The sequence below is a fragment of the Pan paniscus genome, chromosome 21 (genome assembly GCF_029289425.2).
Source record: "Pan paniscus chromosome 21, NHGRI_mPanPan1-v2.0_pri, whole genome shotgun sequence".
Taxonomy (NCBI): Eukaryota; Metazoa; Chordata; class Mammalia; order Primates; family Hominidae; genus Pan; species Pan paniscus.
In genome coordinates this window covers 17,073,941-17,650,656 of record NC_073270.2, presented here as the reverse complement: position 1 = coordinate 17,650,656, position 576,716 = coordinate 17,073,941, and the positions used below count along the sequence as shown (strand labels likewise).

General features: G+C 41.6%; 3 protein-coding genes and 1 long non-coding RNA gene across 9 annotated transcripts; 1 reads left to right on the top strand and 3 right to left on the bottom strand.

Moving 5' to 3' along the window:
- Positions 1 to 7,856: 7,856 nt before the first annotated feature.
- Positions 7,857 to 11,938, bottom strand: OTOR (otoraplin). The gene is made up of 4 exons (XM_003810592.5): positions 11,497 to 11,938; positions 11,007 to 11,146; positions 10,013 to 10,120; positions 7,857 to 8,931 (listed from the first exon to the last, which is right to left on the bottom strand). The coding sequence occupies exons 1-4, from the start codon at positions 11,609 to 11,611 to the stop codon at positions 8,908 to 8,910; spliced, it is 387 nt and encodes a 128-aa protein (XP_003810640.1). The 5' UTR covers positions 11,612 to 11,938; the 3' UTR covers positions 7,857 to 8,907.
- A 6,863-nt stretch (positions 11,939 to 18,801) lies between these two features.
- Positions 18,802 to 30,214, bottom strand: SNRPB2 (small nuclear ribonucleoprotein polypeptide B2). Of its 2 annotated transcripts, none has more exons than XM_003810591.5 (7): positions 30,078 to 30,214; positions 28,389 to 28,487; positions 27,820 to 27,992; positions 22,645 to 22,785; positions 21,140 to 21,190; positions 19,614 to 19,702; positions 18,802 to 19,181 (listed from the first exon to the last, which is right to left on the bottom strand). In XM_003810591.5, the coding sequence occupies exons 2-7, from the start codon at positions 28,450 to 28,452 to the stop codon at positions 19,022 to 19,024; spliced, it is 678 nt and encodes a 225-aa protein (XP_003810639.1). In that variant the 5' UTR covers positions 28,453 to 28,487; positions 30,078 to 30,214; the 3' UTR covers positions 18,802 to 19,021. The 2 variants fall into 2 exon arrangements, with proteins under 2 accessions (XP_003810639.1, XP_003810638.1); XM_003810590.5 differs by having other exon boundaries at positions 29,978 to 30,150.
- Positions 30,215 to 182,593: 152,379 nt separating this feature from the next.
- On the bottom strand, positions 182,594 to 186,503 carry LOC134729681 (uncharacterized). Its single transcript, XR_010110972.1, has 2 exons — positions 186,366 to 186,503; positions 182,594 to 183,623 (listed from the first exon to the last, which is right to left on the bottom strand). It is a non-coding gene; the product is annotated as an uncharacterized LOC134729681 (long non-coding RNA).
- Positions 186,504 to 188,997: 2,494 nt separating this feature from the next.
- KIF16B (kinesin family member 16B) lies at positions 188,998 to 491,731 on the top strand. 5 transcript variants are annotated; one of them, XM_034947657.3, is made up of 27 exons: positions 189,017 to 189,246; positions 232,640 to 232,709; positions 234,873 to 234,986; positions 245,402 to 245,518; positions 248,128 to 248,225; positions 249,528 to 249,637; positions 252,953 to 253,095; positions 254,860 to 255,028; positions 255,197 to 255,328; positions 256,504 to 256,679; positions 263,221 to 263,286; positions 266,561 to 266,620; positions 331,404 to 331,523; positions 332,382 to 332,433; positions 334,146 to 334,283; positions 355,069 to 355,151; positions 356,620 to 356,708; positions 379,284 to 379,316; positions 379,667 to 379,720; positions 381,252 to 382,610; positions 387,004 to 387,156; positions 389,649 to 389,745; positions 390,761 to 390,811; positions 405,490 to 405,612; positions 425,921 to 426,010; positions 450,907 to 450,990; positions 490,419 to 491,731. In XM_034947657.3, the coding sequence occupies exons 1-27, from the start codon at positions 189,200 to 189,202 to the stop codon at positions 490,575 to 490,577; spliced, it is 3,987 nt and encodes a 1,328-aa protein (XP_034803548.1). In that variant the 5' UTR covers positions 189,017 to 189,199; the 3' UTR covers positions 490,578 to 491,731. The 5 variants fall into 5 exon arrangements, with proteins under 5 accessions (XP_003810635.1, XP_003810636.1, XP_054961063.1 ...); XM_003810587.6 differs by lacking the exon at positions 379,284 to 379,316 and having other exon boundaries at positions 188,998 to 189,246; XM_034947658.3 differs by lacking the exon at positions 425,921 to 426,010.
- Positions 491,732 to 576,716: the final 84,985 nt, after the last annotated feature.

The window sequence follows — 576,716 nt, the reverse complement described above, 5'->3', positions numbered from 1 at the left end:
AAATGATTAAAACAATTGCTCACGTGTGACAGAAAAGTAATTTCCATTGAGAAAAATATTTAAATCAAAAGACAGGGAGCATTCTCTTTGTTAATAATGGGCTAGATTACATAGAGGGTAGATTATATAAAGTGTGTGGATCAATATATCATTTTTCTGATTAAGTTACTGATATACTATGGTATTTGCAGGGGATGCAGCCCAGAAGACCTTTATGTGGTGAAATTGTGTTTCAGTGGTATCATAAGGAAGATTATTAGCTTTTTTCTTATTTTTTCCACCATTTTCAGATAGATGAGGATGATGGTTGAAGAAATGAGATTTTTTTCCTAGTGCATTTGATCTTATTTCTTCTCTCCACTCATAGCAGAAATACCTACTTCCTCCAGAGATTAGTTTAAATACTACATGAATAAGCTAAATATTTCCCTGTACTAAACCTGATCCCTGAGGATATTCACATCCCCTCAGCCAATAAACCTTAGAAGCAGTGATGGGCCCCATTTATCTGAGGTCAGAAGTGGGTGATGCTAGAGAGAATGACACTCTCATCTTCTAAGCTTAGGAAATACGCCATGGTGTTCTAAAACTTTACTGCACAAAAACTGCTGCTAAATTTAGTCACAATGTTCATTGTGAACAATGAACGAAGTCATCTGTGACTCAGATATTTTTCACACAGACTATGTCTTCACAAAAGCAGTTCAGGAGTGGGAAGGAGGGATTGTAGGGGGATGGTGACTACAATAACCCAAATGTTTCTGGTAAAACTCTACTGACAATTCCAACAATTACTTCAGTTATTCCATTTCATTTTGCCATTTCACACAGCAATTCTGAAAAAAGTCTTGCTAGGCCTGCTTCAGAAAGGATCTTATGAATTCCTGGCCAGGCATTTAAAGGATTGGTTTCTAATCTTAATATCTGATGGGGATTCTGATTTCTGACTTACCTCTTACAGTTTTGCAGAAAGCAAAAGTAGCAGTTTCAACCACATGCCCCTTGAAAAAGAGATATAACTTTTAACAAAAGGAGTGCTATTACAGCAGCAATATGCTGCCCAGTCTTCAGGGAGGAGCTTAAGGTGCTTTCAGCAGGTAATCGAAGCCCTGCCTTAAATTGCTCTTTCTTGCTATTTCCTGAAGGTTTGTTTCCATGAAGTAGCCAAGAAAGGGAACTCAAAAGCCCATACACTGAAAATGAGGTGTCCTGCAGATGTAAAGACCCATTAACTAGGTCATTATTAATAATTTCTACAGCACTATAAATGTTTTATTCAAAAGGATCACTGGCCACTTTTGTATTAGTCATCCCAAGGACAAGTGCTCACAGAATTGGCTAAAGTCGAGTGAAGTCACCATTGGCTGGGTGTAGGACAGCAGGGAGAGTAGAATGGCCTCCTGCCATTTGCAATGTTATTCATTCCAGGATCCAAGAGACTGAGGGAGAGAAGGACTTAAGGTAGGAACATGGGAGCATATAAGAGAACAAGACCTTCCTGGTTTGATCTCTTTTGCCTAGTGCCCACCCAGACATTAAGAATAACATTTGTCAAGAAACAGAGAGAGAGAGAGAAAGAGAGTTTTCACTGTTATGCAAAGTATTAGTAACATGCCTTGCAGACCATTTCAGAAAAAAACTGTGGAGAAAAGCAAGAGTGTTCTAGAAGGAAAAGATGCTCAAGATATACTTCTAATTCACTAAAAAGAAGTCTAGTTCTTCAAACATTTCAAAATGTTTTAAAACCCTCTCATTTTAAAATTTAATTTTACTACCATTTATTACATACAACCGTGTACTGTGTAGTGTGCTGGGTGATTTTGCATACAGTATCTAACTTAATGCTCACAATTATCCCAAAGTTAGTTACCCTCCAAAGGCATTACCCATTTTTTAGATAAGTGAATTGGGAAGCAAGTGGTTAGTTGAACATGGTCCCACAAACAAAAGAAGCCTGAGCCATCATTCCTCACAATGTGGAAAAATTCCTGAGGTTCTGAGACCTATAATGATCCCCACTTCATGTATTCTACTGACTTTTACGTAATATAAGGAAACCAGTAAAACATAGCCTATTCAAATCACTCATATTTATTATAGGATTACTTAACAAAGTTGTATCCAATATAAAATCACGCAATCTCGTAATCTATCCAGAATAAACTTCTCATTGGCATGCATCCCCCACCCATGTATACTTTTTTGGAGGATGATATGGTTCGGCTGTGTCCCCACCCAAAATCTCACCTTGAATTGTAATAATCCCCACACATCAAGGGTGGGACTAGGTGGAGATAATTGAATCATGGAGGCAGTTTCCTCCATACTGTTCTTGTGATAGTGAGTGAGTTCTCGCTAGCTCATGAGATCTGATGATTTTATAAGGCTTTTATAAGGGACTTCCCCCTTTGTTCGGCTCTCATTCTCTCTCCTGCTGCCATGTGAAAAAGGACATGTTTGCTTCCCCTTCCACCATGATTGTAAATTTCCTGAGGCCTCCCCAGCTGTGTGAAACTGTAAGTCAATTAAACCTTTTTTCTTTATGTATTACCCAGCCTCAGGTATGCCTTTATTAACAGCGTGAGAACAGACTAATACAAAGGAGTAAAAGCCACGGTACTTCAGTCTCCAGATGGGCACCTGTTGTGGTCTATGGAGGCATTCTGTCTTCACTGTGCTTTGGATCTTGCACAAGACTCTTATCAGAGTGAGGTTCAAAATTTCTAACCAGAGACTTGGACTTCTAGCATCAAGAAAGCAGAGGGACAGAATACACTTCTGTCCTCATAGCAATTGTCATCAAGCTATGGAAACTCAAGGTGCTTACACTGTGGTGAGAAACTCTCTTTTGGAGATTGTTTCCCCCAGAGATGTTGTTACATGAGCTTTGGAGAAGACAAACATCCAAACCATATCACCATCCTTGCTAAGATGGTGATCCTTGCTAAGATGGTGATATGGTTTGATGTTTGTCCCCTCCAAATCTCATGTTTAAATGTAATCCACAATGTTGGAGGCAGGGCCTGGTGGGAGGTGTTTGGGTCATGGGGGTGGATTATTCATGAATGGCTTGGTGCCCTCCCCAAGGTAACGAGTGAGTTCTGGCTCTATTTGTTTGTGTGAGAGCTGGTTGTTTTAAAAAGCCTGGCACCTCCTCCCCTCTCCTCTCTCTTGCTCCCTCTCTGGCTGTATGACATGCTTGCCCTCCTTTCACTTTCCACCTGAGTACCAGCTTCTTGAGGCCTCACCAGAAGCCAAGCAGATGCCAGTGCCATGCTTCCTATACAGCCTGCAGAATGAGGAGCCAAAAAAACCTCTTTTCTTTATGAATTATCCAGTCTCCGATATTTCTTTATAGCAACGCAAAATGGACTAACACAGAAAATTGGTACCAAGGAGTCTGGAATTGCTATAAAAATACCTGAAAATGTGGAAGTGGCTTTGGAACTGGGTAACAGGCAGAGGTTGGTAGAGTTTGGAGGGCTCAGATGAAGACAGGAAGATGAGAGAAAATTTAGAACTTCTTGGATACTGGTTAAATAGTTCTGACCAAAATGTAGATAGAAATATGGACAGCGAAGGCCAAACTGACAAGGTCTCAGATGGAAATTAGGAATTTAGTGGGAACTGGAGCAAAGGTTACATCTGTGTTACATCCCAGCAAAGAAGTTGGCTGCACTGTGTCCATGTCCTAGGGATTTGTGGAAGAGTAAACTCAGAAATGATGACCTAGGGTGTACGTGGCAGAAGACATCGCTAAGCAGCAAAGCATTCAAGATATGGCATGGCTGCCATATCTACCAACCTGCAATCAGAGATGGAAGCAAAATACTGACTTAAAGTTGGAACTTATAACTAAAAGGAAAGTAGAACGTAGAAATTTGGAATATTTGCAGCCTGGCCATGTCTTAAAGAAGGAACAAGCATTTTCAGGAAAGGAATCCAAGCAGGCTGGGAAGCAACCCTTGCTAGAGTGAATTGCATGACTAAAAGGGAGTCAAATGCTAATAGTCAAGGCAACAGGCAAAAAGTCTTGAAGGCATTTCAGGAACCTTTGAGGCAGCCCTTCCCATCACAGGCCCAGAGGCCTAGGAGGAAAAAAGAATGGTTTCAGAGGCCTTGCCCAGGGTACTGCTGCCTTGTGCCACCTCAGGATGCTGCTGCCTGCACCTTGGCTCCTCCAGCTCCAGTTGCAGCTCAGAAGGCTCCAGATACAGCTTGGGCTGTTGCTCCAGAAGACATAAGCTGTAAGCCTTAGTGGCTTCTATGTGGTATTAAGCTTACAGATACACAGAGCAAAAGAGTGAAGGAAGCTTGGGAGATTCTACCTGGATTTTAAAGGATTTACTAGAAAGCCTGGGTGGTCAGGTAGAAGCCTGCTGCAGGAGTACCAGAGCCCCACAGAGAAACTCTACTAGGGCAGTGCTGAGAGGAGATATGGGGTTGGAGCTCCCACACAGAGTCCTTACTGGAGCACTGCCTAGTGGAGCTGTGGGAATGGGGCCACCACCCTCCAGACCCCAGAGTGATAGAGCCAACAGCAGCTTGCACCTTGAGCCTGAAAAAGCCACAGGCACTCAACTTCAACCCATGAAAGCATCCATGGGGGCTATACCCTGCAAAACCACAGGGGTGGAGCTGCCCAAGGCCTTGAGAGCCCACCCCTTGCACCAGTGTGCCTTGGATACAGGACATGGAGTCAAGGATTATTTTGGAGCTTTAAGGTTTAAAGTCTGCCCTACTGAGTTTTAAACCTGTGTAGGGTCTGCTGCCCTCTTCTTTTGGCCTATTTCTCCCTCTGAGAATGGGAATTTTTACCAAATGCCTGTACCACCATTGTAGCTTGGAAGTAAATAATTTTTTTTTTTAATGTTACAGGCTCATAGATGGGAGGAATGTGGCCTGAGTCTCAGATGAGACTTTGGGCTTTGGACTTTGAGTTAATATTGGGATGAGTTAAAATTTGGGGAGACTGTTGAGAAGGGATTATTGTATTTTGCAATGTGAGAAGAACATGAGATTCTGGGGGCCAGTGGCTATATTAGTCAGGGTTCTCTAAAAAGACAGAACTAATAGGGTATATGTGTATATGAAGGGGAGTTTACTAGGAGAATTGGCACACGTGATCACAAAGTGAAGTCCCACAATAGGCCATCTACAAGCTGAGGAGCAAGAAAGCCAGTTTGAGTCCCAAAACCTCAAAAGTAGGGAAGCCGACAGTGCAGTCTTCGGTCTGTGGCCGACGGCCCAAGAGCCCTTGGCAAACCACTTGTGTAAGTCCAAGAGTTCAAAAGCTGAAGATCTTGGAGCCCAACATTCGACGGCAGGAAGCATCCAGCACAAGAGAAAGATGAAAGCCGGAATATTCAGCCAGTCTCGTCCTTCCATGTTCCTCTGCCTGTTTTTATCCTAGCCATGCTGGCAGCTGATTAGATGGTGCCCACCCAAATTGAAGGTGGGTCTGCCTCTCCCAGTCCACTGACTCAAATGTTAATCTCCTTTGGCAACACTCTCACAGACACACCCAGGAACAATACTTTGCACCCTTCAATCCAATCAAGTTGACACTCAATATTAACCATCACAGTGGGCAAGAGAAAGGATCTGGGAATGTTGGCTTGGCTGGGTCTGATTGGAGGGCTTTAAATTTGACCATTTACAGAAAGGTATGTTAAGGAGGATTTTAACCCCAGATCTTTAGGGCCAACAGACCCCTCACTTCTGAAAGTGTTCTGGCATTCATGTTCCAGTCCTGTCCTGGTCTTCTTGGCTCCAAAGGGAGGATTTGTTGGTTTTGAGTATTGTTAGAGGTCAAAGCTTTTTGTATTGTGCAGGCCTAGGCAATAGGACTTGCAGTTTTGGGCTCTGTTATACTTAAAAGACAACTCAACATTTTGTTATCGACAGAGTGGGTCCTGTTTGGGCTGGTCCTGCAGTTATAGTCAGAACCTCATCTAAGTATACACAGCTAGAAAACGGCAGCCCAGTTATTTCAAAGCTCCAAGATGCCCTGGGATCTTTTATCATCACCTCGCTTTTCTGAGCCACCAGTGCCACCCAACGCATTTCCTTTCAACATGATTTCATTTTGTTGCCAACTATCATGTGCCATGCCCTGACTCCTCTCACCTCTGATCAGTTTCTTAACTTGCCTCATCCTGCCCTGGTAATGCCTTGCAAGGGCTCTGCTGTAGGCAAAGTCTACCACTTGCCCCAAGCTGGCTCATGAAACCTACCTGCCTTTCCTCCCCACATCCACTGCTCTGCAATGGTTCTTTATTCTTCTATAGGTAGATGTCTTACTTCCCATACTCTGTGAGGTCAGAGATGGAGGATTAAATGTCTTCTTTCTCTCCCACAAGGAGGCAGTACGAGCTGCATAGTAAAACTTAAGCCCTTCCTACACGAAATTAACTATCTTTAGACTAAAAGATAAACAGTAGCAGCGCCCTTGTTCTGTTTAATCTTGGCTAAAACAGAATGAGTTTGCATAGCTGGGGACTCTCCACAATGGAGCTGGGTCACAGGTACTCAAGTGGCCAGGCCCAACTACCTGGTACATGATTAATAAACTAAGGCAAAGACTTGGGCTGCTTAAAATATATACGTATTTAATATAGATAAATAGAGAGATATATAGATATATATCATTTAGCTTGGAGTATCAAGGAAGCCTACAAGTTAGGGTTAGACTAAAATTCTTTTTATGTTAACAGTTGACAACATTTTAGAGGTGTGAAGATGCCCTTTCTCTTAGTGGGAAAGGGAGAAAAACAATTCATCAAATGGAAAGGGGTCCCAAAGGCCTCATTGCCCACAAACTCTCACCCTGGCACCATTCTGCCCCCTTTTCTCTGGGTAGACATCAGTGGAGAATCAAGACAGTGCTGTGATAGGGTTGGGAAAGTACTGATAGGAATGTTGCAATCCTGTTGTTTAATTTGGAGAGAGTTGCTGTATCTCCTATATACTCTAGCCTTTTGTTTATTTCTTTTTCTGTAAGATGAGTAGAGGGAACTAAAATCAGTGTTTCTCAATCTTTAATGAGCACAGGAATCCCCTGAGTTATTGTTAAAAGTGCATATTTTGACACAGAAGGCATGCAGTGGGCAGAGATTCTGCCTGCTAACCAGCTCCCAGGTGAGGACCACCTGCTGCTGCTGCTGGTCCAGGGTTGGCCATTTGCATTTTTAGAGGACAGATGAGTGTTTAAAGTCCTGCAAGTGCTTGCTTTCTTTTAATGCAGATAGGCCCCAGAAGATAGAAATCAGTCAATGACCTTCCAACTCCTGGATGAGCTCAGTTTTGATGGGTTGGAGCTGACTGAGTTAAGGAGGGAGTTCTGCCCTGGAAGCCCCATGCATGGGGAGTGAAGCTGTGTGCCTAAGGCCAGGTGGGAGCAATGGGGGTGCTGGGCACCTCAGGTGTTCTGGGTGTTTCTGGAATGGAAAGGCCAGGAAGTGAGAGGCAGATAGAAGCAGAGGTAGGATAAATACCTCTTAGTCTAAAATTGTGTCGAGAGCCCTAGATGCTACTTGAAACCTCTTTGGAATAAAGTAAAATAGAAACAAATAAACATTGGTATTTTGTTTTATTGTGTTTTGCATTTTGGTACTTTACTTGACCGACCTACATAAGAATTTGGTAAAAAGATATTCACCCAAAATCACAGCTGACAGAGCTAAAAAATGACCCTGGGCCAAGTCTGTGGCTCACCCTAAATGCCCTCTTCTGCTCTCTTCTTCATGCTTAGGGGATGTCCAGATCACAGAGAACTGAAAAACAAGCGTCATTCCCAACTCCCCAACACTTTCATTCTCTAAGGTGAAAAATGTTTTAGAAAAAACTCAGAATTGTGACATTAAGTAGAGTAGAGGCATTTTAATTATATGCAAACAAAGAAAAACTCATGACTACATCAAAAGAATTATATTAATAACACAAAATCAAAGCATATTTCCAGTTAAATATAGAAAAACTTGTGGGCCCATCAGGACCACAAAACCTGCATCCTCCTCAGATTTCTTGATATATCACACTTGACTAGAGGAATTTGTACAGGAAGAGGAAATTCAAAGTTGAAATAGAAGTAGAGAAAATAACCTACAGACTTTTTTTTTTCTGGGTCTTTTGATGACTTGAAGCTTGAATAATATCCAGCAAGGATACATATTAAGGGAAAACTATTCCATTAAAAATATTTCCATAAACTACCTTCCCCTATTAAATATACACATACTTCTTTAAAATTGGGGGAGAAGTAAATTGATCATTTAGAAGGCAAGTTATTCAACTGAAATCATTTTTGAGATTTTTCTAAATGACAAATTAGAGGCATCATCCAAACATCTATGGGTCCAAAAACTCTTCTTCCCCCAACAGCTTTACCTCCAAAAGGCATCAAATATTAAAAGTAACAAAAATACTAGAATACTCTTTGATAATACAGACCTTTTATTAATAATTCAATTGGCCAGAGAGACAAATGAGTAGAAAACATCATGTCTAAAGGGAAGACATACGACCCACCTATTTTATATATGGCAAATCAAAGAGCTGGGAAGAATTACTACTTAGAAATAACTACACATACATGATCTGTTATATGCATCCCCCTGTAAGAGGAGATTCTCTAGGTTGAAAAAATAATTTTCTGGTCTCAATTTACCCATTTGAGCTCAACATTTCCCCGCTCTAGCTCGTGGGCAGACCAGGCCAGCAGGAAACAAGATTTGAGTTGAAAATCCTCTTTTATCTGCCACCTCCAACCCCTAAGCCCTTGCTCTTCTGTAAGGTAACAAATTCTTAAAACGTCAGTCCAAAATTACAGACATGCATTTTTTGGCCACTTTTGCTCTTTTCTTTATTTTTGGTGTTTTCTTTCTATTTGCAGTTTTAACTAATTTATTACTCGCAGAAGAAGTCAATATCCTGGAAAAAAAAAAAACAAAAAAAGATTGAACGAAATAGCCTAGGCTAAAAAACAGATGTAGATTCTGTATTTAAAATAATATCTAATCAGAGAAATTTGGATTTAAAGTAAGTAAAGGTTGACCCCCCAAAAATATGAAATATTTACCACTTCAAGTCAAAAACTACTTACAATGAAGGTCCTCAAATGAACCTTTAATTTGCAGTTATCTAACAGATTTCAGCTTAATGCTAAGAAGTGATGACAAGTGAGTCCCATTTGTGTAGGATGAGCAGTGTTTGCAGCACAGCAATTAGCTCCAGAAGAATCACTTCAAAACAAGCACCTTGCAAAGTAGCTCAGAAAGCATCTTTTCTTTCTGTCCTGAGTTTACAGGACCCCAGGGCATTAGGAAGAGTATAACTTTATTTCATACATAAATAGAATCTATTTACCACAAAAATAAGACATTCAAAGATTGTTCTAGAATATTTCGATTTGATCAAAAACATGATAATTTTTTTTCAGCCTATCTTTAGTGAAAACCATCTGTAAGAGTCAGTTAGTGCTGACTTTGGTTTTTTATTTGTTACATAGACTGCTTTGCAAGATAACTTGCATCTAAAACAAAAGAGGTACTGTATTGTATACTTGAAATTTGCTAAGAGGGCAGATCTTAACGTTTACACACACACACACACACACACAAAGGTAACTATGTGAGGGGATGTATGTGTTAACTAGCTTGAATGTGATGATCATTTCACAATGTATATCAAAACATAATGTATGCATTAAATGTATGCAATTTTTGTTTGTTAATTATAACCCAATAAAGCTGAAAAAATATAGAAAAAAGATGAGACAAAAAATAGTAAATTGAAATAAAACAAAAGGGGGTGGTATAGAGAAAGTTTACTCATCTTTCAACGTTGACAGTAGTTATAAATGGTCCCCCAAACCTCATTATCTCAGAAAAGTCGCCACTGAAAGTTGGAGGCTTTGTTCTATACAACTTGTAAGTTGCATGATGCATTTTTAACACCAGCCTACATTGCCCCAAGATCTGAGTCCTTGTCTAGTCACTTTTGAGATGCTTACCGTGGTGGGAACTTCCTTGGTAGCTTCCTGGTACACACGCTGTTCCTTGACCAAGTTCCTGGGGAAATAACCCACGACTCCCATCTCGTCCTGGCCATCACCATAAACCTAAGTGCCCAGAAGAATAGCAATCAGGAAAAAGCTGATGCTGAGTGTCTTCTGAGAAACTCGCAGGCATCCTCTTTGCTGATGGTGAGAATCATAGCTGCCAATACCTCCCTTTCACTCCGGGGTCCAGGGGGCTCTGCGGCAAATCCGAAGTTTACTTGGAGCACTAAGTTAACCCGCAGGAATTGTGCATCTACTGTTTAGTGGCCCAGTCTTATTTCACTACTTTAGCATGACTTTATTTTACGCAGTCTTGTGAGTTGCCTGAAATCTTTTTTGAACCCATAAATAAATATATAAAGACAGTACTTTTTTTAAAGTACTGTAGACACTTATTTTAAATGATGCAAATTTCTCAGTTTTCAACAATTCAAATGGCTTTAAATTTAATCCTTCATTAATTTAGAACTTACCTTTAGGGTTGCAGATGAGGACAGAAAATCATCCCTGCTTCATCCCTCCCCAGGGACCGCCCCTGTATATTTTAACTGAAGAACGCTGATTCTTTCGAATTAATTAGGGTGCAAAGTTTCCTAAAAGAATATTGATACTTAGACTCACTGCCAACACACATGCCTTCTACTTGGCAAATCTTCTCAGACGTTTTCGGATAAGATTCAAATTCTTTGGGATGTTTAAGCCCCCATGTATTTGACTTTTTTTTTGCCAAAATATCACATTAACCTACATTTGGTTTTGTTACGAAATTGATCTTTCTTTCTTTAAAATGCAATAGCAAATATACCTGCATTTTTGCATTTCCATCTACAATCACTACATGGTTCTTAACAACTAGTATTAAGCATTAAAAAACGTTGAAGGTAGGTAATCAAGGAAAAGTTAAGAGCAATATGCGTCAATAGGTGTTTAAATTATCTCATCTTACACTGCCAGCCCAAAATTCTCCAGCTCCATTTTCTTTTACCAGCTTTGAGTACACATAGATCTGCTGCCCTTTTTTAACGTTAATGAATCTACAGTCCGGGGCATTATAATCTTCTTGAGCACTAGCCAGAGAAATAGTATCTGGAAGAAAAAAATTTTAAATGATTATATTTTAGGCTCCTGAATTTTATAACAGTAAAAGGCAATGTATATTAGAAAAACTAGAAAATCAGAGTGACTGATAATTCCCAGTTCATAGTTGGTGTCTATCCAAGAGAAAGAAGACAGCCAAGATATTAAAGCTGCAACAAAACTCAGCCAAGTGAATTCTCCATAGTAAGACACCAAACACGCAGACCAGAAGAAACAAAGCTGATAACATACACATTGGAGGAGATTCACTTCAAAGTACAATTCGATTTTATGCTATTAGTGGATATATTTTCAATTATGTAATAGAAAGATAATGAAAAGCATAAAAAAGTCCTTACAGACACACTCATCATCTGCACAGAGCTTCTTGGAAGCTAGACGGTCCATAAATATTCCATGCACAGCACATACAGCCACAAGACCCGGGAGGAAAAGTAACAATATTCTTGCCATCTTCCTTTTTTCTGTTTTAACTTGAACTGTGACTGGAAGCAGGGACTGACTTCAGTGGTTCCTGCCTTTTATGTGAAAGCCAGAGCTCTGGGTAAATACCCTGGCCAATTAGAAGGGCCTACCACCCCTCCGTTTTCATAACAGGCTACTCGGCTTCAGGGGCTATTTAGCGTCTGATTTTCCAAACAGAGTCAAACTCTGTGTCTTTCTACACACAGATAATATCCAAAATGGTCCACTATTGTTAAAGCTGCTTTAGCAGTGGTCTATTGCATCAATCAGGAGGGCTTTGCTGAGAGGACTATGAGAATTTCAAACCATTTTTAGTTTTAATTCACCCCTAATTTTCTTTCAGCTTATGAGCAAAGACATACTAGTTGTAGGAATTTGTTGAAAATGTGAGATCTATAGCACAAATAATTTGATTTAAACAAATTCAATTAATAAATCTGGATTTACATAATAGATAAATGAAGGATTCTTATGCTTACAAATCTTTCATGATAGGATTCTTAGAAGGCATGCCTGTCCCAGGCTAGAGATGAATTCTAACATACTAGTTGATGCCCCATTTAGACCCTACTAGTGGGGAAAGAGATGGGTGGGTTGGGAAAAATAGGTCAATCTTTCCCCTACCTCTTCTCTCTAAGACTTTTGCAATTCAGTCTCAAATGCTCAAGGGTGACAGGTCAAAGAGAAGAGAGTGAAGTTACAAGTTTATGTTACCTGGAACTTCCTGCTTCTGAGCATGTTTCCCATGGGGAGAGGAGCACTCCTAGAGGCACCAAAGTGGAACCGCCAGTCCCTAGCTCCATCTATTCAGCAAATATTTACTGAGCACTTACTGTGCCAGGTTTTGTTCTGGGCACTAAAGATATAGCAGTAAATTAAAAAAAAATATTTTGGCCCCAAGTGTTGCTTTCTATTAGAAGAGACAGACAGTAAGTTACTGCTTTTTATAGGGTGTTTGAGGCTGGCATCTCTCCCATAAGGTGGCCCTTCCCCTGTTCTTATCCATTGCTTCTAGAATAGAGATCCCTCTCAGGATGCCCTCTCCACCTTGGTTGATGATGTGACTTCGGAGCAGTGCCTTCTCCCCCAACCCCAAAGTCGTAACCTCATAAAATGAGGGACAAGAATTTAACTTACTAAATAATTTTGTGTAATACAATTTCCCAAGGGATAAATTGGTAAGGCAAAATATAATAAAAAGGTTTTTTGTTTTGGGTATATGTGTGTGTGTGATAGAGTTGTATTGGTTTGAGTGCATCTGTGTGTGTATGTAAAAGAGTTTTGGCGTGGGTATGGGTGTGGGTATGTGTGGCTGTGAGTGTGTGTGTGTGGCTGTGTGTGTGTGTGTGGCTGTGTGTGTGTGTGTGACTTTCAAGGGAGGATCTTTTATATAGCTGGTCCTGATTGGAAAGTCTGCTTTATTCATATCTTCATTATAGACAAGGAAACTGAGGCACAGCAAATGCCAGAGTGGTCTTTTTGTTTTTTGTTGCTTTTTTTTTTTTTTTCCGAGATAGAGTATTGCTCTGTCACCCAGGATGGAGTGCACTGGCGCAATCTCAGCTCACTGCACCCTCTGTCTCCAGGGTTCAAGCAATTCTGTTGCCTCAGCCTCCCAAGTAGCTGGGCTGGCAGGTGTGCACCACCATGCCCAGCTAATTTTTGTATTTTTAGTAGAGATGGGGTTTCACCATATTGGCCAGCCTGGTCTCAAACTCCTGACCTCAAGTGATCTGCCCTCCTCAGCCTCCCAGAATGCTGGGATTACAGGCATGAGCCACCGCACCTGTCCTAAAGTGGTCATTTTGAACCATCCTATCTAAAGGTTACCAGAGGGATCATGGTTCAATGCTATTTCAATTCATTGTTGTCAATTTGGAATTGACAAATTAGAATAAATCATTTATTTCCTGTTTCACATCAAGGAAAGATTGAATTCGATATTATTTTTGAAAGCAGAATGCCTTTCCAATTTTTCCCCTGTAATCAATCTAAAGGTCTAAATTTCTGGGAAAACTAAAGCATTGATCAAATCTTCTTAATCGTGATTGTGCAGCTGTTTTATGGACTGTTCCAGTCTCAAACCAGCCCTCAGCATAGGAGAGTTAAAAGGCAATTGTCATTTAAGAGGCACTTGAAGAAATGGGGACTGTAAAAACTCCCCATTGGGGAGCATATACAGACCCCCAAAAGCAGAATAAAATGATTAAAAATGAAAAGCAAAATGTGACATTCAAGCTATCACAACTTAGAAAATCAGGCTAATGCTAACGTGAAGCCATTATTGGACATTTGAAGGTGAAGAAATAAAGTAATGAGATAACCAAGCCTTCTGAGTGCAGCCTGGGAAAGCTTGTGGTATTCTGGCATTCTAAAGTGGCAGAGACAGGACAGAAGCTAGAGGCTTCTCGGTAAAATTGCATGCAAATAGGAATTTGAACTTGCAATAATTCAGCAAGTAGCTGTGTCTGGCAGTTATGCCGAAGACACTGGGGCCACTGGGGGTTCAGTAAGGGTTCTGGCCCCAGTTTTCATACTCGTTCCTCTAGATTTTCAGATGCATTCTCCAAACATTTAATCCCTAAATGACATTTTCCCCCTTCAGTTCCTAAATTAGATTCTCTGTCTGGAGTTCTTAAATGGAGGCCATGGCTCCTTTAGGATCTAAGCATGGGCTCGGTCAAGTGCAGGCAGCCTCCTTGTCATGGCCTACAAGCTCCTGTAGGATCAGGCCCTTCTACCTCTGGGATTTCACCTTTTGCTCTCTCCTCCACTCGCTCTGTTCCTCCCATACCAGTTCTCTCTAACTTTTGAAAACACTAAACTCATTTCTGCTTCAGGTGCTCCGAACTTACTGCCTAGGATGCTTTTCCCCAGATACTAGCATTCAGGTTCCTGGCCAAGATGCCTCCACAGACAGAACAATTTAAAAGAGCCACTTCAAACCTTCCTCCACCCAATCCCTGTATCACGTGGCTGCAGTACACTGTCCTAAGGCATGTATCATAGCTGACATGCCTGCTTTATTTACTTAGTTTGTCTTCCAACCAACACTATAATGAAAGCTCCACAAGGCAGGCATCTTTGCTATCTTGTTCCTCACTCTGTCATTAGCACCCGGAAAGATACTTGGTGTGCATTAAATAGGTATTCACTGAATGAATGCACAATTGCTCTGAAATTGTACGCATAGGGGTGTGTGTGTGTGTGTGTGTGTGTGTGTGTGTGTGTATGCATGCATTTTTCCCCTGGGCAAAGTCCCTGGCTTTAAAAACAGATTGATAACACCTCTAAGAGTCATTGAATAAATCATTAGGGTAGAAACTCTGGGGTCTTGCAACTTGCCACCAAAACATGGTCCCCAGACCAGTGACTTTGACATCACTTTATAGAAATGAAGTTTCTCAGACCTCACCCCGGAGACACAATCTAAATCGACGTTTTAACGAGATACTCAAGTCACTTGTATGCACGTTAACATTTGAGAAGTACTGTTTCCAGGCAAGTAAAATACCGTAATTTTAGCTCACATTCTTCATAAGGTCTTGGCTGGATATATTTTCAAGGAAAAACAAATGCTTGTTAAATACTCAAACGGAAGATACTATAAGGCTTAAAGTTTAAAATGGAGTTTTGAGTTTCTTGCAACTGAGGTAGGAGACCAGCAGAACTTGTTTTCTGGTCACCACCCTGCTGACCAGAACAGGATCTGGTCCAGGCAGTAAAAAGTGAAGAAACCAGCAGGGACAAGGAGATGTCAAGAAAAGCGATCCTCAGCTGTCTTCATTGTTTATTAGCATAAGCCACTCCCATAGTGCCATGACAGTTACAAATGCCATGGCAACAACCTGGAAATTACCACCCCTTTCCATGGCAATGACCCAGAAGTTACTACTCCTTTCCTAGAAAGTTCTAAATAATCTGCCCCTCAATTTGTATTGAGCCTCCCCTTAATTTGCATGTGACCGAAAGTGAGTTTAACTGGGTATAAATGCAGTTGCCAAGAGCCAATACTTTGCCAACTCTGGGCACACCGTGTATGAATTAGCCCTGCTCTGCAAGGGGCAACACTATTTACCAAGACTGCTGTTTACCACCACGAGCTCACCCTTGAATTCTTTCCTGGGTGAAGCCAAGAATCCTCCTGGGCTAAGCCCCAAGTTTGAGGCTTGCCTGCCCTGCATCACAACCATTTCCAGAGTTAACATTATCCTCTATTTATCAATATACTACTTTTGAAAAACACCATTTGAGTCAATGATCTATGATACCCTACTTCATGAAAGTAGGAGACTGCTTTGTTAGTTCTTAACCTTGGGTGACAAGGGAATCACCCTTGGTGGGGGGGCGGGGTTATATAAAAATATTGATGACTAGGTTTCATCCCTGGAGACTAATTGATCTGGGGTGTAGATTGAGCATGGGTATTTGAAAATGGCTCCCAGATGATTCTATTATGCAGCCAAAGTTAAGAACCACTATGTTAAATAACATCTACTCCCTTCAATCATTCCTCAAAACTCACACTCCCAAAAGATGGGTGAGATAGGGAAGGTCAAAAGATCTTAGTTTGATCAAATCTTCTTTAAAGCATTGCTGTCTCCTTTTTCCTTTCCCCTGCTCCCTATTGAAGCCTTATAGAGTTTGATTGCACAGGAAAGATTTGGGAAAATAAGCAAATATAATATATTGAAGTTAATGGGACTGGTGGAGAAGTGATTTATACACAGGGGAAGGGGGAGAGCCAGGATGAACTCAGTGCTGTTAAGACTGCAGAGACATTCTTAGACATTCATAGTTTTTAACATAACTGTGTAGATATATCCAGAGGTAGACAGACCATCTCTATATAAAATTCACATCATGAAAGACAAGGAGAAGCTGAGAAATCAGCAGGAGGCTAAAGAAACATGACAACTACATGCAACACAATCCTGGATTGGATTCTTGAGCCATTATTGGAATATAAACAAAACTTGGATTGGATGACAATATGGGATTATTTCCTGTTTTGTTTGAGACAGGGTCTCACTCTGTTGCCCGGACTGCAGCATAGTGGCATGATCACACATAACTGTTAACCTCAACCTCCTGGGCTCAAGCAATCCTCCTGCCTCAGCCTCCCCAGTAGTTGGGACTTCAGGCACACACCACCACATCCAGCTTATTTTTTTACTTTTTGTAGACACAAGGTCTCACTGTTGCCCCAGTTGGTCTTACATGACCCTCCCACCTCAGCCTCCCAAACCACTGGGATTACAGGCATGAGCCGTCGCACCCAGCCACATTCCCTGGTTTTGATGGTCATATTGTGGTTATGTGGGAGGGTGGTCTTGTACTTAAGAACACACATTGAAGTACCATGGAATAACGGGGTATCAGGTCAATGTAACCACAACCTCAAATAGCCCAGAAGCCTAGAAACATTAATGATTAATTTGAAGTGTTTATGAGAGTTCTGTGTACTATTTCTGCAACTTTTATATAAATTAGAAATTGTATCAAACTAACTTATCACTCTTCTGCTTGAAATCTAACAGAACATATGCCCAGACTTGTATGTAAATTTTCATAGCCACTTTCTTAATAGCCTCAAATTGGAGAACCCAAATGCCCATTCATTGGTGGAACTGCTGATGTAGGCAACAGTAGATACATTTCCAAAGCATTCCAGACAGGGCGAAACTGTTGGGACAGAAAGCAGATCAGTAGTTGACTACGGCCAAGGGTAGAGGGGAATAGATTGACTGCAAAGGGGTATAAGGGAAATTTTGGGGGTGATGGAATGCTCTGTACTGATTATTACATGACTATATACAATTGCCCAAACTCATCAAATGGAACACTAACATGAGTGAACTTTATTGTATGTAAATTCTAACTCGCTTTAAAAAAATTCTCTAAAATAGTTCCCCATTTCACTCAAGAGTATAAGCATATCCTGAAGAAGACCTACACGACCCCTCTTACTATTCACCCCCCTCATTCTCACCCCAGGTGAGCCACCCTGGCCTTTCTGCTCCAATACAGCCACTCAAAGCATGGCCAGGCCTAGGCACGGGATCAGTCTGTGAATTATTTTCAGTTCTTAGACAAGTACGGTATCCGAGAGTAAGCAGTTAGAAAATTTATCAGCAATTGACATCACTGTAATATACAAGAACATGGCCCATTTTCTAGTAATTCACTGTTAATATATTTTACAAAAGTACAGGAGCTTGACTACTGGGATTAAAAAAGTTATTCAGAAGAGTCAGACTAACTGTGACAAAGTTATAGGAAACTTTTTTTTCCTCTTTATGTATGCATAAGAGTGATGTGATACTGTCTACATAAGTCTAAAAGTCTTTCCATAAGTAGACAATAAAAATTCCAAGTGATAAAGGTTTTGTTCAAGGAATACTAAAACAGGAACACCAGAAAAATAAGTACTGTTTTCTTTTTTGTTGTTGTTACTGTTAATATGTACCATACTTGTAAAAACAAATTGTCCACTTCTGGAGATACCCATGGTTTACTCAGCAGAGGACTGAATCAATAGCCTTAAACATACATCAAAAGCTAAAGAAAATGGGCTTTGGAAATACTTGAACATTGGTGTTTAAGAATTACAAAGAAGTAGCAAGCTTAGCACTGGCAACTCTTTATTAATCAGTCTATTTGTCTTAAGGGGGAAAAGAGACTATAGATCAAAAAATTTTTACCCTGGAGGTCTTTCAATAAAGAGGTTGCGTATTAACCTTAGAACAGTCCTGCCTCATGAAGGAAACAGCATTAAATGCAAAGTGTGAAGATAGCATTCCCTTTCTGTTTTCTCAGTAAACAGTAAGAACAGCCTTTATTTAATACTGAATGAAGAAAACTTGTGGAATCCCTACTAGCAGCAAAATAATATATTCACTTCTTAAAAGGATACAAAGATCAAATTTAGATCCTGCCTGGGTCTCATTTTCTTCTAATACCCAGAACAATCATTGTTACCATTAATACAACAGTCATCTACTAGCTTCTGTGATCTAATTTTACTTAACTTTTATTGAATGGTTCAATGATGTTGTATCATTAGCTCCTCCAAAGTAACACTAGAAAAGCATCCTATTACCCAAGTTTATAAACCTTAAGTGTGTTCTAGACTAGAAGTCATTTGATGATAGGGCGATGGGTCAATCAAGAAAGCATTATATACACAGAATACAAATAAAAGTTTATTGTACAAAATTAAGGCCTTCGTATTTCATAGTTCACCAAGGCTAAAGAAACACTGGATAATTTAAGTCCTTCACAAAAATTTCACTTTTACTCCTCCTTATCTCTAACTATTAAAATGACCCAGCCAAATGTTATCAAAACAAACACTATAAATAACACCAAGTCTTTTAAAGACGACTATCCCAAATGTTATTTCTTGGCATAGGTGATCTTCATAGCATGGGACGGTGTGATCTTAAACCCCTGTAAAGCATCCCTGGCAGCTCCAGCCTGCCCATCATTTTCAAATTCAACAAAAGCAATGTCATGCCTCCCTGGTACCAGACGTACTTCCTTGAAGCCAGGGAACCTATAAAGAAGAAAAACAATTCTTGTATACAACAAGTACATAAATGTTTGCTTTGTGTTAAAATTTGTTAAGCAACTTCCTAATACTAGTCCAAGAAAAATAACCATACCCTAACCAAGAATACTGAGTAGACGGAAGAGCCTAATGTGTAATTAATAACATGGAAGAACTGCAAGAATAAACTAATTCTATTTTATATTATATCAAAGCTTTGTTATTACATCAATCAGAGTTAAGAATTCAAACATTAGAGGAAATTTAGCTTTTTATTTGCTAAATCGGCAAATTGGCTCTAATTCATGATTCATCCCAAACCAAATCAATGAACCTGTAAAGAATTACTGCTGTATGATAAATGGATTCAACCCACGGAAGTACTACTTGTCCTGTGAGGAAGCTCTCAGAAACAGACTTATTTATGAAAAAACTTACTGATTAAACAGCATGGATAACATCATCTCATTAGTCTCTTCTGGTAAGTTATTAAGGAATAAAATATAGTTTGGAGGGTAATCAGGGACCTATTAAAAAGTAAAAAGGCAAAGTTAGCTTGTAAGTTTAAACAGCATCATGAGCTAGGCATGTGAAATCTTACTATATCAAACAACAAAGCTGAAAAACAATGACACTGGAGAAATAAATCAAAACCTTACAGTAACTAAGCAAGGCAGACATTCAAGTAAAGACATTGAAAGTTTGGAAAATTACAAATCTCTTAAGTGTTTAACAGTATATGAAAAAATTATGTTTTAAGCTTCTGGAAGTGAGTCGTGATTGGAGAATTTTGTCACCTGGATAACATAATCAAAGATCTTAACAAAATTAGAGATGGCCAGCAATGTCACCCCTCCGTAGCTGGTTACCACACTCAGTATCACTCAGATACTCAATTCCTCTGTACTGTTACTACTTCCCAGCATACTAAAAAAAAAAAAAAAAAAAAAAAAAAAATTGGAACTAGAAAGATTACCACCGAGAACCACTGCTTAGGGACTTTTAATTTACTTATTTTTGGCAAATAAATGAGATATACACAGCATCTAGTTACATACAAACAAGCAGTAACAAACAGTTTATTAGATATTACTCATTTGATATCCCACCCAGAGGTTATGGGAAACTAAAGGGTCTTGTATATAAGAAAAGAGCTCTGTCTTCAGGCTACTGTCATAAAAGAGAAAAGAGCAAGTATAAAAAACAATTAGTGAACAACTCAAGGCTTAGAGGATTAAGTGCTGGCATTTGTGAACTGGACTATAAATGCTGAGGAGATAAAAAATCCAAGTAACTTAAAACAAGAGGAGAAAAACCTCAGTGGTACAGAGAATTCTACGGATTTAAGGATCTTGCCAGACCCCGGCATCTGGAAAAAAAAAGTATGAAACCATCAGCACATTACTGAGGCTTTCTCTTTGAGGTACATCACGGGGAGATTTAAAGCGGAGTTTCTAAAACATTTGTACAAGGAGGCTTAAAAAAAAAAAGGCTGACATTTATTTGTGTTCAGGAAGTGAGAGCAAAGGTAACTATAAAACTATGTGCCCAAAGAGTGTGTGAGTCTCCAGAAAACACTGTAGTGTTTCAACCAACTGGAATGGAAGAGAGCCCCTGACCCTGCCAGTTACCCTCACCCATGCAACTGTGTAAAGCTTTAGGTACTGTAGAGAAAACCAAAATGTTTGCTCCCAGCCCTCAGAGTTTAAAGTCTGTCATTTTGATTCTGTCATTGATTCATTATGGAAAACAAGAAATAAAGTCAGGTGTTGTTTTCTCTCTCTAAAAAAGAATTAAAATGTTCTTCAGGAGTGAGTTTTTACATTACAGTGGCAGACAATTTCACGCACTGTGTCTTGTAGATGAAATCATTTTGTTTTTGGAGACATGGAAATTGTTTTATACCACTGCTGTAATTTTTACAATCTTATTTTAAGGTAAGCACGACATGGAAAAAAAATTACCTGAGGATTTGGTGTTGAATTTCCTTGAGTATTAGCTGAATTTGGAGTTCCCTAAGCAAAAGAAATAGGGAGAGTTTAAATATCCAATCCCTCCAAAAACGCAGCAGGTATTTATATTTATAATTACTGCATTAAAAATAACATTAATTCCAACAGATATCCTTCTTACTCCATTTAATTTTACTTTAAGAATTTATATCGTAACACTGACTCAAACACTCATGTTCTTAATTTGTCGGTTATTTTTGTTAAGGCCAGCCCTAAACTTTAAATAGTATATTATAAAATTTAACCTCTTAGCTTTAAAATTATGGAGAAATATATAAGAGAAAACCAAGGCCTAGTCTTACTTTTAAAAACAACTGGACATAAGTCATTTAGTAAAACTGACTTTTAATCACTTTCAATCCAGAAGTAACTACTTTTTGGTGAATTTCACTTTTTTTTTTTTTTTTTTTTTGAGATGGAGTCTTGCTCTTGTCACCCAGGCTGGAGTGCAACGGTATAATCTCGCCTCACTGCAACCTCTGCCTCCCAGGTTCAAGCAATTCTCCTGCTTCAAGACTCCTGAGTAGCTGGGATTACAGGCATCCACCACCACGGCCGGCTAATTTTTTGTATTTTTAGTAGAGATGGGGTATCACCATGTTGGCCAGGCTGGTCTTGAACTCCTGACCTCAGGTGATCCACCCACCTCAGCCTCCCAAAGTGCTGGGATTATAGGCATAAGCCACCATGGCGCCCAGCAGTTAATTTCACTTTTATCTGGTATTTCAAATTATATTTTGTATTACTGAATTGTTCAAAGAAAGACACTGTTTTTTTTTTGTCTGTTTTTTGGTTGTTGTTGTTTTTTCTTTTTTTTTTTTGAGACGGAGTCTCGCTCTGTTGCCCAGGCTGGAGTTCAGTGGCACAATCTCGGCTCACTGCAAGCTCCGCCTCCCAGGTTCATGCCATTCTCCTGCCTCTCAGCCTCCAAAGTAGCTGGGACTACAGGCACCCGCCACCAAGCCCAGCTAATTTTTTTTGGTATTTTTAGTAGAGACGGGGTTTCACCGTGTTAGCCAGGATGGTCTTGATCTCCTGACTTCGTGATCTGCCTGCCTCGGCCTCCCAAAGTGCTGGAATTATAGGCAAGAGCCACCGCGCCCAGCCAGAAAGACACTTTGAGTATACTCATGATTAAAGATAATAACTACAGTATTATTTATAGGCAGCAAAACTTGAGAAATAAACCAAAAGGTATTAACATATTTTAGACAATGATGGAATTAAATGCCATGCAAATTTAAAACTGCTTAATATAAATCTGCATGTTAAGGTTTCTATTTTGTTTCTTCATACTGAATTTTATAAGTCAACCATTCTAGCTTCTTAAAACCACCTTTTAAACACACATTTATGCACATACACAAACAAGCCTAAGATCATTCCTCACCTGTAAGACAAACATCTATCAAGTTTTTAATACCAATACAAACAGGAACTTTTTTGGTCTTTCTTACCTGGCCAGGCTTTTTGTTTGTGGTTGTTGCAGTCTGTTCCACAGTTTTGGCTTTTTTCTTTTCTTTTTTCTTTTCTTTGTCAGCAAAAGTTCCACGCATTTTTGATATTATATCCGAATCTGTTTTTGCATACTGTATTCGCTGTTTTAATTATTTGAAAACAGGTTACTTCTCATGCTGAAGGATGTTTACACTAGTCATTAATATTTCAAATTTCATTACGCAAATACACTACAAGCTAATTTTAAACATATCCCTAAGGAAATCTGTCAGAATATACTGAGTGCCAAATGGAAGTAAACTGTGGGCTATAATTCATAATTTAGACAAAGTTAGATTCAAGTGTGTTTATAAGATTTTAAAAAACCATATATTTTCATGTGAGAAACACAGGACTTTGAAATATCTGTAACACGGCTTCTCTCCATTTCATCAAAGAATAGAGAAAACTGCATTGAAGTGTTAAAGGGACAAATGAGTGGGCTCCACCAGCGGGCTTTGGAATCCTGAACTGTTCAAATCTCCTCAGTGCCTGAGGATCTGGCTCAAGATCAGCTATTCTAATCCAGAGGTTTTCAACAAACAACATATAAAACAAACAAAAGCAAAACTGCTCAGCTTGACATAGAACTGTGGCTCCAGAGCCCATTGGAGGCCAAATGCCCTTTTCTCTCCAAACCTACCCTCACCCCACAGTCACACAGGGAGCACCTAGGGATGCAATTTCAGGGAGCTGGTGAAAAATAAAGAAAATCACCATTCTAGACTAATCCTGTTTTACAGATAGAATAGGCCCACAGAACACTAGGGCTGGTTTGGCAGAGTCCCCACAGAACAACTTTTCTGGCAGAAAACTAGATGGAAAATTTCTTTTAAACCATTTTTAATGAGTTTATTTGAATTTTTTTTTTCATTTTTTAGAATTCTAAACATCATAAATGTGGGGATTTAAATAAAACTTTTTTGCATCGTTACTTTTTGGATGTACAGCTCTGAGTTGTAACACTTGTAAAGACTAATGTATCTACCACCACAGTCAGGACACAGGGCAGTTCTATCACCTAAAAATCCCCTCATGCTTCCCCTTTGTTACCCCACCCCTCCTCTTCCAAACACTCATCTGTTCTCTGTCCCTGCTGCCCTTTCCAGAATGTCGCATAGATAGGATCATACATGACGTAACCCGGAGGCTGCCTTCCTTTACTTGGCATAATGCCTTTGAGATCTACGCCATTGCTTTTAACAGCGAGTAGTATTTCATTGTATTGATGTACCAATTTGTTTTACATCATTCAATGAAGGATACTTGGTTTGTTTACAGTTTTTGGCGATTAGGAATAAAGCTGCTATAAGCACGTGTGTTTAAAAAAACAGACACACACAGAACAAAAACAACAACAACAAAAATGCATTGGAGAGTTGCCTTCCCCTTACCAGTGACTCTCAATAGAAGCATTGACATGTGTCCATCAGCTGTGGAATGTGTCATATGGAATGTTACTTCCAATAGTTAAAAGTACAGAAGACTGGGAATGACTTTCCTTTGAATCTATCACCTTTACATGAAGTGACTTTAATAGTGGAATCAACTTACTAAATTTTAAAATGTTTTAAAAGGAAACAAAAGAATGGAATCACAGATAATGTGACTGGACCACTTGCATATGCTTTCATGCTGGCACCAAGAGGCACCTGTTACAACAGGGAAGGGTTCAAAAACTTGTCCAAGATAGTATTTGATCAATTATAGTTTGCATTCCAAATGCCTGGAAAGTAGGTAAAAGCTCTGATGTAGTAGGTCTGGGCAAACCTGGGATTCTGCACTTGTAACAAGCACAAAGAAGACGGTAATGTTATTGGTATGGGGACCACACTTTGAGTAGCCCTGGCCTAAAGCATTATCACATAACTACACTCAGCACCAATGAACTGTCTGAATATTTCTGCCATGAGTTAAACCGTTATCTAGGTATGACTATCTGCAATCTCCAACCTCCATTTCAAGCAAACTCTTCCTCCTTGGAGCTGAAAGAATTATTGCCTCTCTGATCAAAATGCAATAATCCTACAAATTACTACTTTGTAGTAATCTGTACAAATTACTTCTTTGTAGTAATCTGTACAAATTACTTCTTTGTAGTAATCTGTACAAATTACTTCTTTGTAGTAATCTGTACAAATTACTTCTTTGTAGTAATCTGTACAAATTACTTTGTATAAAATAGGTATGCAAAATTTTATTGCCCCGTATAACAAGAATTTGATCTTGATCTGAAGAGAACAAGAAACATTTTAAAGTAGTGTGGATTACAAAGCAAAGAATTTGTCAAAACCAAGATCAGTTCTTCCTCTTCCTTTACTTCAGCTAGAGATGACTACACTGGGGAAACAAGAGGGGAGGGAGTAGGCCTAAACCCACACCTCAGAATCCCAGGCTCTTTCTGGCTGGTCTGGGCTGCCGTACCACAGTGGCTCTAAGTGTGCTTATCCCTGCATGCAACTCTGCTAGTCTTGCCATCATCATCTAACCAAAAGGAGACAGGCTGAAGGGTTAGACTAACTTCTGACTTGGTCCTAAGGGTTCCCTCACAACTCCCTTGGCTCTGCAACCTCGTGCCTGACCTGAATAGATCTTGGGTGACCTGATTTGTCTGTCCTTATGACCTAGTCACCTGTGAAAACACCTGATCTCAGCAATAGCTCTTAGCTGGCTCATTTAAACCAGTGGTTCTCAACCAGAGGTGATTTTGTCTGTCAGAGCACAGCTAGCACTAGCTGGAGACATTACTCGTTGTTATGCTACTGGCATCCTGTGGGTAGAGGCCAGGGATGCTGTTAAACACGGGGTAATGAACAAGACAGCCCCCTGCAACAAAGACTCACTCATTTCAAAATGTCCAAAGTGACAGGGTTGAGAAACGCTAGTCTAGGCTAAATACCTATTAGAGATAAAAGTCTAACCACAACTTAGAGAAGGGCAAGATTTACACTTATGCCAAAGTTTTCATGACAAAGCCCTTAGGAAGACAGTTCTACTTTATTAAGGTACTTTTGGCATTAACTAAACGCCCTTGAATCAGAGAGAGTAATTCTGTTCTGAGTTCCAAGTTATAGCAAAGTTTGTTCATTTCTGATCAGTATGTTGGAGTTAAAACAGAAGAGCAACTAAAACCACAGTAAGACATAAACAAGACAGCCCAAAGAACTCTATTTCCCCTCTTCTAAGATGGAGATTTGGCAGTATCTGTTACCTTTCTGTAGGAAAAGAATAGACCTCCCAAAATGCTTCAATATAATAATCAATCTAATACACTTTCCCACTAATTTTAAAAAATAATTAGTTGGCAAGGTGAGGCTGGTGCCCAACACAGCAAACAATTTCCTTTCCTGTATCTGAGTAACAGACACATGCAAACTTGTCATCTCAACTCAGCAAAATAGCTCTAAACCCTCTATGGGAAGAAACTGTACTTTCAAGTTAATATAATTTTAGATGTAAGCTAAAACCCAGGCCCTATGCTGCTGCCAACTGAGATCTCAATTAACGGTGTTTCTTTATACTACTATGAGAGACCGCCTAGTTTCAGGAAACACCAATTTACTAAAAATTACATTACATAGGTATCATCCCACAGTTTCCTGGGATAGGCTTTTCCACAAAAATGGTGTCCAGTCAGCTGGGAAGTGATGGGAAAAGGAAAGCTGGATAGAGGATGAGAAGAACTTGCTCTAATAACAGAAAAAAAGGTGCTGAGTCTTGAATTAAGCATCATGGTATAAAACAGGGGTCCTCAAACTACTGTCTGTAGCCAACACTGCCTGTTCTCATCTGGGACTGCTCTTCCTGCTATAAAAGCAGAGTTGAGTAGTAGTTGCAACACAGATTATCTGGCTTGCAAAGTGTAACATATTTACTATCTGGTCCTTTACGGAAAGTTTGCTGACCTGTAATGCAGAAAAAAAATCACAATACTAGCTGTTAGATTAGTTGTCAACTCCTGAGGCTGCCACTGGTTATATTACTATAACCTAGATGAACAATTAAAACTTTCTGTGCCTGTTTCTTCATCTGCAAAATGAATGGGTTAGATCAGCAGTCTGTACCACAGTCTGTGAGCCAAACCCTGCCCACAGCCTGCATCAGCATGGCCTACATGAATTTTCTTAGATAATGTTAAAGGGTTGTTAAAAAACGTAAGTACATAAAAGAACAGGTAACAGAAACCATATATGGCTTACAAAGCCTAAGGTATTATGTACTTCTTTACAGTTTTTGCTGATGCCTGCATTAGACCAAAGAACAACCAATTTGTTTACCGGAGGTGGTAAAACTAACCACGGGCACAGAGCCAGTTAATAGTACAACCAGAATGAAGACCCAGCTCCTCTAAACCCTGGCCCTTGGCTCTTTGTCCAACACTCCTTCACATCACATTCTAATCGCAGAAAAAAAGCAGTTTGGAATCCACACCTAAGATATGGTGTATTCACTCATACATAGAAACCCCTTGCTTCACACTCTGTGGTCACCTTTATCTGATCCTCTACCATCTCTGACTTACATCAAGGGCCTCCTAATTGAGTTTCCCACTTCCTTTCTGTCCCTCCCACAATGCGACCTTCATCCAACAGCTAGATGTGAATCTCATTATGTCATTCCTGAGTTTAAAACTCTCCATTCATAACCATTTCATTTCCATTGTTATTCCTAAAACCTATGAGTTTAAACCTATCATTTTTCCTTAGATCATTGTTTCATCTAGACTGTGCAGCTTCTGACACATAGTATTTCACTACGACATTTTCTAAAACTTCAGACTGAATTTCCTCTTTGACTCATGACTTTTGTTTTGTCATGTTTTACAAGTTTACAAACAGGTTTCTTTTCAAGTCTTCCAGGATATTATTAATTTCTAACTTTTTGAGATAAGACTATTGCCTAGACTGCCATTATTTTTTAAAATATTCTACATCTCAATGTATTTTGTTTTTGCCCATCTGAACTGTCATAAATTAAACTCTACTGCTACGGTTTTTCTATAAAAATACATAAACCCAAACACACATAATTAAAAGCAGAAAGCAATAGCCACAGTTTCAAGCATATTTACAAATCTACTGTCCCATCAATATCATTAATTTCTTGATTAAAGTGAAATAATGGAATTGGCTTACCATTGGTTTACCATAAAATGGAAATCCTTGTAGCTGTCTCAAAGCATTCGTGGATGAGCCCAGTTCCTTAAATATGACAAAGGCCTGCCCCCTCATCTTCATGGTCTTTAAAGCCACAATGTCCACCACATGACCGAACTGAGAAAACAGGGCATATAGGGATCTCTTCAATTCTGTCCAAATTAGAAAAGAAACAAGTTATTGGTAATAAAATAATGACAAAAGTCTTCATAAAATGATACTGCATTGAGTTGCCCCCACACCATTCACTTATTTATACAGTTATATATTTTAATATTTATAAAAACATATACTATTCCCATTGGCTATATATAATTTTAAAAGTTATATGAAACCATTATATCTATGAGTAGAAACAGACTGAACACACTGTCAGTTCCTACCTATTTTTGTTTTTTAAAAGCCTTCAAATCCCTATAGGAAATGGGATAAACCATTATTTCAGGCACTAAGATGATGAGGTGAGAGGTTTTGAGGCAGTACAATTTTTAAGACAGTAGTAAATAAACACATTTTAGTAGTGAACAAGTATTCTAAAAAGCACTTACCTTCCTTTTTAATTTTGTCATTCATATTGTTGATATAAATTGTATGATTTGGTCTGATATCCATGTTTGTGTTAAATTCTTCAGGAGACAGTAAAAAATCTGTTATAAAAAGGAAGGAGTAAATTATACTGGACTGTGGCATAAGGACACAACACAAGAATTATTAACTTTTCATTTCTCTTTCAATCCCAGTTGTCAGAAAATGTCAGTTTGGCTGTAGCCTTTATGGTATCTCCAGCACCTACTAGCCCTCCTTTTCATACAGAAGAAGAACAGTTTCTCATGCTCAAAAATACCTAGCCAGATTTTAGTAACATCATTTAATTCAACACATTTATTTTTACACTTACGTTTCACTTATGACACGTGACATTTTCTTTCCACCTCCTCAATGAAATAATTTTAAAATGTAGATTTGAAGAAAAATGACCAAAGTAGCAAATGTACATCCAGTAAAAATCATAAGGTTAGACATTAATGAAGTTTGCCAACTACTTAATGGGTGCACTTACAAAGTCCCTCCATACCTATTAATTTGTATACAGCATCACCAAGCTGTCTGGACTCCAAGGTTATCTCCAACCGACTTGAAAGAAAGGAGCTCAATGACAGCAGTGTGGCATGACGATTAAACTCAGATTCCAGTACCAGCCAGATGTGAATTCAAATCCTATTTATGCTTCTTACTAGCTGTTTGCCTGAGGGAAGTTCCTTAACCTCTCAGGTCCTCATCAGTAAAATAAGAATGGTAACAGAACCTACCCAATAGAACTTAGAAGACTAAATGAATTCTAGCACAGTTCTGCATCAGCGGTAAACACTTAAAGTAGCTATTATTAACAGCTATTACCAGGTAAGGAACTTGCCTAAGGTCACACAGCTAATAAGCATCAGGCCTGGAAATTCAGCCCTTGCTTTCTCCTCTACACTTCTCTTCCTCATATACCACACTACTGCATTTTTTACATGGTTTTTACTTGCAAATTGTGAACTTGGATGATTTCCTTGTGTGCCCCACATATTCCTTTATCTCACAATATTTACAGAGCATCCACTGTATGTGAATTGCATTGGATGATTGACAAGGGAAGAGCCTACAAGCAGGGGCTGCACTTGTGCAGGTAACAGGTAAAACGTAACGCTTCTCAAAGCCTTGCGACCCCCTAAATCGAAATCTGGAGAAGGGGCAGGGGTCGCAAAGGAGACGACGAAAGGGAAGTGACTGAGGCAGAGGTCAAAGTGAAGGTAGGGGGACAAAGGGGAGGCTCTTGCAGGGTTTCATGCGAGGTTTGCTCGTGGGCTGCGTTGTTACAGGGACACCCTGAATTACCCGCCACCACCAAAAGGGAGCCGCTGGAAGACACCTGAAAGCGCAGTGAACTGTCCACGCCTCGCACAAGCAGACTGACATTAACTATCCTTTACTTCGTACGCGCAAGCCTCCCGCCTCTCCAGACACAAGCACCTTCGCCCAAGGCCCCCTAACGAAGTCCAAGGGAGCTGCCACGCGATGCCCGGCCCCAGAGTCAGTCTCCTCACCCCCAAGCCTGCCCCTCCGAGATCCAAACCCGGGCCAAACGCGTACCCACCCCAGCTTCGCGCTTCGTCCGCTCCCAGCTGCAACAGGGGAGAAAAGGGCCGAGGAGCCAGGAAAACCGAAACAGCGAGGTAGAAGGCGCACAAACCCACCTAAGGCCTACGCCGACTACTGTAAGAACCAAAAGCAGGAAACGGAGCCAGGCACCGGAAGCAACGTAGCCACGCTCCTCAATCGAGCGCCGACAAGTCTAGAAACCGAGCACAGAGCCGATCGATGCTTCCGGGTCTCTGGCAGCCAGGGCTGGCAATCTCTCTGCGCGTGCGTATGCCCTGCGGGCAGGAGAAGAGTCCGGAAATGGAAATGGGGAAAGAGAAGGGGGTTGTGAGGACCATGCTGCGAGGGAATAGGGAAGGGGAGTGAATCATTTCCCCTACCACGACCTTGCGAAGCTTTACCCGGCGCAACAGTGCCTTCCACCTTTACAAATCCTATGTAATTTTACAGGCGCTGCCCCTCATGCTATGGGGCAGTTAGTCCTGGTTTCGCCCTTCTTTGGGCTCTAGCTACCCCGGTTTAAAATCACCTTTAGGATAGCCAGTTCCTCCTGCCTCCGAGTCTCCTCTGATTCATGGGGCTCTGCAGGAACTGTCCTCCAACACTGTACTGATGAACTTGAATCTCAGAGGCTACCCAGTTTGAGGGCCCAGGGCAGACAGAACTGGTGTCTGCACAATTCTCATCTCTCACCAGATAAAGCAACCATGCTGACTAGAACCCAGTCATCTGTAAGATCATCTGCCTCAATTCACTCGAAAAAATAATTCCCTACCACCCTTCCCACTCTTTTCTTCCAACAAAAGGTCTAGATTTTTCTAGGGTATTCTAAGGAGTTAGTATTTATGCCAAGCTGAATGGGAGTTCCCAAAGTGCATGCATTCATTCATCCATCCATTCATCAGATGTCTGTAAAGCATCACCTGGAATATGAAATGGTTGTTAAGAGTCAACTGGAACCTAATCTTGTACCCTCTGCTTAACTAATCTCTCTGACCTTCACTTTTTTCATCTGTAAAATAGGGATCCTAATAGTACCTCCTTCTAGTTGTTGTAAGCATTAAATGAGCTAAAATAAATGTAAAGTGATTGGCACATTGTCACACACAATAAATGCTCAAAAATGTTATTTCTGAATTCTGGCTATAACTTGGTTATATTGGTGAGGCAGGTAGCTGTCAAATAAGTTGGTTTTATCAGCTGGGAATTTTTATTTTTTAAAAAACACCTAAAGTTGCAACAACTTGAAAATAATATAAGCTTTTTAAGGGTGGGGGTTTTGTCTGCTTTGTTCACTCAAGTACCCTTAGTAATGAGAAAAGTGACTGATAATTAATATGCATTGGATAAATCAATGAATGACATGGAAAACTAGGCAACAGTAAAACAAATATGCTTTGAACATGCACGTGAGTGTAGAGAATGTTAAGGGATCACAGAAAAGCATCGTTTTATTATATAGATCTAAAACTAGAAGAAATAGCTGAGTGTAGTAGCTCACACCTGTAATCCTAGCATTTGGGGAGGCTGAGACAGGAGGACTGGTTGAGGCCAGGAGTTCGAAATCATCCTGGGCAACATAGTGAGATCTCATCTCTAAAATAAATAAACAAATGAGAAGAAATGTCCTATCTCAGTCAAAGAATTATATCTTTAACAAATTAAAAGAGAATATAAACTTAATATAAACAATTTCTAAATAACAAAGGACAAGCTGTTTTGCATATTAGTATGAACATCTCAGCAATTAGTTCTGTTTGATGATAATGAGGATGGCTACACTACTGAGAATAAACTATACTCTGTATTGTATAAGGGGATCTAGCCAAGAGTTGATAACTGTTAAAAGAGAATAAGGTGTGATTATACAAAGACACTCCGACCTGGGAAGAAAATACCACAAGAAACACAGAGGCCTGAAGGCAGACTGCATGTTGTGTTCTATTAACAATTAAATTACAGTTATTGTACATTACACTGTGAGAAGGAAATCATCCATTGCCAACTCAGCCACAATGGTCTGCATGCACTTTTCCAGGTTCTTCTAAAAAGAGCCAGTGTGTTTTCCTGTCCTTGGGCAGTCACTCTGGGCATTCCAATAACCCGTTAATGATTCTCAGTGGTTTCCTGAATGATTTGAGAAGCCAGTTATTGAGAACAGTACAGGAAGGGAATGATAAGGATCGAGTAGCTTTTCTGGTTTTGTGAGAAACCTTGCATAGCCTGGCTATATAACTATATTAAGAATATTATAGCAGCTAAACTATGGTCACATGTACTGTAAAACATCATCAGTTTATAACCAGATCCACTTCTTGAGGGTGAGATCAGGAATCAGATGTCCAAAACTTACATTTTTAAAAACTAGAAGAGCAAATGAGTTTTGTTAGTTCTGCTCAGTCTGTTCTTTCATATTTGGGTTAGGTATTGTGATTTATTTTCCTGTGAAACAGGTTTTTTTTAATTGAGAGAAACAAGGAGGCAGCGTTATAACCACCCTATCCAAGTGTCATGTATTTGCAGATGATAAAACTTGCTTATTTTGGGAGTAGCAGAAAAATTACTACAAACAGTAGGGAATAAAACTGTGCCAAGATGTCTAAATTATAAGGAAGATAACTGAGGTGTCTCTTAGTGACTCCGAATACACATACATTTCCCTACCTTATCTGCACCTGTTTTATGTTTCTCATGAAATGTTTTTGGTATCTTGCTGCAGTAGTTTTGAGAAGGAGCCATGTATAAAGGAAAATGCACCATAAAACTGGTGGATAAATTTTGTCTTATTTATGTTACATAGAGTCACAAAATGTATGGCAATTCGTTTGTATCTTCTTTCTCTCCCCAGGTGGTGATTACATTAAGAAATTTATCTAGAGTGAAATTATTTTCACAACAAGCATTAAACAAATCTAGGCGTTATTGTTGAGCACCAAATCAGGTTTATGTTTTCCGGGGAGGTTGGGATAATGTTGACTGAAACTTCCTAGAAAGCACCACTCTCCCGCCCCCAATTCAGGGAGGAAATAATTTTGTGCAATTAATTTTCTTTCATTTTACTTAATTCTTACATTTCATTCTTTGTGGATACATTCTTGCTTTTAGGAATGAAAGAAACCCAAATATGACTATTGCCTCTGATGTTCACTACTGTACTAATGTTAAGAATAGTGTGTCTTTCACATGCAGCAAAATACCCTCTCCCCAGAATGGGTGATGTCTCAGATAGGCTATGAGAATGTGCACATTCCATAAAGTTTGGAAAGTTTCTTTGAGGACCTGATCATTAATCCAAAGAAGTGTGGGGAAAACCTGAACTTTTTTGGTGAACTTTTTGTGAGACATGTAGGTTGTGCTCAGTATTGTATCACCTGCCCTTGCCTAAAGGAGCTAAAGTAGCATCATACAACTGTCGTTCTCTTTGAGACTAGAAAATTAAGATTTCAGTCCCATGAGATGCCCCCATGAAATAAAATATTATGCACACACAACTTTTAAATATAGTGGGTTTTGCTTCTCCTATGATTAATCCCTGTAATTTTTTTTGAGTCTTAAGCCTTAGGACAGTTTGAAAACACAAAATTTAAAAAGAATAGCTTAAAAAAAAAAAAAGACTGTCAGGCCCTGATTGTGTAATTTCAAAAGTGATATATTGTTGATTTCATGGGCATTCCCCAGATATCTTAATCCAGTGCGGAGAAGCTGCATTTGTAGCAAACTCCCGGATGATGCTGATGCTGCTGGTCCCATACCGCATTTTGGGTAGCAAGAACCTAAGCATTTCTTTTTTAAGAATGGTTGGGGCCAGGCGCGGTGGCTCAGTTTGTAATCTCAGCACTTTGAGAGGCCGAGGCGGGCGGATCACAAGGTCAGGAGTTCGAGACCAGCCTGGCCAACACAGTGAAACCCTGTCTCTACTATAAATACAAAATTAGCTGGGCGTGGTGGCAGGCGCCTGTAATCCCAGCTATTCTGGAGGCTGAGGCAGGAGAATTGCTTGAACTCAGGAGGTGGAGGTTGCAGTGAGCCAAGATCATGCCACTGCACTCCAGCCTGGACAACAGAGTCAGATTCTGTCTCGGAAAAAAAAAAGAAGAAGAAGAAGAAAAAGAATGGTTGGTAGGCCAGGCATGGTGGCTCATGCCTGTAGTCCTAGAGCTTTGGGAGGCTGAGGTGGGTGGATCACTTGAGGTCAGTAGCTTGAGACCAGCCTGACCAACATTGTGAAACCCCGTCTCTTTTTTTAAAAAAAAAAAATATATATACACACACAAAAATTAGTCTGGTGCAGTAGTGCATGCCTGTAGTCCCAGCTACTTCAGAGGCTGAGGTGGGAAGGTGGGAGAATTGCTTGAACCTGTGAGGTGGAGGTTGCAGTGAGCTGAGATCACACCACTGCACTCCAGCCTGAGTAACAGAGCAAGACCTCATCTCAAAAAAAAAAGAAAAGAAAAAAGAAAAAAATGGTTGGTAGATTATTCTAGTATCAAACTGTAGTTATCTCTAGAGCCATAGAGATACTATCAGATACAGAATACTATCTTCCTATTCAAACACAAATCAACTATTTCTTTCAAAGGAGCTCATATTTATTTGAAACTTTATTTTAACTGTCTTCTACTGGGCATTTAGAAATAAACCTGGAGAGAAAGAAAGTCTGGAATATTTATTCTTTTTAACAGGTGATTGCTTATTTGGGGAGCACTGGGTCACTTTCTAATTTGTGGTAGTCATTTCAGCTGCTCACAAATACTGAGATTCTTGCTCCTTCCAGGCTCATGGAGGGCTTGCACTACTCTACATCCTTTAAAAATTGGCATGGCCAAGTCACTGCTTTGGCTAATGAATTGTGAGAGCATGAGACATGCATCACTTCCAAGTAGGAGCATCACAGGTCAGTGCACAATTTGCCAGGTGCCCTTTTTCCTGTCCTTGTGATCTTGGAAACATATTGCAAGATGGAACCTCTGTCAAGTGTAGGCACTAATGATTAAAGGACACCCTCCTCCTGCCCAACACACACACACACACACACACACACACACACACACACACACACACACACAAGTTCAAACTGGTCATGTAATAAAAGCAAGAAATAATTAACTGATATTTAGGGGATATTTGTTAATGCAGCATAGCCTAGCACCTCCTGACTTTATACATTGATCAAAATCACCTCTGAGAAATAATTCTTGGCTGGGCGTGGTGGCTCACACCCAGCCTGTAATCACAGTACTTTGGGATGCCGAGGCAGGCAGATTGCTTGAAGTCAGGAGTTCAAGACCAGCCTGGCCAACATGGTGAAACCCCATCTCTACTGAACATACAAAAACTAGCCAGGCATGTTGCATGCTCCTGTAATCCCAACTACTTGGGAGGCTGAGGGAGAATTGCTTCAACCCAGGAAGCAGAGGTTGCAGTGAGCTGAGATCATGCCACTGCACTCCAGCCTGGGCAACAGAGCAAGACTCTGTCTCAAAAATAAAAAAAAGAAAGAAAGAATTTTGGACTATTTCACAACTATAAACTGTTTTTAGTACATAAGAGGTTATATATCTCAGGTGACTCATACCTTTTAAAGGGAAAGTCAAAGTAATCAATGTTTTTCTGCCTAATTGACATTCCAAAAAAAAAAAAAACCAAAGTAATCAATGTATAGCTATATGATCCATCTTCTGAGTGACCTTTATCGAGTGATTTAACCCCACATTTATTAAGCACCTATATAAGACGACTATATGTGAGAAAATATGTTAGGGCCAAGCTTAGAGAAGAATTGGTGGTTCATAGCATTTTCACAAACCTTTAGAGAAGGATTCTGAAGACATAAAGAGATGTCATGCTCACAGTCTAATTTTAGGTTGGTCAGAATCATCCTGCAACACAAGATCAAATATGTATAAAACATATCAGGCAAGATTTAAACTCAGGAGACAGGTTGGATTTTATCACAAAGAAGTTGAAAGAAAAAATTATGAAGCCTCTAGTTTGAATTGCAGATTATGCACGGACAAGACAACCCTGAAAATTATTTCTGTCTAGGGAGTCCAAAACAATTATGTAATTGAGGCTGATATTTCCTATTCTATTTTAAGGTGAATGTGGGTCAATTCAAGTATTGTAAATTTCTCTATCATTCACTGGCAGAAACATCATCGCAAGGGTTAATGAGTTTATTAAAACCGGTGCTGAAAAAATAAGAAACTGTGTTTGTCTCTTATTGATATTGGATGGTCTCTCTGTAATCATAGTCTTTGTTCAGCTTTAATATGAAGCTACTTCCTGACATTTAATGTTACCAAATTACTTCAGCTTCCCAAAGATATTAATATAACTTATAATACATTTTGTCATCTCAGTAGAAGATTATGAATAAGACTGGTCAGTTTAGAAGCCTGAAAGAAATTAGTTCTAAGTTATTTCCTCGTGACCGAAATTGCAAATGTCAGATTCCATTACAAGAGGCTGAGATGGAAAGAGCTCATTCCTTTCTTCGGTTAACATAGGATATCCCAGAAGTCTTTGTACAGCATCAAGCTTTAAATACTTTAAGTAGCCTAAAACCATATTAAGACTTTGGGACTGTCTCACCTTTATTTGGCACCTACAACATAGCAAATCCTACATCTTACCTTTATTGGGCACCTTTACTGTCTTACCTTTATTGGGCACCTACAACATAGCAAATCCTATGTTAGCTATTGGAGATACAGTAGTGAGGAAGATAGTCATGGTCCCTGCTCTCACAGAGCTTCCCATCTCACAGATGTCACACCAACATGTCAACATTTGGGAGTCTGAATAACTCCTATGGAGGTGCTCCCATTACCATTGCTGCATGACAAACTACCTCAGAAAGTTATCATTTAAAACAACAACTGTTAGATTATGCCTTATGAATCCAGTAGATCAGGAATTCAGTCAGACTGTGGCAGGTGAACAGCCTGGTCTAAAGGATCCAAACAGTTTCACTCCCATGTTTAGTGGTAGCAGTGGCTAAAAGGCTAAGCTCAGATGGGACTGTCAACTGGAGCAGCTCCACAGGTTGTTTTCAGCCTGATGGTCTCAGGGTTGTTGGATTTCTTACATAGGTGCCAGGTTCCCCCAGACCAAGCATTCCAAGAACATTAGGTGGGAGCTTCATGATGCTTTGTACCTTGCCTGGAAAGTCACACAACAAAACTTCTAGCAATTTCTGTTGGCTGCAAGTGAGCTATGAGGCCAGCCAGCTTATATTCAAGGGGAAGGGAATTGGACTCCATTACTTGATGTGAGAATGGAAAATTTACATTGTAGACCACTTCTGGGAAGGAAGAGACTATTCTGGTGGAGGGGCAGGCTTTCTAGACTTAAAGGTAAGAAGGAGCTGGTAGTTAGAAAAGTAGTAAGTAGGAGGAAGGCAATAGAGAGTTCCTCAGGCAGAGAATACTTCTTGCAAAGGTCTGAGATGGAAAGGAATTTGCCAAATTTGAGGAACTGAAAAAAAAAAAAGCAGCAGACAGTTACAGCTGGAACACAGGAGATGAGAGAGAAAGTTGACTGAGATGAGATTTCCAGGATGAGCTAGCATCTTGTAAGCCATGTTAAGGCATTTGAGGGTTATGCTAAGAGCAATAGAAATCAGACTTCTAAGCAGGAGAAGATATGATATAATGCTATGTGTGGATCTTTCTGAATGGAATGGAGGGGTCAAGTCTAGGCTAGTGAAGAAATGGTGGCAGTGTCCAAGGTAGAGATGAAGGTGGCCTGAATTAAAGTGGCAGCAGAGAAGTAGATAGATCCCAGTTCTATTTAGAGACATGATTCAAAGCCTTGCTGATGGATTGAACTGGAGGGGGTGAGGGTTGGAAGGTGTATTTATTTCCTGGGGCTGCTATATCTAACTACCACAAACTGGGTGGCTTAAAATAACAGAAATTTATTCTCATAGCTCTGGAGGCCAGAAGTCAGAAATCAAGGTGTCAGCAGGATCATGCTCTCTCTGAAAGCTCTAGGGAGAATCTGTTCGGTGCCTTTCTCTTGGCTTCTGATGATTGCTGTCAATCTTTGGCATCTCTTGGCTTATAGATACATCACACTGGTCTCTGCTTCTGTCATTACATGTGTATCTCTTTCTGTATCTCTTCCCTTCTTATAAGGACACTAGTCACATTGGATTAAAGCCTCATCATACTCCAGAATTAACTCAATTTACATCAAATTCCATCTGCAAAGACCCTATTTCCTAATAATGTCACAGTCACAGTTACCTATTTTAGGAGGGGTGCGGGGGCACAATTCAACGCAAAACATAAGGAAAAGGGAGGAATAATCAAGAGGCACCTTCCAGGTTTCCAAAGCAAATACCTGGGGGAATAGTAATGGATAGTGTTGGGGCAGCGGCAGGCTAGAGGCGGCTGGTAGGGAATCAGGTGTTTTATTTCGGATAGCTTAAGTTTCAGTTGACTGTAAGATATCCAGGTGGAGATGGGAAGCAGACAGATGGATAGGCAAGCCTGGATGTTTTGGAAACTGTACCCTGCTGAGTGACAAGCAAGCGCAGGATAACTGGCTACTATGACAGAGAAAAAAGAGGGACCCAAGGGACCTCCATTCAACCTCTCAAGAAAATGGAGAAAAAATCAAGGTCAATGATGTGCTGATAAATGCTCGACAACCAGCTCTCCAGGGATAGGAGAAGAGAAGAATGCCCCAATTTTTAGTCTGCCAATTTCTATGGTGTAAATACCCCAGCTGGCTGAAAAAATTGCTGAAAACTTGAAAACTGAGTCTCAAGCTAGAACAAGCTGTCCCAGCACAGCACTGAACTCAAGGCCCTGTTTCATGCTACTAATTGTGTGAGTTGAACAATTAACTTACCGGCTCTGGGCCTTGAGGCCTTTATTTATAAAATGAGTGGCTGCTCTGAATGGTCTCTTCAAGGTTCCTTCCTGCTCTCACATCACATAAATCCCAATAGCAAAGCTTTGGTTCTACCCGATAGCAATGAAAGGGGCCCTTTGAACAGAGTATGTGATATTTTACAATCAAACAGTTGAATGGGTAGTGACACTTCTGTTCATGGACTGTCAAGTCTTGGCTTATAAATTTATATACACACACATACAGAAGGAATTTGAGCTTGAATCATTAAAGAAAACCACACAGGCATGTTGAGGACGGATAGAGACAAATAAGAATTTGTCAGTCACATTCAGGGGACAAATGAATAAACTTTGCCAGAATGTTAGAGTCGGAAAGAAATGTGAAATGAACTTGAATAAATAGTAGGGAGCAGCTTCTGTTTTTGATGTTATAAAATGGACAGTCATGGCAGCCATACAAAAGTGTGAGTTCCGTGTCCTTTGCAGGGACATGGATGCAGCTGGAAGCCATCATTCTCAGCAAACTAACACAGAAACGGAAAACCAAACACCACATGTTCTCACTCATAAGTGGGAGTTGAACAATGAGAACACATGGACACAGGGAGGGGAACATCACACACTAGGGCCTATCGGGGGGTGGGGGGTAAGGGAAGGGAGAGCATTAGGACAAATACCTAATGCATGTGGGGCTTAAAATCTAGATGATGGGTTGATAGGTTCAGTAAACCACCATGGCATTCATATACCTATGTAACAAACCTGCACATTCTGCACATGTATCCCAGAACTTAAAGTAAAATAATTTTTTTAAAAAAGGGGGAGTCATTGAAGGTTTGCTTTTCTTTTTATATTTTTTTTAAAAAGAGATTTTTAGTTTTTTGCTTGCAAATTTTATTCTTACAAGGAAGATAATCCATAGACGTCCAATGAACCAAGGCAAATACAGGATTTATAAGAGAAAGGAGAAAAGGGAGAGAAAAATCGGATGGTCTTGGAACAGTGAATTTGGTTTACTTGTTTGGATAAACTGACTTGTGGGCAGTCACCTGACAGGTCAGCTTGACTGTCTGACCTTGAGCAAGGGCACTAAATACACTCATTTTGTTTCTTTGTAGATGTGGTAAAAGCCCTTGAGAGTAAGTGTGGCACACTTTGGCAAGCCTGGAAAGCCTGGATGAAATGAAAGACTTCATTATTGTCTTCACCTTCCCTAGGCTGAAAAGCATCCTTTCCCTCTTCAGAAGATCTCAAATGCATTATATGTAAGTAATTTAACAATGGTATAAAAAGTTTCGAAAATCAGGCAGCAAATCACACTTTTAGTTAAATATTTCTATTGGGGATATTTCCTTGAAGCCTATTTCATAGGTTTATTTTACATAATTATAATTCTAGTGAATACATAATTTCACATCTTGCCTTTTCACCTTCTATTACATCTAGAAATCTGGAGACTTCTTTGCACAAAAAGTTTTTTGTTTCATACCATTTTCTCTCACTCTTAGCTCCTCAGGGGTGCTCACGAAGAGATTAATGACATAAAAAAGCATACTTAGTATTTAAAGAAGCAAAAACCCACAAGAAGCAAGAAAGATGTCTTTGAGTAGTTTCAAGATTGCTTGTGGAGGAGGAATCCGGCTTGCTCTGAATGGGCCCACACCTCTGAGCTAAGAACAAGAGGTGGATGCCAGAGGGAGACAGAATTTCAGCTTTTAGAGAAGATAAAAAATTATCCAGGCTTCCCAAGGATAGTGAATCTCTGTTACTGGAGGTGTTCAGGTGAACTGGGAAGGACCACCTACCAGAGACACCTCTGCAGGTATCTAAGCATAGATGTAGGGCAGGAAGAAATGGCATCTCAGAGACCTGGCATTCAGCTTGTTGGGCTGATCTAGTTTTACATTGCTGTGAACAAATCATCTTAAAAATCAGTGACTTAAAACTATAATAATCATTTTATATTATCTTTCATTGTTCTGGGAGTTTTGGTTTTTTTCTTCTTCTTCTTCTTCTTTTTTTTTTTTTTTTTTGATACAGGGCCTCCCTCTGTCACCCAGGCTAGAGCGCAGTAGCGTAATCATGGCTCACTGCAGCCTTGACCTCCTGGGATCAAAGGAAACTCCAACCTTAGCTTCCTGAGTAGCTGGGACCACAGGCACACACCATCACACCTGGCTAATTTTCTTAATATTTTGTAGAGACGGAGTCTCATCATGTTGCCCAGGCTGGTCTCAAACACCTGGGCTCAAGCATTCTCCCCACCGGCCTCCTACAGTGCTGGGATTACAGGCATAAGCCACCACACCTGACCATAGTTCTGAAGGTTGACTGGGCTCAGCTAGGTGGTTGGTGCTCAGGATCTCTCATGTCAGACAGTGGCTGGGGTTAGGATCATCTTGACTTCCTCACTCCTATGTTTGGTATCTGAGCCATCAATATTTAAACAGATTGGAGCAGTTGAATTTCATGGGCATCTTTACTTCTGTGTGGTCTTTCTAGTATGGTGACTTTATGGTAGCAGGCTTCTTACAGGGTTAGAAACACACCTGTTTCTAGACACAGAGCTAGGCAGAAGTTGTATTGTCTTTTATGACCCAGTCTTGAAAGTCATGTAGTATCTCCTCTTCTGTCTTCTATTAATTGAGATAGTCACAAAGACCTTCCTAGGTTGAAAGGGAGGGGACGTAGATTCTAGTCTTGATGAGGGAAGTAGAACATTTCTAGAAGTTTGCGTGGGACCAGAGATATTCTTATAGCCACTTTTAGAAAATATCATCTGTTTCATGGGCTTTCTAGAGGAATGGCTTTTTCACACTTCTTCATGGGTGGGGGTCACCATGACTTTCCTCAAGGTGCCTCGAGCCTTTTGTTCCATGGATGCCTCTGATATAGAGGCCATAACAGAGTCTGCAGTTTTTATGTGAAGAGAGACATTAATACATCTTATTTTCCCCACAGTCTTGCGATCAACCCAGAACTGAAGGGAAGGGGAATAAACTGGACAAGCCTGATAGTGACAGTCACAAATAGTGGAGGAAGCCAAGCACAGAGGTAGACTGCACATCCCTCTCCACTGGGGATCCCATGAAGAAGAAAACGCCATCAGAATCCATGGACTTCTTAATCTTTAGATCGAGAAAGTATGGATTCTACATTTCTATCCATCTACATCAGTGGGGAGCTGTGTTCAACTACTAGCAACAGAGACTCATTTGCAGTGGCTGAAACTCACAAAGGATTATTATGTAAAAGACACCTGAAGATCAGCAGTTCAAGGCTGTTCCACAAAGTCTTCATGGACTGAGAGAACTTCTACTTTTCCGTTTTATTTTCTTGATCTGCTTTTCTGCTTTCATTCAAAAGGTGACTTCACAGTCCCAAATGGCTGCTGAAGTTCCAGGCAGGAAGGAAGGAGAATGGCTTTGCCCACTGTCTTTTTTTTTTTCTTTTTTTAGAAACAGGGTCTTGCTCTGTCACCGAGGCTGCAATAATAGCTCACTGCAGCCTTGAACTCCTGGGCTCAGGTGTTCCTCCTCAGCCTCCCAAGTAGCTAGGATTACAGGCGTATGCCACCATGTCCAGCTAATTTTTGTATTTCTTTTTCTTTTTCGTAGAGACGAGGTCTCCTTCTGTTGCCCAGGCTGGTCTCAAACTCCTGGCCTCAAGCAATCCTCTTGCCTCAGCCTCCCAAAATGTTGGGATTACAGGTGTGAGCCACTGTGCCTAGCCTCCACTGTCTTTTAGGTAGGCTTCAAAACTATACTTCCATCTGTATTACTTTGGCTAGAACTCAGTTACATGGGCTCACCAAGTTTAAAAAACAAAAAGGCCAGGAAATGTAGTTTCTTGGCAGGAGATGTTGCCCAAGATTTTGCTATCTGAAGGCAAAGAGTAAAAATTAATATTTGGAAGCAAGAAGCCCTCTCTGTCAAATTTACTACTTAAGAGATTTTTAAAAATATTTACCCACCAAGTTACATGGATCATAAAGACCTTTCTAGTGATATATAATTTCAACATTTCTCCTTTTTAATTGCCTACAAGAAATGTGAAATTTACTTCAATATTTTGAAATCAGAGGTGGGAAGCAGATTTTGTAGAATCCATTTCCCCACCCTAAACAGTTGACAGCATACAAACCATGTTTTCAACCTCCCCTAATTTCAAAGCACAATTCACTCTCTTGACATAATCACTAAAGTTACAGCTAATGTAAGAGGTAAGAGGATGATTAGAAACTTCAAGAGGTTCTGAAACATTCAATTTAACTTGTGTTTCCAATGTTAACTGACAAAGCCAGCAATTTAGGCCATTGTCAATATTAAGATATTTGCTCAGTGTCATATACATAGCAATGTGCATGACAAAAAAAATGTTTTGAAATATTTCAGTTTTCTTCATCTTACACTCAAACAGCTCAGCAAAGTTCCATTTCTTTCTTGAGGCTTTTCCCAGTGCCGGTGTTCTGCCGTCTCTCATTTCTTTGTACTCGGGGACTGATTCCACTGTTTGCATTTTACCGTTAGTACTAACATTTCAGAAACATTAAGCAAACGTTTAACAGTACTCCCAAACACTTCAGTACTTCATCGTGGCCTGCTAGTGTCATGTGTAGAGTTACTATCTTTCCAAGTTGAGTGTGAGCTCTTTGAGGTCAGAGTCCTTGCTTCATATTTTTTTATATCATTCCATTTTTGGCATTAATTATTTCCAGGCAGATAGAGTCCTACAGGTTGCCCTGGCAGCAGGCAGCAGAACAAGAGGCGCATATATCAACCAGCTCTTTGGATGTTTCCACTAAGGAAAAAAATTCCTCAGTTATTTGAACCTCAAAAGCAAACTGTATCACATCTTTCGGAATGGCTAAAATGAGGAAGACAATTGTTGATGGAAGTGCAAATTTTTACAACCACTGTGTAAAACTATTTACATTTATCTATGAAAGCTGAACATACGGCTGGGCGTGGTGGCTCACGCCTGTAATCCCAGCACTTTGGGAGACCAAGATGGGTGGATCATTTGCGGTCAGGAGTTTGAGACCAGCCTGGCCAACATGGTGAAATGCTGTCTCTACTAAAAATACAAAAATTAGCTGGGCATGGTGGTGGTTGCCTGTAATCCCAGGTACTCGGGAAGCTGACGCAGGAGAATCACTTGAACCCAGGAGGCAGAGGTTGCAGTGAGCCGAGATCACGCCATTGCTCTCCACTGGGTGACAAGAGCAAAATTCCACCTCAAAAAAAAAAAAAAAAAAAGAAAGCTGAACATAGGTATATTTTATGTCTCAGAAACTCCACTTTAAATTAAATACTCATCAGAAATGCACAGGCACATGGAAAAACAACAAAAACAAGCACTAGAATGTTCTGAGCAATATTCATAATAGCCCCAAACTGGAAATTACTCATGGGTCCATCAACAGTATAATGGATAAACATTAAATGTAGATCGTTCATACAGTAGAGTATAAGACAACAACAAAAATGAACAGACTATTTCTACACACAAACAGCCTGGATGAATCTCACAAGCATAATGTTGAGTGAAAGAAGCCAAAATTGGCCTTACTGTATGGTTTCATTTATATACATTTCAAAAACTGGTGAAACTAATCTATCTTATTAGAAACCAGGGTAGTGGTTATCCTTGCTGGGAAAGAAAAGGAGCAGTATTCAATGAGGGCTTCTGGGCCGACGGGAGTGTGAAGTTCTTAATCTGGGTTCTGGTTGCAGGGATATGATGTGTTCGCTCTGTGGAAAAGACGCTGATCTGTATATTTATCATTTGTGCATTTTATCTGAGTATGTTATACTTAATAAAAAGTTCGCTAGAAAACAAACACAAAAAATGGCAAGCTGTGGGACGCAGTAGGCAACCCTCATCCTCAGGTCTCTGCATGCTACTACTGCACGCTGTAAAATCCCCAAACACGCTTTCGCTCTAATATGGTTCTAAGCGTCTATTAAAATCCCACTGAAAAAAAACTAGAGAAAAATTCTTTCATTTTAGGCCACTGGAGGAAATTCCAGTCACTAGGGAGGGGGCTCTGGGGTGAACCACCCCGCTGTGCTGGAGCTGACCATCCCCCATGTGTGTGGCAGGGCAGAGCATCCTTTACAGAAGAATGAGAGACTGGAAGGCTGCTGCTATAACCACATTTTCTAGATTTCTTCCTCATCTTCTCTTGCATGAGGCCCTTTTCTCTCTTTCTTCCTTTGTCAGCGGCCTTCTGGGCTGGCACCATTTGCTTTCAGGGCTGACAGTTGGCTGGGAAAAGTGCCTGTATTTCTCTTCTCTCATTGGCATCTGTCTTAACCCTCCTTATCGCAGCTGCTGCTGTGAGCTCATGCATCCTCTGTGTGCTGTTTTCCACCCCCAAACTGCTGAACCTGCCCTGTTTGCTGTTTCTGGTGGTGCAGAGCATTTCAAAATTACAAATTTAAGACATTCTCCCTCTCTGCCTGCTTTCTTGATGGCATACTTGTCAATCTCGAAGTGCTACACTACACAGCTCAGAAAAAACATAATCAAGGAGAGAAAATAAAAAAGAGGCGATACAGATGCGCAGACTGATGGAAGGTGAAAATGGACGTGTGGCCAGCTGCTCCCATCCGATCAGCTCGTTATGGAGCATGCTCTGCTCATGCAGGAGTACAGGTTACAAGAAGCACAAAGGACACCAGGCGGACAGTCCACAGCTCCCCACCTACAGGGGTTCCAAGATGAGGGCAAATGCATAAGTAATCAACAATGAGAAGTCTCAAATTAATAATAACACAGTGATGAAATGGAATTTACGCAAGGGACACTGAAGGGCCGTGGGGCCCTCTGGGACAGTGTCAGTTTCATAAACAAAGCCTTATGGAATGCAGACAGGTTAAAATTGGAAACACTTTCCTTGCAGCCCAAGTCTGAGGCTGGTTTGAGAGATTAATGCAGCATGCAGAAGGCTGGCTCAATAATCACGAAGTACAGAGAGCACAAAAGTTAGCTCTATGCACTTTATTTGGGGGCTTTTACCGTGGAAGATTATTTCTGAGAAAAGGGGACTGACTGAAGGTAATTGAATAAAGCTAAGAAAATTTTCGACCAGAGAAGTAAAATCTAGTCCATAGTGGAAGAGTTATTAAGACACAAATTATGGAAGTTCTATCACTCATTATACCTGAGGAACATAGCCTTCCACGCTCCCTTCACCCTAAAGTGCAGTTTAGGCCCAAGCTCTGCCTGCTTTGAGTCCGATGTGTTTGCTGGGACTTCAGAAGTGGGAAACTGAGAAAAGGGAAGAACATCGGTTTGTTCCTTCCACCCTCCATTCCCACCCCTGATATAAAATACCAAAGAGTCATAAAACCACCTAATCCAACCGTTAAAAGATAAGCCCAGTGTGATGGGGCCCGTCTCATCCGTTTCTAATTCCTATGATTTTCTGGTCCACAAACCAAATTCAGTACATTAGAGAAAAATAGCCCAAGTTCTGTTGAAACTGCAGGAAGTAAAATACTCATGGTGCTCATGAATGTGTCCCACTGCCTAGCTTAAGAATCACTGTCTATAACACCACTAAAAGCTAAAAATGAATATAAAGCTTAATAGTAAAAATCATTGGAATGAACACTGTTATGGTGCGACCGTGCACCAGTGGATGCGCTAAGCATTTTACAGGTACTTCCGACTACAACCCTGTGATGGAGATATTACAACTAGGCCTGTTTCCAAAAATAAGGAAACTGTGAAAAGGAAGATCATCCATTCATTCACTCAACACGTATCACTGAACTGCCATTGCATGTCTGGACATAGAAAGTCTACTCAATTCCAGATGAGCACTGAACAGCACTAGGTCCAAAGCTGATCTTCTAGCTCACCAGGGCTGCCTTAACAAAATACCACAGACTGGGTGGCTCAAGCAACAAAAATTTATTTTCTCACAGCTTTGAAGTCTGGATGGACAGGATCCAGCTGTTGGCAGGTTTGGTTTCTTCTGAAGCCTCCTCCTGGGCTTGCAGACAGCTGCCATCTCACTGTGTCCTCAAGGGGCCTTTCCTCCATGTGCACCCTTGGTCTCTCCAGGAGTGTCTTACTCTCCTGTTCTTATATGGACAGCAGCCTGGTTGCATCAGGGCCCATGCTAATGGCCTCATTTTAACTTAATTACATCTTTAAAGGCCCCATCTCCAAACACAGTCACATTCTAAAGCACTGGGGGTTAGGGCTTCCACATGTGAATTTGACACAATTTAGTCCATAACAGCTGGGAAGACAATTTGATTCCTCTACCAATATCATGGACTTGAACTTCATCCCTCTAAGTCGGGGCTGGAAGGCTTTTTTTCCCAAGCAATGTTCACAAAAAGGGGAAGCTCTCAAGGTCTAAACCCTGACTACCATTGCGTGCAGGGGAGGAACTCCACTGAGGCAATCTGCTCCTGTTGTTTGTCATCCAACAACCCACCAGCTATAATACAATGATGGCTTTTATGGACCAATGGAAGCAACTGTGTCCAGTCACCCAGAGTGCATGTTAAAAAAAACTAAAAAGGAAATATCAGCTTATATTCTGTTTTTCTTCCTTTTTTACCCCTCTTAATGGTTTCTTCTGAATGGTTCAAAAGTAAATAAACTGGATTTCGGCAACCCTGCCACACAAAGCTGAATTCATGCCTCCAGTGAGCCCTTCTGTGCTTGTCACGTTCATCCTTGCTCTGAGGCACTTCAAATGCTGTTGATTTATTCTTCCATGAATTTGAATGAGGACCACGTTGCAGAACCCTGTTGTTCCTGCTCTTCGGATAGGATTTCACAGTCTATCTGCCTGCTTATTAAGAGCACCTACTCCTTCCAGTTTTCAGAATTTATTCTGATTATATTTTCTCTGAGTCTTCTTAATCTTGAAATAAAGTGCTTTAGGACCCAGAAGTATTTTATAGCCGCTAAAACACTCATTTAGTTCAATCTCTCAAAACTGTTTGGAAGAACCATTTTTAAACGTTTAAAAAGGAATATTTGTGAGCAATCACAATGCATTGCCTGTACTGTGCTTTGAAAATATGTTCCCAGTTTAAAATTTCTGGATCCTTTTGGAAGACAGAAAAATAAACAGTTCAGATGCAGCCAGTCTTAAGATGAAGATTATTGTATGTTTATATATAACCATGTTTTTCTCTTTTTCTGAAACTCTTTGTAATATTCAAGATTTGGAAATGCAGGTACTATATTGCGTCATAGCTTCTTGTCTTGAAAGCCCGCAGATAACTTGGTGCAGAGTTTAACTTCCTCCTGCTTTAAATTAAGGAGGCTGACTCTGATGGAGAATGGAAAGCAGTAGTCTGCTTATTTGTGAGAAACCCCTCTTTGCACAGAAGAGGAAGATTCCCAGCTTTCTGCATTCTCTCCTGAGTTCAGTGTCGGCTCCCTCTGTGACTCCAGAGATCATTTCACATCCCATTGCCTCGTGTTCCTTCTCATTAAGACGGCAGTAACTTCACCAGTTTCCTCCATCACAGGAGCATTATGTGGAATAATTAAGGGTTAATTAATTAATTGGAGAAAAACCCATTAGAGAGATAATAGAGATTTTTCTACTGAATTTTCTAGGCTTCAGGCAAGGCCACCTCTAAATCAGTTTTAATCAGAAGCATAGGGCCTCAATTTTTCATTACCAGTCACACTTTGAGGTTTAAAATGAACATGAATCTCTAATACAATTTTTTCTAAATCAGATTTTTTCCCCTGCAAGACCGATTTCTAGTATCATATCGCTGAGTTAATCAATATAATATCTTATAGTAAATGTAGTAGCTCTATTGTGAATCCATAAAATGACAAGGACTTTTTTCTTTGCTATTTAATATTCTTTATCATTGTTGTTATTGTTGCTTATTTATGGTAAATGGAAGAAATTCCATAGTCCAATATGGATTTGCTTCTTTTCATCTTTTTTCTTCAGAGATAATCTCAACCAAAACCCAGGACCATATAACGACAGACGCTCAATGGAAAGTCAATGATTAAAAACAGTCTGTGATCAGCTGCTGATGTGATTATCCAAGTGCTGGTTTTCAAGGGTGCTCATGATGGAGCTGTTTCCCTCTCTGTTTCCCTCCTGGAGCTCACTCTGTTCATGAGAGGTGGGCTAGAGCAGGATATGGAGCCCAATAGGGCTGCGTTAATGGTCTGGCCTCCCCGCTTCTGGGAAAGGTGGCGCCAGGTCTAAGTTTGACCTTAGAGTGTCCCCCATTCAAGTGCCTTGAGCCCTCTAGATCACTGTTGCCCCAGAGGTGGCTGAACTTTCACTTCCTCACTGCCTTCTTCTATTCTAAGCAGCACAGAATCTCTGATTTGCCTTCTAGAGGAGGTGAGGCATCCACCACCTTACAGCGCCCCTGCATCCCCTCTTCACAGCCAAAGCAAATTAAATCACTTTGCTTAAAGTAGAAAACCACTAACTCTAGCTCTAAGTGCAGCCTCCACTGTTTTCCAGTGTTCCAAAAGTATACTGTTACAGTCCTCAAAGAAACATAGTCCTCTGCTATTCATGAAAAATCAGCTCAATTGTAGTCCATTCATTCAACTAGTGTCTAGTGATTATTGATATATAACACTCTACTAACTACTAGGAACAAGAAGACTGCAGTCTGCCTCAGTGAGGTCAAACTTTTAATGGAGGGGAGTCAGGAGAACAACATGGCAAGGCAAGGACGTGAAGCCCCAATCCCTCTGTGTCAGCGCTTCATAGTAAACCTGAACATTTGGTCAAAGACTGAGTGGACAGGTAGGAGAAGTTTTGGGAGAAGACAAAAGTTCTCTGGAGATTAAATACTCAAAGTCCAAATCTGGTAATACTTAGAGCTCATATTCTTGGGCTAGAAATTCCTGTATTTTTGTTGGATTTAAACAAATTTTGTTGGTAAATTCTTCAGGATAAAGCTGCTTGCTTTTATCCATCTCATGTCAAATTTCTTTCTACTAATAATGGAGTGATAAGAGGAGCCTCAGAGATAATCCAACATCTTGGCAATCCAAGAGAAACCTCAGAGATAAACCAACTTCCTCACTCTAAAGGTAAAAAACACTAACTCCCAAGCTAAATTATTTGCTCAAAGTCACATTGCTACAAAATGGACTGTGGTTAGAACTCAGTTTCTTATCTAATCTCATGTTACTTCATAATAAGAAATTACTATGTAATTTATGTTATTTTCCCATTATGTATTTTCTTTAATACTTTCAACTCTGTGTAGAAATCTGTCCAGGTGGATAGATAAACCACATTGATAGAATTAACTAGGTGGGGCATGGTGGCTCACACCTATAATCCCAGCACTTTGTGAGGCTGAGGCAGGCAGATCGCTTGAGGTCAGGAGTTTGAGACCAGCCTGGCCAACATGGTGAAACCCCGTCTGTACTAAAAATATAGCAATTAGCTGGGCATGGTGGTGCACACTTGTAATCCCGCTACTTGGGAGCCTGAGGTGGCAGGATCACTTAAATCCAGGAGGCGGAGGTTGCAGTAGGCCAAGATGGTGCCACTGCATTCCAGCCTGAGAGACAAAGTGAGATTCCGTCTTTAAAAAAAAAAAAAAAAAAAATTAACGAAAATGTGGCTTGGTAGTTGCAAAATGGCCACAAATTCTTTCCCTCCCTCACTGTTTGAACATATTCTTCACCTTCTGACTTGCTTTGACCAAGGGGACATTAATGAGATGAAGCTAGCTGAGGCCTCAATGTGCTTAGGATCTGGGGCATACTTTCTGGCTGCCGTTGGAGCCCAGTCCCTACATGGAGTCCAGGCTAGTGACAGACAGGTGGGCCAGTTGGAGCAGTTGCCCCTGCCACTTCAGCAATTAGCCTTGGCCAACTCACCAACTGACTGCAGATGCATGAGTGGGCCCAGCTGAGATCAGCCAACCCCAGTCCAGACAGGGAACTGCCCAGCCCACTCTTAGGCTAAATCAATGGCCATTCTTTTAAGTCTTTGATAGTTGGAGTAGTTCATTGCAAAGCAAAAGTTAGCTAATCCAATGAACATAAGAATGAAAGATGAGCATAGAACAAGTGAGTTCAAGCGAAGAGAGTGCTCTGTTGCTAGCCACAGGAAACGGCTTGTGGCTTCTTTGAAACCTAAACTTTACATACCACAGAGCAGAACTTTAATGCTGAATTTGCTGTTTTTTTGGAATAAAGGCAGAAATTATATTTTATCTGTTCCTCCCGAGGAGAATCTTCCTCATGTGATGGAGACAAGTTCTCATTTACACTTATTCATAATTTAATTCCAAATATTGGCCAATAGTTCTTCACTAATTAACAAAAAATTGCAAATAAAAGCCCACACACACATGCACACTATGCTACCAGATGCAGAATTGTGCCTCCTCTTACAGGACCATCTATCCAGGAGGATGCATATTGTGATCTCTTAGAGCCAGAGCTCTGTTTACCATGGATTCCTCCCAAGATAACCCTTGGCATCCTTCAAAGATTTCTCTTTTAACAAGAGCAACTCTATAATACAATATGCTTTCAAGGAGCTGAAATATAACCCTGATAGAATATAAAGGTAACTCCTAGTAATGAATAGATTCAGCACTATTTCCTGTACTTTGGGGCAAGAAAACTTGAAAGAAAACACTTTGCAAGTCTATTCTGAAGAGATAGACTCCTGAGAATATTCTGTGACTTCTCCTTCTCACTGCAAAATCTCAGACATTGCAAGAGAGATATTTATTTGGAAACAAATATGTAATTAGATTAGAAAAGAAGAAAAGGTGTTTTTGGTAGCTGTTAGTCCATTTTGTGTTGCTGTAAAGGAAGATCTGAGGTGGGTAATTTATAAAGAAAAGAGGTTTATTTAGCTTACCAGAAGCATGGTGCCAGCACCTGCTTCTGGTGAGGGCCACAGGCTGCTCCCACTCATGGCAGAAGGCAAAGGGGAGTGATGTGCGCTGGTTCCACTCAAGGCAATAGAGGAAACAAGTGAGAAAGAGAATTAACAACCTGCTCTTGTGGAAACTGATAGAGTGAGGAGTCACCCAGAGGGACAGAAGGCATAATCTATTCATGAGGGAGCCACCCCCATGACCCAAACACTTCCAACATTGGAGATCAAATTTTAATATGAGGTTTGGAGGGGACAAGCATCCAATGTAGGAGTACGCTTGCTACTACAGTGGGATTGTAGCATAGAAAGCAAAAGCCCATATAAGAGAGGACTGCTGTAAAATGTAGGGTGTCTTCGGGGGTGCTTCCAGCCCAGAACTAGCAAAACTGGGAGTACGGGAGGATCTGGGTATGTAAGCACCTGAATCACTGGTTGGGAAACTACCACCAAGACAAGCCAAATAGGTGACTCCTCCTTCCCTTCCACCTCTGTGCAGGTCTAGAGGGAGCTCAACAGGACTGACTTAGTCCAAGCAGAGGAACTGAATCTGGCACCTGGAGGAGAGAGGCAGGAACATACTCAGAGGGTGGTAACCAAAATGGGTAGTGGAAATTACTCATGTCCAGAAGACAGCACACCCTGCCATCACAGATCAAATGTTGCATACAGTTGATAATTTTCTTTAATTCCCTTTAATCTGGAACAGCTTCTTAGCCTTTCTTTGTTCTTCAAAATCTTGCCATTTTGAAGAGTACTGGCTGCTTGTCACTTGATTTGTGTTTTCCTTTGATGAGAGTCATTAAGTATTTATGGGAGGCCTGCCACAAAAGTGAGATTGTGTCCAAGTGAAATGGTATTAATCACAATGTTTTAATATAATATTTACGCATGTATTAGTTAGTAGTCCATTTTCTTTTTTGTTTTGTTTTTGTTTTTTTGTTTCTTTTGTTGTTGTTGTTTTTTTGAGACAGAGTCTTGCTCTGTCACCCAGGCTGGAGTGCAGTGGCACAATCTCGACTCACTGCAAGCTCCACCTCCCAGGTTCACGCCATTCTCCTGCCTCAGCCTCCCGAGTAGCTGGGACTACAGGCGCCTGCCACCGCACCTGGCTAATTTTTTTGTATTTTTTAGTAGAGACGGGGTTTCACTGTGGTCTCGATCTCCTGACCTCGTGATCTGCCCACCTCGGCCTCCCAAAGTGCTGGGATTACAGGCGTGAGCCACTGAGCCCAGCCAGTAGTCCGTTTTCACACTGCTGATAAAGACATACCTGAGACTGGACAATTTACAAAAGAAAGAGTTTAAATGGACTTACAGTTCCACATGACTGGGGAAACCTCACAATCATGGTGGAAGGCAAGGAGGAGCAAGTCCCATCTTACATGGATAGCAGCAGGTGAAGAGAGAATGAGCTTGTGTAGGGAAACTCCACCTTATAATGCCATCATATCTTGTGAGACTTATTCACTATCACAAGAACAGCATGGGAAAGACCTGCCCCCATGATTCAATTACCTCCCACTGAGTCCCTTCCACAACACATGGGAATTCAAGATGAGATTTGAGTGGGGACACAGAGCCAAACCATATTATTCCACCGTGCCCCTCCCAAATCTCATGTCCTCACATTTTAAAACAAATCATGCCTTCTCAACAGTCCCACAAAGTCTTAACTCATTTCAGCTTTAACTCAATAGTCCACAGTCAAAAGTCTGATTTGAGACAAGGCAAGTCCCTTCCACCTATGAGCCTGTATAATCAAAAGCAAGTTAGTTACTTCCTAGATACAAGGGAGGTACAGACATTCGAATGCCAAATGTGAGAAATTGGCCAAAACAAAGGGGCTACAGGCCCCATGCAAGTCTGAAAGCCAGCAGGGCAGTCAAATCTTAAAGCTCCAAAATGATCTCTTTTGACTCTATGTCTCACATTCAGGTCACACTGATGCAAGAGGTGGGTTCCAATGGTCTCAGGCAGCTCCGCCCCTGTGGCTTTGCAGGGTACAGCCTCCCTCCCAGCTGCTTTCATGGGCTGGCGTTGAGTGTCTGTAGCTTTTCCAGGTGCATGGTGCAAGCTGTCAGTGGATCTACCATCCTAGGGTCTGGAGGACAGTGGCCCTCTTCTCATAGCTCCACTAGGTGGTTCCCCAGTAGGGACTCTGTGCGGGGAGCTCTGACCCCAAATTTGCCTTCCGTGCTGCCCTAGCAGAGGTTCTCCATGAGAACCCCACCCCTGCAGTAAACTTCTGCCTGGACATCCAGGAGTTTTCATACATCTTCTGAAATCTAGGCAGAGGTTCCCAAACCCCACTCTTGACTTCTGTGCACCCACAGGCTCAACACCATGTGGAAGCTGCCAAGGTTTGGGGCTTGCACCCTCTGAAGCCATGGCCCACGCTCTATGTTGGCCCCTTTCAGCCACAGCTGGAGCAGCTGGGATGCAGGGCACCAAGTCCCTAGGCTGTACACCGCACAAGGACCCTGGGCCTGGTCCATGAAATCACTTTTTCCTCCTAAGCCTCCAGGCCTGTGATGTGAGGGGCTGCTGTGCATGTCTCTGACGTGCCCTGGAGGCATTTTCCCCATTGTCTTGGGGATTAACATTCAGTTCCTTGTTACTTATGCAAATTTCTATAGCCAGCTTGAATTTCTCCTCAGAAAATTGAATTTTCTTTTCTATGGCATTGTCAGGCTGAAAATTTTTCAAACTTTTATGCTCTGTTTCCCTTTTTAAACTGAATGCTTTTAACAGCACCCAAATCACCTCTTCAATGCTTTGCAGCTTAGAAATTTCTTCTGCCAGATACCCTAAATCATCTCTCTCAAGTTCAAAGTTCCACAAATCTCTAAGGCAGGGGCAAAATCCCGCCAGTCTCCTTGCCAAAATATAACAAGAGTCACCTTTGCTCCAGTTCCCAACAAGTTCCTCATCTCCATCTGAGACCACCTCAGCCTGGACCTTATTGTCCATATCACTATCAGCATTTTGGGCAAAGCCATTCAACAAGTCTCTAGGAAGTTCCAAACTTTACCACATTTTTTCTATCTTCTTCTAAGCCCTTTCAGACTGTTCCAACCTCGGCCTGTTACCCAGTTCCAAAGTCACTCCCACATTTTCAGGTATCTTTTCAGCAACACCCCACTCTACTGGTACCAACTTACTGTATTAGTCCATCTTCATGCTGCTGATAAAGACATACCTGAGACTGGGCAATTTACAAAAGAAAGAGATTTAATTGGACTTACAGTTACACATGGCTGAGGAAGCCTCCCAATCATGGCAGAAGGCAAGGAAGAGCAAGTCCTGTCTTAGGTGGATGGCAGCAGGCAAAAAGAGAATGAGCTTGTGCAGGGAAACTCCATCTTATAAAGCCGCCAGATCTTGTGAGACTTATTCACTATCACAAGAACAGCATGGGAAAGACCTGCCCCCATGATTCAATTACCTCCCACTGGGTCCCTCCCACAACACATGGGAATTCAAGATGAGATTTGAGTGGGGACACAGAGCCAAACCGTATCAATCCTGTTTTTTGAATTCAAGAAGTATAATAGCCAAATCATACTAAATTAGCCACAAAGCAGGCCTCAAGAGACAACACACACTTATATGAGGAGGTCAGTCTATTGACTGTGTGCCCAACTACTTGCACAGTCTGTATAGAAAGCAACTCAATCTCAATCCAAGTCATATCACACTGACTTCACTATTTATTTTTTGACCATAGCAACATCACTGAGCAGCATTAATTTCTCTAAAGAATGAAGGGGGAAAGTCTACTTGAAAAATTACTCTCCATTTTATTCTGCTCAGAAATAAAACTTTAAAGACCTTCATTGTCAAACATAATCATTTCTCTTCGTTTTGTTTTGTTTGTTTGTTTGTTTGTTTGAGACAGAGTCTCGCTCTGTCACCAGGCTGGAGTGCAGCGAGCTGAGATCGCGACACTGCAGAGCCTCCCAGGTTCAAGCGATTCTCCTGCCTCAGCCTCCTGAGTAGCTGGGATTACAGGCACCCACCACCATGCCCAGCTAATTTTTGTATTTTTATTAGAGACAGGGTTTCACCAGGCTGGTCTCAAACTCCTGACCTCAAGTGATCCACCCACCTTGGCCTCCCAGAGTGCTGGGATTACAGGCATGAGCCACCGTGCCCAGCCTCACTTCTCTTTGAAAACATCATAGTCTTCATTCTGAGTTGAAATGATAAAATCAACAGCCCATTCCTCATCACTTAACATGTAAACAATGGTGCGGTAAACATGTCATCCTTATAAGCGTCTGTTTCTGACATCTGTTTAGCCTGTTGCAGCGAGACTAACCTTTCTGTTCCTTGAGTGGGCCTCTTCTGTCATCTCAAGACATCTGAAGTTGCTAATATTTCTGCTTCAAACCTATTTTTTTTTTGGCTTGAAAGAACCATGATGGTTCTTTCTTGCCATCTGGGTCTCAGTTCAAATGTCACCACCTCCGAGAGCCTTTCTCTGACCATGCTGTCTAAAGTTACGTGCACCCCAACCCAGTCACAACCTCCTGCTTTGTTTTCTACCTGTTTTAATTTTCTTCTGAATTTCTTCTGTTGATATATCCGTTTATAATTTCATCACATAGCTCCAAAACAACATAGGTCCATGGGAACAAGCATCGTGTCTACCTTGCTGCCTGCCAAATCTTGAGTGCCTAGAAGGATTTCTGGCATGGAGGGGATGCTCTATAAATATGTGTTATATGAGTGGAAGAAGGATTTCGGATTTCAACTAACCATCACTGAAAGAGGTAATTTATCCAGTATTGGAAGGAATGTCATTGTTTTGACCAGCTACCCAGTTCACTTACCAGATTAACCTCTCAATGTTTTGGCTATTTTCAGAGATAATTATAGCAATTAAGGGAAGATAGATTGAAGTGGAGGTAGAAGTGGAGGCAAAAGTAAAAGAGAATAAAGTCATAAAACAAGAAGGCCTCATACAAACATACATTCCGTGACCTGAGAATGTGGTTAACTTAACCCACTCTAGCTAAGGACCAAAGTAAATAAACTATAAATGGTGAACTTTAAGGATGACACAATCTACTGTTCACAATGCCACCCTGTCCTGGTCCTCATAGCCCATTGTCCATTTCTTCTTAGTCTCTGACACTGTCTTCCTTCTTCTCGTGTCCCCAAATGCAGACATTCTCCAATATAGATGAAGTAGTTTGACTTTTTTCTAAATACGCTTTGTCTGTCAGACATAGCATATGTCTTTCATAGCTTTACCCATCACTCCTCTGGTGGCCTTGAGCAACCTCAATGTCCTCGTCTGCATAATGGGACCAGTAGTAGTCCTATTGCGTACAGCTTGTCAGGACAAGAGATAACATTTTAAAACTGAAGATTAGGCCGGGCACAGTGGCTCACGCCTGTAATCCCAGCACATTAGGAGGCCGAGGTGGGTGGATCATAAGGTCAGGAGTTCGCAACCAGCTTGGCCAACATAGTGAAACCCCGTCCCTACTAAAAATACAAAAATTAGCTGGGCATGGTGACACCTGCTTGTAGTCCCAGTTACTTGGGAAGCTGAGGCAGGAGAATCACTTGAACCCGGGAGGCAGAGGTTGTGGTGAACTGAGATCGTGCCACTGCACTCCAGCCTGGGCAACAGAGCAAGACTCCATCTAAAAAAAAAAAAAAAAAAAAAACTGAAGATTAAAATTGAATTAAAAGGAATATCAGTTTTAAGGAAGAGTTGGGACCAAACAAAGTGCTTGGTTGCAGATGCAAAATTGGATGATAAAAGTATAAATAGTAAATCATAGTAGATATTTGGACATCCATGTTCACAGCAGCATTATTCATGACAGTCAAAAGGTAGAAGTAACCCAAGTGTCCGCTGACAGAGGAATGAACAAACAGAATGGGCCATGTGCATACAATAGAATGTTATCCAGTCTTATAAAGAAAGAAATTCTAATACATGCTACAACACGGATGGACCTTAAAGATACTATGCTAAGTGAATAAGCCAGTCACAAAAAGGATAAACACTATACAATTACGCTTAGATGAGGTACCTAGAGTAGTCAAATTCATAGACACAGTAGACAGAATGGTGGTTACTAAGTATGTGGGGGAGGGGAATGGGACGTTCTTGTGTAATGGGTAATGGGAGTTTCAATTTGAGATGATAAAAGCAGTTTTGGGGATGGGTGGTGTTGATGGTTGTACAATAGTGTGAATGTACTTAATGACACTGAATTGTACACTCGGTAATGGTTAAAATGGTAAATTTTGTTTTGTGTTTTACCATAATTTTTAAAAAATCAAAATGATGAGTTTGTTTCTTGGGGGAAGGGAAATAGGGGACTCTGATTAGGATGGGATGCATCAGAAAGTTGCTAGGGTTCTTAGTGAGGTTCTGTCCCTTCATCTGGCTGTTTGCACAGGTATTGCCTTATAACACTTCATGATTTTCTGGTATCTATGTTTTATTTTATAGTAAAAGGGCTTTTTAAAATAAAAGAATCAAGCCAGGTGCAGTGGCTCACACCTGTAATCCCAACACTTTGGGAGGCCAAGGTAGGCAGATCACCTGAGGTCAGGAGACCAGCCTGGCCAACACGGTGAAACCCCATCTCTACTAAAAATACAAAAAATTAGCTGGGTGTAGTGATGCATGCCTATAGTCCCAGCTAACTTGGGAGGCTGAGGCAGGAGAATTTCTTGAACCTGGGAGGCTGAGGTTGCAGTGAGCCGAGATTGTGCCACTGCACTCCAGCCTGGGTGACAGAGCGAGACTCCGTCTCAGAAAAATAAATTAATTAATTAAATTAAAAATTAAAAAAATTAAAGAATCACATATGAAACACTCAGAATTGTGCTTGGCACGTAGAAACCCCTAAACTATTGCTATTATTACATATTCTTCCTGCCTCTCTTACCCATCTGCACTGCCACCATGTGGCATGTTGGTAGCACCAGGACCCAACTGCTGGATGTGATGATAACACTTAATCCAGAGAGGTTACAAGACCAACCTGAAGGTCAAGAGTCCAATGGAAGAGGCAAAACCACTAGGCCTGCCCTAAGTGCTGAAAGATGTGGTCACAACCAGGGTGCCTTCTTGAAGAGGCCAGGCCTATCTTGAACAGGGAGTGCCTGGGTTCATCTCCACGCTACATTTCATTCTGTTTTAGCCCTTCATGCTCAGCTTGGTTCTATGTGCATGAAAATTGATGACCAATATGATGTGAAGCTAATAATTAATCGTTCAGATTATAATTACTGGAGGCATCAGAGCAAAAGAGAGCAGCCTGGGAGGATGAATGAGGTTTGGAGAGGCAAATGGAAGACTGAAAGGACATGGCTTTCCAGGAGCCAAGAGAGAGAAGTCTGGGCTGGCACCTTGTGTCTGGGTGAAAAGACAGGCTGAAGCCAGAGAGAACCATTAGGAAAGCAGTGGGAAATCAGGTTCGACAGGTCACCAGGAGCCAGGTGAGGGACGGCTTTGGAGTCAGACAGAGAGAGATGCACATTTGAGATGTGTAGGAAACCGGGGCCAGGAATGTCATTGAGCAGAGGAAATTAAAGGACTTACTCTATCAGTAACCTGCAAGGGAGATGGAAGGGGTTGGGGGCCTGGAGGCTGCTGCAGCAAATACCCTGACATTAGGGAATTCTGGACATTGTGAGACACAGAGAGATTTGATTTGAAAGGAAAATCAACAGAACTTGATACCTAACTAGATATGGGGAAGGAGAGGCAAAAACCACCTTTAAACAGAAATAAGGAAGACGGCGTGGTGTCTTTCATAAGGACAGCTTCTCACATTATTTTCTAGGTTCTAGATGGTCTCAACCTTGGCTGCACCATTGAATCACCTGGGGATCTTGTTAAAACACAGATTGATTCCGTGAATCTGGGGTGAAATTCTGTATTTTTAACAAGTACTCAGGGGATGCTGATGCTGCTGGCCCACAGATCGACCATACTTTCAGTATCAAGGTTTCAAAATTTCCAACTTGACTGTGCATGAGACTCTCCTGGAGAGTCTTTAAAAATCCAAATACCCAGGCCAGGCCATTGAAATCAGAATCTATAGGGTAGTGGATACAGGCATGAGGATTTCTAAAACTCTCCAGGAGATTCACATGCACAGCCTAGGTTCACATCAGCTTTAGACTCTCTCACTTTCAGAGGTTAAAGAACATATTTTAGTCTTCAAAGGTTTCTCGAATAGGGAAATGACTTTCCTAAGATTCTTTTTGGAGTAGTTCAATATTTAGCCTTTTTAAACCTGTGTGCACCCAATAATCAACTGCAAAAATCAAATTGTCCCTTAAGATGCAAGGTACTGAAGCAAAATAACTGGCAGTAGATCTTTAGTGCTACTGCAGTGAGAATATTTTTTTAACTGCATATTGGGAGACAGCTTGCAACGCCTGCAAATACTGGTGATTTACGAGCACGAGTGCGCAGTGCCAAAGTTGCTGAATTGCCTCAGCTCATCAAAGAAGCTTCTCTGAGAGTTATTTTGAAGACCTCCTGCTTTGTCTTCAGTTCCTGCTTCTGTAAATCCATCTCTGAATGGTCAGGGCTTCTGCTTCCCACACCCCAGCAGGGTGGACTCGGCACCCCTCTCCTTATTAATTTTCACCATGCTGGAAAAACACACAGAAAAATCGTACACTGAGTAGCAATTAAAGTACTTTATAATAGACTGCAAATTGTAGTTATAAAAGAGTGTTCCTCCCATGGCTTTTTCCCAGTGCCCTGGAATTTATAGCAAGTGGCCTTCATCCTATTGGTTATTAGAATTACACAACGCCTGTGCTGGGCAGAGAAATTTAAGAGGCAGGGCAAGACCCTCACCAAATGCATAGGCCCCTTTTAATCTGATTCTTCTGGGCAGCCAGGCTGAGCTATAAATAGAGCAACAGCATTTCCTCATGTATGCATGGAGAGGCAGTGTGGTATCATGCAAAAGGCCCTAGTCCAGGAGCCAAGAGACCCCAGTTTGCGCTTGAGTCTTGAGTTTTAGGGCTGGAGTTTCCTCTTTTGTAAATCTGGAATTACACTCTCTCTCTTGTGAGATTGTTAGGGTCAAGAACATGCTGTAAGTGTTTAACAATAGCTCTCTGGGGAAAAACAACACAAAACAAAACCTGATTTGTACTTTTTGTCCATTTCCATGGTGTACATACTCCCACCATGGCCTGTTTCAAACCACTCACCCAATATTATTGAACACAGAGTTGCGAAGAGGTGCACAGTAGCACATCACTATGTAGTATTTCAGACACAATAGACATAAATAACTTCAAGCACATGCAGAATAAAAAATGTAAAATGTAGTAAAATATAAACATAGATAAAAATACAAATATGTAAAATACAAAATGTAGTAAAACAATTAGGAAGTGGTGAGTTTTGAGTATTTATCACTTTTTTTTTTTTTTCTGAGGCAGAATCTCCCTCTGTTCCCCAGACTGGAGTGCAGTGGTGCAATCTCAGCTCACTGCCACCTCTACCTCCTAGGTTTAAGTGATTCTCCTGCCTCAGCCTCCTGAGTAGCTAGGATTACAGGCATGCACCACCATGCCCAGCTAATTTTTTTATTTTTAGTAGAGGCAGGGTTTCACCATGTTGGCCAAGCTGGTCTCGAACTCCTGACCTCGTGATCCACCCACCTCAGCCTCCCAAAGTTCTGGGATTACAGACGTGAGCCACTGCGCCAGCCTTACTTTTGTTTTTAATATAACTTACTTGATTGTAAGTTTAGGTAGTTTTTTGCCTAATGGCTGCTTTAAAAACCAGCTCACAAGATTCCTAAAAAAGGCTGGGTGTGGTAGCTCATGCCTATAATCCTAGCATTTTGGGAAGCTGAGGAAGAAGAATCGCTTGAACCCAGGAGTTTAAGGACAGCCTGGGCAACACAGTGAGACCCTGTCTCTATTTTTTAAAATTTTTTTTAAATTTAAAAGTGGCTCTCACAAGCCAGTAGAAACTGGTTTGACTATACTCTGGTTGCAGTGGTGTTACCAAAATGCCAGGGGTTCGGTCTAGGTCTGCTTGCTTGCCACACAGAAAGCCAGTCTCCGAGATCACGAGTATTGTCAGGGAGGAAGGCTTTTATTCCTGTGCTGCAGCTGAGGAGATGGGAGATAACTCTCAAATCCATCTCCCTAACTGACTAAAACTGGGGATTTATGTAGCAGAGAAGGAATGTAGCAATGTCTGGGAAAACAGGAATTAAGGAAAAGGAGTTTCAGTTCCTTGATACCATCTGGGAGGCATGAGGGTTGGTTTCCAGAGGAAGAAGCTCAGACAAGACAAGTAATTGTAAGTTTCAGGTTTAAGACGAGGAGGGTCAATTTCTATGCTTATCCAAAAACAAAAACAACAACAACAACAGCAACAACAAAAACTGTCTATGGGAAAATTGGGTCAGTTTCAATAGTTCAAAGAAGTGACTTGTAAAATCATTAGCACTTCCATTAATCATTTGTATTAGTTTGCTCGTGCTGCCATAACAAACTACCAGACTGGATGACTTAACGGAAATGTATTTTTGATAGTTCTGAGAAATGCTTGGATCTGGAAGTCCAAGATCAAGGTGCTGGCAGATCGATTGCACCTAAGGTCTCTCTCCTTGGCTTGCAGATGGCCACCTTCTTGCTGTATCCTCACATGGCCTTTTCTCTATGTGTGCATCCTTGGTGTCTCTTCCTCCAAATACATATCAGGAGTTGGGGCTTCAACATATGAATTTGTTGCCAGGGGAGGGGTACACAATTTAGTCCATAATAGCACTTAGTAAATATTGGCTGAATATAAATCTAAATAGTGAAGCTTCAACAATGAGCTGAGAAGAAGCCGTCTTCTCTTTATGGGAATTATTACGTTAGATCCTGTAGGTAAAAGAATGACTTAGGCTATGCCCCAGAAAACCTGGATGGAGGGTCTGCCCTCACTATGCTGAGACTCATATACAGAGGGTTCAGTAATGTAGAAAGGATTATACAAATGGAAGATGTTATTGTTGTTATTGATATAGCTGCATTATTTCCTTTTCTACCATGACTGGTTTTTGTGGTTGTTATTTTGGTCCCAGTTAAGATCTCTCCCCTAACTCAAGCATGCCTTTACGGATGTCGTGTAGGGAATAGTTCATCACTGGTTGTGATTATTTATGTTTTGTGTATTTTTAAAGTTTTGTATGCCTAGAGGCTGGGGAGCACAGAGGATTAAGAGTTCAATCTCTAAAGCTGGAGTGCTTAGATTTTAATCTCGCCTCCACAATTATATTGTCCTTGGTAGAAATCAATCAGGTATTCTCACATCACATTATGGTTGTTGCAGAAATTAAAGCCCACCAGGAACACAACCATGGTCCAAATGTTTAGTCGTATTTAGATGGCTGCACTGAAGGGCAGACCAAGCCAGGGGAGCCATGGGATGTCAGGACAAGCAGGAGTTAGAGAAGGATTCTTGTGGGACTGTGCTTCTTGTGAGTGCTTCTAGGAGGTCTTAAGGAGCGGGACAGGGACAGGTTTTGAACTGGGTACTGTAAAGAGAAATCATTCAGTGATTGGGTATCTAGGTAATTTTTATTAAAGCAAGGCGAGGGCTGTAACTGATCAAGAAGCAGCAGTCACTTGCGTCCATTGTAAGAGGAAGGTGTTTTGTGGCTCTAGAAAGTATCCTTGTCTTTATCTTATGTAATTATGGTCACACAGTGAACTTATCTGATCATCATTTATATTTTGTGAATCTTGTTTATTTCAACTGGATCATTACAGCCTAGCTGCTTTCAGGGCTGCTTTCTCATCGTCATCTTGAAATATCATTCATTCTCACCACTACAGAACATTATCATAGTTATTAAATAAGTGGCTATTTAATATATGAGTAAAGAAGCACATATATTACCGTACCAAAAATATTTTATGCTAGGTGTTGTCTAGCTTGAAATAGAAAACATTTTATGATATACACTTACATATATAATATCTTAACAAGTGTATTTCAGTGCATTTTAAAACATAATTGTGAAAAAAGATCCATAGGCTTCATTCAACTGTTCAAAGTGTCCATAGAATCATAGAATCCAAAAATTTCAGACTATCTGAGAGTCTAACCTTCTCATTTTATAGATGAGAAAACTGAGGTTTAGGGAAGAAAAATGACTTGCATAAGATTATATTACAAGTTAGTGGCAAAGCAGAAGTCAGGATCCAGTTCTCTTTCCTAGAAGGCAGCAAAGAAGGAAAATAATAAAAAACAAAGAAGGAAAATAATAAAAAGGATATGCACTTTGGAAATTGACAGATGAGCATTTATTGGATAATAATACTGTCTTAGCTTGGGCCCTTTCAAAAATCAAACATGTGACAAATATTCCTTTTAACATTTTACTGTGGGTTCCAATCCCAGGGCCGTAAGAGTGAAGAGGAAAAAAAAGTGAGAGAGGCATAGAAGGAGAGCAAATACGAGGGGGTGAATTAATGAGCAGACCACAAAAGGACACAGCCAGTCATTCAATCACAGAGGATGCACAGCAGCAGCAAAGAGTTGAGGTCACAATCCCAAGTCCATGGCATGGAACACACTATCTTCACACGCCCAGGGTAGGGCAACCTTGATGAGTTGGCAAGAACACATTCATGGATTAACAAAAGATAAGTTAATGGTTATGGTAGCATGATTCTCCAGGGAGAGAAATTTGAAACTGAGGAAATGTGAAAAGGTACGTAAATTGGACCTAATGTGAATATCTATCTCATGCCATTGTTGAGAGGAGTAGAAATAAAGCACCAAACCCAAAAGAAAATCCCATTACTGGCAGCTATCTCTACAATCTTTCCAATAGTCTTTCCACTGTACCACAGAGTACGCTGGCCTTTTCTCCAGAAACTGAGACTATTTTACCATCTTTTACTCAGCAGTGATTCTCAGACTTGCCTGCACACCTGGGTAATTTTTTAAAATACTGATATCTGGGTCCCACCCCAGTGATTCTGGCTCATTTAGTGTGGGGTATACCCTGGACATCCACTGATCTCAAAGGAAGGTTGGCATGATGATTACAAATGCTTAAATGCCAAACTGAAAACCTGTGGTCTCTTTAATTAGTCTTGATTTTATTCTCAGTTCAACTCCTTGGACCCATTTTGCTTGCAAATTCCACTCTGACTGTACCTTGTGCATGGCCTGGGCCAAAGGTACCCTGACTTTCTTCTCATTCCCTTATCCAAATCTATATTTATGCTCATAGACAGTAAGAATGGGTCAAGAAGACTCAAGGAAGATGCTTCTGCTTCTACCAACTTCATGGCAGGCAATACACTCAAGGTATTTCCATCCGTATGTGTGAATGACACCCTTGCGAACTGTGGCCCTCTTCTAGGCATTGCCCTAGAAATAAATCTAAACCCTAGGAATAAATCTAAACTAAAAATAAAATTTTAGGAACCATTGCTAATTGAAGATCACTCAGGAGTGAAAATGAAAAATATCTAAAATTATCAATAAGATATAGAATTAAATGAACCTAGAGTCACAGGATCTCAGCCACTGGGGAGAGGGGTGAATCACTTGGATGGATCCCTCTCCACCTTGCATGAGTTCTCTTTTACAACATCCACGCAGATATATGACCAGAAGCATTTGATTTGCATAAATTAGTTTAACCCTCAGCTTTTCAAAAACATATCTATTGGGTAAAGTGTGGGCAACCTGAGGGCATCATGAAGTTTGCCAGGTGACAGTGATGTGAACTACAACAAAGCTGCCTGTTGTAATGACAAACAGTCAAGGAGGCATGGCTATTCTACACACGGATACAGAAGGAGATTGTTATTCAGGAGGTGTGTAAAGAGCTACCTTATTGCTATTCCAAAGGCACTTTCTCATTTGAAGAAGTTGAGAAAATCAATATGCTGTAGTGACTGAAGCATTCAAAGGCTCAAGACACAATAGGGAATGAGTCTTCCGCCCCAAAGCCACAGATCAAAATCAAAGCCCTGGCACTGCTTGTAAGAGCGGAGGCTTGGAAAATCCACACAGCAAGAGCTTGGCCATGTTCCCCAGAGACACAGAAGGTTGTGGTTATTTCAAGGAATGAAAGAGAGCATCAGAAAGTTTAAAAACGGGCATTTGAACTTTAGAATAGCTATCTTAAGTCAAAGGAAGCTTTTGAGAAGTCCATAATTTGATAGTGTGTTTGTATGTGCGTGCACAGCCATGCATCTGTGAACTCCTGCTATTAAGGCCTACTCTATCCAAGATCAGCAATACATAATTTTTCTTTACTCTTAACAGAAATATCATTCAAACTAGACATGGAAATATAAGAAAAGAGATGTGCTGACATCACACGGTTCCTTAAAAAGATTCACTTGCTTAGTTTGCTATTTGAACATAAGAAAGTATATCCAGAATTTGTTACCCTTCATTTTTGTCATAAAATTATTTATGGAGTACCTGCAATTCTCAAGTGACTATGGTAAGGGCTGTGATTGAAACACATCTTCGCAACTTTAATATTCCGTTCAATTCAAACTAGGAATACAGCTTTGTGCTGGGCACCTGGGTGACCAACTGTCCCAGTTTGCCTGGAACTGTCCTGGCATTGGTATTGAACATCTGTATCCCAGGAAATTCCTCAGTCTTAGGCAAACTGGGACAGTTGGTGACCCTACTGGACACTGAAGAAGTTACCAAAGAGGAAAATTTCCAGAATTTATGGAGCGCTGGAGAAATTTAATTGGAGAAAAGGAAATTCATATATTAAACTGTCAGATACTGACAGTTTATATTCAAGAAAGGGTATGATTCATGTAAGCCTAGTCCATGTTTAACATGGAGTAATATTAAAAATAAGGGCTATGCAAGTGCTTATGGAAATAAGTGCTTCAAAGGAAAGAAATGTAAGTTTGTGTTAATGTTTGTGGGATTTTTCAAGTGTTGGGTCAAATATTTATTGTGAGACAAGCATGGTGCTGAGCAGGGTGTATAATGTCAAACGGCGTAACTAGCCTAGACTTTTAGTTTCTAGCCCCACACCACTAATTGTCCCACTGTCATGAGCAAATCACTTAATGTCTTTGCATCTTTGCTTTTATATCTATAAAATGGGCGTTACAGTATCAACTGCCTTGTATACCCTCTAGGGATGTTGGGAGAATCAAATGAGATGAGAAGTATATAGAAAAGCATTTTGAAAACTACAGAATGCAGTACAAATATAAGGGCATAGGTGACATTGTTATTATTGCTGATGGACAAAAAATAAATCCACAATGTGACTTCAGTGATCTAGAACTGTATCGGCCAATAATGACTATTTAAATCTAAATTAATTGAAGTTGAATAAAAATTTTAAAAGTTAGTTTCTCACCCTAACCACATTCAAGAGCTCAATGACTATATGTGGCTAGTAGGTTCTGCGGTGGACAATGCAAAGAATATTTCCATTACCACAGAAAGTTTCACTGGGCAGTGCTGGTCTAGATATAAGTGATTGACATTTTATATCTTGAATATGGTGACAATATGCCTTTGAAGTGGGAGTATTTCTAGATAAAAGCAGAAAAGTCATTAGGACTCTAAGCTGTCTAACCTTAACTCAAATTGTGGTGGTCATTACTGGTGCTCACCACATATGCTAATTCTCTTTCTCTCCTGGGTACCTGTTAACACTGCACTTCTTAAAGCTCTTCTGGTTGTTTGGGAACACATGGCCAATTCTGGACAATGAGCTCTGAGCACAAGTGATGTATATCACCTGCATGTTGAGCACTTAATCATTGCTGGGAATCCCTCCAAAGCTTCATTCTTCTGTCATTACTGGAAGCATCCCAGATACAGGCTGTTGGTCAGCCTGAGTTCTGCAGGGAGAACTACACGGAAGCACAGTTTAGTTCCCAACTGACCCTTGATGGACATGTAGAAAGAGCAAGAATTAACTTTTGTTGGTGGAAGCTATAGAAATTTAGGGGCTATCAGTTATTTTGGCATAGGCTAGCCAATCCTGACTCATACATTAATCTTGAGGTAAGAACAAAAAAAGACATAATTAGCTAGGTCTCTAATCCTAGTTATTCTCTAGCTGTGGCCATTCATCAGACACACACACCCATACAGACCCACATGTACATGTAATAAAAACAGAACAGAACAAAAAGGGTATAGCACAGCCCCGCCTCCCCATGAATGCAATCAAGCTGCTCTGCCTCACTTCCTTGCCAAGAGGAGATTCAAAGCCATGTGTAATTCATTTATCACCGCCCAATTTTAGAATACAGTACAACATTCTCATTTTCTTCTGTGAGGCCCTGAATAGTACAATTTCATGAGGACTAGAGTTGTTGTAACCGGAACCTGGATATTCCAGAAAGAGGTTCATACACTTCTTTCCAAAATGTACCTCTGGTCGTGGTGTCTCCAACTGTGAAATGGAGGAAGCAAGGAGAGCGCGAGCCATCTCACACATTGATGGAAGGTTTTTCCTTCCTGAAAGGAAGCACAGGATGTGGTGAGTTAATGACAGAAAGTACTTCATTTTTGAAGAATGAAAGGAGATATGTTGGTACAAATTACCCATGTTCTGCTGCCTAATCACAAAGCAAAGATTCTATTTTAAAAACCCAGGCAGCAATTTCACTTCTGAAACACGTTGAATATTATACTAAAGGGGTGCCATTGGGAAAACTTTGGGAAGAAACTGCAGAAATCTTCTCTTTGTGTATGAATACATGGAAGAGTCCCCATGGATGAGTATACAATACTGTGCCTGATGCTTTTACTACTATTCATCCACATTGCTTCACCCAGTGTCCACCCACTGCTCCCTCCTCACTTCCTCCTGCCACCCAATCCTGTAAAACAGAGCCTGTTTGTATTATTATTTGCTATTATAACAATGAAGTATTCACATGGAAAAATGAAAGAAATAAATACATGTGAAGTGCCTACTTTGAGTGCTACATGCCAGGCCTCTTCCCTTCACATTAGCTTTTGAATCTTCCTAAAAACCCCAAGAAGTAGCTCCTATTATCTCCATTTTTCACACAAGAAAACCAAGCCTTAGAGATGTGGCATATCATGTGTGTAACAGAGTCACCATTCACATGTTCCCATCTACCTCCAGGCCAGGGGCTTCCTATGACAAGCACCTGTTACCCTCTGACTGGGGCTTTTTCTGGTTTCAAAAACAAGCCCAGCCCACACACACAGCAGAATAGAAAAGCTGGAAAGTTAAAGCACCAGGGTCTCAGCACCCCCATGGATGGGTGTCACTGAATGAATACCCCAGCTTTCTCTCCTACTATATGGGATAACACTGAGGCAGGGCCTCCCAGAGTTCCCCAGCAGGAGTGAGCCCCAGTTGCCACAGGACTGAATGGCTCATTAACACATCTCTATAGGCTTCCTTCCCTTCCTGTCTCACTTCCACACCTCCATACCAGTGCTTCTTCTTCTTCTTTTTTTTTTTTTTTTTGGACAGAGTCTCACTCTGTCACCCAGGCTGGAGTGCAATGGTGCAATCTCGGCTCACTGCAACCTCCACCTCCCAGGTTCAAGCGATTCTCCTGCCTCCGCCTCCCAAGCAGCTGGGATTATAGGTGCGTGCAACCACTCCCGGCTAATTTTTGTATTTTTAGTAGAGACGGGGTTTCACCATGTTGGTCAGGCTGGTCTCAAACTCCTGACCTTGTGATCCGCCCACCTCAGCCTCCCAAAGTGCTGGGATTGCAGGCATGAGCCACCACATCCAGCCACCAGTGTTTCTTAGAATCACTTCCCAAGTAAATGACTTGCCTTCAAAACTTTTTCTCCGAGTCTACTTTAGAAAGAACCCAACATAAGACAATGTCCCAGTTTATGCAATTAACAAGTGCTAGAGCCAATATTCAAACTAGTCTGACTCTATACTTTCTATATCAATGATAAGAGAGAATGTTTCAAACAGTCTCTCATCTCCACTCAGGGCCATTGTGGTGGACACTGAACAGGTCACAGAAATAAAAGAAAATTAGCGTAGGAAGTCATTGTCTTCACTAAAGACCTCATGTGCTCCAACAGCTTTGAATTGATTCTTCTAATCTGCCTCAGAAAGACATCATGGCCTCTGATCATAGGAGAAAGTGGGTACCATGGCAGACAGATATACTTCCTGAAAATCCAAGAAGAGTTTGGAGAAAAGCTTTCTGGAACTCCAAAACGTGACTCATCTTGAGAGCTCAGAATGCAGCTCAGGTGGCCACATTTATAAAAAGCTAGGGTAGTTAAGGAGAAGAAATTCTACTCAGCTGTTACCACTTAAATCACAGTTATACCATGGCCAGCAATGCCATCAACAGTGGCATCTCCATTTGTCCACTCTGGTCATGGGCCATGAACCCAATTACCCATGCTTGGAAACTCCCAGCAAGAATGAAGTTCCCTTATAAATCAATCACAGCAAGCCATTTCAGGAAGAAAGCTTTACCCAAACTATTGAAGACTGATTACCTTTCCCATGGCTTTTACTGTTGATGCCTCACCCAATTTAATCTGATGTATCGGCTCTCATTTGGATGTTCCGATCTACATGTGGAGAATGTCACTGCTGTGACTGCCTGCACAAACAACACAACATCAGTAAATGAAAGTCGAAATCCCCAGAGAAGGGAGCATTGCCCAGCACAGCCTGGGAGCATGGTAGGCACTTAATAAATACACATAAAGAAAACTGAGTCATAGATTTCCTTTGAATTGATAAGATGTTTGAATGAAGGCCAAGTGATCTAATTTTGAAAGAAGAGAGTTGAAGGGAAATGCTGGTAAAAAATAGCCAGAATTTCAGTTTACAGAAAAATAAGACAACCAAAGTGTCTGCTGCCTCAATATCCTTGAGACTTCTGGGCTTTTACAGTTACCCTTTTTCTATGTATTATTAATAAAAGATGGCTTGTGAAACTTGAAGAGGCTCCTTTAGGCCATAGATAGGACAATCTGAGCACTATTAAAGATAACTAGCCAAGCATGGTGGCATGCACTTATAATCCCAGCTTCTCAGGAGGCTGAGGCAGGAGGATTGAGCCTGGGAGTTTAAGGCTGCCAAGAGCCCTGATCGTGCCACTGCACTACAGCCTGTGTGATAGAGACCTTGTCTCAAAAAAATAAAAAATAAAAAAACCCGTAATAACTGCAAAAGGTTGAAATGTAACAAGTGGGCCAGGCACAGTGGCTCACATCTATAATGCCAACATTTTGGGAGGCCAAGGTGGATGGATCACCTGAGGCCAGCAGTTCAAGACCAGCCTAGCCAACATGGCAAAACCCCATCTCTACTAAAAATACAAAAATTAGCTGGGTGTAGTGGCACATGCCTGTAATCCCAGCTACTGGGGAGACTGAGGCAAAAGAATCGCTTGAATCTGGGAGGTGGAGTTTGTAGTGACCCAAGATCGCACCACTGCACTCCAGCCTGGGCGACAGAGCGAGACTCTGTCTCAAAACATAAAAAGAAATGTAATAAGTGCGTTTAAATATATGCATTCATAATAATTGAAAAAGAATTAACTAATACATGAGTTTATAATAATTCCTGGGACTCCATTGGAGGATGGAAGTGAACCAATGCATCATTTTGAAAACTGGTAAATGAAAGGGAATGAGTCAATTTAAAAAGATACGAAAAAATCCTGTGCCCTGTGCCCCATTCTATGCACTAACAGAGATCCAGATCCTGACCAGTTCCCTTTGTAAGGTGCTGGAGAGCTGTTCTTTTTACTGGAGTGCTCCCCTCTTCCGTGTGCTTTTTCTTCTCCACTCTTGCTACTCCACCCAGCTCCTCCTGGCGCCCACAGCAGCCATCTTCCTGCCACACGACTTCAGTCCAGGCTGGATACTTCAGTGCAAGCCTGCTTCTTCCTGTCCTCTAAGCACCACTGTCACAAGCCAGTTCCATTTGGAAGACTTTAACTGGACTCTTGGGGAAATGGTGGCAGAAGGAAGCACAGAAAACAAAATTAAGTAACATACATCTCCGCGTGTAAGTTATTAGACATCTCCATATGGAAGTTATTTGACACCCTCACTCCTTGGGGAAGTCTTCTCACCTTCTGCAGATTCTTGCTGCCACCATCCACATAGCTTGGGTCTCCCTTTCTCTTACCTTCAAATACCCACCAAACACCTCTCCCAACCCCAGCACCCACTACCAAACTCTTCAAACTTTCTGAAGCTTTTGACTTTTTAAGGCAAACAGTTAACCCTTCCTGGATTAAATCTCTTCCTACCCATATTATCCCCTGGAGAACTTGATTTATACAATAGAATATGACTGTTTAAGTTGCTTTTCTCAAGCAAAGGAGACGTTCCTCTCTAATTGGGATTCTGGTTTCTCGTTGGACCATCTGACTCAAACTCCAGTCAGATTTTTTTTCTAGTCTTTCCATTAAATTAAAAAATGTCTAAAAATTTTAAAGGTTTAAGTTCAAGTGCTCATTGATGTTATTAATCAAAGATGTATTATGTATATATTTCAAACAAACTCTATTAATCAGCCTGCCAATTATTTTTGATATTGTGTGGTCTATTTCCCCACAGGCACTAGCCAGCCATCAGTTACTTTCCATCCAAAGTGCAGGTCTTTCAGCCTTGTTCACTATAGTATTAGTCTATGACCTTTGAAAACATACTGTTGCTTTGTTTGGGGAAAAAATCTAATTACAGTAGTTAAATGAACTGGAATTAATTAAGTTATGGATACTTGACATTTATAGCTAATTGGTCATATCCGTCATAAAAAGAGAAATTGGGCCTTTTATCTCTCTGTTTTATCAACCATGCTGAAAATCAATAGTGTTTCCAGGAGGGGGGTGCCAAGGCTCCCAGCAGCCTGTTTGACCCAGAGGAAAACACAGGTCTTCATTAAATTATGGCTAGAAATTTCTTAGCTGGGGAAAGTCCTCAGGAAAAGAATCATGGGTTTCTGCATTTCCAGATAGAGACTTTAGAGATAGCCTATTTGGGGGTCTCTGAACAGAAAACTCGCTAAACCAAGTAAAGGGGGCTTTCCACAGTGCTTACTGGTGGGTCTCCATTCATTCCTGAACAGCCCCTCACTTCCACTTCAGCATGCTGTGTCCAAGATAGGCAGCTTCAGCCACAGCCAGGAGACAAGGTTCTAAGAGTCCCCGAGATTTGCTGAAAGCATACAAGGCCCATAATTCTTCAGCCTTCCTGATCTCCTCCCTGTGCGCGGAGGGAATAATCTAAGAGGGAGTGAGTTCATAGTGTCATCACGTATGTATTAGTTTGACAGAAATGGAAAGAAATATGAAAAGAAGAGGAACTTCTGTTTTATTTTTGTGACCCTATAAATAAGCTCTAAACTGCCTTCCAGGAAGACTGGGCACTTCATATTTCCATCAGCCATGCATGAGACTATACTTTTCCCCAGAGTGATATTGATGTTACAGCTCTTCCTTACAATTTTCCATCTGATAGGTGTAATGTCTTGTTGTTAGCTGAATTTGCATCTGCCTGAGGATTTGGTGTATTTGGTATCTTTTCATATGTTTGTTGACCATTTGGCAGCATCCATTAGAGTTTAAATTATATATTTTTGGTGTAGCAGTTGCATTCCTGGAAATGTTTCCTATGGAAATAACATCATGATATGTGCAGACATATTTATAGTAGCATTGTTCATAGCTACAACTTGGACACAAAGTCAATATTTATTAAGAGAAATGGCTGGCTAAATTATGGTACACCTATACTGTATTAGACAGGGTTCTCCAGAGAAACAGAACCAATAGGATAGAGAAAGAGAGAGAGAGAGAAAGAGAGCGAGAGAGAGATAAATAGACTATAATGAATTGGCTCAAGTAATTATGGAGGCTAAGAAGTCCCATGATCTGCTGTCTGCAAGCTGAAGACCCAGGAAAGACAGTCCTGCAGTTCCAATCTGAGTCTGAAGGCCTGAGAACCAGGAGAACCGAGAAGGTAAGTTCCAGTCCAAATATAAAGGCCTAGGATCAGCAGAGCTGAGGGTGTAAGTCCCAGTCAAAGGGCAAGAGAAGAGCCATGTCCCAGCTTGAAGACAGGCAGAGAGAGCAAATTCTCTCTTTCTTCTCCTTCTTGTCCTGTTCAGGCCTCCAACAGGTTGGATGAAGCCTACTCACACTGGAGAGAGCCATCTGCTTTACTGAGATTACTGATTCAAATGCTAATCTCATCCAGAAACACCCTCACAGACAAACCCAGAAAAATGTTAGACCATATATCTAGATCCTTGTGACCCGGTCAAGTTTACACATAAAATTAACTGTCATATATATATCGTGACAGGTTATACAGACATAAAAAAGAACAAAGATTTCATTGTGGTGTTATTGAATGAGTTAGGTAAACAGCAGAAAATAGGTACACATGATCTCATTTTTGGAACGCAGAACCATGCTCGAGCCCAGCAAAGAGGATCCCTTGCCCTGGACCTTGTGCTTTAGAAGGCTCTGTTCTGGCCCTTTTCCAGGGATATCCCTCCTCAGAAAGTGGAGGTGTGCAGAGCTCAGGAGACATGATCATCCAGAGACCCCGTGCCTTTGGGACCCTGTAATTTCTTGTCCAAACAGCTCTGAACCCATTTCCAAGGTCTGCACAGACCTCTTTCCTTGAGCCTTCCTCTCAAGGGTAACCATGCTAAGTTACACACCCCTAGGCCCAAAGAGAGGCCACGGGGTGACTTTTTGCACATAATATGGATGGGGCTTGAACTTGTAGGCTGAAGTGTCCATGTGTACATGCACAAAGATGGAGTCAGGGCTAAGAAGAGAAGGGGGTAGACCATAAGCTGATGGCCTCCATTTGTATTCTTGCCCCAGTCCTGCACCTATGAAGGGCAGGCCACCCGCAGACATGATGCAATTAGGCCACGACAAAGACACTCTAAGCAAACATTGCTAGGAAGGTATTTAATGTAGCTGCCTGAGTGGTATCAGGTTCTGTATGAATGTATGGTTCTTTTTCCATTCAGTTTTCAGGCAGAGGAGATTGTTCCGAGAAGGGGCTCTTTAGAACATTGCACATCGAGAAGATGCAGCCCATCGAGCAGAACAATTGTCCCTCCAAAGAGACAGAGTGGCCAGCCTCTGCAGTTAGTCCTTCCTGGAGCTACAGGCACAACCCCAATATGGAAAATAAGCAACAGAAACGGCTTCCAGGACACACAAACTGTGAGACCAGAGCATCATGGAAAATGCTCAAGAAATCCAGCTCAGCCCCAGAGCACATCTCTGACCGCCCCCGGTTAAAGACTGTAGATGTGTGTCAAGACCCAATGTAGGACTTTCTGTTTATTGATACGAAAGTTTGCCTAATGCAAGGCACAGATTTCTCACCCCAGACAACAAATCCATGTGTTGAGGAACCATTGCATGTGTGTTTATACATAGATAGATGAATGAGGTGGTTCCTGAATGAATGTAAGACTCAAGATTTTGGCCAAGACTGGGAAAATCCAAAGAACACCTCTTCCAGACTCAATTGTAATGAGATCTTTCTGCGTCTGGATTTATTATGTGTCACACGAAAACCTGTTAAACTTCCATGGAAAAAGATGTCTTGAATATTTTATGCCTTATTCAAATGCTTCAGATATTTATTTCAGCTTACAGATGTTGAAACTATCTTAAATTGTCAAATGTTTTGTTGGAATGAATCTTTTACTTCAATAATTTTTTAAAGTTTTTTTTTTTAAAGCCTGACTCAAAGCAAAAGTAAAACAGATAAAAGCTGAGTTGATTTATCTGAATTGGAGCTGGAGATTCCTATCTTCGCTCACTGGCTCCCGCTCTCCCATCGCCCCTGGGAAGAAATATCTGGGAAAGGGGAAAAAGAGATATTGCCACTAAGTCTCTTTACTTCCTTGAACCAAGCTTAAACATCACTGACCAAATGCCCTCTTTTTATTTTAGATAGAGAAACTGAATACTTAAGAGGTTAACCCTTAGAAGGAGTAAAGATTTATTATTATTCAGAGTATATAAAACACTTCCCACCTGCCTTGTGTTGAAAGACAAGGGTCCCTTACTGCATTAACAAAAGGAAGGCAAGAATGGGACATCTGATCCACAAGATGACCTGCACCTTTGTCACCTTCATGCAGGTTAACTTAGAAGACAAAGGAGTTTTGGCTAAGCTGGTGGAAGCTACCAAGACCAATTACAACAACAAATATGATGAGATCCATCATCACGGGGGAAGCAATGTCCCAGGCCCAAAATCCGTGGCTCACATTGCCAAGCTGGAAATGGCAAAGGGTACAGACTTGCCACTAAGCTGAATTAAATGTACACTGTTGAGTTTTCTGTACATAAAAATAATTTAAAAATTCCCCTTCCAAAACAGTGTATATAAGGGTATAAATATAATAATAGCAATAATGATCAGCACTTTATGGGCACTTACTATCTGCTAGGTACTGTGCTAAGCATCTTACCTCCACCTCTATTACCTCACAAAGCCCTTTTAACAACCTTATGAGATGGATACCAATATTTTCTTTGTTTTCAGATGAGGAAGCCGAGTCTTCAAGATCTAGCAGGGGAAGAGCATGCACTTAGATCTATGAACCCTGATACCAAGATCTTAACCTCTACTGTCTAGAGCAGAGTTTCTCAACTGTGGCATCACTGACTTTTGGAACCAGATTATTCTTGTTATGGGGGACTGTTCTGTGCATTGTAGGGGGTTTAGCAGCATCCCTGGCCTCTATCCATTAGATTTCAGTAACATCCACTCAGCTATGCTGATCAAAAATGTCTCCAGGCCAGGCACAGTAGCTCACATCTGTAATCCCAGCAACTTGGGAGTTTGACGCGGGAGTATTGCTTGAGCCCAGAAGTTTGAGATTAGCCTGGTCAGTATAGTGAGACCCCATCTCTATGAAAAAATTTGTAATTAGTCCAGTGATGGCATCACGGGTAGTCCCAACTCCTCTGGAAGTTGAGACTGGAGGATCACTTAAGTCCCAGAGTTTGAGGCTGCAGTGAGTTATGATTGCACCACTGCACTCCAGCCTGGGCTACAGAGTGAGGTCCTGTCTCTTAAAAAAAATTATTTTAATTGAAAAAAAAAGTCTTCATATATTGCCAAATGTCAACTGGAGGGCAAAATTGTCCCCATTTAGAAACACTGATCAACAGACAGATGAAGTACTCATAAAATTATTTTATGGTGTGCTATCTCCACATAGCTGCCCAAATGGACCCGTATCATGGACCAGCTAATGGAGGGCCCCATACAAGAGTCACTTTGGGAAATCATTGATGAAAGACATTTGTCTTGTGCACTCAACCAACTGGGTGATTTACTGACTATTGTCCCTTTTCACATGATCACTGTGGAGCCCCACAGGCACCTATCTAAGTATCCCATCCATAATCATTTCTTCTGACAAAATTATACCCAATATGAGGAAGTTGCAGGTTATGGGAGCCTGGAGATGATTCTATGTGGGGGTCCGTTGTAGAAACAAGGAATACAAAACTTCTATGGATAAAAAATTAGGTGCAGGGCCTTGGAAGTGCTTATGTAAGTGAGGGGCCCCTAAACTTACATTTCATCTGCTATTTCATCTGTGCACACAGGCAAGGTCTTACATTTCCACCTGTTTTACTCACATGTAGGAAGCTTGACTCTGTTTGGTGTCATCACTTAGCATTCTTCCCCACTCGGGTAACATAACCATTTTCTCTTTTATCATGGCCTTGTGATAAAAGGGCAATGGAGGCTTCCTTGTCACACCAAGGTTTATGTGATATTGCCCAAAAATGTGGTATCCAAATCATGGAAGGGCATTTTCTTGCTTAGTAGCTGTTTAATACAACTCATGGAAAGTAAAAAGGAGTAAATATTTGAGAAATTGAATTCCATTTCCCTGATAAAAGTCATACTACAGGTTTGAAGGAGCCAACTTCCTGACTATTAAGAATTATGTTTTACTTCCCTGCTCATCAAGTGTCCTACAGAAGTTTCCTCATCAGTGATCTTTCTTTCACTTTATTAAGTACAGAAAATGATTGGGGTGAAAATCAACTTGATAAACCCCTGCAATAATTTCATTTGAGTTTTAAAAAATTTCTTGGCTGGGTGCAGTGGTTCAAGCATGTAATCCCAACAGTTTGGGAGGCCAAGGCAGAAGGATGGCTTGAGCTCAGGAGTTGGAAACCTGCCTGGGCAACATAGAGAGATATTAGCTGGGCATGGTGTTGCATGCCTATAGTCCCAGCTACTCGAGAGGTTGAGTCCAGAGAATTGCTTGAGCCCAGGAGTTCAAGGTTGCAGTGAGCTATGAGATAATGACACCGCACTCCAGCCTGTGTGACAGAGTGAGACCTTGTCTCAAATAAATAAATATAAAAACTAAATAAAATTTCTAAAAGCAGGAAAGAGTCAAAATCTGGTAAAAAGCATTGGTGAAGACTGGATTAGAGTAATGAGGAAATGCAGCCTGTCTCATAATGTGATCCATACTTCATTTGGTGATCTCAGAAGAGGTAGCACATTTTTATTGCACCCCTCTCTACCCAGCAGATCCTGCTATCCTTCCCAATTAAGAAAGACAAACCATAGTCTTCTTTTCCTCCCCTGCTTCATGTCAGACTCCATCTTCCTTTCATGTTTGCTTTGGAAAAAAATATAAAAAGTCAAGCTATAAAATCACAGCAATCCAATCTCTTCTTCTTCCCCTGTATCCTCTGAGAATGACCCATAGTTGGGTCATTCTAAATAAATGTTGCTTTCTAAAAGTTCTAATAGAGCACCTCTTAAGAGATCTCTGGGTATTACTCCATGTCCTTAGAGAATAGATCCCTTCACAATTCAGGGCATCCTTCCCCTGCTTGCTGGGAGTCTTGGTAGATAACACAATGCACAGCTGCTTCTTTCTCCAGAGGATTTCCTTGGTCAAAGGTGCATGAGTCTGCTCCATTGACATAAAGTACCGAGGGTTGTGGGTCTTAAACAACAGAAATTTATTTCCTCACAGTTCTGGAGTCTGAGAGTCCAAGATCAAGGTGTCAGCAGAGTTGGTTTCATTCAGAGGCCTCTCTCTGTGGCTTGCAGGTAACAGCCTTCTCTGCATCTTCACATGGTCTTCTTTCTGTCTGCCTATTTTTTGTTTTTGTTTGTTTGTTTGTTTTTTGTTTTGGAGACAGGGTCTCACTCTATCACCCAGGCCGGAGTGCAGTGGTGTGATCTCAGCTTACTGCAACCTCCACTTCCTGGGTTCAATTGATTCTCGTGCCTCAGCCTCCAAGTAGCTGGGATTACAGGCACATGCCACCACACCCAGCTCATTTTTTTGTATTTTTACTAGAGACAAGGTTTCACCATGTTGGCCAGGCTGATCTTGAACTCGTGACCTCAAATGATCTGCCCATCTTGGCTTCCCAAAGTGTTAGGATTACAGGCGTGAGCCACCATGCTGGGCCTCTGTGTGCCTATTCTAAATTTTCTTTTCATGTGAGAACACTCATCATATTGGACTAGGGCCCACCCTAATGTCATCATTTCCACTTAACTTTAATATAATAGTTAAGTTAAAATGAGGACAGGATTTTAAGATCCTGTCTCCATATATAGTCAAATTCTAAGGACTAGGGGTAAGGATTTCCACATAAGTAGTTTTGGGAGACTCAGTTCAGCACCTAACAAGGAGTAGTGTCTTGTTCATTTTCGTAAAAGAATGTCAGTTGTTCAGGGATTAAATGACCTTCTGAACAATCCACCAAACCATCCACCAGCACTTCTAATTTATAACCTGTACTGTTGATCTAAGTCATTCTTAGAAGAGTTGTTCTGGTACAGACCTTCTTGTAGTTTCAGAGTTGGCATTAGAGAACAAACAATGCTTGTCTTTTTCTCTTTAAAGATATAAATTATAGACATACGCTAACCTTATATATATCTTCTGGGTATCCAGGTTAGTTACCTCTTTAAAGACATCATCTCTAAATACAGTTGCATTCTAAAGTACTGGGGGTTGGGACTTCAGCTCATGAAGAGGCGTGGGCACAGTTCAGCTCATAACAAAAGAGCTGTGGCTGACAGGGGGTTCAGAAGGCTGGCCCTCTTGCCTGAGGATAAGGCCGCAGCTGGTCTGCACCTGAAACCACACCCTTGGTTTGCTTTTATTCCCCTGCCCTCTCCTGCCCCTTTCATTTCCTTTTTCCTGAGAGCTGTTCCCCCAACAAATCTCTTTCACAAGAATCCCCATCTCAGGCTCTGCTTCTAGGCGACCTTCGGAGCATTTTCTTTTAGCATGGATCAAAATCTTAGAATCCAGGAGACCCAGTTTCTAGCCATGGGTCCCACTTGCTGTGTAAACTTGGATAACCTGAGCATCGTCACCCACAAAATGACAGTGGTGGATTCGGTGACCTCTGCAGTTCCTGCCAGCTCCTATGGGCACTGCATTTCTGAAACCAGCCAGTTCAGTGCTGCTGTATTTCTGTCACAACTGATACATCCACTGCAAAGCCTATTTTTACCGAATTGGAGCCCTTATTGACAACAACCCCCATTCCTGTATGTTTTTTCTCCTATTTTAAATGGTTAAACAAGACAGAAAATGATAAGCAGCTGCAGAAAAACTGCCCCCACGCTGCCAGCCGCAGCAGCTTTCCCACGCCTCCCTCTTCATCTTGACCAAACTTTAAGTCAGACCATTATACACACTCCAATCTGCAACTGGAAAAAGAATCCCCCACAAACTATTAAATTACTAACTAAGAATAACACAGGACCATTTGTTAATCCATCCAGTAAATCCAGTTTTTTTCCCCTATCCTGCATTTGAGTAAATCACTGAGGCTAACATGGCCACTAGAAGAAGTTTTGTATTTCATCAAAACTAAAAAGTTATCAATAATAAGACATTCTGCTGTTTATGTACAACTCAAGGAAAAAAAAATTTGCATTCAGACATGATGCAAACATATCAGTTGGAATTTTTATCCCAATGAAAAATATTTTTTTATCCCTATTGATTAAATTTTGTCCCTATTAAATGAACTAGATTCATATAAACATTTTTATGTCATCTGTCACTCTCATACATTAGAAAAGCAAAATATACAGGAAAAATTATTTAAGGTGTTATAAAGACTTCCTCACATTTAGAGTTTAATCCTGAATCATGGTGAACTCCATGGTACCAGTGACTGTGAGATATTGTCTTTTCTGGCAAGAGCACACATAATATCATGCTTCTTAAAATGTGTGCACTGCTGTTGTCTATGGAATTTTCTTCCAAGCCACTGACACCATTATATAAGCCATTTCTTTTACTTTTTATTACGCAGAATGTTTAGCAAATACAAAAGCAACAGAATACGAATAATGAACCACACTCCGGATCATCAGCTACAGCCATTCCTACCCACATACACCATCATTCACTTTCTCCCCTCTTGTATAATTTTGAACCAAGCATCTGACATACCATTTGTCTGAAACGTCTGTCACATCATTCATCCATCTCTTTCAGTGCATATCTTTAAAAGATAGGATTATTTTAAATATAACCAGAATACCTTTCCAAACCTAAAAAATGTGATTGATAATTCCTTAACGTAATCAAATATCCAAGCAATGTTCAAAGTCCCAGTTATCTTATAAAAATTTTTTAAATTTTTTACAATGAAAATTCAAACAAGGCCCACACATGATGGTTTATATTGATATGTCTTTTACTTTTCTTTCAATCTGCAGTTTCCCCTTCATTCTCTCTCTTTCTTTCCTTACAATTTATTTGTTGAAGAAACAGGGTTGTTTGCCCATGTGGAATTTGTCACTGTCTGGATTTTGTTGATTTCAACCCTGTGGTGTAATTTACAATGTTCCTTTCTCCCTTATATTTTAGGTAAATTATTTTTGTGTGTGTGTGTGTATGTGAATAATTTGAACTGAGAGGTTTGATCTTAGTTGGGTTTGAGTTTTTTGGCAGGAACACGTCATAGGTAATGTTGGATTCTTCTACCAGGAGGCATGTCATGTCTGGGTGTCTCTTCATGTGATGTTAGCAGCCATTGATGTTTAATGCCCAGATTCATTAGTTCATTAGTAGTTGTGAAAAGATGATATTCCAATCCTATAATTCTCCCTCACTTAATAACTGGAAAGTTTCTATAAAGATAAACCTTCTCTCATCTACCAATTCTGCAAGTTTTAATACGTGTGTCAGAGAGCGATGCCTATTTCACCACTGCCACCTGGCCATAGGTGATTGACATACAGTCATTAGCATGCATTTAGGAGCTGTGTGGTAAGAAAATAATTGTGTCTTTAAGAGGTAGAATTACACTTGTCACTGAGAAGTCTCACATGGAGAGTGGAGTGGGAGTTAAGAAATGATGATGCACATCATCTAATTCATGTTCTCTTCAAGAGGGGTGTGTTTGTGGGGTTGGGGTATGTGCCAAATATGTATAGTTGAATTCACATAAGTTAAATGCAAATATGATGTGTAATATTATAATTTTTCTTATAGTGATTATTTCTATATACTACATATTTCTCTCCTCTGAGATTATAAGTGCCTTTTCATAATCTTAATCAGCCCTAAACTTCTCAAAGCCAAAATTCTGCAAAGCAAATTACCTTTAATTCTCCTCTTTCTCACCTTCCTTTCTGTCTAGCAGCCATTAGTATTCTCCCAACCAAAGCCACAATAAGATACCTAATAAAAACGTGTCCTGGCTATAGTAGCTGAGAACTCTTGTCTGCTATATTCTAAACTGTGTTTCTAGGGTCCTGTGTTCCTCATAAAAGCCAAGCAAAGCAATTATTATGAACCTTTTTTTTTTACATACAAGAAAACTGAGTTTAAGAGATACAATATCTTACTATTGGAAAAAGAGCAAAAAGTGAGCTTAAGGGTTGGTTTTTCCCTTTATTTCCCAAACATCCTGTCTACTATCAGCATTTAGTGTAAAAATTTTAAATGAAGTTTAACATATAAACACACAGGTACATAAATCATATGTGCACAGCTCAATGAATTTTCACAAAATGAACACACCCATGTTCCCAGAGACAGGATCCAGAAAATGAACACTAGAAACCAAGAAGCTCCCTCATGTTCCTCCCCATGACACCTCACCTAACAGTAACCACTACCTAAGCTTCTAATGGAATGCATTCATTTTATATACTTTTGAATATATAAAAGGAATCATACCAAATGTACTTATTTTGTGCTGGCTTCTTTCACATACTATTACATCATGAGATTTATCCAGCCAGGAACAACACCCCCTTGCAGTTAGGTGGAGCCATGTGACTAATTTTGGCCAATGGAATGTGAGGGCAGGTGACATGTGTCTCCACCCAGCCTAGGTGGTTAAGAATCTGGGGTGTCTTCTGCATGATATCTCCACCACTTCTGTGAAGACCCTTGGGGACATGTGTTGAGAGTGGCAGAGTTCAAGCTGGAAGAAACCTGAATCTCCAAGACACTGCTTAGACAAGGAGGGCAACCTAACTGGAAGCGTCGACATTTCACTTGTGTGAGCCAAAAATAAATGTATGATGGGCTGAGCCATGAAAATGTGGGGATTATTTGTTACAGCAGCCTATCCTGATTGATACAGTTGATTTCTTGGGTCCCTTTACTTTTCAGGACTTTCCCTTTGTCTCTTTTTTCCTCCTTAAAGAAATGATTTCTTCAGCATAAGAGAAGTAAACTGAACCCGCTGAATTGAGGAAATGTCAGGAGAATAGGAGGGAAAGAACAAGAGCTACAAAATAGAGGAGTAAAAATGTGAATAGATGAAAGATCAGAAATGCAAGATTGGATTATGATGAAAAAATGTTCTCTTCTCACTTCCTCTGTAATTAAAGAATAAAAATCTTCTCTTCTAGGCCTCTATTTCTAGATTACTTGGAGATCATATCTTTGTCTATCTGTGATGCTATAGCAAAATACCACAGACTGGGTAATTTATAAATAATATAAATTTATTTCTCATAGTTCTGAAGACTGGGAAGTCCAAGATCAAGGTGCTGGCAGGTTTGGTGTCTGGTGAGGGATGCTCTCTCTGCTTCCAAGATGGGGCCTTGTTATGAAGTCCTCTGGATGGGATGAATGCTGTGTCCTCACATGGCAGAAGAGACAGAAGGGCAAAAGCTCCTACCTATGTTTCTTCAGGCCTTTTATAAGGGCACTAATCCTATTCATGAGGGATCCATGAGCCCTCCTGACTTAATCACCTTCTAAATGTCCCACCTTAACACTATCACACCGGCGATTAAGTTACAACATATAAATTTTGGAGGACACATTCAGACCATAGCAGATGATGTTGGTACAGGGATTATTCTGGATTCCCTGGAGGTAGACCTCCTATTTACTTCTGAAAAATATGTGTAGGGATCCATATTCTTTTAGTGGCAGGGAAGGCAATTAATAAAGGACATTTGGGCTTTTAATCTAGAGCAGAGATTAGAAAAGTTTGCCTATAAAGGGCCAGGTAATAAATATTTTAGTTTGTATAAGCTATATACAGTTACTGTAAAATATTCATCTTTGGTTTTTGTTTTAATTTTTTATAAACCTTTAAAAATGGGGAGTCTCTGAGTCTACTCTGGCTTGGGAGGCTGCTAGAAAAAAATAAAAATTTTTTTAATGTAAAAATCAGTCTTAGCCATATAAAAGTGATACAAAAGGCCGGATTTGGTCTGTGGGCCATAGTGTGCCAAGACTGTTCTAGAACATTATTCACTTTAATCTGGATCTTTATTTCTCTGGAATTGGCAGGATTATGGAAAGAATTTGCCCCTCAATCCATAACTTGGAGCAAAACTAAATGGAGGTCATTCATTGGATGCTGTTAGAAACTTAACGTGGCTCTCTTTCAGCTTCTCAGGACAACCACTCCTGAGTGAGATTTCTGGTGAAGAGCCTACACAGGCAGATACACAGTTGCTGTGGCTCATAACAGCCCTTGCCTCATAATAGGTTGATATGGGCCACCAAACCCATGAAGTATAACTCCCCAAAGCCCTGTTGCAACAGAATGTGTCCGGGGTGATATCAACAGGAAGATGGCTCATTCAGATTACCAGGTGTTCCACCCTAGTACCACTTTAAGATGGTAATGTTTTCAATCAATTCTAAGCCCAGGAGCCGGAAGACAGCCTTCTCATTCACAGAATCCTCTGAGTATGCAACCACTGAGTTCCCACACCCCTCATTAGTGCACTTCATTCTACTTCTTGCATTAGGGCCAGTTTGAGGCCTTTGGGCAGATGTTATAAGCCACTGTGGATACTTTACCCAGACATCTCTGTTTAGCTCTTGCATAGTGCTTCAACTCCCAGCTGCTCCAAGTGTGGTACTGGGACCAGCAGCATCCACATCCCATGGAAACTTGATAAAAATGCAGACCTGGGGCCCCACCTCAGATTTATAAATCAGTATTTGCATTGTTAACAATATCCGCTGGTGAGTAGGTATACATTAAAGCTTTAAAAGCACTGCTCTGACATTCATGTTATAGATAGTTTAGCTACAGTGTCCTTAACCCTGGCTATACATTTGAACCAATTGAGAATCTTTAAGCATGCAGATGCCTGGGTCCCCCAACTCCTCACAGTTTCTGTACCAACTGTTCTTGGTGCAGGCAAATTAGAATTACCTGATTGTATTAATACATTAAAATCACCTGGGTCCCACCACAGACTAATTAAATCAGAATCTCTAGGGTGGGTGTTTGGTTTAGAAAATCTGCCTCAACCCCAGACCTGGCCATGTGGCCAGGTTCCATAAACCTGCTGTGTATTTTAGCATGTGCTCCTTTTAGGGAGGCTTTGTGATTAAGCCAATTTCCAGCTATATATTGCTGCATAACAAGCTATCCCTCCAGAGCTCAGTGGCTTAAAACAACAGCAAACATTTATTTAGCTCATGACTGCAATTTTGGCAGGGCTCAGCAAGGACAGTTCATCTCTGCTCCACTCAGCATCAGCTGGGACAGTCCACCTGGGGACTGCAGAATTCATTTCCAAGGAGGCACACTTACATGGCTGGCAAATTTTTTTTAATTATTACTAAATTAATTAAAAAATTTAGTAATAATTTTTTGCTAAAATTTGTAAAATTTTAGCTAAATTTAGTAAAAATTTAGCTTCCACATTATTACTATTTGGGAGCTCAGCCAGTGTGGTGGTCTGGAAGCCTTGGCTCCTCTCCATGTGGTCATCTCTATGGGCTACTTGAGCTTCCTCCCAGCATGGCAGCTGTGCTCCTAGAGTGAGCGTTCCGCAAAAGAACCAGGTGAAGCTCTATCACCTTCTGTGACCTAACCTCAGAAGTCATATTGCATCACTTCTGCCATAATCACAAGATTCAAGGAGAGGAAACAAGTGGGAGGACTATAAAATCACATTATACAAAACAGCATGTGGGATGAAACACAGTGTTGTAGCTATCTTTGAAAAATATAACCTCCCATAGGCCACCTAGAGCATGTTTGAGTGTTGATAAAATGATCAGTGGCAGAGCCACCCCATCAGCATAATCACTAAGAGACAAATTGTTCAATATCCAGAGAGAAGTGAAGTCTGACTCCAATATCTAGAGGTTTCCTCTAAAACATAGTGTATCAATAGAGAATCTGAGGTATAGTAAGGCCAACAGATCAGGCCTTTGAAATGCTAGTTTGTTTTCACAGTTCCAAGAGGACAGAGCAGACACATCACAGGAGACCACTCAAGAAAACACCAAAGTTGGTTATAGGCAGAGAATTTTCCTGCGGGCAGGAGACTTTATTATAGTTTCTACAGAAAAGAACAACTGAGACAGGGTACGCAGGTTTAAGATCTGCTAGTTTTAAGATTTCAGCAGGCTCTGGGGCTTACGGGCTGTCCTGATTGTGTGGTACCAGGCCCTGGGATTACTAGGGCAGGTAGATAGTGGCCTGGAGTGTGAGATCCTAATAAAGGAGATGGCTGAGGTATAGGCTCTGGATTGTCGATTTGTATTTGAAAAACGTGTTCATAAGCAAGTTATTTGCCCCCGGGAGGAGCAATCCCTCCAGGGGCCAGCAAGACCTCAGAGCATTGGTATCTAGAAAGTAACACACATGGCTAATATAAAGCTTCAGTAGGATCCATGTCCTCCTTGAAGTTTTTTTGTTTTTGTTTTTTGAATCTCATAGTAACAATTGTCATGCAGTCATCTGGTTAGTAACCCCTGCCATTTCATGGCCTAATAGGCTGACACTCTTCTTTATCTTAAACAATTAGGGAATCTATTGGCTGCTCACCGCAAAGCTACATTTTTTTATACCCAAACAGATGATTTAGGTCTGGCAACGGAGAGGATTAAATGCTATAGCAAGGTCTCCAGAAGTACACCAAAAAACCCCATATATATATATATATACACATTATTCCATTATAAAAACTTAACTGGGGGCCGAGCTCAGTGGCTCATGCCTGTAATCCTAGCACTTTGGGAGGCCGAGGTGGGTGGATCACCTGAGGTCAGGAGTTCGAGACCAGCCTGACCGATATGGTGAAACCCCATCTCTACTAAAAATACAAAAATTAGCCAGGCATGGAAGTGGGCACCTGTAATCCCAGCTACTTGGGAGGTTGAGGCAGGAGAATCGCTTGAACCCAGGAGGTGGAGGTTGCAGTGAGCTGAGATTGCACCGTTGTACTCCAGCCTGGGCAACAAGAGTGAAACTCCTCCATCTCAAAAAAAAAAAAAAAAAAAAAAAAAAAAGAGAATTAACTGGGAAGGGGAGGCAATCTTCTGCTTACAGAATCTACTGGATACCTCTTTCAAGAAAGTTCACTGATCCCTCTCCCTCTCCCTCTCCCTCTCCCCACGGTCTCCCTCTCTTTCCACGGTCTCCCTCTCATGCGGAGCCGAAGCTGGACTGTACTGCTGCCATCTCGGCTCACTGCAACCTCCCTGCCTGATTCTCCTGCCTCAGCCTGCCGAGTGCCTGCGATTGCAGGCACGCGCCGCCACGCCTGACTGGTTTTGGTGGAGACGGGGTTTCGCTGTGTTGGCTGGGCCGGTCTCCAGCCCCTAACCGCGAGTGATCCGCCAGCCTCGGCCTCCCGAGGTGCCGGGATTGCAGACGGAGTCTCGTTCACTCAGTGCTCAATGGTGCCCAGGCTGGAGTGCAGTGGCGTGATCTCGGCTCGCTACAACCTCCACCTCCCAGCCGCCTGCCTTGGCCTCCCAAAGTGCCGAGATTGCAGTCTCTGCCCGGCCGCCACCCCGTCTGGGAAGTGAGGAGTGTCTCTGCCTGGCCGCCCATCGTCTGGGATGTGAGGAGCCCCTCTGCCTGGCTGCCCAGTCTGGAAAGTGAGGAGTGTCTCCGCCGGGCCGCCATCCCATCTAGGAAGTGAGGAGCGCCTCTTCCTGGCCGCCATCACATCTAGGAAGTGAGGAGCGTCTCTGCTCGGCCGCCCATCGTCTGAGATGTGGGGAGCACCTCTGCCCCTCCTCCCCATCTGGGATGTGAGGAGCCCCTCTGCCTGGCTGCCCAGTCTGGAAAGTGAGGAGTGTCTCCGCCGGGCCGCCATCCCATCTAGGAAGTGAGGAGCGCCTCTTCCTGGCCGCCATCACATCTAGGAAGTGAGGAGCGTCTCTGCTCGGCCGCCCATCGTCTGAGATGTGGGGAGCACCTCTGCCCCTCCTCCCCATCTGGGATGTGAGGAGCCCCTCTGCCTGGCTGCCCAGTCTGGAAAGTGAGGAGTGTCTCCGCCGGGCCGCCATCCCATCTAGGAAGTGAGGAGCGCCTCTTCCTGGCCGCCATCACATCTAGGAAGTGAGGAGCGTCTCTGCTCAGCCGCCCATCGTCTGAGATGTGGGGAGCACCTCTGCCCCTCCTCCCCATCTGGGATGTGAGGAGCACCTCTGCCCGGCCGCGACCCCGTCTGGGAGGTGAGGAGCGTCTCTGCCCGGCCGCCCCGTCTGAGAAGTGAGGAGACCCTCTGCCTGGCAACCACCCCATCTGAGAAGTGAGGAGCCCCTCCGCCCGGCAGCCACCCCATCTGGGAAGTGAGGAGCATCTCCGCCCGGCAGCCACCCCGTCCGGGAGGGAGGTGGGGGGGTCAGCCCCCCCACCCGGCCAGCCACCCCGTCAGGGAGGTGAGGGGCGCCTCTGCCCGGCCGCCCCTACTGGGAAGTGAGGAGCCCCTCTGCCCGGCCAGCCACCCCGTCTGGGAGGGAGGTGGGGGGATCAGCCCCCCGCCCGGCCAGCTGCCCCGTCCGGGAGGGAGGTGGGGGGGTCAGCCCCCCACCCAGCCAGCCGCCCTGTCTGGGAGGTGAGGGGCGCCTCTGCCTGGCCGCCCCTACTGGGAAGTGAAGAGCCCCTCTGCCCGGCCAGCCGCCCCGTCCGGGAGGGAGGTGGGGGGGGTCAGCCCCCTGCCCGGCCAGCCACCCCATCTGGGAGGTGAGGGGCACCTCTGCCCGGCCGCCCCTACTGGGAAGTGAGGAGCCCCTGTGCCCGGCCACCACCCTGTCTGGGAGGTGTGCCCAACAGCTCATTGAGAACGGGCCAGGATGACAATGGCGGCTTTGTGGAATAGAAAGGCGGGAAAGGTGGGGAAAAGATTGAGAAATCGGATGGTTGCCGTGTCTGTATAGAAAGAAGTAGACATGGGAGACTTTTCATTTTGTTCTGTACTAAGAAAAATTCTTCTGCCTTGGGATCCTGTTGATCTGTGACCTTACCCCCAACCCTGTGCTCTCTGAAACATGTGCTGTGTCCACTCAGGGTTAAATGGATTAAGGGCGGTGCAAGATGTGCTTTGTTAAACAGATGCTTGAAGGCAGCATGCTCGTTAAGAGTCATCACCACTCCCTAATCTCAAGTAACCAGGGACACAAACACTGCGGAAGGCCGCAGGGTCCTCTGCCTAGGAAAACCAGAGACCTTTGTTCACTTGTTTATCTGCTGACCTTCCCTCCACTATTGTCCCATGACCCTGCCAAATCCCCCTCTGTGAGAAACACCCAAGAATTATCAATTAAAAAAAAATTTAAAAAAAAAAAAAAAGAAAGTTCACTGAGCATGACCAGAGACTGAAGTGTGATAGGATTATTAGAGTCTCTCTATTCTAGAATTTGCCTGGGATTTAGATTCTGACCACTAAACTTACTTGTGCTGTCAACAGGAAAGCCTCCTCCTGGCCTATCTGTGTGGCTTGGACTCCCTCACAGCATGGCAGCTGAGTTAGGAGTATGAGAAGCCAATGTGCAAGCATTCTAAGAAGCAGGAGGCAGAAGCCGCTAGCCCTCCACAGACTAGGCTTGGAACTGGCACAGCAACAGCTCCGTCACATTCTATTGGTTAAGCAATCCTCGGGCCACCCCAGATTCTAGGCAGGGGAAATAAATTCTACCTCTCTGTAGGGAGTGAAAAAGAATCTGCAGTCATCTTTAATCTACCACACAGAGTGAAGCCAAATAGGAGAGGAACAAAATTTCTCTTTTGGATCCTGAAAGTTCCGGAAACATGGGGAATATGGACTTGGCCTGTATCAGGAATGAAGCCACGGTTTGATGCTAACGTTATCTTTTTTTATTCTGCTTAGAAAAGTAACATTTTACTGTTCATCCTTAACTCATAATTTTACCAGGATGTGCTAAAGTGTGTCTTTTCTCATTAATCACATTTGGAGCTCTGAGCACTTTTATCTGCAAACCAAGTCTTTTGTCAAACAAGCACAGTTTTCAATTATGAGTGTGATTAACTCCCTTCCATCTGTTCCATTTCTCCATCTGGAATGCCCATTAGTCCCACTTAGGTCTCTGAGATCTGGCCTCCAAATCTTTTTTTCTCCTCATGATTTCTATTTCTGTGTTGTTCTTTCTGCTTTGAGAAAGAGCTTTTCATTTTGTACTTCATCTCTGCAACCACTAATTCAATTTGCAGTAGCGACCATTGCTTTCTGTCTATTTGTCTATTCATTCTAGGTGGGGACCACATCTAACTTTTTTTTAATTCCTAAGTTCAGACTGGCCTTTGCCTATAATGTGTTGGGGGGGTGTGTGTGTGTGTGTGTGTGTGTGTTTGTGTGTGTGTGTGTGTCTATGTGTGTATGGCTGGGAGGATATAGCATAGGTACACAGGTATTTCTACTTATCCATGGTATTTATGAAAGCTTAGATAAGTAAGCACCTTCCCCTTTTCCCAAGATTAGGATATACCCTTCAAAACTAATTACAGCCTCCCAACATACTTTTTAATATAATTAGCATCAATGATTAATGCTTTAAAATATAGTATTTTAAAGATGTATACATCTGGTAAGGACAAAACAAGTATCTTCCCATATCAAGGATAGTCTATGTACTCCCCCCCAAAAGGAATAATTATAATATTTTAATAGAAATGCAAAGATGCAAAACGATAAAATTACTATATGCATGCTACACAGAGATTAAGCCTGTATGGCTTTCCTTGCTTTTTTTTTTGAGACAGAGTCTCACTATGTTGCCCAGGCTGGAGGGCAGTGGTGGCATCTCAGCTCACTGCAACCTCTGCCTCCCAGGTTCAAGTGATTCTCTCATGTCAGCCTCCTGAGTAGCTGGGATTACAGGCACATGCCACCATGTCCAGCTAATTTTTGTATTTGTAATAGAGACAGGGTTTCACCACATTAGCTAGGCTAGTCTTGAACTCCTGACCTCAAGTGATCCGTCTGCCTTGGCCTCCCAGAGTTCTGGGATTACAGGCGTGAGCCACCATGCCCAGCCAGGTTTCCTTACTTCTAAGTCTCTGCCTGTAATTACATGTCTGAATAATTGATCTGCTATATTGTCTGAACAATTGATCTGCTATATTTGTTGAGTTTCTGAGAATAAAAAGAGAACATGGGGTCACATGTTCAAACTGTCTCTACAAAATGCAAAGTTCTTATTGCAGGATAGTAACCAACACTCTGAATTTTATTTAAAGTTACCTTTGTGGCCAGCTCGAATGCAGTGGTGTTTACAACTAATTGATCACAACCAGTTACAGATTTCTTTGTTCCTTCTCCACTCTCACTGCTTCACTTGACTAGTCTTTAAAAAAGAAAAGAAAGACCGGGCGCGGTGTCTCACGCCTGTAATCCCAGCACTTTGGGAGGCCAAGGCGGGCGGATCATCTAAGGTCGGGAGTTCAAGACCAGCCTGACCAACATGGAGAAACCCCGTCGCTACTAAAAATACAAAATTAGCCAGGCATGGTAGCACACGCCTGTAATCCAAGCTACTTAGGAGGCTGAGGCAGGAGAATTGCTAGACCCGGGAGGCAGAGGTTGCGGTGAGCCGAGATCACACCACAGCACTCCAGCCTGGGCAACAAGAGCGAAACTCCGTCTCAAAAAAGAAAAAAAAAAAAGAAAGAAAGAAAGAAAAGAAAAGAAAAGAAAAAAATAAAGTTTCCTCTCTGGTGGGGGAGTGAGAAGTAGTCAATACTTTCTCTCTGTCCTCCACCTTCTACTCTTCTACTTTTGTCCCCACCTGCCCCACCTGCAGCCTGCTGGCCACTGAGAGGGGCATGAGGAGCAAGAATCTGGGGAGCTGACCACCTTGCATTCCTGCCCTAAGTCCACATCCTTGCTCTCTGGACTTGCAGGATTTTCAAAGCTGACTTGGTCTCTGGAGGGGCACTTCCTTAGGTTTCTTACTGATTCCTCCCTTGGAATATCAGGCTGCAGCTCCCTGTACTTGGACCATGCTCTTCTACCAGCAGCCTCCCTCATGAAACCCTCCTCAGCTTCTGCATCCTAAGATATACCTTGAAGCACGTCCAGGTCTAGTCACTGAGCTCCAGCCAGGAAATAATTTCAATGGGATCTATTATAACATGAACCCAGGCCAGACGCTCCTATGGAATAACTTCTACCCACAGGAAGCATGCCCTCTACCGTCTTATGCTCCTCTGTTTCCTGATGCAGCCACTGGAGTCATCTTCCACCAAACAGGAAGCTCCACTTCCACTTTCAGCCTTGAATCTTCTCAGCATGGGACACATGGCCTCTTTGTCAAAGCTGTGGAGGTTAAGACCTTCAGTGAACCAGTAAATGGTACAGTCATTCCACCAGCTTTGACATAGTGAGAGGAAACTGACCAGAGGTAGCCTTTCCCAATGACTGACACTTGTAGTGTTATTCAACATATCAAAGAACTATTCACTTTAATCTATCTAAACTAAATCTTCCATATTAATTAATATTCATAAGTGTCTATTTGGGGTGGAGTAGAGGCCACAGTGCCTTAATCTCTGTGGGGCCTTAGTCACCTTAGTTGGTGACTGATGGACCGGCACAGTAGGTGAGCATCAGTAGGTATGGACATTCCCTCCCTCCCTAGTATCTGCCAAGGCCATCACTGTGGATTGGATCTTGTGCAAGGGCTTCGTATAAGGGAGGTCCAGGACTTCTGGCTGGCAACTTGGCCAACCAGCATTAGGCAAGCAGAGCTGTAACACACACTCCCTTGTGTTGAGAGAAAGTCCCATCAAGCTATACATACCCGTGGTTCTTATTCTCTGTATGAGGAGATTCTCTGTTATTGATACCCCCATGGGTCTTGTCATTCACATCCTGGCTAGAATTGGATATATTCAAATTAGCCAACCCTAATCTATATTGACCTTAGATATGATTAGTGCATATGCTGGCTCTGCTGCCCACCTTCCCTAATTCGCCACAGGTTTTGTGGATTTGTAAACCAGGAACCCCTAACAAGTTGGTGATGATAATATGTAAGGAGAGGGCAGCCTTTATGTATTGACAGAGACTTGTGACCAGAACTGGAACTTTAAAGTCACCATTCACATGTTTATTACCCTCAAACTCCACCAAACAAATGTACTGAGAAGATCCCACTCAGTACACTTCTCACTAGGCTGGAGATGAGGGTAAGCAACACTTTTCCTTTCTCCAAGGTGTTGATGAAATGTAGGGGAAAAAATGTGTATCCCTTTCATACCTAAGAGGTGGGTGTTGGTTGGATCAGCAACCAGTTCTTTTTCATGGATGACCTACAACCTCAACATGAAATGTGGGAGAACTCAGCATTTGTAGTTTTGTTTTAAGCCTATGGAGGTATTGCTGGAAATGCAAGACAGAGATTCTCATTTTAATATCCTTTTGAATGTTGCTATTCTGTTTAAAGAGGAAGACATTAAAGTTTGCAAAAAAAGATCCATTGATGAAGCATTTGCTAAATCAATGAAATATAAACAAGCAATAGATATGATTTAAGAAGAACATACTTGCCTTGATGACTTGAAGACCCAAAAGATACTGTTGTTAATATTTTAATAAGCCAGCATCCCTGGGAGTAATTTTGAAAAGAAAGAAAAGAGAAAATTGGCTCTTTTCTCTGTCTTTGCTGCTGAGATTATTAAAATACTAGAAAATAAAGTTAATCATTAATAACTTGTTTTATTTTTCAGTGAAATAAAGTAATCTTCACAATTATCTTTTCACTTCAATCCTACATATATTATAGATTTGAATATCTAGCTGGTACTTGATAAACAGCTTTTAAGTATGATAGCTTCAAATTGACCTTGGATGTTGACTCACCCTTAATTATTGATTAGAGATATGCCATCTGTCTCTGTTGCATCTTTATCACCAAGAGTAGCAATGATCAGTAATCCTATCTCATGCTGTAATTGCATGCAAATTTGTTTTCTGTATTTCCTAATTTTGTAAATGGTATTTGATTTGGTGATCCTGGGCAGCTAATACATTGAAATCTCTGTACACAAGAAAGGTAGATTAACTTAACACCATAATGTGTTTTACTTATTTTTAGGCCTATTATTAGTTAGTATTTAGCAAAGTTAGCAGGAAAAATTTAGAATGGATTTTTAGTCTATCAACCAACTCTTAGATTGGCTTAAAAGAAGATTAAAAGCCTACAGCTCTGGGAAGAGTATGGTGAAACAGGCAGCCTAATAAAATGTCTGATAAAATCATAAGTTGCCATGAACTTGGTAGACAGGCAAAACAATTTTAGAACATTTATTAAAATGTAAACTTCTTTTTTTTTTTGAGATGGAGTCTTGCTCTGTCCCCCAGACAGGAGTGCAGTGGCGCCATCTTGGCTCACTGCAACCTCCACCTCCTGGGTTCAAGTGATTCTCCCTAGTGGCTGGGATTACAAGCACCCACCACCATGCCCGGCTAATTTTTTGTGTTTTTAGTGGAGATGGGGTTTCGCAATGTTGTTCAGGCTGGTGTTGAACCCCATACCTCAAGTGATCTACCCACCTCGGCCTCCCAAAGTGCTGGAATTACAGGCATGAGCCACCGCGCCACCCCAAAATTTGAAATTCTTATACTCTTTGACTCAGTTTAATAGAAATAAAATCTCCACAACATGAATATGTTATCAGTCACTTAATTATCTCCTTCCTTTTTTGTATAAGTCCATCAAAAAAAAGTTTCCTGCAGGCCGGGCGAGGTGGCTCACGCCTGTAATCCCAGCACTTTGGGAGGCCGAGGCAGGCGGATCACGAGAGGTCAGGAGGTCGAGACCATCCTGGCTAACACGGTGAAACCCCATCTCTACTAAAAATACAAAAAACAATTAGCCGGGCGTGGTGGTGGGTGCCTGTAGTCCCAGCTACTCGGGAGACTGAGGCAGGAGAATGGCGTGAACCCGGGAGGCGGAGCTTGCAGTGAGCGGAGATCGCGCCACTGCACTCCAGCCTGCGCTCAAAAAAAAAAAAGTTTAAAAAAAAGTTAAAAAAAAGTTTCCTGCAAGAGAATTGGGCAAGGATGTGAGTGGTGGGGCTGAGAAAGTTCATGAAACATCCTTCGTGTTTCATAAAATTCCAAAAGAAGTAGCTTTGATCCTAGAGATGTCGATTTTATGTTGTTCAACCTACGCATTTCCCTGGAATACTACGAGTGCATTTATTCAAAATATATAATAAGAAATAATAAAAAGCATTTATTCAAAAAATAGTTCTTATTTACCACCAGGGAAGTTTTCTTAGGTTAGCGCCTCTCCCCAGTCTACAACTGTATAATTTACATTTACCTTGATATCTCTTTACAAAGATTCTGAGAAAATTAGTAACATGGAATTTGAAGAAAGAAGTGAAAATCCCCCCAAAAAAACTGTTGGACAGATGATAACTTTTAAAAATATTTGTATCTCTATATGTAACATTCTGTCAAAACAAAATCTGTGGAGGTGCAAGTTCTTGATTTTCTTCCACTTTGCTTGCAATTCTGTCAAACTGCCACCAGCTGGCCAGCTCCAGCTACATTAAATAGGAAATGTGTCTGATTTGTGGTGTTTTGTTTTGTTTTGTTTTGTTTTCATCCACAAGAGCTAGTGCACTCCCCCTATGCCTACTAGTCTTTATTTTAAAAATAAAAAATTTCTAAAAATATACTTCTTTTTTAAGAACACTTATTCTGTAATACTCTGATAGGTATTTGTGTGGGAATAAAGTCCCAAAACTAACAACAACAACAACAACAAAATCAGTTTCTGCTTTTAAGAACAAGCCTCAGAAGATATGGAGAGGTAGAATTCAGACAAGAGGGAATCTGACAACAAAGGCTGTGGGAAACGTATGCCTACACAGAAGGCAATGCAAAGCAGAATAAGAACGAGGTACCATTCCATTTGATATCTGCTGAATGGACATCACCAACAAAAAGACACAGCTGGCCGGGCACAGTGGTTCACACCTGTAATCCCAGCACTTTGGGAGGCTGAGGTGGGTGGATCACCGGAGGTCAGGAGTTTGAGCCCAGCCTGGCCAACATGATGAAACCCTGTCTCTGCTTAAAATACCAAAAATTAGCTGGGCGTGGTTTTGGGCGCCTGTAATCCCAGCTACTTGGGAGGCTGAGGAAGGGGAACCACTTGAACCTGGGAAGCGGAGGTTGCAGTGAGCTGAGATTGCGCCACTGCATTCCAGCCTGGGCAACAAGAGTGAAACTCAGTCTCAAAAAAAAAAGAAGACATTTCCTATCAAATGTGTGGGAAAACAGATATAGTCACATAGTACATTAACATAAACTAGTAATCATTTGGGGAAAAATATGGCAGCCTATTTTACAAAAGGTGCTCAAATGTTTATAGCTTTGCTCTAATAATTCTACAAAATAGGAAGATAACTAGGAAAACACTGGGATATCAAAAATGGTAGCCAAACATATATGGAAATTATCCAAATTAAAGGAGGCTAAGGAAACATAACAGCTAAAGGCAATATTTGACCTTAGACTGAATCCTGTACTGGAGGAAAAAAACTACTGCTATAAAGGAAATTACTGGGTCAACTGTTGGAATTCGGGTATTCACCGTAGATCAGATAAAGCAATATATTAATATAAGTTTGCAGGTTGATAACTATAGTGTGGTAACAAGAGTGAATATCCTTATTCTTACAAAATAAATAAAGTATTTAGGAGTAAAGGACCATGATATGTATAATTCACCTCAAATCGTTCAGGCCGGGCACAGTGGCTCACGTCTGTAATCCCAGCACTCTGGGAGGCCAAGGTGGGCAGATTGCTGGAGCTCAGGAGTTTGAGACCATCCTGGGCTACATAGTGAAACCCTGTCTCTACTAAAATACAAAAATTAGCCGGGTGTGGTGGTGTGCACCTGTAATCCCAGCTACTTGGGGGGCTGAGGCACAAGAATCGCTTGAACCCAGGAGATGGAAGCTGCCGTGAGCCAAGATTGTGCCACTAAGACTCTGTCTCAAAAAATAAATAAGTCAATAAACAAGTAAGGTAAAATATTAATAGGAGGTCAATCTGGGAAAAGGGTTTATGGATACTCCTTTTAATATTTTTACTTCTTTAACATTTTTAAGTTTGATATTTTTCCAAAATTGTTTTAAAAGAATCCCTCTCAGGGAAAAAAATAGTAGTCAAAGACGGTATGTAAATGAAAATAAGTATATTTATATTTACTTGTAATATTAAGCAAAATATTAAAAAGTATTCCTAGCGTCATCCAGGCCAGTAAATGGGTTCCTGCTCTGACCTTCTTCCACAGCCCACCCCAGCTCCCAAGCCTCCAGGTTCTAGCTTCTCGGGGACTTCCCACACCCACCTCCTGATGCCACCTTCTCTTCTTCTGGATCTGGCTCCCAAACCCACAGCCCAGAATCTCCCTGATCCAGGATCCCACTGTCCCAACAGCACACCCCAGGAGACCAAGGCAAGCTCAGCAAATGCCCCACCCTCCCAGGTGGCTTCTTGAGCTTTCTACTTCACGGGGTCATGGAGTGCACAGACCAAATGTTTTCTCCCCTCAGGCTTCCCATTCCTTCACTCCCCTCTTTATCCATGTTATATCCATGGCCCTTCATTGCAACAGTGTTCATTCCTATACATGAAACTCCCCCGCCCCTTGTCTTTGTCCACTTAGCAAAATCGCTTTATGATAAAGTCCAGTCCCTATGCCTGAAAGAAAGGCCCTTGGTGGTGTGTCCCCACCTTCCTCTCTCTGGGTGCACCAGCTGGTGTTGTTGCTTTCAGCTTCTTGAACAGCTGTGCCCATCCCTCCATGGGGAAGGCTGTTCCATCTGCTTCGTGCTCTGTCCCTCTGCAATCCCTATTAACCCGTTCTTCCTTTCCTTCAGATTTTAGCTCAATTTCCACTTTTGCAAGAAAGCACCTCTGGCTTCCCTAGGCAGATCGAATCCCTCCATTCTGAGCCCTCTTAGCACTATATAACTACAGTGTGGTAACAAGAGTGAATATCCTTATTCTTACAAAATAAATAAAGTATTTAGGAGTAAAGGGTCATAATGTGTATAACTTACCTCAAATTGTTCAGGCCAGGCGCAGTGGCTCACGCCTGTAATCCCAGCACTTTGGGAGGCCAAGGCCTCTCTCTTCCTAACCAGAAAACGTTTTAGATAGACTTTACATTCATGAGCTCTAAGAAGGCGGAAGCTTTTCTCCTTTACTCACTGTTGCATCATCCACATTCACTGAGTGGAGCCCACAATGGGAGGCATATGGCACATGCTATGGGTGCAGGGCCACCTCCCCATGGGAGGAGAGGACTGGGATTCTTATTTGGTTTGTTGGCCAAGACAACAAAACCAACCACCTGCTCCTGGTAGTGAAAGAGTTCAGAACATACCACCCCAAAATATGCCACTTTGGCGTATTAATTATTCTGAGCTAAAGGAACTTGAGAAACAGCAGATGCAGAAAGGGCTTTCTGATCTCACTCCCTCTTTTGATGTAAAAGCAAGTCATGAAGTTTCCCATAAGAAAGGTGCCTTCTCTGTACCAGGAAGAAAAGACCATTCTTATCACCAGAGATCGGGAGTCAATGGCAAATGGATCTGTACAAACGAACCTACTAAAATAACCCTTATTGTCCATTAACCCCATATATTTTATAGACACTTTTCCACAATTTACTGCCTGAACCCATTTGTCCTGTCACTTCTCCACAAATTTATCCTTTGCTTTAAAAAAGCAATCCTACAATATAAGCTCTGGGTCCTGTTTCTTTCTTTTTTTAAAAAAAATTATTATTATACTTTAAGTTTTAGGGTACATGTGCACAACGTGCAGGTTTGTTACATATGTATACATGTGCCATGTTGGTGTGCTCTGACTGTTTCTTTGGGAATTTATTTTTCTTATGAGCATTCCCTTGTGCATGTAAAAATATTAAATAAAATTTGTATGCCTTTTTACTCTTAATCTGTCTTATGTTAGTTTAATTCTCAGACCGAACACCAGAACCTAGGAAGGCAGAGGGAGTTTTCCTCCCCTATAGCGGGACAAGGCTGCTGACAGCCTATCTGCCCACCCTTGGTTGGAACTAACTCAGGAGCTGAGAGTGTGCCATACCTGAAGACTCCAGACATCAGCTTCCAACTAACTGATGGGGTAAACAAGGTGAAACTGAGGAGTGGAGGCTAGTCCTCAGGCATTCTCTCTGGTGAAGGGGAAGACACTCTGATTTAAGGGAACATGTGTGCTCAGAGCTTGGCTGAAATCTGAACCCCAGCTGCAGCTGGCTGTACATATTTAGTGGGCTCCATATAGAGTGTCTTAGTCGTTAGCAGGTAGGGTTGGAGGGTCAAGGCCCTATTATTAATATCAGTTGGCAGGGACCAACATGATGGGGGTGACCCTGAGGCAGTAACCTTTTCTAACATCATGTGTCATTGACACCTTTCTGTGTAAATCTTTATTAGGTCATCACTGAGTTTAGAAGGGATGTGGGGCAGCTGGAGAAAGCCTACACGTTTGTGGGTAAAGAGAAGGGACAGTGATTTTGGACAGGAAAGCCAAAAGCAAAACTAACAAAATACATTATAAGTAAGAACATATAAACCAACTCTTGGCAACTGAGAAAAGAGGATGTGACATGTTCATCCATTGATTCAACCAGGTAGAAAGGAGAGTGTGAGAGAAGGCTTGCTACAGTTTGATTTGTTTTAGCTGTGTGTCTTATTCATTCTTTGGCCTCATTTTCTTCTGGCTTAGCAGGTCCAAAAAGAATTGTGTTTATTTTACACTGAGAAGTTTGATCCCTTGGGTTTCTCTTTCCTTTGAGCAGCAGAAGAACCAAAAAGGAATGAATTCTGAACACCCTGAGAAAACAGATTTGTGGAAATACATAGGAGATATGTTCAAGAAGAGTTTATTCAAGTGAAAGCAGAGTCTTTATAGCTCTGCCAAGGCCAGTGAATCCTGTGGTGTTTCCTCATGGCTCAGCATCCACTCTCCCAGCCAAGGGGGGCCCATCCTCTCCACCAGGCTGCTCAGGAAGCCTGGTGCGGTCAGGTCTTGCTATTCATAGGCTCATTATTCAGCACCCTGGCTTCTGCCTCCACTCTGCTCCCTCCTGTCTACCACTATTTGGCCATTTCACTGCTTGCTCTCATTGCTGCCAGAAAGCAGGCAGCAGGGAAAATTAATGAAACAGCCATTGTTGCAACTGCCAAACAGAAGTCATGAATGATTGGGCTGAAAGGGAAGTGGACATTCGTGCCCCAAGTGAAGGTTCAGGATATGCTGAGAATTCTGAGGGCTCATCCTATCTTTATCTAGCATGGAAAATTGAAATTTGAATGTTGACTATGCCTAGATCAGAAGGAAGGTGGAACTCAGAAGAAGATAGGTAAAAAAATAAGTTTACACTAAGCGATTGCTTTGAGAATTTGACTTTCGGGACTGAAGGAAGAAGGGAAGATGGAGAAATAGTGGGTCTGTGTACTGAGCAGACCACCCTCTTCTAGAAAAAACTGCCCACAGACCCCTAATGCTAAAGTTGCCAAAAGATTTCTGTCATATGGCACTGACTCACCAGCACCACATTTGATGAGTCCAGGAGAAGCCACCCAATTCAACAGCCCTTTAGTCAGTGCATGGGCTTTTCATCAGCCTAGCAAAAACTGGGCCTGGGGATTCTTGGGAATTTGAATTAAGAAAACTGGAAGAGAGCTGGGCCACATGCCTGCAATCCCAGCACTTTGGGAGCCCTAGGTGGGTGGATCACTTGAGGTCAGGAGTTCAAGAGCAACCTGTCCAACATGGTGAAACCTCATCTCTATTAAAAATACAAAAATTAGCCAGGTGTGTTGGTGCATACCTGTAATCCCAGCTACTCAGTAGGCTGTGGTGGGAGGATTGCTTTAGCCCAAGAGTCAGAGATTGCAGTGAGCTGAGATCATGCCACTGCCTGCCCAGCCTGGGCAACAGAGGGAGAGTCTTATCTCTTTTTAAAAATTTTTAAATAAAAATTTAAAAACTGGGCCACATTCCAGCAGAAAGTACAATGAGTAGACAATCTGATGAAAATAATGGATGAAAAAAGTCAGCTTCTTAGCATATAATGAAGTATTAATGGCAATGTAAAGATCTGAAATCCCTGTTGTTGGTATCTCTGTGGCCTGTCTTAAGAATCTGCAACTCCCAAAGTGCTGGGATTACAGGTGTGAGCCACCACACCCAACCAATAATCTACATTTTTAACTGAGTGCATGGGCTCTTGCCTGTAGTCCTGGCTACTTGGGAGGCTGAGGTGGGAGTATTGCTTGGAGCCAGCAGTTCAAGATCAGCCTAAGCAAAAAAGCAAGATCCTATCTCAAAAAATAAATTAATTAATGTAATTTAAAAGGTTTTAAAATGTCTGTATTTGTGCTTGTGCAATTTTCCAGTGATTATCACAAAAACAGCAGAAGACCTAATGCATCCCTGGGATTGAGGTAGGAGATCAGCTGGACTTGTTTTCTGAGCCTCAGTCTCCCTGCTGCTGATCAAGACGGGATGTGGCAAAGAAAAGCTGCTAGAACCAAGATGGCGATGAAAGCGATCTCTAGTTACCCTCACTGCTTATTTGCATTTGCCTAAGATGCTCCCATCAGAGCCTTGACAGTTTACAAATGCTGTGGCAATGATCCAACCTTGTGTGATTCCAGGACCCCTCCACCCCTTGTTCATGAATAACCTTAACCTGTCCCCTATTTAGCATGTAAATAAGAGTCAGTATAAGCAGAGCTAGCCAGCAATCCACAGATGCTCTTCTGTGCTACTCTGCCTATGGGATAGCCCTGTTTTGTCTACAGAGCAGCCATTTTGTGTACACTGTTGCTCTAATAAACATGCTTTCTTTCACTGTTGTCTCATTCTTGAATTCTTTCCTGAGCAAAGCCACAAACCCTCACAGGCTGAGCCCCAATTTTGTAGGTTGCCTGGATCAGAATGACATCTGCAGGAATTCAATAGTAGAGATGTCTGCTTTGGGAGGGAAGAAAGGATAGAGCAAGCTATTTTCTCTCCACACTTTAAAGTCAATGAAGGCTGGGCATGGTGGCTCATGCCTGTAATCTCAGCACTTCGGGAGGCTGATGTGCACAGATAGCTTCAGCCCAGGAGTTTAATACCAGCCTGGGCAACATCACAGTTAAACCCCTTCTCTACAAAAAATACAAAAAAATTAGCCAGGGATGGTAGTGCACACCTGTAGTCCCAACTACTTGGGAGGCTGAGGTGAGAGGCTCACCTGAGCTCAGGAGATTGAGGTTGCAGCAAGCTGTGATTATATCACTGCACTCCGGCCTGGGTGACAGAGTGAGACTCTGTCTCAAAAACAAACAAACAAACAAACAAACAAACAAACAGTAAATGCTATTTGATTACCTAAATTCAGTCTTACATCCCCCTTTTGCACATTCTATAGAAAATAAAATGACATAGTCAAGGAGCACTCAGCAAAGTTAGGACACAGATGAATTTTGTCTTCTCTATTCAATAGTTTTTATTTTTTTCTACCTTCATTTAATGTTTTATTGAAGAATAGTATACATACATAATAAATATCAATGCAAATAAACTAGGAAATCTAGAAGAAATGGATAAATTTCTGGACACATATGCCCCCCCAAGACTGAACCAGGAAGAAGCTGAATCCCTGAATAGACCAAGAACAAGTTTTGAAATTGAGGCAGTGAGAAATAGCCTACCAACCAAGAAAAGCCCAGGGCCAGATGGATTTACAGCTGAATCCTACTACAGGTACAAAGAGGAGCTGACACCCTTTCTTCTGAAATTATTCCAAACAATTGAAAAGCAAGGACTCCTCCCTGACTCATTCTATGAGGCCAGCATCATCCTGATACAAAAAACTGGCAGAGATACAACAAAAAAAGAAAACTTTAGGCCAATATCCCTGATGAACATCAATGCAAAAATTCTCATTAAAATACTGGCAAACCAAATACAGCAGCACATCAAAAAACTTATCCACCATGATCAAGTCAGCTTCATCCAGGGGATGCAAGGTTGGTTCAACATACGTATATAAATAAACAAATGTAATTCATGACATAAACAGAACTAATGACAAAAACCACATGATTATCTCAATAGAGGCAGAAAAGGCCTTCGATAAAATTCAACATCCCTTCATGTTAAAAACTCTCAATAAACTAGGTATTGAAGGAACATATGTTAAAATAATAAGAACCATTTATGACAAACGCACAGCCAATATCATACTGAATGGGCAAAAGCTGGAAGCATTCCCCTTGAAAACCTGCACAAGACAGGGGTGCCCTCTCTCACTACTCCTATTCAACATAGTACTGGAAGTTCTGGCCAGGGAAAGCAGGCAAGAGGAAGAAATAAAGTGTATTCAAATAGGAAGCGAGGAAGTCAAATTGTCTTTGTTTGCAGATGACATGATCCTATATCTAGAAAACCCCATCACTTCAGGCCCAAAACTCCTTAGGCTGATAAGCAACTTCAGCAAAGTCTCAGTATACAAAATCAATGTGCAAAAGTCACAAGCATTCCTATACACCAATAACAGACTGGCAGAGAGCCAAATCATGAATGAACTCCCATTCACAATTGTTACAAAGAGAATAAAATAATTAGGAATACAGCTAATGAGGGAAGTGAAGGACTTCTTCAAGGCAGAACTACAAACCTCTGCTCAAGAAAATCAGAGAGGACACAAACAAATGGAAAAACATTCCATGCTCATGGGTAGGAAGAATCAATATTGTGAAAATGGCCATACTGCCCAAAGTAATTTATAGATTCAATGCTATTCCCATTAAATTGTCATTGAGATTCTTCACAGAATTAGAAGAAACTATTTTAAAATTCATATGGAACAAAAAAGAACTTTTATAGCCAAGACAATCCTGAGCAAAAAGAACAAAGCTGGAGGTATCACACTACCTGACTTCAAACTATGCTACAAGGCTACAGTAACCAAAACAGCAGGGTGCTGGTACAAAAACAGACACTTAGACCAATAGAACAGAATAGAAAACTCAGAAATAAGACCACACATCTCCAACCATCTTATCTTCAACAAACCTGACAAAAACAAGCAATAGGAAAAGGATTCCCTACTTAATAAATGGTGCTGGGAGAACTGGCTAGCCATATGCAGAAAACTGAAACTGGACCTCTTCCTTACACCTTATACAAAAATTAACTTAAAATGGATTAAATACTTCAATGTAAAACGCAAAACTATAAAAACCCTAGAAGAAAATCTAGGCAATACCATTCAGAACATAGGAATACTATGCAGCCATAAAAAGGAATGAGATCATGTCTTTTGCAGGGACCTGGATGGAGCTGGAAGCTATTATTCTCAGCAAACTGATGCAGGAATAGAAAACCAACACTGCAAGTTTTCACTTATAAGTGGGAACTTAACAATGAGAACACATGAACACAAGGAGGGGACCAATACACACTGGGGCCTGTCGGAAGGTGGGGTAGGGGGAGGGAGAGCATTAGGAAAAATAGCTAATGCATGCTGGGCTTAATTCCCAGGTGATGGGTTGATAGATGCAACAAACCACCGTGACACGTTTATCTATGTAACAAACCTGCGCATCCTGTGCATGTACCTCAGAGCTTAAATAAAAGTAAATAGACCAGGTGCGATGGCTCACGCCTGTAATCCCAGCACTTTGGGAGGCCGAGGCAGGCAGATCACAATGTCAAGAGATCGAGACCATCCTGGCCAACATGGTGAAACCTCGTCTCTACTAAAAATACAAAAATTAGCTGGGCATGGTGGCGTGTGCCTGTAGTCCCAGCTACTCAGGAGATTGAGGCAGGGGGATCACTTGAACCCAGGAAGCAGAGGTTGCAGTGAACCGAGATTGCATTACTGCATGCCAGCCTGGCAACAGAGCGAGACTCCATCTCAAAAAAAAAAAAAAGAGTAAATAAATAAAAAAAGAATAATATACATACAGAATAAATCTTAAGTGTATAGCTGGGGGGAATTTTCACAAACAGAACCCATGATTGTAACAAAGTAAACAGCAACAAGATAAATAAATAGAACATCACCAGCTCACCAGCAGCCCTCAGTGCCCACTTCCAGCCACTAATCCCTCCCGGACCAAGATTACCACTCTTCTGACTTTTAGCAATGTAGGTTAGCTTTGCCTGCTCTTGTACTTCATTATCAACAGAATCCTAAAGTACAAACTTTTGGGTGCCTGGAGTCTTTCACACAATATTCTGCTTGTGAGATGCATCCATGCTTTTGCCTTTAATAATAGATTTCTGCTGTTGAGTAGTATTCTATGATGTGAACGGACCACAATTGTCCATTCTACTGTTGAAGAACATTTGGGTTATTTCAGTTTTGTGCTGTCCCAAATAATGCTGCTATGGTCTCCATGTACATAACTTTTGCTGAACACATGTACACATTTCTGTTAGGTATGTAGGAACCAGTGAAATTGCCAGATAACAGGATATGCAAATGCGTAGTTTTCATGTATGTTTTCAAAGAGTTTTCCAAAGTGGTTGACCATTAGCTTTCTCTTAAACGCTCCCTTATTCCTGCTTCAGCTTCTATATTTTTATCCAGTCCTCACCGCTTCCCACTACCAACTCCATGCTCTGAACTTGAAGCTTGCCTGCTGAATCTGTCTGCCCAGGGTTTGGCTGAATGTGCACACACACCCCCATCCCAACCTTGCACAGCATCAAATATCCTAGACCTTTCCCTTTGAAAAGGAAATCATTTTCTAGACTCCTGCCTCTATTCCTCCAGTCACCAAGATGGTGGGCTAACTGCCTCTGGGACCAATTCTGTCTTTAAACAGGGGCACTTAAAGACCCAAAGGCACGTTGTGTCTGCTTTTGCCATGGTTCCCATGCTTGGAAATCTGGCCATTCTCTTTTATGACTGACGTGATCCAGTGCTGACTGAGTTCCATGAAAACCAGTTTATCCTGCATCCCATGCCCTCTGAGACTCCCTCCACAAGAGCTGGGTGGCACTGCCCCTGCCCAAGATGAGCACGTCAACACTTGTGCTGCCATATCCCATCTGTTGCTCCTCCTCTTCTGGTGCCCATACCCTGGAGATTCAGTGCCCATCAAGCAGTGTCAGTCGGGTTAGGTGGCTTTTTTGGGAGAGGCAGCATCTTGAGCTCTAAGCAATGGAAACTTTGACAAGTGGGCTTTCTGGCCCTCACCAACAGTTCCGTGGTGCCACACATTTCCTTGACATAGTTAGCTGCCTACACAAAAAGGAGAGACCACCAGGGGAACTATTTCAGGAAAGCAGGTCTTTAATCATCCCTCAACTTCCATCTCTTAGCCGCTGCCATCTGTGCTTCAGTGACACTCAGCAGGACATTTTGAGTTCCTGTGTTTTGTTAATTCACTAAAACTTGGGACTAGTTCCAGGGTATTTCTGAGACATGATTGCAATGGTTTTTGTTCACTGAATTTTGGAAAAGAGTTACCCCAAAACAACAACCAGAACCAAAAATAAAAACGGAATCCTCCCAAAACACACACACACACAAAAGAGTGAAGAGTAACTTGAGTGCCTAGTTTATTATATGGCAGTAAGTACTAAACAAACATATGATTTGTATTAGTGTTTATCTTACAGATGTATTAGTTTTGTTTCTATGTACAATTCAATTCACCAAATATTTGTTGACCATTTATTATGTGTGAAGTATTGCAAATAAGTTGCAGTCCCAGCCCTCAGGGAATTCATGGAATTTAGTCTTTAGAGGAATGACTATCCTTGTGGAAGTAGGTGCCATTAAGGACTTTACCAGCAGTTCAATGCTTTTAGCTTCAGCTTGCCCAGAAACAAACCTTGAGGGCAAGTTGTTTAGGAGGTGTTGTAGATGTTGCTGGTGCCTTCCTGTGTCCCCTCCATTTTACACTGCATCTGGGTAGACCACAGCCAGTGACTGACTGACTAATGTGAGGAGTTGGGGATGGGGCAAATGTCAGTCCCTTCAAACTCAAGGTATGACAACTCTGTGATGTCAGTCATGTTCCCCAGTGCCCCATGGGATCAGGCAGAAGCCAGACTTCTCCTAAAACCAGGTCCTTGCTCAGTTCCTTCCCCTGACCTTCTTTACAGGTTTCTCCTGAAGCACTTCCTCCATATCTCACTTGCGTGAGAATCCCCATTCCCAGATCAGCTTCCAGGGAACCTGACCTCAGGTAGGAAGGAAGCCCAGGAAGCCTCCACAGGAGAGAAGTGAAATGGTGCAGCGAAGGATGCCAGAACAGGCTACAATATCAGCAGGTCACCATGTGGGCAACTGGGACTCAATCCCTTTGAGGTGAGGTTGCCACATTTTGCAAACAAAAATCCAGGATGCCCCATTAAACTTGAATTTTTTAATTAACAATGCATATTTTTTAGTATGAGAATGACCCATGCATATTTAGTATATACTTAACTAAAAAATTATTCGTTGTTTGTCTGAAATTCACATTTCACTGGACACCCTTTATCTAGCAACCTTTCTCTTCCAGGAGAGGAAACAGTCTAGAGCACACTTCAAAGTTGTCCCACTCAAGGGGGAGGAAGCTGAGGTATGTATCCTCCAGCTGTTATCCATCACTGACTGAGTGATGCTCCTGATGGCATTTACTCTTTGGTATTTCTGACTTGGTTCAGTCATAGGCTGAGAGAAAGCCATCAGGTGGAGTAGCGATGTTGTAGGAGGATGCCCTCAGCTGGCATTGGAATGGTAAGTGTGATGGGATATAGGCAGGCTATACCAATGGTGTCTGCTCCACACAGCCCCTGAAACAGGAGCTTTTCTGAAATCTTGTGGGCAAGGTTAGATGAAAAGGTAGCTTTGTCTCCACTCATTTCTCTGAATGAGTCCAGATTATGACCACAGGCTGTGAGGGAGAGAATTAAGTTGAAAGGAACTAACTGTTCCATTAAATTGTGACAGACTGAAATATATGTGTTTGCATGCATAGGTGACAGAGAAAAAGGAAAGGCACTAGAAAATGAAGATTTCCTGACCTGTCATCCTCACTAAAAGTAATGGTGCAATTATAGGAAGTGTCTGGGTAGTTCTGAAATTCTTTCTGAAACTGGGAACAAGTTCTCTTTCCATTTTCAGTTAGACTAATGAAGCCAAAAAATAGTGTCTTCATCATCAAAGCCAATTAGATTTTTCCAAATTCACTTTACACCAATAACTGTCAATACTATGGGTATGTATTTTTATCATCACTTCATTGAGTTTTCATATGCCATCTGCTCAAACACATGGGGAATGTATATTTTCTCTTGTTTTTACCATTCTTTGGGAATTGTTTAATCTCTAATCAAAGCCAGAGAAAATGAACTCGACATAATTTCAGTGTTATTTCTTCATTCATTGGGTACATGTGTGTACTCTTCTGGTCCGAAGGTCTGTGGCCTCACTTGGGAACAGTGCAATCCATTCAGACAGTGTTAAGAAATCATTTTTTCCTTTCTGGGTTCTCTTGGCTCAAATTCCAGTTTTAAATTATGGGAAATAAATGTAATTTGGTCTTGTGACATGTGATATAGTCAATTGCTCTGGGGAAAGGACAGAAAATATTAATGAAATGGAATGTCTTTAGACTAGTGGCAGAGGTCAGAAGTTGAGTTTCACTGCTTCCAAATAACATTAAGGGCCAGGGGCAATGGCTCACACCTGTAATCCCAACACTTCGGGACGCCAAGGAGGGCAGGTCACCTGAGGTCGGGAGTTTGAGACCAGCTTGGCCAACATGGTGAAACCCTATCTCTACTAAAAATACAAAAAATTAGCTGGGCATGGTGGTGGGTGCCTGCAATCCCAACTACTCAGGAGGCTGAGGCAGGAGAATCATTTGAACCCAAGGGTTAGAGGCTGCAGTGAGCTGAGATCAGCCACTGTATTCCAGCCTGGGAATAGAGCGAGACCCTGTCTCTAAATAAATAAATAAAATTAGGACATTTTGTCTTTTTCACTTTTCCTGTCTTCAAAAGCTGAGTATTTTACTTGTTTAATTTTTAAAGGCAAGGGAATGGACCATAGCCCAACCAATGAAACCTGGTCTATCCAAACTGGTTCATGAGCCCGCTAGATTTCTGCCCTATTCATTGTACTATTTCTGTCTTAAGAGGTAGTAGCTAGGGCCACCATGTACAGTTGTACAGATTGTCTACAAATACACCCAATCAAATAGTTCAGTTGAGGCTGAAATCCAGTCACATTCCACTTACTAAGCCATGTATACTGGGGCAGGGCTATTTGTTTCAGAGGAAGGGACGCTTTTTCTTAATAAGCACAAAGTTAGCTGAATAGACGAATGTGAATCTCAGTCACGGCCTTCAAATTCATGGAGTCTACTGATTTTGAAACCAAGTTATTTACACATTCCTTGTAGGTTTCTCATTATTATCAATTTTACTACTATGCTTCACCAAGACATGGCGGTTTATATAAATGTCCAGGAACCGGAACACTGTGCATAGTTGCAGAGTTCTTCCCTTCCGTGCTTCCAGAAAAATGCAAAGCAGTTTCTTTGTCCCACAGAACAGGAAAAATGTCTGCCACCTCTCTGAGGTGGATAGAAGGTCCTACTTCCCAAAGACAAATTAGGATGAGGAATTTTCCAGGTCACTTAAGGGCTGTCCACCATCACAGACTGCTTGACCGTCAGAGCTGGCATAACAATCTCTGCAGCATAGCTCTTTTGGGGATAATTTTGTGGAGACAGGCTAGGAGTGATTGGGGAAAAGCAATTCTTACCACCTCGATGGTGAGTAACATAAATACAGGATGCCTGAAAGGCTGGTACAAGTTTAAGCTTTTATTATTTCAGAAGTATAAATCTACAAACTTACAACAAAGAGCACCAGAAAGGTTAATTATGAAAATGTTGAAATAGTAATGTTTTTATTAAATTCAACATTACCATCATCTTATGCTACGTATCACTCTCATCAATTATCGAATGTCGTAAACTTTCAGCGGCTGCTGTTAGTGATCATCCAAAAATTGAGGCTTCCATACATACATCACAGTTTTGATGTCACTGTCCCCACCAAAAACAGTCTAAGAGCAACAGAACCTGCTACCAATCCACAGTCTGGAAAGCATCACCCAGAAACTGTTGCACATTTTAAAAATTAATTTGGCAGAGCACTGTGGCTCACACCTGTAATCCCAGCACTTTGGGAGACCGAGGCACGCAGATCACTGAGATCAGGAGTTCGAGACCAGCCTGGCCAATATGGTGAAACAACATCTCTACTAAAAATACAAAAATTAGCCAGGCATGGTGGCGGACGCCTGTAATCCCAGCTACTTTGGAGGCTGAGGCAGGAGAATCACTTGAACCTGGGAAGCAGAGGTTGCAGTGAGCCGAGATCATGCCATTGCACTCCAGCCTGGGTGACAGAGTAAGACTCCGTCTCAAAAAAAAATTTAATTTAAAATGTATTATTTAAAATTCATGACAGGGCACTGTGGCTCACACTTGTAATCCCAGGACTTTGAGAGGCTGAGGCAGAAGGATTGCTTGAGGCCAGGAGTTTGAGACCAGAATGGGCAACATAGTGAGACCCTGTCTCCACAAAATAAATAAATGAATAATAAAAGAAAATTTGTTAAAGTAAATATGTGTCAAACAAATTTAAACAATCAAACTTTCAAAACCTGGTTTTTGTAAGTTTGCAACTTCTAAAGTTATTAAAGCTTGAAACTGCACAAAGACTTTTAAAACACCCTGTGTAGTTCTACAAGGATGACACAGAACTTTCACACATGATCTCATTTAATGAGCACAGCATGCTATGCAATTAGGATTATTGTCCCCACTATGCAATCCACCAAGCTGGGTCTCTGAACCTGTCTGTCCAGCACAGTAGCCACTGGCTCTGTGTGGCTGTTGAAAACCAGAAATGTGGGGAGTTCAAATTGAGATGTGCTGTAAGTGCAAACATCATACTAGATTTTAAGACTTGGTCCAAAAAGAATGTAAAATATGCCATTAATAATTATTTAATATTGATTATACATTGAAATAGAAAGAAGGCAGGGCATGGTGGCTCATATCTGTAATCCCAGAACTTTGGGAGGCTAAGGTGGCAGGATTGCTTGAGCCCAGGAGTTCAAGAACAGTGTGGGCAACGTAGGGAGCCCCCAATCTGTACAAGTAATTTTAAAAATTAGCCAGGCACAACGGTGCATGTCTGTAGTCCTAGCTACTCTGGAGGCTTAGGTGGGAGGATTGCTTGAGCCTAGGAGGTCAAGGCTGCAGTGAGCCATGATCACACCACTGTACTCCTGCCTGAGCAACAGAGCCAGACCCTGTCTCCAAAAAAAAAAATAATAAAAATAAATAACAAGCATTTGAAACAGGTTAAATAATTTTTTTAAATTAATTTCACCTGTTTATACTTTTTAATGCAGCTACTAGAAAATTTAAAATGACACCTGGGGCTCGCATTACAGTTCTGTTGGATAGCACTGCCCTAGAGCAATGCCTCCATGTTGGCCGCCCAACAATATAAATGTCCTGTCTCACAGTGAAGAGTTAACTGGAAGAATGTGACATCCTTTGAGGATATCTGAATTTTCTAGGAGGCTTTTAGAGTCTACAAAGTTTAACCTAAACAAATGTGGGTGGAGTTTTTTTGTTTTTTATATTTTTTTCAGACAGTCTTGCTCTGTTGCTCAGCCTGGAGTGCAATAGAGTGATCTCGGCTCACTGCAACCTCTGCTTCTTGGGTTCAAGTGATTCTTCTGCCTCTGACTCTCAAGTAGCTGGGATTACAGCCACACACCAACACATCCAGCTAATTTTTGTATTTTTAGTAGAGACGAGGTTTTACCATGTTGGCCAGGCTGGTCTTGAACTCCTGACCTCAGGTGATCCACCTGCCTTGGTCTCCCAAAGTGCTGGGATTATAGGCGTGAGCCATCATGCCTGGCCAATAAATATATTTCTAATGATAGAAACTTGGGGACCATTTCGGGTGTGTGGTAACTTACTCCACTGGGAGACAAAGTCAGCCCTGAGGGAGTAAGAAGGCATCAATAAGATTGCCCTCTATCTAAGCTCTCAGGAACAGGAGATTCCAGAAGCTTTTATCCCTCTGCTGACCTAGAACACCCACAAATCTCCATCTAAGGCAGGAAAGAAGAGCTGGGTTTGTTTGTAAGCTCATTTCCTTAACTCAATGACGCTTTCTGGAATGCACATTAGAAAAGCTAATAAGTATCAAGAGGCCAACATGGGATTCCATCTGAGTAGAACACTGTTCCCCTAAGAACAGTGTATAAATATGCTTTGCACCATGCACATCTTCTTTAGCAACTATCTTAAGGATCTGAACAATCAAGGTGAGGTCGGGCGTGGTGGTTCACTCCTATAACCCTAGCACTTTGGGAAGCTGAAGTGGGTGGATCACCTGAGGTCAGGAGTTCGAGACCAGCCTGTCCAACATGGTGAAACCCTGTCTCTACTAAAAATACCAATATTAGCCCGGTGTGGTGGTGCATGCCTGTAGTCCCAGCTACTTGGGAGGCTGAGGCAGGAGAATCGCTTGAACCCGGGAGGTGGACGCTACAGTTAGCCGAGATCGTGCCACTGCATTCCAGCCTGGGCGACAGAGCGAGACTCTGTCTCAAAAAAAATTAAAAATTAAAAAAATAATAAAGTCAGGGTGAGTCATGCCCCATACCAGGAAGACTGTTTCATCAAGGGCCATTGATAAAACAATCTACCACACCAGGCAACCATTTTTAAAGTCCTAACTATATACCAGACACTGGACTAAGCATTTCACATATGTTATATCACTTAATGTGTTGACAAACCGGGTGCATTAGGTGCCTTTATTCGCACTTTACAGATATGAAACCGAGGTTCAGTGAGTTTGAGCAACAGGCTCAGGATCCCAGAGCCAGGATTCATGCATGCACCTGGCTCCCTCTAAAGTTTGTATTCTGAAACCGCTAATTATACCTATCACAAAATACTAGAGGAAGGGAAGAAACAGAGGGAAAAGTGGGGATATTCTACTATCTGAAGTGCCTTAAATTACCCTCAGGAAGAACCTCTGGCCAATATCTCAGAGATCCAAAGAAACAAAGCAAAGGGCTAAAGGAGTTAGGCAGCCCGGGTGGAAGCAATTTGATATTCCTTGCCTTTCCAAGGGTAGGCCTTTGTGTGAGAAGCCAAGGAACTCGAGTCAGACGGAGTCTGGGGTGACCCGACGTTACATGCATGATGCCAGCCCTGCAGTTGGTGAAAGCTGATAAAGAGCACGAACCCCACTGAGATTTTGGTCATATTTAATTTCCGCTTTTGCCCAATTCCATGTTTAGTTTTAAGCCCTGCATATGAAGATGCAAAGATATTAGACAAATTACATATTCCATCCAGCAGATAAAGTCAATGAAAGTGATTCGTCACAAGCTCCAGCAGAATGGGGATGCCGTTATCTTTGTTAGCAAATACGGGTATGGCTTGGAAAGTGAGCATCTCCATCGAGAGGCAGAAACCCTCTCCTTAGATAAAAATCTCATTAATAATTCTTCTCTCAAACAGGAGGAGAAGAAGAGATTTGTTGAGATGGAAACAGCAGAAACAGATAGCAGCAGTCCCCGGCTGCAGCCTGGGTGATTTGAAGGAAGGCACTAAAGGTTACATGAATGAGGATCATTAATATTCACGGCGGCATCTGGTGCTATGTTGCCAGGAGACAGTAATGAGAACAGAGCATCTTCCAGGTCTAATGGCACTGCGGCTGCCACATCAATCCTGTCGTCCCCAGAAATGAGATCTCTATCATTTGCAAACAGGGAAGCGTTGGTGGCTTGGCTGTCATTCCAGAAGGTCACTAAAAGATATGTAGATGAGCTGCCCATATTTCTCGGGCTGACACTCACCAGGTTCCCTGAATAGTTTTGCCTTTTCAGGGACATGGTCTGACAAGCCAACTTATAAAAGGGTTACTTCTGTAACAGCGTATTTGCTCTTGATCCTTAGAACGTTTTGCTAAGTTCTGGCTTCTTGGATTGGAGCTCCCTCCAAATAGCTGCTGCAAACACTTCTTTGGAGGAAGGTAGCCTTGTCAATCTTGTGCTCTCATAACTTGTGTGAAGGTTGTAGCTTCTTCAACTGTAAACTGAAGAGTAGCAACCAAGAAAAGTAATCATAACCCCATAGCCCTGTGCCTCGGTTTGGGTTCTCCTACGAGCAGACCCTGAGACAGATTCCACTTAAAGTGTTTGTTTCTTCCCACTGGCAAATAGGATTATTAAAATGGGAGAGGTGTCCCAAGATCTTCCTTGTCTCTGCTCCCTCCATCACAGAGCTAGACATTTTCCTTCCACATGTTTAGAGGCTGGATAGGTGTAAAGCTCTTTATACGTTTGTATCATAATTTCCCACTTTCTTTGTTATTCTCACAACTTGATGAATTAAATGAGCCCAGGAGTTCAAGTTCAGCCTGGGAAGTGTAGTTAGACTCCATTTCTAAGAAATAAAATATTCAAAAATTATGCCTTCCTTACTTGTTGTGTGTCAGGGATGAAGATGCAATGGTGAAGAAAATTAGACAAAACCCTCACCCTAGTGGAATTACCAGTGGGTTAATATGGGAGACTGACACCAAATACATAGACAAATTTATTCATTCATTCATTGAACCAAATAGTTACTGCCACCTAGGCACTGAGGTCACAATACAGCATGGAATTAGACAAAAAAAAAAATGTTGCTTTCTTGGAGTTTACTACTTAGTAGGGGAAGAAACCTACAGTAGGTAGAAATAAATGCAATGAACTAAAATAAAAAGAAATAGAAGGGTTGGGGGACAGTTGTGCTGTTTTATCAGATGGTCAGGGAAGCCTCTCAGGGGAGGTTGCATTGAGCAGAGACGTGAAAGTGTCACTCAAACAGTGGTGTGCTGAGCCAGTTCACACTGGACCTCAAGAACCAGTGGAAAACATCTCTTCCCAACTCCACATTCAGGGGCATCATATTGGTATCTCAAAATCAGGTAGGAGGAATTACACACTAGAAACCAGCAAATGCTGTGAGAGAGGCTTTTGTTTGTTTGTTGTTTGTTTAGAGTCAGTCATTAACCATTTACCAATATCGAACTTTCTGCAAATATCTAGGGAAAGATTCTTCATGGCAGAAGGAACATCCAGACAAAGGCTCTGGGCTGAAAGGGTGCTTTGTTTGTTTTTGTTTGTTGAGAAAGAAGAAGAACATATCTACAACAGTGATTCTCAAAGTGTGAACCATAGGATAGCAGCATCAGCATCACTTGAGAAATTTTTGGAAGTGCAAATTCTTAGGCCCCACCCCAGACCTACTGAATCAGAAACTCTGGGTATAGGGTCCAGAAATCTGTTTTCAAAAGCCCTGCAGGTGAGCCTGAGGCACAGGAGAGTCTGAGAAGTACTGGTCTAGACCTAGCACAGTTATCAAGTAGGAGAGTGTGAAAGGAAGGTTGGAGAAGTTACTGGGACGGATCACGAAGGGCCCTACAAGCTTTGGTAAGAACTGATGATAGTTACATTTATTTGTCAGCTTGGCTGAGCCACAGCACACAGATATTCCGTCAAACATTATGCTCAATGTTTCTGTGAGGGTATTTCTGAGTGAGCTTGACATTTAAATGGTGGACTTGGAGAAAAGCAGATTAGCCTCCATATTGTGGGTGGGCTTCATTGAATCCGTTGAAAGTTTGAAAAGAACAAAATATTGATCTCACCAGAGCAAGAGGAAATTCAGCCAGCAGACAACCTTTGACTTCAACTGCAACATCAGTTCTTCCCTGGGTTTCCAGCCTAATAGCCCACCTTACAGATTTTAGACTTGCCAGCCTCCATAATCAAGTGAGCCAATTCCTCAAAGTAGATCTCTCTCACTCTCTCTTTGTCTCTCTCTCTCTGTACACACAGACACACACACACACATCCACATCCTTTTCGTTCCATAGTTCTGTTTCTGCAGAGAACTAATACAGGACTCAAGCTTTTACTAAATGAAGTGAAAAAACAAATGTGGGGAAGAGGAGTTGAAGCAGAGGCATGCCCTTACAGCTTATGTTTTCCAAGGTTTCCTCTACAGCTGGGGTCCTTTGGCGTATGGGCCAAATCCAGCCTTCAGTCCACTTCTGTGCACCAGGAACTAAGAATGCATTTTACACTTTTAAAACATTATAAATGCACAGGGACAAACACAAAGAAAAATACGCCACAGAGAAGGCATGTGTTGTCCCAACCCTGAAATAGTTACTATCTGGTCTTTTACAGAAAAATCTGCTGACCCCTGCTCTGCAACATCATGTACCTCCTGATATAATGTGCCAAGAAGGACACAATGTCACCTCTGTGCCTTTCTTGCCAACAATATATGACCTGAACTTAATCTTGAAGAAACATCAGACAAACCTAAATTGAGGGAAATTTTGTAAAATAACTGACATAGCCTCTTCAAAACTCTCAGAGCCACAAAATCATGAAGACTGGGGAATGGTCCCAGATTAAGTTAGGCTCAAGGAGACAAGACAACTATATTAACTTGTGACCCTGGATTGGAACCTTGTCCAGGAACAGAATGTTAGTGCAACAGTTGGTGACGCTTGAATAAAGCCTGTAGGTTAATTAACAGTATTATATCAGTATTAACTTCCTGGAATTAACACATCATCTACGATGGATTAGGAGGTTAATATTTGGAGAAGCTGGGTAAAGGGTAAGCAGGAAACCTCTGTACTGATTTTTCAAATTTTTTGTAAATTATACATTATTTTTAAATGGGAATTTTAAAAAGAAAAAAATAATTAAAAAATCTAGCCAAAAAAAAAAAAGGCTACAAGCTACTCTTTGGAAACTACAACATGTGGACACATTATACTGGCTTGGATTTGGATGGAAACAGCAGAGCGGATGAGTAACGGATTTGACTGGGATAAAATCTGAAGTTAAAGCTGACATAACTTGTTGATGGCATTAGAATTCTTTCATGTATAAGTTCTCCAACTTAAATAGAGTTAAACAAAAAGGAATTTATTAACTCACATAATAGGCATGGCTAGATTCAGTTCAAACAACATCTTCATGGGTCCTCATCCTCTTTCCACATGGCCCATTACTGCTTTCCTTTATAGTGACATAATTATCGGATTGGCCACTGTATCTTCAGGCTTATACCCTTCCTATGGCTAGCAATACCCTAGGAAAGAGGACTTCTCCTTTCCAAGTGGTCAAAGAGGCATCACAGAATAAAGTCATTAGGTTTGCCTTGGGTCCTGTCCCCATTGCTGGACCAATTTCTTTGGGGATCTATTGAATATGTGGATTTTCCAATACTGGATTATCTGACCACTGCTATAGCCAGGGGTAGGTGGGGTCATCTTCACATGAAATTTGACCGAGAGTTGGGGGGGTGGTTTCCTAAAAAACAGAAGCTTCACCTGGAGGGAGATGGAGGATGGCCAGATAAAGTTAATCAAAGTTTATCAAAGTTTTATGTAGCAAACAACAAAAGAACAAAAAACAAAGTTTCATATAATAATGTCAGTAGAAGTATTTCAGTATTTACAGACATGTTCAGTTGACTTGCTTAGAATCATAATAGTAAATAAATGTCTAAGCAGGTGCTCTAACCACTGTCTCAGAATTCTTCATGGTTTCCTACTATCTAGGAGGTTTCTCGTTGGATGGGTCTATCTCTAGTTTTTGTTTTGTTTTGTTTTGTTTTGTTTTGTTTGAGACAGAATCTCACTCCTCTGTCACCCACGCTGCAGTGCAGTGGCGTGATCCCGGCTCACTGCAGCCTCCACCTTTTGGGCTGAATCCATCCTCTCGCCTCAGCTTCCAGAGTAGCTGGGACTACAGGTGTGCACCACCACACCCAGCTTATTTTTGTATTTTTTCTAGAGACAGGGTTTTGCCATGTTGCCGAGGCTGGTATAAATTCCTAGGCTCAAGTGATGGGTTCACCTCAGCCTCCCAAAGTGCTTGGATGACAGGTGTGAGCCATGGCACCTGGCCAATATCAAGTTATTTTATTTTATTTTATTTTATTCTATTTTATTTTATTTTATTTTTTATCTGTTTGAGATGGAGTCTTGCTCTGTCACCCAGGCTGGAGTGCAGTGGTGTGATCTCAGCTCACTGCAACCTCCACCTCACGGGTTCAAGCGATTCTCCTGCCTCAGTCTCCTGAATAGCTGGGATTACAGGCAAGCGCCACCATGTCCCCCCTAATTTTCGTATTATTTAGGAGAGACGGGGTTTCGCCATGTTGGCCAGGCTGGTCCCGAACTCCTGACCTCGGGTGATCTGCCCGCCTTGGCCTCTCAAAGTGCTGGGATTACAAGCATGAGCCACCACGCCAGGTCCAATATCCAGTTTTATAAAGAAATTTTTTAGTCACCATATAGTTGAGAAATTAGGATGTACTTGCATTTTCTTGCCAAATTCTCTCCAAACTAATAACAACAACAAACACCAAACTTAACTGAAATTTAAGTCTTGAGGTCTTAACATTTTAACCCTTCCTTTCTCCACAAAGCCTTTCCCCCCACTTGTGGAAAGTGAGAATGTGGTTTATTCTCCCCACCCTTCATCTGTTATCCTGACATTCAATTACCACTAAAGGGAAAAGGGGGAGCCAAATTGATGTCCTCCAGGAGGCCAGAACTCTGTGCAGCTTCCTGTGGCCCAGTGCATTCATCAACCTCCAAGTCTGCACAGCCCAAGGGGAAGGCTGGGGAATTGAGAGTCTGAAGCCGGCTGAAGGACTACAGGGGAGCTGGCAGGAGGGAATCAGGAAACCTCCCCATGAGCAGCTCATCGGGTTTGATATGTGTCAGCTCACAGAGCCCTGACTTGAGATGCAGTGATAACTAGACAGTAGGTGAAGGGAGGGGAGATAGCTGGGTTCCCGGGTTGGCCAGCTGATAGCCCAGGCAGGGCCTCCAAAGTCATCCCTTGGCATGGACAACATGTGCTTGTGGTCTGGGCCTCGTCGTTGCACATCCAGTATTAAAATTGTTCATTTTCCAGTTCTGATCAGAGGGACTAATACACAGACCCACGCCATCAAAGACTAATCTGTACATTAGAATGATGCCAGGTTATAAATCTGCAGCAGAGGAAATGTCTTTTCAGTATTCAAAGTACTCAAGTTCTTCATCCAAGACACCTCTTTCCTAGGACAAAGGTAGTTAGAAGCCAAAGTAATCATTAAAGTGTTGCTTTCAGGCATTGCGGAGAGGCAGAACACCAGTGCAAGGGAACATAGGAGGTCTTGTGTGATCATCTATTCTGCATGTGGCAGAATCTAGCAGAGTTACTCTGGCACAAAAAGGTCTCTTTCCATGGACAAAATTGTGGTGAGATAAAGTAAGCACCCCTCTCTCTTTCATACAGGGGAAGCCTGGAAGAATTTCTACTCTCATTTTTAATTTGCATTATTTTTGGCCACAAACAGCCCCTACTCATGGACTCCTTATAGTCTCCAAGAATGTGATTCATCTTCGATTATTAAGTCAACACTTTATTGATGAGAGTCTAGGTGACAGCCTTGATCTCTTACAGTAATTTAAGGATCATCTCACCCTCATCATCCATACCATCGTTCTTAATTTTCAACAACCTTTACTGGACATGTCTGCAAATTCTGCAGCAAACCTGGTTTGGGTCCCAAGAGTTCCTGGATGCTGGGTTCCAGACAGACCACATTTGTTCCTAATCTAATCCCTTCCTGTATTTACCCTCCTCTGTGTATTACCTTCCTGTGCAATCATGCAGACAGGGCAGGCGACAGTCTCTCCAGCCCAAAAGGGTAGAAAGGAGGGGAATCTCCTAGTCAGTGGTTTTCTTAATCTTAGTCGATAAAATGTGTGATCTGTGTAATCTTGGTTAATAAAGTGGGAGAGAAGTCTGGGTGGAGTCTTTTGTCAGTGTCTTACTGACAAAAGGAAATAACCTCAGAGTAAATAGCTTTATTTCTTTCTGTTGGACAGATACCCAAGTGCAAACAACACATGGAACTAGGGAGCCATTTGAGAGCCATAAAGGAGTTAATCTTAAGATTTGTGGAGGTCTGAGCAGCTGAAAAAGGGTGGAATGTGATCCTTGATGACCTTGTGGAATCACTGAATTAATCACCCTGATGCTATTCTCCAGCAACTTCTAAGAAATAGCAATCTTCTTACTGTTTAAGCCACTCTGAGTTGAGATTTCTGTTCCTTCCAACTGGTATCTTGCCCTATAATCATTTATTCCATCTATCTATCTATCTATCTATCTATCTATCTATCTATCTATCTATCTATCTACCTATCTATCTATCTATGTCATGGTGGACAAATCACTTAACTTTTCTACACCTGTATTTCTTTATCATTAAAGCTGACAAGTCGAAGGGGAAGGCTTTCTGCCTTCCCTTTTAACTTTAACATTCAGAGTTTCTGATTTCTCTTCCATGGCATACAATGTAGAAATCCCTGACACACCTCTGGTTTTTGTGTTCTGTACTCTCAATTCAAGGTCATTAGTTTTCCCCTCTGCTTCTTAATTCTGAGGTTTGAATCAAATGTTCTATATGTCAGGATTACCCATTACATAACTCATTCCTTTTTGGATCCTCATGTGTTCTCTTAGAACGTAAAGGGGATCAGAATATGCCACCCCAAAATATGTAACTTTGGCATGAGTATTATTTTAAACTGAAGGCAATTGAGAAACAACAAATGCAGGAAAATTTCTCTGCCTTTCCCTTATCTGCCCCAAAGCAGAGCATAAATTTTCCTTTGAGGAAGGTGCTCTTCTGTACCAGGAAAAGGACACTGACTTTTATTACCAGAAATGGAAAGTCACACAAAGATTAGTGTGCATAAACAGACCTTACTGAAATAATCCTTATTGTCCTGGGCACCGTGGCTCACACCTGTAGTCTCAACACTTTGAGAGGCTGAGATGGGCAGACTTCTTGAGCCCAGGAGTTCGAGACCAGCCTGGGCAACATAGTGAGACTCCATCTCTATTAAAATAAATAAATAGCCCTGATCTTCCATTAGTTTTCTCCATATGTTTCCTAGTCACCTTCCCACAATTTATCACCCGTAAAAACCCTCAATTCCCATTTTTTGTGTAGTTGTTTTTCCACAATTTATCACCCCTTGTTAAAATGTTATGTAAGCCCCCAAGTCTAACCTCTTGTTTGTGTTTTCATTTCTTTTCTGAGAAGCTCCCATGCATGTAAAATCTTAGCATCAATAAAAGTTGTACTTCTTCTATTAATGTGTCTTTGTCCATTCAATTTACAGTCCTCAGGCACCGAACCTAAGAGTATAGAGGAAAGCCTTTTTCCTCCCTAAAAAACTAAAAAGATACTCAGTTTTCTCATAAATTAAAACAGGGGCTAATAATGCTAAGATGCCTTCCAGTTCAAACATCTTATAGATTTTTAAAAATCCGTAAGATTACTTCTCAGTAATGACTTCTATTCAACACTTTTATGATGCAATATAACTATTTATATTTATAAACATTCAAACAAAGGATGAAGTTTCAATATTTATTCCATGATCTCTCCCACTTCAGCCAGACTTGTAGCATTAAAGGATGGGTGAATTAATGAGCAGATTACAGACATGGGCAAATGGGGCTTAAAACTACTGGCAAACTCTGGGAGATTTTGTGGGATACACATTAGAGACTTCTCCTCTCAGGGCCAAGGAAGCTGGGATATCCACTGGCTGTGGGCTACTCCTGGGGCACCAACTCCTCCACACGTTCCACTCTGCCATGCAAGTAGGCCAGGCCTGTTCCTAACACCACAGAGAGGCCTCAGGAAGAGAGTCCAAGAGACTCATCATAGAAAGTAGGAAGACGTTGAGACAGAGCAGGGACCCCTGGTAGGGGCCTGCAAGATCCCCCTAAGCATAGAAATAAAGGAAAATCTCAAGTTCCTTCAAGGGAAAAGAACATAGGTAGCCCTGAGAAGTAAATGAGCAACTTGATAAGCAGGAAGGAAATAGTAGCTTAAAACAATAACCAGGGAGGTTAGAGTCATGAGATGTTTTGTTCCCTATAGAAGCTAAAGATAACATCTTAACGTATGTTCCCAAGGTGTTTTTCAGAAACCCAGACCCCCATCAAATGGATCTGCTGGCCTGCAGACCCTGAGGGGAACTGAGGACTGAACTGGAACCACGGCTCTTTGTTCTAGATTTCTTCCTGAGGGGCCTGGAGGAGGTCACGCCACAGGCCAGAGCTTACATTGTTTTCTGCTGACCTCGCATGTCTAGACAAAGCTTTGCCTCCTTAACCAATTGAAAATCAAAAAATCTTTGAATCTACCTATGACCTATAAGCTCCCACTTCAAGATATCTCACCTCTTTTGGTCAAACTGAAGTACAACCTCCATGTATTGATTTATGACTTTGCCTGTAACTTCTGCTTTCCTGAAATTTCCCTCTGCCTTTAAATACCCTTACTTCCAAGTCACAGGGGAGGTCAGATCTTAAATGGGAGCTGCCTAATTCTCCTTGCTTGGCGCCTTGCCAATAAATGCTCTCCTTTCTCCCATTGCAAACCTCAGTGTGGATGTTTGGATTTAACTGCGCTGGGTTAGTGAACCCCAGTTTTGTTCAATAACACTGTTTGCAGGCCCAGACTAGCGAGCACTGAGGGATGGAGGTGGAGCATCAGAAATGTCCTGACCAACCTGGGCATCCCTACATGAAAGAGAAAAAAAAAAAGTGCAAATAGCACATAATCTGCCATCAGCATGTCACGACGACTGCGTATCCTGCAAGGCCTTTGTTCCTGCAGGGCCAGCACGGGACTCTGGGCAGTGCTGCTGGTCACTCTCCCTAGGTGCATGAAGCCGGCAGAGCTTGGAGCCATGACTCCAGTCACAGTGAGGAGACTGGCAGCCTCCAGGACTTCATAATGTCCACTGGGCAATAGGCACTGAGCAATGGGTCACTTAGAATAGAGTGCGGGGAGAAAAGCTTCCAAATGAATGCCTTTCTCAGGGTCACTCTGAGATGGCAGACACATACGTGGACATCACTAACAATCACAGCTCTCATTCAAGCCATGCCTATGATGCTGCAGTTGCTGCCAATGTCCCTACAGCTTCACTGAGCTCTGAGCTTAGTCTGAGAGATGACTTTGGCCTCCTCCAGGGAGATGCTCAGTGAGAAGAGTTGGGAAAGAGGATGTCACACGCTCCCAACGTAGCTTTGTGATTTCCCAGCAGCAGTATGAACTGCCAGGGCATGAAACATCTCTGTTAAATTAGAAGTTCTAACATGATATAAGCCAAATATAAATGTTTTAGGTCATCCTCGGTTGCTTATCGTTCATTTCAGCATTGATTAATGAGTCAGAATGATTCGTTTCCATTAATGTATGTGAATAATTCAGAGATGTTGTCCCGAAGTAGAACTTTCCAGTCGTTGCCTTCCTCTGTCCTGCTTCCTTTTTTCCTGATTCAGTAGCAGTTTAATCGCAGATGTCAGAGCCACCCTATGTTAAACAGAAAGGGATTTACTACAGGAAAGTAGGGGCTTGCAAAACCACTGGAGCACAGCAGCCGGGCTCTGGACAGAGTTCCCGGGGGTGACTCCCAGAACACCACCCTGCATCTTGGCCACCATCAGGAAGCCACATACCCTTCTCCTGGCTCCCAGGCCACACAGCCTCTGTAACGATCTGGGGCCAGGAAGCCATGTCACAGCCTGAGCTGCAGGAACTCATCAGATAAATGGATTTCTCATACGCTGCCTTTGGAGAGCGGGAGACCTCTGCTCCACAACTACAGACAAAGCACAACTGGCCACAACCAGGAGCAGAACAGTCTCTCATTCACTGCCACCTTCCACATCCCACAGCTGTCTGCTGGGAAGAAATGTGGCTCCCGAGCTGCACAGGAGTCTGCTAAATGTGAGCTTTTGCTTCGCTACCTGCTGCAATAAGACTACCGGGAGGAAGAATGGAGTGGAGTGGGCCCAGCAGGAATGTCTGTTCCACCTTTCTTCATTTGGAAATTTCTTTCACACTAAAGTAGAAATGACTGATAGCAGGAAAAGTACTGCTCTTTCCAGGTAGAGCTATATCCTGAACATTCTAAAAGGCAGAACTTTTTTCTTAAATGAAAATGTAGCAAACTTCAGAATGATATTTATTAAATTATACCACATTAGAAAAACTGTGTGTTTCTGTGTGTACATGTGTGTGCATATGCTTGAATACGCATGTGCAAAAACACTTATGCTGGCCGGGCGCAGTGGCTCACGCCTGTAATCCCAGCACTTTGGGGGGCTGAGGTGGGCGGATCACGAGGTCAGGAGATCGAGACCATCTTGGCTAACACGGTGAAACCCCGTCTCTACGAAAAATACAAAAAATTAGCCGGGCGCGGTGGCGGGAGCCTGTAGTCCCAGCTACTCAGGAGGCTGAGGCAGGAGAATGGCGTGAACCCGGGAGACGGAGCTTGCAGTGAGCCGAGATCGCGCCACTGCAGTCCCGCCTGGGTGAAAGAGCGAGACTCCGTCTCAAAACAAACAAACAAACAAACAAACAAAACACATATGCTTATACAAGTTTTATGTGTGTATCCACAGACATGAATACAAACATAACATAGAAAAGGTCCGGAAGGACACACACTCTATGCATTAACAATGATTAACCCTTGGTGGAGGAATAAGGGATAATGTGAGAGAGAAATTTTCCATTGTCGTAGCTTTATAATGTTCGAAAGTCTTATAAAGAACCTATATTACGGCCAGGCACGGTGGCTCACGCCTGTAATCCCAGCACTTTGGGAGGCCTAGGCGGGCGGATCATCTGAGGTTGGGAGTTCGAGATCATCCTGGCTAACATGGTGAAACCCCATCTCTACTAAAAATACAGAAAACAATTAGCCGGGCATGGTGGCGGGTGCCTGTAGTCCCAGCTACTCGGGAGGCTAAGGCAGGAGAATGGTGTGAACCCGGGAGGCGGAGCTTGCAGTGAGCCGAGATCGCCCCACAGCACTCCAGCCTGGGCGACAGAGTGAGACTCCGTCCCAAAAAAAAGAAAGAAAAGAACCTATATTACTTTGTGTGATATTATAATATTAAAAAGCCTGGAAATCATACTCTCTAAGAAGAGTCGTGGCAGGTCTTCCAGGGGTGGTTACACGGATATCTACACATGTAAAAATTTATCACATTGTACATTTAAGATTTGAGTAGTTTACTGTATCTTAAACTGTTAAGTAGTTTAAATTTATTCTTCAATAAAGCAAAATTTTAAACTAGCAAACACGTAAAGAAAACAGAGAAGGCTGGGCGCAGTGGCTCATTCCTGTAATTCCAGCATTTTGGAAAACTGAGGTAGGTGGACAGCTTGAGCACAGGAGTTCAAGACCAGCCTGGGCAATATGGTGAAACCCCATCTCTACAAAAAATAAAAAAATTAGTCAGGTGCAGTGGCATGTGTGCCTGTTGTCCCAGCTACTTGGGAGGCTGAGGTGGGAAGATGAATTAAGCCTCAGAGGTCGAGGCTCAATTGAAAAGAAAACAGAAAAGATATGACAATCTCAGGCACTTGGAAGGCATGAGAGCACACATGGCTGCCACACCTAAATAATATCAAATTATACACCCTTAGGCAAGTTACCCAACTTCTCTGAAACTCAGTTCTACTCATCTGTAAAGTGAGTATAATAATAGTAGCTATGTCAGTGTTATGGTGACAATTAAATGAGTTAATTTACACAAAATTTTTGAAATCATGGTCATTGTTGTTTTTATCCATTGGAGTAAGTATATTAGTTTCTTAGGGCTATTATAACAAATTACCACAAACTGGGTGGTTTAAAACAACAGAAATTTATTCTCACACAGTGCAAGAGGCCAGAAGTCCAAAATCAAGGTGCTGCCAAAGTTGGTTCCTTCTGGAGACTCAGAGAGAGAGTCTAGTCATGCCCCTCTCCCAGGTTCTGTGGTTACCGGCAACCCTTGGCATCCTTTGGCTTGTAGATATAGCACTACAGGGCAGGGCGCGGTGGCTCACAACTATAATTCCAGCACTTTGGGAGGCCAAGGCGAGAGGATCACTTGAGGTCAGGAGTTCGAGACCAGCCTGGCCAACATGGTGAAACCCCATCTACTAAAAATACAAACATGAGCCAGGCATGGTGGCATATGCCTGCAGGCCCAGTTACTCAGGAGGTTGAGGCAGAAGAATCACTTGAACCCAGGAGGTGAGGGTTGCAGTGAGCCAAGATCATGCCACTGCACTTCAGGCTGAGCAACAGACCAAGACTCTGTCTCAAAAAAAAAAAAAAAAAAGATAAGTGACTCCAATCTCTGCTTCCATCTCCACATGGATTTTTTTCTTGTGTGTTTTTCATCTTGTGTGTTCTCTCTTCTTATAAGGATACAAGTTATTTGATTTAGGGCCCACCTAATCCAGTATGACCTCAACTTAACTAATTGCATCAGCAAAGACCCTATTTCCAAATAAGGTCACATTCTGAGGATCCAGGTAGACATAAATTTTGGCGCACTATTCAACCTCTGCAGTAAGGCATTATTGCTCAGCTCTAGAGCCCATAAACACATAAAGGGCAAGGGCGAGGAACTGGAAGTGGTGTCATTCTTCCAAGAGGTAACCAGGAATCAGAACAGCTGACTACCTAGTGTTTGTAGATTTCCCTTTACTGTTTTTGATGAAAAATAAAGCGCCAAGTGAGGATAAACCACAGAATTCCTATGGCTATGATCTAGCCTGTTATCTTGTCAGCAATATCATTTTACATAAACAAACTGCAAAATTTTTACTACAATTGACGACAAACAAATACTATGAATCTCCCAAGTGTAAACTATTTGTTTCTCTCGATTGTAATAGGCAAAACTGGCCTCTGTGATAGTTGAGGTTGCTTTTTAAATGTGCCACTAGAGGGAGAAAAGGTTGTATGTTTGTTTTTGAAGTGTGTATTGCAGGATAATGAGGTTTTTCTTTGCGCAATTACTACAAGTATGAGTTCCATGTTTGTGATTGCAGGGTAATTTCATCTTAATGTTGATGATGCAGACCGCACTGCAGAGCAGAGTGAAGTGGTATAAATCACAAGCTGTGTTCCTATTAAAAGCATATTGTTTGGATGGAGATGGGAATCTATAACAATTCAAAAGCTGTCTTTAATCACTGAAGTTCAAATGTTGTCTTTAAAATTGGACTTTTGCAAAGTAAGGATGGGCATTGCATTATATATGAAATGGTTTTAAGACAAATCTGTAGTGCAGTGATTTGAAAAGATAGAAGATGCGACCAGGCGTGGTGGCTCATGCCTGTAATCCCAGCACTTTGAGAGGCCGAGGCGGGCGGGTCACCTGAGGTCAGGAGTTCGAGACCAGCCTTACCAACATAGAGAAACCCCACCTCTCTTAAAAATACAAAATTAGCCAGGCATGGTGGCACATGCTTGTAATCCCAGCTACTCGGGAGGCTGACAGGAGAATTGCTTGAACCTGGGAGGCGGAGGTTGCGGTGAGCTGAGATCACACCATTACACTCCAGCCTGGGCTCAAAACTCCATCTCAAAAAAAAAAAAAAAAAAGATAGAAGATGCAAACTAAAAGACTTTAAGATTTATTGTTTGGAATCCAAGAAGTGTCCTCTCAACTTTGTCTTTCTGCAAATTTTGGCATCATGAAGCTAAGCAGGATGGGCCAGAGCTGAGAAAAATAACAGCAATAATAATTAGCAGTTAGGTGCTACTTATTCTCTATCAGTGCTTTACATATATTAACTAATTTAATCTTCATAACAACCTTTTAAGATAGATGTCCTATTATTATCCTCATTTTACAGATGAGAAAACTGAGGTCCATGTTCATAAAGGTAGTGAGTACCAAAGCTGGCTGCAGGGTCTGAGTTCCTTAACAACAACATTATACAGTCTTTCAAGATGAACTTATGTGACCGAAAGTCTCTTCCAGATGTTTTAACAATATTCCACATCATGATACACCTATTGAAATGACTATAAACAAAAACTGACAGTGCCAAGTGCTGATGAGGTTGTGGAGCAACCAGAACTCTCATATACTGTTGGTAGGAATGCACGATGATGCAGCCCCTTGGAACAATTTTGTCACTTCTTATAAAGTTAAATATACAGTTACTGTATGATGCAGAATTCCCACTTCTAGGTATTTGCCCAAGAAAACAAAAGCTTATGTTCACACAAAAACCATATGTGAATTTCTGTAGCTGCTTTATTCATAATCACCAAAAACTGGAAACAACCCAAATTTCTCCCAGTTGGTGAATGGGAAAACTATGGTGCATCCATGTAAAGGAATATCACTCAGCAACAAAGAAGAATGGACTTTTCATGCAAAAACATGGATGAATTTCATATAAATTGTGCTAAATGAAAGAAGATAGACTCAAAAAGTTATAAATATATGACATTCTGGAAAAGACAAAATTTTAAGAACAGAAAATGATCAGTGGTTGTCAAGATCTGGGGGTAGGGGAAGAATTGACTGTAATGGAACAGCATGATTTTTCTAAACTGTTGGAACCATTCCGTATCTTGATTGTGGTGGAGATTATGCAACTTTATGTGTTTGTCTAAACTCATAGAACCGTACAATAGAATGGGTGAATTTTGCTGCATGTAAATTAAAAACTATAGAACAATATAAATAATGAGGGCAGGATTCCAATCAGTTTCTTGGACTAAAGCATATCACCTTTTCTAAGATGTCCTAGATGTGTAAATTTGAGGACACTCCTCAACAATTGTTTGCACTACTTTCCCCATCTGCAAAATGGAGATAGCAATGTCTACATCACAGTTTTGCTAAAAGATAATGTAAAAGAGTCAGCGGCCAGTCAAAAAACCAAAGGCACCTAAGGTATTTGAACAAAGAGAATATAATTGCATAGATATTGGAGAAAAGCAAAAAGGAAATGCTAAGGTAGTAACTGCAGGAAGTAGCTTCCACCCTAATGGCTAGGCGAACAAAGGGAAGAAATTTGAGTTCTGATAGAATCTAAAACCTAGGACAAGCTCCATGGAGATAGAACGATGAAGAGGATGTATCACCTAGCTGCTGCTGGTCCTTCTATGGGGATATCAGGGTGGTCCTGGGAGACAGAAGCTGAAAAGGAGAGCCAGATGGTGCCACCAGGGAAAGTGCTACTGCTGGCGCCATGCTGATCAGGACAGCAGCAAAACAAGAGTGATAAAGTCTCTCCCCATCCCTCTGCCCCACTTCCTGTCTTCCAATCTCCCTTGGAATCTCCTAGTGGTATAATGTACCAGGAAGGCACCTGACAAGGGAACCATGAAGGGTGTGGGGCTCAGCATCAGAAGTCACAGTGTAGATGGGTTTGAGCAGAGAGCTTATATAGCCATCAGAGGCATATACTCCGCTCTCATTCATTTGCTAAATAAACATTTCTTGAGAGTCAGGTACTCAGCTAGGCAAGGCTCTTGTCCTTAAAGAGCTGAAGCTAAATAAGAAAAGTATAAAGCAAGCTACGTAGAGGTCTTGGTGAGTGTATTAAGTTGGATATTGGGATCAGATTCAGGACAGTTTTAAGAAGTCATCTCCTCCAGGTATCAGATAGAGCAGTGAAGCTAGCACAGCATTGCTTTCTATGACACTGAGATGCTGGCTGTCTTCTCAGGTATGGAAAATATTCCGTGTGCTCTCCTGACATCCCTGGATCACTCTATGAAATGGGCAGGATTAGCTCATTTGAGTTGCCTGGAAGGCGTCCTACACAGAGTTGTTAGCCCAACAAATCTTGTTAGCCAAATTTATTTGAAAAAGTCAGTGACTCGTGTAGTCACATCACTCCTGGGTCCTCCCTAGTTCCTGAAAAAATGTCCAAAAAGCGCAGGTCCCACTTCAGAGCAAAGATGAAAGTCTAGTTACCTCTTGCCTATTACTTGTACAGATAGTCACACAGCAATCTTTATACATGTATTGATTTGACTTCATTATGCAGCTCCAGTGATTGCTCTTGCAGGTTTTTTACTAACTTTATAGCCAATATGTTTTCTGGCTTAGTAATCTTTCTTCTTTTTTTTGGAATGGAGTCTCACTCTGTCGCCCAGGCTGAAGTGTAGTGGCATGATCTCTGCTCACTGCAACCTCTGCCACCCGGGTCCAAGCAATTCTCCTACCTCAGCCTCCAGAGTAGCTGGGATTACAGGCGCCCGCCACCGCACCTGGCTAATTTTTGTATTTTTAGTAGAGACAGAGTTTCACCATCTTGGCCAGGCTGGTCTTGAACTCCTGACCTCATGATCCACCTGCCTCGGCCTCCCAAAATGTTGGGATTACAGGCTTGAGCCACTGCGCCCAGCCAGTAGTCTTTCTTACATTCACACAGGACCTTGCTCCCCATCGTCACTGGAAATAAATTGTCATCCAATTGAAGTAGATGCTCTTAGTGCCCTACCCAAATGGCCTTTACTGGCCAGTGCACCCCCAAGCTTGCTGTCCTCCAGTGGCCCCTCCAAGAAATTACCTTTGATCAAATAGGAGTCCTTCACGCACAAAGTTCCCACCCACCATGGGGCAGACCTTGGTCAGAAACCAATTAGCATGGATGTAAAAATGGTCAGCCCCATTGCCTCAAACTGGCCCTCATTCAAGTGCAATTCATGCTCTGGAGCTTCCTGTGGGATAAAGCTGAAGCTAGTCTCCAGCTGAGACCTCATCCTCGCCTAGCTTTTTCCCCTGCATGTCCTCCTTCCCTCACTCCCTTACAGGAGTCTTCTGGGCACTTTCTCCCACTGAGTAACTTACACAAGAATTTCTTATCAGGCTCTGCTTTCAGGGAACCTGCCCTAAAACATCAGTTATTCCTAAGAGTATAGGTGCCGCCCTAAACAGTTAGTTGCAGTCATCACCTACTGCTGGTGAGGTTGCTTCCATAATGAGAACAGCAAGGATGTTCGCCACACCAAGAATGAGATCATCAGCTGTCCTCGGGGTTTGCAGTCCTCGGGGAGCTGGGCTCTGTACAGGAAACTGAGGCGTAGGCCACAGTGTATGGCATCCTGGAAGGCAAAACAAGCCTGATTCTGTGCAAAGTGCTTCCATCCCTGGTGGCCCGGGAATTGATACCAACTGAACCCACCTTGCCAAATCACACTGGTCACGTCCTTGTGTCAAAGCCAGAAATATAATGTCGAGGATACTCAGCCAATGTCTGCCCTTACTCCAAGTTCAGTTTGGTTTTTCTTCTTGATGATTCTGAGTTGTGTAACATTCTGTAGGGGGAAAAACATGGATTTTGGAGCTGATTCTGATACTCACAAGTGGCAGCTTACAAATCACTTAACTTCTCTACACCTCCATGTGCTCATCTGCAAAAATAGGGCAATGATACCTAAATTGCATGGCCCTTATGAAAATTACAGTTACTTAATCTTTGTGAAACAACCTACATGGGGCCCAGTTCTTTTTAAATGGCAGCAACTACTTCTATTGCAAGCATTGTCTTCAGTCCATTGTGTCTCCACCTATTTGCATTATCTTGTGAATGAGCACAAATGTAGACAATGCCATTGACCTCCAGTACAAAGACACTTTGCTATCAGCCTGGCCAACTTAGTGAAACCCCATCTCTACTAAAACTGCAAAAAAAAATTAGCCAGCATGGTGGTAGGCGCCAGCTATTCTGGAGGCTGAGGCAGGAGAATCGCTTGAAGCCGGTAGGCGGAAGTTGCTGTGAGCCAAGCCAACATCACACCACTGCACTCCACCCCTCCAGCCTGGGTGACAGAGTAAGACTGTCTCAAAAAAAAAAAAACCCAGACACTTTGCTGATACAGTCTGCCACTTGCAGCTTTCTCTACCTTATGCTGTCTCTTTTTCCTTCTCCCAAATTTCTTTACCCCTTTTCTATCTCTCTTTTGCCTCCTGCTTTTAACCCCCTTATTTTTAACCCCCTTATTTTTAACCCCCCTTTCTCCAAGCTCTATTCCAATATTAACAGGAAGACAGGCTAGTCCAACTTTTGCGCCCAGGTAGAAGCATCACATCTTTATGTATTTGACCTAGGAAAGATGCTGCCCATGCCCTGTCCAGACCTCCTTAACACTCCCCTTTTCCAGGCATGCATTACAAGCACCTAGGGGCCTCTAAGGGCTTTCTCTGGAGTGCTCAGCCAACCCACAGGACTGTCAGTCAGTGCTAGGGATGCTCCAGGAGCAGCCTTAAGCCAAAGAGAAATGAGAGTTGGAGGATAAATGCCTCAGTTTCCCCTCTTGGACATATCAACTCTGAGGACACAGTCTCCCAGATGACCCCAGCAGGATTGAGTGCCAGTTGCCTCTGGGGAAGCAACATTAACACACCTTGGATTGATTTTCTTCCTTCTTATCTTACTTGTCCACTTCCCTGATGGTACTTTCAAATCCTTGTCTCAGGTTTTGTTTCCTTGGGGTCCAATTCAACATAAGACACCACCCCAACCCACCTAAAACCTTCAGCCTCACTGTCATGACGGGAGACAGGAACCAGACACCTCATAGCAGAAAGACAAGTAAGGGAGTAAAAGTCTGTGACAGAATCTGCCACCAGTTTTCTTTGTTTCAAATAGAAAACATTATTATAGTCATAACTCACTGGATATCATGAAATCTTTCTAGCTCTTTGTTCCACATACATCTGTTACCCAGCATTATCTCTTTATTACTTAACTGTAACAGTTTTCCCATTTCTTGAAAGACAGCAACAATTCTATGAACAATGGACACAAAATTGGCTGATAGGGGAAAGATATTGGAGGTACCAGGAGCTTGCCAACAAGGAATTATTAAAATATCTCCCTGGTACAGTTAAGAAAGAAAACCAACAACTTGTTCCATTTCGGCTGATGTGAGGTAGGAAGGTGGAGGAAGAAGAAAGCAATTCCTCATAGACATTCTCATTTTTCTACTCCCCAACTCTGTAGCAATTAGATGTCAACCATGAGCACCTATTCTTCATTTATTCCCTTACGTATTTATCTCCAGTGAACATTCTTGCCCAAAATTGGAAAGCTGAGAGAGGTAGATATTTTTTCTCTCAGGAAACTAACACTAATGGTCAAATTTAAGTGACAGACAAACATTCCTCATGATAAAAATAAGGCCCAAAGCTCCAACACTGGGTTCATATATTTTTTTCAATTCGCCTAAATCCTTTATATTAGCAGAAGCTTAAAGGTACAGTGAGCAAGGACTTCTACTAGACATGTTCATTGAGATTTTTAAGATTTCTACTTTTAAAAAATACAGGAAGCCCTCAAAAAGTTAAGTAAAATCATAATTCCGCTAGTTTAAAATTTCTATAAAATAAATTATCTCCTTTCTCCCACCACTCAATTCACCCCTTCAATATGGTTTGGATCTGTGTCCCTGCCCAAATCTCATGTCCAGGTTTAATCCCCAATGTTGGAGGTGGGGCCTGGTGGGAGGTGATTGGATCATGGGGACGGAGTTCTCATGAATGATTTAGCACCATCCCTCCTTGGTCCTGTATAGTGAGGTGAGTGAATTCTCATGAGATCTGGTTGTTTAAAAGTGTGTGGCAGCCAGGCGCGGTGGCTCACACCTGTAATCCCAGGATTTGGGGAGGCCGAGGCGGGCAGATCATGAGGTCAGGAATTTGAGACCATCCTGGCTAACATGGTAAAACCCTGTCTCTACTAAAAAATACAAAAAATTAGCCTGGCATGGTGGCACATGTCTGTAGTCCCAGCTACTTGGGAGGCTAAGGCAGGAGACTCGCTTGAACCCAGGCGGCGGAGGCTTCAGTGAGCCAAGATCGTGCCACTGCACTCCAGCGTGGGCAACAGAGTGAGACTCTGTCTCAAAAAAATAAAAAAAATAGAAAAGTGTGTGGCTCCTCCCCCTCTCTCTTGCTCCTTCTCCAGCCATGTGAAGTGTTCGCCTTCCCTTTGCCTTCCACCACGTTTGTAAGCTTCCTGAGGTGTCCCCAGAAGACGAGCAGATGCCAGCATCATGCTTCCTGTACAGCCTGAGGAACATTGAGCCAATTAAACCTCTTTAGGGAGTCATAATTCCACTGTAATAGACAGAACTCCAGCTTCTTTCTATGCCTATGAGGCATAATTACATTCATGTATTTACATTTGCCCACCTGCAATTTTTCTAATGAAAATAACATACATATTTTTTAGCAATTTGTATTTCTACCTAATATAGCATAAACAGTCTTCTAAGAAATCAGGTATAAGCCCATTGCATATTTTTTAACAGTTTTGGCGTATTCCATTGTTTAGAACTTCATCTCCCAAGTAGTATTCAATGAAAACTGTCCTCTGATGTGTGCTATCTCTCATTTTCCATGTGTGTGTATGAATTATTATAAATTATAGTTTAATCTTTGGCAGATTTACAGTGCATATTGTCAACTGAAGAATGATGAGGTTCATAAATTTGGAAAGGTGAGATTTATCTCTCATAAAGGGTTGCAGCCTGCAGGGTGGCCATTCTGATAGGCTGGGAAGTGTGGTCTACACCCAGAAGCCAGAAACAGACACTTCCATGGTGGGAAAAATGAGATAGTGATTTATGCTCAGCAGGGTGGCCAACACACTGAAATTCAATAAGCTGGAGGAGGAGTCATTAATATTTATGAAGGGAGAAATATGCATATGTGCAATTGAGCTTCATGCCTCTCAGTGGATCCCATGCCCAGGCTGAGCATGGTGGCTCACACCTGTAATCCTAGCACTTTGGGAGGCCAAGGTGGGCAGATCATTTGAGCCCACAAGTTCAAGACCAGTCTGGGCCTACAAAAAATACAAAAAGTAGCCAGATGTGGTGGCCTGCGCCTGTAGTCCCAGCTACTCAAGAGGCTGATGTGGTAGGATGGCTTGAACCTGAAAGGTGGAGGCTACAGTAAGCTGAGATTGCACCACTGTACTAGATCCTGGGCAATAGAGTGAGACCCCCATCTCAAAAAAAGGGGGAGGGGCAGGCAGCATTAGCACAATCTGAAACGTGAAGTTTTTGATACTCTCACCGCAAAAGGTGAAGTAGAGGACATGAAAATCCTCCCTGCACATACTCAGCAGAATGGCCAAAACCACTCCATGATTGGTGGTCTCTTTTCTGGAAGGAATGCAGGTCAGTCCCTACATGGAAACCACAAAAGGAAAAGGCAGCAGTCAGGCAGTTGGTTGAAATCAGCAATGGAGTCTTTTGGACGGGCTGGTTTCTGGTTAGCCCTTAGGAAAAATGCCTAATGACAGGGAGCGGAGGGGTATAATGAGTCGTCGCCTGACCTTCCATCCCATCAGGGCTGGGAATTCAACTTCCAAGGTTTCTCCGGAGTCTTCTTGGCCAAGATGGCATTCATTCAGTCAGTTGGGGGCCTTTAGAATTTTATTTCTCAATATTAATTTATTAAAGATTTTGCGTGTTTTACAATCCAAAAAAAAAGTTTATTCTAAACAGCAATTCCAAATATCTTTGACTGCAGAATACTATGTTAAGGGAAAGGCCGCTACTGTATTAGAAAACACTCCCTTGAAATCGCCTAGATTTTTCTTTTTTTCTTTCTTTTTTTTTTTTTTTTTTGAGATGGAGTCTCATTCTGTCGCCCAGGCTGGAGTGCAGTGGTGCAATCTTGGCTCACTGCAATCTCCGCCTCCCGGGTTCAAGTGATTCTCCTGCCTCAGTCTCCTGAGGAGCTGGGATTACAGGTGCGCACCACCATGCCCGGCTAATTTTTGTATTTTTAGTAGAGACGGAGTTTCACTATGTTGGTCAGGTCGAACTCCTGACCTCATGTTCTGCCCACCTCGGCCTCTGAAAGTGCTGGGATTACAGATGTGAGCCATTTTATCTAAAATGACGGAGAAGTCTCCTTCAAGCCATCTAGAGTCGGGGAAAGAAGACAGTGACAAAAGCTGAAGGCTGAACCATCCCAGGGCTGAATACAAAAGATTAAAATATGACTAAAAATCCAGAAAGAGCAATTCACAAACAAGGAATGGCCTAAAGGATGTTGTGAGGAGTCTTAACAAGCACGCTGGTGTGCCCTTAGAGTCAGGGCAGAGCAGTGGGCATGAAAATGGCCCTTTCTGTTAGGGCTTCCTCTTTCAAAGACGGGAATAATCATCAGAAGCCAAAATACAACAAACAGAAAAAAGAAAGACAGGGAGGGAGGGAAGGAAGAAAAGAAGGGAGGAGGAAGGAAGGAGATAGCTGCCAAAGCCAGCATATCCCTCAGATCATGCTGCATGGAAGAGAGACTGAGAATGCACACCAGTTGATATCCTAGTTCCTTCTGGCACTAAGTCCAGCCCTGAGCATCAGAGCTTGAAGTAGGGGCCTCACACTCTGATGAGGTTCAAAAATCACTGACATGAGCACAATTCATAGGGAATTAATTCCCTATTAAGAGAATTATTAATTGTATTAAGGGAACACAAATGTATTTAACATGTATACAGGTGAGCCTTTTTTATTTAACATGTATACAGGGGACCCAATCATCCAGTGAGATTCAGAGGCATATATGTCATCTTGGAAAAACAGATTATGGAAGGGAGGAGAAGAGGAACTCTGTTGAAGAGTTACTAGTGAGAAGGCATGGATCCCAAGGAAGATTTGTAAATAGTTTTCTTTGACAGAGAAAGGGTCTGTTCAGATGTGGTTACATTCTTGGTCTTGCAGGGAGGGTGAGAAAAAGCAATTGTTCTTCCTGGTGGGTCTGAATCTTCGGTAGGGGAGGACCTTGAGGCTTCTTCTGCTTTTTCTTCAGCTCAGCATGTCCATGCATTTTATTTTGGGGTATCAGTTTCTGAGCCCCAACAGTGACTTTAAAATCCTTTATAAGAAAGAGGGCATGTTCCCTCTAATAGGACTCTGGAAAGGAAGATTTGATTACCCTAAAAGTCCACACAAAGATGATTATTTGTTCATGTTTTTAGAAGACTGACACTGCTTCAGGGCATAGCCTAACAATGATGCTTTAGGTATATATATAAAAAATACAATAAAATAAAATAAAAAACTTGGGGATTTATGGCCACTAGAGAAAGGCTTAATAGCATGAGTTAATAAGGGCCTATAACTATGTTTCTGCCTGATTTTTTGTAATTAATAATAGCTAATTTCATTTATGATGATATCATAATACTACTACTTGTACTACCACTAATAATAGACATGTATTTAGCACTTGTTGTGACTAGGCTCTGAGGAAAGAATTCTCCAACAAATCTAATCCCTAAAATAGGTGTGTCCTAAGATTAACAGATAAAAAAACAGACAAAGGATGTTTACTGACTTGCCTGAGGTCACACAAATGAGATAGCCAGGCCTTGAACTCAGGCAGTCAGATTCTGGGCTCTTGACAACTGTCATCCCTCCCACTTCCAGCCCCACCTCATCTACACTGCCTGCAAGAATGCTCGTCCCTAGCAGCTGAGGGTGACACTGAGTGGGTTTTCCTTGGCCCGGAACTGCTTTCTCTACCTTTGTTCCTGTCTAGATTTTCTTGTTTTCCTATTGGTCATTGTTGCTTCACTAGTGTTCCTATACATGTGACATTTGAAAAATTCTAATGAAACCACCATTGCAGGATTATAACTGAGACAGTGAAAGAGACTTGACCTAACCAACACCATCTTGCTTCTAACCTCCAAGCTGTCCTTGTTAATTCCTGGGTGTAGGCCAAACTAACTTTGGACAGAACTTAGTTTATAGCCTTTAGTTTGAAACAAGGATGATAACAGCCCTTTCCCAAAACAAACCCCCTTCTTGCCTTGGGACTAGACTGCCTTTATAGGACTAACAATTAGCCAAAAGTTAAGAAATTATGATTTAGGAGTCATGCAGCTAGAGGCTAAAAGATTCTGACCCTCCCCAAATTGCTCCTAGGGATAAAATCACAATTATAGGCCCGGCACGGTCCTGTAATCCCAGCACTTTGGGAGGCCGAGGCGGGCGGATCACAAGGTCAGGAGATCGAGACCATCCTGGCTAACACGGTGAAACCCCGTCTCTACTAAAAAAAAGTACAGAAACTTAGCCGGGCGTGGTGGCAGGCGCCTGTAGTCCCAGCTACGCAGGAGGCCGAGGCAGGAGAATGGGTGAACTCGGGAGGCGGAGCTTGCAGTCAGCCGAGATCGTGCCACTGCACTCCAGCCTGGGAGACAGAGCAAGACTCCATCCCAAAAAAAAAAACAAAACAAAAAAAAAAAAAAACACTGTTATAAAACCTAAGATCAGTGCTTGAGATATTTTGCATACCCTGCACTTGATGACACCACTCAGATGGATAAAGTGGCTCATCCGATCTTGTGGCCCCCACCCAGGAACTGACTCAGCACGAGAAGACAACATCTACTCCCTGTGATTTCATCTCTGACCCAACCAATCAGCACTCCTCACTCACTGCCCCTCCCCCAGCACCCGCCAGATTATTCTTAAAAACTCTGATCCCTGAATGCTTAGGGAGACCGATTTGAGTAATGACAAAATTCTGGTCTTCCGCACAGCCGTCTGTGCAGGAATTACTCTTTCTCCATTGCAATTCCCTTTTCTTGATAAGTCAGCTCTTCCTAGGCAGGAAGCAAAGTGAACTCACTGGGCAGTTATAAGGATGCTTTGGGAAAGTGGAAGTGTGTGTGGTCACCAAAAGGTTGTGTGGAATAAAGGTTTCTCTCACCTCTTAGGCTGGTCTCTCTGAGTCTATGAGAAGATGACAAAGAGCCTGTTCTATGTATTAGCTATGTTTTCCTCCAAGCCTGATTCTGCCCCTAATTTTTGTAGTTGATAGGGTGGAAGGGGGAGGATGGGAGGAGGGGAGAATGAGAAAGGCATAGTTCCATGCTAGCAGTAGTAATCTTCTAGGGGCTGGGCAGAATGGAGCAACATGCTCCAGCCTGCCTTAAGTCTCTTTAGGCTGCCCACACATGTGTTCACCTAGGTTCTCTTTAACATCAGGCACTCACAGAAAAGAAAAGTCCCCCGTTTGTGAATCATGTGGACAAAGAGAACAAAATGGCACCATCTTGTTCTCCTGAGGCCCCTGCAGGAAGTGGCTCAGCTGTGTCCATCTCAGGATGGAGGAGGAAATCCCAGACTTCTGTTCAAGCCTGGGCCCACAGGCCTCCACCCTCCCTAGACCAGGGAGAGCTGTAATTTCAGCTCAGTGATCCCAGGACACAGCCAACTTTCCATCCCTGCCCTTGCTTTCAGACCTAGCCTCTTCCAGCGTTGAGTAAATAAAGGGGGGCTTCTTTCTCACTGGTGTGTCTCCCTTTCAGACCCAGAGAGAAGGACTTGGGCTATGATTACTCAGCTCCTTCATCTTCCTCAGGGAACAAGGTTGATAAGACAGAAATTTATTTTGGTTGGATCATAATGACCAATAAAAGATACCTTTTCATTCATGTTGCATTTTGAGTCAATGTATACTCAAGATCAGAAAACTGACCATCAGTCAGTGGAGCCTTGAATTTTTTGTTGGTTTGTTTTTAAAATGTGTAATCACCTGATGAGTTCTTCCTGCCCACTGCACAGACAAAACTGATTCACTGAGACCGTGGCATTGCACTCACATCAAGATCCCTGAGGGCTCAGAGGTTAGGGGTTTTATGGACAATCTGGTGAGCAGGGGTCTAGGGATTGGTTGGGGATGAAATCACAGGAGTGTGAAAAACAGTCCTCATGCACTAAGTCCACCTCTGGGTGGGGCCACAGGACCAGTTGAGTCATGAGTCACGAGTCTTGGCGTGGGGGGTCAGTCTGAAAACCATCTCAAAAAGAAAACAATCTTAGATTTTACATTAGTGATTTTTATTTGTTTGTTTTTTATAGAGACAGGGTCTCACTCTGTCACCCAGGCTGGAGTGCAGTGGCTCGCTGTAGCCTCGAGCTCCTGGGCTCCAGCAGTCCTCCCGCCTCAGCCTCTTGAGTAGCTGGGACCGCAGGTACACACCACTGTGCCCAGGTTTCAAAAAACGTTTTGGAGAGATGGGTTTCTACTATGTTGCCCAGTCTGGTCTCAAACCCCTGGGCTCAAGCCATCCTCCCACCTCACCCTCCCGATGTGTTGGTATGGTAGGTGTTAGCCACTGTTCCTAGCCAAATAGTGATGTTATCTAAGGAAGAAATTGGGAAAGTCACAAATCTTGAGACCTTTGGCCACATGACTCTCTAGCAGCAAGGGATTATAGAAACTACACCCAGGCCAAAACCTGCTAAACCTTGCTTCATCTGCTTTGCCTAACTCACCACAAGATTAGGGAATGACATACTCAATTTTAAGAAATAACCTCTGGGAGAGGCAGTTTTTATTTGGAAAAATACCTTGAGGCTTCTAAGAATGAGAAGCCTCATGATAGAATTGGTCAAGGTAGATAAACAGAGAGCTGGATAATAGTTCTGAACATAAAGGGAGAGGAATTTGGAGAATCTTGAGAATAGCCTGAGGAGGCAAAAGATAAGTAGCATCTTCAAGATGGAACAGGTAGCCTGAGGGAGGATGGCAGAGGAGTTTACAAAGAAAGTCAGCTGGTGAGAAAGTCCCTGTCCAGCGTCATTTCTGAACTGGGGTTGTCTAACGTTTACCTTAAAGTTATCCGACAAGTTTTATTCATTTATGTAACAAATGTGTGTCGTGTGCCTTTTATGGGCCAAGGAGTTCAAGGATAAATGAGACCAAGTCCTCACTTCAATAAGCTTACTTTGCTAAGGCTGTTAGTAAATAGTCATCCCATGGTGCCAATCTACCTTTAGTAAAAGTCACACAATTGTTTTGTGTAGTTCCCCTACAAGTCAACCCAGAGGCAGAATTCTAGTGCAAGAAATATATTTGGAAGTTGATTCCAAAAAATACCCTTAAAGAGAAAAGAGAATGAGAGAAGGGATGGAGACCAGTAAAAGGTAAGTTGCCAACCAAGTTACTATTTGAGTTACTATTTGGGCAACTGGGGCTCAGGGTCAAGGAGCCACCAACTTTTTAAAATCATTGGTTCAAGGCTATTCCTGGGGGAAGAGGGAAGTGATATTTTTTCGGTATTTCCAGCCTGTCATGCATATGGACAGAGCAAGCTCCCAAATCTACAGAAGCCCTCAAAAAATAGATGCTTTAACTCGGTGTGGCAATGTATACCTGTAGTCTTAGATGCTTGGGAGACTGAGGTGGGAGGATCACTCAAGCCCAGGAGATTAATGCTGTAGTGAGCTATGATCGCACCACACTCCTGGCTGGGTGACAGAAAAAAACCCTATCGTTAAATAAATAAATAAATAAAAGGTGCTTGTGCTGGAAGTTGGCAACTCACAGCCTTATGATAATTTTAAGATCTTCCAGAATCCGCCCCTGCCTGTATCCTCAACTTCAGCTGCCCCCAGTCTCCTTCCTCTACCTCCCAGCCCCTGTTGCACCATAGATTCTCACTTACCAGAGTCTTGCCATTTCTGAAATGGGTCATGCTGTGTACAACCCCAAGCCATTGTTCCTGCTATGCTCTCTGCCTGAAATGCCCTTCCCACATATCTAATTTAGCCTTTGTCAATATGCAGTTCAAAAGTCACTTCCTTGATGAGTATTTTCTGGTTCCCCCAAGTAAAATCCACCATTCCAGCCTTTGTCTCTTCTGCAGAAATATTTCTTAGCACCTATAAGAATGTATTGTTCTCACTCATTTCATAGTATTGTTCACCCCTATCAAATAGAAACTCTTTGAGTACAATGGCCCTGATCTACCCCTGACTATCTAATGGATAGTATAAGGTGTAGCACAAAATAGATACTAGTAAATATTTAATGAGCAAGTGAAGGTGAATGTGTGAGAAAGTTAATGAATAAGCAATTTATGAAGACGAGTAGAAGGGAATAAATAAGAAAAGTAGGTTGGGCCGAAACTGTAAAGCATTGCTCAGCCTTCCTTCCACTTGGATGTGGCTATGTAGTTACCTCCTAACCAACAGGATATAAGTGAAAATGCTTATATTTTCACTTATATATTCTGCAACTTCCAGGAAACATCCTTCAAAGGCCAGTGCTTGCCCTTCTTTGCCGTTTCTCCTTCCTGCTGGCTGGAGTGTGAATGGATGTGATTGTAGCAGTAATAGGTCCATTGCTTGATGTGCACAGCCAGGTCAATATGCTGAGACACCGGGTTGCAGCGGAGAAAGAGGTATAATCATAAAACTGCTGAACGAGGAGACAAGAGGAAGCCTCACATCTGTCTCCCCAGGAAGTATGGGGATAGAGGTTTTCACGGGTTTGGAGTGGGCTGAAATGTGGAGATCATTGATTGGTCAAAGAGTGCAGGGTGAAGTCACAGGACAGGGAGATGAAGAAACTGTATTCTTATACTGATTTCTCTTTTTTTTTTTTTTTTTTTGAGACGGAGTCGTGCTCTGTCGCCCAGGCTGGAGGGCAGTGGCGCGATCTCGGCGTTCACTGCAAGCTCCGCCTCCAGGGTTCACGCCATTCTCCTGCCTCAGCCTCCCGAGTAGCTGGGACTACAGGCGCCCACTACCATGCCCGGCGAATTTTTTGTATTTTTAGTATGGAGAGGGTTTCACCGTGTTAGCCAGGATGGTCTCGATCTCCTGACCTCGTGATCCGCTCGCCTCGGCCTCCCCAAGTGCTGGGATTACAGGCGTGAGCCACTATGCCTGGCCTCTCATGCTGATTTCTTTCCTCTGTGGGAGTCTTCAGACTAGTTGGTGTCAGCTGTTTCACTGGAATTCTGGATCTCAAAAACACCTTAAGCAATTCTTAAACAAAAGACTTATGATTCTAACATCAAAAATCCTATCTATGGGAACAATGGAGATGCAAACGGCCAGTATCTAGTGCTGTGTGACTGTCAGTTACAATGAAGTGGGTTAAAGTCCAGCCTGATTAATGCTTAATTATAACTATTTTATTAATATATATACTGACGATTTGCACCCTTCCCCCCCCCCTTTTTTTTTTGAGAGGGAGTTTTACTCTGTCTCCTAGGCTGCAGTGCAATGGTGTGATCTTGGCTGACTGCAACGTCCACCTCCTGCAACTGTTCAAGCAATTCTCCCATCTCAGCCTCCCAAGTAGCTGGGATTACAGGCACCCACCGTGACACCCAGCTAATTTTTGTATTTTTAGTAGAGATGGGGTTTCACCATGTTGGTCAGGCTGGTCTCGAACTCCTGACCTCAGGTGATCCACCCACCTCGGCCTCCCAAAGTGCTGGGATTACAGGCGTGAGCCACCGCACCCAGCTGCATCCCCATTTTTCCTATAGGTAGGACTTCTGATGTTGGAATCATAAGACTTTCTTTTGTTTTGCTTTTTTTTTTTTTTTTTTTTTTGAGATGGAGTCGCAGTCTGTTGCCCAAGCTGGAGTGCAGTGGTACAATCTCGGCTCACTGCAACCTCTACCTCCCAGGTTCAAGTAGTTCTTCTGTCTCAGCCACCTGAGTAGCTGGAACTACAGGTGCCCACCACCATGCCTGGCTAACTTTTGTATTTTTCTGGTAGAGATGGGGTTTCACCATGTTGGCCAGGCTGGTCTTGAACTCCTGACCTCAAGTGATCCACACACCTTGGCCTCCCAAAGTGTTGGGATTACAGGCATGAGCCAACACACCTGGCCTAAGGCTTTTGTTTAAGATACACAGTTCCCAGCTGCCCCCTTTTCAGTCAAATAGGAGCTGCCTCCCCGGAAGATTTTATGCTCTTTCCCATAAGGAGCAGCCTTGCCAATGACTGACCAATATAGATGTACAAAAAACAGGTCTCCTTGTCTCCAGGTGGGACTAACTTTGTGGTACAACTCAGGCACCAGAGCTCCCTGTGGAATCAGTCTGAAGCAGGACTACAGCTGAGGCTATATCCTAGCTCAGCTTCTTCCCCAACTCCACCCTGCTTCCCTCACACCCTATTCAGAGAGTACATCTGCAGCAAGTCAAATGCACCAAAATTCCTGTACCAGGTTCAGCTTCTAGGGGGCAGCCTCTCATATAAATTTGAGTTTTCATTCCCTGGATCAGAGGGAGAAACAAAGTGTGCTGAAACAGTTAAAAAGGGCCACGAGTCAGTGCTAGCCAAAAGAGGCATGCTTCAAAAGTAGTCACAGTCAATCTTTAGAGATCAATACAGCCTGTCAGATTGATGCATATTATGAGGGACCCAGAATGCATTCCTGCCTTGGCCTGAGAGAGTTATTGTTCTTAGCAAGCACATGAGTCTTTGTACCATGCACCATGGACTTACTTCTCTCCTAATTATTGCTTATACTGACTTGGTTGTCCTTCTTTTGTTGTCAGCTAAGCAAACAGCTCATCCGCAGTCAATACTATGAAAGCATTAAGTCCCCTGACTACTGCCAGAAAGGGCCAGTGTATGGGAGTGGCTTCCTAAACATTTTCCCTAATAAAAGAGCTTAGTCTCTGGGCACAGGATAGTTGGCCCATTATTCTAGACTAATTAGGTTCTGCTCCATTTACATACTCTGCTGGAAATTACAGAATCTCTGTGAGAATTCACATGACATCCATGAACTTCTAAGAGGACCTACTGAGAGGAATGTCCATGGCTATGAGCCTCCAGCTGCTGCAACTTCAGATCCGCTGTAATGTTCACACTCAGGTGGCTGCCAGCAAATGATTAAACTCCATGAGGGTCCAAGAACCAGGCCATTTCTATCAGGACTTTCCTAATGGACAATTCTTGCTCTGAGGCTCCTCACTGTCCTGGCTGTGACTTTCTCAGAGCTGTACTGCAGTCTATAGACTCATCCTACCCAAACCTCTTCCTTCTCTTTTTCGTTTCACAGGAGTCAGGCCTGCATCTACTCTGAAGCGTCTCCCTGCCTACTCACATTTCCCTCCCCTTTACCCTGTACAGAATTTCCTCCATTAAATCTTTTGCATTTCTCCTTCTATCTTGGCATTTGCTTCTCATAGGACCCTAGCTGACATAGTGGATCTGAATCCTGAGGTCTGATTTGTGGAGCTGTGGGAACTTGTGAGATCAATTGCAGATGAAACATTACAATGGAATCCAAGGTAGCAACACTTAGAATTATAGCACACATTTGTTACTTGGCATGGAAAAATGTTTATGATAGAGTAAATTGAGGAATTACATAACAGTATAGTATGTATTCCAAACTTGTAAACAAGAAAGTATATATAGAAAGAGAAAAATTTTAGAAGGCCATGCATCAAAATATTGAGATTGGTTTGCTCTAGATTATAGCAGTCTTGCTTATCTTTTTTGCATGTTTACATTTTCAAAATTTTTCATAATAAAAAATTGTTTCACTTTAAACACAGCTGAAAAGAGAATCTTTTGGCGTAGAGGAGGAGTATTTTAGGGGCTAGAGCACTTTGGGAAGATAAGGCTGCTGTAAGTTTTTCTAGAGCCTCAGGACTGCTCCATTAAGGGTCACCATATAGGCACCAGGGGCCAACGGAGGAAAAGAACTTGCAGAGGTAAGAACAAAAAGACCTCAGGGAAAGCCTAAGAGAAAGTGAGTGATGAGGGGGTAGAAGGGTCCCCTCCTTTTTCAGTGCATGGATCAGTTCAATTACTATCCCCACTACCATTCTCTATCTGACTCTGATGTCATTTTGTGACCCCTTAGACCTGATTGTGTGCATGTAATATAGCTCACTCATTCATCCAACCAACATTTACTGAGCCTTACTCTTGGCTAGGCATTCTGCTAAGTTCTAAGGATTCTGGCATGTGGCAGATACTGACAGTTGCCTCCCAATACCCATTCTCCCCTTTTTCTTGTTAAAAAAATCCTGATTTTATTTAGGCAAGCAGCTCGTCTGGTTAGAAATCATGTCTTAGCGCTCACTGCAGATAGAAGAGGCCATGTGTTGCAAGCAGGAAACACTGAAGGGGGTTGGCTCAATCAGCAGACACCTTTGCCTTTCACCCTTCCCCATCTTTGGAAAGTAGATGGAACCATGAAATGAACATAAGAAACGAAGACCATATACTAAATATATGGGAGCAAAAATCAAGAAAGGATCAGTCACTAGTGGCATTATTAAACCACTAAAATGGACCTCCATATTTCTTGTTATGTGAGAAAAACAAATCTAATATGCCAAAGCCACGGTTTTGGTGATATCTGTAACTTGAAGCTCAACAGAGTCCTAAATGGAACAAATAGAGAATGAGTCACAAGCTCTACCCTGGCCTATGTATGGGCAGACAGCCAACAAGTAAAACGTAATTACACTCTACACCCCTCTTTTTCCTACTGTTCAACTTAGAAAGAAGGCAGCCTACTGCAGTTCTGCTCCAAATTCCTCAGGCCTGCGTTTCTGCAGACTCAGGCATTTGGAAATCGCAAGCAAGATGAGTGCAATTGTTCTCAGAAGATGACTGGGACCAGCTGTTCTCAAACAGTTTGGGCTCTGGGCCCCTTTACATTCTTCAGAACTATCAAGAACTAGAAAGAGCTTTTGTTTATGTGAGCTGTACAATCCATATTTACCACAGTAGATATTAAAACTGAAGGGCTTCAACAATTTAATTTAATAATAGTAACAGATTCATTGTTATATTTTATAAAAATAACTATTTTCTGAAACCAAAAAAATCAGAAATAATCAAGAGTGACACTGTTTTACCTTATTTATTTTTAGAGAGAGGGTCTTGCTCTGTGTCCCCTAGGTTGAAGTATAGTGGCACAATCATAGCTCACTGCAGCCTCAAATGATCCTCCCACCTCAGCCTCCCGAGTAGCTGGGGCTACAGGTGCATGCCACCACGACTGGCTAATTTTAATATTTTTATTTTTGTAGAGATGGAGGTCTCGCTATGTTGCCCAGGCTGGTCTCAAACTCATGGCCTCAGGTAAGCATCCCTCCTCAGCCTCCCAAAGTGCTGGGATTATAGGTGTGAGCCCCCACACTCAGCCTGTTTTATATTTTATGCAAACCTCCTTAATGTCTGGCTTGAAAGAGGACAACTGATGGTATTCTGTCATCTGCTTCTGCATTTAAAGCAGTCCAATCCTTTGCATTACATGTAGCCTCTGGAAAACTCTACCATACATAATAATACTAACATGTTAGCATCATTATCAACATTATTTCAACCTTGTGGACCCCCAAAGGGGTCTTGGAGTTCCCCAGGGGTGTCCCTACTGTACTTCAGAGTTGCTGCTATGACCAGTGCTACTCAAAGCAAGATCTCCAAACTATTTGTCATGGGTCTGTGTTAGATAAGTTCAGAAACTGAGTAAATGTTTAGAAACTCTTACAGCAATTTGACAGTAATTTTATGTCTGTTGAATCTAACAATAACGTTAATCAATCAGGGCTTTGTTTCATGTCTTTTCTATTTTTTTATAATTTATGTTTATTATATTTTACAAAAGAATCAGTCTGCAATGGATTGAAAATGAAGAAGGAAGAAAGAGCTTTCATCACGGTTTCTGAAGTGATGATCTATCTTGGGGATGTTCAGTGTGTGGTTCTCAGCAAGTAATGTCTACGTCATCTCGGAACTGGTTAGAAATGCAAATTCTCGGGCCTCCCTCCAGATCAAAAGAATCAGAAACCCTGGAGTGAGGCCCAGCTACAAGCCCCCTCAGGGACTTGAATGCTCAGGAAAGTTTGAGAACCACTGATCTAGATCTGTGTTTTTCTAACTTAAAGGTACATCACTTGGGGAGCTTCTTAAACTGAAGATTCTGATTCAGAAGATCTGGGATGGGGGTGGAGATTTTACATTTCTAATAAGCTGCCAGGGGATGTGGGCATTGACCCCATTTTAAGTAGCAATCACATGGGTAAAAGAAACCTGTTGTTGAGACAGTTGTCAACTAAAAAGAAACAAAACCAACACTGCAGTAAAACAAACAAACAAAAGGTGTTTTCATCAGGGTCTTTTTTTTTTTTTTTTGGAGACAGAGTCTCGCTGTCTCCCAGGCTGGAGTTCAGTGGCACAATCTCGGCTCACTGCAAGCTCTGCCTCCCGGGTTCTTGCCATTCTCTGCCTCAGCCTCCCCAGTAGCTGGGACTACAGGTGCCCGCCACCACGCCCTGCTAATTTTTTGTATTTTTAGTGGAGACGGGGTTTCACCGTGTTAGCCAGGATGGTCTCGATCTCCTGACCTCGTGATCCGCCCACCTCGGCCTCCCAAAGTGCTGGGATTACAGGCGTGAGCCACGTGCCCGGCCCATCAGGGTCTTAAGAATTGCAATTCAGGAGACACAGATCTAGCAAGCGGCTCGATCAGGCAAGGTTGGGCAGGGGCTTATAAAGGTTTACTGTAGGTTTACATACCTGGAAGGTTTTCATATAATGCATGATTGATGATGGCTGGTTAACAGCTTAGGATGGCTTTCAGTCTTGTTTGGCCTAGCTGTCTTTCCAGGAAGCTGGTGATCAGGCCCAGTATAAACAGTTCAAGTCAAATGCAGTTGGTTTTACAATTTGGCCCAGTTCAACAGGTCAGATTTCATCTGGGTGTGCACATGACTGGGATCCAACTCCTTATGCCCTGCAGATCCCATTTAGATACCTCTTACATAACCATCTCCATCTTGGATTTTATTTTCTCCACACAGTGGAGAAACAATTTCTATAGAGACAAACCAGCAAATTGGCTGCTGTATCCCGTAGAAGGCCAAGAGGCTGTTAGTGGCATTCTTTAAAGGATGTTGTCGTAATTTCTTTTTTAATTGAGGTCAAGGCAATAGAGCTTTGAGGCAGGTGCAATTTAGGGAAGGCTGCTTTCCTTCTGGCCATGGAAATGAAGTCCTAAGAAGAGAGTTCCACTCCAGGTTTCTGCCAGCCTGGGATTTCCAGCATGGCTTCCCTCTCTGCAGCACCTTGCTAGCAACTCAATTATCTGGTGCTTGGAGACTGAAGGTGACATGCTCTGGGGAAGGCAGGACAATGGTGAGTGTTGAGTGACTTTACTGAAAATATAGACAAGTAATGAAATTTTGAACAACTGCTGCTGTAGCAGGAGCTGAAGGAAACCAGAGGCAACAGCTGCAGCTTCTCCCAGTTCCTCAGAGAACCATGCTGGGGTGGGGAGTGGGAGGGAGAGGGCTGGAGTGCATGGCACAAATGCAACCAGTCCCACTGGACTGTCAGTTGAACTTGATAAAGGCAAAATGGAAGTTGAACACCTGCAAATCTGTTTAGATTGTGATACTTTGGACCGGAAGAACAGTTATCCCCAGGAACCACCATGCAGCATCAGGCCAGTGAAGGATAAATTTGGGTAAGGACAAACCCATTCCAGCTCCTGCCCTCACCCCAGGTCTTTGTGGGCCATTGGGCAAAGCCTTTTCAAATAAAAACTTGAGAAAAATGCCTATAAATACATCTTTCACAGTTGAAAGAGAGATAATATGAGCAGTAGTCAAATTTGCCAGGCTCTGGAATCAGACTGTCTGGGTTTGAACTCAAACCCCATGATAATGAGCTGTGTGTCTTTGGCCAAGTTGCTTTTCCTCTCTGTGCTTCATCAATCAGTTGTATTTGTTCTATCCCTCTCACCAGGCTTTGAGCTAAGGATGGTGACTGCATTTCATTCATTTTTCCTTTCTGGTGGCATCTGATTGAGAAGGGCAAGGTACTTAACTCTGTCCATTTTAAGATTTGAGTTGAGAGCCAAAGGCAGTATGTGACATTGGGATTCTGAAGAGGGAAAGAGGAGTAGTTTGTGGTGCTTGTGGTGGTTGTGCAAGGAAGATTTTGGACAAGAGAGTCTACTGAGGCTGGGACTGCATCACCAGGAACTTTGTAAGAGGTGCTGCAGGCACAGACAGATTCAGGGGCTCAAATGATGCCTCAGTCTCCTCCCTCCATCACTAAGCCTGGCTTGTCCAGCATCAGCTCTATCTCCAGGCCAGCTCTCCTCATCGTGGTAGATGGAGCCTCCGCAGTGGAGTGGCCCGGCTGTGATCCGGCTTAACTTGAACTTTTATGGCCACCCTTTATTACATTGCTTCCAAGAGAACACACATACCGAGTTCCACACAACTGCTTTATAAATGAGCTTTTGGAAGATAAGTATGCAGAAGCCAGATATGCCCTGTTTCCATCTGGACCAATACCCATGTATTAATCTTCCCACGTCTGGTAACATAAAAACAGCTGGCCAAAGTGTCCTCCAAGCAAAATCCATAAGAGACTCAACCTTGGCCCCAAATGGTAGTTGAGATGTTTTTATACTTTGACTAGTTTGTCCTTCCTCGTGACTCCTCTGCCCTCCCCTCACTTCATCCATTCTGTAGTTCCAACCCCAACACCACAATCTTCCCTTCCTGCTCACTCCCACCAAGTCAGACAACACTCATGCTAGAAAGAAGTAGTAATGATTGCACCTGTCACTAAATGATCAGCACCTCTGCTGCCCTAACAGCTCGCCTGTGACAGTCATAGCCAGGTAGACAGTGGAAGCCTGAATTCACAGAAGTCAGCCACAGGCAAGTCACCGGGGCTGACTGAGACAGAACCACACCTGAAGGATGACTTCTGGGAAGGCAGCAGCTGGGGCGGGACTGGGAGCAGAAATCAAGATTGTGACGACTTTCACAGTTTTATCTGTAAAGGTCCTTTAAGTGCAAGCCAGAGAAATACATCCCAGACCACGGAAGGGAGAAATATAATTTATTAGAGGGATTTAAGTGTCCACAAAATAGAAAAAAATCTGACCTGTTTCAGAAAGGACAGGAATTCACATAGTCTTGAGATTCTATACAGAAGAAACCATTTTTGGTCCTTGCTTACAAGGACCAAAACTTCATTGAAGTTTCCAGAGGTCTGGTTGACCCACTGCTGAGAGCCTAGCAATCAATACTCCATGCAAGGGATCGAGGCTGGTTTCCCAAAGGAAAAATAAGAGGCCATTACCAAGCAGCAGGGAAAAAAATCATTCTCCGTTGCGTAGGTCATGTTGCAGTATTTGTGGGTTTTCTCCTTCATACTTTGGGTTTGCCATTCTGTTCTGTTCCCCTTTTCCTCCATGAGAACTAAAGTTACCGGGTAATTCATTCAATAACAACATTTCACACGCATTTGACTAGGTGCCCCTCTGCTGGTCACTATACACACAAAGGCACAAATAAGACATTATCATGGCCACCAAGGATCAGAAGGGGAAGATGAAACTCCTCCCTGTGCTGCGGGAGAGGCGTGTACAGAGACACTGGGGTTCAGAGGAGGCATGGCCAGGTCCACCCAGGAATAGGGGCTTGAGAAAAGCATCCAGGAAGAGGTGAGCCTGAGATGACTCTAGAAAGATAAGGTAGGCAGGGGTTAGGCAGGGAACCCAGGCCTGGGGTGAGTGGCTTGCAGGGTGGCATTCTAGGCAGGTAAAATACTTGGAGGAAGGGCAAAGGCACAGAGGCATCAAACATCCTGGATTTTTTTGTTTTGTTTTGTTTTGTTTTTTGAGATGGAGTCTCACTCTGTCTCCCAGGCTGGAGTGCAGTGGCGTGATCTTGGCACTCTGCAACCTCCACCTCTCGGTTCAAGTGATTCTTCTGTCTCAGCCACCCAAGTAGCTGGGACTACAAGCGCACGCCACCATGTCCAGCTAATTTTTGTATTTTTAGTAGAGACAAAGTTTCACCTTATTGGTCAGGCTGGTCTCGAACTCCTAACCTCAGGTGATCCACCCGCCTCAGCCTCCCAAAGTATTGGGATTACAGGCGTGAGCCACTGTGCCCAGCACAGCCTGGATTTTTAAAAGAAGAAGAAAATGTTCTTGAATGCTGAGGGCAAAGTGGGTGGTGGTGGGAGAGAAAGCTAGAGAGGAAATCACAGACCAGGCCAGATCATGTAAGGCCTTTGTGGTCGGTGTTATGACTTTGCAACTTATCTGTAGGCAAGAATTTGAGGCAGAGAAGTGACATGACTGATTTGCATTTTAGGAAGATCCTGCTGACCCAGAATAAAACGTGGCTAGAAGAGTGGAACACTAGAAATGGGGAAAGACTAGAAGATTACTGCAAAACTTGGAGTTACAGATGTCAGGAGCCAGCATCAAGGCAATTGGAATGAGAGTGAGGAAGAGGCAACCTGCAGGTGAGACGTCAAGCAGGAAGCATCTACAGGACTTGGAGCTGATTTGTTAGGATGGTGAGGGCTGGGGAAACATCTAGGATGGCTCCAGGTTTACGGCTTGGGTGAAGAGGTGGATGGTGACACTGTTTCCCAAAACTAGTGTCTTCAGAAAAGAAAAGGAGTAGGTTAGGAAGAGAAAAAAGAGAAGTACAGGGTCAGATATTGTGTCTTGGGATGTCTGTGGGGCAACCACAAGGAGCTCCTCAGTAAGACATTGGATCTCAGCATCCCAGAGCTGGGAGACTTCAGCATGTGGGAGGTGGGTGTAGGAGAGTGAGAAGAGAGAAGAGACGATGGCCTCCGGCCTGAGTGCATGGGAGCAGAGAACAAGGAGCCAGTAGACAAGTCTGGGGAGAAACTTTCAGGGAGGAGGAATAAGAGAGTATTGTCTGAGAAGCCAGCAAAGGACAAAGTTTTAAGAAAATGAGTGCTCAACAATATCAGATGTCTCAAAGAACTCACCCATAATAAGGCTCAAGAAAAGTCTATTGGATTTGATATTTAGAAAGTCGTTATAGACCTAAGCTAAAGATCTTTCAGTGGAGTGGTGGGGTCAGAGGTCAGACTGAGTCCAGGGGTGAGTGGTGGGTCAAGCTGTGGGAGCTGTGAACACAGGAAGCTGCCTCCTAACACACCTCCCTTTCCAAAAGCACCATGAGTCCTGGAATGCCCGTGACCCATGCTGCTGGCGCCAAGATGATCTGGGGCTCTAACAAGAACGGACTATGGAGTTGCCCATCATTCATTCAATTATCTATTATTTATCAAGCATCTATAGGGTGTCTTCTATATGCCAGGTACTGTGCCAGGTACCTGGGCCCAAAAGATGAGTAAGACCCAGGCACTGCCCTAGAGATATTCATGTTTTAATGAGGAAATACACGGATCAAACATTGCCAGGTAATCAGCCTGTGTTATAACTAAGTAGGGAAAGATGAAGGAGGTCAAGGAAGGTTTCATGGAGGAGTGACAATTGTCATTACAGACAATGGCCAGCCAAGGAACTCCTTGAAGCAGGGGAGGGGCATGATCAAATTTTTGTTGTAGTTTTATGCAGAAAAGGGATGCATTTTCACAAATTTAATACTTTCACATAACTGGCACCCAGATCAAGAACCAGGACACGACCAGCCCACAGAAGGCCCTCGTGACTTTTTCTAGCCACTCATGAATTTTGCACCCTCCCTTTTTTTTTTTTTTACATAAATAAGTGTATATAGTACTCATTTGTGTCTGCTGTCTTTTGCTCAATGTGACATTTGTGGGATTCTTTCCACAATGCTGCATAGAGTGGCAGATGGCCATTTTCAGATTTGTTTTTTAAGGAAATGTGGTAAAGATGTGAGTCTTGTGTGTAGATTATGAAAATCAGTCCTTTGCTTTGCTTTGCTGTCCTGGTACATGTGATTAACCAACAACCTTGGCTCCTTGCCCTTCCCCAAGTAGAAGTGAGTGGGGCTGGCTCTCCCCATTTCCTCACCTCCCTTTTCAGGATTCACTATTCATTTCTCAAATTGCTCACAGTGTTCTTTGAAATGCAAGTTCTCTTGTATGTCTGTGTGTACAAGATGTGTGTATGCACATGTGCTGCCAGGGAAAAAGGGGAAAGGAATTCTGTAGGGTTTGCCCCAGTCTCTAGTGCCCCATTTGGGGCAGTAGCAGGTGTGGCTGACAGGCTGTCCCAGAAAGAGACAGGCTAGCTGCAGGGTGTACAACTGTGACTAACAGAGGGGGAAGGGGAGCAGTGGAGGGGCCCAGTAATGAAGGAACCACCCTCAGAGGAGACCTAAGTCATTACTGTCATTCTAACTGCCACCCTCCCGAATGCACAGGAAGCTTGCAAATCTCAGAGCAATCCATTCCCACTTCTGCTGGAAGAAAAATGAGAAATCCTATACCAGGAGGAATACATAATTCCTGCCTGCCTTCTTAAAAATACATCAAGACCCTACAGAAAATATGCTTTCAAACCTAGCCCCTCCGATACCCAGCAGTCAGGCGGCTTCTGCTGCCTGACAGCGCCTCATAAAATTCCCGCAGGAAGAGGTTATATGACCAATAAAACCTGCCCCCAACGTCTCTCTTGGCTGAACTTTGTCCTCGGAGCCCTTTCTACTTTCCCCGGCCTCTTTCGAGGTTAATAAACTCACATTTTCAAGGGCAGCTCTAGATGTAAAAGAGAGCAGATTCTTTCCCTCTCTATCTAGTATGAATATTTGTTCTTTCTTAAATTGACACTAGAAATGTTTTGAGACCTAGTCTGCCATTTGGAAAGACCCCAGTGTAAATCCCGTAGGACTGAGAGCCTTGTAGGGAGGGGTGAGCTGGGGAGACTCAGAAGACAACGTCTCCTTGCCTCTGAAACATTGACTTTCTCTCTACGTGCATTCAAGCTAGCGCTTTGTTATATTCTTTCTCTCCTCTCCCTGTCTCTCTTTCTCTGTCTGTCCACGTGTGAGTTTCCTTGTCTGTGAGAGTGTGATTATTTAATATGTTGGTGACGTGACCTCTGGCTTAGTAATAATATCCTCCAGTAGCCCCAGAGCATTACTAGGAGCCAAGGCCCTGAGAAGTTGAAGGTTGTGTCCAAGAACTTCTAGCTACTTAGGGACAGAATTAGGACTAGACAGTCTGAATAGCCATTGTCTCTCCCCTCCTAAATTGATCTTTCTGTTTTCTGGAGCTGAGTCGCTTACTGTCTCCTCTGGTCTCCACGGATATCTTTTCTGATCACATCAAGACTTATTCTCAAGAAAAACAGGGTATAATAACCACATGAGGTTATTAATGGCAGTTGATGCATAATGTGGACTCCTTGTTCCAAGAATATTTGCATTTCATCAGGGGCAGAGGCATGCACACACCTTGAACAGCCATTCATTCACTTGCCATGTTCCAACTTCTTCTAGTCACATGGTAGGCTGAATTTCTCCATCCCAGTGAAATCAGGGTGACCATGTGACCCACTTTGGCCAATATAATGGAAATGGAAATGACATGAGTCACTTCTGGTGGAAGCTTTGAGAACCAGTATTTGGAACCTCCCTCGGTCTGGATCCCTGAGTAGCCAAAAAGAGCACAATCCCTATACTGATCTATTCTAGGCCTGTAGGGAAGTAAGAAATAAATTTTGTTGAATTAAGCCTCTGAGATTTGGGGGATGTTTGTTATTGCAGCATAAACTAGCATACTCTTTCTGATAAATATGTCATGGATTTCAGGCATTGAAAATTGTATGCCCAGCAGCACTGGACCTGGACCATTGAGAGGCCATGTGCCATGTTGTTGTGCTCCAGCATTCTTCTATAACCATGGAGACCAAGCCACAGTCTTGGGTACATGATGTGTACCCAGCATCTCTTGGTTGTACTTACTGGAGAACTTGTTGACTTGAAGGCCAAAGGAAAGTGAGCCCAGGCCACCAAACACATCTTTCCCTCTTCTCCAGGGTCAGACACCTCCAAGAGTAAGTGTGCCCAGGCAGGGCCTGTTGGTCAGGTCCAGAAGTTGATATGGTCTGGGCTATAAGGCCAGGTTGTGTAGGTTACTGAATTGTGATTGGCATGACTTTGTCCCAATTTGCTTTTCCCAATGGGTTTAAATTACTTGAACAACCTATTTGCTTTCCTCTAAAATTAAAATGTAACTTTTTTGCAGTCAGCATTACAGTGAGTTGCTAAATCCATCCTTGTCATCCATTGTAAATTCAGCTCAACTTCTCGATTTTATTGAGAGCCCACTATGTGCCATTAGAGATAGTTCCTGCCTTTGCATTTGCAGTCTAGCAGAGACTGCAAGATGGGCATGTTAACAAGTAAGCAGAACAAAATGTGAGTCCTGTATGTAGCCCATTCATTGAAGAAACATTTATCGAGAGCCATCATTTCCTAGGTAATAGACATTGCAGAAAGTGTAGAGGCTGACCTAGAGTGGGATGGAAACATTTGGAAGCAATTGCCTCTTTTCTGGAGGACGGATGTGTTCCAGTTACAATCACTTCATAACAAATCTTTGTTGCTTAAAACAGTCATTGTATTAAACTCACAGATTCTGTGGGTTGGGGATTCAGGCAGTGTGCAGTGAGAATGGCTTATCTCTGGTTCTCAACATCACAAAAGTCACTAAGGCTGAGGATGATGTTATGGCTGGGGACTGGAGTCATCTGGAGGCTCCTTCACTGACATGTCAGGCGCCTGGGCTGGGATGACTCAAAGACACCTGGGACTGACAATCTACATATAGCCTTTCAATGTGGCCTGAGCTTCTCATAACATAGAAGCTGAGTCTCAAAAGGGAACATCCCAGAAAGGACATCAAGACAGTTAGTGTTCCAGTAGAAGCACGTGCACGTTGCATGGCCTTTTGTGACCTAACCTCGGAAGTCTGGCAGTGTCATCCCTCTGTATTCCATTTGTTGTAATAGTCACTAAGGCCAGGCCAGATTCCAAGGGTGGCACACAGATGCCACCTCTTAATGGGGATGTGTCCAAGAATTTGTAGACATATTTGAAACCACCACAGTTTGGGAGAAAACAGAGCTTGCTAGTTGTCTAACTACGTTCCATTTTTACCTTCCTAGTAACAGAATCTCTATGTTATCAGTTAACTCAGATTTTTTAAAATCTACTTTTCCTGGCCTCCATAAAAAATGTGTGTCCAATGAGAAGAAAGGAGAAGTCATTGGATGAGCCTTTTGGAAAGTTATTTTATAAACTTTAAAGAATCTTCATAGGATAGTATACTCTTCTGGAAAGTGTCTCTTTCCCCTTCTCCTCTTCTTTATTCTCCCTGCCTGGAATGCAGATGATAGAGTTGGAGCTCCAGTAGCCATCTTGAGATCATGAGGCAATCCTGAGAAGGAAAGCTACACATTAAGAATGAGGGAGCAGAAAAATTAAAGAATACCAGGTCCTGGGAGACACTGTGGAGCCAACATGCCAACCCTGCCTTTTGAATGTCAAGTTATAAGACAGTAAAATACATGTCTATTATATTTGGTGGTGTCTGTCACCAAAATCAATCCCTAACTGACACAAGGGATCAGAAAGAGTTAGATCAGAAAGGAGGAAATGTAATTTTTTTTGGTAAAGTAATAATTGCACAAGCATTTGCTAAAATGAGAAGGAGGTTGCCAGATAAAGTAAGGAAAGACCTTTCATGCAGAGGGAACAGTATGGTTAAAATATCAAGGAAGCCACTTGATCACTTTCTCCTGAAAAAATAACATATATTAGAGTGGCTTGGTGAGGTTACTTCAAATTATATTTGGTGATTCCAGAGGAAGAAATAGTAGAACTTCAGGTATGCTGAGAAAGGTAAGATGGCACACTGATATTTCACAATAAGTTGCAAATAAATGCCTTTTATTTTGTATCCTAGCTAATAAACAGTTACACGGAAACTCCAAATAACTGTGTAAATGGTCAAGAACTCTTTGTAGACTTCCAAGCTGATTTTGGAGACGTCTATACCTCAGTCAATAATGAGACATTTAATTCTTTGGCTATGTCAATTATGTTATTCTTTAGTTTTAGAATGACTCATTGGGATATGGTCACCCTCAGTGCCAGAAAATGACACCCATATACGTTGTAAGGGATCAATTTGCAACTGATTATTATTGATATAATGAGAAACAATTTTTAAAATATTCTTTGGCCAATGTTCCGTTGTATGTTCAAATTCCCTGAAATGACTAACTTTCAGAGCCTCCAAGAAGGCTGGCCAATTTCTTAAAAAAAAAAAAAAGTAGATTATTTTAATTTCTACTAAAAAAAAAAAAACCTACAAAAAAGGTGAGCTGAATTCTTTACGCTTTTTTTGTTTTGTTTTGTTTTGTAGAGAGAGTCTCACTGTGTTGCCCAGGCTGGTCTAGAACTTCTGGCCTCAAGTGATCCTCCAGTCTCAGCATCCCTAGTAGCTGTGACTACAGGCATTGCCACTACAGTCTGCTAATTTTTTTTTTTTTTTTTTTTTTGTATAAAGGAAGTCTCTCTATTTTCCCCAATCTATTATCAAACTCCTGGCCTCAAGCAATCCTCCTGCCCTGGCCTCCCAATGTGCTGGGATTACAGGCATAAGCTACCATGCCCGGCTTGTATACTTAATTTTTGAACATGCCTCCAGCTCCCACCTTCAGCTGCTCTGCTGAGAGAGAATAAAGAGTGGTGGTAAACAGCATAGGCTTCTGAGAGCTCGCCCTCTGACTAGCTGTGTGATCTTGGGCTAGAAACTTAGTGTCTGTGCCTTAATTTCTTCAATATAAAACGGTAATAATGTATGCCTACTTCAGAGAGTTGTGAGGTTTAATAGAGCTCAGCTTTGAAAAGTACTTAAAACAGTGTTTGAAATATGGAATTCAATAAATGTCAGTTATTGCAAATGCTAATTTTCAAAATATGTCTGTACCTCTTAGAACATTACAGCTCCTTTGGGGTCACATGTCTTGCCAGTTTCACTCAGTGCTAGTGTAATGTCATACGCATAATTGACACTCAGTAAATACTTACAGGCTGAGTTGGTTGATTTTAACACCCCGTCTCAAGGAATTAGCTCACATTAAATTAGAAAGAAACAGGGCTGAGGGAAATTATTGTGTTTTTTGTTTTTGTTTATAGATTTTACAGCACATAGTTATAATTTAGAAGTCCATTCTGATTTATTCATCACTCATTTTAATAGTCTATTAGGGAATCAGGTAAATAAACAAACTCACTTTTCCCTCAAATTATTTGATGATGGAATAATATTTGTCTAGATAAGGCTTTATTTGCAGCTAATGTTCCGATGCCATTCTCTACTCATTACTACCCTCTCTCTCCATCCATCAAGCTGTCATTGCACTCCTACTGTGTGCTACGCAGCAGCTATGGTGCTGCATAACTACACACATTTCCCACGCCATGGTAGTGCTGACAATCAAGTGAAAGACAAATCATCACAAATAATCACACGCAAAAAGGCAAAATTGTAATTATAGCAAGTGCCCTAAAGAAAAACAGTGAGAGTGATGTTTTTCTGAAGAACTGAGGCATATATATGTATATATAATACATATGTGTATATGCATGTGTCTGTTCACACACTTGTGTGACTACATACATATATGGATATATGCAAATGCCGTACTTGTGCTTTTGTATTTGTGGCATCATGAATTGTATTGGTCAACAGTTAACAATCTAGACCAAACTGCTACTTTTATGTAACATTGGAATAAAAGTAGCCAATCACTTTTTCTTTTTTGAGACAGGGTCTGGCGGCTCAGGCTGGAGTGCAGTGGTGCAATCTGGGTTTACCACAACCTCTACCTCCGGGGCTCAAGCTGTCCTCCCGCGTCAGCCTCCTAAGTAGCTAGGACTACAGGTGGATACCACCATGCCAGGCTAATTATTGTATCTTTATTATTATTATTTTGTAGGCATTTGTCATTTTTCTCAAGCTGGTCTCGAACTCCTGAGCTCAAGCAGTCCACCTGCCTTGGTCTCCCAAGGTGCTGGAATCACTGGCATGAGCCACCATGCCTGGCCAATCACTTTTTCATTATGCATATTCCATCTCTCCTCCTTTCCAACTATTAATAATAGTAACATTTGTTGAGCACTAACTAATACTGTGTTAAAGACTTGGAGGCAGCCAACAGCATTGTGAGGCAGGAGCTGCTATTATCCCCATTTCCAGATGAGAAACTGAGGCTAGGGGAGTTCAATACCTTATTAAAAGTCAGCCATGGCAGGTTGTGTCTCTGTCTCTGCATCAAACAGAGTATGGAAATAGATGTTTTGGAAGCCAGCAATGTACAGGAACTGGATGGAGATGCAGGGAGCAAGGATGTGGCAATGGATCAATCTGCAACACAAGAGCTGGGCTTGGGAGAAACAGTAGAGCTGGAAACTTACTGCACCAACTAGCTTGACTGCTCCTATCACTTCAATGGCCTCTTTTGTTCACGTGGCATCTCATCTCAACCCTGTCTCAAGGTTCCAGGCATGATTTGCCGACTGTATTCTGGACACTGATGGTGTCCAGCACTTCAAGCTCAGTAGTACCAAATTTATCATCCTCCACCTGCACTCCATCTTCTATTTCACTCCTGTTCTCTCATCACCATTTTTGGCCTTATTTTAAGTTCATCTTCATCTTCTCCCACCCCCAGCATGAAGTTGCACACAAGGTGAGTTGTTTGCATCTCCAAAACATCCTACTGAACCCCAAGGTTCTTCACTCTTATGGCTCTTGTCTAATGACTTGGCTCCAAGGGTTCTCTGTCAGATGTGTCTTTCTCCACTGACGTTCCCACCTCCCATTCCTCAAAATCTGGGTCCCTGCATGACAATCCAGATGTCTGCCTCATGCCTCTGAGCATAGGTGTTGAGAACCATTACTGTGCTTGAAATGTGAGAGGCTCTGGCCAAGCTGAAGACCCCAAGGGATTTCTGGGACAGAAAAGTAGGTCAAGTTTCTCCTTTGGGAATAGACGCTGGTGTCAGCAGATGCACTGCTCTTTGAAAATTGAACTTGGCAATTCCTCAAAAGCATTTGGATCATCCCCAATGCCATGCTAGCAGGCCCTCCAAAGAATCAGGCTTCCTGACTGTCCTGAAATAATCAGTGAGGGAAGCCAGCTGCTCAGAGAATCCGGGGCCAACTTTTCAGGAGCCTGCGCCAAGTTATACTTCTGTGTAGTGCATGTTTCAGGGTGTGTGGATGTGGAGACTGCATGTGCCTGGGTGTGTGGGCAGGTGGCATCTGGTTTTCCCAGGGCAGAAGGTAGGAGAATGATGTCCAGCCAGAGAGAGGGATGAGACTAGTAAAAACTGCTAGTAATTGGGACTCTTTTGGAAAGACTGAATTTAAAAGAAAACAAACTTCCATGTTTGTGCCAAATATTAATGACCACCAATATTTGTAAAGAACTTAATGGTTTAAAAGCATTTCACGTATGGTATCTATCTCATTTAGTTCTTATAAAAATGCCAGAGGAAACTCTGATTGTTCCACCACATAACTCTCTTTCAAAGTATTTGTCACAATGACAATTATGCATTTTGAGATTTAAAAACATAGCTATCTTCCCTATTAAACTATAAGAATCATGAGGACAAAATCTGTGCCCAGCACCTACAGTAATGCTCTGACATGTAATAGGTGCTCAATTAATATGCAGTAAATGAGCTGGGCCCAGTAGTGCACACCTGTAGTCCAAGCTATTTGAGAGGATGAAGCAGGAGGATAGAATGAGCACAGGAGTCCGAATTCAGCCTGAGTAACAGAGCAAGACCCTGTCTCTGAAAGAAACATTTTTTAAAAATTCAGTGAATGAAGAAATTCAGTAAGCAAATACATAATTGTATAAATGAGCAGAAGATGTTATATAATAGAGTTGTATCAAAACATTATCTGAGGTAACACACACCCCAGACAAATACGCATCTGGCTCTTTTAAATAAAGGGAGATTGTTTTATTATTTATTTATTTATTTACTTTATACCTAATGTACCAACAGATATTTTTCAGGTTTTTGCTTTGAACTAATTATAGATTCAGAGGAAGTTGCAAAGAAATGTGCAGGCAAGCTCTATGTATCATTCACTCCTCCTCTGCCAATGTTAAAATCTTGCATAACTATAGTACAATTCCAACAGATTTTTTAAAATACTGTGTTTTTCTAAAAACAAACAAAACCAACCACCTAGGCCGGGTGCAGTGCCTCACGCCTGCAATCCCATAACTTTGGGAGGCCAATGTGGGCGGATCACTTAAGGTCAGGAGTTCGAGACCAGCCTGGTCAACATGGTGAAACCCCGTCTCTACAAAAAATACAAAAATTAGCTGGGCATGGTGGCGCATGCCTTGAACCCTGGAAGTGGAGGTTGCAGTGAGCCAAGATCGCACCACTGCACTCCAGCCTGGGTGACAGAGTAAGACCCTGTCTCAAAAATACAAAACAAACCCTAAAGAATAGAATGAATCATACTTGATACAGTAGACCATCTCTCTTCACTGTGAGGCTGAGGGGCTTATCCTGGGAAAGCCCTGCCATGATATGGAAACTCCCTCTCCATTAAAGTGAATATGGAGGGCAATCAATAGGGGGCTCCTGCACCCCCCTCCAGGTGCACATACACCTGGGTACCAGACACACAGGTACCTGCTCTCCATCTCTGCATTTTTGGAGCCCTCCAGAGTTTCCTTGCCCTTCCTTAAGACTTGAGAGCAGAGCCTCAGAGTTTGATTTACCATTTTTCTGCGATTACTGAGTCTGAGACATTTGACATTCACTGTCAGTGGTCATTAGCAATATTACTTAGGGAATAAACCTAAAACTTCTTTCACCTTTGTAAGTGGTGCTTACCGGAATGGAAATTGAATCCTGGAGGCTGTGTGTCACGCAGGGGATCCCCGTCCCCTGACAATGTATATTCTTGCCACATCAAACAAACCCTGGAACATGTTTGACAAATCAGAAGCCCAGTGTGCAGTTTTCTTCTGCAGTGTACTTGAGATGTTTTCAGCAAGATAGGCCGACCATCCATCCCATCTGCCACTCCTTAATGTGGTAGGAACAAAGCACTCTACTTATCTACTTATCTGCAGCCAAACTGGGAGTCCTTTTTTTTTTTTTTTTTTTTTTTTTTTGTGAGACAGAGTCTCACTCTATCACCCAGGCTGGAATGCAGTGGTGTGATCTCGGCTCATGCAACCTCTGCCTTCTGGGTTCAAGCAATTCCCCTGCCTCAGCCTCCCAAGTAGCTGGGACTACAGGCGTGCACCACCGCGCCCAGCTAATTTTTTGTATTTTAGTAGAAATGGGGTTTCACCATGTTGGCCAGGCTGGTCTCAATTTCCTGACCTTGTGATCTGCCCGCCTCGGCCTCCCAAAGTGCTGGGATTACAGGTGTGAGCCACTGCGGCCGGCCTGGGGACTCCTTTAGTAGACAGGCGTGAAGTTGAAGATTGAGTTGAAAGCATCTTCATTCTTTGAACCCCCAGTGTAGTATCCTATTACCTTAGCACCTGTGCAAGATGTTGACATCGTTTATTCCTACATCCATCCCCATCTCCATAAACAAACTGGAAGATGAAAACAAGGACCGCACCTCGAATAGTTCTCTCAGTAAGTGTGGATTCAGTGCAGAATAAATGAAATCAATATTGAATGGCAATTCTTGATTTGTTTTGAATAAAATTTGAAATGATGAACTGCCCATCTTCACCAGCCAATTAATCTGGCCCAAATAAATCTTAGGCTCAAATTTCTCTCACATGTCGTTCTCTCCTGGTGTTATCTTGGTATTGTTTTGGGAGCAGAACAGACATGATTTGATTTCTAATATGCTTTCTCCTCATATCTGCTTGTGGGTCAGGGTGCAGGGTCAGGAGCAGATGGCAGAGGCATGAGAGAGCTTTGCGCATTGCGGTGCGGAAGCATGTGGGCCTTTCTGAGTAACTGAAAACCCTAGGAAACTATACATATAGGGTAGTGGCTAGGCCATATATCCAGGGTCCATTCAAGCTTGGTTGCTTCCCAGGAAGGACTTTTAACATTTTCTGTTTTGCTTTGCCTTAAAGTATTTGACTTGGTTGTCTGCATGATGATCAAACAAATTAGACAATATACACAGTGAGGCCAATCTCACATTTTAAAAGGAAATGGGAAGTTTTTCTGATTGAGAGTTTTTAAATGATAAAAAATATACTTTTTTATTGAGACAGAGTCTCACTGTTTCACCCAGGCAACGTCTGCCTCCTAGGTTCAAGCAATTCTCCTGCCTCAGCCTCCTGAGTAACTGGGATTACAGGTGCCTGCCAGCATGTCCAGCTAATTTGACATTTTTCATTTAGTTTATTTTATTTGTATCTATTGGGATATTCTGGGATACTTCTGGATCTTTACCCCCGAGAGCCTTCTAGGATCACAAAACCACAAAAGAAGACAGATTGAAGAATTCAGCTCTGTCTAAATTTGTGATTAGCCCGAAGACTTCTCAGGCAGATATAACAAGATGCCAACAAATTTAAATTAGAAATTCTTCAGGCTGAAGAAAACAAATTTGACAAGTGATGTTATAAAGCAATACTAAATTATACCATTTGGAAGTTTTTTGTTCCACAAATAATGTCACTCACCTACCATGTTGAACTTTATAAACAAATGCTTGTCTTCTAAGCAAAGAGCCTCAGGCTGCCAGGGACCACAGTATCTCAATAAGCATGATGATATGTCCCTTGGGTGTGTCTTCTATTAATATCATTTCATTTCTATGTTTTTGGAAGCCTATTGTCCTGATCCTTCCTGTACCATTTCTTTCCAACTTTTTAAGTAAATATAGATTGACCTTATTCTAGGTTCTATGGGGTTAGGAGAACATAAATATATTAAAAAATAAAACACACAGTTACATCTTCTGAAGTGCTTATTTATTTAATTTGGAATATGTGGTACAAACATATCACCACTAGAAAGTTAATTTTTCTGTAAAGGTCAGTTTGTTAATTATGAAATGTATAAGTACTTTCAATATTTATCAAGTCTGATAAATATGGCACTCCACATAGATTTTTGTTGGACATTAACCGTGGAAATGCCTCATGTAAATGAAAGACACTGGTAATTATTTGGACTTGAGAAATTTCATATGCAACAAGAGACACAACAGATCGCTTTCTCTGAGCCAAGAATTAGAACAAAGGTTTCCTTTATTATCTTGTTGAAGATGACCAAGGTCGGCCATGGATAATGGATCCAGTCTTTTTTTTTTTTTTGAGGGAAAGCCTTGCTGTGTTGCCCAGGCTGGAGTGCAATGGCACAATCTCTGCTCACCAAAACTTCCACCTCCCGGGTCCTAGCAATTCTTCCACCTCAGCGTCCCGAGTAGCTGGGACTACAGGCGTGCGCCACCATGCCTGGCTAATTTTTTTTTTTTGAACTGGTGAAGTTTTATTAAATCCACAGAAGTAAAAACCGTGTTATGAGGAACTGGGGGATGGGGCCACCAGGAGGTGGGAGTCAGGCCACCAAGGGAGTGGGGGTGGGGTGAGAAGACAGGGAACAGAGCCAGGCTGGGCTGCCCATGGGGACTCCAGCCTCAGGGGCCATCACCAGGGCCACCAGACAGCTCCTGGGAACTCAGGAAACCTGGCTAATTTTTGTAGTTTTAGTAGAGACAGGGTTTCACCATGTTGGCCAGGCTGGTCTCAAACTCCTGACCTCAGGTGATCCGCCCATCTTGGCTTCCCAAAGTGCCGAGATTACAGACATGAGCCACCACACCCAGCCTGGATCCAGTCTTTCTAGGTACACTGCAGCTAAGTTGATCTGCAGTAGCCTGATGATGGGTTTCTGCTGCTGTGTATCCCCAACCAGGGGATAATCCTTCCCAAAGTCACATATGAAACAGCACCTTTTCTTATTTCCCTTCTGGCTTATTATGTCCTCACTTTCTTTGAGGTGACTAGTACAAGTATCAAATCTCAAAAGGTAATTTGAAGGGCTTTTCAGTATGTGCCCAAATCCAATGCTCTGAAATTTTTCTTGGTGCTGTTAAATATCACTGTACATTTTAGCCAAACATGGCTGGACTTCTCTTTTTCTTTTCCGCAGTAGTCAATGTGTTCATGCTGTGTGCAACAGAAGGAGAAAAACGCTTATTTCCATATTTATTTTGTGTGTTACTTCACCCCCAAGTGATTGATCATTTAAAGTGAGGTATTTAACATGCTTCTTTAAAAGCATTGAATTAGTTTGCTTTCTTCCTCTCCAATGCTGACTTTCAGCATAAGAAGGCATACAGTGATGTTAAAAACAACATCAAACAAACAGAATTTGTATTTTTTTAAGCAGGTTTACTGAAATATAATCAATATACTGTACGATTTAGCAATTCATCACACACAATTCAATAGTTTTTATAAATTCACAGAATTGTACCACCTTCACTTACTGTGTAATTTTAGAACCTTTTTATCATCCCCTAAAAATCTCTCTTGCCATTAGCAGTCACTCCTGTTTTCTCTTCTCTCAAGCCCCTGGCAACATCTGATCTACATTCTATCTGTATAGGTTTGACTATTCAGCACATACAAATAAAATCATATAATATGTGATCCTTTGTGACTGGCTACTTTCCCTTAGCAAAATGTTTTCAAGGTTCAATCATCATATTGGTCCTTCATTTTTTTTTATTTTTTATTTATTTATTTTTTTTAAAGAGGCAGAGTCTCACTCTGTCATCAAGGCTGGAGTGCAGTGGTGCAATCATAGCTCACTGCAGCCTTGAACTCCTGGACTCCAGCAATCCTCCCATCTCAACCTCCCAAAGCACTGGGATTACAGACCTGAGCCACCGCACCTGGCTTCATTTCTTTTTATTGCTGAGTATTATTCCATTGCAAGGATATATTATATTTTGTTTATCCTTTCATCAGTTACAGATATTTGGGTTGTTTCTACTTTTTGGCTATTATTCAATAATACTGCTATGGATGTGAGTTTGAGTAGACATATACTTTCATATCTCTTGAATTTAAACCTAGCAGTAGAATTGCCAGGTCATACGCTAATTCTCTGTTTAACATTTCAAGGAGGTGCCAAACTGTTTTCCAAAATAACTAGACAGTTTTACATTCTCACCAGCAATTAATGTGGGTTTCAATTTTTCCACATACTTGTTAATACTTGTTATTGTGAATTTTTTTGATTGTAGCCATCCTAGTAGGTGTATACTGGTATCTCATTGTGGTTTTAATTTGCATTTCCCTAATGACCAGTAAGATTGAGTATATTTTCATGTACATGTCGGATGTTTGTATATCTTCTTAGAGAAATGACTATTTCGACCCTTTTCCTATATTTAAATTGGGTTATGTCTTTTTATTTCTGAACTTATTGTCTGATTCCCCTAACAAGCATACAATTTGCAAATATTTGAAAATATTTTCTCCCATTTTGTGGGTTGTCTTTTCACTTTCATGATGGTATCTTTTAAAGCAGAAAAGTTTTAAATTTTGTTAAAATCCAATTTATTGTTTTCTTTTGTCACTTGCGCTTTTGGTGTCATAACTTAAAAACCAAAAAACAAACAACAACAACAAAATACTATTACCTAACCCAAGGCAACAACGATTTACTTGTTTGTTTTCTTCTAACAAATTTCTAATTTTGAGCTCTAACATGTACATACATGATTCATTCTGAGTTGATGTTTGCATGTGGTATAAGGAGGGAGTCCAGCTTCATTCTTTTGCACGTGGACAATCCGCTTTCCTGAAACCATTTGTTGAAAAGACTCTTCCTTTTCCCATTAAGCTGTCTTGGCACCCTTGTTAAAAACCAATTAACCATAAATACACTGGTTTATTTTCTGGACTCTCAATTCTATGCCATCGATTGATATGGCTATCCTTATGCTGGTACCACACTGAATTATTGTAGCTTTGTAGTAAGTTTTGAAATTGTGAAGTGTGAATCCCCTATTTTTTGTTCTTTTTCAAGATTTTTTGGCTATTCTGGGTCCTTTGAATTTTCATATGAATCCTAGGATCAGTGTGGCCATTTCTACAAATAAACCAGCTAGAATTTTGATCAGGATTGTGTTGAATCTGTAGATCAGTTTGGGGAATATTGCCATCTTATCTTTCTACTATATCATCTATATTTCCATTAATTATTTTTGTTTCTATCCATGAATGAGATGTCTTTCCATTTATTTGTGCCCTCTTCAATTTCTCTCAACAGTATTTTGTATCTGAGTATAACTTTTATACTGTTACGTTATTCCTAAGTATTTCATTATTTTTGATGCTGGTGTAAATGGGATTGTTTCCTCTTTCTTCCTCTCCTCTCCTCTCCTCTTCTCTTTTTTCTTTTCCTTTTCTTTTTCTTTTGCTTTTTCTTTCAAGAGACAGGGTTTCACTCTGTTGCCCAGGCTGGAGTGCAGTAGCAAGATCTAAGCTCACTGCAACTTCTACTTCTCGGGCTCAAGCGCTTCTCCAGCCTCAGCCTCCCAAGTAGCTGAGACTACAGTTGTGAATCATCAATGCCTGGCCAATTCTTTTATTTTTAGTAGAGATAGAGTTTCACCATGTTGCCCAGCCTGGTCTCAAACTCCTGAGCTCAAAGTGGTCAGCCCCCCTTGGCCTCCCAAAGTGCTGGGATTACAGGTGTGAGTCACTGCACCCTGCCTAGAGTTGTTTTCTTAAATTCATTTTTGGATTGTTCCTTGCTGGTGCATAGAAATACAATTGATTTTTTTTCATTAATCTTGTATCCTGCAATCTTGCTGAACTCTTTTATTAGTACTATTTTTTTTAGTGGATTCTTTAGGATTTTCTATATATAAGATTATGCCTTCTTCAAATAGTGATAGCTTAATCTGGCTGCACTGTATTTCTTTGTCTTGCCATATTGCTCTGTCTAGAACCTCCAGTACAATATTGAATAAAAGTGGTGAGAACAGGTTTGTCTTATTTCTGATCTTAAGAGGAGAACATTCAGTCTCTCACTATTAAGTATAATGAAAGCATTTATTGTTATTATGTAGAATTGCTTGCTATCTATGCTGGAATGTTCTGGGTTGAGGGATATAGATATAAATATATATATCATAATATAAGACAGATAGATAAATGATCAGCTAAGATATTGATTGTTGATCCCTGGAACTTTCTTTGCTTTGTTTTTCTTTTTTTTATTTTTTGTTTGGACCTTGGGTAAGGAAACATGAGTTAACCATGTTCATCAGTTCTATTATCATTATCACCATCATGCTGATATCAGCAGTCCACTGCAAGGCCCCTCATTTGCTTTATTTTTGTTTTTCCCTTTGTATTCCTAATTCTCATGTCTATTCTCCTCTCCCTGTCCTAGACACCCATTCTAATGTGCTGATGTACATCCCTAATATGCGTGTACCTTTAAAAACACTTGGTGCTGTTCTATATCTTTGTGAACTGTTAATGCACATAAATGATATTAAAGGTGATATGCTATATATGTTAGTCTGTTTCCTGATTTTTTTATCATTTTGTTTTATCATATCTCTCATGCTGCTGAATATACATTTAAATGGTTGCTTTTAATGCTTCATCGTATTCTATTGTGCATACACCAGTTTTCTTTATCTTGTTGCATTGTGATGGACAGTAAGTTGTCTTTCTTCACACCTTGGGGGCACAAACAATGCTGTGATGAAGATTCTCATTCATATTTTCTTGCAGACCTATCCAAGAATTTCTCTAGGTTATTCAAGAGAGGAATTTCTGCCTCTTTTGGCTTAAACATGTTTAATTTCATAAAACAACATCAGTTCGTTTCCCAGAATGTCTAAGTTTACATTCCAACAGTAGTGCATGGAAGTTCTTTGTCTATCCACATCTTTTTCAACTTGTTTTTATTTTTTAATGTTTTAAACTTTGCTGTTATTAGGGGTGCAATGTGTGTTTTGTTTTAATTTTTATTTATCTAATTTCTAATGAAGTTAAGGACTTTTTTCATAAATTTCAATCTTCGCTATCTGTGAAATGCTTATCCATATTCTTCACCTATTTTTCCATTGGATTTCTTATGTTCCTTGTGGATTTGCTGGAGTTATTGGTATATTTAAAATATTAACCCTTGTCAGTTTTAGATATTTCAAATATTTTCTCCTAGGTGAGAATCAGTCTGTTTTTATGATATTATTATTAATAAATATATTTTCGTTCTGTGGAGCTAATAGAATAAAAGTATGACAATGGTCTCAGCTCGTTGCAGCTTGACAATATATAGGAAAAGTTTTAGAAGTACCAAAGACTGGAGTATGTATCCTCTCAGATCCAAAAGAGATTCTGATGGTGGCTGACATCTCACAAAATTCTTGGTTCTGTATTCAGCGATCACTCCTCATTGATTTTCTTTCCATGCTTCTTCTCTTCCTTTATTTTGAAGCAACCTCATAAATGGAGAGTGATCATATTTAAAAACACTAATGGGACACTCATTAGAAAAACCTTTTAAAAATGTTGGATGGGATGTGAAGAAATTGGAACCCTTGTGCGTTGTTGAAAGGGATGTAAAATGGTGTAGGCACTATGGAAAACAGTATGTAGTTCCTCCAAAAATTAAACATAGAAATACCATATGATCCAGCAGTCCCACTTCTAGGTATATACCCAAAAAAGCCCTAGCGTTGGTGGTATAGTGGTGAACGTAGTTGCCTTCCAAAAGAATTGAAAATAGGGACTTGAACAGATGTTTGTATGTCCATGTTCATAGCAACATTATTCACAACAGTCAAACAATAGAAACAATATAAATATCCACCAACCAATAAATGAATAAACAGAATGTGGTATATATACAAATGGAATATCATTCAGACTTAAAAAAGAATAAAGTTCCGATACACTACAGCATGGATGAACTTTTTAGACATTATGCTAAGTGAAATAAGCAAAAAGACAAATACTGTATGATTCCTCTTGTGTAAGGTATAGAGAGTAGTCAAATTCATAGAGGTAGAAAGCGGAATGGTCATTGGCAAGGACGACATAGCCAGGGAGGGGAAAATGGGGAGTCGTTGTTTAATGGGTACTGATTTTCAGCTTGGGAAGATAAAAAAGTTCTGGAGTGGATGGTGGTGATGCTGTAGAATAATGTGAATGTAGTTAATGCCATTGCACTTACACTTCAAAATGGCAAAGATTTGTAAATTTTATATTTTTTATTTTTTTAAAAAGCATCAACAGGCAAATTGATGTCTATATACATTTGCTGCATTCACCTATGAAAATGATTTAAAGATATTTTCATTCTGGGCCATGGGATCTTCTTCTATCCCTTGTGTGGAGGCTGAGTTAAAGCCTGATGCTTAGAAAGTCCCTGGGATGGAAATCCCTTTGCATTGTAGAGCTAGCAATCTAACACCTGAAAATCAGGTAATAGGTCTGGTGGCAGGCTGTTGTTGAGTGAAGTGGGATTGCAAGCCAGAACATTAATGAGATAGCTTCCTGCATTAGCAGGGAGTAAAAGTGTGTGAGAGAGGATACTGACAGCCCTCCTGAAACCCTCACTGTGGCCTGGCCACGTGAGTTCACTGATTCAGGCGTAGTTTAGTAACAGATAAGAAAGGCACTAGGGAACCCCTAATCCCTTCAACATCAAGTCTATCTATAACCTATTCAAGCAAGCTGCTGCCCTCACTGCATCCACATGTCCAAGTGTCTCATTTCCCTTGACACATGAGCTAATGGAGGTCTTGGTTGCTCATAGGCATCTACCAGCAAATTCGCCAATGTGCCTGGGTCTGTGCTGTCAGACAGCTCTCCACAGTTAAATGAATGACTGCAGCAACATCTTTTTCAAAAGTCGACATACCCGGGGATAATACAGACCCAGAAAAGTCATTTCCTCTGGAAAGAGTTCAAGGAGATTGGAGGCTGACTGTGGTGATGAACTGATCTATAATTGTGACAGGCTAATATTGTCCCTGGGTGCTGCAACAGGCTTCAAGCACGAAAGAGCTCAGGAAACAATCTCTTTAAAAAAGATGAAGCACAGATAATGGTTTTATTTTGTCTGAACCAAATAGGAAATCACATCCTAAACCCTTTCAATCACTTTGCAATGTCGTTACCCCACTCCATCAACACTGCTCAGAACCTCTGACAGCTGCAAGAAGACCTCCATGATGGCATTTATTTCAGGGAAATGGATGTATCAGCTATTTGTGTGACCTCGGAGAGGAAACATTTGCAAGCTGGGAAGTGTCCACAGAAGCCATTCTTCTTGGTGGCTGTGGAGGAGTGAAGTCAACACTTTGTTGCTGGAATTGGATTCTTTTTGAAAATAGATGTATGGAAGAAAATGCCACCCCACCCTCTCTTTACCACCTCTTCTCTATTCAAGTTCTCCCTAGCATCATGATAAACATTTCTCTCGAAAATAAGCAAACAAAGAAATGGGGCTGCGTACTCCATTCTGGAACTTCACTGGCCTCTGACATTTTTGGGGTAGCCTTCGACATCCTCACCCGGACTATCCCCTGCCTCACCCCACTTGCTGTTGAGAAACCATGAGACGGTTCTGCCTGCACACCTCCCAGCAGGCAGATGACATAGAGGGCACACTCTCCTTTTGGTTTTTTCATTCCACTCTTGACTATTTCTATTTTTATTTATTTTATTTATTTTTCAAAACGTAAAATCATATACACCCCCACATCCAAAATGAAGAATATAGGCCGGGCGCAGTGGCTCATGCCTGTAATCCCAGCACTTGGGAGGCCGAGGCAGGAGGATTGCCTGAGGTCAGGAGTTCGAGACTTGGACATATCTAAAATACAAAAATTAGCTGAGCGTGGTGGCGCGTGCCTGTAATCCCAGATACTCAGGAGGCTGAGGCATGGATAATCACATGAACCTGGGAGGCAGAGGTTGCAGTGAGCCAAGATCGTGCCACTGCACTCCAGCCTGGGTGGCAGAATGAGACTCTGTCTCATAATAATAATAATAATAATGAGGAATATAAAATTGTGAAACTTTTCACTTTCCCAGTTCTCTCTATGAAGCGAAAGGGCGTTTCTAAGATTTTCCAGAACTAGAGTTTGGGAATTCACACTTTTTTTTTTTTTTTTTTTTGAGACAAAGTCTTGCTGTGTCATCCTGGAGTGCAGTGGCAGGATCATAGCTCACTGAAGTGTGTATCTTCTGGGCTTAAGCTATCCTCCTGCCTTAGTCTCCCAAGTAGCTGGGACTACAGGTGTGTGCCACCATGCCTGGATAATTTTTAAATTTTGTGTAGAGGTAGTTCTCTCTATGTTGCCCAGGCTGGTCTCAAACTCCTGGCCTTAAGTGATCCTCCCACATCAGCCCCTTTAATTGCAGGGATTACAGTCATGATCCAACACACCCAGCCAATTAGCACATTCAAAAAGACACATTAAATGCTTCTCCTGTTCTCAAGAAGGGTTGGGAATGCAAAATGCATAAGGATAACATTATAGAAAAAATTTAATAAAGTCCTAGGAGCCATAGACATAAATCAAATAAGTGGAAGCCCTCAATTTATAGGGATCATATACATCTACATATTATGTGCATGAATATATGTGAATATATGCATAATTTGTTTATGTGTACATATACACATATATATGTACACACTTACATATAGGTAGATATTGATATACATTTAAGCCTGAAAAATCCTCTGAGGTTGGTAGTACTATTTATATTTTACATATGAAGCACCTGAAGTTTTATGAGCTCAAACTATTTGCCCAAAGTCACCTAAAACTGAGATTCCAACGCAGCTGGCCTGCCCAAAGGACATGAGTTGTTTTCGCCTGCCCAGTGTCCATCCCCTTTCATCTAGTGATGATATCTCAATTGGTCTTTTGGGAACCACCCTTCCCCCACATTGTGCAGCCTTCTGGGGACTGTCAGTCAAAGTGCCAGGCCCCGTTCTGTCCAAAGGGCAAGTAGGTGACCAAAGTCAGGCTAGGTAGACTCTCTCTCTTTCCTGGAATCTGAATGTTGAAGGGAACCGGATAATGATGGTTGGAGTTGATCTATTTCAGTGGTTTTTGCCTAGAGAAACTGTCCATTCTGTTCCTGCCTTCCCACTCCCCATGTTGCATTGCGCCATGTCTGTCCTGAGGCCCACTCCTTCAAGATGTCCCTCCATGCTGCAAGTTTCCCACATACCCATCCCATCCCACATATCTATCCCTCTTCTTAGGTGGGAGTGGTGGTTGCAGGCGTGCTCTACCCAGATCCCACTCCAGGACACAGATACTCATTCTCCAGTTGCCAACAGCATTGGCTGCTGATGGCTCACTGCTGAGTCTCTGTCAACACTTGCCCTCAGCCACACAGAGCTTCCTCGCCCAAGTTTGGACCCTCTTCTAGGGGAAAGTCTGCTGGGGGACAACGGTCCAGCCTTGCCTCAATCTGGACAATCCTGAAGGGCCATCCCAGCTCCAGAGCTCCTCCTAGGATGAACTGAGACCTCTGCTGCAATTACATCACATTCAACTTCTCCCTTTCCCAGCTTCCTTTACTCCCCTACAGGTATTGCTCTGGTGAGCACTCCCAATGCACCTGCTGCATGCAGATCTCCATAGCAGACTCAGCAAACATGACTAAGACACTGGACCTGACTAGATGTCTAATGCTTGCAGCCAGAGACCTTTAATTGATTCGGCCAGGTCTCTGTACCTCTGTATTAATTTACTAGGCTGCCACAACAAAGTACCACAGACTGGGTGGTTTAAACAACAGAAATTTATTTGCCCACAATACTGAAGGTGAGATTCCTGAAGATTAGGCATTAGGTGGCAGCAGGATCTACAAACCTCTCTCCTTGGCTTGTAGATAGCTGTCTTCTGCCTGTGTCTTCACATGGTCTTCCCTTTTTACACACCTGTGTCCTAATTTCTTCTCCCTGTGATACCAGTATACTGGGTGAAGACCCACAGTTGTAACCTCATTTTAACTTCATTACATCTTTAAAGATTATCTCTAAATACAGTCACATTCTGAGGTTAGGACTTCAACATATGAATGAGGGTTGGGGGGTGGAGAGCACAATCTGGCCCATAACAATGTCCAAAGGTTGAATTCCTTTCCCAACAACTCCCTGAGGTTTAGCATTACATGGTTCAGTATCTAGGCTGCGACCAGGTGAGTCTGAATGCTTGAATCTCTCAGTGCTTAGCTATCTTCATTGGCAAACTGGATACACTGCAATATGTAACTCTAAAGTGTAATGAATAATATAAGTGACACACAAGATGTATCAAACAGAAAGTGGAATTAAGATGTACTCATTTTAAGTGGAAAGGAACTGCTGCCTTCTTTTTAAGATGCAGCCAAGATATCAAGTCACTGAGGGAAGATGGATGATTCAGTGGGGCCAGGATAACCAGAAGTCATGTTAAAATAAATCAGCTTGGAGCCTCTTCATAATTATTATTACCACAAAAAGAAAACCACATGAGAATTTATTTTATAATGTTGAGATGGGAAGTGCCTTCCTAAAAATGTCACAAAACCCACAAGCAATTTTTTAAAAGGGATAAATTCAACTACACAAAGAAATCACCATGGAAATCCTGAGTGACGTGCAGCTGATTAAGACTGGAGACAAAGTGGCCGCCAGTGAAGCCATGCTGCTGAAGGTGCTGACATACTTCCCTTCTCCTTCTCCTTTGGCTGATCACCCAGCAGGCGCTTGCCAACGGCAACACCTGCCACCCAAAGTGCTTGATATTACGGAGGAAACTGCACTCTTGCTTCCTGGAGGGTGTCTGCCATGTTGCCACCATGTGCATGCCGACTGGGTACACACCTGTGATGTCAGTTCCTTGTCTATCATCAGTGGGTACAAGCAGGTCCTGGCTTTGTCTATGGAGACTGAGTTCACCTTCCCCCGCCATGAGAAGGTCAAGGTCTTCTTTGTTGATCCGGCTGCATTGGTGGTTGCTTCCCCAGCCGAGGTTGAAGCAAAGGAAGGGCTGGAGGAGTTGAATAAGGATGTGGGATTTGGTCTTTTTGACTGATCACTAAAGACCAACCAACTCAGTCAGCTTTATTTATGAAACAAGAAAATAAAGGTTTGTTTATTTATTTATTTATTTATCTATTTTTGAGATAGACTCTTGCTCTGTCTCACAGGCTGGGGTGCAGTGGCGCCATCTTAGCTTATTGGAGTCTCTGCCTCCTGGGTTCAAGCGATTTTTGTGCCTCAGCCTCCAGAGTAGCTGGGATTACAGGCTTGTGTCACCATGCGAGGCTAATTTTTATATTTTAGTAGAGATGGGGTTTCATCATGTTGGCCAGGCTGGTTTCAAACTTCTGATCTCAAGTGATCTGCTTGCCTCAGCCTCCCAAAGTGGTAGGATTGCAGGCGTGAGCCACTGTGCCCAGCAGTTTACTTCTTTGAACAACAGAAATCTGGAAACAAGAACACAAAAAACAGCCGAAACTGTGGGAAAAATTATAACAAATGCCACAGAAAATGCTACTTTTCCAGATTTATAAATTATTTCTACAGAGTTACAAGAAAATAATCCAGTGAACAAATGGGCAAGTGATGAAAACAGTTCAGAGATAAGGAAATACAAATGGTTCCTAGACATTTGACAACTTCACTAAAAAGTAAGAGGGAGTCCTATTAAGTCAGTCCCATTAACACCATTTGGGATACCACATTTTAACCCTCATATTGGTAAAGATAAAAAAAGTGTGACTACAATTCAGGACTACTGAGGGCGTGGGGAAACAGGCACTTTCTTATAACGTTGGTAAGGATGTGAACTGGTACCTTGTCAATAAATGGCACTTGGTAATAACATCCATGAAAATTAAAAGGCACATACCCTGTGACCCAGAAATTCTATGGACTCCCCACACAGTGTGAAATGTTGCACTCAAGGCCAGGTGCAGTGGCTCACACCTGTAATCCTAGCACTTTGGGAGGCCAAGGCAGGCAGATCACTTACATCAGGAGTTTGAGACCAGCCTGGCCAACATGGTGAAACCCCGTTGCTACCAAAAATACAAAAAATTAGCTGGGCATGGTGGCCCACATCTGTGGCCTGCACCTGTGGTCTCAGCTCCTCAGGAGGCCAAGGCAGGAGAATCGCTTGAACCTAGGAGGCGGAGGTTGCAGTCAGCTGAGATCACGCCACTGCACTCCAGCCTGGATGACAGAGCGAGACTCCGTCTCAAAAAAAACAAAAAAGAAAGAAAAGAAAAAGAAAAAAAGAAATGTTGCACTCAAAGAAAACCTACTTCAGCACTTTAGGTAAGAACAAAAGATAGGCAACAATTCTGGGCAGAAACTAACTGTTATACCCCAATATTCATTCTCCCTTTCTTCCTTCTTAATAGAGTCCCAAATTTGTAATAGGTTCCCTGAGTTATGACTACATTTTCTATCCTCCCTTGTGTGTTTTGTAAAATGAGATATAACTGAAAGTTGGGAGGTGTCTTTCTCATGAGGGAACATGTTGGTTTTCCCCTGGCTGAAATGTAGAAGTGAAGCCTGGAGCTTAAGCAGCCATTTTCCAATGCGAGAAGACAGCCATACACCAAGAACAGAAGAACAATGAGACAGAAAGAGCTTCAGTTTTGGAGACTATAGCTGCCTACAGCAGTCCTGAGTTACCCCAACTCTGCTCATTTTGTACACAAAATAAACTTCTATCTTCTTTTTTTTTCCTTTTTTTTTTTTTTCTTGAGATGGAGTCTCACACTGTCGCCCAGGCTGGAGTGCAGTGGCGGCGCGATCCTGGCTCTCTGCAACCTCCACCTCTCGAGTTCAAGCATTGTCCTGCCTCAGCTTCCTGAGTAGCTGGGATTACAAGTCCGCGCCACCATCCCTGGCTAATTTTTGTATTTTTAATAGAGATAGGGTTTCATCATGTTGGCCAGGCTGGTCTCAAACTCCTAACATCAAGTGATCTTGCCTCCCAAAGTGCTGGGATTATAGGCATGAGCCACTGCGCCCAGCCTGAACTTCTATCTTCTTTAAGCCACTAAATCTTTACTTTAGATACTTGAAAGTTTTTGATAAATCATGTTATGTACACAACATTGAATATTACACAACTCTTAAAAAGAATGAGTCAAATCTATTGAGGTATACATGTAGAATACCCAGATATAGTGAAATGAAATGCTTTACAAGATACTGATTTTATGTGAAACAAGTTTCTAAAAGGTTGTTATTGCTTGTTACCATCTGTGCAAAGAATAAAAATATCAAGATGATATGTCTGTAAGTAGATAAATTCTCTCTTTCTGGAATGGCACAAGACACTGGTAACAGGAGTTGCCTCTGAGCAAGAGAACTGGAGAGCTAGGGAAGGGAATGGGAGAGAGACTGCTAGCTCTATGACTTTTTTGTACCTTTTTGTCCTTTTGCATGTATTAAAGTAAATAATAAAGTTTAAAAAATTAAAATATGCAGCTGAGATGTCCAGTATGTTCACCTGTTTGGGAATGAGACAGACAGAAATAGCTGGTGGGGTGGGTGCAGGGAAGGAGGGACATAAGTAATTTTAGGAAGTAGCACATGTATTACAGCCTAATTGGAGATAGCATCCTATTGGCACCAGCAGATGAGAGCGGCTGATGCAAATGAATAAGGCATTAGCAATGAAATCCAGAAAGTAGCAACAGGCCAAGAGGAATTTGTATGACAAATCTGAGAAGACCAGGTTCTGACTATGTATGCTTCTGACTGAGACAGAAAAATCGGCAGTGATTACTTCTAGAGAATTGCAGTGTGTGGTCATGTGCATATTGAGGACTGAGTAGGAAAGTGGTTGAATTTTCTAGCAAGTCACTGAGTGATAACTTGTTTACTGAAATGAAGCATTTTTTTTTCTTCTCCAGCCTAGCAGTGTTTTATATATATGTGTGTGTGTGTGTGTGTGTGTGTGTGTGTGTGTACATATACGTATTTTTATGGGGACTCCCCAATGGATTTCCATGATAGATGTATTTTTGAACGTAGAAGCTGGAGGGATGTTTCATTTTCTTGGTACAGAAAACACACCTAAACAAGGGTGATTAGAGGAAGGTTGTTGAGGGTTTTAAAGGTGCCAAAAAGAAGTGAGGAGCCGTAACTTTCAGGCATACCTTGTAGGACAGCAGCAGGTGTGAATCAGAAGTTTTGCCTTTAAGTGTGTTAGGGAAATTGGCATAGATACTGCTTAAGATATAAACAACTAATCAATTTGACTGAATAAGTAAAAGTAACTCTAGTTAGGAATGTTAATATGAACTACCTAATTAGTATGAGCCAAGTTGCTCTCATATAAATAGATGTTTAAGACTGATCTTAAGTCTTCTCTGAAGATGGCAATAAAATCTATGAACATGTTATGCAGCTTCAAAAATCTGTGCACACCTGGTAAAATGACTTTAAAAAATCGGCAATCCCAACTGCTGGTGAGAATATGGAGAAGGAAGATTCTTGTACATTGCTGGTGTAAATGCAAAATGGTATACCCACTCCAGGGAATGTTTTTGCTTTTTTTTTTTTCTGAGTTAAACATGTACTTGGAATAGACCAAGAAATTTGATTTCCTTGGTTTTTGCCCAGAAGAAATGAAAACTTAGGTTCAAACAAAACCCTATATGTGAATGTTTGTAGTGGCTTTTTTCATAATTGTCAAAAGTTGGAAACACCCAAATGTCCTTTAACTTGTGAATGGACATACAGACCGTGGTAAATTAAATACTACTCAGTAATAAAAGGAACTATTGAAACATGGATGAATCTCAAATGTATTATACTAAGTGAAAGAAGTCAGACACAAAATATATGATTCCATTTATATGACGTCCTACAAAAGACAAACTGTAGGAACAGAAAGCAGATTCGTGGTTGGCAGGGGCTAGGAGAGATTTACTACAAAGGGGTGCAGGGACATTTCTGGGGTGATGATACTGTTCTATATTTTGACTATATTGGTAGCTACACAAATGTATGTATTTGTTAAAACTCATAAAACTGCACACTAAGAACTCTGAATATAACTATATGAAACTGATATCCCAATACACCTGACTTTAAAATAAAAAGCCTGTACTTCCAGGGAGCTTTCTAGGAAGGTAGAAACATTCTGAATCTGTGGTGGTTACATGCGTATATACATATGAAATAATTCATGCAGTTGAACATTTAATATTTGTACACTTTATATACACCATTGAATGTATTTCACATCTTATTTTAAAAAATAAATGATAAAAAAAGTCTGGTTGTACCTTATACTAGCAACAACAGAGAGAGAGAGAGAGAGAGAGAGAGTGTGTGTGTGTGTGTGTGTGTGTGTGTGTGTATGAGGGAGAGAAAATAGGATGCTGAGGAAAAGGATCAAATGACTGTCTACAACCCTGTTGGGATGGATATGAGACCTTGGGTATGGTGCTTGATAATGGCAGAAAGAAAGGCTATGGCCACCAAAGACAAATGTCACCAAAGTTGAGGTAGAAGGCAGGACTCAACTCCAGTGTGGGGCTGGGACACTGGACCAAATTGAGGACCAGCTTTCCATAAGGCACACCCATCAGTGTGCCATGGCAACATCCAGAAGTTATCACCCCTTTCCATGGCAACAACCCAACAACCCAGAAGTTACCACACTTTCCTAGACATTTCTGCATAAACCACCCCTTAATTTGCATATAATTAAAAGTGGATATAAATATGAGTGCAGAACTGCCTCTGAGCTGCTACTCTGGGCACAGTGCCTCTGGGGTATCCCTGCTCCGCAAGGAGCAGTGCCTCTGCTACTGCCGTACACTGCCACTTCAGTAATAGTTGCATTCTAACACCACCAGCTCACCCTTGAATTCTTTCCTGGGTGAAGCCAAGAACCCTCCTGGGCTAAGTCCCAATTTTGAGGCTTCCCTGTGCTGCATCAATGTCATAGTCTTGCTTAAGGCTGACCATTTGTATCAACATGTATTTGTTTTTCCCCTATCGCTTCATTCAATTCTGCTTCTGACAGCTGCTCTTCCATTTCTAGTGATTTCTCCAACCCATCTCTGCTGAGAAGGAGGGGCTGAAGGAAAAGGCCTGAGCTATGAGGACACAGATACCAGGGTTCAGACCTCGGCTCTAATACTTACAAGTTGTATGACATTTGGCAAACTTCTCCATGTATTTTCATCTGGTGTATTTCTTCTCTATGAGTCATTCATGTACAGAGAAGTCTTAGTACCTTGGGGATCTTCAGGAACATTACACACCTCTCAGCAACAACTTTGGAACACCCCGTTTCATACTAACGCTCCTTTTTGAGCATTTGAATGATTTCTGCAGCATAATTTTTGTAGCAATAATAGTGAACCATAAAAACTCAATGGCCTCATTATCAAGTCATCTGCACAGGGCCAATTGATTTGGATGATATCAATTCTCTTAATCCTTCCCTGGAGTGCAGTGGGGCAGAGTCCTGCTTGCTTATTTTACACAGAAGAAAAACTGCTGCAGCTCCTAGGCACCCCAGCTTTGTTCCTGGAAATACGAGGAAGTGCAAAGGTGTGACATCCCTACTGGCAATCTACTGTATTCCCATGTGGGCATGGTGAACTCTCCTTTACATGGATTGCAGGAGCACCTCCCTGACTGCTGAGGTCCTGGGGAAAGGGAACTTGAACACCATCCGGAATATAGGAATTTTTTTATGGGGGGAATGGTGAATAGACAGACAGAGTTCATTTCCAGATTTTTATTCACTCTAAGCTTTTCAGATTGAGTGTCTCTGGGGTGCGCATTGTTGAGCATCTTTACACTTCAGCCTGCTGCCATCAAACCCTGGACTTTATCCCAGAACTACAAATGAGATCTCAGCCCTGGAGTTGTCTGTCATGAGCCTCGGGGCCTGCTTTGCTGTGACTGGACACTCTACCATCTGTCTGTCAGCTTTGAAGCGCTTCCCTCTTTTGTCCCAGGAATGCAATTAAGCAAGTTACTTGGAGCTGTGCCTTCAGTAATCTTACTGGAGGTTTACACAGTCATAGGGTGAGTTAACAGGGCAAGGGTTTAATCAGTGAGTTGGATGAGGAAAGTATTTTGTTTCTTGGCTTAGTTTTGCATGGTAGCATTTGTCTCCATATGTAAAGAGAGTGCAAGTTACTATCCTGCCATCTTCTATACCGTATTGAATTACCAATGTAATTGTAATCAGCACTTCTGGAAAGTGCTGATGGCCTATTTTGTACTTGTTTGTGTTAATCAATGTTAATTACAAAGCAAGCACAGGGGTTAACGAATTATAATGGGCTTAATTAAGCTTGACAGTAACAAATGACATAACCTTTATGTTATGGCCTGGTTAAAGTAACAAAAAAAAAAAAAAAAAAGGGACAAAATAGACCAGAAAATCATCACACAGGAATCCATATTCATATACTGATTACCTACAGGAACAGAATAGTGTAATGAATTTATTGGTTTTGCTAATTGTCAAGTTAAATTTTTACCACACTGGCACTACTAGGAGTACAGAGAACTATTAGGCCTGACTTTTACCCTCAAAGAATTTGTAATTTTGTTGGAAAAGAGACACAGAAAACCAAGTTTTAAAATGGTCCAATGAGTCACAAGTGAGTGATGCCTACCATGTTACAAAGCATTTGGAAGAGACAGGGATCACCGTGGGTTGGTGCAGTGGAGGAAAACTAGGGAAGGTAGAACTCAAAGAAAGAACTCGATGGAGGAGAGGAGGGAAGTAGGCATTCTTACTGGATGCATGGGTGGAGCAAAGGTCTGGAGGTAGGAATGCAAATACTGTGTTCAGTGAGCATGCATGCTTCTGTGAATCTGCTTCATTGATTCAAGTGCCACAGAGGGGTAAGGAAAGTGTCGTCCACAGTCACACTACCTGGTCTGAGCCTTGATCTCCCCGTGTATGGAGTAAGAAATGACCACAAAGACACTTCCGGCGACCAACTACAGCTGCAAAAGCCCTTGAGCGGGGCCTTTTCTCACTAGATGAGATAGGATGTATTTGGATGCAAGCAATAACACACACACCCTAAACGGAATGGCTTCCAGAACAATCATCTGTTTACTGCTCCTAAGTCTACTGGTCAGCTTGGTCGTTCCGCTGGTCTGGACGGGCTCAGTTGTTCTGGGCTGTTCTCACTCATACATCTGATGACTTGGTGGAGGTTGGCTGGTGTGAGGTGGCCCCACCCACATGTCTGGTGGCTGGCTGGCTATTGGTTGCAGTGCTGGATTTGACTGGGACACACCAACATTCAGCAGGTTAGCCTGGGCTTGCTTACATGACAGCAGCAAGTTTCCTAGAGCCAGGGTTAGGAAGCATGCAAGGCCTCTGAGGCCAAGGCTTAGAAACAATATGAAGCCAATTCTGCTGCATTCTGTGTGCCAAGGGAAGTTCCAGGGCCAGCCATATTGAAGAGGTGAAGAAAGAGATTCCACTTCCCATTGAGGGGAGCTGCAAAATGACATCGCAAGGTATGAGTCCAGGGAAGAGAAGCATTTACAACTATTTTTAAACTTTACACTGTGCTTCAGGTAAAGAGGCTTTCTCACTATTCCAGAAGCAGGACTTGCTTTTCCAACACTAAACATTTGTTCAAGGAATTTCCTCTGCTTTAGAAGTCACCTCCTCACCATTTTTTGGATTCAAATCTGTCCCTCCTGCAAGACCGATCTCCAAAACTAATTCATCCATGAAACTTTTCCCTATCACTTTAAATAAATATGGTTTCTCACTCTTTCGAAGTTAAAATGAGGCTACAGACTCTACAGTCTATCAGTTTTGAACTATTTATGACCATATAGTTTTATATATATGGTTGCATATAGTTATATGCAATTGAAAACAATCTTTTTTATCTTAGTATATAAAATGACTATGATTTAGGGTGATAGCGTCTATTAAATTGAATCTAATGTGATTTCTTTATTCACTTTTGCTATAAAAGAAAGCAGGCATTCATGGCTACCTGCCTAAAGCTTTACTAAAATTACTTAGTATGATTTTTGCAATTATCTTTACTGTGATTTTGGAGCTCAGATTTTCTCTCTAGCCCCAAAGTATACTTTTTCAAATTATTCCTGCTTTTAATGTTTAGTATTTTAGAAGATTCTAAATATACTTTAAATTTTGTGACTTAGAAAATGAAAATCGTAGGCCAGATGTGGTGGCTCACACCTGTAACCCCAGCACTTTGGGAGGCCAAAGCAGGCGAATCACTTCAGGCCAGGAGTTTGAGACCAGCCTGGCCAACATGGTGAAATCCCGTCTCTATTAAAAATACAAAAATTAGCCAGGTGTGGTGGCAGGCACCTGTAATCTCAGCAGCTTGGGAGGCTGAGGCAGGAGAATCACTTGAACCCGGGAGGTGGAGGTTGCAGTGAGCCAAAATAGCACCACTGCACTCCAGCGTGGGGGACAGAACAAGACTCCGTATTAAAAAAAAAAAAAAATGGTGCTGGGTTTGGACTTGGTATCTGTGATTCCTGTCTCTGGTACTACTATTTATTATACATTTATTTGAAAACCAGGAAAACACTTGTTTTTCTCATTGGCTCACCACATAGCTCTTAAATTCAACTTAAGTCCCTTGGTGTAAGGCACTCCTGTAGGAGACACGAAGTGTATCATGTGATATAATGCTTCTGGTGAGTACTTCTAGCACATAGGGAAATCGATGGGTTTATGAAGTGTCAGTTATATCCTTTGTCCCAATTTAAGCGTGCCAGTCTGATGTTCATCAAGATTTTTTAAAAGTCATGTTTGTAAGAAAGTAAATCAATTTTATTCCTCAGAGGCTAGGATGAAGAAAAAGCATAGCTCATGAGAAATACAGTATTTTTCTTCTGATAACAGTATTCCCTGATGATTCGAATATTTTGCGGTGGAGTGAACATTCTATTACAGTGCTATTTTGCGTCGAAATGAAGAAGCTAAGACTCAGAGAGCTTAAGTCACTCAAAAGTTTTCGGCCGTTAAAAAAGTTTTCAAAATAGAGATTAAAAAAAGATTTGAAAAAACGTTTTAAAAAAGAGATTGCTAAACATCAGAAAAAAATTTCAATAATAAATGAAGACCAAAATAAACTACATCAAAACAAACTAAACAACCACATCCCCCACCCCACAATCCCGCCATGCACATATGCATCTTGAGACCATTTGGGTTTTAACCCAGATTTCAGAATTTTCTCTTCTCCTTCCCATCACAATTCAGCCTTCTTAGAAAATAAAAATGTCGGCCGGGCTTGGTGGCTCACGCCTGTAATCCCAGCACCTTGGGAGGCAGAGGTGGGTGGATCACGAGGTCAGGAGTTCGAGATCAGCCTGTCCAACATGGTGAAACCCCCATCTCTACTAAAAATACAAAAATTAGCCGGGCTTGGTGGTGGGCACCTGTAATCCGAGCTACTCAGGAGGCTGAGGCAGGAGAATCGCTTGAAACTGGAAGGTGGAGGTTGCAGTGAGCCGAGATCGCGCCACTGCACTCCAGCCTGGGCAACAAGAGCAAAACTCTGTCTCAAAAAAAAAAAAAAAAAAAATATATATATATATATATATATATACACACACATATATATGTATATATACACAATAAAAATAAAAATGTCTTTTATCCATCCAATTGAATTTTAAAATCATAGATTCTTAAACCTTTTTTATGCTGTGGACCCTTTTGGTTGTTTGGTGAGAGTGACATTTTCAGAATAACATTTTAAAATGCATAAAATAAAATAAATGGGATTACCAGGAAAATCAATTATACTGAACTATAACTATTAAAATGTTAGAAATAAATGTGATCTTAAGGTAGGTTTGTTATTTAGTGGCTCTCTTGAGTACCCACCCCTCCTTTGCGGGGCCCTCCCACATTGCCTGGGCGTGACCATGTGACTGCCTTTGGTCAATGGAAGTCCAGCAAAGGCTTGTGCATAGGGCGTGCTCTCCTGGAGAGATGTCTCGCCGCCGCAAGAAATCTGGAACCTGGTCTAAACTTTTTGAGGATGAAAAAGCAAAATGCACCAACTTTTCCTCACCCCAGCTGAGCCTAGATCCCAGCCACAAAGCCCGGGTGACACCAGCAACCCAAAGAATTGAGAGAAACAATAACCGGTTTTTGTTTTAAGCCTCCACATTTTTGGCCATTATTTTTATGCATCAGTACATAACTGATATGGATCCCTGAATTCTTACTGACCTTTTAGGCCTTGGATTTACAGCTTTTTTTTTTTTTTTTTTTTGAGATTGGGTCTCACTCTATCACTCAGGTTGGAGTACAGTGGTGCGATCTTGGCTCACTGCAACCTCCGCCTTCCGTGCTCAAGCGATTGTCCCACCTGAGCCTCCTGAGTAGCTGGGACTACAAGCACACGCCACCATGCGTGGCTTTTATTTTTGTTTGTTTTGTTTTGTCGTAGAGACAGGGTTTTACCGTGTTGCCCAGGCTGGTCTCGAACTCCTGAGTTCTGGCAATCCATCCTCCTCGGCCTCCCAAAGTGCTGGGATTACAGGCATTAGCCACCGTGCCCGGCCTAGAGCTTCTGTAACTGTTTTTCACTATCAGTTATTTTAAGCTCTCACAGTTTGCGTAGAGGTCATCTACCCCCTGGCTCCTTGCAGGGAGGGTGGCAGCCGACAGCATCTTCACTCCCCGAACGTGCTGGAAATGCCACGTCTCAGGCTTCCCCTCTGACTTGCTCATTAGAAGCTGCAGTTTCACAAGACCGCCAGGTGATTCCTTTAAACATTCAAGTTGGCAAAACACTTTAAAGCAGGCACACTAAAGTCTGAGAAGATGAGCAAACCCCTTATCTTATAATAATGTTCCCTTTCAGAAACTTCCTTCACGCCCCAATAGAAATATTTTCTGCTAAGAAAGTGCCCGTTCCGTATCGTCTGTGATCATCAAGCCTTACTGCCTCCTATTGAAAAGCTCCAGGCATGCTGTTTGTTGTCTAAAGCGGCTGCCGGGCTGCGATGGTCCGTTTTGTGCCAGACTGCAAAGTCGTGGATGGAAAGGGGGCTTATAAACACGTGTAGGTTGTTGGAATTACATTAACGAATGAATGAGCAAAACCTTCTAAACCACCGACCAATGAAACCCCGATACAGAAAATCGCTGTCATGAGTAAGTTAGCACTCCTGAAGAGTTTGAATACTGAACTGGCCAGAGTCTGCGCGCCGACGCCCCCCAGGTGGCCGGAGTGACCCGGAGCAGGCGTGGCGGTCTCTCAGCCCCGCGCGTTGGGCCCGAGCAGTTTGTCCCCACGCAGCTCCCATATAAGGCGGGCCCCTCCCCTGCCCCAGCCAGCTAGGTCGCCGCGCTGGCTCCCTGGCGGCTTCTCAAACCAACCCGCCGCTACTGCGCATGCTTGGCCAGCTCGCCCGCTCCTTAATATCCTGCTCCGGGTGTTCCTGCCACCCGTTGGTCAAATTCGAACCCAGCTCTGCTCCAGACAGAGGGAAAACCCAGTGATTTCCGGGCTCTAGAAACAAAGGGAGGCTATGATTCCCTGCTGGCCCTAGGGGTCCAGGGAAGGTTATGGAAAGATAATTCTTTGTGTAAGCGGGTTGCGTATTTGCAGACATCATCCCACTTGATGCATTCACCACTCTATGCCGCTGTTCCTGATTTGCAGATGAGGCAAGAAGCCTCAGAGGCGCCCAGTAATTCAGAATTACAGGCTGACAAGGCTAGTGTTGGAGCTAGGACTTAAAAACAGGAGTTCCGCCTCCATTCCTTGCGTCTCCCATTATAGATTGGCTTCCTAGAATGGCTGCTCCTGTGGCTCGCAGGTGGGCTTCTGGGTGTGCGCAAACGATTTCATGCACGCTGGATTCACTGAATGAATGCATTTACCTTCTACACAGGAAGGGAGGTGGAGCTCACTTCTACCAGAGGCCCTAAGCCTTAAGATACCAGTTGTCGGCCTCGCGCGGTGGCTCACGCCTGTAATCCCAGCATTCTGGGAGGCCAAGGCGGGCGGATCATTTGAGATCAGGAGTTCGAGACCAACCTGGCCAACATGGTGAAACCCCGTCTCTACTAAAAATACAAAAATCAGCCGGGCGTGGTGGCACGCCCAGCTACTCGGGAGGCTGAGGCAGGAGAATCTCTTGAACCCGGGAGGCGGACGTTGCAGTGAGCCGAGATCGCAGCATTACACTCCAGCCTGGGTGACCGAGCGAGACCCTGTCTCAAAAAAAAAAAAAAAAAAAAAAAGATACCAGTTGTGATCGCCTTTAACTCCCTTATGATTAAAACTAAAAATTACTAAAGTGTACAAAAGTGCAAAACAAGTCTAAATAAGGTTTGATTCTAGCCAATATAATGACATTCCCGCACACATTTAAAACATCCAACACCCTATTAATTTTCGTTTATCGGTATCCCGAGTTAAGGGGTCCAAAACATACGGTCGGACCTCCTTAGGGTAGCAGAGAAGGCCCTAGCGGAGTTTGCCACCAACAAGCTGTGATCATCTCTGCGCCTCAGTTTGTTCGTGTGTAAAATGGATGCGTTAACTCATGCTTGGCTGGGTGAAGCCAGGTCCTTGTTAAGGGCTGAAAAACTGGCTTTGGTCACCTGACCCCAGGACTGTGATCCTTGCCGCTGGCTTTAAATTGCTGCGATCCTCTTCTCTCCAGTTGTTCAGGCCATGAGGGTGGGTTCTAGTTTTCCTGAAACCATCCGCCCCGGGTCGCCCCCATAACCTCTGCGCCAAGGTCCACAACGTGGCCTTTCCAGACTTGCAGATCCCGGAGGCTGCTTCCAGGCCCCGCGGCCCCGCCCCTCTGCACCGCCCGGCCGCCGCCAAACCGCGGCGCATGGATCACGCGGGCCGGAGCCGCTCTGGGCATGCTCAGTGGCCTGGCAGGTGGGGCCGCCGCGGAACTCCAGGTCCGGCCGGGAGCAGAGGGGCGGGGGCGAGAGGGAAGTGGGCGGGAGCTGCCATCTGAGTAGCCAGCGTCGCCGGCGACCGCGGAGTTCTGGGCTAGTGGGACCCCGCGCGGGCTGGTTCGGGATGAGCGATGGCATCGGTCAAGGTGGCCGTGAGGGTCCGGCCCATGAATCGCAGGTGAGTGGGGCCGCCCGCGCTCCGCCCCCTCGTCGCGCCCCGACCCAGAGGAAGCCTGTTTCCAGCTCCCCCAAAGCCAGCCTGGACTTAAAAGTGTCACCGGCTGGTCCCTGGCCCACCGGGCCCAGGCTGTGGCCTCTGGGGGCCTGGAGGACTTCGTGCACTGCTGTCCCGTTCACATTGCCCTGGAGAGGACCCTGGTGGTAAAGGAGAAGATTCTATTAACTGTCTCCATGCTATTAACTTGAGATGTTCTTGTTCCCTCTTTAAAAAAGCATCAAGGGAACGTTACCATGAAGATGTGAAATAGTTGGGGGGAAGGTGAGAGTGCTGAGGGGGGCACCACGAACTGTCAGGTGAACCCCTCATTTCTACCAACTCAGAAGTTCTCTTAACAATTAACCATGCTACTTTTTAATCTTTCAGTTAGAGATGATTTTGATTCCCTGAATGTCTAATCGATAACTTAGCAGTTCCTAACTTCATGTTAGAGAGTGGATGGGAAAACTTTGACAAAGTCCTGACTCCTAGAAAAAAGTCAGGGACGCTTTACACGTGTTTGAAATACTCTGATATTAAGAGAGAGGAAGAGTGTTACACACAAAATTTAATCTTGTTATATATTTCTACGAAGTAATGCTTTTCAGAATCCTTCTCTTCATTCACTGAAAAATAGCCTGTGCTCCCTTTTCAATGACCTCTTTTTAATCAGTTTAGAAAGTTTCTTTGGAAAAGTTACTTTTTAAATTGGTTTGACTTCAAAGAATGAGGTAGAAATGGGATGTGTCCTCCAAGGTGACAGGCAAGGTTCACACAGAGCCATTTGATTTTATTGACTTCTCTACCAAGTTGGTGGATATTTGACTTACCATAGGGCCTTTTTGCTTTTGTCATATCCTTGTGGAGGTTAATGTTTGGTAGTTCTGATGCCTGATTGGGGCAGCCGAAGGCCATAAAATCAAAAGATTTCCAGAACCTTATTTGACTCATCTAAATCTGTTTCTTCTCTTGGCAAGTAGGGAATCATTATTTTGGTTTGTAATCATTAAAACCCAATGTTTTCAGAATCTGCTTTTTGTGACTTTTGAGTTATTTCTAAAGCTGTTTAGAGTAAGAGTTTGACTTTTTTGCTCTAAGGGAATATTTTTGTTTCTGTGTACATTCCATCATAGAAGATAAACTTTAGAACGATTTTTCTTTATTATGGATTTTCATGTGTATAGAAGTTCTTTTTCTTTTTTGGAAAAAGGTGAACACATGCTAGAAAATTGTATTGTGTAACTTTAGAAAGTATTTGTTAGGCTGGGCGCGGTGGCTCATGCCTGGGAGCCACTTTGGGAGGCCGAGGCGGGCGGATCACAAGGTCAAGAGATGGAGACCATCCTGGCTAACACGGTGAAACCCCTTCTCTACTAAAACTACACAAAATTAGCCGGGCGTGGTGGCGGACGCCTGTAGTCCCAGCTACTCGTGAGGTTGAGGCAGGAGAATGGTGTGAACCCAGGAGGCAGAGCTGGCAGTGAGCCGACACCGCGCCACTGCACTCTAGCATCAGTGACAGAGCGAGACTCCGTCTCAAAAAAAAAAAAAAAAAGTATTTGTTAAGCACCTACCAAACACATAGCATTACTCTGGGTGCTGTCTGGGATACAAGGGGAATGAGACCTGGTGAGCCATGGTGAGAGAGGGATTATGTACTGGCATGAATCTTGTGAAGTATTGGGCCTGCTGGGACAGGAACTGTGAGTTCAGTGCCTTGCCAGTGTAGGCCTGGAGCCCAGGTACATGGAGGGATGGCAGGAAATAAGTCCAGAGGCCATGGGCTTTGGGGAGGCAGATTCGCGTGATGTTATTTATATTCTCAGTAGAGAACTCTGGTGGTGTCAAGATTGAGGTAAGAGGCAGGTGATTAGCAGTCTGAGCCAGAGATGAAATTGGAAGGCAGGATAGTTACAGGAAGACCATTCACTGGCAGAATTGGCAGGATTTGGCAGCTCACTGGATGGGAAGAAGGGGGAAGAATGCGAGCGTAGAGTCATTAACTGAGATTTGATGCTGAAGGAGGTGAACAGGTTTGAGGAAGGTGGACAATGAAGTTGGTATGTTCTCTCTTGGATGTGGAGAGTTACATGAGATGTATTAAGTGTCAAGTACAAGCACAGAGCAAGTGTTTCACGCATGTTGACCTTGTTCATTATCTGAAGTGTGGGAAGGACATCCATCCCTCTGCTGGAGATGTTCAGCAGAAAGCTGAAAATGTGGGTTTAGGTCTCAGGTGATTTGAGGATCGACATTTGGAAATCTTTTGCACATAAACCACAATTTAAGGATGTTACGTGAGAAGAAAAGGGAGCCGGGGATTGGACATTGGGATATGCCCCTCTTTAGGATTTCAGGGAGAAGATTGGCTTGCAGTCCGTAGAGGAGAACCAGCACAGCAAATGGTCATGGCAGGAAAGGGAGAAGAGCATCCTGAAGGAAGTGGTGGGGGTTAGTGTCAAATACTGCCAGGATGATGAGAATAAGATGGTGTCCTTGGTCTTGAAGACAAGGCTAGTCGATAACCTTCCCAACAGTACTTTTAAGGAGAGTCAATGATTCAGAAGTTGGCAGTGAGTAGAAAGAGATATATAAATTGGCAACTGAATATACTTGACCTAATTTATAAGGAAAGACATGCATACTATAATAGTGATAAAATGCCATTTTTTTACCAGTGAGATTGATAAATATTAACTGAGCACCAATTGCTGGTACAGGAGTGATGAAACAGACGCCTCTGCATTGATCACGGAAGCATAAGGGATCAAAACATCTGAAACTTTCATATTGGGAAATTTGACAGTAGCTGTCAAGATTAGAAATCTGTATACTTAAGCAGAAAATGCTTCCTTTAAAAAATTGGAAATCTATAAACTTTTTGATTTGACCATTTCATTTCTACTTTTTCTAATTTCTAATTTTTATTATATGGATTATATTTCTGCCTACAAAGATATATGTGTAAAGATGATGATTTTTGCATCATCATTGATAACAAAAAATCATAAGTGACCTTAATATACAAAATTGGGAAATTTGTTAAGTTATAGCCTAAATCATTTGGTGGATTATTATGCAAGTCTTAAAAAGAGGGTGTTGATCTTAAAAGAGTTCCAAGGTAGAGGATTGAGAAAAGCAAGATATCCACAGTGGAGTAAAGTTGTGTGTTTGTGTGTGCTAACAAATGTACACACACACACACACACACACAGATTCATCTATATGTAATGGTTTGTAAGAAACCTAACACTGATACCTCTAAAGAGGAGGACTGATGATGAATCCATTAGGCAAAGATGAAAGGCTTTTTTTTTACTGTTTGTTTTTACTTTTCTCATGCGTAGTTTTATAATTAATACTTAGAATTAATTATTAACCCAGCAGTGCTTATTTAGGTAATTTTAAAAAGTCACCTACAAAATTCACTGGCACTGGAGAAGTTTCAGTTGGTTGTGAGGAGGATTGAAGGAAGTTGTTAATGTTTTTAATGTTTATTTTTAGAGTAGTGGAGCCTCAGGCAAAGGGAAAGCAACCTACAGAAAAACAAGTCCCAGAGGTATTGGAAAGTAAGGACTGCTGGTGGTGGAGTATTGAGTTTGACTGAGTTTCTAAACTAGGGGCCTTTGCAGTAATCAGTCAGCCTTGTAAGGAATATGAGTGCTTGATTCAGGCCAAGATGTGATGAGTTTATTTTTATTGCCTTATGACTTTCAATTATGTGGCAGTAATACTCATTTCAAATGCGGAAGTGATTCTGTTACGTAGGCAAAATAGTAGCCACCTTTATTGAGACTTGACTCCATGCCAGACTCTCTGGTCCTAGCTCCAGGTACAAAATCCAGTTTAATCTTTGCAGCCATCTTGGCAGGTAGAGACTATTATTGTTATGCCATTTTACAGATTGGGAGACACAGTTTCTTACTGTGTTTGGACTGCTCTAACAAAGTACTGTAAACTGGGTGGCTTATAAACAACAAGCATTTACTTCTCGTAGTTCTGAAGCTTGGGATATCCAAGATCAAGGTGCCAGCAGATAGGCTCTCTGGCTGTCTTCTGAGAGCCAGGTCCTCATACATGGTAGGTTCTTGCTGTGTACTCACGTGGTAGAAGGAGCAAACAGACACCCTTGGGCCTGTTTTATAAGGGTACTAATCCCATTCACGAGGACCTCATGACCTAATCACCTCCCAAAGGCCCTACCTCTTAATACTATCTCAGTGAGGGGTTAGGTTTCAATATTTGAATTTTAGGGGGAGACAAACATTCAGATCATAGCACATAGTTAACTTGCTCAAAGTCAAAGTCAGTTTCTTAAGACAGTCACAGCTACGCCTTTTTTTTTTTTTTTTTTTTTTTTTTGAGACAGGGTCTCACCCTGTTGTCTAGGCTAGAGTGCAGTGGCGCAGAGTCATGGCTCACTGAAGCCTCAACCTCCTGGTGGGCTCAGGTGATCCCCCTGCCTCAGGCTCCTGAGTAGCTAGGACTATTGGTGCACACCACCACACTTGGCTAATTTTTAAAATTATTTGTAGAGACGGGGTCTCCCTGTGTCGCCCAGGCTGGTCTCAAACTCCTGGGCTCAAGTGATCCTCCCACCTTGGCCTCCCAAAATGCTGGGATTACAGGTGTGATCCACGAAAGAGTTGCAATTGGGTGTGAAAAACACTGTTGTGGGTTCAAGTGAGATAACGCCTGTGGGTAAAGCTCTCCACACAGAGCCTGGCATTCAGCAGGGGCTCCCTGAAGAGTGCTTGTTGTCATTACTATTATTTTTACAGTTTAATAATTGTAACTTTATTCAAAAACAAGTATTTAAAAAATGCCAAAAAATATTTACTGAGTGCTGGTGATGTGCCAGCTTTATAGCTATGTTGTATAATGTGCTTGCTTATCTGATAGGGCAAATCCACCCCATTCTTTCTCTTTTCTGACTGTTCCTAGCCTTTCTTCCTGATTAGCCTCTCAGGTAGAATCTAGTATCAAGTCTGTCTAAAGTTCAGGAGAGAAAAAGAAGAAAAAAACCCACCAGTGGCATTTTGCCTGGATTTGATATCTTTAGGGTGTACTGATGTCTTCCTCTTTTAAAAAGAAGATAGGTCAAAGGGAAAGTAGTTCATGGTTAGCCTCTTAGGTCTGTGATGATGAGGACAGACATGTCTTGTATTAAGGACGGGAAGTATCTGTCAAGGCACTGCCAGGTACCAGGTACTACACTTATTTCTTTTTTTTGAGACGAAGTCTCGCTCTGTTGACCAGGCTGGAGTGCAGTGGCGCGATCTCGGTTCACTGCAAGCTCCGCCTCCCGGGTTCATGCCATTCTCCTGCCTCAGCCTCCCGAGTAGCTGGGACTACAGGCGCCCGCCACCACGCCCGGCTAATTTTTTTTGTATTTTTAGTAGAGACGGGGTTTCACTGTGTTAGCCAGGATGGTCTTGATCTCCCGACCTCATGATCCGCCCGCCTCAGCCTCCCCAAGTGCTGAGATTACAGGTGTGAGCTGCCAGCCCTATGCTTATTTCTTTACCTTGGCAATTGCATTTCCTCCTCTCACCAATTGACTGACCTATAAAAGCCAGAGGAGACTGAGACCCCTCAGATAATAATGCTGAGTTGAGCCAGCTGCTTCGGTTCCCTTCAGAGCCCTTTATGTAGTGACGTTGCCTCTGGGCTTACAGATGACAGAAGCCCGTGGCCTCAGGGAAATGCCGATCAGAGAATACACAACACACAAAAATAACAATAGAATCTGTGTACGGTTGAGATGGAACCTCTAGGGGATTCTAGAGGCTAGAGGAAGAGATCTCCAGGGCTTCTGCCATCTCTTTAGATAAGAGGGTGGAACTTGAGTTGACCCCTGAAGGGATATTGCCAGTGACCATATAGATAATTTCTGTTAGGTGCTTGGCTGATACTCTTTGGAAGTTGTCATTGTCAGCCCATTCTACAGATGAGGAACAAGGGCTCAGAGACTGTAATAAGGAGGTCTCTTATTCAGAAATAAGAAATAAGACCGCCCAAGGTCACATAGCTAGATACTATGATGCTGGATTTGAACCCAAGTCTCCCCTACTCTAACTTCCTAAAGTCCTTTCATTATACAGAAGACTTAGTTGAGAGGTGGGCAGGGGGTGGTTGGAAGGTAGGAACGCGTTTATTTCACTAATGATTTTAGACAAATTGAAGATTTTGTAAGAATTAGTTGCAAGGCAGGTAGACAGGGTGTTGTGAGGACTTTTCTTTGTTAAGCCTGGGCATTTGGGTTTTTGATCTCTAGATCCCTATGCTGGCCAGTATGATAACTGTCGGCCACCTATGTGACTATTTAAGTTAACATAAAATAAAATAAAATAAAATAAAATAAGGATTTTAGTTAATTGCATTAGGCACATTTCAAATGCTCAACAGGCACATATTCAATAATGTAGATATAAATATATCCCCATCCTGGAAAATTCTCTTGTGCGACAAGTCTGAATAAAGGCTTGAATTCCAGCTCTTTTACTTTCTAGCTCCATGCCTTGGCACTTTATTGAACATGTCTGTGCCTCAGTTTCTTCATCTGTAAAATGGAGATCTCCATAGGACCCACCTCGTGGGGCTGGAATGGTAATTTAATGAGGTAGCATTTCGTACAGTGCTGGGCCCAAAAGTAAGCGTTCTGTAAATATCAGGTATATTATTAGGCATTGTGAGCTACTGATGGTTCTAAAACAGGACTGTCTTTCGCCAATTAGTGTTTTCTGAAGTTTCATCTAATAGTAGTGTAGGGAAATAATAATACTAGCACCAGTAATGGTGAACTTTTATTTACCATTTGCCAAGGGCTGTGCAAAGTGCCTTTTATGCATTATTATCTCTCTGACTTTCCTGCCACCACTCTGTGACGCAAGACTGAGGTTCAAGATGTCTGTCTGAGTGCTGACAACCAGTGCAGGAAGACAGTAAAGAGAACTGAAATATGACCCATGGCGATTGGATTGTGGACATGGTTGTAATTGGAAAAGGCAGAGGCAAGGGACAAAACTTATAAACAAAGCCCTGAAGAAGCAATCACTGTATTTTCTGATTATGAAAATAATGTATGCTTATGAAACGTATGTGTTATGCAGAAAAATATACCGAAGAAATCAAATCGTAAATTGCTCATAATCCCACAATCTGGAGCTAACTACTCATAAACTTTTGGTGTGTTTGCACCTAGTCTTTTTCCCGTTTGTGTAGGAACGTCGTCATGTACACACTTCTATATCCTGCTTTTTGCAGTTGCAAGAGACATTCTAAAGACCAGTCAGCAGGACATAGAGAAGTGGGGAGTCAAAGATGACTCTGAGTGGCTTGGGGCCTTATTAAGTGAAAGAATGACCTTTCCCAAAGGCAGTGATGCTGGCCCTACGCGGGTTGGGGTGGGTAGAAGGGCGTGTTGGTCTGTTGATTTGTTTCGGGGTGCTGGTGGGAACTCCAGGCAGTAGAAACTCAGGTGAGTTATCAGCTCTGCAGATGCGCATTTGCAGGTGGGTCACTGGAAGGTGATAGTTGCTGTGGTGGAAGTGAATTCTGTCTCTCAGAAAGAGCACAGTAAAGGAGAAAGAGAAAGGGTAACAGCAGTGCTGCATGAGCCGGGTTCAGGCTGGAGCTCTTCAGTGGGCTAGCCGAGTGACTGGGCAAGTTGATTTTCCTCTTTAAGGCTCAGGTTCTGTTTTGTAAAACAGTGATTCTCCAAGTGTGGTCCAGGGACAACTGGGTATCAGTGAGACTCTTCTATAGGGGGTTCACAAAGTCAGAACTGTTTTCACAGTACTACTAAGATGTTATATTCCATATTTTCATTCTCTCATGAGGGTACAGTCAAATTTTCCAGAAACTACATGATGTGTGATGATGTCACGGCTCTGTGGGCTGTGCATTTTGTTTAAAATTTTCACAGTTTTAATTTCTAACATGGTAACTATCAGTAGATATAATTGATGTTAATAAAAGCTCTTGGGCCTCCTCAGTAATTTTTTAAGCCTATAAAAGCATCCTGAGGCCACAACATTTGAGAACCACTTCCATAAAATAATGCTGTATAAGTAGTTGAGATCAGATGAAATAAATAAATATATAATAACTGTCCACTAAATCATAGTTACTATTATCTTTTATACTCACTATGGTTACTGACAGCCAGATTTCAGGAGGTAGGAGTGGAGGATCAAGTTGGAGAGAGAAGGGGCATGGAGAGAGGAAGGGAGGAAGGCAGGAGAGTAGAATGTCACGCCTGACCAGGGGGCTCAAGGCTTGGGAGGAGGGAAGGTCGCCAGTGTGGGAGGCTGCACAGTCAGGCGGTTGGGCTCAAGTCTGTGGAGGGGTAGGAGGCAGTGCCATGGTTGTGGGAGGCTTGTGCAGTGTGATTGGGCTGTGAGGGCATTGGAGGTAGCCTGTTGCTGCCCTTCCAGTTAATGGAGAGATGAAAGGAAGGAGGGAGCCTCATTTCCGTTCATCTATGCAGAGGTTGACTCCTGTAATCTTTTTTTTTCTTTCAGTTTTTTTTTTTTTTATTATACTTTAAGGTTTAGGGTACATGTGCACAACGTGCAGGTTAGTTACATATGGTATACATGTGCCATGTTGGTGTGCTGCACCCATTAACTCGTCATTTAACATTAGGTATATCTCCTAATGCTATCCCTCCCCTCTCCCCCCACCTCACAACAGGCCCCGGTGTGTGATGTTCCCCTTCCTGTGTCCAAGTGTTCTCATTGTTCAATTCCCACCTATGAGTGAGAACATGCGGTGTTTGGTTTTTTGTCCTTGCGATGCACACGTATGTTTATTGCGGCACTATTCACAATAGCAAAGACTTGGAACCAAGCCAAATGTCCAACAATGATAGACTGGATTAAGAAAATGTGGCACATATACACCATGGAATACTATGCAGCCATAAAAAAGGATGAGTTTCTGTCCTTTGTAGGGACGTGGGTGAAGCTGGAAACCATCATTCTCAGCAAATTATCGCAAGGACTCCTGTAATCTTTTGAAACTTTTTTACTCCATGTTTGAGGCATGGCCTGGTTTGCATCCCTGGATCCCAGCCCTTACCTGGACATGGTAAACCCAGGCTCAGCAGAAGACAGATTTTTTTGTTTGTCTCTTTTTGTTTTGAAGAAGAGAAAAAGAAAACAGGGAGTTTGGGGTTGGTGAAAGAAGGCTGGAGGAGCAAGGGAGGGAAGGGGCTGCTGGCTGGAAAGAGAAAGGAGGGGAGAGTTGCTGCTGTTGCTGACACCTTGAGTTGGGAGCGCATGGAAGTTTTTTCTTTCTTTTAGGTGAACTTTATAAGTAATATGATGCAAATGTCTGGTATTTTTCCTTATACAATATTTTAAAATATCTTTGTGTGCAAAATACACTTATACAAGGTGTATTAGTAGTTTAAAAGGTGCTCTTGAGTGACTTGGGTCACATAATTTGGTTTTAAACTTCTGTTGCTTTATTTTAAACATGGAAACTGTGTGAGCATGAGAGTGGAGTGGGAGAGAGTGGAGTGGCAGAGATCGAGTGTGTATGTGTTTCTTTTTGCCTGTCAGAGAGAGAGAGAAGTTATTTAGAAATGTCCAGTTGTGTGATATATAGCAGTTGGGTCTAAAGTTGATTTATGTGATACTTCCTTGTTTCTTGACTGTTTTTCTAAGTTATTTTGATAGCTTTGGCTGTTTTTGCAGATTCTGGAATTGGGATGCCATCTTACTGAAGCTTGTTTTGTGAAAGAGAATATGTTAATTATACTTATACTTGTAGCCTGGGAAAAGAAGTAATAGTGTTTTAGCTCCTTCCTGAGGACTGAGAGATTTATTTTGGTGGCTTTGACTGCCTTTCCTCACGTTCAGGTTATAAAAAGACAGGGGAAAAAATCCTTCCAGGGAGGTTGGTCAGCACTGGCTTGGACTTAGCCCGCACATTCATCCAAGCACAAAGGAGGTAACCACCAGTGGGGCCAGGAAGCTTGCCTTCAGTCACTCCTATTATCCCTGGGCGGAGCATTTGTGTTTTTTGCTCTGTCCATTTCCAAATGTATTCATTTTTCATTGTTGCTGTCCATGAGATAGGAAATAGCTGTTTCTGTGATCAGTCATTTATTTATAGACACTTTAAGTACATTTCAGTGGGATATGTAGAATTTAAAGTAAATTGAGAAAGTTAACGCTTTCAATGTAATTGTTGATCAGTAATTTGGTCACTCATTACTATTTCTGGCCACTCATTCACTTGCTCGGAATTCTGCTAAATCCTGCGCTGTACTGTCTAATTCACTTCTTCACAACAGTTCTACAGGGGTGAACATCATTAGATCCGTCTTATAGATGGGAAACTGAGTCTCAGAGAAGGATCAGGTTCTGTCTCATATGCCCGTCTTCAGAGAAGGCTTTATTACCTCACTCTGGTTTTCTGGCTTGCTAACATTCCCCATTTTATGAATGTATATGTGTGTGTATGTGTGAATATATTTTTGTTTGCTTATTATCTCTTAAACTCTCTGAGAGCCAGTCACCGTGTAGGTCTTGTTCATGGCTGTTTCCCCGGGGCCTGGAACTGTGCCGGGAAGACATGAGCACTCAGAAAGTATTTGTTACATTTTTAAGTATCTCCACTCACCCTCCACACATGCCTCTCACTTTCTGTGGATGCTCGTGAGGGATTGGGATCCGTAGTCACGGCGTTTGTTGCATGTCTCACATTGTTCTCCGTGAGGAGGAAAAGAGCATCTTGACAATCCTCCTATTGGGTATTAGGAAGATGTGAGGGGTGACGGAGGGCTGAGCAAGAGCCTGGGTAAACAAGGACAGCTTCAGCTCTTTCCCGTGTATTAAGTTTACTTAATATTACACTCCCAATGAAGATTAAGATTACTTCAGATTACACACCAATGCACATTATGTTTGTCCCTTAAGGTTAGAGAGTTGGAGGTACAGCACTATGGTACGGCACTTTACTGTGTTTAAATGATGCATAGTTTATAGGGCAGAATACTCTTGTTTCTTTCTTCAGAAAAATATATTTAAAAAAATTTTTATTTTGAAATAATTGTAGATTTATAGTAAAGTTGCAAAATAGTAGAGAGTTCCCACATATAAACTCTTCACCGAACTTCCCGTAATATTATGCCTTATGTAACCACAGCGCAGTGATCAAAACCAAGAAATTAACTCAATTTTATCTAGATTTCACCGGTTTTCCCACCAATGTCTTCCTTCTGGTTCAGCATCCAATCCGGGATCCCACATTGCATCTAAATGTAGCGTGTCTCCTGAGTTTTCTCTGGTACGTGACAGTTTGTAAGTCTTTCCTTGTTTTTCATAACCTTAATTTTTGAAGAGTACTGGTCAGTTATTTTTTAGAATGGTTCTCAGTGTGGCTTTCTCTGATGTTTTATCACAAATACATTGAAGTTAAGCAATTTTGGCAATAATACCACAAAAGTGATTTTGTGTCCTTCATATGTTACTGGGGTATGTGATGTCAATATGTCTTACTACTGGTGATGTTGACCTTGATTACGTGGTTAAGGTGGTATCTGCAGGGTTTCTCCACTGTAATGTTTTATTTTTTTTTTCCTGTTTGTAATTAATAAATATCTTGGGGGAGATACTTAAAATTTTTGACTTCAGTTTGCAAAAGAATTTTCCCCTCATGGCAACACACCTCAGATTTTCTAATAAAAGTTATTGTGAATATAAGAACTATTTAAAACTTTTTTTTTCCCTCTGACTTAGTGAGAAAGGATTTGTCATATTATTTGAAATGAAGGGCACTTGTGTTTTGGAAGGCTGATGATGATTGTATAGAACTATGTGCTTCAAACAAGATCCACAGTAAGACATTCATCTGCTCAATGCATGCTGATATTTTCTACTCTCTACTACTTTTTTTTGAGACAGAGTCTTGCTCTGTGGCCCAGGCTGGAGTGCAGCGGCTCCATCTCTGCCCACTGTAACCTCCACCTCCCGGGTTCAAGCAATTCTTATGCCTCAGCCTCTTGAGTAGCTGGGGTTACAGATACCCGCCACCATGCCCAGCTAATTTTTTTTGCAGTTTTAGTAGAGACGGGGTTTCACCATGTTGGCTAGGCTGGTCTTGAACTCCTGACCTCAGGTGACCCACCCACCTCAGCCTCCCAAAGCGCAGGGATTACAGGCATGAGCCACTGCGCCTGGCCTCTCTACTATATTTTTTTAAAAAAAGATGATTGTTACTAAAATGATTTTATGATTCATAGTTTGAAAAAAACACTGATGAAGTGAATTTATTATCCAGAGAAGTTGGTAAAATCTGATTTTGTTATTCGAGACAACACTGAGACATCATGCCGTCAGAGTGACTGCCAATTCCATTTCCTCTTGTTAGCTGGTTAGAGCTTTTTTTCTTTTTTTTTTTGAGATAATATCTCACTTTGTCACCCAGGCTTGAGTGCAGTGACACGAAAATGGCTCACTGCAGCGTTGACCTCCCAGGCCCAAGCGATCCTCCCACCTCAGCCTCAGCCTCCCAAGTAGCTGGGTGATTTTTGTATTTCTTTTAGACAAGGGGTTTCACCATGTTGCCTAGGTTGGCCTTGAACTCCTGAGCTCAGGTGATCCGCCTGCCTTGGCCTCCCAAAGTGTTGGAATTACAGGCTTGAGCCATTGCTCAGATCAAGATTTTAAACTTTTAAGAGTGTAGGATTCTGAACCCCCCATGGGATGCCTGCTCTCAGGAACTTGGTGTCCTTTGCCCCAGGGGCCTGTAGTCTCACCTCACTGCACCTGCTGATTCTTATTGACAAAGTCTAAGCCATCACAGGGATTCTGCCTGGGACACAGTTAAGTCACTGTGTGAACTTCCTCAGAGCAGGACTTAAAAGCTCCCCAGGGAACTGTCAAGAAAAAATGATTCTAGGTGATGGAGACTAGCTCAAAAGTCAATCAATTTGCCAGATAAGGCTTTACGAAAATATCTGGTCTGTTCTCATCCTTTTCCCTAAAGTTGGTGTTTTCATTTGACGAGGTAGATGGGCCCTTGTGAGAAGGTATCAGTGGTCCTTGGCTGGTGTCCACATGTGATGATTCAATTAAGGCGCTTTTCTTTCTTTTTTAAAAAATATTTTTAACTTTTTGTTTTGAAGTATTTATAAGAATTTGCAAAAATAATACAGAGTTCCCATGTACCTTTTACCCAACTTCTTTGAATGTTCTTTTCTTCTATAACTATCTTATAATTATCAAAACCGGAAAGTAATATTGATACAACATTATTTGAATGTTGTATCATTATTTGAATACAAATCTGAATAGACTTTATTCAGATTTCTCAGATTGCCCCAGCAATGTCTTTTATCTGGTCCAGGATCCAGTCCAAGGTAACAAAATTCATTTTATTATTATGTAAAACATTTTTTTTTTGAGACAAGGTCTTTTTTGCTCTGTCACCCAGGCTGGAGTATAGTGGCATGATCACAGCTCACTGTAGCCTCAGCCTGCTGGGCTCAAGTGAACCTCCTGCCTCAGCCTCCTGAGGAGCCGGGACTACAATCATGCACCACCACACCCAGCTATTAGTAATTTAAATTTTTTTTTTTTGTAGAGATGGGGTCTCCTTATGTTGCCCAGGCTGGTCTTGAATCCTTGAGCTCAAGTGATCCTTCTGTGTTGGCCTTCCCAGCATGTGGGGATTATAGGCATAAACAGTCTTTGTTGTTGTTGTTGCTGTTTTGTTTTTGTTAAACCCAGCTGTGTGAAACATTCTTAGTTAAGACTTTTTTTGGTATTAGGGGCAACTTTGCCTATGCTGATAATCATATTTAGGGTAAGAGTAGACAGCATTTCCTCCAGAATACCTCTGTCCATTCAAAAGATTGAGGAATTATGCCTCCTGGCATCCTTTGATGGACTATGGATAGGCACTTTGGGCTGTTAACACCTTGATTGGATTAATTGTTTACTTTCACTTATCAAATGAGACGTGGGGCATTTTGATTCTTGGTGGGGTGGAAAGGGTTGGAGTTTAGAGTGAGTTGGAGGAAGACAGGTCTCAGTGGTGTGGCAAGTATTGGTTTTAGGCAGAATTAGTTAAATATATAGTACAAGGGTTGCAAACTCAATGCCTATAGGGACCAGGCAGACCTGGAATAATTCCACATTAGAAACCGTGAGCAGAGAGGAGAAAATAAATAAAAATAAATATATTTTCATCTTCACAATCAGGGAGATAATAGGCTGTGGAGGGCACTTGCTAGCTTCCGTAACAAATTTACCCCCACTTGGGTTTTTTTTTTTTTTTTGAGTCTTGCTCTGTTGCCTAGGTTGGAGTGCAGTGACATGATCTGGGCTCACTGCAGCCTCTGCCTGTCAGGTTCAGGCGATTCTTGTGCTTCAGACTCCAGAGTAGCTGGGATTACAGGCGCCTACCACCGCACCCAGCTAAATTTTGTATTTTTAATGGAAACAGGGTTTGCCATGTTGGCCAGGCTGGTCTGGAACTCCTGGCCTCAAGTGAATCCGCCCGCCTTGGCCTCCCAAAGTGTTGGGATTACAGGCGTGAGCCATCGCACCCACCCTCCCCCCACATTTTCGTGGCTCTCACTAAAGATACCAAAGAAGTTTATCTTTTGCCATGTAAACAGATGACAATCTGCAGTTCCTGGTCAGCAGGTGGTTTTTCTTCTATATCCTGGAGCCTCTTTTATACCTCTGGGGCCTCACAGTCTTCTCTGCTTAGCCAGCGGAAGAGGCGAGAGGGTGGAGGAGGCACACCTTCTTCTTGGCTGCTTTGGTGTGGGAGAGACACATCAATAATGCTCACCCTTCATTGGTGAGAATAGTCACATGGCCACGCCGGATGCAGGGAAGGCTGGGAACCTGTTGTTACTGGCTAGGAGCCACGTTCCAGTAACAATTCTATACCCAACAGGGGAAGTTGTCTCTTTCTGCCACACTCTGTGTCTAGAGAGATGATGTTTCTCCATTCTGATCAGTGATGCCATTCAGGACCTCGGCACCTGCCACTCATCTGCTGGAGGTGTTCTTTCTCCAGATGTCCGCATCTCCTACTCCTTCTCTCTTGAGTTTTTGTTCAAATGTCGCTTCTTCAATGTGGGCTTTCTCAGTTATTCCATTGAAAATAGTGCCCCCTATCGCTGGTGTTTCCTGTCCCCCCTCTATTTTTCCTCGTTTACAGCACTTATCAAAATTTGGCCTCTTAGGTATTTTCCTTACTTACTGGTTTATAGTCTGAGTCCCTCTGTGAGCACTGGGACCATTTCTGTCTTGTTCTTGGATTATGCTCCTTGTGCTTGGCGTGTACCAAGGGTTCAGGTGTTGAATGAAAAATGGGAACCCGTACTGTTAAAATCCCTAAATTTTCAAATATTGGCAAGGATTTTAGCGGAAACAACCAACCAAACAAGGAAACCATGCAGGCCAAACAGATACTCTCTCTGGGTATGATGCTGTCTGCCGGCTGCCAGCCTGGGCTTCGAGTGGAGGACCAGGTGCCAGGGGCTGAGGCTGGAAGACATGGGTTTGCATTCTGAGTCTGCCACTTGCTCATTTTGTGAGCTTGGATGTATTAGTGTACTTCTCTGAGCCTCAGATTCTTCTTCTGAAACATGACTTTAATAGTCCTCCCTTCTTGCCCTCTTCCTCTGGTGTTACTGTGATGACTATATGGGGTAGATTATACATAAAAAATGCACAGTGGGCTAGGTGCAGTGACTCATGCCTGTAATCCCAGCACTTTGGGCGGCTGAGGCAGGTGGATCACTTGAGATTAGGAGTTTGAGACCAGCCTGGCCAACATGGTGAAACCCCATCTCTACTAAAATTACAAAAATTAGCCGGGCGTAGTAGCAGGTGCCTGTAATCTCAGCTACTTGGAGACTGAGGCAGGAGAGTCGCATGAACCTGGGAGGCGGAGGTTGCAGTGAGCCGAGATTGCGCCACTGCACTCCAGCCTGGGTGACAGAGAGAGACTCCATCTCAAAAAACATATATATAGTATTAGTATGTGTGTGTGTGTATATATATATAGTATTTATATATAGTATTAATGATTAATATTAATGATTAATATTAATACTATATATAGTATTAATGAGATATTTTACATTTTTCGTGGTAAATACATCTTTAAAATCTGGCATGATTTTGTACTTACAGCACAACTCAATTTGGATTAGTCACATATCAGGTGTTCAGTAGCCACGTGTGGCTAGTAGCTGCCATATTGGACAGCACAGGTCTAGTGAGTGAACAAAAGATCATAAAGTAGTGGTAGGTGGGAACATTCTATAAAGAAAATAAAGCACAGTAAAGGGGTAGCTAACCACAGATAACAGTGGTCAGGGAAGGACTGGCTGTGCAGGTGATTGGTGAAGGAAGTAAGGTAATGAACCGTGGGAATATCTGGGAAGAATATTCTAGGCAGAAGTAACAGCCAGTGCAGAGGCTGTGTGTCAGGAGCATGCCTGGAACATGCAATGGGTGCAGGGAGGTCCGTGGGCCCAGAATAGGGAAGTGTGGCTCATGTAGGGCCTATTAAGCCACCTAAAGTCTTAGGTTTTAAGTGTGGTAGGGCCATTGGAGGAGTGAGAACATGTGTTGGCCTGACATATGTTGTCAAAAGGTCACTTGTGCTGCTAATGGAGAACAGAATCCCAGGGGGCAAGAATAGACACACAGTGATTTGAGCAAGAGGCATGGATGTATACAATCATGATTATTCACTCAGCAAGCATTTACTGACCACATATAGAGTGCAAACCATCGTGTTTTGCATCAAGGACACAGTGGGCATAGTCCTTGCTCTCTGGAGGCTTCCGGTAGCCAGTTAGTGACCAGTTGGTTCATGGCAGAGCAGTGTGAGAATGTGGAGAGCCATTCTGTTGAGGAGACAGGTGTGATACCACCTGGTTGTGCTGTTTCTTTGTTTTTGTTTTTGGTGAGGCTGATCACCAGCTAGAGTGTCATGTAAAGAAGTTGCACCCAAGTGACCTGTAAGTTTCTTCTAGTGCTGAGATGAACAGCCTTTATTCTGTTGGTACTGGACCACCTCTGAAGATGAGCTGGGGAGGTGGGGGCTGATGTTATCAGTGTCTAATGAGTGGCCCAGTGTTGGAAGGGGGAGGATGGTAAAGGAGGGAATTTAGGAACACTCCAAGGCAAGCTTTTCCCCAAGGGAACCTTGTTTCCAGGGTAACATAGCCTACGTTTTCTACCAACAAATAGTTTTCAGATTTTCTGCCCTTTCTAATGACTAATAAATGAATTAATGAGTCAGTAGAAATAATCCATTCCTCCTTCTCTAGAGCCTAAGTGCTCATGAAACTGATTTGATTGTCTTTGATTTGATCTTGGCTTGAATTCCTTTCTGTTTTGATTTTGAAGAATGAGAAAATTTTGTGGTTGTTTTTGTTTTTGCCATCTTCCCCCTTTTCCCTTTTACCTTCTCTGACTTTTGAGAGGTAGCTATCACTAATCAGTACTGAATAAAGGTGATGTATTTTTCTATACCATCTTCTTAAGCCCTTGAAGCATATTTGTATTTATTGATTTGCTTTGTTTTTATTTGTTTATTCATCTGTTCAGCAGACATTAAGTGCTTTCTGCATGTGAGAAACTGCTTTTTCCTTTTATGAGCTTTTCCTTGGAGGATGACCTTTGGTCTATGGCTTGATTAAGCCAGTAAGGTTTCTTTGGGGATGTCATTAGTCTCATAATCCCGAACTTTTGCATCATGCCCAGTACAGTGCAGAGTGTGGCAGAGGCATGCATGTGGAAGGGTAGGTTCTCAGGTTACATCTTGCCATTGCCACTAACCACCTGCATTGTTTTATACGTGGCACTTTGTCTTCTGATTTCGTCTCATATCCTCTTCTGTACAGTGAGGAGGATCATATGTTCCTTATTCATAGGGTTATTTTGAGGACTTAAGGAATTAATGGCTGTGAAGTGCTTGCACAGAGTAAGCACAATCAATGCAACATTACAATTTTGTCTTGTACCTAGGGTTTTACATGAATATTGTGGTGATGTTGGTATGGGATCCTTGGGGTGTCATTTTGCCAGCTGGAAACCTTTGTGGCCAGTGGCACCTTTGCCCAAGTTTTGCTCAGGCTCATTCTGTCCACTCAGCCTGGCAGGCTGTGCTCAGCTCGTGCTACCAGCCTGGATCCCATGCCTGCCAAGGGCAAGCCAGGCATGGAGCGGCGAAGGGTGTGTGAGTGAGTGTGGGGTCCAGCTACTGCTCACAGCCAGGCATGCTGGCTGCCGTGGGGTGGGCAACTCCAGGTGCTGGCATGGGCACCAACTCCCTGCAAGGCTGCAGCTGGACCAGATGTACTGCAAGCAGCTTCCATGGCTGGCACTGGGGAATGTGGTAGCACCTGGAAGTTCGGAGACACCAGAAACCACAGAGCCCCAAAGAGGGTGTGACAGCCCTGGCTCAGGAGCTCCTAGGCCTGGGCTCCCTAGAGGGCCACAGCTCTTCTCTCCCCTCTTTCCTTTTTGTTGCCTGCAATGTGGTGAGCAAGGGACATGTTTGGGCCCTGTTCATGCTACAGCTGTTTTAGCCCCACCATTTGATGGGTCCCAAGTTCCTGTCTTTTGTCCAGAAAGAATAAGGTACATGGGAAAGTGGAGGGTGAGCAAGGCAAAGAGGAGCTTTATTGAGCGACAGACAGCTCAAAGGAGGCCCGCACTGGGTAGCTCCTGTCTGCAGGCAGGGTGTCCTGATGAGCATTCAGCTCTCAGCAGAGAGGAGACCCTGGAGTGGGTAGCTCCACTCTGCAGGCAGGTCATCTGTTCAATGTTCAGCTCTCAGCAGAGAGGAGACCCTGGAGTGGGTAGCTCCACTCTGCAGGCAGGTCATCTGTTGAATGTTCAGCTCTCAGCAGAGAGGAGACCCTGGAGTGGGTAAATCCTCTCGGCAGCTGGCAGGTCATTGTCTTCTCGAGTCTGGCTGAATCCTGGGCTTTTATGGGCCTCATAGGGGAGGAAATATGTGCAGATTGGTCCATAGGTGGCTATGGGTGGGCCCGGCAAAAAACCACAAGTTCCCACTCCACTCTGCAGGATTGGCAGCCTGGTCCGCAGGCTTCAGGTCCTCCTCAGTTTGAAGCTGGGGCTTCACCCAGGACCCACCTCCTTCTTTCTACCCAGGAGCCTGCCTGTCTCCTGCTGCTGTTCATGGTTCCCAGGCTGTTCATGCCAAGGGGTGCCTGCAGGCCGGCGCTGAGCTGCCCTCAGCCCCACCTCAGCCTCCCTCCCATGCTCATCAGTGCTAAAAGTCTGGAGGGGGCTGAAGTGGCTGTGGACTGGCATGTCAGTGCTTCCCCAAGGGTGCGCACACCTGGCTGGGCTGCGACAGTGCAGGACTCCTTCCTGCTTTGGGCTCCTGTCTGCTCCTGTCTGCTCCTGGTTCCTGCCGGCTCTGTGGAGCATGCAGCCCAGCCGCACCTCCCCCACTGTAGCCAGCGTCTTGGTAGTGGTTGCTGCAGATGGACCACTGCTGCTATGAATGTGGAGAAGAATCTTACATAACTAAATAATGAATAGACAAAGTCTACTAGTCACTGAGTTCTAAGTTCTGCTGTGTAGATAGTAAAGTACAGGAGGTGTCTGGAGAAAGGAACATCAATGTGAGCTTATGTTTACAAGCAAGGTGTTTTGGGGGAAGTTGAGCTATTGAGGTCCAAATAGGCTTAGCTGGTGAACAGTAGATACTCTCTTAGGCTCAATGTCTGTCTCTCCGTTGGGCTCAATAAAAGCCACAGAGCTTTTCTTGGCTAGAGATGAGTAAGGGTACGATCCCCACTCTCAAGTAGCTCATGATCTTGTGGGAACAACAGAAACAAAGAAAGCCTCACAAGTTCTCTAGTTAATAATGTTGCATTCAAGGCGTGACAGCGTGGGGGTCAGGAGGCATTGAGTAGAGCTCCTTGGGAGGGCTGGAGAAACACCCTAGAGGACATCAGCACTGAGGGCAGGGCTCCCTGGCAGGATGAGTCAGCCAACAGACAAGGCTGGCAGTAGCATTTTAAGCAGAAAGCGTACAGAGACCCCAGGCTCTGGAGTGTGACTGTGAGCTACAAAGTCTCACGAAATGGCTGAAACTTCAGATGGGTGGTGAGAGTGGAGACCGGAGAGTTGGGAGGCCACATTAGAAATTAAAATAGAGGCCGGGTACGGTGGCTCATGCCTGTAATCCCAGCACTTTGGGAGGCCGAGGTGGATGGATCACTTGAGGTCAGGAGTTCGAGACCAGCCTGACCAACAGGATGAAACCCTGTCTCTACTGAAAATACAAAAGTTAGCTGGGTGTAGTGGCAGGCACCTGTAATCCCAGCTACTCAGGAGGCTGAGGCAGGAGAATTGCTTGAACCCAGAAGGTTGCAGGGAGCCAAGATCTCACCACTGCACTCTGTCTTAAAAAAATAATAATAAATTAAAATAGAAAGTTAAAACATAGGCATATATAAGCATATATTTCCTTAGCTATCAGAAATGTGAGTGTGAAAAAGACAAATAATGTGCTGGTGTCATAATGAAAATAATTTTAACCTTGCAGAGCCCCCTAAGACCTTTAAAAACCTCTAGGCTGCGTGTCAGGATACAGTGGTCTCCAAGCTAGGCACAGTTCTTGCCTTTGTTGACTAGATGCTGTGGTGCTGTGGAAGCCCATGGTGGGGGGTTGGGTCTAACAGACTTGTGGCATCAGGAAAGGTACCTGGAGAGACAGACCTGAAGTGGAGACTAGCCTGGGACAACAGGTGTAGTGGTGGATGGAGCAGCATGTGGGAGGCCCAGAGGCCTCACCTGAAAACCTCAACGAAGCTCATAATGGCTGTGTGTTAATATTGCATATGCTGGGATGATACCGGCAGTTTGAGTTCTCTGGCTTCAGCGTGATATGATTTTATCCACTTGTTTATTTTCAGAGGCACATGTAGCTGTTCTCAATTCCCTTCTCTGTATGACTTATAGGAAGCTAAAGGCTTTCTTGTGTTAGAGAGCTTCCTATTTCAAGTGCTGAGCTGGGTTTGTCAAGCTTTGAAAATGTAGACAGAGCCATGAAACCTAAGGAGGACTCAGAGGAAGTGTCCATGTGTAGGAGAGACAAGGCTGAATTAAAAGGCATGATTAATCACAAAAGAGTGGAAGAGTGACGCTTGAGAGTTGAGGACGTGAGTAAAACAGAAGTAGAACTGCTCATTTGATGTCATCACGTTATCTCAAGATGAGCCCTCTTGGCCTCAGACAGTGGGTAGCGTTACATTATATGTTAGCTCCGCGCCCCCACGCCCACCCTCCTTCTTTGAAATGATGTCTAAATTAGAGGTGTAACTGTCCCACCAGGTGCAACTTGAGCCTTCCTTTGCCCTCCTGTAGCTGTCGTGGGAGGGGGGGCTGCTTTCTTGGGCACAGACTGTTTGGTCAGCTGAGCCACAGAAATGAGGCCAGACCTGTTTTGCTCTCTGTCTATGCTTGATTGCAAGGAACACTGATGATATCAGAGGGCTTTCTTACCTCAGGCCCTTCTGGCTTAAGGACAAGGTTATTTCTTTCATTTCTGTCTGCAAACTGTGGTAGTGTATTCAATTTCAAGGATTCTGGGATGAATTCTTCAATGATAAGAACCTGCTATTATTGTCCCTGCTTTACAGCTCCAGGGATTGGCAGCCTCATTCTTCAAAAGTTGCACACCTTTAGGGCCTTGGGAGGTACAGGCACCAGCAAGGAGTCAGAAGGAATGAAAGCTGGAGAGCTGCGGCCCACACTGGAAAGACAGGAGGAAAGGAGAGAGAAAGCGCCTCGGCCAGGCACAGTGGCTCACGCCTGTAATCCCAGCACTTTGGGAGGCTGAGGCGGGAGATCACCTGAGGTCAGGAGTCTGAGACCAGCTTGACCAACATGGTGAAACCCCATCTCTACTAAAAATACAAAATTAGCCGGGTATGGTGGCGAATGCCTGTAATCTCAGCTACTTAGGAGGCTGAGGCAGGAGAATTGCTTGAACCAGGAGGCGGAGGTTGCAGTGAGCAGAGATCGTGCCATTGCACTCCAGCCTAGGCAACAAGAGCAAAACTGCATCTCAAAAAAAAAAAAGAAGAAGAGAAAGCCCCTCACTGGTGGTTTCTTCACTAAATCCTAAATAAGAAATTAGAAAACCTAGACGGTCACACCTAATGTGCTCCTAGCTGGGTTAAATCATGTTTTGTTCAAAGTAAGCTTGATTATTTTCATCACATCAGCCAGCATTTTCATTCCTGTGTTTTGAGAGAAGTGGGAAATCCAGGCTCTCATGTAAAATATTATTTTAAATATGTTGGCAACTAATTAAAAATGTTTTAGAGCACCCGTTCTAGCCCTGGGATGCTATTTTAAAACTTCCAGTTTAGAATGCATGTTTCGGCCAGGCATGGTGGCTCATGCCTGTAATCCCAGGACTTTGGGAGGTCATGGTGGATCACTTGAGCCCAGGAGTTTGAGTCCAGCCTGAGCAATGTGGTAAAAACCCGTCTCTACAAAAAATTAGCTGGACATGGTGGCATGCGCCTGTAGTCCTAGCTACTTGGGAGGCTGAGGTGGGAGGATCATCTGAGCTTAGGGAGGTTGAGGCTACAGTGAGCTCTGATCGCACCACTGCACTCCAGCCTGGGTGACTGAGTGAACCCTGTGTCAAAAAAAAAAAAAAAAAGAATGTTTCATGTGTTTTAACAAGCTCTCTAGGGGGAAAAAAAACGAAAATGAGTATTTTAAAATTCTTTTCCTTTATTTACTTTATTTAAAACTCCTTATTTACTTTAGACCATTTCCCTTTGCTGCTTTTCTACAGCATTAGTGTTTTCAGTATTTTGGGGAGGCGTCTTCCAGTGGTCTTCGTCTAGTTGTGCCACAAGCAGCCTTGCATCTCACTTACTGCGTAAACAAGCTGGTCCTGTTCTGGTCACTAAGATCAGGAAAGCGGGTCTGTCTCCTGGGGTATGGAAATAGCCAGGAATCTGGATCTTCTACAGCAGTGGTCCCGAGCCTTCTTGGCACCAGGGACCGGTTTTGTGAAGACAGTTTTTCCATGGACAGGGCACAGTGGTGGGGATGGTTTTGCAATGTGCCCACTCTCAGGCTGTCAGGCGTTAGGCATTAGGCATTAGTTAGATTCTAATAAGGAGGCTGCAACCTAGATCTCTTGCACGCGCCATTTACGATAGGGTTTGCTCTCCTATGAGAATGTAATGCTGCTGATATGACAGGAGGCGGAGCTCAGGCAGTAATGCTCGCTTGCCTGCCGCTGACCTCCTGCTGTGTGGCCCGGTTCCTTACTGCCCATAGACCAGTACTGCTTCATGACCTGGGGCTTTGGGATGCCTGTTGAACAAGATACAGCTCTGAAAGGAGCTTCTGCAGCCTGGGCTGGTGGTGCTGAACGGTGATGTGTGTCTGTGTCAGCTTTATTGTTCTATGTGCACTCCGAATCCATCCTCTGAACCTTGTAGCTCCCTCTGACGTGGTAGAGCAGGCAAGACTCATCCTCATTTTATGGATGAGTAGACAGAGGCTGAGCGGTTGTCAAAGCCTTGGTCAGTTCTTTAATAGAAGACCTGAAACTGGCTGTTGGGATCAGATCTGTGTCATAGTTTGTTTTCTCCTTTAGGCTTTGGTAGTGACATCTCATTATGGGATAAGCCACTAATTGTGCCTCTGAAACGTTTAATGGGGGAGCTAGAGAAACAAGAATTAGGACGCTGATTCTCACCCTTCTCAGCTGACACTCACTTCCCTCCGCCAGAGAGTCAGATTTAATTGGTTTGGGGTGCAGCCTGGGCATCAGGGTTTTTGAAGCCCCAGGAGATTCCTGTGAGCAGCAGAGCTGGAGAACTCCAGGGTTGGGGGTCCCTGCTGGGATTTGGTTTACCGGACATGCACCAGATGCAGCATGCTGTGGACCATGGTCAGCGTGCTTGCCTTCAGTTGATGCCCTGATGTTTCCTGGATGACAGCAAAATGAAAATAATGCCTGCGTTTAGAGTGTTGCTATTTCTTCCTGTTTTGTTTCTTTGTGTTGCGTGAGTTGCAGCGCTCCTCAGAAAGTGCAGGTGGGGAATAGCATTCTCTGTGTCTGAGCAGCATGCTGTGGAAAGGAGTGAGACCAGAGGCAGGTGGGGAGCAGTTCTTTATCAAGCTGAGGTTGTGGAGGCACTGGAGAAGGTGATATGACACAGTTTCAAAGAATATTCTGGAAAGGAACTTTCTGGTGACATACTCCTTTTCCCCCAGAATAAAAAATGTGATTGCGCTTCTTTTTTGGACTAACTTTGTTTCACTTACCAAAGTCAGGTCTCTCCTTGGTGTGGGCACCCATGCCTGATTGACAGCACTAGCCATTTGCTGTCACCCATGTGGGGTGATTGTGGGCCATCTAAGGGCATGAGCCATGATATTCATGTTTCTGTATCCCTCACAGCCTTGTAAAGGGGAGGCATGTGTTTGTCCTGCCTCTGGCCATGGTGGCTCTGTCATTTATTGTGAGTGGGCATGGCCAGCTTGCCTTAGGAGAGGTGATGGATGCGGACACTGAGCATGGGACAGGAAGGACACAGCATGCTTATGTGTCTTTAGATGGGACAGTCTGTATGTCGTCAGAATAACTGGACATAATTCACAAGAATTTACAAATAAGTGAAAGCTGGGCGCGGTGGCTCACACCTGTAATCCCAGGACTTTGGGAGACCGAGGCCGGCAGATCCCCTGAGGTCAGGAGTTCGAGACCAGCCTGGGCAACATGGCAAAACCCTGTCTCTACTAAAAATACAAAAATTAGCCAGGCCTCGTGGTGGGCATCTGTAATCCCAGCTACTCAGGAGGCTGAGTCAGGAGAATCGCTTGAACCTGGCAGGCAGAAGTTGCAGTGAGTCAAGATTGCACCACTGCACTCCAGCCTGGGCAACAGAGTGAGACTCCATCTGAAGTAAATAAATAAATAAATAATTAAATAAAAATAAGTGAAAGAATTTTTGTGTTTCTCTTAGCCTTATCTTTATGAATTGTGCCTCTGCATTGAGTTGATGTAGATAAAGCATTTCATGAACAAAGCTTTTGAAGATTTTTATAAAGTCAGCTGTGTGGTGCTTCTGTATTTTCATGATATCTGGCCAGAAGACTTGGCAACATTTATTTTCTAGATTCCACTTGCACCTATTTTGGGAAAGGGTCAGAAAGGTTATGTTAAAGTGAACCTCCACACCAGAATGTAAGCTCCCAGAGATCATTTTGTTGGTTTTGTCCACTGGTTTATCTCCAGGTGCTGCAAATAGTAGCTGGCACATAGTAGAGACACGGTAAACATTAACTGAATAAATGGAGGGATCTTGATTTCATGATGAAGATGAACAGATAGATTGAGTATCGACTCCATAGCTGGCCTTGTATTGTCTGTTTTCTTCTATCACATCTTTCAGCAAAAAATTGTACATCAGCGCAGCTCAATAACCACAGTGTTGCTGTGTAATTAGTACACCATGGCTTAGCAAAGTTATGTAATGTACCCAAAGTCGCAAAGCTACTAAGACTCAGGATTTCAATCCAGGTCCCCTAAACCTAGTGCCCCCTCTCCCAATTATTAAACCACTGTGCTTGGCAATATACATGTTAGGCACTATGCTTGGTGAAAAAGTGACAAGAAACCAAAATTGCATCTTGTTCCACTATGATTTGAAGTCTTTTTGAAGAAAAAGTCTTGCAATTTAGTTTGAATTATACCATTATCCCTTCCCTAACTGGTATAAGGCATTTAGCTGGTGGTGTTACAAAAGGAATCAACTCCATTTTATAGGCCAAAATATTATTTTTATTTTTTTGTAAGCTGCCACTGAGAACATTTTTCTAGAATAGAGATAAAACTGGGAAGAGGGTTATAGTGATGTGGATGAAGAGCAGAGAAAACACACTTCTTTGTGTTTCATAGTGCTGCAGCACTAAACTAGGATGTCTTTGGGCATGGAATAGTCGATTTAATGTCTGAATCCAGGAAAACAAAAATAAGTATGAATGTTCTTATGTTCTGCAATACCCCTTTTACATTTCCACGTTTTTCTTTTGAGACAGAGTCTCACTCTGTCACTTAGGCTGGAGTGCAGTGGTGCGATCTCGGCTCACTACAACCTCTGCCTCCCGGGTTTAAGCAATTCTCCTGCCTCAGCTTCCTGAGTAGTTGAGATTATAGGCGCTTGCCATCACACCCGGCTAATTTTTGTATTTTCAGTAGAGATGGGGTTTCACTATGTTGGCCAGGCTGGTCTCGAGCTCCTGACCTCAGGTGATCCACCCACCTCAGCCTCCCAAAGTGCTAGGATTACAGGCGGGAGCCACCTCTCCTGGCCTTTTTTTTTTTTTTTTTTTTTTTAAATAGAGATGAGGTATTGCCGTGTTGGCCAGGCTGGTCTTAAACTCCTGGACTCAAGTGATCTGCCTGCCTCAGCTTCCCAAAGTACTGGGATTACAGGTGTGTGCCACTGTACCCGGCCTAAATTTCCATTTTTTAAAATGAGCATGTTGTTTGTGTCTTTTGAGGAAGCATATCAAAGAAGTTTGGCCACGTGCACATCCGTATCTTTTTTCCATGACTCAAAAGAAGATACTCAGAAGGAGATGGAAGGCCCCCAACGCTTTGGTCCTGGAGTCAGAGTCAGCAGCTGTGACTGCAGGGAGAAACAAGCTTCATTTCTGTCTTTGGAGTTAACATTTGCCAAGTTAATTGATATTTTTGGGGAAAATCCATCTGCATTTAAAAATTAAAAATTTACTCTAAGCTTTGAAGTATGAGTTTAACTTTAGTGCTCGAGTTTAAGAATAGTATCTTGTTTTAGCTGTTTCATTTGATCTTTCATGTGCTTATACATTCATTCATTCATTCATCAAGTGTTTGATATATATGAGGACAGTGCTAGATGTTGTGAAATATATGAAGAGCAGGGCATCATCTTTGGCCTCAGGAAGCATGTACACTGGTGGGGAAGACAAATGTATAGTAGCCCATCAGTAAGCAGGTCAAATGTGGTAACTGCTGTGGTGTGTTATGGAATGTCACCCAGAAGATGCTGGCTAGGAGGGGTCTGAGAAGGCTTCCTGGAGGAGGAAGTTTTTTTTGTTTTTTGTTTTGAGATGGCTTTTCGCTCTTGTCACCCAGGCTGGAGTGCAATGGTGTGATCTTGGCTCACTGCAACCTCTGCCTTCCAGGTTCAAGCGACTCTCCTGTCTCAGCCTCCCAAGGAGCTGGGATTACAGGCACCTGCCACACCTGGCTAATTTTTGTATTTTTCGTAGAGACGGGGTTTCACCGTGGTGGCCAGGCTTGTCTCGAATTCTTGACCTCCACTCATTCATCTGCCTTGGCCTCCCAAAGTGCTGGGATTACAGGCGTAAGCCACTGTGCCCGGCTGCAGAAGCATTTTTATGGGCTTTGAAGGATAAGTCACTTGGATGAGATAGGTACATTCCAGGCAGAAGGACCAGCATGAGCAAGGCCCAGGACTCACAGAGGCGGGTCTTTGTGAGACCTGCAAGAAGGAACAGTTTGGAATGGGACAGGGGAGCCTGGGTGCCTCTGGGTCGTGTGGTGGGAAATGAGGCTAAGTGCGCGTCTCGATTCTCCTGTCCAGTGCCTGATGCATTTGATGACTTCCACCCTGTTTGGAGAGCAATCGTGTGGATTCTCTAAATATACTGGCTGGCTCATTGTGTTCCCCTGGGATCCCAAGCTTACATACCCTCTCCAGGAAGATGTAGCTGAAATCAGATTAGGAGTGCCAGCTTTGCTCTCAGCAGTTCTTTGTGGCTTTGAAGTATTGATCGCTTACTGAGTTCCTGAGTTCCTTTTACAATGCTGACTCTGTAGTGGGAGCTTTGAGTAAGTCACTTAACCTTTCTGGACCTGCATTTCTTTACGTGTGAGGTGATGTCATGGGCTAAGTCTCCTTCTTCCAAGTCCATCTCTTGTCAAGTGCTCCATTCCTTGAGCCTCAGCTTGACTCTCAAGCCGCTTACCATCTTGCTTGACCCTAAATCTCCTTTCTGCGGAGTATCCAAAATTCCCCATGAAAGTGTCATTATTATCTTTGGTCTTGAGCAAAATTTAGTCCTTTATGGTTTGGGACATGAATTTTGTAATGTATGAAATTTTTCAGTTGTCCACCAGATTTTCTCAACTAGAACCAGGGTTCCAAGATAGAATTAAGTCCTAATACCTTGAGTAAGGCATCTGTTATGTGTAATGAGTTGTCTTCTGTCCTATGCTTCTGGAATAATTCTAGTTATATACTTTCTTTAGGAAAAGTGGGAAAATAGTCACTCAAATAACTTTGGTGTTCTAGGACTCAGAAGAGGAGCACCTCAGTTGGAAGTCAGTGGTGATAACCCTAGTCTGTTCTGGATTTTTATTCTGGAATTGGGGATAGGTGGGTTGGGCTCCATTCAGAAGAAGGGATGAAACCACCTTCTAGTGAAACAGCATCTCACAAGGACCTGAAACAGCATCTCACAATGTGAAAGCTGTGAAAGCTTTCGCATTCTTATAGAATCCTAGTTCCTCAGAGGACAACACAGATAAACTAGCGCAGCGGTCCCAAACCCAGTTGACCATCAGAACCTCCTAGGTGGTTAAAATACAGTGTCCTGGAGATTCTTATTTGGTAGGTCTGGGTTTGGGCTCCTCAGAGGATAGTGTTTGTCAGCAGGCCTGGGGAACTTGCTGATCCACCCCGGTCATCTGGATGCATCTCCACTCCTGCACCCTGGCCCAGCATCCTTTGTGTAGCCTTCTGAGTGGTCTCCTTGCTAGACTGCCACCCCTCTAGAGTCTATGCACACCAACCAGAGGGGCCTTTTAAAAATATAAATACGACATTGCCACTCCCCTGTACACAAAATCTGGTGGCTGTGGCTTCCTATTACATTTAAGTTTCAAAGTCTTAGCCATTTAGCCAAAGCCTGCAAGAACTGGCATGATTTGGCCTCCACCTCAAGGCTTTTCTGACCTCGTCTTCTACTTTGTTTCCGTTTCTCTCTTCTGCAGTCACAGTGACCTTCTTGCCCTTCCCCCAAAGCCTCTGGCTGGTTCTTGCCTCAGGGCCTTTACACCTGCTGTTTTTTTATCTGGGCCATTTGCCTGGCCCCATTCAGGTGTTTGTTCATATCTCACCCCCTTAGAGAGGTCTTTTCTGGCTGCTTGCCTTCCTTTGCCTCTGCCTGTTAGTCCTTTTCCATGACATACCTTTATTTATTTATAGCATTTACCACAACCTAAAATGATAGAGTATTATTTTGTTTTTCTTCTAAGCCTCTCTGTGAAATGCAGGCTGGGACTGTATTGTTTACCATTTTATTCCTGCACTGAGGCTATTATCTGGTATGTGAAAGCATTAATTCTCACTAAATATTTATGGAATGAATGAATGAATATATAAATCTCCCCATACAGCATCCCAGATAAGGATTTCTCTAGCTTCTAACTAAACCTCTTCAGTAATGGTTCTGCACATCTTAAGGTAACTCATTTTGTACTGAGGCTCTTCTGATTGTTAGGCTATTCTCCTTTCAGCTGAAAAAAATAAAGTATCTGCCTTCTGTCTAGCTCGGTAGCCCCAGCTCAGGCCTCTCTGCCTCTGCTGGGGAGTTGGTGTAGTGGTGAATGCTGCCACTTGGGTGTGGTGCATCCTATAAAGCATCATTTTAAAGGGGAGGTTGGTACAGTAGGCACCGTGCTTGCCACCCAGATCCTCTGTCACTGAGGGCTTGTTGCTGCAGCACGGTTGGCCCAGCCTTCAGCTGCCAGCTCTTTCCACCGCAGCCCACAGTCCCTGATTGCTCAAAGCAGGGGTATAAAAGCCTGGCCATCTGTGCCCAACCTGTGGCAACTCTGAAGGGCCACGCTAGCCCCAGGACTGCCTGTGGAGTTGGCCAAGGCTGTCCATGGGTCGGTGCTGCAGCTCCACTTCTCCCTCTGCCTGGGCCTGCCTCAGTCTCCTTCTTTTCCCAGGAGTTGATCCCAAAGACATACCTTAATGAACACCCTGCTTGCTATACTCCCACAGATGTCTGCTTCTCTGGGATCCCAACCTGTAAACTGTAAGAGTTGGTGCTTTGCCTAATTTTTTAGGTTTATTACCATTTCCCTAGGCCAGGGAAGACAATGAAAGGCTCAGCTTAATGGCCTTCTGTTGTGGCAGACAGAGGTCAAGTGAGGATTTCACTTAGCATGGGAGACTCATAAGGCTGTGATAGCATCGTTGTCCTTGGCTCATCTGTACTTCCGTACTGGCAGCCCATGGGGGACGGAGTGGAGGCTGTGCCAGTTTCTCACAAGCTGCCGCTCGAGGTTGGCATTTGGATGTAGGTCATGGTGCCACTGACCTCTAGCTGACTGCTGTGTGGTGAGCTGTGTTCTCAGAAGCCAAAATGAAGTCAGGGTGATTGCCTGAAAAACCCATTCCAGAATTTTTTACTATCTGTGTTCCCTGGGTTTTTCTCAAAAAATTGAGATGGAGGCTTTCATGATTTCATGGAGAACAGCGAGGAGTGGTTGGAGTCACAGGCTGTGCACAAATTTCTTTTTCTAATAGGAAAGGATAAGGAACAGCAGGAAGACATGGTTTCGGGGAGGAGACTAGCCCTCCCTGAGTTTGTCTTCAGGCCCTGAGATAGGTGAGGTGACACAAACTTATGGAGCCTCTGCCACTTTGCTGGGTACTGAGGGTGCAGGTGTTACTGAAGACTCGGGTTGTTTGCTTTCTGGGCTTGGGGTAGGGAGGCGAATACATCTGCATCTAACTGTGGAAGCCCTTGATGAGTGCAAACCATTGGGTAAGAAACAGCGCGTCAGACTTAGCAAGCAAAAACAGCATGCGGAAGCCTCATGCAATATTTGGGACACAGTCATAATATAAAATTAACTATTATCTGAAATTCATTTTAATTGGGCTTCCTGTATTTTATTTGGAACCTAATACAAGAGGAAAAGAGAAGCGCTCTTGGGTGGAACAGGGAAACTAATTCATGGAGCCAGGGTATTAGGATGCTTTGTGAGAAAGGGGTACTGGGACTAGTTTTGAATGTGGGTATCATTTTGCCTGGTGGAAATGCAGAGGGATGGCGACCGGGAGAGGCAGATCTAGGCAGTGCATGATCACACCTTCCCAGTACCGTGGGAAGGTGTGAAAGTGCAAGGGCACGAGGAGCTGTCTGTTTCATGGCCATGTCATCAGGAGAGGAGGGTCAGTAGCTTTTGCTTTCATGCCACATAAGGATGTAGACTTGTTCTAGAGCATGAAGAGCCACCCAGAATTTCAAAGCAGGGACTTTTTGTCTTTTAATTAACTAAATTTATTTTAACTGTAGAAGGAATATCAAATCTTGCTAAAATGAATTCCAACAGTGAAATGTTTAAGTTCATTTTCTCATCCCCTGAAGCCCTGCTCCCACTCACTCTCCAGAGGTCACCACTGTGAATGGCTTGCTATTTATCCTTTCAGAAATGTTCAGAAATGTTTTGTGCATCTAGAATCATAGATGTGCATATTATTTTGGCTTTATTAATCTATTTATTGAGCTGCAAACTTGATTGTCATCTGCACACTGTTTTGCTGCTTGCTCTTCCACTTACAGGGTTCTGTGGACTTCTTTCCATATTAGTATACATGGAGCTCGTGTAGTATTTTTAAAAGTATAGTTTTTATTTTCATTTTTGCTATCAAGTGTCTTGCCACCAAAATGAAGGCAGTTAAATATTGGTTCATAGTCTGTAACTTTTAAGGTGCACTTGGGATGCCGGTTTATTTCAGAACTCATGGTAAATAAGTCACTCTTTAGAATCTTCCAGGCTAATGTCTCAGTTTGGAGATCCCAACATCACCCAGTCTAGCTGTTTATTATGGATTGACCAGATATCATCAGCTGAGGGAATGGAATCAATTTGAATTGCTGAATAACTTAAAAACATCTTCAAGATATTTGAATTAACATAGGTATGTTAGGCTGTTCTTCCATTGCAATAAAGAAATACCTGAGACTGGGTAATTTATAAGAAAAGAGGTTTAATTGGCTCATGGTTCTGCAGGCTGTACAGGAAGCATAGCAGCATCTGCTTCTGGGGAGGCCTCAGGAAGCTTTTACTCATGGTGGAAGGCGAAGCCGGAGCAGGCACATCACATGGCAAGAATGGGAGCAAGGGTCGGGGGAGGTGTCATACACTTTTGAACAGCCAGATCTCACGAGAAGTTACTCACTGCTTAGAAATTTTCTCTGCCAGATCCCTAGGTCATCACGCTCAAGTTTAGACTCCCACAGATCTCTAGGGCATGGACACAATGCAGCCAAGTTCTTTGCTAAGGCATAACAAGGATGACCTTTGCTTCAGTTCCTAGTAACTTCCTGATTTCCACCTGAGACCTCAGCAGCCTGGCTCTCACTGTTTGTATCACTATCAGCATTTTGGTCACAACTATTTAACCAGTCTCTAGGAAATTCCAAACTTTTCCTCATCTTCTGTCTTCTGAGCTTTCCAGACTCTTCCAACCTCTGCTTGTTACCCAGTTGCAAAGCTGTGTGCATCTTTTCAGGTATCTCTATAGCAATGCCCTACTGCTTGGTACCAATTTTTCATGTTGGGCCATTCTTGCATTGCTCTAAAGAGATACCTAAGATTGGGTAATTTATAAGACAAGAGGTTAAATTGGCTCATCATGTGCACTGATGGCTATACAGGAAGCATAGTGGCATCTGCTTCTCAGGAGGCCTCAGGAAGCTATTACTCATGGCTGAAGGTAAAGTGGGAGCAGGCACATCACATAGTGAGAATGGAGCAAGAGTGGGGCGAGCGGAGGTGTCATGTACTTTTAAACAGCCAGATCTCACAAGAACTCATTCAGGGCAAGGACAACACCAACAGGATGGTGCTGAACCATTCATGAGAAATCCACTCCTGTGATCCAATCACCTCCCACCAGGCCACACCACCAGCATTGGAGATTACAATTCATCATGAGATTTGTGTGGGGACAAATGTAGAAACTATGTCAATAGGATTTTTTTAAAAAGAAATGTTCTTCTAACTCATGTATCTGAATGCTGACATAATTTCTCTCTTTTCCTGGTCGAGTATTTTAAATCTTTTCCTTTCCTTTAGTCCTCCTCCCCCCATATTGATCTATAACTAAGTATATGTACTCCAGCTGGTTCATTTGTAGCATCTTATCATCTAGTTTCCAGACCTTTCAAATAAATTACTTATTTATATGAAGGACCCATAATTGGCTTTTCGGTTGAGAAATCCCATTCACCAAAGTGGCCAGGGAGAGGCATAGTTCATTTTTCCCTATTATCAAATTAATGTCAAATAATATCTTAGGATTATTTATTTTCTACAATATAAGAAGAATGTCAAGATTTATTTGCTGTGTTTCTTAAATGTCAGAGGAAATTGACCTGAGAGGCTGGGTAATCTCAGTGCCTGGCGTTGTAGTTTTCAGCTGAAGAATTACGAGACAAAGCACTCAGTGCTGATTGTGGGTGGTGCCCTTGTGCTTGGTGGACTCAGAGTGTGGATGTGAAGGAAGCTGGGCTTCTCTGAGGTTCTCTGGACTAATTGGAGAGATGACATCAGCAGGAATAAAGCTATGCAGATGAGATGAACTAGGTAGGTGTATGAGGGGGTGTTGTTTCTAATGGTTTATCAGGAGGAGGTGAGTCAAACTGGACCCAAGACAAGCCTTACTTGAAAATGTGGGTAGGGCTGGGCATGGTGGTTCATGCCTGTAACCCTAACACTTTGGGAGGCCAAGGTTTGTGGATTACTTGAGTCCAGGAGTTCGAGACCAGCCTGGCCAACATGGAGAAACCCCGTCTCTACTAAAAATACAAGAATTAGCCAGTCATGGTGGTGCACATCTGTAGTCCCAGCTACTCAGGAAGCTGAGGCACGAGAATTGCTTGAGCCCAGGAGACGGAGGTTGCAGTGAGCCAAGATTGTGCCACTCCACTTTAGCCCGGTGACAGAGCCAGACCCTGTCCCAAAAAAAAAAAAAAAACCACGAAGAAAAGAAAAAAAGAAAAAGAACATGTGGGTGGGAAGTGGGAAGATACTATAGTATGTGGGAAGGCAAAAACCAGGAATGTAGGGGGCACATAGGGAGACCCACGTGGGAAGAGGATGAGTGTGGTAAAGAGTACACTGGGGTAAGAGCCATTTGTTTAATATTTCAGGAAGTTCATCACATTTAACAGCCATTTTAGGAGCACCTCAAAGTTGCAGGCAATGTGCCAGAGGCTGGGGAGGGCTATAAACCCAGACAGGCAGAGTCCTTGCTCTTAAAAAGTTAAGAGTCTGGTGGATGAGACAAGCAGGAGTGCCATCTAACTAGGGGATAGGATAGAGGGCTTGGTGAAGGCCCTACAGAGGATGTGAAGTCTGAGCTGAATTTAGAGGGATGGTTGGGAGTTGACCGTGGGAAGAGGATGGGGCAGGATATAGTGCTGGAATAGAAATGTCAACTAGGGTCCGATCACGAAGGACTTTGTATAGTAGCACTGAGAGTTGGACTTTATCCTGTAGCCTTTGGGAAGTCACTGAAGGAGTTTAAAGCAGGGGAGCTTCGTGGTGAGATGTGTTTTATGGAAGGCTCTCTCTGGCAGCAGACAATGGAGTGTGTGTGAGAGAGGATGAGGCTGGAGGCAAAGAGACTAGAGGTGGGGGTAGCCTGACCTGGGACAGGGCCTACAAAGTGGGGAGATCTGGTCTAGTTCAACAGGTGGTAGATTGGAAGGGACTAGGTAACTGAATGTTGGGTAGGGGGGTTGGGGGTAAGGTTGTTTGATGGAGTGTCACATGGACTCTGAAGTCACCTATGACAGTTAAAGCCCCTAAGGGTGAAGAGAAGGCCAAGAGCAGAAGCCAGAGTCTGCAGTGGATGAAGGAGGCTGAGTAGGGTTGGTCCACAGGGTGTGGATGGGAAGGAAGTACTGGAGTCTGCCTTCTTCCTTTCTTTCATCTTTGAAATATTTGGAAGTTTGACAGTTCTCCAGGAATCTGCAAAGGAAGACATGTAACAAAGAATTAGTTTCAACACTTAATAGCTCCAACCATCATAGATATCACATTGGTTTTGGTTTTACTTCTCCTCAACATTTTTTTGACAAACTTTATATTTGTGTACATATTTATGGGGTATGTGTATTAGAATATGTAATAAAGTATTTGGGATATCCATCACTGGAGTATCATTTCTATGTGTTGGGTACATTTCAAGTCCTCTTTTCTAGCTATTCTGAAAACTACAATACATTGTTGTTAACTGTAGTCAGCCTGCTTTGCTTACAAGCATTAGAATTTATTTATATCTAACTTTATGTTTGTACCCATTAACCTACTTCTCTTCACTCCCCCCACCCCCGTACACCCATTCCAGCCTCTGATATCTATCATTCTACTCTCTATCTCCATATGATCCATTTTTTAATCTCCCACATATGAGTGAGAGCTTGTGATACTTGCCTTTCTGTGCCTGGCTTATTTTACTAAACATAATGACCCCTAGTTCTGTCCACGTTGCTGCAAATGACATAACTTCATTGTTTTTTATGGCTCAGTAGTATTCCATAGTGTGTGTATATACTACATTTTCTTGATCCGTTCATTCATTGTTGGACACTTACGTTGATAATATCTTTGCTATTGTGAATAGTGCTTCAATAAACATGGGAGTGCAGGTTTCCCTTTGATATATTGATTTCTTTTCCTTTGGATAAATACCCAGTAGTCAGATTTCTGGATTGTATGGTAGTTCTATTTTTAATTTTTAAAGAAATCTCCATTCTGTTTTCCATAGTACTAATTTAGATTCCCACCAACAGTGTATAAGAGTTCTCTTTTCTTAGCATGCTTGCCAGCATCTGTTATTTCTTGTCTTTTTAATAACAGCCATTCTAACTGGGGTAAAATGATATCTCTTTGTGGTTTTGATTTGCATTTCCCTAATAATTAGTGATACTGAGCATTTTTTTCATATATCTGTTGGTCATTTCTGTGTCTGCTTTTGAGAAATGTCTCCTCATGTCCTTTGCCCTTTGTTAATGGGATTAGTTATTGAAATAATAAAGACTATATATGACAAACCCACCGCTAACATTGTAGCAAATGGGGAAAAGATGAAATTTTTTTCTCTTAGAACTGGAAGAAGACAAGGATACCCACTTTTACCACTCATATTGAAGATAATACTGTAAGCCCTAGTCAGAGCAATGAGGCAAGAGAAAGAAATACAAGGCATCCAGATTGGAAAAGAGGAAGTCAAATTGTCCTTCTTTGCAGATGACATGATCTTATATTTAGAAAAACCAAAGACTTCACCTAAAAACTCTTAGAACTGATGAATGAATTTAATAAAGTTGCAGGATAAATCAACATACAAAAGTCAATAGCATTTGTATATACCAGTAATGAAATAGCTGAGAAAGAAATGAAGAAGGCAATCCTATTTACCGTAGCTACCAAAGAAAAATACTTAGGAATAAATTTAACCAAGAAGGTGAAAGATCTCTTCAAGGAAAACTGCAAAACACTGATGAAAGAAATTGAGGAGGACACAAACAGGTGGAAAGACATCTCATGCTCATGGATCAGAAGAATTAATATTGTTAAAATGACCATACTGCTCAAAGCAATCTACAATTTCAGTGCAATCCCTATCAAAATACCAACATTGTTTTTCAGAGAAATAGAAAAAAAATTCTAAAATTTGTATGGAACCAAAAAAGAGCCTAAATAGCCACAGCAACCCTAAGCAAAAACAAAGCTGAAGGCATCATACTACCTGACTTCAAAATATATTAAAAGTCTGTAGTAACCAAAACAGCATGGTATTGGTATTATATAAAAATAGACACATGGACCAATGGAGCAGAACAGAGAACCCAGAAATAAATCCACATATTTTCAACTGATCTTTGACAAAGCCACCAAGAACATACATTGGGGCTCTCTTCATGATGCTGGGAAAACTGGATAAGAATATGCAGAGGAAAGAAACATGACCTCCATCTCTCACTGTATACAAAAGTCAACTCCAGATGGATTAAACACTTTAATGTAAAACCTGAAATTACAAAACTACTAGAAGAGAACATAGGGAAAGCTCTTCAGGACATTGTTCTGGATAAAGACTTTATGGATGAGACTTCAGAAGCACAGACAACAAAACCAAAAACAGACAGAAGGGGCTATGTTAAACTGAAAAACATTTACACAGCAAAAGAAACAGAGTGAAGAGACAACCTGTCGAATAGGAGAACACTTTTGTAAGCTACTCATTTGATAGGGGACTCATATCCAGAATATACAAGGAACTCAACAGTAAAAAATATATTGGCTTTTCTATAAGTGTTTTCAGGAACTAGGAAGAGATTTGTTCTTTATGGCTGAAATTCTAGCCAGTATCTGTGTTATAAATACTAAGAGTAATTTTAGATTAATTTTTTTTTTTTATTTGAGACAGAGCTTTGCTCTTTCACCTAGGCTGGAGTGAAGTGGCGCGATCTCAGCTCACTGCAACCTCTGTCCCCCGGGCTCAAGTGATTCTCCTGCCTCAGCCTCCTGAGTAGCTGGAATTATAGGAGCCTGCCACCACGCTCGGCTAATTTTTGTATTTTTAGTAGAGATGGGGTTTCGCCATGTTGGCCAGGTTGGTCTTGAACTCCTGACCTGTGATCCACCCACCTCAGCCTCCCAAAGTGCTGGGATTACAGGCGGGAGCCATTGTGCCCAGCCACATCTTTTTTTTTTTTTTTTTTTTTTAACTGTTTCAGTTTGTATGCTTAAAGAAAGAAGCAAGTTAGGAAATTATTTGTGAAATTTCTTTTCTGAAATAGATGGCCTCGATCTTAATGTTGATGACCTGTAATTATCTTTTGATATGATTTTAAATTATTGGCTGTAGCCTTAGATTGACATTGAGAAACACAGTCTGGGAAGAGAAAGGGCTAGAAACTCACTCATGGTTTGGCAGGGTGAGAATGAGGGAACCTGAGTGTCATGACATTCACATGACATCTCTCATCAGATTATGTCAGCAGTTATTGCTCTTGGTCAGAAGCCACTTACAACTTAAGAGCATAGAATGGAGACAGTATTAGCTGACTTATGGTATATCCATCCATATTCTGTCATGTGATTTTAAAAATAAAATTTAAAAGTCAGAGAACAAAGGTTAGTGAGTTTTCCAGTGTAAGAAGTAGTTTATTTCATAAGGGGAAACCTAAGACCCATCTATTACTATGTCATATTAAGTACAGTGTCAGAGCAGTGCTTTTTAAATTTTAACGTTCATCAGAATCATTTACAGTTGTTAAAATGCAGGTTCCTATTCTGTAGGTTTTAGGTGGGGCCTGAGAACCTTCATTTCTGTCAAGCTTCCCTGGAGCCGCTGATGTTGCTGGTTTCTGGAGCATATTTTGAGTATTAAGAGTCAGAGCAGGGATTCCTATCTTTTGGGGTGATGGAACTCTTTGAGAAACTGAGGAATGCTGTAGACCCTCAGAATAGTGAAACTGCCTCCTGCTCCTGATCCCCCTTCCCACCCACTCATCCCAGCACATAGGATTTCAGGGAGGTGGTGAAACCTTCAAAACCTACCTGCATCTTCAGTTTTCGTTTTAGAAGTAGCTAATAAAAAGACAGTCATATTGCATAACAGCCTTTCAGTCAGTATCTCACTTAGTGCTTTTATAGAATGGATGTTAATTTAGAACTAGGAACGCACTGCCCTGGTTACCTGCAGGTTAGAATACATGATCATGTGGAGGGCCCTTTAAATTTAGCTGCTCCAAAGGTGTAAGGTTCTGAGATGGGGAGTTATGGAGTCTCTGGCTTCCAGCAGGACTGGTGGGCATTGTATGACCCACATTACTTTGTTTTATAGGCAAGAATCGACAAGTCAATGTGAGCATTACCACGATCACTTCTAATATTTCTATGTAGCTGGATAATTTTGTGTTCCTGAGAGGTATTTGTTGATAATAGTGGTTTTAAGATGAAAGCTCTAGATGCATTAGGTTAGTGATTGATTGAGAAAAAAGGACCCACTGTGGGAATGGGAGGAATCTGGGTTTGGTGGTCTGTGATATAAATAAACCCAGGTGGTTTGTTCTCTTGTTGAGCAGGACATGCTTTGATAATTGAATGCTGTAGGAAAGGTTTAATTTTATGAAGTATTTGTTTTGTAGCCACATGAACATGGGGTATCCCTGAAGCAGTTCTTACTTTTGGGTCCACAATGGAATTGCCCAACTCCTGGTGGGTTGGAGTGGAAGCATTTTTCAGGCTTGGAAATGTTAAACTTGGCCCTGGGAATCTGCTGTAGTTCCCAAATGTTGTTTACTGTAAATGCTTTTTGGGTTTGTTCACAACTGATATTTATTTTGTCTCTGTTCATCTGAGCTGGCCAAGATGTTACCCCTTAGCTGGTTTCCCCATACCTGGATTATTTTAAAGTAAATCCCAGGTAACATATCATTTGATTTGTAAATATTTCAATATGTATCTCTAAAAGGTTTTTTTAAGTCATAATACTATTATCATACCTACAATATTAGCAATAATTCCTTAATATCATCAAATATCTAGTCAGTGTTAACATTTCCCTACGTAAGTTATAATTTTTTTTTTTTTTTTTCCTGATACGGAGTTTTGCTCTTGTCGTCCAGTCTGGAGTGCAATGGCACAATCTCGGCTTACTGTAACCTCCGCCTCCTGGATTCAACCGATTCTCTTGCCTCAGCCTCCCAAGTAACTGGGATTACAGGTGCCCGCCACCATGCCCGGCTATTTTTTGTCTTTTTAGTAGAGGCGGGGTTTTGCCATGTTGGCCAGGCTGGTCTCGAACCCTGACTTCAGATGATCCACTTGCCTCGGCCTCCCAAATGGTTATAATTTTCAAAGTGCTTTTTCGGTTTGAATTGGGATCCAGTTGGTTGATATGTCTTTAATGTCTTTTCTAGCTTTAGATTTCCCTTTCATCGTTATATTCTTTGCAATTTGTCATAATTTGGAATATGCTGAGTCATTTACCCTGCTGCCTTTCCCACAGGCTGGATTTTGCCGATTCCCCCGCCTGAGAACATTGGCGTGTTCCCACTTACACTTGTCATTCCTGCTGGTTCCCTATAGGGCAGCTCTAGGTCAGAGTCAGGCCATCCCTGGGAGGGAAGGACAGGAACCCTGGGGCAGTCGCATTGGTACTTCAGGTAGAATACACCTCGTACCTGGTTTTCTCACAGTGGCTGGCCTGGTAACCATCGGTGGTCCCTCCCTAGAGCCATTAATTCACCAGGGGTGATGAAATGATATTTTGTTATTACTTCTTTATTTTTTTAGCTGGAATATCTCTAAAGGAGAAACTTTCTTTCACAGTTGTTTGGTTACTTGAAGTATAGATAGTTTTGGAAATGCAAGATAAATGCTTGATTCTTTCTTTTAACAGTTTTCAAAATAATGAGACAGATCCTTTGATCTTTCAGAGGGGACCATTGAGTTTTTATTTTTAAGTTATGAGTTTATGTGCTTAAATATATTCTATCTATTTCAGTTGGTTTTTAGTTTCTTTGCTGTCCAGATTTCTCAACTTTGGGCAGCAGGAACTTATGCAGGTTGGTTCCTGAGTCCTTTTGACAGGGTCCTTGTATTAGTTTTCTCTTAGTGTATAACAAATTACCCCAAAACTTAGGGGCTTAAAACAATATGTATTGACCAGGCATGGTGGCTCGTGTGTGTAATCCCAGCAATTTGGGAGGTCGAGGCAGGTGGATTGCTTGAGCTCAGGAGTTTGAGACCAGCCTGAGCAACACAGCAAAACTCCATCTCTACAAAAAATACAAAAATAGGCAGGTGCAGTGGTGCGTGCTTGTAGTCAAAGCTACTTGGGAGGCTATGGCAGGATAATCGCTTGAGCCTAGGAGGTAGAGGTTGCAGTGAGCTGAGATCATGCCATTGCACTCCAGCCTGGGTGGCAGGAGCAAAACCCTGTCTCAAAAAAAACCAAACAACAACAACAAAACACAGCATGTATTATCTCAGAGTTTCTGTGGGTCAGGAATCTGGGTGGGGTTGAGCAGGGTCCTCTGACTCCGGCTCTCCCCTAGCGCTGCAGTCAGGGTGCCAGACGGCTGCCCAGTCATCTCACATCATCATGTCCCGGTGCGGGCTTGGGGAGCGTGCCCTGTCAGGCTGTCTGGCGTGCTGCTGGCGGGCCCCTGTTTCCTGCTGGCTGGGTCTGTCCACAGGGGTCCTCACTCTGTCGTCCCTGACTTTTCACACTGCCAGGGCTCTAAGAGAGAGGGCAGAAGAGAGAGCTAGCAAGACAGAAGTCACAGTCTTGAAAGCCTGCCTGGGAAGTGACAGACCATCACCTGGGTGTGTTTGTGTTGTAGTCATTAGAAGTGACTCACCAGGTCCAGCCCATAGTCAAGGGCAGGGATCGCACACGACAGGGTGTGAGTGCCGGGCAATCACTGGGAGCCGTGTTAGAAGGTGCCCGCCACAGCCCTAGTGACCTGTGTTAGTGTTCCTGCTTTATAGTGTGAAGAGATGGTTCAGTATTTGGATTGAATCACTTCTCCAAGGAACCCTGACTTATTTTAGTGGAAAATGTTATTTATAGGCTATAATTTGAGTGTAAGATTCTAGGCCTTTTCAATGGACAAAGCAAGGGAGTTGTTTGTTTTTTAAATTTTGGATGAAAGATGAAGTTTCTGCTACTCCTTCCAATTAGATTCAGGACTACAGTTTTTTCTGGGACAGAGTTTCACTCTTGTTGTCCAGGTTGGAGTGAGTGCAGTGGCGTGATCTTGGCTCACTGCAACCTCTGCCTCCTGGATTCAAGTGATTTCCTGCCTCAGCCTCCCGAGTAGCTGGGATTACAGGCATGCGCCACCATGGCTGGCTAATTTTCTATTTTTAGTAGAGATGGGGTTTCTCCATGTTGATCAGGCTGGTCTTGAACTCCCGACCTCAGGTGATCTGCCCGCCTCTGCCTCCTGAAGTGCAGGGATTACAGGCGTGAACCACCGTGCTCGGCCAGGACTACAGTTTTTACTTAACCTCATCAAACTTATGTTTGTATCTCATTCAGCCACTTCAAAAACCTTGGTTCTCTAGGGCACCAACATCATTACTCTTGTAATGTCCCACAGTACACAGACAGAAATCTCAGAATAATGGCACTTACATTACCACCAAAAATATGATTACTAAAAATGCTTTAAGATTTCTTTGTAGTTCTTTTTCTTTTTAGGATATATCTCATTATAGTATACAGTCAAATTCCTCTATAGAGTCGTAATTGAAATAGTTTCTCACTTTGTGGTACACAGCTAGATTCATTCGCTTCAACTTACTTCTAAATTATAGCTTGTTTTTTAAAACTTTTGTTTTATTTTTGCATAAATTATTTTTATCGTTCTAAAGATGACCTCCAGATCAAAGTATATTTGCAGAAATCTAGCTTCTATCCTTGTCCACTTCCCTTGCCCGCCCCAAATCCTTATCCTCAATTTCCCTTTTTTTCCTAGGTAGCCTTTTGAAAAATACATAGGTTTTAAAAAAGTGTTTAAATATAATTTGTATTTTTCTACATAGATTTTCTCCATCTTTTGTCTCCACTGAACAGTATATCCCAGTATATCCCAGTGGCCACGCCATAACAGGTATAGGGATCTTCCTCATTCCTTGTTCAGTGGCGTCACACTCCATTGGGTAAATGTATGATCATTTATTCTAGGGAACTGTACTCTTTAGGAGTCCTCCTGTTCTGCTGTTTTCTGAGAAATTCAGTTTCTGAACAGATGTAGAAAGAAGGTAGGAGGAGGCAACAGTGCCCTGGCTGCTTCTGGAAGCAGCACCTGCTTGTAACCACTCCAGTTTTCTTTTTGGTTTTCATCTTGGGTAGGGGGCTGAGGTCTCTTTCTCTTTGTAACAAGGTGAGGGGGGCTACTTTTTTTTGGTGAGTCTTAGCTCTTTGTGGTGTCTGTTATTTCATTTACTCTTCTTTTGGCTTACAATTGGAAATTCTTTCAGGGTTTAACAACACACTGTGTATCAGCCATAATTGTTGATGGTGGCATCATTTTGCATATCTTCATGTTATATTAGTAAGGATTTGGGAGGAGCCGTGTCTGGGATTGCTCCTCAGATGCCATTTGAAAATAAACTCCTAACGTAAAAAGTAAATAAAACAAATGGGTTTAGTTTTGTTTTGTTTTTAATAATCTTTTCTCTTCTAACCACTACTGAATTATTTGTGTTGCAGGGAAAAGGACTTGGAGGCCAAGTTCATTATTCAGATGGAGAAAAGCAAAACGACAATCACAAACTTAAAGGCAAGTCATGACCTGGCCTTGCTTAAGTTCCAAGAGCCCCACGATTGCTTTACTGTGGGGATGACTTATGAGTAAATAAAGCCTGTCTGCTGTTTCCACACCCTCCTTTCCAGTGCAGTTAGCCACGTCAGCTTGCACCTGGCTTGGGCTCAGTCTTGAAGCAGAAGAGTTGATCCCGTTTCCTTTCCCATTCCTGGCTTTATTTGATCTGGAAGCCAAATCCAAGCTGTTGCTCTGGTCCAGGAGCTCCTGAGTCTATCCCAGATTCGGGCATTTTCATCCTGTGTCCTCATAGTAGGGACTTAGCCTGGCAATTGACTGTGTTCTGGGAACATTAAATAAGCTTTGCCCCTATATTTTTTTCCATTTTTAATGAAGAGGATCATGTTTGGTAATCCTTGAAGAAGAACTGATACTATTATTCAAAACTCAGGGAGGAAAGATAAAAAAAAAACCACCAAATTTCTTTTCTGGAAAAAAAGTTAAAAAAAATTTTCAAGATGGCAAGTTTCTCCTTTGGCACTGAAAAATATCCTGTTTGTTTATTTGGTTAGCAAATTTTTGAAGGGCACTGAATGCTTTTCGCTGAGGAGGGTAACGGGGGTATAAAATTAATATTGAAGAAATCAGAGCTGGGCTCAGTGGTGCACACCTGTGGTCCTAGCTACTCGAGAGGCTGAGATGGGAGGATCACTTGAGCCCAGGAGATCAAGGCTGCAGTGAGCCCTGTTTGTGCCACTGCACTCCAGCCTGGGCAACAGAGCAAGACCCCATCTCAAACAAACAAACAAAAAAACAACAACAAGAAAGAAAGAAATGAAGTACTTTATGGGTTCAATGCCTTTCTCCTTTGATATTTGTCATTAACTTTTAGGTCTGGGTTTCTGAGACATGATGCTCCATGGCCAAGTCAGATCTATCTCCTGTTCACATCTGAGGAGATTTCTATTAATTTGTGGCTCAAAGGATTGGGTACTTTGAGATCCAATTTCAAAGTAGTGCGAGTTGATCTCCAATGATAGAACAGGGAAATGCTCCCATCTTCCAAGTGGGCAGCCTCTGGATCATTTCATTTCCTCCATTGAGGCGCTGGTGTCCTTTGCCTGAGGCATTCTCCACTGGATGCCTTTCTTCCTCTGCTTAGCACAACCTTTGTGCCTTCCAGCTCTATCTGGCCTGCACTGTGCTTCTTTCCCTTCCTTTGGCCTCTCGCATATTCTCATGTTTCTACCCAGTTGTCACTTGTCCATTCCCTGCTGGTAATTACCTTGTCTTTCCTTCATGTGTCTTTCTATGCTCACAGTGCTTTGGTAAAAGACCGCTGACTCTGGATGAGTCTCCTTTCTTTGTGCGTTATGGAATCTATTTTCCTCGATTACTCTGTTGCTTTTTGAGTTTTTTAAACATTTTATCATCTGATGTTTGAGTAACCAGAACAGATGCCTAGACTTTTAGTGTTTTCATAAGAATCATAACAATTTTTTTATAATATGTGAATCGTGGAAAACGTGGTGCTCATTGAAGTTATTCAGCATATGTCCAATAAGCAGGCTTTGGGAGCATATGAAGATGTTAAAACATGGTTCTGAGGTGTACTTTAAGCATATAGCAAGGGGGACAAGATATATGCAAACATCCGCAATAAACTCACAATATGATGTGTCCTGGAAGAGTCTAGGCTGTCAGAGGTAGGAGAAATTACTTCTCCATGGAGTGTCCAAGGGAAGTGTCATGAAAGAGGAGACATCTGACCTAGAATTTTCAGTGAGGCCACCAAATCATACAGCTCTAGAAGGTGCCAATCTTATCATGATCTATGTGAATACCACCCTTGTAGTTGTGCAAAGCCCAACTCTGGTGGATTTAGGTGGAGGGAACAGTAAAAAATCACTGAAGGTGGAAATACAGAGTCTGGCTGGAGTGTTGGGTTCTTAGGAGTTAATAGTGATAAAAAGAAAAGGTCAGAATAGTATTCTTGGGTCATATCACAGAGAACTTGGATTGCTGCAAGGAGTTTAGTTTATATTTAAATTTTATTTATTTATGTTTTTAGAGAAGCCAGCAGGAATCAAATGGTTTTTAGTCAGGGTATAAACATGGAAATTTGGGTCAAATGGCAGTGCTCTTTACATTATCATTATTATCCTAATCATTTCTTTCTAGATACCAGAAGGAGGCACTGGGGACTCAGGAAGAGAACGGACCAAGACCTTCACCTATGACTTTTCTTTTTATTCTGCTGATACAAAAAGCCCAGATTACGTTTCACAAGAAATGGTATATGATATTTTCAAAATATTTATGTTGATTTATTTTCACATTGAGAAAAACATGCCTACCCTAAAATACTTTAAAATGTCTTGCCAATTTCTTTCTGAATGTAATTTTTGTATAAAATTAGCCTTTGCTAACTTACCTTTCTGAGTGTTATGTAGGAGTATTTATTTAAGCCTGAGAAGAATTCAGTTCTCAAAAGATTGATTTTTTTTCACCTTTGAGCATAATGATGATAATTTTTAATTTGTTTCAAAACTTGGATATGGTTCCTGTTTAGAAGGAGCTCTACATAGAAAGCATTTCTTGGGGGACATGTGTATGCTGCGAAGCCCAGTAAAGAAGCCACTTAACCTTGAGTCCTATTCAGTGCGGAGATTTAGGAGGAAACGTCAAACCCAAGTCATGTGTTCCCAGCTTGTGTGGATCATTACAGGTTTTAGAGTGGATTCTAGAAAGAAAGAACGTTCATTCAGAATCTTTCTAGAGTCTAGAATAATGCTGGAATTTGTCCAAGAAATCTTGCCTGTAGGCTTTTAAGGGCTAAAATGTAGATGTGAAGTGGACAGATAATAACAGACACAAAGGTGCCCCCAGAAGCCTATCAAGACACTGATGTTGACATTTCAGGTGAGCAGAGGGACAAGTATATTTCTCGGTGTGGGGAAAAGCTGCGTATTTGAGCAGAGTGAGGTTAGAAATGGGGAGCACCAGTATAGAAGGAAAAACGCAGGCTTCATTGCTGGGCCTCTTCCTGGCTCGTTGACAGCTTCTTTAGGTACATTGCTTTAAGTCTCCATATGTTAAAACGGGGATAAGAATTCCTGTCCTGCCTGGCCTGGGTTGTAATCCATGCAATGGCATCTCGAAAAGTAGGGCATGAAAAAGTGCTTCTTTCTTTCTTTTTTAAATTATGCTTTAATTCTGGGATACATGTGCAGAATGTGCAGATTTGTTACATAGGTATACACGTGCCATGGCGGTTTGCTGCACCCATCAACCCGACATCTACATTAGGTATTTCTCCTAATGCTATCCCTCCCATAGCTCCCTATCCCCTGACAGGCTTTGGTATGTGATGTTCCCCTCCCTGTGTCCATGTGTTCTCATTGTTCAGCTCCCATTTATGAGTGAGAACATCTGGTGTTTGATTTTCTGTTCCTGTGTTGGTTTGCTGAGAATGATGGTTTCCAGCTTCATCCGAGTCCCTGCAAAGGACATCAACTCATCCTTTTTATGGCTGCATAGTATTCCATGGTGTATATGTGCCACATTTTCTTTATCCAGTCTATCATTGATGGGCATTCGGGTTGGTTCCAAGTCTTTGCTATTGTGAATAGTGCTGCAATAAACATACGTGTGCATGTGTCTTTATAGTAGAATGGTTTATAATCCTTTGGGTATATACCCAGTAATGGGATTGCTGGGTCAAATGGCATTTCTGGTTCTAGATCCTTGAGGAATCACCACACTGTCTTCCACAATGGTTGAAATAATTTACACTCCCACTAACAGTGTAAAAGCGTTCCTATTTCTCCACATCCTCTCTATCATCTGTTGTTTCCTGACTTTTTAATGATCGCCATTCTAACTGGCGTGAGATGGTATCTCATTGTGGTTTTGATTTGCATTTCTCTAATGACCAGTGATGATGAGCTTTTTTTTCGTATGTTTGTTGGCTGCATAAATGTCTTCTTTTGAGAAGTGTCTGTTCATATCCTTTGCCCACTTTTTGATGGGGTTGTTTGTTTTTTTCTTGTAAATTTGTTTAAGTTCCTTGTAGATTCTGGATATTAGCCCTTTGTCAGATGGATAGATTGCAAAAATTTTCTCCTATTCTGTAAGTTGCCTGTTCACTCTGATGATAGTTTATATTGCTGGGCAGAAGCTCTTTAGTTTAATTAGATCCCATTTGTCACCTTTTGCTTTTGTTGCCATTGCTTTTGGTGTTTTAGTCATGAAATCTTTGCCCATGCCTATGTCCTGAATGGCATTGCCTAGGTTTTCTTCTATGGTTTTTATGGTCCTAGGTCTTAGGTTTAAGTCTTTAATCCATCTTGAATTAATTTTTGTATAAGGTGTAAGGAAGGGGTCCAGTTTCAGTTTTCTGCATATGGCTAGCCAGTTTTCCCAACACCATTTATTAAATAGGGAATCCTTTCCCCATTGCTTGTTTTTGTCAGGTTGTCAAAGATCAGATGGGTGATGTTATTTCTGCGGCCTCTGTTCTGTTCCATTTGTCTATATATCTGTTTTGATACCAGTACCATGCTGTTTTGGTTACTGTAGCCTTGTAGTATAGTTTGAAGTCAGATAGTGTGATGCCTCCAGCTTTGTTCTTTTTGCTTAGGATTGTCTTGGCTATACAGTTTGTTTTTTGGTTCCATATGAAATTTAAAGTAGTTTTTTTCTAATTCTGTGAAGAAAGTCAATGGTAGCTTGATGGGGATAGCGTTGAATCTATAAATTACTTTGGGCAGTATGGCCATTTTCACGATATTGATTCTTCTATCCATGAGCATGGAATGTTTTTCCATTTGTTTGTGTCCTCTCTTATTTCTTTGAGCAGTGGTTTGTACTTCTCCTTGAAGAGGTCCTTCACATCCCTTGTAAGTTGTATTCCTAGGTATTTTATTCTCTTTGTAGCAATTGTGAATGGGAGTTCACTCATGATTTGGCTCTCTGTTTGTCTGTTATTGGTGTATAGGAATGCTTGAGATTCTTGCACATTGATTTTATATCCTGAGACTTTGCTGAAGTTGCTTATCAGCTTAAGGAGATTTTGGGCTGAGATGATGGGGTTTTCTAAATATACAATCATGTCATGTGGAACAGAGACAATTTGACTTTCTCTCTTCTTATTCGAATACCCATTGTTTCTTTCTCTTGCCTTGATTGCCCTGGCCAGAATTTCCAACACTATGTTGAATAGGAGTTGTGAGAGAGGGCATCCTTGTCTTGTGCTGGTTTTCAAAGGGAATGCTTCTGACTTTTGCCCATTCAGTATGATATTGGCTGTGGGTTTGTCATAAATAGCTGTTATTATTTTGAGATACCTTCCATCAATACCTAGTTTATTGAGAGTTTTTAGCATGAAGGGTGTTGAGTTTTTTCGAAGGCCTTTTCTGCATCTGCTGAGATAATCATGTGGTTTTTGTCATTCGTTCTGTTTATGTGATGGATTGTTCAGTTTCCATGTAGTTGTGCAGTTTTGAGTGAATTTCTCAATCCTGACTTCTAATTTGATTGCAGTGTGGTCTGAGAGACTGTTTGTTAGGATATCCATTCTTTTGCATTTGCTGAGGAGTGTTTTACTTCCAATTATGTGGTCAATTTTAGAGTAAGTGTGATGTAGTGCAGAGAAGAATGTGTGTTCTGTTATTTGGGGTGGAGAGTTCTATAGCTATCTATTAGGTCCGTTTGGTCCAGAGCTGAGTTCAAGTCCTGAATATCCTTGTTAATTTTCTGTCACGTTGATCTGTCTAATATTGGCAGTGGGGTGTTAAAGTCTCCCACTATTATTGTGTGGGAGTCTAAGTCTCTTTGTAGGTCTCTGAGAACTTGCTTTATGAATCTGGGTGCTCCTGTATTGGGTGCATATATATTTAGGATAGTTAGCTCTTCTTGTTGCATTAATCCCTTTAACATTATGTAATGCCATTCTTTGTAATTTTTGATCTTTGTTGGCTTAAAGTCTGTTTTATCAGAGACTAGGATTGCAACCCCTGCTATTTTTTGCTTTCCATTTGCTTGGTGAGTATTCTTCTCTCCCTTTATTTTGAGCCTTTGTTGTCTTTGCATGTGAGATGGGTCTCCTGAATACAGCACACCAATGGGTCTTGACTCCATCTAATTTGCCAGTCTGTGTCTTTTAATTGGGGCATTTAGCCCGTTTATACTTAAGGTTAATATTGTTATGTCTGTATTCGATCCTGTCATTATGATGCTAAGCTGGTTATTTTGCCCATTAGTTGATGCAGTTTCTTCATGGTGTCGATGGTTTTTACAATTTGGTATGTTTTTGCAGTGGCTGGTACCAGTTGTTCCTTTCCATATTTTGTGCTTCCTTCAGGAGCTCTTGTAAGGCAGGCCTGGTGGTGGCAAAATCTCTCAGCATTTGCTTGTCTGTAAAGGATTTTATTTCTTCTTTGCTTATGAAGCTTAGTTTGGCTGGATATGAAATTCTGGGTTGAAAATTCTTTTCTTTAAGAATGTTTAATATTGGCCCCCACTCTCTTCTGGCACGTAGGGTTTCTGCTGAGAGATTCACTGTTAGTCTGATGGGCTTCCCTTTGTGGGTAACCTGACATTTCTCTCTGGCTGCCCTTAACATTTTTTCCTTCATTTCCACCTTGGTGAATCTGACGATTATGTGTCTTGGGTTTTGCTCTACTCGAGGAGTATTTTTGTGGTGTTCTCTGTATTTCCTGAATTTGAATGTTGGCCTGTCTTGCTAGGTTGGGGAAGTTCTCCTGGATAATAGCCTGAAGAGTGTTTTCCAACTTGGTTCCATTCTCCCCGTCAGTTTGAGGTACACCAATCAAACATAGGTTTGGTCTTTTCACATAGTCCCATATTTCTTGGAGGCTCTTTTCATTCCTTTTCATTCTTTTTTCTCCAATCTTGTCTTCATGCTTTATTTCATTAAGTTGTTCTTCAATCTCTGATATCCTTTCTTCTGCTTGGTCTACTCGGCTATTAATACCTGTGTGTGCTTCACGAAGTTCTTGTGCTGTGTCTTTCAGCTCGATCAGGTCATTTATGTTTTTCTCAAAACTGGTTATTCTAGTTAGCAATTCGTCTAACCCTTTTTCAAGGTTCTTAGCTTCCTTGCATTGGGTTAGAACATGCTCCTTTAGCTCAGAGGAGTTTGTTTTTACCCACCTTCTGAAGCCTACTTCTGCCAATTCATCAAACTCATTCTCTGTCCAGTTTTGTTCCCTTGCTGGTGAGGAGTTGTAATTCTTTGGAGGAGAAGAGGCGTTCTGGTTTTTGGAATTTTCAGCCTTTTTGCACTGGTTTTTCCTCATCTTCGTGGATTTATCTACCTTTGGTCTTTGATGTTGGTGACCTTTGTGTGGATGTCGTTTTTGTTGATGTTGATGCTGTTTCTTTCTGTTTGTTTGTTTTCCTTCTAACAGTCAGGCCCCTCTGCTGCAGGTCTGCTGGAGTTTCCTGGAGGTCCACTCCAGACCCTGTTTGCCTGGGTATCACCAGCGGAGGCTGCAGAACAGCAAAGGTTGCTGCCTGTTCCTTCCTCTGGAAGCTTTGTCACAGAGGGGCACCCACCAGATGCCACCCGGAGCTCTCCTGTATGAGGTGTCTGTCAACCCCTGCTGGGAAGTATCTCTCAGTCAGGAGGCACAGGGGTCAGGGACCCACTTGAGAAGGCAGCCTGTCCCTTAGCAGAGCGTGAGTGCTGTGCTGGGAGATCTGCTGCTCTCTTCAGACCTGGGAGGCAGGAACATTTAAGTCTGCCGAAGCCGTGCCCACAGCCACCCCTTCTCCCAAGTGCTCTGTCCCAGGAAAATGGGAGTTTTATCGATAAGCCCCTGACTGGGGCTACTGCCTTTCTTTCAGAGATGCCAGGCCCAGAGAGGAGGAATTTAGAGAGGCAGTCTGGCTACAATGGCTTTGCCAAGCTGTGGTGGGCTCCGCTCAGCTTGAACTTCCTGGCGGCTTTGTTTACACTGTGAGGGTAAAACCACCCACTCGAGTCTCAGTAATGGTGGATGCCCCTCCCCCCACTAAGCTCAAGCATCCCAGGTCCACTTCAGACTGCTTTGCTGGCAGCGAGAATTTCAAGCCAGTGGATCTTAGCTTTCTGTGCTCTGTGGGGGTGGGATCTGCTGAGCTAGACCACTTGGCTCCCTGGCTTCAGCTTCCTTTCCAGGGGAATGAACGGTTCTGTCTCATTGGTGTTCCAGGTGCCACCAGGGTATGAAAAAAAAAAAAAAACTCCTGCAGCTAGCTCGATGTCTGCCTGAACAGCCACCCAGTTTTGTGCTTGAAACCCAGGACCCTGGTGGTGTAGGTACCTGAAGGAATCTCCTGGTCTGTGAGTTGCGAAGACTGTGGGAAAAGCGTAATATTTGGGCCTGAATGCACCATCCCTCAGGCACAGTCCCTCATGGCTTCCCTTGGCTAGGGGAGGGAGTTCCCTGACCCCTTGCACTTCCCGGGGTGAGGCGATGCTCAACCCTGCATCTGCTCACCCTCTGTGGGCTACACCCACTGTCTAACCAGTCCCAGTGAGATGAGCCAGCTGGCTACTTCAACTGAAAATCCAGAAATCACTTGCCTTTTGCATTGATCTTGCTGGGAGCTGCAGACCAGAGCTGTTCCTATTTGGCCATCTTGCCAGCCACCAAAAGTACTTGTTTCTTGCAGCTTGAAATGTGTCCATGCACCAGAATCATCAGTACCGCCTGGGAACTTGTTAGAAATGTGAAATCTGAGGTCTTATTCCAAGACCTACTGAATTAGATCTGAATTTTTTTTTAGCAAGATCCCCAGTTCTCTGTGTGCACCTTAACATTTGAGAAATGTAGTCCATTTGTAAATGGTTTGTGGAGGAAGTTGGCTTTCTGAGACAATGTAAATGTTAAAGTTGGAGGACTGGAGCGACTATATCCAGATGATACTGAATCAAACATTTGGGAAAAATAGGAGCTGGGTGCAGTGTTGCGCACTTGTAGTCCCAGCTACTTGGGGAGCTGAGGTGGGAGGATTACTTGAGGCCAGGACAAGTCCAGCCTGGGCAATATAGCGAGTCCCTGTCTCTTAAAAAATTAGGGAAAGATAGGAAGGAATGGCAGTGATGGGAATGGGAGCCTCACAGAGAGAGGTGGTGCCTGGTCTGAAAGAAGGCCTGGGAGAGGAAAGATAAACTGATGTTGGTTGAACTTCCATTGTTGTCAGAAACTCTGCTTGGTGTTCATATGTGCTATGTTGTTTAATCCTCACAGGAATCAAATGTGTTAAATTTTAACTCTATTTTTCTTTGTTGAAGAGATTCAGTAAGCTTAAGGAACTTGCTCAGGTTTGTAGACCTAATTGACTTTTAATAGTAGCAGAATTGGACCATGGGGCTGTACGGGTGCTGGAGATGCCACTGGAAGATCTTAAGGATGTGGATGAGAAGGAGTGGTGTGTTCACGATGACAGATGGATCAGGCACAGGAAGTGGCTGGCAGGTCGCATCCCTGCTATAAATAGGGGAAGATGCTAGTGTAGCATGGTGTGTGTGTGTGTGATTTGAATGTAAAGGCATATTGAGAAAATATATCATGCCTACTACTATAGTTCAAGTTTCCCTTAACCTTGAACAAATACCAAGTAAGATGACCGTTAATATTTTTTCTCCCAAATTAATTTTAGAATTAGAAAAAAAATCAATGAGCAACTTAAATCTACAGTCATGTAAATTAAAGATCATTAAACAAGGTCTGATTTTCTTAATGGTTCTTCAAAACTCCAAAGGGAGGCTTCGATCTCACACAACCTGTTCCTTAATTCAACCCAGGAGAAACTTGAAACCTAACATCTCCCAGTTGACATGCCCGATGAGCGAGTTTTTGTTTTAACAGTGCCCTCTTGTGGGCAGTTCCCCTCAAGTGAGGCCCCAGTGATGCCTTGGATTACCCAGGAAATCAGCTTTCAAATCTGTGCTCTGACAGGCAGCAAGGTGGATTTCAGGTAACCAGGCCAGCCAGGTTCTGATGCCAGCGGGGAAGAGCAGTTGTCAGTCTCATAAAGCAGGCCCCGCTTCCCACCTTGGTTGTGGAGGCGATGCTGGGTGCATCCTCTGTGGGAGCTGTGATGGGGGTATCTCGATTTCCTTGCCAAGACCTCTGGAGAGATGCAGGCAGTGCCGGCTGCTTTTCCAGGTCATAGCGCCAAGTTTGGGTGGGTTATTTGAGACTCACTGAGAGTGAGTCTGAGTCTGAGCCAGCCCTGGGTCTCTGCGCCTCCAGACCTGGATTTTCTAGACCGGTTTGCAGTCATGTCTCCTGGCCCCAAACCCCCTGAGCCCCTGAATCGGAAAACCGCCTGGGTTAACTTTCTGGGCAATGAAGTAATAGCAAAGTGGTAGGCATAGATTTTAACCCTAGGGAATAATTTTATTCTGAAAACCTTTGGGTTTGGTTTAAATGTGATATTTTCCATGACTTTGGTTTAGCCCCAGGCCAAACTATGAGAAACAGTCCTTCTTTATTCTTTGAAAAGTTTTTAGAAGACTTTTTTCCTTACTAGTGAATTCATAAAAAATGGTATTTGCCTTTTGTGTTTTGTTTAATCTGAGAGAATTGGGGAAATATTTAATTTTTACTCATATTCCATATACAGTGGTGAAAATGAGCCTCCAACTGGTGGTCTGGAGTCCTGAGTGCCCCTGGGGTTCCTGACTTTTTCTTCTTAAGAGAAGTTCAGGGAGGGGCCCTTCCAGGTAGGATTGGGGCCTGGTTGTTGCTTTCGAGGGTGTGGGAAGAGGACACATCACAGTGATAACTAAGTCCTGGATGCAGTCCCAGCTCTGGCACTCCCTGGTGTGTTCCCAGTTACCTGACTTCTCCCCATTCAGCTTCCTCATCAATGGGTCTTGTAACACTACTCACCCTGTAGCGTTTTGATGAGAATTACACATGAACACACGAAAGTGCTTAGAAAGACCGGAGTAAGTGTGAGCTGCCATTATGGTTGAGACTTGAGTAAGTCATCAGAATTTGAGAGCAAGATTGAAAACTGTCAGCTCTTAAAGCTAAAATTGTTAAGAATTAACTCAGAATGAGTGAGACTGGCAATTTGTGGAAATGACCCAATGGAAATAACAGTTTGTTGAAATCTTTTACTGATGAGGCTGAGGAAACAAAGTCTGTAGAAGTCAGTGGGAAGATGGATCTGAAGACAGCTGAGTTCCAGTTGGCTGTATTTTCATCTTGTCCTTGGATGACAGGCTGTGTTATCAGCAGGGATGGTTGAGGTGCAGCTGAGATGAAGATGGCCAGGTTTACTGGCCCTGTCTAGGGTGTGGGTGTTGTGGCCAGAGGGGAGTTGTCTCCATATGTCTGCACTGATGTGGGCCATGTGCACATCCTAATGGGAATCTGGCTTCCATGCAGGGTCCTTGTACTGCCTGTGCTGACTGGCAGATGTGAGTGCTCTAGGTCACTCCTCAAATGTTGCCACGCTTTGAAATCACATAGGGAGTTTAGAAGAATATGGATTCCTAGGTTCACACCCCCTTAGATTCATATTTAATTGGGCTGGGTTACTGGCCTGGCCATTGGACTTTTCAAAGCCTCCCAAGTGATTGTAATGGGCTGCAAAGTTTGAGACCTGCTGCTCTTGATTTGGCAGTAGCTGGAGATGACTATTTGGTTGATCCGTCTGGGTCCCATGAGTTGGCTGATGTGGTGTCACTCATAGACTGAATGCTCCTGTAGGGATGCTGAGGCCCCACCTTGGATGGTGGTGACACCACAGAGGAGCCCTTCATCTGGAGCTGACGGAGCTTCCTTGTTTGGCATCTCCTCAGCTGCTGTTGTGCCTACCTTTTGAAGCAGGGAGATGCTTTATGTGCCCTTAGTGTGCTGGGCTGAGAGACAGGAGACTACATGAAAGCTTTTGTTGTCTGTTTCCAGCTGGCTATAACTAAGACTTTGAACCTTTCCTTCATTTACCATCAGTTGTCTGGGTGAAGCATTTGTAGTTCACCTCCTTTCACTACCCAAACTGTAATTATATGGAACATCGGACATGGATTCAGGCCATGTGTGTGACCCCCGCCCCAGCCCCACACAGCTTGTCTCCCTGCCCTCTCCATCCTGGGCAAATGTCCAAATAGGAAAAAGCATCTGGACACTGACATGGGGGAGCCCAGCACCCCATCCTCATCTACAGCCACCCGTCACTCAGCTGCATGAGCACCTGCAGAGGTTGATTTTGATGACTAGCTGGACCCTTAAAATGATGGCATTGATTTGGCTTGGCTTGGGCAGTAATTTCTGTCTGTGACCTTCAGGTTTTGAATATTTTGTTTCTGGAAACTCTGATAGAATGAATAGCTTTATGTATTTATATAATTCTGAATGGCTAATCATCATGCTTTAAAATAGTCTTTGCTTCTAAACATGATTTTCACTTTGCCTTGTTTACATTTTTATACTTCATGATATTTTTTGGTAAACTTAAGTAGGAAAGAGGATGGGGCTGCTTTTTGTTTGCTTAAAAAGTTTATTTTTGATTAAAAACTGTGGTATCTACATATGTTGTTGTGAATGGTTCTGCAGTGATTTATTTATATGGTCTAATCCTTAAGAGCTGAAAGTATCATTCAAGAACATTGTCAACACTGAAGGGGCTTTTATTAAAATCTATGATAATTGTATCTTTTGTGTGTTCTTTTTGGCTTTCAGGTTTTCAAAACCCTCGGCACAGATGTCGTGAAGTCTGCATTTGAAGGTTATAATGCTTGTGTCTTTGCATATGGGCAAACTGGATCTGGAAAGTCATACACTATGATGGGAAATTCTGTACGTTGTTTATACTGTGTGGGAAGGAAATTTCTCATTATCTTTCTCTGGACTGGTAGAATGATCTCTTTTATCTATTTGGTCTGTACTAACTTTTCATGTTCTGATTATTCTTTAGTAATAAGATAAAACTCAGTAATAAGTTGGACTAAGTTTCCTTTGAGAGATTTTAAATTAGAAATAGTTTTAAGTATATAAGCATGAATAATGGATGCAAGTCCCTGCTCATTTTCTGTTTTTAAAGGCCTTATAATCTTATCAAAAAAGTGTGTTGGGCCCGTAAGTAATTTATTCTTCTTTTCTGCCAACACAACAGTTTGAATAAAATTACTGAAGTCTGTTCTTTTTAAAATTATTCAAAACATTTTTCCCCAAGAAAAATGTAAAAAAAATTCTAACTCTTTGATAGAAAGGTACTACATAAATCCTGAAAATACATTAAAAAGTTAGAATTATATAGTTTATATACTTTACATATTTATAAACACACCGTATGCAGTTTTAAAGCTATGTAAGTTAACTGATATTAATGTTATACTTGCCCCAAAATACAGAGGAGTAAAAACTAGGAATTATTGCAAGAACTTTCTTGTTCTGTGTTTTCTCCAGATTTAGATCATTCTTCTGTTTTCTTTTTTGATATGGAATCTCACTCCATCGCCCAGGCTAGAGTGCAGTGGTGCGATCTCGGCTCACTGCAAGCTCTGCCTCCTGGTTTCAAGTGATTCTCCTGCCTCAGCCTCCCAAGTAGATTACAGGTGTGCACCACCACGCCCTGCTAATTTTTGTATTTTTAGTAGAGACGGGGTTTCACCATGTTGGCCAGGCTGGTCTCGAACTTCTGACCTTAGATGACCTGCCCGCCTCGGCCTCCCAAAGTGCTGGGATTACAGGCGTGAGCCACTGTGCCTGGCCTGTTTTTTTTTTTTGTTTTTTGGTTTTTTTTCTTATTTCTTAGTGAGAGCTCTGTTCATTGCCTGCCAAACCTGTGGCATTGTTGAGATGTAGAGACACTAGTGGAAGATGATTGAGGGCTTCCTGCTGGCACACATGTGGTGTCTGTAATGCTGAAGGTTTGGAGGTTCATGGAAGTCGTCTGTTAGAAGACAGATCTTTCCAGAATAAATTATCTCAGGACATGTAACCTCACTGCTTACATCCAGGCTCTTCCTTTACACATGAAGTCAGTAAGTGCTGTTCGGGAAGTCTTCTCCGAAAAGGGAAGAACAAATGAGAGGAACAAACAGCTAATTTCAAGAGTTTCACATTTCCTTTTATCATTACTTCTCACTTACTCCTTTCCTACTGTGCCTTTGGAAAAAAAAAATAAACTTCCAAAAGTGAAATTTGTATGTTGATTCCCTAGTAACTATTTTATGTAAGTCAAACATTTATAAAGCACTCACAAATTACAAGTGTTTTTCTCCAATCTTATAGTTGAGTGCTGCTTGGGTATCCTTTCTTCATTTTAAAGTAAGAACCAAAAATATGACGTAAGACTCATTTTTCCTTGTTAAGAATTAGTACTGATTTAATGGTACAAAGAAAAAACAATCTCTGAACACAGTCATGCTTTCTTTTATTTTTTTGGGTGTGGGGGTTGAGTGAAGGTAGGGAGGGAACATGTGAATAAAGCATTGATGCTCTGCCTTGGTTTCCTAGCAAGATCATTTTGCCTGATTTTTACTATATTCTGAGGTTCATCAGCTTTTTAAGGTTGACTGAAACATGAATATTATTGAACGTTATACCCACATTGTATAAATAATATGGTGTATTAAAATTTTCCATCGAGGAAGGCCAGGGTAGGGGTTACTCTGTCAAAGGAGGGACATAGCATGTGGTTTTGTTTTGTTTTTGTTTTTGTTTTTTTAAACGTAGTTTTGCTCTTGTTGCCTAGGCTGGAATGCAATGGCACAATCTCGGCTCACTGCAACCTCCGCCTCCCAGGTTCAAGCGATTCTCCTGCCTCAGCCTACCCAGTAGCTGGGATTACAGGCATGTGCCACCACACTCAGCTAATTTTTTGTGTTTTTAGTAGAGACACAGTTTCACCATGTTGGCCAGGCTGGTCTCAAACTCCTGACCTCAGGTGATCCACCCGCCTCGGCCTCCCAAAGTGCTGGGATTACAAGCGTGAACCACCACACCTGGCCAGCATGGATTTTAATGTGGTCTTGTTACCTAAGTTTTTAGGACAATTATTAACTACCGTGGGGATTGCTAAGTTTTTCTTGGTGTTTTTTTGCCTGGTGTGTATTTCACCTACCTTGGTCATTTGAGCATGTATTTTTAACATTTATTGTACAGTTATAAACTGTCTTATTTAAATGTTAGAAATTAAGTTTCCTTGTTTGTAAGCCATGATTTAACTAACAACTGATAACCATATATTATCAGAGTCCCAGCCTGTATAAATCAGAAGGCTCAATCATCTCATTTCAGAGAGTAGAAAGCAGCCCTGGAGGGGGTATATGGCGTGGGCTGTGGTAGGCCAGGGGTTGGCATACAGGCCACTTGAGTCTAAGTTCACGCCAGCAAATTGCAAATTCAGTCATCAGTTGCTTTTATTTTGAGTGACAGCTTTGACATTGGTCCTTCCCATGCAGGGAGATTCTGGCTTAATACCTCGGATCTGTGAAGGGCTCTTCAGTCGGATAAATGAAACCACCAGATGGGATGAAGCTTCTTTTCGAACTGAAGTCAGGTAGGGCCTGTGGCCTGAGTAACCAAGTGTGAGCTTGATTAGAGTCAATCCTGGTTGGCTTGCATTTAGGTGCTGGAAATGGGTAAGGTCTTTAGATTCCTAAAGAAAAAGTCTTCCCTTTTCCCCTCCTGTGATTATGGTTTGGGGATAAAGCTTAAAACACATAAGTTTTTAGTGATTTTCTTGGGTACAGTTTGGATAAAGATTTGGGAGCTGGTAGAAATAACAGCTTGGTCAGAAACTAATGTGGGATGTTCATGTCAAATGGAGCGAGCTTCTGACTTTTAAGTGTATACCAATTACTTGCTTCATTCTTTTAGCTTAGTAAGGTTTATATTATTCTTTGTGTTGGTTGGATCATTATAAGTCTAATCTACAAGTAAATCTGAGTGGTTGAGGTGCTTTTTCCTCCTTGAAATTAAACCTGTGAGGGGAGCCAGTCTCTTCGGTAGTTTCAAGGGCAGACATGGCAATATAGGATTTTTACACCTACTTGACTGCTTTGTGGTCTTGGACAAGTTATTTGAATCACACTAAACCTCCCTTGCCTAACCTATAAAATGAGGATAGTAGTGGTACCTATCTCTGGGTATTGTAGAGATTCAATGAAATAATCCATGTCTAGTACTTAGCATGGTACAGGAAGTCCTCACTTAATGTACCTTCCTTTTTTTTTTTGGAGATGGAGTCTTACTCTGTCACCCAGGCTGGGGTGCAGTGGCACACTCTTGGCTCATTGCAACCTCCACCTCCCAGGTTCAAGTGATTCTCCTGCCTCAGCCTCCCAAGTAGCTGGGATTACAGGCATCCACTACCACACCCAGCTAATTTTTATATTTTTAGTAGATATGGGGTTTCACCGTGTTGGTCAGGCTGGTCTTGAACTCCTGACCTCAAGTGATCCATCTGCCTCGGCCTCCCAAAGTGTGAGTATTACAGACGTGAGCCACCACCCCTGGCCTAATGTCGCTTCTTGATACAGTCTTGGAAATCGTGACTTTAAGTGAAACAACATATAATGAAACCAGTTCTTTTTCTCATCAACATTATAGCAATATGATGTTGAAGGAAGCATTGTTATTTGAGGACCCACTGTATGTCCTTTCCCTTAAAGTTGCACTTTCCAAGAACCTGTCAATGACCTTAAGTGAGGACTCATTGTACCTGATACACAGTCACCACTCATAAATGGTAACTGCTGCTGTGGCCATTTATGTTAGCAGGTTGCTGCTGTTATGTGTTGTTACTGATATTAATGTCTGAAATCATTTTTCTGAATTCAATTTTATTTTAAATTTTTAGCTACTTAGAAATTTATAACGAGCGTGTGAGAGATCTACTTCGGCGGAAGTCATCTAAAACCTTCAATTTGAGAGTCCGTGAGCATCCCAAAGAAGGCCCTTATGTTGAGGGTAAGAGTAGATATTTCACAGCCATATTCTTTTTGTGATCTATGTAAAAATAACACTTTCAATGAAAATAGCATAATGGTGAGCTTTTAAAAATTTATTTAATTTTGGAATTTTATTATAGTAAGAATGTCATGAGCTGTCACTACATGATGTTCAGTTAGTGAATTTATACTTCACTGGCCATCCGTTGATTTTATGAGGCTTACCAATAGATTTCCTCTGTCTTTAAGAAATCTCTGGAATTTTCTTTTCCAAATGTAAAGCAAGGTAAGCAAACCTGCAATCTGTCTCTCTAAATGGCATTGCATTTTTGCAGTGTATCTTTACTGACCCTAATGGTGATATATGACAATAAAGATATTCTGAACCTCTTGCGTCTTAGGAAGTGTGTTTGGAGGATTTCCTCTGTGGGTTTCAGCATCTGTGTTGTGATACGCTCGTTGTGGCACAGTCAGTTGTGAGGAATGCCACAAGCAATGATGAGTACAGGATTGGCCTTTGCTAATTATTTAAGAATCGGCTGGATTTAAAACTGTCCTCGTAATGAAGCTGATCTTACCTCCTCTGTATAAGGCAACTTAGAATGGCTGGACTGCAGGAATCGCACATAGAGATGTGCTTTCATGTTCTTCATTTGTGTCTTTGTGGATGCAGGACAGAACTGGTCACAGGTTTAAAGTTCTTCCTGGTTTTGGTTGTCTTCTTTTACTGGGAGATACCAGATATAACAACAGGACCCCATCTGTATTCCTTTTTTTATCTTTTGGGACGGAGTCTTGCTCTGTCGCCCAGGCTGGAGTGCAGTGGTGTGATCTCAGCTCACGGCATCCTCTGCCTCCTGGGTTCAAGCAATTCTCTGCCTCAGCCTCCCGAGTAGCGGGGATTACAGGCGCCCGCCACCACACCTGGCTAATTTTTGTATTTTTAGTAGAGACAGGGTTTCACCATCTTGGCCAGGCTGGTCTTGAACTCCTGACCTCATGATCCACCTGCCTCGGCCTCCCAATTTGCTGGGATTACAGGTGTGAGCCACCATGCCCGGCCCATCTGTATTTTAATAAATTTCCACTTAAGCTTTTGCCTTGTATGCCCAAAGCAAAGCAGGGTGTGCCAGTATGTAGTTGTTCTGTGGTGTGTGGTATAGCTATTACTGTTAAGAGTTTTTAGCCTAACTCATGCCTTCATGTTTTCTGACAAGTGTCTTATCACATGTTAAAACATATAAAACTGGTGTATGAAGAGATAGAATAGCAAAACAGAGCAAACATCCAGAATCTGACCTAGATACTTAGGGGAATTTAGTTTATGATCAATGTGCTATTCAAACCTTAGGGAAATTATTCGAGGGATTATTAAGCTGTGTAGGAGGAAAAAAAAGTAAATTAGCACCACAACTCAGTTTTACACCAGGATAAATGGTAACTAGATTGAAGATTTAAGTGCAAAAATATTAAATAATAAAATGACTATAAAAATCCGTGGGTTAATTTTTTTCCCAGAAACCTGGAGGAAAGAAGGTTTTTAAAAACCTGGCTTAAAACTCAGAAACTATAAAATAAACAATGTTAAATTTGAAATGGTTAAACAAAGAATAGCAAAATAAAACATCATACTTGACAGAAACACTGTAAGCAAAGTAAAAAGCTTAATTACAAAACAGGAAAAATATTTTGAATTCAAGTTTTAGACAAAGGACTAATTTTCCTACTATATAAAGAGCTCCTATAAATCAGTAAGGACAGATTCAACAACCAATAGAAAAATGAACAAAGAATATGTATGACTAGGCTGTTCGTAGAAACGGAAATACAGATGATTTTTAAATGCAGGAAGGAATGCTTAGCATTTCACTCATAGTAAAAGAAAAACAAAATAAGAATACTTGGAGGTAACATTTGTCACCCATCTTTGGCAGATGTAAATAATCCTGATAAGACTGTATTGTGGAGGGTTTTGGGAGACAAGCACTCTTATACCTTGCTACTGCTGGGTGTAAATTGCCCTCTATGGAGAACAATTTTGCAATAGTTATCAAAATTTCAACTGTCTATAATAAATTCCACCTCTAAGAATTTATTCTGTATAAACATTCACAGGCATTTGAAAAGACTTATGTGCAAGATGATTTGTAGCAGCATTACTCATAATTGGAAACAAAATATGAACAACTGCTGTAGTCTCCATGGTTAAATTGGTCGTGGTACATGCATATGATCCAATCCCCTGCAGCCTTAAAAATGAATGAGGAAACACCTTAACTGATACAGAATATTCTTTAATGTATTAATCCATTTAAAAGCAGGGTGCAAACTAATGCTTATTGTATGCTACCATTTGTATGTAAGGGGAAAAAGATAATTATATATAAATATGATTGCTTGTGTATGTATAGGTTATTTCTAGAAGGGTATGTAACATTTGGTTCCCTGACAGAAGGGGAAGTGGGGCGCTATAGCATAGGGACGGGGGACCCTTTACACAGTGTAACTGTGTAGCCTTTGACTTTAGAACCATATGAATGTTCCAAAAAAGTTAATAAAATAATTTGTTAAAATGATTTAAAAAACACTTTTGGGTTTTGCATGAAGGCAGTGCTTTTACATTTTTCTTGTTTGTGCTATGACTAATGTGAATGAGGTTGATGATAATGTAATAGCTAACCTTTTTTTAAATACCTTATGTCAGAGGCCTCTAACCCCTGGGCTGCAGACTGGTACTGGTCCATGGCCTATTAGGAAGTGGGCCGCACAGTAGGAGGTGAACAGCCAGGGAGCAAGCGTTACTATCTGAGCTCTGCCTCCTGTCAGATCAGTGGTGGCATTAGATTCTCATAGGAGCACAAGCCCTATTCTGAACTGCATGTGTGAGGGATCTAGGTTGTGTGCTCCTAATGAGAATATAACCAATGTCTTATCATCTGAGGTGTGGAACAATTTCATCCCGAGTCTGTTCCCCCTACCCCTATCTGTGGAAAAATGGCCTTCCATGAAACCGATCTCTGGTGCTGAAAAAGTTGGGGACCGTGGCCCTATGTGGTAGGTACACATGATCACGTGAGGTAACTGAGGCACAGTGAGGTGAAGCAGTTTGTCCATAACTATGTAAGTCCACGGCTAGTAAGCAGCAGAGCTGTGATTCGACCCCAGCCACCCAGCTCCCAGGTCTGCGTTACATACCACCACCCTAGAGAGACAAGTGAGGTCTTCAGACAGGTCAGCAGATTTTGGAGTTGTGTATTATTTCATAGAGGGTAATTTTGTATTCCATTTCCTATATATTAGGGGGATTTCTTCACCCCTTCCATTTTTTTTTCAGATTTATCCAAACATTTAGTACAGAATTATGGTGACGTAGAAGAACTTATGGATGCGGGCAATATCAACCGGACCACCGCAGCGACTGGGATGAACGACGTCAGTAGCAGGTCTCATGCCATCTTCACCATCAAGTTCACTCAGGTAAGGGCTGCTGCGGGACCGGCTGGCTCCATCCCTGAGGTCTTTACTTGCTGATTAGCACCAGCTGAGGACTGATCATTGTTGAACCAGGAGCAGCAGCAGGTAAAGGTGACTGTCATTTTCTTGTTAATTAGAGTTGAACATGTGCTGTGCGCTGAGTTTCTCTGTGGTTACAATCACAGTAATTTGAAATATCCTGATGTGTACCCTTAAGAAATACTTAGCAGGCTTCCACCCTGTTCTAGACATAAAACAACTTGCTCTGTGCTTAATTAAACAAAAGTTTTCATTGTTGCAAACTCTGTGGGATATAATGGATTGCGAGTCAGACCAGCTGGAAGCCAAGGTGAGTAACTCAGTGCAGTTCATTACCGCTCCATGGCACTCATCTTGCCGTGTTGATGATGATTATTAGAATGATATTAAAGGGCAGCGAATATTTATAAGTACTAATGTAAGAATTCATTATGATCAAGAGGTGGAGAGCATCTTGAACATCTGTGGAAATTATTGAGGGTAAATATTTGAACACTGAGGCCAGTAGAATAGATGAATGCAAAAATGTAGGGTCCTGTCAGAGTCTAAGTATATGCTAGGAGCTTGGGGATATCCTTATCTGGGTTAACAGTTGGACACATCAGATACAAAGAGGCAGCATTTTATTAATGAGGGAGATCAAAGAGCAAGAAAATGAGTTTTCTAAGGCCAGTCAGAACAACTTGCATTAAATTCTCCACATCTTAATCTTCTGTTAGACCTTTCCTTGAGATTTACTCAAGTTGATTGGTTTTTCTCCTGCTTTCTGGTTAGTGCCTGATTAGCATATTATCATCTCTAATTTTTTTTTTTTTTTTTGAGACATGATTTCACTCTGTTGCCCAGGCTGGAGTGCAGTGGTGTGATCACGGCTCACTGCAGTCTCACCCTTCTGGGCTCAAGCGATCTCCCACGTCAGCCTTCCAGGGAGCTGGGACTGCAGTGCACAACACCACGCCCAGCTAATTTTTTTTTTTTTTTTAAGTTTTTTCTAGAGATGGTGTCTCACTATGATGCCCAGGCTGGTCTTGAACTCCTGGGCTCAAACGATCCTCCCACCTTGGCCTCCCAAAGTGCTGGGATCTCAGGCATAAGCTGCTGGGTCTGGCCACCATCTCTCATTTCTAAGAGGTTTAAATTTCTATAAAAATATAGTAATCTGGGGGGGGGGCGCATTTTGGTTCAAAATGTAACACATAGAAGTATTTGTGAATATAAAATTTTGGTAGAATTCAGAAGCAAGGAATATAGTATTTAAGATTTTACATTAGAAGAAATAATTTGTGCAACAAGATGTTTTAACATCCGATAATGGTTGAATGCTCTTTTCCGTACTTGTCTATATTGATCATATTTTGGAAAGCTTTTGTTCTTGGAAGGCTGGGATTCTAGATGAGAATAAAAGTTATTATTTGCTTACTTACATTTCTCTGCTGAGTGCCACTCAGTGCCTAGTTTTCTGTTCTGCCACAGCCTGATTCAGCAGGGCTTGGTTGAGAATGAAATGCTTCTTTAGAAAGTTTAAGAATCATATACAGTAACTTCTTTTGCATTGGATTAAATTTGAGAAGTTTCTGTAATCAGTATGAAGGCCAATAAAACAACAAAATTGAAAAATATCTACCCTGAGAGATCTCAGTGAGGAGTAGAAAATAGTTAGAATTCATATCATCAACAACATCAGGGCCCTTTGCACCTCTTCAATTTTACTTTTTTATTTTACCACAGGCTAAATTTGATTCTGAAATGCCATGTGAAACCGTCAGTAAGATCCACTTGGTTGATCTTGCCGGAAGTGAGCGTGCAGATGCCACCGGAGCCACCGGGGTTAGGCTAAAGGAAGGGGGAAATATTAACAAGTCCCTCGTGACTCTGGGGAACGTCATTTCTGCCTTAGGTATGCTTACGCCTGGCTCCTGCCTCCTCTTTTTTCTCCTCTTTTTCCTCATGTGTCATATTTGTGTTGCAAACTGAGGTAATATCTTCAAGGTTTTATGAAGCAAAAGAAGAGGAAAAAAAAATTTACTAATTGTCCTTTCTCCCCTTTGTTTCTTCCTTTTTATAGCTGATTTATCTCAGGATGCTGCAAATACTCTTGCAAAGAAGAAGCAAGTTTTCGTGCCTTACAGGGATTCTGTGTTGACTTGGTTGTTAAAAGATAGCCTTGGAGGAAACTCTAAAACTATCATGATTGCCAGTAAGAGTTTTAAGTTACTTTTCTGAGCATACAATATTTTCTGTGAATTAACTGTAAATATTTAAGTATAAAGTGTCTTATTAGGAAATAGCACCTTTTACATCTTAAAAAAGTAATGGTTTTTCTATCTTGAGGAAAATCACCTCCTATGATCCTGCTATGATCCGGTCTATAGTATCATCATTAACTGTTATACCACCTTGCCATATTTTGGAAGCTGTGATAACATGCAGGAAGACTTTTCAGCTTTTCTTTGCTTAAAGTGCAAGGTAGAAATTTACCTCATAGGAGAAAAATCATAGGAACACAAGGTCAAAATAACCCAACTTTGTTTTTTTGTTTAAGGCAGTAAATGCGGAATTTAAAAGTAAGAATTGGGAGGGGAAAAAAAAACCCAATGCATAAAACAAATAATGGTAACAGTAATATACTTTATGTCTGTATTTCAGCCAATAATTGAAAGAAGCAGAATAGAGAAAAAAATGTAGAAAGGGGAGATAATTGTTTGGGAGAAGTCAGGACTTGTTTCCCTTCTGACTCTACTTTCCCCTCCCTCTTCCTCTCTTTCCTCTTCCCTTCTCCTCTCTTCATGCCCTTCCCATGCTTCATGCCATGTGCTAACCATGAAGCCACGGGATTTACCCTGGTTTGTACACCCACATGCATTTGTATAGTCACCTAAGCCTTAAAGATGAGTGGTAGTGGTGGAGGTGGGTAAGATTAACCAAGCTTTAAGAAGAGAATGGATTGATTTGTGACCCTTTTCAAAACTTATCATATTCTGTTTTTTTTTCCCAGACAGTAGACTTTGCCAGAACTTTTAAAAGTATTTGAATTCCTACTTAATGTTGAGATGACAAATAGTCTTTAAACCTTCTTCTTACATTTTCAGCAGGGAAAACTACCTAACTATAGGGGAATGTCTCATATCTCATTTTAGACTTGGTTAGGTGGTTGATTCTAGATTTGAGAAGAGCAAAATGACACTTAATTTTGTATTGTGAACACTCTTTCCTAGAAATGTTAGATAATTTTTCATATTCATTACTGTGGCAATGAATATTTAGTCTCTCCAATGACCTGGGGTTAATCTGACTTTTAAATTACAAACCAACTTTGTGTTAAATGAAACATGGAGTGCTGGATAAATTATTTTTTGAATACATTCTTCACAGCCATTTCACCTGCTGATGTCAATTATGGAGAAACCCTAAGTACTCTTCGCTATGCAAATAGAGCCAAAAACATCATCAACAAGCCTACCATTAATGAGGATGCCAACGTCAAACTTATCCGTGAGCTGCGAGCTGAAATAGCCAGACTGAAAACGCTGCTTGCTCAAGGGAATCAGGTTGGGTTTTTCTGAGATTTATGGATAATTTTCTTTGAGTAATGGCGTCTATTTCTAGATCTTAATGAGACAATTTTCTCACTCATGCTATTGATTTGAGTAAATAAGTGCTAAGTAAAGCTTTGAATGAGTTAGCCAGTCCCTCGTTTACATCAACCTCTTGTCAGCCTTTGCATTCATTACGGGCTGCATGTGTAAGATTTTATCCACTAAACCTGAAATGATTAACTCTCTAATAGTTATCAATTATGAATGGAAATGTACTATGCAATAGGATTAATGGCATAATCTCTTTAAGTGGAAAGAAATTGATATGCTTAGAATAGTATTTAAAATTTCACCCATGCATTTTATGACTTTAAAATGTGTTTTAACAGAATAAAAGACTTGTTTGAACACCTTTCTGAATGCCTGTGTCATATCACCTATTAGAGAGGTGGTTCTGGTGGCCCCGCGACACATGTGTATTACACCTGTGATCTGGCTGAAATGCTGTCCCTGGGCCCTCGCTTGATTGTTGAAATAGTCTCATTTTAGGATCTGTTGGGATTCTAGTGAAGATTCCTTGTCTTTGTGATTTTCTCAGTAAGCTTCCTGATAGTCTGCATGGTGTATGTACAGAGTTACATTCCGTGATGATTGGTGGAAGTAAAGTTCTGGTAGGCTTTGATATTGCTGTGAAGAAAGGCAACCCTTGAAAGAAAATGAAGGATAGCTTTTTTAAATGTTGAAGTTAGACTGGAGTTACCCTCCTTTCTTAACTCATGAGTGGATGTCTTAAGTATATCGTGAAAAGAAATGCTTTTCTTTATGTGCAGAGTGGTCCCGTTGGATCAGTGCTTTCCACGTGGGATTATGTGGCACTTGAAGCTCTTGGCATCCCATAAATGTTTTGAAAATACTGATGGGATGAAAACCTCACTGAATTTCCTGTGTCCTGAAATGTACCTGGCAGTTCTTTCCCACAAGATGGCGGACAGCAGTTGAATAGGAATTGTTCATTGTGCTTAAAAATATCTCCACATGCATTTTGCTCTATGGTGGAAGTTGTCAGAATGAAGAGTCCAGCTCCATGTGATGAGGCCCTTATAATATGAACCACAATAGTCATTTTTATTTATACACCTTGTTATTGGAATCTTTTTTCTTTTCTTTTCTTTTTGAGATAGAGTCTCACTCTGTTGCCCAGGCTAGAGTGCAGTGATGCAATCTGGGCTCACTGCAACCTCCACCTCCAGGGTTCAAGTAATTCTCATGCCTCAGCCTCCTGAGTAGCTGGGAGGTGCCTGCCACCATGCCTGGCTAATTTTTTTGTATTTTTGGTAGAGACGGGGTTTCACGACGTGGACCAGTCTGGTCTGGAACTCCTGACCTCAAGTGATCTGCCCGCCTTGGCCTCCCAAAGTGTTGGGATTACAGGTGTGAGCCACTGCGCCCAGCCTGGCATCTTTCTCAGTGTTTTTAAAACATTGTTTATATAAAGTAAGCCTTTAATGATGATTTGATTGGATCACTCAAATTACTATATGTGAAGGAAGTATTTGGAAAATTCTATGTGCAGTTTCTTGTGCTTAACCTTTTATTAGGTTAAAAGAATGAAGGGCAAAAATATTATCTTTTTAAAACTAAACTGAGGACATCATTGGAAGGAATCTTATATAGATCAAAAACCTTTAATTTATTGAAACTTTACATTTTCTCTCTGAAAAATGCCTTCAGAGGTATTGTTATGCCATATAGTTGCCTTATATTTTGTAGTCTTTTTTCCTTTTCCTTTTATGACTTATTACCACTGCTGTGTTTAAGGGAGTATTTTTGTTGCTGTAATTTTGGGGGTGAGGATATAGAAGACAGTTAAGTCTATTTCAGAACGCATTGCAGATAAAATTTTTGATATACAATATATTACAATAAAAATGTGAATCCAATTTAAAATAATTTATCATGCTATGAAGCTGTAAATTGTTTTGAGACAATATAGGCTTATCCTAAATTAATTAAATTTATGAAGCTTAATAAAAACAGCAGGTGTTCTTAAATGTCCATTAAACATCTCTGTATACATTTTTCTGGGAGTATTGCTCTATTCCTAGAATATTCTATCCCAGCTACTGCTGTGGTTCATTGAGAATGTTATTCAAATCTGAGTTCCATTTCTAGGGTTATTTTTTTTAAGCACAGCTAAATAAAAATCAACTTCTACTTTTAATAATTTTCTGTCTTTGCCATTGCAAAAAGTCATGTGCATCAGAGTTTTTAAAGCACCTTTTTAGTAAAGCAAAAGGTTTTGACATGTATTTGATTCTTCTACTATGTAGATCTAGATATGTAGATATATGTAGTAGTTTGTATATTTGAATTTTTTATTGACGTATTATCCCCCAGAATTGCAAATTATATGTGTATAGTTCAGTGAGTTTTCATAAGCTAAATTCACCCATCTAACCTGCTTCTTAAGAGACAGTACGGTACCAGTATCCTTGAAGCCCCCCTTAATCCTTCTTTTCAGGAACTACTCCCCTTTCTCTCCAGGGTAGCCACTCTCCTGACCTCTACAGGCTTTGTTAGTTTTTATTTTTGCCTGTTTTTGTTCTTTATATAAATGAAATAATGAAAAATATTCACTCTTTGGATCTCACTTCTTTCAGTCAACATTATGTTTGTGAGAGTCACCCATGCTGTTGCATGTAGTAGTGGATCCATTTATCCTCACTGCAAAGTTGTCTTCCATCATGCAAAGATATTCCAGCTCATTTGTCCATTGTACTTTAGATGGGCATTTGGGGGGTTTCCTATTTCGGGCTGTCACTGCTTTGTAGACTTTCCTCTAGATGTTTTTAGTGAACATATAGATACATTTCTGTTAGATTTATGTCTACAAGTGGAATTGGTGAGTCAGAGGAGTACATATGTTCAGTTTTAGTAGATATTGCCAAGCAATTTTCTAAAAGTAGTTGTGCCAGTTAATAGACCACCGTCAGTGTATAAAAGTGCTGGTTCAATTCTTGGTATTGCAACACTTGATAATGTACAGTTTTCATTGTAACCATCCTAATGGATATATACCAGAATCATAGAATAATTTTACTTTGTGCTTCTCAGGCGATGGATGAAGCTGAGTATTTGAATATCTTCCTTTTTAAAGGTTTTATTCTCTTTTATTATATTTAAATGTATTTTCAGCTATTTCTGCATTTAATTTGGCAGAGAGAAAATGTCTCTTGACTCCCTCATCTCTCTTGAATGTATCTGGAGACAACAAGTAAATCAAACAGTATAGAAATGAAAAACACAACCAAAGGTGGGAAGCAAAGAAGATGATGGGAAAGGGAAGACGAAAGTAGAATGAATTACTCACTCTTGTAGCTGAGGTTAAAGATAAATTTTAAATAATAAAAGTATCATGTGTAAACTTTTAAAGAAGACACATCTCAGATAGGGTCACAAAGTAAAACTCAATTATATGGTGTTTGTAAGGATGGACAAACCAGTGAATTCAAGAGGAAAGAAAGCGGTGCAGAAACAGCATTGTGTGAGCTTTAAAAAAGAGCACTTTATAACGACAAAGGGTGCAACTCACAATTAAAATCAGACATGATATCAACTTTCATAATTGAAAGAAACAACAAAACTGTTCGAAATAGGAGATAAAGCCACACACATTTGTCACAGAAAATTTTAACTCTTCTTTCTCATTCTGTGAAAGCTCACATAGACAAAAGTAAGAACATAGCATATTTATATAACATAATGAAAATTTGCTCTAACCAATACAGACCAGGGAAAAGATTGCTGATGATGCAACAAAAGACTACCTTTTATGTTAGGAAAAGAGGTTCATTGAAAACATAAGACAACATCATAACACAGCAGGAAAGGGAGCAAAGGACGTGAACACAATCCATAGAAATAGAGTTTCAAATGCTTTCTGTACATGTGAAAGTATATTCAACGTCATTGAAATACAATAAATGCAGATTTTAAGAATAGTGAAATGGGTATACGTATACATGTTCGTGGGTACATCAAGCAGTGGACCTTAGATTTATGTATTTGGCTGCATGTAGATGATACCTCAAAGTTCTTTAAAAGCAGGATGTCCTTTTCACCTGTTGGGCAAAGAACAAAATTGATTATACAGTATATTGATGAGGGTGTGAGGCAAGGGGTGCTTGTATAAGTTGTTAGTAGAACTGCTATTACTACACTTTTGTAATAGTGTTTTTGAGGTAGTGTTACTTTTGATTTAACAACATATGAACTTAATCTGATTATTATTTGATTTGAAACACTTTTCTTCTAAAGATACACCTTGCAAATAGTAATTTAATTGAAAATGGTACTTTTACCAATGATTTCTTTTAAAAGGATTTAGGAAGGTCGTTCTTTACATGTGCTTAAAAATAATGTTCCAGAAGGGGTGCTGGTCATGAGTCTTTGTGCTTCTATTCAGTCCATGATTATCTCCTGACTTGATGATGTGGCAGAACTGTTTCAGCTTTGATTATCAATAAAAGTCTCAACAATGGATTCTGTAAAATTACCCACGTTATAAAGGGCTTTCTACTTGTTTTGAAAATTGTCAACCATATATAAACAATGCAGTAATACTAACATCTGCCACTTTCATGTCTTCAATGAAAAATATTTATTAAGTACCATCTCTGTGCAAGACAACATGTTAGATGCAATGACGCATTGTAGTAACATGCTAACAAAGCTCCCTTTTCTTTACTGAGGATGGATTTGACCTTGGGTTAACTTTCTGGCTTCATTCTATGCAAACCAGATAAAAGTGGGATGACACCTGTCTAACTAGGCAACATCCCTAATGACGAAAATGACCCCTAACTGGTGAATTACATCTGGATTAGGATGAACTACATATGTACTATTAATATCAGCTGAGAAACCATAGCTCTGGGTTTCCTGGAGGACAGTGACTCTTGTAACAGGGTGTGTCCCTTGTGGGGCCCCTGGAGGATGTGCCTTTGGCATTTTTGAAAGAGATGCTGGGTTCTGTGGGTGTGGGCTTCTAACCAGGGTGGGTCCCACAGACGCCTATGTGAATCTCGACCCCTCATGTATGAATGGTTACTCAGGAAGGCCAAAGACAATAGCTCGGGGACATCTCTGAGGACTACTGCATAGACTGTCACGAGGACCTTGCCTACCAAGACGAACGCTTATGCTTCTTTCTGGCCAGCTCTGCTTTCGTTCAGTATACAGATGCCAGGTGTGGCCCATGGTAGTCTTCATAGTGTGAATGTTTAACAGTGCCGAAGAAGATCACCTTGTGGGTGTTTTTGTTTGATGAGAAATTGAAAAGTAAATAGTCATTAAAAAAATGCTGCAGTCTCTGGGGAAGACAACTTGGCAATTATAAAAAATAAAAACCATACGTATAGATGACTCACAAATTCTTCTTCTAGGAATTTATTCTATTGATAGAGCCATGCATACTGTAGGCAGTGGGCATAAGGATAGTCCTCCTGAAAGATTAAGAATACCACATTTATGTTAATAGGAGAGCACTAACATGAATCATAGAAATCTATACAATGGAATATTGTATAATGAAATTGGAATTGTTAAAAAGAGTGAAGCAGTTTTTTATTTTTACTGAATTTTCTCTAAGATATATTGGTGTGTTAAAAAGGCAATATCCAGAATAGTGTTTTTATGCCACTTATATTTAAAAACACGACAAAAAACACGCTTGCATATGACCAGAGTAACTGTAAGTTTACACAACCAAATTGGGAAAAAGTGATTGCCTGCGGGTAGGATAGGAGGGATATTCTCTTTCTTTTTTCTTCGAAGGGATATCTTAGGCCATGAGAAAAGGAGGCAGAATAGGAAGCACAGTGTCCCTGCCACTCAGGTCAGGGACTCACATGTTACGAGTGCAGTTTAAGCCCCAGCCTGATTCCGTTTCCCTCTCCTGTCTCTGTCTGCTTGTCCTGCTCAGTTTTAAACTGATTTTGGTATTTATCATTCTCACTTCAATCTTTACAATTCTTCAACAGGGATAAGGAAATGTAATCAGAGATTGTCGTGTAGCCATGCCATATGGGGTATACCATCAGCAGTGAAAATAAATGCGTTTCATTTTCATGTATCAGTAAGAGCAAATCTCAGAAGCCTGCGGTTGAGCAAGACTTAGGCATGGTCCCTTTTGAATGTTGTACTCTGTACATATTAAAAGAGGCGAATCCTTAAGATCTAGGGATTTAGACTGTGTTTGATTTTGGTAAAATGTCAATATGTTACATCTTTTGCTTTGCTGATTTGTATTGCAAATGTAGGTTTACTGGGATGCCATGGTTTTGAATATTATGAGAGATGTATCCCGTGGAGTAAAGACTTGGTGATATTCAACACTTTTTGGCAGGGTATAGGACATTGCTTTTTACCTTTAATAGTTTCTGTGAAATTTTGGATAATTTTGGATAATTTTGGATAATTTACTATATTCAGGGAAAAAACTAGATTATTGCTGTTTATTAATTGCTGATTTCTTTTATGGTTTATATTGTAGATTGCCCTCTTAGACTCCCCCACAGCTTTAAGTATGGAGGAAAAACTTCAGCAGAATGAAGCAAGAGTAAGTGATACTTTGACTTATATTTTTAAATCATAACTTTTACTATTATTTTAAGTGCATGCTTTTTTAGGACTTGCCGTTTGAGATGCCTTCTTTTTCTTTATTGCACTTAGCCTCCTCCCTCGTTGGTGATCATTTTTGAAGAAGCACGATAGCTGACATTTTATGTATTGCAGCACATTCTCTGTGGTTTAATAAACGGGATTTGTCTGGCACATGATGGTTAGTTAAATGGATATGCAGATCCTGCAAAGCAGTGAGGCTGCTCAGGTCATCAGAGCTGACTGGAGTCCCTGTTTGAGGGAGTCTGTGTTCAACATTCATGAAACAGTAGTGGTCCCCATGGCCTCAACAATGACCACCCTTTAGCTTTTTGTTGTTCCCAGTGGGAAGAGTGGCACTTGAGGAATCGCTGATTACTCTAGTTAGGTGCTTAGTTTCTGTGAAGCTAGATGAGATTTGAGATGGGAGAGACTGGCAGTGAGTAACCAAAGGGAGAAGAGATCTGGAGCCGTTACGGGCTAAAGCCAATGTGTGTGCCCATGCCTTCGAAAAACCAGTTTTATGGCTGACCTGGTTCTATGCTTTTTTTTTTTTTAAACTTCTGTGAAAAGAGAAACAGACATTAGAACAACTTTTGGAGTCAATTTTGTTCATGGTGCTGAATGGCTAAGACAGATTGAAAAAGAAAATTGGATTCTGTTGGTAAAAGCTTTTTCAAGAATACACATTATGGAAGATAAAAATTGGGGTGTAGTTAGGAACTTGTTGACACATCTAGGATAATTATGCTGGTGAATATCCTGATAATAGCCTTAGTAAAACATTAATTTCTTAATCCCTATTTTTTAAATGAAATTTTATTTATTAGTGCTTCAAATTCTAATTTTGAGTGCTATAATTTAAACTATATCTGGATATAGTCTTAAATTGTTTCTTAACAATAGTTTTCATGAATACCAAATAAGTTATTGGAAACTAATAAACGTATTAATTTGGATGTATTATACATGCTGTGACAGAAATGACTGCCTATCTTGTTCTTAACATTTTCTAAATTATCATCTAGTTTTTTGCTGACCCATTTTAATTGTTTGCAGTTTGCTTGGATATAAATCTCATCACCTGATCCCACTGTTAGAAGTAGTAGCACATGTTTGCATTTTTAAATTAATGTTTTAAATGGATATTATTTCGTTTAAATGCAACAGTAAAATAAATCCAAGGCATGCTTACTTTTTCTAAGCTAGAATTGCTTGAATTCAAACAGGATTGATTTGCTCACATTTCTTCGATGAGAAACGTATCTGTTGGTGAGATGCAGAATCATTTATTGTTCGATGCTTTGTGTTCTCACATAAATTGCCAATGACAATCTGTTAACTGATGAGTATAAATTAGTAATTCAATACACCAGTCTTTTCCCCATCTGTAGGGAGAGAAGGCATAAGAATATTCCTTCTCTGAAAGCTTTTTTCAAAACAAAAAGCCAGGAGAGTCACATGACTTTTATTGCTATCAGGAGTCTGTAGGGTTGGTATCACTCAAGTGATGAAATGAAGGACTGGAGTGTAGAACTGGTTTAAGATAAATCAGGACAGTCTTACCACACCAGTGAAAACGAGCAGGCCAGGTGCAGTGGCTCACACCTGTAATCTCAGCATCTTGGGAGGTTGAGGCAGGAGGATCGCCTGAGCCCAGGAGCTCAAGACCAGCCTGGGCGACATGATGAGACCTCCTCTTTACAAAAAATACAAAAATTAGCTGGGCGTGGTGGTATGCACCTGTAGTCCCAGCTACTCAGGAGTCTAAGATGGAAGGATCACTCAAACTCTGGGAGGTAGAGGCTATGGTGAGCCGTGATTACGCCACCGCACTCCAACCCAGGCGACAGTGTGAGACCCCATTTCCAAAAACCAAAACCAAAGACGACAACAACAAGAAAACAAGCAAAGCACAGAGTTAGGGAGGCTCTTCCTCCTATTTCATTTGTTTTTCATCAAGAAGGTGATAGATTTTGGCACTAATAACTAGTAAAAGAAGCAACATTATTATTTTCTTTAAGTTAACCTAAAATTCCCACAGTCTTATTTGAGGTAAATTGAGGACCCCTGAATGATTGACTATAGGTGAATGAGATATATTTTGGTTTTCCTCTTGGATAAACCATCACTGCAGATACTTGTCAATAACTGATGCTTTCTTTCATTAAGTTTGCTGCCTTGAATACCCTTTCCAGTTACTATGCTTAATGGCATATAGAAAATCAGTTTATCTTAGCAGTGAGAGTACAAGCAGATGTATTCTGTGCATTTATTTTGGCCCGATTAAATAGGGAAACTTACTGGGGAGACCAGGTAACTTTAATGGGAGGGTGTCTGCTGCTGGGAGTGAGGAGGTGGCAGGAATGATAAAGGTGCTGAAAGGAAAAGGCTTGGAAAGGATGAGTCCTCCCCTTTCTGAAGCTACTCTCTTATAGACCTTGGTCTCTTCCTTTCCACAGAACGCATTTTTCATTCATATTTTTTCTACCTCTCAAATATCACTTTTTGTTTCCTGATGAATTAATCACTAGGATCATTTAAAAAGTTTTAGGGAACTAACAAAACATTACCATTAACTTTGAGAAGCAATTTCCAACTGTGCTGTGTTCAGCAGTTGAGCGTGTTTACTCCCCTAAGTTAGAGCCGACTGGAAAGAAGTGATTTTTGTCAAAAGATTTTTGCTTTTACTAAGAGTCGTTTAAAGAACCACCTTTTTTTCTTTTTTTTAACAACAACAAAAAAAGATAGAATGAGATTTATAAGCCCTGTTAATTAGCTACAAAAGCAAATTATCTCCTAAAGTAAAACTACAGCATCCAAGGTGATTTAATCACATCTAATTAGAAATAAAAATAAATCACTATTTTTTAGGACCTGATGTAGAATAATGAAAAATTAATCCATTTAATGGGACGTTGTCATCTTCAAACTTGTAATTTTGGTTAATAATCCAAGGGAGCTGCTTTAAGTACACCATGAAAAAGGCAGTTGTGAAATTCTAGGCAAATTGACAAATTTCTGTCTGTTCTTTCCTTTGCCCTAATGTAGGTTGTAGGAATAAATCAGCTTGTTTGATTTATCTTTGGTGATGGTTCTTTCAGGGGTAAAAGTCGCGATCTCATTAAAAAAATTATAGTACATCTTTCCATGAGATATTAGAGTTCGGAAACTAGAAGAAAATTATAAACTTTCTTTATGAGGCAGTCACGTATGTATATTTTTCTTTTCAGGTTCAAGAATTGACCAAGGAATGGACAAATAAGTGGAATGAAACCCAAAATATTTTGAAAGTAAGGACTAGAAAAATGTGTTTAGTCTTACTATGGTGGATTAAACTGGTAAAACTTTTTTTTTTTTTTTTTAAATCTCCAAACATGGCAGTTGTATACTTTGTTAAGGTAAGATCACTGGAGCCAATTAGTGACTTTCATGGGATGGGAGTTCTGGTTTGATTTTGAAGAAGTGAGAAAAAAGGCTATTAGATATTATAGCTGTGTGTTTTAATGTGTACAGGTTATATTGATATTTAAGATGTTTGCCTTTACTTTTAGGGGTTTTTCCATTTTTGACTCAGCACATATTAGAACTCTATTTAATATTCAAGGATATTCACTTTGTTTTTCTGCTTTTGTTAAAGCCAATATCAAAGCAACATATTAAATGAAAAAAATATTTCCCGTGGCAATATTATGGAATATGCTTGCAAAGCATGGCTAGATTTCAGAAATTTCAAAGCTAGTAATTTCCTATCAAAATATTTTTCTGCATGTCTCAAGGACTAGACTGGGATGGCCTGTGTTTCTGGCAAGACTCGCTGTGAAAAGATGTCAGCAGTAGCCTCCATTTATCATAATTCTTCAAAATACAAGTTTCTTTTTGTTCTCATTTTTTGCTGAGTTGGCAGACAACCTCTGTCATCTGTTGAGAGTCAGCCATACCAGGTTTGAGACACAAATTTGAGTTTTGTGCTTTGATGGTATCTGGCTTTGTGCACAAGAGAAAAGAATTCAGAGGCTATTCAATGTGAGGTTTGTTTTTGACGTCTGTTGAGGTAAAACTTTCCCAAAGAACAAAAATCTCCATCTGATATTGATGAGACCAGATAGATGAGTCTTGGCAGAATGTCTTGGCAGAATCCTAAGGTGGATCACCTTCATGTGAGAATGGCACACCTAATTACTGTTTCACGGGGTAAACTTCTGCAGCCTTGGATTTGCAGGTGAGTTCTGCATCTGACAACTGTTTCAGAATGCAGGCTCAGCATTATATTATGTAATGTTCTCCTTGCACCATTTAGGCAACTTGGCTTGCCCAGGTGTTAGAAAGATTGTATCTCATGAGATCAGAGGTTGTGCTTAAGTTTAGATGGTGGTAGGTTGTGATGGTCCTAGAGATGGCCTTTCCAGCTTCTTATGTGCTGCAACAAGTGAGGGTTTCTGCATTCAGACTTTTCTCTTCTCCTGATTACAATGACAATGTCATATTATTTTGAGGTACTTCTGCAGTATTTTCTTTGTTGAGAGATTTTTGTGCAGGAAACTGAGCAAAGACTTCGTTCATATTTCAGAATAGTCAGATGTGGAATAAGTTCACCAAATATGTGACTTTGTTGTTGTTTAAGTTGCATTCCCTGTAAGAGGTGTTGGTGCCTCAGCCCCTGAAGCCCAAGTCATCTGACTTTTCATGCACCATGTAATGTTGCTCTGGAAATTTGTCAAAGAGGAAGGACTAAAATCTACTTTACTTAAGGAAAAAAAAAGAAATAAAACCGTTAGCTATTTGAAAAGTCCTTAGTATACATAGTGCCCATTAGCACAGGAGGCAATGCTGCAAGAGATGAAAAGATGGAAGCTCCGTCTCCTCTGCTGCTGCTGCAGCGTCCCTCCATGTCAATGTAGTAGGGCTTTTATAATGTTTCTGTAAAGGGTATCCACACCGAGAACTATGACAGCCTGAACTTTTTCTTATGCTTTTTCTCAGAAGGTGATTTTGGGTCCTGAAGTTAAATTCTCCTCCAATTCCAATGCTTTTTTAAAAAATAAGTCTAACTATTTTCTTTTTTATGACTTTTCATAGGAGAAGGGAAAAATGTGATGCATGCTAGGTGTTAAACGTTACGAGAAAGGAGAATGCTATTTCAATGTTTTTCCCTTTCTCGATCTTATAAGCCTGTTTTAGACTTTTCTGCTGGTATTTGTGCTTTAAACCTGTAGTCATTTTCTGCTCGTGTTTGATATTTTAAGGGCTGCCTTAAACTCTTATTGGAAGACAGTGCCTGAAGACTAAGGTGAAGAGGAGAGCTACTCAAATGTTTTTATGAAGACATTCTTTAGAAATTGATTGTTAGTTGATGGGTTTGTATCTGTATCCTTTCCCGTATTTCTGCTGTTAGCGTTTTATATCAGTCAGTCATTGTTCCAGTAATGCGCATAAAACCCACCCCAACTCAGTGACAGTTTCCTGAGCTGTGTGCTCATATTCCGTGTTTGAGTTATGAGCCATGAGGTTGGTTTATTGGCATATATCCTGAGGAGTGGCTGTACAAACCCCCTCTCATGGTGGGCAGGAGGCTGAAGTCAGTGGGTGGGGAGAAGGTCCATTGAAGTCAGAATTGCTCTTGAAAGTTCCTTAAATTTCCCTGGAAATCACCAGATCCTAAGCTCTTGGATACTCAAAAGCAGGGAGTGACTTTGTTCCCTTCTTTCTCTACCTAGTCGGTGGCTTCCCTTGCCCTGGGTGAGTGGAATCCACGGTCCTGTTGAATGAAGGTGGAGGGGAAGTGAAAGACTGCGGGGTGGGTGTGAGCTCTGACAGCAGGCACTGACTGCAGCAGAGCTGGTGGCAACATGGTCATCGTGGCTGGAGCCTTGGGCTTTGATCTGCAGAACTCAGAACTTGGATGTTAGTCTTCAGTTCTCTTTCTGACTCACTGGGTCATGGCACTCATCCATAACTGCCACGTACCCTACTTCCCAGCTTGGAAATCACAGCGGATGGCAACCTCTTCCTTATATCCAAGTTAACAGAGGAAGGCATCATTAAGTTCTGAGTTATTTTGAAAGTAGTTGACAGTAGAACATGTGTTTATCTTAATGAGGCAGGTCTTAGACAGTTAGGTAATGAGAGAGAGTTTTATTATCCTCTGTACTGTACTCTATGTCTCCACTCTCTTGCCCCTTAGTCTGCCTTCCTCATTTTTATTACTTTTCATTTTCTGAAGTCCAGACTTCTTTGCCTGGCCCCTACAGGCACTAATCTCCTTGTCGGTATCATCTGTCCTAGCACAGTTCTTTCTGTGCCCACCACCCCTGGAGTCCCCGCCCTGCCAGAGGCCCTGCTGCTGGTCGGTGTGTGCACCGGGGCTTTGGGTTTCCTGGTGTCTTGTGGTCTTTGCCTGTGTTACTCCTTCATTCAGGATGTGTCCCCTTTCCGTGCCTCTAGCAAAATCCATCTTGGAGCCCCCCTCCCCCGATCACTCCTCTTCTCCCCTACTTCCCAGTTAGGATGAATTTTCTTTTCCTTTGTGCTTCTGCAGTATTTGGTTTTGCTTCTGCCACAGGATTCTTTGTCCTCTGAGTTAGGTGGTATTGGTTTCTTCCTCTTTCTGCCAACTCTTACACACAGAAAAACAGGAGCAGGATCTGGCCAAGGACTGTCTCATTATCATTCCGCGAGCCAGCTCCTAGCACTCTGCTTCTCACAGAGCAGGCATGCGGTGAGAATGTATGGGATTAGGTTAGTATCAAGAAACAAAAATAAAAACCTTTGTATTAATCTGCCAGGGCTGCCAAAACAAAATACCACAGACTGGATGGCTTAAAAAACAGACTTTTATTTGCTCACAATTCTGGAGGCTGGAAGTCCAAGATCAAGGTGCTGGCAGATTAACTTCTCCTGAGGCCCCCCATCCTTGGCTTGCAGATGGTCCTCTCTTGTCTGTGTCTTCATATGGCCTTTTCTTTTGTGCCTGCAACTTGGTCTCCCTGTGTGTATCCTAGGTTCCTCTTCTTTTTTGTGTTTTTCTAAATTTTATTTTTGAGATGGAGTTGTGCTTTTGTTGCCCAGGCTGGAGTGCAGTGGTATGATTTCGGCTCACTGCAACCTCTACCCCATACCTCAGCCTCCCGAGTAGCTGGGATTACAGGTGTCCACCACCATGCCTGGCTATTTTTTGTCTTTTTAGTAGAGATGGGGTTTCACCATGTTGTCCAGGCTGTTCTCGAACTCCTGATCTCAGGTGATCCACCCGCCTCAGCCTCCAAAGTGTTGCAGGCATCAGCCACCATGCCCTCTTCTTATAAGGACACCAGTCAGATTGGATTAGGACCCATCCTAATAACCTCATTTTAATCCCCTTAATTAATTAATTTTAACTTAATGAAAGGCTCTATCTCCAAATACTGTCACATTCTGAGGTACTAGGGGTTAAGGCTTCAACATGAATTTTAGGGTGTCGTAATCCAGCCTATAACAACAGCCCTAAGCCATACAAATCTGATGACCTAGTGGGCAGAGTGACAGGGAGTGTTGTGCAGGCGGCGGTCCCGTCCCAGTGATGCTCTTCGCTATGTTTTTCTTCTTACTTTCTCATTCCCACTAGAAAGGCTCTTGTATGATTGTGCATTTTTATTCTCGGAGGGAATATGGCTGAAGTACAGCTCAGTCCTTCATTTGGATCCGTTAGATCCTTGCTGTTTAGAGCATAGCATGGACAGCAGCATCAGCATCACCGGGGAGCTGGTTAGAAACGCAGGCCCTCAAGCCCAGCTCCAGACCTCCTGGATCAGAATCCGTATTTTAATAAGATCCCCAGGAGACGGGTCTGTACCTTCAAGTTTGAGTGCTGAATTTTTTTTTTTTTTTTTTGAGGCAGGATTTTACTCTGTCACCCAGGCTGGAGTGCAGTGGTGCGATCTTGGCTCACTGCAGTCTCAACTTCCTGGGCTAAAGTGATCCTCCCACCTCAGCCTCCCAGGTAGCTGGGATTACAGGCATGTGCCACCATGCCTGACTAAGTTTTGTATTTTTTATAAAGATGGGGTTTTACCACATTGGCCAGGCTGGTCTTGAATTCCTGGGCTCAAGCAATTCTCCTGCCTTGGCCTCCCAAAGTGCTGGGGTGACAGTGCTGATTTAGATACACTGAGGAAATGCAGAGTAGTCTTAGGCTTCCTTGTCCTCATATCTGTTCTTCTCCTTCTCCTGTTCTGCCCTGTCTCGTGGGCTGATCCCTGTGGGCCGCCTTTTCTGGGCTCCTGGATCCCTGTGGAGATTGGAGAGAGAAACCAGGCCCTCCCCCTTCAGCCTCGCCTAGCATCCCCAGCAGCAGGTACCTCTTCTCCAAGGCCCCAGCTCCCACAGCAAGGACCAGCCCACTGTGGTAGCAGTTCTGCCAGGTGACATAGCCTTGCCCTCGGGAAATACCCCCTCGTGCCTTTGCCCCTCCTGCCTAGGGTGATGCTGGTCTCTGCTGTTGCCAGTTTGTGGGTGGCCTTACTGTTCCTAATGGCTTTCCAGCTGTTCCTTCAGCTAAGTAACCAATTCTTTGTATTAAAGTTCCTTGGATTTAAATACTGAAACAGTTTCTGTTTCGTGGTTAGGCTTTGTCTGATACATTTGATACCCAAGTGTGTTCCACATGCAGGCTCTGGACTGCACTGCCAGCACTTCAGAATCTGCTCCGTTCACATAGGAAGCTCTCTTCTTGGGTTTTTCTGGTCTCTTTGTTAGAATGCTGCCTCAGTGTGATTTTCATCCTGGCTAAATTTATCTCAAACTGCAGTGATTCTCTTGGAACTGGGAAGTTAGTGTTGTGATAAATCCAGCCTTGACATCAGTGGATTCTTGAGACCCTTCATCTCGGTTTCCCTTTTGCGTGGCTACAATACTGTGCTGACTGCCTGGTGTTTGAAGTGGTTTACAAAGTGACTACTCAATCCCCTGCCCTGTGTACCTGTAGGCTTGGCTTTGACAAGTCCCCTATGTTTTATTGCTCATGATTTTTTGGAAGTGATCCTTTAAGAGGAGGAATCCCCAGTTTTTTCTCCATTCCTGTGTTCTCCTTCCCCACCCCAGTCTTTATGCCCTTTTGGGTTTATCTGTCCTGCATGCGTTTTGGTTTCTCTGTTCCAGCGTTTTATGAACAATTAAAGAAGAATGCTCAAGGTATGTCATCTGGCTTCCAAATAACTCCTTGAGCTCTGTGCTTCAAAATAACTCACAGACAGTTTGGACTGCAGCGCCAAGCTGGCAGCCCTTTGACAGATGGTGCGGCAGAAGGGAGAGCTGCCTCTGTGAGTGAGTGTCTGTCCAGAGCAGAGCTGCAAAGTGGTCCTCACAGCCCTGAGAGTGCTGTTTGAATCCTTCCAGCATTGGTTATTCTTCTCATTTTTTAATCAATAAGATCCCTTTTGTTTTTGCTGAAAACATATCCTTTGATGGCTCCAATGTCCAGCTGGCTTTGGTGTTTTCATTGCCTGCACAGGGCTTTTGACTGTGGTGTGGCAGCGGGTGGGAGAGGAGAAGCAGGCGCTCACGTGCAGATGCCTAGCTGGAGAGGCTTTTCCTTGGAAAGTGAGCAATTTGTATAAGTTGGATTGAAGTTGTTTTATTTAGACTTTAATTATGTGGAATTATTTGGTGTCTTACACACTTAACAATTAATGTTTGTCAAAAACTGAATTTGGAGGATGGAGCATATTTGAATCCATGTGATGATGGGATCCTAATGTAAATGACTGAAGTTTAAATTGAGCTGGCGTCTTGATATTCCTTCTCTGGGGGAGTAGGAGAGGCAGGATACTACAGGGCCACGGCAGGGGTGGATAGCACACTGATGAAAGATAACTTGTAACCCTTTCAAAATGTTTTGACTAACAAGAAATATAGTAAAATGAAATTGGGGTTCTTTTCCGGCTTAACATTTTCTGAGTTTAAATTTCATGGGGAGGCATGCTTTCAACCAGCTTATATCTGTTTTATAATAGAATCAATCCACTGAACTTTTTGTCTCCAGAAGATTATGGCAACCTATAAAAGATTTTTTTCTCTGGCTGCCTGCAGTTTTCCATTTTGTGGAGAAGACGTGTATTGGGAGTGTAATGGATTCGGAAGCAGCTCTCGTAACTGGGGCTGTTGCTCAGCAGGTTTGTAGGCGGGTCAGGTTTGTGGAACAAGTTTCCTGCGGTCCTCTGGATTCCTGTTGTCCAGGGCACTGAATCCTCTGGTTTCTGGAAAACCTACAGACAAAGCATGGGAGAGACAACATTTTTTGTGGCCTCTCTCGTTTAAATGCAGTTAATCTTATTTTTTGAGTTGGAGTCTCGATCTGTCACCCAGGCTGGAGTGCAGTGGCGCGATCTTGGCTCACTGCAAGCTCCGCCTCCGGATTCATGCCATTCTCCTGCCTCAGCCTCCCGAGTAGCTGGGACTACAGGCACCCGCCACCATGCCCAGCTAATTTTTTGTATTTTTAGTAGAGATGGGGTTTCACCGTGTTAGCCAAGATGATCTCAATCTGCTGACCTTGTGATCCACCCACCTCAGCCTCCCAAACTGCTGAGATTACAGTTGTGAGCCATGGTGCCCGGCCTAAATGCAGTTAATCTTGACCTCTTCTTGGTACAAACGTTGAACCTAGGAGTAGATCTGGGGGATAATTTTATTTATGGTCATCGATTTCCCCTAGATTTTAGATGAAGGAGGAGACATTTCTTTCAGCCATGGGTTGCCAGCTTCCTTACCAACAACTCTTTGGGCATTTGATGCTTCTGACCTCAGATAATCACACATATTGTTTATAGTTAGTTATCGCCATTCTAAAGATAGAAAGTATTGACTCGAGAGCTCATTCGGCTACGTGACGAGAATATATTGAGTTTCCAAGTGTTCATCCAGGCAGAAATTGGCTGCAGTGGTAATTTGAGAAGTCAGTGCTTTTTCCCCTTTGGTTTTCATTGTAAAAATCGAGTCCGTATAGTTCAGCTCCTGTGGATTAGTGCAGTCCATGTGTAGGTCATGCCTGTAGGATCTCAGTAAATTTCCTGTAAGATTTATTTTTGTAATTTTAAAAAACTATTTTCAAACTTTTGAAAACTTTTGGGCGAAGAAGAGATGAGAGGTGGTGGGCATCCTTTGACATGCTAACGTTCCAATTAACTAGGATTGCTACCTATGTTTAGAAGGAAATTCCTAGCATTACTATAAGTTTGAAAATATTCTCCCCGTAATAGAATTTCTTTCCCAGCTTCCCTCCCTTTATCCTTCCCTTCCTTTCTCCCTCCTTCATTAAGCACATGTTTATTGAGAGCATCTTATGTGGTAGATCTAGTTCTGGACACAAGGTATACCCAGTGAGCAAAACAAAGAATCCCTGCTGTCATGGAGATTACATTCTAGAAGTGCTAGAAGACTTTTCCCCACAATTGGGTATTCTTCTGTAAAGCTCCCATGGTCTCATCTAGTCTCGTCCTCTGATTTCTAACAAAACGGGCCTAAAATACTTTTGTCGATAAAGCAATATCAAAGTTCTGCTCCCAGAATCTCTGATATTTGAAGCTTGAGATTATATAAAATATATAAGATTTTTTCAGTTCTATTATTTTATTAGTTAAATTTACCTAAAAAGATAACTTATGCGAAGTGAATTTATATACACATATATATGTATATATATGTGTGTATATATATATGTGTATATATATGTGTGTATATGTGGAGACATGCTTATATACATGTGCATGTCTGCACACATACACTTAAAGCACTTTGAAAAGCCCTTGCAATATAGAAAATATTTTGTAAATTGACATCCATTAGGATATAAAGTCCATGAGGACACAGTTTCTGTCTCTTTTGTTTATTGCTCAGTAGGTCTGAACACTGAATGGTTGGTTTTAAAGGCCCAGTGTGGCTGTACATTACTGCAGAAGTTGTTTGGAGGAATGAGTTCATACATGGAATGTCAGCTGTTCCTGGAGATGGGAGGGGATGATATTTGATCCTTCATGTTGTTGTAACTATCCATATGTTTGTCATTCTCTCAGTTAAATTATAAATTCCTTTAGGTCAGGGAAAACATTTTGCTTATCTTCGAATCTCTTAAAAATTCTAGTGTCTTGTGCAGTAGCTCTTTATAAATAGGAAGTGTTCCATGAATAATTATTGAACTCAGCTTGTTCTCCCATTTTTGAGAAGTTTCAGGACAAGTTTGAGGTTTTTTTCTATAGAACAAACTGCCTTAAGACCTAGTGGCTTAAACAGACTGTGATTATTTCTCTTAATTTTGTGGACCAGCCTGGTTTGGTGGATTTTTCCTGCCTTCACTCATGCCCTGGAGTTGAATGGTCCAAGATGGACTCACATGGCTGGTGGTTGGCTCGATGTCAGCTGGGGATGATTTGGTCTTGTGTCCCTCATCCCCATCAGTTTAGGCCTTTACATGGTGGTCTCTGGATCCTAAGAATGGCAAGAAAGGATAACCCTAGTGTCCAAGCATTTTTCAGGCTTTCAGTTGCATCTCATTTGCTAATGCCTCATTGGCTAAAGGTAGTCATGGGTACAACCAGAGTGTAGGAGTGAGGGGAATACCCAAAGGAATGAGTACAGGCAGATCAATAATTCTTGTCATTTTTTGCAAAAAAATCTGCCACGAGCATCTTTTTTTCTCTATTTTATTTGCCCCTTTGCCTTCTGCTAGCCCCAGTGGTTTGCAACTGTGTATGTATGAGTGTGTGTTCCTGTCTTCCTATAGAAGAGAGTATTGAAAGGAAGAAGGATTTGGGATCAGGGGTTGCAATGAAGATGACTTGAGAGAGGATTTTGAGGTATCATTTGTCTCTCTGCTTTAATTTGCAGACTAGCGTGGATGATTTTGAGTTGGTTTGAACAAAAGCCGCCACCAGTACCATCACATGCAAAGCCTTTTATCTTTTTCTAATGCATTTACATATACTATCTCATTGGCTCTTCCTTGATCTTAAAACAAGAGAAAAAATACGTTACTGTACTTCATATAGTATGCAGTTGTTAATTTGTCAACCTCTCATTAAAGTTAGACTCTGGCTGCTAATTTCTATCAAACTGTGTTCTTCCTTTTCTAAAGTTCTGCTCTTGCAACTGTATTTTAAGATGAAAGGCAAAATAATAAAGAAAGTTCATTGTTCTCTGCAACTGGGACTTGATAATTAACAGGGGGAGATGACTGTCAGTGCTGTTGCACTTGGCAGAGTCAGAGGCTGAGCCGAGCTACTCACATAACCAGCTCTGATGTTGTTACTGATGCCAAACCTACCATATTTTCCATTGCAGTTCTCATCTTGAAGGGGCTGCTCATAAATAAAGATATTCCAAGTATATGCTGGTTCTTACTTTTGAATAACATTTCTGTAGCAAAAAGGCTCAGAAATAATTCACGTGCACCATGTTAAATATTGGTGCCATGCCATAAATTATCTTGAACGCATAAGGGATTTTCCTTCTGATCTTTTGCAGCAAGGCATGTGCGCTGATGGGCTCTGACTGCGTATTTATTGCTACGGTCGGAGAGGAAAAGATTGACTGGTCATATGGAAGTGTGCTTTATGTACATTTGTACTCAGCGGATGCTGCATTGTAGGAACTTGGTTTAGTTGGCTAAGAAGCTTAAAAAAACACAATTTCATGACATAGATAAGTTGATTGTTTATGTCACCCAGGAACACATTTAACTCACCTTGGAGGATTTCTACGTCTTGTGAGCTTGGAGAGGAGGGGGTGGTTGGTGGAGCAATAGTGAGCCAGGGAGCAAGGAGATGGTTTTCTGCTTGCCTAGACTGGTGACTTTTGCCTGTGTGTTACTCTGGATCAATAATTTATGATTTTTCTGACGTTGGTCACCACTCACTTTCTGTTTCTCAGAACCTCACTGCAAGATGCCAACAATAGTAGTTCCTATTATATAAGGGGAGAAAGGAAACACACAGAGGCTGAGGGCAGTGTCCAGCACATGGTCAGCACTGTGAGCATTACAGCATGTGTTCCATTTTCTCTTATTAATTTTGTTTACTCTGAATCTATCCTTTTTGATGTAAAACTGGGTTACCAGTAATACCTATCTTCTCAGCTGGGCAGAAAAGAAATGAAATTATGTATATGGAAACTTCTTAAAGTATGTAGTTTTATACAGATACAAGCTGGTGTTACTTAGACATATTTTATCAGGTAGCTACAATTTTATGTTTGTTTATTTACATTGAATAACAGAAAACCCAATTCCAAACTGGATTATATGGTACAGGGGTTTATTAGCTCACAGAAGAGTGATGGTGGGATGGAGTTTAGGCATGGTTTGATCAGGGCTCTGGCTCACCAGGATTCTCCTTGGTTCACTTTTTGGTGTACTGACTTACTCCTCAGGCTGTCTACCCTCAGAGTGGCAAAGGGAGAGCAGGAATTACAGATTCATATCTCCCTAACGCATTACCCAAATTCAAGGAGTGTGCATTCCTGAGTTCCCAACAATTTTTTGAGCTCTGCACTGAATGGTGCATTTCTGAACCAGTCTCTGGGGCCAAGGAGACACTGTATGCTGACAGGCTTAGGTCTAGGTTATCTAAACCAATCGGTGTGATAAGGGATAGGTTACCCTGATTGACTGAGATGAATCAAGGGCCACCTCTGGAGCCCTTTGGAGTGAGGTCAAGCTCAGTCACCAAAGCTTCTGTGAGCTGGGGTTGGGGGAGCAGGTGAATCAGGGTGACACCATTCACATTTCCTACCATAAATATAGAACTTGGACACTTACTATAGTGTCATATATATTCAAGGCAAACAGGAGATGCACATGAGTTGAAGCATTCTTTTACTTCTTAAGAGAAAATATTTATGACTCAGGAACCCTGTATTGAGGTGAAAAATTACATAAAAGCAGCTGAATATCTGTACTGTGGTGTGAACATTCCATTACAGGAGAGTCCTCTGTTTTCTGGTGTTAGAACTAAAGAATGGCACACAACAAATTCTGTGTATTTAAAGTCATTTTCCTTTTCTCCTTTAGATTGATTACATGATTTAAAATGAGCTCCCAATGCGGGTGTGTTCTCTTCAGTCTTTCATAGGTAGTTTTGAATTTGGCTCAATTTCTCATTGACCTCTTTAGCTTGCTGTTTTCCATCCCAGCCTACCTAGCAACAGTTACTAGGAGCGGCAGGTTGGACTTGCCCTCCGTTTGTATCACAACAGCCGGTTTTCAGAGATTACTTTTTCCTTAGCATCCTGGTTGATTTTGCCTTTGCATTATTTAAGGATGACAGCAGTTTCTCTTAACTCCAGGCAGCAGAGCTCCAAGCAGAAGTGGTGGTATTAAGAAGTATGTATCTGTAAGTATCAGATTATGCTAATCAGCATAATTAGCAAATGGGCATCTACTGACAAAAGAATAAGGGCCTAAGTTGCATGTGGATGTCTATTACCAGGATATTCTGATATTTCCAAGGAGGAAGATGACTATACACTTCTCACATCTTATCTCGTACTTTACATGTCACCTTTGTTATTCTGGATCTAGCATTGTCATCTTTCTGACCATGGTCACAGGTCACTTGCTGTTTCCTAGAACCTCACTGTAAGATGCAGACAGTAATCGTACCTATCATACAAAGTGAGAAACGAGGACAGGCAAAGTGCTGACAGTGGTGTCTAGCACACAGTCAGCATTACAGTAATGTCATCCATTTTTTCCTTATTAATTTTGTTTACTCTGAACCTGTCCTCTTTGATGTGAAACTTTTCCAGCTAAAACCAGCCTTCCTAAGTTGTCTTTGTCAAATGGATGAGAGGAGTTGGTTCCAAATAGCTCTGAATTCTCCCTGAAAGAATTTAGCAACACAGACATCACAAAAGATGGTCATTTTCCTCTAGGTCCAGTACATTATACATTTAAGCCTTTTTTGTTCTCGCAATTAGAGTGAAAGTGTGCTGGCATTCCCAGCAGATTTGATGGAAGTCAAGCAACAGAATTTGACGTGACACTTCTTTAGGTTGCTAAGTCCTATTTCTCATCCAAAACCACATATAGCAGTTATTCTCCACCTCAGAAGTTGACTTTTGGACAGGTGTGGTAGCTCACGCCTTTAATCCCAGCACTTTGGGAGGCTGAGGTGGGAGGATTGCTTGAGGCCAGGAGTTTGAGACCAGCCTGGGCAACATAGAGAGACCCTGTCTCTACAGAAAAAAAATTAACCAGACAGGTGGCATACGCCTGTAGTCCCAGCTACTTGGGAGGCTGAGGCAGGAGGACTGCTTGAGCCTGGAAGGTTGAGACTGCAGTGAGCTGTGATTGCTCTACTGCACTCCAGCCAGGGCGACAGAGTGAGACCCTGTCTTGAAACCACTTCCATACAGAAGTGGTTTCCACTCAGAATCACTGGGGATCTTTTTAAAAAGACAGTTTTCTCAGCCTACTGCAGACACGTGAAAGGAGAATGAATAGGAGTGATACCCCCAAATCTCTATTTTTGATGAAAGTGTCGTGAGCCTCAGAAGAGTTGGAAAGCACAGCCCTAAAGCATGTGGAAGATCATCCCTTCAAACACTTCTCTCCATGTTTATTGCATGGTTGTAGGTTCCTAGAATCAAATGGTTCATATAACTTGGAATGTTTTGCAGTCCCCAAGTTGTACACTCATACAAGCATTTGGAGACACTGGGTGATGCCATTTGAAAAGAAATTTTAACTGAATAGATTCATTTTGTTAAATGCAGTTATTTGTTCACAGAATTTTAAAAAAACTATTTGAATTGGTTTTTGATTGAGATTTAACATACACAAAGTGTGAAGAGACGGTATATGCAGCTCATGAATTTTTACTTCTGTGTACCCCCATCTAACCCACACCCAGATTAAGATGTGTAGACATTGCCAGCTTCCTAGCTCTTTCCTCCTCTCTGCGGTTGTTCTGTGCATTGTGTCACCTCTTCACTGCTTATCTCATTTGAATGAAATACACAAAAGCCTTGTCCTTTTTTGAGTTCCTACTCATTCTGAGTTTTCACTTAATTTATTCTTTTGACATATCTTGAGTATTTTATCATTATTTAAGTCTTGTTTACTGAGGTGACCTGGATTTTGCCCTTGGACCTATCACTTACTAGTTGTGTGACGTTGACTAAGTTATATTCTCTCTCGGTCTCAGTTTTTTCAATCACAAGTGGATAGGCTGATCTAGGTGAACTCTTGAGGATTTCTTCTGTCTAAGAAAGACTCGGATTCTTCCTTAGGAGGCTGTATAGAGGGCCCGTGTCTTGGGTGCGAGGACCCTGCTGTGTTTCTCTGTTATGAAAGGTCTTCAGTGAGGGCTTTCTTTTTGTCCCTTGTTTCTGGGTTTTTGTTTTGGAATACTCTTCCTTTTGGAATATGCCCTTGGAGCCCAGCCTCTATCTGGGCATTATATATTACATCTATACAGAATATTATGCAAATCATGAGTACTGCTTGGCAGATTTTCAGGAACTAAGCACACCCATACATCCAGCTACCAGGTGAAGAAAAACACATTATTAGCCCCGAAGGAGTCCCTGCCATGTCCCCTTCTGGCAGTACTCCTCCTCCCTCCAAGGAAGACGTCTAGCCTGAGGTCTGAAAACCTAGTGTTGTTTAGTCTGCTTTGAACTTTATACACATGGAATGTACAGAGCACAGTCACATGTGGCTTGGTGTCAACGATGTGTTCTAAGAAACGTGTCATTAGGCAACTTTGTCATTGTGCAAACATCATAGAGTGACTTACACAGACCTAGATGGTATGGCCTGCTATACACCTAGGCTATATGGTATGGCCTATTGCTCCTAGGCTACAAACCTGTAGAGCATGTTACTCTATTGAACACTGTAGGCAGTTGGCACATAATGGCAAGTATGTATGTATCTAAACATAGAAAGGTACAGTAAAAATACGGGGTTACTATAATCTTATGGTACCACCATTGCATATGTGGTTCATTGCTGACTGAAACGTTATGTAGTGCACAACTGTATATTTTTTTGTTTGGTCTTATTTATTAAATATTAATTTTTTTTTTAAAGTTCTGAGGTACATGTGCAGGACATGCAGGTTTGTTACATAGGTAAACATGTGCTGTGGTGATTGGCTGCACCTATCAACCCATCACCTAGGTAGTAAGCCCCGCATTCGGTAGCTATTTTTCCTGATGCTCTCCCTCCCCCTGCCCCATCCGCCGCCTCCAGTCCCCAGCGTGTGTTGTTCCCCTCCCTGTGTCTTCTTTATATTCACATTGTTCAACTTCCATTTGTAAGTGAGAACATGCAGTATTTGGTTTTCTGTTCCTGCGTTAGTTTGTTGAGAATAATGGCTTCCAGCTCCATCCATGTCCCTGCAAAGGACCCGATGTTGCTCCTTTTTATGGCTGCGTAGTATTCCATGGTGTATGTGTACCATATTTGTTCCATATTATGTTTATGAGATCTACTTATGTCTTTGTACATAGTTGTATAACACAATGTGGCTATACCATAGTTTATTCATTGTACTCGTTGTTTTCTGTTTTGGGCTGTTAGAAATTGTGCTGCCATGAATCTTCTTAGACATGTCTTTGGTGAATGTATGCACATGTTTCTGTTAGGTGTATACTTGGAAGTAGAATTGCTGGGTTATTGAGTAGGTGTACAATAGTCCCCCCTTATCCACAGGGGATACATTTCAAGACCCCTAGTGAATGCCTGAATCCTTGGATAGTACTGAGCCCTATGTATACTATGCATAAACATATGATAATGCTTCATTTATAAATTAGGCACAGTAAGAGATTAACAACAATAGCTAATAAACAATTATAACAATATACCTGCATCATTACTCTTGTGCTTTGGGGCCATGAACAATTAAAATAAGGGTGACTTGAATACAAATGGTACACCTGTTGATCTGGTAACTGTCTACTAATAGTCTGGGGGGAAATACAGCATGGATATGCTGGAAAAAGGGTGATTTGTGTCCTGGGCGAGAAGGTGAGAGAGTTCATCATGCGACTGAGAACAGTATGAATTTTAAACTTTTGAATTGTTTCTTTCTAGAATTTTCCATTTAATATTTTTGGACTACAGTTAATGGTGGGTAACTGAAACCTTGGAAAGTAAAGCCGTGGATAAAGGGGGACTATTGTATGTTTAGCTTTAGTAGATACTGAAAATAGTTTTCCAACGTGGTCATAACATTTGCATTCCCACCTGCCCTGCAGCCCGGTTGCTCTACATCCTCATGACATTCACTGTTTTTTGTCCTTTTCACGTTATCCACTCTAGTTGGTATCTAGTTGTATCACGTTATGGTTCTATTTTGAATTTCCTGAAGGTATGGAAAAAATTTTCTGTTAGTTTTAATTTGCATCATTTTCAAATGATTTGCCCTCTGACCCTTGTCATCAGGTGAGTTGTCCCAGTATTTAATATCCTCAGCCTCTGGGCACTCCTCCAGCTCTCTCCTGTTCACTCCACTTCGGTTTTGCATAAACTTGCCATCCCAGTCATCTTGGAGAGCTGTCACTCACACAGTCACCACTTGTCGCAGACGCCCATCGGTACCTTCTGAGGTCCTCGGGGTATTCCATTGCAGTGGTCTGGAGCCATCCCAGCTGTGGTGAGTCTTTTGGGTTCTGCTTGCTTCATTTCCTTTCTCTCTTCCTTGTTGAGTTTGACTACTCATTCTGCTGGTCTGCTTCCTCCCCCTTTTATCTGTTTGTAGCTGTTACCTCTAAGCCATAGCTGTTTCTCTTCAGCCAGGTCAAAGTTCTTTCTGCCAAGTAAGAGAGTAATAACCATAATTGTAGTAGAAAACGCCAGGCATATTTTGAATTATTTAGAGTTCTTTCTTCATCTTAGAAAACTTTTCAGCAAACATTCCCTGTAACCTAAACAAAGACCTAAAATTTACTCTGTTGGCAAATCCTCACTTACCCAGAATGTTTATGACTATCTTGGTTTAGCAATAAACCCCCTTAAATAACATGATTTCTGAACGTCTTTATTAAGAGACTTTAGATGATACTTGCTGGTTTAGGAAGTGCAGAGTCATAGTGGATGTGATTTAGTACATCTTTGATTCAGGTCAGGAGTCATCATCTAAACATCTTAAAGAGGTCTTTTACTCCATGCCGATTTCAATGCAAACCTTGTTTGTTGTTTGAGTCTTAATGTGTCTTAACACTGTTCTCCTCAGAGTCCTGTGGCACTGTGTGGCTTAAATAACTAAAACAAGGTTTAGAGAGATCTTAGAGATCATCATCTTCATAGAACATAGAATGTTAGAGCAAGGAGCCCAGGAAGGAATCTAGGCTAAACTCTTCCCTGTCTTCCCCACCTTTTTTTTTTTTTTAAGGAGAGAAAAAAAAAAAAAAAAAAACACAAGGAAATTGAAGGCAAGATAAATTAAATAACTTGGTCTCAGAATTTTTTAGGTAGACCCAGGGCTAGATTCTGTTTTCTCATTTCTAATCCAGTGCTCTTTAATTATGCCTTATTTACCTTTAAAAACGGTATCCAGGCCCGGCGCAGTGGCTCACGCCTGTAATCCCAGCACTTTGGGAGGCTGAGGCGGGCGGATTATGAGGTCAGGAGATCGAGACCATCCTAGCCAACATGGTGAAACCCCATCTCTACTAAAAATACATGGTGTGGTGGCACGCGCCTGTAGTCCCAGCTACTCGGGAGGCTGAGGCAGGAGGATCACTTGAACCTGGGAGGCGGAGGTTGCAGTCAGCCGAGATTGAGCCACTGCATTCCAGCCTGGCGACAGAGCGAGACTCTGTCTCAAAAAAAGTAAATAAATAAAAAAGATATTCAAACATCTTTGTTGTCATAACCGAAATGATACTTCACTTTGATGAGAATATGGCTAGCCCGCATCTTTTAGAATCTAATTTTAAGATGTAAAATTTGGAGACAAGATTTAGCCCATGATATACCTAAATCAGAAACCATTCTATAATGGGCTCATTTGCATTTAAATTGTTCTCCTTTAGAGATTTTGCGAGTTGATTTTGAATAAAGGGCTTGTATTTATTATTATATTAAGCCAGATTGCTTTTTGTTAAATTTAACAAGATGTCTTTTAATGTCTGCAAAATCCGCTGACATTCCAGTCTGCTGTTAGTAAGTAAAGATATGTTTGCATTTAAAACAAAACTATTGGAGAACAAAATGATTTCTTCACTTTAACAAAACAAGTGTGTCTTCTCAATGGGTTAATCTTATGAGATATTTTAAATATTGGAGTATAATACAATTGACAATTGGCAATCCCAATTATGGGAAAAGCTGTTTACCTTAAGAGCTATATTTATATATTCCTGTTTTATAATATGCATTTAAATACAATAGTAATGGGAATAAATGTTGTTCTACAGACTGCGTTTTAGTTTCTTAACACTAGATGTCACTGTAGATAGGAAAACACGCTCTGCCTGTTTGTATTTGTTGCAGGGCCCTTGGTAGTGGAGTTGTCTGAAGACGTGACAGATACCACTGTCAATACCATGGAATTGGGCCTGGTTGCTGATAATTACTGGATGCAGAATCTGTGTGAGAGATAAATTGTGCAGAATTTAGTATAAGTAATCATTCAGCTGGAATGTCTTCTTGTAGCTAGTTTGAGAATTGCTGCAGAAAGATGAAAATGCATCTTCACATTTCTGGAGTTCTTTTAAATAATTTTTCTAATCTTGCTTCAAGAGCAGAGTACCAGGGTAATATCTTACAGCTAAAAGGTTTTTTAAAATTGGGTCTTAGGTAGTCATTTTGATTAGCTTGCTATTAGAAAGCTTTTTGTGTCATTTACTTGTATTTGCCACTTAAAAGACTTTTCTTGTAATATCATTTCCTCTTTTACCTCTCATTTTCCTCATCTTCAACTGTGGAAGTTCTTAAGAGAATTAAAATGTACAATTCCTTGTACAATTATTTCTGTCATCCTTCGTTGTACATTTGGTAATGTCCACTCTAGCCAGGTAACCTCTGCGTTGGTTCCCGGCTGGTCTGTGGAGCCAAGAATCTTCATAGATATTCAGATCGAATTTCTCCCAGCTCCTTCCTTGTTTACACAGAAACAGAAAGAATGTACCATCACAGTTAGTGGTTGAGAAGTGGCAGAGAATATCAGTTAAGGACATGAACTCTGGAACCAAATTCTATGTAATCCAGTGCTGGCTCTGCTGGTTGCTGGCTGTATGACCTTGGGTGACTTACTTAACCTCTCTGCACTTCAGCTTCCTGATGGGTAAAATGGGGATAATAGTACCTAACTCATCGGGTTGTTATGAGAATAAAATGAGTTCTTTGTGAAAGCTTTGAAAGCAGTGCCTGGCACACAATACTCTTATGTCAGTGCTTGTTAAATAACTTTAGGTTCAGGCACTCTATGGGAACTTTTACAAATGCTAAATTCTTTGAAGAATATTCAGTTAGAGATGAAGAAAAATATTTCTGAAACTTAAGAGTAATGTTTTTCTCTTGTGAAAGAACTGGAGACAAACTATGATGGTCATTATTGTCACTTCATTCATTCATTTAACTTTTATCGAACACTTGCTTGGTGAGAGGTGTTGTGTGAACATGAATAAGACTCTTTTTGTCTGGTAGAGAAACCAAACATAAACAGATAATGAAATAAATTGTTGCAGGTGCTAATTAATAAGAGTTAACTGGATCAGGGAGTGCATTTGGCTGCAAGTAAGAGCAACCTGAGAAAACATATCCTAAGGCAGTTAGAAGTTGTCTCTGTTTTTCCCTCACCAAAAACTACAGAACTAGGCTGACTGCTGGTGGCCTGGGTTTAGTGGTGCATAGTTGCCAGAGCTGAGGTCTATGTAATTCTCTTGGTCTCTCCCTTATGGTTTTGAGACATGTTTGTGACCACATCATCATATCTAAAATTTGTCAGGAAAATGGGGAAGGGCAAAGGAGTATATGTTAGTTGAGTTTACTCCTCTTTTAAGCCCCGCTCAGCAACTTCGATTTATATTTCATAGCAGACCTATGCCACATGATGCTTCTTGCTTGCAAGGAAGGCTAGGAAGTTGTTTCTTCAGCTGAGTATATTGCTGTCCTCAATAAAACTAACTTTCTGTTCATAAGGAAGGAAGGGAAAGCAGGAGGCTATCCTGAGCATAAGCGCTTGCTATGTGCCAAGCACTGCCCTAAGCACTTCACATGTTTATATTACATTGGAATTGCGTAAAAATCCTGCAATGTACAAATTCGTTATTCTATATTAGGAAACAGAGGCTGGAGTGGGTAAGAAACTTGACACAGCTAGTAAGTGACAAGGCCTGCTAAAGGCCAGTGTTAGGATTGGTGGGGTCACAAAGGAGGGCTTGGTCAACAGGTTAGATATTTTGGAAGATGATAGCGAGGATGTCAGGAGGGGTTCAGAGAGAGTTGACCTGGAGGGTAGCCATAGAAACACATAGATGTTAAGAGTCCTGCATTGGGCAAGAAGGACTTTCTGATGGCCTGAGTTCAGAAAACTCTATTACCTGAGCAGTTGGAGCCTTTGGGAACACTGAGTGAGCTTGGAGCAGCAGGGAGGGAGGAAGGAGATGCCAAGGCTGGAAAAAGAGCGTGGATCAGATCATGTCAGAACTTCATTTCCCCATTAAAGTTCTTACTGCTTCATTATTGCTTCGGGAAAAATACTCAGAGCTCATTTACATTCTGGACATTTATTCTGAAGACATTTTTCCAGTTTAGTTTCATTATCTGAGCCATCAGTATTTCTTTTGAAGTGTCTAAGTACTGTATTGAAATTTCTTATTCGTTTCTCTCATTTCACATTGAAATAATGACACAGAATGAATTCAAAATGGATGGAGTCTTAGAGCTGATCTTATCCTACCTTGTCATATCATAGTTGGGAGAATCCGAGGTCTGCACACACTGCATTCCTTACTTAGTGATCTTTGGGATTACATAGGGAGTTAGGGTCCAAGTTGAGGTGGGAATATAGTTTTCTGGCTCCTGGTCCAGCGTCCTTCCTATACTAGCATTTCTCAAAGTGTCTACTCTAGTCCCTGCGATCTCTTCCATGGGGTACTAATATTCATTTAATAACTTGCAATTTTATGTTTAATATGTATCCTCCCCAGATTCTAGTTCCAGTCCCTTAGTTCAGTGCCTATCACACAGCAGACCCTTGGGAAATGTTTGTTGAGGGACTGTTTTAGTATTAATATGGTTCTGTAAAGGGAGAGAAAAAGAAATCCTTTCTCAAATAAGTCTGGGAAACATCAGATTAAGCAAAATTTAGCAGGCCTGTTTATAAAAAGTTGGGAGAGCCTTTAAGATGCTCTTGTGCTCTGTGGCTCTAAGTTTGATGAGTAGAGGGGCCTGCTTGCTCCAAACTTCCTTGTGTTCTGAGGACTTCTGTTGGGTTTTAAGCTAAATGCTCTTTTGCGGTTTTGGTGTCCAGGACTTAAGAAGACTTGTAGCCTGAATGGATTCCTTATAACAGAATTGCTTTTTATTCTTTGTAGGTTACCATTTGGTCTTTTCCTATTAAAATGGTGAACAATTTTTCTGCTAAAAAACCTGTCTTAGAAGATAGTGGCATTCTGAAAAATGATTGATGTGCTTAGTTCCTCAGAACCTAGATATGGTTTTTATCCTCTGAGTATTGATATTCCTCATGGCTAGTTTCTAAGGTTGGTCTATCAAAGTCTGTTTAACTCAAAACAAACGGTATGCTCTTAGGTAATGACTTTCTCAATACTTAGAGAAGGGATTGGCATGGTAGTGGCACATAGAATAGGTTGGCAAGGGCAGAATGCAAAGTCAGTAGGCAGGCGGTCAGTCAGCCGAGAGGTTTGTTCTCTGAACACAGTGTAGTGAGAGCGCGTGGCATGACGTTATCATGGGAAAGGTGGTAATGCTGTGATATCAATGATAATGACGCCATTCAGGAAGTGTTTCCACAGGGTGTGTGGGAGTCTCTCTGTTCCTGAGATGGGCTTGGTCCTTTTACTTTTTTTTTTTTTTTTTTTAATTTCAGATGCTTTGGAAGGCCTTTACCTTTATACCAGTGCAGTTACGTGATGTTAGGGTTATGTTGTCCTCCCTGCTCCTACCCAGTGGAGCTTGGCAGTTTAGAGGGTTTGGGAGTCGAAGCCTGGCTTGGCTGCTTGTGACTCAATCTTGATAAACCTGTTTCCTCCTCCTTAAAATGGGGATAATAATCATTTCCACCTCACCGGAATAATCGATGTAAAGAGATAATCTATATAAAGTACTTAGCACTGTGCCTACAAGAGGGATTGGCAGACTTTCTGTGAAGAACCAGATAGTAAATATTTTAGGCCCTGCGGGCTGTATGATCCTTCACAATGACTCATCTCTGTGGAGGTGGAATGAAAGCATATGCAGATAAGACCTCAAATGGGACATGGCTGTGTGCAATTAACCTTTATTTACAAAAGCAGCAGAGTGCTACCCTCGGACCATTAGTTTGCTAACCCCTGGCTTAGCAGATCAAATGTGCTCAATAGACGACAGTAGCTATGGTTGTAATTTTTGTTGTTCATACCTAGTTTCATGTTAACATTAGGCCAGCCATGGAGTTCTTGAATTTTGGACTCATATTTGTTTAAATGTTTGGAGCTATATGTAAGAAACAAGGTAAGTCATGTCATTATCTTTGGTGTTTGTGTAATCACAGAATTTCAGAAGATATGATTAACAAAAAACCTTAATGGAAAAAAAGAATAAATATGGAAAGTTCTTAAGAACCATAGGTAGTAAATTAGCCATACTTTCTGTCTCACAGTGAATTCAGTACGTGTAGTAATCACTTTAGGTAGTTTGGCCTCAGTGTGTGGGTCAAAAGAACCCTCAGCTTGCTTTTGCACCATTCTGCGATGGATTTTTAAAATCATATTTTTATTAAGGCTTTTATGACTAAATATACTTGTTAAGGCATATCCTTATTTTAAAATGAGCCCTCTCTGTAAGAGAAATGTCTATGCTGTTTGCGGTTAAATATGTGAAGTGAGTTTCTGTTTGAGGTCTGCAAGGGAGATTCAAGATTATATCATTGTGAGGCAGAGATTCAAATTGTGATGATACAAAATTATACCATTTACCACGTATTACCATCATGTCGTTGGGGCATACCTGTGTCAGCGCTTATAATATGCTGGTCAAGGGGCAGAACCCCTTATATTGCTAGAAGGGACCACTTTCCATCAGAGAGAAAGCTATTGGTCCTGGAGGCTTAGTCTTCACAGAGTGACAGTGTATTTTAGGACTCATATTTTATGCTTCCCAAATCAAGGAATTTTTTCAGTGTTGCCCTTTCATGTCAATTATTAATAGTGCTTTTCAATGAAAAATTGGCTTTTTTTGGGTCAATTTTTTAAATTTTGTAAACTCATGGAGAGGGAAAGTTTCCAGAGGGCATCATAGTGGAGTTTGAGAGGCACCAAGATTTCATGATAGTTAGCTCTCTCTGTTCAAAACCTCGTTCAGTAGAGATAACTTGAGAATGTGTTTTTGCCCAATGTCTCTTCCCTGTCTTTTTTCCACTTCCCATTTGATTCTTCTTTTCCTGTCTCCTATGTTTTCTGTCTCACTGGTGGATCTGAGAATTGAGGGAGGAACAAGGGAAGACGAGGTGAGAACGGAGTGAAGGTGCTATGTTCACATACCCTGGGGTAGAAATGGAAACCATCTCAGTGTTTAACTTTTGCTTAAAAAAAAAATCAATCTTATTTTTAGAACAGTTTTAGGTTCAAACAAAAGTGAGCTGAGGCCATGTGCAATGGTTCATGCCTGTAATCCCAACACTTTGAGAGGCTGAGTTGGGCCGATTGCTTGAGCCCAGGAGTTCAAGACCAGCCTGGGCAACATGGTGAAACCCTGTCTCTACCAAAAAAAAAAAAAAAAAGAAAAAAAAGAATTCGCTGGGCATGGTGGTGCATGCCTGTAGTTCCAGCTGCTCAGGAGGCTGAGGTAGGAGGATTGCTTGAGCCTGGGGGGTTGGAGGCTGCAGTGAGGTGTGATCAACCACTGCACTCCAACCTGGGTGATGGAGTGAGACCCTGTCTCAAAACAAAACAAAACAAAAAGAACAAAATGGAACTTTAAGTGTGGAGAGTTCCCATATACTTCCTGGCCCATATGTACACAACCTCCCCCATTGTTGCCATCCCTCACCACAGTGACACATTTATTACAATCAGTGAACCCACATTGACACATCATTGTCACTCAAAATTTAGAATTTACCTTAGGGTTCACTCTTGGTGTTGTACAGTCTATGAATTTTGACAAATGTATAAAGATGTAGTCCATCATTATAACATCATAAAGAATAGTTTCACTGCCCTAAAAACACCTTGCGCTCTGACTGTTCAACCCTCTCTACCTGCTAATTCCTGGCAATCACTGATCCTTTTACTTTTTCCATAGTTTTGCCTTTTCTAAAATGTCATATAGGTGGAATCATACCATATGCGCCTTTTTAGATTGGCTTCTTTTACTTATTTAATATACATTAAATATTCCTCCATATCTTTTCATGGCTTAATAACTCATTTCTTTTTAGAGCTGATTAATATTCCGTTGTTTGGATGTGCCACCCTTTTTTGTTTGTTTGTTTTGTTTTTAATCCGTTCACCTGCCTTTGGGTTGCTTCCACGATTTGGCAATTATGAGTAAAGCTCCTGTACGCATCCGTGTTTAGGTTTCTGTGTAGACATACGTTTTCAGCTCATTTGCGTAAATACCAAGCAGTATGATTACTGGTTTGTATGGAAAGGGTATATTTAATTTTATAAGAAATTGCCAAACTGTCTTGCAAAGTGACTGTGCCACTTTGCATTCCCACCAGCAGTGAGCAAGAGTTCCTGTTGCTCCGCATTTTTGTCAGCATTTGTGTTGTCATGTTTTGAATTTTGACCTTTCTAATACTAGTATAGTGCTCTAATTTTTAGTATTTATTTTTTTCTGCTTACTTTGCATTTAATTTACTCTTTTTTTTTTTTTTTTTTTTTAGTTAAGGTGGAAGTTTAGGTGATTGATTTTTGATCTATTCTAACACGCATTGAATGCTATACATTTCCTTGATGTGTTTACTGCATTATGCAAATTTTGATAAGTGTTGTTTTCATTTTCATTTAGTTTAAAATATTTCTTCAATTCTCTTGAGATTTCTTCTTTGATCCACATGTTACATAGAAGTGTGTTGTTTAATCTACAAACATTTTAGGATTTTCCATTTATCTTTCTGTTGTTGATTTCTAGTTTAATTCTATTGTGGTCTGAAAGGAGACCATTTTTTTTTTTTTTTTTTTTAAGAGACAGGGTCCTGCTCTGTCACCCAGGCTGGAGTGCAGTGGCACCATCATAAGCTCATGGCAGCCTCCAACTCCTGGGCTCAAGCAGTCCTCCTGCCTCAGCTTCCCAAGTAGCTGGTACTACATACATGCACCACCACACCCAGTTAATTTTTTATTTTTTGTGGAGATAGGGTCTCACTATGTTGCCCAGGCTGCTCTCAAGTTTCTAGCCTCAGGTGATTCTCACACCTCAGCCTCCCAGAGTGCTGGGATTATAGGTATGAACCACTGTGCCCATGTTCCTTTACATTTGTTAAGATGTTTTATGGCCCAGAATATGGTCTGTCTTGGTGAATGTTCCATGTGACAGTGAAAAGAATGTGTAATTTGCTGTTGTTGGATGAAGTAGTCTATAGGTGTTAATCAGATTCCCTTAATTGACAGTACTGTTGAATTTAAGTATGTCTTTACTGGTTTTCTGCCTACTGGATGTGTGCATTTCTCATAGAGGAGTGTTGGAAATCTTCAACTCTCTAATAGTAGATTTGTTTATTTGTTCTTTCAGCTCTGTCAGTTTTTGCCTCACGTATATTTACTCTCTATTGTTATGTCATACACATTAATGTTTGTAGTTTTGGAGTATTGATCCCTTTATTGTTATATAATTTTCCTTTTTTTTTTTTTCTTTTTTTGAGACGGAGTCTTGCTCTGTCACCCAGGCTGGAGTGCAGTGGCTTGATCTCAGCTCACTGCAACCTCCTCCCCCAGGGTTCTAGCAATTCTCCTACCTCAGCCTCCCAAGTAGCTGGGATTACAGGCGCCCACCACCATGCCGGGCTAATTTTTTTGTGTATTTGTGATAGAGACGGAGTTTCGCCATGTTGGCCAGGCTGGTCTCGAACTCTTGACCTCAGGTGATCCATCTGCATCAGCCTCCCAAAGTTCTGGGATTACAGACGTGAGCCACTGCGCCCGGCCTATAATTTTCCCTTTTATCTGTGACAACTTTCTAAGTTCTGACATTTACTCTGCCTGAAATCAGTACAGCTACTCCTACTTTCTTTTGATTAGAGTAGCATGGTATTTCTTTTTCCAGGTCTTTACTTTCAGTCATAATTTGTTTTTACATTTAAACTGGGCTTTTTTTTAATAGACAGTTGGGTCTTATTTTTTGATCCACTCTGAAAATGTATGTCTTTTCATTGGTTTATTTAGACCATTGATGTGTAAAGTGATTACTAATATAGTTGGATTAATATTTATCGTATTTGTTACTGTTTTCTACTTGTTATCTTGTTCTTTGTTTCTATTTTTGTCTTCCACACTTTTTCTGCCTTTTATGGTTTTAATTGAGCATTTTATATGATTCCGTTTTCTCTCCTTTCCTAGCATATCAGCTGTTAACTATTAGATCAATTAAGAATAAAGAAAATAAACTTTAAAATTGTATCTTCACTTATTCCTTTTCCAGTGTTGTCTCTTTATTTTCATTTTCTGAAGGACAGTTCCACAGGGTACAGGATTTTAGGTTGGCAGGGTTTCCCCCCCCCCCCCCCATTAAAACTTTAAATGTTTCACTCTATGCTCTTCTTGATTGCATGGTTTCTAAGGAATAGTTGTTGTAATTCTTGTCTTTGTCCCTTTGTAGATAAGGTGTCTTCCCCTTTGACTTATTTCAAGATTTTTTTCTTTACCTTTGATTTTTCTGAAGTTTCACTATTATATGTCCAGGTATAGTTTTTGTTTGTTTGTTTTGTTTTGGGGCATGTATCTTGATCTGTAGATTGATGTCTGATCTTAATTTGGGGGAAACTGTCAGCCATTATTGCTTCAGATATTACTTCTGTTCCTTTCTCTCTTTTTTTCTCCTCTGGTATTCCCTATATGTTTATGTTACACCTTTTGTAGTTATACCATAGTTCTTGGATATTCTTCCCCCCCCCCCCAGTCTTTGTTGTCTTTGCTTTTTAGTTTTGGAAGTTTTTATTGATGTATCCTCAAGCTCAGAGATTCTTCCCACAACTGTGTCTAGTCTACTAATGCGTCTATCAAAGGCAGTTTTCATTTATTACACTGTTTTTGATTTCTAGCATTTCTTTTTCATCTTTTCTTAGAATTTTCATCTTTCTGCTTATATGATCCATATGTTCTTGCATGTTGTCTACTTTTTCCATTAATGCCCTTAGTGTATTAATCATAGTTTAAAAAATTTCCCTGGTTGATAATTCCAACCTTCCTGACATAACTATGGAACCCTGGTTCTGATGTTTTTCAGTCTCTTCAAAACTGTGTTTTGCTTTTTAGTTTGCCTTGTAAGTGTTTGGTCACAGGTGGTCATGATGTACTGGGTAAGAGGAGCTGTGGTAAACAGGCCTTTAGTGAGGTGGTGGTGAGGCGTGGGGGGACAGGAAGTGTTCTGTAGTCCTATGATTAGGTCTCAGTCTTTTGGTGAGCTTGTGCCCCTGTTGAACTTCGCAGTGCTTCTCAGTGTCCTCTCCCTGCCCTGGCCATCACCCTAGTGTGGGACAGGATGGCTGCAGGGAGCTGGAGTTGGGTTATTTTCTTTATCCCAGGTAGGTTGGGCTCTGATGTAATCCAAGCAGGTTAGGCTCTGGTAAAATCTTTTGTCCCAAGGGCAAACCTTGTTAGCAAGAACAGAATGCCCTGCCATATTTCACAGTGATTTCTTTTCCTCTCTGCCTCCCAAAAGCATGAGAACGTGGACTTCTGGTGGTAAAACTCACAAAAGCATGCCCCCTCCTCCCCTTGTGACTGTGTCCTCCTGTAGTGTTTGTTTAACTTACTGAGTTAGAGAAGCCACTCCTGGAGTTTTTAGCTCTCAGACTTGTCCACATGGAGCTTCTGGCAATTTGTCAATTACTGTTTAGGTTTTCCTACCCTGGTACTGGTTCTTGCAGAACTTTCTGCTGGTGGGTTTCTGCTCCAGTAAGTTTTGATTCTCTGTGTCCACCTGTATTAAAGTGTTCTCATGTGCTAATAAAGATATACTCAAGACTGGGTAATTTATAAAGAAAAGATGTTTAATGGACTCACAGTTCCACATGGCTGGGGAGGCCTCACAATCGTGGCAGAAGGCAAAGGAGGAGCAAAGTCACGTCTTACATGGCAGCAGGCAAGAGAGCATGTGTAGGGGAACTCCCCTTTATAAAACCATCAGATCTCGTGAGACTTATTCACCGTCAAGAGAACAGCATGGGAAAAACCCACCCTTGTGATTCAGTTACCTCCCACTGGGTCCCTCCCACGACACGTGGTGATTATGGGAGCTACAATTCAGGATGAGATTTGAGTGGGGACACAGCCAAACCATATCACCACTTGTCCATCTCTCCATTTTTGGGGTAGCCATTTGCCTTGTAACCTCACTTCTCTGATGAATCTGAGTAAAGTTGATGCTTTTTCAGTTTGTTCGGCTTTTACTTGTTAGGATGGAGTGGTGACTTCTAAGCTGTGGAACATGCTGAACTGGAAACTAGAATTCAGATCTCAGTTCTCTTTTTCTTTGAAATGAATCCCAGCCATGGGTTCTCATTCAGGTCCTCATCTGTGGTTAGTAATATGTTACCCATTATAATAATTTATATTTCAATACAAATGAGCTAAACAAACTTCTTTTAAAACAGCTCATTGTGAACTTATTTTCCTGTCCTGCACTTCTAAAATCTGTGGTGGTTAGACATCACCCTTTGTATTTGGATCACTATTGCATTATTTGTTTAACAAGTAACTTTTTTGTGCCTACTACATGCCAGGCAGGGTCTGAGACACGGGATATGGAACAAGACAAGCAAGGGCTTGGTTCTGTCTTCTCTTTGAAATTTCTTGTGTTCAGGAAGAAAAGAGAAGAAAGAGAAATAAAGAAGGAATTATTTGTCTATTCACTAAGAATTCCACATATAATTTTTTATTTTTTTTAAGTGAGAGGAGAGATAGAACTACTTTCTTCAGCCTTGGCTATGTAGAACTTAATATGTGATGTGACTAAATACATGATTAAATGAATGTTAAGCATATATGTAAACATGTGTTTTGGATTCCTGTTGGAAGACCTACAAGTGATTTTTTCTTTTACATTTAGTTGGTGAATTATATAAGATAATTCATGTAGAGATTTTGCAAATATGTGTGTATTTATGTAGGAATGTGCGTGGATATAGCCATATGCTTTAAAATAACATGCTAAAATGAATTGAAATAAGGAATAGCACAGGGGGCCATTGAAATCGCTGCACATGGTACTTCGGAGGTGTGTGAGATGCTTCATTGTCAGAGGACAGAGGCTGCATGATGGACTGATATTGACCATCTGCAAGGACTTGAGAGGGTATGTACCTAAACTGCATTAGCAAAGAGTCTTTTTTATTAAAAAGCTCTTGACTTTCCATTTATTATGATTAAATACCAGTGCAGCCCCCAGTACTCACTGTGGAATTGGTTTGTTTTTATCTTGAGGCAGAGAATACACCAGAATAAATGACTACGAGAAATCCTTTCTGTCCCAATGTTGAGCCTCTCTTTCTTCTAGGATCTGGAAATGCTTTTTCAGGTATATATTAATCCACTTGAGGCCTCCTTTGCAAGAGAGTAAGAGTCCTTATCTCTTTGGTATTTATGTTTAAATAGATGAGAACCTGCATGAAGCATCTGACAGTTAGATTTATCAAAGGTCATTCTAAGAATTCATGGTAGTTAGAAACTTACTCCTGGCTTCTCTATATATGGTCCGAAGTTCACCCCATCTGATCTCCTGTATCTGATAAATATTCAGCTTGGACAGGTTCTCAGAGAGCAAGGAATTAATCTCTAACCCTTCGCCAATGGCATTTTAGTTTGAAAACCAACACTTTTAGGCGGTTGGGATGCAGGTATGAAAGAGTAAACAAAGAAATTCAGAGTTCAAGACATTTGAAGAAGAACTTAACAATGAGCGCTTGGGTAGCCCAGAAAAATGACTGAGTCTGGAACTTGGAGTATATGCCTGTTATAAGCTGCAGCCGTGCTTGGGAACTAGAGGGCAGGGGCCTTCACACTTCATATTTGCTATAGGAATTTTGCAAAACTGTGTACCGCCTTGACTGTTTATAAGTTGGTATCTGTGTTTTGTCACAAGTTTGATGTTTGTTTTCATGAGATGGAATTTTTGGTGGATTGTAAATATTGATATTTTAAAATAAAATTTATGTCACTTTTTAAAATGCATCTGGTGGAATCTAAAACCCTAGAGATTTGATACCCACCATCACCAATGTTAAAAATACATTAAGGGTCTGTTTTTTAAACTGTCAGAAATTTTATATCATTCTGTTTTCTCCTTGAATTTTTATATCCAATTTGTCATATAAAATTTTTGCTTGTTTAATGTGTTTGGAAGTTTTTCTTTGATCATTCTATTATATTCCCTTGCAATTAAATCATGCAAATAAATTTAAATGTAATTAAATATTTCATGTAACGGTGAGGCTCTAATTATTTTTAAAAATGCCTCCAGTGTGGGTTATCATTATAATTATTAGTGGCAAACATTTTTTCAGAGCAACATAAGTATTGTACCTTTTGATAACTAATTATTACACGTTAAAAATGTTATTAGAAATGTCATTTAACAAAATGTACTGGGCTTTCCCTTCATTTCAATCATGTACCTCTGGATGACTATCCAAAGGGCATTGATGGGGCCACAGATTTACCCCTGGTAAACTTTTTCAGGCAGAAGAGTTGAGGAGATTGAAAGGAGAATTGCTTTAGCAGTGGTTCTCAAATCTTTGAAATGTTTTTATGCAATAAGCTAATGTGATCTGTCATTAAAAAATATTTTTAATACTCTATATGCTGGCAACTTGAGATTTGGTCCTCCTTTAATTTTGTTGAGAGCCAAGAATTGGAAACCACCTGACTTCTGAAAAGGCCCTGTTACCCAGTCATTAGAATAATTTACTTTCTTAATTTCTGGGAAGTTTACCAAAAAGGCTTTACCTGGACCTATCAGAAGACTATCACTCATACTTGTTGCTTTTACACTTTAGGGCACCTTGTTAAATTCCATATACTCTGGAAAGGTTGGGAAGGCATTTTTATATTATGGACTTTAAGTGCATTTTTATCGTGTGTGTGTGTGTGTGTGTGTGTGTGTGTGTGTGTGTGTTTGTGTGTAGAAAACTGTGGCACTCTGGAATTAATTATTGCCTTTCCAGTTAGAAAAATCAGGCTTTTTGTTTAAAAACATCGGACTTCACTCTTCGGTTCAAACAAATATGCTAATATTTATTTTTATGCCATTTCTGTTTTCTAATGCTAGGATACTTTGAGAGGGACCACTAGGTATAGTGCCTTACTGTGACTTTGCCATCTTGAAATAAGGAAACTGCCTTCAACATGTTTTGTGGTTCTGAAGCAGCATCATTGTCCAGGGAAATACCTGAGGTTCATTGTCTCACATCAAGGAAATCAAGGACGTGGACACACAAGGAGTGAGGTTAAGAGTGGAGGTTAAATAGGCAAAAGAAAGAGAAAAGCTCTCTTTCCTGCAGACAGAGAGGGGCTCCTGAGCAGGTCTTTTAGGTTCACAGCGAGATGCGGTTGGTTTTATAGATGAGCTTGAGGAGGTGGTGTCTGATTTACATAGGGAGCACAAGATTGGTTGGACCAGGTGTGCCATTTGCATAGTGCACGAAGATCTGGTTAGGACTAGATGTGCCATTTGCATAGCATGGGAAGAAACTGGCCACTCCAGCCTAATCTTTTGTTATGCAGATGGGTTCTCTGCCTGGCCAGTACCATGTTGCCTGTTCCTTTACTGAACATGTGGTTGACAAAGAAAATGGAAGGTGGAGCCTCCATGTCAAATGTGCTTGGCTCCCAGGTAGCCTTTTGCTATTGGCACAGCTGCTGGCATTTGCCCATGCAAGCTTCCAGCTTGTTTATCTATGTTTGCAGCTTGATTTTTTTAGGCTCGTTTTTGTTAGAAGAGCAATGATTTTGGGGCTGCTTTTTAATAAAAAGGGAAACCTTGCCAAGGACTCTCTTACCCTCTCTAACTGTCTAAATAATTTTTTTTTGAGCTCCTGTATCAGTTCCTCCTGTTCGCTTTGCTCTCAAGGGACTCCGATGTATCTAAATTTAGAGCACCCAACACAGGCTGAAACACCCAGATTCTATCACTAGTTTTATTCTTAACAGAAATATGTATAAGACAGGGAAAGGGAAGAAGTCCTATCACAGGTCTTGATTAAGAAGGCTTAACTTCCAGTATATTTGAATTTTCTCTGTTTGGCACATCAAGTGTACTGTAGAAAATTTAGCATGGGTAGCAGTTATGTCTTTCTGTTGTGAAATGAAAGAAGAATGGTGAAAAAGGAGTTGTGAGAGAACCGGGTGAGGATTGCAGGGGCCCTCTCAGGTAGACACATTTTAGAAAAGTGTACATATGGAAGTTGAAGATCTGAACTTTTTTTTTTTTGAGATGGAGTTTTGCTCTTGCTGCCCAGGCTGGAGTGCAATGGCGCAATCTTGGCTCACTGCAACCTCCACCCCCTGGGTTCAAGCAATTCTTCTGCCTCAGCCTCCTGAGTAGCTGGGACTACAGGCATGCGCCACCATGCCCAGCTAATTTTTAGTAGAGACAGGGTTTCACCATGTTGGCCAGGCTGGTCTCGAACTCCTGACCTCATGTGATCCACCTGCCTCAGCCTTCCAAAGTGCTGGGATTACAGATGTGAGCTACCATGCCCGGCTGTAGATCTGGAAATTTATACTCTTAAAACTAGCCATGCTGAATATTCACTGTTCTAGCCCTTAGAAAACTACCGCTTTGAAGACTGCTGCTTTTGGCCACTGATTCTCAAATAACTGCCTTCTTTAGTTACTTGAGAATCACTATAAACATTAACAATTCATGTCTCTTCTCTAATTCTTTTGGGCATATAATGCACATTTTTGTGGGTTTTCTTTCTTTTATCTAACAGTTACTTGTTAATAACCTAGGTCACTAAAATTTGGTATTTCCAAGTGTTAAATTGGGAATTACTGGAAAATATTGGCTGCCAGTCAGTATTCCATTAAGAAATCTGTCTGTGATTTTTAGAAAGAGCTCTTCTATCTGGTTGTATATCCTCAGTGTGGTCTTGAGTTGTTTGTGGTTCTCAATCACTGATACTGTTTTTTAATGTATAAATTATAAATTACTTTTAATTTGGCTCCATTATGATCAGCGTTGTTTGTTATGTGTACTTAATTTTTTTCATGTATAGTGATAGGCAAAATGGGCCTGTTTATTTTAAGTAGAGTTGACATTTTGTTTTTTTCTACATGTTGATTTATTTTTCCAGGGGAAAGTGGAATCAATTGGTTTCATGAGCTTCTGGGTTCTTTATTCTAACTGGGTTAAAGAAGAAACAAGGTTGAAATATTACTACTCAAAGGATATGGAAAAGATATATTATCGTGAAAATATATTCTATATCTTTCTTACTACTCATTTTATATATTTATATTTTTCTTTCTTACATTAGATGTATCAAAGGTTTTGCCTTTTTTTATTCCTGTGTTTGTGCCTTCAAATCTTATATTTATCTTGTTTCAAAATATTAATGTCTGCATGTCTTATTTCCTTATTCTTTTTATATTTTAAAAAAGTTTATTTTAGGCTTTTTATATAACAATGAAATTACTTAGGGCTATACATTTTCCTTTGAATATGAATTTGGCAGCATCTTACACATTTTATTTCTATTTAGATTCTCTAGAAGTTTATAATTATTGCTTTTTAAAATTTTTTTTTAACTGTCCCAATAGGTATGTAGGAGGATATTTGTTTTCAGAATTTCCTTGAGTTTTTGATGTGTGGGGATTTTCATCCGAGGTTGTTGATTTATTATTACACTCTTCTTTCATGGTCTGTTTTTTTCAGTGTTTCTATTTGTATCTAGACTATATTTGTATTAATAAACATAATACGTATTTTTTCTGGTTTTCGTTGCTTCCCATCAGTGCCTTTGACCATTGGTTCCTCCATTCTTCATCTTCATTTTGATTTATCTATTGGATGAATGGAGGTGTCATCCCTGAAATGACCTTGGTTTTTGTTTTCAAATGACAGCTTTATTGCCTGTAAGGCTCATTGCGAATTTTTTTTTTTTTTTTTTGGAGACGGAGTCTCCTGCTGTCATCCAGGCTTGAGTGCAGTGGTGCGATCTCCGCTCACTGCAACCTGGGTTCAAGCAATTCTCCTACCTCAGCCTCTTGAGTAGCTGGGATTACAGGCACCTGCTACTACACCTGGCTAATTTTGTATTTTTAGTAGAGACGGGGTTTCACCAGACTGATCTCAAACTCCTAACCTCAAGTGATCCACCTGCCTTGGCCTCCCAAAGTGCTGGGATTACAGGCCTGAGCCAGTGTGCCCAGCCAGGGTGCTCATGGTGTTTTTGTTAAACCTTAGATATGCTCTATTTTTCATCCAAATTCTCAAGCCGAGGAGAAACTTTAGGCCAACCTGATTTTTGTTACTTTGAAGCCAACCTGCATTTAAATTTTATTTAAAGTTCTTTGCAGCATTTTCTATTTATCTTAAAAGCATGTTACTATAATATGTGCAGGTATTGGTCACTTGAGTCAAGACTCTGTCTGGGTTCCTGGTAAAAACAATTTGAAATTTCTGTTGTTGAAAAAAGATACTACCTTTTTACCCACAGTAATGCTCCTTATTTTCTCTATTTTTGTGTCCTATTATTCTCTTAAACTAGGTATTTGTGAGTAGAGACATGAGACATACATGCATTTGACAGTTTCATGTATCTAGAAACTAGATGAGTACTAAAACAGAGCAAGTCCTTTGAGCACAGGTCAGAAGTAAAGGAAAGGCTGGGAAGTATTGGAATGTTTTAGGGACTTTCACTCATATGAGATCCTTTGGTGCATAACAACTTTTAAGATTCGATTTAAGTTTCCTAACCCACAGGAGATTAGCAAAAATCCAATTAGAAGAGATAGGAGCTCTGAGGAGCAGGCCCAAGATAGCTTACATTAGTGACAACCTGCTGATTTTTAAAGTAGAATAATTTAAACAAGTCCAAGCACTTTGATAACTCCTTGGTGGAGGATGAAAGCAGCCTCCACATGGCCTTCAGAGGCCCCACCAAAGACCTGGACTGAGTTCTGTTACACTTGAGTCATCTGAGGTCCAAATGATGACTCAGAGACCCAGGGAGAGGAGACGGTGTGCTGTACTCCACAGCCCGGGGAAGTGTGCTGCTACTTTTGGAAAATTGCCCTTGAATATAATTACATTTGAGAAAACAGTTTGGGACTCTGTAAAGGAAGGCCTAGGCTTTTGGGAAAATTCTTTTGTGGAGAACAACTGGCAGCCATCCCCAGCCACAGTGTTGATTAAGTATGTTAATGTATAGTTTCTGTATTTTATGCAAGTATTATCTCCCTATAATTGCAAACTTCTTGAGGTCAGGGACTACATTTCATGCCTCTCTATATTAGTCAATGAATATTTCTGGATGGTTGTCTTGATGATGAGAGTGTAATTCTCAAAAGTCAGAATGTGAGTATACCTGTAATTAAATTTGAAATTAAATTAGTTTGGCAAGAAATTGTGACTCCATGCAGTTGTTAAAAAAAATTATAACATAAGCATTAAAGCTGGGAAATGGAGAACTGGTGTTTGTTCAGTGTAAGTTCTAAAAGACTTGTGATTTGATTAATTTTCATTTTTAAAAGTGAGCAGACTGGATATTAGTTGTATTATGTTTCATCCTGATGTGAATGAAAATGCCTTTTAGAATAAGAAAACGGATACCTTCCATTTATATAGTCCCTTTCTTCCAAAGAGTCCAAAGCACTTTCCAGTAATCATCTCCTTAATTTCTTTGGCTTTCTTGCAGAGTGGCTAATGGGGAGTGGTGTGTGTGCGTGTATGTGTGTGTGTGTATATACCTGTACATGGATTCCCTCTTTCCATCCCTTCCTTTCTCTTCCCCTCTGTTCCCACTCTCTCCCTCCTTTCTTCCCTTTGCTTTTCATATGATAGTAGTCCTATGTTGACTAGAAATTGGCATTTTGTTAAGCCTCATGTTTCAAAGAATTGCATGCCATTTTTGGAATATTAAACCACATTTATTCATAAAGACAGAGTTTTCCGGAAAAAAGTGCAGCTTATACTACCCATACACATGAGATCATTAATCAAAAATTGATATCAGAAATGCTGTCAGAACATGAATTTCAGCAACAGCTTCCTGTTTGGACTTTTATAATAGAATTTGATTTCTTAATACTTGCTTTTATTTTCATGCCCACCGTTGGGCTGAGCAATTGCCTAGGTGACAAAAGCAAGTAATCAAGAGGAAAAGTGAGAACTGTGAGAAGGTGAAATTATTTCTAATTTAACATTTTCTCTTTATATAGAGCAAGCATATTAATTTTGTATTATTTTCATTTCATTGCTAGAACTTGCTCATTTGGGCAGTTGTTTATGTGGCATCTGTCATTTTCTTTCATTGATATTCATCTTCAGCAGCCATCAGTGCCTTTGTGGGTTGCTCTTACAGCAGCTGCATTTTGGCAGTAAAGTGGCTCACAGCAAAAATATACCGTTTTGATCTGGGTTGTGGCAGAATCTTTAATGGATTTCTTGATTGATTAATGTAAAAGGGCTTCATGAGGCCAAAAGAAAATTATCTCTCTCTCTCGCCTCCTAAAACACGGATTCTGAATTTTCCCCTCACTCATGCTTTACTTATGTAATGCAAGTTGTAGTTTTGTTAGATTTTTTTTTTCTTCTCAAAAAGGAAAAAGGGATTTTGCCTCCATCTTTCTGTGATCTTGGACCAGAGTGCCAGCGTGGCTGAATTGTGAAGCTGTGCTTGATTTTTTTGCCCTGTTTCAAGTCCTTGTGGATGTCAAGGGGGAGCTCCTTATCTAGGGCAGGCCTTACTATGATTTTTTATAAACACACTGAGCTGGAAACTGTAAGATTCCATGAGGCAAAGGCCTTTCAACGGATTATTTAGTATCCTCTTCATTCTCCGCACAAGACAAGGCTAGGCAGCATATTACATACTCAGCTGTTGATGGTGGCTTACAAGCCACTGCCAGGCTTTTCATGGGTAAGGCAGGTGAAGACCTGAAACAGCTGGATGTATTCAGGACCCGCCTCACACCCCTGGTCCCCACCTTGTAATATCTCCTGGGGCAGAAATGAAAGGCTGAGTTGACATCAAAACATAAGTTTAAATTTTATTTGAGCAAAGTCAAGCATTGAACGTTCGTTATTAAACAGCAATGAGTATGGTTTTCGGGGATAGATATTGCTAATAGAAGTTTTGCAACTTTACATGTTTTTTGTCCTTTTCAGAATATGTATAATTTGTCATTTGGCAGTGTATCACACAGATCTTATTTGGAAATAATAGGTTACTGACACAGTTTGCTATTTTGTTGTTGTTGTTGTTGTTGTTCTTAAAAAAAATGAAACACTTGCATTACATGTCTCTAAAGTAAACTATGACCAAAGGTCTCCCAGAACGTGTACCAAAATGAAGTGTTGTTTGTTTATCAAAATAAAGCAAGAGTAAGAAGAGTTGCTGAGATTCTAACCCAGAACTCATTTTGTCTTACCAGAGCTAGCTTGTAAGTAAAAGCCATTGGAGAAAAGGAGGAGGGAAAGGTTATCATCATTGTTTTTGTCTTGATTTGATATGTGATTGGGATCTTCAGGCATCATAGATCTCTTTCCATCCTGAGGCTTTAGAAATAGTCAGTTCTATGCCCTGAAGCCTATAAGCTGTGTGGGGAGGTCCTACCACACTGGATGAGCCTTGACTGCCGTGCAGCATTCATAGGTCACTAAACATGGCAAGTGAGTTCAGCTTCCATTTTCATGTTCTTCTCCAAGCCAGATGTGGCAAAAACACAGGCACAGAATCCATGGTTCGGGGGAGGGAGAGTGGGGGAGTACCACTGAGTAGCAGAGCGTAGTGTTGTAATGTCATGGTCTCTGAGGTCAGATTACTTAAGGTCCAATCTGGGTACACTATTTACCACTTATGTAATTTGGGTAAATTACTTATGTTTTAGCCTTTATGATGTTAGCGATCTCTTTTAGTGCCTATTTGTTTCCCTCTTTGGGGCTCAGAGGGTCCCACCTTCCATCAAGGATCTTGTTGGTTAAGAGAGCACACAAGGTATGTATGTTTTGGAATAAAGGGTTTGTGTGCACGTGTGTGGGTGTGTGTATCTTAATTGGAATAAGAAAAACAGCGGGACTATTTTTAGCAAGGATATGGAGGGCCTTTTCTGGTGGTATTTTTCTTTCAAAGAAAAAAGCAATCTATTGCAAAGACATTAATGTCATGTGAATTTCAGAATTTAAGTATTTGAGAACTATGTATTCCAAACTGAGTCTCCCTTAAGAAATGGGAATCTGCCAAGGGTTTATGTGAGTAAAATATGGTGATTTGGATTCAGGATACTGAGAAATCTTTTCCTAGATTAGGCCAGACCATCAGAATTATATGTCTGTATTGTATTGTATTGTATTGTATTGTATTGTATTGTATTGTATTGTATTGGCTCCAGTAGAAGAATTCCTTCTATTGAACTAACTTTTGGAAAAATACCGTATTGAAGGACATTGTAAGAAACGCCCTAGAAAGCAAGTTGCCATGTATAATCTGAGGTGTTGTCAAGGACAGGTTGGTGTGGCTCTGTGAGAACCCGTGAAGGACGGTCCTCTCAGGGTCTTTGAGTGTCTTTGATTACTGTATGGAGGAAAGGGCTGGAAAGGGTTTGTTTTAAACTTAATAGACCTTGAGTCAGGTAGCCAGGCACATTCTGTCTGCATTGGCTGGTACATTTAGGGTCAGTGGTTTGTTCCACCCCAAATAAATACATATGTAGGATTTCCTGGCAGGCAGTTTGTAGCCTGTTCTCACTCCTTAATGTAACCTACTGTCCTTTTGTCTCTTTCTTTCTCTCCTTATTCTAGATTTTTCTGGTTTTTGTCTTTATTATATGCAAAATCGTGTTGGACCTAGAATGGAAGTAATAAAGAGTATACATTGTCACTTTAGTGCCCATGAACTATTTATTGGTCTTGACAACAGTTGATAATTCTTGCCTGAGTCAATGATTTCATAGGAAGTTGCAGGATAAGGATATTCTAAGTTTGTCATCCCTTCCTCCTTTATTTGTCAGTATTTGTTTGAAAGGTCAACCTTCACCTGATTACCAGAGTCCATGTCAGTCCTCTGAAAGGGCAGGATAATGTTTAATTTTTTTCTTTTTATAACTTTTTTTTTTTTTTTTTAAGATAAGCAGAGGGTTTGGCCAGGTGCAGTGGCTCATACCTGTCATCCTAGCACTTTGGGAGGCTGAGGCAAGAGGATCACTTGAGCCCAGAAGTTTAAGACCAGCCTGAGCAACACAGCAAGACCCTGTCTCTCTTGTTTTTGTTATAAATATATTTTTAAAAAACAAGTTGGTTTTATAGTCATTTCAAATGAAGACAAATGATTTATTTCCCTCATCTTTGGCATTTTCTCCTTTGATTATCGTTGTAGAATCATGAATTTCCTGGATTCGGTGTGTTTCAGTTAACGACAGACATTCTACTTTTTGGATGCACAAACTCACAACTGTGTTGAGGGGCTGTTTTCAGCCCGTGTCCCTATACAACCTTGTAAATCTCTGAAAGCTTTCTTGGTTTCTGCCAGAATAAGATGTCCCATGCACATATTGAGCCTTTTCTTTCTGAGAGTTGAGACCAGCTATTTCTTGAGAGAGTTCTGATTCCTACTTCTGAGAACTAGGGTGCTCATCGCTGCTGGGGTACTATTGCTTCTAAGATATTTATTTCATAAATACAGTGTTTGTATTTATTCGATTTCATAATTTTATGTGTTTTCCCTTATGCTGAAAGCCTTGATTCCTAAGTCCATTAACAAAAGACTTTATTCTGTTTACTTACTTGATTTGAAAGGACTCTGATGACAAATCTTCCTTAATAACAGCATTTGAGTACAAAGATCTACAAAGATATTTTAAACTTTATTAAGTAATTTTATTATTAGTTATAATGTTACTAATGCTGTTTCAAAACAGCTTTCAAATAAATCAAATAAGTAATAAATGTAATTAAGACTACCATGGTTATCTACGGGGACAACAATAAAAGTAAGGTTTATCTGTATATACGTTTCCATGTTGACTTAGACTGTAGAATTGCATAAAAGTAATATATATTATATACGCACCTTAACATATATCCATATATACATTTTTATTTATATATAAAACTTAATATATAAATATATATAATTTAAACTTTTAAATCCTAAAATTTAAAACTGGTATGCTATAGTAGGAGCCATTTTAATTATTACTGATATTTGTTTTTTCTTATGGAAAATATGAATAATATGAATATGCTTTTTGTAAGCAAATATGAATATATATTTTAATCCTCCGCACTTGCTACAAAAAAGAAACTATACATTGTTCTACATCATGATTGTATTCACGTAGCAGTATGTCCCCAATCTTCTTAGAGATTTTCCTTTTTTTCACAAGTGCACGGTACATTATTATGTGGATACATTGTAGATCGCCCCAAGATTTCTCTGTTTTAGGCATTTTTGTTTTCAATTATTTGAAGTATAAGCAGTGTCGTAAGGGATGAGAATAATGCATGTGTGCATGTGTGTGTGCACGTCATCTGTACTTCTTCCTGCAAGTTCACAGGCTAGAATTCTGGATGTGAGATTGCCAAATCAAGGATAAAGTAATCTTAGTTTAGAAAGATATTGCCAAATTCCATTTCATAAGAGTGGTACCATTTTGCTTTTCCACAGCCTTTCAACGGTGTTATCAAACTAAAAATTTTGCTGGTCTGATAGATCAGAAATGGATCATGGTGGTTTTGATTTGTATTCCTCTTCTGGAATGTTAATGAATGAAAATAAGACAGCTTTTTATTTAAGGGCCAATTAATTACATTTCCTTTTCCGTGAAATATGTTCCTATAAATCTCCCATTTTTCCATTTGTGTTTTTGATCATTGCGTTTTCCCATAATTTTCATGGCTCTTCATATAGTGACCTTTTGTCAGTAATATATATTGTAAATATTTTTTTCCAGTGTTTTATTTGTCTATCCATTTTATCTTCTTTGGTGTTTGTATGTGTGTGGATGTGAATCATGTAGAAGTTTGTATGTATAGATGTATGTGTATGTATATTTATTAAAACATATAGTATGTTCAGATTAGTTTTTATAGTGAAATTTATAGTATTTTATTTTATGGCTTCTGGAGTTTGAATTATAATTAGAAATTTTTTCTCTAGTACAATTAATTTTTTCATTCATTTTATATACTTTATATTTTATCTTATTGATTGATTGATTGAGACAGGATCTCACTGCTGCTCAGGCTGGAGCGCAGTGGTATGATCATAGCTCACTGCAGCCTTGAGCTCCTGGGCTCAAGTTATCCTCCCACTTTAGCCTCCCAAGTAGCTGGGGCTACAGGTGCATGCCACTAAACCTGGGTAATTTTTTTTTTTTTTTTGTAAAGATAGGGTCTCACTATGTTGCCCAGGCTAGTTTCATATTTTATATTGGAACTTGGTCTATTTAGAGTTAATCCCATGTGAAATATGTAAAGTATGGCATCAGTTTTATCTTTTTCTAAATGGCTATCTGGTTGCCACACATGTGTATTTACAGATTGATCTTTACTTACTGTTTTGAAATTCTTCACTTGTTCTATTTTTTTTTCTTCGTTTTTCATCCTTCCTGAGTTCTGTGCATTTTCTTTTTTTCTTTCTTTTTTTTTTTTTTTTTTTTTGAGACGGAGTCTCACTCTGTTGCCCAGGCTGGAGTGCAGTGGCGCGATCTCGGCTCACTGCAAGCTCCGCCTCCCAGGTTCATGCCATTCTCCTGCCTCAGCCTCCTGAGTAGCTGGGACTACAGGCACCCACCACCACACCCAGCTAATTTTTTGTATTTTTAGTAGAGACAGGGTTCCACCGTGTTAGCCAGGATGGTCTCGATCTCCTGACCTCGTGATCCACCTGCCTCTGCGTCCTAAAGTGCTGGGATTACAGGCGTGAGCCACTGCTCCCGGCCTCCTGAGTTCTATGCATTTTCTTCTGCATCCCTGTTTCCGGTCATGTCTTTGAAGTTTTAGGATGTTTCACTGCAGCTTTCTAGCTTTGTGGATATACTTTTCTGGTGCATTTTCTTCTGCTTCTGAGAAACAATAGTTTTTTTTTTTTTTCTTATAGGGGTTATGGCAGTTTTACTTACTTTTTTGCTCATATTCAAATTATTTGTATTTTTCTGAATTTTCTGTTAGCATGAGGGTCCTGTGAGGGTGGAAGACTTAGGGCAGCCTTCTCAGTTTCTCAGTATCCTGTAGCTTCTTTTGCTGCTGAATTTGCAATTTCTCTGGACTCTTTGTTCACTTTCCATGACGTTTCTGTCTGCTTTTCTCACTGCTCCCTGCTCCACCCTGTTCATTCTCAGATCCTCTCAGAGCAGTTCCTACTGAGCCTGAGCCCCTCTCCTCCTGTTGGTGAATATTTGCTGGTGGTTTCTGGGTCTGCTACTTACAGACCCTCCCATTCTTACCTGGTGCCCCCCTCCCATGCCATCAGTTCTGATGTTGTGGGTGTCCCTTCACTTACTCATGTTATTTGAGTAAACATAAAGAGGTTCTAGTTACTCTTCCAGCTGCTTTTCATGCTTTTTAGGACAAGAAGGAAGAGTCAGGTGTGAGCAGTGCCCATACCTTTTCTAGAGTCTGGATAGATTCTACATATTCCTTTTAAAATAGGTAAACATGAGCTTAGCTTTAAAATACTGAATATTAAAGTAAATAAAACCAGGGCCTGAATAAAAAAAAAGTTTGGTCCCCAGTATTTCTACAAATACCAGGAATCTTTAGCGTGTATTGGATATATAATCTTCGACAGCATTGGATAGGGTGACATGGATACGAAGTTGGTTTAATGTTGCTTTAGTGTTGCTTTCTCTCCTGACTTCTGTTTTCCAAGTCTACAAGGTAGAGCTTAAATGAACTTGACTACATTCTTCTGCAGAGTAATTTTGTTGTTGTTGTTGTTGTTATGGTTTTTTTTTTTAACATGGTAGTAATTATTTCAACTTAATGCAAATGGCATAGTGATCCAAAGAAAGAAGTCTTCAAACTACTTAGGAGTGCTGTTTTGGGCCATTTATGATTTATCAGGAATCACCATTAGTGAAAATTTAAATACTAAGAGAAGTGTAGTTCTGTATGCTTCGTAAACTTTCCAAGTGGCTAGAGGAGCTCCATTTTTTTTTCTGTCTCTCATTATTCTATGAAATGTGTTTTTATGTCTCCCAAGTCTAGCAGCATCGTACATTTGCTGCTGTAAATGTCTCCCATCAGAAGGCCAAATAAGGAAGTTACAATTATAGAAATGTTTTCCCTAAAGACATTAGCCACATGCAACGCTGAACGACTTGCTCTATTTCAGTCTTTCTCATTTGTATTTTCCAGACGTACATTCTATATGAGCTTGGAAGGCAGCTTGCAGAGTCTGTGCTGACAAGCTTATTTTTCCATATAATGTGGAAGAAACACTGATACTGAGATTTTGACTGACCCAGACCTGTCTGTGAACGCGCAGGTATGACAGAAGATGCGCGGCACTCTCTTCATACACTCACATCACCTGTCACTTAAAACAAATTGCGACAGTCTTGGGTGAAAAATAGTAAACTATAACCTGCTCACATCATTTTATTGTTTATCTGTGTTCAAAGAGTGGCACATTCAAGTCTCTTTGGTTTTGAACTCCTGTCATCAAAATCCAGATCTCAAATATGACTCTGTTTGTTTCCTCTTGCTGTTGAGCATCTCTTCTTGCTTAAAGCTCAGCTCATCCTGACACTGCATGTTGAGTGTACCATACACCAGGTACTGTGAGGTGCTGTGGTTCCAAACCCCAGTGAGATGCTGCCCCTTTTCTCATGGAACTCACAGCCCAGAGAGGGAGACAGCACGTTGTGACAATACAGTCAGACAGGGAGAATAGTAACAAGGCACGTGGGACGTGGAGGACTGGAACGGAGGAACAGCCTGTGGGGCAGGTGGGGAGGTGTGTGCATGTCTGTCTGTGAATGTGCTCAGGGTTCTCAGGTCCTTGGCTCTTCTGAACTCCTTTGTCTGCTTCATGCTGGGAAAGCTTTTGCGGTAGAACTTTGCCAACCCTCAGGCTGACCTGGCATTTTGGTACTTTAAGCTGAAGGCAACTGATAGCTCTTTGAGCTCTGAGTGAAGATGTTACATGGTAGAGTTGGGGCTTATTTGTAAAGTTCATTTCTTTTGAGATGAGTCCAGCCCCAAGTTGCATAAACGCCAATACTGAGGCGTGTGTATAGGTATTTGTGTCTTTTCTAGCTTGCTATATATTTTCTTTGTGATCTAAATTAGCAAAGATCTATAAAATAGATCTATAAAATTGGATTTTTGACCAGATGCTCATAAACTTTACCAATCTATGGAAATATTGAAATAGGCTGGATCACATTTATAATTTTTAAAAAGTGTATGTTTGCCATTCTTGTACCATGGCCCAGCCTGTCCATAGTATATTAATTTATATAATATGCTTTCTGAAAGCAAGCATTTTTATGATCTTTCTTTTCTTTTTCCTCTTAATTCTTTAGATTTTCTTCTAGTATTTCTGCTGTTCATTCTTATAGTTATCCTCATTAAAAACTATATTTCTGGTTCACTTTCATGTGCCCTGGTGCAATGGTCATGAGGTGCTCAGTGAATGTTTGTTGAAGCAAGTCATGTCAAGGTGGCTCTGTCTTAGCAACTATTTTTCCAGTAATTTTCTCACCCACCTTCCATCCATTTAACTGTTGTTTATTTGATAAGGGGTTCTATATCCTGTTATTCATAATTGTATTTAATTTACCTATTTTGACATTGCATTCAGTTTTATAACCTTATTTCCAACAACTATTGAGATCAGCCTTTATTTTGAACTGGTTTTAATGCTTGCTTCCACTCGGTTTAGACCATCTCCCCCCTCTATTCTTTGGTTCTTTGTTTAGGTTGTCTGTTATTTATCATCTCAGAGTCATTGTTTTCAGAGCAAGTTTGTGGACCTTCTTTTGGTGATTTTGCTACTTTTGCACATGAAGAACTATGTGAGTGAAGAACTATTTTGCTCTTGATCTTTTCCCCTCAAACTGCTGTGAAAGTCACTTTCTTATGTTCTGGAGCTCAGTATTGCCAAGGGACATTCTTTCATTGGCGTAACATTTTTTTTCTTTTGTAAACATTCTCTGTTTTTGTTTTGATACTATAGGATTTACAATTTTATTTTTAAAACTTAAAATTTTCAACAGGTCCTTCTGTCCTTTTGCCTTCCTATTCAGAGACCCCCTTTTTTGGTCAGGTGCTGGCCTCTTTTCAGCTCATTTCCATTAACTCTTTCAGTGTAGCTTGTCCCTCATTTATTCTCTCGCTTTCCTCTGCAGTTCCCATTACGTTTCATTGACAATTTCCATTTTTTCTTTCTCTGTGTCTGTTATCTTCTCCTACATTATTTTCATCTATTTATTCTTGACACTTTCATTCTATGACTGCATTTCATGTTTGCTTTCTGATTTTACCCATTTGATTATTTGAAGTGTAGATTGTATTCTTTCTCCTTCTAATATAGAATCTAATTCTGAGTTTCCACTCACATGTCAATTGTTTCCTCCCTGTCTCTCTCTCTCTCTGTCATATTTCTATCTGTTTTTCTTAAGGTCATGTTTTCTTGGACTAGCTTCTTATTGTAAGCAGAATAGAGCAAAACACTTCATTTCTGCTATCTTGAATATACTGTTCCCTTTATTTTGCTTTCGAAAATCTTTTTGCTAGGAGAGCTCTGTTGTTGTTGGCTCTTGTCGTGGGCTATTGTTGCTTACTTAAATTGTTTGCCAGTGGTTGTTGCTTGCTGTTTATGGTCATTGATGTTGGTTGATGTTTGTTGGTGTTATTATTGTTGCTTGTTGTTTGTTTTGCTTTTGATGGTTGTTTGCTTTTGCTTTTGCCTGGCTGAGGAGTGGCCTGTCCAGGCCCAGGAGGATTTTCTTTGTTCTCTGACACTGCCTACCTTCTTACTGTTAGAAATCTGTGTGAGGTCATGAGCTGAAGGACTGGGCTAGGTGGTCTACACTTTGCCAGATTCTTCATTCGTCTAGTTTGGCTTGTCTTTCTGATAAGGAAAGGCTTATTCCCATAATATCTTATGGGATTATTTAAAGGAGGATTTATCCATAATACGTGGAAGCATCTGCATTTTTTATCTTAGCTTAAGCACAGCATGAAAAACTCTCTTCTTTGTAGGACACCATGCACAGCTTTCTTTCCGTCCCTTCCCGTTACCTCCACCATGTGCCAAGACACAGTGTGCAATGGCCTGTTCCTCCACCCTGTGGAGATGGCTGTGATGATGACTGAGTGAGAACTGGTGGAGGAAGAGCAATATCAATGGAGATGGTTGGGTTGGGATGATGACATAGCCCAGGATACTTCAGAAAAGAATTTCTGCCAACAATTGGCAGTGGAGGTAGGAAGAAGCACAGATAGAAATCTTCCTGTCTTAAGCTTGCTGGTTTTGTGTTTTACTTCACACACCTGTCCATGTTTTGTTTTGTTACTAAAGAGACAGAGTCTTGTTATGTTTGCTGTGTTGCCCAGGCTAGACTCGAGCTTCTGGGCCCAAGTGATCCTCTCACCTCAGCCTCCTGAGTAGCTGTGACAACAGGTGCCTACCACCATGCCTGGCTTGTCAATGGTTTTATCGATAAAACTCTCTCCTCAGGGTATGGCCCATATAACCAATATTTCTAGTTTGTTAGAAATATTGAATTTAGTTTACATTTCATCTAAAACAGAAATAGATGAGGATGAAACAGCTGCTTATGGCTTTAGCAGTTGCCATCTTAAGCCAGAGTTTTTATTAGAGCTTGGGGTAGACATTTTTTTTCAATTAATTTTTTTTTTTTAATAGAGACAGGATCTTACTTTGTTGCTCAGGCTGCTCTCAAATTCCTGGCCTCAAATTATCCTCCTGCCTCAGGCCTCCAAAGTGTTGGGATTACAGGTGTGAGCCACTGCACCCAGCCGTAATAGGCATTTTTATTGGACTTTTCCAGTATAAGTTTCTGTCACACCTTTTCTTTTTCTAGTGACGTGGCAGGTCACCCTCTAGGACCCCTTTACCCCACGCCCCACGATCTGCAGAGTTGAAGGCAGGTGGCAGATCTGTGATCTTAGTTCAAGAAAGTGATTAAAAAAAGGAACTTTTTTTTTTTTAACATCAGAATGAGTCTGATTTATTACTTAGCTGCAATTGTCTAGTTCCTTGGCTAACTTAAGAGTAGAGTTTTTAGGCCATAGTAGATCTTTTTAGAACAAGAGGAACTTAAAATGCAGATGTTCTACGTGGCCCACATCTGAGGTAAATCAGATAAGCCCCTGAAGAGATGTATTAAACTCTTTTCTCATTTCCTATTTGCAAGTGTGGCCTGTCATTTAAACAATTTACAAAATGCTCACTTAGTTTCCAAGGGAGCATTCATTTTATATTTGAGTGCCTGCCCTGTGCTCAGCACTGGGAAGAAAAAGTTAGGAAAGACAGGGTCCTTGTTCTGAAAATGTGGGAGTAGAGTTGGTGAATATGGGTGAATTTATTCTAGTGCTGGATAGATTATTGTGAGTCCAAGTATTTTTTCAAATTTGCCTGCAAGTTTTGTGTAGGAGCATTTATTGTTTACTCTGCAAAGTCTTCAGAAATTCACAATTCGACCTAGCGTGCCTACTGATGTTTAAGCCTAAATTAACACAATACCTAGGATTTAAATAGTATATTCTCTTATGATTAGATCAGCATTTTCCCTGTTTAGAATTTAACATTAGAATCCAGGGACTTTTTAGGTTACCAAAGTCTGGAAGCTGTAGTTTCATATATATATTTTTGAATTAAAGATCTAGTCTGTTTTAAGGAATTGTTTTAATTTTGTTGATTTCCGTTACCTAACATTTCTGTATTTTAATTGGGTTAATAAAGCACAAATTTACTACATTATCAAGGCATGTAAGGATGCAGACTTAAAATGTCACCGTAGGCAAGAGTTAATGGAATCAAGATGGTGCAGGGGAACATGCCACCAGTTCAGCTGCAGCCTCAAGGTACGCAGTGACATTTAAAAAATGTCTACTGAAGCCAGACAGCCGGTTCATTAGATTAATTAAAGTAAAAACTAACCCCGATCTGGTGTTTTGATAATGACCACAGGGCTGCCACAGTTGGAATAAGCTAATGCTTGGCATTGTTCTCATTAAGACCACAGTGGAACTGCCTTTATAGTTTATTCTAAACTTTTGAATTCACCTTTTAGCAATGAAGTGAACTTTTAGCTTTCTTGATTGTTTTCTCATGGTTTAAGTGATACACAAGGGTAAATTTTGTTTTTATTAAAGGTGACAACTTCCTTTTTTCTGGCTCTTACACTTTTTATGGGACACTGAAGAAATAAAGGCAGCAACAGCAGGCTTCTACACTCTCATAGGCTGTCCATTCTGGAGGAATTCAACAGGAAGAGGAGGTTGTCTACACTGTCTATGACCAAATACAGGGTTTTATTTTTTCATATTTTAATCCATCACACACTAACTTTTCTGTAAAGCACAATAAAAAGGAACTACTAACATAATAAAGTAGAAAAAAAGAGAGACACAAAAAATGGAAGCCCCAGTATTTTATTAGATGCAATGTTTATAAAATTACTCTGTCAAATTGCACTGAAGTTTCTCAATGGTTGCCTTTAATTTTGGCACTTACTCTGGAATGGCAGCAAGCACTTTGCACACTGTCCTGAGTCACACTGCTCTGGACTTAGTGTCACCGTGTAAGCACCTCGTTGGTTCTGTAAAAATGGCCCTGACATGCCTTTCCCTGCTAAAAGTGCTCACCTGGACAAAAACCTGATTCGGACATTTAAGTCCACATTTTCAGAAAAAGGTCATCAAGGCTGCTCCTGATTATGCCATTTGAGAGCACTTAGAATTCTAGGCCATTTGTGATTTTTTTTTTTTTTGTTACTCAAATTGCTCACTTAAAAATAAAATTAGTTTCATAAAGTGCCTGCTTAGAATGACTTTAGATTAAAACACACACACACACACACACACACACACACACACGTATATACATGTCTGAATACAAATGAATAAATAAGAATGAATAAATATAGATGTATATATATTTCTGAGGCCAAAGATTTCCTGCTCCCAGGGTCCAGGAGTACAGAATGTTAGTTATCATGTGTGCATTTATTATAGATTTCTTTGGGGAAAAATGGCAATAAAAACAAATAAATATATGTGCTCATGTATTCTTTTTTTTTCTTTTCCTTCTTTCCTTTAGAGACAGAGTCTCGCTGTCACCCAGGCTGGAGTGCAGTGGTGCAATCATAGCTCACTGCAGCCTGGAACTCCTAGGCTGATGATCTTCCTGCCACAGCCTGCTGAGTAGCTAGGACTGTAGGTGCATGCCACCATGCCTGGCCTGCTAATATATTCGTATTTCCCTTTTTCCCTTCACAATCTATAGTAAATGCATGTGTGATAACTAACACTATGCTGAGAACCTGGAAACAGAGGAGGCTTTTGCCCTCAGTTGAGTTCAGTAAAGAACTTAGTTTATTTAGAATCGAAGCTTCAAGGAAGGTTTTTTTGTTGTTTCTGACATGTAAATGAGAATCAATCATGAATGTCTGTCCTTTCTCTCAGCTAGCACTGAAAGGTTCAAGGTATGTGCAGCGTTTTTCATCTCAGCATTGTTGGCAATAACTAATGATTGCAAAGGTTCTGAGAGCAATTTAAATGCCCACGAACAGTGGACAGGTTACATACATTAAAGTAGATACAAAAAAGTGGAATTTTATGTAACTGTGTAAAACTATGAACATTTTTTAGCATGTCTTTCAGTGAACATGGATGCATAATGCAGAGGTCAGCAAACTGCTGCTCCAAAAGGCTAGGTAGTAATCAGTTCCTTCTTCTTGGCCCGCGCCACCTGTGTCGCAAGTACTCCACGGTACTACACCATGATAGCAAAAAGCAGCAGGCAATTTGTAAATGAATGAACATGGAACATGTATTCCAATAAAGCTTTATGGACATTGAAATTGGAATTTTATACACTTTACACATCATGAAGTAATATTCTTCTTTTGATTTTTTTTTGGACCATCTGAAAATATAAAAATCACTCTTAGCATTCCAGCCATACAAAAACAGGCAGACAGCCTTATTTGGCCTTCAGCCATAGTTGGCTGACTTCTACCATAGGGCCTAGGGGTGGAACTGCTGGGTCATGTGATGTGGATATTATTTCACTGTAGAAGACACTGCCAAATAGTTTTCCAAAGTGATTGTATCCAGTTTACAACATGTAAATAGTTTTTTAACTAATGAAAGACGTGAGATTTTATGGTTGAAGTTTGTAATGGCTTAGGAAAGAGTTTGTTTCCTTTTGAATCCTGACTCTGGTTGTGAGAAGTTAGATGTTTAGATAGCTGGCCTGCACTGCACATATTAGCAAAACTAATTGATGTGTGTGATTGGAAAGTGTTGCGTGTGTACGTTACATTGTATTTGGTTTACTGCTTTTCTATTAATGGACCAGATCAGCAAACACAATTTATTTTGTATCTTGAACTTCACATTTCCTTGACAAGTTCTATAACCTTAGCCACATATGCTTTACTTATAAAAGGCTTTCTAATGTAATTTCTCTTTATAAAATGGATTATATTTCTTATTTTAATAAACTATTGGGGCCATATGCAGTCAACATTCAAAATTATATTTGGGCTTTGGAGCAGTCCTCTCCTGCATAATCTGAGTGAATGAGCCCTTTTGATTTACTGGGTAATTTATCTAGCTAAAGATATGTTAATAATGTCAAAGTGCAGTGTATCAATTACAGGAATACTTGTGTAAAGTATTGTTGCCCATAGTAGTATTTATACAACCAAGATACACATTTATATCCAGGCCAAATTGATTAGAGGTTTGGGGACCCCTTTGGGGCTGGCGTTCATGTACAGTGTTCTGTTATGTTATAAATGGTGTGAACTCTCAAAGGGACGGGATGAGACAGGACTTGAGTGGCAGATGGTTTTACAAAATATTAACTCTTTGGGTTCATAGAGGACAATTTATTCAGTCACCTGTCCTGTGTCTGGGTTGTGGTTTCCCTCCTTTTCACCAAGTTTACTGCACAGCCAGGGAAGAAACTCCCTTCTGTACCAGTGTTTTCTTTGACATATTGTCATTACTCATGGCGTAAGCAGTAGTTTGAACAGTTTGATTTATTAGACAAATTTGGGTTTAGTGATTGGAGTGAATATTTGATTAATACAAGGTGGAAGGGGGTTATATTCTCTCTTCTCCATAAAAAGCAGGTTTTATTTCTGGTTGAGCATCTCTAATCTGGAAATCTGAAATCCAACATGCTCTAGTGAACATTTCCATTGATCATCACATTGGCACTCAAAACATTTGGGATGTTGTAGCATTTTGGATTTTGGATTTTCAGATTGGGGTTACTTAACCCATATCCTAGGAGAAGCAAGGAGCCTACTCATTAGGGGATGGTCTTTACCTACTCACCAGCGTGCCTTGCCATGGGCAGTGTACGTCTTTCAGAAGGGAATTGTGAGAAGCTGGAAGTTTGTTCCTTTTCCTTCTTTTCTTCCTCCCTCTCATTCTTCATCACCTTCTTGCTTTTTCCTAAATTCCCTTCTGATAATGATACTGGCTCCTCAACTGGCTAAGAAATAAACAAAGGCTGTGCACCAAGCTTAGGGATTAACCTCTAACATCTCACCTGTTAGAGAAGACCTCATTTTGCCGCTGCTGGTGGTTCTCCTCCCACCCTACTCCAATTTTATGTGAAAGAATGGTACAGAGTAGCTTGCAAAAGAGATAAACCAAGGATTTTGGCTTTAATATTTTATTTTCTGTGTAATTAAAAAAGCTAGGAATCCAGATATATTTATCATCACAGAATCATGCTAAGACACCATTACAAGTTCCGTCATAGAATTTTTTTTCAAAGTGTGATTTATCAAATTTATTTATTTTTAAAATTGATGTGGAAAATTGTATATATTCATCATGTGTATATATATAAAATATGTATGTATATATATACACTGAGCATCGCATTAGATAGGCACCTATTTTATATATATATATATATATATATACACACACACACACACACACACATTGTGAAATGGTTAAATCTAGCCAATTAACAAATGCATTATCTCACATGGTTATCATTTTGTGGTGAGAACACCTAGCATCCACTCTCTCAGCATTTTTCAAGAATACAATATATCATCATTAAGTATAGTCACCATGCTGTACAGTAGATCTCTTGAACTTGTTCCTTCTGTATCACTGTAAATATGCATTCTTTCACCAACATTTCCCCAACCCTCTCCTACAACCACTCCAGCTTCTGGTAACCACATCTCAATTTGTCTGAGTTCACTTTAGATGTTGGCACAGTGATGAAATTACCCAGTGATGTATTTCTCAGAATGCATCCCCGTTGTTAAGTGATGCAGGACTGTATATCTGTAGATTTTTTAATGTAATATAGATAGATCTTTCCATATAATACAGATATAGACTTAGATCTAAAGACAGAGACAGATATAGATAAAATATAAGAGGGTGCCTGCTTTACTCACTGATATATCCCTAATGTAGACTAGCACCTGACAAGTAGCAGATGGTCGTTAGGTGTCGGTTGAATGAATCACAGAAGAAGGTAGCTGGCAAATGAAGGAGTTAGGTCACAGTACTTGCCCTTTTGAGCATTCTCAAAGTGCACCCAGCAGGATAGAGGTGTCATTTGGAGGATACAGAAAATCATAGCCCGACCCTGGATGTAAAATTCCTGAGAGCTTAAAAAAATGCCTGGGTCCTGCTCCTGAGATGCTCATTCAGAGGATCTGGTGTGGGCACAAGCCTGATATTTTTTTGATATTTTGACATTTCAAAAAATACCAATTTTTTGAAAGCTTCTTGGTCTAGCGGGAGAAACAAGCAATGCGTGAATGTAAAGTCACTGATCTGTGTTTGACAGAGATCCATGCGATTAGGCCTGATAACTGGTCAGTGCAGAGGAAGGGGCCACAGTAGTCCTGAGTAGGCTCTAAATGACTCCTGGGGAAGGGGAAACATTTGTAACTGGGAATCAGAGGGTTGTCCTAGTAGGACATTATTACTAGAGCACAGGCCGGAGGGTGAAGATAAGCATGACGTATTTCCGTGGGTGAGAAACAAGAACGGGCCAGCTTTACAAGACCAAAGTGTAAGGCCAATGTCAGACTGATGCTTTCTGGGCCACAACATCCCACTTAAAGTAATCCTTTCTGTTAGCTGTTTTACCTCGTGTTAATGTTTGTATTATACAGAAAATGCCCTTGTAGAATCTTCTGATGAACCATCCTGAATATTTTGGTCTTCCATGTAGGTGAAATATACTAAAGTACTTGTGATCAGAAGATGCTGCTCTACTTAAAAGTCTAGTTAAATATTAATGTGAGGAAATTTGCTCTTGCATATTTTCACACGTAATTTCTTTAATTGGTATTATGCATTTTGCATAATTTAAATCCTGACATCTGGATGATTTGCTCAGCCAGCGGAGAGGACTGTTTCATCCGAAAGATCTACACAGCATCTTCTCTGAACTGTGTGCCAACACTTAGCTGTTTGGCATTTAAATGAAGAACGATGTTTCTGCAATGGGAAGTGTAGTGGAAATTGAACTGCCCCAAGAGTTTTTGTTCATTAAAAGGGCAATATTAATTGTATTTACTGTTTAGGGGCTGACTGCCAGTAATGCCAGGACATTTAGGTTTTTTGGTGCCATGGTGTGGTGGTAGCCAGACCCTTCTCCTCCTAATTCTGCCCTGGTGAGTCCTGTGACTCTTCCACATTGGTTCTAAATGTGTACCTGTGTGTGTGTGTGTGTGTGTGTGTGTGTGCATGCGCTTGTGTGTTTTAACCATAGGTATTGTAATATGGATTGTTTTAAAGTCATGGAAAAAGCAAGGCTTTTATATTTTTAGTTCATTTTCAGTGACATCATAGGTGCCTGTCTGATGTGATGCTAGATACAGATTTTGGGGACAGTTATTAAATTATTTATGATGATAGTTTATTAGAACTAAATATTAAAATTCCTGTATTCACTTCTGGCTTATTCTGGCCATGTTAACTATTGTTTTGAGTTTTAAGGGCTGCTTTTGACTGGCAAGGAGCATTAAAAACAGGACTGATAAGAGACGGTCTTGGCCTTGGGTATTGTTTTTAATAGTTTGGCTCTCACTGACCCCATCCTGACCTCTCCTTCTCTGGGCTTGACATCTTGGCTTGGACCTATTCTTTGCTTTCTGCAGGGACAGACAGAAAATAAACTAATGTATGAGAAATTTTGATCACTTTAAGTGCTGTAAAGACAGTAAGCCAGGTGGAGTGATAGAGTGTGTCTGGGAGTAGGAATGGAGTTACTTGCATAGGAAATAAGCTTTGTCTGAGCAGGGACCTTGTTCATCTGTGATGTGGTTTGACTGTGTCTCCACCCAAATCTCATCTTGAATTCCCACATGTTGTGGGAGGGACTTGGTGGGAGGTAATTGAATCACGGGGGCAGGTCTTTCCTGTGCTGTTCTCATGATAGCGAATAAGTCTCAAGAGATCTGATGGTATTGTGAGGTGGAGTTTCCCTGCACAAGCTCTCCCTTTGTCTGCTGCCATCCATGTAAGATGTGACTTGCTCCTCCTTGCCTTCCTCCATGATTGTGAGGGCTCCCCAGCCACGTGGAACCATAAGTCCATTCAAACCTCTTTCTTCCCAGTCTTGGGCATGTCTTTGTCAGCAGTGCAAAAATGGACTAATACAGTCTCACTCACTGGTGTCTTTGGTCCCGAATAGAACAGACTGACAAGAAAGGGCAAGCTATGGAGATTTAGGGGAGAATTTTCCAGGCAGACTAAACAGCACATGGAGAAGCCCTGCAGTGGGAATGAGGAGGCCGCTGTGATTGTCAGGTAGAAAGTGAAGGGGAGTTGAGATTGGAGAGGTGGGCAGGGGCAAGATTAAGTGAGATATGGTGACCATTTTATTCCAAACGTGTGGGAAACCATTGTAGTGTTTTATGCATGGTCTCTTGATATTTTGAAAAGGTGGCTCTGGCTGCCATATGGAGAGTAGATGGTAGGGTGGCAAGAGAAGCAAAAAGACCAATTGGGGGATATCAGAGATTCAGGCAGGCTGTGGAGGTTACTGGGACCAGGGCAGTAGCAGTGGAGATGGAAAGTTGTGGATGATTCTGACCATATCATGCAGGTAGAGCTCTGTGAAGTCTGAGGCACAGAGAGGATTCAAAGGTGATTTCTAGGCTGACCCACTTGATTCTTTTTCCCAAGCTGTGGATTGTGAACTCTGCCTTCCCACCTGAACCTCCTCCTTCCTGGAGCTTAGTTCTGACAGAGGCTGATCCCCAGTGGATTTCCATTTGTTAATGTTCACAGACCGCTCTTTCCCTTCTCTTTTTTGTTTTTGTTTTGTTTTATTTTTGTTTGTTTTTAAATCTGATTGTGATTCATAGAACATAATTAATAGAGCCCTTACCTGAAGGATTACATATTACTAATCAACTTTGCAGGGATGTAGAACATGTTACTGGCCTACCAGTATTGTTTTTATTCACGTCGTCACTCTCTGGGAACAGAGCAAAAATAAAAAAGTCATTTCCTGGAGGAGAATGAAGGAGATTCTTAACATCTTTTCATCATAGCTTGCTTGGGTTTTATGGACCAAAGGAGGAGAAAGGCAGGACGGTGGTTGAGGCAGTTGACAGAGCTTCACTGACTTCCTAGTAATCTTGGTGACTGTTTCTCCTTTGTTAGATGGACATGATTCTTCCTATGTGGAAAACAGAATACAATAGGCCCCCGCTTGTCTGCAGAGGAGATACTCTAAGCCCTCCAGTGGTTGCCTGAAATTGCAAACAATATGAACCCTATATACACTGTTTTTCCCTATATGTATATACCTATGCTGAATTTTAATTTGTAAATTAGACACAGTAAGAGATGAACAATAACTAATAATAGAGCAATGATAACATTATACTGTGATAAAAGTTGTATTAATAGTCTCTCTCAAAATAGCTTACTGCACTGTACTCACCTATTTTTGGACCACAGTTGACACTGGGTAATTGAAACCGGGGAAAGCAAAACTTCAGATACAGGGGGGCCTACTGTATGAGAAACAGCAGCTTCTGGATGAACGCCAGCTTGTTGCTTACTTTCAGGGTTTCAGAGCTAATTGGTTTTTGTTGATAATGACTTTTTTTTTTTTTTTTTTTTGAGACGGAGTCTTGCTTTGTCACCCAGGCTGGAATGCAGTGGCACAATCTTGGCTCACTGCAACGTCCTCCTCCCAGGTTCAAGCGATTCTCCTGCCTCAGCCTCTCAAGTAGCTGGGACTACAGGTGCACACCACCACACCTGTTTTTTTTTTTTTTTTTTTTTGTATTTTTAGTAGAGATGGGGTTTCACCCTGTTTTCCAGGCTAGCCTTGAACTCCTGACCTCAAGTGATCTGCCCATCTCAGCCTCCCAAAGTACTGGGATTACAGGCATGAGCCACCACGCCCTGCTGATAATGACTTTTAGCATTTGTACATTATTAAAAACATGTAAGTTACTAGACACCACTTGCTCGTCAAATTCATGAGTGATTCTTAACACATGAATAATACCTCCTTACTGAGTTCCCTGGAAAGTATTACAAGGAAACATAAGTATATTTTTTTGCCTAGCAATAAAAATCTTTTGGCATCTATCAGATTTTCTTGCAGTTCTCCAATTTCCGTATTTCTCATTAAGAGGAGTAAAACATTTGAGGAGAATGTCTTTACTTAATGTCCATCAACCGAAACTGTTAGTCACATAGAATCCACATACCTGTCCAGTGACTCTCAAGGGGTGTCACTTCCATTCTAATCCCATCCCCCTTTTTACTCTGTTCTTATTCACCCTATACATCCTGCCAGATTCATCTGATGAAGTAGCAACCAATTTCTGTTTTCAAAATTGTCAATGCCTTCCCAGTCTCTGAATCGAATAGTGACCCATCTGCTTCACTTTCCAGACCATTTTTCCAGGTTTACCAGCTAAACTGGATGTCCAGTAGTTCCTTGTGTATGCAGTTGGTCCTCCATATGTGCAGGTTCTGCATCCATGGATTTTACCAACCATAGATTGAAAATATTAGAAAAAAATTGAGAAAATGCTGTACTATTGCTGATATGTATGATATGTTAGACCTATGATGGTTCTGCCTGTACTGAACATGTGCAGACTTTTTTCGTGTCATTATTCCCTAAACAATACAGTATAATAACTATTTACATCACACTTACATTGTATTTGGTATGATAAGTAATCTAGAGATGATTTAAAGTATACAGAAGCATATGCATAGGTTATATGCAAGTACTACGCCATTTTATGTGAAAGACTTGAGCATTCTTGGATTTGGTATCCTCAGGAGTCCAGGAACCAGTCCTCCATGGATATCAAGGGATGACTGTTTGCCCATGTTTTTAGCCTTTGTATCTTTGCTCAAGAAATCCCCTAAAACCTGGAGTACCACTGTTTTCATCCTTCCTTTTTGTAGGCTTTTAATGCTATTCTTGTCTTCAATGTTAAAAAACCAGTTGGTAATTCCATCACAGATTTCAAATAAATGAAGAAATAATAGAAACTATAGCAAACATACAAGCCTGCAGCAGCAATACTGCTGTAAGTCACTAAGAGAAGCATGTGAGAAAAGATCATGAGTGGCTGCTGGGGAAAAGGAAAGATTGGGAAGGGGATATTCCTAAACCTGCACCTGAGAAGCTGAATCAGTGATGATTCCAAAATACCCCCAGCTGTACCTTCAAATTGGAGGAACAGAATTGATTTTCCTATTGTTACTGAAGAGTAGTAGTGATGGCCAGTGGTGGTAACTGGAATGAAGTGAGAGCTGAGCTGACTCTCTCTTGTAAGTGAAGGCCTGGGGAAACATTAAGAAGCTTGAGGGCATCCTGCCCCTTCCCTTCCCCTGGGAAGAGGACCCCTTCCCAATCATTAGGGAGCCCAGGAAGAGAGGGCTGGGACTCAAACAAAGCCTGTGGTGCCTCAGGTGAGATCTCCTAGCCCTCTGTCATTCCATCTGGCTAGAGAAAAGTGGGTGGACTGCAGACTACTCAGTCAACTAGAAACGTCACAGATGTGGCCAGGCAAGCATCAAGGAGTTTCCCATCCTATGTTAGGGCACACGGAATATTTGCACAGATACACCTAAGCATATACGAGATGAAAAAAATGTAGAACAATTATATAAACATAACTATAGCTATGGGTGGATGGATAGATGGGCAGATGGGCTGGTAGAGAACAAGAAAGAAGAGGAATATAGCACGCAAAAGATAAAAGATCCCAATATAGATGAAATCACACTTCATGGGAGAGAAGGGAATTCCTTACAATTGTTTCATTCTGTAGAAAAAATGAATGAGAAACTCGAATTCAATAAACAAAGCAAGATGGTAATAAAAAGCAAAGTGAGATGAAAAAAGAAAGATTGTAGAATAAAGAAAGCCTTTGAGGCCCAAAACAACATCATTGCAGGACTAATACATAATTTTAGAAAATATCAAGGAAAAGAATAGACCCCACTGAAAATCAAATTACTAAGAGAATAAAGGCTTGTTAGGCCCATTGAACACAAGTAGAATGATCAAGATAGTAAAGCAATCAGAAACTGAAAGAAATAGAAGACAAAGACCAGTGTAATATAAGGACAATTGGTGTTCTTGAAGTAGACTGTCAACAAATGAAATAGAAAATGGAAAATAAAACAAGACAAGCTTTGTGAAATGAAAAATAAGTAGATGAAAGAACTGAGTCTGCAGATCAGAAGAATGTATTGTGTTCCAGGAAAATATAGAGTAGAGGATGTTCAACACTGAGATCTATCCTAATTAAGCCATTGAATTTCAAGATAAAGAGGAAACTCTTTAAACATCCAGACATAAAACCAAATTATCTGCTGTGGACTAAAAGTCAGACTAGCTTAATTTTCTTAGAGTAGCATTCAGTTTTGAAAAGAGTGGAGCCATGTCTTTAACCTTCTGAGGAAAGTAAGTACCATACTGCCCAACATGCACCATGTGGCCCAAAGTCGACACAGCTACGATGTCATTCAGATGCCAAGGCAAGAAGCAACGTTCTCAAACTGGTACAGATTCAGGTAATGGTGCTTAAAACTGAAACACTTATGAAAAATGTATATGCACTGTGATTATGTTTCATAACCTCTTGACTTACAAGGATATTTTAGGAAATACCTCTTATATTAATAATAAAGAAACATGGTTGAAATAGTTTCATTCTGTTAAATTTAAATAAAATCACATACAACTTTTTTAAGTTAAAAAGTAGTTTTACTAGAGGATAATTTTATTTTTTTTTTCAACGTCTTTCTGGCTATGTGACTTCCTCCCCCATCCTCACAGCCACACTGGGCATGTGCTCTAAGCCGTGATTGTCCCCAACCCCCAGCCCCCAGACATCTGCTGTGTTTGTAGTCGGGGTTGCAGAAATTATGTGCACTTTATGATGTGAGTCAACTCTACAAAATTCTACTCGCTAGTGAAATATATAATTCTCTGTAACATAAATTTTCACAAAAAGATTCTGACATTTCATTCTTGTCTGTTCAGGAAAAAAAAGTGCCACTTAGAAATCACTCCCTATAGAACCAAATAATCAGCACTTAGTGAGTGACTACTGTGTGCCTGGTGCAGCTATATTCACCTAACATACTCTGTGAAGACACGCAATTCTTATTCCTAAAGAGATCTTAATTTACGTGGGGCAGACACACTGTCAAACTTTTCCCAGTTTTTTCCAAGTACGATCTAGATCCCAGGTAGACTTTCTAAGAGGGAGAAAAAATAGATTTTTGTTGTTGGTAAGTTTTTGTATCATTTTTGGTTATCTATTCAAGAAAGTTGTTGACTTTTGTAAGGCAGAGTGCTGGGCACTAAGGATGTGGTTGTGATTAAAAGAGCTAGACTCCCTGCTTACTCTCATAAACCATTACGGTGGTTACACCGGCCTTGCGCATTGAGCCGAGTCCTCCTGTGGTCTTCTTCCCACGAGATCTGGGCAGCCCTGCCTGCAATCACCAGAGCCACCGGAAGGGGCAGAAGTGAATCTGTGACAGTCCCAGCAAAGGGCATGTGTTTTAAATTCAGATGGATTTCACCTGAATAGATGCCTGGAGGTTGAAGAAAAACATATGGAGCATATCATTTGTAAATGTTGTGAACAGGATGCTTAAAATAAACTGATGCTACGTTTTGACAATTTTAGTCAGTTTATGGGTTTTTTTTTTTAATCCAAATAAGCATGGTTGCCGAAATCTTTGTTTCAATGTAAAATATATGCAAGTATACATATTTTACATTGATTTCTTTGGGACCCTGTGTCTGGAGTTGGGGAGGGTGGCCCACTCTACTATGTTAAGTATTCCATCTTATCCAAGAGGTGTTTCATAAATTATGTATAACAGTAGATGCCACTCAATAAATATTTTATACGTGATAGATATTTTTGTCTGAAATTACTTTTTCACTTGAGCAATGATTTAAACCCTCGTTTCCAGTTTTATGAGGTGACACTTTTATAATATCATGTAGTTGAATGCAGCTTGAATGTCATAGAGCTTTAGGGCAGCATTAATCATAAATTCATCCTTCCCCACTTGCAATCCTGGAAAACTTTCTCTTAATTCAGATTTTACCCATTATATATATGGAAGTGTATGTGAGTGTGTGTGTGTGTGTGTGTGTGTGTGAGAGTGTGTGTGTCTCTGTGTGTGTGTGTGTGTCTACATGCTGGGGATGGGTGGGAACAAGTAAGACTTTTGACCTAATGGCTTTGAAACTATGAATTTCCAATGCCTTTCAAAATCTTATTTCGAGGAAAAACAAAAGTGTTTCTCAATGGTTAAAAAAAGAATAGTAAACGAAACTGGGATGTAGTCCAAAGCACTTTCTCTAGTTTGGGTGGGAGCTATTAAAGTTTAAAATATTGCATTTTGGGGGGTGGGGGGTTATTGTCTACTTCTGTACAGAAAGAAAATACACATGCCTGTGGACTTATGAGAATGGTCACTTTCCTTTTCATGTGGACCTAGAGACCTGTAATAATTCATTGCCATGGGGCTACTGACTGTGTATGCAGTTTGGTCACAGTTCAGAGCTACCAAACCTTCCCATGAGGACATCATTTTATGAAATAGAGCTGTGTGATTAAATTCTCCCCTGTAATATATGTCTTTAAAAAAATCACATCCCATTTCTGCTTGAATTTCATGGTCAGGAGGAAAAAGCATGAATTCTGCTAATATCCGAGAGGTAGGAGTAGGGGTTAGCTTATGGAGAGTGCTCAGTTTAGCTGAGATTTGCATGTTCCTTGCTATAGTAAATCAATGTTACTGAAGTCTGCGACCTCAAAGCCTGAGGTTCTGAGCCATGGAATGGGAGGTTGGCTGATAAGAGTGGTAATTGAAGAACAATGACACACTTCATTTCCTTTTCTTGAATCTAAGTTATGCATTGGTCATTTTCTCTGCGTATCTATTTAATGGTTGTTAAATTAAATTGCTTTCTTTCACATTGTGATTTTTATTTTTATTTTTTTAAGCCATATCTTTTTTTTTTTTTTTTTTTTTTGTTCATTTCACTGCCCTCTCGCATTACTTCAGGTCTTCAGTGTGCATTTGAAACTTAAATATCTGCAGAGGCCTGAGGGACTTCTCTCTCTCCACTTCCCTGCCCCAGAAACCTCTCAGGAGTTCCCTTGTCTACAGGGTTTGAGTTTTGCTTTAATGGTCTTACACTAGCTTGAGAAGTTCTGAATCCATCACCTAGCGAATGGTAGACTTTGTAGGTTGTTTTAATACTTAAATGACACAGAGTACATTTATTGGTTCCAGGATTGTAAGGGATCGTATTTATGTTTAGGGCAGTATTGGGTGTTGGAGTTACAGAGATGTGTCTTGGTCACTGCGTCTGACTATAAGAGTCAGGGAGGGAAGGAGATTCTCCAGGAGCATCTCTGACCAGGATCCCCAGTTAGTGGTTGGAACTGGGTTTTCTGTTGCTCGTACAGTCATGGAGCACAATGTCATGCTCTTGTACATGATTTAGTCTGAGCCTGGTTCAGCCCAACCTCAAGACTGCAATTTTTACCTTCAACCTTCTGGAATTTGTCTGCTTTCTACTTCAGACTTCCCCAGAAGCTTGACTTTAGAGGTCTTTTGTCTGGGGTCAGATGGGCCTGATGTTAAGATAGGGCCTACCATTCTCTTCCGGAGGGTTGCCTCTGACCTTCCCTCTGCATTCCACTGAACTCTGTGCGTCTACTCACTCATTCATTCCTATGGCAAATATTAATTGATAAGTGGGACATGAAATTAGGTGCTGGGTTACATTCTAGCCAGAGGACAGGTAATAAACTTGTGTGTGTGTGTGTGTGTGTCTATATATACTAGTGTATATATACGTATACATATAAATGGCTAGTATATATATATATACACACACTAATAGCCATTTCCAAGGAGAGAAATCACCATGAGGAACATTGGTGGTTGCTATTTTGTATGGGGTGATGGGGAGGGTGGCTTTTGAGCAGAGACCTGAAGGAAGGAAGGGGCCATGTTATATATGTATCTAGGGCAATGTTTCTCAAATGTCTGGGACATTTTTGGTTGTCAGAACCTCAGATGTGTTGCTAGCATCTATTGGGTAGAGGCAAGGGGTGCTACAAAATATCCTGCTGTGCATAAGAATAAAGAATTACCTGATCTGAAGTGACAACTGTGCCGCAGTCCAGAAACCCTACTGTAGGGGAAGAGAAGGATAGCAGTGACAGAGGAAACAGCAACCACAAAAGCAGAAGGAACCGCAGTGAGTGCATCCCTGAGATGGGGCAGGCTGGCAAGTTTGAAGAGCAGCAAGTTGCCTGTATCCCTGGAGAGGAGTGAGCAAAGGGGAGAGCGGCAGAAGATGAGAGCGAGTGAGCACGGGATGAGATCAGGTAGAATTTGGTAGAACATCACAAAGACTTTGGCTTTTGTCTCACTGAAATGGGAGGCTATTTAAAGGACCTGAGCAGAAGAGTGACCTGCCCTGATGGCCTTCTGGCTGCTGAATTGAGTGTATATCACGGGAGACATGAGTGGTGGCCCAGATTATCACAGTAACCCAGGTGAAAGACAATGATGGTTTGGGCCAGAGGCACGTGCTGCGGGTGGCTTGATGTTGCCAGATTCTGGGCATATTTTGAAGGTAGAGTTAATACTACATATGTAGAGTTTAGAGAAAGAAAGGGGCAAAGTGTAAGCATGGTGTTTAGACCAAACAGGAAAGGTTGGTATTTACTGAGATAGGATAGTCTGCAGGTTTGGGAGGCAGAGAGAATCAAGGTTTTTTTGTTTTGTTTTGTTTATTGTTTTTTGTTTAATGTGTTAAATTTGTGCTGCCTGTTTGACATCTCCATAGCTAAACTGAGTTGGGTTGGTATATATATATATATATATATATATATATATATATATATATACACACACACACACACACACACACACACACACAGTATACTCATATATACGGTATACATTTGAGTATGGGACCTAAGGGAGACATCTGCCCTGGAGATGCAATTTGAGAGTCATCAGCATCTAGATGGCAGGTCAAGTCAAGAGACAGAAGGAGACCATCAGGAGAGTCAGTGTCAGTAAAGAAGAGTCCCAAAGACAATAACCTTCATAGAGCGAGTTCAAGAGAGAGTGAGAGGGAAGGAATTGAAGAACTGAAAGTATAGGGAACTTTTTGGAGGTAGTTTTCTCTAAAAGGCACAGAGAAATTGGTGGTAGCTAGAAGGAGAGGCAAGGCCAAAAGACGTGGTGGGGTTTGGGGGTGGGAGGTGAATAGCAGATTCATATTAATGTATAGCAGGGAATGATCCAGTGGATAGGAGAAGTTGATGGCACAAGAGGCAGAGGGCCAGGTTCCTCTGGTGCAAGGTAAGTAATGCACAGGAAGGCTTCTTCTCAGGACCATGCACAGTTCAACCATGGTAAGTAGAGAGAAAAGCCATCAACTAAGGCGACATCTTGATATTAAATGACATAAAGGCTCTGAAGAGTGAGAAAGTTTACTTTGTAGTTTGGATGTTCCTAGAACCTTTCTGAAGGAAGATTTGCTTTGAAGAGGTTATATATCAGGCAATGAGTTTAATTCGTTTTATATTTCGCTTTTTGTGTGTTCCAAGTTCACTTTGCTTATTACCTGCCAGGATTTCAACACAAAGTTTAAGCTCCATTTTTCTTGCAGTTTTTTAGATGATAAATAAAATATTGCCCATTCTGACAATCTGAAGAACACCTAATTTGAAGTTCTCTTCTCCCAAAGTAATCTTTTCTTTTTATTTTCCTCTTAATTTCAGGAACAAACTCTAGCCCTCAGGAAAGAAGGGATTGGAGTTGTTTTGGATTCTGAACTGCCTCATTTGATTGGCATCGATGATGACCTTTTGAGTACTGGAATCATCTTATATCATTTAAAGGTAGAAACTGATTAAGTGGAACATTCTAATTTTGTTTCCAGTTTCTCCATTAGACACTAACTAGGTTTATTATAATATTCTATGGTCATGAACACAACTAAATTAAATTAAAGAATATACAACAAATCCTTGAGCCCTTTGGGAATTTTCAGCAGCTCATTGGGATTCTTTGGTATTTAAAGTTCCCTTGTTATCTAAAGTTAAATGATGAGCCATTGATTTGCCCTCTATTCTGTAGGATTAGTAAGAGGGAGGTAAGGAACAAAAAGGCACACAGACTGAAGGAGAAAAGTTGTAAACAACTGGGGGGATTTTGTTGTATGTACAGTTTCCTGGTCCCTGGTGTTAATTATAAAATTGTGCTTCTCACCTGCATTATTGGGCTTAGTTCCAAGCAGGCAGTTCATCTTGGGAGTACAGAATTCCACATCAGTATTATTGGATGCCTCTGTAACCTTGACTTTAGTGCCCTCTCTCTGACCCATAACTTAACAATGAGAATGCTACTGCATTTGTGTTTTGCAGACTTACATAAACTATATCTTTAGACACAAAGAATCTCTTGGCCCCTGGAGAACCTCCCCAGAAAGGATCAGGAACATCAGTGATATCCCTGTCATGAGCAAAGTATTTAACACTGTCAAAGCAGGGCCTCACCATTGCTGTACATTAAACCTTTCCAAACAACTGGGGCTTTTTTACAGAGCCTTGGGGAGCTCTCGATGCATTGAAGCTGTGGCCTGCCAGGATGTTGTTCATCCCATTGGCCACTGTGTTGTTTGGGCTTCAATGAAAAATGAAGAAACAAGCTATTCCTTCTCTTCTTACTAATACATTTTGCTTGGGTTTTCTTCCCAGGAAGGTCAGACATATGTTGGTAGAGACGATGCTTCCACGGAGCAAGATATTGGTGAGCATATTTATCAGTGATCTGTTCCCAGTGATTTTTTAGGGTTGTATTCAAGGAAGAACTTTTTCGAATGACTGACATTGAAGTAATTATAGAAAATTAAATTATTTTTCAAGTACAGTGTTGGTCAGTATGTACGTATATATATGTGTGTATATATATTTTTGTAATTTAGAATACAACTCAAATGAATAATGCAGAACAACTAATTTGGTGAATAAAGTGGGCCAATAAACCCTTTCCCCCACCCTACATTCCATTCCTTGTCAGGTCTTTGAGGAACACAGTTATTTAAATTACTCTACATTGTCTCACAATGGAACGATGATTGATGGAAATATACCAACAGACACAGATAAAAGATATAGGTCTTTTGAAGGGGAGGGTTATAGGCACTTGTCTTCAAAAAGATGACAACAGAAAGTAGGAGAAAACGCAGCATACACACATGTGGAAGCATGGCTTTTTGGGTTTCCTGAAAGTCTTCACAAGATACGCAAATAATCAGTGATTTAGCCTACACAGATGAGGTCCTTACAGGCTTTAAGAGCATAACTTAGGCAACTGGTGGTGGTGGTGGTGGGTGTGTATATGTGTGTGGCAAGATAGGGATTGGCAGGGGAAGAATTATATTGTCTCAGCTGCTTTTAGAATTGCTGGCAATGAACCTGCTTGCCAAGTGTAAGCTATTAATGGAGCCAATCCTAGTATGTTCCTACATGTATTAGGTTGGTGCAACAGTAATGGCAAAAACCACAGTTACTTTTGCACCAACCTAATATTTACTATTTATTGTGAGACTGAGAGAGATAAAAACCATTTTCTAAAAGTCCCCAGATTCACCTATTTTTGAGTAGAATTAGGCATCAGGCCTCTTCTTCTAGTTGTTAAATTATGTGTTTGATCTTTGGGGTAGCTATAAATGATGGTAAGAACACACGTTTTCTGTGATCAGAGATCAGTAGTGCAATTTTGTAGAGACAGTGGAAACTAGTTGGCTTGTACTCCCAAGACACTAGCCAAGAACTGTGCCTAAAATCATGTAGGCTTATTTGACAGGTGTTCATATCTGTGTTTGACCATTCTTCAAACAAGAATCTAGGAGAGTTATACATGAATAGATAAACTTTAGCAGCTGCATGCCCTGAGAGGTCTCAGAATTGACACAGGCTCAGGTAACAGGCATCTCAGTATGGCTTCTGAAGGCCTCTTGGGCTTTTCAAGATTCGTGTCATGCCAAGTTCACCTTGGGTTTCTGCTCCTGGAGTGCAGTGTCCGTCAGTGCAGAGGTCTCAGTAAGTCCTCGACCCATGGAGCACTTTTGCTTTTATTCTCTGTGGCCTCTGGGTGGCTGATGGAGGAAATTTATTCAGTATCAAACAGGGCAACTCCATGGTATTCAGTTAAAACAAGTTACTCGACTGTTTTCTCCCCAAAGATGAAATGAGTTAACATCCCAGAACTGATTTTCTTACACAGGTAATGTCCAGACCCCTTGAAGAACATTCTAAGGATCTTCCAGTCCTATCATTGAACGTCATGAGCTCCTGAAGTTCGGTTTTCTCACTAAACATAAATGTTCACTTCATGATACTTATGTGGAAAAGGAAGAGTATTCAAAAAGGAAAATAAATAAATTGATAGATAAATAGCTGGGAATCATTGCAGTAGAAAAGGGGGAAAATTCTTTCTACTTTGTTTTTCCACTTTAGTTCTTCATGGCCTTGACTTGGAGAGTGAGCATTGCATCTTTGAAAATATCGGGGGGACAGTGACTCTGATACCCCTGAGTGGGTCCCAGTGCTCTGTGAATGGTGTTCAGATCGTGGAGGCCACACATCTAAATCAAGGTATCTGGTTTTAATTTTCACAGGTCTTTGTATATATTGTTTGAGAAAACAAGTTGGCTAGGCAATGGGGGAACATGTGCATCTTAGAATTAATTATTGATTAGGTATAAAAAGGGTGAGACTGTTTGCTTCAATGGGCTGTTTCTCTTCTGTTTGGCTGGAGGGCTTATTTTATAATACCCATTGTCTTGTTTAATTAAATATGAACATATATAGAATTATCTTAAAAGTTGTTGTTATGGAGATGAGATGTTAAAGGAATTTTTTAATTTAAAAAGTACCCCTCAAATGCAAAACCTTAACACAATGGTTTCTTTTAATAATTTTATTTCTATTATTTGTATTCATCTTAATAGATATAAATGTAACATACATAGAGGATTTGGTATCATGTCTATTTTTTGTTTTGAAATAACTTCAATATCATAGACAAGTTGCAAGAATAGTACCAAGAACTTTTAAATTTCAAAATTATTGGAAAGTAAATAGTGCCCTGCCGTCCTTGAATACTTCATTGTGTATTTCCTTTAAACACTGACATCTACATTAGGACACTAACACTGATACATTTCTACCATCGGATCCTCAGACCTCATTCAAGTCTTGCCATTTGTCCCAGCAGTGTTCTTTGTGGGTCCCATATTTAGTCCTATTTCCTGTATGGCATTTGGTTGTTACCTCTCTCTCTTCTTTTTCTGACTGGAACTTTTCCTTGGCCTTTCCTAGACTTTTATGACTTTGGCAGTTTTGAAAACAGTAGGTCAGATATGTTGTAGAATGTCCCTCTACATAAGTGTAGGATTCACCTGTTGATATGGTTTGGCTCTGTGTCCCCACCCAAAGAGAGACTTTTCTAACTTTGGCAGTTTTGAAAATAGTACGTCAGATATGTTGTAGAATGTCCCTCTACATAAATGTAGGATTCATCTGTTGATATGTTTTGGCTCTGTGTCCCCACCCAAATCTCATGTTGAATTGTAATTCCCAATATTGGAGGAGGGACCTGGTGGGAGGTGATTGGATCATGTGGGTGGATTTCCCCCTTGCTGTTCTCGTGATAGTAAGTGAGTTCTTGTGAGATCTGATGATTTAAAAGTGTGTGGCATTTCCCTCCTGCCCCCTCTCCTGTCTCCATGAGAAGACATGCCTTGCTTCCCCTTTGCCTTCTGCCGTGACTGTAAGTTTCCTGAGGCCTCCCAGTCATGCTGCCTGGTAAGCCTGTGGAAGTGGGAGTCAATTAAACCTCTTTTCTCCATAAATTACATAGTCTCAGGTATTCTTTATAGAAGTGTGAGAGTTGACTATGTTCCCTTATGATTAGACTAATATGCATTTTTGGCAAGAATATCAGAGAAATGATGCTGTTTTTCTCATATCTCATTACACGATTTCCATTTGTCCCGTGACTGATGATGTTCACTTTGATCATCCAACTAAGGTGCAGCTGCCAGGCCTCCCCACTGGGGAGTTACTCTTTTCTTCTTTGTTATTAGTAAGTATGTGGGAAAGTACTATGAGATTGAAGGTACTTTGATATTGTAAATTTTCCATTCCATTATGGAATATTACCACTTTCACCCACTGGTTTTAGGAATCCATTCTTTTTTCTTTTTGGCTGAATTAATTATTATTATGATGGTTGCCAAATGGTGATTAAAAAAGAATGCATCATTCTTTCTACACTTGTTAATTGGATTTTCATTGTAAGAACTTTCTCTTCTTGTCATTTATCTATTTAAAGGGTCACACAGCTTGCGATTTTATTTACTAGGTTTTGGTCTGTTTTTTATCATTATTTATTTCAATATCAAATTGTCCTATATTTTGGCCACTGTGAGTTTCTTCAAGCTGGCTTTCGTGTCCTGTCCTCACTGTTCTGTAAACACTTCGTTACTTTCTGACACAAGATATTCCAGACTCATCTTGTACTTTCCTCAAACTAACCAATTCTCCAAGTAGCCATGGTTCCTTTTAGTACAGAATGGTATTTAGCAACCAGGTGTGTTCATTGCTACTGGAGTGTCACTGCTTCCATATGCTTTCTGTGAACAGAGCTAGGAAAACGTGTGTATGTTTGTGTACAACCTTTACAACTGTACTTCTATATCTGTTTATATTGGTATTGTGAAATATCTGTATTTCAGTACCTATATTGCTAACAAGGAGTTTATACCAATACACTAATACTTCTAATCCCAACCCAATACCATAGGGTTAATTGTAGTTTTCTCACTTATTCCTAGCTCCTTTTTCTGACAGTGATGAACCTGGCTTCCATTATGTAACCCATATACTGTTATTCCTGCCCCCTCCTCACACTGGGACCCTTCTCTTCTTGCTCAGACCACAAGCATGGCTATGCTTGGCTGTCATGGCCCTCACCCTTCCACAGTGCAGAAACTTTTCTCAGCCCATGCCATTTGCCTCCACTCTCATGCTGATGCCTACTTTGCTTTTGCCTGCCTAATAGTTTTTGGGCTGAACTATGTAAGAATGAGGGAAAGAAAGACAATGGCATATTTAAGCCCCTTTTTGTATGTTATATGTAGTCTTTATAATTACAGTTTTTAATGGTTGCACACTGTATAATTGAGTCTGTTGTGACATAGGAATTGGAGAGATGGGGGCTGGAAAGCATGTAGTTTATTCAGGGTTAGCCAAGTTTGTAAGCAGAAGTCAGTTGCAGGAAGGTACCTCAGAAATGAAGGAAACATAGCATGGACCAGGGACGTTATGCTTTTGGAGGAGGTGCATAATGTCCGTCAAAGACGCTCTAACATCAGCTGCGATGGAGCGCCAACCTGGGTACCCATCCACATCCATCCACCCACCCATTCATCTCTCCATCTGTTTTTTCAATTTTATAAAGGTAAGTTGAGCAGGGGAAATATCTGAGTACCCTGGAGCTGGCCAGGAAGATCAAAGGTCAGCAATTGTAGATGACCAACCCAAAGCAGTGAGCACTCAGTGATCCCTCAGTGATTATTACAAATGCATCATTTCCTGCTTTTTTGCAGTGGGAGAAGGGCTCTAGCAATGTAGAATGGAGGGGCAGGTTATTTCCAGGCAGCAGTATTAGTCATGGTGGGAGGCTGTCTCTGCCTTTAGCCCAGGAAGTGACCATAATTGGTTGGCAGACGAGAGGTCACCATGTAGGGCTCTTCAGTGGCAGTCCCTGCTTGGGAACTCACAGGCTCTAGTGCTGACAGCAGGAGTAATGGGAAGATACACAGTTAAAACACAATTCACTGACAACCCCTTCAGTGAATCCTGTATGTGGAGTCTAGACTGTAGTCACATCACCTGTCTGTTCTCTGTGGGAACCTCAGATAGAGGTCCTGCTGCTATTCCTCCAGGCAGCAGAGGCTGGTACAGGCTGGTACAGAGTTATGATGACAGACTGTCTCCTTTTCCCAGGGAGAGAGGAACGTACACAGTAGAGATCCATGTACTGGCTGCATCTCCTTCAGTTAGGTCAGAAGGAAGTAACCTTGTTATAATCACTTTGTTTATTGTTACAGGATTTTTACAAGAGGCTTGTACTGGTTTTCAAAATCATTATTAATACATGAGTAGAACAAGGTCACTATTGCCTCCCAGAATCGTGGGAAGTAAAACGTGTTTTCCCCTGATTGAGTGTACACACCATATAACATAACTCCTTGTAACTGCTTTCTCATATTTGATTTAGTTATTGTGTCACTCTTGTAGTATTTTCTATTTAAATGTAATTTTGTTACTTTTAAAATGAACTTTTCATGTGCTTTAATCTGTTGTTCTTTGTGTTTTCTTTGGTAATTTTAAACTCTGCCACAGAACTAGTCAACATTTGTTTTTATTTTCCTTGTGATTAATTATTTTATTTTTCAGGATTTTTTTGAAATATTTGTTTAATACACCTGGGTTCATTGGTTTATAAAGTGTAGCTCCAACTTTTTTCTTCCTCATATTGGTATGCCATTTATTATAACCTTTCCCTGCTTATACCCACCTCCCTTTTGAAGAAACTTGCTTTACCTAAAATGAAAACACATACAGCATTATATCTATTTCTTGGCCCTCCTGTTGTTCCAGTACTCCATGTTTTCACTTTTGAAGCAGTATCACACAGTTTTGATGTTTATTATTTTATAATATGTTTTAATCTCTATTTTCATTGGAGTGTCTTTTTGCTATGTGTGCTTATTAACTTTTTAAAGAAATTTTTTCTTTAAATATTAGTATAGTTTTGTTGTGCTAAAATATAATTTGAGGAGTTAGATTCTAATTTTGTTTGATTTGTTTGCATTTGGAAAAATATGTTTCCATCTTGGAACTTCTTATGCAATATCCCTCTTGTGTTTGAATTATCATCTATTTCTTTCAGTAAAACTTTGAAAGTTTTTAATGTATACATTTGTTGAACTGTGTTCATTTATGTATACAAATTCCAAACACATTATAGTTGTATAGAACTGAGATTACTTTGGAGGAATTATTTAGTATAAGTAGTTCTTAAATCACAAATAGCCCCCAAACATCCATACTGGCTGCTGGATCCACCTGGCTTTGTTGCCCCCCACCTTTGAACTATTTTGGAATAGTTCTCTGCCACAGTCACTCTTCTCTGGAGCTCCTGGAGCTCCCACCACCCACAGCCCTGGCCACTTGATGCTGAGTAGATTACATTGACCAGCAATGTTCCTGCCGTGTTATAGGTAAAATAGTCTCTTGTGGATTTGCTGAGAAGCTAGCATGTAATGCTTTTTCTGTGAGAAAATCAGTACTGAATTCCAAACACCAAAAAGACAAAAGGAACTTTTAGAGCACACACACGGACACTTGTCTAGAACTTAAAATTTAATTTTGGGGTTATCCTTCTACCTTCCCCACCGCCTTAAGGAAAGCTTATTTGCTTATTTAGTTAGTTAGAAGAAATTGTTTATATAGCGATGATTACCTCTCTAATTGTCTTGTGAATTGAGGCATGGTATATAAATAATGTATCTCCCACGCAGTATTTTTATTAAGTGGTTTTTGATCTTAAACTTTTACCTAAACTGAGAGTTCATTTAAATAATATGCCTATTCTGGTTAATGATTCAGGTTAGGAACTAAATCTTTTATCTTCATATTGAAGATACGACTTTTCCTCGGACAGTACTGGTACTAATTGGCATTGAAGGTTAATTGTCGGAATTGTCTTTCCCTGCGGGATGCTCTTAATTGTTTTCTTAGCATGGTGCCATGATCTTCAGATCTGATGGGCTTGAGTTCCTCTGGCATTCTGCTGTGCTACTGAACAGCTTTCTCAGTATCACTGTTAATGAAATTAACATAAAAATACTATGTTTGAAGGTGTTAAAACGCTGTGCAGTGAATGTAAATGTCATTAGCATGTCTTAGGGCAGTAAAATGCGAGATGACTTTGTTTCAAGGCATTGTACAAAAAAGCAAGTTGATAACTTTTCTTTTAATTACACATACTTTAAGACCAAAAGATCTCATTAAAGAAAAAAAGTCTATAGTCCTTCAGAAATTAAGGATTAGAATTCTTAACTTTTCGTGATGTTTGTGGATTATTAAAATGGGAAATGGAACATGTTTTTAAAACACAAAATGATGTGATGTAGTGTTTCTGGTTATGAAAATATGTAGTAAAAATAAAAGAGTCATGAATGAGACAGATACATTCTTATATCAGAATAGTGTTTACCCACTGGAGAAGAAGGAGGGGGTTATATCAGGTGGAGCTACAAAAGGATTTTCAACTGTATCTGTAAGAAAACAAAAAGCTAAAGGAAAAAAACAGCATATGAACGTCATTGAAATATAATAAATGGGGAACAGCATTAAATATAGTAGCATTTTTATTCTTTGAAATCTGTCTTGGCTTTTACCCATAAAACAGTTTTTAAGTAAATTTTTTAGCACAGTTCTGCATAGTTCTGCCTTCACTTAGTTAATTTCTACAAAGTCAAATTTGAATTAACAGATGACAGCCAAGTCTCTTGGAAATGGGTCTTAGGTAGCTATATGCTTACCATATTGGATCAGCCCTTCATCCCCTAGCCCTCACCCATGACCCCTGTCCAAAAATAATTACAGCAGACCATTCATTATCATTCGTGCTCGAATTCATGCATTATTTCCCTGAAACTTAAATAATTATAACTTAATGTGTGTGCTATTTCATCTCGTTAGCTCTCTAAGCCAGGTTAGGTCATACCTGCAGCCCTAGGATCCTAAAGTCCAGGTAATCCTGGTCTCCCACATTTACTGTCCTCATCCCAGTTTCTGGTTAATTGGAGTGGTTATTGGCCTAGGACCCTTCCTGACTCATTGTGTCTTGGTCCTCAGAATGGACCTCACTGTATTTGGCCCATTGATTAGATCAAAAAACAAACAAACAAACCTTTTGAGGCAGACCCAAGCAGCATTTTCCTTTTATAGAAGTAAAAGACGTCAAGAAGTGAGACTGCGGCTGCATGGTAACTCAAGTCACAATGATTCCTAGCCATATTAACTCCACAATTGACTGGATCCCTGGTCCACCTTACACTACCAGCAGCTTCCTACCTTTCCACCACCCCTTTCCAGTTTATTGCTGATATTTGGTATTCAGATGTCTCTTTTCATTAGTAAATTTCTGTTCATTTGTAAATGTGTTATTTAGGCTGTCCCATTAAAAAACACTGGTAGTAATTACCACTTCCTTATCTAAATTACTTACCATACATGTGAATGCCAACTAATCGGAGATTTATCTAAATTTAGCAGATTGTCAACATTGAGGGCAAATTCTATTTCTGTATCAGTTAACTGCCTCACTTATGTCAAATTGCATAAACTGTTTCCCCACCTTAAACCATAGGAAATGTTTTCATCTGTTAGTGTCTTCACTCAAAAGAAAAGGCTTTGCTGCTGCTGTGAGCATTAATTGTGATGACATATATAATGTTTGTTGCCTGAAGTTTTTCTCCTCTTTTTTCAGTTCTTCCAGAAATAGTGATGGGATATGTAACATTATATCTAACATGCTCTTCAATTGGTGTATTCTCCAAAGCTTAGTTCTCCTCATTCCATACTGTGATTCTATAGGATGATTCCAAAGAAAGAAGAGCCAGTTCTTCAAGAAAGTGTGAATTTTACCAAGAAGAAAATGTGAATTTGATCATAATACTAGTCCATAAAACTTGAGCTCCTCTTGGTAGTGGCTTAGACCTTAGATTTTTTTCTTTTTTCTGTTTTATATACTTAATATGAAATGATACAACAGTCAGATGCATTGTAATTGAAACAGTATTTCAGCATTTGTCCTATAACTTCTAGGAGCTATTCTCTCTTATTTTAATTATTATTTTTTCTTTTGACTGTAATATGTTATTTTAAAGCTGATAGTTGTTAAATGCAATTAATTTTTCCATTCACATAAGTGGACTCCTTTGGTCTTACTTGTTTGTCAGATCCATTGACTATTCATCTCTTCTTTTAGAAGTGCTACAGAATTGGCATCTGGGAAATTTATACTTGGGCACATTTGAATGTGTTATGCTTGAGTGCCAAAATATATTTTCATCTATTCAAGTACTCAGAGGGAACAGATGATTGTCTGCAGAGTGGAGCTGAGGAGACTTTGATAAAATTTTCATCTGCTGGAGGGCTGCTGTGAGTTGTTCACTGACAAATTAAAAAAGAATTTTAGTGGAACTAGAAAGGGAAATAGATCTCCCAGTGGTTTAGCCAAGGCATCCAGTTAACAGAGGAGACCTTTTATGTGTCAGCAGGTATCAGTGTCTGTTCCTTCACTGACTCACCTGCACTTGACCCTAAGCATTCATCATATGTCTTCCTCAGATTAGAGACCTGCAAATATGACATCTGTCACTTGTATATGGGCTGATTCAACAGCTATTTTTCAATGTCGAAGCCCTAACTCTTCTTAAAAGACTATACCTAAAGCTAGTGGTCCTCAAAGTATGTCATCAACATCAGCATTACCTGAGAACTTGTTAGATATGCAAATTCCCAGGCTCCACCCTAGACCTACTGAACCAGCAAATCTAGGGATCAGGCCCTGCAATCGGGTTTTTTATGTCTGTGATTCTGATGCACATGTCAACTGAAGAATGACAAGGTTTGTAAATTTGGAAAGGAGAGCTTTATTTTTTATAAGGCCTGCAGGGTGGCCATTCTGACAGGCTGGGAAGTGTAGCCTCCAGCTGGAAGCCAGAAGCAGACACATTGAGGGAGGGGGAAAGGGAACAGGAATTTATGCTGAGCTGGGTAGCTGAATGTGCATGTTTAATAAGCTATAGGAGAAGTCATGAATATTTATGAGTGGAGAAACATGAGCATGCACAGTTGAGCTTATGCCTCTACATGAGTTGCGTGAACAAAAACTGGCAGGGTTAGCATGATGCAAGGATAGAGTTTTTGGTCCTCTGATGTCAAGAGTTGAAGCAGAGGACATGGAAACATTCACTGTGCACCCTGTAGATTGGCCAGAACCATTCCATGGTCGATGGTTTCTTATCAGGAGGCAATGCTGGTCCATTGTGTGGAAACCACAGAAGGTAGGGGCAGTGACAGTTGGTTGAAGTCAGCAGTGAAACAAGTCTTTCCAATGGGCTGGTTTCTGTTGAACCTTGAGGAATGAAAGCCGTGGCAGTTAGCAAAGGAGGGAGTATAAGAAAGCATGTCCTACCTCCTATCATGTCATGTCCAGGAACTCAATTTCCAAGGTTTCTCTGGGGTCCCCATGGCCAAGAGGGGGTCTGTTCAGTCAGTTTGATGGCTTAGAATTTGACTTCTCATGTGTTTGAATATGAGAACAAGTGGCCAAAGCTAATTATACTGGAGTTAGTTTCTTGGTGCACCAGACTTCTGCACATGAGACATATATTTGTCATTCTGTTTAACCCCTTTTTTTCTCTTTTTTTCACTCATCACATCTATTTTTCTTGATCTCTCTTCTCCTTTTAAAACTTCATTTTCAGCTTTACATTCAATACATTGGCTTTACAATATGCCTTGGCATGGATTTCTCGGGGTTAACCTGTTTGGGTTTTGCTGAGCTTCTCAAATTCATAGGCTGTTGTCTTCCTCTGGATTTGGGAAGTTTTCAGCCATTATTTGTTAATTTTTTTTTCCCCCGCACTATACTCTTTCCCCTCTCCTTCTGCGACTACAATTACACAAAAGTTAGATATTTTAGTATTGTCTCACAATTCCTTGAGGCTCTGTTTACCTATTTTTATTTTTTGATAAACCCTTTTTTCTTTGCTTTTCAGATTGGATCATTTCAGTTGACCTGTGTTTAAGTTCACTGACTTTTTTTGTCATCTCCATTCTGCCTTTGAGCCTACCAATGAGTTTTTTATTTTGAATATTTTGTTTTTCACTTGTAATATTGGATTCTTCTTTATATCTTATCTTTGTTGAAATTTTTATTTTTCTACTTATTTCAAGAGTATTGAAACATTTATTGGAGCTTTTTGTTATCTCAGTATAAACATTTGTTGATTGTTTTTTGCAATGCACGTTGGGATTTTCCTGGTTCTTTCTGTGCTGAGGAATAATATTGGATTGTGTCATAGACATTTTGGATATTATGAGATCCTGGGTCTTGTTTAAATCCTATGGGAAATGTTTATACCCTTTGTTTCAGCAGACAGTTTACCTAGCTGGATGTAGGCCATAGGTTACCATCAGCTTTTGCAGATCGTGTCTGCCGTTCCACTGCTGCTTCAGTGTTCAGATCCTTTGCAGTGCTCCTCCAGTAGCAGTGGGTGTACTACCCATTGGCCAGGCTGGGACCTGTGCAGTGGTCTGTCGCTTAGTTCAGTTCTCAAAGTCTTAGCATTCTTCTGAGGACCAGATCCACGTGTACACACATAGGGGTGAGCCCAGGAGTTAATAAACAACTCTGTGAGGTTCCTTTCCTGCATATTTCCCTCTTCATCTCTCCTGCACTTTCTGCCTCCCTCGGGTCTTCCCTTCCCTGGAAATCTTGAGCTTTATTTATTCTACTCTTTCATATGCCTGTCTCCGTGTCTACGGCCAAGAAATGAGAGGACAGGGAAGGAAAAAAGCAACAGGGATCTGCCCCACCTTCTTGGGGGACTACAGCTCCTCTGATGGGAAAGAAAGATTCCCTTTCCTCATGGGCCCACTGTTGCTGCTAAGGGACTCTCTGCTCCTCCTCCAACCTGAACTAGGGGGCTTCTCCTGGAGTTCTCTCTTTTGCACTTGTCCACTTTTGGCTTTCTTCCTAGACCAAGCTGGGAAGCACTGCAGGCAAAAAATGGTAAATTCACTGTTAGTTCAGTGGTGCTTCCAATCTTGGTTTTCTTCAATCCACCTGCTACTCTGTTTTTTTTTTTTTAAAGTTCTGGGGTACATATGCAGGATGTGCAGGTTTGTTACATATGTAAACGTGTGCCATGGTGGTTTGCTGCACCTATCAACCCATCACCTAGGTATTAATGGCATGCATTAGCTATTTTTCCTGATGGTCTCCACACCCCACCCTCCCACAACAGGCCCCAGTGTGTGGTGTTCCCCTCCCTGTGTCCATGTGTTCTCATTGTTCAGCTCCCACTTATAAGTGAGAACATGTGGTGTTTGGTTTTCTGTTCCTGTGTTAGTTTGCTGAGAATAATGGCTCAGAGAACTGGCTAGCCATATGCAGAAAATTGAAACTGGACCCCTTCCTTACACCTTATACAAAAATTAACTCAAGATGGATTAAAGACTTAAATGTAAAACCCAAACTATAAAACCCTTAGAAGAAAGTGTAGGCAATACCATTCAGGACATAGGCATGGGCAAAGATTTTTATGAAGAAATTGCCAAAAGCAGTTGCAACAAAAGCAAAAATTGACAAGTGAGATCTAATTAAACTAAAGAGCTTCTGCACAGCAAAAGAAAATATAATCAGAGCAAACAGACAACCTACAGAATGGGAGAAAATTTTGGTAATCTATTCATCTGACAAAGGTCTAATGTCCAGAATCTACAAGGAACTTAAGCAAATTTACAAGAAAAAATAAACATTAAAAAGTGAGCAAAGGACATGAATAAACACTTCTCAAAAGAAGACATACGGCCGGGCGCGGTGGCTCACGCCTGTAATCCCAGCACTTTGGGAGGCCGAGGCGGGCGGATCACGAGGTCAGGAGATCGAGACCATCCTGGCTAACATGGTGAAACCCCGTCTCTACTAAAAATACAAAAAATTAGCCGGGCGTGGTAGCGGGCGCCTGTAGTCCCAGCTACTCGGGAGGCTGAGGCAGGAGAATGGCGTGAACCCGGGAGGCAGAGCTTGCAGTGAGCCGAGATTGCGCCACTGCACTCCAGCCTGGGCGACAGAGCGAGACTCCGTCTCAAAAAAAAAAAAAAAAAAAAAAAGAAGACATACATGTAGTCAAGAAACATATGAAGAAAAGCCTAATATCACTGGTTATTAGAGAACTGCAACAGCTACTCTTTACTTCCCAAGGCCCTCAAATAACTACTACATGCATTCTGTTCAGGCTATAGCTACATTCCTTAGGAGAAACAGGGTGGAGTGTGCTTGTTTCAGCTTATGCAGAACCAAAACTCCTCCCAGAGGATGGTTTAGACTGCTGAAAAGGGGGAATGTACCCAAAGTTGAATTCTGAAGTGAATGTATTTGTCTTAATGGCATATAGTGAAAAAGTGACTTAGATGCTCTTCAGCCAAAGTGTGTAGTGAAGAAATGTCTAAGACTGGAAAGGGGATGGAGGGAGGAGAAGGAGTAGTGAGATCAACGCTGTTGAGTCTGAGTCATGGGCAGGTCTGTAGGGCTCTTAAGTTCTAGATCAGTTGCATGAATTTTCTGTGGAAAGCAGAAGGAAGTCCGTGCTGACCACTCAGTAGATGGGTAATGTGGGCTGAGAGGTGAAGATGATGCAGCTTTTGTTTAGCTCAAAGGGAGGCTGATAGAAGAGCCATGAGGAAAAGGGGTTGAAGGTAAAAGACTTTGGGAGCTGAAGGAAGGGAGGCATTGTGCAAGAACTATTTCGGAAGGAACAATAGGATATTGACACTGTGGAGGGTGTAGGAGCCTAGAAATAAATAATTGAGATGATTACTAATAGTGAATAAGAAGTTGGTAGCAAAGAATGTGGACTACTGGGCATGAATGGAAAGAAAGTTACTAATAGCTTGACCAATTGTGTAATGCTTTCCCTTCAGTATTTTGGAATTTATCATGTGACTATACACTGTCTTGAATTGCCCTCTAATCATTTCCTGTGCTTTCTACATTTTCCTTCAGAAGGACAGACCTATTCCATATACAGATATTCCTTGAATTACAATGAGGCTGTGTCCTGATAAATCCATTGTAAACTGAAAATATCCTAAGTTGAAGATGCATTTAATACACCTAACCTATTGAGCATCACAGCTTAGTCTATCCTACCTTAAATATGCTCAGAACACTGGGCAAAATCATCTAACGCAAAGCCTAGTTTATAATCAAGTGTTGAATATTTCATGTAATTTGTTGAATACTGTACTGAATGTGTATCACTCTTGCGCCATCATAAAGTTGAAGAATTGTAAGTAGAACCATCTTAAGTTGGGGATGTCTGTGCTCTTTTTGTTTCTCGCATGAGGTGTTAAGAAAAATATCAGCTCCCACTTACCACCCCCTCTCCCTGCTCCCACACACACATCTAAAAATGTCTTTGGGTATGGGACTGGAGCATCTCGAAATTTTACAAAGCTTCAAACTCAGTTTGTGCACACAGTTGGGCAAATCATTCTTGATGGATAATTTGGCTGGAAACTTCAGTAGCCAAGATTGAAAATCAATTTTCTTTCTTCTCCAGAGTCCCAGAATCTAAGTTTCCGATTTTTACTTTACTAAGGGTAAACAGAGGTTGAAGTGATTTATCTAAAGCAGGAAATTGTAAATCCATATTTGAATTGTAAACATTGAAAAAGAAGGGACAAGGTCAACGTAGCTTTTTGATAAGGTATCATTTCATGTTTATTCTTCAGAATTACTAACTGATGATCTGATGGCATGATTTGATACTGATGCCTGCTGCCTTTGTTGCAGAGTGCCTGTCATTCATACGCAAGCCAGCCATTAACACCAAGCCATATGTCCTGCTTGAATTTGTTTAGTATTTATGTGAAATTTTCTTACCCACCACAGACACCATGTTCCATCTTCATCTTTTCCTATCTAGCTTCCTAAAGCCATTTTTGATATAGAGAAAAAGTACTATAATTCTAGTGTTTGAAATAATAAGATCTGTGTCACCAAGTCTAAGGCCCTAGAACATATTACTTAATCTGTTCTTAAGTACTGGCATGTATTAGTGGAAATTAGATGTTTTGTTATCAGTTTCCCTAAATGGTATCATCATCATAACTTATTTTAATATAAATAAATATCTTTAAGATATTTTAAATCAGAAGGAAAATGTCACACACAAGCAAGTTTCTTTTTGCTTCAATCAGGCAATGAAATAAGAACTTTACCTGCCCTACCTCAGTTCAGCCTCTCACTCAATACCATTTCAGAAAATTGTATGTTCCTGACAGAGTCTGGTTTCTCCACCTGTCACATCTAAAATGATAACCTTTCTTCCACTGAGCTTGCTTTCACAGTGCATTGCATCCTATGTGTGTGTGTTGGTTGGTGGAGGGCGGGGGGTATGTTTTGGTTGGTGGGGGGCAGGGGGTGTTTCTAAAGTAAAATGTAGAACTAGGAGTCTCGAAACAGAATTACAAAGGGCCTCTCATTTTTATTGACACCACAGCCTCTAAAGTGTGAACCACACACTTTTGGGAACACAGTTGTCTCATATGTTTGTAGTATTTGTAACCCAAAATGAAATAATTGGTACGTTATTACCTCAGAAATATTCATATGAAAACAGTAGGAGAAAAAATGAGTTATTTTATTTGTGCAGTAGCAGAATTAGAAAATCTCATAAAACTTGAAGAGGGTAATTATTGGTGATATTAATGATTATTGTCCCTGCATTCCTTAGGAATCACTAGAAACGTTTGCAGATTTACTTCTGTCAGCTTACTTGAAATATTAGAATAGAGAGTCTCATGTGAAACCAGCAATGTCTTTGTCTACGCTTTCACAATGTCATGTCTCCTCCATCCCCTCTGAAGACTCTCTGGAATTTGTCTGTCTTTGGGTATTTAGCAAACTCTGAATTAATCTCAAAGAAGTCATTATTTCAAGGAGGTTTAGAAATGCTTGCAAAATTACAAATTAAGTGCATCACATAAAGTCCATCTGCTGCTGTTAATCACACTGACCTCAGACCAAATGGTTCATGGTTGACAAGAATTTAAGATCTGGAAGGAATCTTAGAAATTGTCCAGTTTGATAACTAGATGAGGAAACTGAATTCTGGAGAGATTAAGCACTGACTTGTCCTTAACCACACCGAGATTTCTGGGCAGCACACACTCTTCAGGTTTCGTCAAGAAACTACATTATCAGCCATTCTCATTCATTAGTTCTTTTATTCATTTATTCCTCTTTATGCCCTTCAGTTTGCTTATTGCATTTTAAGTATACATATAAGTTTTAACAAAAAATAAAATATCCTGCAGGATCTATCTGATATGGTTTGGCCGTGTCCCCACCCAAATTTCATCTGGAACTGTAGTTCCCATAATCCCCACATGTCATGGGAGGGAACTGGTGGGAGATAATTGAATCATGGGGGTGGTTACCCCCATTCTGCTGTTCTTGTGATGGTGAGTTCTCACGAGATCTGATGGTATTATAAGGGGCTTTCCCCATTTTTGTGCGGCACTTCTTGCTGCCATGTAAAGAGGACATGTTTGCTTCCCCTTCCACCATGATTATTAAGTTTTCTGAGGTCTCTTCAGCTATGCTGAACTGTGAGTCAGTTACATCTCTTTACTTTATAAATTACCCAGTCTTGGGTATATCTTTATTGGCAGTATGAGAATGGACTAATACACTATCATCCCCTCTGGCTACTACCAACTCTTTCTCTTCATTCATAGACTTCTTGAAAAAGTTGCCTGTGCTCAGTACATCTGCATTTCCTTACCTCTTCTGCATTCCTCAGTCTCTTCCTTCTGGCCTCGGTCTACTACCAAATCAGCTCCCACTAACACCACTTGTGACCTCTATGCCACCACACCCAATGGTGTTTTCTAGTCTTTTCGTCTCAGTTGACCTCTGAGAAGCATTCTGCATTGTTGGCCCCTCTTTTCCTTGGCTTTGGAGGGTTTCTTTCTCCCTCTCTCATGGTCTCTTCTCTGTTTCCTCTGTAAGTTTATTTTCTTCTACTTGGCCATTAGAAGTCAGCATTCCTTCAGGTGCCCAGTGTTAGGTCCTCTTGTCTTCTACCTCTGTATTTTGTCTCAGGTTTCTTTCCTACTCCTATAGTTTCATTTATTAGCAATGAGTCACACACACACACACACACACACACACACACACGTTGAACATTCCTCATCAGAAATCCGAAATGTCCAAAAGTTTTTGAGGGCCAGCATAACACCACAAGTGGAAAACTCCACACCTGACCTCATGTGATGGGGTCGCAATCAAAACTTAGGTCCACCACACACACAGTTTGTTCAATATCCACAAAGGAAAAGAGACCCCCCCTAGCCCCCTTCAGCTTCAGTGTATCTTTTCGGCACATGTCCAGATTCCCCATACGAGTATGCCCACAAAGGACAAAAAAATGGCAGATGTTCAGGCCACACATGACAATAGTATGTTCCCCATGATACCCTGCGCAGGTCCAAGACCTGCATGCATTACTCACTGTGGGTTTTTTTTTCTTACTTATTCTCTGCTCTGTGCTGTAAAGATAATGTTTGAACATGTCAGAAAGGTCTGCGGCTACTCCTGTGGACAACAGTGATAAGAAACACAGGAACCATTTATGTTGATCTGTAGCACAGAAGGTAAAGCTGTTAGAGAAACAGGATGGTGGTGTTAAGTGTGAAATGTCTTACAGAAGAGTATAGTGTTGAAGTGGCCATCATATATGACCTGAAGAAACAGAAGGCTAAGTTCTATGCTCAAAGTAATAAATACACATAAATGAAAAATAGAAAAACACAGCATAAAGCTAAAAGTGAAGATCTCAATTGTGTATTAAAAGAGTGGATCCCATCAGTGTCACAGTGAATACTTGCCACTTAATGGGAAGCTGATCATGAAAACAAGCAAAAATCTATCACAATGAACCAAAAATTGAAGGAAACTGTGAATATTCAGCAGGCTGGTTGCAGACATTTAGGAACAGACACAGCATTACATTTTAAAGATTTGTGGTGATAAAGTATCTGCTTACTATGAAGCAGCAGAGAAATTTATTGACGAGTATGTCAAGGTCATCGGTGATGAAAATCTGACACCAGAACCAAGTCTGTAATGCTGATGAAACATCACCGTTTTGGCATTATTGCCCTAGAAAGACACTGACTGCAGACAATGAGGCAGCCCCTACAGGAACTAAGGGTGCCAAGGACAGAATAACTGTGCTGAGATGTGCTAATGCAGCAGGCATGCGTAAATGTAAAATTGCTGTGATAAGCAAAAGCTTGCATCCTCCCTGTTTTCAATTCAAGGAGTGAATTTCCTACTTGTTCATTACGCTAACAAAAAGACATGGATCACCAGGTGATTGCTTATCAGCAGCATATAATTCAGAATCAGGAATGATGGTGATGCTAAGCAACTGCAGATTGTCCACATGGGTGGCTCAGATAGTGGCACCTTTGCTTTCTGATTGTTCCCTGTACACTAACTTTGTTTCATTCACAAAATTATTTAAAATATTGTATAAAGTTACTTTCAGGACTCTCTATAAGTGTATATGAAGCATAAATAAATTTCATGTTTAGACTTGAGTCCCATTTCCAAGATATCTCATTATATATATTCCAGTATTCTAAAATCCAAAAACGAATCAGAACTCCAAAACCCTTTTTGTCCCAAGCATTTTGGCTAAGGGATAGTCAACCTGTATATGTGTGTGTATGTATATGTCTCTCTCTCTATATATATACACACACATACACATATATACACACACACATATATATGTAGGTAAGTACCTACATATATATATATGTACCTACATATATATGTACCTACATATATATGTACACCTACATATATATATGTGTACCTACATATATGTATATGTACCTACATATATATATGTACCTACATATATATATATGTACCTACACATATATATATATGTACCTACATATATATATATATATATGTAGGTAAGTGGGTAGGAAGGTAGATCGACATCCCAGACTTTTATTCGAGAGCTTCAAGCCCATATTTTCATTTGCCAAATGCATCTCTAATTCATTATGTCCAAAACCAAACTCATGATTTTTCCCCACCCCATCTTGGTCCTTTTCCAGTGTTCTCAGTCTGTGCAGAAGACTCCCCATTCAACTAGTGATGCATTCCAGAACCCAGAAGCCATCTTCCTCACCCCCGTCTCCTCTTTGTGTCTATCCCATCATCAAATCATATTGATTTTATCTCCTACATATCTTCCAGTTTTGTTTTACTTCTCTGCTTTGGTACCCCTTTCCCCCAGTCCTGAGCCATCATCACTTACCTGGACCACTGTAGTAGCCACCTGGCTTGCTTAGCCATATTCACTCTTGCCCTGTTTGGCCTTTCTTCAGTCACCGTTGCAAGAATGATCTTTGGTGAAACTGAAATCTAATCATGTTATGCTGCTGCACAAAGCCCTTCAGTGTCTTCCTCTTACAACTAGATAAAACACAAGATCCTTTACATCCTGAAACATTTGAGTTGATTCACTTTCTCCCTCCTTCTCAAGCCTTATGTTGGTGCAGTGCTCACTCTTGTTCCCTTTGCCATAGCCACATGGTTGTCTTCCAGTCACTCATTCTTGGTGGCGTCTTCCTCCTCATTATTATCATCAATCATCATCATGATCATTATTGCTTTTACGCAAGACACTCTCCCAACTTGTTCTCAGAGCTTGTTTTAGATACCACCTCCCTTGAAGATATCCTTCTCTAGTTTCCCCTATAATAAACCCTTATCATTGTTGCTCTTTGAGCCCAGGACACAGTTCTTCTCCTTCAGCTGCAGCTTTGCATTTATTTGTGGAATCATTTCATTATTTGATTATTTATCTCTCTCTCTGACATTTTTTAAAGCTCCATAAAGGCAAAGCGTATGTCTGAATTGCTCAACTCTGTATCCCCCATGTTTATCACAGTGACTGGCATACAGTAAGTGTTCATTAAATATTTGCTGAATGAACAGTGGCATCATGTAAAAATGAAGCAAATTTTTAAATTCACGAGATTTGTTGAGTACAGGTGCTTAGAAGAAGAAAGGGAAGGAAACCAGCCTTAATGGACCCCTTTTAACATGCCAGACAGTTGACTCAAACATTATCTAGATGGAAGCACTGAATTGTCATGATAGTTGTGCTTTCTTTTATAACTCCTTACAGGGCTTTTTGTGTGTATTTCATGCAGATAACATGGGTGGCAAGATTATTTTCAATGATTTAATACAATTTGAAATATGTCTCTGAAATACCATTCTATTTTTCCATTAACATATTTTAGCAATTTTCAACTTGCATGACTGGGCATTTGATTAACAGAAAAAAAGAAGAATTGGAGATGTAATTAACACCTGGAATGTGATTGCTTTATTAATCTCTAATGTAACTTTAACAGCATTAAATATACATACATCCTAGACGTGGCTGCTTAGCTTTTGGCTTTCTATGTAGCACACTGCTCCGAGTCCTAGTCGTAAAAGGCATGGGAAACACCTTTTTAAATCATGGTAATGGTGCCTTGCCATAATTGGAAAAAATACAAATGCAATTCTGCATGACAGGGATAAGCAAATTGTAGAGTGGATAATATCTGCTGCTGCCCCACTAGGGCTTCTAAACTGTCTTATCCTCCTTTTCATAGTGACTTTGTTTCTGCTAAATAATGACAACCACTAAAACCAACCCATATCAGTTGCTCCCTGTCGTTGTTATTTAAACCTGTTAGGTTTTAATCATATTGAATTTGAAACTCCCTTGAGTTGTCCAAAACAATACATCAAATAGGCAGGTGGATATGCTGGCCTGAGCTCCAGAATAGATATCTGGTATTATGATATTTCCTGCAGGGCCCAGGTGAAGATATTACCCAAGCAAGAGGCTAGTGACTGTGGTCAACCAGAGGTCACCTGTGCAAAGGAGGCAACTCTCAGCAGCCCAGGGATTTTTGCTAAGTGCAAACAAAGATCTACTGATAGCATATCTTAGGAATTTTGAAGGAATGCTAGAAAAGTACCCAGACTTTTATGTGAACTCTCCAGACTTTGAACTCTTGCCAACTAAAGATTTTGTTTTTGAAACATGACAGGGAACACAAAAAAACACATCTATAGACTGAAGTTTTTCCTCTGGCCACCAGTTTGTGACCTCTGGTCTAAACTCTCATACTTGTTCTCCGGTCTTCACAGGCTATTTCATCTCTCCAGTATTGATTCTTGATGCTGTTTCAAACATCCTGAACTTTGGATGGACATGATTCTCTCCTCTGTCCTGAGCATAGCAGGCCATTCTCCTTTCTATAGCTTAGACTCTCTCTGCAATTACCCAACATGGAACACTTCCTCTTGCCCTCTGGTTATCCAGTGAGACCCAACTTAGGTCCTTGGTGCAGAAGCCTGTCCCCAGCTACTCCAGGCTCCACTCGTCACTTAATCACACACTCAGCTAAGTGTGCTAGACACTTAAGCACTCACCTGTCATTCTTCATGGTTGACTGTCAGTGCATGTGTCTTATCTTCATTGATGCCCTGAGGCATTGTAGACTCTCATACATGGATGAGACCATACACGTGGCCTCTCATGCATGGATGGGACTTCAGAAGACACAGTGAACCTCTTCTGCAACATGTTTTCTCTTACATGCCTCTGGTGACAAGGAGCTCACAGCCCTGCAGGCACCTGTGCCCGCTTTAGACAGCTGTGACCCTAAAATGGGTTTGTTTGCTTCATCAAGCTGAAATTTGCCTCTTCCCGTGCTTTTGTTTTCCTTGAGCATTTCCCTTGAATTATTTTGCCCCTTGTGCAGTTGTTTTCTGAATAAGGAAGACTGTCATCAATCAAAAGGACCCTTTCTTATGGGTCTAATGTGGAATTTTAATAGGGTTTTGAGAAGAAGCAGTGTTTTTATTTGGAAATAGACCATAAATGTACACAAGTTCTCTCCCATCAAATTCTGAGGGAGATTTTAGTAATAGTTACCTATATTATGCCAATTCCATACGTTTTCTTTTGAAAGCACTTTTCTTTTGAGATTTCTACTTTTACCAGTATCAATAAACATTCCTAAAGTTGTGACCATATGCTTTGCTTGATATTACATCTCTTTGGAGAACTGGTTTCCTTTTTTCTTCCAGACAATTAAAAGTCTAATTATATGTCTGTTAAGTTTTAAATCTCATAATATGTTGTAATGCTTAGATTCATCACTTCTGCTGGATATTATGGATATGAGGATATAATGTGTGTTGTGACACTCAGCTGTAAAAATAAAGGTATTTCCAGATTTGAAATTGTCTTAAGTAAGCAGACTTTTGAGACTAAAGCTTTCCCTTATTATTTTATAATACACTGGAAATTACATTTCAACAGTAGAATTCCATGTTATGGTATTGGCAACTGACCAGACTGCTTACTGTAAATTCATTACTGTTTTTGTGTGTTTTCAGGTGCTGTGATTCTCTTGGGAAGAACCAATATGTTTCGCTTTAACCATCCAAAGGAAGCCGCCAAGCTCAGGGAGAAGAGGAAGGTGAGGGACACGGCGTCTCTAGGAGGGAACCACTGATCGTATGTGAGGATGAGTGGGTGGTGGTCACTCTGGTTCCAATCTTTTGACTTTCTGGGGTGCAGAACCGTGGAAAAGTAGTTCTGTGATCTGGATTGATTCTAGGGAGATTGTTTCCCAGCAGATGATTGGCTGATGAAGTAAGAGAGCAAGCAAGTAAATTCTAGAGCAGACAGGGAGAAACTGCTCCTCCTAGATCCTTCTCTTCAGCCTTCCACCCTTCCCACCAAGGAGTTGGGCATCATTTTGCATTAGGTGGAGAGTGACTTCCTCTAATCAGCATCTGTTAGGAATTAACCCAACATTGGAATCACATTAATCCAAAATCAGCCACAGTAAACAGATTTTTCATTGAGGTGGGAAGTGAGAGCAGGGGTGGGTTTAGGACAACTGGGAAAGACTTTGGTTTGGTTGGAAGGGGACGTCTAAAGGGCAGGACGTTTAAGTGCTGACGGGGAAGGAGCTAAGGACCAGAGAAAGAAAGAAATCTGTTCAGGGACATCATGGCTGGTCCTTAGACTGAAGAAAATAATAAAGGCTACAGCTAACATTTCTACGAGCCAGGAATGGTGCTAAACTTGTACATATATTCTATCTCTTTATCTGTGCAGCAGCCGTTAATACCCCCATGCTATCACCCCCAGGTCAAGATGAGAAACAGACCAAGAGCAACTCTCCCTAACTTGTTCTGTAGCCGGCAAGTGGGGAGCTTTGGCTGCAGTACTGACTTGAATACCAGAAGTGTTTGCCCTTGACCACTGGTTACCCAGACTCTCATTTCTGTCTCCTTTATAAGGGATGCCCGAGGTTGCCAGTGCCCTAATTGGAAAATAACAAGAAAGCTGCAAACCTCAGCCTTCTCCTGGGTGGCTTTTTCCAGCCAGTGGAGCCTCTTATCTGCTCTAGCCCAGGGTCTCCCTAGAGGGTCGTTTTTGGTACACAGTTTCAGAGGAACAGAGGGAAAAAACATGTTTGCCAATAGCTTCCCTTGGAAGCAAAATAGGTCAAGCTCTTACTTTTGGTCTCCCTTCACCCCTCCTGCCTTCTTCTTTATCGTTCTAAGTGTGAGGGAATATCGCTGATTATAGGAGATTGCTGCCTGCCAGGTAATGGAGGATGGCAAAGGTATTGTGACCCCTTTCCTTGACTTTAACTGGCAGGGGAGACCAACTGGGTTGTGGAATTCCTGATGAATTTCCCCAGCCCTAGAAGGCCAAGGTCCTGCTGTACTTAGGAGAAGGCTTGGGTTTGAAATATATCAGGGCCTTACTGCCCATGATCTGCTTTCCTCAGATAGACCAGTTAATTGTGGTGCGTGTTAATTAGGAGCATGTGCACCTCATTGTCTCTCACATGTTGGAAGCAATGAGTCCAGAGCAGTGGCCTTTTATTCTCTGCTAAGGTAACCACTCTGCCCTGTGTCTGCCCTTAGAGTGGCCTTCTGTCCTCCTTCAGCTTGTCCATGACCGACCTCTCGAAGTCCCGTGAGAACCTGTCTGCAGTCATGTTGTATAACCCCGGGTGAGTGAACAGCAGCATCTCCTTCCCTGTGATGATCACTTTTGCATTTATTGTGCCAACTCCATTATAGTCACAAGGTAAAAATAAAACTTCTGCAACGGCGCCTCCTTATCAAATCAGCCGCCGTCATTTTCCGAGTTCCTTTCCAGCCCTTACTATATATGTGCATAATTTTACTTAGTTATAATCACAACATAAACAGTTTTGCATTTTCTGATTTTTCGCTTAACAGCATAATAAGCATTCATGAGTGTTGTTACAAGCTTCATTATCATTTTCATAACTGTCTAATATTTTAGAGTTGGCACTTTGATTACTTAGTGCATGATCCCTTTGGCTTACGCACTTTTATCTCGTTTTATAAATTATAATAACAGAGGCAGCCTGATTCTTAGGCCATCCAATGGAGCAGGAAATTATCTTCACTACTTCGAACACTAGGGGACTGCTGAGAGCACAAATGAGAGTGTTTTAAATTGACTTAGTGGCTGGGTGACCTTGGACAGTCAGCTTAACTCATGTCCTTAGTGGCTTCATCAATAAAATGACAGTGATAATGAAAATGCCTAAAAACAGGGAACTTTGAGGGCCCTTTTCGGTTGTGAGAGGTTCCATAATTTTATCTTTTCTACCAGGATAATCTCATGTAAAATAATGGAGGTAAATCAAATGGCTGAACAAGTGAAGTAACAAGAACAACATTTTCTAGAACTGTCATTTATTTAGTAGTTACTATATGCCAGGCACTATGTTAAGCACCTTGAATCCGTGATCTTTTAATTCTCACAAACCTATTCCCATTTTACATGTGGGGAAATATTTATACGTTTGCTCTCCGTCAGTTTCATGGTTTCTATCTGATTCCATCACTCACGCTTTGACTCTGTCACCTCCTGCAGTTGGGGGACTGGTTCCATTTTCCATTGCTCCCTCACCCCCAACCCTGGGATTTCTCACAAACGTCGAGCTGTGTGCTGAAAGCCATTCACTCCTTCAGCCCAAGCCAGTGTTCTGGTTTGTGGAAAGCAGATACCTACAAGGAATTTCTTCAGTGTCATAGGAGGGATCTTTGATCACATTTCTGGATTCCTCATTTTATGGGCCAGTAAGCTGAAGCCCAAATCCAACACCTGCCTGAACTTAAGAAAAAAAGCCATGTAGTACAGCACTGTGGCTGTGGATTCCTGGGCGCCCCCGCTTTCCAGGATTTCTGGAAGCACCAGCAGTTGACTCCCTTGTGTCAGCCTTTGTCTTTCCTATTTGGTCTTTCCATTTTGTTACATGGTCATTGAGGAAAGTTGTGCTCATTAAATAATTCTGTCCTGAAATAAGCCATATCAATCAGACCTCTGAAATGGGAGAACATTCTCAGAGCAACTAAATGGTAAGTACTTCAGAGGCACGTTTTGTTGTAGGTCTTTAATTCCTTACAGTAGTTTTAGCAGTTGCCTTTTATTGTGACCAAGATGGAATCACTCATGTTTAAGTTTAATATAATACACAGATCTTTAGTGTAATTTCAGCTAAAATAGTGTGATCCCATCCGTTAAATATTGTTTGTCTAGTTAAATTGTCTGTGATATGAAGAGTGCTGGCTTGGTTTTGTCTCCTGGCCCAGGACCCAGTTAGTTAATCCTGGAATCCAGGTACTATCGTTATTATCCTCCACAGTGGTGGTACCTTTTAATGTGAAGCCATTTGCTAATGTAATATGGCTATTCAATGGCTTTGAAAACCACAACGCTATCTTCACTCAGCCTTTCCTTTGAGCACAGGGTCACTAGCCATGGGCCCCTCTTTGCCTTACATATATACGTGGGATGGAAGTCTTTCTTTTTTCTCCCTAAAACAGGAGAAAGTGTAGTTCTCTTAAAAGTAATGCCATTTTTTGTTTTTAGTTTTTAAGTTCAAATAGTTTTCCTCAGTGTTTACAAAATGCAGGTCAAAGTTACTAGTTTTCGTCCTCAAAACTTTTCAGTGACTTTCCATGGTCTAAAAAATAAAGTCCCAGCCTGCACCATGTCACTCGGGCTGTCCACTGTCTGTGCTCGTCTCTGGACCTCTCTCCACGTGTTCTGAGCTCCAGCTTTCTGCTGTTGTTTTATTGCTCGGTCACATGTGGACTAGCCTGTGCCTCTGGGGCTTTCCTTTGCTAGTTCCAGAGCCTGGGATGCATTTTTGCCTGGCTACCCACTCGTCCTCCAGGGCATAGTACAGACAAACTCTGCTGTGGAAGCTACTCCTGACTTTCTTCCCCACAACCAAAAGTCAGTGTCCCTTCTTCACTGTACATTGCTCCATTTCTTTCCTCCTTATTTTGTCTTCTTTGTAACATACATTCATCTGTCAACAAATCCTCTCTGAATGCCTCCTATGAACCAGTCAGGATTCTAGGACGGGGGCACCATTGCCAGTAATCCTGAGAAGGTCAGCTTGCATACTTGTTGGAGGAGAGACACAGTCAACAGATAATTTAAAAATAAATCCAGGAAGTGAAAATGAAATGAAATCAAATGTCTTAAGACAGTGTTTGATGGAGTGATCAGGAATGGCTTCCTGAAGAAGGGATGTTTGGTCTAAGACTTGTATGGAGAGAAATGACACTCGTAAAACAGAAAGGGGGAGAATGGAAAGCATTGAGACTGAAGGGGAAAGCAAGTGTGATGGCATCAAAATGAGAAGTGAAGAGAGGGCCAGAGTAGATGGGATATAGTAAGCAAGAAGAAGAGTGGTACAAGTGAGGGAGGGGATGTCAAGGGCCAGCTAATGTAGGGCCGTGCTGGCAATTGGAAGGGGTTTGGCTGTTTTTTAAGAGAGCTGGCAAACCACTAGAATGATTCAAGCAAGAGAGTAACCTGAAGATGTACTTAATACAAATATTAGGATGTATGCCATTTGGAGAATGTGGCATAGAAGCAGAAGACCATTTAGAAAGCTATTTCCTTAGTCCAAGTGAAAGGTAATAGTGGCTTGGATCTGCACTTTAGCCATAGAAGTGGAGCAAAGTAGAATCAAGGAATTAAGAGTAACTCCCAGGATTCAGGTTTAAACAGCTGCTGCAGGTGGTACACTCTTCCCTGAGATGGGGGAGATAGGGAGGACAGGCCTGGGCTAGCAGTCGAGTAAGAACTCTGCTTATGTATACTTCCTATTAGAATGGAAGCTTTTTAAGGTCAGGGGCCTTGTGTTATTCTTTTCTGTATAAGGTGTCATTCACATAACATGCTTAATAAAAATTCTGTAAACAGATTAAGAATAAAATTTTAGTAAGACACATGAGTCCCTTTGGGAAAGGCTTTTAAAATTTCTTTGGGCATGGATGTTCCAAATACTGGAATGAGACATATTATGCAGAGGAATGTGGTTTTGTGGCCTAATCTGTCTGCCTAATCCCAGGGGATACTGCAAGTCCCAGGGGATACTGCAGTTACTTGAATAATCTCAAAATCATGTTCAGGATCTTTAAGCCATAGGTGGGAAGAGGGCCTCATCTTGAAATGAATAACTAGGCCAAGGCAATCAGAGAATTCGGGAGAAGCAATCTGTTTTAGACTGAATTACAGTGGTTCTGGATGCATCTGATGCTACCATTATGCAGCCTGTTGACCTGACTTCAAGTACACATTTTCTCTCTGCTACCCCTTGCATTATTCATTGACACAAATTCAAATAAAAATTATTTAATACTTCATCATACTTTCTTTCTCTCTGGTTCCCAGGCCCCTGCAACTTGCCACCTGCTGTAGAAAGTAATTGCCCATCAATTTTAGGTGCCTGAGGGGTGAGTTTCCAGGGCCAAATCTTCAGTTAGCATTCTTCCCCATGGTAATGACTTTTAAGTGTACAGTTCAGTAGTGTGAAGTGCATTGACATTACTGTGCAACCAGTTTCATCTTGCAAAACTAAAACTCTGTACTCATTAAATATAACTTCCATTCCCTCCTTCCCCCAAACTCCTGACAATCAGCACACAACTTTTGTCTCCATGAGTTTAACCACTTAAGTAGAATCACTGGTGTGTCCTCTTCTCACTGGCTTATTTCACTTAGCATAATGTCTTTGGTTCATGTTCATCCACCATATAGCATGTGTCAGAACTTCCTTTCTTTTTGTGGCCAAATAATATTCCATTTTATGGATATACCACATTTTGTTTATCCATTCATCTGTTGATGGACTCTTTGATTGTTTTCACCTTTTGGCTATTGTGAATAATGCTGCTATGAACATGGGTGTCCAACTATCTGTTTGAGTCCTTGTTTTCAACTCTTGTGAGTATGTACCCAGAAGTAGAATTGCTGGATCATATGGCAGCCCTATTTTTAATTTTCAAGGAACTGCTATGCTATTTTCCACAACAGCTGCACCATTTTGCATTCCCACCAACAGGGCACAAGGGTTCCAGTTTCTCCATATCCTCACCAGCACTTGTGATTTTCTGTTTTTATAGTACACATCAAAATGTGTGTGAGGCAGTATCTTATTGTCTTCTTTTCATCTTTATTTTCTTCTTCTATTTTCTCAAGAGTGTCCATTGTTGAAAATGGTGTTTAAAAATATAGAAAGAAAATCTCAAAATGTAGTTCCCCTGGTAAGTATAGCAAATAAATGATGAATGTAAATCTAACCTGGATGGATTTCCTGATGATTACATGACCTCTCTCATGTTCTGCCAAGTTCAGTTCAACTAGCTCACTTGCATGTTTCTCAAAACCCAGTCAGTCCAAGGAGTGCCTGTAGCCAAGGAGCAGCATGGTCATTCATCCTTGCATTGAAAGACATTGCTCTGACCTCTCAGAAATTGGCTGGGCAGCAAAAGCCCTGGAGAAGCTCACAAGGATCCTAGAGGTGAGGGCCTGAACTGAGGCAGCAGTGGGAGGAACCTAGAAGGGTGAGCTGCAGAGACAGTCAGGGCAGGAAGTCATGAGGTTTGGATAATGAATTGGATATGGGATGTAATGAAGGAAAAGATGTTGACTTCCAGTTTCTGGCTTCAGTAACTGGTTGGGTGCTGCTTGCCACCCAGCTGAAACAGAAATATGGGAGGAAGAGAAGCAGGTTGTCAAGAGGAAGGGAGGATAATGAGTACAACCTTGAAAAACTAGGCCCTGGGCCTTGAACTTTCTCCTGTAAGTGACTATGACTCCGTCAACGATCAGACACCCCATGGGAAAAGCTCGGGTTTGTGTGGCCTGTCACAGGTGATATTTCTCCACTTGGAGGATGAAGGCAGATCCCCCTGTTGAATAAAATAGATGTTCACAGCCCTGCCGTTTTACATCATTCATTCAGTGGTGCTTGAGAGCCCATCATTTGTCCAGCCCTGTGCTGGGGCTTGAGTGATTGAGACAGACCGAGGCTCAGTCATCTCAGAGCATGATTTAGTGAACAGGGAAGACACTTGTAAAGCCTGTTAGAAATCAGGACGGTGGTAGTATTATCTTTGCACATGCCAGACTTGGATGAGTTTGAAGATCTTTAAATTAGGGAAAGCCGCACATGTCACCCCAGACCCATGCTCCCAATGCATTGCATCTCATTGTAAGTCACCTCCTAGGGCACCTACATAGTCACCAAGCCCTGTGAGCAGTCTTGTAGCTTCAGCAGGTGACCAAGCCCTGCTGAGAAGTGTGGAGTCTGGAGACCCTTAACCCCATATTTGCCTCGTCGCCTCTCCAGGACCAGTTTTAACAGGAATCAAAAGCATTGATGGCACCTCCTACTCAAACAGACTTGTTTCAGAGCTTTCGTCTGCTCTTTATTACTTTCCCCCTCTTAGGCCAAACTAGGGGCTGACCCTCTTAATTGTTGTGTAATACAAAGCAGGTGTCTATTAAATGTTTGCTTCCCTGCCCGCCCCAGCATACACAAACACAAGCACGCCTCCTGGCCTCCTCCTCTGTGCTAAGCCCTCATGCTGGCTTCTGCCTAGCAATGCTGGGACTCCCGTCCCTTGCCCAGGTCCCTGTGAAGCCGCCTGCTTTCCTGTCGGTTGATAACAGTCATCACCCACTCTATCCCTTGGGAATTTTTTTCCTTCCGCAATTGGCTCCACGTGAGTACTTTGTCCTCCTAGCACTCTTCCTCTTGTTGCCCCCACCTTCAGCAAGTATATAGGGATCTTTCACTCTGGGAAATCTTGTCGTCCATCACTACCAAAGAACATGTAGGACAGATTTTTTTTCCTTAAATGGACAATGTGGTCAGTACATGAGGAGCAGCAAATGTTGCAGAGCTCCGATTGGCATGGTTACCACTGTGATTCCTGACTTTCTCTATCTGATGGCACAGGGAAGACTTGTGGGCCTGTCCCTGGAGTCCTGTCCCTGCCGTGAACCTGAGGAAGGAGCTCACCACACCTCCTTAGCCCTTCCTGGTCACCCCCTCCTCCTCTTCTCAGCATCTGGCCTGGCCCCTCAGTACCTACCAGGTGGTGACTTCCAAGCGTCAACCCAACCTGATCATCTCTGACTTTGTTCTCCAATGTTATTTTCAGTCACTCTCCACCCGGAACTTTATCCTGTGATTTACATGGGTCACACCTTTCTCCAGGCCTCTGCATCTGTAACACTGTCTGTGACGCCTTCCCCCTCTTCTTCCCTTGGCCAGTCCTCTTCCTCTTTTGAGCTGAGCATAGAGTCGTATCCTCAGGAAGCTTTCCGTGCATTTCCAGTTGGAGCTAAGTGCTTCCCGTGTATCCTCTCGCAGGCATTTTGTGCATTCCTGTATCTTAGCTCTTTCCAAATTTGTTCATTTGATGTTTGTGTATTTAATTGATGTAGGCTTCTTGAGGGCAGGCACTATGCTTCATTTATCTCTGAATCTCCAGAAGACCCCACAGAGTGGGCACCTCACAAATATTCATTGAGCTGTAGGTTTTGGCCAGCACATGTGCTCTCAGCACAAAGGATGCGTCTGCCCTCTCAGGTCTGCCCAGGTCTTTTGTCAGTGGTCCCTGTGTGCTGTTTCCTATCTCCACATTACTTGGCCCCTATCTTTGTGAGTCTCTCACCCACACAGATGTGTTTCTACAAGTTTGGTGGCATTACAATTACCATACCTCTTGGTTTCTTTGGTATTGTGTAGACATGAGTATGTTTTTGCAATTGACTCAAAAATTGCTGCATAGTACTCAGTTTTTCCCAGAACAAAGCTCTCCAAAAGAATGACTGGTTTGCAAATTATTGTATCCAGTAAGCTCCAAGTTATCTTCAGAGCAATGTGATTTTTGTCTGTTCAGCAGGCCATCTACTAATTTTCTAAACAGCCCATGTCTAAAAAATACCCTGTGGTCTGAATTATAGTAAGATTTGCAGTTTTAAAAACAAAGTTCTTGTTCCCCAAGAACATTGTATCAGCCCAACTGGGCACATAGAGTTGGAACAGAGTTTGGGCAATTACCGCTGGCCCACACCTCAAGCTCCCTGGAAGCCATGATTTGTATGCACACATGCGTGATACTTGGTGCCAGAGAATTTTTGGATTAGGCAGAGAAGCCTGGTGACTTCCTTTGGGAGTTAGTTCCACATTGGAGAGGTGCCCAGCCAGGGTCTTTGCCAGGAGATAATTTTCCTGCAGGGGAAACATTCCTCCTCAGCTGGTGCAGCGTCTTTAAGAAGAAACCAAGCCGACTGCTCAAGCCTCCTCTGCCTTGCTTTGAGACTGCAAACAGGCAGCTAATTTGGCAAGATGCAGAGGCTTTCACAGCTTCTTGAAAGTGCTCAAAGCAAAATTAGATAACTTCCAAGCTCATTTCAGTCTTGAAAATAAAAGAATTTTTCACTGGCACATTAGCCTCCTCTGAGCACTAACCAGTAGTGAGCCCATTTAGATGGATGTATTTGAATAATTAAATTCTAGCTTTCAAACCCAGTTAGACTAAAAAATATCAAAAATCAGGATTAAACCTGTTTCTGGTGAGCCATTGAAGGAGCATCATCCCAAGGAGTGCAGCAGTCTGAGGGGGTTTGGTTAGCATCAGGGCTAGTGCAGACCCAGCAGCCATGGAAGGCCCCTAACTCAGAGGTTGGTCTGAAGTCACCGACAATCGGGGAAGAAGACGAATGAGTGATACTTAAATGTATTTTTTACTTTAATGTGTTCATTATGGGAAATTTAGAAATCACAAGCAAAAAAAAAAAAAAAAGAAGCGACTACAGTTAACATGTTACCATACCTTCTAGCCCATACCTCTGTTTCTTCCACTGTCCATCTCTCTGTCTCTGCCTCTCCCTCTCTGTATGTAGATGTACACACACATTTATATATGTACACACATTTATATATATATATTTATATTTTATATCTTTTACCAAGATGGATTAATATTGGACTTTAGAGTTTTTTGCACTTATTATTTTTTATTTCATAAATTTTTTTACATTATTTTAATGTCCATATGATATTCCATTGTATGACTATTCCATACCTCAGTGCTCCCCAGCCTTTTTGGCACCATGGACCAAGTTTCGTGGAAGACAGTTTTTTCAGAGACAGGGACAGAGGAGGGGGATGGATGGTTTTGGGATCAAACTCTTCCACCTCAGATAATTAGGTGAGTCTCATAAGGAGCGCGCAACCTAGATCCCTTGTGTGTGGAGTTCATGATAGGGTTTGTGCTCCTATGCAAATCGAATGCTGGTACCAGTCCGCAGCCTGGGGACTGGGGACCTCTGCCGTACCTTATTTAACGTCTAGTGGTAGGCATTTTGTTGTCTGTTTTTTAACTATCACAAGTTATTGGGCTGAAGAGCTTTGTAGCTGAATCTTTGCATTTTCTCATGATTAATTCCTCAGCGGGGAGGAAGTAGCCGTAGAATTACCAGGCCAGAGTACATATAGTTTTAAGGCTCTCGATGCATGTTCACAAATTATTTTACAGATTGTTTATACATATATCACCATCATTCCCACTGATAGATGAGACTATCCTTTTTATTTATTTATTTTTTCAAGCTGAAAATGGGCCTTCTTAGAGTGTTGAATGTGTAGATATAATTACACCCTCCTAGACACAGTTCTAGGCTGTATTCACAGGCCCTAGAGTCTAGGGAATCTGGCTAACAGTGGCTGTCTCTAAAAGCAAGCCCTGGCCATCCTGGTCATCACCAAAGACTCACCAAGCTCCTAATTAGTTCTGTGCTGAGCTACTTGCTGTACTAGAATGCTCTATGAGATTAGCATCCGCCTTCCTGGTGCTTTCAGATTAAGAATGGAAATGGATTTCTGGAATGTAAAGCTGGAAAGAACTAGATTCCAAATGTAGAGTTCTGGGATTTGAATACCAAAAGCCAAAGGCACCAAGGAGATAGTGAGGGCTTCTCCCCAGATGACAACATTTATATGAAAGGAAATAGTTTTGTTTTCCTCCCTGTGTCCCACTCCTTCCCTATTTCTTTCATATCTTCTCCCTTGGCCTCCCCTCTCCTCCCCTCCCCTCCCCTCCCTTGGCCTCCCCTCTCCTCCCCTCCCCTCCCCTCCCCTCCCCTCCCCTCCCCTCCCCTCCCCTCCTCTCCCCTCCCCTCCCCTCCTCTTCCCTCCTCTCCCCTTCCTTATCTCCTTTCTGCCTTGACTAAACTGGGAGGATGAATACATCACATTAGGGAGAGAGTAAGAAGACACCAATGACAGGGGTATGCCCTTTGTTGTACTGAGCCTTAGCTTTGCTGTCCACGACTGTACACTTCCAGAAAACAGACATAGAATCTAGTTTGTTGTTTACTCAGTGCACAGCAGCATACCTGGAACTTAGACGTCTAATAAACATGAACTAAGGGGAATGCACTTTTCCCCTTTGCTTTCTAACAATGTAGAAAGGGCTTCAGAAACAGAATCTGCTGGTAGCTGGAGATATTCTCAACAAGGTTTGCACCTTCATGTGAGGTCATGGTCCCCACTGCGTGTCCTGGGAGGGAAGAAGACCACATTCCCTTGCAAGCACACTTTTCTCACTCACTTGCTGCTACTTTATAATTTGTCTTATCCTTTTTTTTTCTTGCTCACCTTGAGCATGGACATTTTATACATGGAGTTGGCAGTATTTATGTTGCTGGTAACTTGGTAGTTAGCCTGTGTTTTAGTTGATGGTTATTTACTGTGTTTATCTCTGCTGGTTTATTTTATTGGGCCTTACCATTTTTCAAAAGTTTAGTTTGCTGCAAGGCTGGTTTCTTCTCCAGTTTTTGGTCTCAGTTGTCTTGCGTTTTTATGGACCATTTACTAACTTTACAGTTGGCTATAGATTGCCTTAAATAGCTTGTTAAGATACACAATCTTGGGGAACATGTGATGAAAGCAACTGAAAGAAGTGGGCTTCTTCCTCCATTAACTGAGATTAGTGTTAATTAGAGACTTGCTTTTTTCCTTTTTGTCCGTGAATATTATTCCACTGTGAGCCACTTCAACTGATGAGCTTCAGGTGTTTTCTGTTTTCAAAGTAGGTGGGGAGATGAGCTCTTAAATTCAAAGAACAATCTGTCTTTATTCAGTTACTTCAGATTGTATTGTCTGAGTGGTGGGATGCATTTTGCTTCAGCCATTTTATAACCACACAATCTAAAACTGAATTGTCAAGGTCAGCTGAGCAAATGAGACTGTTCTGGTGAAATGATGAATGGCAGTTACAGGCAATGGTGGGAGAAAGTAGGTTTCCTCCTAGTCCTACATGGTAGCATGATTTTCCTTGGCAGTAACATATTAACTTGATTACATGTCACCGGCTCTGTAATTTGTTAACTCATTTGATTAGAACATGTTGCTAATTCAGTCAAGGTTTCCAGTTGTACACATTCATTTTTGCTTCTGGATCTTTGCATATGCTATTCTCTCCTTCTAGAACACTTGTCCATTTGTCCACCGGCTCTTCACATGACCAAATCCTACATTGTCTCCAAAATCTCCATGTAAATGTCACTTCCTCAAAGAGGATTTACCAAACTCAGTCCAAATTTTACCTCCTGGGCTACTTATTCATAGCATCCTCTATCTTTTCTTGTTAGCACTTTAAGTAGTTGGTGATTATATCTGTTTGTACAACTGTCTACTCTTGGTCTCTGTATTTAGTGGTAAGTGGAAGAGTCTGGTTTTTTCAGTACTGTATTCCAACTTCTAAGTAGGTGTTTAAGGGAATAATTCTTGACTGAATGTGTGTATGTGTGAACTGTTTCCAGATAAGGAACTTCCATACCCTCCTTTTATCACAGACCATGACTCTTAACCTGCAATGGCTGGCTTCCAAGTCAGTGACACCGTATGTTTAACCACCACCAGCAACTCCCGTATCTCATGACCTAAGGTTAATTGTCATCATTGTTGGAAATAAATTGAAATGAACCACAGATTGATAGAAGCAAAGCAGAAGTAAAACAATTGCTATAACCAGTGTAGATTGAAAAAATTATTTTAAATAGGTAGTTACTCCCATTATAAAATGAAATGCTTATTATAAAAAGTAACACATTCAGAAATGAATAAAGTAATCACAAGTATTCATAATCTTTTCACCAAGAAAACATGATTGGTTTATATTTGTAATATTTGCTTATATTTTAAGTACATATATTTAAGTGTACATCAGATATTGTAATTATGCATTATATAGAGTATTTAAAAAACAGAATTGAGATTGCACTAGATATACAGTTTCTACTTTTTTTAAACATTTAATTGTGTGCTTTTTCTCACGCCGTTGAATATGATTCTTCATTTTATGTTTATATCATTATTGATTTAACTTTTGACTAATCATTAAGGACACTCAGAACTATTTCCTTTTTTTTCCATGTAAATTGTTGATAACATTTCAATTAATCTTTATATAAATCTTGGTCTGCTTTGTTATTTTGTCAGCTAAATCCACACCCAGAATTCTTTCTTTGATGGCAACTGCTGCTTAAATTAAAGCAACATGGGGAGGAATAAGGAGGGAAATATCAGGGAGAGAAATAAGGGAAGGAAGGACTATACCACTGGGTTGGAGACCTAGAAAAGAAAATGCACTGCAACAGAGAGCTGGGCATGGCAGACAGGCTGGTGCTCTGAGACCTCTGGCAGCCCTGGTCTGGGATACAGAGGCGCACATTTTCAGCATTGCCTGGTTAGGCGTATCGGCATGTTGTCTTTCACATGTGCGATCTCAGAGGCGTACACATGTGTCAGGTGGACTTGCAAAGCTCTTCACTTCAACAGTGTATCGTCATGGCAGAGGAACTGCGGTGCCTTTTATGAATCTCTTTTGCATCTTCAAGTTTCGCTTCTCTGTTCACTGTTCCCTCTACCCACAAATGTGCACAGTGTTTCTTTCCTTAAACCAGCCCCTTCTTGGGCCACCCACTATAGACGTCACCAAAATGGTTTTTCAGGATAATTTCCCATGTACATTTCCAACAATATAAAATTGTGTACATAAATCATGGTGCATCTATGTTATAGAATCCCATGATATTAAACTATGTTGTAGAATAATAGTTAATGATTTGCTGATTTGTCCAAGGTGTATATTATGAGGAAATGATTAAATAATAGACTCTCTGGTAGGCTCTTCTCTGTGAGTGCATCTGTATGGCCGGAAAGGCTGAGGGCTGGGAACAAAATAAAGGAGTCATGGTGTAGGACACTTACCTGTGCTTTCTAAATTTTTTGCAGTGAATTATTGTAAACATGAGAGCGTGCAGGGTATTAAAAGTTATTTCTTACGGCAAAGAGATGGACATCGGTTGACACCATCTCCTCACTCAGGTGGTCTGTAACTCCTTGTCATTGTGTTTCTGGCTGTGAAGCTCATGCCACTGTCTTCAAAACACTACCCATAGAAATCACCGGTTGAAACCTACTCTGTGCTTTACAGAAAGCCCTCAGGATACATGGTCAGCCAGGTGGGGATCTCTGTCCTCTGAAAACCCCAGTGGAGGGGGAGACAACCTCTGCCCTCTGTGACCTGAAAGGCCCTGAGTGGTGTCCACCCTAGCTCCCTCTTGGGCCATGATTCTTCTCTTGTGGCCACCCTCCCTTGGTTTCTTCTCCTGTTGGCACCATGTGGTCCTTCTGTACTTTCATTGTCCTGCACACATCCCCTCCTGGCCTGTGGCCTGGCTCATCCCTCATGTTGGCACCAGATGCATCTTCATGGCCACTCCCTTCCTTCATGCAGCTCTGTCCTGAATGTCCTCTTCTCAGTCCTTCCTCTTCCCCAGCTTTATGCTTTATCATAGTACTTATCTCACGGCGTACGCATTATGTATTAGTTAGCTCAACCCCACACTGGTATAGAGGTTTATGAGGGAAGAGACTTGATTTCTTTTGCTGAGACCACAGTGCCTAGGATAGTGCCTGGCATGTTGACCAGGTGAATTATGGGCGAGTGAACCACCAGTTCCTGAATGTCCTGCCCCGTGCTGTGATAGAGGACTCACGGGCAGGGGAGGCAGAAGAGAAGCTTGCCCAGGAAGGTGCCCTCGAGAGTGTGTCATCTGGACCTTTAATATTCTGCTCACAGTCTAACTTCCCTGTTATTTCTCATCACTTCCCTTTATTTAATCAGAGCAGTAGCCAGCTGAGGCTCTGTATAGCTTCCTCTGTGTACCTCTCATTTGTCTTCCTTCTGTTTTTCTTCCACTGGATCTTCCCCCACCCACACTATGCTCATCACAATTCTATCCGTTTTTCAAGGCCAAGCTCAGACAACACCTCCTCTGCAAGGCTTCCTCTCATCCCAATAAATGCTGTCCCTCCACCCCGTCTCCTGTTGAAAACATGCCCTTTCCCACTGGGCTCCTTACATTCTGTGTGATCGATATATGAGCATGTTTTCTTTCACTCTGTTTCACTCACTTAAGAGTATCCAAAGGCACGCTGTCCATTCTTTATTCTACTCAGAGTCCTGCCTGTTCACAGCAGGTGCCAGGACAAGTTTTGTTGTATATGTAGAATGCATGGCTGAAGGAAGTGGGAGGAAAATTATGTGGTGCATTCTTCTGGTTTGTCCAATGGGAAGAGGTATATTTTGTAATGATGGATCATTTTTAACTTTTGAGAGGCTCCTTCTGGGATAAAAAGTACCATGGTTTGGTTGAGAAGGTGAGATAGAATTCCAGCCTGGGTAGAAGAATGGATGAGGAGTTGGAAGAGGTGGGCTTGAGTCCCGACTCTTAAAAGAAGGTCACCTGGGCCCTCTCTCTCACACTCTATGGGCCTCATTCTCCTGGCCTGTAAAGTAGGATGGAGGGGCAGGGGAGGTGGGGTGTGTACGAGTTCATTGTATGATCTATTTCAAGTGTCTATCCAGTTCAGACTGCCTGTGACCCTCTGGCTTGATTAGGAAAGCCTCTGGGTTTCACATCTATGGTCCTAGCTGTCATTTTCAGAGCAAGTTATACCATTGCTATGAGAAATAGGCCGGGGAGAAACTTAGTGAAAATGCTTATGATATCAAATTTTATTATTTTTTAAAAAAACCAATCCTTTTTTCTTAGGGCACTTTCCATTTGCAGTGCAAAAGGCTTAAGACTGGCTCCTTGGAAGGTCTTCAGTGAGTACCTTCTAGACCAGCAATTTGGAAATTTATTAGAAAACCATTCCCAGAGTGCTTTGAATTTTTAAGTTATAAACTCTGACGTTTACTTAAGAGGGTTTAATTTCACAACCTTCTAGATTAAATTGCATTGTGAGACTTCTTGTATCCCACCCCCATCTTGATACACACCCCTCGAATTGTAATTTTATGTAAGTCCGCCTACTGTGGGATACCCTGACAATGATGTGAAAAAAGGGTGAGTGGGAGTGAGTAGTGTAGAAATTCTAATTGTCTCTACAAAACAGCTATTCCTACCTTTCTAATGAAAGTTTACCTGAGAGCTAATTCACACAGGAAAGACTTCAAGGCCTTTCCATGAAGAGCTGGAAACCTGATGGATGGCTGGGTTCTTCTTTTCATCAGTCTCCCAGAGCCTACCCTGGGTGAAATAACTGCTTTCTGCTTAGCCTTCAAGGAACATCTAGAATGTTAGGTTCACAAGGCTAGGAAGAAGATTGGATAGGACAAGCACAAACCCCTTCACCCAAATTCAAACATTCTCTTTAGTCTTTAAGATCCCCTAGTCTCCATGGGATTTGCTCAGTTGTGAGGTGCTTGAGAAGGCTGAAGTTTCCTAGGGGATGGTAGTGTGGTGAAAAGGTCAATCATTTTTTGTCTAAACCATTGAAGAACCCTCTGTAGTCAGAACTAAACCCTAGTGAAGCATCAGGGAAAGGTGAAACACCGTCCACTGAGTTCTAGTCCTTTTCTGGTTCTCTGGACTGAGGAATACTACCGAGCATTCCAGGCAAAAGGCCAGGAGTTCTTTCAAAGATGACATATGCTTGATCAGAACTAGCTGCATAATTTGCAGAGTTCAGTACATATTGAAAGTTGGGCCTCTTGTTCTAATATCATTAAGAATTTCAAGATGGCCACAGCAGAGAATCAAATATGGGACCTGTCTGAGCACAGGGCCCTGTGCAGCTGCATGGGTCACATGCCCATGAAGTAATCCCTATATTTGACAGTAGCCTAAAAGTCACCTAGGAAAAAGCCAGGCCTACGCATTGACCAAGAAGTTTTTCCTTGTCTGATCATGTGCCCACTGAGATAATAGAGTAATATCCATGCCAGGAACTTTACCAATATGACTGTCCCATAGGGAGACCGCCTCTGTTGCCAGGGGGTCTCCCTTCCGTGCATGTTGTGGGCTGGACTCAGCTTCCGTTACCCTCCCTATCTACCCGCACTGCAACTGCCTGCTCAAGCATTGACTGGACCTGGGTAGTCATACTCTGTTTAGAAACTGAAACGACATCATAGGTACAACACGAATCACCATGAAGACACACAAGGATGCAGGTATTTATGCTTTCAGTTCATTTAAATCTTCCTCACTTCTCTCTCCTCCCTTCTTTCTCCCTCCCTCCCTCTTTATGGTATAAGCTGAGAAATTCCCACCCTGTCATTTTTTTATTGCCGATGATAACAGGAAGATTAATTGAAGTATGCGCAGTTATACCTAAAAATGGTAGATCTCTTTTAATGTAAAAGAAAAGGCTATCTCTGATTTTAAAAAAAATAGGTTGTATGCTATGCTTTTTTTGTTGGACTTAGTAAGTATACTTCCAAGTGTCATTTTAAAATGTTAAAAACACCTGCAAAAATTACATTCTTTGTGGTTTCCTTTTAATTATAACATTTGGGAAATTAGAATGGGGGGCCATGATAATTCCAGTAAAGTAAGATAATGAATTACACATATTTAAAATAAAGCCACCTTCAAATACAATTATTCTTGATGTTCTCTCCTTGATAATGACACACTCACATTTATATTTTACAATCTACTGAGTTTTACTATCCCAAATAATTATCATTGATTATGGAAATAGGTGCATTTTGGAGTATGATTAGTAAATATGTAATATTTAACAGAAATGATCCAGTGTGAGCAGCAACTCATATCACTGCATATCTAAAAATCTCTCTAACTTTGGAATGACTCTCCCCTCATACTGTTTGTGATTTAAGACTGAACATCTTTATGGCATTTTTTGTTTGTCTTTTAAATGTTACTCTTATTTTTGAGGAAACAGGTATCATTATTTACCAAAGGCATTTTGCTTTCAGTAGAAAACAGCCAAAGTTTCTACCTATTTAGAGACTGGTCACAGAAAGAAAATCACAAGTCTTCATTAAGAATTAAAATGAGAATCTCTCTCTGATTTCTGACTCAGTACTTTACAGTACTACCTTCAGAGGCTAGAGCAACAGCCTCAAGCGCCTGATCTTGACAACTTCCCTTAATACACATACTTCCCCTTCTCCATCCCAATCAGACACTCTAAAGTGAAGGCTTCGCCTGAGGAGGATCTGTGATTTCACCAATCCAGAGACTCTTAGATCCTCCTCCAAGCTGCTTCAGACCACCCTTCCTCTGCCTGCTGGAGCACTTATGAGCCTCACTTGGGACCGCTGCCTGTCCCACTTTTTGCCTTTTGCACTCTTTGCCTGTCCATACAGTTGCCTTCTCCTCCCCTTCCAGACATTTCCTTCTAAGCCTTTCATCATTCTAAGTCGTGATGTTATCTTCAGTGATTCTTTGAAACTAACTCATCCTGCAATCTAGTTACTTAAATAGCACTCCCTTCTTCAGCATGGAGACTTTCTTTGATTTCTTTTCCTGTAAGCCTTGTCTTGTCTCCACTTACTTCCCTATCCAATTAAGTCCCTCATCTCCAGCACTTGAGCCATCCACTTCCCAGATCATCAGATGATCCTTCTGTTCTTCCACTTATGTGAGTCCCATTGATTCTAGAACCATTGAGCTATCTCCCTGCCCTAAGCCTATACCTAGACATCTAAGCTCAGTGCAACCGAGAAAACCACATCAACACAGAGATCAGTGCCCCTGTAAATTAATAGTCTCTAAGCTTGAATGATGCCCAGCCAGCCCTTTCTGCTCATTTCCTCCATCAGTTCTCTTGCCCACCAGCCCCTTCATTATTACAAATAATGTTCCTGACTCTTTTACTTCTAACCCTACTATTATTTCTCCTCACTCTTATGAAGAGGAGTCATTAGGCAGAGGAGCTTGTTCCTGACTCCATATAGAACACAGGAGTCCTAAGAGAGCAACACCTTTGAATCCCATGTCTGCTTTGCATTCATCCTTTTCTTCTTCTTCCTGTCCCAATGAGAAAACTCCCCTTTTGCCTTTCTCAGACTAACTGCCCCTACCTGTACTATGGATCCTATAGGATTAATAGCTAGTATTTATTAACTAAGTTAATAGTGGTTGTGAGTACCCTCATTGGATCCTCTCACCCACTGAGGACTAGGATTATTTTTGAGCCTGTGTTCAGATGAGGTAATTGAGGTGTAGGAAGGTTGAGAGATTGTCCCTTGGTCATATAGGAGCCAGAATTTGGTCTGGGCTGCACCCATGCCTGAACCCTTGCTCTCAGCTATGGCGCTACCCTTTCCTTTCCTGCCTGCTCAGAGACCTCTCTGTCTATCAGATATTCCCAGCCTCTTCCCATTTTTTCACTCAATCTCTCTGTCTCCTGCTTGTTGATACAAGGATTTAAATAGGCACAAGTCTATTTCATCTGTTAAAATGAGCACCCATTCTCCCAAAACCACCACCTCCCCTTTACAACTAAACCTACCAAGAAAGTGCTCTACTGTATTTACATTCACCGTCTCCAGGTTCCTCTCACTCACTCATCAGACCTCTCCAGTCCAGCCCCAGCCCAGCAAAGGTCTCTCCAAGATGAACCTCCACGTCATGAAGGTCACTGGGTGCTCCTTGGGCTCTGCATTTTACTTGGCATTCCTGGGTTATTCCATGCTACTGATCTCTTTCTCTTTCTTTAGATACCCTCTTCCCTCTGCTTTCATATGTCTGCCCTTTCCAGATTTTTCTCTGTGTCTCTAACTGCTCACTCCCAGCCTCATTAGAGGGCCATTTATCTCTGCCCATCACTGCGAAGTCTGTAATCTTTCTGACTTTGCAGCAAGCTCCTTTATTCTCCTTCTACACGTGTGTCCTGGGTAACCTCACCCACTCTTGGGGCTTCAGTTCTTGTCAACATGCCAGTGAAGGCCAAGTCCATACCTTCAGCCTTGATAAGGGCCTGCATACCAGCTCGTTGAATGTTTCGTGCTGCCTGCTGGCCGTCTCAGTTGGATGACCCTTTGTAAACATTGGATTCTATAAGTGTAAAACTGAGCTTACCTTGAAAGCAGGACAGAGAAGAGATTAAAATTGTGGGCTCTAGAATCAAACCTGATTCTGCCAGTTACTAGTAACATTGCCATTTCTCATGTGTGAAATGGGAACAGTGACCTCACAGGGTCATTGTGAGAATTAAATTGACAGTACCTAGAGCAGTGCCAGGTATGGAGTGAGTCCCCCGTGGTTGTTAGCTTTGGTGAGTGTCAACCACTGCTCTGGCCTCTCCCACCTTGGAGCACCAGCACTGCTACAGCTGCCACTCCCCAGGCCCCTCCTTCCCCACTGCTCTTCTCATCTCAGTGAACCACAGCAATGCGAGGCAACACTCAGTCCTCGATGTGTCCAGGTGCCAGGCAGGCATCTTACTTGTCGTGTCTCACTTGATCCTGGCTACAGCCCTTTGAGGTGGGGCCTGTTACATTCTTCAGCCTTTATAGCAATGAAGCATCCAAGGTTAAATAACTTGTTCATGGTCTCAGAACACTAGAATTTGTACTCAGACCTGCTGATCTCTGGGCTCAGTCTCTTTGTAGTTATGTTCTGCCTTCCTACCCCCCTATAGGAATTGGACAGAAACCCGAGGGTCATCTTTGACTTTTTCTTTCTCTTTACCACCCCCACCAAAATGCCACCAGTTGCCAAGTTTTGTCAGTTCGACCTGCTGAGTGTCAGGAGAGAGCTTCACTTCTTTATCCTCTCACCAAGATAATGCATTTCTGAGTTTTAATATCTAATGTGACATTTTAACTGAGCACCTACTTTTTTTTTTTTTTTTTGAGACAGAGTTACGCTCTTGTCCCCCAGTCTGGAGTAGAGTGGCGAGATTTCAGCTCACTGCAACCTCCACCTCCTGGGTTCAAGCCATTCTCCTGCTTCAGCCTCCCAAGTAGCTGGGATTACAGGTGCCCACCACCATGCCTGGCTAATTTTTGTATTTTTAGTAGAGACGGGGTTTCACCATGTTGGCCAGGTTGGTCTCAAACTTCTGACTTCAGGTGATCCGCCTGCCTCAGCCTCCCAAAGTGTTGGGATTACAGGTGTGAGCCACCGTGCCTGGCCAACTGAGCACCTACTTTTTAAAAATTGAGCACAGTGTCAGGTACTGTGCTAGGCAAGAGGCTGCAACAGTCTGTAAGAGAGATGTGGTCCCTGTCCCCACCAGGCTCCTGATCAGTAAGTGACAGTCAGTGTGTCACACATGAGCATGGGGTTCTGAGCTCAGAATTTGGTAGTACCTAGGATCAAGGCAAACAGTTGTCTTGGGTCCTGCTCTGCCATCTCCTGCTTAAGTTGCTACCACTAACTTGTCTCTGCCTTCTCATATTGCTCCCCCACCCATCTATTTTCTATGAAACACCAAGAGTATGTGTTCTTCAACAGCCCTGGCCCAAGACATTTTTCTGCCACCTCCTTTAAGATCAAGTTCAGAGTCATTAACATAACATCCAAGGCTCTTCACTGTCCAGCTTCTGTTGTCCTCTTGAGCTTCATGTCTTGCCACCTCTCCTATAGCAAGCCAAAAGCTGATTTTATTAGCTTTCCTTGAGTTTCTATATCATGCAAGAGAAAGAATGACTCAGATTAGATATATGCTTCTTCAGGAAGCTTGCCTTGATCCTAGGTACTACCAAATTCTGGGGTCAGTACCCCATGCTCATGTGTGACACACTATCTGTCACTTACAGACCGGGAGCCTGGTGGGGACAGGGACCACATCTCTCTTACAGACTGTTGTAGCCTCTTGCCTAGCACAGTTCTTGACACTGTGTTCAATTTTTAAAAAGTAGGTGCTCAGTTAAAATGTCACTTTAGATATTAAAACTCAGAACCGATTACCTCCTCGAGACCATGCAGCTCACTAGTAGCAACAGTTGTAGTGGTTGGCAACAGAGATTTTATTACCAAACTTGAATTCAAGTCCTGCCTCTGCTGCTTATATACTCTAAGCCTCAGTTTCCTGCTTTGTCAAAAGGGATAAGAAATATGCTTTCTAAGGCTGGAAGAACAAGTGACGGAGGGCATGCTGACTGTCAAACACAAAACCTATTTCTAGAAACAATCCTCAAATGGTAGGTTTCCATCCGAATGCCCAGTGCTCAGTGTAGCATTTGTGGCTGTGCACATGTGACACTGTCAAAGCCAGCTCTACTGATGGGCACACTGAGCTCTTGTTCACAGAAAATAAAAATGAAGAGTACAGATCATTCCATTAGGGAAATTCTCAGGATTTAAAAAGTATTTTATCCAATGATTCTTTTTGACTATGTAAATATCTCTAGAAAGACTAAACTCTACTGAAGTATGAAGATACCAACTTGGAATCCTTCCTAAGGTTCTGTTTATTCTTAAATAAAAATAAATGATCATATTTTAATTTTAATGAAGTCCTAAGACTATTAATGCAATTGCATATGGGCTGGCCTTCATGACTGGCAAATACTTTTCATTTTGATTTATATGGCTGATTTCTCATGCATAAGGTACAGATTATTTCCATTTGTCAGTAGAATAAATATATTGCTATCTAACAGGTTTCAATGAAATATTTAATACTTTAATATCACAAATTTGAACATTGCTCATAAACTGATAATAGATGGTATTTTGGAAGCAGACTGCCATGAGTTCACATCCTGGCTCCACCACCTATTACCACTGTGACCTTGGAGAAGGTGTTCAACGTATCCAAACTTTTGGATTCCTTGTGTATAAAATGGAGATACTGTTTGCCACCTTTAGAATTTGCTGGGTGGACAGAGGGCGGTTATGTGTAAATCATGCCACACAGCACCTACCATGTAAGAGATACTCAGTTCTGCCTAAAAAAGCCACCATACTGTGGTCCCAGCTGCTCAGGAAACAGAGAGGAGGATTGCTTGAGCCTAGGAGGTCAAGGCTGCAACGAGCCATGATCACACCACTGCACTCCAACCTGGAAGTCAAAGCAAGATCCTGTCTCAAAAAACAATACCAAAACGAAATCCACCAGACATCTTATTCTCAATATTACTCCACATTATTAAATTGGAAAGAGAACTATTTGAAGTTTGTTCACTCATGACTAAGTAATTGTTTCCAATCTGGATTTTGCACATTATTCAAGGAAGAAGATTTATGGTGACTTTTCTGTAGCCAAGCTTTTTAGCTGTATCTGCCCTCTACCGCAACAGAAAAATGTATAAGCTTAAGAATTATAGTTCAAGGGTGGTGGAGTCAGGGGAGGTAGCTGGCAGTGTCTGACCCAACTCCAATCCCAACCCTGAAAAAAAATAAAAAAGAAATACAGTTTCTGCTGCTTAATAAGAATAGTGAAACTGTGATAATTAAATATAGTATTTGATAAGAAATCAGCTTGTGTTATTATTTTAGTGAGTTGTCTTAAAATTCCCAATGACCTAAATCACTTTATTATACCACCACTATGAATCTGTTCACAATCTCACAACCCCCATAACTCCTATACTGTATAACCATTAATTACAGCAGGAACTTGATGAACCTACATGCAGTATAACTATCTATAAAGTAGTAAAGGTGCTAGTTTGACTACTGTTTATATTTATTATTGGTACTCAGTTATTTTCTATGATTATCATGAGAAGTGTGGAGAAGTGTGAGAAGTGTAAAACATAACAGAGCTAACTTTTTGGAGTGTTTGTTTCATGAAATTATTGGGAAATGTGATATTTATAAAAAGATGTTTCAATTCGTGCATGGCTGTTGGCTTTTAAGTACCTTACTGCTTTTCTCCTGATATTCCTTCCTATTAAATGCTTTCCTTAATTGATGTCTGTGCTCTCTCTCTCTACCTCCCTGGCAGTCTTTTCCCTATAAAAGGACCCATCTGTCTAAGGTAGAGATTCTCCATTTTTATATACTCATCAGTGCTAAGCTGCATGGAGTAGACGTGCTTATCATTTAGAAGTCTTGTTTAACTCTGCTTTTTCAATACAGTTTTTGTTTTGTTTTCCTTCAAGTAAAATCTGTTCTTTTCAGCCTGAGTTCAAGTACCCAAAAGTATGTCTAATTCCTAATCATAGTCCTAAAGCAAAGAATGCATTTTAAACTTGCTAACCCATGGTAATTAATAGTAATACTTGAAAAACTGATGCCCTTTTTAATATGTGACTCTGTATACAGAGAGAGAGAGAGAGATAGAAAAGCTCTTTAGAAAAGTGACTCATTTTCATTTGATTTTATTAGACTTGAATTTGAGAGGCAACAGCGTGAAGAACTTGAAAAATTAGAAAGTAAAAGGTAAGTCACATGGGGTTCAAGTTGCAACACTCCTGTAGTCTGGATTCCTGTGTTAATATCCTGGACTGATTCCATCTGTGTCTGCTTCAATACTTCCCCCTTGCTCTGTGTCTGTTATCTGTTATTTACATGTCTAATGACTGCAGGTCTTTTTTTTTTTTTTTTTTTTTTGGAGTAGATGGTTTTTCTTCAAGTTTAAATTTTTTTAAACGTTCATCTTCAAATATTTATGAGAAATGGGAAATAGAGTCAGTAGGCAAATTTAACACACCAATTAAATTTAATACACCAAAATGTATTCATTTAAATTTAATCAAAAGTAGATCTTCTCTTAATAATATCCCCTGAGTTTTTAAAAAGCCTGAAGAATGACAATTTGCCTTCCTTCTACCTGCCTGCTTTTAAAACATCTTTCCTGATATTGTTTGGCCATTTGTATTTCCCCATGTATAATTTGCTTTTCTTATTCTTTGCTCACTTTTCTTTTGTGTATGAGGGGGCAGGGTGGAGGGAGAAATGGCTGTTTAATTGATTTGGGCAGTTCTTTATATGTTCTGAAATAATTCTTTACCTGATAAAACTGTATTTTCTCCTTTTCTGTTTTTCCTGTCCTATTTAACCAGCCAAGACGTAGACCAAAGATGACAGTTAGAGTAAAAACTAAGGCTATAGAAAATCTGCAAAGTAAATGTTTATTTAGTAGGACCTGGAGTTTAAATGTCACAAATAAATTGGCTTAGTTTCCAGCGTCATCCAAGATAGATGTTTGGTGGGTCAGGAGGTGGAAGCCCAGTATTCCTGCTCTAACTCTGTGTTCTTCCTCTGGAGGCCATCCCAACCCTAGACTTCAGTACAGTACCCAGTGGAGATCATTTGTTCTCCAACAGAAAACACAACATGTCACCTCCCCACCAGCCCGCAAAATTATGCATTTTGTATATTCCAATGGAGGCTCCAGTTGTTTTCAGTGTTATGCACTAATAAACTAACATTTTGGACCCTTTGGTGATCACCATTTGTCCCAAACTAGTGATTAAATGCTAAATAGTATGTATTTTTTAGCTGGAACAATGAACTGTCGATTATCATGACTTTGATATTTGACCCCAATGAGATGAGGACAGCATAAGCATTTTTATTTAATGTTGTCTTGTAACAACTTCTGTTGAGTTTTAGTCATTGGGCTGAATAAAGTTATTCATATTTAATTTAAATTGGGCATGGTTCTTTCTCTTTGAGCTCAGGGGCCTTTTAAAATTATATCATGCATAACACATTATGATTATATGCTCTACAAAGAAATGATATCAGAAGCCACTTCAGGAGAATAGGCAGGTGATATGTTGGACAGTTAAAAAATAAAAAAAATTAAACAGGATGCTGCTGGAAATTTAAAGGAAAGCAGTTACTCTTTTTTATTTTAATGGAGGCTTTGACCTGGTTGTATGTGCATTTTCAGAACATTTCAGTAAAGTTAGAGCAACATTTGAACAATGATCAGATAACAACCAGTCAGTGCTTTGCATTTCAGGAAACTCATAGAAGAAATGGAGGAAAAGCAGAAATCAGACAAGGCTGAACTGGAGCGGATGCAGCAGGAGGTGGAGACCCAGCGCAAGGAGACAGAAATCGTGCAGCTCCAGATTCGCAAGCAGGAGGAGAGCCTCAAACGCCGCAGCTTCCACATCGAGAACAAGCTAAAGGATTTACTTGCTGAGAAGGAAAAATTTGAAGAGGAGAGGCTGAGGGAACAGCAGGAAATCGAGCTGCAGAAGAAGAGACAAGAAGAAGAGACCTTTCTCCGCGCCCAAGAAGAACTCCAACGACTCAAAGAACTCAACAACAATGAGAAGGCTGAGAAGTTTCAGATATTTCAAGAACTGGACCAGCTCCAAAAGGAAAAAGATGAACAGTATGCCAAGCTTGAACTGGAAAAAAAGAGACTAGAGGAGCAGGAGAAGGAGCAGGTCATGCTCGTGGCCCATCTGGAAGCGCAGCTCCGAGAGAAGCAGGAGATGATCCAGCTCCTGCGGCGCGGGGAGGTGCAGTGGGTGGAAGAGGAGAAGAGGGACCTGGAAGGCATTCGGGAATCCCTCCTGCGGGTGAAGGAGGCTCGTGCCGGAGGGGATGAAGATGGCGAGGAGTTAGAAAAGGCTCAACTGCGTTTCTTCGAATTCAAGAGAAGGCAGCTTGTCAAGCTAGTGAACTTGGAGAAGGACCTGGTTCAGCAGAAAGACATCCTGAAAAAAGAAGTCCAAGAAGAACAGGAGATTCTAGAGTATTTAAAATGTGAACATGACAAAGAATCTAGATTGTTGGAAAAACATGATGAGAGTGTCACAGATGTCACGGAAGTGGCTCAAGATTTCGAGAAAATAAAGCCAGTGGAGTACAGGCTGCAATATAAAGAACGCCAGCTACAGTACCTCCTGCAGAATCACTTGCCAACTCTGTTGGAAGAAAAGCAGAGAGCATTTGAAATTCTTGACAGAGGCCCTCTCAGCTTAGACAACACTCTTTATCAAGTAGAAAAGGAAATGGAAGAAAAAGAAGAACAGCTTGCACAGTACCAGGCCAATGCAAACCAGCTGCAAAAGCTCCAAGCCACCTTTGAATTCACTGCCAACATTGCACGTCAGGAGGAAAAAGTGAGGAAAAAGGAAAAGGAGATTTTGGAGTCCAGAGAGAAGCAGCAGAGAGAGGCGCTGGAGCGGGCCCTGGCCAGGCTGGAGAGGAGACATTCTGCGCTGCAGAGGCGCTCCACCCTGGGCATGGAGATTGAAGAGCAGAGGCAGAAACTTGCCAGTCTGAACAGTGGCAGCAGAGAGCAGTCAGGGCTCCAGGCTAGCCTGGAGGCTGAGCAGGAAGCCCTAGAGAAGGACCAGGAGAGGTGAGATTGGGAAGGAAGGGTGTGGCATACAGTGGGTGCCAAATCAGTGCTCATTTTTCACTCTTCATGTTGTGTTTATCCTTTTTTTTTTTAACTTATTCTTTTAGCCTTCATATTCTCTAATACATAGGCAAATGCTTATATTTGCCAGAACTGAGAAAAGTACTCCTAAACTTCTTGTATTTCTCCTTAGTGTCCTTCTTTTAGAATTGTTGGCCTAGAGTTGAAAAACACACGAACAAAAGCAAAGCCCATGTACATTATCCCACTGTCCTATGGAATGTGCGTGTTTTAATATTTTGATAAATGCAAGACTAGAAAGTTTCCACTTTGATTTCTCCTTCTTTCTTATCTCCCTTGCCTGTCTCCCTCTCTTTCCCCTTTCTTCTTCCCCTTCAGTTCCCTCCTCTCCCTTCCATTGCATCTATTTCCTCCTCCTTTCTCTTCCTTTGCCCTCTCTCTTTCCTCTCCCTCCCCTTTCTTCCTTCCCTCCTTGCCCCTCTCTGACTTGCTCCCTGTCTCTTTCCTTCTCTCCCTATTTTCTTCCCTCCTCCCTCACCTCTTTCCATCTCTGCTTCCCTGCCCTTTCTTACTAATGATTTCACGTCTTCTCCATGACCAGCACTTGTTGAAATAAGTATCATCCCTGGGTTCATGGTTTGCATACGGGCTACTGATTTCTGCAACCTGTTGGGAATGAAAAGATCAATACTTCTGCCACCCCTATTGAGTCACAGTATTTAAGAGGAGGCCTCAGGACTCTGCATTATAAAACAGTCAACCGAACCAACAAACAAAACTCCAGATAATTCTGAACACAGTGGGATATTAGAACATGTTTGGTGATTTACTGATAGTATTTTTGTTGTTGTGAAAAATAAAACTAGGAAATTAGCACTCTTGTCTTGTAAGGTAAGAATATTTATCTTCCTTCACCTATTTTCTGTCACCATACTTACCAGACCATAAGTTCTCAAAATGCATATTATGTGAATTTGAGGACACCTTTTCTGGAGCCTTGAAGACATGATGACAAGACTCACAGAAAGGCCAACAGCCACCTGGGTGATGTAAACATCACCCGATTTGGAGACTTGCAAGAGGAATTTATAGCCTGGTTCAGCCCCTTCCTATCAAGATGGTAGCATGTTCCTACCTTGAGCAGGATCTTTCATCACTGGGCCTCAGTGTCACCACTTGTACAAGAAGAGGATGGATGAGATCACAGGGTCTTGCTCTGGGTCCAGGCTGGAGTGCAGTAGTGTGATCATAGCTCACTGCAGCCTCAAACTCCTGGGCTCAAGCATTCCTCCTGCCCCAGCCACCCAAGTGGCTGGGACCCCAGGTGCATACTACCATGCCTGGCTATCTATTTATTTATTTATTTATTTTATGTATTTTATTTTTTTAGAGATGGGGTTTCCCTGTGTTGCCCAGGCTGGTCTCAAACTCCTAGGTTCAAGCAGTTCTCCCACCTGAGCCTCCTAAAGTACTGGGATTATAGTCATGAGCCATTGCTCCCTGCTCAGTTGAGATCTTAACTGAAGCTCAGATTGGAGAGATGAAACCTTGCCCTCTCCACAGTACTCCCCCCACCCATAGCACCTTCTAAGGGGGCTGCAACAGAGGTCCAGTGTACTGGCCAGGAGACCCCACCTTGGCATTTAGCAGATGCATGGGGCTGGTTGCTGATAACAAGGAAGACCTACTCAGAAGTGTTACTGTAGCTTCACCCATCACATTGCCTGAAAAGGTCAGGACAACCTCCATTCAAATGATTGGCTTATGCTATGGATTACATTTACCATCGCTGTCTGGTAGTTCCCTCAGGCAAAACAGCAACAAAATAACAATCAAAAACCCTAATGCTGTTATTTCAGAGAAACAGGTTGGAGGTTTAAGAAAATGATTGCAGGTATGTTATGTAAATGAAATTGCTAGACAAAGATCCAGCCCCAGGAAATTTAAAGTAGTGGAGGGCACGCTCTCAATTTGTAGCCTGTAGTGTGCAATAAGAATGCAGCATGAGCTTTTAGCTTGATGTCCTTGGCTTTTGTCACCTGGCCATTTAGTATTAATACTGTATAATAGCAGACACAATATTGCAGTTTCCACGGAAGTGATTACACAATGTGAGTGTTCCTTCAGAAGCCAAGTAAAGGGGGCTGTTAGCTTCATGAGTTTTGATAAAATAGACTTAGCTAAGTCCTAATTCAGGCCGACGGATTCCGGGCTCTCTGCTCTGACTGCGATACCCCCGCAACTTTCTATGGGAATTTCTGTTGTGCTTCATTTTCTCCCAGGGTTCTCACGGCTAAGCCAGGATTCACCGTGCAGCCTGACTTGGCCCCTCGTAAAATTCCACAAGTGTGAAATATTAAATTCATGTGGGACCAGACTGGACAGCAGTGTCCTGAACTTGGCTCTCCCGTTGCCTTCTCAGTGCTTTATGAACCAGGTTTAATCCATTTTCCTGCCTTTTTTCCTACCACCTGCTCATTCCAACTGCCCCATTGACATGGATCAGGTAACCCAACTAGAAATACCTCCCATCACCATAGCAGAGATAACAGAAGCAAGTTGTTAATACTCACACTTAATCCTGTTTTCTTGTCAGAGTCCTTTAGCAATGACGATGATAATAGTCATGATGCAAACCATGAAGAATAACTCTGTGTACCTCAGATCCTGCTTTAAATGCTGTGTGTGCATAGTCATTTACTCTTCCAAAAAAGGATGCCACCATCTACAGTTTACACATGAGGAAGCTGAAGCCTGCAGTGGTTGTATAACCATTGGGGATGAGTGTCACACAGTTAGAAAGTGGCAGAGTTGCAAGTCAGATCTCAATCTCATCACCCATCTCTGATCCACTTAGCCCTCTAGTCTTCTGACCATGTATCTGCCACATGGGAAGGCCAGCTTGTCCCTTGCCACCCATATAAATCTCACTCAGGCTTCAGGATACCTCAAACCCTCCTTTGCTCTGTGGAGTCTTTTCCACTGGCCATTGGCCCTGTGCTGAAGGACAATTCTTAACAACCCCAGCAGGAGTTTTCTTAACTGTAAACATTGCTAATTGCCTGCCTACATCCAGCTCTTTTTTTTGTGTGTGTGGCCATTGATGATACCCTATTAATATTGCTCCCCAATTATTTGGCCACCACAAGGCCTCTGACATCATTTTTTTTTTTTTTGCTTATGTCTTGTCTTTTGAAAATACTGTGTGTTCCACAAATTGATGCTCTAGAAGTACTTGCTAATCAATAGACCCAGAAAGGGCTGAGTTAAACTGGGCACAGCCTCGTGTGGGTCCCATGAGTGCTTACCCTCATGACCCTGTGATCCATTTCTGAAAGTTCAGAACTTGGCTTTCATGTTCAAGATAGAGCAGTCAAATTGCTGTTGGTGACACCAGAGGGTTGACAGCATCATGATGTATTGGCATCTGAAGCCAGAATCTCTGATTTTTAGAGCTGAAGGAATAGAGGGAGATTAGTTGACGCTCTCATTTGATCCATGAAGAAATTGAGACCCGTGTTTAAATAACTTCCCCAAGTTCACACAGTGAGTGGACTGCAGTCTCCTGCTTCCTGGGGCCAAATTCACTGGCAAGGTTGGCCCTCTGGCCTGATGGGGCTGGATTCAAGTATGCCTGGGCCGGTGGGAGAATGACCTTACACACATTTGACCTCATATAGATGTATCACTTATCACTGGAGGTAAATTTTATGGTTTATTTTAGTTTCTCATGGAACTCAACCTACTTTCCTAGGCCTGTCTTTTCTGCTTCCCCTTCCCATGCCCTCTGCCTTAGCCCAAAGTGGATGCCTGGTTTTCATGGCCTTGCCCCATTGCTCATATTGCTTTCTGCACTTAGATAATCTTCTGCCATCATCTCCAAATGACAACATTCCCACTGGCCTCTGGAGACTCAACTTAGAACTGCCATGGCTATGAAATTTCTCCTAGATTGGTGGTTTTTAAAACTCTTTAAAACATAGATCTTTTTCATCAAACGTAAGTGTTTACCAGAACCCTGATGTGTAGTCCACAACCAACTCTTTTTGAAGCAGGAGTTAGAGGCCTCAGAATCCTATACACCTACCTCTAGGACTTGCTTGGAGCACAGTAGAGAGATCTTTGCTCTTGGTAGTCAAAATTACTCTACCTTCTGGATGCCTGCAGTGCTCGTCCTGGACCCTTCTTGTGGCCCATGGCACTTTATGTCTTGTCTTATGGGTATGTGGCACCTTTTCTACTAGAAGGTAAAGTTCTTTGCACACACAGGACAGATCTTGTTCCCCCATGCTATCTAAAGCAATGTCTCACACAGTAAGGATGCTTGGGAAATACTATTAATGAATGGATTATGTGGCTCCTATCTGTGTAGGTTAAAATATGAAATCCAGCAGCTGAAACAGAAGATTTATGAGGTCGATGGTGTTCAAAAAGGTCATCATGGGACCCTGGAAGGGAAGGTGGCTTCTTCCAGCTTGCCAGTCAGTGCTGAAAAATCACACCTGGTTCCCCTCATGGATGCCAGGTACTGGACATGAAAGTGATTCCAGGCTTCTCATTTGATGTGACTCAAGGACTCATTGTTTCTCTGTTGAACTACTTTGTATCTGGAGGGCTCTGTTAAGGGCAACAACTAATACACGTGCTTGAGATGTGCTCTGCCTTCATCTGCCATTGGCCTGCCAGTGGTAGGGTAAGGGGTCATTTCAAGAAAATCAAGGACTTGAGACCTGGCTAGCCAGACCCAAGGAATCTTGTTGCAGGTGCAGTTGTCCCTTGATATCCGCAGAGGATTGGTTTCAGGATGGCTCTTTCATACAAAATCCACACATCCTCAAGTCCACCTGTTAGCCCTCTGGAACCTGCGGCTGGAAAAAGTTGCCCTCCATGTATTTTCAATCTGTGTATAGTTGTGGATGTGGAACCACTAATAGGGAGGTCCAGCTGTATTTATTGGAAACAATTGACATATAAGTGGACATGTGCTGTTCAAACCTGTGTTGTTCAAGGGTCAAGTGTGGTTTGAGTGAGAGGGTGGAATGAAAAGTTGCAGGGAAAGCAGCTCATCCAGCACAAAGTGAGGCAAGGCCAGGTTGACAAAAACAAAGACCTAGAATTAACTGTACCAAGAAGAAGGACCTTGTGTTGACAGTTAATTTATGTGTCATGGATTACAAATAGATGAAGTTTGTTATAAAAACTACTAGTATATTCAGAATGATTGTGAGTATACTAAATCTATATCTGATGTTACTTTAGTTAAGTGATTTTCAACTTAGGTGGCATTGTGTATTGCTCTGTGGCTTAGAGCCCTTAGAAAAATCAGCTTAATTATTCTTTGCCTGTAAGAAAACAATGATTACCTTTCTTCACTCCATTTAAACATGGGAGCATTTGAAATTGGGCAGTCTTGAACCCTAGATATTAGGAGATATATATTTGGATATCAAAATGTACTCAGAATGGCATGAGCCTCGTATCCCACAGGGTTAGTTTCAAATTTAAGTGACTATCAGGGGTGATAAATTGTAAATGGCCTTCACTCATGTTCAGTAGCACACAATTTTGTTTTCAATATTGAAAGAGAAACATTGTGCTTTATTTGGGCTCTTTTACCTAAAATTTTAATCTCTTTGCCTAGTGTTTTAGAAAATCTTTTCTCTGTGGTCAGTAGTGTAGAAATGATTGCAGGATTATGCATGTGTTTATGCAGATTTACTTATTTATTTAGTGAATGTGATAACATATAAACATGGAAACCATTTAATTTAAAATAATCCGTCTGGCCGGGCATGGTGGCTTACGCCTATAATCCCAGCACTTCGAGAGGCCGAGCCAGGCAGATCACCTGAGGTCAAGAGTTCGAGATCACCCTGACCAACATAGTGAAACCCTGTCTCTACTAAAAATACGAAAATTAGCCGGGTGCGGTGGCGGGTGCCTGTAATCCCAGCTACCTGGGAGGCTGAGGCAGGAGACTCACTTGAACCCAGGAGGTGGACGTTGCAGTGAGCCGAGACCATACCACAGCCCTCCAGGCTGAGAGACAAGAGCGAGACTCTGTCTCAAAAATAATAATAATCCATCTAATCAGTACCTGTAGAATTGGAGGAGGGGAGTCTGGAACAGAATGACTTCCATTTGGGCAGTCTCTGCCACTAGAAAGATTTTCGATGAAGATAAAATTCTCTAGTCTCTCTGTTTCCTCCAGGTGGAATGACCTAAAAACATTGAGGTGGAATGACCAGAGATTAGACCAAAATCCACTGAGGTGGTCAGGGCTGATAGTTTTGCTTCATACAACTTTACCTACATTTTATGAGATATCAGATAATAAGTTGACACTGCTTCGAAAGTCAGTGTTTGGCTTCATCTCTGTCTTGGGCCTGTCCTAGGCATTTTGGAAGGTAGAGACCTTTATGATGTGGTCTTGCTGGCCAGGTACAGAGAACCCATTTGGAGAGATGAGACAGACCGGGAATACAAGTATGCAAGATGCTGTTCAATCTGAATGAGGAAGATTTGTAGAGAGCGTGTCCATTTCTTGCTTATTATTTTTTTCTTTTTTGGTAATCCTCATACATGACCTTGAGATGTGAGAAATAACTATCATCTGTATTATCCTTTTCTGTATGAGGAACCCAAGGCTCTAAATGAAATATTCTGTCTTGGCATCAGATTAGAGAACGCAGAGCCTTCTGAAGCCAGTGACTGATTTTCTTCCATCCTGCAGCGGGCATTCCACTAAGGACGTGGATGGGATCACTTAGTCTCCTTTCCATTCCCAATATTCTATTACTTGTTCAGTTCTACCTCATTTGGGCAAAACCCAGATAGTGAACATGTAGCACCAGATTTCTTGAAAAAAATAAAAACGTTGAAGTTCTCAAGTTGTTGTTAGGTTTGGTATTTAGAAGGAGATTGCTCCCTGTTGTGAAGTGCGTAGTAAAGAGAGGATCTCAGAATGTCCTGTGTGGTTAGAAGTGTCAGATCTACTCCATCTCCATTGCGTTACAGGATCAATGCTTACATTGAAGAAGAAGTCCAAAGACGCCTTCAGGATTTGCATCGTGTGATTAATGAAGGCTGCAGTACATCTGCAGACACGATGAAGGTAAGCTGAAGGAGCCAAGTAACACGAAGTAACACGTTCATTCATCTTTCATTTTTCCTTTTTTTTTTTTTGAGACTGAGTCTTGTTCTGTCACCCAGGCTGGAGTGCAATGGCACCCACTGCAACCTCCACCTCCCAGTTCAAACAACTCTCATGCCTCAGCCTCCCAAGTAACTGGGACTATAGGCGCCTGCCACCACACCTGGCTAATTTTTGTATTTTTAGTAGAAACAGGGTTTCTACCACCATGTTAGCCAGGCTGGTCTCAAACTCCTGACCTCAAGTGATTTGCCCATCTCGGCTTCCCAAAGTGCTGGGATTACAGGTGTGAGGCACCGCACTCAGCCCATTTGTCTTTCAAGATGACCTTGAAGATAAGTTTTTGGTGGTAGTGGTGGGGTCTTTTGTTTTCCAGTGAGAAAATTCAGATGTGGAATGTTCTAGAAAAAAATATTAAATATTGCTTGGGCAGAGTGTAACAGTTTATAAATAGTATTAATTCAGGAATTCAGGAGTAACTTTATTTTATAATTTTGTAATTATGACAACTTTTAAGTGATTATAAAGTCTAAAATACTTTTTAATTCTGCATGCAACATTCTTCTGTTTTCTTCCAAAATACTTCCAATTTCCATAGTTATTTATTTTGTAAATTATCCAAAATATAAATAGAATTTTGACTTTTAGAAGATACATATCTGTGACAAGTCTGTACTGAAATAAAGACAATGCATTTCTATCCTGCAAATTAAGAAATGCCCTAAGGAGATCTTGTTTTTAATATTATTCTTAGAATTTTAAGATTAGGAGTAAGTGTTTCAGTTCTCTGATGGCAGATGGATCAATAGAGGCATGTTTATCTTGGGGATGTAAATTATATAGAAGGGTTGTCATTGTTGAATGACAAGTATGTTTATTTAGATTTCCATTCCCATAAATACTTGTAATCGAATCAGTCCCCCGCCCCATGAACTTGCTATAATTTAATATAGAGGGCTTTTTCTTTTCTTTTCAGGATAATGAGAAACTTCACAATGGCACCATTCAACGTAAACTAAAATATGAGGTAGGTAATGATTTTTCAGATTGATAGGGTCGCCTTAAATTATGGCATGCTCATGTGATTACATTTTCTTAATGTCTAGTTGCATAATTAGAATTTTGAGGTCCCAGCAAGATTAATGGCTAATAGGGAAGGCAAGCTATTATATGGACTTAAAATTAAACGGAATCCTGTAGTTTGAAACTGCTTTGACTTTATTTGAATGGCATGTAGCTGTGGTGGAGCTTTGCCCAGTTTTTCATTTGTAATAGTATATTTTCCCTTGGTCTGCATTTAAAAGGCAGAATTATATAATCAGAATCAGATATGGGGTTTGGAAATGAAACTCAGTACTCCTCCTGTCCATTTTATAGACTGTGAGTTGGTAGTAGTACAAAGGAAGTACTCTTGATTGATTAACTTGTTTCTCTGGTGGATTGTCAAACCAAGGTTTATTTGGGCATGCAATTTGTAAGGTTTCACTGGTATTTTCCTCCACTAAGAGGCATGTCTCTCCCATATATTCCTAAATTTTAAAAAATCAACCCCCAAAAAATAGTAGGTGATGGAAATTTTCCAGATGGTGTCCATACATTACTGAACAGACAGCAAGAGGTGGATGTTCACAGAGGCTGAGCTGACTTTGGCCGCAGCCACACCTTCCTGCCAGTCATCCAGTAATGATGTGATCTTCCCCTGGATAGCCATTTCCCTCCTCTACAGAGCAAGACACTGGCTTTCATTTCTTTGTGTCCACAGTACCTGGCACATAGCAGGTGCACAGTAGTCCTTCCATGGTGATGACTTGTAGATAAGAGTAATGATAATTACTATTAATGTTCATGGGAACATTTGATTCCCATGAAACAAACCAAAAGGAGAGAGAAATGTAACCTGGGTTAGGACACTTGGGCATTTCTTTTGGCCTTGCCATCTGATTTTCATTAAGTTTGCCTTGATTGCATTTTGGACATATGATCATGGACTTACTTTCATAACTAAATTTGACCTTCTAAACATTGAATCAGAGGGCTTGGAATTTATTGTAGGGAAAATGAAATATTAGATCAAGACGTGGGTACTGTGGATCAACCCCATACAAAGTATTTCTATCAAAATTCTCAGTGATTTATAATATATATAATATGGAAAATTGATGTTCTATGTATGAATCAGATAATCGATTCTTTAATCATGTATCAATACAAATGGCTTAGACTTTTTATTTAACCTCTGAATTAATCTACCCAATGAAACCAATGACAAGAATCATCATGTGCAAAAGAATCACAGAAAGAGATACCACATCCCCATTTCAACTTTTTTTGACACCTTGAACAGAAAAGGCAGTTTTGCCCAGCATGGTATCTTGACCCGCTTCTGCCCAGAGATGCCACTGACACTTCCAGCCTCATTAGAGAGGAGAGGAGGGAGGTGGATCAGAACGACCACTGGGATCATCCCATGCTGTGGAGTGTCTCAGGCCCTAAAACAACTTCCTCAGCATCACAAGAGAGAACTCACCAGCAGAGGGATCAGTCCTCAGTACCCGAGGTATTCCAGGACAGTGAAAACAAATATTGTCATCCTGAGCATGCTGGCCATTTTGAACCAAAATGTTTTAATCTACCTAGAATCTCTTTTCTTAACGAAAGTAACACCGATGATGCAGAAGATTTTCAGAGTCAGTCAGAAAATTTCAGTGAGCTGATGACTCATAAAGATAAACACGGCTTGAGAGTCAAGTCCAGTTGGACTTTGCTGCAACATACGTCCCAAGAAGTGTCTATAAATAGTGGAGGCAAGCAGGCCAGGCAAGGCAAGGTGCTCTGCTTGGTTCTGTCTGAAGGCATTTCCCATGAGGAGAGAGCATCCTGCAGTGCCCCGCAGAGCGTACTGGCCTCTGAGTTTTATAGTGAGCAGCAAGGTGAGGAAGAGTTGGATGCTAAAAAAATGAGCTCATCGGAGTCACTGGTAAATATCAGAACAGAAGGAAACAATGGACTGGGATATTTTTACCACAAGTTCTCAGACCTTTATAAAGATACCAGCAGTCACCTGCTTCAGGCTGGCACAAAGGTGATCAGCCAAGCCAGGCTTGTGGGGAATCTGTGTGCCCCGAGGGGGCTCCCCTCCCAGGTAACAACATTCGTCAGAAGCCTGCCATTTCTGAAGCACTTAGCCCCACACATGCCCTTGAAGATTGACATGCAGTCAACAGAATCTCATTCTCCGGAAGCTCGTGTTGGCAGCAGCGAGAGCAAAGCTGCAGGGAGCCTGCAGCCAGCAGAGGGTGCGGCGCCTTACCGGGCCTCTGTCTTTGCAGCTGCAGGTTTACCAGGTTCCTCGCCAAGCTCAGTTTTTCGCCTTGAATATGAAGATGCTAGAAAGAGCTCTGCATTTAAGCAGAGCCTTGTGCAATTCCCGGACCAAATGCTGAAACTGCAAGAGTGCCCTTTAAAAGACCTTCTTAGGCATGTGACTTGTTCTCTACCAGAACCTTTGGGCAACATGAAGGAAGTCAAAGGCATTTACTGGCTTGCTGTTGCTGCCTGCACAGCACCTGACCCTCAACCAGCGTGTTTGCTTCTGCTTCAGTCAGCTTTATATGCTTTGGTCCTGTCAGATAATCTCCTTGGCTCAATGAGCATTTTTCATGCTCTACCTCTCTCTGGTCTACAGGAGATTCAGATTGGCTTTGGTGGACAGAGTATTCGATTCCTGAGCTCTGCAGAGGGTCTTCTGCTCACTGTGTTCAGTTACAACAAATACCTCTCTCAACAGCTGTGTCGTGACCTCCTGTGTGTCCTGATGCCAGAGCCTGATGCCGCTGCCTGCGCTAATCATCCCTTGCTCCAGCAAGATCTGGTTCAGCTTTCTCTTGATTGGAAAACAGAAATCCCTGATTTAGTTTTGCCAAATGGAGTTCAGGTGTCATCCAAATTCCAGACTACCTTGGTTGACATGATTTACTTTCTTCATGGAAATATGGAAGTCAATGTCCCTTCCCTGGCAGAAGTTCAGTTACTGCTCTACACAACAGTGAAAGTCATGGGTGACTCTGGCCATGACCAGTGCCAGTCGCTAGTCCTTCTGAACACCCACATTGCACTGGTGAAGGAAGACTGTGTTTTTTATCCACGCATTCGATCTCGAAACATACCTCCTCCGGGTGCACAATTTGATGTGATCAAATGCCATGCTTTAAGTGAATTCAGGTGTGTTGTTGTTCCAGAAAAGAAAAATGTGTCAACAGTAGAACTAGTCTTCTTACAGAAACTCAAACCTTCAGTGGGTTCCAGAAATAGTCCACCTGAGCACCTTCAGGAAGCCCCAGATGTCCAGTTGTTCACCACCCCATTGTATCTTCAAGGCAGTCAGAATGTCGCACCTGAGGTCTGGAAACTTACTTTCAATTCTCAAGATGAGGCTCTTTGGCTAATCTCACATTTGACAAGACTCTAAGGAGGAGACTTTTAAGGATGCACTACATGTTTTTTGAGATCATTAATAAAATAAGCATTGTGAAGACAGTCAAGGCAATATGAATATCTCCGTGTAGCTAATTGAACTGGAACTGGAAAAATGCAGACCTCTAAAATTGAAAATGTAAATATTTTAAATATCTACAATAAAATAAAAACAGCTAATAGCAGAGCCCCAATAAAATATCTTTATCACCACCTTGCTTCATTTTCTTGAAACTCAGGCTTGTAAATTTGTGCCTGCTTCATTATTTGTGAGGTGATTAAAGCATTTCTGATTGTTTGTCTTCGTGTCGATTTATAGTGTGGTGGCTTGGAATCTGTCTGTGCCTACTGGATTCCAGCAGGCTAATCTGTGCTGCCTGAAAAAGTGCCCAGTCTAGCAGTGACCTTCATTGACATCCTTGGTTTCAGCTGTGATTAGGATAGTTACGTAGCAGAGCACATTAGTGATGCATCAAGCTTCCTATGAGGACCCGGGGATTGAAAGTGTCCTCCCATCACCATGGTATGCGGAATCGAGACAGTGATGCATGCCCTGCAGTGTCTTCTTCCTCACTTAATTGCCTTTACCTTCCTCCTTTCATACTTCTTGATGATTCCCTTTTAACCCTTGCGATTTCAGCTCCTCACTTGGTGTATTTGTGGCTATTCCACCTAACCCGTATCCCTCACCACCACCATATTCCAGTTCTTTCTCAGAACTTTTGTCTCTCTATCCTGTAAATCTCTTTATCTCAGAGTCTCACTTTCTCTCGTGGCTTCTTTCTGCTGTCTTGTCAAATATATATTCCCCTTAGAGGTACCTTCCTCTGGCATCTCACCCAGCCACCACTTATAACCTTTGATTGAGGTCTCCTACTGGCCCCAGCTGGTCAGTTTGCTGGCCTCCCTTCTCAGGCAAGTTCCCTGCTACATCTGCCCAGGGTGGAGCTTCTCTCTCCATGAAACTCCACTCAGTAGTCAGCTGCCTCCTCCTAGGTAAGAGGCTGCAAACTGTGCTCTTCAGGGTCTCTAGCTCCTCTGATCAACCCTTTCCTCTCTGTCCCCCTCTGTCCAAAAATCCTATCAGGTTACATATTTTGTATTTGTTTTTAATTTCACCTGACGCTAGGTGCTCCGCCACTGTTCTCCCCTCTCAGGTGTGTGTTCTCCTAAATCTAGAGTTCTCAGAAGGAAGGAGACGTGCTTCTGTCTTGCTCAGCCCACCCTCCGTCCACTCTCAGCCAAACCATCTTTAGCCCACAGTAGCTCTCAGTGGACGTTGGATGCAGCTGAGTGAGTCAGTGATTCTCGTGGCATGGAAGGGGCATTTTCTATTCTGGTCAAATCTTTGGATAAGTGCAACATAAATGTTGTAGTGCCTTCTTCATTTCTGTTCCTAATCAATGACGGAGATGGTGTCAAAGCTTAACACACACAGAAACTTACCATCTTCCTTTGGCCAGGAACGGCTCATCTTCCCTCTTTCCCCTGACGGAGGAAATGACAAGCTACCCACACTGGGTCTACATTCCCACCTATTTTCCTCTACCTAGTGTTGCAGACATGAACAGGAAAAGACAGGGAATTGGAGAATGTGTTACGATCCACAGACTGGTGGCTGCAGCCATGTGTGCTTCTGACCAGTGGAGGCATTTGGTTTTCTGAGGCAGTTGGATTCTCATGTTTTTCATTTCCAAAGCACCCCCTACCCCCACACATAAATACCTTATTACCTTATACCTAAAGGCTTTTAACTCTTTGATGAGGACATCATTAAAAATAGTCACTAATTTGTCATTATCTTGGTTGGTAGGTCATCTTCCCTCATGAACAAACACTCCTAAAATGTACCATGATAGTTTTCTAATATCTTAATAATATTTCTCCTAATTTGTTTTTATTTTTTTTGGCGATTCCTCAGGGATCTAGAACTAGAAATACCATTTGACCCAGCCACCCCATTACTGGGTATATACCCAAATGACTATAAATCATGCTGCTATAAAGACACATGCACACGTATGTTTATTGCGGCATTATTCACAATAGCAAAGACTTGGAACCAACCCAAATGTCCAACAATGATAGACTGGATTAAGAAAATGTGGCACATATACACCATTGAATACTATGCAGCCATAAAAAATGATGAGTTCATGTCCTTTGTAGGGACATGGATGAAATTGGAAACCATCATTCTCAGTAAACTATCGCAAGAACAAAAAACCAAACACCGCATATTCTCACTCATAGGTGGGAATTGAACAATGAGATCACATGGACACAGGAAGGGGAATATCACACTCTGGGGACTGTGGTGGGGTGGGGGGAGGGGTAGCATTGGGAGATATACCCAATGCTAGATGACGAGTTAGTGGGTGCAGCGCACCAGCATGGCACATGTATACATATGTAACTAACCTGCACAATGTGCACATGTACCCTAAAACTTAAAGTATAATAATTAAAAAAAAACTTTTTAAAACTAATATATTTTGCATTCCTTTTTTCAAGTTGTTCCATCCAGTATTTTCTCATATTTTCTTGATAACAAAAAGAGTTATACTGCAGTAATCTTGTCCAAGTTAAAAAAGAAAGAAAGAAAAACAATTAATGATTATGAAGGGCAGAGGGAATAAATTTTAAGATGCCAGCAGAGGGATGCCATGGTCAGGAAGAAGGGAGTGATAAATAAACAGTACATAATTTTAACAAAGAGTGTTAAATATTAGACAGATGTGCTTATTCGCACAGGTACAGAAGCATAATTCCACCATGTTGTAAATCATGGCCTTTAGGATTTCTCAGAGATGGAACATGCAGCAGATACGAGCATCGTATAAAAATCATATCACTCATTATAACTTCTGCAGTCTGCTTTATGATCTAAGAAGGCCACAATGAGGATCATGTTCAGATTGTACCACATAATAGAAGCAGCTTGCAGCATTCAGATTCAGCATGTCACTTCTCTCACCTAAGCATACTTTGTACCTCGAGATAAAATATAGTTCCTCAGTGTGAGAGTTTGATTTACTCTCTGTGAAGTAAGTATTAAGGTTGTCGTGATGCCTGTGGAAGCCAGTGGAGTATTGTTGGTGCCATTATCCACTGTGACTTCAATCCTAGTAGCTCCCTCTGCTGTGGCTTCAATCCTAGGAGCTCCCCCTGCTCGTTTCTTCAGGAGTTCTAAGCCTACAGCACCCCTAGAGTGGAGCAACTATGAGAGTCTGAGTATTCAGCCTGCTATAACGACATCTCGGCTGTAATGAGTTTCTGAATCAGAAAAAAATAGACGCATACATTCTTGGTTATGTGGCATTCTGCATTGTTATAATATAGGCATAAACATTTATATTGTGGGACTTCTTAATACATTCTAGACAATAGCTCTTTGAATACTTTTGAAATAGTGATTTCATCTGAATTTGATTAAAATCCATTTTGTGCACAGCTGCCTGTTTTACAGACTTGTGGTTGGCAGGATGAATTTATTTAGTCTTTGTTGAAAAACATTTCAAAACAGTGTGTCTCCCTGTTCTCATTACTTTAAAAATGTGCATGCATCCCTTTGGAAGAGAGTACTTAAGCCTTCCAGCAGTAGTAATTACAGTAATTTTTGCTTACATTCTCTTTCCCAGATGATTTAAAGCTTTGTATGATAAATAGATTAGAGCCACTTTTATTAATGCTCCTTTGATGATCAACCCGGCTTATTGGATAGACCAGTTTCTAATGAGGTCATTTTGTTAATTTAGTTACACAATTTCCAGTATGTAGCTTAGACAACTCTGCCTCATTCCTTAGAATATCTATTGTGACAGATGTTATATCAGTCTGCAATTGCCAAATAACAAACAACCCCCCCAAATTTCAGTGGCACATTAAAAAAAGTTTTTATTTTATTCTGCTGCTTTGCAAGTAGATTGGAGTGGCTGTGCTGTAGGCTGCAGGTCATCTGTTGCTCAACCAGGGTCAGTCTGCTCCACACATATCATTTTGGGATCTATTCAGAAGGGGCAGTAGCCATCGTGGTGATGACAGAAACACAGAAGGGCAGTCCTGCAAGCCTTTGCCTGTGTCTGCTAACATCTCATTGGCCAACACAAGTCACATGACGAAGCCCCAAATCAAGGGGCAAGGAAGTACCCTCCGTCCATCAAGAGGCCATGGTGAGACTCAGGATATGTACTACTACTATAGGGAGAGAAGAATTGGGACCGGCAATTAATTTTCCATGGATGTATTATGTCAAGGTTCCCAAAGCTCTATTAAAGATAAGACTCAGATAAAACTTGTAGGACTTCTCCCTAATGGAAACATTAAGGTACCGGGAAGAGTATGCCCTAGGACCTTTTAAGTTACATATTCAATTTGAGTACCTCCATGGATGGGCTGATTGCCTTCTACCTCTGAAGCAGTTTTTTCATTGGGAACTGCTCTTACTGTTAGACTATTCTTTCCGTAATCTCCCTTATTGTGATCTCCATCTGCATAGTCTGTTCATCCGTGGCACCCTCTGTTGCAGAATAAAACAAGTGTATTTTGTAATCTGCATTATACACAACCCTTCAGAGAAGACACTTCTCATAGATCTGCCTCCTCTGATTTTTCTCCTTTACCTCCAACACCCTTCCGTCTCTCCGCTGTTTCTTAAACAGTACATTTTTCAAACCATCACCATCAAATCTCTTGTTAAAGATGCACTGTTGTAGTATGCTAATGCCTTCTTTATGAGGGATGGAATTGAATAAACTAGTTGATGAGAAGGAAAGAGATTCTATTATAAGTCACTCCTCCTGCCTTTTACTATCTGGTTAAAATCTTTTGTTGCTGAAGGTGTAGTGGGTTATAGGGGTGACAGCAATCCCAGTCACTGTTTATATTGTGGTTTACAATGTAGGACTTCTTGCTCATATTTTGTTCCTTTTGATATTTATGGTGATCCTACTGGAATGTAGGAATTCACGTGGAACTCCATTTCAGATTTGGAAATTTAGACTCAAAAAGGATTACTAGGTTGAGAATTGGGACTTAAATCTAGACTTTTCTACTCTAGAATATATATATTTGTCCACAGTGCCAAAGCCATTTCATAGTCACTGTTATTCTTGACATTGGTAAAATTTTTTATTGATTTTTTTATAGGAATGACTATGCTAGAAATATATATTTCCAAGTATTGCTAAGTTGATTCTGAACTGACTTGTAAATTTGTTTTCTTGGAATTCTAGACATTAATAATTCTGTCTGTATGAGTTGTTGTTTTCAAGGATTGCCTTACAAGTTTCTTTTCAATTCCTTTTATTTCCTTGCATGGATCTTACTTCTCTTTGCGCTCTGCTTTTTTAGCTCTGTAAAAGAAAGCTTAGACACAGTCATAGCGTGAATTTGATGCACATAAGTTTGTATGTTTACTTTTGCTTCTTTGACTGGAAGTGCATCCCTGCCTTTTATTTTCTCCTAGGCCTTAGCATTCAGCATGGTTTGACCCAAAGCCAGGGCTCAGCAAAAAATCAGTGAGTGAACATCAGTGGTACTTTTCATGATTAATCAATGACATTGTACAATTATAATAGAAGGGAGAATATCCGCTTTTCCCTGAGGGTCCTAACCTGTCTGCATTCATGCTTAATAGTGACAGCCACTTAGCAGTTGTTGCGACATTATCAGTCAGGTATAATAGACCCCATATTTAATCTTTTTAAAATCAGCCGTTAATTGATACATTGTTCAAAGATGATGACCACTTAATACAATGATCTTTGGTGATCTAGAGAAAAATAGTGACACTTTTAATAGTTTCAACTTGAAACATTCATCCAATATTCAATATTTCCAAACCTTGAAACAATGTTGGTCGGCTCAGATCTATGTAGAAGAAATAATTGATTCTGGTGAGAATCATGGATTGGAAATGTCAACTAAACCTTTTGGAGTTATCCAAAGGCCGCTAAACTTAAGATATTCCACAAGTACCAATGTCCAACAGTTTGCCATCTTCTGGGTAACTTATCCCTCAGGATATATATCAAAACTTGTATCTGTTTCCTGATGTGAGTCTTCCAGACTCACTTTAGAAATGAGATAAGGTTAGCACTGTTTCTCCACACCAGGCTATTGTTAAGTCCCATCCTTCACAGGGATGGACAGGATGTATCTGTAGCACATATGGCCACGTCTTGGCAAAATCCAATTCAGATGTATTTGCCAAGCCTTCGAAGATAGTGTAGTGTTAATTAAGACAAGATCCCCTCATAGCAAAGGCAGGCTTCTCTACTGGAAATGGATAGGAACCTGTCTGGTTATTTACCATATACATCATTTGTGCTTGTTCCTGCATGTTGTCTTTGTTCCCTGTTTCTTACAACCTGGCTGATGTTTGAGGCTATAACAAATCTTCATTGTCTCTTTCCCCAAATCTTCGTCGTCTCTTTCCCCAAATCTCCATTTTCAAATTGTTGGGGCATAATAGGTACTTGAGACATAATAGCTCTAATTAGAACTATCAGTATAGTATGTGTAGTTGAAAAAAGGAAGGATTAGAAATATGTGCTATGGTTGGAACAGGGACAGGAGAATTTGTAATTTTGTTAAATCTAATAAAAAGCCAGGTTTGCCTGTATTTCAGAAGCAAAGCTTGGCTATGGGCTCCTGGAGATTAGATGGCAGTCCTTAGGCCAGACCTTGTCATGATGTGTATACTGAATTTGACCGTCTGGTACATAATTAGAATGTTTAGGGACAACTGTTAATGACTCCCTGAGGACCTGGACCGTTTCATGTTCTCTGAGAGCCCGCAGTGATCTGAGTGGATGTAAGTGCCGCTTCCTGTTCATTTCCTCAATTTGTTCCTTTTGAAGGAAATAGCCTGAGTAGTAAAAGAAGACTTTGAACTGAATATTTACAATGTACCTTATGTTCTGCCTATTTCTTTCAGCTAAGGACTGGACTACAGTGTTTCACCAAGAATGGAAAAATAGCGTATTTGTTGACACAGAGCATTATTTCATTAAAAGCTATCAGAAAAAATATTTTTTGTATTTAACTTTTAAAGGTACTTCTTATGTACAGATATGTAATTCAAGTTACCAATTATCTACTTTTTCTTGACTTTTTATTTCTAAATAGGATCACTCCATGGCACATTTAAAATTGCTTATACTATTTCTGTACTCATCCACACCAGTTCTGCTTGCAGAGAGGTGTTCCGCACACCTCCTACTACAATGCCATCAACTTTCCCTTCAGAGTCTAAGAATCTTTTTTGCCACACATAGGGAAACTGTGATGGATTCCAAAATAAATAATGCCATCGAAATATAAAAGCTCCCATAAATAATGGGATATAATGGGATACAGCAAACATTTGCATGTCTAGTATAAACCTCAACATACTCAAAATATAGCCACTTTCAAATCAAAAATAAATTTAAGAGACATTTATGTTAACTTTACTTCCTGTCCAGTATAAACATAGTTTAGGAGAATGTCAAGAATTTTTTACACTGTACCCCGAGAATTCCACATTTCTCATGAAATTGACTTCATAAAATAATGTTTACAAATCACACCACAGTGATGATTTGATGGGAACACATTTTGATTTTTAAATTTATTTATGCATTTGCTCAGATCCCTACCTTATATTTTAGTTGTTCATTTCTGTACACTCATTAATATTTAGTTCATATGAAATCAGTAAGATTGAAGTAAACTGTAGCCAAGGATGATAGTGGGGACTCTGGCAGTATTTCTCGTCCCCAGTATGATATGTAATGAAGAGAGAAATATCTTTCTTCTCTGCAAAGGATCCTGTTATGCTTCACTGTCTGGTCCCGTTTGGGACAGTAGCTCTTATATCCAGCCAAGGGTCATGTATTAGTCCAGGCAGTTGCTAGTGTGTCAAAGGCTGCCCTAGATTGAGGTAGGCTACGTAATATTATAAGATCTACTCATTCTCAAATACCTGGTCCTTACTCAAATCACTTGCCCAGTGAAATTGTCAAAGGCAGGGTTTTTTTTTTTTTGTAAAGAATCTATGATCCTGAGCCTCAAGCAGCTTTCCTTTTATTAGGGATTGGTTTTACCCTGGTACATTCTTAGAAATGGAGAACTCTGCAGTTGTATTAGTCTGTTCTTGCCTTGCTATAAATACCCAAGACTGGGTAATTTACAAGAAAAGAGGTTTAATTGGCTCATGGTTCTGCAGGCTGTGTAGAAAGTATAGCACTGGCTTCTTATTCTGGGGAAGCCTCAGGAAGATTACAATCATGGTGGAAGGTGAAGGGGAAGCAGGTATCTCACACAGTGGGAGCAGGAGCAAGAGAAAGAGTGTGAGGGAGGTGCCACATGCTTTCAAATGACCAGATCTGGTGAGAACTCACTCATCATCACAAAGACTGCACCAAGCCATAAGGGATCCACCCGTGTGACCCAAACACCTCCCACGGGGCCTACCTCCAACACCAAGAGTATTACAACTCCTCATGAGATTTGGATGGGGACAAATATCCAAACCGTATCACCAGTCATAAAATACCCAGACCGTCAGTTACAATCTTACCTCATTTTAAAAACTGACTTATGAAAAGAGAAAGTTAAGGTCGCAAATCTACCTTTAGAATATAATCCATCTAGAGTAGAAACATCAAAAGTTTGTTCCAAACATGTGCAGTTGAGAAAAACTAAAGGTCTTAGAAATTACAAATACTTTGTAAAAGTTATATTGTATTCCCAAGGCCTGACCCTCTGTGTGGCACATAGGTGGTACCCAGTAAAATAGCAATGTTTCATTATATATCTTAGGGGTGCCTAAAAGAAAAGGCATTTAGAAAGTCAAAGGTAAGTCTCCATTGCTTAGCTGACAGAACATGCCTAGGCAATTTTGACCATAGTTCTTCCTCAGTAAAATTCCTGACATTTGGATGACAAGATACATATTCATAGTTGTTCTCACTCTATTCCCCCATCACAACTTTCTAATCCTGCTGTGATTACCAGTTCACTTGTAAGAGTCTGCCTCAGACCTTAAGTCCCACAGGGTGGGGCACCATTGTGTTCATAGTTGGGTCCCTCCCATGTAGTTGGAATCTAATAAATACCATGCCCATTTCCATAGGGGAACTGAGGTGAAGAGAGGGCAAGAGACTTACTCCAAGACCAAGTCCCAGAACTAGGATTGGATTCCACATCTTATCCTTCCTTCTGAGTCTTGAAGTGAACATCACCTGGAATCCCATGTCCATTTTCTGTGACTAGGTCAGGGAAGCAGATAAAGTTAGAGTATGTTATGCTTGTGGATACTGTCGTCCACACTTTTTTGAGAACCCGATCATTCACGTGATCCTAAAAGGTTCAAGTATGTAAATGGAGGTATCCCTAGGCAAAACTGAAAAACATGAAGTTTGCCTTTCAGATCGTCTCCCTCACAGGTGTATGTGTGACTGCCATGTGCTTCAAGTGACAGAAGCCCATATAATTTTTTTTTTCCTTTGAGATGGAGCCTCGCTCTGTCGCCCAGGCTGGAGTGCAGTGGCGTGATCTCAGCTCACTGCAACCTCTGCCTCCCGGGTTCTAGTGATTCTCCTGCCTCAGCCTCCCAAGTAGCTGGGACTACAGGCGCATGCCACCACTCCCGACTACTTTTTTGTATTTTTAGTTCAGACAGGCCTGCACCATGTTAGCCAGGATGGTCTCGATCTCCTGACCTCTTGATCAACCTGCCTTGGCCTCCCAGGGTGCTGGGATTACAGGTGTGAGCCACTGCGCCCAGCCTCTTGATGGTTTTTGATATCAGGGACAGCTAAATCGGTGTACCATTATGATAAACAATTAATTCTTCTTGCTTTGGGTGACTAGCCATGCAGAGAAAAATTAAGATCCTATAACAGGCTTCGGAAACTTCATGCCAAAATGCACACACAGTCAGCTAGATTAAAAGCAGCAATCTGAAACAAATTGTATGTCCTTGTGTCCTCTGGAAGTCCAAGCTTTCATGCACACAGCTAAGTTGACACTCTCAAGTTACACCTGGCTGAGAACCCTTTCTGTCTGGGAGAAAGGGAGCTTATTGCCCCCTGTTTTCTTTATAGTCACATAAGTGGGTTCCATTGCATAACCATGGAATTCTCAGCATCTTAAAACCTACGTATGTGTGAAGTGTTCATTAGCTCAATGTATCTCAGATGGATGTAATTATTGTACAATTTCATGATTGCAGTCTAGAGTAGTGTGATGAAAGTGGGCTCTAGATTGGCCTGAGTTTAAATCTTGACTCTACCCCATACCTCCATCAAGTGAGCTCAACCCTCAGTCTTGGGCCTCTCATCTGATAAATAGGGTTAATAATGGTTAATACCTCGTAGGGGGGATTGTGAAGATTAATCGAGCCAATTCATGTAAACTGGTTAATGTAGTCCTTGGCATATAATGAGTATCCAATAAATGCTAACTATAATTATGATTCTAATTATTTTGTTATTGCTATTACTTCAAAAACATATGTTTTCTAAAGCCCCCAGCTTAGTGCAAACAATAAGGATTGTTCAGAGATTTCTTCCGATTCACACTTAAGAGAACTTCATTTGGAAGATTTATTTTTTTCATAATGCCTCTTCCTCAGACCCCACTAGTCCCCCACTGCCCAGGCCATAAATATTTGTCAGAGCCAAGTTGAGTAATCAAATGGGGCCTAAAGAAAATACTTGAGATTTGTTTTAATTGTGGTTTAAAGAGCTTTCCACACTACACTGGCTTATAAAAATGCCTAAAAGTTAAAAATGAAGTAAATTTGAATAAAATCTCTAGCTTTTGCAGCTTTATAAGTATAGCTGTCTGATAGTGTGTGAAGAAAAAAGTTTGTCAGATGGTCAAGACTTTTCAGAAGGCAATCTGGTTTACACTGATTTTTTTTAAGAAGTCAGGATAATATAATTTGTCCCTGATTTTACTTGTTCTTATGAATTGGAAGGAACTTCAAAGCCAAACACTTCATAGTGCTTTTGCCCTAACTCCTTGGAACGGTATACCTAAAATAATGGTCTTTTTGTTATGAGAGAGGCTTAGCTTTTCTCTTTCAAAGGAAACCATCATTTTTCTCAATAAACCCTACTGGTTTGATGCTCTTTTCTCTACTTGAAACACATTTTCTCCCTCCTACCCGAGCAGGATATGTGCAGTGGAGTGATTCTGCTTTCTCTTTGTTCTCCCTGTCTGACATGCCTTTGATAGCGGATGGTTTCTCGCTCTTTGGGCGCAAATCCAGATGACCTGAAGGACCCAATTAAAATTAGTATCCCACGCTACGTCCTCTGCGGGCAAGGAAAGGATGCACACTTCGAGTTTGAGGTCAAGGTGAGTGTCTTCTTGACTCTTCTGGAGAATGGAGGTTGGAGACTATGCAGTGCTTTATCTGTCTTTATTTTTTCAAAAGGGGGATGAAGCTGCATGTGAATATCCTGTTTGTAAAATATTTGGTCCTGCCCTTCTTTAAACCAGTCTGTAAAACTCTTGACTGTAACACATGGAAGGAAGTTACCTCATAGAAGGTGTTGGTAAGGCAGACAGAAATGGAATTCCTATCACCCACACCCTATGGGTAGGATGACCAACCATCCAGGTTGCCCAAGACTTTCCTAACGTCTGCCCTTAAAGTTTCACACCTTGGGAGACCCCACAGTCCTGAGCAAACCAGGACAGTTGGTCACCCTCCCCATGGGCTTAGTCTTAATTTTTCTCATCTATAAAAATGAGACTAATAATATTTATGTCACAGGAATATCAGTGCATATAAAGTGCACATCTTGTGGCTGGTATAAACAGTAAATTCTAGCTATTGCTGCTATTACTACTGCTATTTTCATTGTTGTTTCTATTATGAATTAGGAAGCCCTCCTCATTTGTTTCAGGTGTTTCTTGATTTATACAACTTTTCAGGAAGAGATGTGCCTGTTTCCTTACGTCATGGTTTTCTAAATAATGACTTCATCTTTTTGCTAATTTGCTTTCATTGACTCATAACACTTTATTAAATAATGTTGCTGGCCACCATCCTCTTCTCCAGAAAGTAATGATAAATCACACTTCTTTTTTTTCAAGGATCAGCAAGGGTATTGATGTAATGAAGTCCACTAGGATCACCAGTGTATGCATGCATAAGGGTGTTCTTGGAGGCTGTAGGTGGTTTTGTTCAGATCAACAGCAGACCATGAATCTGGACACTGAGTTCTGTAGACTGTGACCCCGCTGCAATTTGCTGAGCAGCCATAAGTCATCTGAGCCTCAGTTTCCCCATTGATACAATGAGGAAATTGGAAAGTACCAGTGGTCTCCAGATTTTATTTTATCTGTGAAACTCCTTTGTTCAAAGAATATCTTATGTGGAAGGACACCGTAAAAGGCAGGGAAGCCTAGAGCTGCTGGGCACACACGGAGTGGGGAGGGAGGAAGGAGCCTAAAGCCAGCCGTCTCCACTGCCTGTCCCCACCCCTGATGCATCTCAGGGCAGCCCTGGGCTCTGAGGAATCCCTCTTTTCAGATGTCACATTCTTTCAACCTTCCTGAGGAAATAATGTAAATAACTTCTTTTCTAGCTAACCAGACTTTTAGGATTTTATTTCTATATACTAAGTTTTCCGTTAGAAAAGAAAAAAAAAACAGGGCATCAGTTTGTATATTTGAGGTTTTCATTGAGAAAGCATAATGCCTGTGTGTTGTTGCTGTTACTCTTTTTTTTTTTTTTGAGATGGAGTCTCACTCTGTTGCCCAGGCTGGAGTGCAGTGGCGCAATCTCAGCTCACTGCAACCTCCGCCTCCCGGGTTCAAGAGATTCTCCTACCTCAGCTTCCCGAGTAGCTGGGATTACAGGCATGTGCCACCACGTCCGGCTGACTTTTTGTATTTTTAGTAGAGACAGGGTTTGCACTGTGTTAGCCAGGATGGTCTCCACCTCCTGAGCTCGTGATCCACCTGCCTTGGCCTCCCAAAGTGCTAGGGTTACAGGCATGAGCCACGGCGCCCAGCCTTTGCTGTTATTCTTAACTTTGCTGATCCAATTATGTGGGTTCTTATTTAAATGTTACGCTATGTCCTTGATCCACTACTTCCCACTGCCCCTGACCTAATATCTATCTCCTGGTCAATTTCTTTTTCATTTGTTCTCAACCATTCTAAATTTTGTGTGTGTGTGTGTGTGTGTATGTGTGTGTGTGTGTAGAATTCCATTTGTACATTTATGTGATTATACATGAATATAAAAACAATTTCAGAAGTTGTGTTTGCATCATGACCGTGTTTTTTAATTAGAGAGTGAAGACTGGCTTCCATTAGTTCAGAATTAGAATTCCCCAGCACATAGAACTCAACAGCAGTGAAGTACATGCAATGATTTTAGTTGGTACATGGATTTATTTTACTTTAACAGATAAATGTGTTAATAAAATATAACTGTTAAATCAATTTCATGTATAGAACTCAGATAAAAAGATATTTAATATTTTAAAAACTGCATTGATTTAAATAAAAATTACAAGCAAATAATAATCAGGTGGTGTGCAGATTTGGCCAAAATTGTGAAGATGCTACTGCCCATGCAAGTTAGAGAAACCAAATACAGAAAATTCTATGAGGCCTTATGGAATCTAGGCGATCACTTCAAGATACATAAAATACAAATCCACAGAGCTCTGCTTTCTTTGCATTTCTCAAAGCAAGTTCTGAAGCGTGTCATTGTTCCGCTTCCTTTTTCTGCTCGTCCTTAGGTGCTATAATTATGAGCACCAGGAATGTGTTAGCACCAACTTGGAGAATGTCTAGTTCTCCATTTAGGCAGGGCCTCCTGATACCTTGACGGGTAGGTGTGTGGAAGCCTTCCACCCCATATGGATATCTTGTCATGGGGTAGTATGAGAAACAGACATGATGTGAATATACAGGCCTTCCCCGGAACAAAACAACAAAAACAGCCTCGATCCAGGCAAAGAGGTAGCTGCTAAATAGCATACCCTCCCCCTGCCCCCACAATCCTCATATCCTGCCATCTCCAGGCAACCTCAGCAGGTCACACAGCCTCACTGTGCCTCACCTGTCAAATGGGAATCATAAACCCCACCCCATTGGGTTGGTATGAGGAGTGGATGAGTTTGTATGTGTAAAGTGCTTGAAACAGTGCCTGCCACATACTAAGTGTTGGATAAGTGTTTGTTATTAAAAAGAAATAAAAATAAAAATGGGATGAGTGAGAGTTTACTGTGAGGTCCCCTTAATGACTTTTGATGTACAATTATGTTTTTGTGAGAGTTTTGGATTTTGTTGGGATTTTTTTTTCTTTTTGGTTGTTTGCTTGCCCTCAGCATTTGGAATTTAAAATTTAGATTGCTGACCTTTTCTCTCAGTCGTTTGGACATTTCATGCGTAGGCCCTGTTTTCTAGAACAAATAGTCATGGTTATGGTAATATATGGTAATATTTTGGCTACTACTAAATTCTCCTCTTGGTGAACCAGTGGCTATTTAAGGAGGCTAAGGTAAAAAGTAGGATTTTTAAAAGAGACTATTCTTTTCAGTTTTAAGCTTTTTTGAAGGGAGATTTAACATCAATGTACATACATAGATATATTATTACACTTTATGATTTAGAAAAATCTTTGCTGCTTCTCTTTTAAAAAATCAGTTTTTGTTTTTCGTTATCCCGCATGATGGTCCTGAGTACACACAGTGAGATGCTGTGCCCTCTGTGACCAGCAGGGCAGGGTCTGACACCCCCTGATATAAGACCCCTGTTTACTGTATAGCTTGCTGGTGTCACTGCCAGCTTATTTAGGGTCCCAGCTGATTTGTGTGACCACACCAGGGCCCACTTGGTGTTGAGGCCTGAGGGGCCCCAGGAGGGAGACAGCACGCCAGGGGTGTAGCTGCCCGGGTTCTCCTTTGTCATCTTCCCCTCGCCCTCCTCACCCGCTCTGCTTCCTGCGCTCTTCTGCCAACCTTTTTTTAGGTAGGACTCATTAGTCATTGAAATCATTGCTTCTTCCTGGCCATTTTCATTTTAATCCCCAGTGTGGGAGCTCCAATTTGGTCTGCCCATTGCCACGTGAAGTAGTCAGGAGCCTGTTAAGGGAATGTTCCAGGGAGGACACAGGGCGTGTGATTTCAAGGGAGGGCAGAAAGTCAACGGGGGTTCCCAGATGCTCATCTTCTGACCCCTGCTGGGCCATGAGGAGGTTTCCACCACGGGTCTTTAAAATGAGAATCATAGAGTTTTTCATTAAACCAAAATCTATTTAATTCAAAAGGACTGTCTTCTATACCTGCTTTATTTGGGGGGATTAAAAACAACTCTTTTATGAAATAACTGAGGATATATAAGTAGACAGGTTTTTGTTGTTTGATCTCATTTAGTTTTTTAAGATTAACTCTGTTGAGGCGTAATTTATATACAGTGAAAGCACACATTTTAAGTGTAGTTGGATGAGTGTTGACATATGTATGCACCCGTGTAACTAGCCCTCTGGTCAGGATTTGGAACTTTGCAGGCCCTCCAGAAGTTTCTGGTGGCCGTTTGCAGTCAGTGCCCATGTTCCGGCACCAAGGCAAGCACTGATCTGCCCTCTGCACCTACAGATTAGTCGTGTCTGCTCTAGCAAACCATGGAGAGGGGATCCGACGGCATTTATCTTCTGTATCTGGCTGCATTCCTTTAATGTAATGTTTTGGAGATTTACCCATGTAGCTGAGTATAACAGTAATTTGTTTCTTTATATTAATAGCATCCCACTGTATGGATATGTCACAATTTGTGTATTCATTTCTTTCCTGTTGGTGTTTGTTTTAATATTCTTACCTGATGATACAAAAGGTTATCATTTTGGTGTCGCCCCTCTCCCCACTTTGTTTTACTCCTCCCAGGAGCCCCTGGGTCAGAGTATCAATTCCTGTTACCCTTGAAGCTGTACCTTCCTGCGGGTCCTAGTAGCACATCCGTCTGGGACTGTGTCTGCAGAAGCATGTCCTGCTGACTGGTGGCAGAGATAGAGATGGGGTGGGGAAAGCTGAAGCAGTGCCAGTCTGGCTTCTCTCTGAGAACAGCACGTTCTAGGCTGAAAATTGCTGTGTGTCACCTGCTGGTCAGCAGAATGAAGCTGCAAAATTTGTGCCTGTGCTCAGCTGCACCTGCCACAAGTAATGCCATTAACCGGATGACAGCAGTCATCTTACAACCCTGCTTTGCATGCCTCTCAGTCACTGACACGTGGCATCAGTTACGCTGCGTTATGCTTGCCATTTTCAGTTAGTTAGGACCAGAGTGGGTAAAATTTAATTTTGAAATCACATTTCAGCATAGCACAAAACACGGGCCTGGGAAATTGATGGTTAAGACGAGCAGAGACTATCACACTCATGTCATAGAAATAAGCTGGTGTTTCCAGCATTGTTTGAAATCCCTTGCATTTTAACTTACATGTCAACACGGTAACATAAAGAAATAAGCCAACACTGGTGTGTTTATTTTTTAATATTTTGTTTCCCAAGAGTTTCTATTCTCGTAAAATCTGGAAGTAATCGGCAGAAGAGTTTGTTGTCTCATCTTTTTTCTGAGTGGTCATCTGCAGTAGTGCCCCCTGCCCTGTTCTCCATCCTGTCACCAGGGGCACTCCCTCCTTTCACAACCGAGGTCACAGCTCACAGTCGTGTTGCTTTCAGTCTGGTTATTTTCAGTCATTGTCTTGTTTGCTGATCTTCCCCTGTGGGTACAAGCTCCCAGGGCCCTTGTCAGTCTTGTATGACACAGACCCCCCCCCATGCCCACCCCGTGCCTGACTGGTACCAGTCACCCAGTGGATCACCCAGCAGTGTGATGCATGCTAGCCTGGCCACAGGTGCTCTCATTAGGCACAGCCTGTCTGGCGCTTGGGTGATGACTGAGTGACCGTGTGCCCTTTGTAAACCTCCCCCCCACCTCCACCCAGCTCCTCATGCTCCATCCACACTGATGGAGTCAGTCACTGATGAGCCATTCTGCCCCTTGCTCATCCTCATGATGTGGCTGGTGGCTCTTAGTCACGCAGGGAGAGTGTGGGTGAGTCGAGCTTCTTGATTGTGTCCGAGTCCAAGCATGCCAAAGCCTCCCTCCTCCCTCCTCCCCACCTTCCCTCCCGCCTTCTCAGCACCACCCTCCAGCGCTCCAGCATACCCATGTCCTGGCTCTGGGCTGAGTTCAGCACCCGCAGGGTACATCTGTTTTGTCTTGGCTTTCCTTAACAGAGAGGTAGACCTGTATGCCCCCTGCCCACCCTCTGGACATTGTCCTGGCTGCCGGGCACCCTCCAGCCCCTTGCTCTTAGAAGCACGTGTCCCATTGTTATCTCCTCTAAGGAGCCTTCTGCATTCCGGCTACGCTCCCAGGTGCCTGCCTTTTCTCACATGGCTGCAGGGCATCAGCCCCATTGACCAGTATCACTTTTGTCCACTTAGAGACCCAAGAAATGCAGAACTACACACAGACAACTTAGGTCACACACACGATGTCCAGGACAAAAGCTTTCCTGATTTTAATCATCTGGGTTTTGTTTAGGTGCCATAGTAACAGTCTCCTCTTGTCTCATTCTGCTCTGACTCCTGATCAGTGGCCTGAGAAGGAGGGAGAAGCAGAGAAAACATGAGTAATGAATGATAACGAGGATGTATAACCTCACAGAAGTGTTCCAGGGAAAACTTGTCGACCATCTGCTAATAATTATCAAGTACCCCAGTCAGTGGCAGCCATTCTCCTTTCCATTGTGTGAATTTAGGTCTGTGAGCTCCCCCTTCTAATTTCAGTCAGTCTGGCCCTAGACACTTAGGGCCAAGAGATCTCATCTGCTGGGTCCTCCCTGAACTTAAAAGAGCCTGAAGTGAGACATGCTAAATTGCAAAACTGCAGGGCAGCAGTTCAAATTGGATCTTGTTTTTACAACTGAAGAACCACATGGCAGGCACCGTGGGGCCAGGGACTGACAAAGTCGTGGAACAATATTAACCCGAGGCAGCAGGTGCAAACTGGTGGTGGAGGATATGGGGTTTTGTTGGCCTGAACAGATTTTTTAAATTTTACATGAATTGTCAGTATTTAAAACTTGGGAGACCTGACATAGAAACCCAGATTTGCCAAGATCCTGTGAAAAGTCAGTAAAAGCAGGAACTAGGGCCAACATTCCTGCAAGGCAGCACTCGTACGGCAAAACAGCAGCTCCTCTTAGGGCAGGTGTGTGCCCTCCACTTGGCCATAGACCTTGGGATTTCCTGTCATGGAGAAAATCACCTTGATGACATGGTGGCCTCCAGGGATGCTCAGAGTCCAACTGCACCGTACAGAAAGGCTCACAGAGCATTCAAAAGCACACAGAGATGTAGAGGAAGGAGGGGTAGGTGGCACCCTGATGGTGGGCTAGCAGGTGGGCCGAGTGTTCTATCTGACCCCTGGTCACAACTAGTTCATCTGTCCCCTCTCTGTCATCTCAGCCTTTCGTACTTACTATGTGCTTAAAAGGACCAGAGTGAAGTTTTAGACGAGGGGCCATGGCAGACAAAGGGTGCCCAGAGCCAGTGCACCTTCTCCATGAAAGGAAGCAGGCACAGGCACACCCAGCCAGCCACCTGCTGTGAGCAGTCCTGGGTTTCACCTGTACTTCTCTAGTAGAGCACATATGGTACCAGGATGGGACCAGGCTGGTTGTCATCAAGGCTGGTCAGTTCAGGGGATACTTAGCTGTCATCCCAGAGGGTGCATATCATGAGGTAGCATTTCCCTCCCTTTCCGTCCCTAAGTAACATTCTCATCTGTTCCATCATGTTTGGTTTTTTAAAATTATTCTATCTTTGGCATGTCTTACAGTTTATCAACCTGTGGCCTGTATTTAACACATCTTGCACACCTTAGGAATTTTGTTGTACCTCACAGGCTACTTGCTTACTATCCTAGATCTGTTTTGACAGATCCTATGAGATTTGCCTATACCTCATAAGCTTCTTGCGTATTTACTGGCTGTATTTAACACTAATTAGCTGCATCCATCCTCTATAGCACAATTGGATGTTCTCAGATAGTATGGTAGACTCCTGCTCTCGCTGAACATCCACGCACTGGACCGCACTGCCCTTCGTTCTTGACTGATCTCTGTAGGCAATTGCAGCTCTTCAAGGAAAGAAGCTAACATCTATCAAGCACCTTCTTTACCCAAGGCATTTTGCTAGACATTTCCACAAATTTGGAGAATGTACCAAAATGGGGGTAGTATTTGTATTTCACCAATTAGGAAATTATGAATGACTTGCCCAAGGCCACACAGCTAGTTAGTAGATCAAGATACCTAATGTTCATGTCAGGTCTAAGTGCACTGAGCCATACTTGTTCCCTTACTTACTCATTTTAATGTACCTTCCAAATGTCACTACTTTCTACACATTTATAAGTTGAGGCTATATTTTAGTATTGCCCTAGAGATAATGGTCGTTTTCAAATCCTTGCCTGTTTTCAAAATCTACTGTTATTTTTGTGTATGTTTTAACTTTTTGCCTTGAATGCTGACCAAGTCATGGGTACTTTGTAAATTGGGGCTGTTGTTAAGGCTTTGGTAAACCTGAAGAATTTGATGGTAGATTGGCCTGCCAGGAAGCATGAAGAAGAAATGCCTAGAAAAATTGCAGTTTGGGAGTTCAAGCAATCACATTTGCAGTCCAAGAAATTTCTCTTTATTTGGCAGAACAGAAATAAGAGCCATTCCAGTCTATTAGATAAACTCTGTACAGATACATCTTTTGGAAATACTCCCTACTTGATAGAATATAGATGTTCAGAAAGTGTAGAGTGTTGGCATCTGAATCTGTGCTTATTAGCAACTGATGGATTATCTCCCTGCACGTGTATTAGCACGGCCGAGACAAATGGAGTGTTGCTTATGCCATGTCCACCTAGATTTAAATCTTCAGATTCTGTACTATTTTAAAACATAAATAGCAAGTGAAAGTAACTACACTAAGAATTGAAGAATCACATTTTATCCTAGGATTTTTTTAAAATTTATCACCCATCCCATCTCTTTGCAAACTTTCAGTCTTCTACTGAAAAGTGAAAAAAATTTTTTTTTCTTTCCCGGTTTTCACACAAACCAACTGATCTTTTATATTGCCCTTCCTTGGACAGCCATATTTATCTTCACAAAGTAAATGCTTCCTGTGTAAGAAGTGACTAAGAAGAAATGAGATTGAGTTACAAGCACAGAAGAAAAGCAGTTATTATTTTATGGTCATGCCTTCAATTTCCATTTCACTCAAATTTCTATTTTTTTATTATAAGACTATATTAGTATTCCTCCTTCCTTGGTTTCAGAATTTTGGGAGTTTTGCATCTCTTCCTAGAATAAAATTTGTTTTAAAATCACAAAATCGTTTGAACTTTCCCTTTTGCAGTTGCTACCCATGGATACGCTTACCTTTCAGTAATGAATAATATAACGCCTTTTTAAGAACGGAATCACAGTGCCAGGAGTCACCGTCTATTGAGTGTCCAAGCACTGTGTCTAGTCTCTTCGCATTTTTTTAGTTCATCTGCAGGTTAGGAATCATGAATGCATTTTACAGATGAAGAAATTGGGACCTGAAAGAACTGAGTAATTTATCCAAAATCACACGACTAATAAGTTGCTGGGCTAAAGTCAGGATCCAAGTCAGAGTTAATTTAGAGCTTTTCATTATTTTCTTATCTCCTGATGACTGGTGGAGACTTTACATTCCTTGGTTTGCCTCTGAATATCTGGGTAATTTAAAGGAAAATTGCTTAGACTGTCATTCTCGCAATTTCCCACCGTGTTAAAGTAGAATAAGTCGCCGTATACCTCACCTGCTTCACAGAGGTGTTGGCAGAGGGGGAAGCACTTTATCAGTGACAATCTTGTACTTAAAGGCCCCCATCTCCCAGATTCTCAGGGCCTTCACACATTTTATCAAATTTACCTTCAAACTACCCTGTGAGGTAAGTATACTGAAATAAGCGGTATTACAGCCTGTTTTGAAGATGCTGAAGTTAAAGCATCGGGAAGTCATTATTTCTGGTTATTGCAAAAGGCAGGATTTGGGCCAGCCTGAAAGCCCTGTTGGACTTAGTAGCACTTCATAGCTGCCTCGAGTGTGAGTGTAATTTGGGAGTCAATCACTAGGCTCATTGCTTCCTAGCACACCAGGTTTGGACCAGGTTCACAAGCCTGAGGCTCTGAGGCACCTTCTGTACTTGTCGGTGATGCATCTGCATAGAAATGTGTCTGAGATTTTCCTGAATCGGATGGCTGTAGAATCTCCTATTTGAGCGGCTCCCCTGCTTTCAGGAATCTTCACTCTCCAAGCTCCATACACCTCCCATTTGTGTTACCCACAGACGGGCAGATCGAGGACTGGCATTGGACTGCCCTTTCCTTGTGCAATGTGCTGTCTTTAGAACCAGGCTCTTCCTGCAGAGGCCCAGCTTCTTCCCTCAAGTACCTTTGAACAGAATTTCTGCAGTTGGTCAAGCTTCAGGTTCACAGGGCCCACTGCACTGGAGGGGGAAGCCTGCTTGGATTAGGAACTGTTACACAGTTGCGGACATGGTCCAGATGGCAACTGTTCCCTTGCCTTGTGTCCCTGGATGGCTGCTGACCGAGTCTCTCTTTCTTTACTCCCACCTGGCTGCAGAGCTCTGCCCTCCTTTGGGCTCCCCAGAAGGAGAAGCCGGTGAACGTTCCCAAAGTGTCCCTAATGGAGCCAGAGGAGGGGATACATTGCAGATATATCTCAGAGCAAATAACTTAAAATACCCCATTAGACTATTGTGTTCTCCCAAGAGCACCAGCCTTTCCATTCCTCCTGCCTAGCTATTCCTGGGAGCTCCAAGTGCTGCCACCTTACTAAGCCTAGGAGTTCAGCTCCAGCCTGCTGGCTCAGCCTTTATCCCTAAACTGTGTAGGTTAACAGGACCCACCCTCCTAAAGGCAGTTTAGAGACTATCTGTTGTTTCTTAACGTGTCTTTTAGGAGCCTCATACCTACCTACCCTAAAATTGTTTATCACAGTATGTTTTCTAAATCAATGTTCTCTCTAAAGGGAATTTGGTAAATGAGATTTTCTCTTTCTTTGTTTTACAATTTGCCCTCTTACATCCCGTAATGCCTACTTTCTAAAACCTTTAAACAGTTACAGGTAAGTCAGAAAAGGACTATAATGCAGGTCACACCGTTGCCCACACTTCAGGATGAAAAAGTAATTAGAAAATGTTTCAGAAAAGTGTATATTGAAAAGAGGCTGTGAGTGCCACTGTCTCCATTATTTCTTTTATTGCTTAACAAATATTTGGTACCTGTAATATAATTTTTTAAAGACCATAGTAGAAGCATCAGGATACCAAGGAACAGAAAAGATGAATAACTAGTTCATCCATTCAGGAGACAATTAAGTGTGGGAAGAGAAACACGTGAGAAAAATTGAGCAGCATGGAGCCAATGGGCTCATGGAGGCATAATCGGAAAACGTCAAGGCAGATGTACATTTTTGCTTGCTTGAGACCGATGGGTGGATTTCAGTGAGTGCAGACGAGAGAGGAGGTGTTCTGGGCCATGGGAACAACAAAGACAGAGGCCCAACGGTAGAAAAGGACAAGTGATGACTTAGTAATAGGAAGCAGTGCAGAAGGAGGCTAACCTTGGAGAGGGGCTCTCCTCTCAGGTAGAAGTGAATCAGGAAAATTAAGTGAGGATGAAGAGGTTTTGAAGGAAGGGAAATGAATGTAGCAACAGCATCATTTTGAAATGTGCTAAAAGGATACTCAGGGAGTTGATCTTAGGTGACTCTAATCATCTCAGTAAACCGAGTTCATTATAAGGATGGAAAAATCTAGAACATTTTGAAATACTCATCGCAGAGAATGGAATTTGGAAGGATTTCCAAGTAGGAGTGACTGCTGAGCTAAAATGGCATACCTGTAGTGTAAATTCATTCTACCCTCCTAGGGGGCTGTCTTCAGCGTGCAGGACAGCACCCAGGAGAGCAGGCTGACACCATAGGCACTCAGTTTGGGGGACTGTTCTGATGGGCCCCACAAGAAGGCTTAGAGAGTCAGGGATTTTGAGGTGCTGGTCTCCCAGTGTCAGGAGGACTAACCTGGAGTCCAGCCTCTGTAATTGATCCGAGAGAAAGGAGGTAAGCTAGGAGACCACGAAGAGGTCGCAGTGAAGATAGCCAGGCAGAGTCAGCACCTATGGGGTGTGCATGCCCACAGAAATCAGAAAGCACCGGCACTGTCTGTCCTCAGAAAGATTTGGGGATGGCAGAGGCAGATCACATCAAGGAGCAATCAGATGGCAGCCTGTGATCTCTCTGGGATATTGAAGTGATTAATGGGGTGTTGGCTTCTTTTACTACTTCTGGCTTAGTACCATTTGCAACAGTTGTCTAAGAGATTTTAATTAAATCTAATATACTAATGCTTGTTACTATACAGATTCATACATTTGGAATATATTTCATGTTTTCTCAGACACACTCATAGTTATGTTGCTGCATAAGACTTTCAGTAGAATTAGTTAATGAATTAGACCCTGCTCTCTTGGAAACATTGAGGTCTTCCTGCATGCATCTCTTACCAGCCACAGCTTAGAGTCACAGAGCCTAAACTTTTCAAATCACACATAGCTATCGCTGGAAAAGTTATTGAGCAGGCACACCCACTATATTGATTTTTATCTGTATAGATAGTGTAACATTTACTAACTGTACATAGTATTTATTAGGATACACTTTCAGAAGTAGAGATCTAGAAAGAATAAGATTTAAAAAAAAATAGAAGTACCAATAGTTTATTTCCATACTACATGGAGCATCTTGTCTCTTCCTCTGTGAGGCCCACCAGCTGGGAGAGTATAAATTAATTTTCATTTTCTATAGTATGTAAGGAGATTTTAATTAAACCTTATCCATTAATGCTTGTTACTATTATATACAGGCATGTTCATTAGGAATATATTTCTTGTTTGCTCAAACATGTTCATAGTTATGTCACTGCCTAAGCTTTATTTTGCAAAAATCAGACAAAACTTTTTTTAGTATATATTAGGTTGCTATTAGACTATTTCTTCTAAACAGTTACTAATTACAAAGATTTTTTAAAAATATGCTTGAAGTAGCTCCCCCATATGTTGCTTTAAAAAATATTGCTGAAGAGGACTCTTCAAGTAACTGTGTAAAGGCAGCTGGTTGGAGTATGATTCTTTGAATGAAAAACTGTTGATTCTCCTCTTTACACTGCTAGATATACAGAACCAAATATCTACTGATGACAGATCTTAACACTGGCAATCCTTAAACCAGCAAAATAAGTATATAACATAAATTAGTGGGAAGCACTCAATTGAGAATTGTTTATAAGTAAATGCAGTCCATCTTGAGGACATGTTTATGGTGTTTAAGTTGCGCTTGATCATTTTATGGCCCAGGAAAGAAGGATTTGTATCAGTGAAACCACTCAGAGGGAGAGAAGTAATGAATTTGCTCCTCAAATATATGCAGTAATGATATCTTGCATTCTCAACATTAAATAAAATAATTAAGTGTTTTGGTCTGACTTATTTGTTGTACTGATCTTCTGTTCCTCCCTTCTGCATCAGCACCCCATTTCATGCCCAATTTTAATTTGGGACAGAAAAGGGCTTTAATTTTGTCTCTTAATTTTGCCTTTCTGTCTATTTTTTCTCAAGCTTCCCATGAGCAGATCCTCAGCTCTGGGCATTCCATTCAAGGGAAAGGATTTAACGCTTTTTCTGTGCCGTGATCATACATGCAGTTGCCTTGTCTACCATTTCTGATGTTATTGCTGGTGATACTCATCATCTTCATCTTATTTGCTTGTTGATAAACAAGGGGATATTCAAATGTGTTATATAAAGTGGGAAGCTTGAGCCTTGCTCATCCCCATATTTAGCCTGAATTCAGGTGAAAATCTCAAGAGTGAAGAATTTTTAAATCTCTCATGCCTTACTATGAACTCGTGTTACAAATATATTGAGAGTGCACCATATTCTCTGCAGTTTTTTTTTACAGTCATACTATTGTAACTAATTCAATAATCTTTGATTCATGTGAACCTTAATGAAACCACCAGAACAGAATAACAGCAACCAAGACTCCAGTAGGCCATGCTTTCTGTTTTACCAGTTGAGGTCAAGCCTGAACTCTTACCTAATTTGAAAAGTAAAATAATGTCAAGTATGTCTCTCAGAAAACTACTGGCATCTAATATGGTACCAGGCACGTGGTAGGAGCTCAGTAAATGTGTATCTCTGCAATGAGAGTCCACCCACCCCACCCCACCCCAGTTACTACCAAAAGACAAATAGCTTATACCCTTAGAAGGCTTAAAATCTCCTAAGTAGAGAGATATATAATTAGTATTAGTTACATAAATCAATTAGTGCAACATTAATTATGTAATTAATATCCTGTGCTGTGTGTTCTAATCATGGCGTGAACCAAATGCTAAGGGATCATGGAGGGGATGGAATAAATGATTCTTCCAGGGAGAAGGGAGTGGGAATGGGGCTGCTGCCCAAGGTAAAATCATGGTTTGGACACTACCCTGGGGGCTGAGCAGGAGCTCTCCAGGTACAGAAAGGGGTGTGTGGTTGAGGAGGCCGTTCAGAAGACCCTTCAGAAGACCTACGAATATGCTATATTTCTTTATTCACACGTTGTCTGGGGTGTGAGATTTTTAGTTCACTGAGAGCTGGGATTGCCTAGGAAAGTCCCTAAATGCCGCACTAAGGGCTTTGGCCTGGGAGGGTAGTGAGACATCTGATTTTGAAGTGACAACATGACCAGTGGTTTATAGCCAGGCTGCTCGGACCTTAACCTGCATCACAGTTCCCTGGAGGGTTGGTCAGAACAGACTGCTGGGCCCCAGCCCAGAGTTTCTGATGAAGGAGCTGTGGGTGAGACCTCAGAACATGCATTTCTAGCAAGTGCCCCAGTGCAGCTGATGCTGCTAACCACTGGTTTAGACAGTAAACTGAAATATCGAGGGCAGAAGTCATTGAGGTCTGTATGTGAGTTTATTAAAATATCAAGTAAGGTAAGAGGCAAAAATCACTACCCAGAATATGCCAGTAATGATTTTCATTGTTCATCATTTTTGAGACCTTATTATATACACAGGGTTAATGGTTCCAGAGAGTCCCCTCTCTGTCATTAATGGTAGGATTCCTGGAGTCACCAGAAGAGTCACAAAAAGACTCCTCTGATACCTTCACTGACCTCACTAAGCTCAATTCAGAGGAATACAGTAAGTTTATAACATCATTGTTAGGTTCTTGGAAACTGCAACTTTAAGCAAACCAACTATAGCAGCTCCTCAAATGACATCATTTCATTCAACATCATTTTTTTACAGCGTTGATGAGAAAATGTGGTTTGGCTGTATGTTGTTTTGCCTAAAGTTAGTTTCCAGGAACTATTGCCGATGTTAAGTGTGGATTTAACTGTACATAGAAAAGGTAGCTTTGGGCAGGCTAAGCTCTTTCCACATTGGGCCATCTTTCTTTCTCCTCCCAGCTCCACACACACACAATGGTAGCCTCCCACCTTCTGTTGTAAGCACTCAAGGGTGGAGGGTGGTATTAAGGCAGAAGGGGGTGTATTGGATGCTTTTGGGGGAACATTCTTAGACGGGGATTTTATCTTCTTCTTGCTGTCTTGTCATCTTGTGCCCAAATGCCTTTTAGATTCTATTGCCTAGGAAATCACTTAGCTATATCATCATGTTCTCCCCAGCATTTGGTGTATGCAGTTCATTAGAGAAGTTGATATCACTTACAAGGACCACTGGGGCCACTGTGGGAAAGAAGAATGATACCCAAAATTGTGAGGCAGGTTCGAAGTACCATTTCACTATTCGGAGATTTCAAAAAATGGTGCAACATTAATTAGCTGTGAAAGCAACAAAGAGGAAAACACCATAGGCTAAAGCCCCACAAGCTGAGTGTCCAGTTCCTTTATCCTGATTTTGTTTGAGGCCTGCACAGAGAGATTTTAAAAAGCCATTGCTGATTCATTGTCACTAAGAGGCAGAGTATATTTAAGACAAGTCCATCTAGGGGCTCCCCTTTCCAACTCTTCAGAATGCCTGTGATGTGTCAAGTTCTGTTCTAAGGTGCAGTGACCAACAGGTAAAAATCTTAGCTCTCCTTAGAGCTTACATTCTAGTGGGGAAGAGAGGCAAGAAACAAGATATATTAGTAAATCCAGACCATGTTAGGTAATCAGAAGTGCTAAGGAGAAAAATAATTTAGGGAAGAAGAGTAAGCAGTGTTGAATGGGAAAGAGGATGCAATTTTAGATAGGATATCCAACAGGGAAATCACTAAGAAAGTGACTTTTGAGCAAAGACTTGAAGGAAATGAGGGAGCTAGTCATGTGAAAATGTGGGAAATGAACATTCCAGAAAGAGGAAAAGCATATGCAAAGTCTCTAAGGCCATACTTGCTGTGTAGCATCTTGGGTATACCCTAGATGAGCAAGGAAGAAAGTGGCTGTGGAAGAGCCAGGGAGGAGACAGATTGTAGAAATCCTTGTAGATCACTGGAAGAACTCGAACTCATACCCTGAGTGAGATGGGACATGTTATGAGGATGCTTCATATGAGCAAAGAAATGGCCCCATCACACTTAATGTTTAACAAGATCACTTAGGCTCCTGTGTTGAGAAAAAAATGAAGGAAGGAGGCAAGACTATAAGCAAGGAGACCAACTAGGAGGATGTTAAAAATAATCCAGGCAAGAGAAGATGGTGACCAACATATGAACAGTGGAGATAGTGAGAAATGGCCATTTTCTCATTCTATTTTGGAAGCTTGGCAAGAAGGGATTCACTGACTGACTGGATGTGAGATGTGAACAAGAAAGACAAACATCAAGGATGATGCCAGAGTTTTTGCATGGAACAGGGAGAAGAATAGCATTGTCATTTACTGAGATGGGGAAGGGGAGCAGGTTTGAATGAGATTAATTTTGGTAAGTGCAGCCATGATAAGTGTGAGATGCATATTAGACATCTGAGTAGGCCAGCTTGTCAAGTAGCCAGTAGGATATACGAGTCTGGGTTCAGGAGAGAGGTACAGGCATCCAGGGAGTCATCCACATGTAAATTTATGCTGTGAGATGGGATGAGGTCACCAAAGCAGTGAGTGCAGGTCGAAAATAAAACATGTTCAAGATTGAGCCCTGGAGGACTCGATGTTTAGAAGTCAGGGAGATGAGAAATCCCAGATGAAAAGAAAACTAAGATAAAAGTGTAGCAGTGGAAGCTGAAATAAATGAAAAAGATGTTTGAAGGAGGAGAACGCTATCAGACAGCTACGTCAGATCCTTCCCATAGACTGAGTACGATCAAAACCAAAAATTGACCAGTGGATTTAGCAATACAAAAGCCATTGCTAACCTTGGTAAGAGTAGTCTGGGTGGAATGGTGAGTAGATTTCTGAAAGACACCGCAATTAACAATTTTCTCCTCTCCTGCACCAACACAGCCTCCTTTCTGTCATATTACTCCATGAGCATTTAAACGCACCATTATTTCTCTCATCTTAAACTCCCATTTCGACTTGCCTTTCCCTTCCGTCTGCCACTCCATTTCTGTCCTTTCCATTAAAACAAAATTCCTGAAAAATTTTTGATGTCATCAATTTCTTCCCATTATTCCCTGGAATTTTGTTTTAAGGACTTAAGGTTGTCAGCTGAGAGGATGGAGAGAGGTGTTAAAGACTTGAGGACAAAGAGGAGTAATCATTTTGTAAGAGAATGGAAGAGTGCACAGAATTGGAAAACGTGGCATGATTGGTGGGTGTCATCAGAGGCGGACTTGATGGTGGCAATTGTGACTTTAAAATGAGATCAGTCTGTTTGGTGGCGTGTTATTCCTCAGCCCCATTCTGCTGGGCAGGTGCAGGCAGGGAGTGAGCAGACAGTTGGTTTTAACAAGAGTTGTGATTTATTTTCGTCCAGAGAATTTCAAGAGTGGGACAGATTTGAGGTTTTGTGCTTATGAGGATTTCTCATGGTTTTCAAGTTGAGTGAGGAAGAAACCAGGGCAGAGGTAAAAGGACATTAGAGGTCAGGGTGTTGGAGGGATCATCTGGGTGATTAATGAAATTACCAAGAATCATGCAGGAGATCAGTAGGGCTGAAGCAGATGACAGTGAGCAGACTCTAAACCTTCAAGGAATTGGGGAAGCAACCAGGGTGAATGGCTGCCTGCAAGGAGGAGGGTAGAGCAGCAGGGTCTGAAAGCACTATGCTCACAGAGTAGAGAGTTCAGAAAGGATACAGGAGCAGTTATTTGGAAGTTGGAGTGAAGAACAAGAGTATCGACCGCCATCCCAGCACGGTAGGAGGAAGAGTGTGGGGGGAGAAGACAGTCCCGGCTGGAGAGCATTGCCACGGAAGTGCTTCCTCACGGGAGAGCCGGGTTTCAGTTACAGCAAAGATGAAAGGGATGTTCCAGAAGAGGCTGAGGTCCTGGGGGATTTTGCTGATGATTGCCCATGAGCCCAAGAAGTGCAGTGGAAGCATTTCAGGAGAAGGAAGGAGAGCCAGGAACATCAGAGTCTGAGGAATGTGAGAAACCTAGGCTTCTGGAGGTGGCTTTCTGAGGAATCTCGAGTCCCAGTATAGTATAGTCTCACCTGTGAAACATCCTGCATCTTACTACTCACAGGTCATGAAGTGGTTCCATTAACTTCCTGGGCTTTTCTGTGCAAACAGGCTGCAGCATGCCCTGTTGGAAGGCAGCAGGGCCCACTTGTGCTCCAGTTTTGTCTTTGCCACCTGGTTTGTGTGCAGCCAAGACTGTGAATTGTTGGGCTGTGGGCCAGAGGAAGCCCCCACATCCTCACTGATTGTGCTGGCCTTGCTCTCAGTGCCTCAGTCGGGTCTGCTGAGGAGGAGCAAGCCAGAGAGGAAGGCCAACCAGCTCACAGCCAGGAGCAGGGTTTCCCAAGCTCAAGTGACGTGCTTGCCAGCTTTAAATGCTTACTGCTGCAGAGCACCTGCACTCTTGTTTGTAATGATTTTCTGTAAATACATTCACTTTTGTTTTCTTATGGAAATGTCTTTTTCAAGGAAACTCATAAGAAACCTGCCACAATTGAAAAGTTATTGTAAAAAATGAGTACAGAACCAGAATGATGAAAAATTTAAAAATGTACATCCTCATACACCCTAGATCATCTCATTTGCCACTTTTGGGAAGTGAGCGAATCAAAGAATGGCTGGGACTCAGACTCCTCCTTACAAAGCTGCCCACCTGTGTCTTCTCTCTTTCTTGTTTCTACTTTCTACTGATGGCCCTATGATTTACATGTGGGAGAATCAGGCTGAATTATTGTGCTTGAGAAGAGCATTTCCCTTATGTGCAAGTTAAGTTCCCATAAAGGAGCACGGCCCGTGCAAAGGCCCTGAGGTGGCAGAGAATATGTGCATTCAGGGATGCAGCAGGAGTGAAGACACCTAGCAGGAGAGGCCTGCAGACAGGCTGCTGCGGGCAGGTTAAAAATGTAGGTCTTTTTCTATGAGCAGCATGAAGCTCCCCTTAAGGAGGGTCACCTCCCAAATCAAATGGTTAGATTTGAGTTCTAAAAGATCTGTTTTCAGTCATGCAGAAAAGGGATTGGAGAGGGCAGATGTGGGGTGGACAGTTGGGAGATGCTCTTGCAGAGTCCACAGGAGACCCAAAGGCCTAAAGTCAAATGGTGCTGATGGCAAAGGATGGAAGGATAAAGTTCTAAGAAATGTTTAGAAGGCAAAAGGGGCAAGACTTAGCACTTGTTTGAATGCAGGGATAGGAAGAGAAGGGAGGTCAGGGATGACTTCAGCATCTCTGGCTGGCATTGCTGGGTAGGTGGTGGTAGAATGCTTTGAAATGGAGAATACCAGAGCTGGGACTGGAGGGAATATGTTGAGTATGGTTTTGGACAAATTGAATTGGAGGTTCCTGGGTGACATGGGAAGAAAGATGTGCCAAGTTGGGTATGTGGGTCTGGAGCTCAGAAGAAAGGTGGGAAGCGGAGAAAGGAATTGGAGATTCATTGGCCTGTGCTTTAGGTGTGATTGTAAAGGCTGATGTGGTCTACCTGCCTCTTCTTGTCACTGTGACCTTTCATATGTGAGCTGATGTGCAACAGAGTTTCCACTCCAGCTAGCCTATTAAAGGCTGAATTGATTATTCTCCCTCTGAAAAAAAGCAAAATATACTGTTGTGTTATTATACTAACAATGACTGAGAGGCAGTGAGATTTTTTTCCTCTTCCACCTCCTCTTCTTTAAAAGTGTTTCTATAAAAAGGGACACTTTTTATAACCAATTAAGAGATGACCATCTGCCCTTCACTTTACATAGACAAGCTGCCTATAGCAAGATCTGAGAGCCAAAGCTGCATGTTTAAGTAAAGTACATTTATTATTTCTAAGTTGTATTTATGCAGCTAGATTAATGTTTTCAGTTCTAGAGAAATTTTACATGCTAATCACTTTTTTTAAATTTAATTTTTAAATTATTTTGAAAAATTTTAGTGACTTTTGCTTCTTAATGCTTATTCATTTTGGTTTTCCTGGTTAATAGATTACTGTCCTAGATGAGACATGGACTGTATTCAGGCGTTACAGTCGTTTTCGAGAAATGCATAAAACATTGAAGTTAAAGTATGCAGAGGTAAGTTATGAAATTATTATCTCCGATTAAGAGCATTCATTTTATAAAGTAAATGAGCTGATTGCATTAGTAATGTTATCTCTCTCTCTGTCTCTCTCTTCCAGATACTAGCTTATTAGTGTCACTAAGTCTTACTTCAATAACCCATTTATCAAAGATAACTTTAAAATTTTTCTTCTTTGTTCCATTTCTGTTCTACACAATTTAAACATTTTCTTAACAGAAGATTTTGAAAGTGATATTACAATGACAGTAAGTGAACTCCATCCTTCTCATAAATTTTATGGTAAATTTTAAATACATATTTTAATCAATTTATAACTTCTCAATTTGAGACCTATTAAAATTAAAATAACTTCTTCATATAGATTTACACTTTTTTCTTTAAAAAAGAAAGACTACATTCATGCTTAGTCTTATACTTAATGAGAAGTCAAGTCATAACAGTTATTTTGCCATTGAACGTAGAGGGAAAGGTAGATAGAAAATGCAGAATTATCTAGAGACCAGAAAGCATTTCATGCATCAGATCAAATATCCAGAGGGTATTAATACATTAGTCATCTTTTCCTTTTTGAACAAACACAGGTTTCTCAAGTAATTTTAAGCAAAGTATTCCTAGAAGGAATGTGTGTTTTCCAAGTAATGATGATGATGATGATGATTTTACTTCAACTAAAGGAAGCATTATCTAGGTCCAGCTTTCTGGGAATTTTGTGTTGAACTGACTGCAGATCAATCAACAGTCATTGTCTAACTAGCCTGCTTTCACCAATTATTGGTTTTGAGCACTATTTTTATGGTTTTTTATGACATTCTAAAATATAGTTAGAAATTTGGTTCACTAATTTGGTTCACATTAAATAATGTTTCCTTAACATTCTCATGGCTTCCACCCTTTTTAAAATCTGATATAAAATACAAAGAGAAATAGCTTTTTGTAAATAAAATAGTTCCCTGGTGTATAGAAGAATCTTGAGCTCAGGTAGAATTAAGCTGTGTTAGTTTGTTTGCATTGCTATAAAGGATTACCAGAGACTGGGTAATTTATGAAGAAAAGAGGTTTATTTGACTTACAGTTCTACAGGCTCTACATGAAGCACTTCTGGTGAGGGCCTCAGGAAGCTTCCAATCATGGTGGAATATGAAGGGGACCCAGTGTGTCACATGGGGAGACAGGGAGCAAGAGAGAAAGGAGGGGGTCCTAGACTCTTTTTCACAATCAGATCTCAAGGTACTCATTACCATGGGATACCATCAAGCTGTTTGTGAGGAATCTGCCCTCAAGATCCAACACCTCCTACTAGGCCCCACCTCCAACATTGGGGATCATATTTCAACCTGAGATTTGGAGGGAACACACATCCAAACCATATCTTAAGCTATCTCTGAAATTCTGTTACTAAGCTGTCACACTCTCTAGTCTTTTATTAAAAATTTAGGAAACTTCAAGTGGGAATTTGTTCCCAAGAGGCTTCTTGTAACAGTAATAACATCAAAATCAAGTTATTAAGTTTGTTTCTGCAGTTTAATTTTCGTGGCTGAAATCAATATTGACAATTAAAAGAAGTATTGTGTACATATGAAATGTACAGAGCAGCTTGTTTTTAAAGTGAGCTTTGCAGCTCATTAACCACTTGGTTTTAAGTTACTACATCAGTATTTTAATAACGGATGGATTTTGCATATTTAATTAAACTCACTGAATTCCCAAAGCAATACCTAGCAAAAGCAATTTCCATGAAATAAAAGCACTCAGACTTTATATACACACACACACATTCATTCCAGGATGTATTTATTTTATATTGATTCTTTGATTACTTCAACCCATTCTGTGTAGGCACATTTTTCTGGATTCCAGTAAGACTGTGACAGACAAGAAAAAAATTTCTTCTTCTATATATCTTAAATATGGGGCAGACAGTAAACAAGGAGAAAATAATAGCTAGCACTTTAAGAGTAAGCATGCAATGTTGCAGTTGCCATTTAAAGTGAGTTACATGCCTTATATGAAAACTAGCAATAAAGAATGGTGGGGCAGAAGGTGTTGGGCACACTTTAGTACAAGGTTGTTTCAGGGTTGGGCTCCTGACAAGGTGGCATTCTAGTTGATACATTAGCTGAGAGATATTTAAAAGAGTTTTCAGAGCACCAATATACAACTCTAATCTGTGTTTTTAAAGAAAACTCCAGAATGAACCTAACAGAAACAATCTTTAAAGATATAATAGAAGAAAACATACCCAAGGTTAAGAATGACATGAACCAGTGAGTCGAAGAAGTTACTTGGTACCAGGCAAAATGAATGAACACAGATTATCATATACATGAGAGTATTTTCCAGAGGAAAAAGGGTGTATTAGAAACATGTTTTTAAAAACCTTCAAATGAAGAAAATCAAGTTGATGTCATTCATTAATTCACTCATCTGTATTGAGCAACTCTGCATGGTGAACACATTGTGAACAAGACAGCTGCATTCCCTCTTCTCATGAAGTAGAGAGAATAAACAGTGAACAAATAAATAAGGCAATTTCAGCTTGTGTAAAGTGAATAAAACCAGGCCTTGTGACAGTGTGGCATGAGAGCTGGGTAGTGGACTACTTTAGGTGGGGCAGGCCAGGCACACCTTTCTGAAAGAGTGGAATTTGTGCTGAGATCTGAATGTTGAGAAAGAGCCAGCCATGAAAATCTGGAGGTGGGTACATTGTAACTCACGGGAAGAGCAAGTGCAAAGGCCCTGCAGTAGAACCAAGTTTGGTTTGTTCCAAGAACAAAAAGGCCTGGAAAAGTGGTGAGGATGGTAGAGGAATGTGGGCAAAGAGGTAGGAAGGGACTCTATCATGTGGAGCCTTGAACTGTATTCCTAGTGCATGGGAAGCCACTGGACCGTATTAAGCCTGGTAACAAAGTGGTTTTATTTATACACTTAAAAGGTCATTTTAATGGCCATACCGAGTATGCATGGTTGGGGTGCTAGAGAGCTCAAATCCATAATTCTTTTTAGACGTTAATTTGAGGATACTTTTAAACACCCAATTAGAACTATCAAGAGAGATGAAGGATATAAGCCTAAAGTTTAAAGGAGAAAGATATTGTGAACCTTCTCTTAGAAATACAAGTTATTGTTTGGATCAGGAATAATTAAGAAAAATTTTTTTATTTCTTTTACACTGAGTAAAGTGCTTTTATTTCTGCTTCAATTTCTAGCTAAGTTTCAGTCTTCAGACCATTTCTATTCATAGGCGACTTCTGCTCACAGAAGCCTCTTTTCCTGAAGACAGGCTCAGGATCTCAATGTTAGCTAAGAATGGAAATTGGTTCTCCATGTTGTGTTTAATTTTGTGGCTTATAATTACTCTCACATAAGGACAAAAGAATGTTATATATAAAGGAGAACCCACAAACACGTGTGTGCATGTATTTGAAGGAAAACAGACTATGAGAGTGGTGATTTGAAACCTTGTAGTAAGCTCCTAAAACAAACACCACATGTTGAAAGGTACAGACCCCGAGGAGTGCCATGCCGTTGTTTGTGTCCATAGCCATAACTCCAACACTTACAAGGTGCTGACCGTGGGCCAGGTGCCGTGCTGTGCATCTCATGTGGTTCTCGGACATCACTGGGAAGTGTGGGGGCTGTTACCCTCCTTGTTTTATAGAGACAGATACTGAAGAGTGGGAGATGTAAATAACTTGCCTTGTATCAAACAATTGATGAGCAGAAGCCAGTCCCAGGCCATTGCACTCTACTTTCTGTTTCTAAACCAACAATAATATAAAAATGGGAAAAAAGAATTATTTCTAAAAACACAGTAGCCTGTCATTCTAGATCTAAATCTTATTTCACTCACAACAGCATTGTCCATTTAACATTTTTAAGATAAAGCTTAAAATTAAGTTGAATATCAGCTGTCTCTTTTCCTGTAAAGTTCTTTTTACTCTTATGCAGCTCAGCTTCACGTAGTCATACTTGCTAAGTATTTGTCGAGACTTGAGATCAATGTTTATTACGTATTTGTCAATTATTATTGCTCTCATTAGTGCTTATATTATTACCATAATGCTAATCTGCTCCTCCAAGTGGACTATTTGGCCTGACAGCATCCTAGAAATCACTTGATTTGCTAAAGACCTAACTCTTTCAGGAAAGCCAAAGGGTTGATACAAAAGGATCCTGAAAATTTCCTCTCATGGGTGACTATTTTATAGCCAAGTGGGAACATATTTTATTTACTTCGCTCCTTCACCAGATTGGGCTCATTATTTCTGTGGAAGTAGAAGACTATTCTGGCTCTCTTAATTGCAAGGGTAACAAAATGTTTGATGATAGTATATTTTTAAATGACACATATTAAATTTACCTAGCCATACAAGGCTCCAAAATTTTAATCAAGCTAAGAAATATCGAAAAGCACACTGGAATTCAAAATATACAGAATTAGGAATATGCTTGCCAAGACAGACTCTTCTGTCACCTTAACACTTTAGTTTTAGTTAGCCTATAGTCTTTTGGAACTTTGTCTAAAATGATATCCTGCCCATTCACATTTCATCTGGAGTTTAGCCGTGGTCTCCTGGGGGATATACTTTTAACAGTTTGGTGTGACAGGTCTCTTGATGGAGATTTGTTTTCTTTTGGTAATCTTTTTTCCCCAATAATAAATTACATGTTCATTATAAAAGTTTGACATTATTCAACAATATGTACATGGAATGTGAAAGTTCTTCTTAATCTAACCCTCAGTAGGAATGATTTGCAACACTCATCAGGAAGTCCTCCTGGGTCCAGCTATGCATTCAGACTCACAACTCCCATAGCCCATGCTCAGCGTCAGTTTCCCTGGAAAGGACACAGGACAAGAATCACTGCTTGCCAGCAGGGCACAAGGGCTTGGAGAAGCCCTCCAAGCAGTCTCTGGAGCAGTCCACTCGGCTGTCTGAGAGCTGTTCTTGCCTCACTTCTCCAGGTGATAGCTAACGTACAGAGTTGAGCCCCACATGGGCATGTGTGAGAACCACTCTGGCCTAGAATCCCGTGCCAGACGGGAGCCAGTGTCTCTTATAACAACTCCATAGGCAGAATTTCTAGAGTCCCAACAGCCTGCTGAGTTACCAGTCATCTCACTCAGAGAATCCTAAAGCTATGGCTTCCCACCAGACAGCTGTCATTTCTGCCTGTCCAGATGCAACTTATTGAGGCAGGGAGTCAGGGGTGTCATTTTTACCATAAGCATGAGCAACGTTGTCTCATAACAAACTTGGCATGTCACCTTATCAGGTTTCCAGAATCCTGTTGATGAATATTTGGGTAGTTTCCCAATTATTGCTGTTGTGACTACTTCTCTGTAAACATTCTTGAACATATCTATATGTCTTCTGGTTCATGTGTTAGACTTTCTTTGTGAAGAAATTTGATAATTGCTTAAATGTTCTTAAAGACTTTCTGAAAAACCAAGATCAGTAAAGAATGCACTACGTTAGGTAGACTGAGAGTCCTGAAAGCCATCACCCTAGTGAGAAAGTTTAAGAATTCCTTAACCATCATTCAGCTAAGCCTTCTAATCCCCCTGTTCACTCACATTCATTTGGTTAATTATTTACTATAATGTCTCCTTAAGGAGAATGATGTGCTTGTCAACTGAAGACCCCTCAGGAATACTTTATATACATTTGGGTGGTGAGCCAATTAAAGCAGTAAGGAGTTGTTGATTATTAGATATAAGATAAGTCTCTGAATAAAATAGAAGTAACCTAAGGTTAATACAAACAGAACTTAGGAATTGAGCAGACAAGAAGACACTGGGTTCCATAAAATTCTGGGAAGTTGGGGTTGAGAGCAGGGGAAAAGCAAAAACCAAAGAAAAATTTAGTCCTTGTTTTAATTGTATGATGACAGATTATATGAATAAAAAACCTAAATTTTTTGTACTTTGTAATACTGAAGAAGGACAGATTTGCTGCATGTGATCTTCAATCATATACGAACATTATTGCCATTCTGTTTTCAGATTCACTGTATGAGTAGGCTGAGTTCTTCACTGGAGGTGCTGCATTACTCAGGGTTTTTTAAATTGTTGTTTTATTTTTATTTATTCATTTTCTTTAATCTTAGCAGTTTCTTCTGGATTTCAAATGGGTTTCCTCTTTTGTTTTGAATTAAGTTGTCCTCTTCATCTATTGACATGTATTATGCAAGATAATAGCTCCTTCTGGCATTCATTTTCTGTTCCCCTTCATTGACCTTGTATGGAATCTTAATCAAATTAAACCTGTGTTTTCCAGTTCACGTCTGTAAAGTGATAATGCCACAGCTAGTTTGTAGAAGATTGTGAGAGCCTCAGATACAATGTGTTATTGAAAGCAACTATGAAGTATTATGCAGCATCTTCCAGAGAGCAGATCTTTGAAATTTTATCATGCGAATAATTTCTGTAGTGCTTTTTCTGTATGAAAACTATGTATTTTTGACTCTATTAAAATCAGTGTAAGGCTTTTAAATATCAATCAAGTTACATTCTCAGAAACAAAGCCCGCATGAAGTATTCTCTTTTTGTTTCTATGAGAAGGAGATAGAGTTACTGTTTCTGTCTGATGTTCATGAAGCTTACCTGTAGATCCAGGTCACAATCCAAGAGTCCAGCAAAACAGAAACATAGCTCATCAAGCTGAAGAGAAAAAAACTTTTAAAACCACATCTCTTTTTCATCCATTAGCATGAGTAGTGAAGAGCTAGTATCCCCCTAGCTTTTTGGATGACTGGTCTGGTATTTTAATAAAGTTGGATGACATGAGGCTGGAAGGTCAGAGGTCATCAGGAGAGTTACTGCTTCCAGGAGATTCACAGATGCCAACTCCTGTCTGACTTTTTTAAAAAGACTTTATTTTCATACATTTAACAAGGAGTCCTTCTTTTCAAATGCTAGAGCCTAATGAGCACTGCTATGGACTGAATGTTTGTGTTCCTCCTAGATTGTGTTGAAATTTAACCTACAATTTGTTGGTATTAAGGGATGGGGCCTTTGGGAGGTGACTGGGTCATGAGACCCTCATAAATGGGATTAGTACCTGAGGGAGCTTGCCCCCACCTCCTGCCATGTGAGAACACAGAAGGGGCCATCTGTGGAGAACAAGACCTCAGCAGGTACTGAATCTGCTTACACCCTGATCTTGGACTTCACAGCCTCCAGAACTGTGAGCAGTAAATTTCTGTTGTTTATAAATTACCCAGTCTAAGGTATTTTGTTATAGCAGCCCGAACGGACTAAGTCAGAACCTTACTTTTCAAGGACGTAAATCTCACTGTGAAACAGATGAAGCACTGGAATCAATCATTGAGGGTCTTTTGATGATATTCTTGGCTAAATGATTCTGAAGCCAGTTTGTGCTGCTGCGCTTAGAGGCAAGAGAATGAATTTTGAAAATGAGACATTTCATGTATTAAAATGTACAATCAAAACAAGTGCTAGGGGATGCCTGTGCATCATGAGAGTATAAGCTACATGGAACAGTTCATGTTGCTTGTCTTCATCATAACTAAGTTATCACAGTGAGTCATTAGAGTCCCCAAGTTTCAAACACAGTCAGCCTCAATCAGCCACATCCCTAGGGAGTTCCCTTCTCCCCACAAAGCTGAGAGAAAAATATTTTGAGAGCCTTCCATAAAAATGGAAAATTGCTGTGTTAGAGCAATTGTTCTCTCACATCTGGCATTCTCTGGGTGCCCAGTAAATACTAGTGGGAGGGAAGAAAACGACTAGGCAAGAGGTTACTTAATTTGTAGATGGACTTTCAGTTAGTGCTGATGAACCATTTCTCACCTTCTTTATTTTCTGAGCAGCACCAAAGAAAGAAATGAAAAGAATTTGGCTGTTGGCCTTATATTTGTCTTGGACAACTATTGACCATCTATTATTCAAATGCATTATAACAGTTTTATTACTAGCATTTCAAGTTTAATATAAAAATTGCAAATCTGCTCACCACCCAAATTATAATGCTACCAACTGCAGCCACAGAGAGCACCCAGTAAGCCTTAGATAAATTCAGTTGCACCAAGCCCTCAGCCTCCTTGAATTTCTAAATAGCAAACAGCTATGCAGACAAAAATAGAATACAGCCAGCTTCCTGACCTTGTACATTATCAGAGGCCCAGGTAGTTCACTGTGTGGTTTGTATCACACCATTCTCTTCAACTGGTAGATAACTAGCATTTAAATCACTGCTTTCAAGGATGAGTGGAGGCGCAATGAGCATCCAAATTACCTGGGAAGCTTTTCCAAAATATGCAGACTCAGGCCCCAAACTAGGAATTTCTTATTCAGTAAATCTGACTTGGGGCTCAGGAGTGTGTAATTGGGAGCAAATCCTCCATAGGATGTTCTCTGGACCACTGATTAAGACATTGGCTGTCCTCTTTTGCGTCTATCTTGGGAGCATTAGTTGATTTTTTTTTTATTTCAATAGATGTTTGGGAAACAGGTGTGTTTGGTTACATGGATAAGTTCATTAGTGGTTAGTGGCGATTTCTGAGATTTTGGTATACCCATCACTCGAGCAGTGTAAACTGTACCCAATGTATAGTCTATTATCCCTAATCCCCCCTCCCACCCTTTCCCCTGAGTCCCCGAAGTCCATTGTATCATGTTTCCTCATAGTTTAGCTCCCACTTATGAGTGAGAACATACGATGTTTGGTTTTTCATTCCTGAGGTACTTCACTTAGGATAATGGTCTCCAATTCCATCCAGGTTGCTGCAAATGCCATTATTTTCTTTTTATGGCTGAGTAGTATTCCATGGTGTGTGTGTGTGTGTGTGTGTACATGTATACATATACATACATATGTGTGTGTATATATATACACACACATATATGCATACACATACACACACACATATATGTTATATATATATAATATTTTCTTTATCCACTTGGTTGATGGGCATTTGGGCTGATTCCATGTTTTTGCAATTTTGAAGTGTTGTGCTGCTATAAACATGTGTGTGCAAGTGTCTTTTTCATATAATGACTTCTTTTCCTCTGGGTCGATACCCAGTAGTAGGCTTGCTGGATCAAATGGTAGATCTACTTTTAGTTCTTTAAGGAGTCTCCATACTGTTTTCTATAGTGGTTGTACTAGTTTACATTCCCACCAGCAAGTGTAAAAGTGTTCCCTTTTTACCACATCCATGCCAACATCTTTTATTTTTTTGATTTTTTAAATTATGGTCATCCTTGCAGGAGTAAGGTGGTATCGCATTGTGGGTTTGATTTGCATTTAACTGATAATTAGTGATGTTGAGCATTTTTTCATAAGTTTGTTGGCCATTTGTGTATCTTCTTTTGAGAATTGTCTATTCATGTCCTTAGCCCACTTTTTGATGGGATTATTTGGTTTTTTTTTTTTCTTTTTTCTTTTTTTTTTTTTTTGCTGATTTCTTTGAGTTCCTTATAGATTCTGGATATTATTCCTTTGTCGAATACATAGTTTGCAAAGATTTTCTCCCACTCTATGGGCTGTCTGTTTATTCTGCTGATTATTTCTTTTGCTGTGCAGAAGCTTTTTAGTTTAATTAAGTCCCATCTATTTATCTTTTTTTTGTTGTTGCATTTGCTTTTGGGTTCTTGGTCATGAAGGCTTTGCCTAAACCAATGTCTAGAAGAGTTTTTCCAATGTTATCTTCTAGAATTTTTATGGTTTCAGGTCTTCTATTTAAGTCTTTGATTCATCCTGAGTTGATTTGCATATAGGATGAGAGCTGATGATCCAGTTTCATTCTTCTACCTGTGGCTTGCCAATTATCCCAGCACCATTTGTTGAATAGGGTGTCCTGTCCCCACTTTATGTTTTTATTTGCTTTGTCAAAGATCAGTTGGCTGTAAGTATTTGGGTTTATTTCTGGGTTCTCTATTCTGTTGTGTTGGTCTATGTGCCTATTTTTATACCAGTAACATGCTGTTTTGGTGACTGTAGCCTTATAGTATAGTTTGAAGTTGGGTAAAGTGACACCTCTAGATTTGTTCTTTTTGCTAGTCTTGCTTTGGCTATGTGGGCTCTTTTTGGTTCCATAGGAATTTTAGGGTTTTTTTTCTTTTCTAGTTCTGTGAAAAATGATGATGGTATTTTGATGGAAATTGCATTGAATTTGTAGATTGCTTTTGTCAGTATGGTCATTTTCACAATATTGATTCTACCCATTTATGAGCATGGGATGTGTTTCCATTTGTTTGTGTCATCTATAATTTCTTTCAGCAGTGTTTTGTAGTTTTCCTTGTAGAGGTCTTTCACTTCCTATTCACATTTCTAAGTTTTTTTTTTTTCAGCTATTGTAAAAGGGGTTGATTTCTTGATTTGATTCTCCACTTGGTTGCTGTTGGTATATAGCAGCACTAGTGATTTGTATACATTCATTTTGTATCCTGAAACTTTACTGAATTCATTTATCAGATCTAGGAGCTTTTTGGATGAGTCTTCAGGGTTTTCTAGGCATACAATTATATCATCGTGAACAGTGACAGTTTGACTTCCTGTTTCTGATTTGGATGCCCTTTCTTTCTTTCTCTTGTCTGATTGCTCTGGCTAGGACTTCTAGTACTACGCTGAATAGAATTGGTGAAAGTGTGCATCCCCCTTGTCTTGCTCCAGTTCTCAGTAGGAATGCTTTCACCTTTTCTCTGTTCAGTATATTGTTGGCTGTGGGTTTGTCATAGATGGCTTTTACTAACTTAAGGTGTGTCCCTTCTATGCCGATTTTCCTGAGGGTTTTAATCATAAAGCGATGCTGGATTTTGTCAAATCCCTTTTCTGCATCTCTTGAGATGATCATGGGATTTTTGTTTTCAATCCTGTTTATGTGGTGTGTCACATTTATTGACTTGGGTATGTTAAAACATCTCTGCATCCCTGGTATGAAACCCACTTGATCGTGGTGGATTATCTTTTTGATATGCTGTTGGATTTGGTTAGCTAGTATTTTGTTGAGGATTTTTGCATCTATGTTCATCAGGGATAATGGCCTGTAGTTTTCTTTTTTAGTTGTTATGTTCTTTCCTGGTTTTGGTATTAGGGTGATACTGGTTTTAAAGAATGCTTTAGGGTGGATTCCCTCTTTCTCTATCTTTTGGAATAGTTTCAATAGGATGGATACCATTTCTTCTTTGAATGTCTGATAGAATTCAGCTGCGGGTTGATTTTTCATTAGTGTAAAGCACCAGATCTAAAAGATGATTTCCAGTGACAAATATTCTTGTCAAAATTAATGACAGACTCATTCAAACCTAGACAGTGGAGAAGAAATGTTGATTGTCTCTTTGATCACCAAAGATGTGGACTTTATTACTCTTTCCTCTGCAATAAACAAGGAAACTTCCACAGCAATGAGCTTGGAACTGTTTGCACATTGTGAAATGCCAGCACCCTGAGGGATCTTAACGACTGAATAGTCCAGTTTTCATTTTAGAAATGAGGAATCAAATACCTATGGAGAGTTTTGTTAAGGTCACACCAAGATTTAGGACATGGGGCAAGGTTCATGTCTCCTAATTCCTGGTCCCATGCTCTTTGTCTGAACCTCCCTCTCCATGGCCATGTTCACTTTAAAAGGGAAAATTCACAGAATTCTCTAGATGAGACCAAAGAAAAGAAAGCCTGTTCCCTGTAAAAATCTGTTACATAGCAAGTCTCCATGGATGATAACAATGACAGGTTCCTGTCATGTCTGTCTCTGCAACAATTCAAATTGTAGTAAGAAATGGAAAATACACTTTAGTTACTTCATCTGCATATTTATTCTTAAAAATGAAATATTTAATATTCACAGATCTGAAGTATCTTTCACTTTAAAAAATGTTTGTGGCACATATGAATGTCCTCAAGTTTACGTTCACTGGGTCATGCCTGAATGAAACTGACACTGGGCTTTGGGGAAAATGAGACTTCATGTGGAAAAGTTACAATATTTATACCAAATATAACTGAAAGATGGTGTAGTGCTAACTATGTTTCCAAATTTGATTTTATAACTAGGATGACTCTAAGTTTTAGCTTTTTGGTGACAACGGGACAGCAGCTTCTGTTAGGGATATATTCTGATTTTAATCACTGGCTGCTTCATACTGACCACCAACAATGAATTCTGTCTTGTTCCTTCAGTCAGTTCATACTTCAGGAGGGTCTAGTATGTTGCAGACTCTGGTCTAGGTTCAGAAGAGATGTTCATAAATATTGTGTGGTATGAGCTTAAGTTACCCTATCAGGAGTCTAAAGGTAGCTCATTACTCCCTTCATAATCCAGCTAGGTTGTCCTGAAGAGTTGCTGCTTTATGCCTCTAACAAATCAAACTTGGAAGATAATTGCTTATTCGTTTGTGAGTATATTTCTCAGTGACAGCTGTTCTTATAAGGCCTTGGGAGCTGCTATTAATTTTGAGTAGTCAGAAATGCTTCCATCTAGTCAGATGTGAGAATTATGGAGCCTTTTGATGAGTTTTTATTATTTGCATTTCTCAAAAGCTAGAATGGCTTAAATTTACAGCCACAAACCTTTAGGGTGCAGATGTTTCAAAAGCTGCTAGTTACCATGTAGGTGGGTCTACTTGCAAAAGACAGGTTATAGCAGATTTGACCAATTCGAGTGCTATGTTGTATTTTTTCTTCTAATCTTTAAAAATTGGGTAAAAGTTAGATAGCCAAATATCACGAGTAAAGAAAATGACTAGTAAATGAGGAATGACAACAAAGTACACTTTTATCAGGTGTTAACAGAAGTCAAATGTTTTCCTTTTATTAGTAAAGACTCCACAACTTTATTAGTTCTCAATTTCCTTTCAGTGATTTATAACCCAGTTTTAGCTGCTCAATTGTTAAAAATCATAAAAGATAGGCAAGGCTTTTTATTACCCATTTTAATTTCTTTTCTATATTTTAGGGCTGCCATTATTTATATCCAAAGTAATAGCGATGCCATTTTATCAAAATGGCTTATGCTGTCTGTTGCCTCCAAGACCACCTGCACTTAATACAGGGTCTGGCTCAACTAAAATGTGAACTTTGCCAAGAGAAAAGGCTTTCAAAAACAGGAAACTTTTCCATTACATTTTTCCATTACATGTCTTCTTGATGGCAGCAGACTGGCTGACCTATCTTATTATAATGTAATAAACATTGAAGTCAGGATTTGAGCCTGATAACTCTTAGAAGAAAATTGGGCTGTGTCAGTTCACTGGGAATCAGAAAGAGAAAAATCAACTTATAGATGAAAATTTCACTCTGAGATCATTAAGAAATATTACAATATCAGCAGAGAGAATGCTGACTATATTTCTAATATGCATACATATACATATAGCTAGCTAACTTGCTAGATGGATGATACTCAACGCTTTCATAATTCCCAACCCTGGGATTCACGAATAATTATAAAATAATTTATATTATAAAATAGCTTAAAAGATTTAAGTAAATACTAATTGTCTTAGCTTACTCTTTTGAAAATTCTTCATATAGATCTATTTTTCAACCAAAAATTTAGAGGCTTGTTGGTTGAACATCCAAAATAAAGCTAATTACTTGGGTTTTTAGACTTCACAAGCACTGAAGAAGGGAAAGACAAATTTCATTGGAAATCGGTAGGCCTCAAATTATTGATTTCATTTTTTAGTGGCTTAGTCTTGCTTTGGCTGTGTGGGCTCTTTTTTGGTTCCATAGGAATTTTGTCTTTTGTCTTTTGAATATATTTTATTCACCGAATTGCAAAACAAGCTTGCCATTATGCTTTTCTTAGGCCTAAGAAATATGCTATTGTAATCCTCATTTGTTTGTTTCCTGTGTTTTACTCTACATAACCAAATTTCATAATGAGACAAAGTAGGCCATAGGGCTGTTGTTAAGCTCTCCTTCAGCATTCTCTAGGCCTATCATATCTGTCACAAATATCCAATTTATTTGACCTCAGTCATCATTTTTAACTTTAATACACAGTTTTCCCATAAGAGCTCAAATATCTTTGCATCATTTCCCACTCCTGCTGTAAGGATAATAGCTATAACAGGAAAAGATGCCATTTTAAGGGTTTTCTCATGAATACTGCATTTCTGTTTGTGTCTGTCCTTTTTCTGTTCTACAACCTCTTGAAAAAGTAATATGTTTCATTATTATATCAGGCCCCATTTTCCTTCTGCACATCTGAGCCTTACTTCAAATGAGAATACTGTGAAGATTTCATAGGAAGTAAGATACCTTCCTCAAAAGCAGTATAGCCAAGATAATAGGTAAAATATCTCCATGGTATCTAAAGTGTTACTTCTAACGCTGTGTAGGGAGATTTTAATCATCAGCATCTGAGTTATAGAATTTCAGAACTGAAATGAAACTTAAACATCTTGGTTCAATTTCTTCATTTTCATGATGATGAAACTAGGAACTAGAGAAGTTTTTATACATTGCTTCAGATTATACAACCAGCTATTTGCTAAGCTGAGACTTGAAATCCAGTTGCCCCAAATCTTAGGTTATTAAAAGAAAAAGACATATGGTGTTAATTTAACTCTTCCATTAAATTTGTAAAAAGAATAATCATTTTTTACTGTTTCTATAAAAATGATGCATGTTCATTTATAAAAATTTTACATAATACAAGGAAATATAAGAAAAAAAGGAACAGATTATCCCAAAATGATTCTATAAATATGATTAATGTTACCATTTAATGAACATTATTTTAAGTATCTAAATGAATAGGCACAGATAAGAGGATGGAGATGTAGATTGACAAAAAAGAAATTAAAATCGAAGAATAGGGAAAAGAGTGAAATAACTTTACGACATTGTGTTTATTCTAGATATGCTATTTTTAAGTATAAACATATTTTACTTGAACAGAAGTGAAAGAAAATGAAAACTGAAGAAATTGCTGAACTTCAAATTAAATTTTCTTCACCACATGATATATTGTCTCTAAGATATATGTGACTTTAAGATTATTTTTTAAATTGAAATGTTAAGGTCACTAGTTTTCAAATGATGTGTTTCCATTTTATAAATTACCAAGTGACTCTTCTAACAGAGATAAAATTATTTTCTCCCACCTCCCAATTTTTTTAAGTTATATTCTGAGATCTTTACATTGTGCTATCTTGTGGTTGGATATTTTGGTCATTCAGTATGTTTTTGAAAGATGCACCTTGATGTGTTTTATCTGAGTTCTTATCTGCTTGAGAATGTGTATTTGTGGCACTCGAAAGACCCTTTGGTTAGATATAAACTTTTTGGGTCACATTTCTTTTATCACATTTTATTTTGTGTTGTTATTTTCTCCGCTCTGTGTGCTGCGTGCTAATCTGTTTTTATTGTGCTTGTTCTGCACTTGTTCCTTCTACTGGGGCTTTCATTCCCATCGTGTTTTTGTTTCTTCCACCTCTTTCTTAAGTCCTGCTGGCTCACATTTTTTTGTGGAAGGAAGGAGGGTGCAGAGGCACTGATTTTTTTAAAGTTTTTTTTTTTCATTTTAGAATAGCTTTAGACTGTGTTTTTGCCTTTTAATTTGCCTTGTAATATTTTGTTGAAAGCTAGACACGATATATTGGGTAAAAGGAATTGAGGTAGATTGATTTTTAGTGCGAGGTTTTATGTTTATCTGGCTAAGATATAGGCTAGGTTTATTGGTTGATGTAGATGTGGTGTCAGAGGCTAAAATTTCCTGTAGTGCCCTTGTTTTTGTCTTCCATTGTTGTCTTTGGGCTTTCCTGGAGTCTTTTGAAATAGGGTCTGAGGCTTGCAGTTATTTCAGCTGTAATCCCTGTTACACAGCAGCCCCATGATGTGATGGTAAGGTATGGTGAGAGGAAGCCTTCTATAGTCCTAGGGTAGTTTGCAGTCTTTTCATGAGCCTGCGTTGAGTGTTTCACCTAGCCCTGGTCGGTTAGGCTCTGGTAAAACCTAAGGTAGTTAGGTTCTGGTAAAACACTTTCTCTCAAGAGCAAGCCTTGTGAAGGAGAACAGAGAGCTCTGGGAATATTTAAAAATGGTTACTTTTTCCTTCCCCTGCTCGATACCCCAATGTCACAGTGAGAACACATCATTTGAAAACTAGAATCCAACTTCACAGTGAGAACCTGGTGGGGCTCCTGGAAGTAAAACTCTCAAAAGTGTGGAGACTTCCTCAAGACTGGCCCCCCTCAGAGATTTTAACAATCACACTAGTCTATATTTGAGCCTCCAGAGATTCTGGAATTACTGTTTATAGTGTTTCTACCAATACTGGCTCTAGCAGCAGGCCTCAGTGCCAGGCTGAGTTATGATTCTCTGTGTCCACCTGTCTGTGTCTGCAGTCTGAGGGCAGTAGTTTGCCCTGTGATCTCACTTCTCCACTGGATCTAAAAAGAGTTGTTGATCTTCATTTATTTTTCAGCTTTTTTCTTGTCATGAGGACAGGAGTAACTTTTCAGCTCCTCGTGTGTAGGATCAGAAACCAGAAGTCCTATTTTAGAATACTTTTAGATTTATAGAAAAAATCTGAAGATAGTACAGAGTTCTCATATACCATACTCAATTTCCCCTAGTATTAACATCTGCCATTAGTATAGTACATTTGTCATAACTAGTGAACCAATACTGGTACATTATTATTAACTAATGTCTATACTTTATTGATATTTTCGTAGTTTTTACCTAATGACCTTTTTCTGTTCCAGGATCCCACCCAGGACACCCCATTATATTTAGTCATTACATCTCCATAGGCCCCTCTTCACTGTGACAGTTTCTTATACTTGCCTTGTTTTCAGTGACCTTGACACTCTTGAGGAAGACTTGTTATGCATTTTTGGGAGGGAGACCGCAGAGGTAAAAATGCCATTTTTATCATATCATCTCAAGGATATATACTATCAGTATGTCTTACCACTGTTGATACTTGATCATGTGGCTAAAGTTTCTCTACTGTAGAGTTGCTTGTTTTTCTTCCTTTCCACACTGTATTATTTGGAAGAAAGTCACTATGCATGGCACACATTTCAGGAGTGGGGAAATAATGGGCTACTTTCTTGAGGGTGAAACATCTACATAAATTATTTGGAATTATTCTGAAGTGATAGTTGAGTTGCCCATTTATTTAATTCTGTCATTCTATTTTGGGTTACCCACCGATACTTTATTTTATTTTTCAAAGTGAATCTGAATCCCCCATTTATTTATTTATTCAATTATTCTATTTTGGGTTATCCACCAATACTTTTTCTTTTTAATTTTCTTTTTCAAATTGTCTCAGCTTTGGCCACTGGGAGCTCTTTCACTTGATGTCTGTGTTCCTTTGAGACACCGCGTCTTGTGTTTTTGTTTTCAAGCACTTCGTGCTTTCTGGCGCCATAGGTTGCTTCAGGCTCATCGTGTATATTCCCTGCCCCATCCTGGAATCAGCCATTTCTCCAAGAACTGGCTCACTTTGCTTCCTCTTTATTACCCTTATTTTCTCTTCTTTCAATGTGTGTATTATTTACTTCTTTGGGCTCTATTTAGAGATGGATTTTGTGGTTCCTATGTGACTATTAATTCTCTGAATTCCTCCTGGGTAGCTTTGGCTGATCCCACTTACGGTGTATCCTCTTGAGCTGCCTTTTGCTTATGTTTCATTCAATGTCACCTCACCTCACTCTTTTTACACATAGTTTCAGTTTTGGTTCCTTCTAATTATTTCTCATCTTTAAGGGAAGTGGACTAATTGTTGTGGGAAAACACCAGTACTTTGTGGGAGCAAGGAGGGGCAGAAGCTGGGGAGGAGGAGGGCAGCTATGGCATGCGCAGACCACTTAGAATTGTCCTGAAACTGTTTTCACCAACTTTTTCCTTCACTTTGAGACACATCTTCTCTTGTTTTCTGGTTCATGGGGGCTGTGGAGTTGCTGGCTGTGGGCGATAAAGCCAAACGCTTGCTCTCTGGCATCTCCTGCCTCTGTCTCTGGAGACAGGGACTTCCCCAGGCTCCTCCTCTCACAGCCCCTGCTCGCCTTCCTCCTTGAGTGGAATTGCATCCTGATCTTTTTCTCATCCTCATAGTTAGCATGGGCAGAATGCAGGTGAGGGTGAGGGTGGCAGGCCACCCTTGTCTCCCGTCATCTCTTCTCTCTGTGATGGTCTTCTGGATGCTGCTGCCTGGCCGACAGTTTGAGCTGTGGCGGTTTCCCAGTTCAGAGACAGTGTTTGCGGTGGTAGCAGTGCTTTTGAAGAAGGTGAGAGGAACAAATCGAGTCATTGCTCCACCATCTTTAACCAGAATGGTTTCACCAATTTTTATGGTTTTGCAGAAAGATTATTTTTGGTGCAGTCATGCTTTTCAACATGAGACTCTCTCCAAAAAAGTTGTAAGGGGAAATGATGATGCTTGTTCTTTACGAAAATGAAATCTTACAGAAAGAAAGAAATTCTTTTTCTTCCATTACTGAATCCCAAGTATCTTGAACATTTTTATGTAATTCAGAAATACTTACCTGAGACGCTTTAGAATGTAGTTGTTGAGAGGAATATATAGAACTTCAGGAACTTTAATTTCTTTAAATATAGGACACTGTATCTCCTTTGTCAGAGGCTACAGAGGAAATCCAAGAGTCTCTCCACCTACAGATTGTCATTCACTGTTCCTGACAGTACTTCTCATGAAAATCAAAACTAGAATATCTGTTCTGTTAGAAAAATGAGGCAATAAAAATGAAAATGTGTAAATATAAAGTACTTGAGAGGGAATGAAAATGTTCAGATAATATTTCTGATTTAATTTTAAACTTTTTATTTAACGTGAGAAATCAAATAAAAGATGTTGGTGTGTGGGGGACATGAGTAGAGAGGTCAGAGACAATTCAGAATCACGTCTTCTCTGAACCTTTCTTATATTCTTAATTTGTTGGAAGTGTTACATTTCAGAAAACAGCACTTTCAGCAAAATGGAAAAGGTTTTTTGGTGTTCGGTTGTTTTCTTTGGTCTTCCAGGCACAGTTATTTGTCCTGACCAGTGTCTCTTTTGATCTTGGTAAATTGTCCATTTTTAAAAACTATTTAGGCAGTTTAAATCATTTCCACTTCAGAAATGAAACCTACAGAGAATTGCTTTTGTTGATCTATTTTGAAATAAATGAGGCAGTAGCTTTGCACTTGTGGAGAGAAAAAAAAGTCCAGCCCTCTTCTGTACTCTGGCCATCTAACCCATGGTAAGAGGTTTAGCTATATTATTATTTTAGGAATGAAGTGGTAATTCCTGCCCCTGCTCCCCACCTTCTTCATTCCAGTCATTCAGCAGGTCAGCATCAGGGCCCTCATTTTTCAGAGACTCCTTTATTTGAGCTGAGGAAGCCCATCCAAGTAAAGATGATGCTCTTTTTTTCTTTTTGGAAGATGGACTTAGGAATGTGACTATAATATCTTCTATGTTAGCTATTATTGTTCTCCAAATGGCCTCCTGTGCCACCTGCCCTGCTATCCCAACGCTTTCACTATTTTAATGTAGTATGTTTTAAAATATAAGATACTTCTAGTTTTTGTTTTACTTTTGAGTGCCTTAAGAAAAATATTCTTTTGAAATGGATTGGCTTAGGTATAGCTGATCAGCAACCATCAAATGAGATATTTTACTTGGCAGATAACGCAGCTGATGGAAAATGAAGCGACCCCAGCAGTCACTTAAGTCTCGAAGTTTTTTTTTTTTTTTTTTTTAATTATACTTTAAGTTTTAGGGTACATGTGCACATTGTGCAGGTTAGTTACATATGTATACATGAGCCATGCTGGTGCGCTGCACCCACTAACTCGTCATCTAGCATTGGGTATATCTCCCAATGCTATCCCTCCCCCCCCCTCCCCACCACAGTCCCCAGAGTGTGATATTCCCCTTCCTGTGTCCATGTGATCTCATTGTTCAATTCCCACCTATGAGTGAGAATATGCGGTGTTTGGTTTTTTATTCTTGCGATAGTTTACTGAGAATGATGGTTTCCAATTTCATCCATGTCCCTACAAAGGACATGAACTCATCATTTTTTATGGCTGCATAGTATTCCATGGTGTATATGTGCCACATTTTCTTAATCTAGTCTATCATTGTTGGACATTTGGGTTGGTTCCAAGTCTTTGCTATTGTGAATAATGCCGCAATAAACATACGTGTGCATGTGTCTTTATAGCAGCATGATTTATAGTCATTTGGGTATATACCCAGTAATGGGATGGCTGGGTCAAATGGTATTTCTAGTTCTAGATCGCTGAGGAATCGCCACACTGACTTCCACAATGGTTTAACTAGTTTACAGTCCCACCAACAGTGTAAAAGTGTTCCTATTTCTCCACATCCTCTCCAGCACCTGTTGTTTCCTGACTTTTTAATGATTGCCATTCTAACTGGTGTGAGATGATATCTCATAGTGGTTTTGATTTGCATTTCTCTGATGGCCAGTGATGATGAGCATTTTTTCATGTGTTTTTTGGCTGCATAAATGTCTTCTTTTGAGAAGTGTCTGTTCATGTCCTTCACCCACTTTTTGATGGGGTTGTTTGTTTTTTTCTTGTAAATTTGTTTGAGTTCATTGTAGATTCTGGATATTAGCCCTTTGCCAGATGAGTAGGTTGCGAAAATTTTCTCCCATGTTGTAGGTTGCCTGTTCACTCTGATGGTAGTTTCTTTTGCTGTGCAGAAGCTCTTTAGTTTAATTAGATCCCATTTGTCAATTTTGGCTTTTGTTGCCATTGCTTTTGGTGTTTTGGACATGAAGTCCTTGCCCACGCCTATGTCCTGAATGGTAATGCCTAGGTTTTCTTCTAGGGTTTTTATGGTTTTAGGTCTAACGTTTAAATCTTTAATCCATCTTGAATTGATTTTTGTATAAGGTGTAAGGAAGGGATCCAGTTTCAGCTTTCTACATATGGCTAGCCAGTTTTCCCAGCACCATTTATTAAATAGGGAATCACTACCTGACTTCAAACTATACTACAAGGCTACAGTAACCAAAACAGCATGGTACTGGTACCAAAACAGAGATATAGATCAATGGAACAGAACAGAGCCCTCAGAAATAACGCCACTTACCTACAACTATCTGATCTTTGACAAACCTGAGAAAAACAAGCAATGGGGAAAGTCTCGAAGTTTTATGCAGGATTTAGATAGATGAAATTGCTGATACTCAACAGTTTTTAACTTACAGAACTGGCAGTTTCATCTTGTCCAACCTGAGCTTATAGATAGCAAGGCCTAAGTGGCACTGTTAGGATTCTCTAAAGAGGAGACATGGAGGTGGTTTCTACTATATCAGAGGGAAGGGATTCACTCACATTGCAGTTGAAGCTGTTTCTGATGGAAACATCATTATATTAATGGGGGCATGTTTTTCCTATACTTTACATTATGGCCTTGGCTTTCTTCTTTGGCTTGTTCATGTCCCAGCCCCACCTGTAGGACCTGGGCCCATTAGCTCACATTTCTATCATGAGCCACATTGGAACTTTTGCAGCTGTTCCTTTTCTCCATCCTACCCGTACTTTATTGTAAGGATAGCTACCATTATTCTTAGTTTTTACTTGGAGAGGGGTAAGATGATAGTTGCTAACTAACTTTGTATGTCCTGGAATGGACTTCTGGGGAGCTCCAGCCCCATCCTGCTTCCTGCTGTTCTCCACTGCTCTGCTGACCCTGGGCAAGGGTGCAGGTCCTCAGCAGGGTCCCGTTGACAACTCTTGTTGGAACTGTTGATGACTGCCTTGGAGTGGTATGTTCATGTTTCTGGTTACATACACTTAGGAGGAATCACTCTTTTTCATCTTTACCCTAGATCCCCAAAGACTTTGCAACAGTATCTTTCATGCACTGCAGACGCTCCTTACAGCTTTATCCCGAGAGGCCTGGAGTCAGTCCTGACTTTGCCCCCATGACTCTGAGCCTTTCCAAGTCACTTAGCTCTGGGCTTGGGTGTCTTCAACTCTAAAGTCAGACAGTTAGTTGAGTATCATGGTCCTGTGATTATAGGCCTGAAAGTCACTTAGAATTGGCCTTTTCCTCCTAAAATCTGAACAACAGTGTTGCACATAATTTACACATAGTTATTTCACAGGCTGAATATTAATAGCACAGAATGCTTCCTCCATCTGGGTCTGGAGAGGGAACGCCACTGTTGACTAGCAGGAGATGTGAATGCTTGCTCCCTCCCCGCTTCCACTGCGTAAAGTCCTTTTATTGCACGACTTCTGATTGAGCATGTGAGTGTGACTATAAATTTCCCCTGACAGAAACCACATCACCTCATCAGCCACATAAGAAAATGACAAAACAACCAACTGTGAAAGCATGCTTGCCAAGCTTTCAGCACCACAGCATCGGGGGAAGCGGGAGGCACGTTTGTACTGGAGGAGATGGAAGCTGGAGGGAGCCAGAAGATGAGCTCTTCTTGTACCTGTCTTCTCTGAGCTGCAACATGGGGGGAGTGTGTTTGTGCCAGTGAGTCCAGGTTCCGGAAAACCCTTTGCTCCTTGAAGCCATGTCACTACGGCTTCCCAGTGGATGCAGAGAGGCCACAAGGGAATGTGGGCGTGCCACTTGCTCAGTAATTACCAGATCTCTAACAGCTATTAATATAGCTAAAATCCAGTCACTAAATCTTCACGGAATCCTTTTAAAGTTTGGTTTCATTTTCTGTGGTTTTATTTCAGCAGAGAATACTTGGGCTCAGAGAAACGTAGCTAGTAAGCTTGTTAGTGGTCAAGCCAGGATTCAGACTGGGTCTGTCTTGCCTCAGTGCCCATGGCCTTTCACTTTACCTTGAACTGATTTTAAAGTTGATGTCAGCCAACTAAACATTGGTGAGAAACGGAGATGGGGAAACCCATCCCTTGGTGTTACCTTCAACCCACTCGAAGGTTTCTCTGCTTTGGTAGAAAGAACACTAGGGGGAATGAGACAAACATCTGCCCAACTTCAATCAACTTTTCAGACAGGCTATAAAGTCATCAAAGACACCTTTAAGAGAGTGAAAAGGGGGAATTATTCTTACTTGAGGAAAAGGCAGACAACAAATTTAAAAATGGACAAAAGAGTTGAACAGACACTTCCTAAAAATGACTAACCAGATGTCAATGAGCAGGTGAAGAGATGTTTGACAACATCAGTCATCAGAGAAATGCAAATATGAACCACAGTAGACATGACCCACCAGCATTGCTAAGAAGGACGACCACTGTACCAAGTGCTGGTGAAGATCTGGAGCAACCACATCTCTCAGTCACTTCTGATAGGAGTGTCAGTTACTAAAACTGTTTTGGAAACCATTTGATAGTTTCAAATACAGCTGAACACACACACACTCTATAACCCAGCATTTCCAACACGTAAGAGTATGACTATCAGAAATATGTACATATGTTTATGAGAAGATCTATGGGAAAGTGATCATAGCAGCACAATTCTAGTAACCACAAACTGGAAACTAACAAAAAGCCCAACAGCAAGATAATGAACAAATACATTATGGAATGTTCACATGGTGGAATACTGTACCACAGTGAAAATGAGCAAACTATTGCTATGCATAACAACATGGTTGGATCTCACAAACATGATGCTGAACAAAAGGAGGTAGACACAAAAGAGTTCATACTGTATGACATCTTTTGCATGAAGTTCAAAAGTAGGAAAAACCAAGCAATGCTATTGTCATAGTGTCAGGCCTGCGTTAACTTTTGTAGGGGTGAGAGGGAGTGCCTGGAAGGGAGCAAGTGCAGTTCTGGGGGTGCTGGCAGTGTTCTGTTTCTTGATGCGAGTGCTGGTTACACAGTGTGTGCAGATTGTGAAAATACATCTAGTTCTTCCCTTGTGATATGTGCACTTTTCTGTATGTATATTATACTTTAATACTATGTTTTAAAAGTATTATATATACAGATGCTAGTCTTTAATTCTTGACTCCCACTGTGGCAATATACATTTAAATCAACTTAGTGATTTGCATAGGCATAAAATTGGAATTTTGTGACATATTGTGCCCTACATTGTGGGAGAAATGCTCATTTTTTCTTGGTAATGCTTCATTGGCTTCAATTTGTCTGGTCCTGACAAATTGAGAAAGGAAGGAAATAGTGAATTCTGCAACTGCAGCAATTATTGCTACTTAGCATTTATTCAGCCAAGGCAACACTGGCTAGTTGGATTCTCATCAGATTATAGAATCCTATCTTGCCTGGGAATCTGTAGTAAAACTTATTGTTTATAATTTTTGTACATTCAAGAAGAAAAGCATAAGAGAAATACTATGAAATGCTAAGATCAGGCTAAACGAAATCTGAACCTTCATTTTTAGGAAACAAGGTGAAAAGATGGAAAGAGAAGTCCTCTTTTCACATGGGCAGTCTTCATTCACAGTGGTAACTGAAAAGGCAATACTGAATATTTAGAGAACCTTAGCAATAGTCTGAAAACGATTTTATAAAATGTTCAGGTAGTATGTAGGTTGAATTTTCAAATTCTTATCTCAACACAAAACTAATTGGATTCTAGTAAAAAAAAAAAAAAAGGGTGGGGGGACTGAAAGAAGAACAAACATGTGTTTTAAAAAACAAAAAGTATAAAATACCACCTGGCACAGAGTCTGATATGTCATCTGAGACAGAATGTTGAGAATCAGATTCATTCTTCCATGGAGTTCCCATTGTCCTGTCTTCTCATTTGACCACTGGGGAATGTGACCCAAGGTTGCTTTATCTGTTGAAGGTCACACAGTTGGTGATAAAGCAAGGCAGGACCCACCATCTTTAAACTTTCAGCCTCTTTCTTTTCACCCCATGGAAGAGATTTCAAATAATAGATTAATAATAGCCCAACAATTAACAGGTATGCTATTAATGCACGTCTTTTAAAATGTCTATTTCAGCTTGCTGCCCTTGAATTTCCTCCAAAGAAACTATTTGGAAATAAGGATGAACGTGTGATTGCTGAGAGACGAAGTCACTTAGAGGTAACAGAATTAAGCTGTTTTTCCTCTGTGTATGTAGAAAATATACCATCTGACCGGTAAGAATTGTTTCTGTTAAATACTATTAAATTTCTTCACAAGTGTGAAGATGCTGCCTCATTAACACAGGAGATGGCAGCAGTAGATTATGAAGATATGATATCAGCTTGTTTAAAATACAAGTCCTTATCTTCCTCTGGTCTAGCGGAACATTTTTCTTATTTTTAAGAAGATGCATTTATTCTAAGGGTTAGGAAGCAGGATGTGAGTGAGAACTAAATATTCACCATAGACAGATGGTATGTGATACAGGATGAGAGTACAAAGCTTTCTGCAAAAACTTGGAATTAATTAACTGAAAATTTATAGTATTACATCATTGTTGCTTTTTCAGGAGAGTTGGAAGCAAAAAGACATACCTATTTTAGTCATGGGTAGGTTTCATTTGACTTATTTTAACTTAATCTTCCAAGCCAACTACATGTAGAACTCTGGTTTAACACAAGTGTTGTTTTTCTGACTGCCTCACTGCCAATGCACATTGTTGACTGCTTTATCTAGTTTGTATTTCTTTTTTGGGATATAGTTGCTTATTTGGTTGGAGATGCTAATGAGGCTGAGTCTTTTCACTAAGGCAGGGACCAGTTGTTTTCTTTAAGAATGGTGAAAACATGATCATGGCTAGTCCTTGCTTGTTGGCCACTCTCTTGCCATTGTGAACCATTGAGGCAGACAAGGGACAGAAGTGCAAATAGCTGATGACGACCTAGTGTTAGCAAGCTTTCAGGGAGACTCTCAGAGTTCCCCTTGCTACTTCATTTGTTTTTGTTTTTGTTTTTGTTTTTGTTTTGTTTGAGACGGAGTCTCGCTCTGTTGCCCAGGCTGGAGTTCAGTGGCACAGTCTCAGCTCACTGCAACCTCCACCCCTCAGATTCAAGCGATTCTGCTGCCTCAGCCTCTGAGTAGCTGGGATTACAGGCGTGCGCCACCATGCCCAGCTAATTTTTATATTTTCAGTAGAGACGGGGTTTCACCATGTTGGCCAAGCTGGTCTCGAGCTCTTGAGCTCAAGCCATCCTCCCGCCTCCATCTCTCAATGTGCTAGCATCACAGGCGTGAGCCACTGCGCCCAGCCCTTTGCTACTTCTTTTAAGAGTAATAATAGTAAGACCTACTGGAAATAAAGTCAAATAAGGAAAGTCCTGAGAGAGCCCTTTCTGGATTGTGAAGTGCTGTATAAAAAGTAGGTATTCTCATTGCTGGTGACAGCCAGTTAAAATTGGCTGCCCATGGCATGCACTTAATGCCACTGAACAAGGATTAGGGAAACATCTAGAGGCTGGAGGTTCTCGTGAGAGCAGAAGGAGAGAAGTGGGAGCAAAGGAGAAATTGAAGACTGGGAGGTTGTTGTCTATGAGGAGCATTTTAGAGTTTTGAGATATTGAATATAGAACCACTCTGAGAAAAGAGGAGTTTCGGTATACAGCCATGCTTAGAGGCATTTGAGTTAGACTACAGAGTTACACATCTGAAGAAGTAATTCAACCTAGAATGGCATGATCTTATACCCAACTGAAGAATTTGTGTTCAAGGAAAAGATTATTGTGGTGAGTCTGCTTGATCAAGTTTTCTCAAAGGTTTGATTGTATCATACAAAAAAAATTAAAAAATTACAGTAGAACTAGGGATGATTTTCTTTACCTAACTCTTCCCTGCCTTCATTAACTAGACCTGCCTTTAATGGAAACATGGAGAATGATGGTTTATAAACTTGTTTTTATATGCCAACAGAAAATAAATTGTTGTCATCCCTGGCTACTCAGGGCTCTTGTTAAACTCACATGGTGCACAGCTGTGCCATGACAGATTGGGCATTTTGTGTGCCATGCATTTGTGAGCACAGCACTGGGTACCCTTGGTTTTCCATTCCAACTTCTTGACTTAGAGCAAAGTTCAGGGCACTCTTTCATTGTTAATGCTTTCAGGTGGAACCTGTGTTTGTCCTTTTGGCATCTGCTGCTTCATCACTGAACCCTTCTAAACCATCAGCTGTTGATGAGCAGAGCTTTATGTTAATGTCTCTGCCTAGGCAAGGAACCCTTCCTTCCCTTGGCTGTGACTGTTATTTATCTGTGGCATTATCCTCTAGAGAACAGCTTCCACACCTTATGGAAATAAGCACTTACTTTTGAAATTTAATGCATTTCACCTAATGTTGACTGTTAAATCTTAGAATATTATCTTCTTTTCAAGGAGCAAGTATAAGTAGCCTTCACTTTAATAGAAAGTTAATCTGAGATTCTCGAGTTAATTCCCTGCAACTATTTTCATATGAAAATCATATGAAAATCAACTTAGTTATTTTCCCTGAACTTCCCATTTAATTCAACAAACATTCATTTAATTCCTTACTACATGCTGGAGACAGTGGTAGGTGTTACATAGAATACAAAGACAAATGAGATATTTCCTTTCCTCTAAGTGTGTATGTTTAAATTCCTATATGAAACTTTACCTAGTCATATATATAAATACATAAACACATATGGATTCAAGTAAGACACATCTGCACTAGCTGATAAATGTGATGTCTGCTTAAAAGAAGTTATCCAACTGATTATTAATATCCAGAAATGCAACTTTCTGAACCTCACCGTGATATAGCTGTATAAAATAGTGTTTTAAGTAGCCATTCAGTTGTGTTTTGATCTTCCATTAAGATATTTCTAAGATTTGGACCTTGTGTTTGAGTTCATTAGCAAAAAGTGTAAAATGTTTTCATGTTAAAGACATAAACACCATTTTGGCACTCTCAAGTTATAAAAGTTAAGTCTGTTAAAATATTTATTTTTAGAAATGATGGATAGGAACAGAAATTTCTCACTGTCGTCAGATGTTTTGGAGATTAATTTTTTTACCTTGGAGCAAGGAGCATTGGTTATGTGTCTGGTGGTGGGTGGTGATAGTGTAGGGGCTGGAAATTGTAACATTTAACATATTGCACCACATAAAGGCAAGAGTAAGAATGTGATGATGGTAAGATAGTAAGTAGAGGAGTATAAGTTGGGTCATAAGGGCTCATCTCATTGCCAAACTTCTATCTGCTCCACTGATACCTAGCCAACTTTAGTTTGTAGCTGGAGCAGTTTTTTCAGAATCTGGCTAATAATTGCTTTACATCTCATGCTCAAATGCTCCCAGCATTTTTGTTCAAAAAGAACTATAGAATCTTTGAAGATTTCTAATGTGGGTAGATCTCCCTACACTGCCATCCTGGCCCAGCTCAACCAGTTCAGTGTAACTGTGCATGTTGTGGGCAGACTCTGCCCTCAGTCAGTCAGAGGCTTCTGCTAACAACGCTCCTCATATGTGACATGCTTCCCAGGCTCCAGACATTCCTTCCGGTAGCCCTGACAGCTGCCTGGGAGACATGTGTTGGCAGATAGAGCAGTGGAGGTAACAGGAAAAGAATGTACCCAGTCTCTGATGTGTTAGTTTGAGCAAAAGTTGCTTCTTAATGTATTTTCAGTGAGATAGCGTAACTTAGGTCAAGCCATTAGAAACTGCCATTGTGTTGTAGGCCAGAAATGGTGGAGTATCAGCAATTTCATATGCTTCACATAGTGCCTGCTTTCCCACATTTGCTTGCTGTTTATTAAGGCCAAGCATGAGTGGAAAATGCTTATGATATCCTGTCACACATTCCTCACAACCAACTTGGTGAGTTCTGCCATTATCTTCATCTTACAGGTGAAGGCCTATGTCTTGGGGAGGAGAAAGAGGGTCACAAAGGTAGTAAGTGGCAAAGCCACAGTTCATACTCAGTTGTCTTTTAGAACAAACCCCTTCTTTTAATCAGCATACTCTAAGTTTGGAATGGAGTTGGTTCTTCCTGTAAAGAAAGGCCATTGCTGTTGAAAAAAGTCACCTCCCAGTGTTATCACTACAGTGTTAACTAAGATCCACTGTCTAATTATTTATTCTTAAATGCCATTCCAGTTATTCAGCAATTATTGAGCACCTACTCTGTGCCAAGCAGTGTTCTAGAACTGAAGAAACTAGTTAATAACACAAGCCCCTTTCCTCATCTCTTAACTAACCATGACAGTAACGATGGCTTTTATTTATAATCTTATTTTCGTTGTTTAAGGAAAGATATTTATTGTGATTGTTGACTTCAAATATTCACTTTGTGAGTAATAAAAGTTTCTGAATCTCTGTTGCTTACAGCTTTGTTTATTTATGAGATGTCACATTGTTCTTGCGCAGATTCAAGAGTATGTCAAATTCATTAAAGTATAAAAAAGGATATTTTATGTGAATTACTGAAAAATATAAGCTTAGAATATCTTTAAAGACATTTTCATGGCTTTAAATATTGTACATATTATATAAAATATACATATATAATATACACACATACATAGTATATAAATATGTATATCCAAATGGATATCAAATTGAGTTCTAATAAATGTGGTATATAGTATTTCTTAACCACGGGCCTGAAACATCTGAAGCTGAACCATATGGTTCTAGAATATTCTATTTCTCGAACTGCCAGTGGTAAAGGACCAGGTACTTAATTCCATCACTTATCAGTACTTTGGCACAATGAATGACAATTAATTACAAGAAAAAATAAATAAAAAGGACATACAAAATAGAAGCACAATTCTTTTCTTTATTATATGTAGATTCAACAGACATAAAATTAGTTAAATTGCAGTAAAAGTGTCTGAAACATGGACCACACTTTGAGTAGCACTGCTTTGGAACATTCATGAAACCTCACCTCTACTTCTCTAAGACTCCTGTCACTTTTTACGTGTATCAAAAGCTATGTTTATGTCTCACATCTTCCCTGCTGTGCTCTTCAATACTTGAAGTTGGCAGAATTGATGTCTAATTCAATTCCTAATCTCCCATTATACTTCACACATGCTTCACCTTCACTGAATTATCAGAAAATCTGGCCAAATTAGCCCCAAGTTAATGAGTTTTCTGTTTTATTTTTGTTCATTGATGAAAGGTGCATTTTGGGTTATTAATTTCAGAGAACATTATTATCTACTTGGAAATATTTCTACTAATCATTTTAATAATCTGTCATTACAAGGAGTAACTATAATTAATGAAAAAAATGAAATCCTCTAAAACCACAAAAGTTTCCAGAATAATACAATCACTTTTGGAAGTAAGAAGCTGAGCCATCCTAGGAAATTTTCTTCAAAACTGCCTAGAAAACTGGAGCAGCCAGCAGCTGAAATCTACCTCTTCTGTCCCCATTTTCATCTCTTTAGCTTGAGCATTAAGATAGATCGAAAGAAATGTGATAGCTAAGAGTGTGGACCTTGGAGCAGATCATCCTAGTTTTGAGTACTGATCTGCTCCTTTGGAATTATTTAATGTCACTGTTTCAGTTTCCTTCTCCGAACAATGAGGATAATAATACCATTTTCCTAGAGTTGTACTGAGAATTAAATGTGATTGCATATACAATACGGAATCTGGTACAAAGAAAAACACTCAAAAATGTTCGTTGGTCCTGTGATGATAGAGATGATTGTGGTGGTGGTGATGGTGATAATGATGACAAGGAAAATGATGGAGCCTTATGGTGCATTTCAGAGCTGTTTTAAGAGCCAGGGGAAGGCAAAAGAGCACCACTCCCCAGCAATCATGAAATGTAACAATAGCAGTATCTCAGTTTGTTATATTTACTTGCAAAGTCAATGACAGCAGAGACACTAAAATCGTGTCACTATTCTTATTCTTGATGATTCCTGGAAGATACCGGAACCCTTGCTGTAATACCAGCCTGTCTTTCAACCTGTAAGATTGTAATCTGAAAAATAAAAATGACTTTCTGAAAGATTTAATCATGGTGGAGCTGTTGTCCAAAACGATAAAGATTAGAGGCATAGGATCATTATCTTCCAGATTGACACAGTGTTATTTACAGCTACTTAGTTCTCTTGGCATGTCTACCAGGTCATTGACTGCAAGACTGCCCACTGTGAAGTCCCTGGCTGACTTGGTGTATGCCCTGGACTTCTGCTTGTCAAAGAAATAGATAAGTATCAATGAGTTTCAGCCAAAAAATCCCAGGAATACATCTGGGATGTATTTTAAAGCAATGTTAGATTTATTGATTTACCACAACAAGGAAGAACCATGTGAACCACAGGAACCATGCAAGCTTCTCAGTAAGAAGGTATTAAAAGGAAGTTATTAAGAATTTGGACTTGTATTAGGTAATTTGGGGAAGAATGCAGGAAAGCAGGGCTTTGTTCTGGATTGGATGCTGGGGGCAATTCTCTGATTGAGTGTATTAATAATTCTTACCCAGAAAGCAGGAAGAACAGAGTGAGGTTTAAAACATGATTGATAAGCCAAGATATGGAATCAACCTAAGCATCCATTAATGGGTGAATGGATAAAGAAAATATGGTATATGGAATCAACCTAAGCATCCATTAATGGGTGAATGGATAAAGAAAATATGGTATATATACACAATGGAATATTATTCAGCCTTAAAAAGGATTTGCAGCAATATGAATGGAACTGGAGGTCATTATGTTAAGTGCAATAAGCCAGGAACAGAAAGACAAATATTGCATGTTCTCACTCATATGTGGGAGCAAAAAACGTGTATCTCATGGGGATAGAGAGTAGAATGGTGGTTACCAGAGACTGAGAAGGGGATGAAGGTGGGTGAAGAGAAGTTGGTTAATGGGTACAAAAATACAATTAGAAGGAATAAGTTCTAGCATTTGATAATACAGTGTGGCTATTATAATTAATTATCACTTATTGTATATTTCAAAATAGCTAGAAGATATGAATTGCAATGTTTCTAACACAAAGTAAAGAAAAATGAGTTGATGGATATTCCAGTTACCCTGAAATTACACATTTTGTACAGGTATCAACATCACATATAGCCCCAAAATATGTACAACTATAGCATATCAATAAAAAGTATGGTTGATAAAAAGCACTATATTAGCCCAGAAAAGGAAATATTTGATTATATTTGATCACAATGTTCATGTTTTTGTCTTTGATCTGACACTATTATGGAGTGGTCTTTTTTTTATTTTTAGTTTTTGGGCTTGATCCTTCATGGTCACAGAGTAACCTTGTCTGGCGTTGATATTCTTTGAAATTGTTTGTGGTCCACGGGAGAACAATACAGCTTAGCTGTGAGAATGCCAGGCCGGTTCCTAACTGCTTTTCTTTTATTTTTCTCGCAGTAAAGGGATGCCCAGAGTTTATAGGCATTGTCCTGTCTAATGGGAGATGTTAACTAAGTGAAGAACTGTTTCCAAAATAAAGTCTCGGTAGTTCAAATGACTTATCTGCCAAATACAGGTATTAGTAATGGCTGTCAGTATTGATATATCACCACCACCACCACTCCACGGCCAGCAGTCACCTTTCTGGCTTATGGTGCCTGCAACACACAGCCTAGTTTTTCCTGACTAAAAACACTTTCTCATTCTACTTTAGTTTTATTTTACTCTCAAACCTCAAATTTTCAATAATAGAATTATTTGGTTTAGACATTTTTATAGATTGGGCCTTTTTGGTTTCAAAGTAAATATCAAGAAGTAAAAATCCTAGGATTTCTGAGTTTTCTCAGTCATTTACCTATTGGAAAGATATTAGGCAGTTCTACATTTAATGTTCTTTTCATCTATTCTCTGCTGATCTTACAAAACATATAATAATAGAACCATTATCAAACATAGAGATTAAATAAATACCTCATAGGAAAAACTGTTTTCTTCCTCATTTAGGTTTTTATTTTTTTCTTCTGGTTATCTGGTTATTTACATTAGCAGGAGCTGTTTTCTGTTATTAGTCCATTACTACTATCATCAGCAGCAAAGCATTTTTGAAAGGTGTTATGTTTAGTGGCTGTTGGAGTATTCAAGGAAATTGAACTGGAGTGTGGGGGCTTTTCCATGTTGGTGGCTCTTGGAGTCAGAGACGCTGAAGATGCTGCAATCCTGAGGCTAATTGCCTGTCAAATCATTTTATACAACAGAAATCCTATGTATATGTGTTAGTGCTTTATGAATGCACCAATGAGTGAGAGTCTCCAATTGGAGGGTATGTGGGAAAAATCTCACTTTGGTTTTCATGAGCAGTAATTGGTGTAAGAGGAAAGCAAAATTAAGACAACTATTCTCAAGAATAATAACAACTTCTAAACTCAGATGGAAGTCTAGGGGAGAAAAGGGAGGACTCCCCACACTGTCATCAAACAGTTGTACTCTGCCATTTTTCTCCTTCTTATTCCCCAAATGACATTCAGTATTGAGATGATGGCTAACCACTCAGGGAATCAAAACACACTATAAGCCGAAAGTTGTTCTCCATCTTTGGGCTCCCAGGTTAAACTCTAAGCTGGAAATCAGGATCTTCATTTCTTTACTGATCGTGTTTTTAGTCGGCCAAAACATCTCAGGGCTTGGAATACTTCCCTCAGCTCAGATGTATTCTCCTCAGAGAGGCATGCCCTGCCCACCAAGTAGAAGCAGTCCTGGCCCTAATGCCGTCCACCAGATTTCCCCTGTTATTTCTTGGTCACAGCATTTATCAGTTGTTGGAAAGTTTTTTGCTTGTTGATTGGTTGGTTTTGTTACAAAGTATTTTATGTTTTATGAGAGGCTGAGTTTGTGAAGACAGGATTCCAGATGCTTCATTCACCTAGAACAGTATCTGCCCGTTAATATGTCCTCAGTAAATATTTGTTCAGTGTCGAGTTAAAACCGTGTTGAACAGCAAATAGCAGATATTTGTTCTGACAAAAAAATACAAAAAAATTCAAAATGAGAGCACATTTGTAAACATGGGTTTGAGTGCTTGCTCTACCACATTGCAAAATGCCACTGGGCAAGTTATTTAACCCCTCTGAGCATCATTATTCTCAGTGCAAAACAAGGATAAGAACAACTAGTTTTCAGGATTGTTGAGGGGATCAAATGAGAATGGTATGTAAAAAGTACCTAATAGAAAATATAGTCTGTAATATATCCTCAGTTGATATACAATAAAGTTAAAAGCATACACTATAGAACCATTAGATCCGGTTGTGAATTACTGCTCTGCTACTTAATGACTGAGTAATCTTGGACAAGTTACTTCTCTGTGAATCAGTTTTACTACACATAAAATGGAAATAATATTACCCATCTTATATAGTTGTAATGGTTAATGAAATAATTCATATAAAATATTTGGATAGGTTCCTGATACATAGCAAACACTAGAAATGATTATTGTTTTTTTAAGCTGTTGCTACTTTGCAGCTGTGTTGTAGTGACTTACAGTATAATTTTACAAGTAAACATTTGAAATCCTAGCTTATACAATAAGACAAGAAAAAATATATACTGATTGGAAAGTAAGACATAAAACTGTGTTATTCACAGATGACGTGATTGTTTATGTAGATAATTTGAAAGAATTAACAAAGAAAAAAACTCCTGGAATTGATACATGATTGTAGCAAGCTTGTAGAATACAAGGTTAATATATAAACATCAATAGCTATTCTATATACCAGCAACAAACAAATGGAATTGGAAATTAATAACATAATACCATTTACTTTAGCATCCCCCAAAACTAAATACTTGTTTATAAATCTAACAAAATATGTACAAGCTCTATATGAGTAAAACTACAAAATTCTGATGAAGGAAATCAAAGACAAACTAATGAAGAGGTATTCCATGTTCATGGGTAGGAAGACTCAACACTGTTAGGATGTCAGTTCTTTGCAAGTTGGTCTATAGATTCAACTCACTCCCAATCAAATTAGGAAGACTGACACTACCAAACTCCAATACTTAATACAGAGCTGCAGTAATCAAGACAGTGTTGTACTGGTGAAAGAATAGACAGATAATGGAACAGAACAGAGAGCCCAGAAATAGATATAATTAATTATCTTTTGCAAAGGAGCAAAGGCAATAAAATGAAGTAAAGATAGTCTTTTCAACAAATAGTCTTTTCAATAAATGGAACAATTGGATATCCACATGCAAAAAAACCAATCTAGACACAGACCTTATGCCATTCACAAAAACTAAACCGGATTATAGGCCTAGAAGTAAAACACAAAACTATAAAATTCCTAGGAGATGACATAGGAGAAAACCTAGATGACTTTGGATGTGGAAATAACTTTTTAGATACAACACCAGTGACATGATTCATGAAATAAATAAGATAGACTTCACTAAAGTTTAAAACTTCTGCTCTGCAAAAGACACTGTCAGGAGGATGAGAAGGGAATCTACAGACTGAGAAAAAATATTTTCAAAAGGCATGTCTGATAAAGGGGTGTAATTCCAAGTATACAAAGAACTCTTAAAACTCAACAATAAGAACACAAACAACCTCATTAAAAATAGGCAAAAGAGGCCAAGCATGGTGGCTCGCGCCTGTAATCCCAACACTTTGAGAGGCCGAGGCAGGCAGATCACATGAGGTCAGGAGTTCGAGACCAGCCTGGCCAACATGGTGAAACCCCATCTCTACTAAAAATACAAAAATTAGCCGGGTGTGGTGGTGCATGCCTGTAATCCCAGCTACTTGGGAGGCTGAGGCAGGAGAGTTGCTTGAACCCAGGAGGTTGCAGTGAGCCACGATAGCATCACTGCACTCCAGCCTGGGCAACAGAGTGAGACTCTGTCTACAAAAAAAGAAAAAAATGGGCAAAAGACTTGGACAGACATCTCACCAAAGAAGATATACAGAAGGCAAATAAGCAGATGAAAAGAGGCTCAATAACATATGTCATTAGGAAATTGGAAATGAAAACAAGATATCACCATACACCTGATAGAATGGCCAAAAGCTGGAACATAAACAGCACCAAATGCTGGTGAGGATGTACAGTAAGAACTGTCATTCATTGCTGGTGAGAATGAAAAATAGTATAGCCACTTTGCACAGTTTTGGCGATTTCTTACAAAATTAAACATACTCTTAACCGTATGATCCAGCCCTCTCACTCCTTGGCATTGACCCAAAGAAGTTGAAACGTGCCCTCTCAAAGATCTGCACATAAATGTTTATAGTAGTGTTAATCATAATTGCCAAAGTGTGGATGTAACTTAGATATCCTTTAGTAGGTAAATGGATAAATAAACTGTGGTACATCCAAACAATAGAATGTTATGTAGCACTAAAAAGAAACGAGCTTTCAAGCCATGAAGAGATTTTGGCAGAACATTGAATGCATATTACTAAGTAGAAGAAGACAATTTGAAAAGATTATATGGTGTATGATTCTAACTATATGGCATTTTGGAAAAGGCACAACTAATAAGACAATAAAAGGATCAGTGGTTGCCAGGGATTTGAGGGAGGGGAGACATGAATAGGCAGAGAATAAAGGATTTTTAAGGCAGTAAAGCTACTCTGTATGATATATAATGGTAGATACATGCCATTATACATTTTTCAAACCCCATAGAAAGTACAACAAGAGTGAACCCTAATGTAAGTTATAGACTTTGGGTGATAATGATATCCCAATGTAGATTCATCAGTCCTAACAAATATGCCACTCTGGTGTGGGATTTTGATAGCGGGGGAGGCTCTGCATGTTTGGGGGGTAAAGTGTTCTATGGGAAATTTGTATACTACACTCAGTTTTTCTAACATCCTCTAAAACTAAGAAGTAAAATCTATTTTTTAAAAGGTACATGTTCAAAAATAAATCATCATGTGGTAGTTATGTATTTATAATAGTCCTTTCCTCCTTTTCTCTCTTAATTGCTCTTTCACTTCTATCCTTCCTCCAACCTCTTATTTTTCCACTGTGCCCTTATTGCTTTGCTTAAAAAAATAAAAATAAAAAAGAAAGAAAAAGAAGAAGAGGGAAGAGAAGAACAGTGGCTGGGTGGATGGACAGATGGGTAGATTTGACACTATTAATCATTTTTTCTTGAGAGTATCATTTAAATTGTTATTAAAAGGAACACATCTTCCAAACAAGTTATGTTTTTCATACGTATTTTCCACTGCTTAGCATATGATAATTTATATTTTATTAGAAGTGGCTCACTCATTACTCTAAAATTTGAGAGTCACTGTTGTATCTTTTATCAAGCACCATATTTATTCACTTGTTCTTCCCAAACTCAAGTTCAACATCTGTCTATATGAATCAATCATTGCCTTCCCAAGTCTGAAAATTAGACCTAGTGGGATTCCCTTTCCGTGTTAAAATGTTTGAACACAGAAGCCAAGAAGGAAATATGTCGTAATCACATGTAACCATTAAGCAGGTGAGAGGCCGCATGGAACACTGATGTAATTGGACAAACAGTTGTAAAGATCCTTTTCCCCTATAATTTTCATATACTACAGCAAAGACTTTTTCACACCGGTGTTTGGTTGAGGGTCTTCATGTTCTTCTATCTTGTAGTATCATTTGCGATATTCTAAGTGACCTATTATTAGATTTAACTGTTAGTATAAATTGTAAAAGTTTTTTATTCAAGGGTCACTTAAGAAATCTAATAAAGGTTGTTCCTGCCTCCCCCTCTTAACTTTCTACAGTACTGGAACTAAATTCTCTTTAGTTCTGTCAGACAGAAAAGTTGACAGAATCTTCTATTTAGTTTGTGTGCAGAGCCAGAAGTACTTGAGGACATTAATTTAATACCAAAATGTGATTATAATTTTTCATGGAAATGAGAATGTCTTCATTTAAGGACATAGCCAAAGTTCTCTTTGGTACAGAGTGACCTTCTGTGGCAATTCTTTGCAACCCTTTCTGGTTCAAAAGAGCAAATTGCCTTTACCTAAGAGTGTTGGATGTGTTAATATCAGATGTTAAATGAGTTCTTAAAATCAAATAATCCAACTCTGTTATACTAGCCAATTTCTACCATGCAAAGGGTAATACAACCATCTCAAACTTTCCAAGCCTCATTGGATTAAAGAGAATCTCAGATACTGTGATGTAGAAACTAATGGCCTGTATTTTCTCTTTTTTCATTTTATGACAATATGTAGAAAACCAGAATGAATAATGTAATGAACCCCAATGTACCCTCTCCATCACCCCACTTCAACATACAGTCATCATGGGACCAATCTTATTTATATGCACACACACACACACACACACACACACACACACACACACACACACATACGGGATTATTTTAAAGCAAATATCAGGCATCATATTATTTCATCTATAAATATTTTAAGCTATATCCCTTAAGAAAGCAAGACTTTAATTTTTAAATGTAACCACAATACTATCGTCAAATACAGACACACACGCTCCAAATTCATCTCTCAACATAAACAAATATTCAGTCAGTGTTGAAGCCATACCAGTTTTCTGTCTTACAACATGTATGTTTCAATCATGACCAACATATTTACACATAGCATTGGTTGATACGTCTTTCTGGTTTCTTACAATCTGTAGGTTTTTCTCTCTTTTTTTTTTTTTATTACTCACCATTTATTTGATGAGGACAGCATGTCATTTACCTGTTGAATTCCTCATGTTCTGGGTTTCGCTGAGTGCAACTCCGTGGCATTGTTCACCATGCTCCTCTAACACTGCATCTTCTGAAAACCAGAGGCTTGATTAAGTTCAGGTTTGGTTTTTTTTTTTTGCAAGAACACTTTATAGGTGGGACTATACTTCTAATTGCATTTTACAGGAAGCACTTGATGTCTGATGGTCTTTCTTTTAGGGTCTTTGCTGTCTTTATTAAAGCCATTCAGTGACTGTGACAGTCACCGTTCATGCTCAGGACTGCTTCCCATGACTGCACTGAACCTGATATAGGGGATATCACCACTGATCCCACATAAATACAAACTACCATCAGAGAATACTATAAACACCTCTACACAAATCAACTAGAAAACCTAGAAGAAATAGATAAATTCCTGGACACATACATCCTCCCAAGTCTAAGCCAGAAAGAATCTGAATCCCTGAATAAACCAGTAACAAGTTTTGCATGCAGTCAGTCGTATAGCTTGCGTCTTCAAGGAGCTCACAATTCTAATGGAGCAGAGACACATCATTACAGGAGACTGTCATAACTGCAGGGATAGTCATGGACTTCTTTTGTTAAGGTCAGAGGACGTGAGTCCCAAAGCAGTGGTTCTCAAACCTATCTGGCCTAATCTTTGAAATTATCTTGAGCAGCTTTTTGAAAAATACAGATTCTGCAGCCTTGTTCCAGTATATTCTGATTCACCAGGACTAGGGTGGGACTCAGGAATCTGGATCTACTGTGGAAAGGTGAGATTGGTGGTTGAGGGTAGACAGGGAAGGAAAAGCCAGATTCCACAAGCCATCTCCATGACTTTGGACCTGATCCAGAGGACCAGGAGCCAATGGAATGTTGTCAGCAGTGAAGTGGAGGAATGAGGCTTTATCACTGTGGAGAGAATGGTGGGAGCAGGGGAGCCTGGGGGCAGGAAGAGCAGTGACTAGGGTATTCCCATCTTCCAGGGAGACATGACTGTGGCCTAAACTAGGTGCACTGGCAGCTGGGATGAGAAAAACTGGTAGGTTAGAGACATACACATGAGATAGAATCAGTATGGCTTGTCGTTCAACTGAATGAGACCTGGGGACCAGTGATGAAATTGGTATGAACACCCAAAACCCAGGACATTAATCTTTTTTTTTTTTTTTTTTTTTTTCTGAGATGGAGTCTCACTCTGTCGCCCAGGCTGGAGTGCAACAGTGCGATCTAGGCTCACTGCAAGCTCCGCCTCCTGGGTTCACGCCATTCTCCTGCCTCAGCCTCCCAAGAAGCTGGGACTACAGGTGCCCGCCACCACGCCCAGCTAATTTTTTGCATTTTTAGTAGAGATAGGGTTTCACCGTGTTAGCCAGCCAGAATGGTCTTGATCTCCTGACCTCGTGATCTGCCCACCTCAGCCTCCCCAAGTGCTGGGATTACAGGCATGAGCCACCACGCCTGGCCTGGACATTAATCTTAACTAGACAGTGAAATATAGTGTTAAATATATTTGTGAGTTTTACACTTCCACACATAACCCATGGTATTGAAGTAGTGCTTTTTTTACCACTTCACAAATTGTGGTTTGGAAGCTCTGTTAGAGTTCTCCTGAGAAACAGAACCAGCAAGCAATAAGCAATGATGGGGAGAGACCTGATTCATGTGATCATGTGATTTTGGAGGCTGAGAAGCCTCAAGATCTGCATTTGGCAAGCTGGAGACCCAGGAAAGCTGATGGTGTAGTTTCAATCTGAGTGGGAAGGCCCCAGAACCAGGAGAGATGACCGTGTAAGTTCCAGGCTGAAAGCCAGCAGGCTCAAGTCCCAAGAAGAACTGATGGTTCAGTTTGAGTCCAAAGGCAGGAAAAGACTGAAGTTCCAGCTTAAGGCGGTAAGACAGGATTTAATTCCCTCTTACTCTCTGGAGTTTGTTCTGTTCAGGCCTTCACCTGATTGGATGAGGCCCCCACTCACAGTAGGAAAGCAGTCTGCTTTACTCGTTCTACTGATTCAAACATTAATCTCATCCAAAAACACCCTCATAAACACATCCCAAATAATGTTGACCAAATATCTAGTGACACCATGGCCCAGCCAATCTAACACGCAAAATTGACCATCACGGAAGCCATTTTTATTCACCCCAGATACGGCTGTGTTGGTAATTTTTCCATTTCTTGAGCTTTAGATATTCTAATATCAATCCCAATTACAATCCCACCTCATGTGCAGCCCCGTTAGACTGGTAACATCTGTCATCTCCCCAGCTCCCACGCTCATTTACAAGGTGTTTGAGGCTTGGCAAATACATAACAGGGATTCTCCAACTCTTTCCTGTCTATGGAAATAGCATCAGAAGAAAGTAGCACAGAACGACTCAAGATGGCAGACTTAGAGCTGTGTATGCTGTTTATTTGGAGTTCAGTGTAGAACGTTTTTCATTTCCTGGGTTAATTTTAAAAGCAAAATGAAGCCTGAACATCACAGTGCTAAACAGCTGGAGGGTTGTTTCTCCTCTCCACCTAGATAAAGCAAGGCATCACTATTTGTTTTCTTTTATTAAATGTCTCATCGCCTCTGAAGCAGAAGTAGATATCACAAGTGGCATAGACAAAAGGAGCATCCTGCATAAACTCATTCCTCTGTTGCCTGTACCTGAAGGTGGCTCGCCTGCCTTGTTCGAAGACAGATGTTAGCTTCCAGTTGCTATTGACCTCACTGTTTACTTTGCTTAATTAAATACCCTTTTAATATTTTCTCATTTTTGCTGCCCTTTACAGTTCACATAGATGCTGTGGCACAACAGGGGTGAGAAGGAAAGGTCTTTGAAACTGAAGCTCTTAATTAGCTCCCGGGCCCTTGGGAGAAGCGTCAGATAGAAATACCGCTAAAAATGGGGGAAAAGAATAGCCATACTCAAGATGCTCTGACTGGTGGTAGAAAAAACACTGACTACCTTCCAATGATGCCTGAGTTATGAAAATAGTTTTGAAATTCGTGACCATTTTGAATCATATGTACCATAGTATCATTACTTTCCGCCGATGGTGTGTATTGATTATTCAGCTGTAGCTGCTCATTTCTGCCAGAACCTGCTTTTTCTCCTCTTCTTCAGTACACTCCTCGTCCTGTGTGTAAATAAATGGATGGCCCATGAGTAAGGTTCATAGTCCCTTCCTGCCACCATCAGGTGACCGGATTGTCATTTAGAGCCGCCTAATTGAATTATTTTAAATACAGCCAATATCTGCCTAATGTTTCTTAGGAGAAGAGATGTATAATGATATATTATTAATTATGAAATAAGATAAAACATAGTATAATAAGATATAATTATATAAATATATAGATTTAAGTGTCAGTAGATTATATATAATTATAAGTATAATTTTAAATAGTCATATAGTTATACTAATGGATTATAGCTATATAGATTATAGATGTGTATAGAGATATCAATTAGAGATATAATTCAATATTGTATATAGTATATAGATTTATCTAGATAGAATTGTTATGCAGTAGAATACAATATTAATTCACTGTTGTAAAAACATAAAAGAAGTTCCTGGAAGGATTGCAGCATAGCCCAGAGCTGCACAGACCTCAGGCCAGCAGCCACCGTGGCCTGCTCCCCATGGAGACACCACGGTCTGGCCCGGGGGATATGCACTATGACCCTGGGCAAGCTGGGAGCCTATGGGCTGCTCTTTATCTTCTCTAGATGCTTTGGAATCTTTTTGATAATGGATTTGCTTAGGTTCAGTGTATTAGTCATGTTTACCTGGGTTCTTACCTCCCAAGGCTGCAGTTAAACTTGCATTTTAATTTCCTAAAACTGCTTGTTTATCCTTTGGAAAATAATGAGCAAGCTTGCCGTGAATCAAAAAGTCCTCATCAGAAAATTGGACGCTAAGGACAAAGTGGTAACAACCAGGTGGAAACAAAGCAGCTGAGGCCAGGAGCAAAAGATGGCTCCCTGCGTTGTCCTAGCTCATGAGGGTGGCTAACAGAGGCACCCTCGTGATAAATGGGCGTGAAGGGCGCCCATTTATGGCTAAAGCTGGAATCCCCCTTACTCACCAACAGCCCCCAGTTCCATCCCACAGGCTGACATACGCTGTGCTGTTGCCCTGCCTGTGACATTAGCCATGGCCATGTTGGGCTTTTCTGGTGTGGGTGTCTGCACCCCACCAGGTCTGTCAGCTTTTCTCCCTCACCCTTTTCTGAAGCCAAGGCAGCCCCCATGGTCCCTGACCCAGGCAGTCCCAAAGGCTGGGAGCAGGCGAGGCCCTGGAGATCATTCTCAAACAAGAGAGGATGAAAGTCTGTGGATAAGTGGGCCTGCCTCCCGTCCTGCATGGGAACGATTCAGAAGCACGTGCTCTGTGTCTCTCAAAGGGACCCCAGCAGGACTGAGTCACCCACAGTGGGGACCTGCTCAACAACACCCCTTTGTTGGCTTTTCTCCTTTTCTCTCACTCACTTTCCTGCCCCCATGCTTCTGCTTCCAGCATCACCATTACCCCTCAGTACTGCCTCAGGCTCTGCTTTCAGAGGATCTCAAACCAAGCTGAGTGCTAGGAGGTAACTGCTCTCATGGGGTGGTTGGGCATATATCTTTTCTGACTGTTGTTCTGTGCATGTGTTTGTGTGTGTCTGTGTTTACACTTATTGCTGTTTTGTGTGTATATGCAATTTTTGTGACATTTTTAAAATCAATGCTCATACAGTTTGATTAGGCTTTTCTGGAGAGCAGTATCCTGTCCCCTATTCATGCCCTCCATTTCCCCTTCCCCAGCAGCAACTCTTTCATTTTGGTATTTTCTTCCTTTTTTGTATTTGCTTCCAAACTAAAATTGCATTCCTATATTCCTTCTTCTTGACTTTAAAAAAAATTTTAGGTGCTGTTAACATCCCACTATGGATGATGGCTCCCCAACACGCACCCCCCCAGCCCCTCTCCTCATATATTCAGGGACACTCGCCCTCCCTGCCTGGTCCTCCCATGCGCTGAGTCAGGACTGTGGTGAGCTCAGCTTGTTTGCTTAGTTTACAATACTCATCTCTAATTCAACTTCACATTATTGCTCAATTGTATGATTCTCTTCTCAAACATTCAGAGCACCAGATATTTCATAAATACAGCCTCCTTGCAGAAACCTCCCCTGGAACCCTCTTGCCTGTTCTAGTCAGACTGAGCCACACCGCAGCTCCCTTCCACCCCACAATTGTCCTTCTCCATCATCCTTGGCTCTCCCTTGAATTGTTTCGCCTGCTTCCTGTACCCATGTCTTCCCTTTCTTGATTTACTCCCTCACTTTAATGAAACATGTCTCTAGTAGCTTCCTGAGAAAGGATGTATGAGAGGTAAGTTTCTAGAAACATGTCTGAAAATGCCTTCATTTACCCACTCACTGGTTAGATATAAAATGTTAGTTGGAAACCATTTTCATTCAGAATTTCAAAGGGGTTTATCCATTGTCTTCTAACTCCAGTGCTGCTGCTAAGCAGTTCAAAGCCATTTTGATTCTTGATCTTTTTATGTGACCTATCCCTTTCTCCTCCCCTACCAAAAACCCATAGAGCAGCCTTTATAGGGCCTTCTCTCTGTTCTCAATGTTCTGAACCTATAGAACTCTACTCTGGTAAACAGTTCATCGATTCATCTGACCCATGGGTTCTATCAATTTCTGCCATATCCTTCATTTCTGGGAAATTGCCTTAATGATTTCCTTTCTTAAGGTTTTGTTGTTGTTGTTTTTCCTGTTGTTTCTGGAATTCCATTTGTTCAGTGTTGAACCTCGTGGTCTGGTCCTTTCATTTTTTGTCTCCTGTATTTTCTATCTCTGTCATTGTCTTGCTTTGTCTTTCTGTCTCGTCTATCTCTGTCAATCAAACAACTGATTCCCTTCTGCATATTATTTGAGAAGCACTGCACTATGTGGTCCACCTGATTCTTTGCTTGTTTTAACATTGCATTTGCTACTTTTGCATCTTTTAGTACTGTTATCAACCTGAAGGCCTAACTTCTTGCTTCCTGAAATAGTCAATTTTATTTATTTCCATTGATGTCAGTTTAGTTGCTCTCCATTCAGTCCCATTGTTGCAACAGCCTAAAAGACGTGTTTAAAATTCTTCTTGCACATTCATGTATTTTGAGAACCACTGTCTGTCTCATGCCCACTAAGTTCTCTGCTCATTGTTTGTATCAACATTCAGGAATCATCCTTCCTCTTTCATGAAGCCTTGCCCACTTTGCAGTAGGCTGTCTTGCAAATGCATCAATTCCCCTAACTCCCTCTTTTTCAGATTTGTTTTCCAAATACCTTGTGCTTTTTTTCAGATAAAAGGTGCTCACTGTGGTCTTTGCGAGTGAACCTCATGCTGTCTTTTGTTGCCCATGTAAACTGCATCTTTATTTTAGAATTCAGCTAGCTATTTTTTCCCCTGACAACACTTTTTTCTTCTATATGTGTCAGTTATGTTTCATAATGTTAATGAATCACAGCATATGGTGCAATCCTTTGAGACAGTATTTAGAGGGGGAATGGATGAGAACATCAGTTTGTTCCAATTCCACACAACTTTTTACCTTTATCATTTGCCCATGTAAAGCTACCATCCATTTTTAGATATACTTATTTTTGTTACCAGCAATCCCCTGCAATGCATTTACATTTACATATATACTTTTCATTCCAGGCAACCAAAAACATTTTTTTAAAAAAAGGTAAGACTTTGCCTAATCTGCTTTCTAATTGAGATCACCTGCTTCATATTATTTGTAAGTAAAATTAAACTCATGTTGGAATCAAGAAATCATTTGGTAATCAAAGTTGAAAAAGGTAGAAAATGAAGCCATTGCCTTTTTCTCAGTGGATTTTTCTTTAGCTAGCTGGAAACACAGCCCCAGTAGACCCCGGGGCTTGTATTTCAGAGCTCTTTGGATAAATGCTGTGAGCAACAGGAAGTCTGCTTCTGCCCTTAATATCTCCAGGGTGTGCGGTATTTATGCTACTTAGTATATGTTCACCTTTCCTCATCCTTATAGTGCTTATCTTCCAGTTCACAAAATTGTATTTATATGCAGTTGACTTATTTGGAGGAATCTGGGCATATTTAAGTAATAGCTTAGTCAATACATACTGACATTTCTTACTTTGAAAGGCAATGTCCTTGTGGCAGAAACTGGGTGTCAACTTATTCTCAATTAGCCCAGTATTTTTTAGACTATATGGCCACATAGCTTCCTTCAGGATCCCCTAGCTGACGAGATTTCCCTTTGATCAGGGGCATCTTTCTATCCAGGTTTTGCCAGTACTTCGTTTTAACTCCTGTGTCCTATTGCAGCATTGCAGCTAAAAAAAGTCACTCGTGCTAAAAGTTTTGATGACTGAAAGACTGATGCTTACATAGTTTTCAGGCTCATTTGGTGTTTAACACAGCCAGACACATGTGTCCAAGGAAGCGCATGTTTAATCAGCTGCCTAATCAACACCATTCTTCATTTTTTGTCTACAGCAACTTCTCAGACCTTAAGTAATGAGATGACCAGGATACTTTTAAGAGTTTCTAGAGTGTGGCTTTGAAGCACAAATTAAGATTTGATAGACTTTCTTCTCTAGAGTAATTTAACAAACTTCCCTTACACAGAAGAAAGAAGATATTGTAAACCTATGAAATTTTTCGAATTAAGGTCCTAAGGAAAGAAAACCCATGCTTCTCATTGTTTATCGAGGCCTATCAGCATTGCCTATAGCTATTCATTGCATCATTTGTTCAACGAATATTTTACAAGCAAAGTACTGTGCTGGATGTACATATATTCAATGTATATACTTTTGGTTTCTTTTTCTTTTTCTTTTTTAGCTCCTAGCCCAATTTCTAAAACTTAGTTTCTTAATTTGGTGATAATATCTGTTTGAAAAAGGAACTTTTTAATTTGCATTTCCTTGTATGAAATAGACACCTACCCCATTCTTTTTTGGAGTTAGAGATGTTGGCATTTGAGAAGTTTTGATCTGGCTTTTCTCCCTACCTCCCTCTTCCCTGACATATTCAGGCCTCAGTCATTGTCTCCAGTGAAGGGGATCATTGGTGCAAATAATTCAAATCCCTAGCTAATCTTCTTCATGGGGTGGGGTCAGGGCCCACCACTCGGGGCCACAGTCCTCATCACACCTAGGGCTTGACCCTGACTCCCCCAAGGGACACAGGGCAGTTTCTGGACACTCAGGAAGAGCTCCCAAGGCAGGAGGGTAATCTCCAAGGCAAACAGTCTCACAGGAGCATCAGGCACCCCTCGTCCAGAGAACAAAACACAGGCAGCAGGTTATCTCTCCTGGTATCTCAAAAGCTTACCCTCTTGCCCTGAATTCAGAGACTCAGTATTATTCAGACAGCCCGCCAAGGCCAGCTGAATTTTAACCGAAGGAGATTTGCCCTCAGTACACAAACTACCTTAGGTGACATATTAGAGGCATAGCTCATTCTGTTCAGCCACAGCTGCAGAGGCACACAATAGAGTCATTGAGTGTTCCCGATGCATCCAGTTCTGGAGTTCCCCTGAAGGGGGGGGAGACTTTGTGATGCCATCAAATAATGTACAACTACTCCTCAATGGCCGAGTCTTTTAGGTCCTGATTCTTTGAATTTGAATTCAAGTACATTATAGCCAAGAGGTACCACACAGCAAGATTCTCATTTGAAAGCCTTTGTCAGACAAATTGGTCGTTTGGAGCAGTCATTATATCTCCAAATGCCAGGAATCTCTGAAGGTTTATACAGTGAAGGAAGGAACCATGAGCTTAAAAACAAAGAAAATAATACATCTTTTTTGTTTTCCAAATGGCACTTTTGAGAATCAGAGCATCTAAAATGTATCTTAAAACAAGATTTGGGGGAGAATCAATTAGAATCAATTTACCTGACATGGGTTAGATTTTCAGTTTATTTTTAAATGTGATTTTCCATTTTGAAACATGTTTACTCTTCTTTGTTTTAACACAACTCTTTTCTTTGTTTGTTTTTGAGACGGAGTCTGGCTCTGCCACCCAGGCTGGAGTGCAGTGGCTCAATCTCGGCTCACTGCAGCCTCCGCCTCCTGGGTTCACTCCATTCTCCTGCCTCAGCCTCCCGAGTAGCTGGGAGTACAGGCGCCCGCCACTGCGCCTGGCTAATTTTTTGTATTTTTAGTAGAGACGGGGTTTCACCGTGGTCTTGATCTCCTGACCTCGTGATCTGCCCGCCTCGGCCTCCCAGAGTGCTGGGATTACAGGCTTGAGCCACCGCGCCCGGCCTTAACACAACTCTTTAAATAAAGGGTCTGCCAGTATCTATCTAATATGAGGTGATTTTAAAGGGTCTGCCAGTATCTGATATGAGGTGATTTGGAAAAAAGCCATTTCAAATTCTTGCTTTTACTTTCCTTTGAAGGAGAAAACATTAAACACTTCCACATTTTAAGCCCATGTGTTTCCAAACATTTAAAAGAGGGGAAAATTAACATATTTGCCTCTCAATTCCCTGAGGACAAAGTTATATAGACAGTATCAACTCTGGGTGGTCCCCAACTTGATGATGGTTCTACTTAAGATTTTTCAACTTTACGATGGTGTAAAAGCGATACACTTTCAGTAGAAACCATACTTTGACTGCTCATACAGCCATTCTGTTTTTCACTTTTAGCACAGTATTCAATAAACTACATAAGATGTTCAACACTAACTAGACTTTTTGTTAGATGATTTTGCCCACCTGTAGGCTAATGTAAGTGTTCTGAGCACATTTAAGGTGGACTAGGCTAAGCCATGATGTTTGGTAGGTTAGGTGTATTAAATGCACTTTCGACTTAGAGTATTTTCAACTGGCCGTGGGTTTATTGGGATCCCATCATAAGTGGAGGAGCATCTCTGCAGTATGTACTTACTAAGAACAGATACTCCTCCACTTATGATGGGATCCCAATAAACCCATCGCCAGTACGTACTGTGTTTACTAAGGTACATACCATACAGATGCTCTTCCACTTATGATGGGATCCCAATAACCTTATCATCAGTACATACTGTGTTTACTAAGGTACATACCATACAGATGCTCTTCCACTTATGATGGGATCCCAATAACCTTATCACCAGTACATACTGTGTTTACTAAGGTACATACCGTACAGATGCTCTTCCACTTATGATGGGATCCCAATAACCTTATCACCAGTACATACTGTGTTTACTAAGGTACATACCGTACAGATGCTCTTCCACTTATGATGGGATCCCAATAACCTTATCATCAGTACATACTGTGTTTACTAAGGTACATACTATACAGATGCTCTTCCACTTATGATGGGATCCCAATAACCTTATCATCAGTACATACTGTGTTTACTAAGGTACATACCATACAGATGCTGTTCCACTTATGATGGGATCCCAATAACCCTATCATCAGTACATACTGTGTTTACTAAGGTACATACTATACAGATGCTCTTCCACTTATGATGGGATCCCAATAACCTTATCATCAGTACATACTGTGTTTACTAAGGTACATACCATACAGATGCTCTTCCACTTATGATGGGATCCCAATAACCTTATCACCAGTACATACTGTACTTACTAAGGTACATACCATACAGATGCTCTTCCACTTATGATGGGATCCCAATAACCTTATCACCAGTACATACTGTGTTTACTAAGGTACATACCATACAGATGCTCTTCCACTTATGATGGGATCCCAATAACCTTATCACCAGTACATACTGTACTTACTGAGGTACATACCATACAGATGCTCTTCCACTTATGATAGGATCCCAATAAACCCATCGCCAGTACATACTGTGTTTACTAAGGTACATACTATACAGATGCTCTTCCACTTATGATGGGATCCCAATAACCTTATCATCAGTACATACAGTACTTACTAAGGTTCTCTAAATTGGACCCTGTCCTAAGCATTTTGTAGACAATAGCTCCTTTAATCTTCTAATCCTAAAAAGAAAATACTGTAATCAGACAAGGAGGAAACTGAGGTACAGAGGAGTTAAGGGGCTTACTTCAAACCACAGTGCTTTGATGTCTTTGTGCCCAGCATGGTAGCTGCATAAGACTGAGTGCCCAGGATCCCTGCTCATGGTGCTACATTAGAGCTCAAACAGCCATAGTGTGCCTCCAGGGCTCTCCTAGGCTTCTTCCAGTGCTGAAGAAGTTGAGTCCTAATGGCATCTATATTGAGCTTGTTGCCAAACATTTATGTAGATTCAAACGTATCAATAGGTCAAAGATCCATAGTGAGTACTGGGAACTGGGCTTCTTGCCCAGCATCCTCCCACTTTCTGCTTCAACCAAGTGAGGTTGAGTGGCACATGTCAGATTGTGTGGAAGCTGTTTGCCTCCTTCCTTACATGTCCTCACTTCTGGTCCACAGGTGCAGGATAAACTCAATTCTTCTCTTTCCACCCGCCTCCACCCCATGGTTTTGACTTGTGCTCTGGAGAAAAGCAGGTTTTGGTTTTTCTGATATGGATTGTCTATTTGTGAGGTTTCCCCAGAAGCTTGCTGCCAGGCTGGGTCATCATCATCACTGAAACTACTTAATACCCTGAGCAAGGACGTCACCCTGTAAAAATTGAATATCACATGGATTTTAAATGCACATTTCCTATAAAAGTTTTAAAGCTTGCTGGATTTTATTAGAATATGTGAACCAGACTGAGTATATTAAATTTATGAATCCAGTTGATGCAGTACCATAATAATTCAATATAATATGCTTATGTCATTAAACTCATAAAGAAGATTCTCTGAATAGCTGTAATGAATAGTTCTGATTCTGTAATCACAGACTAACATTTTCACCCTGATGAATTTTAACTTGGAGCTCTCAGACTTCTCTATAACATCAAGAAATAAATGCCATATTTCAAGTATTTGCTTTAAAACTTAGTATAGCAAAAGTAGCTCATAGCAAAGAAATACCTGCTAAGAATTATTCATTAGAAATATTAAAAGAATTGGAAGAGAGATTGGCATGAAGTAGAATTGGACTTTAATTTATGTTTAGTCATAAATTATAAATAGAAACCAAAGAAACTTTTTTCATTCTGCTTTGACTAATTTCATTTATTCCCTCATATTTTACCTTATTCCCAAACCCATATATTTTGGTTATCTATCATTGTATAATGAACTGCCCTAAAACTTGGCACCTTAAAAACAACCACCATTTTATTGCTTATGAGTATTTGGTTCTGGAAAATTTGGGCAGGGCCCAGCTGGATGGTTTATATACTCCAGGTGGTATCAAGACACGCCACTTATGGGCCTGCATTTTGATCATGACTCCACTAAGGACTAGGCTCAGCTGGGGCTCTCAAGTCACCCATGGCATTAGTGCCAGTGCATTCTATTGGCTAAAACAAGTCACAAACCCCACCTAGGTTTAATGAAGAGAGCCACACAGGGTGTGAATCCCACGAAGCATGATGTGGTTCATTGGGGCCACCAGTACAGCAAATATCACACGTACCACTGTCCCAGCCAGCTGCCTGTTTATGACCATCTTCACCTCTGCTTGACCTTGTACTGGTTAGTTGGAAGTTTGTATTGGGCAGAAATGGATTCCACTCTTAGACTAAGGTTATTTTTAAATGATTCTGGGAATTCTGGACATTAGGAATCTCAATTGTGATATGATTCTGCCCAGAGAGATGAATAAGTATAGGAGAAAGATGACTGGATGTTTAAGGATACTAGAATTCTAATCCAACCTCTCTCAGCTGTAGTTCCTTCTTTGTTGAAGCATCAAAGGATCTAGCTAAGATTCCTCAGCTACAACAACATTGTGATTTTATGAGGATAAGAGAAAGGACTAGGTTACCTTTCAAAGATTTTTTCAGACTCTGGAGTAGTCAGACAGAAATGTTGGATGTCTACTCTCCAGCATTGCTGGAGAGAGTATAAATTGTACAGTGCCCACGGAAAACAATTTGGCAATATCTATCAAAATTTAAAAGGCACATACCCTTCGACCCAGCAATTCCATTTTAGGAATTTACCCTATGGGTAAAGTGATACACTTGCTTGTGTATAAGATTGTTTATTACAGTGCTATTTGTAATAATCTTCATTCTTCATTATTTCATTCAACAAATATTGACTGAGTACCTACTGGGTACGAGACACTGTGTTAAGTTCTGGGGATACATCATTCGACTAAAGTAGTGAAAAATTATCGACCATGTATAGTTTACCTACTTGCAGGACTGCAAAGGATTAGAACAGCCTACGTGTTCATTAATAATGAGCTAGTACAACCAATTTCAGAATGAGAAACTATGTACTTCTGGAGAGGTCTTTAGTATAAGTTGTTAAGTGAACAAAGTGAGGTGCAGAAGAGTATGTTGCTTATGTACCTACTTGTGTAAGTTGAAATGGAGGCATCTGTGTTTGTGGGGTTTAGGGGTTTGGTGCTTTTTGTTTGTTTTGTTTTGTTTTTTTGAGACAGGGTCTCACTCTCACCCAGACTGGAGTGCAGTGGCATGATCATGGCTCAACTGCAGCCTCAACCTACTGGACTCAGGTGATCCTCCCACCTCAGCCTTCCAAGTAGCTGGAACTACAGGTGCACCACCACATCTGGTTAATATTTTTGTATTTTTTGTAGAGACAAGATTTCAGCATGTTGCCCAGGCTGGTCTGAAACTCCTGGTCTCAAGTGATCCATCTACCTCAGCCTCCCAAAGTGCTGGGATTAGAGATGTGAGCCACTGCACCTGGCTGGGTGTCTATATTTGTACTTGTTTATGTAGGCATTAAAATGCCATAGAAAGATACACAAAAAAACTAATAACAATAAATTTTTTTGGATGCACTGGAGATTTGGGAAAACACAGGTGAATTGGAAGGAATCCTTTTCACTGTAGTGAAGACATGTACACATGCATGTACAAACAATGAAAAGTTCCCTTTCAACTCATAAATATCTGTGTGTATGACATTTTCAGTCAGTAAAGTATTACACATTTTAAAAATAAATTTTAAAAACAGGAATATTAATGCATACTCTGTGCTCAGAACTCACACATTTGAAGGCATGGTTACTCCAGAATCTTAGTACAGTAGCCACCAGCCACATGTTGCTATTTAATTTTAAAGTAAGATGAAGATTAAGGTAAAATTTTAAAAATTTAGTTTCTCAGTCTCACCAGCCACATTTTAAGTGCTCGGTAGCCACATGGCTAGCATAATGGACAGCACAGATAACAGACACTTCCGTCCTCTCAGAAAGCTCCAGAAGATGGTGCTGCTCTGGGATGCTTCGTACTGGGCACACCACAAGCCTGTGGGTGTGAGTGCGGGAGGTGGGAGGGTGCGTGCTCACCCTGTGAGTCTCAGGCCTGGACCGTGGGTGTTCCCAGCCAGTGTGCATGCGTGGTCCCTCTTGAGTTGGTGTGTTCTCTGCCAGGTGGCGTCTACTGCGCTGTGGCCTATTTTTCTGCCATATGTTTTATTATATTCTGGGTTACAGTTTAGACCAGGGATTGGCAAACTACAGTTCTGTAGTAGGGAGAATTCTAAGAATGACCCCCCGGTGCCGTTGTAATCCTCCCCTCTTTGAGCTCGTGAGGAACTGTGATTGTGCTACACGACGTGGCGAAAGGGAGAGTGTCCCTGTGTGCTTAGTCTAATCATGCGAGCCCCATAAAAGCGGAGTTTTTTCTGCCTGGTAACAGGAGAGGAAGCAGAGATTTGAAGTGTCAGTGTGAAAAAAGAGAGAGTGAAAGTAAAACTTGTTTCATTTGGGATAATATGCAAGAGAGAGGATTGCAATCCAGGACATACATACAGACCAGGGTGGCCTCTGGCAATGTCCAGGAAAAAAAGTAAAAGGTTGAGGCTTACTGGGGAAGGAGAAGGGTTTGCAAGTTGTTTTGAAAGAAAGCTTATGGTGCTGGTGGCAGCTTGCAAGGGCTGGCAAGTTCTGAGTGGCAAATATCAGTAGTTGCCAGGTAGGACCTGTAATCTTGGAGGTACAATTAGGTCCTTACAGTTTTAGATTGGCTTGCAAAACAGTGTGCCAGGCAGGTGTTCCTGTGTAATTAGCTAGCTGTTCTTGTGCCAGTGGCTGTCCTGGTGTGACTCATGTCTTGTGATAGTTCCCGTGATCAGGCAGATCAAGCATGCGAGCCCTCTCTTCATGGCCTTCCCCAGCTCCGCTTGCCAGGGTTTGACACAAGTTACTGTCTTTGGAATCTTACAACTTTCGCAGAAGCGTGAAGGGAATCTGATGGCTGACTTCAAATGTGGAGGAGGCTGGGTGCCACTGAATGTAGGTGGTCTTTAGGAGCTGAGAGCAGCCCCTTGCTGAGAGTCAGCAAGGGAACCTCAGGCAGGACCCCAGTCCTGTGATTACAGAATGCCGTATTTGCCCAACAACCTGAAGGAGTTTGGAAGTGGTTCTTCCCCAGGGCTTCCAGATAGGAGCCCGGCCTTTTTAACACCTTCATTTCAACCCTTGAGACCATAAGCAGAGGCTAGCTGCACTGTGGCAGGGCTTCTGACCCACAGAACCATGAGCTAATGAATAGGTGTTGCTTCCAGCCACAACGTTTGTGGTAATTTGTTGTACAGCTATAGAAAACTGATATAGGCCCTCAGGTCACACCCACCTTGCCACCTGTTTTCATACTGTCTGTGAGCATGGCCTGAATATGCTAGACCTGTGATCCATGGAGACCTGGCGGGCTCACTGCCTGTTTTCCCGGCACTCAGCTGGCAGCCACAGCTCGCTGCTCCCCAGGGCCTGTGCTGGTCACCGCCTACACACTGGGGACTTGTTGGCAACTGCCAGTCACCAAGCAGTAGAGTCTCAGTCTGGGAAGTTGTCTTGCCTCTGGTCAGCTGCCCCAGTTGAGATGGCCAGGCTCTGTGCAAAGAGGGAGGCACACTAGGATTGGCACCACCAGGCAGAGAGTGAAACTGACCATGACAGTGGCCTGCCCAGCACTGGGTGCAAAATGCGCCTTCCACCCTGGGTAGCCCACCCCAGGAAAACAGGATGGGGTGGAGCCGGAAGTTTCTCTCTTATTACATAAACACCTACATAATATCCTTAATTTCACCTCTTTGCCTACAAAGCCCAAAGTATACCATCCATCCTTTTATAGAAAAAGCTTACCCTGCCCTGAGTTAGACTGACAGAGGCTGGGAAAAGGTATGCAAGTGTCGGCACACCAAACTTGCTGCAATGAACACAATGAAAGTCTCACACTGGAGGTTCCAATGACGTTTTATGGTGGTTTCAAGTACCTTCGGGCAAGTGGTAGACTAAGTAGAAGTTGGGGATTAGCATTTGGAGACTCGTGAAAGTCCTCTGGCATCATAAGCATCATTTGACCAACAATTGTGTATGGCAGCTGGAAGAGACTTCCTGAAGACCTGGCAGGACTTCACCATAGAGAAGAGATACCACCACCAGCGCACAGTGCCACCACCCAACTGTGTAGGGCCCCCAGCATGGGGACTGGCAGAGCCCAGGTCCGGGAGCAGTCCTCTTCCCAGGAGTCTGTCCTATCTGCTGAATCCTCTGTGCCTGTGGGCCTGGTCTAGTCATGCTAGACAATTGGTGATGCCCCAAAGCCCTGCCTCCCAGCTGCTAGGCTTGGTACCTGCTTCCTGCTCTGCCCAGAACAGGCTTCCTCCAGTATCTTCCTCCAATGTCTTCACCTGCTTGATTCTCATCACCCTATGGGTCTTGGCATAAAAGTAACCAATTCCCAGGACTAGGCATACAGCCTTTCCTTTCCCTTGGGGTCCCAAGTCACCTCATTGCAGTTCTCTCATAGTCATATTTTAGTTGTAATTACTGCTTTACCTACTTGTCTCCCAGGCAGCAGGACTGTGTTACTTGGCGCAAGAACTGAGTAGTATTAGCTGTTGAATGCCCAGCACCGCCGGGCGCGGTGGCTCATGCCTGTAATCGCAGCACTTTGGGAGGCTGAGGCGGGCATATCAGCTGAGGTCAGGGGTTCGAGGCCAGCCTGACCAGCATGGTGAAACCCCATCTCTACTAAAAAATACAAAAATTAGCCAGGCATGGTGGCGCATGCCTGTAATCCCAGCTACGCAGGAGGCCGAGGCAGGAGAATTGCTTGAACCTGGGAGGCGGAGGTTGCAGTGAGCTGAGATCATGCCACTGCACTCCAGCCTGAGCGACAGAGTAAGACTCTGTCTCAAAAAAAAAAAAAAAAAAGAAAAAGAAAAAAAAGAATGCCCAGCACCTAGCCTAACACTGGTGTGTAGAAAGCTTTCAGTAAGTACTTATTGGGTGCATGAATGAAGTCTGAAGAGAAGGGAGTCAGTACAGAGCACACCTTGAGCCAGTCCTTGGAAGATGAGAAGGATCTAGATGATGGGAGCAAAGCACCCATGGGAAGAAGGAGAGACTCTGAGCAGTGGAGGATGGTGCCAGCCAGCATGCACCTGTGAGGGGAGGAGGGGAGGCACCGTGTCTGTTTCATTCAGCTCAATACCCAGGCCTGGCTTACTGCTTCTTGGAGAACACGTGTGCAGTGACTGCGCTGGATGGATGAGTTACCCAAACCAAGCTGTCCTGATTTCGTTGGAGTGTGGAGCACATTTGGGAGCATGTTGGAAAGGGAACCCAGCCTATTTGACCCAGTGTAGCCAAACTTTAGGATTCCTAAAAAGCCAACAAGAGGTATTTAGACTTGAATTTATGGGAGATTAGAATTGGGAAGACTTGACTGTATGGATCATATTGACCACACTGGGTCGATGCGTGATACATAGCCAGGGGTGACCTGAACTCTTTCAGGTCTAGAAACATCCCTGAGTAGCTCCATTCAGGCCTGATCCATCTTCAGGGCCCATCAGTGGATGATGAATTTTCCAAGTACCGCGAGTTAAATGAGACCTCTAAGTCTTACTAGACTGATACTTGTCTTTAAGCCGCCACCATGGTTAATGACTTCTGAGAATGAGGAATGCCACTGAACTCCTTTCTCTGTTAATATGTCACTATGGAAAGGTGGATAAAGGTCCATTACATTTTTAAAGAACATTTCAATTTTAGTAATTTCAGTAACTTTAAATTAAATTATAGATTTATGTTAAAATTTTGTAAAATAAAGAGGACCTCACAACAATGAGATGGCCGGAAAAATCATTAGAATGACATGCCTGAGGTGATATATTGCACATGAAATAAGCAGTAGGCTGCAGTTATAGTCATGAGCCCTATTAAAACAGAAACTTTTTAATAACATAAAATGGTCACAATTTTATCTCCCTGATAATTAAAATAGAAGGCAGAGAGCCAGCAGATAAGGAGGCTTAGGTCTTTCAAAGGCATCTGAAGGCCCAAATTCTCATTCTTGCATTTTCTACACACACACACACACACACACACACACACGCAGCAGTTCACTGAAATTCAGGGAAAATTCTGGGAGGCTGCATGTGCATAGTATGGACAGCCCCAAAGAAAGGCCATGTTACATTTCAGGCTTACGGGCTTGAACCTTCAGAATTAAATTAGGCAATAATGGCTTTCTCCTACATTTGAAGAGCTGGTCACTTTGTCAGCCTCTTATGACCTGTTGACCTTAGCCAAGTCACTGCCTCTTGGAATCTCAGTTACTTCCTCTGTAAACAAAGGACATCCATTCTTGTCCCTCTCCTAAGGGTGTCTTAGGGGCTCACATAAGCTCATGAACCGGAAACTTTGTACGAAGTACCTGCAGGCTGAATCCATATTCAAGGCCCTCTGCATTCTGCTTCACATCCTGCTGTTTCCCACCCAGATCCTTGCACAGGCTGGCCTTGGCCTTGCTCTCTTGCTCAGACTGTTAGCTGAACTTGGACACCACCCCTCCTTCCCTCCATCCCCTGGTCTAAAATTGTCCTTTCTTTCAAGGTCACAGACCTAAAAGGGAATGGGTGTAAGAGAGGGGGGAAGCCACACCATGCAGCTCCTTGTTGACTTCACAGGTTTTTGCCAGGATGGACTATGAAATCCATGGTTAGTTCCTGTGAGCAAACCAGCATTTCACCCAAAAGATTCACAGTTCAAAAGAAAAACCCAAAAGAAGCTGCCTAAAGGCCAGATTTTGCCCACATTTTTCCAGTAACTCCAAAGCATGTTTCCTTTCAGGCAGAGCTCAGACTGAAATTGTATTGTAGGTCACACATGAATCATAGTAATATAATGACCTTCAAGAATGTCTAAATGGAATAGCATGTAGCAGCAAATCATATTTTCAATTTTTTTTCCTGATGCATAAACTAATTGAGGTGCCATGCTAAAGCTCTAATATAATGGACTAAATTCTTGCTGAATTACTCTGTATTGCTGTAGGGAGTTCATTTTGCCTTTCAGAACTTATTAACACAGCCAGTAGACCATATTAGCCTGTGTTTTGATTCAAAAGATTGATAATGTTTAGTAGTTGTCTTTTGAAATGGCATTGGAAATTTAAAGATTGGGCTATGTGTAGATCAGGGTCTGGGGCAGGAGCCTTCCAGCTTCAGGCCTAGCTGTGGATGGACTACCGGGATACCCTGACCTATCTGAAATGTGATTCTCCAGAGCCTCCTAGGATCGACCTCTTCCTAAGAGAAGAGCGTGATAGGCAGATACCTCCATCTTAGCATAGACTAGCCCTGGAGGAGCTTGATTGTGTTCTACAAGGAAGGTTTCTTCTGATTCCTGACCCTTGTCTGCCCCCTGCCAGCGCTGTGAGATTGTTGTTAGTTAACTTGATGGTAAACAGTAGAAAATGACTGTCACCACAGTAAACAGATGGAATCACTCGCTCCTAGCCTTGGGAATGGACAGAGACCAAAGGCTCTCCTGAAACTGCCCAGCTTTCCTGAATTTCTCAAACTCTTGAAAATGCTCCATAACAGCAGCTACACAATCTGGAAGAGGTGTCCCCCAAAGGACCCTTGGTTCCAGGAGACTCCAAGTGCTAGTAGCTTGATTAGCTCTTTGGCTGTAAGGTGTCCACCCAGAATATCATGGGAAAAGCTTATCTGTCCTATGCCTTAAGTCAACCAGTTAACCAAATTCCCAGAGAGGGGAAAGGTGTTTCTTCAGAAGGGGATTGGGCTGCTGTTTTGGAAGGGAAATGGATACAGGGCAGTCAGAGAATGGCCAGTGCCCACCAAGGCACTGTAAGGGAGATATCAAAGCATTCCCTGAGCTGCCTTGGCTCCCTGTAGAAGAGCGTGAGCCTTGCAGAGAAAGAGGACCTTCCCCGTGTTTGTAAGGAACTTTTAAGTCTGAAGAACCAGTGCCCACTGGTCCCCACGAAAGCACCATCAGGCCTAGGAAAGGCAGTGCATCTGACCCAAGCAGCTAAGATGCCCGGTGTAGACAGACTTGCCCGGTGAGAGACCGTGTGGCTCAGCAGAGGGGACCTGACTGAGAAGCAGGGGATGGTGGGCGCTGTGGGTGGCAGGCAGGAGCCTGAGTCTAGGGTGTCTCTCATATCACCACACCCCCCCTTCTTCTGCTCATGTCTTCTGGCCTCCACTTTAAAAGCTCATAGTCCTGTACAGGATTTTGTGTTTGTTTGTTTTGGGGGGATTTTAAACATCATGTGCCAGGGTCACACTTTCTTTGGAACAGACCCATGGGGGTCTATGTCTCCCAGTTACCTGTACCCCCTGCTCACTGCCCCTGAGCAACAAAATATGCCCAAAACCTATAGAAGAAAGGCAATTCATGAAATCGAGGTACTCTATGTCAGCACTGAAATATACCGTAAAGATTAGCCATCTAAATTTGATTTTCTGAAAGTATTGATAAGAAAACACCTACATCAGTATTGGTCCAAGTCACAAAAAGTAAATAACCTAGATAGATATCTGATATATTTCTTATTATTCTTAAATTCTTTTTGCCAGCTTGGTAAACAAATAAATCATGGGTACCCGTCTCCAACGTTGTTGTGCTGGTTTGGTTTCCTTTTCATTTCCACCCCTTTTGTCTTCCCCTCCATCCCAGCCCTGTTTCTCTTGTCCTCCCCTAGACAGCCCCCTCTGTCTCTCTGTGGCCCCCTTTCTCTCTCGGCCTCTTCTCTTTCCCATGATCACTCACTGTGAGACAGACCCTCTCCTAGGCCCCCTTTGGCTCCGCCATCCCATCTTATTTCTGGTTTGCAATCATATTGAAAGAAGATTTGGTTTAATCTGACTTTCCTCCTCCAACTATCCAAGTCAGGGCCATAATGTTGTGCAACCCTAGGAGGTGCTTTTGCTGTTCTCAGTGGCCCTGACACAGGACATTTGACAAAGCAAAGACTCAGGTGTGTCACTGTCCACCAGGTGAGCAAGAGCTGCAGGCCTTCTGTGGTCCCTGACGTGCTAGAGATTTAAATACGCCTGCTTTTATTTCTTTTTATAATGGAGAAAATGTCCTGTGAAAGTCAGAAACAGATTGGATATTGGATTTCACAAATCTTTTTCCCACTTTGCCCTTCTGACCTGGATAAGTCACTTAAACTCCTAATATCCTTCAGTTTTCGCAATGCTCTTTTATAAAGCGTGCTGACCTGGGGAGATGCAGCTTGACACCTGGACTGATTTTTCACATCCTGGGAGGGCTACGGTGACTTTGGGGTCAACAACAAGGGATAGCTTTGACAGGGGGATTTTAATTTTCTCCCTTCAGCCACAGATGCTGTGGAAAACATTGTGAGCACAGGCAATAAAAATTACTAATATGAATGTGTGTTGTTAGGTAAGTATGTATATTTTAAATATTTTATATATATATATATATAATATGTACATAAAATAGCAGAGTTCGAGTACATTGGCTAAGCTTAGATTTGAGTGTAAATCTCTACAGGAAAGTTCTTTATTGGAAGGATAGTGATAAACTTGACTCATCAGACACCAGTAATATTGGGAAGTAGATTTCGTTAGTGAAGAAGAGTTCAGACTAAAGGACCAAAGCGGTGACCAACGCTTATCCCTGTGTTAAAGCCAATCGGTGGTTTTGTTCAGATGTGAAATACTGCACAGTGCTGGTACTCAACAGACCACAGCTATGCACACAGCATGGCCGCATCTCACAGACATGGCATTAAGCCATGGAAGCCAGACACAAAAGAGTATATCCCAAATGATTCCGCTCATGTGAAGTTCAAAAACTGGCAATTCGAATCTCTGGTGCTAGAAATCAGAATAGCGATTGCCCTTGAGGGAAGGTTTGTACTGGAGGAGGGAGTACGAGGAGGGCTGCCTGGGGGCTGGAAGTGTTGTATAATTCATATCTAGATGCTGATGGCATAGATATATTAACTTTGTGAAACTGTATTCAACTGTACACTTGTGTGTGGTTTTCTGTGCATATACTTTAATTCAAAAAAGATAACTAATTAAAATCAGCAAGGTTTCTTCTCAGCACGTTTCCTAAGCTTGGCAGTGTTCCAGGGATGATAGGGGGCTTCAGAGAAGAATGAGACACTGTCTGTGACCTTAAGAACTTTCTAGAATTTTAGTTCTGTCTTGTGTCCCCAGCTGTAGCCCCAGTCCCTTGTTTTTTTTTCATTTGCCAGAATTTGTTCAGCCCATTTGAAGCATGTGGCTCTGGACATGGCCAACAAAGGTCATGCCTCATCTTAACAGACTTTAGAGCACTTTGAGGTCGCTGCAAAGAACGCTTCCTAATCAAATCATTTCTTTGCACCAAGGAAGCAGGCTATGTAAAGGAGGCGAAACCTGCCTAATTCTCCTTAAGCAGAAATTTGTTTTGCGAAGAGAAAACTCTTCTGTAATGTTTAGAATTAGTCAAATCAGATCACTCTATCTGGAGTTTTTGTCAAACAACACTAATGAGTTTATTTAAAGAAAAAGACATTACCTGACAGTTGTATTGTTCTCTTCTTATGGTGGTGCTCTTGAAGGGAGGTGTCTCAAATACTTCCTCTTTTCCTTTCATTTATATTTTTAACTTTTACTTCTCTTCTCATTATACCCTTTAGGCTTTATTGGCCCTTTATAGGGACCCTACTTTGTGTACTAATTATGACAAATGCTGATATAACATCTGCTCCCGGATTTAAATTGCCTTCCAGTCTGTCAGAGTTCATCTTGAAGGCAGCTTTGCTGTAAACATCAGCCTGCCTGTTAATGCAGCCTGTGGGAGACCTGAAGCCGGAGCCCACAGGAGCTACCTGAGATGAGGCCTGTGCAGCGAGCCTTGCTCTATCGTGCATGAAACTGTGAAAGAGCAGTGGCTCCACGCACAAGTCAGCAAGCTCTGCATCTCCCGTTTTCCAAATCATCTCACCCTTGATCTTCCCAGAACAATCAGTTGTGCACAGGCATTGCACCACGAGCATTGGCTGGTTGAGTGTAGTCTACGATATATACTGGTGACCCTGTTTGATGCAATTCAAGTCCCTTTAAAGTTGATATTCTCAGGGTCCCTTCCCGCAGAAAAGTGGAAGTCAGGTCTCTCTTTGCCCCTCTGATAAAAATAATTACTAAGATTAAGATCTTCACTTTTCAGCAGTTGATTTTCATAACTTCTTACCAATACCTAATTTCAATTTCAGGATCGTTTCTTGAGAGGGTACCATGAGACCAGTAAGTTAGGGATATGGAACAAGAAAAAACATCCTGAGTTGAGAATACTTGCTTTCAAGTCTTCTCTCTAGATTACTAGCCTTGCTCACCTCTCCTGGCAATAGCTTCCTTACCAGGAAATGGGTAATACCAGAAGAAGATGTGATTCCAGGCCAAGTGTAAGGATAACATAAAGTTAGGTGCCTTAGGAAACTTTTGAAGGGGATGCAAATATTTATCTTGATTTAATGGTGGTTTCACATGGGTCAGCACTCATGAAGTTATACATTTAAAGAATGTACAGTTTATCTGGCCGGGCGCAGTGGCTCACACCTGTAATCCCAATACTTTGGGAGGCCAAGGGGGGTGGATCATTTGAGGTCAGGCATTTGAGACCAGCCTGGCCAACATGGTGAAACCCCGTCTCTACTAAAAATACAAAAAAATTAGCTGGGCATGGTGGCACATGCCTGTAGTCCCAGCTACTCAGGAGGCTGAGGCAGGAGAATTGCTTGAACCCAGGAGACAGAAGTTGTGGTGAGCTGAGATCGTGCCACTGCACTCCAGCCTGGGAGACAGAGCAAGACTCCATCTCAAAAAAAAAAAAAAAAGTACAATTTATCATGCACCAGTTTTACTTCCATTAAGTGTAAAACATTGGATGTTAGAAGATTTTTAGAAACTAAGTTATTTTACAAGTGTTGTTATTAGTAGTCCTCATTAATATTTTGAAGGAGAATTAACAAATTCTCGTTGAGTAGAATGTCTTCTTTCAGAAGGAAATTTCAGGTTGGCAATTCATAGAGGTAGCTAAATTCTACTTCCTCTTCTCAACTGTGGCATGGTCGACATTTGGGCCAGATAATTCTTTGTCCTGTGCTTTGGCAGATGTTAGCAGCATCCCTGGCCAGCATCCACCAGGTGCACTGCCTGTGCCCCCCTATGTGACACTCAAAACTGCCACCAAACACTGCTGAACACCCTATGGGGCAGAACTGCCTCTTGTTGGGAACTACTGCTCCAGGCTTAGGCCATGTTGCTTTCACAAATTTTTTGTTGTTACTCAGAGTCCAGAATTATTATGTGTAATTCCTAAGACTGTGCCAGGGTTGTTTGGGTTTTTTAAGCACACTGAGACAATAATAAAGGTTTGGGTCTAACCCCTTCCCTCCAGCCCATTTTCTGTTACAAATGAGATTTGCCTGGCCTAAAATATATTAACTATTCTTGTGTGCCCTCTTTTCCTTGAACACATCCCTCCAGCTCCCACATCTGATTTTATCCCCAGTTCCCAGAGCCTAGTCTCACATATGCTTTGCTTTCTCACTGCCAAAAACGGCAGATAATGTTGCAACAAACATGCAGCAGGGGTCTGGAGCAAGTAATTGTAGTAAGGATTCCTTTTTGTTGATGATTATAGGACATGCAAAAAGATCTGTAAATATCAGTACTTGGAACTGACCCTCTTGTCCTCAGTATTGCTTTCCCTTTATTTTATAAGAAGGATTCAAAACAGGTACTGACTGTGCAATTTTAAAATACCAGTAAGCAGCACATTTAACCTTGTACAAATGGCCGGCCTTTTTTGTTTTTGTTTTTTTTTTTAATCATCTTTCTATTTAATGAGTAACTGGGAGCGGGGAGGAAATGACTTTTTTAAATAAGAGATTAACTAGTGACACTGTGGCTGAGAGGCAGATCCCCTGTGCCTGGCACCCTTGACATTTCCCTAGGCATTGTCTGCTGTAGATCTGAGGCAGTGCTGCCCAGAATCAGTGCTGAGCCAAAGATATTTCTTCTGTGCATATGTGTTTTGTGACTCCATCTTCTGTGGTTGGTCTGATGATAGGTGGGACAGTGGAGGACATTCCTCACGTGCTGGTTTTAATGACAATGATAGCACTTTCCAGGTGGGTGGGAAGTTGTTTCTGGAAATTTTTTCTCTTCTTGACACCATCCAACAGTATCTTGACCGTATTCTGATTGATTGATTGATTGATTGATTGATTGAGACAGGGTCTTGCTTTATCACCCAGGCAGGAGTGCAGTGGCACCATCACAGCTCACTGCAGCCTCTACCTCCTGGGCTCAAGTGATCCTCCTGCCTCAGTGCACCACCCTGTCCAGCTAATTTCTTTATTTTTTGTAGAGATGAGGTTTCTCCATGTTGCCTGGACTGGTCTCAAACTCCTGAGCTCAAGCGATCCCACCCGCCTTGACCTCCCAATTGACCATGTTCTTAACTCTTGTCTCTTCCACAGAAATACCTCAGGGACTTTTTCAGCGTGATGCTCCAGTCCACAACATCTCCCCTCCACATCAACAAAGTGGGACTGACTCTCTCGAAACATACCATTTGTGAGTTTTCACCATTCTTCAAGAAAGGAGTCTTTGACTACAGCAGCCACGGGACGGGGTAGAGCCAGGGGTGATGGAGGAACCACCACAGCAGTGCCTTCTCGTCGAAGCGGGCTCCGATGCAGGGCAGCTCCCCCATGCGAGGATCCGGGTCTGCCTCCTCCTGCTGAAGACAGACATGCAGCAGCGGGCCCGGGCCACCTCACGTTTCCATACCTAGTGCCTGAGTTTGGGGATGGGATGCTCTGCCTGCTGATGTGGCCCTGACAGGCAGCCGTTACCGTTCCATTGCGGTTGAACGTGGCCTTTTCCCACAGTGCTTCCTTCTCACTGCGCAGCAAAGTTCGTCCCCTGTGGCAAGATAGATGTGGTTGGGCCATCGTGGGTTCCCTGAGCCCAGCCAGCCTGGGACCTCCCAAAGTGGGTGGCTTACCAGACCACCCTTAAATGACTTTCATCTGGTTTCCTCTTTCACCAAAATATACTCGTATTTTTTATATTTCTTCCATGTGGCTGGCTATATTCCAAGAAAAGCATTTTAAATTATTTCATTGTATTTTTTTCTTTTTTTCCCTCATTTGAATCAGAACTTTTATATAAAACCCAAACACTGATGTTTACACAGAATTTCATATTCTGCAAAAGGGATTTTTTGATCCAATCATGACTGTAGTCTTCCATGCTTGACAAATTGGATGTAGACAACATCACTTAAAACTTCTATAAATCCCTACCATTAGGATATTTATTTAACCTTGAATATTCAAGAACATTCTCCCAAATCTAAATGGCTACTGTGCATTCTTGAGCTTTTTCTGCTAAGCACAAAATGAACGCAAAGCTAAATGCATATTTTTAAGTATTATTCACATTTTTTGTTACAGAATCTATTGGATCTCTGGCTGGAAAACTAGAATTTATAGCAGTTTATTAATGATACCTTAAATTACTCAGGACTTAATGTAGCATTGCACTTCTGTGTACAGTAAAACTGCTTTGTTTTACTAAAGAGAAAAATGTGAGTGGAAAAAATATGTATGTGGTATATACTCAAATGTATATAATTCTATCTATAGATTTATATATGTATACATTCTGTACAGTAGTTCCATCAAAATATGTAATAATTCACACCAAATTTATTAAATGTATTTGCTTTTTCAAAATTTAAATTGAGCTGCTATCAATATTAAATGAAGTTATGGCATCTACCCTGTAGCTCAGCTTATTTTAAGTCTGTAACATGATCATTCATACTAGTCTGTTTAAACATTGATCTAATGTTCTTGGAAATATACATAATGTATAACTCAGCATTTGTGTTGCGGAAGATGCAGTGATAGTAATGATTGAAGTCATAAATGGTTAACAGAACATGTTTGCATTCCATCTTCTAGAGAATGCCTTCACAACAAAGTTCTCCAACCTGAAAAATACGCGTAAATGTGCAATTATCCCTGTAAGGAGGAAAACTAGTATTGCACTAATTAAATATCATAGTATAGTGTGAAAAAAAATGAGGACATTTTTGCTGCAGAAGGACCTGCTTTTGTCTGCAGTTGTGATTACAGGCATAGGTTTAGGAGCAATTACTACCAGAGAATTTCAAACTAGAGATTAAGGGATAAGAGCTGGGTAGATAATAATTAACCATAGGTCATTTATTTAAGAGGAGTCTTAAGCCCTAAAGATGGTCCCTCATTTGCTGAGTAAACTAAGTGGTTTCTCTTCAAACTGACCAGATAATCTATCTCTTGGCCTTTGAGACCGGTATTGGAGACTAGGCTCCTGGTAAGCATTTTGTTAAAATCACACAGAAGGTTTGGCAAGAATAAATAGACATGTGTTTGTAAGAAGTGCTGGAATCAGAAGATCCTTCTATTCTAATCCTCACCTTAAGTAATTATAGTTGAGTTTGGAGTTTGAGTACTACTAGCAAGCTCTGGCCAAGGCCGGTCATAACATGGGAGTCGTTTTGCCTCTCTAGGCCTCAGTCTCCCCATCTGAAAATGAAGCTGTGGTACTGGATGGTGTCTTGAGTTTCATTCCAGCTCATGGTTACAGCAGAGGAATAAACCATGTCATTCGGACTCATTACAGTCCCTCATATGTGGACATGAAGTACATACTTCCAATCTGATTTAAAGGCAGCTGATTCTGAATAAAGCATGAGGGAAAGTTGAAAAGCAAATGAAAAGTCACATCTAAAAAACAGAATTCCTTTCTGGAATGAAGATAAGACAGATGACAGAGTTAGGATAACAAATGGAAACTCCATTGATTTGGACTAATTTAAAAGAGTGAAAGAAAATTAGCAAATGGATATTTTATTGCTTTCAAGTCATCAAATAACAAAGTAACGCCAAGCTGACCACTTTAGGCAATTCAAATTGAAGTGCCATGAACATAAATACTTTTGCAGTCAGTTGGACAAATCTAAGGAACTTAAACAATTTTTTATTTAAGTAGTTTTGACATTCACTCCTAGGTCTTGCTTGCATGATAAATATGTGCACCAAATTTGTTTATATCACTGGTATTGTAACCTTCCGCCCAGTTCCCACTCAGACCTTGCTATTGCTGAATTAGAAAGATTCACATTTAACCTCGTGATTAATTTTGGCATATGAATAGGGAGTAACCAAGTCATGCTGGCTTCCCCAATGATTGACATCTAGAAGATTCTGTGGCTCATAATGGGGGATGCTTTGAAGATACACAAACAGGGTATCCCACCCCAGGGCCGATTCTATTTACAATTTTATGCACAAAGAGCTAGTTCTGCCCAATTTGGTCCCTGATCTACTCAGAGCTGTAGACAGCATATGTGTCCAAGTCTGAGCAGAAGCAGCCAAAAGCTTTCACAGCTAGAGCATGCCATGGACTCAGAGGTGGAGGCACCCTTGGGGAGCAGCTGTGGTGTAGGGTCATGTTGGTGTTCTGGATTCAACTTTTAAAGACAAGATTTTTTTTTTTCTGGACACATCTCCTGCAGCACAAAACCACAAGACCCCATTTCCTCAGGTGCGCAGTCAGGGATGCGGAGCCACGTGCTAAAGGGATGTGGCTCCTTACTGATACTCTGAGCCTGCCACAGGATTGCCTTGTCCCCTCAAAGAGAATGTGCATAGCGATTCAGGCCTGACATGCTTCAAACAGTAGCATTAGGTTTTCAAGTACACTGTCGTTTATAAATGCCTAAAATGTTGCCTTGATTAAAATGTTGCCTTGAGGTGTCATCAGTTGACAGTTGAACGTCTCTGCCGCAGGAGACCCTTCTCCTTCCATAATCTGACACACACCTATAGGAGTGATTCAGATCCAGCTTTATCAGAAAGGTCTTTCTTTTTTCATGTTAAATAAAAGAAGGGGAGTAGAAAAGTTAGGCAAAATAAATCCATGGCAAAATTAACTAGGGGCTGGAAGGGACAAGGACAGTGAGATGGCAAAATTAACTGCTTTAGTTTTACTTAGCTTATCATGACAGGTGATTTAGGTTTTGGGAAAACTAATTAAAGACCATTAATCTACAGAGACTCATTCTCGCAAATTAAACCTTGTGTATTCCTCCTTTTTCACATGCAAGAAGACCTGGCTATTGACTTTCTTGGTTTTTTTTGTTTGTTGGTTGGTTGGTTTTTGGTTTTTTTTTTCTGTTGAGACTGCTTTTACTGATGACAGTTCATTAGATAGGAAATGATTCTGTGGTACACAATTTTGAACTTTGCACATAGGGAATTATTTCCAAATTGACAAAAGTTGCCCATTATTACAAATTTCTGAGGCATCCTGTTTCAAATTGATCCCGTAGTGGTACCTTTGAGTTAGAGGGGTGATGTTAGTGTTGACCAGGGTGTTACCTTGAGAATGATCATTTGGGATCCAGTAGAACCCTGTTAAACTTTAAAATGGTAGAGGGAACAAAAAGGCAGTTGACTGAACTGAAGGGGTTGAAGGATGTGAGTTCATCCTTGTTACCTGCAAGTAGCACATGCGTGCATTTACCATCCGGGAACTCTGGGCACTAGGCTGTGGCACATCTCCCAAGGTTAACCCATGCCTTTCTAGAAAGCTGTCTCCTGTGTGACTCTTGCAAAATTGACTAAATGCAAAACATCCTTTCTTTGACTGTCCTCATTTGAAATATACTCTTGTATTTGAAAATGAAATAATGAGGTTTTTTCCTAAGGATTACCTCTCCAAACACTGGGAATTTGAAGTTCATTGACTTGGTTTTCCCCTTCTCCATTGCCGAAAAGGCAGATTCTTCCCCATTCAGAGAGAGACAAATGGATATGTTTGCAAAAAGATGCACAAGCCATCTTTCGCTAAGCATCAAAGATGGGGAAGTGCACTGGGTACAAAATGGGAAATGCATAAAGGAAAATGCAGAAAGCCCCACAAGATTAAATACAGGAAATGGTTTGGTAACATCAAGACATATCACCAGAAAGAGGGAAGCCTTTCTCCAGAAATTAAATCCTGTGGGGAAAATGTGAAAAATATAATTAAACATCACTGCTTGAAAGCAGAATTCTTTTCCTCAAAGTGTCCAGTATTCTTATGCACAATTAACATTTGCAGAAGTGTTTGTGTCTTTCCAGTAGCACTTACAGTTGTGCCTGAGAGCATCTCACTGGAGAATAGCCTCGGGGTTTGCTATTCCTGTGACTCCAGCATTCCTTCCCACTCTTGCAGAAGGAAGGAAGGAGGGCAGGCTGCAACTGCTCTGTCAAAGCTGCCAGGACAATCTCCAGAGAAAAGAATCACAGAAAACAATAAGAAATACCAGTTTGTGGTAATTAAGGGTTTTTAAAAAATTGCACTTTGGTTGATTTCTAAACTCTGTTAGCTTTTCTCCTAAAAACAAGCTAGAAGCCATGAGAAAGGAGTGGGGTGGCCTGCCATCACAAATGACTTTTTGGTGTGGTGTTTGAAGTTTGATTTCAATGAATGTAATACGAAGAGTTGACCCACAGTGGGTGCAAGCCTTCAGCTGCAGAGTGATTAAAATAATGGCTACTTATCCCTTACAAGTGAATGGGAAAGGCCGTGTTTACATTTATGAAGGGTTTTCAGTGCTTTCTCCTAGAGCAGCAGTCTCTCAGCGCACCTATGTGTAGTTGTTTGTTTTTAGTAAAGGATTTCTGGTCAAGGAGTGCAGCATTCCCTTCAGGGTTTGGGACCTGGAGTATTCCTTCAGACTTCTTATCCGAAGAACTTGGACGAGTTGGGCATCGGAAGAGTTGCCCGTGTGTACAGCTCTGCCCAGAAGACACCGGTGCCAGCCAGGATCTTCTACCGCACACCTCAAGCCTGCTCCCCAGCTTGGGTCCTCATCTCGTGAGCATACACCGTGTGCCATTCTTCCCTGCCTGCCATCCCCATGGCCCCTCTCTCACTCTGTAACCCTTGGGGGCTGGGGGCTGGGAGTTGGGAGGGACAAAGAGAGTGAGATGACAAGGGTATTTGAAGTTGGCCTGAGAAAGTTCATAAGGAATGGAGGACGCTTGCCCTACTTGAAGCCACCTGTATTGATTCATGTCATGGCTGCCTCCCCAGCTCCTCCTCCTGCAGTGGGAGAGGGGAAGGAACTCTGGCCATTCTTGTGGCTCCACTGGCCACCTAGTTGAGAAGGAGCATGGCACAGAGAGTGCAGAGCAAGCTGGTTGTGTCCTCCTTACTCCTTGTTAGAGAAGAGTTGGCTCCTCATCAGGGCCCCGCAATCCACCATTCAGTCAATGAACACACATTCACGAGTGTCTTCTATATCCTGGCCCAGGGTCCAGTGCCGGACACGCAGCGGTAGGCAGCGTGGGCATCATGGCCACAGGTCTTCCCTCTGGGAGCTCCCATTCCACTCAAGACATGGACCAATAATTGCACAACTGTATGACTGCAAATTGTGATACATGTCATGATGGAAAAGTCAAGGATGCTGGGGAGCACGTGCTAGGGAAATGCTCTAGTCTGGGAGGCTCGGAGGCTCCCTGGCAAGCAAAGTTTGGGCTGAGACCTAAGAGATGAGAATTGAGTGCCAGAGAGATCACCCCAGATTGAGAAAAGACCTTGAATGGCAGAAATCACCCATCCTGGCTATGATATGAAGAGAACAACAGGGCAGCGTGGGATTGGAGAGGCAGGTACAGGCCAGATTAAAGGCGCCTGAAAGGTTGCTGACCAGAATTTTGTAAAGGGAATCATGTTTTCCCATTAGCTACCACGGTTTCAGGATATCTCTGGGGGAGGAAAGATAAGGGCATATGACAGCTGAGACTCAGCCTTCAAAGTCCCACATAATAGGGAGAAAGAAACAAGCTTCTGAATTAAATATTAACAACGGAAGGACAAGATTGCAGCGGAGAGTGCTGTCCTGCGCCATGCAGGGGCTGGCTGTTCTGCTCTTTTTCTTTGACCTTTGGTGCGTTTGGAGCTCTGAGATTTCAGAGGCTCTTGCCATGGAGAAAGACCATTTCCTCAGACCCTCAGATGCCCAGCTGCGGTGTGTCCAACTTACGTACTGCAGCACCAGCAGGCCCAAGTAAAGTTCCCGCCCTGTCTTTGGGCTCCTACCTAATCCTTGCTTTGTGAATAGAAGACAAAAGCCCCATGCAGACACAGCTGTCACAAAGCTACGTGCTAGCTGTGGGGCTCAGTTTATGACTTAGACCAGCAGCTGCACAGGAGCATTGTGTCCTCAAGCCCAGGATGCCTGGGCATCAAATAATCTGTGTACCTTCCGGGCCTCAACATAATCATCTCGGCCCCGTCCATAAATGAAAAGATTGTTTTTAGATTCAACAGGACGGCCTATAAATTAATGTTAATACGATGTGTCTGTGTGGGGCCATCAGAAATGCGTTGCTCAATCCATGCCTTGCGTTTACAGAGAGCCCCTTTGCTGGAATAGAACACAAAGCTCAGCCACACTGAGTGTGTGTGGTTCAGTGAAGCAGATCAGTTTCTGCGGAGCACGTGACTCATAGGCTGATACTGAAACCAGCCCAGTGGTCCCATAGAACTGATGTCTACGATTTCTTTGAATAAACAGAAAATGATCCTCCCAGAGTTAAAACTTGAGAAAGTTACATTTGTCTTATCTGAGTTCCTTTCTCAGGAAACCAACCATCAGACCTCCCAGATGGCATCAAGAAGCTGGACTTCACCACAGCACCACATCTGGACAATGAGACATAGACCCCTCACCCAGCATGACTACCCAAGTGATCACCTGCTTCCTGTTGAACAACCCCTCTTCCTTGCCTCTCCCTAATTTCTGTTTCATGGCTACATTTCTTCCCTGCTATATAAATCCCTAATTTTAGTCAGTCAGGAAAATGGATTTGAGACTGATCTCCCATTTCCTCTGCTGAAGCATTCAATTAAAGCCTTCTTCCCTGGCAGTACTCATCTCAGTGATTGGCTTTCTGTGCAGTAAGCAACAGGACCTAGACCAAAACCCTGGCATTTCAATAACAATACTCCTAACCTAGGGCCTCCAAAAAATTTCAGCATGGTCCAGTTTGTATGAACTCAGTGCTGTTGGTCAAAAGGACAATTGTGCTTCATGTGTTAATTCACTAGAACATTTAGTGAACTAACTTCTCAGTTTGGTGCAAGCAGAAAAGGTCCTCCTAGTCCCTCCCAATGGCATCTTCACCAATGGGGCACAGATTGCCACTGGCCGTGGTTGCAGCCAGTGACAGCTTCCCACACAAGCAAGAGGCCCTGAGGGGCGAGGACGTATCTCAGGTGAGGAGAAGTTGCAGCAGGATGCGGGTGGCAGGTCGTGCTCAGGCAGGGAGAGGGGTACCTAGCTTCACTGCAGCCTCTGTGTCTTCCAAACAGCCAGGCCCACACACCTTCTCCTTTATGCTGACAATGCTCACAGCTGTTCCACCTCAAAGGCCTTCTTTCTCAGAGTGTATACTAAAGCAAGAGTTTCTTTTGGTGGAAGTGAAGATCCTTCAAAGGCAGTCTCTCTGAGTAACTCTTGCCCAGGGACAAATCTATTGAAGTTAAAAGCAGGAGGAAGGAGGAGCTGGACTCTGTAGGGCTTTCCAGCTGCACGTGATGCTACTTTTTGACATGAAGTAGGATGCCACATCATCTCCACATGCCACTTTCTTACACGCGGGCTGCAATCTTGATGAGCTAGGCAGGGATCCTGATGATGGTTAGAGGTGGCAGGAGCGCTATTAGTTTCCCAGAAAACTACAACCGTTCTTCCACCAGTGGCCAAGCCTCTTGTTGCACGCTCGAGTCAGGGGAAAAGTCTCCATTTGTTCCAGCAAATCTGCTGGTAAGGCAGTAACCACTGTAGATGAGGAATGGGCTACAGCCCCTAAGGACCCCAAAGAGCACAACTTTAGCATGTTGTTTTATACCTCCCGGGGGTCTGCACTTCTCAGAGTGACCAAGACAGGGAACAGGGGGACCAGTTATTTCTCGCATTTTTTCCTATGTCTGTGACTGGGAGCAATTACATCACTTATACTGCCTTGTGAGACATTCTCCAAGCTCCCAGCAAAAGCACAGGTCATGAGCAGGACAGCATTGCACCTGGCTGGAAACAAAAGAATGTCAGAGCTAGAAGGAGCCTTGAAAACAATCTGGATCCAGGGGCCATTCGGGGGCTAGACAGACATTATAGATGCAAATGGGGAAGACGCACTCCATCGAAAGAAATTCAGGTTGCATAATAAAAGTGTCCACCCAGGCTCTGGACACAGGCTGTCACATACACAGCCTGCACTCTGCCCATGGCCACCATTCAAAATCTAATGTAAAATGATCTCTAAAGGTAAAACCGTCTGAAGGAGGTTCTGACTTACCCAAGTGACAGAGCTAATTGGGACCTGAGTCTCAACATTCTGTTAACTCCAGGCTCCCTGCCACTGCCTGGATTAGAGAAAAACACTGAGTACATCAGTCATGGGTGAGGCAGGAGGTAGAAGTCACACCAGTTGTTTTCATAAAGAGAATTTAAAATAATTACAGTTAACTGAAAAAGGGAAAAAATACAAGAACTCCAAATTGTCATGGAGGTTGTAACTGGGAAGCAGCTGCCTCCCTTAGGGCTGGGGGAGCATGGAATTATTAATATGCAGAAACATGGAGGAAAAGTCCCCACAGCACTGAAACTAGGCCACCCTGGAGGAGGGGACATCAGCCGCTGGTGCTGGTGTCTCTGAGCTGAAGGAGGGGTCTTGTGGGGCTGGGACCACGGCCCCTGAAGGGGTGTGCTGGCATCTCTGAGGGTCAGGGCACAATGAAGCTTGTTGGCAAATGTTGAGAAAGCTGCAAGTTGGACCCAGCTACTGCTCCTGGCAGGCACTTGCACTGCCTGGGGGACGAAGTGTGGCTGAGGTGATGCTGACAAGAACAGGAAGTGATCTCCTGAGGAAAAGGAAGCAAGCAGGAAGTGCTGCTGGAGGCTGCTCACAGGAACAGACAACAAATACAAAGGAGCAGGTCCTTTCTCCCTCCTCCAGCCCTGCGCTCTCCCTTGAGTGCCTGTCTTGGCAGAGCCTACCAGGGAGCATCTGGCAAAGCAAGAATCAGGCTTGCAGTTCCCAGCCCCAGCATCCCATAGCAGAGGAGAGAAGGATGGGTTTAAAGCTGGGAGATAGGAGCTTACTAATTGGCACCCTGAGCTTTTGCTTCAGTTGAAACTGGGACTAATCCTCATCAGCTCTCAGTTGACTCCAGGAGACCCATCTGGAAGCTGTAACCCTCCAAGCCACACCACAGTTCATCACTGGGCATTCTCGAGCTACTGCCTATGCCGGTTGCTGGGCCAGGGACGCCCAAGCCTGGGAGTTCATCTGCATGGCCTCTGCCCTCTGGGAGCTTACCCAGCAAGGGCAAAATTTGTCCCAAACCTTTATTAGGTGGCCCAAGAGACTGGACACTTTTCTCTTGAAGCAGCAGCCATGGCCATGGGTGCCTGCACGGTGCAGTGTCCATCCTCCCACTTGCGTCTTCTGCCTCACCCAGACTGTACCATGGGTTTAGTTTCCTGAGATAAGAATTTTTCAAAAGCTGCTTTAGAAAAGGAACCCAAGCATCCTAGGGCACCCATTCCTGGACTATGATGATAGTTTCTTCTCTATTCTTCCCTCCATGACCAAGAAAGCTGCTTTGGTAACTAAAAAAATGGATCTGGGAGGACTTGCTCTAGTTCCATGGCCATGTGAGACAGAGCCAGGTTGTGGATAGGCCCTGTGGGCAAAAGATGAGGATGTTTCTAGAGCATCCACTGGGGAGTAAGCTCTGTGGGTCAGGGCTTTGGGACCCGCAGTTATATGCTGCTGATGAAACGCAGCGGTTTCTTTGCTCTTCTTGCAGCTGTCAACAGTCCTTTACTAATCTGTATTAGAATTGTCTCTGTTCCCCACAGCCTCAACGTTCAAGGTGGGCAGGTTCATCTCTTCTACCCAAGTAACTTGAAGTGCTACTCACCTGAGAAGTAAGTTAGTTCTCTGTGTTTACCCTGAGAGGCAAGATAAGCTATAACATTCCTGGCACTGGGCCGTGACTTTGACCTTCAGAGACCTGAAGCAGCTGTTTTCCTGACTGTTTTGAGCTTCAGAACTTGTAAATAGCTATTTCCTGAAGATAACTAATATCCCGTAAGCAGACATGGGAGGTATAGTTTGGTCTTGTTTTTCCCATCCTCTGACTGGTTTTTCTGCATGACTACTGTTCTGATGTGAGGCCAGCTTGCCAAGCCATGAATCTAAGAGCTGACTTCCCATTTGAGCTTTTCTGCTCACCTATGCCAAAAGTTAGATCAGAGGGGTGGGAGAGGAGGTGGAGGTGGAGGAATTATTTAGGAAACGTGTTTGGGAAGAGAACTGGCCACATCACAAGAAATAATTCTGATGGCATAGAAAAGGCTTCTAGCTCCAGGGCTCGAATGTATCTAAATATTGTAATAAAATCCTCAGGAAGTGAAATGAACATTGAGCATTTGCTTGTTTTAAGGTCTTACCCCTCCATCCAGCCCACAATGGCTGGGCTGGTGTTTGTCTTCCTCTTGAAATGGAAGCTGTCCAGGAAGCTCAAAGAACTTCATTTGTTTTCATTAAATTTCCTAGTATCAATGACAGACGATCAACTCATGGTTGTGAGGGATGACCAGTAGTTGTGAGTACATCTGATCAAAAAGAAAGCTTTATCTTGTTTGCAGTGAAGGTGCCAGGAGCTGTAATGGTCTCTGCCTGCCATCTGAGAAGTGCACTGTCACAGGGCTTATCAGTGGAGACAAGGCAAAACCACACCTATGAATTCAGGGGAACTCAGCTAACAGTGGGATTTCTTCAGCAGGGGCAGTCTGAATAGAGTAAAACATATTTTCAGCAATCTCTATAACCACCACCTACTTGGTAAAGAGGGAATAGCAAAACACTGATAATCCAGAAAATCTGTGCAAGCATTTAGATTCATCTTCCTTTTCCACCACCCTATTAACAAAAGTCTCTCCTTCCAAATCTAGGTGTCTGAGTTGTGCCCCCTTTTTCCTCCTCTGTGAGCAGGAAGGACTGAGAATGGCTGATGCGCCATCATTGCACTGCAGTGTTGAAGCACTGTGAACACTGCAAAGCGTCTGTGGAAGCTTGGTGGCATTGCTGCTTCCTGAGCCCCTCTGTGATATCCTAAGGGCAAGGCAAAGGCAGAAGTAGGTTTAACATGAAGACATTCAAGCTTAAGCCTCTCACATGCATAGACTCCTTCCAAGGTCCCAGAGAGCTCCCGTGAAGACAGGAAAGAAAGCAGCAGTCGGGCCATTCACAGAAGGGTGGGGTTGGGGAGTTCTGCCCCAGCTTGAGGATCCCCCCACCCCTGGTGGTGATGCCACTGAGGCCCCCAGGAAGCTTCCATCCCCACATCAGCTGCAGAGTGGTGGGGGCAAGGGGAGATCAAAGACCTGCCCCAGGACCTGCCCTTAGGCTGGAAGCACCATCCACACGCTGTGGCATTTCCAGTAAGAATTTGTGATGTCAAGGAAATCCTAACATCTATTTTCTCTAAAGAAGATGATGTTATGTCATTGTCTGATGCAGAGATGATCAAAGAAAATGCAACAAAAGAAAGTGGACAGAAAGCATTAGAGAACTGGGTCAAGCAATAAATTCCTGATGATTATTTCCTATAATTGCTATAAGATTCCATTCGTATGACAAACTCGAAAAGGCAAAACCACAGGACAGAAGACAGGTCGGTGGTTGCCAGCAGAGCAGTGTGGGGTGCAGTGGGGGAGGGGTTGACTAGGAGGCACAGCAGGAGGGGATGTTTTGGGGTGAGGATACCGTTTTGTATGTGTTTACCAAAACTCACAGAACCATATGTTGGAAAGGGTGAGTTGTACTGTCTGTGGGTTACTCAGTAATTTTACTCAGTAAAATGTATCGACTTACTGAGTATTCCACACTGTGCTTATTTCTTTTTTCTTCTTTTAAAGACAGCTAGCATAGTCCTGTGGGGGGGAAAAAAACTTTAGCCACCAAAATCCATGTTGTGAGCTTAGACCCCAGGGCCTGACTAGCATAGGGACACAAATTTGTTCAAGAAGCTGTCTCCTCCCACAGCCGGTTAGCACACAGATGGTGGCGACTGTTCCAACGTCAGGAGGTGCCCAATAAATGTTGTAGATAGGGGTGGTGACTTACCCAACACCACACTCTCTTCCCTCTCTCCTGCTTCCTCCCTCTCTCCTCCTTTCCTCTCCCTGCTTCCTTCCCCTGCCTCTTCCCGGTGAGTGTCCAGAACGTTTCCACCATTTCAGGGCTAAAAGAGCATTGGCCCAGATTAGGTCAGCATGATTCTTATAGGAAGAGGGATTCAAAGGCTTTCGTCTCAGTCCTGCAAGCCTCTAGGAAGAGTTCCTATAAGCGAAAACATGAAATTCACCTGAGAATGCAAGGAGGAATTCGCCAGAAAGTAACAGAGGAGGGGCTCTCCAGGCAGGAGTGGAAGGTGAAGGCCACCTGGGTGCGATAGGGCCAGCAGGGACCACGTGGTGAGGCTGCGGGAGGGGTGAGGGGTGACCTGATGTGCTGGGGCCAGCAGGGGCCACGTGGTGAGGCTGCGGGAGGAGTGAAGGTGACCTGGTGCATTAGGGCCAGCAGGGGCTACATGGTAAGGCTGTGGGAGAGGTGAGGGGTGACTTGGTGCGCTGGGGCCAGCAGGGGACACATGGTAAGGCTGAGGGAGGGATGAGGGTGACTTGGGTGTGTTAGGACCAGCAGGGGCCCCGTGATGAGACTGCAGGAGGAGTGAAGGTGACCTGGTGCATTAGGGCCAGCAGGGGCCACATGGTGAGGCTGAGGGAGGGCTGGGGTAAAGCTGAGGCTGCTGGGTCCAAGTTAGGCAAGCCTGGGCCTAGGGAGTTAGATTCACTCCAGACTCAGTGGGATATCTCATGGCGTTTAACAACTATCTGGTAGCCTTCTGCTTCCCTGGCTGACTCCCGCGCAGGGGGTAAGTTCTGGGAGGACAACACCATATTCCTCCTGCTACTTTGGTTCTCTTAGTTCAGTGCCTGGCATGTTCAAATAAACTGAGTTGGTTCATAGGTTCTGGGATGGGGAAATGGGTGAGGGTGTGTAGGGATGGATGTGTGTATTTTGGGATAGGGGAAGGGGTTTACATGTTTGAGATGGAGTAAGGGTGGGTGTGTTTGGGATGGGGAAGGGGTGTGTGTGTTTGGGATGGGAAGGTGTGTGTGTGTTTGGGATGGGTAAGGGGTGTGTGTGTTTGGGATGGGGAATGGGTGTGTGTGTTTCGGATGGGGAAGGGGTGTGTGTGTTTGGGATGGGGAAGGGGTGTGTGTGTTCGGAGTTGTGGAAGGGGTGGTTGTGTTTAGGATGGAGAAGGGCTGGATGTGTCTGGGATGGGAAATGGGTGTGTGTGTTTGGGATGGGAAATGGGTGTGTGTGTTTGGGATGGGAAGGGGTGTGTGTTTGGAAATGGTGAAGGGTTGTGTGTGTCTGGGATGGGGAACGGGTGGGTGTGTCTGGGATGGGGAATGGGTGTGTGTTTGGGATGGGAAGGGGTGTGTGTGTTTGGGATGGGGAAGGGGTGTGTGTGTTGGCGATGGGGAAGGGGTGTATGTGTTTGGGATGGGGAAGGGGCATATGTGTTTGGGATGGGGAGGTAGTGTGTGTCTTTGGGATGGGAAGGGGTATGTGTGATTGGGATGGGGAAGGGGTGGGTGTGTCTGGGATGGGGAAGGGGTGTGTGTTTTTGGAATTGGGGAAGGGATGTGTGTGTTTGGGATGGGGAAGGGTTGTGTGTATTTGAGATGGGAAGGGGTGGGTGTGTCTGGGATGGGAAGGGGTGGGTGCGTCTGGGATGGGGAAGGGGTGTGTGTTTTTGGAATTGGGGAAGGGATGTGTGTGTTTGGGATGGGAAGAGGTGTGTGTATTTGGGATGTGGAAGGTGTCCGTGTGTTTGAGATGGGAAGGGGTGTGTGTGTTTGGAATTGGGGAAGGGGTGTGTGTGTTTCGAATGGGGAAAGGGTGGGTTTGTTTGGGATGGGGAAGAGGTGTGTGTGTGTGGAATTTGGGAAGGGGCTTGTGTATTTGGGATTGCGAAAGGGTGTGTGTTTTTGGGATGGGGAAGGGGTGTGTGTGTTTGGGATGGGAAGGGGTGTGTGTGTTTGGGATGGGAAGGAGTGGGTGTGTTTCAGATGGGAAGGGGTGCGTGTGTTTTGAATGGGGAAGGGGTGTGTGTGTTTGGAATTGGGGAAGGGGTGTGTGTGTGTGGGATGGGGAAGGGGTGGTTGTGTTTAGTATGGGGAAGGGATGGGTGTGTCTGGGATGGGGAATGGGTGTGTGTGGGATGAGGAAGGGGTGTGTGTGTTTCGGATGGGGAATAGGTGTGTGTGTTTGGGATGGGGAAGGGTTGTGTGTGAGATGGGAAGGGGTGGGTGTGTCTGGGATGGGAAGGGGTGGGTGTGTCTGGGATGGGGAAGGGGTGCCTATGTTTGTGATGGGGAAGGGGTGTGTGTGTTTGGAATTGGGAAAGGCGTGTGTGTTTTGGATGCAGAAGGGGTGTGTGTTTTGGGATGGGGAAGAGGTGTTTGTGTTTGGGATGGGAAGGGGTATGTGTGTTTGGGATGGGGAGTGGTCCGTCTGTTTGTGATGGGGAAGGGGTGCGAGTGTTTGGGATGGTGAAGGGGTGTGTGTGTTTGGAATTGAGGAAGGGGTGTGTGTGTTTGGGATGGGGAGGGAGTGTGTGTGTTTGGGATGGGGAAGGGGTGCGTGGGTTTGTAATAGGGGAAGGGGTGTGTGTGTTTGGGATGAGGAATGGGTGCGTGTGTTTGGGATGGGAAGGGTTGTGTGTGTTTGGGATGGGGAAGGGGTTCGTGTGTTTGGGATGGGGAAGGGATGGGTGTGTTTTGGAAAGGGAAGGGGTGTGTGTTTGGGATAGGGAAGGGGTGTGTGCGTTTGGGCTGGGGGAAGGGGTGTGTGTGTTTGGGATAGGGAAGGGGTGTGTGTGTTTGGGATAGGGAAGGGGTGTGTGTGTTTGGAATTGGGGATGGAGTGTGTGTTTGGGATAGGGAAGGGGTGTGTGTGTTTGGGATGTGGGAAGGGGTGGGTGTGTTTGGGATGGGGAAGGGGTGTGTGTGTTTAGAATTGGGGAAGGGGTGTGTGTGTTTGGGATGGGGAAGGGGTGTGTGTGTTTGGGATGGGGAAGGGGTGCGTGTGTTTGTGATGGGGAATGGGTGTGTTTGTGTTTGGGATGAGAAGGGGTGTGTGTGTTTCTGATGTGGAAGGGGTGTGTGTGTTCGGGATGAGGAAGGGGTGTGTGTGTTTGGAATTGGGGATGGGGTCTGTGTTTCCGATAGGGAAGGGGTGTGTGTGTTTGGAATTGGGGATGGGGTGTGTGTTTGGGATGGGGAAGGGGTGTGTGTGTTTGGGATGCAGGAAAGGGTGGGTGTGTTTGGGATGGGGAAGGGGTGTTTGTGTTTGGGATGGGGAAGGGGTGTGTGTGTTTAGAATTGGGGAAGGGTTGTGTGTGTTTGGGATGGGGAAGGGGTGTGTGTGTTTGGGAAGTGGAAGGTGTGTGTGCATGGGATGGGGAAAGGGTGTGTGTGTTTGTGATGGGGAAGGGGTGTGTGTGTTTGCGAAGGGAAGGTGTGTGTGTGTTTAGGATGGGGAAGGCGTGTGTGTTTTGGGGATGGGGAAGGGGTGTGTGTGTTTGGGATGGGGAAGGGGTGTGTGTGTTTGGGATGGGGAAGGGGTGTGTGTGTTTGGGATGGGGAAGGGGTGTGTGTGTTTGGGATGGGGAAGGGGTGTGTGTGTTTGGGATGGGGAAGGGGTGTGTGTGTTTGGGATGGGGAAGGGGTGTGTGTGTTTGGGATGGGGAAGGGGTGTGTGTGTTTGGGATGGGGAAGGGGTGTGTGTGTTTGGGATGGGGAAGGGGTGTGTGTCTTTGGGATGGGGAAGGGGTGTGTGTCTTTGGGATGGGGAAGGGGTGTGTGTGTTTGGGATGGGGAAGGGGTGTGTCTCTTTGGGATGGGGAAGGGGTGTGTCTCTTTGGAATGGGGAAGGGGTGTGTGTGTTTTGGGGTGTGGGTATGATATCTGATTTCAGATTATAAAAATGGATCCCTCAGGCTGCTGCTTAGAAACAGACTTGAGGGCCCTCAGTGAACGGGGTGAGAAAAGTAAGGGGCAAAGGTGGCAGGAATCTCAGCTCGGCAGCTTCTTGGGGATGGAAAGAAAGGGTGGGCATCTGCAGAGGCAGAATCAACAGGATTTCATGGGACAGGCATCAAATGTGATTTCATAGCTCACCACATTCTAAAACTGTAAGCTAGCCTAAATTTATGGCCAATCTATATGTAAAAGAAAAGGGAAAGTCAAGATGTTGGTGACTTGCTTCAGCTTGAACAGACTAGAAGAGTTACCCCCAGCCCCAAAGGTGGAGAGTTGCTTCCCCGCTCCTAAATGCATTGTTATTTCTTGCTCTAGTGAAAGGCCCAAACAAATGGTAAAGTGGAGATTTATAACTGGAGGCTCCCAGACACTCCAGATGTGCTGGATGCATGTGCACGTCTGTGGGACATGGAAGAAGAGAGACAGTGGGTTTCTAGGAAGTCTGGAAACTGCACACTGCAGCCAGATGGTCCCAACCTGGGGGACCGTCATGGCACACTGGGGCATGAAATCAGATTTTGGAGGGAGACGAGGACGTGGTTTGGCAGAGGCCCAGGGAGGGGATTCTGAGCCAGAGGTGTGGGGGACGAGAGATGGCCTAGGTTTGCAAACAACCAAACAGATGTGAAAGAGGGAAGATAAGCACTGGAGTGCCTTAGAACCAGTTCTTCCCACTGCTCAAGTTCAACTCCTGACACTTGGTGATGCCTCCTATATGACCCACCATCAAATAAAGACTGAGGTGAGTCAGCCTGTCCCTTTCCTCCTTCCTTCAGTCTATCAGAAGGCTTGCAGGCTTAGGTTGGGCCCAGACCCTCTCTCCTTTCTATTCTTTCCCTCCACTGCCCCACCCAGGGACACATTTCAAAATCCAGGCCCACAGAGTCCCCAAGAACACCACTGACAAAGGCATCCTGGCCAATTGAGGTTTCAGAGACCTAAGACCTTCTCCCAAAGAGGATATATATATATATATATAATTTATTATTTACAAGGAATTGGCTTGTGCAATTGTGGGCTGGCTAAGCAAGTTTGATATCCATATAAGATCCAGTATCCATCAGGCAGCATTAAGGAAGGCAAGAGTGTGGGGCATGAATAGAACTCCACAGGCATAGACCCCAAAGCTGTCATCCATAGGTAGAATTCTCTCTCTCTCTGTCACACACACACACACACACACACACACACACACCAGTCTTCCTTTTAAGGCCTTCCAATGGCTTTAACCAGGCCCACTTAAATTTCCAGGACGATTTCCCCTAGCATCAACTGATGACTCTAAGTAAGTTCTAATTACATCAGAAAGATGCCTTCACAGCAACACTGAGGGTAATGGTTAAATTGAAGTGTCAGCTTGACTGGGTTAAAGAACACCTAGAGAACGGGTAAAGCACTGTGTCTGTGAGGGTTTCCAGAGGAGCTGCATGGGCGTCAGTGGACTGAGTTGGGGAGATGGGCCCTCGGTGTGGGTGGGCACCATCCAATCATCTGGGGACCCAAAAAGAACAAAAAAAAGGAGAGAAAAGGAGTTTCTCCCTCTCCTGCAGCTGGGACACTCTCCTCTCCTGCCCTTGGACATCAGAACTCCAGGCTTTCTGGTCTTGGCACCTCAGGATTTGCACCAGTGGCCCCCAGGTTCTCAGGCCTTTGGCCTCCAACTGAGGGTTCCACCATTGGCTTCCCTGGTTCTGAGGCTTTTGGACTTGGACTGAGCCATTTTACCCGCATCCCAGGGTCTTCAGCTTGCAGATGGCCCTGTTGTGGGACTGCTTGGCTTCCATAGTTGTGGGAGCCAACTCACCTAATGAATCTCCCCCTCACATATCTTTATCTGTCTATCCACCTGTCTGTCTGTCTCTTATTGGTTCTGTCAATCTGGAGAACACTAATCCACAAAGGTTAGCATTTGATACTAACTGAGTACTGTAGCCTCACCATCAAAAACGCATCACAGAGGCCTAATTTGTAATTCAGAGCTTCCAGACTCCTCAAGCCACTGCTCGATCCACTCCCAGCCTAAAAAGGTTCTAAGAGGTATGACTTCTCTGTAGGCCAGTGAACAAGGCTCCTCTGAGGTGCTAGGCAGGCTCTGAGCCTGGGAAGGGGAAGCCGATGGTCTCCAGGTACAGCTCAAGCATGGATGAAAACAGGAACAGCATCATCCCAGGGCCTTGACAACCAGCTCAACTCGGTTCTCCACTGGATCATGAAGAATCCAGATTGCTGTGTTAATCCTGCTGAGACACCCTAAGCCTGCCTGCTACTCCTTCTCCCAGATCCAGTCTAAGCTATAAAAGTATCCAACATGATTGGTGAGAACACTGAATTCCAGCAACGCAGCCCATGGTGAGCCAAGTCCCCCAGTCCAATCCCCTGAGTGAGCTTCCTGAACTAGCATTTTATTTTATTTTATTTTGTTGAGGTAAAATATACAGACAAGTGCATATATAATTTACCATGTTTACCAATGTAAAGTGCGCAGTTCAGGGGTAATAAATGCATGTATATTCTTTTTCCCCCTTCATTCCCTTTCCCACCTCACCCATTCCCTTCCCAACCTCTGGTAACCACCAAACTATTCTCTGCCTTTGTGAGATCCACTTTTTTAGCTCCCACACGTGAGTGAGAACGTGCAATATTTGTCTTTCTGGGCTTGGCTTATTTCACTTAACATAATGGCCTCCAATTCCATCCAGGTTGTTGCAAATGACAGGATTTCATTCATTTTATGACTGGAAAATATTCCGCTACGTTTATACCATATTTTCTTTATCCGTTCATTCGTTGATGGACTCAGGTTGATTCCACATTTTGACTATTGTGAATAGTCCTGCAGTAAAGATGGGAGTGCAGATAACTGTTTGATACACCGATTTCCTTTCTTTTGAATATGTACTCCACAGAAGGATTGGTGGATTATACAGGATAAGCGAGCATTTTAGATACACCACAGAGTGACTGATCCATCCAGGAACCTGCACTGAGGATGTGCCTGCGGGACTGAGTGCACAGGAAAATCTAGATTAGCTGGGCCTGAATGAGGTAGGGATGTTGACAGGAAAGGATGCAGATGGTGTTTACTTCAGAAACAATGTAAAGTGCAAGCTGGAAAAAGTTTGCAACATATGTGATAAAGAATTACCTTATGTGTAAAGAGCTCTTTCAAATTAATGAAGAGGACACACAATCCGTTTCTAAATTACTTTTCTAAATTCCTTAATTTTTACAAAGACAAAGGATATGAACATACAGTTAACAAGAAAAGAAATTTCAGCGGCCAATGGACAGGCCAATATATGTTCAACTTTACCAGGAAGTAAAAATTAAAATGAAGTTATTTCTGGGCTATCAGTTGCAATGCCTTGAACTGATGAAAGTTTAAAGATATTTCTGGTACACCACTAGAGAATGCATGGAACAGATAGACTCACTCCTGTAGGAATGTCACTGGTGCCCTTTCTCTAAGGGACTATATTTGTCAAAAGCCTTTATAATTTTCATAAGCTCTACTTATCAGTAGATTGTTTGCAAATATGTCCAGAACAATTCCTCTCCTCCTACATGCCCTGATGCCGTGTGATTTTCCATTCTCCCATCAGACATCTCAGCTTCCTTGGAGACTTTCTTTGACTGATAAAATGCAGCAGAACTGAAGTGTGCAAGTTCTGAAGGGAGGCCTTAAGAGATCTGACATTTTCCACTTTTGCCATCTGGGAATCCTGAGCCACCATTTAGGTCATGGTGAAAATTATATTTTTGGAATTTCTATGGAGGGTTCGATATTTATTTCTATAGCCATTTCTGTATTTAAAAAGGAAGCCAAGAACACATTGTTTTTCACACTTCTTGATGATTTACTTATGTTCATGAAAAGTTTTCCTAGACTGTGTGTGTGTGTGTCTGTGTTTATGTTTCTCACATGTAATGCTGCCATCCCAAAAATGAGGACCCTACAATTGATAGTAAGCCTCAGTATTGTTGATTTAACACATTATTTCAAAGCCCTGGATGAATCTGTATTTTCTGTATTTCCGACTGAGATCCTTATTAGAACATCTTGTCTCCCCAAAATCTGGTGATAAATCTCTTTCGGAAATGCCACATACCATTTTTGTAAATGACTGAGTCATTTGCAATGCATAAAATGTAAAAAAAAAAAAAAAAGTGGAAAAATTCAGTTTTTACCTTAATGAAGAACTCCTACTTTATCACACATTTTAAAGAAATTTATAATGTTAGCAGTAAAAGATTCCTAAAATATGGGATCTTTCTGGACAAACCTAAGTATCAGTTTTCAGCAATGCAAAAGGAATCCTAAGAGGTCTCAGCTAAATTCTCCAAAACTCATACATGCAATTAAGCCTGGAGTTCTGAACGTGGAAAAGGGATTATCCCTAGTACACAGGGAAACTTACTCCATGGGTCATTTAAGAAAGGGGCACCATCTTCAAAAGTCCACCATGGCTGTCCCTGGTCAAAAATATATCGTCTCTCTTTTTTTTTTTGAAATTAACAAAATATTTCATAATACTGAAGTTTTGTATAGTTATTGCAGTAGAGATATACTTTTATCCCCTGATTTTTTCAAATCATTTGGTCATGGAATCTTTTTTTGTTTTCGATTTCTTTGTTTGAGATGGGGAAGGATGGGGAAGCGATTGTTGGTAGACATAAAATCTATTATAATCTCACAGAATATACTCTAGTAATTAAAAGGGGAAAGATTGCAGGATGGAGGGGAGGAAGAGAGGGAGAAAATAGTGAAATAAGGAAGGCATAGGAAGAGGAAAAAATAAGGTCCATAATTTTAATTCATAATTCCAAGCCCAAGAATGCTTGGAAATCAGACCTTTTTCCCCCAAGTTTGATACAATCTCATTAGGAAGAAAAACCTGACCAGGAGTGATGTAAGGTTTTTAAATAATCTCCATGTATCCCTCTCATTGAACATATTCCTATGTTTTGCTGCAGCAACAGTCCTTTTAGATGACAGTGGAGTTTCACTCAGGCCCTGATGAGGTATCACATAATCTAGGGTCACTGGATCACATTACATTTTCCAAATCTGAAACTCAATTTAAAGTCCTATGGCTTGAAGGGATGTTAAGAAAGGATTGTGGACCTGTTTTACATCCATATTTTGTAGAGCTGCCTCTCCTGTGAAATGCAGAGAGGCCTCCCAGGTTTGTATTGGTGGTCAAATACGGTAATAACACACCAGAAACCCAACACTCTTCTGGACACAGGGCATGCTTTGAAATGTCTGCTGCTCTCTTCCACTTTCCGGTGGCCTTTCCCCACTGCGTTCACCTGGTCAGCACAGATGCTTAGTGGTCCCTGAGCTTTATGTGCCCCAAATCCAGATGACAGTGAGCTAAGGCAAAAGCCAAGAGTATGTCTCTGTTCATTCCTACTCCTGCAGAAACCTTGGCATCATTATCCCTATGTTGATTCTGCTATAACGAGCTATGTCTTGGCTTGGTTTGTGTTGCTCCATACAGCCTTGATGACTTCCTCTGTGTAAAACCATATCATTTTAAATTAAAAAATTAAAAATTCAGAGGTAAATCTGATGAGACAGAGGCACCCTCCATTGGTGTCCTTGGCATTGGTATACACTGTCATGTCCAGGACTGTGACAACACCTAGGGGAGTTGTTACACATATTATGAATCTGAGTTTACAATTGTAGGTCATGAAGCTGAAGTAGTTATGAATGGACTGGATTTAGCCTGATTGCTGCTGATAAACTCACCCTAGTTTATGATGCTATTGAATGGGACCAAAGTATTTGGGGGAAGGGATAGGAATGACAATTCTCCAATTTCGTGTCTGTTTGAGCCTTACATTTTTCTTTAAGGATTAGGGGTAGGAGAAGGAACAGGAAATTGGGAGGAGTCACTGGAGGAATGGAAAGTAATAAACAAAATCAAAATTATTATTTACTCATACTAAAATCCAAGACTTTTAGAGAGATGTCTTTAGGAGTTTGAGGACTGATAACAAACACTTTGAACTTCTGTGGAAATATGGAGACTGAGCTCAAATGCTGAGAAAGTCTCCAAGTCAAACAAGAAAATCCCAGGCCAAGACTAAAGAGGGACTTGGAAAAGCAAGGTGGGGCCTGAGTCCATGAGTAGCCTTTGTGACCCTCAATGCCAGGGCAAGTCTTGGGCAGGGCACTGCACTTTGCCATCCTCAGCCTCAGCTTTGGTTCCTCTTGGTGTAAAACTTTATTCAACAGGTAATTTATTGAGTACCTGCTATGGTCCAGTGTTCTAGACACTGAGGAGAAAATAGGGAACACAGCAGACAGCTCTGCTGGTGCTCCCAGTAGCAGGGTGGGCCACAAGCATCTGACCATTCAGATATTGGGCTGTGAAGCCAGGTAAGGGCTTCTGCTTACTATATATGTCTCATTTCTCTGAGTCTTCAGTACCTAATCTATTTCTCTATGTCTCTTGCCAGTTGTGTTGGAGATGGCTAGCTGTCCATGAAAATTGTTCCCCACTTCCACAGAAAGAGTAGTCACTTGCAAGTGGCTGCCCAGCCAGGCTCTTTCTATCCCAGCTCCCCACACAGTGAAGTGTAGAATAGTGACTACTTCTTTCCAATGGAATAGAAGTGTAGGTGAAGCAAAACATTTGAAGGCCAATGCTTTTAAGAAGTGGGCGTACCTGCTCCATACTTTCTTTTCTTTCCGCAAGTGGATACAAACCACAACAAAGACCCTAGGGGATGGATGTGTGTCCTTAAATCTCCACACTGAGAGAGTCACCTGCCCCAGACAGTTACTGGGCAAGATATAAATTGCTACTATATTTGCTTTGTTGCATTTTTGGATATATTTGTTACAGCTGTTTAGCCTATCTTAACTTATATATACTCTTGTTTCCTATTCTGTAGGATATCGTTATATCTCTCTTCCAGGTTTCAATGTTTAACTCTCAGGAATACTTTGTCTTTCTTCCTTTTTAGCCCACTTATCCTAATCCCTTCTAATTCTTTCTGCCTTTTTTTTTTTTGCACATTTCTATTCCTTTTAGAACATATTTATAGTTGGGCTTCTTTTTCTTTCTATACATTTTGAAAGCTATTTAACGCCCATTCTGATGACCATCTCAAATAAAAAAAGATTAACTTAATATATAAAAGTCTCCTACAAATAAATAGAAAAATGGAAACAGTATGCAAAGATGTGGCTCACAGAAAAGTAAATACGGATAATACTTATATAAAAAGATGCTATTTTCTAAAAATGAAAGAAATATGAGTAAAACTTTATTGATATACTTTTATCACTTGAGACAAAAAGTTTATTAATACACTGTTGACAAAAGTATGAGGTAATAGGCACCCTTATATATTGCTGTAGAGAATTTAAATTAGTACAAGCTCGATGAAGAGTCATTTGGCAATACCTATCAAAATTACAAAGGTATTTACCATTTTACCCAGAGATTCTGTTTAAAGGAATTTATCTTACAGATATTTTTACACAAATTTATGCATGATCAAGCTTATTTATTGCAGTGAAATATTTTTATATAACCAAGATGTTTATCATTGAGGAACTGGTTCAATAAATTATGGTATATCCATCAATAGAATACTAAGAGCCTTTTTAAATAATAAGGAAGATCTTTATGTTGCAGGGAAAGCAAAATTTTACCTCTTCTCTTGTAGAGTTTTAAGCTGGGTCTGAGAATTAAATTGACATAAGACACTGGCAGAAGGGAAGTATACAATTGCATATAAATTTTACGTGACACGGGAGCCTTCATAAGAAAATGAAGACCCAAGGAAGTGGCAAAACCTAAATGCTTTTATATTAGGTTGAACAAAGAGAGATAATTGTGGAAAAGTAAAGTACGTGGGGAAGCTCAAGGAAGATAAGAAGTCTTTTAACAAGGCCTGTTTGTACAGAATTCTCTTGGCTATGACTTACTACTGTAGAATGTTTCCTTTCTAATGGTACAGGGAGGGCATCTTTCACATGGGAGTTTTTATCTCGTGTTTCCAGAAAGAAAAGGGGAGATTAGAATGCCCTTCTTGCGTTTGCTCTTTTTCAAGTGTCATTAGCTCGAAAATAATCCTTTGCCAAAGTGACATATTTTGGGGTGGTGTATTCTGCCACCTGTCCATCAATGCCCAGGTAGGGATATATTAAGTAAAAGAAAGAAAGCAGAGATAGTGTTCTATGGTACACTGCTCTTTGGGTAAAAACATATAGGCCAGGCTCAGTGGCTCATGCCTGTAATCCCAGCATTTTGGGAGGCCAAGGCAGGTGGATCACCTGAGGTCTGGAATTTGAGACCAGCCTGACCAACATGGTGAAACCCTGTCTCTGCTAACAATACAAAAATTGGCTGGGCATAGTGGCACGTGCCTGCAATCCCAGCTACTAGGGAGGCTGAGGCATGAGAATAACTTGAACTTGGGAGGCAGAGGTTGCAATGAGCCGAGATCACGCCACCACACTCCAGCCTGGGCAACAGAGTGAGACTCTGTCTCAAAACAAAACAAAACAAAACAAAACAAAACTATATATATATACACACACACATACACATGCATGCATACATAAATGTAACATCATACGCACATCATATATGGGCAAATATATGGATGTATGTATATATTTGTATGTATATATTTGCCCATATATGTGTGTGCATATATATAACATGCTTGCCCATATATGTATGTGTATATATAACATGCAAATATATAGAGAATGCATTATGGAAGATACACAAAAACTGATAATATTATTTGCTATGTGGAGGAAAACCAGGGAGAAGTGGGCAGGGAAGGGAGAGAAACTATTCACTGGACACGCTATGTATTTTAAATTTTGAAACATGAAAATGAGAAATCTACTCAAAAAGGAAATAAAAGTATTTTTAACTCTTTTCTCCTTCTCATTAAAATTGTTTGTCCTCTACAGTCAGTATTTGGACTGGAATTTGGTTCTTAAACATTCATGGAATCATAGTTGCTTTTAAGGATCAGCTGAAATTTACAGATGCTCCCTTCAGAAGAATGTATTTGTGCAAATACAATTTGTATTCCATTTCAGGCATCTGTGGACAGCCTGAGCACAGTTACAAGCGTTAGGTTCATAACTCCTGCAAGAAAAGATCAGCAGTGGAAGAAAAGTGAGAAGACTTTGTTCCTCACATCTCTCCCTCTGAAAAGCTGTTTGTGCAGAACTGGTCATGTCCTACTATATTTATCTCATTGTTCTTTGTTTCAGAATCCCCCACCTTCTTTGTACCAAATTTTCTGGATTTCTGTGTGATTCTCCTTTAAAAAGAAGACTTCTTTAATAAGAAGCCTTAGACTAATTCTCTGATTACAGTTTTTAAAAAGACTTTCTCTTAATTTCCTACCACTTTTTGGGAATTGATTTTCCCCTGACACACTTTAAGAAACACACTCTTCTTGGCCCCTGAGTGTTCCCATTTAAACAACTGCTTTTTTTTTCCTGTCTTTGAACTGATTTAGTGTGAGGTCCATGTCCCTCTTTTCTTGGCTATTAATGTAGTTTCTGTAACCCAAATCTGAATAGAATTTTCTTGAACCGAAACCCCAATAACCAGCATTTAAGTTCCCCAGGCTTTTAAAAAATAACAGAGTATTAATTCCAGAGACTCTTTATTCTCACCCTCCAATACTCTTAGAATCCCATGTGAGAGATTCAGGAGCTGGCATGGAACTAGCTCATAGTTCCTCTCCCGAGGTCAGAGTGTTCAGGCTGCACTGGCTGCTGGTACCAGGTAAATAGAGTTTGAAGCCTCACATTTGGGAATGTTACTTTGACTCCCTCACTACACTGCCCCCTACTAGGACCCTCTTCATTCAGGGGCTCCTCCCAGATCTCCCCTTCAGGACGAGGCACTCCTTTCCCTAAGTGCTAGGAATGCTGTCCAGTGATGGTCCTCAGTTGAGTCCCTCTCCCAAGAATTGCCCTCGGCTGAAGAGAGCCTCCTAACTAAAGGTTAGGACGCTTACCAATGGGCAGACCGCATCCAATGACTGATTACTGCAGAAGGTACCAAGGGCTCGCCCCTTGGTTCAGTTCAGGGTAACCCGCAAGAGCTGTCTGAGCTCTAGAGCTCCTTGTGGCGTGAGTTGAGTCTGCTGTTGTAACTGCATAGCAGCCCCACTCCTTCCTCTGCCCAATCCAGCTTCCCTGCCTCTCCCTGATGCTGTCCCAAGAGCCATCTGCAACAATCCACCTGCACCTAATTCGTCTCAGAGTCTGTTTGCTAGGGAACTAGAGCACTAAAATCTCAGGCATTGAAGCATTCTAGAAAATTGTGTGCTCTTCTTATGAGAGCTAATGTTGCAATGTACGTCAGTTGTTTTTCCCAGCCCAGCATCCTTTGCCCTTTCTTCTTGTAACAAGCAGCTTCCAGATTTTCCTCTGAGTAGGTGCACCACCCTACCTCTCTGCTCATGATGCAGTAGGGCTGAGACCACGCCTTGCCAGCCTCCTACCTGACCCAGGCTTGCCACATCACCCCAGCCACAGTAATTGGTTCAGGGATGGCACGTGACCTCAGCTGGGCCAGTAACAGCCTGTTCCGGGACTTGTGCTGAAACCATGGAGAGAAATGAGCCCATTTTGTCTCAGAGTTGCTGAACTGACCTGAATGAAAGAAAACTTCAGTCTGAGTATGGTGGCTCACACCTATAATCCCAGCACTTTGGGAAGCCGAGTCAGGAGGATCACTTGAGGCCAGGTGTTTGAAGCACATTGGCGGGGGAAGGAGAAATTTGCTTCCCTGTTCCCCTTTCTCTGTAGAGCAAAAACAGATGTAGAAGGATGGAAAATGTTTCTGAGAAAGGAGGAGGCCTGACAGCTCCAGATAGTAAAACCTCCTCAATTAGTATGAAAATAGCACTCATTATTTTTGCACAAAGAGAAATCCTTTTGCCAATCACTGCAGCTCCTCTTTATCACTTTTGAGTGTGTTTATTTTGACGGCTTTTTATTTATACTCTTTTTTTTTTTCATTTGTACATCAGAAATATGGGCCCATCTGGAGACGGTGCACAACTTGATGCTTTTCAAGGCCCTTCCAATCAGGAGTAACTACAGCTGTCGGGGGAGCACTGAAAAAATGTCAATTAGCTATAAAAGTTCCACAAACAAGCATTATGTCTTCCTCTTATGAGTCCCCGGGTGCAGCTCAAAATTGAGCAATAATGTCCACAGTTAAAAATGGCTGTTGGGGGCCCCAGCACTCTCTTTTCCCATTAATAATTGCTTAGCACCAGAGCTGGAGTCACCGCGTGTGGATGGTGGAGCCCAGGTCGCTGCGGGTATTTGCGTTAAAAATAGTGACAGCACACATCACATTTCTGAGTGAAGAAATGGCACTGCATCCCTCCATGTTCATACCAATGGCTGAACTCATCCCTCTGGGATCGGGACTTGAGCCACCTTGCGCTGTCCTCCTACCTCTGGATTCCTCTTCTCCGGTTATCTGCACCCTGGCTGCCTGTTTCCTGTTCACGTCTAAAAATCGCCTCAGGGTTACTCTAGCCCTGGGGAGGAATTGGAGAGCAGTCTGCCTCCTCGTGTCACTCTTTGTGATTGTCCAGGACCTTTATTTGCATGTGGCCTTTATTTACAGACAAACGCCCTGCCCTCCAGGTGAAAACGGCACAGAAAGCCTTTATTCTGCAAGTGAAACCAAGTACCTGGGGCCAGTGGAGGTGACTTGCCTTGGCATGTGAAATGTAATAAAGCCTTATTTACAAACACAGGCAGCTGGGCCAAGGGCTGTAGTTTTCCAATTTTTAAAATTTTATTTCTAGCTTTATTGAGGTGTAATTGACAAATTAAAATGATATATATTCAAGGTGTATAATGTGATTTTTGATATACATATATACAATGAAATGATTACCATTCTCAAGGACATTCAACATATCCTCCACCTCACAGTTACTGTTTTTTTATTTTGTGGTGAGAATATTTAAGATCTACTCTCTTAGCAGGTTTCAAGTACACAATCTATTATCATTAATTACAGTCACCTTGCTGTATATTAGGCCTCCAGAACTTATTCATCTTATAACTGCAAGTTTGTTGGGGTTGTAGGAAATGGGGAGCTGTTCGTCAAAGGTTACAAATTTGCAATTCATTATTTTTTAAAATGTTGCATTAAAATATTAATTATCATTATTATCGAGGTTTTTGTGCCCCATAAATCTTGCCCCTGAGACTAGTGCCTCACCCCCCTCACCCTAGTCCTAATTCTACCTTCAGCCAGAAAGCACATGGGTGTGGGTCCTTCCCCGAGGTCTCAGCTGTGTGTTCCAAGAACTCTCACATTTAGCAGAGTTGGGTAAGAGAGTTTCGGCAGTGCCTTGTGTGGAGATGGCATCTGGAAAAAGCACGCATACAGACCTTGGTTCCAATTCTTGTGCTGCAACCTTGTGACCTTCAGCAAGTCATCTAACTTCTTTGAGCCTTGGGCTTCCATCTACCAAGCTGACATCATAATATCAACCTCAGAGTGTGGCCATGAGGATTAAATACAATAAATGATGTCAAGTGGCCTGCACTCGATTAATGACGCTGGACAAATGTTTATGGAGTGAATAATCAATGCACAAAATGTTGGTGTGAAGGTCAGGAGGACTTTTATCATCAGATGGCTTTCTGATCAGCTGGACCTCCTTTTTTTTTTTTTTTTTTTTTTTGTCTTCTTACTTTCTGCACCAAGTCATGGTGATGTCTCTGTTTTGTGCTGGACCTGAGGGCATCTACACATAGGGAGCGTCTGGTATTTGTTGCATGAATGGAACGAGAAGTTTTTTCGTTTTCTTTCTCTCTCTTTTTTTTTTTTTTTGAGATGAAATCTCCCTCTATTGCTGAGGCTGGAGTGCAGTGGTGTGATCTCGACTAACTGCAACCTCCGCCTCCCAAGTTCAAGCGATTCTCCTGCCTCAGCCTCCTGAGTAGCTGGGATTACAGGTGCCTACCATCACGCCCGGCTAATTTTTGTATTTTTAGTAGAGATGGGGCTCACCATGTTGGCCAAGCTGGTCTCGAACTCCTGACCTCAAGTGATCCACCTGCTTCTGCTTCCCAAAGTGCTGGGATTACAGGCATGAGCCACCATGCCCAGCCAAAGAGAGCTTATTAATAAGCAATGATATGAATGAATGTGGAACCAGGCAGTGTGGTCAAATCCCTGCTGTGTAGGTGACCTGAGCCATTTTACACTATTGGCTACAAGGTTCTTGTGAGGCTTAGATGCAGAAAAGGTAAGTTCAGGAGCCAAGAAAGCTACAGTGGCCCCAGTGATTCTTAAGTAGAGTCACATGCAGAAATCATTGTCTGGGTCCTTCAATGGATCCTCGCTCCATTGAAGCAAAGCCTGGGTCCCTCGCTTTTCAGTGGGTTGGGAATTGGAAGAAGCAAGAAGAAAATTTGGAGCTTTTGCTATGTTTCCAGGGTTGGCCCATGGACGTTGAGTCAATTCATAACTGATCGAAAGTCAGAAAGTTCTGGGTCGTGAGGGAAAGACCATGCTAGGGCTTTTCTGGGAAAAAGATGTGAAGAGGCAAGCTTGTAAGATGAGTGATCATGTAATTTATCATTCGAACTGGGATAATTTTGAGAGTGAAAGAAGCTGCTGTTAACAATTACACTGGAATAAATGATGCCAATTCAGACTGTCCTGGGCAAAGCAAGGCATATATTCATCCTGCTTCTAAAGTAATCCTGCAAAGAGCCTCCTGCTCAGTGTTGGAAAGAACAATGCCATTTGTGGCACTGCCTGGTGGACAGCACTGGCTTCTTTTGCAAAGAGGGCAGACTCATGCCTGCCCTCTGCAGCCGTTGCTATCTCTGGGTCTGCCGTTTCGTGATAAAGCAGTTGTATCTTCCTTTGCCTGCTTTGCCCTCTTTACAGCCAGTAGCCCAGTGTATCTAAGAGCTGTGTCACCATCCATTGCCACCAGCTGGCTCTGCTGTCACATCTGGGCTCTCATTTGAGTGATGTCTCACAGAAGCCTGAAAAATGGAATCACAAGCGGAGAGGCCAGCAAAGGCAGAATGCCAGAGGTGAGCAGTGTGGGATGCTGAATTGTCTTTTAGATAAATGCCTGATGTTAGCACAGGAAAGAATTGCAGATAATCATTTATTCAAATATCTTGCCTAATATCCTCTCCCGCCATCTCAATTTACTGTTGAGGAGATAAAATCAAGAGAGTAATGTGCTCAAGTTTATTAGTTCCTTCAAATTTATGTCCCTAGCCCACACATTCTCCATGGATTTCAGACTCAAATATCCCACCATCTCCTCAATGTCTTGCTGGTAGAAATATCAAACTCAGCGTTTCCAAACATGGCCTTGTGATCTCTTCCGAAACTGGATCCACCTCTGTTCTTTTCACCTTGGCTAATAGTAAGTCCTCTCTCTGTTCCTCAGGCCAAAAATCTTGGAGTTACCCTTGACTCTTCACAACTTCTCCTTCTTTCTCACAACACACCTAATCTGTTAGAAAAAACTATTCAGAATATATCCAGAGCCTGACTACCTTTCACCACCCCCATTGCTACCCCTGGTGCGAGCCACCATCTTCTCTCACCTGGGTTGTCATTGTTGCTTCCTAACTGCTTCCACTCAAACCTTCCTATGAGTTCTTTTTATTTTTACTGAATTGAATAGTCTAATGGGTCCTTTTAAAGCCTATATTAGGTTGTGTCACTCCTCTGCTAAAATTCTTACTCTGTCCTACAAATTCCTACACAAACAGCACCCGACACCATTACCAGTTCTATTTTTATCTTGTAACAGGTGCTCCCTGTTCACATGGCTACAGCCACTGTGGCCTCTTTGCTGTTCTTCAAATAAATAAGGCATACCCCTACCCCAGGACCTTTGCACTGACTGTGTTTTGAGCCTAGGACACTTTTCCCCCAGATCCACTTGGCTAAATTCCTCTATGCCTACAAGTCTTTGCTCAAATGCAAACTTCTATTTAAACTGCTGTTCCTCTTTCTCTTTTCCTGTTTTATTATTCTGTATAATATTTGTTATCTTCTCATATACCCTATAATATACCCTACAATTTATTTATTATTTTCTGTGTATCCTTTGACTCCTTTGAGTGGAAATTAGGATCTCTGAAGGCAAGAATTTGTGTGTTTTGTTTCCTGCGGTGACACCAGAGCAAGTACCTGGCACAAAGTAGGAATTTGATAAATAGTTGCTGAATGAATTAATTCAGCAGCTATTTACCCAATGTCTTCCATGTGTCAGGTGCACACTGGATGTATCAAGACAGTTACAGCAAAATCCTTCCTCTTAAAGTGAGCCTGAGTCAGTGGGATGGAGGCACAGACAACCCTAAGGCAGTGTACTCATGATGTACAACAGTGTTAAGGATAGCAGTCCCTGGCATTATTGTTCTACCACATGGGGGAGTGGAATGAAAGCAAGTGATGTTTGCCCAGAGGAAGCAATGCTGTTGCTGGATCTTGACAAGCTAGTGGAATTTTACCAGGCAGTACAGCAGGGTGACAGAGCTGTCCCTCATGTCTCAGTGGGTTTTCACTCTGCATACTGATTAAGAGAGCAGGCTTAGTCCCAGGGAAAAAATGGATAAGGATTTCTTTTTGTGATAACTGTGCTGTCCAGGCAGCACTTCTTAGCAGCAGAAGGATGGCCTGATAGCATCCTAAGACATTCAAGTCACCAAAGTGATCCAGTCTGCTCACCTGCTGGTGAAATCAAAGGCAGTTTTCCTCCAAAGCAACCTGGGCAGGTGACCTTATGGCGCTACAGCCACTGTACTGAGCGTCATACAGTGGAATCACACAATTCCAATTCCCCTGGACTCTCAGGAAGCCCTGATTTTAAAAAGGGCTTTTGGTTTGTGATTTCTTAGAATAATCTTGTTTAAGTCAAAGAGTTGTTTGCAGTGGAATTCAGCTGTTTTTGCTGAGTCCAATTGCCTCTGGGGAATAAAAGGATCACCAGACATTTGTAAACTACTTCTGTAACATAACTAAAAGAGAAAGAGCAGGCGTCGGGCAGGTGCTGCTTTCTGGCTTGGGGGCCTCTAGGACCACAGGATTGTTCTAAATTCCATTGTTGCCTGCCCAGGTAAGTCTGACCATTCTAGTGGTAGTGAGAGTAAACTACTTAACTATTTATGTGTAACAAATTACCTCTATACTTAGCAGCCTAAAACAATAACAGTTTATCATATCCCATAATTCCTGGAGTTGTCTAGGTTGATCCTCTGACAGTTTTGTTTGGGCCCCACTCATGGGACTGCATCCAGCTGGAGAGTCAGCAAGGCTGCAAGGTCCAAGATGGCCTTCCTCAACCTATCTGCCAGTTGCCACTGGAATCACACAATTCCAATTCCCCTGGACTCTCAGGAAGCCCTGATTTTAAAAAGGGCTTTTGTTTTGTGATTTCTTAGAATAATCTTGTTTAAGTCAAAGAGTTGTTTGCAGTGGAATTCAGCTGTTTTTGCTGAGTCCAGTTGGTGCTTTTAGGGAGGAAACCCTGATGCTCCTTCATGTGGATTCTAGTCTCCAAATAGACCAGCTTTCTTACAGTGAGGTTATAACAGGTTCAAAGGGGATGATGGAGGAAGCTGCAAGGCCCCTTTGAGGACTAAACCTTGGACACAGATAGTTTTGCTTCTTCTACATTCCACTGGGCAAATTGAGTCACAAACCCAGCCCAAACCCAAAGGTCAGAATAGATTCAACCTTCTGAGGGGAGGAGCTAGCTGCAAAGCTCTGTGGCCATATTTAACCTACCACAGTTTTCCATTTGACTACAATTACTAGTAGTCTTCCCAGATACAAAATAAATTTACCCCTCCCAAGATCTTCGAAGATCTCACCCAGTTATAGCATAAGGCTCAGAATCCTGGACCTTGTGATCTTCATCTGGTCTGGATACAGAAAAAGCCTCTTGAGTGCAGCAGATCCTCTTGATCCAGAAACTTGTGAATTTAAAGCACCAAGGGACAGGCACTAGATGATGCAGTAGTCACTCTTATTCAAAAGGAGAAGAGCAAGAGGCACTAGCAGTCACTGGTACATAGCAATTCTGAAATCTAGCCAGGCACAGGCACAGTCACATGTCATCAGAGCTCTCTACCCAAGGCAGGGAATATTCCTTTACTAGGCCCTGCTCTCTGGGAGTAGTTTCCTAATCAGCTGTTTTCCTTGGCCCTTAAATTCAGAAAATCAGCTTGTACTTGCTGTAGGACAAGGCCCTTAAGATTTTTGTCTAGCTGAGAAGGTCTATTAGACAACATCTTAATTTTTCAGAAAGTCTTATATCTACATTCTTGATTTGATTGTGATCCTGAAGGCATTTTCATTTTTCCCTTGAGAATCTTTTGCCTGTTGAAAAGACTAGAAATATTACAAAGAAAACCAACTTCATTTAGAAACTCAGTATATATCAGGTACTCTGTACTTTCTTTAAATTCTGCTTACAAATAGAAGTGACTTTAGTACGTCTCTCTTTCTTCTCTCATTCCTTATCATACTCAGCTAGAAAAAGCCAATAACCATCGTCAGCATTCTGCCTCGTCATCTCCTTAGGGAGACCCACACATTCATTCGTACATTTCCTGTCTTTCAAATTACTTCAGACAAGAGTTTTGCCAATTGTTCCTCAATTGTAACTTGGCTTGCCCTTTTTCCAGCCTCTACTAGCAGTTTTCTCAATGCATTTCTAGATTCTACTAATAGCTTCCTTAATTCTCTATAAGCTTCTGTCCATTGCCCAGTCCCAAAGCCAATGCCACATTAATAAAGATGTTTTTTTGAATTTTATTTTGAATAGCAGCATCCACTTCCAGGTATCAATTTCTGTATCACCAACTATGCAGTATAAGCAAATCATTTCACAACTTAATGTCTTAATATAACAGTGACTTACTATTTTAACATTCTGTAGGGTGATTCTTCCACTGGTCTCACCTGGGATTTCTCAAGTAGCTGCATTCAGCTGGAAGGTTGACTGGGCTCAGCTACGTCGGCTGGATCTTCCTCTCCATGTTGTCTTTCATTCCAGTTTCTTCACATCCTGGAGTCTTCTTGGCATGATGGTCTCAGGGGAGCATTCCCAGAGGGTATGCCAAAATTCATAAGCACAAATCAAGCCTCTGCTTACACCTAGTTAACTTGGCCAGAGCAATACTCATAGACAAGCCCAGAGTCAGTGTGTGAGGGGAATACAGAAAGGTATGGATACTGAGAGGTGTGTTTCATTGGGCTATGACTGCAATCATCTTGCACAGAAGGATAAAAGAGATCACCAACCAGACCTTTCTAACCCAGGTCTTCTGTCCTCTTCTCTACCTGTTGATGTCTCTGCAGTCCTAACCTGCAGTTCCTGTGTGTGCTTCTGACTGTGGGTGCTAGAAAGGGTACCCAGGCAGCACCTAGGCCAACATGCACATCCTTAGCCCATTGCCCTTAGTGAAGTTTTTGGGAAAGCAGGCCCTGCTTCCAGGTCTAATTCTGATCTTGAATATCCAGATCAATTTTGTGCAGATGCCCTTTTCTTCTCTATATAACATTCTTTGCACCACAAAAAGGAAACTCCCTTTGGAGCTTGCCTCAGACATGTAAGAACTCTGCTGCATCTCACAGGACAAAACTTCTCCATGTTTATGTGCAGATGATATCTACAAGAGGGAAAGTCTCCTGTTTGTCACAGCCATCACTAAAATGGTCTCTAATAACTCACTCTCCTTGGTATTCACATCCTTGTGTCATCCTCTTCTCTGAGAGTGGGCAGGACTAGCTGATACTTCTAACCAATAGAATAATGCAGGTGTGGTGTGATGTCACTTCTGATATTGGGTAATAAAAAAGCTGTGGCTTTGGTCTGGGCATGCTCTTACACTCTCTCTTGGGTTGCTTACTCTGGGAGAATCCAGCCATCATGCTGTGATGCAGCCCTGTGGAAAGGCCCACATCTGTGAGCTTGGAAGCTGATCTTCTGAGGCCTGCCCACAGCCATGGGAGAGTGGGTAAGCTCAGAAGCTGGCTTTCCCCAAGCCAAGCCTTGAGACAACCGCAGCCCTGGCTGACATTCTGATTGCAGTCTTGTGAGAGACTCTGATCCAGCACCACACAGCCAAGATGCTCCTTCATTCCTGACCCTGAGGAACAGTGAGAGTATACATTTGTTGTTTCCAGCTTCTAAGTTTTGGGGTATGTATTTGTTACACAGCAATGGATAACTAACACATATTTTGGGTCCAGCCTGATATGGTTTGGATCTGTGTCCCCACCCAAATCTCATGTCTAGTTGTAGTCCCCAGTGTTAGAGTTGGGACCTGGTGGGAGGTGATTAGATCATGGGGGTTGGTTTCTAATGGTTTAACACCATCCCCCTTGGAGCAGTCATCATGATGGTGAGTTCTCATGAGATCTGGTTGTTTAAAGTGTGTAATACCCCCACACCTCTCTCTTTCTCCTGCTCCAGCCATGTAAGACGTGCCTGCTTCCTCTTGGCCTTCTGTCATGATTGTAACTTTCCTGAGGTCTCCCAAGCCATGCTTCCTGTACAGCCTGCAGAACTGTGAGCCAATTAAACCTGTTTTCTTTATAAATTACGCACTTTCAGGTATTTATAGCAATTCACGAACAGACTAATACACAGGATTTGCAAAAATGTGCATAGCCCAGGAGAACCCCACCCCAAAACAGCCAGTATAAGACCAACAGGAGCAAGAAAGAGAGGGGTGAGGACAGGGAGGGGTGTGAGGAATCTGGAGGATTTCTTTGGCCCCTCGGCCATTCCCTCCTGCTTTCCTTCCCTGGAGGTTGTGGTCTTTCAGAACAATCAGCCAAGCAGAAAACAGTCTTCTCTGGGTTAAGATGGCAGCAACAAGTAATTTAATACTTTATCTTGATTGGATTAGTAGCAAAGGCATTGACTAGTCTCTCTAGCTGAGACAAGGACAGTTTAGCCTGTCTAAATTAAATCTCTTCGGCATCATTGGTTTGAACAGCCTACTCATTTTTGCTGCAGGTGCTCTATACATTTTTGTTGTTGTTGTTGTTGTTTTGGGGTGGAGAAGCAAAAATGCATTTTCTTTGCTTAGGTGGGAGGACTGATCGCCTCTACCTATCCAGCGTGATTATTGCAGCACATATGGTTTACAGCTGCTGAGAAAAGTAATGGATCTGCCCGAATTAGCGCCTGACTTGGGTAAGCACCGAAGCAGAAATTCCCCCTCTTTTTAACACTTTGGCGCAGTGAGGCAGGCCAAACCCTATAATCATCATTGATTATCTCATTCGGCATGACTCCTGGGAAATCTTGGGTGAAAGCAAATTGAATCGGATATTTGCTGCCACTCTTGTAAAAGGGGCCTCTCTTAGATTAATTTCAGGGATGATGGCAGCCCAGAAAATGAGGGCCTGGAGTAGTGTGGCCAAGGGGGCTGTCGGGCATTGTGAGAAGATGCAGCTCTTGTGAACTGATGTGTATAAAGGGTGGCTTTGGAGAAAGGCGCAATCTTTTAACGTGGAGGATTAGTCCCAGAGGGGAGGCTCCCTCACAGATGAGTTTGCCTGGCCTGCAGCTGGGAAAGGCTGGTTGTTAGGGAAGATTCATCAAATAAAGAGCAGGCCCCGTTGTTCCTATGGGTATCTTAAGCTCCCTAGGGAGGAAGGGGCTGCACAAGTTCTCTAGGGATAGAACATCAGGCACAAAGGGAAAAGAAGCCCTTTTGTGGATTCCAAGGAATCCCTTGCTCTTAGGGGAGGAAGATGAATAGGCAAAACTTTAGAAGGTCAAAGGTTTATTTAATAAGAGGAGGATTTGGGGCTGTCAAGTCCTGCTGGAGGCCAATGGTATCACCGAGAGAGAAGGCAGCACTCACACCTGGCACTTCTGCCACGTCCCTCTCTCAAGAACATCCCTCTTGGCAAGAAGTGGGGCCTTTTGATTCAGTAGAGGAGATCCCAAAAGGACAGTGGTCATGAGACTGGGCAACAAACACAGAGCCAATTAGAGAGAGCTGATGATGTGAAATCAGCATTCAGGCACCATCCTCACTGGCAACCCCAGCACATGGGCATCACCAAGTCCAGTTAGTGGGACTGTCAGCTGTGAGTGTGGAGAGACCTGCTTTAGAAGGTTTTATGGGCAAGGTTAGTAAAACAACAGCAACAACAACAGTAATGCATATTTATCAAGTGTGTCCTATAAATGCTCATAATAACCCAGCAAGAGATGTATGGTTACTTGTGGTGGACAATGTCGGTGCTTTACTCAGACCACCTGGGGTCCCTTTTTGCCCATTTTGCGCACCTGTGGTTTGAATGTGCTCTTGCTTTTAACAGCAAGCATCTCTAGCTATTTTTTCCTAAGATTTTCCTTGGACCAGTGGGGTTTGCTTTGCAGAGCTGGAAGTGCCTCAGAATTTACATCTACCCTCCTTTCCCACCACCCTTAACCAATGACTAATGTATACAGAAATGTGAAGGCCCCAGCTCCTTTGGATAAGGCCAACTCTGAGGTGTAATTTACAATGCAGAGGTCTCCGCAGCATTAGGCTGAAGCTATCCTCTGTCTGCTGGATCTTTGCCTGAGACTACATACCTGCTTAGCTTCCTCCGTTTTCCCTCCTGCATCCCCCGCTCAAGTTCCAATTTCCCCTGGGAGCACTTTCTTAGTAATACAAATTCTCATCTTAGTATCTGTTTCTGGGAAACCTAACTTGCGATGTTATCCCTGATGTGTAAATCAGAAAACTAAAGAATATAGTGAGACGAAGTCGCTTTCCTGCCCAAGGTCACACGAGTAAATATCTGAGCTGGTATTTACAACCAGTCCTCTCTGACTTCAGAGTTTTGTTCCTTATGTCACCCACAGAGCCCATTTCCAAATAGGAGAAGTTTGTGTATGGAAAACGTGGAGGAAAGCTCATCCTTATTGTCATACTTTTTTTTCCCTTTTGGGAGTTTCTTGCCCATGTGACCAAGAATTGGTCAAAGTCACAGACACTTTTAGCAGCAATTCTTGGGAAGAATGTGATTGACTTGTCAGGATTTCTCAGTAGGTGCATTTCATTTGGTTTTTGCTAAGAATTGGTTCCAATGGTCAATGGATTTACCACATTGAAATGACCCTGAATAACACCTTCCTTGTAGGCATATTTGCAATTTCTTCTAAGCCCAAAGTATCTTCCATGTCAACACAGCTCTGGCAGTATCACAGTGAAGGGTCACTCCTTTGTGTTTATTTTCTTTGAATGCTAGAGGTCAGGTAACCACTGTCAGAATCCTGAAACTATTATCTGCCTGCAGAAAAACTGATTGTGCCTTGGGGGAGATATATTTTGGGAGCTGTGATATGGCTAAAGCACTGGCCTGAGGTGCCTGAGAAGTTGTGGCTAAAATTTGAGAAGGGAGAAAAGTGATTAAAAAATAAATAAATAAAGCTGAGCAGTGCTAGAGATAGACATTGTTTTGGAATCAGAAAGACCTGGATGGAAATCCCAGCTCATAAACTTTAGACGTGTAGCTTCAGACAAATTACTTAACCCCTCTAAAGCTGATTTCTTCATCATCTGCATAGTTGGAATTCTAATTGCCCCTAGGTTATAGAATTGCTGTTTTGTTTTGTTTTGTTTGAGACAGAGTCTCACTCTTCTGTCACACAGACTGGAGTGCAGTGGCATGATCTCGACTTGCTGCAGCCTCTGCCTCCTGGGTTCGAGCCATTTTCATGCCTCAGCCTCCCAAGTAGCTAAGATTACAGTCGTGCATGACCACGCCACCTAATTTTTATATTTTTATTAGGGATAGGGTTTTGCCATGTTGGCCAGACTGGTCTCCAACTTTTGGCTTCAAATGATCTGCCCGGCTTGGCCTCTCAAAATGCTGGGAATACAAGCGCAAGCCACTGCACCTGGCCTGCTGTGATTCTTTAGTGAAACGATGGATACAAAGGAATTGATGTAAGTTTTGGCACATAGTAGGCATTCACTGATGATGTTTGTTTTAATGAATAGCTTAATTACAAATAATTTTTGCTTACGTTAGGCAGGCGGGAAGGCTCAGGAGATCGTATAAAACACATCTAGCATGTCAATGTAAATCAGTGTATACTGAACTCTAATAAACTGTCTGCTCACTAATATCTTGTTTTGTGCCTATAATCAGGAGGAGAAGAAGACAAGACCTGCATCATAAAAGCTACATTTTATCATAGGAAATGTGCCTTTCACACCTTTTCTTTCTTTTTCTTTCTTTTTTTTTTTTTTTGAGATGGAGTCTCGCTCTGTCGCGCAGGCTGGAGTGCAGTGGTGTGATCTTGGCTCACTGCAACCTCTGCCTCCTGGGTTCAAGCGATTCTTCTGCCTCTGCCTCCTGAGTAGCTGGGACTACAGGTCTGCACCACCACACCCAGCTAATTTTGTATCTTTAGTAGAGACGGGGTTTCACCATATTGCCTAGGCTGGTCTCAAACTCCTGACCTCGTGATCCATCCACCTCAGCCTCCCAAAGTGCTGAGATTACAGGTGTGAGCCACCGTGCCTGGCCTCACAACCTTTTCAATGATGACAGCACAAAATATGGAGCCCATGACTGTGAATTTTTGTATTTTGTCTGGGCTCTGGAACCTTTAGACTTACAGACAAATAGTTAATGTTTAGGTAGGAATTGCTTGGCCAAGTTGGGCTCTGCTGGTTTCAGGGCCACTCAAATTCATTTTCTTCAATTGGCCTTATCTTCTAGGTGTAAAACTGATGCTGTGAGTATGAGCTGTGCAGTTGGAATGAAGAACACTGAAATTATACACCTCCCTCAAAACATCCAAGGTCTCTTTCTTCTACACTAACTTGCTGATGATTATAAGTAAAGAGATAAAAATAAATGCACTCATGTATCTACCATGAGTTAATGATTTATAAATAATGCCTCTAGGTAGACAGATTGTTACTTCTGTGGCTAACTTTGGAGGGAGGACCTCTAAGACTCTTGGTTGGCTAGAAATTTAGGATAAAAATCACAATTTATTGAGCCCTGTAGAATTTTTTATGTAGGCTTTTGTTTGTTTTTATCACTTGAATTACCTGAAAGTCAATGTTGTTTGGCTTTGAATTAAAAGATGCCTTCCTGTAAATCCATGTTGCTCAGTTGCATGCATTTGAAAACTTAAACCCATAGAGGACATGTTACTGGGTTCCAGTGTTTTGGCCAATAAGGACATGCACCTGAGAGAAGCTGTGCGTTAACTGTGGTGTTTCTGGGCTAGGACCGTGTCATCTTCTTTCCCGTCCAAGAGTATAGAGTCGTGACAGCTATGAAGGACAATCATGACTTTAAGCAAAGGCATTCCTGGGAGAGCCACCCACCTCTAAAAATTGAAATAAGTGGGCAGGGCAAGAATCTCTAAAAGGCTTCTGATTTTCTTATCCCAGCCATGATTAATCCGGTAGCTAAAGGTCTTAGAAAAATTACACCTTGTGCTTCCATTTTTTTCTCACTTACCAAGTGTCTGACGATGTTCATGATTGAGTATTTGCAGAATTTGGAAATGCTGAGTCGGCTGGGCTGCTAGGAATGGGAAGAGAAATAAAATAAACCTTGACAAAATTGATCCTGGCCTCTGCTGATGAAAAATGCAGCCCAGTGTGGCCAAAGCACAAGTTTGAAGGGTGGTTCTTCTATGAACCAGCTGTCATTTACCAGAGGTAAAAAAACTGTCGGTCCACAGCTGAATCTGGCCAACAAAGATCTCCAGTTTAGCTGGTAAGAGTGTGGAATTGTATTTTTTATTGCAAGGAGCCCTCTTTAGTTCACCACCAGTTCCTGTCTTCTCTGTGGCCTCAACGTTCCCTTCCCGCTTAATCTCTGTCTGTCACCTGACCCTCCCTGGAACAATGTGAGTCTGTAACCACCTCAGCCTCATTTTCCTCAACTGTCAAATGCGAACCAAGTCTGTTTCGCAGGGTCATTGTGAGAATCTAGTGTGACAACATGGATGACAAGCCCAGCACAGGCTAATACTTCAAGAGCTCAATGGACTTCTTTCTTTCTTCGCTTCCTTTTTTTCTTGTTTTCCCTTTTCTCTTGCCTCATTTCTCATTCTTGCCATTTTGTTTGCCTCTTCTTTGTGATGTTTGGATATTTATTTGATCTCATTGCTAAACTTTAAGCAGGGTTTTGTTTTGTTTTGTTTTGTTTTAGTTCATGGAAGCTCTGTGTTGTTCTGGTTTATCCTGTAGTGAAAGTTGTACTAAATATGTCCTCTGCTTCTCCACAATTTAAGGATTGAAAGATACATATCTAAATGGCACAAAAGTGATTAAACACTGAGTTAGTCATGCCCTGAGTTAAGATGAGGTTTGACCCTACTCTAGATTAATCCAGAAGGTGGTTGAAGATGATGACCTTGCATGCATTTACTTGGGGGATATTATGGTTAGTGAAATTTAACTGCCCCACTGTGATGGTTACTACTGAGTGTCAACTTGATTGGATTGAAGGTTGTAAAGTATTGATCCTGGGTGTGTCTGTGAGGGTGTTGCCAAAGAAGATTAACATTTGAGTCAGTGGGCTGGGAAAGGCAGACCCACCCTTTAATTTGGGTGGGCACCATCTAATCAGCTGCCAGTGCGGCTAGAATACAAAACAGGCAGAAAAATGTGAAAAAAAAAAAAAAATACTGGCCTAGTGTCCCAGCCTACATCTTTCTCTCATGCTGGATGCTTCCTGCCCTTGAACATCGAACTCCACGTTCTTCAGTTTTGGAACTTGAACTGGCTCTCCCTTACACCTCAGCTTATAGACCGCCTATTGTGGGACCTTGTGATCATTTGAGTCAATACTTAATAAACTCATATATACATATATATATATGTGTATATATATGTATATATATGTATATATGTATATATACATATATATATAATTAGTTCTGTCCCTCTAGAGAACCCTGACTAATGCATTCACCATGAAGACAGAAAATATAATTCCAGTGTATTGAGACCCACCTAAATAAGTGGATCTCATTTTTCCTTTCTTTTATAGTTGAGGAAAAGGAGGCTTATTAGGTTAAGGGTCTTGTTCAAAGCACTGGGGTATTTAGTGGCAGGGACCTTTGCACTTAGTGCGCAGTTTTTACTCCTCATCGTGAAACTTTATTGACCATAAGGGTCTAGAACATTTTCAGTTTCTGCCTTTTGAATGACAACACTTGAGCTGGGGATTATTAGAGGCAGAGGTTACATAAGCATTGAAGACATTATTGAGTAGCAATGCTGACCTTGGCCTTGTAAAAATAAGCAAGAAGGCATGGCTGTAGTATTCACATGCCCTAGAAGGAGGGAAGGAGAACCTTCTTAGAGATCTGGTTATGAGACCTGATTTGGATACCTACTAGCTGTGAACTTGGAAATGCTATTTAATTTTCTTAAGCATTACTTCCTTCATTTGCATGGTGAAGATAATTATTTCTGAACTGCCCACTTCAAAAGTTTATTTTGAATTTCCAAATATAGATGATTTAGTCCAACAAAAGTGTTTAATATGCACCTTCTATGTGCAGGGTATATTATGGCTGGCACCAAAGACTCAAAGATGAATACAGGAAGAACATGCTACATATGCTAAATGATGAACTATCAAGTTTGCATAAAATAATAGATCATTATTATTGCAACCCAAAGGGCTGCCCCTTCTCCCTGGAAATAGTGGCTGGAAAGACATCTGTTAGCTCCTCTGCCACCCATGCAGCTCAGAGCTGTAGGATTTATTGCTCTCACTAGTTACAACAGCACATAGTACATTACACAGGGATGATTATTTAAAACAGTGCTTCTGAAATGGTTTATTCATATGTATACATATATGAGTTTCAAGGGTGACTTACATCTTGTTCTTGGGAAAGAATCATGACCCATAAGGAAAAGTATAACACAGAATATTATGAAGCAAGGGCTGAATTTCTCAAGCTGCTTTATCCCCAACTTGCTTTAAGATCCTAGAGTACTCATTTAATTTTTCTGAGTTTTGAATTTCCCATACTCAGAGAAGAAGAATCTTGCCCTGACCGCTAGAGATGTTTCTCGTGAAGTAAAGACGTCAATGGATATGGGCGTGTTTTTAAAAAGTTGTCAGATGACAGAAAGGTAAAAGTTAGCAGCAGGCCTGACACCTAATTTTGGCCTTTACTTGGGACACCTGGGAAAGAAAGAAATGAACCAGGAAAATTCCCTTGCAAACTCATGAGTAAGCAGACTTCCTGGAAACCACAAATGGTGTTTACTAGCAGAAAGATAAAGAAGAGTTCTCAACTATGAACTACTTTTAGCAGGATATATACCCAGTCTGTGTCAGTTGTTTATTGTAAATAAACCTGAAATCTATGGATATATGAGACACAGCTCACTGGAAAATGTCACATGGCTATGTAATTGCTGTGTCTTGCTATTGCTCATCAAGTTTGAATCAAAAGTAAACTTGGTCCTAGGTATGACCAGTGATTCATGTTGAATCTCATTTGCATTGTCTTTGTGTTATATCGGGTGCCATCCTAGGTAAGGTAGAAAAAGGCATAGGTAGAAAAAGGAGATGCTCCATAGCTGAGTTGGCTCCTCTGTTCAAGTCATGTACAACATGCAGTTCTTAAAGCTCACATGGGAAATCTGAACCAGAACAATCCTGGTGCAGGAGAAAACCAACATTTGGAGGCAGTGTTGATAGTCTTGACCTCTCTGAGGGAACACCCCTTGGCAGCCTCTTGCTATTTCTGGTAAACCTTGAATCAGAACTAAATTTGTTGCTCAGCATCACCAATGCCTCGAGATGAGTCTCATTTGCATTATCTTTGTGCTTTCTCAGGTGTGCCTCACAGAGAAGCCATTGTTAGTACATCATTTTTGAAACCACTGAGGGAGTTTCTGTAAAACCCAATCCAATCTTTTTTTTTTTTTTGAGACGGAGTCTCGCTCTGTCTCCCAGGCTGGAGCGCAGTGGCGCGATCTCGGCTCACTGCAAGCTCCGCCTCTCGGGTTCACGCCATTCTCCTGCCTCAGCCTCCCGAGTAGCTGGGACTACAGGCGCCCGCCATGATACCTGGCTAATTTTTTGTATTTTTAGTAGAGACGGGGTTTCACCGTGTTAGCCAGGATGATCTCGATCTCCTGACCTCGTGATCCACCCGCCTCGGCCTCCCAAAGTGCTGGGATTACAGGCATGAGCTACCGCACCCGGCCAATCCAATCTTTAAGGTAAAGATTTTGTGTATGTGTGAGATAAAAGCACATGATAGACTTATGCAAAGTGTCCTGTTAGGGCACAAGCCTAGGAAGCTGGGGGCTTTGCTAACTCTGTTACAATTAAAGAAGCAGAAGTTAGAAACAAGTCAGAAACAGCTCTGGGGGCGGGGTTGGGGAGGGGAAATCGGTCACGTGGTCCACCCAGTGGGCGTGGTCACCAATGTCTGCAGGCTGTCTTTAACCCTGCAGCCATTTTCCACTTGGTCATTCTTTATTGTTGGATTCTCCCCTCCCAGCTAACCCCCCCGCCCCAAAACCAGTCTCCTCTGATGCCTATTAGAACAGTAGCATCCCGCCTTATTCCCTCCCTTCTCCTGTCATTGATCTTGACTTACCTGCAGCAGGAATGAGGAAAGCCTGGACTCTCCTCCCAAGTGCTCTGCCCCTCGGCTCCCTTTTTGCATACCTTGCCCATTGCCATTTGGAAAGCCAAGGGATAAAGGCAAAGTTAGATGCAACAGGTAGATGTTTTCCTTAGTCTAGGTGAAAATGTTCTTTAGGGTAATTAACCCAAAAAGTCAAGAAATAAAGATTTTATCTTATTGAAACGTGCAAAGTCTCACTTTTGCAAACCCCAGAGAGAAAAAGAATTGGAGAGAACAGTGGCGCTCTACCTTAGCTCTCTACCTTGACTGTAGAATTATCAATGGTGCTTTGAAAAAAAAAAAATTTACTATTCCTGGGCCCCATTCCAGACTAGTCAAATTAGAATTTCTGAGTGAGGCCCAGGCATGCGATTTTTACATTGTTTTCCAGGTGATTCTAATGGGTAGCCATAGTTGCAGACCACTGGGGTAGCAATTTTATGGTCATTTGCTATTGTCTTTACGAACAAAGTCAGGCAGTAAGTGCATTTCAGGGCATAAAATGGCTCAGGGCTAAAATGTTTTCTATTGTAAGATCAGCTACGTAGAACGGAAACCCAGCTGGCAACCAGAGCATTAAGTTAACCCATGTATAAAATAATTTCTTTTCAAGTTTTTGGCACTAACAAGTCCTGAGATGGTATTTTCTGATGAGAATGGGCTTAATGACCTGAGTATATCTATAAGGCAGAGAAATATCCTGATCGACTTCTCCCTTTTCAAGTTTATCAACTTGAAGAGGATATTAATTTTTTTTTCCATTTAACAATATGACTTACAAGTGGAACATTATGAGAAAGTGTGAGATCCATATTATTTCAGGGACATGACCCTGCACACCTCCTTCCCACTCATGGAGGAGCTGAAACCACTATTCTCAGGAGAAAAAGCACAGAATTTGTATGGTATTCCAGAAATTTTGATCTCTGCAGCCAACTAGATCACATTAAGGACCCAAGGGGGAGACATATTTGTAGTCAATGTCTGCACATACGCAATTTCTCTCTACATAATTTTGCTCTTAAGGATGATAGAATGAGGTCCACTTTAATTAAATGTATAAGGAACAGTAATCCACTTTGAAAAGCACCGCTAATCCACTTACTGGTCGCCAAGTTATGCAGATACTAAAGAGACTTTCAAGAAGAAAACAGGTATAAGAAGAAATGAGACTTTCAAGAAGAAAACAGGTATAAGAAGAAATGAGACTTTCAAGAAGAAAACAGGCAATTTACAGGAAATATGCTTGGAACAGGCACTCTATTGTATATATTCCTCACGGTCAATGGCTACCAAGCAACACCAAAGTTAGTTCATTATACCCTGCCTCACTTATGGTTGTCTCTTCTTTAGGGGGTTATTTACATAATATAAGCAGAATCTGGTAAATAAAGTAAGAAATTGTGGATCTGTTTACAATTTGGTTCCCATGCTCAATTGTACATTAGTTTGGTCTCCTGTTAATAAACTTCTGTGTATGTACTCCAAACTCCAAGTTATTTCTGTACATACTCTTACAGCTTTGCATTCAGTCCTGCAGGAAACTTCAACAATAAATTATATGCTATTGAATTTATTGTTGTTCTTATAAATAGTTTTATGATACTGTTTTTTATTTATTGTTTCCTTAAATAGACACTGGAACTGCTACAGCAAATTAGTCAGAATATAACCATTGTTCAGAAAATGCTTGAATATTTTCAGCAGAAGCAAAGGAAAGTATATCATCAATTTGACTGGAAAAATAGCTGAGCTGTCTGAGAAATATTCCATGGGGAAGATCATTAAATATCTCAGCTCCATCCCCGCCCAACTACAGAATCTCCTCTGAGAATCTTGCAATGCTCCATTAAAAACCAAAAACAAACAAACAAAAAACTCCTCATGTGATTCTGACAGACTCAATCGTCTATATCTGACAATTAGCCACGTGCTCATTTAGGGCTGAAGTGGGGAGTGTAAACTTGCATTGATTGTATGACTACTACATTCACTCTCTTATTTATTACTCATAATGATTTTATAAGATAGGAATTACTCTATTCATTTTATACTTCAGAAAACTGTCCCAGAGTCACACAACTAAGACAGCTATCAAATTGAAGATTTGAACTGTGGAGCTGCCTTGAAGCTGATTCTAAGCAATAGTGACATGAATACACACATACATATATATCATATGTATACTGAAGGCACTGGAGAACAGGCAGAAACTGCAGTCCACTCTGCTCCTGCTCCTAGCCATGGTCAATCCCCTTGTGTAATGCAACACATCCCCATTGTTGGAGAACGCACACTGTATCTCTTTCAAGCTGTTTCAGTCCAGGTTCCAAAGGATAGCAGAAAATGTCAGTGCTTTTTGCAATGAAAGAAAAGGGTTTGCTTATGAGATTTTTTTTTTTTTTTTTTTGAGATAGCGTCTCACTCTTGTCACCAGGCTGGAGTGTAGTGGCCCAGTCTTGGCTCACTGCAACCTCCACCTCCTGGGTTCAAGCGATTCTCCTGCCTCAGCCTCCCCAGTAGCTGGGACTACAGGCATGCGCCAACAAGCCCAACTAACTTTTGTATTTGTAGTAGAGACGAGGTTTCACCGTGTTGGCCAGGCTGATCTCAATCTCTTGACCTCGTGATTCACACGCCTCAGCCTCCCAAAGTGCTGGGATTACAGGCGTAGGCCACTGCGCCTAGCCAGTTATAAGATTTATGCTTTCACAGAATTATTGTACAGTTTATATGCCAGGGTGGGGAATTCACCTGCCATCATGGCTCTGGTGGCAAGTTCATCCATGGGAAGAAATTTCCTGATGAGAACTTCATGCTGAATCATATGAGTTTTGGGATCTTATTCATGACAAATGATGGGCCCAACACAAACGGTTCCTGGTTTTTAGTCCACACTATTCATACTGATTGGCTGGATGGCAAGCCTATGGTCATTGGTATGAATAATGTGGAATCTACGGAATGTTTTTGCTCTAGGATTGGCAAGACAGCAGGAAGATTACCACTGCTGCGCCAGTAACTCTCATAATTTGATTTTATGTTATTTTTATCACCAAACAATGTCTTCTTCAGCTCAGGAGAGCAGCCCCACTCCCAGTCTGTTCTCATATCCCATAATCTTTGAGGTCTCATTTGCTATAGTTCTTCAGGCTTCATACCTGCCTTACCTCCTTCCAAGTCTAGCCAGACTTCACATTTAATTTTATGATTATTAAATAAAAGCTAAACAAGAGGCCGGGCACGGCGGCTTACGCCTGTAATCCCAGCACTTTGGGAGGCCGAGGCGGGTGGATCACAAGGTCAGGAGATCGAGACCATCCTGGCTAACATGGTGAAACCCCATCTCTACTAAAAATACAAAAAAATTAGCCGGGCGTGGCAGCATGCGCCTGTAGTCCCAGCTGCTGGGGAGGCTGAGGTAGGAGAATTGCGTGAACCCAGGAGGTGGAGCTTGCAGTGAGCAGAGATCGCACCACTGCACTCCAGCCTGGGCGACAGAGCGAGACTCCATCTCAAAAATAAATAAATAAATAAAAAATAAAAAAAGCTAAACAAGAAACAATATGCTTAGGGGGAAGAGTTATCCTTCTCAACCCCCAGGAGCACCAGGAGCCACCAGGATCCCACCAGGATCATCACAACCGGGTGACCACAGGGCATGAGAGGGATGACTTATCCCCTCTAACACAATCAAAAGAGCAGCAGCACAAACCACAACAGCAGCGTGGCCAAAAGCATCCTGATCATTGTCATGGCAGGCTAACTTCCACTTGCACCTCGAGGAGATTAAAGTTCTGCTACCAATGGCTATGCCCTTAGGGTCTCAGTTCCCCAACTTGCTTTGTCTCTTTCCAGAATGTCTTTTCCAGGAAATACACCCAGCCAGGTGGAGGGTCAACTTCCCACATGTGACAGCATGTATGTTCTCAGGGGCCACACTCTCTGTAGATGAGTAGAGTACAGAACCATGGTCTGGCTACTTAAGTACCTTGACACACTTGAGGTATCCATAAGATTTTTCATAGGTAGCTCACTTTATGTGTTATGAAAATCCAAATGGAAACATAAAAACTACCTTCAAATATTTGAAAAAGTAGTGGCAGAAGGGACAGGCTTTTTCTGCCTCACCTTAGGGACACAGATAAGAACAAATGGTAGAAAAATTTTGGTGAGGCAAATTTCAGCTTCATTTAAAGAAAAATGTGCTAACTTTCAGAGCTCGAGTTGCTGTGAGCTACCCAATCTCTGGACCTGCAGTAAAGTGAACATCAAGCAGATTGTCAAGAGAAGGTCTTACAGTGGAACGATGTTTGGAGAAGAAAACTTCTAAGATGCCTTAATTGACTAATTTACCTCCTGCTCCTGTACAACTTATAGGAGAATCACAACCAGGTGAGCCACAGGTGTCTTAATTAAAAACATGGCTGATTTCTCACAGGCTGTTTTTCAGCCACAGTCCTCAATGTTCAATCCCATTGTCAAAGCACAATTAAAATGTCCTCAGTCAAGCCTATTCAGGCTTCATCACAGAGGCGTCATTTCTTCTCATGGATTTGCTTTATTATTTTTTGTTTTTCCTTATGTTTCTCTGTGATTCTTGGAGACAAGTTTTTTATTCCAACAGAATAGGTCTTATGAGAAAAGCATGCATGGTGACTTTTTCCATTTTTGATTGTTAATCAAGCTCAGAAGGGAAATTAATTACGACAGAGTTTATGGTCAAGATATTTTGTGCTGCAATTAATTTCCCATCTCTTTTATTTCCTCTGTGGAATATTAAGAGCACATGATTATTGGAGAACTCTATTTGGGGTGAATCAGGCTCTCTTAGGCCTCTTTAATATTTCCCAACCCTTGTACTTAACTTCAAATGTCATGCTTAAACATATGTTTAGGCTTTACCCTGAGGCTTTGCTTGAAGGATAAGCTCACAGAGAAAGTAACAGGCAGCTGCTTATCTGTTGAGATTGTCCATGTTGACAGAAGAGCGTGGGGGTTGCTGAGTAGTGAATCGATTTTACTCCCATTGGATGTAAGTGGCAATTAGCCCCTTACAAAAAGAATAAAGAAGTAATTAATGATTGTAAACATAAAATGCTCCTCATGCAAACCTTTCCTTTATTGTCGTGATTTTAAAATTTAGCCTTTGCAGAGTTCCTATTTCAAAGACTGCTATACTGCTAACTACCTGTGTGATCTTAGGCAAGTCACATAAACTGCTTGAATTTCGTTGATAAAGTAAGATGTGAATATATGTTTTTGTTCCCCAAATATCTTACTTCTAAACATCATATAATTCAAATTCTCAACATGTGTCTAGGGTCACAATATTTTATTTTTCTCTTTGCTTTTGTCTTCATGTGGAATATTTAGATGATGAGCTTAGGATTTAAAATTGAAGACATCTTTATTTCTGTTCTGTTAAATTTTACACTTGTTCATAATGTAATACTTAATTTTCTATTTCCAATTCTCTGCTGAATTTAGACCAACTGTGTGACTTGTGGGCTAATACAATGTGAGCAAAATGACATTGGTAGCTTCCAGGATTAAGAGTGAATGATGATTCCTCATTTTCCCTCTCCCTCCCCCTGCTGTAACTAGCCTGGGTCTCTGCGTAAACGACATTGAGTAAACTCCTTCATCTGCCACCAATGAACATGAATCTTAAATTTGCTATTCAAACCATTGAGATCTGGGGACTGTTTGTCACTGCAGCATAACCTAGCCTATTCTGACTTGTATAAGTTTCTTCATCCATTTCAAGTAGATTATTGACAATAGCATTTCAGAGAACTTACAAATTGTCACTTACATCAGAATTGACAGATAAACCATGCCTCTGACACTCTTATCACATGGAGAACCCCCAAATTGGAGCTCAGCTCAGGAGGCCACGTGGATTTTTGGCTTCAGGTGGGAAGGAATTCAAGAGTGAGCCAACAAAGTAAAGTGAAAGCAATTTTTTTTTAAGAAAGTAAAGGAATAGGCTGGGCGTGGTGGCTCATGCCTGTAATCCCAGCACTTTGGGAGGCTGAGGCAGGCGGATCACAAGGTCAGGAGTTCGAGACCAGCCTGGCCAATATGGTGAAACCTCGTCTCTAGTAAAAATACAAAAATTAGCCAAGCATGGTGGTGTGCACCTGTAGTCCCAGCTACTTGGGAGGCTGAGGCAGCAGAATCACTTGAACCTGGGAGGCAAAAGTTGCAGTGAGCCGAGATCACGCCACTGCACTCTAGCCTGGGCGACAGAGTAAGACTCCATCTCAAAAAAAAAAAAAAAGAAATTAAAGGAATAAAAGGGTGACTATTCTATAGGCAAAGCAGCCCTGCTGCTGGTTGGCTATTTTTATGGTTATTTCTTGATCATATGCTAAACAAGGGGTGGATTATTCATGAGTTTTCTGGGAAAAGGATGGAGAATTCCTGGAAGGGAGGATTTCTCCCTTTTTTAGACCATATAGGATAACTTCTGCAAGTTGCTATGGCGTTTGTACACTGTCATGGCACTGGTGGGAAATTCTGTTAGTATGCTAATGTATTATAATTAGCATATGAGCAGCGAGGACCACCAGAGGTCACCTTCATTGCCATCTTGGTTTTGGTGGGTTTTGGCCAGCTTCTTTACTACAACCTGTTTTATTAGTGGGGTATTTGTGACCTTTATCTTGTGAAACAAGTCCTGCCAAATTCCTAACTCACTTTCATACCACCTACCTAGGAAATTTAGCAAGTATAGTTGTTTAGTTTACTCATCACTCAGCAAAAACTTGCAAGTGATCCAAATTAAACAAACCGTTGTCCCTACCTCATCTAATTTCTCATCTTCATGTAAAATATCTAGTAAACAACAAATTTTGGTCAGTAGTGAATTATAAAGGACCACCTACATTCTTAAAATAGAAGACATTATTTGTACACACATTTGTTACAAAGAAACCACTGTGCAGGTTGCAGATATTTTTGTTCTTTCTGATGTTCTGTTGTTACATTTGACTTTTGAATGGAATAACATTTGCTATAATGAATTGAATCATTTCGAGGGTAAGAGATCTGGCCCTAATCCAAATTTACCAAATGACATAAATTCTTTAAATTTGCTATTTAAGATAATTCCCTTGAAAACAAAACTCAGAAAAGCACACAATAGAAGAAAGTGGAGAGCCTTTCAAATGTGCTAATGGTTGCTTTATTGTTCATATTCTACTGAGATCCTTTCCTCTTCTTGCTCTACATGCCCTCCCTGTGTGGTCTCCCCCTCCCTCAAGTTTCTAATAAGGAGACTCAGCAAAGAGAGAATAAAGGATTTTCTGGGATGGTCTTGGAAGTGTACAAAAAAAGAGGATGTGTGGGGAACTGAGCAGCAGAGCCAGTTATGGAGTGTTTGCCTTGGATGTTCTAAGCCTTCCCAGTGGATTCAGGAGGGAAAGTGTTGGAAGAGGGAAGACTTGAGGAGCAGAGGGAGAGAGCCAAGTTTTGGGGTACAAAAGCAGATCTGAAGGCCAAAGGGGAAATCAAGTCAGGGAACCAGAAGTGCCATCAGGAAAGGCAGTCAACAACAAGAATCAGCAACAAGGACTCTATAGAATCTTGCAAAACAGATGGCTGATTTTCTGCCACCTTGGTTCTTCCACCAAGAGTTCTGCTGTGAATTTGCTTCAGAAATGTCTCAGAGGCAGAGCACACTCCCTCCAGGATTCAGCTGCCATTTTATGACTTTAAGGCTGACCTCTAGCATACAATCTAGGCCAGAATTTCTAACGACTCTTCGTCTTTCCTCCTACCTCCTAATCCAGAGCTCTTCTTTCATCACTCTGCCTCGGTGAATGGTCTCTGTCCATTCGTCCTGTATTCCAAGCCAGACCTTTGGAGTCAGCCAGAGTTGCTTTTTTTCCCCTCACTCCCCACATCTACTCGATCATAAATCCTGATATTCTTACTTGAGAAAGATCTGTCCAATCCAGATTTCCTCTCAGTCCCCACCCTCTCTGGTGGGTTTTCCTGCCATGAGACTTTTCCTGCTCAATTTTTTTTTCTGACACAGAATCGAGTTGACCTCTTGTAGAGGAAATGGGTGTGTCAGGATCTCACACATGACAGAATGAGGGAAATGGGGACTGTATTTTTCTGAAGAACCAATGATCCCTGAGAAGTTAATACAGAGGGTTTGGGGATTAATAGGATGGAAGAAATCTGCCCAGGTAGACGTCCCGTCTGCCAGGCTTCTTGTCTCTCTCCAAGTGCCAGACGCCATCTCACCTCCACATCTGGGAGCCATCACAAATATACTACATCCTAAACAATCCTAGCCCAATAAGGTGAGACCCAGAAAGACACTGAGAAGTTCCTCTCCAAGATCTGGTTGCTGTCTGAAAACCTTCTGCATCTTGGAATGGTTGATACCAGAAATGACCACTCGTTTCCAGAAAAACTCTGGCTGCGTCCCATGGGGGTATGGTCTTATGGTGTCTACTAGATAGATACCCTTGAAAAAGTACCATGCACCTAATATCTACCGAAACGATACCCAGAGAAGGCTGCGGTAGGAAGTTGGATAAAGGGGCAGGCCTGGAGCAGAGGGCATGGCCTTATGGAGAGGGGGCAATGGGTATTTTCATGCAGGCATGATACTCCCATAAAGGGTAAAGTTGAATGCTCAGATCAACCTGAAACAATGGCTGCATTTGAGCAGAGAAGGATGAATTTTGGTATATTGTCTCAATGCCATGAACTTCATCTAACGTAATCTTCACCACAGCCTGTCAACAGATTGGGAAGCAGAGGTCTAAAGACATTAGATCAACAGTTTTCAAGCACTCTTAAAGCTTACCGAAGATCCCAAGGAGCTTTTGCTTATGCAGGTGATTTCTATAAATATTTATCTTGTAAAAATTAAAACAGAATTTTGAAAGACAAGAATACACAAGCACACACTCCATGGCCATCAGAATGATGATAACATTATGCGTCTTAAAGCCTCTGGAAAACTCCACTGTATGCTCGTGAGAGAATGAGCTTGAAAAAGACAAATAACATTGTAGCATTATTTAAAAGATAGTTTTTACTTAGTGTGGCCCCAAGAGGATCTGGGGGACCCTTCAGGAACCCTGCGCCATACTTTGAGGCCTATCTGACACGAGATCAAATGTTCCTTTTACTCCTGTTGAAAACTTGATGCTACACAGGAAATAATCCAGGAAAGTACCCTTACCTAAATGCTTAGGAAAAAGCAAACAATAGAAATCCACACAGTAGGCAGGAGTCATCTCTATTGGAATACAGATTTCTTCTGATTAATTTGGCATTTGGTTAAGGGGATTAACAAACTCACTTGCTTGGGCTTTCAATGTGGTCCCTTCCCTGGGACTGGAGCCCACTGTGCCCTCACACACAGCCAAGGCCGAGGCTCTCAACACATGTTTAATTGTGGGGCATGAGGGCTGGCCACTGTGCAAAGGCACAGGAGGCCACGTGAGACAGACCCGCTGCTGACATTACTCCACTGCTTTTCTTGCTAGGAAAAAAGGTGGGCTCATGGCTCAGCTGATGTCCTGAAATCAGAAATTGCCATCGGTCCCCGGCACTGACTGAAGTATCTCAAATGAAAAGCATTTAAATTTAAATTTGACTGCGTTTTCTAAGAGCTTTCTGAATTCACAGTGAAAAGCAACATCCATCAACCTTGTGCCTCTGCCCCACACAGACTAAGTCTAATTCACTTTTCCGTTATGGAACTGCAGTCCCTTGGGTGCATGGAGGGAGGAGCTCATTTCTTAAGGCAATCGTGGTGTCCGTGCAGGCAAGTGTCCGTCCCCAAGCTGTGGCCCAGGTCAGCTGGGCTTTAAGGATGTTGCAGCCTTCACCTCAGGAAAGCACGGCTCCATTTCAGGTCTGCTGGTGACATACGCCTACAGATTTATTTTCTTTATAGTGACTCAGTCCACATTGTTCAAAGAAGATATTTACCAACCGCATCCCATTGGCTCAGCTCTTCAATCCATGAAAGCCCCTTTCAGGAGTTGTCATGTACATTTGTAAGTGCCTAGAAATCAATGCTATTTAGCCACTGGTTGTGACCTTTCAGACACAGAGATGATTTCAAAATGGCATGAGAAAGATTACACTCAGCGATTCCGATACAACACTCAGAATTTCCAATACCACTTCAATTGCCCTCTCTGGCAAAAAAAAAAAAAGAAAAGAAAAAAAAAAAAAAAAAGGAGGAAAAGCCCAAGCTTTATTCACTTCCAAGTCAGCTCTTAAAGCTAAAGTAAGTAGAGAGGCTGACCTGACTCACAAGAAGAGAACTGAATGCCCAGTTCTTACCCCTTTGTCAAAGGTCACGACCAGGTGACTCCAGGTTTCCTAGAAGACGACCACTTGTGGGTTAGTGAAAGAGAACCAAGACATTGAGGTGAATGTCCTGGCTCCTATCTTGATTTGGCCTTGTGATTCCGTATGAAAATATCCTCTCTATACCTCAACTTCCCCATCTATGGAATGGGATAGTAATACTACAGTACTTGTTAGATTTACCTCAGAGACTCAAGATGCAGTTTTGAAACCTCTAAAGTTCTTTTCGCTTTTTATCACTTTTTCAAAAGCAACATAGATCTATTTTTAAAAACGTAGATCACAGAGATTAGCTAAAATAAGAAAGTAGAAATAACTTGAAATACCATCACCAGTTTTTCTTCCAGGCACACACACTTTCTTATTTTATTCAGTTATTTATTTAGTTCTAAAATAGGATTATTTTGAACACACTATCTGTTAACTTACTTTGTTACTTAACACTGTATTGAGTATAGCTTTTGAAGTCATTACTTTTTTTATTTGAGATGGAGTCTCACTCTATTGCCCAGGCTAGAGTGCAATGGTGCCATCTCGGCTCACTGCAACCTCTGCCTCCCAGGTTCAAGTGATTCTCCTGCCTCAGGCTCCTGAGTACTGGGATTACAGGTGCGCACCACCACACCTGGCTAATTTTTGTAGTTTTAGTAGAGATGGGGTTTCACCATGTTGGTCAGGCTGGTCTCGAACTCCTAACCTCGTGATCTGCCTGCCTCGGCCTCCCAAAGTACTGGGATTACAGGTGTGAGCCACTGCACCTGGCCTACATGTTTTTTTAGTAACATAATTTCTAATGATTGAATGGCATTCCATTGTGTATTTTTAGCATAATTTATCCCTCTAATTATCAAGTATTGGATATTTATGTGGTTTTATCTATTTTCTTTCTTTCTCCCCTTCTCTCTTTTTCTCTTTCTTCTTTTTCTTCCTCACTGTCTCTCCCACTCTCTCTCTCCTCCCTCCTTTCTGTCTCTTTGTCTCTCTTTCTCTCTTTCTTGGCATTTGTAAATGACACAGCTGGAAACTCACCATCCCCCATTGTGGGAACATCAAGATCAGATGCCCTCAAAACAGGCGGCAGCCACGTAACTTAGGCTTGGCTGGCCATACCCTTTCACGGGATTTTAAATCTAGACTGAAAGGCTGAGGATAGAAGTGAAAGGGTTAGAATGCCTTCATTTCAGAAAAGGTGCTGTCCAGCAGTTTGTGCTGCCAAGACAATTTAGATCTGCTTTCCATCCAATTCAACCTCAGTTCCTCCTCATCCTCTCCGGCTTTCCAATGATCCCGTGTGATCCTGAAAATCCCTGTGGTAAATTTCCGTCTGGCCTAAGGTAGCCATTTCCCATTTCTGTTGTTTATTATCAAAAAATCTCTAGCAAATGCAAACAGGAAACATCTGTACATTGTACAGTACTAATCTGACTTTTTAACATTTTAAATTAATCAAAGGAATGACTTACAGACATTAAAATTAAGGGTAAGTCTATAATTTTGGTTATGCTGGGATTTAGTTTATTTTTCTCCTTTACGAATGCCTGTTTGCCTCTGGAAATAGTAAACGTTTGTGCTTTTTTAGCTTGCCAAGTAAATTGATATTTGCTTAATTTGCTAATGAACTCTATTAGTGTCATGGCTGGAAACTGTTGGGAATAAGTTTCAACTGAGACCTAGTTTTTATAGGCTATTTATGAACCCCAGAAAAGAAAGATTTACTGTCATTTTTATGGAAATGCTCACAGGACCATAACTATGATAACACAGACGGCATAGTTGTAAAATGCACATGTATGTATGCAGAAAAAGAAGAATGGTTAGGTAAATGGATGTTAGAATCACCTGTGAGTGAGAGGAACCTTGCTGTGGCATGGTTTTTGTTGAACCATATGGCCTAGCAGAGCAAGCGACAGGATGACTTTTCTTTTCAGTCTTTTGTCTGATTTTCTTTAGGAATCCATAATCAGGCTGGGTGCGGTGGCTTATGCCTGTAATCACAGCACTTTGAGAGGCCAAGGTGGGTGGATCACTTGAGGTCAGTAGTTCGAGACCAGCCTGGCCAACATGGTGAAACCCTGTCCGTACTAAAATAAATAAATTTTAAAAAATTAGCCAGGCGTGGTGGCAAATGCCTACAATCCCATCTACTCGGGAGGCTGAGGCAGGACAACAGCTTCAACCTGGGATGGGAAGGCTACAGTAAGCCAAGATCATGCCACTGCACTCCAGCCTGGGTGACAGAGTGAGACTCTGTTTAAAAAAAAAGAATCCATAGTTGAAGTCTTCATGGTCGGTCTGCATAGCGGTACTATTATTATTCTCTCAGACCAAGGGTTCACAGGGAGGCAAACCCTCTTGAGAACTGGCCTTTGGGGATCCACCAGGGATCAGCCAGGGGCTTCCAACTTGGAACTAAGCGCAGAACTGCGACACTCAGGACAGCTTAGGGCCCTCCTCATAGCTCCATGTCTTCCTCTGTCTTCCTTCCACTTCCTCTGATAGTACCTAGTGCTGCAGAATAGAGCCCAGCCACTATAACACATGCTTAAGAATCAGACTGGTTTGAGATCTAGAATCTGATACAGCTAGTTTTGAATCCAGTTCAGCTGCACTCACCTGACTTACAATAATTTATCCAACCAATTCCCTAGTATTGGACACTCTTTCTAAATACTCAGGTTCTTCACTCTTTCAAATTGTCATAAGGATTTATGAGATAGTGAATGCCTGGTATGTAATAATAATGGTATGTGATAACATATGTAATAATAGTATATAATAGTAATGGTGGCCATTATCATTTTGTAATAATTATGTTTGCCAGTAAGATATTTTGGGGTTTAAGGAACCCCAGAAGCCTCACATACTGGGTTTATTGAAAGAATATTTACAGGAATTAGAAAAACAATAATCCTAGCCACGTGAGTAGTAATGAATATGGGGAAATTCAACAAGTGGGACTAGGAGACCCACAGTATATCTGGGTCTCAGGACATACATACGGCTGGATCATCAATCAGCCCCCAAGAAAGTTTTGGGGAGGTGAGTGGCTGGAGCCCATAGCTTCCTACTCTAAGGCTTCCCTACTCACTTCACTGTCCTCTCTGTGCTTCTCATTTTTTTGAATAGGAAGGAAAATTTTATTTTAAATGTTATTCATTCTTTCACATATAGAGCAGTTTTATTTTTATTTTTATTTATTTATTTTTCTGAGACAAAGTCTTGCCTGTCACCCAGGCCAAAGTGGAGTGGCGTGATCTCAGCTCACTGCAGCCTTCCTCTCCTTGGTTGAAGCAATTCTTCTGCCTCAGCCTCCTAAGTAGGTGGGACTACAGGTGTGCACCACCACGCCTGGCTAATTTTTGTATTTTTAATAGAGACGGGGTTTCCCCATGAGTTCAGGAGACTGAAACTCCTGACCTCACGTGATCCACCCTCCTCGGCCTCCCAAAGCCACTGTGCCCCGCCCAGAGCAGCTTTATTTTTGATGGCTTCATAGCATCTCATAATATGGGTATACTGTAACATATTTAACCAATTTTCACCTACCAATGGACTATTAGATAATTTGGCTACTACAAAAAATACTACATGAAAATTTTCTTTTTTTTTTTTTTTGGCAATTTATCTTTTCTGAGACAGGGTCTCACTCTGTCACTCAGGATGGAGTGCAGTGGCATGATGTCAGTTCACTGCAGCCTTTACCTCCCTAGACTCAGGTAACTCACCTAACTCAGCCTTCCGGGTAGCTGGGATTACAGGTGCACACCACTATGCCCAGCTAATTTTTGGGTTTTTGTAGAGACAGGGTTTCACCATGTTGCCCAGGCTGGTCTTGAACTCGAGGACTCAAGTCATCCACCAGCCTTTGCCTCCCAAAGTTCTGGGATTACAGGCTTGAGCCACCATGCCTGGCTGAAATGTTCTTGATTATCCTTGAACACATGCTTTAAAAAATGTATTTAGTTGATAAATAAAAATTGTGTATATTCGAAGTATACAATGTGATGATTTGACACATGCATATGTTGTGTACTGATTACCACAGTCTAAGTAATGAACACATCCATGGCCACCCATAGTTACCATTTGAGTGTGCATGTAGTGAGGACACTTTAGATCTGCTCTTACCAAATTTCAAGTAAACAATACTCGACTATATTGTGGTTAACTATGGTTACAATATTGTAATTTAGATTCCCAGAATTTACTCATTTATAACTGAAAGTTTGTACCCTATATGCTTATTAAAAAGAAAAGGATGTTTCTTGTTCTTCCCCTTCTAATGGCTGGCTCCCTCACCCTCTCCTCTGCATTCTCTCTCTGTGTCTCATAGCTTTTTTTCCTGTGCGTATTTTCTTCTTTCAAATGCTTCGGCTTCTTCCTGCCTTCACCTCATGCAATGCCTCTTGGCCGCTCTTGGGACATCTTTTGAGTTCCTGCTGATTTTCCTGCCATTAGCAGTGCAGAGTTCATGTATATCAGAGTCTAGCTTGCCCCTTTTTGAAGAGAAATGTTCTTTCCAGACTCTACAACAAGCCTGTCTACTGTGGGTGAGATACCTTTCCTGGTCAAAGTGGACACAGTGAGGTAGCATCATATCCACATTTAATGTAGTTGGGCTCAACTGCATGAGCTGTGTGGAAAGAGAAATAGAGGAGCACACAGGGAGACAGAGGGAGGGGAAAGATGAGCAGCAGAGTTCAAATGAGTTGTGCAATTTTGCCAGCATTTCTACTTGTGAGCAAGTGCCTTGGGATGAGAGTAAAATGGAAGATTTCAATCTATGGACTATTTAGATTTTCTCAGTTCCTACATGCTTCTTGTGGCGCGAGAAAACCCTAAACTTCATGTGATTCCAGTGTTTTAAAGTGTATTTTTGGACCATACTGTCCGAAGTTAGGTCTCCTGGTCACAGACTCTGATATGGAGATTTGGGGGCAGGAGATTTATTGGGGAATGATCTTGGGACCAACATCCTTAGAGTGAGGGAGCAGAATTGGGTAATGAGAAGTTAAACTGTGTTGCAATTGCAACCAAGGCTTTAGAATTGTCCCCAAATGAATGAGTCAAGAGGGCCAGGCTTATGCACCTCCAACTCAACCAGTCAATAGATACAAGCTGACCCTAGGAAGGGGGCACAAATTTGGGCAAGGAAGCTCCTTTAGCTCACGGCAATTACTGAAGAGGCCATGGCTGGAAGCCAATAGCAACCAGTTCTCCTGGTAGCTAGAGAAATGGGTATCTCAGTCCTAAAAATGTTAGATCTGGGTGGCACATTACAGCTTCCACCACCCAGAGGTGGTATCTATTTATCAATGGATAAATGTATATCCATTTTTCTGCTCACCATCCAACTAACCCATCCACACATCCTGTCATTCACTCAACACACATTCATTGAATACCATGTGCTGGCCACTATCCTAGGAGTTGGGGATACATTAAAGTCCAAAGCTAATGAAAGCCCTGCCCTCATAGAGGCTACATTTCAGTGAGGGAGGCAGATGCCAAATTTCAGGTAGTGACAAATGCTGTGAAGATACATAAGATGAGATAAGGAGGACAGAAAACGAGAGAGGAGGTTATTTTATATAGTGTGCTCAGGGACGAGCTTTCTACCCAGCCTCCTTTTAAATAGTAAACTGAAGGAGGTGAAGCAGTGAATGGGCTAATTGGGGAAAGGATGTTCTAGGCAGAAAGAGCAGGGAATCCAAAAGTCCAGAGGCCTAACTGGGTTTGGCATGAAGGAGGAAGTGTTCGTGTGTCTGGAGTACAGGGAGTGAAGGGGAACATGATTAGAGGTGATGTTGGAAGGTTAGACAGGAGTCACATCATGTAAAGCCTTAATGGCTACAGAAAGGACTTTTGATGTGTTTCTGAGTAACATGGGCATTGGCTGCTATTGAGCTGAGGAGTGAAGTGATCGAACTTCAGCGTAAGCAGGATTACTCTGGCTGTAGGTGGGCAAGGGAGGAAGCAGGGAGACCAACCAGGAGGCCAGTTCAGTCCAGAGGACGAGTGCTGAGAGCAGAGAAATGGCTCCTATATGCCAAGTGGCCGTTTTATTTAGTGCTTGATAAAATAAAACAAGAATCAGTTTCCAACAATGGATGAAAAACATCTGTTTTGGGCTTGTGGTGAGACAGTATACTAAGTGGTGAATTCCTAAGGGATTTTAAAGAGTAATTTTTAAAATATGCAATTTTAAGCTTATTTGCTGAATTTTAACTCCAACTCCCCAGGCGTCTGTAAGATGAGATGTGAATAAACTTCTCTTATGGCTGCCAAACCCTTAAGCGTAAGAGACTGTGCCTTTTATCTACGCATCCCAAATATTTACCATGGTGCCTGAGACTAAGATATTTAAGGAATAAATGAATGAATCATGAGAAGAAGATGGTATGGCAAGCATTTGTCTTATGTGGACTCTCTACAGACTTGGTGCGCCCACACTGGACATTACTTTCAAGAAGAATGTGGTGATTATAGTCTTAGAAAAAATATTATTTTCTCTGACCAATCAACATGTATTTGAAATGAAGACATTCTGGAAGTCATGTGGGATTGAAAGTTCACAATTCATATGCTCGATTTGCAACTAACAGCTCAGAAAGGTTTAAAGAGGCAAGAAATAATTCTTCACAGTCAAGAAGGTAGATACTTACAGCATATTATATTTTCTAAAGATTTATCCCACATGTTCTTCTGCAGTGTAACTTTTCCAAACTCCCTTCCAGAGGAATAATCTACTTTGTACTCCTTTGAGCCTGGGTGTGCCCCATGACTGCTTTGACCAGTAGCACATGGCAGAGGTGATGCTGAGCCCATTCCAGGCTCAGCTTAACATGCCTGATAGTGTCCTGCACTCTTGGGTATCCCCTTCTCAGAACACAGATGCTACACTGAAACTCCCCAGCCACATTGAGGTATTTCAGTTGAAAGCTCCAGCCGAGCTGCAACATTGTCTGGCAATCGTGTGACTGGGTCATCTTGAACACTCCAGCCCAATTAAGCCTTCAGATGACTGCCGCTCCAGACAAACCTGACTGCATTGCATGAGACACACCAAGTGGAAACCAGCCAGTTGAGTTCAGTCAAGCCACAGATCCATGAGCGATGATAAGACGTTATTTTAAGCTACTAAGTTTTGGGGTGGCTTGTTGCACGGCAGGAAAAATGGAATGATACCAATCATGGATACCTAACCACTTAGTGGATGTCCATGCCAAATGGAGTGAATGTCAAATCTCATTGTCTTGGGGTGGCCTGGGCCCTCCCACTTTCCACCAACTTCACAGGCCTGGCAAGGCCTGGATCTGTAGTGAGCAGCATCACAGACTCATGAAGTCATGAGTGAGCCCTAAGTGATTCTCCGCCATCATCTCCATCCCACGACACTCTCTCCTTTCCCTTTCCCTTCTTCCTGTCTGGCTCCTCACTTCTCACACAGAAGCTAGTTTTCTTCTTCCTTTATTAGCTTCTCTCCCCTGGATAATTTTCTTATACTCTTATATTTTCTCTCTTGGTTCATCCTTTCCCCTTCCTGTCCCCAAGTTTTTCCCACAGTTGTGGCTGATCCTCTTCTAACTTCCGTTGAGTGCCACTGTCTTCCTCTCTTTTGGGTTCACTTTGGGTGGTGGACAGCTGATGCTTTTGCCTGCCTGGATCCTCTTGCTCTTTGTTTTGTTACCATCATAAAGGCATCCTTCCCTCATTCCATGTGATCTATGTGGGACTGTCAATCAAGCCTCCCTCCCCCTTCCCAAGCAACCTTCAATCAAAGGCACGTCATGTGACCAAAATAGGCCACACTCTTCCTCCTGGGAATTTGAGTCTTCAGTGTTGTGTTGATAGAACATGGTTGGTGCTGAGTGCAGACACCGGGAGAGACCACCCATTTGTTCCTGCTGCCTAGATTTGGGGAGCTGAACTGTCTCATTCCTGTTCCCCCATTCTCCTGAGGCCTGCTTATTCATTTTTTTATTTTCTATTTTTTGCATTATGAGCTATTCTTCCAATAGGTAATTTTAAACTTGAATCAATCCGACTTATTTTCTGTTGTTTAGAACTAAAAAGTCTCAACAGAAAAATTGTCTCCTTCCTTTTCCTCATACACCTTTTATTTTCTTCTCTCATTTTCTCTCCCTCCCCATTTAGTCCTCTTACTTTATTTTTTTATTTTTATTTTTTGAGATGGAGTCTTGCTCTGTCACCCAGGCTGGAGTGCAGTGGCACGATCTTGGCTCACTGCAGACTCCGCCTCCCTGGTTGAAGCGATTCTCCTGTCTCAGTCTCCCGAGTAGCTGGGATTACAGGCATGTGCCACCACACCTGGCTAATTTTGTATTTTTAGTAGAGAGAGGGTTTCACCATGTTGTCCAGGCTGGTCTCGAACTCCTGACCTCAGGTGACCCATCTGCCTTGGCCTCCCAAAGTGCTGGGATTACAGGCATGAGCCACCGCGCCCGACCAGTTCTCTGTCTTTCTATTTATTTCTGTGCTTTTCTCTTTCTCATTATCTCTTTTCACTGATGAACATACACAAGAATTTTCTCTCACATGCACCCTTAACCATTTTGTTTTCCTCCAGGTTCTTCTTATACTTTTTAAATAATCAAATTGTTTTTCAATTAAAATCTTCTGGACCTTGCTTATGTTCAGTCAATTCCAGATGGCTCTCCTTCCCTTGCTGGTGGTCTGTGGGACTGTAATGAAACCGTGCATCTCTGTCATTATTTTTAGCTACCTGTCCCTTACAGCTCCCTCCCAGAATGTTTACCAGCTCTTCCAGAAAACAACAGTATTTTCTTGCTGCATGGCTTGGCCTCTGAGCACCAGGCCTCTCCTTCTGGGTCTGTAGTGGTGGCTTGTAGAGGGTCTCGTATGAACATGGCATATCTTTGGTGCTACTTTTTTAGGGGGTATCTTTAAACAGCCTGGCTGATAGAATTGACTCATGGAGAATATCAAGGTCCAGAGTTAAAATAACTTTGGAGTGAAAAATAGGAGATCTGGGCTCCATTCTGAGGTATGGAGCACCTGTGTCCAGGCTCTGAACCACTACATGTGCTGCCTGTCACTGGGTGCCCGTCTGCTTCTCCCCCTCTTTTATTTTCCTGCACTGGTCCTGGTCAGGGCTGTGCACAAGGGCAGGTTGCAGGCAGGGTCCTCCAGAGAAAACTGCCAGGGCCCATCTCTGAGTGACCTGTTAGGAAGGAGATGGCAAGTGGTAGTAGGGCCACTTGAGAGAGTCTGGAACTGAGGAGGTTTATAAGTAGCATGACACACACATCGTCAGTGCCCTGCCTGTATTTGCCTGCCACTCACCATTCCTGTGCATGTTAATGACGTCCCATTGCCAGCACCTGAGAAAGCCTGAGGGCTTTTGCTGGCTGCAGGTGTGTCCTTGGTCGATGTGTGGGGCAGGTCAGAGTATAGAGGAGTTCACCTGGGGGCAGCCTTTAACCAATGATGAAAGTAAGTTATTAGATAAACACCTCAGCTCTTTAACTCCTTAAAGAGGGACCTACTCCAAGGCATGTTCTATACAGTCTTCCAGAGGTCCCCAGTGCGACTGAGCCTCATCACAGTAACTCGCACATCAAAATACCTTATATTGGCCACCTTCCCTTTCCTGTTTTACTCCCCACTCCCTACTAGTGCTTCCTGAGGTTACCCATTCCCCCGCAATAAACCATCTACACTCAAATCCTTGTCTCAGGATCTATGATCTGGGACAGCTCAATCTGATAAGGTCCTCAAACTGCACAGCCAGTGGGTGACAAGTCAGAGAGAGCTCCCAGTGATGATATGGAAATACAAGTTGGCCCCTTGAGGAGTTCCTCTTTTTAAATTGGTGTCTGCATGTGTGTGTGTGTGTGTGTGTGTGTGTGTGTGTGTGTGTGTGATGATGGGCTGGGGACAGACATATGAAATTACTCTGGACTAGGGGATGGGCAATAGAAGCCCATTCAGGTTTTATTACCCATTAGCTAAACAAATCACCGAGCTTTCTCTATCACATTGTCTTCTTAAAAATATGGCCCAGCCAGGAGCAGTGGCTCATGCCTGTAATCCTAGCACTTTGAGAGGCCGAGGTGGGTGGATCGATTGAGGTCAAGAGTTCAAAACCAGCCTGGCCAATATGGTGAAACCCCCACCTCTACTAAAAATACAAAAAAAATTAGCCGGGCTTGGTGGTGGGTGCCTGTAATCCCAGCTATTTGGGAGGCTGAGGCAGGAGAATTGCTTGAACCCGGGAGGTGGAGGTTGCAGTGAGCCGAGATTGCAGCACTGCACTCCAGCCTGGGTGATACGGTGAGACTCTGTCAAAAAAAAAAAAAAAAAAAGGCCCAACTGGTACCATAACCTGAAAGCATTAACTGACAACTATGAACCTTTTTTTAGCCCATTGAGAAATGATTGTGGTGCTGGGGCCTTTAGATTCCTTTACTTATTAAAGGTTCTTTTAGTTTTTATAGTAAAATAGTTTTGATAATTTCTAAAATGGCAGCATTATGTACTAAGCTATGGCTGTGAATAGTGCTGATTTTCAACAACTATGTTCATTATAAATTCACTGACATAAAAAGTGCCATAGTGATGAACTCGTGTGTCCTGAGCTCTGAAATCATGAAAATTTAATGGCTGCACTTTCATTGCCCTGAGTCACGGTTCCATTGTTGCCATTAGTTCCTGTTTAACATGCTTGAAGCGTCCTACAACAGAGCAAGCTGATCCTTTCAAGACAGCTTGTCTTTCACTGTGTTCAGGACTGGGACTTGGGGCTTTGATGTTTCCTGCATCTACCCTGCAGACCACGCTATGAGTTTTCCTACAAGGCTAAGAGGCTGTCATGAGATGCAGGGAACACCAGCTCTATTTTATTCTGGGCCTGGAGAGGGTGATGAGTTTGTTCTAAGACTCAAGATTTAGAAGCACAGATTCAGAAAATCAATGCTTTTGACTTCTTCCAAGATGATTCTGCAGAGTGGGTCCAAAGAGAAGAGAGGCAAGAACAGTTGACCACAAGAAAATGTATAGAAAAGTTATATGTCATGCATGCTGCTGTGTGTTTTCCCATGATGGCCTTGTTCAATTTCCACAGAATTCCTATGTGTATATTTATTATATTCATTTTTGCAGATGAGGAAATTCAAGTTTAGAGACATAAAGTAACTTGCCTGAGATCACACCACTCATGAGCATAGAATTGGATCTCCAATTTCATCTTCTTCATCACTTTGTCTTATAGCAGTGTTTGAACATTTGAAGTTCTTGGTTTCTTCCACAGTCGTACATTCTCTTCGAACCCAAGTTTCCCCACCAGTGTAGGAGGTTGGGACAGATGCTGACTAAAGTTCCTTCCAACACTTGGATTTTATGAGGGGCTGTTAAAGGGCGAGCCTGGGCCAAAATGTTCTGGGTCTTCTATTTTTCTGTTCTTATTATGGGATGAATTGACTCTGCAAAAATGAATGTAATGAATATACACATAGGAATTCTATGAAAATTGAACAAGACCATCACGAGGAAACTGCATGAGACACTTCTAAGATCATGAATTGTCTTTACAATGACTCCATTTGAAACCTCCTTTGGGAATCCACAGAGACCTCCAGCAGGGTGTTCCCAGCAAGGCCCACCTTAAGCTAGGTGACTTCTGGGGGGAAGTTTCCTACACACCACTTATTCCAGCCATGGTATGTGGGTTCTTGGCTTACTTCCCCACACAGATTCCAAAGCAGACCTGTAGAAAGCTTTCCAAAGGAGCCAATGAGGGCTTGCCTTGGAGATATTCCAAACCTGTATGCTAGAACTTAGTGAAGGGCCACAGTAATTGTGTAGCCCTACACTTTTACAGGAGCCTGGCATGTCCACACCACTCACCTGCTGACCTCCAAGGTGTCCACTGCGCCACGGCTCTACCTAGAAACAACACAAGGCTTTCTTTGCTTTCGGTCTCTGTTTTTGCTTCCTGGCTTTGGCCCTGTCTGTAATCGGGGCTCTAAGTTTTGTTCTCCTGCTTTTGACTTTTCTCTCTTGGATATTTGTTCTGAGTCATATTTCTGGCCACTTCCATTTAGGATCATGTTGTATAGAACATTCTGCCTTTAGTCTGGTCACTTTTGACCCAGCCCACCCCCTCCTAGGAGCCCATGGGACAAGAGTCTGGTCTGGACCTTCCCCATCCTGAGTGAGATGAGTAAGTTTCAAAGCCTTTTCAAATTGAGTCAGGAAAATGGGAAATATAGTCTGCTCTCCAATTAGAAGTGAGGTTCACAACACTATGTTGTATATATCAAAGTAGCTAAAAGAGAGGACTTCAAATAGTACCTGCTGGGCGAGGTGGCTCATGCCTGTAATCCCAGCAGTTTGGGAGGCTGAGGCAGGAGGATTGCTTGAGCCCAGGAGTTTGAGACCAGCCTGGGCAACATGGCAAAACCCCATCTCTACAAAAAATACAAAGATTAGCCGGTTGTGGTGGTGAGCACCTGTAGTCCCAGCTGCTTGAAAAGCTGAGGTGAAAGGATCACTTAAGCCTGGGAGATCGAGGCTGCTGTGAGCCGTAATTGCACCACTGCACTCCAGCCCGAGACTCTGTCTCAAAATAAATAAATAAATGAATAAATAAATAAATGGTACCAACACATAGAAATGATCAATACTCAAGGTGATGAATACAATAACACCCTGACTTGATTGGGACACACTCTATGCGTGTTAAAAACTCTCACATGTGCCCCATAAGTATGTAAAATATTGTGTATCTATAAAAAAAACTAAACAAAACGAAGACATGGGAGGATAAATGTGGAGAACATAAAATGAAGAATTCACTCCTGCTAAAGTAGCAGTGTACGTGGCCTGTGGCCTACTTCTGCCATGTATATATTGGACCATTTTTTTCCACTGATACTGCCCAGAGGTAATGGTTTCCATTGCAATTTAACAAATTACCACAAACTTAGTGACTTCAAACAACATAAATTCATTTTCTCAGTTTCCATGGTTCAAGAGTCTGGGTATGTGTTGGCTGATTTCTCTGCTCCAAGTTTTATTGGGCTGAAGTCCAGGTGTTGGCCAGGGCCATGATTCTTGTCTCAGGCTCAGGGTTCTCTTCCAAGCTCACTGGTTGTTGACAGAATTCATTTCTTTTCGGTTGTATGACTGACTATATCCTGTATGACTGTATAGCCTCCTTGCTAGATATCAACTGGGGACCACTCTCGGTACCTAGAGGCCTCCTGCACATCCTTGCCACATGGCCCCCACCTATAATTCACAACAGGCCTCTCTACTTTCTCTCAGTTCAGCAGGAGAATGTCTCTTTGGTGTTTCATCTTCTTATAAAGCTCCCTCTGGCTGAGTCAGGTTTACCAAGGTAATCTCTGATTAACTCAAAGTCACCATGAGAAGAGGGATGACCTAAGATTCCATTAGTGTCCTGCCTGGTGTGCATCTACAGCAGGGGCAGCTCTGGTTTTCACTGTTTGTGAGTCTTGTGTTTACTTTGGGAGTTGACACCTGAAAAATATGGAAGAAAACAGTTTTAATACGATTACTTATGGCTACTCGACACTTGATCTTGTCAGACTCATCAGCCCTTGGGTCTGCAATCAAGACTGTTATTCAACATATACAAACCCTAATTCTCACTTACCTGCTACCATTCTTCACTTGCAGTGAGGGAGGGCCACTGGCTTTGCTGTATCACATATAAAAGAGTTAGAGTTAGACCTGGGTTCTAATAGCCTCTTAAGCAGACTTTCAACGAATTCTCCTTTTCTATGTTCCACTAATAGCTCCCATTCCAAAGGCACTTGATGCAAACAATTCTTGAAACTTTGGAGAGTACTGTGATATATTTCAGGTTCTCTTTGGCTAAGGATTCAGATTTGTAGATTTAATTAACATCAACTCATCTGCTTTCAAGATTCCTACATTTTGTTTCTGTTGAATTCTCTTATTTCCTTTCTGTTTCAGTTTGGGGAGGAAAGGGATCTAAAAGAGTACACTCCATGTACCATCCTTTTTTCCATAAAAATTCTATATATTTAAGATTTACAGCTTGATGGTTTGACATACATATACATAGTAAATGCTTACTATGGTCAAGCAAATGAACATAGTGTGTGTGTCATCTTTAATCAGAAGCCTGCTAATTTCATTCTTTGACTATTAGTGATCCATGAGTGACAGAGACGCAGCACAGCACAGAGGAGAATGGAGTCACTGGGAGTTTGGCGATCCAGCTTTGATAAGAACGAGGTGCATAACCTTGAGCAAGTCATTACCTCTTGTTGACTTTTGCTTTCTGTTTCTGTGAAATAAGGCATTGAATTAGATAACCATGAAAGCACCATCAATGATTCTACGTGGTCCCTCCATTTTGCAGGATTCTGAGTTGATCAAGTCAACTCCTTTTCTTTAGTGAGTCAAATAAAAGTTTTGGGTATAAATATAGCATTTTAGTTAGTTTTCTATCACGGTGCACACAGTAGGACAGGGGTCAAAGTAGGTTTCTGGCCAAGATGCCCATATCTGGAGGATTATCCCCAGACTGAATGTCCCAGCATTTATGCCACATGGAAACCTATGCCATTTTTGAGATGATAATGTTTGTTAGGAAACCGAAAGTTAGGCACACCCATAGGTGCTTTGTCATTTCCATAGCTTTTTCCTGGTGCCACGTTTGAAAGACAATTAGGAATGGAGGCATCTCAGCCAGTGTCTAAATCTTGCTGTTGATACAACTCTGATGAACAGACGAACACCAGGGTCCTTGGTCTCATGTCGATTTATATAAAACAACAGACACACGTGGAGTGGTTTAAGGAGCACAGAGTTTAATAGGCAAGAAAGAAGGAAGAAGCTCCCCTGCACAGAGACAGAGGGAGAGGGGCTCCAAGCCCAGAGAGGAAACGCTGAGTGCCACAGAAAACAGCCAGTTATATGAGGAAGCTGGAGGAGGTGGTGTCTGATTTGCATAGGGCTCAGGGGATTGGTTTGACCAGGTATGTCATTCACGTAGCCTGTGAAAAAACTAGCCCTCCCATCCTAGCCTTTTAATATGCAAAATCAGGTTGCCATTTTGTTCTATACACTGGGTATTTGTGGGGGCAGCCATGTTGCCAGGCACATGTGGGGGCAAGAAGAAGATGCAGGAACCGCCATATTTGGCTGGACCCAGTTTCATGGCCTGCATTTGCACGTTAAAGCTTGCTGGCCCTGGCTGGGGGTGGTGGCTCACGCCTGTAATCCCAGCACTTTGGGAGGCAGAGGCAGGCAGATCATGAGGTCAGGAGATCCGACCATCCTGGCTAACACGGTGAAACCACGTCTCTACTAAAAATACAAAAAAAAAAAAAAATTAGCTAGGCATGGTGGCAGGCGCCAGTAGTCCCAGCTACTCGGAAGGCTGAGGCAGAAGAATGGCGTGAACTTGGGAGGTGGAGCTTGCAGTGAGCCTGGATCACGCCACTGCAACTCCAGCCTGGGCTTCAGAGCCAGACCCCATCTCAAAAAAAAAAAAAAAAAAAAAAAAAAGCTTGCAGCCCAGCTCTTAGTGCTGGGGCTTTCCTGAAGCCAAGGAAACGTTGTCCTGAAGACAAGAAACGTTTCTGGAGCTGCTTTAAAAGAAACCAAAACTTCCCAAGGATCCCTTTTCCTCTCTATCTGCCTAAAATAATGTCTTAGTAACTCTAATGCTGTGGTATAGGTTAGAGCATGATGATGGCCTATTTCTGGCCAGGACTGCCATGTACCAGGGTTGATGGCTATAGCTGTCCTGATGAACTTGAGAAAAATATCTTTATTCTTAGGTCTAAATGTTGCAGTCTGGCAAATGAGACTATTTGTTGTTTTATATGGGCTCCTACAAGACCAATTTATAATAAATAATATAATAAATATAGTATTTGAACTCCTTGGGAGAAAAGCAGATTATTTGTTTCACTGTGTGTGTATCTGCCTATCATATATGTGTGTGCACATAGGTATACACATATACAAAGACACACATTTACACACATATACATATGTGTGCAGTATGTGTGTACGTACTTATAAGAATCAGACCCCTCTGGACATGTCTGATGAGCTGTGTCCTGCCCAGTGTCAGTTTCACTGAGCATCCCACCCCCCTCCTAAAGGAGCAAGGAGAGAGGGTGAAGGGACCCCTATATATCACTCATCTCCTCCCAAGACTCACAAGAAGCATGAGACCTGGGGAGACCCAGCAGTGGTGGCAGGGCTGCTGGGGTACCCAGGCAGTAAAGTGTGCCACAGATTGAGGTGTGGGCTATGTCCCCTGCTTTCTCTCAAGAGAAAGCTGGGCATGACTGCAGCACATTGGAAGACCACTGTGAAGTCACAATGATGTCCGGTGCCTCGCAGTTAGGGAAGGGAGCCTAAAGAAAGAGAAAAGGAAAGAGATGGCAGCCTCCATGTGGTAGCTGACTGAATCAGGATGAGGGGCTTCCAAAAATACCTTAAGAGCTTTGAGGAGGGTCAGAATTAATTTTCTTTTTTATTAATATTTTCCTTTTTAAAAATTCAATCATTAGAGGCAAAAGCCAATAAAACACAAAGTATATCATTCCTTGGGGCTTCCGTGAACATTCCATCACCTTAAAGGGTGATGATCAATCTGTCACCCCAAAGGTACCCCAATCCCTAGAACATTTGGATATGTTATGTTTCATGGCAAAAGGGAATAAGGTTGCTAAGAAGCTGACCTTAAAATAGAAAGACTAGCATGGATTACCCAGGTGGGCCCAATGTAATCACAATCACTCTTAAAAGAGGAAAAGGGGGAAGACTGGATTGGAGAGATGTGATGTGGGAAGAACCCAACCCATATTGCTGGTTTGAAGATGTGGGAAGGGGGCCTGAGCCAAGGGATGCAGTAGTCTCTAGAAGGTGGGGATGGCCCTCAGCTTACAGTCAACAAGCAAATGGAGACCACAGTCCTACAGCCACAAGAAACTAAATTCTGCCAACAACCCCAATGAGCAGGAAACCAATGCTCCCTGAGAGACTCCAGAAAGAAATACAGCCTGCTGACATCCTAATTTCAGCCTGGTGAGACCCCTGCGGGACTTCTGACCTACCAAACTGTAAGACAATTGGTCTGTGCTTCTCTAAGCCACCAAATCTGTGGTTATCTGTTAAGGTAGCAATAAAAACTTATATGATAATCAAAATGTCTAGGCCCAAATGGTTCAATTCTCTCATCTTTAAACACTCTTCAGAGTTGCTCTCAACTCTAAAAAATCTCTCTCTACTTTTTTATTCTTTTATTCAAATAGGAACTTGAAAATGTATTTCTCTCATGTCTTGCTTTCATTCAGCAGTTGCTGGAAAATTGACTTTTTATTTATTAGTTAAAATTTTTTTACCAACATATTTTGGCACTTTTTCATCTTGGATTTTTTTTTGTTACAACCTTAAAAATGGAAGTACAAATAATGAGTTGTTTTGACCTATCATGTGGCAAAGGTAAAAGATGTATAATACGAAGTATGGTATGAAGTGTTGATGAGTGTGAAGGGAAAAGGCACTTCTATACATTGTTAGAGGGACTATAAACCTACAAAGTCTTTTGGGTGATATGACAGTATTTTTATTAATAAAAAGATGACTTTCTTATGACCTCAGGATATGCACAAAGGTAAGCATGTCTATTCTGACATTGTTTGAGATTGTGTTAAACTGGAAACCTAAATAAACTGCCAAAAAAGCAGACTGGAAGAATGACACCGGGAGGAGGGGAGGAGTAGGGAAATGAAGAGGGACACTCAGTCCTTGCTTTTAATCACCCCTACATTGTTTGACTCTTTTACAGTAAGGGTGTGATCATGTATCTGTAAAATAATGTTTAAGAGGAAAGGATTACAATGGTTCACGCCTGTAATCCCAGCACTTTGGGAGCCAAGGCACGAGGATTACTTGAGGCCAGGAGTTCGAGGCCAGCCTGGGCAACATAGCAAGAACCATCTCTACAAAAAAATTAAATAAATACATAAGAAGGAAACACCATTCTTAGGTTCTTTTCCAAGAGAAATTCAGATCCACTTCTACTTTTCAAAATAGAAATTAAACCAGCACATTATCAATCCCAAAAAGTTCAAGGCAGCAGGTGGATAATTTAGTCATGGAGCTGGCTAGTTAGTTATTCGGATAATTGAATTTACGCCATCATGGATAATGTAATCCAGTTTAATTTGCAAAAATGTCAGGCCTGGAGACAGATCAGAAGGAAAACATTTGGTGATGGCAGAAACATCAATGGAGAGACTTGCTTAGTGTTATGAGCTCTCCATAAGAAGCGACCCTTTCACAATATAAGGACCCAGATTGAAAAGATTTGATGAAGAATCTTGGCAATCTGGTGTGTGTCATTAATGTGAGTGTTACATAATGCATTTTGCTGATTTATTTATGAAATCGTTGATTTAGTAGTCCATTTGCCCCTTGTCAAAAGCGTCTGGGAATGCCTTCATTTTCAGTTTGTTTACTTGAATAATAATTTGATTTGGGCTTTCCCATTTGGCAAGTTGATTCTGATCCCAACAACATCTATGACACCACCACATGGTAGACTCCTATTGTTGTAGAAATGTTATGTTTGTTGGTTTTGAAAAAGGGGACTTAAGTAAAAAATGGCATTTTCTCCATTTGTCTCCTTGGATCTATGGCAGAACACCTTTCTTTTACTGATCTTTGCCTCAGTCTCAGTTGTGCCCACTGCTTGTGTCCAGAAGGCTTGAGCATGGCTGGTGGACTGGTGCGAGAGTTCAACTGACATTTATTTGTTTGGCGGCGTCTCCTGGAAGAAAACTCATTATGTAAAAGGGCTTCAGGGGTCGTAGATGATGTGGGAGGGAACTAGACATTGTGAATATATGTGGGAGCTGGGACTCAAATTTGGTTTGTATGAGACAGACCCCTAAGTGCCTGGGCTCTCTATAAAGAGACTGAAGTACTGAATGACACTGGGTCTCAAGCAGCCCTGCCTAGGGATCTCTCTAATATACAATTAACCTGGTGCCTATCAGCAACATTGCAAATCTACCGTACTTAGTGGCTTAATGTTAGAGGAGAGTGAGATCTGGCAGGGCCGCAGAAGTGCCCTTTGGGACAATTGAACATATATCAGAATCCCCTTGGAAGTCTCAGAAATATGCAAAATAGATTTACTGAGGTCTAAATGCAAGCTGCAGTCACCCCGACATTGTGATCCCCGTCTGTATTTGCATGCTAGTGATGACTGGTTTAAACTTGGCCTTTGCAATGAGCCCTGGATTTGAACTCTTCATTGAAGCAATCCTTTTGCAATGGTATGTTTTACTAAAAACATATCAATGTGTCAGAATAGGAGGTATGCAGTGGGAAACGTGCCATGAGAGTAAGCCCTGGAGTCCTTCTTACCCAGAGGAATCTGGCCCTTAGAGTTCTCCTTTGTTGTTGCTGCAGTCTGAATATGTTCCCCAGAATTCATATATTGAAACCTAATCACCAAGTGATAGTATTAAGAGGTGAGGCCTTTAGGAGGTGACTAGATCATGAGGATGGAGCCCTCATGGATGGAATCATGGCCCTTATCAAAGCGCTTGAGGGAGTGGATTTGTTCTCTTCCACCAAGTGAGGACACAGTGTTCATCTGCCTTTCCCCCTTCTATTCCTGCTGCCATGTGAGGACACCCAGATGAAGCCATCTGTGGGGAAGCAACCTTCACCAGACACTGGACCTGCTGGTGCCTTGAACTTGAACTTCTCAGCCTCTAGAACTATGAGGAAATAAATTTCTGTTTTTTTTTTTTAATTACCTAGTCTCAGGTATTTTTTAATAGCAGCATAAATGGACAGACAGTTGTCTTCAAGTTCATCTCATTATTCAATAGTACTTATGGAGTCTTCCCTAGAGGTCACAGAGAGGAGAGAAAAATAAGTGGAGGAAACGGATGATGTTTTATATAGAAGTTCAACTATCTTCTAAAAATTTACCAGAATCTAGGCTCCAGTTGCCAATAGATAGTAACATGATGAGTTATAATTATAGACCTATAGGTTTCTAAAAGTGAATTAGTGAAGGAGTATCACTATTACCAGTTTCAAACCAGGGACATAGAAACCTGGAGGGTTTTGAAAATTTGTCCAAGGAGTGATCTGACTTTAGCATCTCTTTCTTCAATCATTTTTCACAATGCATTTCTTTTATTGTATTTGTCTTCCTTTCAACATATTTTGGAACCTTGATAGTCACACAGTACCTGTGGTTATGGGTGGGTCTCTGCAGATCTGAGGGCACCTTGGTGGGTCATTAGGTCAGGGAGAGACATAATCTTGACGACTCATCTTTGATATCACCTGGGTTGTAGCTTGGGACTCTTTGACAACCACATGCTGCCCATAAAATCCTCAGGAATGTAAGTTCTTATCTTAAGACTTTGCCAAAGTATTTAGTGCGCTTATGCTGTTCTATAAAATGGAGATAGAATACTGCTTTCCTCTGGGAAACACAGCCCTAGACGAGCCCTTAATCACCTAAATATTTACTCTATCTTGGCCTTAGCCTTCTATATGGAGAATACAGATTATATCTTCTTCTTAGTTTTTGAGTGTGACCCTTAAAGGAGATCAATGATACAAGGCTATAAAAACTCTCACATTGGACCACTCAGATTGTGTCAGAGGGAGCCACTGACTCAGATTGTGTCAGCAGGAGCCACTGACTCAAATGTGCTGGTCCCAATGTAAGTGGTAAAGGGATCCTGATAATTTACCTCATAGGGGTTGTGTTTAATTTTAAGCACGTGGATAACATTGCTAACAGTGCTGTGATTCCTTAATAGTCTCTGTATAAAGCCTTCCAGGAGGAAGAGATGTCAGAACTACAAACCCTGCCTTGCAGAAGCTCACAGTCAAGGATGTGAAACATCTGTCAGTTGGACCTTGCCTTAGACCATTGATTTGTCACCTGAGCTGCACTTTGGGATGACCTGGGTGCTTTTTTGTTTTTTTTAAAGAGATAGGATCTTGCTCTGTTGCCCAGAGATGCAATCATAGCTCACTGCAGCCTTGAACTCCTGGGCTCAAGTGATCCTCCTGCTACAGCCTCCTGAGTAGCTGGAACTACAGGTGCACACCACCACACCCGGCTAATTTTAAAGATTTTTTTGTAGAGATAGGATCTCACCATGTTGCCCAATCTGGGCTTAAACTCCTGGACTCAGGCAATCCTCCCTCCTTGGCCCCAAAGTGCTGGCATTACAGGCATGAGCCACTGTGTCCAGTCCCCTCAGGGTGCTTTTACATACTTCTAATAGCCAGGCCACCCTCTAGACCAGATATTGGAATCTCTGTGGTGGGACCTGGGCAACTGTGCTTTTACAGCTCCTTGGAAGAGTTGCCTGTGAAGCCAAGGCTGAGAACCACTGCTTTGGTCTCTTTGCTTCTCCAAATGTGGTCCTCGAACCAGTAGCATTGGTCTCTCCTGGGAGTTTGTTAGAAATGCAGAATCTTTGCTCTACCCTAGAACTACTGAATCAGACTCTGCATTTTAATGAGATCCCCACCTAGTTTCTATGCACAGAAAGGCTCAGGAAGTGTCCTTCTGGAAAATTCAGTCACAAGACTTCTCAGAGGGGGAAAAAGGCCATCTACATTTTTTGTCTTAATGTGACAGGGAGATTAACATGAAAATGATTTCCATATTATACACTGTTTACATGTGTTAAAAATACTACTTACATATATTTGGATTTTAGAGAAAGCTGCCTAATAATTTTGCAGGCAAAATATAATTCAAAACTGTAGCCAAGGCAATATTCAAGATAAATTGCAAGAATTGGACCTTGGCTTAGTGATGCTCTTGAAAACATCTCACTTACAGAACACAAGGTACAAACAAAGTTATTTTTTGATTTTTTTTTTTTTTTTTTTCTGTAAATGCTGGTATCTGTTGGGGGAGACATTACTTTTCCAAAGAGGAATTTAGAATGAGAAAGCTTGAATATAAAATGGTGATTGAAAACAAGTGAAGACCTTGCTGCTTGTAGAAACACAAATACAGACAGAGGCAAACTGTATTTTTTTTTTTTTTTTTTTTTTTTTTGAGACAGAGTCTCACTCTGTCACCCAGACTGGAGTGCAGTGGCACGATCTCCGCTCACTGCAAGCTCCGCCTCCCGGGTTCATGCCATTCTCCTGCCTCAGTCTCTGGAGTAGCTGGGACTACAGGTGCCCGCCACCACGCCCGGCTAAATTTTTGTATTTTTAATAGAGACGGGGTTTCACCATGTTAGCCAGGATGATCTCGATCTCCTGACCTCGTGATCAGCCCGCCTCGGCCTCCCAAAGTGCTGGGATTATAGGAGTGAGCCACCGCGCCCGGCCGGCAAACTGTATTTTCAAAGCAAAGGAAAATTCACTCTGTTGGTGGGTGGAATTTACACAGATCTTAATCAAATATGCCCTCCCATCTTAAGTTTAAGACTGTAGCACAGCACACAGCCTCTTTGTATGGAGTGTTGGTTCTTTGAAGCAACAGAAAAGGGAGGTTAGTAACTGCTGAGAATGGGCACAAAAACGTCCTAAGAACAAAAAAACAAAAAACAAAAAAACACAAAACAAAAAAACACCCATATGTAGGCAGGTCTAGGCTGAAAAGAGAAATCACCTTTGTTGAGTTCTTATTTTTGGCCCCTAGGCTCAGTTCTCTATATACAGAGAGCAGCAAGGAGACGGTCCACAAAGGCCTGAAAACACAGACCTCCTGGTTTCTGCTGTTATGCCAGGTTGTCTGGAAATTCTTGAGGACCTCAGTGAACAATGTCACTTTTTTACTTGTGACTCAGAATCCACCTTGCTGCTTTTTAGTGGCTTTCAAAACATCCGATGGTATTTTCTCTATTCTCTTCCCTTTACCCCCTTCTTTCTTCTTACTTTGCTTGCCACTTGCTTGTTCTCTCACTTCTTAGACTGTAGGGAGTCTTCCTTCAGAAATCAGCATCATGAAAGGTATTTCCTTGTTACATTGTTCCAGAATATCTCTTCATCCTTGGTGAATATTTAGGGATAATTTCCCTTTGTTTAATTTTTGTTAAACAAAATTAATCTCCTGCTTGGCAGCAGAAGAAACTATGTTTCTGAGATTTTTTTCCAACAGCTCTGATGTCCAGCATGCCAGTGTTTTATTTAATTAGTATGTTTACTGTCCTAGTGCTGTGAATGAAGATTCAGTTTGCTTTTATAGAAACTCTTTGACCAGAATGTCTTTGGCATAAAGATCAAGAGCAGTTTGCTCATAGAATATCAGGGTCTTGGTAACCTCCTCAAGCTGATTGGGATACACCAAACTAACTTCCACCTCTGTGCACCTCTGTCCCTCCTGTCAGAGGAAAAGCAGCTACCCTTAATGTCCATGGCTCAGCCCATTCCACGGGGACCTGGAGCCACATCCCTCCTGGCCTGTGATGATCTCCCACCACTGTTTACCTCTGCCTTTTCTTAGAGTTTGACCTCTTTCTTGCTGTCCTCGGCACCATAAAGCCAAGGTCACCGATTGGCTGCTCATGCCTACAGACCCACCTGTTTGTTTCAGTTGAGTTAGTTTCCAACATTTAACCATCAAGATTTCACAGAAAAAAAGCCATATTTCTGTTTTCTCATTAAAACCAACAAAACAAAACAAAACAGAAGATCTAGCAAACTGAGCCAACCTGGAGGCAACGGCTGGAGTGGATCCTGGCTTTATCATTCACTGGCCCAGAGAACCTCCCTCCTCTATTTGGTTCATCTCTTTGTACCTTTGGGCTAAATAATGAACAATTTCATTCTATCTCTTCACTTGTTCTCTTTTTTTCGATGTGTTAGAGCTTTTGTTTAATTCATTTTAAAACATTTCAAATATAGTCATGTGCAGCATAATGACATTTCAGTTTCAGTCAGTGATGAAACACATATTCAGCGATGGTCCCGTAAAATTATGATACTGCATTTTTGTTGTACGTTTTCTCTGTTTAGATACACAAGTACTTACCCTTGTGTTATAATTGCCGACAGTATTCAGTACAGTAACCTGCTGCACAGGTTTGTAGCCTAGGAGCAGTAGGCTGTACTACAGAGTCTAGGTGTGTAGTAGGCTACCCCGTCTAGATTTGTGTAAGTGTACACTATGATGTTTGCACAATGTGAAAATCACCTAACAATGTGTTTCTCAGAATGTATCCCCTTTGCTAAATGACACATTGACTATATTATAGTTTTCATTTTGAGAAGTTTTATTGTTTTTTAAAATCATTTTGACCATTCCTTACAGTATCTGATTCCTTTTTTGTAGGTTCAAATTTCTCTTATTTCTTTAAACATGAACAATAGTTATTTTACACCGTGAGGGTGATAACTGCAATATCTGAAGATTTTATGGTTCTGGTCCTGCTCTCTGCTGTCTCTGCTTGTGGCAGCTTGTCTGTGAGCTGTCCATTTTCCCTAGAACTTTATCTGTGTGAGTCGTTTGAGGCCCTGGTTGAAGTTGAGTTTGTCCATAAAGGATTTGTTTGTTTCTGCCTGTTATCTCTGGGCACTACCGATTTGGGACCACATTAAGTCAAATTAGCTCTTGAGGTCTCTTGGACCACAGAGGTATTCCTGACACCCAGGATCCCCAGTTTGATGTGGCGAGTAGCAGGGGTTCACCCACTGGGCTGTACAGACACATGCTTATCTCCTGAGCTTCTGATCCTTGGCCAAGGTTTTGAAGTGGGTTCACTAAAGATAAACGGTGCTCTGTAATTATAGATCAGGGAGTTGTTTCAGAGCAGAAGGTGGCAGTCTGCCAGCATTGTTTAGCAATAATATTTGTGTTTCTGATTTGTTCCTGGTTTTGGTGGAGGCTGGAGATGGGGCATGGATTTTAATGGTTAAGGCTGGTCACATAGCTAGAAGGTGTCTATGAGAGACCCGCACCATGAACAGGCTTCCTGGTACCAAGGTGCTTTACACACATAAACATATACACACAAGGCCCATGGACACACACACACACACACAGACACACACCAGTGCTTGCTAGAAACCTGGAGACCAAGCTCTCCTGTAAGACCCAGCTGTGGTAAGACAAAGAAGCTGTGGCCTGTGGTCCCCTGGCCCCTTCAATTCACGTCCTTCTGCTTCTGCTGCTGTGCTGGTTCTTTCTGATAAAGCTGTTCTTTGAGTATGAACTGAGTCTTGTGTGTCCTTTCAGCAGTGGAGCACCTAAGGTTATTGGCATGTAATTAACACAGTGGGGGCCTCCTCTTCGGTTTCCTACCTTGCTTGGGCTGGGGCTTTATCTCTCTTTCCCTGGGTACCATGCAGCTGACAAAGAGAGATCTCATTGTTTTCCGTGGTTGATGTAAATACTCAGGCGCCTCCTTTCACTCTTGTTTCCATGTTCTGAAGATTTCTTCCTCGCTATGCAGGTCAGAGATGCATTATTTCATCCAGAATTGCTTTTTCAATAGGAAAAAGCAAGAAACAGAAATTCAATATACACAATCTTTTTAACTACAAGAAATGGAAATCCTGAAGTGCATATGTATGATATATACATAAAAACACATGGAAAGAAATATATATGTGTGCATATGTGCACATACATATCTATACATATATGTATACACACATATTTTATGTGTGTATGTATGTACCTATACATATGCATATACATATATTCGTGACTCTTTAGCCCACTCTAATCAGGCTTTCACCGTTCTGTACTCCTGATGCTTTACATTTTGCTGTTCCTGAAGGCTTTGTCCTGTTTTTTACCCCACTCTGTCTCTCTGTAGTACATCAAGCTGTTGCTTGGCCAGCTACTGCTCGCAAGCCACACATGGCCTACCACCTGTTTTTGTAAATAAACATTTACAGGATCACAGCTACACCCTATTTATATATTGTCTATGGCGTTTTTATGCTATAATGGCAGAGTGGAGTAGTTTCAACAGAGACCTTCTGGCTCACAAAGCTTAAAATATTTCATCCCTGCCTCTTTATAGAAAAAGTTTGCTGACCCCTGAACTATTTTATCTTCATCTGTGACTGTGTCACCACATTGTAGAGGGATAAAATGAAGCGATGTGCTTCATTGCTGTATTCTTTATATCATCTTTTGGTATCTGCTATTATTTGAAATTACATTTTTTTTTAACTTCCAAATGGGAGCATGTCCTGGTTACTGTAAAAGAAAATAATGAAGAATCTCAGGGGTTGGGAGATTCCTTGGGGGGCCTTACATTAGGTGAATGTGTGTGAAAGGAAAATAATGCCACCCCATACATCCCTTTGGGAATCTGTGAAGAATATAAGGGGGTTTATGATTGTGAAGAATAGAAGTGCCGATCTTCTGGGGACTGTCCCCCACCTCTGACATCAAGAAGCAAGGGATGAAAATCAGTGTCACTGAGCCCAGCCAAGAGGGTGAGGTGAATATAGTTGCTTCTTGACCATCCTTGGAAACCCCAGTAGAGCCTGACCCAGCTCTGATATCCCTTTGCAGTATAAACAGCTGGGAGGTTCAGCAGAGGCCAGACTGCCAGCGCCAACTGGGGACGAACTCAGTCTTATGCAGCTACTGTGTCTGCTCCAAGGAGATCACGAAGCAGGGAGCCCTGGCTATAAACTGCATCACCTTGAGGACTGAGGATTGCAAGTTGGAGAACTTCTAAGCTACACCGTGCTTCTGTTATCCACTGTGCCCTTAAAACCAGGCTTCTGTTTTGAGAGGCTGAGTGTGAAGAAGGCTTAATCCAATCACTTGTAGGGTGGATTAGCAGGGATGTGGATAAACTGCCCCTGCTGAGATAGGGCCTCCCTCAAGCTCTCTAAGAGCTTGGGTGAAGCAATTGTTAGACATCCAGGGAAAGGCAGAGCTAGGAGTTTTGATTCATACTGGAGACGAGGGATTTGAGGACCAAGTTTCTAACAGGTTCTGATTATTAGATAAGGCTCTCCCCCAGTACTGAGCTAGCCTCAGCTAAGCAGCAAGCAGTGAGCAACTAGGGATTTCATTGATCTGTCCACAGTCTACAGAAAAAGATGTTTCTGTTCCTCTCCAGGATTCAGGGCAGACTCCCTGGCATGGGCTGCAGGATTCTTCAGTCCTGTTCTTGTCTAAATGCAAAGTCTCTGCCCGAACCTCCTAGGAATAACTGTTAGCCCAGCCAAACCCTTTACTCACACAGCAGTCTCTCCCAAGTGAAAACCCTGCCCCCCTCAAAGTGATGCAATTACCTGACTGTACCCACTGTACCCACACTGCACTATACCCATGCTGCACAGAACACACACTGCACAGCACACAGAGTGCACAGTACCCACACTTCACTATACTCATACTGCACAGCACACACAGTGCACAGTACACACAAGGCACTATACCATACTGCACAGCACACACACTGCACAGTACCCATACTGCACTATACCCATCCTGCACAGCACACACAATGCACAGTACACACACTGCAGTATACCCATCCTGCACAGCACACACACTGCACAGCACACACACTGCACTATACCCATACTGCACAACACACATGTTGTATAGTACACACACTGCACTGCACACACACTGCACAGTACACACACTGCATAGTACACACACTGCACTGCACACACAGCATTCTGTACACACACTGCACTGCACACACGCTGCACTGCACAGACACTGTACTCTACACACACTGTACAGCATACACACTGCACTTCACACACACTGTACTGTAAACACTGTACTTACACTGCACTGTACATACACTGCACAGCACACACACTGCACTGCACACACACTGTACTATAGACACACTGCACTACACACACTGCACTGGACACATGCTGCATTGTATGCACACACTGCACTGCCCACACACTGTACTGTACACACACACTGTACAGTACAGACACTGCACAGTACACACACTGCACTATACCCATCCTGCACAGCACACACACTGCACTATACCCATACTGCACAACACACATGCTGTATAGTACATGCACTGCACTGCACACACACTGCACAGTACACACACTGCATAGTACACACACTGCACTGCACAGACACTGTACTCTACACACACTGTACTGTACACACACTGCACTTCACACACACTGCACTTCACACACACTGTACTGTAAACACACTGTACTTACACACACTGCACTGTACATACACTGCACAGCACACACACTGCACTGCACACACACTGCACTGTACATACACTGCACAGCACACACACTGCACTGCACACACACTGTACTATAGACACACTGCACTACACACACTGCACTGGACACATGCTGCATTGTATGCACACACTGCACTGCCCACACACTGTACTGTACACACACTGCACAGCACACACACTACACTGTACACACATTGCACTGCACACACACACTGCACTGTACACATACTGCACTGTAAACACACTGTGCTGTGCCTAAACTTTACTGCACTCACACTGTGATGTATCCACACTGCCCTGTCCACACACTGCACAGTACACACTCTGCACTGTCCACACATTACACTGTATCCATACTGCTCTGTACCCATGCTGCACTGTACCCATACTGTGCTGTATTCAGTGCATCCACACTGCAATGTACATATGCTGTGCTGTACTCATACTGTGCTATACCCACACAGTGATGTATCCACACTGCACTGTCCACACTGCACTGTACCCGCACTGCACTGTGATGCACCCTCCCTGTGCTGTGCTGTACCCACTGTCCCACACAGCACTGTTCCTACGCATCATTGTACCCACCCTGCACTGTGCTCACTGCTCCCACACTGGGATGTACCTACTCCACTGTCCCTACACCGTGCTATATCCACTGTGCCCCCACTATATTTTACCCATGTGGCTCAGGCAACTCAGTAATCAAGCCTCATTGGTTGGTCTCCCTTAGTCCCCATGATGGACTGTAAGCTCCAGTTAGGCAGGAATCTTTGTTTTATTCATCAGTAAATTCATGCAGCACAGAACAGCACTCAGCACACAGTGGGTGCTTAGTAAGTATTTGCTGAGGAATGGATTTGAAGGCAGTTTTTCCGTAATCCACTTCAGTCTCTAACAATTCCTCAGTTGTTAAATCAGTAAAATTTCCTCTGTCCAAATTAAACTCTCTTGATAAAAAAGCAAGCATGTTTCTTTTTCTGAGCTTCAGACAGAGCTGGCAAACCACTTAGGCTCCATTTTCTATATGGATCAACCACCCGGGTTCAGAGGAGTCCGTGAGTCCTTGCTGACATTTTTTCTCATCTACTCTAAGTAATTCTGATTTCTTAACTATTTCTTCTGAAATATCCTATTATTTTCACAGACCAGTCTAGGAGGGGCCTGCATTGGGTAAGCAGTTTCGGATGCTTACAAAATAGTATAAGGTTTGGGCTTTTCTTTTCCAAAACCTATCCAGTGCTCTTGAAAGCACCTTGAAAACAGTGCCTGGCACTTAAGTGGGTTCATGGTGTGCTCCGGCTGGGAAAGTCTGTGAACCTGACTGCCTGCAGTTTTTGGATCCATCTCTAATGGTAATCATCAAGGAAGGATGTGGCCTTTTTCCATTAGGTGTAAAGCAAGTTTTCGGCAAATGCAACCATTTAAGATTTGTCCTCCCAACGTCGGCTGAAGATGGGAGGGACTCCTTGAACTCCAAGGAAGGATTATCCTAAGAAATGTTTTGAAGCTAATAGAGAGATGGTGACACTTCATCCCTTTTGTCCACCCTGAGCAATCACTCAGCTGTGCCCACTAATAGGAGGATAGGAGGGGAGTGGGAGTAGAGCATGCCACTGCATTCTGAAACAATGTGCTCTCTCTAAACACGGCATTCAGGACTTGAGATGTCTCAAGACCCTGAGTGGTTTTGTTTGACCTTATTGAGATCAAGTGGCCACGGGATGGAAATGGTGCTGAGGTCAGCCTGTGCTGTGCACCTGCAGGAGCAGTCATGAGGTGTCAGGACAGACAAGCCCACTGGCCTCCTAAGTTTTCTCCTTCGCTCTAGCTGTACCTCCCATGTTTCCATCTCCATCTCAAAACCAAATGATCTTTATAAATCAGCAAACTGATTGAGACCCTTCTCTGCTTAAAACGCCCCAGGACTCCCCTGTGGTCCTCCATGACCTGGCTAGTGCCTCTCTACCCAGCTTCATTTTTACCCTCAACTAACCCAAGAATATCAGAGCACGCAACTCCCAGCTTCTCCTGTCCATGCCTCCTTCCTGGCTGGTTTCTGCCTGGGGTGTCCTTTCATTTCCCCTTTCTGGACTAAATTCTACCCATCCTTTCAGACTCAATTTATGGATCTCCTGCTCTAGGAAAACTTCCTACACTTTTGTTGCCTCTGTGTCAGCAAGAAGTGTTTGTTCATTCGTAAGCATTAACTGAGTGCCTACTGAATGCCAGGCATTGGAGACAGGGCA

Bases quoted from the DNA above. Each gene is read 5' to 3' on its own strand.
- KIF16B (XM_034947657.3), top strand. From the start codon at position 189,200: ATGGCATCGGTCAAGGTGGCCGTGAGGGTCCGGCCCATGAATCGCAG. The intron at 334,284-355,068 runs GTATCTGGTTTT...GTGTGTTTTCAG, and splicing joins GGCCACACATCTAAATCAAG to GTGCTGTGATTCTCTTGGGA. The intron at 382,611-387,003 runs GTGAGATTGGGA...CTATCTGTGTAG, and splicing joins CTAGAGAAGGACCAGGAGAG to GTTAAAATATGAAATCCAGC.
- SNRPB2 (XM_003810591.5), bottom strand. From the start codon at position 28,452: ATGGATATCAGACCAAATCATACAATTTATATCAACAATATGAATGAC. The intron at 21,191-22,644 runs GTAAGAAAGACC...TCTTTTGCTTAG, and splicing joins CAAACAAAAAGCCTGGCCAG to GGAACTCCAAATTCAGCTAA. The intron at 19,182-19,613 runs GTAAGTTTTTTC...TCTTCTTTATAG, and splicing joins TTATCCATGCTGTTTAATCA to GTTCCCTGGCTTCAAGGAAG.
- OTOR (XM_003810592.5), bottom strand. From the start codon at position 11,611: ATGGCAAGAATATTGTTACTTTTCCTCCCGGGTCTTGTGGCTGTATGT. The intron at 10,121-11,006 runs GTAAGATGAGAT...CTGGGCACTTAG, and splicing joins GAGAATTTTGGGCTGGCAGT to GTTTATGGTGATGGCCAGGA. The intron at 8,932-10,012 runs GTAAGCATCTCA...TTTTTTTTCCAG, and splicing joins CCAAGGAAGTTCCCACCACG to GATATTGACTTCTTCTGCGA.